Consider the following 576,716-nt stretch of genomic DNA (forward strand, 5'->3'; position numbering starts at 1 on the left):
GTACAACTCATTATACTCCAAAAGAAGTACTTAAATTTTCTAACTTATACAGACAGAAATTCAGGGAACATATATAGATTTAGATATTAAAGTTGTGGGATGATGGTAGAAGGAACATTAAGTTGGGTCATGACAAACTTATTAATATAATCTCAACAACAAATAACAGTTTAAAAACTGAAATTTTATATGTGCTTATAATTCTACTAAAGTTGATAAAGTTAGTGTCTATTATGATTAGCATCACCAATGATATAGTGAAAAATTAACTATACTTTTTTGAAAATATCTCAGCCTACAGTTATATCCAGCTTGGTTTTTGCCAATATACTTCCATTCAAAATTCATATTTGGTGTATACATATAAAAAGTACAAATTTACTAATTAATCCCTATGACCTTATTTGATACCTTGTATCAAACTAAATAAATACATTTATGAAAACATGGATGGGTTGGTAGAAAACTGGATAGATAGATCAATATATAATGCATTATTTTGTTAGGGTATTGACCTAACAGACTAACAGACCTAACAGACTAACATTGACAGACTTTATGAAGCAGTAAACTTGGATTATTCTATAGCTTATCAAAACATATTTTATTAATTTACATTTAATTGTGTAGCATTCATATAGTAAGCTATTAGATATTATATTAAGTAGTCATACAGGAATTCTATTCCTATTAAATGAAAATACAGTGAGATATTATCTTGAAAAGCAGGCTAAATTTTCTTCTCTTTTTTACATGTGTATACTCATGGGTATTTGATGTTTTCTGGCTAGGTTTTAGGTCTGAGTGAACTGGGTTTAGTGTTCCCTGCCATATTTTCTGATTTCACATAGATTACTGTCAACCTTTTTTTTTCCTGTTTAAAGGTTTCACTAACATTAATGTACTCACTTGAAAGAAAAATGTTTCAAAAACAAATATTGAAACTCAACATTCCTATGTAACTACTAAATATAACAGTAGTTTGAAAGGTATTATAGGTCCTTAGATACCTTTCCTAAAAATACAATATAAATGTTAAATTTTAAAACAAGAAATGGAAAATTGGATTTAATGTTTATGTCATTTTCTGATACATTTTATGGCTTAAATCTCTAAAATATAACTTTGCAATTATTTTATTGCTATTTTTACCATGTCTAATTTGTCCATTTTTATTTTTCACAGAATTTAAATTAAAAATCATCATTTGCATATTTGTGAGATCAGCCCAGGATTACCTTTAAGTTATAACCAAAATAACAAGATAGAGAAGTCATATCATTTTCTGACAAATACAAAAAAAAAAACATTCCTCTGCTGCATTTTTGGCTGCTATTTTATAATACTTTTTAGATTTAGTCAGCAGTTCTGAAGCTTGTGCAGATTAGAAATCTCTTAAGAAATGCCCTGACCGCAACAAAATCTATGTTATCTTCTATTCAAAAAACAAAAAAAAAAACAAAAAACGATCATTCTGGAGAAGTACTTTCCTTCTGTGGCACTTGGAAGCTTGTTTATATATGTAGCAGCAGAAGGAACTTTTCAGAGAAATTAGAAAAATACAAAAATACAAAAAACTATGTAATGCCTACCCATAGAAAAATTATTAAATAACAGGATATTCTGTAAATATTCAAATCCAGAATATTACTGGCATACCAAGTTGAATTGTGAGTGCAGAAGTAATTCAGTTCCTGATGAAAAGAGAATGGAATCTGAGAACTATATAATTTAACCTATAACAGTATGCAGAAAACTCAGGAAGAAAAATTGCCCAGCTATTGTTGGAACTTAACACATCTTGTATCAATATTCTGGATGATGATGTCACTGATGGCTGTGGCTTGTACTCATCATGAGGTTGCTGTGGCTAACAAAGGTAACCAGGGAATGAAAAGGAATTTCTGACCTGCCCGAATTTTCTCCCCAGTCACTTCTTTACTAAGCTTACTGAATATTATAAACACAGAAAATATGAAGTTAGATGTTACAGACAGTAAATTAATTCCAATTTGAACAATGTTATTTCCATACCTATACCTGTATACAATAAAACATGTTTATTTCAATTTCTGTTTTTTATTTACTCTCATTCTATTATCACTCAGTTGTTTATGAATTAAAATTATGATACAGTATGCATGTATCACACTTTGAAATTAACAATCTGGCCCTTATATATTATCTCAATCTCTGCCAAATGTAAACATGTCCTGCTGTCACTTGTTATTTCTTGCTTGTGAGTACCTTGCACTTCATGAGGCTTTAAAAAAACTTGGCTTCACCTCATTTGTCCTTCAAATATTATACTCTCTAAGCCCACAGGCAAAATTATTGACTACCCACCAAGTTAGATTCTTGATTGAATTAAAATTAGAATTTCTATATCTCTTAAATTAAGAATAAGGACCTAGAAACCCATGAAAATATACACATATCTGAAAATATACATATATCTTCAAGACTTAACATATGATGTCTTTATCAAACTATATTGTCCATGTGCTTAAGATTCAATGAAATGAAACCAAAAAAAACAAAAAAACAAAAAAACAAAAAAAACATTCTACCTGAGTGTTAATAAGTCTTTCTTTGAAAGAACTAAAAATGCTTTGAATGAAGAAAGTTTAAAAAGTAAATCAAAATAAGCTATCAGTAACATGCTGATATTTATTTATGGCGTGTAGATTCAAACTGAAATTTAAATTTTTGTGGTCCTTGGATTCTTGACATTTGATGCAATTAAAAACAACTAACAGGGTTTTGTCGTTTTGTTTTCTGCTGTGATTATTGTCTGGATGGCTGCTAGTTTGTTAGCTAGTTTACTGGTGGTTTTTTAACTTCAATGGGAAAACACACACACAAAAAAAATGAAATTGAGTGAAGCCTAGAATAGCTAAAGGACTCATACTCTAGTAGTATTACCACTTTCTATTAACATACTGGATTTTTCTCAGGAAATTCAAGGACCATTCAATATTCTTCATAACAGTGATGTGGGACAAACAGACACAGGGAAGATGGAATATCAACCTATATAATAGAAAAACAGAAAAAGAAGTAGGTGCTTTATAAAGATTATTGTCTCTAGCTGAAACAGGAGCAAAACTTAATTCTCCTTTAGCTACTTTGGCCCAGAATGGGTGATATTCATGCTTACATGTTTACTGTCATTTGCTTTGCAATACTCCATAGTTTAAAAATGAGCTCAGCAGAAATGGTAAATATATCAATACAAGTATCTCTTGGGTAAGATGAATATATTGGGTCATTTCCCTGGGGAAGTTAATTTGTACTACTTCTGATGAAAAGCTGTTCATCTTCCATATTACTAGACGGTTATTTTATAATACTTTAATATAAATGTTTGACCTTTAGAAATCTAGTTCTTTTGGAGAAAATCCCAGATGCGCTTACAATTAGAACCATTGTCGAGTATTTTGTGTTGCCAGACCGCTAATTAAATTCCTGCACATAACCTTTTTCTTCCTGAAATGCAACATTTAGTAAATTATTTTATAATTATGCAAACATTGTTTTGCATATCTTTTGCATTTTAATGAATTTGGGGGAAACCACAATTTAGAATGAAATCAGAATATGAAAGAAAAGGTGTTGAACTAAAGCTAAAAAACTGCCACCTAATTGTAATGACAAACACTACTTTCAATGAGATTGAAATTCCTTTGCCATTTTAAGTCTCATCTTTTCTGCTTTTGAAGAAGTTTAAATACAAACTCACAAAGGACAGAATAAGAATCTTTCAGGTTGAAGAACGACACTCCTCTCTCCCACAGCCTTTTCTTTAATATTACCTCTCAAATATGTGTCTATGGCTCCTGTCTGCTATTTGGTTAGATGAGTCTTCCATAAGCTCAAAGCCTAAGAATCAATGAGGGCAGAAATATAATCCACGTAATAATTCCCTTGATTTCAGCAGTATTTCAACCAGACACTAATAGAACAGTATATTAATAACAAGACTAAATGTATATTAATTGCTTAACAAAAGGAATTTTTGTGGCAGAATAATTACATTAAAATATTTGAATTTCTTAATTTGTTAAACATTTTTATCTCATATCCATTTCCTGCTCTTCAGAATATAATAAGTATACATAAGCCTCAAACTTGCATATGCGAGAATTTTGTAGGTAAAGACCTAGAAAGAGTGGCTCAAGTTGTGGCATGACTTGTGTGAAATAGTTGGTGTCTCAGTTGTCTGAACGTTTGCTAAATGCTATGATGTGCTTTAGAAAAGAACTGATAAATAGGAGTAAGAAATATTATACGACAGGCAATATCACATGATAGATATATAGATGGCAGATATATACTGTTGGGAAAATAAGTAAAGTTATGCACCTTAAGATGGCCAAGGGGACTAACCTAAACTGTAGTCCCTAGCTTAGAGACTCCTCTTCCAGTTTCTTCTTCCTGCCCCACTTGCCACAAGCACCAAATTACTACTCATGCGGAATGCAGAAGTAACAGAGGATAAATTGTCCCCCAAGCTTGCGCTCGGAACTCAGATCTCTGGAGAGGGATCTCCTCTGAGCCTGCTGGTGTAAAATAAAACTCCGATCTCCACCAAGATCTCTGAGTGCCATTTGGTTTTTCCGGCAGCTATCCAGGCTGGTTACTTAACATATTTGGTTCCCTGACTGGGAAACCCAACCTCTATGGCCCATTGTTGCCGCCACTCTGGTAAAACGGCAAGGCAGTACAGAAAGAAGAATTGGCAGTCTCCCATTTGGTCTCTCAGCCCCACCACTCCACAGTTCCCACTGGACTCAAGGAGACTTGGCAGGTGAGGACCTGGACCTGACATCAGATAGTGGTAACGCCTGGGGCCCCACAGAGCTGGAAGGGGGACCTGATCACTCCCCGGAGACCTCAGAGGTCTCATAGGTAGGAATTCTATGGGAGGCAATGTAATAACCTCTGGTGTGTACGTGTGTGTGAATGTGTGACTCGGCCTGGCTTGCCTGTCAAGTTCAAATCTGTGGCTCCACAGACGGGAACCCTTAAGGTCCCCAAAAGTCTACAGAGTCTGTGTGGGATCACCTGTGTCGTGGTGAAAGGCATACAGCCCAAGTCCTGGGCGGCTTCAGAACAGACACCAATTTCAAGTCACAAAGCTCAGTCCTCTATGACAAGCCTCAGCTAAAGTTCCCCCAGGAACAAGACCAGTGGAGCATCTGATTGATCCTCTCCTCTGAGAGGATACCCCCCACCTTGTCTGTCTGGGCGACATTGGACATGGGAAAAGGATTAATTGGGTCAAAACAGAGTAAGCCCATGATCCTCAAGGTCATGCTTAAGAACTTCAAAAAGGAATTCTCAAGCATAGTTACCATAGTTAGTATGAAAATGACACCCAGGAAGTTAAGGACCTTTTATGAACTAGAATGGCCCACGTTCAATGTAGGATGGCCCTAGGAACATTAGACGTCCAAGTGGTCCAGCAGGTTTGGCGAGTAGTCACTGGAAACCCACATCAACCTGACCAATTTCCATATATCGACCCCTGGCTTGAAATTGCCCCAAATCCCCCACCATGGGTGTGATTCATCCATAACAAGCAGAGTCAGCCAAAGGTTTTAGACACCTCACCCAGAGACCTGAAGGAGACCCAGAGGAAGACCCTGCCTTTCCTCCACCTTACCCACCGAGGCCCAAACCCCCCACACTCCCTGCACAGGGGCCTGAAACTCCTTCCACTGTCCATCTCTCCTCCACCCCTGGACCTGGAGAATCCTCTCTCACCAGGGTTAGCAGCCAGACTGCGCCCCATACCTGGACCTGGTGCTCTCCAAATGCCAGTAAGGGAGATGACAGAACCTGAAAGAATGAGGATGGAACAGTCCAGCCCCGCCATTCCATAATGTATTATTAGCCCTTCTCTACAACTGACTTCCTTAATTGGAAACACAACACCCTATCACACCCTGAAAAGCCACAAGCAATGGTCGACTTGATGGAGTCCCTCTTCCAGACACACCGACCAAGTTGGGAAGATTGCCAACAGTTACTCCATACCCTGTTTAATACAGAAGAAAGAAGGAGGGTAATGAGGGAACACAACAGTACCTAGAAGACCACACACTGCCAGGGATCAATGATCCTGCTGCCTGGGCTCGAGCTGCCATGCCTAAAGAATGCCTGACATGAGACTTCACCACAGAAGGACAGGCTCACATCCATTGGTACCAAGAGGCTCTCCTTTAGGGAATGCGAACTGGAGCTCCAAAGCCCATGAACATGACTAAAATATCATCAGTCAGTCAGCATCCTGGGGAGTCTCCTGGAGACTACTCTGAAAGACTATGTGAGGGATACTGGGTATACATCCCATTTGGCCCCAAGGCACTAGAAAGTCAACTAATGGTAAATACCTCCTTTGTGGCCCAGGCCACTCCAGACATCAGGAGAAAACTCCAAAAGCTAGAGGGCTTTACCGGGATGAATATCACTCAGTTGATAGAGGTCGCCAATAAAGTTTTCATGAACAGGGAAGTCACAGCCTAGAGGGAAGCTGAAAAAAAAGACTAAAGAAGAGGATCACCCTTCTCGCAGCAGCACTGAAAGAAAAGGACAATGCAAAGACGGGAAGCTTCAACCACCAAAGAGGGGAAAGCCCAGAGCCCCCTTAGCAAAACACCTATGTGCCTACTGCAAAGAAAAGGGACACTGGAAGAATAAGTCCCTGAATCGGAAGGGGCACCCAAAACCCAGGCAATATGGGGAAGAACCTTGAGAAGGGGACCTTATTGGTCTGGCCGAGATAGAACTGGACTGAAGGGGACCGGACTCTTTCTCTCTTGGCCCCCATGAGCCCAAAGTCTAAATTAAAGTGGGGGGGGGGTCAGACAGTAACTTTTATGGTTGACACCGGGGCTGAACATTTGGTTGTCACTTCCCTGGGGGCCCCTTTTAGCCAAAAGAGAGCAACCATACTTGGGCTACTGGGACACAGGCGATACAACAACCCTTCTGCCAAGCTCGACAATGTGAACTTGGGGGTCACAAGGTCCAGCACGAGTTCCTCTACTTGCCTGACTGCCCAATTTCCCTCCTGGGCTGAGATGTACTTTCCAAACTTGGGGCCCAAATGACTTTTGAACCCACTGGACATACCAGTCTCCAATTAAACCCGAGGCAGAAGGAAATGCTAGTCTTGGCAATTACCACACCAAGGGAAGAGGAATGGAGACTATTCTGTGCCGAAACCCAACCCTGTATTACATCAGAATTCAGGCTTGCTTTCCCCTCTGTATGGGCTGAAGATAACCTGCCTGGATTAGCCAGAATTGGGCCCCCATCATTGTTGATCTGATCCCCGGAGCCCAAACCCAAAGACAGAGGCAGTACCCCCTTCCACTCTAGGCTAGAATGGGCATCCAGGAGCACCTGACCAAGCTCAAAGAAGCAGGTGTCCTAACTGAATACCAATCAGCTTGGAATATCCCACTCTTGCCAGTCAAGAAGCCAGGAGGAGAATACCAGCCAGTTCAGGATTTGAGGGCCATTAACAAAGTGATGGTTGCCCCACACCCAGGGGTTCCAAATCCGTACACCCCCATCACTCAAATTCCAGGGTCGGCCAGATGGTTTACATGCCCAGACCTAAAGGATGTCTTCCTCTGCCTCCGCCTAACTCCTCAAAGTCAACCAGTGTTTGCCTTTGAATAGACTGAACCCTTTACAGGGTACCAGATGCAGTTAACCTGGACACGACTTCTCCAAGGATTCAAAAACTTATCCACTCTCTTTGGGGTAGCACTGGTTGCAGACCTCACCAAATTTCTGAGAGAAACTACAGGATATGTCCTCCTTCAATATGTAGATGACCTCCTACTTGCCAGCGACACCCAAGAGAATTGTACAAGAGGCACAAAAACCCTCCTTCAACTCCTGTCTGACTCTGGTTACCAGGTCTCTTGGAAAAAGGCAGAGATTTGCCAACAGCAGGTCTGATACTGGGCTTCCTCCTCACACAAGGAAAAAGAGAATTAGGACTGGAAAGGAAAAAGGTTACCATCACACTGCTGCAGCCCCAAACAAAATGAGGTTTGCGTGAATTCTTTGGGGCTGCAGGGTTCTGTCGCATTTGGATTCCTGGATTCTCAGCCATAGCAAGGCCCATTTATGACCTGGGAGGGGAGGGTGGTCAGACTGGGAGCCCCCCGCCTGGACTGAGGAAGCAAGGGCTGCTTTCACAGAAATAAAGTTCGCTCTGGGGTGACCCCCGGCTCTGGGCTTACCTGACTTAGAGAAACCCTTTAACCTCTTTGTACATGAAAAAGATAAAATAGCCCTCATAGTCCTCACTCAGACCATAAGGCCCTGGCAATAGCCAGTAGGCTACTTGTCAAAAAAGCTTGATTCTGTGGCTGAAGGGTGGCCACCGTGTCTTAGGGAGCTAGCGGCCACAGTCCTGCTCATCAAGGAGGTGGACAAACTTACACTGGGACAAAAACTTAATGTTAAGGTCCCACACTTGGTCATGTTCCTCATGAACACACAGGGATATCGTTTCCTCTCCAACTCTCGGTTGACAAAATATCAAGGTCTTCTCTGTGAAAACCCAAGGATCACTCTCAAAACAGTAAGAACACTAAATCCAGCCACTTTCCTTCCCATGGAAGAAGGGGAACCTGACCATGACTGTTCTGAAGTAACAGGTAAAATCTATGCCAGTCGCCTGGACCTCTAAGACCAGGGTATAAAAAACAAGGAGATCACCCTGTTCAGCGACAGGAGTAGTTATTTACAGGAGGGCACCCAAAAAGCAGAATATGCAATAACCCCAACTACCAAAGTTTTAGAAGCCAAGGCATTATCAGAAGGATGGTCAGCACAATGAGCTGAACTATATGCCCTAACCTGAGGCCTCATCCACAGCAAGAGCAAAGGAGTCAACATCTATATTCTCAGTACACCTTTGCTACCGTGCATGTACACAGGGCCATCTATAAAGAAAGAGGCCTCCTTACTGCTGTAGGAAAGACTATCAAAAATAAGGAAGAAATACTAGAAGTCCTTGAGGCCATATGGCTGCCAGACAAAGTAGCTATCCTGCGCTGTAAGGGACACCAGAAGGGAAATGACCCCATAACTCAAGGAAATCGCCTGGCTGACAAAACAGCCAGAGCTGCCACCTGTGAAGACCCAGGCGAAGCTCCCACCTATACTATGACCCTGGTGCCCCCAAGAGATGCCCTTCTGCCCCTTTACACAAAAAAGGGAAGAAACTGGGCCTCAACAGAAGGAGGCACAATAAACAAAAAGGACAGTGGGTCATGCCAAACAGACACATCTTTGTCCCGTCATCTATGGAAAAACACCTGGTCCAAGAATATCACCAGCTCACACACCTGGGAAAAAACTGACCCTCAAAATGATGCCAGCCCCTGAGATCTTCAGCCCTGCTCCAGCCACACCCTAGAAGCTGGCTAGCCTGCGTATGGCAGAAGCTTGAGGAATCAGCGTGTGGACCAAGTCCGGAGGCTCAGATGCAACGCTGCCAACCCTTGCCCCTTACCAGTGTCATAACCCTGATCTTGTTCCTTACTATTGGATTAATAGAGGCTGCCCCACATCCTGGCTCCCTGCCCTGGCAGGACCCCTTCTTTCCATAATTTTACTTGTGACCATCAGCCCCTGTATCCTAAACACTCTGGTATGCTTCATTGTAAACACCATTGCTCGGCAAACTGCAACATGCATCTTAGCCCTCCAAGGGTACCAAACCCTAGAGCTAAAGGGTGATGCCTACTAAAAAAGATTTTTAAAAAAGGCATCAAAGGAGGGAATGTTGGGAAAATAAGTAAAGTTACGCACCACAAAATGGCCCATGGGAGTAACCTAAGCTCTAGTCCCTAGCTTCGAGACTCCTCTTCCGGGTTCTTCTTCCTGCCTTGCTTGCCATACATGCCAAATTACTGTTAATGCAGAATGTGGAAGTAACGGACAATAAATTGTCCCCCATGCTTATGCTTGTGACTCAGATCTCTGGAGAGGGATCTCCTCTAAACCCACTGGTGTAAAATAAAACTGATCCACAATAGATCTCCAAGTGCCGCTTGGTTTTTTCAGCAATCCAGCCTGATTCCATAACAATACATACACATACATATATATATATATACACATATATACTTCACCAAAGATGTACATCTTTAAAATACATCACTACCAAGGGGGGTTCCGGAAGATGGCGGCGTAGGAGGACGCGGGGCTCACAGCGCGTCCTGCCGATCACTTAGATTCCACCTACACCTGCCTAAAGAACCCAGAAAACCGCCAGAGGATTAGCAGAAGGGAGTCTCCGGAGTCAAGCGCAGACTAGAGGCCCACGGAAGAGGGTAGGAAGGGCGGCGAGGCGGTGCGCGCTCCACGGACTGGCGGGAGGGAGCCGGGGCGGAGGGGCGGCTCGCCGGCCAAGCAGAGCCCCCGAGTCTGGCTGGCAAAAGCGGAGGGGCCGGACAGACTGTGTTCCGACAGCAAGCGCGACTTAGCGTCTGGGAGGTCATAAGTTAACAGCTCTGCTCGGAAAGCGGGAAGGCTGGAGGACAAAGGGAGGGAGAGCTGCTGAGCCCCCGGACGGCAGAGCTCAGCTTGGCGGGGAACAAAGGCGCCAGCGCCATCTCCCCCGCCCATCCCCCAGCCAAAATCCCAAAGGGAACCAGTTCCTGCCAGGGAACTTGCTCGCTCCGCGCAAACACCCAACTCTGTGCTTCTGCGGAGCCAAACCTCCGGCAGCGGATCTGACTCCCTCCCGCTGCCACAGGGCTCCTCCTGAAGTGGATCACCTAAGGAGAAGCGAGCTAAGCCTGCCCCTCCAGCCCCCGTGCACCTTGCCTACCCACCCCAGCTAATACGCCAGATCCCCAGCAACACAAGCCTGGCAGTGTGCAAGTAGCCCAGACGGGACACGCCACCCCACAGTGAATCCCGCCCCTAGGAGAGGGGAAGAGAAGGCACACACCAGTCTGACTGTGGCCCCAGCAGTGGGGTGGGGGCAGACATCGGGTCGGACTGCGGCCCCGCCCACTAACTCCAGTTATACACCACAGCACAGGGGAAGTGCACTGCAGGTCCTCACCACGCCAGGGACTCTCCAAAATGACCAAACGGAAGAATTCCCCTCAGAAGAATCTCCAGGAAATAACAACAGCTAATGAACTGATCAAAAAGGATTTAAATAATATAACAGAAAGTGAATTTAGAATAATAGTCATAAAATTAATCGCTGGGCTTGAAAACAGTATACAGGACAGCAGAGAATCTCTTGCCACAAAGATCGAGGGACTAAGGAACAGTCACGAGGAGTTGAAAAACGCTTTAAACGAATTGCAAAACAAAATGGAATCCACGATGGCTCGGCTGGAAGAGGCAGAGGAGAGAATAGGTGAACTAGAAGATAAAGTTATGGAGAAAGAGGAAGCTGAAAGAAAGAGAGATAAAAAAATCCAGGAGTATGAGGGGAAAATTAGAGAACTAAGTGATACACTAAAAAAAAATAATATACGCATAATTGGTATCCCAGAGGAGGAAGAGAGAGGGAAGGGTGCTGAAGGGGTACTTGAACAAATTATAGCTGAGAACTTCCCTGAACTGGGGAAGGAAAAAGGCATTGAAATCCAAGAGGCACAGAGAACTCCCTTCAGACGTAACTTGAATCGATCTTCTGCACGACATATCATAGTGAAACTGGCAAAATACAAGGATAAAGAGAAAATTCTGAAAGCAGCAAGGGATAAACGTGCCCTCACATATAAAGGGAGACCTATAAGACTCGTGACTGATCTCTCCTTTGAAACTTGGCAGGCCAGAAAGGCTTGGCACGATATCTACAGTGTGCTAAACAGAAAAAATATGCAGCCGAGAATCCTTTATCCAGCAAGTCTGTCATTTAGAATAGAAGGAGAGATAAAGGTCTTCCCAAACAAACAAAAACTGAAGGAATTTGTCACCACGAAACCAGCCCTACAAGAGATCCTAAGGGGGATCCTGTGAGACAAAGTACCAGAGACATCACTACGAGCATAAAACATACAGACATCACAATGACTCTAAACCCATATCTTTCTATAATAACACTGAATGTAAATGGATTAAATGCGCCAACTAAAAGACATAGGGTATCAGAATGGATAAAAAAACAAGACCCATCTATTTGCTGTCTACAAGAGACTCATTTTAGATCTGAGGACACCTTTAGATTGAGAGTGAGGGGATGGAGAACTATTTATCATGCTCCTGGAAGCCAAAAGAAAGCTGGAGTAGCCATACTTATATCAGACAAACTAGACTTTAAATTAAAGGCTGTAACAAGAGATGAAGAAGGGCATTATATAATAATCACAGGGTCTATCCACCAGGAAGAGCTAACTATTATAAATGTCTATGCGCCAAATACCCGAGCCCCCAGATATATAAAACAATTACTCATAAACATAAGCAACCTTATTGATAAGAATGTGGTCATTGCAGGGGACTTTAACACCCCACTTACAGAAATGGATAGATCATCTAGACACACAGTCAATAAAGAAACAAGGGCCCTGAATGATACATTGGATCAGATGGACTTGACAGATATATTTAGAACTCTGCATCCCAAAGCAACAGAATATACTTTCTTCTCGAGTGCACATGGAACATTCTCCAAGATAGATCATATACTGGGTCACAAAACAGCCCTTCATAAGTTTACAAGAATTGAAATTATACCATGCATACTTTCAGACCACAATGCTATGAAGCTTGAAATCAACCACAGGAAAAAGTCTGGAAAACCTCCAAAAGCATGGAGGTTAAAGAACACCCTACTAACGAATGAGTGGGTCAACCAGGCAATTAGAGAAGAAATTAAAACATATATGGAAACAAACGAAAATGAAAATACAACAATCCAAACGCTTTGGGATGCAGCGAAGGCAGTCCTGAGAGGAAAATACATTGCAATCCAGGCCTATCTCAAGAAACAAGAAAAATCCCAAATACAAAATCTAACAGCACACCTAAAGGAAATAGAAGCAGAACAGCAAAGGCAGCCTAAACCCAGCAGAAGAAGAGAAATAATAAAGATCAGAGCAGAAATAAACAATATAGAATCTAAAAAAACTGTAGAGCAGATCAACGAAACCAAGAGTTGGTTTTTTGAAAAAATAAACAAAATTGACAAACCCCTAGCCAGGCTTCTCAAAAAGAAAAGGGAGATGACCCAAATAGATAAAATCATGAATGAAAATGGAATGATTACAACCAATCCCTCAGAGATACAAACAATTATCAGGGAATACTATGAAAAATTATATGCCAGCAAATTGGACAACCTGGAAGAAATGGACAAATTTCTAAACACCCACACGCTTCCAAAACTCAATCAGGAGGAAATAGAAAGCTTGAACAGACCCATAACCAGCGAAGAAATTGAATCGGTTATCAAAAATCTCCCAACAAATAAGAGTCCAGGACCAGATGGCTTCCCAGGGGAGTTCTACCAGACATTTAAAGCAGAGATAATACCTATCCTTCTCAAGCTATTCCAAGAAATAGAAAGGGAAGGAAAACTTCCAGACTCATTCTATGAAGCCAGTATTACTTTGATTCCTAAACCAGACAGAGACCCAGTAAAAAAAGAGAACTACAGGCCAATATCCCTGATGAATATGGATGCAAAAATTCTTAATAAGATACTAGCTAATCGAATTCAACAGCATATAAAAAGAATTATTCACCATGATCAAGTGGGATTCATTCCTGGGATGCAGGGCTGGTTCAACATTCGCAAATCGATCAACGTGATACATCACATTAACAAAAAAAAAGAGAAGAACCATATGATCCTGTCAATCGATGCAGAAAAGGCCTTTGACAAAATCCAGCACCCTTTCTTAATAAAAACCCTTGAGAAAGTCGGGATAGAAGGAACATACTTAAAGATCATAAAGGCCATTTATGAAAAGCCCACAGCTAACATCATCCTCAACGGGGAAAAACTGAGAGCTTTTTCCCTGAGATCAGGAACACAACAGGGATGCCCACTGTCACCGCTGCTGTTTAATATAGTGCTGGAAGTGCTAGCATCAGCAATCAGACAACAAAAGGAAATCAAAGGCATCAAAATTGGCAAAGATGAAGTCAAGCTTTCGCTTTTTGCAGATGACATGATATTATACATGGAAAATCCGATAGACTCCACCAAAAGTCTGCTAGAACTGATACATGAATTCAGCAAAGTTGCAGGATACAAAATCAATGTGCAGAAATCAGTTGCATTCTTATACACTAACAATGAAGCAACAGAAAGACAAATGAAGAAACTGATCCCATTCACAATTGCACCAAGAAGCATAAAATACCTAGGAATAAATCTAACCAAAGATGTAAAAGATCTGTATGCTGAAAACTATAGAAAGCTTATGCAGGTAATTGACGAAGATATAAAGAAATGGAAAGACATTCCCTGCTCATGGATTGGAAGAATAAATATTGTCAAAATGTCAATACTACCCAAAGCTATCTACACATTCAATGCAATCCCAATCAAAATTGCACCAGCATTCTTCTCGAAACTAGAACAAGCAATCCTAAAATTCATATGGAACCACAAAAGGCCCCGAATAGCCAAAGTAATTTTGAAGAAGAAGACCAAAGCAGGAGGCATCACAATCCCAGACTTTAGCCTCTACTACAAAGCTGTCATCACCAAGACAGCATGGTATTGGCATAAAAACAGACACATAGACCAATGGAATAGAATAGAAACCCCAGAACTAGACCCACAAACGTATGGCCAACTCATCTTTGACAAAGCAGGAAAGAACATCCAATGGAAAAAAGACAGTCTCTTTAACAAATGGTGCTGGGAGAACTGGACAGCAACATGCAGAAGGTTGAAACTAGACCACTTTCTCACACCATTCACAAAAATAAACTCAAAATGGATAAAGGACCTGAATGTGAGACAGGAAACCATCAAAACCTTAGAGGAGAAAGCAGGAAAAGACCTCTCTGACCTCAGCCGTAGCAATCTCTTACTCGGCACATCCCCAAAGGCAAGGGAATTAAAAGCAAAAGTGAATTACTGGGACCTTATGAAGATAAAAAGCTTCTGCACAGCAAAGGAAACAACCAACAAAACTAAAAGGCAACCAACGGAATGGGAAAAGATATTTGCAAATGACACATCGGACAAAGGGCTAGTATCCAAAATCTATAAAGAGCTCATCAAACTCCACACCCGAAAAACAAATAACCCAGTGAAGAAATGGGCAGAAAACATGAATAGACACTTCTCTAAAGAAGACATCCGGATGGCCAACAGGCACATGAAAAGATGTTCAACGTCGCTCCTTATCAGGGAAATACAAATCAAAACCACACTCAGATACCACCTCACGCCAGTCAGAGTGGCCAAAATGAAGAAATCAGGAGACTATAGATGCTGGAGAGGATGTGGAGAAACAGGAACCCTCTTGCACTGTTGGTGGGAATGCAAATTGGTGCAGCCGCTCTGGAAAGCAGTGTGGAGGTTCCTCAGAAAATTAAAAATAGACCTACCCTATGACCCAGCAATAGCACTGCTAGGAATTTATCCAAGGGATACAGGAGTACTGATGCATAGGGGCACTTGTACCCCAATGTTTATAGCGGCACTCTCAACAATAGCCAAATTATGGAAAGAGCCTAAATGTCCATCAACTGATGAATGGATAAAGAAATTGTGGTTTATATACACAATGGAATACTACGTGGCAATGAGAAAAAATGAAATATGGCCTTTTGTAGCAACATGGATGGAACTGGAGAGTGTGATGCTAAGTGAAATAAGCCATACAGAGAAAGACAGATACCATATGGTTTCACTCTTATGTGGATCCTGAGAAACATAACAGAAACCCATGGGGGAGGGGAAGGAAAAAAAAAAAGAGGTTAGAGTGGGAGAGAGCCAAAGCATTAGAGACTGTTAAAAACTGAGAACAAACTGAGGGTTGATGGGGGGTGGGAGGGAGGGCAGGGTGGGTGATGGGTATTGAGGGGGGCACCTTTTGGGATGAGCACTGGGTGTTGTATGGAAACCAATTTGACAGTAAATTTCATATATTAAAAAATAAAAAAAAAAAAAAAAAAAAAAAAAATACATCACTACCAAGACATTTGATATGTAGTTACCGTCCCTTCATTCATTTAACTCATTTATTGACCTATTATAAAATATCTTTTCAGTATCAATATGAAATAAAATTATATTCAGACAAACAGAAAATGGAGAATTTATCACAGCAGAGATGCTTAAAAGGATATGCTAAATGGTGACTGTCATGTATATGGTAAGAGAAAGCTATTGAAAGCCTGGAGATATAGGAAGGAAATAAACACAATAAAAGAGAAAAATGTGGGTAAATCTAAATAAATATTGCCTACATAAAATAATGACATCTTAGGTAGTTTTAAGTATATGTAAAACAACAAATTCAAAAATATGCACATATCTGGAGGAATTAAATGTGCTAAAAGTGTGTCAGGACTATGCATTCTCTGGAATGTGGTACAAGTACTAATTTATATTAAAACATGTTAAACTAGGGGCATCTGGGTGGTTCAGTCAGTTAAGAATCTGACTCTTGATTTTTGGCTTGGGTCATGCTCTCACAGTTAGTGAGATTGAACCCTACATTGGGCTCTATGCTGACAGAGTGGAGCCTGCTTGGGATTCTCTCTCTCCTTTTCTCTCTGACCCTTCCCCACTTACACAGGCTCTTTCTCTATCCCTCAAAATAAGTAAACATTAAAAAATAAGTAAAATGTTAAACTAATTAAAAATGTTGTAATCTGTAGGGTAGGCCTCTAAAAAGTAGTAAAAGTATACATAAACATCAAATTAATAGAGGGGGAAATAGAATGAGGAAATACTTAACCCATGCATAAGAATATAGGAAAGGAGCAACAAATGTAACATAGAAAAACTGAAACAAATGGAAAACAAATAACGTAGGGATACCTTTAAACCCAAATACAAAACAATTACATTAAATATAAATGGACTAAAATGTCCAAATGAAAGACAAAGGCAAAGGTAATATTAGAGAAAGGAGCATCCCAGAAATAAGTGTTAAATAAGAAATTGTGTTAATCTATAAAAACATGAATTACAAGATAAACTGAAGATTTTGGAATATATGCTGAATAACATACCTCAAATTAAAAAAGCAAAATTTTAGAACTAGTTGGAAATTATTAAAAAGCAAGTGTCACAGGGATTCTTATATTGCATGTGTGTGTATATATATATACATGTACATATTTATATATGCACATGTGTATGTTTATATCTATGAAAACATATAGGGAAGTGAATCCAGTATTTTGCTACACATTAAAACCATATGGAAGCTGGGCATACAGACTGAAACATTTTTCTTCTTCAACAGAACTTTCAAACATTTGAACATGTTACACCTGAGGTAGCACCTAAATATGTCCTGAGATTATTCTTATCCCCAATTTATATGTAAGCCATAGAAAACAATTTTATATTAAAAAAAATTATTTATTTATTTTAAGTGGAGGAGGGACAGAGTGAAGGAGAGACAGAATCTCAAGCAGGCTCTGCACCATCAGTGCAAAGCCCAATGTGGAGTTCAAATCCCGAACTGTGAGATCAAGACCTGAACCAAGATCAAGAGTCAGATACTTAACTGACTGTGCCACCCAGGTGCCTCAAGAAAAATAAATTTTAAAGAATATACGTAAATTACATTATTCCAAATATCCAAGCACTACTCTAAAAAAATTATATTCTAAGCCAGTATGGGCAGATGAGTCATATGAATCCAACATTCATTACTTTTGCCCTCAAAAGGGTTCTTCTCTCTCCACTTCCTCACCAACACCTGTTGTTTCTTATGTTGTTAATTTCAGCCATTCTGAAAGGTATAAGGTGGTATATCATTGTGGTTTTGATTTGTATTTCCCTGATGATGAGTGATGTTTAGCATCTTTTCATGTACCTGTTCGCCATCTGGATGCCTTCTTTAGAAAAGTATCTATTCATGTGTTCTGCCCATTTCTTAACTGTGTTGTTTGTTTTTTTGGGGTGTTGTTTGATAAATTCTTACAGATTTTGCATACTAACCCCTTTATCAGATATGTCATTTGCACATATCTTCTCCCATTCTGTAGGCTGCCTTTTACTTTGTTGATTGTTTCCTTTGCTGTGAAGAAGCCTTTTGTCTTGCTGAGGTCCCAATAGTTTATGTTTGCTTTCATTTCCTTTGCCTTTCAGCCTCTCTCTGCCCTTCCCCCGCTAGCTCTCTCACTCTCTCTCTCAAAATAAATAAATAAAATTTTTAAAAATGAGATGCAAAACCACCTGGAATAGTAACTTTCATGACCTGATTATATATAAATTAATAACATTCTTTGACTTCCCTCTGTCAGTTCCAGGTTTGATAGAAAAACAACTAGGGACAAAGTGAGCTTTCTGTGGACCCCAATGAACTCTGTCAGTAAGAACAGACTCACCAAAGTCCTAAAGTATGTGTGTATTCATACTACCTCATACTGGGCAGGCCATCTGAGAAATAACCCGATATATTAGAACATTGCTAATCAGTCATCAATACTTGAGAGTGTATAAAGGCACCTGGGTTCCAGCTAAAGCACAAATTTGGTTGAGGCATACCCTTGAATTTCTATAGGACTAGAAGTTAACAATGTGTAAAAAATGCATGGGATTTGAAAATGTTTCTACTGCCAAGGTAATTAAGATTTAAAAAGTAAAGAAAGTTGTCATCTGGAAGGGTAGAGAAACACAGAGCTGTGTAAGTCAAATTTACAATCTATGCCTATAGCAGAGAAAGAGTTTGCTTTTAAGATAGGGGACCTTACTATCTAAATCTGTTGAAAAGAAGGCAGGATATCAAGGGCTTGGCTCAGGCCCATTTTAAATAGGGAAAAGCTGGGCCTAATTGTATAGAACAGAATGGATCCTAATGCTAATCAAAGAGCTTCCTAGCCTCTTCTTGTTATCAAGACAACAATAAGAGGAGGAAAAAGAGAATTTGGTTACTTATGTCAAGAGCAGGAGAAACCCAAAATATTTGAAGTAAAGGCAAAGATAATTTTAGGTAAGAAGAGCTCTTATTTTGACTATAAAACATTTTAGAAACCAGCAGTGTTGAAAGTGTCAAAGTGACAAGGAAAAAAAATTAACTAAAAAAAAGATAAAATTTTGATTCCATCACTAAAATATCATAGATACAACATGAGAATTGCAAAAAGACTATTGCCTGAAAAAAAATCCATTGGAATTACTCTCACATTTCAAAATCTTTGTGGAACTTTGGGGCACGTGGGTGGCTCAGTCAGTTAAGCGTCTGACTTCAGTTCTGGCCATGATCTCACAGTTAGTGGGTTCGAACTCCACATCTGGTTCTATGCTGACAGCTCAGAGCCTGGAGCCTGCTTTGGATTCTGTGTCTCCCTCTCTCTCTGTCCCTCCCCTGCTCATGCTCTCTCTCTCTCCTCGTCTCTCTCTCTCTCAAAAATAAATAAACATTATTTTTTTTTTTAATATATCTTTGGGGCACTTCAGATAATAGCACTGGAATCAAATTTAAATTATGTAAGATCCACCCAAGTATATGGCCTTACCATTTGATGGCATCACCTTAATTCCAGGAGTTAGTGGTCACCAGAAGATTAGAATAGATAGGTTCCTTATGCTATACTGAATGGCAGCCCATACTTAAAGCTCAATTTTACATTTTCATATACACACAAGCACTCTTCATGAATATAATGTAATGGGTTAGAAGAGTGGTTCTCAAAGTGTGGTTCGTGAACCAGCAGCATCAGCATCAGCCACACCTACTGAACCCTAGAATTACTGAATGAGAAACACTTGAGGTAGGGCTGACGCTACATATAGAGATAACATTTAACCTAGAAGTTTGCATATAAGGCTAAAATTTCCCAAAAAGATGACAGGATTAAAAAAGGAGGTAATCACCCTCATATGAAAGGTATGCTAACACCTTACAGATTTCTATAGGAAACACATGAGTTCATAGATGGAGGTGGAAAAACTAGATCAAGGGGAAAAAAGAGAGGGGTAGAAACCAGATGGAAGGGGAGAAAGGGAAAGAAGAAATAAAATATAAAGGGAAAAGGAACTAGGTAGAAGAGAAGAGATTGAATAAAGAATCTAGGTGAAGGGAGAGAGAACTGACAACTGGGAGAAGCCAGACAGAGGGAGAGAAAGGAGTGGAGAGAAAAAGTGGAGCACTGATTTTAAATTGCTCACAAAATATTCTTCTTTCAATGGGATTAATTCTGTACCCTTGGGACAATTTAGAATTATCAGTTTCTTCCCATTTCACTGTGTGAAGAGTTTCAGAGTAGAAGTGAATATTTGGATATGAGGAAACCCACAGAGTTCTTTATAATTCAGTAGAAACAGACCTCATAGAAGATACATGCTTTCCTAATAATACTCACCAATGGTGGGTATTACATGTGGTTGAACTATTTAGATTGTATTATATATATATATATATATATATATATATATATATATATATATACATATACATATATATATATACACACACACACAGTTCATGATCATACATATATAATAACATATATATATAAAATACATAATTAATGATCATATAATTTACAGCCAATATACAATACTGATACACAAAATGATAGGATGCTCACTATGTGTGCACATACATATACATATGTACATATACACACAGAATATGCAAATATCAAAGGACGTTTTCTCTTAGTAATGGTATTAAGAAGAGTTAAATTCCATTCTTTATTCCATTTTATGTTAGTTGATTACTATTATATTTTCACTGAATTTTGGAGGACATTCTATGTTTACAAAACAGGTGTATATATGTGTTTTTCCCCTTAAGGCAGATACCTATGTTTCAACAATGCTAGCACATTTTATGTTATTTTATTTTTACTAAGAACATGTTTGAAATGTGAAATGTCAAGTAAGGAGACAAACTTTTTAGCAAGCTTACCAGAATTTATACAGCAAATATATTTTCATCTTAAAAAAAAAAAACTAATCTGGATGGCCACACATTTATTCCAATAATATCACCAATTCCATTCTTGGAACTTATCTTTTTTTTTTTTTTTAATTTTTTTTTCAACGTTTTTTATTTATTTTTGGGACAGAGAGAGACAGAGCATGAACGGGGGAGGGGCAGAGAGAGAGGGAGACACAGAATCGGAAACAGGCTCCAGGCTCCGAGCCATCAGCCCAGAGCCTGACGCGGGGCTCGAACTCACGGACCGCGAGATCGTGACCTGGCTGAAGTCGGACGCTTAACCGACTGCGCCACCCAGGCGCCCCGGAACTTATCTTTTTAAATTAACTCCAAAACCTTCAGGATATTACTTTAAATATCAAACAGGGAAAATATTTTTCATTTTAAGATGGAAATCCACATAATGTTTAGTTGGGTCTGCTTAATAAAAGGGGATATCAAATTACACAAAACTGTTTTTCATTATTGTGCTTAAAATTAGGTGTGGTTTAAAAGTGACAATATTATTTTCTTCTGTGTGGCCTCCATACTGCTTTTTATAAAGCAATTAAACTAAAGAAGTTTTGAAATTATTAACAATTATTTTAATGTAAGACCAAGCATAAAATCCTCAAGTAATATAAATTTGAATGCTTAATTTCTGATATTTTTATATCAAAAGATGCCTTATTACTACACAGCCAACGTGAATGTCATCCTATATAACTTTACAGAAGATAAAGTATGTTTGTGGTTTTATGGAGTTTTTTAATTTTACTAATGGAGCATTAAACTGACTGAGAAAATACTGAAACTAAGTTTTATTTTTAATGCAAGCACTCAGTATGCTTAGGCAGCCAAAGAGGAGGTTGAAGGGCAATACTGAAGCTGTTTAGGAAAATTATTGGGAGGTTATGGCTGCCTGTTTTTCTCCACAGACCTTTGACATATATATCATATTCTCTATGGTTCAGCCTGGACTTTTTAGCCTCATTTGCATGAGCCAAGGCTGCGTAGTCAGCAATGTAATTACCCAAAGAAACAATCCTATTATTCTAAGTGAAGATATTGTTACTTTGCTAAATGAGAAAGCAGCCTACAGTACTAATCATTAGCTACATTTGAAATACATTAAATAAATGTGCTAACATTATCCAGTAGAGAATTTGAGTTCTCAGAAATACTTGCCTGTAGATCCTGGGACACAATTGCAGAAGAAATAGCCACTTAAATGTATACTGGCTGCTTCATTTTTGCAGGGTACAGATTTACAATCTTTGGTTTCTATTTCACAGACATTTCTTCCATGTCTTTGCAGACCACTGTTGCACTTGTGCAAATGGACCAAGCAGAGGCCATGCACTGATGTACTCTGGTTTCCTAAGTAATCCTCAGCATTGAGGATACATAATGGGTCCATGTAACCAAGAGAACAGCTGCATCTGCAACATGCAAAAACACAAAATCCAATTAGTCATATAATTTAAATATTTATCACATATGTACTTAAATACACAGGATAGCAATACAATAAATATGGTTGTGGGCACACTTTTATATATTCTTATGGAAAATGTCCATACTGGGCACCTGGATGGCTCAGTTGGATGAGCATCCAGCTCTTGGTTTCGGCTCTGGTCATGCATGATCTTGCAGTTTGTATTTCAGGCTCCTCACTGACAACGTGGAGTTCTCTTTCTCCCTCTCTTTCTCTCTTAAAATAAATAAATAAACTTATAAAAAAAAAGAGGAGAAAAGAAAATAAAATATCCATCCTGGGTCACTGAGTCAGTTAAGCATCTGACTTGATTTCAGCTGAGGTCATGATCTTAGTGAGGTGAGATAGACCCCACTTAGGGCTTCACGCTGAGTATGGAGCCTGCTTGGGATTCTTCCCCTACCTCTCTCTGCCCCACCCCCTTCAAAATAAATAAAAAAAGAAATAAAATGTCCATACTTGGCAAACTTAATTTTGCCTTATTGTGCAGAATGAGTGAAAAGAACTTTGGTGAAAGACAGAGGTAGACTCAAATACAGGTTCTGCCACTTTAATTTCTATGTAACCTAGGACAGTGTCATTAACTCTGGTGAGACTAAATGACAAGGTTAGTGTCTCTGTGTTCGTCAGGACTTATGTAAAAAATTGCAGTACTGTTTTGTAGTGTGACAAATTAGCTTCTGCTGACAATTAGCTTCTTTGATTGCAATATAAGTGCTTGCAATAAACTTTTGTCAAGGCATTCATTTCAAAGACATTTATCCTGAATAAACACACTGCCAGCTACACAACTAAGGCCCCACCGGAAGTTCCCCTTTTTAGAAAGAACTGGTTGACCTAGACGACTGATCTTTTGCGTGACTCTGCTTTTCCCTCGCCAGGCTTTAATTTCCGCTGACTGGTGTGTTTTAAATTCACCAGCATAGTGAACTCAAGAATCCCTAGATACCACCCTCACCTCCCCCCAAAAGCCACAATTCTAGATCTGCCCTCTCTTTACCTAAGATGCAACCTCTCCCAGAAGCGAACCCTGTGCTGGCCAGAACCGGTGGTTAAAAAAAAAAAAAAAAAAAAAAAAAAAAAAAAATTCAAAGTTTCCTGATAATTGTTGCTGAGGTGCATGATAATTGTTGCTGAGGTGCATAATAAGAATAATAAAATAATAAAAACCACCCGGAGAGTCTTGTAGCAACACTGGCCTGTGGAAATACTTGCGAGGGTTCTCAGAAGTTAGCATAGGCCCAAGTGCTGTAGGCCGCAGGCATTCCCAGCGGCGAAGTGAGTGTCCCAGACCTAGGCTGCAGGCGGGTGAGTGCCAAACACCCCAGGCATGATTAGCCGATAGCAGCACTATGGATAGGCTGAGAGGCACAAATCAAGTTTGAAGTATTTAATCTCATGCCTATGAGAAATGGGTTTTATTTTTTTTAATTTTTTTTAACATTTATTTATTTTTGAGACAGAGAGAGACAGAGCATGAACGGGGGAGGGTCAGAGAGAGAGGGAGACAGAATCTGAAACAGGCTCCAGGCTCTGAGCTATCAGCACAGAGCCCCACGCGGGGCCTGAACTCACGAGGCTGAGATCATGACCTGAGCCGAAGTCCGACGCCTAACCGACTGAGCCACCCAGGCGCCCCTAGACATGGGTTTTAATTAATAATAGTTTTTATTCATAGTATCCATTCATTTCTATATTAATTCCATAAATATATGTTTGCATTTTCTATATGACTGGCATTGACCTAAATACACTGAACATCCATTCTTGTTTCTCAACATACTTCCCTATATGCTAGGCACCACCTTGGGTAAAGTGGATTATGATATGCCATTTTAATACAATTATACACTGTATAAAATGCGCCCATTTATTCCTTTGAATATTTGAATATTCCTTTGAATATTGTACATGCATAAAAAGCATCAGAAGAAGGATGCATAAGGTGATGAAGAAACATAAATCACAGAGATAATCTTTGGTCTAAAGTAAAGTGTTGTGATTTTAAAGTATCCTTTGCTGGGGCGCCTGGGTGGCTCAGTCGGTTAAGCCGCCAACTTCAGCTCAAGTCACGATCTCGAGGTCCGTGAGTTCGAGCCCCGCATCGGGCTCTGGGCTGATGGCTCAGAGCCTGGAGCCTGCTTCCGATTCTGTGTCTCCCTCTCTCTCTGGCCCTCCCCCCATTCATGCTCTGTCTCTCTCTGTCTCAAAAATAAATAAACGTTAAAAAAAATAATTAAAAAAAAAAAGTCCCTCTAAAAGTATCCTTTGCCAACTATTCAAGGGGCACTTAAGATAATCATATAAACATGTCAATGAGTTGAGAAGAGCAATGTCAAATTACTTTTCTTGTTATTATTAATGAAAATTAACCTACTGAACCTAAGTCATTACACTCATAAATTTATATGATGGTAGGTGTTTGGATCCAGCAAGAATGTTAAAGGCCAATTAGTTCAAATCTTTCTTCTTGTAGTTGTGAAAAATTTATCTGTTTAATGCAATTTGCCAAGGATCACTGAGATTGTTAATGTCAGTCAGTATAGTTGATGCTTTGATATATTCAAAGCACTGGCCTTGGAAAGGGAACCCTGATTCTAATTCTTCTCTAACTTATTTAGAAGTTACTGTGCCCTAGTTTTCTCATCTGTAAAATTATCAGTACTATATCTCATAGAAGAGGATTACATGTGTTCATTACTGGGAAGGTAAGTCTGCTAGCAGTCATATCATATGTGCATATGTTTGCTTGAAATAAAGTTATTGAACATGGACTTGGCAGCTATAAGTGGAGACTGATAATAGTAGTTTATTAGAAATTCAAGTAGAATGATATAATTTTTCAATATGGGTAACAAATTCTAATAAACTTCTGAATAAAACATAATATGTACTTGATTAACGTGAAAGTTTCATTCCTGGAAAATCCAATGATTATTAAAATTTTATAAAAATATTTTGTGTCAGTATGTAAAATAGAGTTAAGACACTGGCTCAGATATTTATAAAAAAAAGTTTTATATCCACATTAATATATGTTGGGACTTTTGAAAATGGTATAAACCATGGAATGCTTTTTATTGTTGTTGTTCATGGAACTATTCTGTGCGCTGAAAAATTTATAACATTCATTATCTACCACTCACCTGCTAAATGACAGCTGTTTCAACCAATTATACTGAATATTAGAATGACCCTAGAAATTTCCAAAATGTCCCTAGAATGCAAAAGCATCTCTTTGAAAATCATTGACCTAAATAAATTTCTCCAGTTTACTAAAGCACTCACCCAGTCTTGTACAAGTATCTGGAACATTTTTCATCCCAATTAATACTACAAATTTAAATGCTGATATACATGTATATATGGATACCCAGTGCAAAGATAAATTGCTACTAAACTGAAAGCTTTTCAGTGACAAGTACATCAGTTTTGTTAAAAAAAAAAAGTCAGGAAAATTATAATGGCCCATATATATTATTTATAATTTTTAAGTGTTCTTATAATTTCATAGTACTTTTACTTTGAGAAAATAAATTGGACTAAAAGATTTCATGAATGTATTACTAACTTTATTATTAAATAAGCCAATTTGAATTATACTTAAGTTTGAAACAAGTAATGATATGATTGAAGAACAAAGCAAAACATGTCTGTTGAAAATACGGTCTCATTTATAAATACTGTGATTTAAATTTTTTCATTATTTAGTGTTTTAACGGGAAATGTATTCTTGGAAGAGAAGAAATTAAATACATCACTCTACTTATTCCCCTAAGTGCTAAGACTAGGATCCATATGCCTTATATACAGTGGATGCTCCATTAATATTGTTTGACTATATAACCATCAAATGTATTTTAAAATTGAATTATGCTCAAGAGAAAGGTCATCTTAAAGGTTCTGAATAAACAGCTTCATGAAATTCCAAGTCTTAGAAGATAATTTCAAAAGTAATGCAAAAAGGTTAGACCTATAAAAAGCTATTTAGATATAATGAAGTAAAATAAAAAATCTGGCCCAGGTAGCACAAAATCATATAACATGCATACATTTTTATTGTTTGACATATGAAATTAAAGCATGAAAAGTCATAGAGCCTGAAGCTATAATATAGTCAAACTTTGACTTTATATCATAACATATGCATTGGTTTGCACCTAAAAGAAAAAAAAAAAAGACACGTCAAAGATAATTGTGTATACATTAGCTAAGTTTCAACTCATGCTATAGTTGAAAATTAATTATACAAAAGTGCTTCCTTTAATGAAGTTTGTTATAATTAATTTTTGGCATGGATACAGAAAACACAATGATATCTACTTTAGAATTGCTTAAATGAATTAATGACCTCTATATCATTTTACTCTAAAATTTAGAGACACAAGGTTATCACACTGTCCAGAGCACAATAAAAAGAAACAAAATAAAACAAACAACAAATATATATATATATACACATATATACATACACATATATGTATATATGTATATATTTACATATATACATATGTTATATGCATTATGTTATGCATTATATTGGTATATGTATTTTATATACACTTATATGTGTCTTATATTAATTATACATATATATGTCATATTCATATACACATACATATGTGTGTGTGTGTGTGTGTGTGTGTGTATAAATTCAGTAGACAAAAGGATTCAACGACTAGAGAAATGTGGTTTAGTGGTTCAAAACTAATCATAAACAAACAATACATACATATATGCACACATACAGTAAGCCATATTTATATGCAGTTCAGTTTCCTTTCTTTCTTTTTTTTCTTTTTCTTTTTTTCTGAGACTAAAATGTAACAAAACTTGCCTGGAAGCCAGAAAAGTATTCATGGCATATCCAAAAATTAAAAATAAACACAAAACAAGACATTCAAGTTCTTTAATTAGAAAAGTCATCAATATCATAGCAAACATTAAAAGTCTTAGAAATTAATAATCATCAGACTTCCTGGTTCAGAAGTAACTTAAGAAAAACCCTGATCAAAATATATTTCTGTGGCATAGTCACCTAAAGCTGTATTTATATAAGCCTCCTAACGCTACAGAAACAGGTTTTGAAACTATACTTGATTTTATCATATACTTTTAGATTTTACACTTTAAAACAAAACTTTTGCTTATAACTGAAAAATAGTGTTTTGCTTATATTTAGCATTACATGGAAAATGTGAAAATTTAAAAAGTAGATCATTAAAGAAACGAGTTTATTTTAAAGGTCCCAGAAAGAAAGCCAGAAAATTCATTGCTATAACACAAATTACTTGTATGTTTAGAAAGTGAAAATAATACTTATTTTAGCAATTTAAAAAGATACTTACTTTCTAAATGATATAGAATAAACATGAGATGTGTTCTGGTAGAACTCCCTAAGGAATATGGTATAAACCTCAAGACAAGGGAAGGCATCCTGGCTATGTGCACCTTTGCAACATTCCTCAACTCTGTAACATAGACCACCTATTCAAACTGTATGTTACCATAAATGGGAGACAAAGGAGCAAACATTGGACAAAAGGCAACCCCCCTCCCTCTGCCCTTCTGTGTTCAGGGCTCAGCCTTTTGGGTCTTAGCCCGCTGAGCCCGTGCTGGCACAAAATAAAGCTGCTTCCTGGAAAGAAAACCTCAATGTCCCAACTTTCTGTGTCTGACTTATGCTACATTTCATGGGGGCTCACCTGGGAGGCAGAAACGGTGTTTCACCTCCCTTGTCACCAGGGTACAAACCTCAGGGCACTGGGAGAGGCAAGCTCACCTGAAGCTAGTGAACTGCTTCATCTGTAGGAGACTAGCCTGGCAGGCTGGGTGAAGGCTGGGATGCACAAAAGAAACTGTGAGGCCCAGGAACCAGCTCAGGGAGTGCCACCTGTCAGACTGGTAAGAACCTGGGTTCTTTTGGCAGACCTGCCCCTAAGAGACAGAAGGGGAGCCTGATCACCTCCCAGAGTTGCCCGAGTAGTTCCATAAGGAATGAAACTGCAACTCTAAGGCACTGGGTGCTGGGCAGCAGGTTGGAGTAGCTGTGTAACTGTGCAAATGAGATGGACAGTGGAAAGGTTCCACCTGGACCTGACTAATGGCCAAAGCAAAGTGTTGAGTCCTGATCCTCGGTGGTTCCATGGCGACCTGATATGGCTTAGAGCATGTCAGACTTCCGTAGGAGTCTGATTCAGATCAGGGCTTGATATTGAACTCATCAATGCTAAGAGGCACCTGAAATATCTCTGAGAGGAGAGTGGTTGGAAATGGAAGAAGTGAGTATGCATCCTCAACAAATTAGTCCCTCCCTTCCCCCTTTTTCATCTCTTGTGCATGAAAGTTATCCATTAGGGGTAAGAAATGGGTGGAAAGCAGAGTACGCTGACTCCCCTAGAGTGTATGTTGAGGAATTTCATAAAGGGATATTCAGGAGATTATGGTGTGAAATTAACTCCTGGAAAACTCTGGACATTCTGTGAAATTGGCCATCTTTCAGGGTCGGCTGCCCCTTCAAGGGCTCACTTGATAAGGAACTAGTTGGCCAAGTGTTGAGGGTCGTTGTGGGGGATCAAGGCCACTCCAACCAATTTTCTTGCATTGCCTATTGGCAAGAAATGGTCTTATCCCAGCCACTTTGGCTAAAAGTCTGTATTGAAGAGAACTGTAACGTTATGATGGCTCATGTCATGGCTTCCTCCAAATGCTGGCCCCAAACTGAAATACCTGTACTGCTGCAGAAGCCTGAGGGAACCCCGCTGTCATATGCCCCACTGTACCCCTCACTGACACTTGTGCCTCTAGCCACTCTGGCTGCTGAAACTCCGCTGGAGCCTGCCCCTAGTCCTAAGGCCTCACCACCTCTAGTACCACCGACCTCTCCAGATGTGACTGACTCACCTGGCCCACCAGTCCTAACCACATAGATGACTCCTGGAAGGTGATTAGAAAGATCAGACCAGCGGAGACACTCCCTCCCTGCAGCAACACCAGGGAATCGTACAGATGCCACTGAGGCAAACGAGGGCTTGCTCTAGATTTGGTTTTCTCCTTTTCCATTATGTTAAGGTGGAAGTTGAGGATATTGATTGAGATCTTCTTTGTTTTTTAACATAAGCATTTGCAGCCATAATTTTTATTCTAAATACTGTCTCACCTGAGCATCTGGATGGCTCAGTCGGTTAGGCATCTGACTCTTGATTTTAGTTCAGGTCATGATCTCACAGTTTGTGAGATAGAGCCCTGCATAGGGCTCCATGCTTACAGCATGGTGCCTGCTTAGGATTCTGTCTCTCCCTCTCTCTCTATCCCTACCCTATTTACTTGCTCACTCTGTCTCTCTCAAAGCAAATAAACTGAAAAAAAAAAATGCTGCATTGTCTATATCCCATGAATTTTGGCATGCCATATCTTTATTTTAATTAATCTCAAATGATTTTCTATGTTCCTTGTATTTTCTTTTTGATTGAATGATATATGTGGACTATATTATTTAATTTTCACATATTTATGAATTTACTGAATAGCTTATTATTTTTGATTCCTAATTTTATTCCATTGTAGTTAGAAAATATATTTTTATTATCATAATCCTTTTAAATATATTGCAGCTAGTATTAACATCTTGGAAAATGTTCAATGTGCTTTAGAGAAGAATGCCATTCTGCTGTTGCTGAATAGAGTGTTCTATAGCTCTCTGCTAGTTCTACTTTATCTGTAGTGTTCCTCAGTTTTATATATTTGTTCATCTACCAAATGTCACATCCACTACTTAAAGTGTAGTATTGGAGTTTCCAACTATTATTGTTGAATTCACCATTTCTTTCTTCAATTCTGTCAGTTTTTGTTTTATGTATTTTGAATTTCTATTGTTAAGTACGTATATGTTTATAATTGCTACATCTTCTCGTATTGATTCTTTTATAATTATAAAAGTTGTTTGTTTTCTCAATAACCATTTTTTTTCTTTTAAAGTCTATTTTGTCTGATATTAACATAGATATCCCAAGTTTCAATGATTGCTGATTGAATGCTATATATTTTTTTATCCTTTTACTTTCAACCCATTTGTACATTTAAATGTAGAATGTATCTCCTATGGATGGTATGTACTATGTTTATCCAGAAATTATCTAACCTGAAAACCTTTGCCTTTGGCTGGATTTTTAATCCATTTTACTTTAATGTTATTATTAATATAGTTGGATTTATTTATGTCTGCCATTCTCCTTTTTGTTATCCATATATCTCATGTCTTTTTCATATATCCATTCAGATACTACTTACTTTTGTATTAAGTAAATATTTTCTGGGGCAAATTTTAGTATCTATAGTGCTGTTTTTACTACATTATTTGAGTTATTTTCTTCACTGTTGCTCTGGAGTTTACCATATATACCTTAACATACCAGATCTACCACATACTTAATATACCACAGATACTAATTTAATTCTTGTGTGATACAGAACATTTATTACTACATGTCTTTCTTACCCTCTTTTGTTCTCTTTTGTCCCTCTTTCATCCTTCCTTTGTTGCTAATGTTGTTATACATAATAGAATATAATGTACATTATGTAAATAATATATAATAAGTACATATGCATATGTTTGAGATATAAATAACAATCATTTTACACAAAAAATATTATTATTAATTACTATAAAATAATTCAGGAAGCTAAAATCAAAAACACAAGAAAATAACAAGTATTGGCAAGGATGTGGAGAAAAAGGAAAACTCATGTAACTGTTGGTAAGAGTGCAAACTGGTGCGGCCACTTTGGAAAACAGTATGGAGATTCCTCAAAAATGTAAAAATAGAATTACTATATGATCCAGTAATTCCACTATTGTGTATTTACCTAAGGAAAACAAAAACACTAATTCATAAAGATATATGAACCCCTGTGTTTAGTACAGCATTATTTACAACAGCCAAGATATGTAAGCAACCCAAGTGTCCATTGATAGATGGATTATGAAGATGTGGCATTAGAGAGAGAGAGAGAGAGAGAGAGAGAGAGAGGGATCTCAGAATATTACTCAGACATAAAAAAGAATGAAATATTTCCATTTACAACAATTTGGATGGACGTAGAAGGTATAATGCTAAGAGAAACAAATCAGTCAGAGAAACACAAATACCATATGATCTCACATAGGGAATTTAAGAAACAAACAAAATAAAAAGCAGCCAACAATGACAGGGGCACCTGGGAGCTCAGTCAGGTAAGTATCCGACTCTTGGTTTCAGCTCAGGTCATGATCTCACAGTCCCTGAGTTCAAGTCCCATGTCAGACTCTGCACTGACAGCCCAGCGCCTATTTGGAATTCTCTCTCTTTCTCTCTCTTTCTGCCTTCTCCCACCCTCTCTTTCTCTCAAAAATAAATAAACAATTTTATTAAAAAGCAACAAACACCACCACCACCACCAACAAAACTCTTAAATATAGGAAAGAAACTTGTGTTTGCCAGAAGGGGGGTGGGAGGGGGTTATGTGAAATTCATAAAGGTAATTAAGAGTATACTTTTCTTGGTGAGCAGTAGAAATGCATGGAATTGTTGAATCATTAAAAAATCAATTATGGCTTATCAGTACAATTATAACTTTTTGATAAGGAGATGATATTCTTTGTTCAAATGATTCATAAATACCTGGATCTATTAATTTCATCTTTATAAATAGCTTCATGTTGACACCCACTTTCTTGATAATCAGTTGTATTTTCCAGAGACGTTTTTCCAGGCCATCTTGGAATACATAGACACCAATATCCCTTATTGCCTTCTTCAGTCAAACAATTGCATTCATTTGCATGCATCTATAAAGTATTTAAAAAAAAAGAGTTTTGTAAATATTCATCACATTACAATACTACAATCATCTCAAAGTTTGAATTTCATGCTTTCCTTTATGCATTAAATTCATGTATTCCTTTAGCAAAGGTAAAATAAACTGTTTTGATTAATATCAAAATCAGTTTTAAAAAGTCATATTGTTTATTTATTGACAAGAATACATAAATTGTATAAAGTAAAATAAATCAACATCTATTATTCAATTGTTTTAAAATATCTTAGTGTAATTTGTATCAAAATTTTATAGAGGCGCCTGGGTGGCTCAGTCGGTTGAGCGTCAGACTTCGGCTCAGATCATGATCTCACGGTCTGTGAGTTCGAGCCCCGCATCAGGATCTGTGCTGACAGCTCGGAGCCTGGAGCCTGTTTCATATTCTGTGTCTCCCTCTCTCTCTGACCCTCCCCCTTCATGCTCTGTTTCTCTCTGTCTCAAAACAATAAATAAACGTTAAAGTTTTTTAAAAAAATTTTTAGATGTAGCTTACATGTTAACTGATGTGATGGAAATAGCATTATACTAATAACCATATCCATGGAAAAACTGTTTTCTGTATCCCTAAATAATTTTTCTTCATGAGTGATTTATTGGATTCATTTATTGAATTCATTCATTGAATTCATCCATTCATTTATTGGATTGATATAACATTTTAATGTATCCCTTATAAGAAATGAATTAAATAAAATCTTTAACACATTTTTATTTCATATATGCATGGAAGTCATAATTTTACCTGTTTAAAAATATATTTCATTTTAACCATTTTGGAGGTCTTCCACAAACATGTCCAGTGTATTTACCTTAAGGAGTACGTAAAGTTTGTTGCCAGGGAAGTGCAACTCTCATGGACAGCTTAAACACAAGCATATCTTTTCCAACTACGCTGTTTATACTTATTTCCCATCAATGGCTACAATGATTAGAAATTTAGTTTCATGGTCTAGTCCTTTGGTGATAGATAAATGATTTATACAGATCTAGTCTGTTGGGTAAGAGTCAACTGATAATCTGTTTCTCCATTTTTCTATTTGGAGCTCATATCACTTAATAATTTTTAGTCTACTGGGAAGGAGACCATCTCTTTGACATGGATAGATTTTTTTTTTTCAAATGCAATTCACCCTTAACTCATGGCTAAAATACAAAATCAATCTCTAAGCTTTCTCTATATTTGTCTGAATGTCTAAGTATTTATACTTTAGAAAAAAAAAATTATCCCTCACTGTTTGAATGCATAATCATTTTCTATATGCAGAGGGTATTTGTTGTAAATTTTCTTAAAGAGGCCCTGTTAGAATTTGCCTACAAAGTTAAAGTTAAATTAGCATTTACATAAGAATAATTATAGCATTTTATGGCACTTTTATTATTCTCTCCATATATATATATGTATAATAATATATGTATATGTACATTCATATGTGAACATACTATTATTGTGATTGCACTTTATCCTCAATTACATTAGCGTGTCATTTTTATAAACAAGGATATTATATTTTCATTACTTTGCAAAATTATCAAATTGGAGATTAACTTTTATATATTTTAACCAATAAATTTTATTAAAATTCACCAATTGTTCTGATATACTATAGAAAAATACAATACACAAATTTTCCTTCTTCAACATGACTAGAAAATACAAAATACCAAAACTTCAAATTACCCAGAAGTGGAATATACATAAACACAAGTGATTAATGATTTTATTTTTACTCCTTGTTGGTCTGTACTGTTTTGTAGAGATCGTATTGGACAGTTTGAATGTGCATGTCTTCCATTATCTTGTTTACTTTTGAATTCCTTTTAGTTGATTCGGTTTAATTATGAAAGCAATACAATTAATCCTATTCTAAAATCCAATCCCTCTTGTGTTCTGTATACACGCACACACACACACACACACACGCACATTTTTTCTTGATTTCTTGTAATAAGCTTTACAATATTTTTTGTATTTTTCTTCTTTTTTTAAAGTTTGTATTTTAATTCTAGTTAGTTAACATACAACATTATATTAGTTTCATGTGTACAATATAGTAACTTAACACTTCCATACCTCACCCTGTGTTCATCACAATAAATGCACTCCTGAATCCTCATCACCTGTTTAGCCCATCCCCCCACCCACCTCCTCTCTGGCAAACATCAGTTTGTTCTCTATAGTTAAGAATCTGCAGGGCGCCTGGGTGGCGCAGTTGGTTAAGCGTCCGACTTCAGCTCAGGTCACGATCTCGCGGTCCGTGAGTTCGAGCCCCGCGTCGGGCTCTGGGCTGATGGCCTGGAGCCTGCTTCTGATTCTGTGTCTCCCTCTCTCTCTGCCCCTCCCCCGTTCATGCTCTGTCTCTCTCTGTCTCAAAAATAAATAAAAACGTTAAAAAAAAAAAAAAAAAGAATCTGTTTTGGGGAGCCTGGGTGGCTCAGTTGTTTAAGTGACTGACTCTTGATTTTGGCTCAAGTTTATATAGGCTTGGGTCATGATATCATGGTTCCTGAGATGGAGCCTGGCATGGGGTTCTGCACTAATAGTGTGGGGCCTGCCTGGGATTCTTTCTCTGCCTCACTCTCTGCTCCTTCCCCACATATACATGTGCTCTCTTTCTCTCTCTCTTAAAATAAATTAAAAAATAAATATTTTAAAAAGAACCTGTTTCTTGGTTTGCCTATCTTTCTCTCTCTTTCCCCCCCTTTACTTATTTGTTTTGTTTCTTAAATTCCACATATGACATTTATCTTTCTCTGACTTATTTTGCTTAGCATAATACTTTCTGGGTCCATTCATGTCATTGAAAATAGAAAGAGTTTATTTCTTTAATGGCTGCGTAACATTCCACTCTATGTATATAAAGCCCATCGTCTTCATCCATTTATTAGTCGATGGATATTTGGGCTATTTCTATAATCTGGCTATTGTAGATAATGCTGCTATAAACATTGAAGTGCATGTATTCCTTTGAGTTTTTGTATTCTTTGGGTAAATACCTAGTAGTGCAATTGCTGAATTGTAGGGTAGTTCTATCTTTAACTTTTTGAGGAAACTCCATACTGTTTTCCACAGAGGCTGCACCAGTTTACATTCCCACCAACACTGTAAGAGGGTCCCCCTTTTTCCACATCCTCACCATCATCTGTTGTTTCTTGTGTTGTTGATTTTAGCCATTCTGACAGGTGTGAGGTGATAGTTCACTGTGGTTAGACTTGTATTTCCCTGATGATCATTGGTGTTGAGTATGTTTGCATGTGTCTGTTGGCCATCTGGATGTCTTCTTTGGAAAAGTGTCTATTCATGTCTTCTGCCCATTTTTTAATTGGATTATTCATTTTGGGGGTGTTATGTTTTATATTGTACTTGTATATTATTATGTTTATCAATGTAATTTAAGCATGCACAGTCCTAGGGTGCCTGTGTGGCTCAGTCAGTTGAGTGTCCCACTCTTGAATTTGGCTCTGGTCATAATCTCTGGGTTGTGGGATTGAGGCCTGTGAACAGCTCTGCACTGAGTGTGGTGCCTTCTTAAGATTCTCTCTCTGCTCACACATTCCCTCTCTAAAAAGATTAAAATAATAAAATAAAATAAAATAAAATAAAATAAAATAATAAAATAAAATAAAATAAAATAAAATAAAATAAAATAAAAAGCATGCACAGTCCTATTAACCTCCTTTCAGGGAGTAAATTACACGGGTTTTCAAAATAGTGGAAGAAGACTAGGCTGCACAGTCAATATAATGCCTCAGGACAGAGACATTTTATATGCTTACCCCCTTCTTGCTATTCAGACTTTGACCCTGTATCTCTGACAGCAGCTTCTGCACTTATTTTCTCCACTTGTAACACCTGCCCCATCTTCCATTTGGTTATGTTGTTTGTTTCAGGGGCCTAGTCAAGAGTTCATAGATTGATCCTTTGGCTCATGCAAATTTTCTAAGAACTAATGCTTCTCAAATATTGGGTTTCTATAGCTTTTTTGTTTGTTTGTTTGCATCTTTTCCGTATAGTTTGGGATGATTCAATACAATATAAGAAGAAAAGTAAACACTACCACCTAAACACACTCAAAGCCTAGAGTCTGTGAAGATCTGTATATGCTTAATTCTCTATTTCTACTGAAAAATACAAAAGAATGCATACTTTACTGTTTTATGATGAAGAGAATAATATCATACACTAAAGAGTTATTTTTAGTTATTAACAATCTAGGTCACTAAATAATACATAATCAAAGCTTAGAAAGAAAACAATGTTTTAACAACAAGGAATAATAGTGCAGAATTCAGACTATGGCAAAGTATTATTTCCTATAAATATACACTTTTATTTTTTGCTTTATTTTCAGAATAATTATTTCTGGGATTTAGAAAAATGTGAAAGAACTAAAAGAAAACTTGGCTAGTAAATATTCCTCAAAATAATATTTCAAAAAAATATTATCCTTTGTGTAAGGGCTATCATATGAACACCTAAATTACATTGAAAGCTTTGTTAAGACTCTTTTATTATATGTTGAAGATGATTAATTTTTCTTTACTGAAATTATTTACTATATCTAACAACTATTGCAAGTAATTCCTGCAATTGAAAAATTCTTAATTTGATATTTCAACAGAGTCTCTCATCTTTTCATATAGTCTAGTCCTCTAATAAAATTTTACTTTTCTATAATTAAATTTAGGCATAAGAAAAAGTCTCTCAGAAAAACTTATAATACAGTAAATTTTATCAGTGGGTACATACAAATCTGAATCCACATTACACATCCAGAGAAAAGATTTCTTAATTTTTGAATATATTGGAAATCAAGAAATCTACTTAAAAGAGTTCCTCAACCCTCTGAAATTTTGTGCAAAACATTGTGATTGTGCATAACTTATTGTGAGGAAACTGTTCCTAGCCTTCATCAAATTTTCAAGGGACTCTGATAAACAAAAGAAAGAATGGTTGAAATCTACTCATGTATGCCCAAGATAAGAGTAACAGAAATTACTTGAAAGTTCAGCACTTATATGTATTTATCTATGATTACTATTACTATTATATTAATAATATATCATGATCAACTTATAATAATAAACATAATTATATTACAATTATTAATAATATTGACAATCAATTAATAACATTTGTAATTACACAAACATCCAATATTAAAAATGTACATAAAAATGGAATAAGATTTTACTCTATTCTTGATAATTAAATAATGTTTGTTTGATGAGGGCTTGTAATACAATCAAAAATCTTGGCAATGGATGATCTTTTCTTCCCAAGGAGAAAAGAAATAAAACTTATGGAAATTCTTTTTTGTTTTTAAAGAGAGAGAGAGAGAGAGAGCACTGTATGCACACAAGAGCAACAAGGGAGAGACACAGAGAAAGGGAGAGAGAGAAACTTAAGCAGGCTCACACCCAGCATGGAGCCATATGTGGGGCTTGATCCCACATCGGTGAGATCATGACCTGACACAAAATCAAGAGTTGGATGCTTAACCGACTGAGTCACCCAGGTGCCCCAAAACCTATGGAAATACTTTTTATGGGAATTCATTATTACTGATGTAGGTATCTAACATAATACTACATTCAAAATTAACTTTGGCTGAAAGCAATTTAAGCTACACGAACAATATTCACAACATACTTCACAAAATGGTTTGTATATATAAGTAAATGACTAAGTAATGCTGTCATTTCATGGAAAATCATATTTTTGTATATATTATTTTTCTACTTCTATATTATATTAGTTGAGTTACTTGGTAAAGAGATTCTAAAGGGGAGAAAGTCTAAGACCTAAGAGACATATTTACCATTTTTTGACCCTTGTTAATGAAACAGATCGGGAAAGAGACTTCACCTATAGGAGCAAGTGACTTCTTTATAAGATATGTAGAAATCTGGATTCTTAGAAAAGTATTCACCAAAGTAAAAATTGCACCTAAGTTCAAAAAGCAAGAAAGACTTTATTCAAAACTATTTCAAAAGAAGAGAGAGATGGAACTCAACTTTGCTGAAACAAGACAGGAAAGATCTTAAGTGCTGGTATTAGCTAGGGAAAAAGTACTGGAGGAAATTAAAGGAGAGATTGATCAATGAAATGTGTAAAGTACATTCATTGAGCTATCCTTGAGTTTGCAAGGGTTTTGGTTTGTTAGGAGGCTTTCTGTGTTTGCTAACTGGTACCCACTGCAGTTAGGCTCCTACTCTCTCACTGGATATTAACATTTACATTTCTCCTTCAACGTTTACATTTGAAAGAAATAGTTCCTAGGTCCTTGAGGAAGACATTTCCTGGGCCCTAAAACTGGCCAGAGGCTGAGAGTAGATTTGCATATATTTCAAAGAAGCAGATAAAGAACTTACTGTTGCGAATTTTATGAAGTAAATGCTCCAAGTAAAAGGAGGTCAGGGATCTATAGTCAAGAAGAAGCCTATCTAAAGTTCAGTTAAGCTGAGGGGAACATTAAGAATGTCTTGGTCATATTCTTAGTTAAATAAAGATATATCTGGATGAATTTATCTGGTCCAAATTTATCTGGGCTTAAACCTAGTAAAAAATATTGAAATAATTAAATTTGGCAAAAGTCTTTCTTATTCCAACTTTTAGTGTCCCTCTGTGTCTTCCACGTTTATTTTTATTATTTTTTTTAAATTTTATTTATTTTTGATAGAGAGAGACAGAGCACAAGTCAGGGAGGGGCAGAGTGAGACAGAGACACAGAATCCGAAGCAGGCGCCAAGCTTTCATCACAGAGCCCGATGCAGGGCTTGAACTCACAAACCGCGAGATTATGACCTGAGCCAAAGTAGGAAGCTTAACCGACTGAGCCACCCAGGTGTCCCTCTTCCACGTTGTTTTAAAAGCATCCTCTGGGGGCGCCTGGATGGCGCAGTCGGTTAAGCGTCCGACTTCAGCCAGGTCACGATCTCGGGGTCTGTGAGTTCGAGCCCTGCGTCAGGCTCTGGGCTGATGGCTCGGAGCCTGGAGCCTGTTTCCGATTCTGTGTCTCCCTCTCTCTCTGCCCCTCCCCCGTTCATGCTCTGTCTCTCTCTGTCCCAAAAATAAATAAAAAACGTTGAAAAAAAAATTAAAAAAAAAAAAAGCATCCTCTGTCACCAGTAACTCATAATTAATCTCATAACCTTTTTGTAGCAAGTGTGTAAAAAAAATAAGCTCACTTCTATATATGTGCTTTCTTTCCAAAAGTGTTTGCATTTAAAAGGACCTGAGAGAGGACATTTTTTAATGTAAAGAAATGAAAAAATTACTTTAGAATTTCAGTCTTTGATGATGGGAATTCAAGTGAACCAAATTTTTTGTCCTATATTTAAAAATACTGAGAAAAAAAACATATATGTGTGTGTGTGTGTGTGTGTGTGTGTGTGTGTGTGTGTGTATAAATTTCCTCTTTGCTCCATGAAGTACTTTTTCTTGAAAGTATGACTGTGAACCAACTAACATAAGTATTTACCAAGCATAACAGTTTGTTCATCAACCTCATTTTAAGACTCTCATCCCATTATGTCCACCAGTACAAGGCTTTATTCATGAACTCTAACTGAACCTTACAAGTACCCATTCCCTACAAGTAAGGCTCTAGAGCATATTAACATCCATCCATAAATTCTCCCTTCTGAGACACTAGTAAGACTGACTCTATTAGGTGTTGTTTTTCATTACTATGTTAAATCTAAGAGAATTAGTTTCTCTTGATCAACAGAACTGTCTAGTGGTCTTTTGGAGGATCAGCAGTGAACAAACACAAAATTCTGCAAAGATCTAATTAAAATACCCTCAATAACAAAGTTCACAACCTTAGACTGCAAGTGGTGCACTATTCTGGGACCACTGGACACTTGTCTCTCCAACTATGACAGTGACATAGGTATAGTATCAGGTCTGAACTCCAATTTATTTTCATCACATTCCCAAATGCTATTTATTTATTTTTTCCTCTTAAGAATAAGAAAACACTTTAGGAATCCTTTGATTATGTGATCCAATTTGATCCAGAGAGAAAGGAAATTTCTTTCAACATGACTTCCTCTGCTAAGTGTAAGAGTATGTCTACTGTAAGAGGACAAGTATTGCTCCCACAATTTCATCATCCACATGACTTAAATAAACAATGAGTTCAGAAATCACAGCTATCTGCATTCCTTGAACAAATTATTCCTTGAGTCACCTTTCCAAAATCTTGTAAAAACTTTTCTGTGGCTATCAGTTTAGACGGACTGCTCTTTGGTAGGTTTAGAGACATGACATTGAACAGGCACCTATGTACCTATGTTAAGTTTTCATGGGGTCTTCTCAGTCTCACAGGCTTCAACACCACACATCCCTCCCTTTATATTGTAAGTCAGGTACACATCTCTGTAATTGCTATAATTTCTCAAAGGAAAATCTGAAATTGCAGTGGCCACTCTGGGGAAATTTTGACATGAACAAGATTGTTCATTTGACAGAAACATTAGAACAAAAAGAGAAAAATTCTCATGAGGAGACTCTCCGTCCTGTGTGTCTAATAGAGAGATTACTCTGTTTAATGCACAAGAACCCCTCTTGAATTTTCATACTTCTGGGATTAATAAGCACTAGATTTTTAATTATATACCCCTATGGAATTATTAAGGATATGAGTTATTGTTTAAACTATCTGGAATAATAACTTGTGTGTGTGTGTGTGTGTGTGTGTGTGTGTGTGTGTGTGAATGAGTTTTTTCTCCATTTAAGTCTCTACTGGTCTTTGAAGATAGAAGATAATTAACCTTTAACATTAAGTCATGATTTTATATTCGCCTGAAGCTAGCACCCTTCATCTCTTCATTTTTGCTCTTTCTTCCTTTCTTTTTTGCTTGGGAAATTTTTAAAATTAATATTAATCATAAATACATTTCCTATCATTATATGTACATTCTAAGACTATTGTTCAGATAAACAGTCAAAAAATGAAAAGGAAAATGATTAACTGTACCTCGTTTATATGTTTTTCCTTTGCCAAAAATTTAACAAAGCAGAAAATGTGTACCTGGTGTGTAATATAATTAGTCTTTTAGATGAAAAGAAAATTACACACTTAGAGTTTGGGCATAAATTCAAAAGTCTTGATTTTTTAAATACATGAACACCGAGGTTTACTTATATTAAAAAGAGCTTATTTGATTTCCCAATAAATAAATTAATCTTTAGGCAAATTAGAATGATTTAATATAACTTTTCAAGAACTGGTCTATCATTATTTTTTTAGATTGTTTATTATTATAAAAATATCAAATAGAAATAATTGAATTTTTAATAGTGGGTATCATTTAAAAGCACTTAGTCTTGTGAATTCTTATTGATTCTACTATGGTTATTTGTTTTTATTTAGTTTTTTTTTTTTTTTTTATTGAGAGAGAGAGAGAGCGAGCGAGCATGCATGAGTGCAGGAGAGTGGCAGAGGGAGAGACTGAATCTCAAGCAGGCTCCATGCTCAGTTCAGAGCCCAATGTGGGGCTCCATCCCACAACCCTGAGATCATGACCTGAGCTGAAATCCAGAGTTGGATGCTCAACCAGCAGAGCCACCCAGGCGCCCCTGGTTCTACTACATTTATGTACTACAATGTCTTTTCTGATGACACTACAAACCAAAAGGACTTAACATGATGGTGCAAATTGCAATTTCCAAATCTTTGGTTAACATCAAGACCTTACACTGATATTAAATTGAAGTAACAAAGAATCATTGGATAGTTGAGCAATTTTAGAATAAGAAAAATATACAAATATTAATCTATAAACATAATTTTATTTTATGTTTTAAAGTTTATTTATTTATTTTGACAGGGAGAGAGAATGAGAGAGAGCATGAGCAGTGTAAGGGCAGAGACAGACAGAAAGAGAGAACTCCAAGCAGGCTCCTCACAGTCAGTGCAGAGTCCAATGAGGGGCTCAACAATCTACAAACCATGAGATCATGACCTGAGATGAAACCAAGAGTTGGACACCTAACCAACCGAGTCACCCAGATGCCCCAAAGAATCTCTAAATATAATTTTAAGTTATCCTTTTTCCTTACAGAATGAAAAACTGAGACATACAAATGTTGTTAAATGATGTATATTTATGTTTATACATGTATATTTATGTTTATTTTGCCTAACAAAAAAGTTGTCAAATTATATAAAATGTGTGATTATGAAAAAATAAGCTAGCTAAAAGTTATTGGATTGGTATATTTGTGTTTTCTCTTGAGTCTAAAAAAACAAAGTAGTTATTTTATTTAAATTTGGTGATTATTTTAGTTTTTCAAGTTTATTCATTTATTTTGAAAGACACAGAGACAGCATGCAAGCAGGGGAAGGGCAGAGAGAGAGTGGACAGAGGATCTGAAGCTGGCTCAGTGGTGAAAGCAGAGACCCTGATGTGGGGCTCGAACTCACAAACCTTGAGATCATGGCCTGAACCAAAGCCAGACATTTAACCAACTGAGCTACCCAGGCACCCCAAGTTTGTAATTATTTCAAAAGAATACAGAGAAATAGAAATGTGTATACAAGATAACTATGATTTGCTTGCTTGTTTCCTAAAAGAAGGTAAATTTAATACATAATGTTCTTTTATGTGCTGATAAAGTTAAATATATCTTAAAGATAAAAAACTTTAATCATTTATGTGCATAGTCATGTATCTGTGAATGGCTAAATACATACATGTAAAACTATATGAAGCTTAATACATATGTTTATGAATGTATATATACATCCATATATATACATACACATATATATATATATACAAAATATATGTTTATGAGAGCAGAAGTGAATTTAAAAGTTCTGAGAAATTGACATCTGTTTGCTTGTATTTGTAATGCCTTTCTAGACGGTTCTTTTTTGAAGTAAACTGACTTGTATTATTTCTTATAATATTAGCTCAGTATTAATGGATTTATTTATAATGAAAAGTTTATGAATCTTTTCTCAAAATTTTATACAAAATATATCAAACATAAAATTATAATATGGTTTTTGTTTCTACAAAATAACCAGATTAGGTTATGTCCAGACAAGAGGGGTTACAAATACTCTGTTAATTCTCTAAACTTTTTGGAAAACTCCCCAATCTTTTTGACAAAAAGGATTTTTATTTCTTTATAATTAGGATTCAGGGTACCTGGGTTGCTCAGTCGGTTAAAGGTCGAACACTTGATTTCAGCTCAGGTCATGATCTCATGGTTTGTGAGTTCAAGCTTCTCATGTGGCTCCATGCCTACAGTGTGGAGCTTGCTTGGGATTCTCTCTTTCAAAATAAATTTTAAAAAATAAAATTAAGATTCCAAATTTTGTGTTTCTTATTGTTATTTGTTTGATAATATTATCTAATTTGTATAAGATGTAGGTGAAATAGGGAAAAAGAGAGCCATTCTTTGAATTCTTGCCTTAGGCCCCTAATTTAAGTGGTAAAGTTACCCAGAGATTGGAAATCTCCCACAGATATAAATGTTTTTATTTATTTTTGAGAGAGAGAGAGAGAGAGAGAGCGAGCATGAGTGGGGGAGGGGAAGAGAGAGAGGGAGACAGAATCCAAAGAAGGCTCCAGGCTCTGAGCTGTCAGCACAGAGCCCAATGCAGGGCTTGAACTCATGAACCACGAGATAATGACCTGAGCGGAAGTTGGACGCTCAACCGAGCCACCCAGGCGCCCCCTGGAAATATCCTGGAGATTTAATTATGGTCTTTAAACAAAAAGGTGATATAATCACAACTGTTTGAGAGACTTAGTCATCAAATTGTAGCATAAATGGAACACAAAAAGACTACATATAAAATGATAAATCTCTTTATTACCTGTCTATATTATAAATACAAAAAGTGCTAGACAGTTAGGCATGAGCAAGGAGGGATAAAGCAGACACTGACCATAGCCTAGCAGCTACCCCCTGAGAGTTAAGAACAATAGCTTAAGAACCTCCTCTAAGGGCTAACAGAACAGGAAAGGCCTAGCCACAGAGCAGGCTCAAAAGCCACAGAGGACTTCCAAGAGCTGAGCATGTGCACAAAAGATGCAACTTGACCTTACAGTCATAGAAACTTCTCATTAGAAACTCACAAATATACAATGCATAAATATATACAATTATAACAAAAGGCACCATGGGCGGCATGTGTGCAGAAGCCAAAATGTCATATAACCACCGTCAGTCAAAAATCTCAATCAATATAAGGTTATATTTAAGCTACACACATCTTGAACACTGAATTTGCAAATTTAACAATTTTAGCTTTTTTTTCAAATCAGAATATTATGAGTCAAAGAGACAAATAAGGAATTATATTACCTCCAATTTTCCTTGACATAGAAACCAAAATACATAACAGAGATCTTCAGATGTGTTCACATAGACAGAATCTTCAGTCCAGTTCGCAGAGAGAAAGAAGTAGACATCAACAGCCACTTCACATTTTTCATCTTCAGATCCTTTCAAAGGGATGAAAAATTAAATAATCTTTCACAAAATTAAATTTACATTAAATTAGTAAAGACAGTTGTCAAGGGTGCCTAGGTGGCTCAGTTGGTTAAGCATCCAACTTCAGCTCAGGTCATGACCTCGTGGTTTGTGAGTTTGAGCCCTGCATCAGGCTCTGTGCTGACATCTCAGAGCCTGAAGCCTGCTTCACATTCTGTGTCTCCCTCTCTCTCTGCCCTTCCCCTGCTTGCACTCTGTCTCTCTCTGTGTCTCAAAAATAAATAAATAAAAATTTAAAAAAGACAGTTGTCAAATTACTTGGTAAGATCAATTTGAGAACATCTACCACAAAATAAGTTTCTATGTGAATAGAATACTAAATTTGAAAAAGACCTAAAGTAGAATAAGGCTGAACTCTAATGTCAAATAAATTTCTAATTAATGGTTATAAAGATGACTTAATACATACAAATACAATACATTTTGCATAAAAAGTACTTTTATTCTTTATATACATTGCTGCATAAGGAATCATTTGAAAATATATTTGGAAAACACCCTTAGAATATTTATAATAGAAACATCATTAGCATGTCATCACAGCCCTCTCATTGAAAAGAAGGGAGTGTGCTTATGTGAGAGTGTCAGTAGAGATATAGATAAACATATGCATACATATACATATATAATTTAGCTACTTTGAACTGTTAGACATACTATCTGCGATACAATAAAAAATGACATTGCAAGAAAGCAAAACAAAATGACCTATATTCAAGCGGAAACAGTAAAAAACAGATGACCCACACTTAGAATTATATCAAGATTACAAAATATTTATGATAAATGTGTTGAAGTATCTATAGAAAAAGATTAATATAATTGGTAAACAGAGAATAAGGGAATGAGAGATTTGGAAACAAAATCTAAACAAACAAATAAGATATCCCAGAATTGTGGAGAGAAAGGAACTAATTATGCTAAGCTGAGAACCTATTATTTTTTATTAATGGTGTAATATTCCCAGGTACTGAAACAGCATAGGAGACTGGATATAGTTTCTTTTAAACATAACTAAACCTCCTAGTAAAGGGACCAATAAAATTTATTAGGTAGATAATATTTGCCCACAGAATCCTAGTAAATAGTCCAATTTTAGAATTGCTTATGGTTAACAAACCTAAAATCCATTGTTTGTGAGGCATGACTTCCCAGAAAATATTATGTAGGCTATGCAACTTACAACTGAATTGTAAAGTAGAGATGGTTCACAAGCTGAAATCTTCCTGCCATGTGCAAACTTATTTAGACATCTTATGTATAACTCTGGAAAAGAAGAAGCTAGGAAGCCTTGCAGAATGTTCCAAACATTTTCAACCTTACCAAAGTAATTTAACTGCTAATAACTTTTGACATTATAAAAATTATTACTAAATTAGTCATAAAGTAATCAATGCGTGAGATTATCAGCAGAACAGCCACACAAGAAGAAAATATTAGTAACTTTCATGATGTCAATAAAAATCATATCTTCAATGTGCTGAGATAAAATAACTCAAACTTGGCTATGCTAGTCTATATAATCAATTGATAAATTTTCCTTTCTATTTTCTGAAGGAGTTTACATAGTATTAGATGTAACTCTTTATTGAATATTTGGGAGAACTTTGATAAACACAACCTATTTTCAGTGTTTTTCTTTTTGGAAAGATATTTTAAAACTATTCAATTACTTTAGAGATTGTACAAATATTCAGATTTTATATGTATTATTGAATCAGTTTGTCAACTAGTGTTTTTCTATGAATTTATCTATTTCATTTAAGTTGTCCAATTTATAGACACAGAATTTTCTATAATGATGTACCTGATTAAACATTTGGATTTGACAGAAATATCATCCCCTCTTCCTCTTAAAGCCTCAAAAAGGAGGTAATGGAAAATAAAATAAAAGTGTTAATTCACAGGGAACGAGAAAGGAGGTAACAGTGAGAAAATATTGTTTTTTGAGCAAGTTTTCAATAAATTTCAAGAAGTTGAAAAGATGGTGGGAATATAGTGAGTAAATTAGCAGAATGGTAATAATCAAAAGTCTAATTATAGGGCATATTTATAAAAAAATCAAACTTGTCTACTTAGCAGAAATCTTAAGATTTTTAGGACTTAAAAGTGTCTGAGAAAATAGTAGTCTGGCAACAGGGTGATTAGTTGACACAGCTTTTCTCTCAAATCACAAATGCAGATAATTATTCTGACCCATCACTCACCTCCCTGCTGGCCCACAAACAAATATTTGTCAAGGTTTATTCTCAGGGGAAAGAGGATCTTAGAGGCTCCTGCCTCAAGAATATCAAGCTCATTAGGATTACCCCACTGAATGGCCAGCTGTCAACTTACAACCCTCTTATAGAGCTGCCACTTATCAAAAACCATGTTCACATGGTAAGCTTCCAATGAGTCTTGTTAGGTCATCACCATTAAGTATGATCATCCAACATTTGGCAGAAATATTCCAAATAAGAAAGAACAAACCATAATTAAAAATACTTACAGAAACTGAGACACTGAATGGAGGAGAAAAATTTAAAACCAATCAAAACTATAATATTCTTAGAGTTATATAAAAAAGTTATATTATCTATACAAAAGGTGGAATGTTATGGTAATTTACAACTTTAGACAATAGTAAAAATGTCTAGAAAAGTACAATGTAATAAGAAATAAACACTAGTTATCATATATTTAATTGAGAGAGTAGATTAGAAAATAGGACAAAACAAAAAGAAATGACAAAGATAAGAAATTATGAGAAAATGAGATCAATTCTGGGGATGCAATATCAACTTTTTGGACTTAGAGTTACAGAAATAGGAAATAGAAAAGAAGAATTATTAATGCAATAATATAGCGACTACCTAAAAACTGAAAGACACATGCTTCCAAATAAAGGGTTTATCAAGTGCTTACACATGAACAAGAATACAATCACGGGAATGTAAATTGGTACAGGAGGTATATGATCCAGTAAATCCACCTTTGAATATTTATCTAAAGTTAACAAAAATACTAACTTAAAAAGATATATGCATCCCCATGTTCATTGAAGAATTATTTCCAATAGCCAAGGCATGGAAGCAATCTAAGTGCCCATCAGTGGATGAATGGATAAACATGTGTGTGCATGCACAAACACAGTCAGACATAAAAAAGAAGAAAATTGTTCCGTTTGCAATAACATAGATGGAACTTAAGGTATTGTGCTAAGTGAAATAAGTCAGACAGAGAAAGATAAATACAGTATAATTTCACTTATATGTGGAATCTAAAAGGGGAAACAAACAAACAAACATACTCAGATGCAGAGAAGAGATTGGTGGTTGTCAGAAGAGGGGAGTAGCGGATGGGTGAAACAGGTGATGGTGATCAAAGGGTACAAACCGCCACTTATAAAATAAATAAGTCCTGGAGATGCAATTAATGTACTGCATGGTGACTATAGCTAACAACAGTGTATTGTATATTTGAAAGTTGCTAAGAGAGTAAATCTTGTAAATTCTCATCACAAGAAAAAAAAATATAACTGTGTATTGCAATGGATATTAACTAGACTTACTGTGGTGACTGTTTTTGCAATATATACAAATATAGAATCATTATGTTCTATATCTTAAACTAATATAGTGTTAAATGGCAATTATATCTCACTTATAAAAATTTATAATTCACAACATAAGTCCCAACATAGTGAAATTTCAGAACACTGGGCAAAGAACATAGAAAAAAGCTTCCAGGGAGATAATTACAAGATGAATATAAAAAATCAGGGGCTCAGTCAGTTAAGCATCTGACTTGGTTTCAATTCAGGTCATGATCTCATGGATCATGAGTTTAAGTCCTGTGTGGGGCTGTCAGTGAAGAGCCTATTTGGAATTCTTTCTCTCTCCCTCTCTGCCCATCCCCCATTCCTTTGTGTGTGCTCTCTTTCTCCCTTTCTCTCAAAATATTTAAAAAGTATTTAAAAAATCAAAAGGTGGCTTAGTGTATACACAATTTCACACTACTGGATGCCTTCCTTTCTTTTCCCTGTATCATACATCTCATAGATTGTCATATAAGTACTAGGAGTATTATATAATCATTTCTATATCTGTGCTCATTCTTTTCCTCAGATAGCCGTTGGTTCCAATTATAATCTTGCACATTTATTACTTAGTATGTGGACGGGAAGCGTGTGTGATGGGAAAACTAAGTCAAAAAGTATAAACATTTGTAATATTGATGGATATTGCAAAATTACCTTGCTCAGCTTTTATAGTGATTTTACATTTCACAAGCAATGCATAAAATCACTCAATTTTTTTGCCAGATTTATTTATAATTGAAAAAGTATCTACTTATTGTGTTTTTAAAATTTGCTTTGTTCTCTTTATGAGTAACGCTGAACACTCTCTCATACATTTAGGAATACTTTCTATGCCTCTGAACAGTTTTTGTTTATTTGACTGCTTCTACGATGTCTTTCACAAACAGGCATTTTTGCTTGTATTGTAATCAAGTGACCAGTTTTTCTTTCTGGCAACTAAATTTTGATTGGTAGCTATAAAAGGTCTTCCCCATCCAAATTTAAAAAGTAATTCTCCGACATTTTTCTGATATTTTTATCATTTAAATCTTTATATTTAAAACTTTATTGGTATGAATTTAACTCAGAGTATGCTTAGTAAGATATAAATCACTTTTTTTTCCAGATGATTATCAAGTTGTTCAACCCCAATTATTCAGTAATTCTTATATAGCCTGATTGAGATGGAAATTTTATTAGATGTTAATTTTTCTTCATGAGTTGAATTTATATTTGAACATTGTATTTTGCATATTTTTGACTATCAGTGCAATTGTACAATGTTCTTCATTAATGAAGCTGTATAATACACTTGACTATTTGGCAGAACTAAATCTCTACCCCACAACCAACATAACATACTCTTGCAGAGTATGCATGGCATTATTTAGTTAGTTTTCCAGGCGGACTTTAATAAATAAAACAAACACAAGAACATTGTTGTTATATTATTGAAATCTTAATAAATATGTGAATAATATGAAGAGCTGAAATCTTTAATACATTAGGTCTCCTTTCCAACAGCATGGTATATTTTTAGAATTTCTTTTAGATTTTGTGTCTTTGTAACTATACTGTGGCAATATACAAAGTTTTCTTAATGTAGAACTTACATAACATTTTTGTTAATTTTAGTCCTGGGTATTTTCATATTTTCACTGCTGTTTACAGGAAATTGTTTTTCCAATTAAATCTTTTAATAGTTCTTATCTATATATGAAAGCCACTAATTTTTACTTAGTAATTAATTAACATAATCCTGTTACTGTACAATTTTTTAATAAGTGATATAAGTGAAAAGCACTAAAATACATTTGGTTTTTAACACTCAGATTTCTTTTTTAAATCTTGAATTAAGGCCTGAAATTATTAAGTGGAAATAGAAATAACAGCAAGTATTCAACAAAAGACTTGAAAGTGGAGCAGTGTGGTAGGAAAAAGTACTTTTGATCAAGATTGCTTTGGAGATTCAGTATTTTCCATTCTCCCAACAATCATTACAAAATATAAAAGTCATTTAAATGAGCAGATTATAATTATTATAATATTTTATACCACAAATAAGAGCCACTACTTGTAAAGAAAAAAGGGGGAATTTGAAGTACATATTGGTTTGCCATACCAATTCACATCACGGCACTCGTTATTGACTTAGAAAAAAAATACTTCACTATCACATATTAAATGTTGTAAATGTGTTTTAAATTTGGTTAACTAAGCTGTAATGATCACAAGCTTTAAAAAAGAAAGGTATTCAGAGAACTTATCTCTTCATTTTTGCTATGATTTCATCTTTTCTTAACCATAATTCATATTATCTTATTTCACTTCACAACTCATTATCCACTCTGTCAGTATCTCCTTTTCTCAAACCTAATAACACACATAATGAACATAGATGATGACATTGAAAAGAAACAGTGCATGTCAGCTCTTTCTCAAGTTGTGCACTGTAGACCAATTGTCCTTGAAGGGGCTTCTTCTAATTAATTATCATCCCTTCTTTGTAGAGCAATCATATTGGCAAGAATTGATTGGGCGTGTAAGACACTTCATTTAGTTGGTAGAAAAATCTCTTAATTAAAATAATTTTACTACTGGTAAAATTAATGCACCCCGTGCAAATTTACCAGCTTGATTTTAATGTTCCTCTTCAATTATATTTTATGAGAAGAGAAGGAAATGAGATCTTAATAGAAATAAGCAGAACAAAATAAGTATTGCATAAAATGTAATTATATTTACATACTTTTTAAAATTTATCCTAACTTCTTTTTTGTTTTGAAAACTTTACTGGGAGAAGTTGCTTGTTGAATCTTTGTACTGACATTAAAAAGGAATTGGGATAGCTCTACTTATTTATTGACTATTGAGTTTCATCACACTGGCTTCTTTAGCTTGGAGAGCCCAAGTAATTTAGATTCTCAGATGTGGAAGACACATACTTCATCTTTTTTTTGTAATAATTAGCTATGTTCATTAAGTTCTAAACATAGTTCCATGAAAGGATAATGACTAAATACACTTATATTACCTTGATGATAATTGCTCAAAGTTGATTTATGCATGAACAATTTTGACTTCATATTACCCCCATGTCTTAAAAGTGTATTTGTTTTATTTTAAAGTAAACTTACTTTACTTTGTCATTCATAAAAGTATGTTTACTCAGAGATGATTTATCCACAAACCATTTGATTTCCTATTGCTCCTCCTATTTTTCCTAAAAAATATATTTGCTATTTTATTTTTGTGAATATGTTCCCTGTAGCCATTTTTAGTTCCAAAGAATTTTAATGTTTAAAATAAATTAAGTGGACACATGCATTATTTCTACTTTGAGACAAAGAAAAATAGAGTATGAAAATGATGCAGGCACTGAAGTCCATGAACTGATTTGGCTTTAACAGCAGATTATGTTTCTCATTCTGTACATTAGAACATTTGGGGAGGCTTTAAAGATCTCCTATGTCTACTTCACCACAATTCCACTTTGATTGTTGTGTAATGGAAGTCCAGCAGTAGTAGATTTTGAAAGTTCCTTAAGTGATTATATTATGTGCTCAAGGTTTAAAACCACTGAGCTAACATACTGCCTAAATAGTCCTGAGACCAGCTCCATCAAGTAACTTCTCTAACCTAAGTGGTTGTTTGTTTTGTGTCATTTTAAAAATAGTAAGTATTCATAACACAACCTCTGAAGTTCCTTTTAGCACTAACATAAAATAATCAACAAGTCATTGCTCTCTTCTACCACTTTTGGTCTTACGTGTGATCTGCTTAATGAACCGATAACTATTTTTGTCATTAGGGGTTGTTAACTCTCCAGAATATCATTTTACGAGCATAATGAAATAAATTATCATGCCTACTGTCTAAAAAGCTAATTGTTAGTTTACTTCAACACTGTTTTAATGTAATAGTAGTGTTGTAAGTGCAGCTGCTGTCAGTTGAATAAAATAAGCCATTAGTTGAGAACAGATATATCAAATCTACTAATTTTCTGATTGTTGACAAACTATCATGCCAAAATATCATTGACAGAGGAGTCTTTAAAAGATTTAACTGAAGTGTCATACAGTTTTAAGAATGTGGATCAATTTGCATGAATTAAGTCAAATAATATACAAAGTATAACCATAGAACAGAAAATTATGTTTATCAAAACAGATTTTGAAACAAGAACTGCCATTGTATAAAATAATTAGAAACATATTTGATAAAATATGTGTTGGAATTATTTCATTTCAAGTGTGAAAGCCAGAAATCTCACATTCCTGTTGATACCTCTGTCACTTGCTCTCTGTATTCAGTCCATAAACAAGAACTTCCATGTATTTCAATCTTCAATCCCCTCACAATATGACTGCTCTACAACTATCAATTTCCTTGTCTTGAATCTATTTCTACACTTGATCATTTTTTTAAAAATGTCAAACTCTACAGTGATTTTTTTTAATTTTTTTAACCTTTAATCATTTTGGAAAGACAGAGAGACAAAAGTGTGAGCAGAGGAGGGGCAAAGAGAGAAGGAAATACAGAATCCAAGCAGGCTCCATGCTCTGAGCTGTCAGCACAAAGCTCGACGCGGGGCTCCAATTCACAGACCGTGAGATCATGACCTGAGTAGAAATCAGACTCTCAACCCACTGAGCCACCCAGGTGCCACTCTACACTGATTTCTTATGCCTTTTAGAATAAAAATACAAATATTTAACCCAACATTTTAGTTCTGGCATTGCGCTCTCCCCAAGTCTTATCTCTACTCTTGTTCTCAGAGTTCCAGCCAGGTCTTCAAAGGATTCATCTCTTCTAACTTAGCAGAGGTTTTTGTTGTTGTTGTTGTATTTTTGTTTGTTTTGTTTTGTTTTGTTTTGTTTTTTGTTATTTAACCCACTTTTTTGGGGGTATGTTTGACATATAAAACGTTGCAGATATTTAATATATACAACTGCATGTCTTTGTAGTTACATATAGATCCGTGAAACTCAAAATCAGTTGTCATAAACTTATCCATCACCTCTAGAACTTTCTTCCCACCCCAATTTTTTGTTGCTTATTGTTTCTTTTTTTCCTTTTGTGATAGGACAATTTAATGTAAGATCTACCCTCCTAGCAAAATTTTAAATACATAACATAGTATTGTTAATCATAGGCCCTATGTTGTACAGTAAATTTCCAAAACTGCTTTATCTTCCATAACTGAAACTTTATATCCTTTGAAACTTAGTGTTTTAATAATATAATTCCCTCAATCTAAAATGCACCCTTCTCCAACTTCTCTACCCTGGGCTCATTCTCTGTATCTCTGTTCAAGAGGCATTTAATCATGGAAACCGTATCTATCTCCCAAGTTACTCTTCCAATTGCCCATATATTTTTCTCTTTTTTTTCCTTTGGTTATAGGCTTTCATGAGAGGCTATTTCTTTCTATAGGAACATTTTATTTCAGTTTATAATAACATACTTATCACTGTATGTACCCAATAATTCCCCTCCAAAAAATAGATCTACAAGAGTAAGGAATAGCTCTAGTTTCCTTCATGACTGTGTATCTGTGCACCAAGCAGAATTCCTGGAATGTAGTTGGTATTAGGCATATGTCTATTATAGGAACAAATCAGAGAGCACAAGTACTAAATGCATTTTTATATTATTTTGTGTTTTGAGATATAAAATATTTTATATAATTTAAAAATGAATACTTACCTAATAAATTTTGCAGTGATTCAAGCAAATTAAAAAAATATTGGATTACCTTTAAATCCCAGTTGCCACACATATTTAGACTGAGGAGGATGAAGGGCTTTGTCTTGGCAAATATCATGGCTGATAGTTCCACAGTAGCAGGGGTATAGATGAATTAAGCAAACATTCTTCACAAACCAACATGAGTATCTTGTGCACTCTGAAGTGCATACGTACTAGAAAAGGAAGTAATGCAAAATGATATACACACTATTGAAATATGTTTTATAAGTATTTTGCTTATAAAATATTCAGCTAATTTCTAAAAGTACCAATTAAAGTTTATAAGACATACCTTTTATACAACGTTTTGCTTATTTCTTCTATTCTTTTAAATTATCTTTCTGTACCATCTTCATCATGTTCATGTGCAAAATACCTATGTTATATTCTTTTGGCTGGATTGACTCATTCCTCAATCTACAACAGTCCCTTACCCTCCGTTTCCTGGAATGTGTGTGTGTGTATATATACGTCACATATATGTCTCCTAGCTGTGTGTTAGCCTGAGATTTCGTACTGTTGAGCACACATCCAGAGGGTGGGGCAGACACCATGACCATCTGGGGATCCCACTGTGGCCAGGAGGAGTCCCTGACCAGAAGGGCACCATGAGGGACTCTGACCAAATGCCAGGGGTCAGATGGATTCAAAACAGTTGTGCCAACTACTCTGCCCTGACCCCAGAGCTTCGTACATGACCCAGTGCATGCCCCACCCTAGAGCTGCCCTTCCAACGACTGTGTCTGACAGAGCCACAGGGTCTGGGGCATCAGGCCAGTCAGTGCCTCTGGAGAATCCCAGGACTGGTCCCCTAACCGAAGGCACGTCACAGTGCCAAGAGATGCCTCACTTAGCACTCGCACCTTGTCCAGAAGGAAACCAACTGGCAGAAAGAGCATAGTGATTATCTATTTTCTGAGATCTACTTGTTCAGCTACCACACAGACCTAAGTTAACTGGGCCTTTTCTCTGAAGAGATGACAATTTCTGTGGCACATGCATATGTATATATGTATGTTACACTTTAAAAGTAACTATGGTATTAAGAGACACACTATTTAAAGCACACATTAACCAACAGGATTAACACAATGAATTGCCAAAGTACTGTTTGAATTTGTCGGGTTTTTAAATTTTTTAATATAATTTGAAAATATTTTAATATAAATAAAGCACATTTTCCAATAATATGATTTGTCTATGGTAATCCCTAGTACCTTCAAAGACAATTCATATCTGGTTACATCCACAATGAAATTAATAAAATTTAAACAATTTCAAGTCACACTCAAGTCATTATTAAGTTTTAATACATGCTACTTTACTGAGGTTTTACAATGAGATATATCAATAAGACAAATGTAAGCCCTGGAGGCAGACTATTATATATTCTGTTTAGAGCATACCCTAGTTTAATTGCTACTTCTCCAGACTTTCAATGAGCAAATCCCCATAAATTGGCAAAGGGAAGAACAGCTGAGTCATGGAGCACAAAGAATCATAAACATCTGTAATTTCCTTTATGCAATTACTACACTATATTCTCTTTGTATTCATGGTTTCAAGTCATGATGACATTTTACCTGGATTTACAATACAATTTCCTAATAGCTAGACAAAGTGTGAATCTTAAAGTATAAGTCTCTATAATGATTAATAAATTGCCATGTCACTAACTGAAATCAACACTAAAAATGAGAAATAACAACATGGAAACATTAATTAAGGAAAAGTAGTCATTCTGAATTCGCATGGACATGGCTACTAATATAATACTCACTGCCTATTAAAATACTATTTTCTCAATTCTCATAAATTTAAATAGATATATAATTTAATGATTCAGAAAATTTGTGTTTCTGTAAACAAATCAGTGTTTTTGTAAAACTCAGTTACTCTAAAATAACCTCTCTTTTACATTGAAGTTAATTTCCACTAGAATGAATGGTTCTTTCTGACGTTATCTAAAATTCCACAATAAGCTCAGATGACATGGTAATATTAATTTTTCTCATCATTTTTATTTAGTCTCATGAGCATTAAAAAACGTTCACATGGAAATGCTTACTTATTTTATTTTTTAATCTCCCCAAATTAACACAAGGAATTAATGCTTTGAAAATAATCCTTGGGTTTTTTTAAATATACATTTTTAATGTTTATGTATGAGAGGGAGAGACAAAGGGTGAGCAGAAGAGGGGCAGGGAGAGAGGGAGACACAGAACCTGAAGCAGACCCCAGGCTCCAAGCTATCAGTGCAGAGCTGGACACGGGGCTTGAACCCACAAACTGTGAGATCATGACCTAAGCTGAAGCCAGGTGCTCAACCAACTGAGCCACCCTGCTGCCCCAATAATTCTTAGTTTTAATACTCCTTCTCATTGAATTCATGTATAAAGTAACAAATATGTGTTAGAAAAACGTGTGGCAGTCTGGAAATAGATTTCAACAATTATGCGTTTCAAACTTCATCTATGAAATAGAAACATGACTATTTCATATAAAATGGCTTAATGTGTTGTGTTAGAGTGGATTTAGGGTGACCAATTCAACTGTTTACCTGGGACTTTACTTTTTTAGCACTGGAATTCCTGTGTCTAGTGAAGGCACTCAGTCCTATGCAAACTGGAATGGTTATTTGCCCTAAATGGATTATATATTCAAAGTATTATTCCTGAGATAAAGGTGAATGAGAAACAGAGCTACGGCTGGCATGTGATGAGTGAAATTATCTTCTGTTGGTTTAGGCCTCTGAAATGTGTGTGTGTGTATGTACCTGTGGGGGGTTAATTACCACAGCATACTCTCCCTAACACACGTATCAAAAGTTTCCTCCATATAGAGGTGAGACTAAACTCCTTTTCTGAGAATTTTTCAAATTTGAAATATCCATCACTTGTATTAAATTGGCCCTTATCCTACAAAATATATAGCTCATATTTCTCTAACAAAATTAATATTACATTTATTGGAGTAAACAGTAGGTGTTTGTAAATTGCTAACAAAATATATATAGAAAATTGCAGTGTCAATTTACCCTGTACTTGACTGCCCAGTTTATATATAAAAATTGAAAACAGCAAAAAAATCAGCATTTGCACTATTTCTTTTGAAAGTGAGTGGGGTACCAGGGGCGGGGATATAAAGACATGCATCTGGAAATAAACTTCTATCTTATTGTTGACAGTGAACTAATTAACTGGCACAATTAGAAAACTAAACTTGAACTGACTTTGAACTTCAATAAGCTTGTGAGAGCATAATTTTGGTAAGCAAACAGTGAAATTAAAGCAATCATGAAATAGTTTCATATGACAGTAAAACGAAGCAAGAGAATCAAGGGAATTGTCCATAAAAAGAAAAGCAATCTCTTTTTTTGCTTCCCATGTCAGTATATGTTATATCAGAAAGGAGCAAATTTTGCAGTACCAAAGTTTTGTGACTTTTATTTGACTGACACAAAATACATATTCATAGCAATTTTATAATCCTAACCAACTGATTTAACATCTCATATATCAAATGTATTTGATGATGCTTTCCTTAAGGCTTTTCTTTTTTTTATAAAGGGAGACTGATCTTGACTGATAGTATGAAGAAGCTTTAAAAACAACTGTCGATGTTGATTTCTTATTTTAAGAGCCACATTTCTTAGGCAAGATAATGATTTCTTTTAGATGCTTTGCTTCTCTTGCTGTATTATCTTAAACTTCTCTCTTTCAAAGAAACTATATCCCTAAATTATGCCTTATACCTACGATTGCAACATCTGTAATCCTTGATGATTCTATGTATATTTAAGCATTTACCAATTTCTATAAACTGTATAAGAATATGTAGACATGTTTTTCTTTTATATAATAAAGATACTAATAATAGGGATGAGGGATACTCCACCTTTCTCTTTTGCTCTGTGTGTGTGTGTGTGTGTGTGTGTGTGTGTGTGTAAGGGGGGGAGAAGTGAGTGTGAGAGTAAGGGGAAAGTGTAGAGTGATAAACATATATTAAAGAAAATCTCAAAGAAAAATCTCAAATGAACTAAGATAAAAGTTAGCAGAAGAAAAGAAATAATAGATTATAGCAAAAAATGACACAGAAAATAGGAAAACAATAAAAAGATGAACAAAACTAAGATTTGATTTCATGAAATGATAACCAAATTGACAAATGTTTAGCCAGACCAAACAAGGGAGGGAAAAGGAGTTCCAAATATATTAAATTATGAATGAAAAATAAGATATTACAACTTATACCATGCAAATAAAAAAGATCATAAGAGACTATTATGGGTAATTATGTGTAAACAAATTGAACAGTATAAAAGAAATGGATAAATACCTAGAAACATATAATTAAACAAGACTAAATCATAAAGAAATGAAAAATTTGAACAGAAAAAAAAACAGAAGTGTAATCAAAAACCTCCCAAAAAAGAATTTACCAGGACCATATGGTTTCACTGGTAAATTTAACATTTAAATAACTAATACCAATCCTTCTCAAACTCTTCTCAAAAATAAAAGAGAAGGAAATGCTCTAAATTCATTTTATGAGGCCAGCATTACCCTCATACCAAAACCAATCTAAGACACTGTAAGAAAAGAAAACTACAGGCCAATATCCTAGTGAATATAAGTGCAAAAATTCTAAACAAAATATTAGCAAATTCAACAGCACATTAAAACATAACACATTGAGTAAAATTCATGATTGGTTATAAGGATGGCTCAATGTATGTAAATCAATAAATGTGATGTACCGCATGAATAAAATGCAAGATAAAAATCATATGGTGATCTCAATAGATTTATGAGAGGCATTTGACAAATTCGACATCCATTTATGACAAAAACTCTCAAAAAAGTGGGTATGGAGGAAATGTACCTCAACATAATAAAGATCATACATGACAAACACACAGCTAACATCATACTCCATGGTAGAAGTTTGCAAGAATTTCCTGTAAGATCGGGAGCAAGGCAAGGGTTCCTAATCTCACCACTGTCATTTAACATACTACTGGCAGTCCTAGCCAGATAAATTAGATGATAACAAGAAATAAGTGTCCATTGCAGCATTATTCACAATAGGCAAGATATGGAAATATATATATTTTATTTATTTATTTTTATTTTTTTAATGTTTGTTTATTTTTGAGAGAGAGAGAGAGACAGAGCACAAGTGGGAGAGGGTCAGAAAATGAAGGAAACAGAATCAAAGCAGGCTCCAGGCTCTGAGCTGTAAGCACAGATTCCCATGCTGGGCTCAAATTCATGAACTGTGAGATCATGACCAGAGCCAAAGTCAGACGCTTAACTTACTGAGCCACCTAGGCACCTCTGGAAATGTATCTATTGATCAGTGAGTGTTTTTATATTATAATGTGTAAGACTTACATTATATAATGTGAGTATATAATTCAGTCACACAAGAAGGAGAAAATTCGTCCATTTCAGAAAACATGAACTTTTATAGCATTATGTTAAGTGAAATAAGTCAGACAGAGAAAGGCAAATACTATAGGATCTCACTTGTGTGGAATTTACAAACAAACCAACCAACCAATAGAAAACTCATAGGAAGAGCAGACTGGTGTTGTTTTGGGAGGTGGGGGGAAATGGGCAAAAGTTGTCAAAGAGAACAAACTTCCAGTTATAAGATGAATAAATTCTTGTGTATTTGAAAGTTGCTAAGAGAGTAAATGTTGTAAGTTTTTACCATACACACCCAAAAATATTGTAACTACATGAGATTGATGGTTGTGTTAACAAACCTCATTGTGGCAACTGTTTTACAACATACATTTGTATCAAATCATTATATTGTACACAAACTTATGTAATGTTATAGGTCAATTATATCCCAATAAAGCTGTGAGAAAAAACTATGCCTAGGTGTATTTTACTATTTGGGAGTAAATAAAATATTAAATTTATATAGAATATATAAATATATAAATAATATATGAACACATATATATTATGCATAATATAAATTTATTTATATTATAAATATATAATTATATAATAAACATATATTATTAAATAAATATACAATACATTATTAAATAAATATATATTATCTATATAAACATATATTTATATAATTATATAATAAACAAAATTATTTTTATAAATATAAATACACTTAATATAAATATTTACGTGTAAGTATATAATAATATATTATCTAGAAAATAAATTATCTTTAAGTATTAATGTGTTTATGTAGCAGGAGACATGCATCCCATCAATTTTTGGCTTTTTACATTTTTTTTAGGTTTTTACAGTTAGCTAACATACACTGTTATATTACTTTCAGATGTACAATAGAGTGATTCAACAACTGCATACATCACCCAGTGCTCATCAAGAAAAGTGCACTCCTTCCTTATTCCCCATCACCTATTTAACTCATTCCCCACCCCCTCCTTTCTGGTAACCATGTTTGTTCCCTACAATTAAGAGTCTGTTTCTTGATTTGTCTCTCTCTCTTTTTCCTCCTTTTCTCATTTGTTTTCTTTCTTAAATCCCACATATATGAGTGAAATCATATGGTATTTGTCTTTCTCCTACTGACACATTTTGCTTAGAATTGTGCTTTCTAGCTCCATTCAGGTCATTGCAAATGGCAAGATTTCATTCTTTATTATGGCTGGATAATATTCCATATGTATCTCCGACATCTTCTTTATATCCATTCATCAGTTGACAGACACTTGATCTGCTTCCATATCTTGACTATTGTAAATAATGCTTCTATAAACATAGGAGTGCATGTATCTATTTCAATTAGTGTCTTTGTATTCTTTGGGTAAATACCCAGTAGTGCAATTACTGGATCATAGTGTACTTCTGTTTTTAACTTTTTGAGGCACCTCCATACTGTTTTCCCCAGGGGCTGCACCAGCTTGCTTTCCACAATGCAAGAGAATTCCACTTTCTCCACATCCTCACCTACATTTGTTTGAATTAGTATTTTTGCATTCTTTGGGTAAATACCTAGTAGTACAATTGCTGGACCATAGGGTAGTTTCATTTTCTACTTTTTAAGAAACCTCCACAGTGCTTTCCAGAGTGGTTCTACCAGTTTGCATTCCTACCAATAGTGCAACGGAGTTCCCTTTTCTCCATATTCTCACCAACATCTGTTGTTTCTTATGTTGTTGATTTTAGCCATTCTGACAGTTGTGAGATTACATCTTATTGTAGTTTAGATTTGAATTTCATTGATAGTAAGTGATGATGAACATCTTTTCATGTATCTGTTCACCATCTGGATGTGTTTTTTTGAATAAATGGCTGTTCATGTGTTCTGCTTATATTTTAATTGAATTATTTCTGGGGGGTGTTCAGTTTTATAAGTTCTTTATGTATTTTTGATACTAACCCTTTATCAAATATATCATTTGCAAATATCTTCTCCCATTCCATAGGCTGCCTTTTAGTTTTGTTGATGGTTTCCTTTGTTATGCAGAAGCTTTTTATCTTGATGAGGTCTCAAAACTTCATGTTTGATTTTGTTTCCCTTGAATCTAGATACATGTCTAGTAAGAAATGCTACAGCCAATGTCAAAAGAGGTTGCTGCCTATGTTCTCTTCTAGGATTTGGACGGTTTCCTGTCTCACATTTAGGTCTTTCACCCATTTTTAGTTTATTTTTGTAGATGGTGTAATTGGTACAGGTTCATTCTTCTGCAGGTTGATGTCCAGTTTCCCCAACACCATTTGTTGAAAACACTCTCCTTTTCCATTGGATATTCTTTTCTGCTTTGTTGAAGATTAGTTGACCATATAGTTGCAGGTCCATTTCTGGGTTTTCTATTTTGTTCCATTGATCTATATGCTAGTACTATACTGTCTTGATGACACAGGTTTGTAATATAGCTTGAAATCTGCAATTATGATACCTCCAGCTTTGCTTTTCTTTTTCATGTTTGCTTTGTCTATTCAAGGTCTTTTGTGGTTCCAAACAAATGGTAGGATTATTTGTTCTAGCTTTGTGGAAAATGCCAGTAGTATTTTGATTACAGATTGTATTAAATGTGTAGATTGCTTTGGGTAGTGTAAACATTTTAACATTTGGTCTTCTGATCCATAAGCATGGGATGTCTCTCCATTTCTTTGTGACATCTTCAATTTCTTTCATCAGTGGTGTATAGTTTCAGAGTACAGGTCTTTCACCTTTTTGGTTAGGTTTCTTCCTAGGTATCTTAAAATTTTGGAGAAGTTTTCAATGGAATTGTTTTCTTAATTTCTTTCTGCTGCTTAATTATTGATGTATAAAAATGCAATGGGTTTGCGTAGATTCCTGCAACTTTACTGAATTCCTGTATCAGTTCTAGCATCTTTCTGGTGTTTGGGTTTTATAAATATAATATCGTCATCTAAAAATAGTGAAAGTTTTACTGTTTCCTTAGTAATTTGAATGTCTTTTATTTCTTTTCGTTGTCTGATTGGTGTAGTTAGGGCTTGAATAAAAGTGGAGAGAGTGACATCCTTGTCTTGTCCTTGACCTTAGAGGAAAAGTTGTCAGTTTTTCCCCAGTAAGGATGATGTTAGCTTGGGTTTTTCATATATGGCCTTTATTATTTTGAGGTATGTTTACTCTGTACCTACTTGTTGAGGGTTTTTACCAAGCAGGGATGTTGTACTTTGTCAAATGCTTTTTCTAAATCTATTGTGAGGATTATATGTTTGTTAACCTTTCTTTTCTTCAAGTAGTGTATCACGTTAATTGATTTGTGAATATTGAACCACCCTTGCAATCCAGGTATAAATCCCACTTGATCATGATGAATGGTTTTTTTTAATGTATTGTTGAATTTGGTTTGCTAATATTTTTGGAAGATTTTTGCATCATGTTCATCAAGGATATTGGCCTGTAGTTCTCTTTTTCAGTGTTGTCTTTATCTGGTTTTGGCATTAGGTAATGTTGGTCTCATAGAATGAATTTGGAAGTTTTGCTTACTTTTCTATTTTTTTGGAAGATTTTACTTGTGTTTGACTTGTAGCTTCAGAGCACTGTGGTCCAGAATAGATATATGGTATGACATCAATCTTCTTTAATTTGTTGAATCTTGTTTTGTGGGCTAATATGTTATCTATTCTGGAGAATGTTCTGTGTGCACTTGAAAAGAATGTGTATTATGCTCTTTTAAAATGGAATGTTTTTAATATATCAGATCCATCTCCTCCCGTGTGTCATTCAAAACCATTCCTTCCTTGTTGATTATTAGTTAGATATATCCATTGATGACAGTGGAGTGTGTAAAAGTCCTTTAATATTACTATATTATTGTCAATAGTTTGTTATTTACTGTTTTATGTATTTGTGTGCTCCTATTTAGATGTATATTTACTATTGTAGCTTCTTTTTGGACTGTCCTCTTTTTTATTACATAATGTCTTCCTTTGTGTTACAGTCTCTGTTTTAAAGTTTTTTTGTCTGATATAAATATTGCTACTCTTTCTTTTGACATTCATTTGCATGATGAATATTTCTCTGTCCCCTCACTTTCAAACTGAAGGTGTCTTAGGTCTAAAATGAGTCTTTTGTAGGCAGAATATAGAGGGGTTGTATTCTTTTTTAATCCATTATGTTAACCTATGTATTTAGATTGGAATGTTAAGTCCATCTATATTCAAAGTAATTACCGATAGACATATATTTATTGCCATTTTATTTGTTTTGTGGTTGTTTCTGGAGGTTTTCTCTGATCCTTGTCTTCTCTTTCATGGTTTGCTCATTTTCCTTAGTAATACAATGGATTTTTTATTCTTGCATAGTTATTAGTGGTTTTTGATTTGTGGCTTGTATATAACCTCTTCTGCATTATAGCAGCCTATGTTAAATTGATGGCCATTTAAGTTTGAACCCATTCTTTCTCCTCTCCTCTCCACATTTTACATATATGTTGTCATAATTTATATCCTTTTTATTTTGTGAGTTACTTGACTGATTTTTTACAGAAATATTCATTTTTACTTCTTTGGTATTTCCTAAATTTATACTGTCACTTTCCACTCAAATTTATACTGTCTCTCCTTTACACTAGAAGAGTCCCCTTTAATATTTCTCACAAGGCAGCCTTAGTGGCCATGAACTACTTTAGTTTTTGTTTGCCTGGGAAACTCATTATCTCTCCTTATATTCTGAAACATAGCCTTGCTGGATGGAATCTTCTCGGTGGAAGATTTTTCTCATTCAACACTTTGAATATATCATGATACTTCCTTCTGACTTGGAAAGTTTCTGCTGAAATATTTCCTGCTAGCCTTATGGGTTTTCCCTGCTTTGTTACTCTCTTGGTTACTGCTTTTAAAATATTTTCTTCATTACTATGTTTTGCTATTTTAGTTACAATATGTCTTGAAGTGGATCTGCTTTCATTCATTTTGGGGGATTTTCTGTGCCTCCTGGATCTGGATATCTGTTTCCTTCCCCAGATTGGGGAAGTTTTCAGCTATTATTTTTTCAAATAAATCTTCTGTTCTCTTTTCTCTTTCTTCCTTTTCTGGGATTCCAGTAATAGAAATGTTACTATGTTTTATGGAGTCACTGAGTTCCTTAAGTCTAGTCTTGTTTTGCATAATTATTTCTTCTCTCTTTTGTTCAGCTTGATTACTTTCCATTATCCTGTCTTTTGGGTCATAAATTCATTCCTCTGTTTCTTCAAGCATTCCATCAAACATGTGTCTCATTTCATCTTTTGAGCCCTTTATGTCTGTTATATTATGTCTGTTATATTATTCCTTATCTCTGTGTTAAGTCTCATAGACGTCCTCCACTCTTTTGCAATTCCAGTGACTATATGATCATTACTTTAAATTCTCTATCAGGTATGTTATTTATATCTGTTTCACTTAGATCTCTGGCCAGGCCTTGTCCTGTTATTTCATTTGAGGTAATTTCCTTTGTCTTCTCATTTTGTCTAAGTCCTGTGCCAGTTTCTCTGTGCTAGAGAAGTCACTCCATTTCCCGTTCTTGAGGGTAATGGCCTTATGAAGAAGAGGTCCTATAGTGAACTGCTGTGTAGTGCCCCTGTTTCTCAGAGCCAGAGCTTCTGGAAGTGTCTCCAATGTGTGCTGCATGTGCTCTGCTATTTTGCTTAGGTGCTTTGTCCTTGAGACCACTCATCTTCAGAACTCTCTTTGCCTGTGGTAGCCAACATTTGGTTCCTGACCTGAATGTGGCATGTTTTAACTAGTTGTGCTCTGATCTGTTTGATCTGTTTGTGAAATCAGCTCTATTGCCACTGCAGCCAGAACTGAGGCTCCACACCACTTCTGTCTCAGGAGATGTGATATGAGCAAGGGTTTGGGACAGTCTTCTAGGTGAGAAGCCTGCTGTGCTGGAACAGAGGCAGACAAGACTGGGAAGAGTGGTTTCCACAGGAAAAGGGAGGTTGGTGTAGGCAAGTTGGGTAGTAAGTGTAGGCACTGTGCTGTTTCCTGCAGTTGGCCCTGTGCTTGTGCTGAGGCATGAGGAAAATAAATGATACCAGCCAATTCCTTTGTTCCTAGAAGGATCTCTCCATGGATACTACCTCTCTGGGATGTACTTGGAGACAAGGGATAACTTCCCCATGGTGTGCCCCAGGCACTCTTCAGATTGTTGTTTCTATACTGTATGCCCTACCTTTTCTCCAAGAGCAGCACAATGCTGTCTGGGCTCTATCCCAGCCAAGTCCCTTGACCTTAAAACTCCAGGCTTTCAGCCCTGGTGATTGCCAGAAGTCACAAAATTCAGCCCCTCGTGAATTCTAAGCTAATGGCAATAAGGACTCCTTTTCCCTGTGAGCTCCCCTGTGAGTTAGTCTGTATCTTGCCCTACTGCATATCTGCAGCTCCCCACCACAACAGCCATGATCCATTTCTCCCCTCCAACCTGTCTCCATATCTCCAAACTTCTTTGATGTAACCTCTAAATTTAGTTGTGGAGTTTGTTCTGTCAGTCTTCAGGTCAATTTTGGGGGTATTTAGGATAATTTGGTAGTTATCTAGTTGTATTCATGGAAGGAGGTGAGCCTAGGGTCCTCTACTCCTCTGCTGCCATCTTCCAATCTCTCCCTATCTTCCCATCATTAAACATATAGATTTTGTAACATTATTGTATGTCAGTATCTATGACAGTAGGGTAAACTATAATATTCTCCGAGGCTATCCTGTCCCCTAATGTATTTATTTCCTCTGAAAGACTTTTGTTTTTAAACCTCTGAAACACAATGCTTATTAAACCCCTATCATCTCTTTAAATTAAATGAAGAAAATTGGAAAATGTGTGGAAAATCTTCAAAGAGTAAAGTCATTCTTTTATGTTCAATCAGTCCCAGCAACTATGAAAATGATTGGATTATCTTTACTTCTATATCAACTTCTGGCTGCCAGGCTAAAAATGTAATTAATGAAGACACTAAACCCCATTGATTGCCTCTCACACATTTTATGGCCTTGAATGCCAAATATCATTCAATTTCAGAAATGTATTTGAAAGTCTGAGAAAAAGAAGAAATGATTACCTTTATCATTTACAATAATGTTAAAATTCCCTTTTTAAAAGTTGTTATCTTCATCTTTCTTTCATAAGCTGGATAACATTCATTTGTCTCATTCTATGATCAACCAAATGACTGTGAAAAAGCAAAATCCCTATTGAAGTTTTCATCTCAGCTAAATTCAGTGAAACTTTTTGTAATAGCAGTATAACTTTAAATAAAAACATAATTTACTTACACAGCTTCAGTTTTATTTTCAAGTTAACTTATATTCACTCTATGCTTTTTTTGCTATAGTTAAATTTCATCTTTTCTAGAGAAAGAACAAAATCTCAACTCCCTTAAAATGTATAATTTTGGGGGTGCCTGGGTGGCTTAGTTGGTTCAGCATCTGACTCTTGAATTCCACCCATGTCATGATCCCATGGTTCATAGGTTTGCACCCTGCATTGGGCTCTGTGCTGGCAATGTAAAGCTTGCACTTGGGATTTTCTTTCTCTCTCCCTCTCTCTGTCCTTCCCCCACTTGTCTTTTTGTCTAAATACATACATACATACATAAATACATAAACTTTAAAAAATATAACATTTTGTTTCCATAGCATTTTCAATTTTCTGATTGATACTGCTTTTCATGGTATAGTTAGACATATATGATATGGTTGCCATCTCAGGAAGAATATATTCTTAACAGACTGAGAGACTCAAATATTATTTTTTAACTGAATAATGAAGAAATAGTTTAATATATACTCATTTATCTATTTTAATTCAAATCAACTCTTGTAGCATTTTGTTATATTAATCAACACAATTGTAGTTAACATTTTCTGATTTAAACAAATATTTGTGTAAATATCTTTTCTCTTTAAAAAATGTATTGAAATAAATCTTTCCTCTTCAAAAAAAACTTAGGTTTTCCAGTGTCATTTTTTATAATCATGTTTGCCTCAATGATTTTATATCTAACTACTTAAATCTTAAATGTTTTCCCAGATAAGTTATTGAATATATTTTCACAAATAGGTAGATGTGAGTTTAAGGCTTTAACTCTTGGTCCTCATAAAAGAGATCAAGTTGGACAATATTAAAAATATTAAAATTCACCATGGCATCCTCTTGTGGGTGATTCTAGGTACTTTTATAAGTCCTTCAGGTGTTTCTTTTTTTTTTCAATTTTGGCATTATTTTTAATAGCGAAAAAGTATAAATGAGTCAGTTTTCTAATTAAAGGTTAATTAAATATATTATATAAACGAATATTATGCCATCATTTAAAAATAGTTAATGCTATCAGGAAAGAGTTACTGATATTTATAATACAAAAATGTGTGGAATACCATATATAACACAGTTTAAAGCAGGATTCTATTTTTGTTTAAAAGAAAATATAGCTAAACATAGAAAAAATACTATGTACATATCTATCTTAATAATTAGTGGTATAAAATATACACCAAAAGGTTAAGAATTGTCTTTTCTAGAGTGTTGATACGTTAGATAATTTTTATTTTTATCTCTGCTTTTCTGTGTTTTTATAGTATTTTTCTTACAAATTGACATGTATTACTTTATGTCGAAAATTGCTGATTTAAAAATGAAAATTCTCTTCTTGTTTTGTATGTTTCTTCTACCTTTCTTTTTCCTTTTTTTAATTTATTTTTTTAAGTTACATCCAAGTTAGTTAGCATATAGTGCAATAATTATTTCAGGAATAAAATCCAGTGATTTATCCCCTACAAATAACAATCAGTGTTCATCCCAACAAGTGTCCTCCTTAAGGCCCCTTGCTCATTTAGACCATCTCTGCACCCACAACCACTCCAGCAAACCACAGTTTGTTCTATATATTTAAGAGACTCTTATGTCCCCCTCCCTGTTTTTGTATTATTTTTGCTTCATTTCCCTTATGTTCATCTATTCTGTATCTTACATTCCACATATGAGTGAGGTCACATGATATGTATCTTTCTCTGACTAATTTCACTTAGAATTTAAGCGAACACTCTTGTTCTATCCATCATTGTAGAAAATGGCAAGATTTCATTCTTTTTCATTGTTGAGTAATACTCAGTTGTATATACATATCACATCTTATTTATCCATTCATCTGTCGATGGACATTGGGGCTCTTTCCATACTTTGGCTATGGTCTATAGTGCTGGTAAAAACATTGGAGTGCATGTGTTCCTTCGAAGCAGCACAACTGCATCCTTTGGATAAATCCCTAGTAGTGCAATTGCTGGGTTGTAGGGCAATTCTGTTTTTAATTTTTTAAGGAACCTCCATACTGTGTTCCAGAATGGCTTCACCAGTTTACATTCCCACCAGCAGTAAAAAAGGATTCCTCTTTCTCCACAACCGTGCCAACATCTGTCGTTGCCTGAGTTCTTAATTTTAGCCATTCTGAGAGGTATGAGGTGATACCTCATTGTGGCTTTGATTGTTATTTGCCTGATGATGAGTGATGTTGAGCATTTTCTTCATGTGTCCAGTAGCCATCTGGATGTCTTCTTTGCGAAAGTGTCTATTCATGTCTTTTGTCCATTTCTTCACTGGATTATTTGTTTTTTGGGTGTTGAGTTTGATAAGTTATTTATAGACTTTGGATACTAGCCCTTTTATGATATGCCATTTGCAAATACCTTCTCCAATTCTGTAGGTTGCCTTTTAGTTTTGCTGTTTACTTTGCTGTGCAGAAGCTTTTTATCTTGATGAAGACCAATTGTTCATTTTTTGTTTTTATTTCCCTTGCCTTCAGAGACATGTTGAGTAAGAAGTTGCTGCGGCTGAGGTCAAAGAGTTTTTTGCTTGCTTTATCCTCTTGGATTTTGATGACTTTCTATCTTACATTTAGGTCTTTCATCCATTTTGAGTTTATTTTTGTGTATGGTGTGAGAAAGTGGTCCACATTCATTCTTCTGCATGTCGCTGTCCAGTTTTCCCAATACCATTTGATGAAGAGACGGTCTTTATTCCACGGGACACTCTTTCCTGCTTTGTCAAAGATTAGTTGGCCATACGTTTGTGGGTCCATTTCTAGGTTCTCTATTTTGTTCCATTGATAAGGGTTTTTGTGCCAGTGCCATACTGTCTTTGATGATTACAGCTTTATAATATATCTTGAAGTCTGGGAATGTGATGCCTCCATCTTTGGTTTTCTTTTTTAGGATTACATTGACTATTCGGGATCTTTTCTGGTTCCATACAAATTTTAGGATTGTTTTTTCTAACTCTGTGAAAAATGCTGGTGATATTTTGATAGGGATTGCACTGAATATGTAGATTGCTTTGGGTAGTATCGACATTTTAAAAATTTTGTTCCTCTAACCCATGAGCATGGAATATTTTTCCATTTTGTGTGTGTGCATCTTCTTCAATTTCTTTCATAAGCTTTTGTAGTTCTCCATGCATAGATTTTTCATGTCTTTGGTTAGGTTTATTCCTAAGTATTTTATGATTTTTGGTGCAATCGTAAATGGGATCGATTCCTTGATTTCTATTTCTGCTGCTTCATTATTGGTGTACAGAAATACAACCGATTTGTGTGCATTGATTTTATATCCTGCAATTTTGCTGAATTCATGAATCCATTCTAGCAGTTTTTTGGTGGAATCTTTGGGGGTTTCCATATAGAGTATCATGTCTTCTGGAAAGAGTGAAGGTTTGATTTCCTCCTTGGCTATTTGGATGTCTTTTATTTCTTTGTATTGGCTGATTTCTGAGGCTGGGACTTCTAATACTATGTGGAGTAACAATGGGGAGAGTCGTCGACATCCCTGTCTTGTTCCTGACCTTAGAGGGAAAGCTCTGTTTTTCCCCGTTGGGGATGATATTAGCAGTGAGTCTTTTGTATATGGCTTTTATGATCTTGAGGTATGATCGTTCTATCCCTACTTTCTTGAGGGTTTTTATCAAGAAAGGATGCCATATTTTCTCAAATGCTTTCTCTGTATCTATTGAGAGGATCATGTGGTTCTTGTCCTTTCTTTTATTAGTATGATGCATCACATTCATTGATTTGTGGATATTGAACCATCCCTCCATCTCAGGTATAAATCCCAATTGATAATGGTGAATAATTCTTTTAATGTATTGTTGGATCCCATTGGCTAGTATCTTGTAGAGAATTTTTGCATCCATGTTCATCAGGGAAATTGGTCTGCAGTTCTCCTTTTTGGTGGGGTCTTTGTCTGGTTTTGGAATCAAGGTAATGCTAGCTTCATAGAATGAGTTTGGAAGTTTTCATTCCATTGCAACTTTTTGGAACAGCTTCAGAAAAATAGGTTTTTAACTCTTTGAATGTTTGGTATAATTCCCCTAGAAAGTCATTCAGTTGAACTCTTGTTTTCTGGGAGATTTTTGATTACTAAGTTGAGTTCTTTACTGGTAATGGCTCTGTTTATACTTTCTATTTCTTCCTGTTTCAGTTTTGGTAGTTCATATGTTTCTAGTAATGTGTCCATTTCTTCCAGATTTCCCAATTTATTGGCATATAATTGCTCAAAATATACTCTTACCATTGCTTGCATGTCTGCAGTGTTGATTGTGGTCTCCACTCTTTCATTTTTTTATTTATTTTTTTGTGGTCCTTTCCTTTTTCTTTTTGATCAAACTGGTTGGAGTTTATCAATTTTGCTAACTCTTTCAAAGAACCAGCTCCTGGCTTCATTCATCTGTTCTACTGTTTTTTGTTTGTTTTTTGTGTTTTTTTTTGGTTTCAATAGCATTGATTTCTGCTCTAATCTTTATTATTTTCTGTCTTCTGCTGGTTTTGGGTTTTATTTGTTGTTCTTTATCCAGCTCTTTAAGATGTAAGGTGAGGTTGTGCATCTGAGACCTTCCTTCTTTCAGAATGTCTGTATTGCTATAAACTTCCCTCTTATGACCTCCTTTGCTGCATCTCAGAGGTTTGGGGCTGTTGTGTTATTATTTTCAGTGGCTTCCATGTACTTTTTAATTTCTTCGTTAAAGTCTTGGTTAACCCATTCATTCATTATGGTGTTCTTTAATCTCCAGGTATTTGTTAGCTTTTCAAAATTTTTCTTGTGGTTGATTTCGAGTTTCATAGCATTGTGGCCTAAAAATATGAATGGCATGTTTTCAGTCTTTTTGTATTTGTTGAGGGCTGATTTGTGTCCCAGTATGTGATCTATTCTGGAAAATGTTCCATGTGCATTTTAGAAGAGTGTTTATATTCTCCTGCTTTAGGATGAAATGTTCTGAATATGTCTTTTAATTCCATCTGATCCTGTGTATCATTCAAATCTACTGTTTCCTTTTTGATTGTCTGCTTAGATGACCTGTCCACTGTTGTAAGTATAATGTTGAAGTCCCCTACTATTATGGTATTATTATCAGTGAGTTTATGTTTGTGATTAATGAATTTATATATTTGGATGCTATCACGTTTGGAGCATAAGTGTTTACAATTGTTAGAAATTCTATAAACCCCTTAATTATGATATAATGCCCTTCTTCATCTCTTGTTACAGTCTTTATTTTAAAATCTATATTGTCTGATCTTAGTATGGTTATTCTGGTTTTCTTTGGGCAATCATTAGCATGCTAGATGGTTCTCCAACCCCTTATTTTCAATCTGAAGGTGTCCTTAGGTCTAAAATTGGTCTTTTGTAAACAACATATACATGGTCTTGTTTTCTCGTCCATTCTGTTACCCCATGTCTTTTGGTTAGAGTGCTTTATCCATTGACATTGAGAGTGAGTACTGAAAGATATTAATTTATTGCCATTGTGTTGCCTACAGAGTTGAAGTTTCTGGTGATGTTCTCCGGTCCTTTCTAGTCTTTGTTACTTTAGGTCTTTTTGTTTTGTTTCATCTTTTCTCTCCTTGGAGAGTCCTCCTTAGAATTTCCTGCAGGGCTGGTTTAGTGGTCATGAACTCCTTTAGTTTTTGTTTGTCTGGGGAGCTCTTTATCTCTCTATTTTGAATGACAGCCTTAGTGGATAAAGAATTCTTGGTTGCATATTTTTCCAGTTCAGCACATTGACTATATCTTGTCCTTCCTTTATGGTCTGCCAAGTTTCTGTGGATAGATCTGTTGCAAAACTGATCTGTGTTCACTTGTAGGTTAGGGGTTTTGGGTTTTTTTTCCTTTGCTGCTTTCATAATTCTTTATTTATCTATGTATTTTGTGAATTTGATTATGATATGCCTTGTTGATGGTTGATTTTTGTTGAATCTAATGGGAGTTCTCTGTGCTTCTTGGATTTTGATGTCTGTGGCTTCCCAGGTTAGGTAAGTTTTCTACTACGATTTGCTCACATAAATCTTACACCCCCCCTTTTCTCTCTCTTTATCTTCTGGGACCTCTATGATTCAGATGTTATTCCTTTTTCATGAGTCACTGAGTTCTCTAATTCTTATAACATGCAGTTTTGCCTTAGTTTCCCCTTTTTTCTGCTTCAGTATTCTCCATATTTTTGTCTTCTCTGTCGCTGATTTCCTGCTCTGCTTCATCCATCCTTGCTGCCGTGATATCCACTTGAGATTGCATCTCATTTATAATGTTTTTAATTTCATCCTGACTAGATTTTGCTTCTTTTATTTCCACAGAAAAGGATTCTATGCTTTTTTCAACCCCAGCTAGTATTCTTATTATCGTGATTCTAAATTCTAGTTCAGACCTCTTACTTATATCTGTGTTAAGTCCCTGGCAGTCATTCTTCCTGTTCTTTCTTCTGTGGTACATTCCTTCATTTTGTCATTTTGGAGGAAGAAAAAGAGTAATAAAATATAAAATTAAAATTAAAAAATTAAAATTAAAATTAAAATTTAAATTTAAAAAATCAAATAAAGTTAGTTAAGTCCTTGTTCTTTGGTCTGGTTTTTAAAGAAGCTTGGTAGAATAGAGAAAAAAGGGAAAGAAAAAAAGAAAAAAAGGAAATGCTTAGAATTAAGAAAAATGTATGCAATAAAATAGAATAAATGAAACGAAGAATGCAAAATAAAATGAAGAAAATTACAAAAAATAAAAATACACAGTAGATAATTAAATTTAAAAAATTGGAAAATAAAAATAAAGTTCTTTTTCTGTATCCAAGAGTAAGAAAATAATAAGAAAAGAAAGAAAGAAAGAAAGAAAGAAAGAAAGAAAGAAAGAAAGAAAATACAAATAGATGAAGCAACAACCAGAAAGATATCCGAATGAAATTCCATCTTCTTTCTCCTTTAAGTCTGTGAAGCCCTTTACTGTTAGTACACTAATCAGGTGGAGAGACTTGTGGTCTTCTAGGGTCTGAGCTTGGTTGGCACAGTTGGATGGGGCTTGGTTTAACAGCTCCATTCTCCATTTGGTGATGCTGCTTAGCTTACTAGGGTAGATCAGTGTGAAGTGCATGCATGTGTATGCACACGCGCGGGAGAAGTGAAAACAGTTTTCCCCAGCTTCCGAGTTTCTGGCAAAGGAATTCTGAGCATTCCTCGACGAGCAATCAAGCACCCCTCCTTTGTCTCTGGCTTCCTTCCACTCCCCGCTTCTACGTGGTTCGCGTCCAAGCTGTCAGCCTGCCAGGTGGCACCTCCCTCCTGAATTATATATCATTTGGGGCTATTTCCAAATTCCTCACTTCTGAGAGTCCTGCAGCTTGGAACTACTCCAACCCTCTGGCAGAGGGTCTTGCCGGGCAATTGCCAGCTGCTGGCTTGCCCCCAGGGAACATTCATGCAGTCACAATGTTGCTGAGGTTCAGAGATTATGGCCAAGTGCCTGCTTCTCCCAGAAAATGTTTGTGTGATCGCATAGGAACAGAGGCTCAGAGTTTATGGCAAAACACAACACACAGCTCGCACCAGGTCTCACCACACCCTGGTGTCTTTGTTCCAATAACAGCAAACATGGGTGTTTCCAGGATCCACTGGACCTGTGGGGAGGCTGTATGGCCTCTACCAAATGGCCTCCTAGCAGGGTAACAGCCTCTCCCTGTGAGGTCCGTGGACCCCTTGGACCTTGCTGCCTGCTCCTGGAGATTTGCCCTTGCCACCCGAGTGTGGCCAGGTATTGAGCTGTAGAATTTCTGACTCTGCTCTCCCCTGTTTATAGAGTCCTAATAGTATTGAGACTCTCTCCTTTCTCCTTCCTCCCTTTCTGTCACCTGTGGTTATTTCTTTCCCTTTTCAGACACTTTTGGTGGGGAAAGTGCTTTTCCTGCACTCTCCCCTCTTTCTCTGTCCTCCCTCTGCAAAAAGAGCTGCCTATCCTCCACCGCTTGTCTCTTCCCCAGTTCATAGCTCTGCACCACATACCTGCTGAGTTCTGTGGCTCAAGTTATGCAGATTGTTGTGTTAGTCCTCAGATTAATTTTCTAGGTGTGCAAAATGGTTTGGTGCTGAATTAGCTATACTTCAGGAATGAGAGAACTTCTATGCTGCTACTCCATCTTGACCCCTCCCCTCCTTAAGTGCCCCTTCAGGTCTTTCTTATATTTACTTTGTATATCAGGGGTCTTTTTTTTAAGTTTATTTATTTTTTACTGAGAGAGACAGAGACAGAGACAGAGACAGAAAGACAGAAAGAGAGAAATCACACGTGGAAGCATGAGCATGGAGAAAGGCAGAGAGAGAGGGAGATAGAGACTTCCAAGCAGATTCCACATGCTGACAGCACAAAGCCTGACATGGGGTCAAATCCATGAACTGTGAGACTATGACCTCAGCCAAAAGTTCGGATAAGTTGTACACTTATCCAAATGAGCGACCCAGGTGCCCCTATATCAGTTTTAATGAGGAGATTAGGGACAATGTACTTCTCTGGGTCAATTCAGTTTATTTTAAAGTTCAGCTCATTCACCTTGGAAAACATCACTGAGTCCTCAACATCATTACTAAAGAGACAGAATGCATGTATTACAACAATGCGGTTGGCCAATTAGAACTTTGCAGAGTAAGAAGAGAGGCACCTAGTTTTTTAAAACTGAAATTTAATTTATGTATCCTGATTTCTATATTCACTGTTCAAATGAGGTGAGTAATTTTAATTTTCTTTGCATAAAAATTTAACTGGGTGACAGTCCATATTAAGCCTTTTTGTTACAATTATGTAATTAAACTTTGCACCTCATTGTAAAGAGTTCCAGTCATCAGCATATTGTCAAAAGAAATTTTGGGTAAATTAAGAAAGATTGCTTGCAAAAACATACTAACTTTGTGTAGGACAGCTGGAAAGATAGAGTTAGGACTTCAGGTGATCACCAGGCTGAAAGTATTTGGTAACTGACAAAGAATTAGTGAAGCAAATGTTCTCAAAAGAGATGTAAGAATAATTAGGGACTGACCCAGATTTGCCAATAGCAAATTCAAAATATAATAGCAACAGCCAACAAAAATACTGTCACTCCTATTCCCTCTGGAACTACAACATTCGTATTGTGACCACTCATCTGCATGCAATTCCCGTTCCCTGAACTTTTCTGTCCAACCACAGAATTCAGGTAAGAAAGGATTATAAAGAGCTGGGGAAATGAAATAGGAAAAATATTTAAATTAAGCCTATATCTAAGTAGTCAGCTGTCAGTTTGAAGAAATAATCCTTTTTTTGTCCAAATTTTTATTAGTTAACATACAATGTAATATTAGTTTAATGTGCAGAATTCAGTGATTCATCACTTACATATAATACCCAATGCTCATTACTGTTGACTTCCTTAATACTCATCACTCATTTAACCCATCCCCCTGCCCACCTCACCTCCAGTAAACTTGTTTGTTCTCCATAGTTAAGAGTATGTTTCTTGGTTTCCCTCTCTTTTCCCCCCCCATGTCCATCTGTTTCATTTTCTAAATTCCACATATGAATGAAATCATATGTGATTTCATAAGTTCTGACTTCTTTTGCTTAGCATAATACTCTTTAGCTCCATTCACATCTTTGCAAATGGCAATATTTCATGCCTTTTTAATCCTTCTTTTTAATACATGAGTACAATCATCAAACCTAAATTTTGATTAATGTAAAGCATGAGATAGGACTATGACCTGTCTTATTCAGCAGTGTATGCCTATGTACAGTTTCTACAAAGTAGTTTTCAATAAACACTATTTCAATGAGAACAGCTAGTGACATGGCACAAATAAGAAGGGTAGAGACCCCTGACTAAAGATTTCACCAAAACTTACTGAAGAAGAATGAAAGTTAGTTAATCCATGGGCGTCTGTGATTACCTATGATTGTATCTATCTTCAAGACATTGGACATATAGTAAATTATATATGTCTCTCACTTTGTAGTGTGGATTACCTCATTTTTCATTAATTCTTCCATTGGTCTCTTAGAGTTCCAGGTGAAAATATTACTTCATAATTTGTTAAAGATAATATCAGAATCATATAGATCACAATTTATAAAAATTGGGAAAAATACCAGTTAAACAGTGTTCCATATATAAACCGGCCCTAGTTCAAAGCCTGTTATACCAGACAAAAAATTGATAGGACCCCATTTAGTTTGCCAATGTGTCCTGGTGTGGGTGATAAATTAGTAAGTCATGTATACATGCAGGATACATTAGCTGGGGCTATTCCTGTCTGAGTGACTAATGGGAGAGCAAAATGTTAAAAGACAAGATCTCACTTTATGAGCATGCCTGCTGTTTCCTAAGTAAGTGACAAATGGACCCATAACCATGCCCACCATTTCAGAGTAAACACAGAATTTTAACCAATGAATGATGAGTCCATTTCTTCTAAGATACAGAACCAACCAATCATCTTGTTCTTTTTTTTTTTCTGACCTTCACTGATTCATCTGTGTCAATTAGTTACAGACAGCCCTAAAACTCAACTAAAACTAGAAATGGCCTCTACAAATAAATCTAGAGTGACTTATTTTTGTGTTTCATGGCTATCTTTTGGAGAGGACCTATGGTCATAGGTCATGTATGTTTTCAGTTAGGAAGTTTCTCTAATCATTTTCAGCTAGAAAATATTTGTGTGTAGAATAAATTTTCTTGGAAATCTCTTTTTCTTTCCAATTGCTGCCATAATAAAGTATATAATCCTAGTAATTTGAAATCTTTATTCTTTTATATTTATGAAGTTTGGAAGTCCATAATCAGTCCTACTCAGATAAAGTGAGGATTCAGGAGGGCTAGCTGCTTCTGTAGGCTCTGAGGGGAGAATCTGTTTCCTTACATTTTTCACCTTCTAGTGGTTTCCTATATTCCTTGGCTCATGGGCAATCCCTTATACCATCAAAAAACATCATTACAATCTCTGCTTCCATCATCACATCACTTTCATGGTCTCAGACTCCTTCTGTAGCCCTCTTATAGGGATCTTTGTGATTACATGAAGCCTATCTGGATAATCCAGGACGATATATCAAATCCTTGTCTTGATCACATCTTCAGAGTCTCTTTTTCCATGTAAGATGATATTGACAGGTTCTAGGGATTAGAACATGGCATTTTGGGGTGCCTTTCTTCACTCAACCATACTCTGGATTTCCCTGAAACTGTTCATGAAAGCTATGCCTTCAATTTAAATTCACATGTACTTTTGATACCTCTTTTTAGGTATTTAGCCTTAGCATATCTACAAATACTATGGCTCTAACTCCTGTTAATGAGCACTCTGAAAGGAAAGTTCCTTCTTAGAGATTCAAAACATAATAAATGAGATTCACATAAATAACCACACTTTTGAAAAATAGCTTCACCAATGATCTTTCCTTAATTACAAGAGGCAAAATTTTAAATTGTAATAACTTCATGATTTTTTCTTCTATTCCTTTTTGATTCATTATGAAAGAAGACCTGTTGACATCTGTAGATTTTCTAAGGTATTTAAAGTGTTTATATTAGTTTCCTTTAAATATGAACATTTCAACCATTCACAGGGATTGCACTAGTTTAGATTAATTGTCACTTCTTATAATTAGGCTGTTTTAATTTACTTTGTCACTTGATATAAAAATTCTGATGAAAGTACGAAAAATAAATTATAAAATATATGCTTGAAACTCCTTTCATTCTTTTTCTTATAAATTGATAATAGTATAAAATAAAATTAAATCAATTTTTTAATGTGGGAGAAATTTTTGAATATATTCATCATTTAAATTTATTCATCACTATTAAATAGCTAGTACTAATTATCATAATCGTACAGAAAATATATGGAATTACAATGTATTACTTGTTATAAATCAGTTAACTTACATATGTACTCTGTATCTAGAAGTGACAGTGACATAAGCACTAATTCCTGAGTATTTCTATTTTTGTCCTAGAATTACTATTAAGACACCCATATGTTTTCTGAACACAAAGTTCTTGACACATAATTGAAGCTGTGTGGTAACTTAAATTTCTATTAGCTCTTCTAAGATGGGAGCACCTTTTGCTTTATTATCACTTGCTGCCTAGGAAGGCAAACTCATGACGACTCAGATAATACGATGTTAGTCTAAACACAAAAAAGTTTCTACCACTTTTTTGACAAACGATGTAGAACAATAAAATCTTTTGAGGATTGGTTAAACATATAGGAACAGGTTTTTTTTGTGTATTCCTTGAAAAAAAATCATTCCAAGTCAAAACATGTTGTTTATGCTTTCTTATTGAAAATATGATTGTGATTCAAATGATTAAAATATATTGAAGAACTAAAATAAAGAAGTAATATATGTACAGGAAAAGACTTACAAGATTAAAGCTAATGTGAGGCCACTATTCTCTTTCAAACACTATTTCAGGCAATAGTCAACTTCCCCACCAAAACTGTCCAACAGGGATGGGATAAATTACCCACTTAATGAAGTAGAGAGAGAAAGTCATTGAGAAACATGTCTATGAAAGAGAGAGAAGAGCAAAGGAATAACAGTCTCTGAGGTATAAGACATGGATCAGAAGATTACTGAAGTGCACCCTGATTATATAGCTTTCCTAAAACTCCGTCAAGCAGTTCAATAACTCAATCCTACTCCTGTCTCCCCTCTCCTTAAAAACAAAGTAGAGAGAACTCATTCTTATCACACATTTCATGCTACTTAACCTATTTTTCCATCCAAATGTTCAATAATATAATAAGCAGAAAAAATCAAACAAATTTAATCTAATTCAGTATTTCAGAGGAAAGGGTTAAAAAGCAGAGTTTGTGGGGCGCCTGGGTGGCTCAGTTGGTTAAGCGACCAACTTCAGCTCAGGTCATGCCCTCATGGTTTGTGGTTCGAGACCTGTGTCAGGCTCTGCACTGACAGCTTACAGCCTGGAGCCTGCTTTAGCTTCTGTGTCTCCCTTTCTCCGGCCCATCCCCTGCTCACACTGTCTCTCCCTCTCAAAAAATTAATAAATGAACTTTAAAAAAATTAAAAAGAAGCAGAGTTTGTAACCAAGCAGCATATATTCCTCTTTCTGAACTGAAAGCAATGAGTCTGTTCCCAAGAAAGGAAGAAAAATAACAGGAAAACAATTTGACTTAACCTACTCTATGTACCTAACTCAGTTGCGGAGCTCACATAAACTAGAAAAAAAGATTTCTCACACGAATTCTATCTTATGCTATGGTTCTGAGGTTCTTTAACTTTCATGAAGTCTGTTTTTCTTTCTGTGCACAGTTTTATTATTTTCTGACTTTCACAGCCTAAATTTCCTCTAAGGCAGATTTTCTGAACCACAGCAATACATATATTTTGAACCTGACATTTCTTTGTTGTGGAGGGCTGTCACGTGCATTGCAGGATATCTGGCAGTAAACCTGGCCGCTATCCACCAGATAGCAGTAGCAGGCTCAATCTCTATGTGACAACCAAAAATGTCTCTAGACACTGCCAAGTATCCCCCGGTGGGCAAAAATTATAGTTGATTGCTCCAGGGAGCTTTTGTATCTGATCTTACCTATTCTTTTCCAGAGATGTCTACATCTCTCACCACAAACTATGGCACTACCCATCCATTCTTTAATCCTGAAGAAATGTCTCTGAGGACTGATAAAGAATGAACATGTTGGTGTATTTTCTGGTTGAGGGTACAATTACAAGGTGCCTTAATAGCTTAGAATAGTTATAGGCCAGTAGGAAGAAGTTTCAGCTTTTCTGTTCAACTTATTAGGCTTCATCAGCAGATCATAATGTCAATTTTAGATTTTTTTCCATTTTGTATATGTGTGCAAACTAATATTTTTAAGTGTTCATAACTTAACTTATCCAATGTTTAACTTTAGCTTATCCAATGTCCCTTTCTTTGATTTGTTGACTTTTTATCATTTTTTACATAAAAAACAACATTGGGGGTATTTTGTGCATTACATTTCTTTCTACCTTCACGACATGTATCTCCCCCCAGATCCCATGTCAAGATAGCTTTGACGACCCCATTACTAAGAGAGACCTCCTGTTGGTCAATTTATGGAAACTTTACTCTTCCTATATAGAAGCATCTCTCCAAATAGGCTCCTATCTACTACACTTGGAATGACTTGCTTTTGCTGGAATTTTGCTGCCTTCTCTGAAAGAAGGGTAGTCCAGTACAAAGAAACAAAGGTATTTACCTATATGGAGCTTAAATTTCATCATAATATAGTCTTATAGACCATGAAAAAGATATGTGAAGAACTATACTGTTATCTGGGAAACTGAATGGCATTTATTAAGAAAAAACATATGAAAAGGAGATAACGTGTATGGACCAGAAGTGAATATTTAGCATTTCAGTTGGATGTCTATGAAAGAACTTACTGAAAAAGTAAACATTTAGAAAATAGCTAAACAGAATGGAAAACCCCACAAATCAGAAATTTGAGTCAAAATCTTCAAGATAAAGGCCCTGAGGCCAGGAGAGAGCATGCTTGGGTTCTTCTAAGGACTTTGAAGGAACTGTTGCTATTTTACTGTGAGCTAGAAGGAATATGATCACATTGAGCCTCTGGTTAAATACTTACCTGATCTAGCCCCTGGAAAGTTTAATGTTGTAAGCTTTCAAATTTGTCTGGGTATGTGTGTGTGAATGCAAAAGAGAGAGAGAGAGAGAGAGAGAGAGAGAGAGAGAGAGAGAGAGAGAGAGACGGAGAGAGATGGAGGGAGGGAGGGAGAGAGGGAGAGAGGGAAAGAGTGAGAGGAATATTCTGTTTAGATTTTCTGTTGTTGCAACTACAATTTTAAAACTCTAACTCCCACCCCAAATGCAAATTGTATTCATATGGAATTCTAATTTGAGCTTTACTTCTTTCAGTGTTCAGTGTGAGTTTGCATAAGTCACGCTTGTTGAAAATTATTGTAAAAAAAAAAAGATTTAACTAGAGGATGGAAATAGAAAAGAGGAATGAAACAGATGGTAAAGTTAAACTAGATGAGTTTTAAATTTTGGTTTTTTTTTGTTGGTTCCCCAATGAAACCTTATAGGAAACTTAAAAAGATGAGATAAAACATGAACTGCATCCTTATATCTGCATCCCTGAACCAGTTATAAAAGAAGAGAACCAAAGGACCAGTGTATAAAGCTCTCATGGCATTTTGTTTGATGGTATAAAAAGCAGCAGCAACAATTCTGGCATAAAATCAGAATGTTATAAAATATTTGAATAGGCACAGACCAGAAATTGTGGCTCTGTGTATATTATGTATCAAAAATTAAATTAAATTTATTAGTAAATCATTTAAACTCTAAGGCAAAGAAATCCTGAATCATTGGTATGATGCAATGAAAATAGTATTTAATTGCATAGTGTCTATATTCTAGCTTTATAGTGTGCATAATATCAATCATATTTCTTACTTTAGTTTTCATTTTTTAATTTTTAAAACAATTTTTTAATGTTTATTTTATTTTTAAGAGACAGAGAGAGCACAATCAGGGGAGGGGCAGAGAAAGAGGGAGACACAGAATCCAAAGCAAACTCCAGGTCCAACCTGTTGGCACAGAGCCCGATGTGGGGCTCAAACTCATGAACTGTGAGATCATGACCTGAGCTGAAGTCCAACACCTAACTGACTGAACCACCCAGTCGTCCGATTATTTTTAATTTGATATTAAGATATTAATTAATTTATTTTGAGAAAGAGAGAGAGAGAGAGAGAGAGAGAGAGAGAGAATGCATGCGTGACTGGGGGAGAAGCAGAGAGAGAGGGAAGAGAAAGAATCCCAAACAGGCTACATGCTCAACCAGAGCCGATGCAGGACTGGATATCAAAACTGTGGGATCACAACCTGAGTCACTATCAAGAGTAGAATGCTCAACTAACTGAGCCACCCAGGTGCCGCTATTCATTTTTATAAACACGAAATGACAATAAGAATAGTATTTTACCCTTTTTTTACTATGAGCTCTTAATTTTTTTCAGTGACTTAGTTTTTGTGGTTATGAGAAATCTGACTCTCATTTGGGAAGTAACAATTGTTTTACCATGGGAGCTATTTATATTATTAATATTGAGATTAATATTGACATTGTGAAACTGCTTGATTAGAAATTCCTCATCATAATTTCAATGAGAAGGTTCAGCATCATTTTGCCACTTTAATTATAGAGAAAATGAATTGAAAAAAGGGAAATTTAACTCATGATGAAGAGCATGGCTTAGAATTAATAAAGTTCTGACCTACATTCTTTTTTTTACTCCTAATATTGTTGAGCCTGTTGCATTTAATATAAACTTTTCAATGTCAAAGTTGTTACGGAATATGTTTTATTCTTCATAATACTCCAATTAAATGTATATTCAAAAAAATAAAACATTTTTTCTGATTATAATTTTAGTCTAATTCCATTAACAGGGGTAAACCACTGCCAGGTTGTTGGTTTATTTTCTTTTAACCCTTATTATACACATCTGTACAATACAAATATCATTCAGGCTCCACTGGCCATAGCAACTCTGGTTAACCTTGGTGTTTAGATCTGGATTTTGACTCAGAGCCTCTCAGCCCCATGATTTTCTCTCCAGTTCCCTGTTTCCCTGTCTCTGTGTATATTAACTTGTCCCTAGACTACATAGGTTGCAGGCCTCAGATAATTCACTCTTTCTATTAAGTCAATACAAATATATAGGAGAAATTTATATTTATTAAGATATTACAAAATGCTGAGTGATTATGGGGACAGAAGACATCAGAAGCTACACCACCTTGTACCATCTAACTGGCTCCCCCTGCTCCCCGCACTTCTTACTGCCTGAAAAAGACTGGGGTCTTGACATATAATCTTTCATGATGTCTGAACACTCAAAGAGGTGAAGTCCAATGGATAATCTCTGTGGGAGTAGTGCTGACATGCCTATTGACCTGTCCCACAATTCAGGAAGTACATATTTTACTTTGTTACAAGAAGCTAAATACCTTATATATACACATCTAACCCCAAATTAAAGTTAGAATAATATAGCCATTTCTCATTAAACATTTTGATCTGAGTAATTTACAAGTATCATAATACAGTTCAAAAACATACTCTAAATTAGATGCATATTTTATTATAGGGATACATTATAATTTTAAGCTATTCTTGTTTGCTTAATTTGTTTACTTTTATTCTAAAATAAATAATAACATAGTGAATATTTTCTATACATGTTTAATATAATTCTGCTTTCTTACTTTAGGTATTTCTAAATAGTGAATTATTACAGATGGAAAAACTTAGGTATATGCTCTAAATTTCCAACTGGCAGTCCTATTTTCCCCAAATACGTGTGAAAAGGCTGTCTCATTAAGTGTGTATACTTTTGGGTTTTAATGCAGAAGTATAAAATGATAGGTCCATATTGCCTCAAATGATATTTCGTTGATTTTTAGAAAGTTTGAACATTTTAAAAGTGCGTTTATTTTCCACTTGCTTTTTTATCTAAAGATCATCTATAAAAATCTAGTGTCTAAATTTATTGTTTTTTCTTTAAAAATGACTAATAAAATATACATATAGTTTTGCATGAAGTAACAAATATGCTCCACTATGACAGAGTATTTTTTAATTTCTTAGCAAGCAATCAAGTGCCAAGGTGATTAAGACATGGAGCTTAATAAAAGTAGTAATATTCAAGCCTCTATTCACTTACCACTACACTGCCATCAACAGCAACAAAGTGGTACCAGACATTTTTTCCCCTGAGGAACAACATGGGGCAAGAGTCCCAGTGAATGCAGCATAGATGAAGGAAACTTCTCATTGCTAAGGAGCCTTGAAAAAAAGGTTCTGGACTCTTTATGGGCTTGGTGGGGAGGGAAAGAAAAAGAGGCCTAAGAGTGTAAAAATATTAAGTCAATGTGGAAAAATGTGCCCCCTTCCATAAAGAGGTCTCTCTGGAGGCACATGGGAAATGTCCCAGCTGAGTCCCTCTGCTCCCCTGTAATGAAATAGGCCTCCAAGTAAGGTCTGTGTGTTGTTGAGAAGAATAATCTGCAACTATTGTGTGTTACATTTTGTTGTCATTTAGCTAAGTGGATTGATAGTACCATCTGCATTTTGTATATCTTTACTGATTTTCTGTCTATTTATTCTACCGATTACTGAATGGGAGGTACTCACATCTCAAGTATAAGTGTAGTTTTACTTATTTCTCTTTTGGATTATGTCAGTTTCTGCTGCATATATTTTGAAGCTCTGTTATTAAATGTACAATTCAATATGATTAGTTGACCTGCTTATGTTTATGAAATAAAGTCATTTTTAATAGTTTGTTACATTGAAATCTACATGTAATGAAGATTTTTTATTAATAAGACTACACCAGTATTTATTTTGCTTAATTTTTACATATCTCTCTCTCATTATTTTACTTTGTTTAGTTTTTATATATCTCTCTCTCATTATTTTGCTTTCAACATGTCTTTTTTTTTTTTTTTTTTTTTTTTTTTTTTTTATTTATTTTTGGGACAGAGAGAGACAGAGCATGAACGGGGGAGGGGCAGAGAGAGAGGGAGACACAGAATCGGAAACAGGCTCCAGGCTCCGAGCCATCAGCCCAGAGCCTGACGCAGGGCTCGAACTCACGGACCGTGAGATCGTGACCTGGCTGAAGTCGGACGCTTAACCGACTGCGCCACCCAGGCGCCCCTCAACATGTCTTTTTATATGAAATAAGTATCTTTTAAATATTTGAGTTTGTTTCATCTGCCATTAGTAATATCTCTGCCTATTAATGGAAGTGTGTAATCAATTTATATTTACTGTGATCCTGGATATAGCTGGATTTAAGTATATCATATTACTATTTACTTGTTTTATACCCTCTCTTTTCCTTCCTTCTGAATGTAAATATATTTTTCTCTAAGGAGAAGGAATAGTTTATATCTCTCCTTAAAATGTTATAGCTTAACATATAAAACTCTGATATTGTTTGACATGCTAAAAAATTAGTAACACAAACATCAAAGTGGAAAAAATGTCATTTAAAAAATTCCAAAAAATATTATACCTTAAAAATTGCATTTTGTATTTACTTCCAAAATTAATTTGAATATAATATGCATTTTGTTTTCTTTAATATATTACAGTGAACTTAAATATCATGAAAAATAGTGTTAATTCCCACCATTCATAACCATTACACAATATGAACAATATATTTGTGAATACACATTAAATTTTAAATTACCTAACTTAAATATAAACTGTTTCAGAACTTCAGTATAGCCATAACTATGATTATTAATCAGTAAGGAAAATTATATATCTGAAGCAATATTCTATTGTTAAGACCATTAGGAATGCATATTATTTTCATCATCATCAAAATTTTAACCCAGTGAGAAGGACGATAGTATTCCTTTCTTGCTAATATTTTATTTAATGGAAGTCATTAATTTAAGGTAGAATTATAGAGAAGGCAGATTTGTCAAGGTGATGATAACTTCAGTCAAGCTCTTTAAAAAATAAATTAAAACTGGATTCAGAGTCAGTAACATAACTTGTTGAGACACTAGAATAGGTGAGATTTCCTACAGAGAAATGATGGTGGAGGAAGAGAAAATTAAAAATAAACATCAGGATAAATGCTCAGAGACTATCTTGAAACAAAACATAAATGAAAACCCAAAACATAAGTAATATAAAAGAAATTCAAACCAAAGTAGGAGAGACATTTCAATTAGACAATCTCCTATTAAGGAAAGGGTAAATATAGTTTAAAGGAAAAAGAAGTGCTAGTACACTGTTTGTACTGAAAGTAGGTATGTACATAGTATCTAAAAGTATGAGTTCTGGAGTTGCATAGAGTAAGTTTAAATCTATCTTAATCCCTCCGTATCAAAATGTATGAACTTAGTTAAATATTAAAAGCTCAACAGACATTTTAAGTTTCTATAAATTGAATGGTATTTAAGCGTAGATCATGGAATACTACTTGGCAATGAGAAAGAATGAAATATGGCCTTTTGTAACAACATGGATGGAACTGGAGAGTGTTATGCTAAGTGAAAAAAGTCATACAGAGAAAGACAGATACCGTATGTTTTCACTCTTTTTTTTTTTTTTAATTTTTAATTTTTTTTTATTTTTGGGACAGAGAGAGACAGAGCATGAACGGGGGAGGGGCAGAGAGAGAGGGAGACACAGAATCGGAAACAGGCTCCAGGCTCCGAGCCATCAGCCCAGAGCCCGACGCGGGGCTCAAACTCACGGACCGCGAGATCGTGACCTGGCTGAAGTCGGACGCTTAACCGACTGCGCCACCCAGGAGCCCCCGTATGTTTTCACTCTTATGTGGATCCTGAGAAACTTAACAGAAGACCATGGGGGAGGGGAAGAAAAAAAAAGAGACGGAGGGAGCCAAACTATAAGAGACTCTTAAAAACTGAGAATAAACTGAGGGTTGATGGGGGGTGGGGGAGAGGGGAAAATGGGTGATGGGCATGGAGGAGGGCACCTGTTGGGATAAGCACTGGGTGTTAAAAAGAAAATTAAAATATGAAATCAATGAGATCAAATGAAGTAATGACTATAAATGATATGCTATAATATCTAAGGTATTACAGATGCAAAATAAATATTATGTTCTAATCCTGTATATTATTGTACAGTAACACTATTATATTTTAGCATGTTTCCAGAAGTAGACAAATGTATACATATAAATTTGTCCATGATTCATTTCATAAGTTGGCTTTTCATCACTTAAAAAAATATTTCATTAAAATATTTTGTATTTAAAGAAAAAAATAAAAGGCCATAATCCTACCCTCATTTGCCAGAACTGTTTTAAGAAATAAAGCATGATAGGGGCACCTGGGTGGTTCAGGTGGTTAAGTGTCCAACTCTTGATTTTGCCTCAGGTCATAACCCTACTGCTTGTGGGATCAAGCCCTGCATTGGGCTCCATGCTGACAGCATGGACCCTGCTTGGGATTCTCCCTCTCTCTCTCTCTCTCTGTCCCTCCCCTGCTCGTGTATGCTCTTTCTGTCTCTCAAAAGAAATAAATAAACTTTTTTTTAAAAATGAAATAAAGCATCATAAACATTTCAAGTTCCCTTTGTACCCTCCCTGATTTCTTTCCCCACCTGTCCCCTTGGAGAACTCTTCTAGTAAAGCCAGTGTGTGTATTTCTGATATATGTATTTATATTTTTGCTATATATTTACATAATCAGAAAATATTTAAATAGTTAAAAAATAACTCATCATTATCAGACTATGTATATATCTACCAGACTTGAATAAGATTTTAAAATTCAACATTATGTTTGATACTTATTAAGTAATAATACATGCCACTATTGTTCACTTATTTTAACCACTCATCATAATTCCACAGTGTGACTATGCCATGATGAATTTACCCACTGTCCTATCCATAGTCTTTAGTTTGTTTCAGGTTTGCCATGAAAATTCTTGTATGTCTCTTTCAGTGCACACCTGATAATTTCTCCAGGAAACATAATAAAAGTGGAAATGCTGGGGCGCCTGGGTGGCGCAGTCGGTTGAGCGTCCGACTTCAGCCAGGTCACGATCTCGCGGTCCGTGAGTTCGAGCCCCGCGTCGGGCTCTGGGCTGATGGCTCGGAGCCTGGAGCCTGTTTCCGATTCTGTGTCTCCCTCTCTCTCTGCCCCTCCCCCGTTCATGCTCTGTCTCTCTCTGTCCCAAAAATAAATAAAAAAAACGTTGAAAAAATAAAATTAAAAAAAAAAAAAAAAAGTGGAAATGCTGAGTTGTAGGATATGCCTTACATTGTGTGCAGCACACCCATTGTGTATTTGTAAAGTCATTTTAAAAACTATCCACCAAAAAAAGAGCATATTTGTATATTGTAACTCCAAGACTAATTTTATTCTCCATCTAATTTAAGAGCTAAGGCATTAGTGACTGTGGTTTTATATATACAGAGATATATCACCAGGATTCAATTAACTATATACTTATTTTACAATAAACACACTTACTAGAACTCTTATTAATGCCCTTCCTACATAATTCTTATAAGTTAAACATGTCTACTACTAAATTTATAGAAGTCATGGTTAAATATACCTATAAGGATATAATTCTCTGGCTTAGATTAATAAAAGCATTTGAAATACAGACTGCCTGAAGCTATTGTATTTTCAAGTGCTAAATTACTCTGCCATGTATGAAATTACTTACTCTGAATCTTCCACTTATATTGAAATGCCATCCTTCATTCAGACAGTTGATGCTGAGCAGTCTACAGTGGTCAATTACTTTCTCACAGTTTTTTCCAGTAAATCCTAGCAAACAACTGTAAATACATCCATGTAAATAAGAAAAGTTACAATGTAAATATTATCACAAAAGTCTATTAGCAATCTGACAAAAATAATAATGCTTTGTTTAAATTACATACAACGCATATTACTACCTGATATTTTCAACCATTAATTTTGTCTATGCATATCTGTTCTTAGTCATTTAGTGAGAATCTGATAATTTCTCCAGGAAAGGCTATTCATTTAATAGCCTTAATATCATCTTTTGAGAATTTAAAAGTAAAATAAACTTAGGCCTAATTGAATACTTAACAATAAAACACAGGTTTTAGAAAACTATTGGAATAAATAAGACCATCATTAAAATGTGAAAAAGAAAGATGACAGGTGAGATTTCTAATGCTTAGTAAAGCCATTCTCCACTGATGATTTGTTACAAGGATCTTATGACACACATGAATTTGAGACATAGTATAGAGAGTTACATTGAACAGTAATGGTATGGCCACAATTGGGCTAATTGCAGAGATTTATTTATGTTCATCCTTACTTTAAAAAAAAAATAAAGCAATCTTGTTGTAGTATAAATGCCTAGGAATAAGCTTTTTTGATTGTAATGAGAATGCCTGACATCAATCTTTTGATTGACAAGGCATCCACTTCAGACATCCATCCCTAGTAAATATATTGCCAGCTGTATGACACAGCTACTAGCTATACAACTAGATCAGAAGCCAGGCCTTCCCTTCCCATGAAGTTCCCTTTTAACAAACTCCTGTGTAACTAAATATCTGACTACCTGAGTGACCCTGCATTTCCTTTCCCACTCCCTAATTGTCACTCTTTCGTTCTAAATTCACCAGTAAAGAATGAATCTGTGAAACTGCAGACACCCCACTCTTGACTCCAATGAAAGCAGAAACCTAGGTCCACATATTTCCTCTCTCTCTCTCTGCCAGCAACTTGGCTGCTGGCCTGTGGGCATGCCTTGCACCCCCCAGAACTTGGGAATGCTAAACCTTGTTTTTCAAAGATCCCTGATGGTTAATGCTAGGTGCATCTTGCAATCATACGAGCCACAGGGGGCAGTCCAGCCATAACATTGGCTCCTGTGGGGGAAACATATGCAGAAGCCGCCACAAGTGGTATTGGCCCGGGTGATTCCCCAGGCATCCTTGGCTGATAGCATCTCTATCAATAGGTTCAGACATGCACAAACAAATCTAGATACCAGTTTACTTCAATTCATGAGCTGCAATCAATAAGATGCTAAGAACACACGGTGTTCTGTCTTTCTTTGCCCTCACTTATTAATTTGTGAGAAATATTCCTGTACTTTAAATCACATTTAGTAAACTTTCTATCAAAAGTGAATGGAGCACCAAATTAAATGATGATGTGTCTCTCTAAAGTGGATACTAGTGATTTGAAGACCGAAATAATACTTCTTAAGACAAAGTTGTTTTAAACTGATTTAATAATGAAGCAAATTGTACAATATATTAATTATTTCAAGTTTATTTTAAGAACACAGGAGAATTTCATAAAAGAAGGAATCAAAGGCCATGTTGACACAGTTTAATGGAAACAGCATCAGTAAAATACTTAGTAATTCTCTTTCCCTGCTGTTCAAGGCACAGCATGGCACTTTCAACTTGTAGAATTAAATCATTCCCTCCGTTGTGTCAGCAATGCCATCCATTTTTTAGCACCTACTATGTTCCAGCCACTAGTTTAATTATTTTCACACTATTTTCTTATTTTCACATTTAATCCTTATAAACACTGTGTGATACATATTATTACCACTATATTAAATTAAGAAACTCAGAGAAGTTAAGAGATTTACTTTGGTCATATGACTAGTTTTAGAGATGTTATTAAAATTAAGTATGGTCTAACTTTATATGCGTTATATTGCTACTCCATTAATAAAAACTGTTAGGACATGTTTACCTTACTTCTCTCATTCTGAGGATCTACCTAGAAACCCAGAAATCACTCCAAGTATCACTTGGTTATGAAAGGAAGCATTCTCACTCATTTCTAATGGGAGTAGAAAAACAGAAGTAGCAGGAATAAGGAAACATCAGAATGACTTAAAATTTTGGTTTGGTGAGTAATACTTATCATATCTCAATTTTCCTTTGGGAGGGAATGAATCCAACTGTTGACGACTAACTAAGGACAAGTGTAGTATTTAGACTTATTCTGGAGTATGGTTTCCAAAGAGAAGGATCAGAGCTATAGTCATTCATGAAATCAGATCAACAGGTTTCAACTCCTAGAAAGATGTTTCTAAAAAAAGCAGAACTTACTAATTATGAAAAATTGGGCCGAAGTATTAGCACCCTCACAACATACCTAGAAGGAAGCCCCAAAACACCATTTATAATACTTGGCCTAGGGAGGTTTAACCCAAAGGCAAAGGAAATCCATGAGAAAATTTTTCTGTTGAGTTAACAGGATATCAACCTTCCATGCCTCCACTCCTACTCATGGTTTGAAATCTAAGAGGAGCTCTTGAACCTCATCCTAATGACATCCTAACAACTCAGTCTGCAGGCAAGGAAAGAAAAGGCTACTATTCTTAACACAAGAATTTAAACCAGGGGTGCCTGGGTGGCTCGGTTAAGTGAGTGACTCCTGATTTTGACTCAGGTCATGATCTCATAGTAGTGGTGAGATTGAGCCTGTGTCAGTCTCTATACTAAGCAGTGGAGTCTGCTTACGATTCTCTCTCCCTCTGCCCTTCTCCCATTCCTCTCTCTTTCTAAAAAAAAAAAGACTTTAAACCAGAGAAAATAAAATCAAACAAAAAGAAATAAAAGCAAACTCTAGAATAATACAGATGCTTTGAGAAATTCTATTACAAAAGTGCAAGTAAAGATGAAAAATTCTAAAGGAAAAATAAATGAAAGAGAAAGAAATTTCAAATAGCATCAATATTTGCCTCAATAACTTAGACAGATATGATTTTCATGAAATACAATACAGAAAATAATATGGTGAAATAGCATATAAACAGGGAGGTGACTTAGTAGCTAACAAAAATAAAATGGAGCAAAGAGTTAAGAACGAAATGCTTTGATGTTAAAGTACGTAGAAATAAAATATGTTCAATATAAACACTAAAGTCAGAATTGTCACCTCACCCCCCCCCAAATCCATCAGAAGTATATAATTCATATTTGGGAATATATAGCAAAAAGTGGAAGAAATAAAATATAAAAAATAAACACTTAAAACACAGTGAATCAGAATATTTTAAAAGCTTGATAAGGACAAAGATACATTTTATGAACTGGTTTGTGTGAATATCAGAACACAATAGCTAATATTTGGCAAGTTTCTGTAAACCTTATTATATTTAGCTTTTCTACCCTTTCTTCATTCATATTTCAACCTTCATAAAGTAAACTATACTGGGTTACTGATACATTCCCTATGACATTACAACAGGCATAAATTTTAAGCAAAATACAGTGCCCAATAATTTTATTTTAAATGAAGTCTTAGTACAAAATTACGCTGACTATATTTTGCATCAAGAGAAAAGTACTACAATTAATGAGGCCAGAGTCATTTCTTTAAAAGATCATGAGATATATATTTTTCCAGAATGTGTAATTAAGAAATCAAGAGAAAGAACACAAATACACAAAAATAAAAATGCAAAAGGGAATATGAGGACAAATGGAAGATAACAACACTACATATTCCTTAGTGCAATTATGCCAAAAAGTTTATGTCAAAATATAGATTGCCAAAATTGAATGAAAATAAAGGTTGAATAGAACAAATATTTGGTGGAACTAACTAAAAGATGCTGGACTTATTTATTTATATGAATGAAGAATTCAAATTCCTATTAAAGAGATGATTCTTGTGATATGTTAGTCTTGATTCTAAGAAGATGTTTGCTAGTTATCTATCAAGTATCAAAAATTTTCAGAATTTGGACGCAAAAGACTCAAAATTTACAATAATAGTTACCACTAAATCCATACTTGAAAATGAAAATAAATATGTTGTATCTATTGACACAAAATTATATTTCTAGGAATTTATCCTGAAGAAATAATCAGATGTAATAAATATATATTTACATCCATATTTCTGCCATGATATTCCAAAGCGCCTACAGAAAGGAGACAACTTCTAATGTAAGAGGTCATTCTAATCCACCATCCTGGCCCACCATCACTCCTCCATACCACCAATAATCCAAGGATATTATAAACAAGAAACCAATTCATGTCCAAATTGTCCATTCTTCTTCAGAAACCTTGGTCATCAAAAGTTTCACGTTAATGATTCCAATTTTCATTGTATATTTTAAATATAATTAATTTAGCATCATCTTAGCTTTTCTTTTCTCTCATAAAATGTATATTTTACTCTTGAACTGAGAAGAAACAGAACATTTTGTTCTCAGGCAACTATAAGCAGTTCTCTACGACTAGAGCTCAAAGTGAATAATGAGAGTAGCAAGAGAAGAGAAAGGAGAAGGTGATCATGAAGGAATTTGTAAGAGTTACCTAAGTATCAAAATGTAAGACTGAAAACCAGGAGATTTGGAAGTAGGGAACTGAAATGAAAGAAAATAAACAATTAGGGGTGCCTGGGTGGCTCAGTAGGTTGAGCGTCTGACTTCAGCTCAGGTCATGATCTCACAGTTGACGAGTTCGAGCCCCGTGTTGGGCTCTGTGCTGACAGCTCAGGGCCTGGAGCCTCCTTCAGATTCTGTGTCTCCCTCTCTCCCTGCCCCTTCACTGCTCATGCTCTGTCTCTATCTCAAAAATAAATAAACATTAAAAAGTAAAAAGAAAATAAGCAACTAAACAAGTATAAATGATGAAATAGGCTTTGTATGAATCAATGGTAATACGTCATTATATTGAAGACTATAATTATCTTAAATCTCTTTAACTGAAGTTAAAAAAAAAAAAAAAAAAAAAAAAAAAGGTGAGATTGAGACACTCCAGAGAGAGAAAGAGGTGTCAGGTCAACTTTTAGATCTGAAATTAAGGGAAAGCCTCATCTGCTTACCTTCACAACTGCTGTTCCCTTCTATTATCTGCCATCCACTAGTATAATGGGATCACGTAAATCCATGGTGCTGCTCATGCCTCTATTTCTCCTTACACTGTGATCATTTTATAAACTCAAATTCTCCAGGGCCTGAACTGTAACACTGATCTCCATGCTGGCTCTACTGCAACAGCTGCCACTCTTCCCAGAACACTGTGTTAACTTTACTGCTCATACCTCCACATCTATACTCTACCCCAACCATGCCAAACTTTCTACTGTGCATGCCATTAACACTGTCAGTCCACGCTGCTTCTCAGCCTTCCACTGGCCATGGCTTTGCCTACTTCACTCATAACCTCTATTACTCAAACTTTTGCTATAAAGTAGCTAGGTAACTGTCTTACCTCCTTGGAGATCCATGCATTTAAATGATTCTCATAGCAGAAGTCTGCATACTTAGATCCCTTTGATTTACACATAGCTCTTTACAATCAGGAGTTCAGGAGTTCAATGGATGAATCCAGGTACTGGTACTCATTCCCACCCTTGAGATGAATTCTCCTTTTTGAAGAGAAATTTTCTTTTAGGGTTTCACAGAATCTTTCCTCTTTTATTTTCTTTTTTCTCCTTCCTTCCTTTCTTCTCCCCTTCTTTCTTTCTTTCTTTCTTTCTTTCTTTCTTTCTTTCTTTCCTTCCTTCCTTCCTTCCTTCATGCATTTCCAAGTTCAACATGTTACCTTACATGCATAAATGCAAGTAGTCATGACCACAGTTAAATGCCTTTATTAGGCATTATTCCATTAAGACCAGTTAATGAATATGCATACTTAACTCCAGTTTTGCCTAACTCCATATCAGACAGCTATATGCCTCCACTGCAGCATCCTCAGTGTTCATGACATATAAACTATCTGGATTTCATCTGGATTTGATCCTGAAGTATGATGACATCAATTTAAAAATTGAAATTTGCTTCAATATGCCTAGATCTTTTATAACTAGTCTGGCAGGAGAATGGAGGTTGAGTTTGTGGAAAACTGCAGTTTGGAGACTAATCATGGACTATTATAGTAATATAGGAGAAATGAAATACACTCTATAGCAGTATAGAGAAGAATAAACAAATAGAAGAGATGTTCAGAAGCCAGAATGAACAAAATTTGAAATCCTGTTCACATTTATTAACAGGAAGAAAACTACACAGTGCCAATTAGTATTTGGTAATTTTCTTCATACTTTTAATATGTTCTCATATTTAATATGTTCTTATATTATTTCTTTTATTCTGATTTCAGTTGCTATTTATTGTACTTCTCCTCTTCATAGTTCAGAAAGGCTCTCAAACATTTATATTCCACTAATGGTAACCTTCTATTTCCTTGATGTAGTCAATCACATAATCTTTACTTTGGTGGGGGGGGGGGCAAAAAAATTGCTAATTGTTTCATCAATCTGGATACATAATCTTCCCTATGGAACCCCATAGTTCTTCGTCATGATGTCTACATTCCTTTCCTTTCCATTTATAAATCTTGGGACCTTGCTCAAATAATTTATTTCTTTTAGTTCTACACCTTAAATAAGATTTCTTCCACTGGATGCCCCATCGGTTTCAGGACTCCTATTTTAGCACCTATTTTATATATGTACCTAGATATTCTATCATTATCTATTTATATTTACCTATGTGAGTATATGTACACATATGTGAGTACATGCACATGTACACGCACAAGCACACATTTTAATCTTCATTTTTTTCAACACCCTCATTTTTACTTCATATTCCCTTTTTGACATTTCTATTCTACTACATTTTATTTTTAGAAAGAATATTTTCCAGTTACCTTCTTCATATAGATCACCTGGATGATAAGTTTTCTGATTGTCTGCATAAATATAAATAGTTCTCTCACCACCCAATATATAGTAGTCATGTGTAAGATTTGGGGGAGGCAATATTTTCTCCTGGTAGTCTACAGATGTTTTCTAAATCTATAAATGCTATACCACTATCCCGAAGCTACTGGTGTTGAAATTAAACAATGCGATGCCATACTGGTTACTTTTCCTTTGTAGGTAAATTGTTTTTTCCTGCCTTAAAGCTTGATAGATATTTCATTATGTGTTTTTTTTATCATCAATCTAGCTTGGATAGAGAGCATTTTTAATACTCAGACTCAGCTCTTGCTCCAGCTCAAAGAAATATTCTACAATTTGATTAATTATTGCTTCTCCTTCATATGTTCTTTTTACTCCTTCTAGAGCGGCTATCAAGTACATGTTACATCTCCTTGATCTATTCTCCAAGATACTCAATTTTTTTTCATGATTCATTAACTAATTCATATTAAGCTCTTCAATAAATAATCCTTGAGCTCCTATTGTAGATAGTTATTTTTAATCCTTGAGCTCCTACTGTAGATAGTTATTTTTCTAGCCATGGTGCATATTCGATGGATAAGTTTTTTGTTTTGTTTTGTTTTCCTTCATGAGGTTCATCTTTTAGTGGTAGATGACAGAAAATAAAGACCTTAGATGTAGAATATTTCAAGAGAAAAGTATATCAGGTTAAAGTATATAGAAAGCTATTTGCTATTTTACTAAGTGTGCATCAGGGACAGTTGCCCATGAGACAATTACTATTTCATAAAACCATGATAAATTTAGGGTTAGGTCATGAATGTACATGAAGATAAAACCAGATCCCCATAAATTTACTCTTTTCTCTACTTTAAAATCTTCCATAAAGCATTCTAGATTTCCATAATTTGGGTCACCAATTTCCTTTCAATTTTCCACCTACGTGAAATTGAATAGTATGTTTTTTAGCTGTAGACTTGATATGTACATATATCTTTGTGTTTTCCTCTTGAATCTTTTCACTTATTTTGACTACAGTTATCTAATTTGATATGACTTCTCTTTCCTCCAGAAATTTTAATATTCTCAAGTTGTATTGGTTTTATTTTAACTCCTGTTCTTCTCCTAAGTCTCTGGCCTCCATTGCATGCAATATTTTTCTTTGCTAACTCAGTGTCTTAGGTGGGGTATCCTTCAGTGAATGGAAGGAAAATTGGGCCAATAAAGTTGAAGCAGCCAGGACATCAGTCCTTTCCTTAGGGACATGGATCTGGCTTCTCTCCTCCTTGGTATCACTGAACATCTGAAAGCCTTCAGTCCTTAAATTCAGAACTTAGTTAACTATGGCAAAGGAGAAGAATACTTAAGTAGGCTGATTTTGACCTACCCTCAAATAGTCAAAGTATTTATATTGATGGAGTAGCCACTCTTTTCTGGTTATTGTTCTGTTGTCTCTCTGCTAATTTACAAACACTTGCTAGCTCACAAAGCAAGAGAATCTGCATGGATTGCTTCTGTTGAGATAGTCAGGGAAGCTAAGACCTAACTCACTGTAGTTGTTCAAGGTGTCTAGCAACCATTTTTGTCAAAGAAGTATGGGGAGAAGGGAAAGAAATGCCTTACAGATCACATGTTCTTAGAATATACAATGTATAATTACATTTTTTGTAAAAAACTATTGTTGTATAATAAATATGAAAGTAGTAAGAAACGGTAAATATTTTTTGTGAAACTAGAGAGTAAGAGGGACATAAATAACTGTGATGAAAATGTTTAAGGTATTAGTTTTCATGGTAAAAAGGGAGATAATATATAGAAGAACAGAGGACCTGAAAAAGATACAAGGAAAAGCAAAGATAATGGAAATAAAATATTTTTAGTGGAAAATTTAGGGGAGAATAAAACACATTTTTATCTTCTCCATTTCTTTTTTCTCCTGAAATGATTTCCTTTAACTGCCTGAAATGTATCTCCATTAATTGGGTTGCATTTTGTCAATTAAGCCAAAATTTATTAGACAATTAGCTTTACTCTGATTCTTGGACAGAGTATCCCAAACTTTGTTCAATGACGTATGGAATACATGCTACTGATTGTAATGAGAAGTGTCAGGCTCTTTTGGGAACACAACATTAAATAAAACAGAGTAATGACAGCAAAACTTCATCACCAGCATTTTGACAAATAATTCATGTAATGCAGAAATACTGGCATGTGTTTCATTTATTTATTTTTAAGGTGTAGAGAATTCACGTAAAAATCAATGAACCTAAATATTTAGCATATTTTAACTACAAGTTTTTAACTACAAGTTTTCAAAATATTGAGGAAAACATAAACTTAATAAAATTAAACATGAAATGTTCCATGCTGTTATAAATAATTGGTAGGAAAATTATTGCAGTAATACACTAAAATAATGAAGTAACTACTGCAGAAAAAAACAAAAAATGAAAATTGAAAATTAAAAATTATTTGATATTTTTAAACAGCTAGCTTCAAATACAGCATATCAACAGTGTCACTCATGGATTGGGAGCATATTCTTGCTTAAAGTTTTCTAGCTGCTGAAATGGCTCTTTCAAACTCTATACCCTTCTAGGAAATGGAAGGCGGCAGTTATAAAGTAACTCCAAATAATTTTCTCTGATTCTGTTATCTTGAAATACTCCTAACACTTGTTTGGACACTTGGAGGAGGTTTTGTTACATTTTTTTTTTTTCTGGGTCTGTACCACTCTGTTATAAATGAGTTGTAATTTTTTGTCACATAGAAAGCATTGTGGTTTACTTTTGTCTCCTTTGGTTTCATAATCTATAGATGGAAATTCTGATGCAGAGTTACTTGTATCAATTTCAACACTGTCATGTACCTATTCCACTTCTTAGAAAAAACCCTTTGAGGTAAATAAAGACCTATTCTTACAATAGAAGCTTTGCAATAACACTATACACTTGTCTTCTGTGACTTGTAAGGGCATAGGCAGATGCCTAACTTATATACTATTCATTTTATCAATTTAACTTTTTGCATTAACTGAGAAACTGAGTAATTTTCTGGATCTCAAGAAAATAAATGATTCCTCTTTTATACTTCTTTAAACCTAAAACAATACTATTAGACAAAAATATCTGTATTTTTTAATGAAAATTAGCATGATATACTTCAAACCTAGAGAAAAAAAGCAGTATTAAAATATTAGAATAGTGATCCCTGTGCATTACTATATGTTAGACTGCAGGGGGTACCTGGGGAGTCTCAGTTGGTTAAGCATCCCACCCTTGATTTTGGCTCAGGTCATGATCTCAGGGTTGTGAGATGGAACCCCACATTGGGCTCCACGCTGAGCTTGGAGCCTGTTTAAGAGTCTCTTTCTCTCCCGCTCCTCCTTCCCTCCCCTCCCCACTCCCATGCTCTCTCTGTTAGAAAAAAAAAATACAAAAATAAATATGTTAGACTAGGGGGCAGGAGAAAAATCATAAATACATAAAATTATGATTACAGATAATGATAAGTGCTGAAAGGAAGCAATCAAGAAAGCAAGCTAACAAGCCAAGTAAATGTGGAGAGAATAATTGAGTAGAACTATTTTCAAATGTTTATCAAGATTGACAGGAAAGAAATTTTGAGGAGATATTTGAGCAAAACACTCAATGAAGTGCATATCAAACCACCACAGTTTCTGGGGGAAATGCCCTTTAAATAGGAGATCAACAAATAACAGAGGCTTGAAAATAGGAGATGCTTAAGGTATTCCAGAAACTTCTCAAAGACTAAAATTTCAGCAGTTGAGTAATCAAAGGGAACATAGATGATGGTAGAGAAATAGGCAGAAGCAGTTTATGGCTAGCCTTCTAAGCATTTTAAATAATTTATATTTTATTTAAATGTTACGGGAACCCATTGAGTGGTAGTGGCAGAGTAGTAACATATGTAAAAACAAATACACTGTCTTGTGTGGAAGAGATGATAAAGAAGCAAACTATCTCATACTTAGTTTAACCATAGTTTTACCACTATAATGGCAAATCTGAGATGATGTCAAACCTGTCCTCTAATATATTTACTCTTTTTCTCTTTAATTCAATCCAGTATAAGGGGATATCCAATTGATTCCGTCTTAAAAATGTGTCCATAATTCAACCACTTCTTACCATTCCTCTCTTTCCTATCCTGTTCCAAATCACTATCTTCTCCTATCTAGATTACTACATTAACTCCTAACAGATCTCTTTGCCTCTATCTGTGTCACTCTACAGTTCAACACAACAAAGTACCATTTTAAAATAATATAGGCAAGACAATGTTCTTCATTTGCCAGCAACACTGTAATACTTCCTATTTTACTTAGAGTAACACTCAAAGACTTAGAGCAGCAGGCATGGTCTGCTACTGTCTCATCTCTGGTTTACTCTCCATTTTCACAACTTTCCCCTTCTTTTTCCAGACCAGTGACACTGGTCTCATTAGTGTGACCTCAGTAGGCCAGTGATTGTGCATGGAGTACTCTCTCTCTCTCATGGACATTTTTTCTCCTGGAAGTTGCATGTTCCATCACCTCACTCAAATGAGTGCTTTCTTAATGAGGTTTTCATTTAATGTCCTCCATATACTTAAATGAAGAGTCAAAACAAGGAGGTCAAGTGGGGGGAGGGGTACCAAACTGTTCCAGATGAGAATTTTTTGTGGCTTGAACAAAGATGTTAACCTCATAATGATAAAAGTGTTCATATTCATTAAAAGTATTTATGAGAGAACTTAAAGGATTTGCTGATAATGGGCAAGAAGGGGGCTAAAATAGACACCGGGAAATCAAATGTTAAGTCTAAAGAATGCTTACAGAATATCACGTTTATCCAGGGATTGAAAATCAACACATTGATATGGAATATATTAAATTTGAGATGCGACATCAGACATGTATGAAAGAAAGTAGACACATGTTTACCAGATGGGATGTAGAATTAAACAGGCTTTGTGTTTTCAGGTCATTATAACATAGAAAAAGAGAGAAAATGAGTTTAAGAGTGGAAGTATGGGTATGATTTTAAAAAGTAAAACAAAGACTAAGTCCAAGGGTGATGGCAGAGGAAAGCGATTGCAGTCAAATAATTAGACGTGCATACTGGTTGTAGAAAAACATTACATAATTTTGGTGTTAAAGTACATGAATGAGTGAACTTGAAATACATGAGTTGGTGATCAGAGAGTAGCAACTTAAATCAAGGTGTCGTAGGCATGCAATTACAGGTCATGATAATTTATAACATATGACCATAGGAAATTTGCCAAGATCAGGAGGAGGAGGAAAAAGTCATTGCAAAAAAATTGTCAAAGGATTTAAATAATCAAGATGGGTGAATTTACAAGGTGAATATCAAAGTCATCAAGGAAGATGGCAGCAGTGCTAGAGAAAAGGACAGCAAGCCAGAGGCTAAAGCCTTTAGTATAAGATGGACAGGAAGGGAGAGGAAAAGATACTTGAAAAGGAGATGTGGGAGGGAGAAACAATAAGTTAGAGAGAGAATAGTATAGCTGATGTCCTAGGCTAAAAGTAGACAGGCTTTTCAGAAGGAGGAAGAAAAATATGACAACAAGGGCAAGGCTATCTATACATTTCTTTACCAGTGGTACACAGGTTGTGGAAGAAGGTATAGTAGCCACTTAAGGGGATTATAGGCCCTCAGGTTTCAGTCAGAAGAAGAAAGTATACAAACGAGATTGGGGTTTTAGAGAATTTGCTGCTGACAAAATGAGATCCAGAAGGCATAGCAAAAGAGTATTGGATACTAAGAAGTGTTAGACATTGTGCAGACCATTATGGGGCTAAGATTCATCTGATCAGGTATGCCATGGAAGACTTAGAGGTCACACAATGTTGAGTCAACCTTCATGCATAGAGGTATGCACTAACTTCAGTCATAACGCTTCATTATTTATTATTTACAAGGAAATTACTCCAGGACTAATGGGAAGAAGGTAATACTGATGTGAACATATCTTCTCAAAATGAGGTATTTAGGGGATCAGATTTGAGAATGACTTCTGCCAATTATAACTTCCCTGAAAGTATAAAATTATATTAACAGTATCAGAAGCTATTCTTGATGAGGAAATGCCAATAATGTCCTAGATATTTTCCATTTTAATATAGTTTATAACCAGCATCTGAAATTATGAAACCATAAACTTAACAAACTTTTTCTATGTTAAATTTCAGGATGATTTATTCAAAAGAGGAAGTTAGTCTTATAAATATGGCTATTGATTTCAGGCAAAGAAAAATGCAGCAACTAGCCTTTGATATAATTAACTCCAAGAAATTGAGGCTTCCTATTAGCTTAGAATTACTGAGTGACCAAATGGAAGTACTCCATTAATTAACAAATTCTGATCCAAATGTGTGATTTCTATTTTAAAAAGCATCTTTTAGAATTAATGTGAAAATATAATTTTATTATATGTTGAAAGTAAGTATGTTGACCTATGCATTTCTGTGTCTACAATGTTCTTTTTCAAAGTCACATTGCATGCTTAATTAGGTTTACTTGTGACACAAACTGAAAACCCTAATTCTACCCATGGCTGTCACGCAGACTAATGAAATGCTGAAACTGACTTGAGGAAAAAAAATATGTTAATACATTGAATTGACACTTAAGCAGGGCAAGCAGGCTGTAATTGCAACCCAGTGAGTAGGAAACAGGGAAACTAAAAAAAAAAAAGGTGAGAGAATAAAATAGAACATTATTATATACACCATTCATATACCAGGAATAATCTTGGAATTTGAGTAGAAAAAATAAAATTTAGAAAGCAAAAATATGCCTATCACAAAATTTGTGATTTTAAAGATATAGTATGTATATATTTTTCCAATATCTACTTATGGTGTCTTTTACAAAGATGACTCTCAATAAATATTTGTTTAACCCAATTGATTTTCAGGTCAGAAAAAATTGTGAGAGAAATATACTGACTGCTTTTATTAACATGTATTTCCTCATTTTAAGGTTTCCTCATTTTATACTGAATGTTTAGAATGTGATTGTCTTTACATATAGAAAATATTACAGTCATTGCATTCAGTAAATATTACAATAAATAAATGTATCTTCCGGTGTGTGTGTTTGTGTGTGTGTGTATGTATGTGTGTGTGATTAGAACTATGGTTCAATATAGTCTTCAAAGCCTTTATGTGGTCTTATGTTACAAATCCTTCCCAAACTAGCATATAGAGGAGGATTCAGAATCCTGTATTCCAGGCCACAATGCCCTTCCCTTCACCACCTGAGCACCTCCATCAGTTAGGTGATCAGGAGTCCTAGAAAGCCACACTGGAGCTGTGGTCTGCAATGCTTTGGATATTTCCACTCATATAAATGAAATGGTGCCCATAGTGACCTGCCACTTTAGCACTGCCTTTGAAGAGCTGTCCACTAGCTCTGTGAGTTCTGACAAGACCTCACACCCCTAACTTGATGCCAAAACTCACTGTCGCCCCACCATGATCTGTTTGTGACCATCATGGTTAACCCTTTGTCACCATTTACCTCAGACACCTCAAGAACTCAGAGCATCCTAGGTCTTTCCTCACCATCTGACTCTTTCCCCCCAATCATCTCTGCACACATTTTTCATTTTCACTGTAATCTTTTCAGTCATGGCTACTCTTTCTCCCTCTCCCTTCATATTTAGTGGCTGGATGTCAGGTAGGTGTCTTTTTTCCTCATTGTGGCTTCAGAAGGATCAGTGTCCAAGCCTTCTCCTCAAAAAATCTCAGTGGAGGATGATGCCATTAAACCATGCTATACATATATCTTCTTGTTCCTTTCATGGTTGACCTTCCTGGACATTCACTATATTCTTTAATGCTTAACACCTGTCTCATCATATATTTTTGTAAAATAATCCCAGTCTTACTTGGTTATTTCAATATCTGCAGAGTTGATACATTTACAATCCTAGCGTTTTTAATGTAGGATGTAATGGGGAAGGTCAGGGCACTGTCTCAACTCAAAGATTGCAATCTTTGCAGGGCACCTGGGGGACACAGCCAGTTAAGCATCCAACTTTAGCTCAGGTCATGATCTCAGAGTTTGTGAGTTTAAGCCTCATATTGGCCTCGCCGCTGTCAGCCTGTCAGCACACAGTCAGCTTCAGATCCTCTGTCCTCTTCTATCTGCCCCTCTCCCACTTGTGCTCTACTCCCCTGCCCCCCCCAAATAAAAAGATTGCAATCTTCATATTAACTGCCCAGACTATTCTCACTATAGTATTCCATACACTACTATCATGTATAATGATCTTCCCTCTATAATATTAAATTACCAATATTAATTTCAAGCATCTCATATTCCACTCACAACCTCATTTCCCTATCTAGCTTACTCCTAGTCCTTTTTTCTCCCCAACAATTTAAAAAAAAAAAATTTTTAATGTTTATTTATTTTTGAGAGAGAGAGAGACAGAATGCGAATGGGTTGGGGCAAAGAGAGAGGGAGGCCCAGAATCTGAAGCAGGCTCCAGGCTCCGAGGGCTGAGCACAGAGCCCGACACAGGGCTCAAACTCAGGAGCTGTGAGATCATGACCTGAGTCCAAGTCAGACACTCAACTGACTGAGCCACCCAGGTGCCCCATCTCCCCAACAATTCTTAATCCCCATGATCTACTGATCCTACCAACGCATCAATATCTATTATCCTCCATCATGTCTTCACTTGTACCTGGATTATATCACATGATCCATTTCCATACTCACTTCTTGCATATACCCTCAAGTCATATGCCTCATTTCCCTCCATTATTGTTGCCTGGTCAAAATTTAACCTCAGTTTAATTCAACATCCAGGCTATTCCATGTGGGCATATGAATAACAACATGTAGTTTGAGGATGTTATACTTTACCATGAATTCATCTTCACTAATTTCAAGAACCTTCTTGCTATGTATCAATAATGTTATTATATTTCCCTCTTATTATATATAACAATTTTACACCTTCTCATCTCCTTTGCTTCCTACTTCACTTGAGGAATTAATCAGAAGACAGTTTCCAAAATATTACACACCACATATTCAAAGAACTATAAGCATAAATATTCTACATTTTCTGCTATCACAATTGATGTAACATACTCTGTCCTATCTAAGCCAATTCCTTTGCTTGTGTACTATATATCCCATCTTATTTCACCTAATACTTAAAAATTACCTGCTTTGAACTTACTTCAGCTGTCACTCTACTACTTTATATTGCTATTATCCTTTAAAGGTAAAGCCTAATTCCTTCATTGTATTCACTTGTAAACTGTGTCTAATCAATATTTTTTCCCATTCCTTTTGTTTTCTTTCTTCCTTCCTTCCTTCTTTTCTTTACCTTTCTTTTTTTTTATTTTTATTTTTTAACGTTTATTTATTTTTGAGACAGAGAGAGACAGAGCATGAACGGGGGAGGGGCAAAGAGAGAGGGAGACACAGAACCGGAAGCAGGCTCCAGGCTCTGAGCCATCAGCCCAGAGCCTGACGCAGGACTCGAACTCACGGAACGTGAGATCGTGACCTGAGCTGAAGTCGGACGCTTAACTTAACCCAGGCGCCCCTCCCTTCCTCCCTCCCTTCCTTCCTTCCTTCCTTCCTTCCTTCCTTCCTTCCTTCCCCATATAGGGAGCAAATTTTTCCTATAATTCTGTCAAATTGTTCTTTTTAGAAAACAATACATTATCTCCAATTGCCAATTGCATAGATCAATTTTCACTTACCTCTAACTAGATCTAACCACATTCTTTGAAAAGTCTGGCACTGTCTTAATATTCTTAAAATATTTTATAGTTTCTGTAATGACCCTCTGCATTTTTTTTTCACCCCAATTCACTGACCGCTACTTTTTAGCTTCATATTCCATTCCTTAAACTCTCTTGGGTCCATGGTCTCAGTCTGCAAACCTCTCACTTCCCTATCAAGATTCACTGCAAACTAATTTAATTTGTTTCTTGTTTTATTTATTAGTTTTTTAAAATTTATTTTGAAAGAGACAGCGTGTGAGCAGGGGAGGGTCAGAGAGAGAGAGAGAGAGAGAGAGAGAGAGAGAGAGAGAGAGAATCCCAAGCAGGCTCCGTGCACTCTGTGCAGAGTCTGACACACAGCTCGAGCTCATGAAACTGTCAGATCATGACCTGAGCCAAAGTTGAATGCCTAACTGACTGAGTTACCCAGGTGCCCAGGTTTCCTGGTTTTAAATGTCATCTCTATATGACTAGCTTTCAAATGTATATATGTCACCCAGACACCTCCTTTAAAATAGCAACAAGCATACCTGAAAGCTTACCTTAAATATCTTCACTCGACTCTATTATGTGTCTCAGCTTATATGTGCCACACTGATATCCTGATTTCTATGCCTCTCAACCATACTTCTCTTCTTCCAGATATCCCCATTTTAGAAAATTCTATTCCTAATCTTTCAATGGAGTGAATAACCTTAGAGTAACCCATGACCTCTTTTTTATCCAGTCCTTCAGAAAAACCTGAATCTTCTTTAGAAATATATTGCAGGGGCGCCTGGGTGGCTCAGTCTGTTAAGCGCCCATTTTGGCTCAGGTCATGATCTCTTGGTTGGTGAGTCTGAGCCCCACGTTGGGATCTGTGCTGACAGCTCTGAGCCTGGAGCCTGCTTTGGATTCTGTGTCTCCCTCTCTCTCTCTGCCCCTTCTCACTCACACTCTGTCTGCCTCTCTCTCTCTCTCTCTCTCTCTCAAAATTAAAATAAACATTAAAAAAAGGAAATATATTCTACATGTGATCATTAATTGCCATCATCACATGTCACCTTAGTAGCAGTCCCAGTCATCACTATCTCTTTTTTTTTTTTTTTTTTTTTTTTAATTTTTTTTTCAACGTTTTTTATTTATTTTTGCGACAGAGAGAGACAGAGCATGAACGGGGGAGGGGCAGAGAGAGAGGGAGACACAGAATCGGAAACAGGCTCCAGGCTCCGAGCCATCAGCCCAGAGCCTGACGCGGGGCTCGAACTCACGGACCGCAAGATCGTGACCTGGCTGAAGTCGGACGCTTAACCGACTGCGCCACCCAGGCGCCCCCCAGTCATCACTATCTCTAGGCTGTATTATCACAACAGCATCCCAGCTGTTCTCCCTGCTTCTTCCCTTGGGATCATACAGCCAAAGTCTATTCTATAAAAGGGAGTCAGAGTGATTCTTTAAAACAGTATCTCCCTCCTAGAATACAAGGTTATTAAGATAAGGGCATTTTGCCTGTTTTTCCTTTCTTTTTTCCTACTGCTGCAAAAAAGTTTCTATTACAATAAGAAAGTTTAAGGAAAAGGAGGTACTAAATAAATAGTTATGAAATTAATGAATGAATGACTCATTTCATTTCACATCTAGAGGTAAGACTTTCCATCTCAGTGAAATACAAAATATTTATTATAAACAAATTAAATAATGAATTAAATAAGCTTTTTAGAAAATATTCTATGTGTTACATAGTAAAAGGTTCCAAAGATACAAAAATGATTAAAACACAGTTATTCCCTTGAGTATGGCACAGGAGAATAGACTTTCATAGCAATTCAAAATTATAGTCTATGAAGTAGTCAACCATATTGTAGGAACATTTTGTCATCTTTCAGAAGATAATTAATAACAAGGTGAAAAATAGGACGATGAATACTACAAAGGATTTAAAATATGTGATTTAAAATCACATATTTAAAATATGTGATTGAATGAAATTTGGTTTACATAGACTACTAATGTACTGCTTTAAAAATGTTGTTATAAATAACAAAATCCCAATTCAAATACATTAAACTGATACCAGATTTATTGGTCCATGTAATCAAATAATTTGCAAGTAGTCCTGACTTTATGCAGAGTGAGACTGATTCTGGCTTTTCGAAAATCCTCTCGGCCTTACACTTATGTATATTTTGGCTGTGTCCTCTTGCTGGATTTCCTGATGGCTGTCAGATGGCATCCAGTAGCTCAGCTACACTGTTCAAGAAAGTTTTTTGATGTCACTATAGAGTTTGACGTTTTACATTCTTATAAAATCTCCAGCAGGAGATTCTGTTTTGTAGACTTTCTGCCAAATGGTTATTTAAGGTATCAAAGTGCAAAAAAGTGTCAAATTTACTTTAAAACAAGTTTGCTTTCTGTGTCTAAACAAACAAAAAAGGGTTAAAAAAAACCCACTTCTTTCACCTTTGTAAACAGAGAGCAATGATGGTAGAGAAAATTCTCTGGCTTCTGGTCTCCCATTTCTGTGTCAAGTCCTAACGTTGGAAATGGGAAAAGATGTCCTTACCAAAACATTCACTATGGATGACCTCATTGTCTAGCCAGTGCTGACTCTAAAGTTTACACCACTCTTCTGGTCAAACCCTTGTGTAGCTTCTGGGTCTTTGTGTATTTGAGAGCCATGAAAACTCAGTGTGCAGCCTTCTTACATCATCATAGTGTAATTACATTAAGAGTCACTGCTTCCTCTTAGAGGATACATCAAGGATCTGTTTCTCAGGAGCCACAGATAGGGAGACATCCAACCTATCATAGTCTCTGAGATCTGATCCTTTTTTCACCCCCTCCAAAGACACCTATCTCTATTTCCCTCAGCATAATCCTCCCTAATGTCTTATAACTTGCAATTCATTATCTTAACCTCTTGTACATTGCTTTGGACAGTACTGGACAGTTTCTTCCAAGATGCTTTCTTTTCATCCTCATCCATCCTCTACTGTATTTCAGAATGCTGACCTGTGACTTCTGCCAGGTCCTACTAATGTGCTATACTTGCAGAAAGTCAGAGGTGAGAGGAGAATAAGGTCAGCTATTCATTTCCTCTACTCCCACACTGACAGACTGTAGGTTGTCAGTAACTGTGTTTACATAAGTTCATAGTTCATGTCAGAATGTTCTATACTACAGCTACAGTTCTCTCCCTGGTTTCTATTAACTGCATTCTTAGCTTTCCTTTCAGCAGTGTGGAAGGGAAACAGCTCCACACTGTTCCTAAATTCGGGATGATCAATCACACGTTGCTGTTTTCCTTTAGCCCTTCTCAAATCCTTTATTCTTTTCATTCAACTCTTCTGGATTATTCTGAGTGAACCACAGCTGGTTTCCTTTGAATATTCAGACAACCTTTTCAAGCATTCTTCTAAACAATTTCTTTCATTTTCAGCAATCACTGTATCTCACAAACTGCACTTTATTTAAAAAATTTTAACCAATGTATTGATTCCCTGGCTAAAATATTCCTCAGTCGTATCAGAAAATCACCAAAGTTCTACCTGTCTGATACTCTAAGGCATCAATTATCCATTTTCCATTTTCACTAGGGTCCACTTGTATGCCACTTGCTCCCAGCAATGCTATTTATGATGCTTCACTACTGCTACTTATTGCTCTTAAAAATGACTTTTTTATACCAAGTTCACAGACATCTAAAGGTTTCAATAGTCTAGGTGTTGAGAGAAATGGTAGTTTATAGACACAAGTAAAAATTGACTCCTTTCTGACACTGTGTTGCTTGTGGTCACTAGATACCAAATAAATTCTTATAACTAACGGTTTACTCTCTTTTTCAAGGGGGTCATTTTGTTTCAGTTCCTCTCTCATCTAATCATAGGAATTCAGATCTAGTCCATATGCTTAAACAGAGAAACTGATACCATCATCAGTATTCTATTCTCCTCACTTCATTTCACTCCTTCCCAACCCCACATTTTTTTTCTCCCAAATTCAGAATATAGAGGAAACGCTTGGGTTGAGGTGTATGGATGTAGGAGGGAAAGAAATAAGGAGGGTTTTCAGCATTAATGCTGTCTGAGCTCAGCTCCTCTTAACCAGTAATTCTTAAAGTATGGTCTCCAGAACAGCAGTTGCAGCATCACTTGAGATTTGTTAAAAATGCACATTTGCATTCCCCATCCCAGATTTATCGAATTAGAAACTCTAGGGGTGGGAAATAGCTGTTTGTGTTTTAAAGAGCCCTTTAGGAGATTCTAATGCAGCTAAAATGTGTTACAGCTAAAGTGTGAAAATCATTAATCTAGGGGAAAAAATACCTTTTAAGATAGCTATGCATGGATAAATTGTTTTTTTTTTTATTTAAAGGTATTTTAGTTGCAGCGCTTTCATTTTTCTTATTATTTTCAATCATTCCCTTAATCTCCTTTGAGACAAGAAAAAAAGGCTCCAAGACTATTTTTTGTCATTGTTTCAACTTCATGCTTTATTAATTTATATTGATTATGTCTTTATCGTTTCTTTGAGTCAGAGGTAGAAATGTGTTTGACTATCAGTGTGAGTTTAGGGTGTGGGAATCTGGGTACTGGAAATTCAGGTCTTGTGTTCCACATCTGTATCACATTCCTACTTATTTCTGAGGCTTAGGTTTTCACTCATCATTCAAATTAGACTTGTTATTTGTGTCTTGTTGAAGCAGTTCTGTTTTTACACTCCTCTTCACTTTCCTTATAGTTTATCTTCCATTAATAAAGAGTCTTATTTAACCAAAGAAGGGGACCATGTTTTTATTTAAGTAGATTGGAGATAAGCACAATTTTTGCCAATTCTTGAAGAATGTGGTAATTTCAACAACGAGAACACATATCGTGGGGCTCACATTAATTTCATGAGTAAGTTTGCTTCAAAGTTGTTACAACTAGCCTACCCACGTGACATGTTTCATCCATCTCAGGGAAACCTAACTGGAATTTCTACAGTGTTCATCCTATCTAGCACGTGTTTAACAAAGCATTCAAGACCAAACTCCATCATTTTAAAATTAAGTCAATTAATTAATAATAGAACAATCAATTAAGAGTTGGCAACAATGCTATCTAGCTTTCCTGTTGATGATGAAATTTAAGACAAAGCCTTCTACACAACCACAATAATGCTAAAAATAAGGGCCAATAATATCATCATACTTAAAAAATGAAATCAATATTATATGTGAGTGTATATTTACCCATATTTATAAAACACTACCCATTCTTTTAAATGATCATTTTTCTAAGTATCTTTACAAATATACTTGCACTATAAGGCTCAGAGCTATAAATTATAAATTAAAAAGTCAACATTTTTAAAAGAATAAAAATTGAATTTATTGATAAATTAATATATGATTGAATGCATATACAAATTTGTGTGGACTGGTTATATCTTCTAAGATATTGATATAATGAAGAAGCTTCTCTTCACTTTCTTTTGAAAATGTCACATTTTAAAAGCTTAGCATGTTTTTTCAACTTTGCATTTAGATTCCTTTTGAAATTGATGAAAATTCTGTCCTTTGTACATCTGTAATGTGTATGCATATTCTGTTTTCTTTCAGTGTGTTTAAGGCTTTCTTGTATCATAGCTTATAATTTTCTGCTTTTATGAATATTCTAAGATTTTGAGGCTGTTTATTGCCCTTCAGTAATGCCCAACAGAACTTACTTTAAGCAGCCAGATAAAAGTCAAGCAAGTGTGAAGAGTACAAATTGTACTTCCTAATGGTGTGAGAAAGTATCCATAAAGCTATTTGAAATGGACTAAAATTCTAAGCCCGGATAACTAGGTCACTTCTGTCATTTACAAATGGGTAATTTTTAGCAAATTCTTATTTAAATAAAACACTATTTCCCCAAATCCTGCCTAAAGACCCTAACTAAAAACTATCAGCCGAGGTCTGCAAATTAAAGGGAGAGATGGTTTACTCTATACTTCTAAAATATAGTAACAACACTGTCTGTGTATATCTACTATATACTTGTAGTTATCTCTTCTTTATACACCTTCAAATACTATTCAGTTATTCTAAATATCTCTGTTATAAAACAAATATATGTTTTGTTTTTGTTTTTTTTTTTAATTTTTTTTTTCAACGTTTTTTATTTATTTTTGGGACAGAGAGAGACAGAGCATGAACGGGGGAGGGGCAGAGAGAGAGGGAGACACAGAATCGGAAACAGGCTCCAGGCTCCGAGCCATCGGCCCAGAGCCTGACGCGGGGCTCGAACTCACGGACCGCGAGATCGTGACCTGGCTGAAGTCGGAGGCTTAACCGACTGCGCCACCCAGGCGCCCCGAAACAAATATATGTTTTATAACTGTTGACCAAATTATGCCTGAGAATATCCTAAGTATGTATTTAAAACAAACAACTCATAAAACCCCAATTAAAATGTTTCTACTTCTACTTGAAAAAGAATATTAGATGCCATTAAATAAAATTTAAGCTTAAAATAGAACATTGTTTTATTTTTGTTCACATGACTTTAAAACCCATATATTTTGTTCAAAAAATAAGAAAGTAATTAATCATACCTGCAATGATAATCTTTCTCAAATTTTGTACATGTGGTATTATCCTTGCAAGGAAATGACTCCTGTGGTGTTTGAAGTTGTCTCTTACAAAGCTTGCCTGTAAATATTGGTGAACAGATGTACATGGTGTCCTAGGAAAGATCAGAAAGTATTTTTTATAAAAGTTTTTGGATATTTCAAAGAAAATGAAATGATTCTTATCTGGAGAGACATAGAAGCTATTTTCATAAGCATATAGAAGTTCTCTGTGGAACGACATGAAAGATTATATTTTCTAAAATGTCACAACAGTGTATCCCATCTCATACACTTTTCCTACCACTTGAATGTAACATTCCTTAAACTGAGAATTAGAAACTATCACTTTCTCCTCCTTGTAGGTAAGCAAGCTGTGATGCTCTTTCATTTTCAAGGCTATGTTGAAAAGGCCAGATAATGTCTGTCTACTTATCTTAGGATGCTTGCTCTTGGCACCCAGAGCTGTGAGGAATGCTCACAGCTGTGAGGAAACCTAGGCCTTACAGAGAAGTTACATTTAGGGTTCTGGATTGATAGCTCCAGTAGAGGGCCCAGTTGACAGACGGCCAGTAGCAACCACCAGACATGTGAGTTAGGATGCCTTGAAGATATTAATATGAAATCATAATATAAATTCAAATATGGATCTTATAAAAATAAAAAGTGAATTGTGGAAATTATTACATTATTTCCTAGTCTTATTTATTAAAATGTTAAAATATAAAAATATCAAATATACAAAATATTAAAAAGGAATAACAAAAAATGAAATGTTTACAAAATTACATTATTAGATTACATTACATTTTTTAAAAATGTTTAGTTACTTAATTTAAGAGAGAGAGAGAGCAAGAGAGCGTGAGTGGGGAGAAGGGCAAAGGGAGAGAGAGACAATCTTAAGCAGGCTCAATGCTCAGCGCTGAGTGTGAATGGGGCTGGATCTTACCACTGTAAGATCATGACCTGAGCCAAAATCAAGAGTCGGATTCTTTAAGCCACTGAGCCACCCAGGTGCCCCTAAAGATTGTTTTTAAATGTTTTATTGTTTGTTTGTTCATTTTTTACTTAAAATAGGAAAAAAAATGTAAATCAACAAATGAAGTATCTTTTCTGATATTCCCGAGCTTGAATTTTATAATATGTTAATGCAACTTTAATTATATTTGTACTTTTGTAAATATATATATATATTTACCATTATATTTATTATATATTTACCATTATATTATATATATATACGATATATCTATATCTATCTATCTGTATACCTATCTATCTATCATCTATATCACTCTCTTGCTAAATTCAGACTTACATTTGCAATATGAACACAGTTAGTACCATTCTGACATGGTATTGAGGGACACTCACGGACATCAGTTTCATGGTTTTGATTGAAAAATCCTTCTGGGTATTCACAAATGTAAGCAGAGCTTTTGTTTTGGCAAATTTCTCCTTTCCAACAAGACTGAGAAATATACCATTTCATTGACTTCTCACAGTATGGACCTTAAAAGATCACACAGACACACAAAGAAAATATTAGCATAAAATGTAGCAAAACTCATTATAAAGAATGTCCTCAGAGTTCATTATAAAAAAAAAGATGTATCATGGCATAATTTATGTGTCATAAAACATACCCATTGCAGATAATTTACACATTGCAAAATAACTTTTGCAAATGTGTAGAGATATTTGACCATCAGCACAATCCAGTTTTAGCGTATTTTGATTACCCAAATAAGAGTTATTTTATTATTACTCTTTGTTCCCAACTCCAGCCACAGACAACCATTAATCTTTCTGCCTCTATAGATTTTCTTTTCAGTGCATTTCATATAAATGAAATGGTACAATATGTTGTCTCTTATGATTGACCTCTTTTGCTTGGGATAAAATTTTTGAGGATTTGTAATGTTATATCATGTACCAATATTTTGTTAGTTTCTATAGATAAAAAGTAATTGACAATATATACCTTTTGTTTATTCATTCATCAGTTGGTAAACATTTGGGTTGTTTCCACTTTTTAACATTTATTGAGATATAATAGACACATAAAATTATATTAGTTTTAAGTTTACAACATAATGATTCAATATATTTACATATTATTGCGAGATGATCACCACTTAAGTCTAATTAACATTCATCATTACCCATAGAGTTACAAACTTTTCTTGTAATTCAGAACTTTTAACATCTACTCCTTTAGCAACTAACTTTTATGAATAATTAATTGAGGCACTAGTATTTGGGTGGATATGTATTTTCACATCTCCTAAACAAATTTCTTCCTGAGGTATATGGTAAATATATGTGTAACTTTTTTGTGTGTGACAGTTTGTAAGGACTACTATTAATCCTTTCTATATTTGCTAGGTCTATATAGGTTTTCTATTTCTTCTTGATACAATTTTAGTAATGTGTCTCTCTAGAATTTGTCTATTTATGTTAAGTAGTCTAATTCGTTGGTATTATGGTATTCATAGTGTTTCTTTATAATTTTTTTTATTTCAAATGTCATTAATAATGTCCTCAATTCAAACACTTGGTTTTATTGATTTGTGCTTTCTCTTATTTTTCTTATTCACTCCAACTGAAGATATATTCATTTTGTTTTTCACAAATATCAGTGTTTAGTTTCACTGATTTTTCTCTCATGTTTTAGTGATTTTTGCTCTAATCTTACTATTCCCTTTCTTTTGTGTGCTTCTGGTCCAGTTTGTCTTCTTTCTCTGTTTTTTTTTTTTTTAAGGTAGAAACTGAGAATATTGATTTGAGACATTTTTCTTTTTTAATGTAGAAATTTAGAACTATAAATTTCCCTATCAGCATTGTTTTAGCTATATTTAATAAATTTTGATACAGTGTGTGTGTGTGTGCATGTGTAATTTCTTCTTTGACTAGGTTACTTTAGAAATTTGTTCAATATCCAAATATTTGCAAATTTCCCAACAGTTTCTGTTGCTGATTTCTAAGTTAATTCTGTTAAGATTGGTAAGCATATATTGCCTGAATTTTATTTTTTCCCCACTTAGTTATTTTAATGAGTACAAATCACAGGGTTTTAAAAAAATTATTTCTAATGTTGTGCAACCATCACTACTATATAATTCCAGAATATTCCCATCACCCCCCAAAAAACCCTATGACTATTAATACCCTTCAGTTGCCCTTTCCTCAATGTCTTTGCACCCACTAATCTAATTTTTATTTCTATGGATTTTAAATTCTGAATTTAAATCTATGAATTTAAAATTCATAAAATTATGCATGTTAATTCTTTCAAATTTATTGAAACTTATTTTATGGGTATGTTCATTTGTTTATATATTGTCTACCAGCACCAGAGGTGAGCAAGTGCATGTTTGGTACTTGATGCAATGACAGAATGAGTGCCTCCTTGAAGTTTGTGCCCTGGGCAAGTCACTTGCCTCCCTCTTGTCCCCACACTGATAAAATCATATGAATAGAATTAATAAAGTGATGCTATTAAGGGCCAAGCCTCGGAGTTCCGCTGTAGTTTTTGTAAGACCTGGATCACTAGGTGTTTTACTGCAGAGTTGAGAAGGTTTTGTGAGATTGTATTCAATAGGTTTTCATTAGGCACATCATTGTGGCAATAAAAAGTAACTACAGTAGTGGCCTGACAATTCTTGCCATATCTGTTAATTCCTAGATTTCAATAACATAACTTACTCTTTCATTCTTGTTCGCTTGAACAGGGCTTTGGGCAATCCACACATGTTAGAGATGAATGGGAAAATATCTGACTTTCTGCTAAAAAAGGCAAATTGACCTCCAGAATTATCTACAGAACGTTTTAAAAAGTATTTGTATTCCAAGTTCATAAACTTTGTTAACCAGTTCTCTGTATATGTCAAAGCTAACAAGTATGTAACATTTTCATTAGAAAAAGTCTTTACATCAAACCCATTCATTGTTTTGTGAACAGGAACATCAAGAAAGCATTTAGTATGAAAAATTAAGTTACTTAGCAACAGTATACAAGACAAAAAAACCCACTTAGATGATATGCTGTTAATTCATTTGAGGTTTGGATTGTGTGTTAAATTTTAAAAACAACAACATAAAGGCAGTATAAAATGTTGAATGACCACACCACTGACATTATTGTATTAAAATAAAGCAACCTCGGGGCTGAGTGGTTCATTCAGTTAAGCGTCCGACTTCAGCTCAGGTCGCGATCTCATGGTCCGTGAGTTCAAGGCCTGCGTCGGGCTCTGGGCTGAGGCTCAGAGCCTGTGCTCAGAGACTGGAGACTGCTTCAGATTCTGTGTCTCCCTCTCTCTCTGACCCTGCCCTGTTTATGCTCTGTCTCTCTCTGTCTCAAAAATAAATAAACATTAAAAATAAATAAATAAAATAAAATAAAGCAACCTCTAATTTCAGGAAATCACTACATGAATAATTATTTTGGTCAAAAAAAGAAATGAATGTGTATTTCTCAATGTTGTTATATATTAACATCATATTATTCTACTCCATAATTAAAAATAGGGAATAATATTTAATTATATTTAAGACATAGATGTTAGCCTCATGGTAGGATATTTTATGAATGATACTACATTATATGATTGTAATTCTTGGTATTTCCATTACACATATATGTGTATTTTTTTTTATAAATTCCTTAAAACAAATTTTGGATTTATAAAGGGCCATAATTATCCAGTGTAGATTTTAATTTTCTTTTAAGTTAAACTAATTTTTCTAGGGGTTAAGCAACTTCGCACACATCACATAATTAGTTAATTAATGACAAATTAATAATAAAATTTTGTGCATTCCACCTAATCCTATTATAATTCTATGCTCTTTGACCACACTAGATTAGTTAAAAAAAAAAAAAGTAGAAGATTCAAATACCAATTGATTTTTACCATTAATCTAATAGTGAAACTCTAGTACAATATTAAGTTGTCCAACATTATATGTGGAATACAAAAAAGACACAAAAATAATTATTTACTTGGCTTCTTCTACAAACAAAATTATATACTCTAAATATGAATCTTTTGTCATTTATGCAGTTTTCCAATCTTTTACATATGTTTTCATCCTTTTAACAGGGAATTTCTAGATAAAAAAATAATTTTGGTGAATTCCAGTTTATTTATTTATGATTTTTTTTATGGATTGTGATTTTAGCACCATGTCTAAGAGCTCTCCTTCAGTCATTATATTCCAAATGTTTTCATCTATAAAATTGTTATCAAAACTCTAGAGTTTAGTTTTGTAATAATGTCATAGCATATGACATAGCATATAGAAAGTAATTTGTTAAGAATATAAGAAATATATTGCATGGGTAATTAAAAAACATTTATAAAGAATAATAAATTATTCTTTGTGTGATTGTAGTTACTTTATCGTTGTTGTTCTATTAATGGATATGTGGTTTCTTCCAAGATACTAAAATTGCAGACCAAACTGTGATTTCCTAAACATTAATTGAATTGTGTTTATGAGGCTTGACATGTAGTATTATTCAAGAAATAATGGCAAGATTAAGAGAAATTTACTCTTTAGTGTGACCTGATATATTGGGCTTAATGGAAGTTTTGTGCAAAGTAGATCATGAGTAAGGGAGATGATTTCTCAAAAAAGAATGGATGTTGGAATTGTCATTCATCACAGAAGATTAGCACTGTAGAGAGAACTGAAGATTCACAAAGATGAAAAGAGGTTCTTCTCTTGGCCTCAGAAACTTAAGCCTAGGACTCTAATAAAGGAGATATATTAGGGCACTCTTGTTGAGGAGGTATATAAGTGGTCCACTAACACTAGGTCCTAACCTCAGGGTCAACTGGGTCTTTGTATGAGCTAGTCTAAATGTTCTCCATGATGTGAATTCAGAGGTCAACTCATCTAATGTCTAAGTAAAAATTTCCTGACTTAACTTCTTTTTATTATCCTCTTAATAATGCCATATTGTGCAGTGATAGTGTGGATTTAGCATTGTTATAGGAAATTAAAAAGAGATTTTTGTACAAACTTGATACAACGTAGCATGGGTTAGTGGCAAAGAATCATAGTGGCCCGAAATGATCCACCAAATAGTAAAGAAGGAGCCAGCAACCAGGTAAGCTGATATCTCACGGTGACAACCATATTGGTTTTTGGAACACTGTGGCAGAGACAGTAAAGCTTCCAGTTATGCAAAAGACTACCTGAACTTCATAGACACCCATATATGTTCTAGCCAATGTTTCCTTTTTAAAAATTCTGGGTGTCTAGACAAGTCAAAGTCTTTGAGTACTAATACATATTCTTCCGTCTCTCACTTTTCTTGCACTCGCCACATGAAAGTCACATGTTCTAATGGTATATCTGGATTTCTGAGTTGCTACTTGGAAAAAGTCTGCCCTGCAGAGGCACCAGACATTCAATGGCCTTCATGTGAATAAGAAAAACATTGATCTAAGGTGTATTAGCTAATTCAACATAACTCAGCCTAATATGACCATTACAAAACATTTTACCAAATTGGGTTCTGCCACAACAAGAACTTAAAATTTATGGTATAAATTTTAATTTATGAGTGGAGAGCAGTGAAGAAATGTGAAAGGCTGAAAATATAACAATCCCCATTATAAGATATCACCTAATATAGCTTAAAAGGAACTTGAATGCATACTTATTCAACAGCTATAACAGAGGAGGTTGGAAAATAACAAAATTAGGGGCACTTGGTGACTCCGTCAGTTAAGCATCTGACTTCGGCTCAGGTCATGATTTCATGGTTTGTGGGCTCGAGCCCTGCGTCAGGCTCTGTGCTGAGAGTTCAGAGCCTGGAGCCTGCATCAGATTCTGTGTCTCCCTCTCTCTCTGCCCACCCCTGTTTGTGCTGTCTCTCCCTCTCTCTCAAAAATAAACAAACATTAATTTTTTTTAAGAAAATAACAAAATTAGTAGAATGTTTCAGTTGCTATTTACTGGTTTTGGCAAAAAATACATAAAATAGAAGTACTAGGGACTATTTGCAAACACAAATGTGAGAATGTATGTATGGGAAATATTACGGACCAATATGAAGAATGAAAATGAAGTATGGTTATTTATGGGTATGGATTTGGTGTGGCCTAGAATATGGGTTCTGTTTCTATTTCTTCATTTTATTAAAGTGTTTGTGTAAGTCACTATGTGAAAATAAACCACATTATATCAAAATACGGGGCATAAAAAAACTTTGTTCAATGTAAAAACAATTATTGAAGGGTAAATGCATAGGTAGGTGACATACCTTTCCATTTTAGACTTATTAAAATGCTAAGGCATATGTTCACTGCAAGCTGAATTTGCATACAATGATACATTTTGTTTTGTTATGTATTATATGAGCAGCTACATAAAGCACAAGTAAATCATGCAAAAACATTAGAGAAGCATAATATAATATATCTAAAAAAACATAGCCTATTTGGTAGGAACAATTCAGGAACCTGAATTTAAAAATAAGCACTTAAATAGCTCAAAAAATGTTATCATAGAGAAAGGAAATAATTTAAAGTTAACATCAATAGTTCAGATTCTTCAAAGTTTTTTTTTTAATTTTTTTAATGTTTATTTATTTTTGAGACAGAAAAAGATGGAGTGTGAGTGGGGGAGGGGCAGAGAGAGAGAGAAAGACACAGAATCTTAAGAGGTTCCAGGCCCTGAGCTGTCAGCACAGAGCCCAATACAGGGCTCAAAATCACAAGCCATGAGATCATGACCTGAGCTGAAGTCAGACACTTAACCGACTGAGCCACCCAGGAGCCCCAGATTCTTCAAAGTTCTTAAAAAATAAAATAGGTTTGTTAGTTTCATTTCAATAAAGTTTAAAATATAAAAATTACATTTCATTTCTAATGAAAAATAAACATACATGAAAATGCAGGCTGCAGACAAAAAGTGGCATTTTTTACCTAATTAACCTGAAATACTTTCTCTTTTCACAGTGTGGGGCAAAAACAACAAATGCTTTCATTATGACTGATATGCATTTGGCATCTAATATATCAAAGTGTTTTTTAGCTCATCATATACATTTCTTTTTAATTTACCATTCTTTAAAATTAAAAAAATGTTCACATATTTTGTATTTATTCTGCATTAAAGAATATTAAATATCTGCTATGAAAGGTTATTTTTCTCTTTTGAACATGCATCTTGCAAAAGAATATTGGAGTAACAGTGAGGGAGAGAGATAAAAATTTCCTGATCATATCAACTGACATATTCCTATCAGTCAATTGATGTATATATCTATGTATTGTACGCATGTATGATGTTATCTTTCTATCCTTCCCATTTAGGTACTCAAAAATACAATCATTTATTGTAAGTGTTAAGAAAATTAGTGTACATGGGTGCCTGGGTGGCTCAGTTGGGTAAGCATACGACTTTGGCTCAGGTCATGATCTCACGGTTTGTGGGTTCGAGCACCACATCTGCTCTGCACTGACAGCCTGCTTCGGATTCCATGTCTCCCTCTCTGTCTGCCCCTCTCCCACTCATGCTCTGTCTCTCTCTCTCTCTCTCTCTCAAAAATAAATAAACATTAAAAAAAAAGAAATAAAGAAAATTAGTGTACAGAAAGTAGTAGTTCCTTTGTTTGGAACTAAAATTAGAATTTTTCTGGCAGAGAATAAATTTATCTGTATATTATTAATTTTCAAATGGCGATGAGCCTGTAATGAGTTGAAAGCGTTTGGTCACAACTATTCAAGAAGCGCTAGAGAAAGAGCATTACCATGTTGGAGTATTTAGGTAACAGAAAAGCAGGGAAATGGAGAGATTGGGTTATATTTGGATCACTAGGTCACTTGTCCCAAATCTTTACAACATTTGAAAATATCTCATGATTATGTGTGGTATTGTTGGATCTCTTAAAACCAACTATGGTGCGATACATACTATCAAAATTAAGTAATTTCCTTTACTTATATTGATTATACAGGTGGACTCCAAAGTCCTCACTTGAGTCTTGAACAACATGCAGTCACAACTAAAAATATATCATTGTAGGGTGCCTGAATGGCTCAGTCAGTTAATTGTCCAACTCTTGGTTTCAGCTCAGGTCATGATCTCAGTTTTGTGTGTTCGAGCCCTACATCATGCTCTGTACTGACATCTTGAAGCCTGCTTGGGATTCTCTCTCCCTCCCTCCCTGCCCCTCCCCCACTCTCACTGTCTCTGTCTCTCTCAAAATAAATAAACTTAAAGAAAAATGTACCATTCTAATTACTGGTGATTTTGTTTACTTTTTCTCTTGAACCTAACATCTTCTCAGACTTTTTGTTTGTTTGTATGTTTGTCTTGCTGATATATATCCTCAATAATCTTTTCATGTTATTTGGGTAGGTCACAATGTTTCTGATTTTTAGCATGCCTAGGATGTTATTTGCTTGGCCTTCATGCTTGAACACAAGTTCATCTGTGTATAAAATTAAATGATGAACATAATTTGGGTTTAGAGCTTAGTAGATAAGAAAGATGTAGCTTATTTTTTTAACTCTGCCATTTTGTGCAGAGTTAAACTTCATAAAGAAGTTTGATGCTAATCCGATTATTTTTGTAAATTCCCTGTTGTTTTGTTATTTTTTAGGGTTGGGTTATTGGTTGAGCCCTTCTTGAATTTCTTAGGAATTTTAACATTTTCACCAACATGTGTTTTAGAGTGTCTTTATTTTTCCTACTTAATACTGTCTTGACCATTTCAATCTACTCCAGTCTTTCTTCAGATTCCTTCTTTTTTTTTTTTATTTTACTCTTTTATTATTTACTATTTTTATATTTTATTAATTTCTCCCCTCTTTGATTTTGCTGCTTCCTTCTGGAATTTCTATTATATAAAGCCTGGCATATCTACATCCATCTTCTATGATGCACATTTCCTCTTGGTTTTTTTTTCCATGTTTTATTGTTTGCTTTCTGCTTTGGAAGAAGCCCTCAACTATATCTTTCAACACAAACACTAATCATTATACATGCTCTTTTTTAGGCCTGTGATTTTTAAATTAGTGATCATGGATTTAGTTTTTAAGAAATCTGAAATTATTAATAATTGTCAAAGTATCCTTTTGGGTGCTCCCAAAAATACTTATTTTTTCCCTTAATTAGTACAGCTTTCTCAATAATTTATCACCTCCATTCAAATATAAGCTCCAGTCAGGTAGGTAATTTTGTCTACTAACTGACTTCACAAGCAAATAAAATAGTCCTTATCTTTGTCAAATTTACAATTTCTCCTCTAAATGTTAGTGAATGTGGACTCTTGTACAGGATTTCAGTGTTCTGATCGTAAGGGAGGTTTACGATGGGCAGCTCGGTGGATATACTGACACCTGATCTTCCCAGGATGAGATTACCTCACGTCTTCTAGCAGCCTTAAGTTCCATAAATCTCTGATTATCATTACCATTATCTGTGCTTACTTTAGGATTTTCCTTTGTTAGAATGCTCACTTCTGAGAGCTATTCCTTTTTTTAACTTTCTTTTTTCTCATCTAAGTCCACTTTACAGAAGATTAGCCCATCTCTGTATTTTCTTTGATTTTCTATCTAGCTTCCTCGTCTGCACTAAGATCTTTTCTAAAGTAGTTATCCCAATTCTTCCTACTGGAGTTTTTAAATTAATGTTCCTGAAGATTGCCTAGTGACCCATTCTTACAAGTTTGACTCTAAGCTTGGAATCTCTCCAAGATTTCAAAATAGGAAGAACTGCTCTTCTGACTGCCAAAGTATTTTATAGTGAAATGTTTCAAGCCATGTTTTTTTCTGTCTTGGTTTTTTAACCTATATAATACAATTGCCTTACAATTTTCCCAGAATTCCTGAAAATAATTTTGATAATGGTCCCCAATGTATTCCCCAGCAATGCCATGGTTGTTCATTTTAATGGAATGTGTAATGGAAAGGCATATAAACATACATACTTAGACTCCCAAATTAATCAAGCTTTCAGACTTTTCTCACTTAAAAAATATTATCTCCCACAGATATGAAGTAAAACACTACTCTGATCCAGTAATTTAGATTAATGCTGTTTACCAATATTTACTTTGTATCAAGTAATATAGTAACACAGAAACAGATTTTGATTGCATGAAGTCATGAGTTTACACAGAAATAGAGTAGATGTAAAAGATAAGTAAATAAATACATAATATGTTTAATGGTGGTAAATGGTGATATTGGTGATAAATGGAGAAAAAAGTTGCAGTGTATTTCAAACAAGGAGTTCTGGAGGGTAAGGCTACTTTGTACAGGGTGGTCAAGGAAAACCTCATTAATGAGGGGAATAACTGAGACCTATAGAGAGAAAGAAATGAGTCTTAGAGCTATCTTGCAAAAGAGTAATTTCAACACCCAACTCCCCTCACCTTGATGTATTTTTCATTTTTTTAAAGTACATAATACCTTCTAAAATAATATATATTGCAAGGATTAGTTATATTTATGATTTATTGTCTCCATTCAAACTAAGGTCCACACAGGTAGCTAATTTTGTCTGTTTTGTTAAATGACCTTTCATAAGCAAATAGAACACAGTTACCCCACAAGACTTCCCATAAATATTTGTTGAATGAATGCATGAATGAATAAATGAACAAAGAACACTTAGGCAGAGACAACAGCAAGTGTGAAGACTCTGAGTTGAGAGTATGCTACGCTGTTCAAAAGCAGAAAGAAAGCTAAAGGACTGATCAACAAGGGGATACAAAAGGAGATAAGTTACGAGAAAGAAGGTCAGAAGGAGGGTGAAATGAGCTATTTCAGAAACTTAGGCTTTTGTCCCTTTTATGTTAAATTTTATGGAAAGACAATGGAGCATTTTGGGCTGAGGTTTGGCATAATCTCACATTTTTAAAAGATTGCTTGAAAGTAGATTGTTGATGGCCAAGAAGAAAAATGGAGAGAAGAGACCAGGTTTTAGACTACTGCAATATTCCAGACATAGAATTATGGGACTTGGATTAAGATGCTAATGAAGAAGAAGGTGAGGAGGATCAGATTCTAAATATATGCTGGAGATGCTGATGGATTTAAAAGAGAAAGAAAAGATAAGGATAACTCAATGTTTTTTTGTTGTTTCTTTTTGTTTTTTTTTTTGTTTTGTTTTTTGTTTGTTTGTTTTTGATGTGAGCAACCAGAAAATGAGGTAGTCAGTTGGTTGGCTGACTGATTTTTTTCTGAGATGAGAAAACAGGACTTAGGAGAAGAAATTGGAATTCAGTTTTAAACATGTTGATTTTGAGATATCTATTACACTTACAAATGAAGATGTATTATAGGCAGTTAATCATAGTGATATGGACTTTGGGAATGAAGTCTAAACTGAAGATTTAAGTTGAGATTCTCTATCATATAAATAATATTCAAATCCGAGGGACTGGATGCGATCACTGAGGGAATAAATGTGGATACAGAAGAGAGCTTTGAAGTTTAATTCTTTGGTGCATGTCAATATACAGTAGAAATTATAGAGATAGAAGAGCATTCTGAAAAGGGATTGAGAAGGAACAACCAAAGAGTAAGGAAGCAGTTGATAAACAAGAGTGTATGTAGTATGTAAGAAGTTGAGTGAAACAAATTTTCAGAAAAAGAAAGTATGTCAAATGCTGCTAAGGCAAAGGTAAGATGAAGGATTAGATTGAATTAGTTAACAATTAGGTTTAGCAAAGGGGATTTAAACTGCCATTGATAGAGATGTTTTTGTGGAGTGGTTGGGATAAACATTTACTTACATGGGTTCAAGAGAGAATAAGGATGTATATAACTCCTGGGTGTTGAAAATGGAGTAGTCTTACATTAAAATAAATAACTAATAAATAAATAAATAATGAATGAATGAATGAATGCATAAATAAATATATAAATAAATAAATAAAAATAAGGGGCATCTGTTTGGCTCAGTCGGTTAATCTTCTAACGTCGGCTCAGGTCATGATTTCATGGTTCGTGTGTTTGGGCCCCACATCAGGTTCTGCGCTGATAGCTCAGAGCCTGGAGCGTGCTTTGGATTCTGTGTCTCCCTTTCTCTGCCCTTTCCCCACTTGCTCTCTCTCTCTCTCTCTCAAGTAAAATAAACATTAAAAAAAAATCAAAGTGGAGTAGTCTCTGACCCAGTAGTATCCAGAATTTCACCTGAAATCTCATTAGAAATGCAGAATATCAGACTCCATTCCAGAGCTATCGAAAGAGTATCTGATTTTAACAAAATCACCAAATGATTAATATCTAAACCAAAATTTATGAAATACTTGTCTAAATATCTCTTAAGTTTTATTTCATGAAGAACAGTAACATGAAGTAGAAACTAAGGAGCTCTTTGGCGTTTGTGGAGCATGTTTGTGAAAAGATGGGTTGAACTGTTTAGGGAGGGATGTTTGAGAATCAAGACAAGAAAGAGGGTGGTTTCTGGACTAATGTATTTGAGTAGGGTAGACAGAAATATGGGATTCTGTCAACAGGAAGAGGGATTAGCTGTGGTGGAAGGGACCAATATATAAGAAGAGAGACTGAGTTAGATAGGTAAAGAATTAAGTTGATAGGAGGTGTGCATGCAGAGCCTCAAGGTCTTTTTCTGATTGATTTTAATATTTGTTGAAATGTAAAAGGATGATATCAATGGAGTATAATGAAAGCGGTGGAGGTTTGAGGAGAAAAGATCAGTATGAAATGGTTGTCATGAATATTGACAAAATGCAATATTAAAATCCAAGTATCAATGACTATTGTTTTTATATCCAAAAATAAATAAAAGTAACACAACCATTTACACATGGGCCAAATACTTTAAACTAAAATTCTTAAGCAGAAAATCTCTTAAATTAGCTAAGTAACTTTTATTTTAATGGAAATCATAATGGGTTTCTATACAACAAACTAACTCTGCTATCCTAAGAGGGTGCATGTGTCCATAAAAAACAAAACAAAACAAAACAAAACAAAAAAAAACAAAAAAAAAGCAAAAAAAGAAAACAACACAAAAACAATGAATGGAAGATCATCAATGTTTTATTATGACTTCAGTAAGTTCTTTGGATCAATCCTTTAATGAAGTGTCAAAAATTTCCAAAGCAATTCTGTGTAAAATAATGTAGTAAGCTAGTTGGATATTTTATTCATGTGAATTCTTTTCAGTGTACTTTCATGTAACAATGAAGCTATTGTACTTGAAGGATAGGCCACACAAAGGCATCACCCAATGGAAGAGTAATTTGCTTTTCATTCTTATGGGAAGAGAAAGAAATGGTTGCTAGAAACACTTTTCAAGGACTAGAAAAGTGAAATAAGCAGCACATGCAAGCAAGTGAGAGAACAAATAGCTATCTTGTTGACCCATGTTTGATTATAGTTTTAAGACTTTGTTAAGATGAATATTTGATTCAAAATAAGAAAGAATATTTAATGCAAATACTTAACATTCATCTATGCTAAAACTAATTGTATGAAAGTTTTATATTTGGGTATTTCTGATAGATAAAAAATACTTATAGGTTATTCATTTTATGCACACCTCAACAAACATCATTTGAGTACTCTTACTCTCATGTTATTAATTCAGTTTCAATTATGCATGGTAAGATATTTTAACAGTTAAAAATACCAACTTTGTTAACTTCCTAATGTGTGGCTCTCACTGCTCTGCTCTTCCAGTCATATCAGCAGGGTTGAGCCTACAAACTATTACAAAGATCTGAATACCTAAAATTTTCCTTTACAGCAAAGATCTGCAGTGTTTTTTTTTTTTTTTTTCTATAAAGAGCTAGATAGTAATTATTTTACAACTTGTGGGCCATAGGGTCTCTTGAACTCTAGTATTGTATCATAAAAGCAGCTGTAGACTATATGTAGATGCAGGAGAGTGACTATTTTTTGCTTTTACGTTTGCATAAAAATAGTTTTTAAAGCACTTTATTAGTATTAACCTAGCAATTTTGTGAAATAGACATTGTCATTAACCCATTTTTATAGAATGGATGTTTGTGTCTCCCCCAAATTTATATGTTTAAACCCTACACCTCATGTGATTGTATTAGGAGGTAGGGCCTTTCGGACGTAATTTAAATATAGGATTAAATAACATTAGAAGGGTAGAACCCTTATGAATGGAATTAATATCCTTATAAAAGTCACATGGAAGCTTTTTTCACTCTCTGCTCTCAACTATGTGGGGATAAGACGTTAGCAGTCTGTATCCTGGAAGAGGACCTTAACTGGAATTTAACTACAGTGATACCCTGATCTTGGACTTCCAGTCTGCAGAACTGTTATAAATGAATTTTTATTGTGTGTAAGCCACCCAATCAGTGATTTTTGTGATAGCACCCTGACTTGACTAAAATGGTCATTGTGGGTAAGATATTTAGGCACATGAAAGCTATAGCTCAATGCATACATCATTCTTACATCATTAATAAGAAACTTTGAGGAATGTCTGCAAGAAACACAAAATGCAAAACTGCATTTAGAGTAGTACCCAAAGTCTTGTGAATCATGCTTAGGATGAAAAAAATAAAAGGCACATAGAAACAAACAGATCTGCCCATAAAATAAATCCATTCACATCCTCAAACTTGAAGCAGCAGGAGGCTGAAATCAAGAAGACTTTTAGAACACTGAGCTGGAGTATGAGCAAGTGTGGTGAAATCCAAATTTAATTTTAGTCATGCATTGACAAAAAGATCATAAGTCACATATCCCAATGTGCTATTTTAGCTCAGGATGCATGAGACTATGTACTATTCATCTTCCAAAGTTTTCATCTAATAAATAAAAATTTTTCTAGTAGAGAAAACTGCATTTCCAATTAGAGAACTACTTTTGGGCAACAGCAACAATTGATATTTACAAAAAAAATGGAAAGATCTGCTATTAATACTAAAATTATCTGTCTCAAGGTTACAATTACTGTATCTCTAATTAAGTAGGTGAGTAAAGCCTCTATAAATCTAATTTCATTTTCATGTTTAATCAAAGCCTTAAAGATTAGAACAGGGATCTACCCAATCTCTGGCCGAAAGTACTTCAATATCCAATACCAGATAAACAGACGTTTCTCAGTGAAAGTGAAAAAAAAATTCATATGACACATATGAAAAGAGTTGGTACCTCAAAAGAGGAGTTAAAAAACACAGAACCCACCCTTCTCTGGAGCAGAGATGCTGCTAGAAGGAACATAGCATAGAGATGTACAATTCATGGACTGATAAAACATAAGATGTGTTTTGTAAAGAGAAAAAAAGTCAATCTTTTGATAATTCTAACCAAGGGAATTAAAATATAATAAAATAGTTAATTATTCTATGCTAATAAATACTGAAAACTAAAAAACATATACTAAAGTCAACAGAAATAAATACAAAATGATTAATATATCAATATTTCCATTTAGAAAGTGAAAACCAAGTAAGAGAATGGGACAAAATATGTTTAACACCCATAACCAGCAAATAGGGCCTATTATGAATTCCTAACAAATCAAGAAAAATTATATCAATACATATAATGTAAATGTATATGCCTATGTTATAAGTGTGTATATTTTACACAAACACCTGCCATATGTATATTGCAAGAGACTTAAACAGACCTTTCACAAAGGAAGATAATAAATGTCCATTAAAATTCAAAGTTTTCAATATTATTAGTGTATATATATATACACATATGTGTGTGTGTATATATAATATGTATATTATATATATATGTATATATATAAATTAAACCAAAATGAAATGCTGTTACATACTTGCCAGAGTGAATGTGAAAAAAAGTAGGTGAACACAGAGTGATGTGTGATGATGATATATATATTATATATATAATACATATATATTTATATCCTTACAAAGAACAAACAAGAGACAAGTGTAGGAAAGCTTATAGTAGCATCATTCATATTTGCCTCAAATTGAAAACTGACTAAATGATGTCCATCATTAGAAGAGAAATATAATTTTGATATATTCAGACAATCAGACAGTACACAGCTATGTGTTTAGCTAAGGTTAAACTCTCCCAGATATCTGTACATTGATTTTATATCCTCCACTTTGCTGAATTCATGTATAAGTCCTAGCAATTTTTTGGTGGTGTCTTTTAGGACTTTTTTCTATATCATACACAAAAATAAATTCATAATGGATGAAAGACTTAAATGTGAGACAGGAAACCATCAAAATCCTAGAGGAGAACACAGGCAGTAACCTTTATGACACTGCAGCAGCAACTTCTTACTAGACATGTCTCCAGAGCAAGGGAAACAAAAGAAAAAGTGAACTATTTGGAGTTCATCAAGATAAAAAGCTTCTGGACAGAAAAAAAAAAAATCAACCAAACTAAAAGACAGACTATGGAATGGAAGAATATATTTTCAAATCACATATCTAATGAAAGGTTAGTATCCAAACTCTATAAAGAACTTATCAGACTCAAGACCCAAAAAACAAATAATCCATTTAAGAAATGGACAGAAGACATAAACACACATTTTTCCAAAGAAGGCATCCAGATGGTCAACAGACACATGGAAAGATGCTCAACATCGATCATCATCAGGGAAATACAAATCAAAACCACAATGAAATACCACCTCACACGTGTCAGAATGGCTAAAATTAACAACACAGGAAGCAATGGATATTGGGGAAGATTAAGAGAAAGGGGAAAACTCTTACACTGTTGGTGGGAAGGCAAACTGGTGCAGTCACTGTGGAGAACAGTATTGAGCTTTCTCACAAAGTTAAAAATAGAACTACCCTATGACAGAGCAATTACACTACTAGACATTTACCCAAATGATACAAAAATACATATTTGAAGGGGCACATGCACCCTGATGTTTATAGCAACATTATCAACAATAGTCAAAGTATGGAAAGAGCACAAATGTCCATTGACTGATAAATGGATAAAGACGAAGTAGTGTATATATACACAACGGAATATCACTCAGCCATCAAAGAGAATAACATCTTGGCATTTGCAATGATGTGAATGGGACCAGTGTATTATGCTAAATGAAGTAAGTCAGTTAGAGAAAGGAAATACAATATGATTTCACTCATATGTGAAATTTAAGAAACAAAGGAGATGAACATAGGGGAAGAGAAAGAAAAAGAGAGGGAAGCCAACCATGAGACTCTTCACTATAGAGAACAACTGAAGGTCTGAAGGTTGCTGGAAGGGAGGTGGGTGAGGGAATGTGCTAAGCGGGTGATAGGTATTAAGGAGAGCACTTCTTGCGATGAGCACTGGATGTTATATGTAAGTGATGAACCATTAAATTCTACTCCTGAAACCAATATTATATTATATGTTAATAACTAGAATTTGAAAAAAATTTTAAAAATTCTCACAAATATAACATGAATAAAAAAGTCTAAACATAATAGAGAACATACTATAAAATTTCATTCATATGAAAATCAAATGAAGGAAAACAAAACTAAAATGTAAAAATTCAGGACAATCTTTACTTAGGGAGTTGGGGGTAGGAGATAGTTATTTGGAAGGTATAAAAGGAGAGCTCCTAGGATGCTAACAATATTTTATTTCTTTATATCGTAGGTATATGGAATTTTACTTTGCGAGAAACTTGTATTCAAAAAATTAAATACAGTTTTAAAATACAGTTAAGGAAGTTAAAATGTAATAGTTGCATTTAAAAACAGTTAAAGCCATGAACAAAATCAAAGGGAAAATAACTGGTTAAAAAATAACTTGTACTATGTAGACAGGAAGATGTTCTTCCTTGTTTCTAGGAGTTTTTTTTTTTTGTCATCGGTAATCAAATGTCAGCCAAGCTCAGAATCACGTGAGGGATGGTTAAAACAGATAGTTGGACCTTGTTTCCAAAGCTTGAGATTCAGTAGGTCTGCTTTTGGTACCAAAAATTGTGGATTTTCATTTCCAACAAGTTCCCAGGTGATGCTGATGCTATTGATGCAGGACCACATGTTATAAACCACTGACTTTTGCTATTCTCTTCACAATATACTTTCCTCCACTGACTCACTGTTACATTCATCCCAGCCCCAGCCAAGCCACATAATAGGAAGCATCCTTATCCTCCAACCACAATCACTACATTTAGAATGACACTATTAATACTTTCCTTAGAAACTTTACCTATATATTTCCTCTTTTGTCTAGGTTTCTAGTATCTTCACTTTGTGGCATTGCTTAGGGTTTATTTTATCCCCTAGAATTTTTGTCTTATGTCTGTTGAATAAACAAATCCCATAGATTTCTAAATTTTCTACATAGTTTTAAGTTTGTTTATTTTTCCTTTAGGTTCATATGCTTCTTGTCTTTAGTTCCTATTTCAAAGCTAAATTTAAACCCAGATTTCTGAGGACCCCCTTCTATGTTCCTAATGTGTAACGACTTTAAAATGAAACTTGCATCCTGGTAGCTGTCAATGACTGCAAATGCTTTTCTGTATATGAAACTTTTACTTTTCTCTTTCCTGGTGGAGTGTATCATTCCTTTCACTAACTTGCGAGAAAATTAACAATCCATTGCCCTCCTTTCATTATGCCCTCTCAGCAATTTTATTTCTATTCTTCTTCTCTTCTTTCCTGGTCTAACCCTGCTATTAAGACTTTTCTGATGGTCTGTGAGTTATCTTGTTATTTTCTCCATCCTAGTTTTACTTTTCACAAAAAATACATTCATTGAAAATAAATATTTCTCCTATGTTCTTCACCCTCTGCTTTTAGAACCAATACTTCCCTTGCCATGTTCCTCTTCTTTCTGGGCCACCAAAACGTGTTTTTAATATACAAGATTAAGTAAATTCCTGTTGGGGTGCCTGGGTGGCTCAGTTGGTTAAGTGCCAATTCTTGGTTTTGGCTCAGGTTATCATCTTATGGTTTGTGGGATGGAGCCCCACACTGGGCTCTGCACTGCATCGGACTGCTTGGTATTCTCTTTTTCCCCTCTCTGCCCCTCCCCTGCCTGCAGTCTCTCTCTCATTCTCTCTCTCTCTCTCTCTCTCTCTCTCTCTCAAAATTAAGTAAACTTAAAAAATAAAGAAATAAGTGCTGTCAACTTCTTGTGCTTGAAAAATATTGTTTTCTGTGTTTAATAAAAAGTCTCTGTTTTACATTTCATCAAATCCATCTCTTTTTCAAGACACAATTACATTTTTTAGAAGAGAAATTTTGGGGACATATACCCTAAGTGTATGAATGCTTTGGAATTGTGTTTCATAAAAATATTCAAATACTATAGTATTCAGATAATGGGTTAAATATTAATTTGTATGTACATAGGTAACAGATCTCTTACCTCTGTCTGAAGATGATAGAAATATTATATTTTAAAATACTGTCACACCTTGAAACTATTATTAATAAGGGACAGGAAAACTTTCTTTGCCTTTCCAACTTTAAAGGCACATAAACTCTCTTACTGTACATTTTCTGCTCAAATGAAATTCATCGCAAGAAGGGAAAGCATAAATAAAGTTAGAGGTTGTTGTTCTTCTTTGATGTCTCTATGTCTGAGAATATTATTTCAGATATTTATAACCAATAAAAATTGAATAACTAATGTGATTAAGGTGTAACTCAGTTGCAAGACTCTCCTTGACCAACTGCCATGGTCAGTTGCACAGCCTTTAGTTATATAAATATATTTTAATTACAAACGTAATGTTGAAGACTGTGTTACTTATTCTTTCAAAAGAGTAGGAAAACACTTATTTTGTATATGAAAAATGACTGGAAAAGTTACATTTTAAGAACCTTCGTTTACAAAGTTTATATATGTTCTCTGAAATCAGTCAGGACAACATACATAGTAACTTTTAAATAAACTTCATAAATGAACCTAAGTAAAACAGATAAATTTTCAAAATATGGTTTCTGGTTCCAAATTGTATCCTCTATAGATCTTTGTTTTATCTTTGGGGAGCACATTAAAATGATATCAGTAATTCACTCATGATTAAGGGATGCCAAAAATCAATAGAAGCATGAAAGCAAAGACACTAAGTAGGTAATTTAATTGTTTTTGTTTTTCTTTAATTTGGGGGGAGAATTTTTCTCCTTATAACAGATTAGCTTCACTATTAATCCAAATTCTTTAGAGGTACAAAAGATTTCTAAGGGTTTAAACCAAATTTTATTTGTTTTGATTCCTCCTCATGTGACTTTCCTTTTCCTGCAAGAATTTTGAACAATGAACAGAGGCTAAGAGACCTTTTACTTACCATACAATTCTGGATTTGATGTGCAGATGTTTATATTTGATGGGTAGTTACCACGTTTTTAGTGCTTTTTCAGTCTTCACTAATGTCTGTTCATGGATATGTTTGGTCATCTTAACAGGTACTGGAGCACTTGGTGGTTTTACAACTATACATTTTCCTTCTAGAATATTGATGGCAGAGGTTTAAGATATTTTGTGGTTTTATATACCCGTAAAACTCAAATGCATGTAAACAAACTGGAGATTATAATACAGAAATATATTAATAAATCAAATAGAAGTTTATTTTACTTTTATTATTATTGTTATTTTAACTATTTTCTCTTTGCATTAAAATAAATAGCTATTTCTGTGGCTGGTTACTAGATTAAATACAATAGTGACCTTGCATTTAGTGGCCATGCCGTATGAAAGTAAATAAATAGTTAAATGAATTATATTCTTTAAATATTAAAATAACATAGAAGAAATGAGATGGCCCTACTCTGGATCACAAACAATGTGATAAAATGCCTGTTCGAAAGGAGGTTAATTCTCTTCACTCACATTCATTTGAGCACATTAACCTCCGCTTTTTATCTTTTTTTCTTTTCTTTTTTCTTTTCTTCTTAAAGTAATAGGTATCTTAATAGTCTTGAGTTGTTACCTCATTGTGGTTTGGTTTGCACTTCCCTAATAATTAATGATGTTGAACACTTTTTTGTGTACATATTATTCATTGTATATCTTTTTTTGGAAAAAAATGCTTATTCAGTCCTCTGTTCATTTTTTGTTGGAATGATTTGATTTTTGTGTTCTTGAGTTATAGGAGTTCCTTTTATATTTTTAAACTATTAACCCCTTATCACATATAGTGTTTGAAAATATTTTCTCCCTTTCCACCAGTTGTCTTTTCATTCTGCTAAATGTTTCCCTTGCCTTGCAAAAATTTTTCAGTTTAAGGCAATCCACTTGTTTATTTTTGCTCTGTTGGGTTTACTTTTTAAATCATCCTGTTTCTGTCTCTCTTTCAAATCTTATTTGAATAAAGATATAAATTGGATTGTCAGACTTTTTCTTTCACTGTATATTCTTATATAGAATTGTTTTATAATCATATGCAAGAAATTTAGAATGTATAGTATAGTGCAATAATTTTGTTTTAGGGGTTTAAATATAAGTTAATAACTTTGTATTATTTATATGTGTTGAAAATGTGACCGATTTTGTGATTTTAAATTTTATGGTGTTTTAATTATTAAATGTTATTATTAATTTAGTAAAATATTGTTATTTTCTTCTAGGTTTAACAACTTGAATGTGTATATTATTTGTGTGTACGTGTTTGTGTGTGTATTTAAAAAAAAATATCCAGAGTGAAGCACAATCTTCTACTATATTTTCTAATAAGTGTTTTAAATTTTGACTTTTTTTTTTTAAATTGGTGTAGGAATAACTCTTCTCCTAGTTGTGCCTTCAAAGTTAGTCTTGATATCTGTGAGGGCATGTCAATCCAACGTTTTGTTTAGTATCATCACAGTCAGGATTTGGTTCACCAATCAAATTTTGCAGTCATCTTACCAAATTTCTTAGTAAAATCTTTTGGGATATTGATTGAAACTACACTGAAATTATGGGTCAAATTGAAAATTAATTGACATAGATAGTATTCTTGTCCATGAACACGCTATTTCTCTTTTATGTTTGTTCATGTTTATTTAAAAAAATTAATGTTTATTCATTGTTTTGAGAGAGAGAGAGACAGAGTATGAGTGGGGAGGGGCAGATAGAGAGGGGAACACAGAATCCTAAGAAGGTTCCAGGCTCTGGGCTGTCAGCACTAAGCTCATAGTGGGGCTCGAACCTACGAACCACATGAACCCAGCAACTGTGCAAACCCACGAACTTAAAGATCATGATCTGAGCTGAAGTCAGAGGCTTAACCACCTAAGCCAACTAGGTGCCCTAGGCATATTTAAATATAAAATGTAGATATGCCTTACATAATCTCATGTTGGATTTGTTCAATAGTTAATATATATTTTTATACATATTATAAAACACTTTTTAAAAACTTTTAATAAGCCAACACTACTATATATAGACTATTATATATATTAATTTCCCTTTCTAAACTATCTTATAGATTAAATTATTTTATCACATTTGTTCTTAGATTCACTTGCATTTTTATGTAAAAATATTCCTTTTTGAATCTCATATATTTCTTCTGGGATCTTTTCTTCTTGAGTATACATTTTGTAAGTTCTTACTTACAAAGGAGGTATGACTGTTTTGGGGGTGTGTGTGTGTGTGTGTGTGTGTGTGTGTGTGTGTGTTTTCCTTCTCTGGTAATCTCTCTCTTTGCTATTAACCTTTTTTGTGTGTGAAAAATAGGTTTCTGTGTGAATATATTTCTATGTAAATTAGCAATTTTCTCTCAGCATACTGTTGACCTTATTCCACAGTGTTCTAGCTTTCATTGCCACAGTTGAACTATCAGCTGTTCTTCTAATTTCTTTATAAATTTGCTGTTATTTCCAGCACCTATTTCTCTTATTTTTGAATTACTTCTTCTGAACTTGAAAAAGATAGTGGGATCTGGATCAGACTTGCATATATCCTAGCTGTGTCATTCATTTTTGTTCTTGGATAATTTTTTTTTTTTAATTTTTTTTTTTCAACGTTTTTAATTTATTTTTGGGACAGAGAGAGACAGAGCATGAACGGGGGAGGAGCAGAGAGAGAGGGAGACACAGAATCGGAAACAGGCTCCAGGCTCCGAGCCATCAGCCCAGAGCCCGACGCGGGGCTCGAACTCACGGACTGCGAGATCGTGACCTGGCTGAAGTCGGACGCTTAACCGACTGCGCCACCCAGGCGCCCCTCTTGGATAATTTTTTAATGGGAATAAAAAATAAAAATAATATTAAACTTCCTCTATTAGGAGGAATATCACAGATATTTTCATTTATCTGTCATTTATATACATAAGAATTCATATACATACCATGAGGGAGTTAAATAACTTTAGTAAGTAAAAATTCTTCTCTGATCTAGTTATTCTATTTATTTACTTTATTTACCTGTAAGGGAGGAATACTAATGAAAAGCAACCATACTTTGTCTACATCCTTTCCTCTTTATACATCAGCATTATACTTTTCTTTTAGAAACACTGCTAGATGTATAATTAGGTCTCCTCACCTATCTCTCCAAATTCTAGGTATTTGTTTTTAAGCTATATAGAATTTAAGAACTGAAATTCCATTAAACTAAGAATGGAAAATGTATCAATGTTAAATTTAGTGAGAATTGCTACAAAGCAAGAAAAAAGTAATTTAACTAGGCTTGTTGAGGTGATCATTTCATATTATATACATACATTAAGTCATTATGTTGTATACTTGAAACTAATACAATGTTGCATGTCAATTATATTTAAAAAAAAGGTATTAAAGAAACAAACAAAAGTAGTTTAATTTTAGACGTTTTCTATGGACCTCTTAGTAGAGAAATAAATAAGTAAGATTTTCCTTCTACAAATTTACATACTGATCGAGTGGCAAGATAAAGAATTGCTGACGGACTTGCCTAAATTCAGATATTTCCATAAATGCAATGCAATTAAAGAGTCCTATTTTTCCTCACTAGCATTTCCAATTTCCAGAAGATAGAAAGACTTGTAATCTGAAATTATTTCTGAAAAGAATGGACAAAATGTTAGACAATGTTGTATCCCCAGGATAAAGAAACTTGTATTTCTCACAATATTAGGCTAACACCAAAATGATAAAATATAACCAAAAAAAAGAAGGAAAATTCATAGCCTTTAGGTTAAATATTCTATACAAAGAATGGATGAAACAAATATGGGTTGATAATAGTTTTTGTGATAAATCGAAGGAGAATTTAGTAGAAGAGAATTGCGATATGATTACAATTTTGATACAAGCACCAAAACTACGGCAGAAGCTACTGCAAGTTTACAGATTACTGTTTCCACAGCTTAAAATGTTATTATTTACACAGTTTCTCCCAGATTCTTCTTAGAAACAAAATTTTCCTTGGGAAAAATATATTGCTTAAAAATCTGCTTATTGTAGAAAGTTCTCCCTGAGTGAATGGATGTCAGCCTGAGCCAAGGCAATAATGAGGGGAATAAAAATGGTCAATTGAGATACTTTTCCCTAATAAAACTGACAAGAAAAAGGTGAAAGAAAAGAGATGGAATCAATTTGAAGGTGGCAGAAACCAGTGAAGGATTCTCAGAGAGGCCAATATAAAGTGCAGCTATTAGCACTAATGTTCTGTAAACTTTTTCACACATTTCCAAATCTGTATCAATTTTTCACTCAGAAATATATGTTTCATACTGAGAAACTTGTCGAATTTGATTTTTTAAATCCATATGTTAAATCCATATGTTAAATCCATATGGGGACTGTGACTCTATTGTTTTGTTTTGTTTTTGTTTTATTGGTTTTTTTTAAATTAATTTTTGTTTTGTTTTGTTTTTAAATAGGTGGCATGCCCAGTGTGAAGCCCAACATTGGGCTTGAACTTATGACCCTGAGATCAAGACCTGAGCTGAGATCAAGATTCAGATGCTTAATTTAAAAAAATTAAAAAAAAAAAAAAAAAAGATTCAGATGCTTAGCGACTGAGCCACCCAGGTGCCCCAAATCTCTTCCTGACAGAAAAGAGCTTGACCCAAACGATTATCATGTAAACATAATTTCAGTGATAATCTAACATCTTGTTGGAACTGTCCAAACTCATAAAACAGAAAAGGCATGTTTAAGCTAATCATACCCACATCCCATAAAGCCCTACGACAACCAGGTTATGCGATGAAGCAAATATTGTGGTATTTTCCAAATAAATTCTTATTTGATCCTTATGAAAATTCTACAAGGAAAAAAAATATTTATCTCCATTCTACAATTGGAAAGCCTGATGGTATATTCCTGAAGGTAACAAGGTGAGTAATGCAAAACTCTGGTATAAAACCAATGTCTTTCTACTCCAAGGACCTTATACCTAACCACGATGAAAATATATTTTGAGTGCAATTTTTAGTTCAACATATTATCAAGATTAAAGCTCCTAATATTTTGCTTGAAATATTATGCATTAAAATACAGTATACTCAGAATTCTAAAATTTTAGAAAATCACAGAATATGAAGAAAACTTAAAGGACAACAAATTTTTAACATTGAAAGTAAAAGATTTAAGGAGCACATTAGAAATGTTTTTAAAGAATAAAAATAGATACATACACGAGAACTATAGTTATTCTATTTAATTACAGAGGTAGACTAGAATTACTTGTTTGGATAGTTATTTGAGTCAACATAAAATACACTTAACAATTAGGAACATAAAATAATAAAGACTACATTAAGGTGTGGTAGTATCCTGTTCAATGTTGGATGTAAACCACACATGATTAACTCACCATCTATTTGAGAACTTGCAGAAGGAATTCATTCAGATATGGAGTAATTTTAATACCATGGAACTACAGTATGTGGTTTATTATATTCATGGTATTACTTATAAAATAATAGTGAATGAAAACAGAAGATTCAAAATTATATATTTCCATCTAGGTATGTTTTCATTTAGGTAGACTGAATCAAGAACAAGATACATAATAACACAAAATATGCATACAGCATTTTATTATCAGAAAATAAATTGATTTTTCATTTTATTAGTAATAAAATGCAAATTAAAAGAATAAGATATTATGTGTATCAAATGAGAATTTAACTCATTAAGTTAGCAAATCTATTTTAATTTTTGTAATGATATTAGCCACTGTTGATAAGAATGGTGTATAATGACCTCTTTTATATATCAACAGTAGAATTATAAAGTTGCTTGCCATGCCTTGAAGGAAATTTCTCAGGATGCATATTTCAAACTCTTAAAAATACATATACTTTTGATGCAGTAATTTCATGTCTAATAACTTATTCTAAATTTTATTCCAAAAATAGTAATATATCAAAAGATTTATATTTAAAGTGTTATTTATAATAGCAAAAATATAAAACTAAACTTGCAAATAGGAGAATGGTTAAATAAGTGCATTGACATGATAGAACACTAAGTAGCTATTAAATTTAATAACTACATCAAAAACTTGTATAGTGTTTATTATGTGCCAGCCACTGCCACATATTTTTATATATATTAATTCATTTAAACCTTGTATCTTTTCTATAAAGTAGTCTTTGTCATTAAACTCACTTTTTCAGAAATACTGAGATTAAGTAACCAACAAAGGTCATAGGTAGAGCTGGAATTTATGCCAAATCTATGGTCCTTCCTCACTATTCTCTCTAAAACTAATAAGAGAAAAGATAGTGAACTACCTCATAAACCCACCTATGCCTCCAGGTCTTCAATAAAATGAAGAAAATTATATACAGTGTAGAAAATCCTGCATCCATATTGAGAACCCAGAATCACTAAATAATCTTTTAAATATGATACAAGTTGGATCAACTTGTAAAGATATCAAAATCTGTCAAGTGAATAAAAGAGACACCTTGCTTCATTGCTAATAAAGCCTTCTCTTGAGCCTGCAAAATGGAATTGTGGGCTATAAATAAATGATGTTCTGGCACAGGACTTCTGGCAACAATTAATTGGAAGAAAAATTACTTGGGGCAGGAACAGGGTATGTGATCAAAACATACTACTTGGAATTCCCTTTTAATAGCCAGTGGAGCTCCACAGCATTGAAAATTAGCTTATCCTGTCAGCCTCCACAATTCTTCCACTAGATATACAAGTTAAAAACAAACAAAGAAACCCAGTGAGGCAGTGTTACTTGATGTATTTTTCAGCCATCATGGAAATGAAGCTGTGGATACCCAAAGAAAGCTAACTACTGAAATCTGACCCCTCCCAAAGTGGTTCCACTGTTCATAAAGAGAAGTAGCAAGTAATAAAATATCCTTCCAGGATGTTCACTTCTGTGGTCTAGACTCACTCCTCAATCTGTTAATTTACTTTGGTATCACCAATACTCCAATTGACAATCTAAGAAGATGGCACAAGAATTGGAATAGATAATAAGGTAAACTAGAGAGAAAATTCTGCATTGTCTATGGACTAATACCAGGGAAAAATTTTTCTTTCTGACTTAGAATGAATTCCCAGAAAGTAAAAATAGTTTGAAGCTAGCAAAAACATCCTGGAAAATAAATGAAGAAAATAATATTTGGTAGGCAGAGAAAGGACGTTTTTGACTACTGTAATTACAATATTCATTCATATTTTATAGTAACACTTTGTGTTTACTATGCTAGGTAGTCATACTAGCTTTACAACTTTATATTATTTCCATTATAGATGAGGAAAAGGAAGCATAAAGGTGTTGAGTAATTTGTTTAAATTGAGAAGCTATAAATGGTAAAATCTTGTGTCAGAGCTAAGGATCCATCTCTATGCCCTGCATTTAATGAAAGGTCATACTACTTTTGTATCGAACCTCCCTCAAGTTACTGACTTAACTTGTACTCTTCAGTGGAATTTCTTGAAATAATTTTCTACAACCACTGCCACAAATCTGGCTCCCCCCACCCCAACATTCCAGGTTATGAATGAGATCACTAACAATCATCATACTGCAGAATCCAATGAATGCTTTCGGTGTTTTTAGTTGACCTGCCAGCAGAGCAGTGATTAAGGTCTGGATTATTCTGTACTTAAAATTGTGAACCCTTAATATGAAATGTACCTTAAAACACTTAACTTTAAGTGTACTGTCTTACAATTTTAATTGTACACTTCAGTATTATTAACTATAGGTACTATGTTTTACAGTAGGTCACCAGAACTTACTCTTGCATAAATTAAATTGTATAGCCTTTGGGGAAAAAATAACCCTGTGCATTTCCCTCTCCCTCCTACCTTTGGAAACCACCATTCTACATTCTGTTTCTATGTGTTTGACTATTTTATATGCCTCATATAAGTGGATTCAATTCATGCAGTACTTGTCATTCTGTGACTGGTTTCTTTTACTTAGTACAATGTCCTCCAGGTTCAGCCATCTTGTAAATGGCAGGATTACCTTTTTTTTTTTTTTTTAAGGATTACCTTCTTTTTAAAGGCTGAATAATATCCCATTGTATGTATTTATCACATTTTCTTTATCCCTCACCCATCAATCCATGTATGTTCTTTCCATATCTTGGCTATTGTGAATAATTATGCAATAAATATTGGAGTGAAAATATTCTCTTTTGGATCCTGATATTATTTTGGATATATAAAATGGGAAGTGGGATTACTGGACCATTCATTAGTTGTATTTTTAATTTTCTGAGCCCATAACAGCTGCACCATTTTACATTGTCATCAACAGTGTCCAAGGGTTCCAATGTCTCCAAATCATCTCAAATGTTTATCATTTTCTGTTCTTTTGAAAATAGCCATCCTAACAATGTGACATGATATCTCATTGTTTTGATCTGTAATTGCTGATGATTAGTGATGTTGAGCACATTCTCATATACCTATTAGTCATTTGTATGTCTTCTTTGGAAAAATACCTGCTTATTTTTAAATTGGGATTTTTATTATAATTAATTATTAGCAGCAGCTTTTGAGTTATAGGAGTTCCTTACGTATTTTGAATATGAACACCTTAGCAGATATAGGGTTTGCAAATATATTCTCCATTATGTAGGTTTATTTTTTATTTTATTGATTTTTTTGTGTGCAGAAATTTTTAGTTTGATATATTTATACCTGTTGATTTTGGTTTTGTTGCCTGTATTTTTTTGTTGCTATATCCAAGAAATATTTGCCAAGACAAATGTCAGGAAGTTTCTCCTCCCCCCCCATTTTTGTATTTTCTGATTTATGTTTAAATTTTACATTTAAATTTTGAATAGATTGTTGTGTATGGTATAACCTAAGGGTCTAATTTCATTGTTTTGAATGTGGAAATTCAGTTTTTCTAACATCCTTTGTTGAAGAATGTATGCTATCTCCATTGTGTACTCTTGCTCCCCTGTTGAAGATCAATTGACTATAGGTTTTGGGTTTATTTCTGGTCTCTCTATTCTTTTCAATTGCTATCTGTCTTTAAGCCAGTATTATAGATTTGATTACTGTAATTTTGTCATATATTTTGAAATCAGGAAGGGTGATGCCTCCAGCTTTGTTCTTTATTAACATTTTATTTGGCAATTCAAGGTTTTTTGTGGTTTTTTTTGTAGTTCCTTAGCCATTTAGGCTATTTTCTGTATCTCTAAAAATTATTGTGACTTTATAGGGATAGCATTGAATTTGTAGATTGCTTCGGGTAGTAGGGACATTTTAACTATATTAAATCTTTCAATACATTAATAGAGAATGTTTTTTCATTTATTTTCTTCTTTAAGGTCTTTCATCAATGTGTTATAGTTCTCAGATATCTTTCACCTCCTGATTAAGTTTATTCCTAAGTATTTTTTTTTTATATTAGCATGAACAGGATTGTTTCTCTAATTTCCTTTTCCAATAACTCATTGTTAGTGTATAGCAACTGACTTTTGCATATTGATTTTGTATTTTGCAGCTTTACTCAATTTATTAGTTCTAATACATTTTTTAAATCAGGTCTCAGAATTTTCTACATGAAAGATCATGTTGTCTGCAAACGAATATATTTACTTCTTTTCCAATTTGGATGCCTATTTCTTTTTCTTTGCTAACTGCTCTGGGTAGGACTTCCAATACTGTGTTGCATGTATGTGGTGAAAATGGGCATTCTTGTCTTGCTCTTGGTCTATGAAGGAAAGTTTTTTACTTTTCTTCATTGAGTATGATGTTAATTTGGGGCTTCTTATCTATGTCCTTTATTATATTAAGGCAGTCCATTTATACCTTATTTATTGAAAATTTTTATCATGAAAGGCTATTGAATTTTGTCAAAGCTTTTTTTCTGCATCCCATGAGATAATCATGTGAATTTTATCCTTCATTCTACTTATACAATATATCACATTAATTGATTTGTGTTTCTTGAACCATGCTTGCTTCCAGTGGATAAATCCCATTTTATCATGGTGTATGATCCTGTGGAATTGGGATGGCTAGTATTTTTCTGGGAAGTTTTGCATTTATATTTGTCAGATATACTGTACTTTTCTTGCATTGTCTATCTGGCATTGGTGTGAGGGTAATTCTGGCCTAATAAAATGAGTTTGGAAGTGTTCCTTCTTCTTCAAATTTTTGAAAAAGTTTGAGAAAGATAGTATTAATTCTTCTTAAAATTTTTGGTAGAATTTACCAGGGAAATCATGTAGTCCTAAGATTTTCTTTGGAGGTTTTTAATTACTGATGAAATCCACCTACTAGTTATTAGTCTGTTTAAAATTTCTATTTGTTCCTGATTCTCTCCTTCTAGTATTTATTTCACTAGTACTATATATACTATATAGTATATATTTATATGTATATATTTCATAAATATGTATTTATTTCATAAATAGGTTTGTTTCCTGAAGGTAATTACTGGTATGATAAACACAAAGTTATTATGGGTCAGGTACTTTTTAGGCACGGGAGATGGAATAACGCATAAATGACATAAAAATTTACCCCTTCCTTGAACTCTCATTCTGATGGAAAAACACAGAAAACAAATAATTATAATACATGTTATTTTAATTATAAAACAATACACAGTAAGTTCTTGACAAGTGTTATGAGGAAGACACAGCAAAAGGGAGAATGGGGAGCGTTTGGGTGGAGAAGTAGAGGTCATTTTATTCTATTTTTTTTTTTAATTTTTTTTTAACGTTTATTTATTTTTGAGACAGAGAGAGACAGAGCATGAACAGGGGAGGAGCAGAGAGAGAGGGAGACACAAAATCTGAAACAGGCTCCAGGCTCTGAGCCGTCAGCACAGAGCCCGGTGCGGGGCTCGAACTCATGGACCGTGAGATCATGACCTGAGCCGAAGTCGGACGCTCAACCGACCAAGCCACCCAGGCGCCCCGTAGAGTTCATTTTAAATAATGTGGTTAGGAAATACTTAACTGTACAGAACAATAAAGTAGTAGTGTGACTGTAAAAGAGTAAGAGAAGGAGTAGAGAGATGGGCAATGAGGTCAGAGATAGAAGGAGACCAGACCTTTAGGTCCTTGTCAGACATTTTTAGAGCTCCTTTTCTTAGTGATACAGGCAGCTTCTAAGGAGATGGGTTTGACAGAGTGTTACAATCTGGTTCACACTTAAACAGTATCATTCTTGCTGATGTTGGAGGAAGAAACAGAGGTAGAGTGATTAAGTAGGACAAGATGTTAGTAAACCAGGTTAAAGATAATGGCACTTAGATGGTAACAATAGAAGTAATAAAAAGTGGTTAGAATTCAATTACCTTGTGTTGGTAGGAGCAACAGAATTTTCTGAAGGCTTTAGTTTAGATGTAAGAGAACGGAGAAATGGAGGATAAATCAAGTTTTTTGCCTTGACCAACTGGGAGAACAGACTGATAACATTTAAGGTAGGGGTAGGGGAATAAATCAAAAGTGTTTGGGGACATGTTGAATTTAAGATGGTCATAGGCATTCAAGAAAATATATCAGGTTGACAATTTGGTATAAAAGTTTAGAGTGTATGGAAAAAACTGTCTGGAAGTTAATATTGGAACATTTTCAGGTTATAGATTTTTAAAAAGATATTAGTCTGGACAAGAAGATCAAAGAATAGGAATAGAAAACGGAAAAATTACAAAAGTTGTGTTTTGCCTTCCTCCTCCCTAGTGTCAAGAATTTAATGAGATAGAAAGAACTAACGAAAGGACACAATGTTGGAGGAACTAGTGGGTAGTGTCCGGGAGTTCGAGTTAAGATGATGCTTCAAAGAGTGGAGAAGAATTGATATTTTAACAGTCACCAATCTTTCTAGAGTATATTCTTTCATCTGCAACACCAGGGATTGGAACATAATTCCAAAGGACTCAAGTAATTCTAAGCCCTAACATTTTATGGGAATCATAAAGATATAAGATCCAAAAGAAACCGAATGATTTAAGAAGATTGTATCTTCATAGGAAATTCTTTTTAGTGGTATAAAACTGTGACATAGAGAATGTTTGAGGTTGGAAAAACACTGGAAATAATTAAATCTTTCACAAACTCATCATATTAGAGATGAAAGTAAAAACATCCACTCAGGTTCAGTGACTATGAAACATCTAAAAATTTGGGTCAGCCTAGAGGCTCCTAGAGAGAGATTTATTACATTTTCTAAAGGCATAAAAATAAAAAAGAAATTTTTCAGGAGTTGTTAATGAGATGATGACTTTATAAGGATATTTCCTAATGGAAACTAGTACCAGAGGGAACTTCATAATGACTTTAAAAATTCTAATATATACTTACTGTCTACTTAAATAGATGTGGAGTTTTTTCTTCAATTTATTTCACTTAATTTTTATTCTTGTTTTGGCCCATAGGAAAAAGTAATGAGTTGAAACTGCATGTTTTGTTTTGACAATGAGACCTGAAATATGAATTATACTTCTTCTACAAATTATTTCAGTAGTTTACTCAATGATAACACAGATGTCTATTTCCTACTGCTTTAGTCACATTTCCTCTTAAAATTTGGACTTTTAACATAAATCTAGCAGATCCCATTATCTTCCCCTATAAACCTGGTCTTTTGGAATGCATAGCATTCAGTGAAAATGAAAAAGGACCAAGTGGCTAGGGGACAATGAAGAATGTTGAGTGGTGAGGGCCCTTGGGAGCCAGGCTTTGTTAAGACATTATGGGCCTAATTGAGGACATAAACTTTTATCCAGAGATAGTAGGAAGCACCAAGACTGTCACATTATAAATTGAAGATGGAAAGGGAATTTTTTTTTTAATTTTTTAAAAGTTAATTCATTTTTGAGAAGGGGCGCAGAAAGAGAGGGAGACAGAATCTGAAGCAGGCTCCAGTCTCTGTGCTGTCAGCACAGAGCCCAATACAGGGCTCAAACTCACAGACCAAGAGATCATGACCTTAGCCACAGTCAGATGCTTAACCTATTGAGCCACTCAGGTGCCCCAACGAAACAAACCCTCTTAAAAATATATAACTTTTGAGAAGCTACACAGAGTCCTGAATCTCTCCCCTTCCTCTTCCCTTTGCTGGATGATACATACTTCTAAAAACATTGACACATGCTACTTTTTACCTCTAAAATATCGCCTTAATATGAAAACTATACCAACATTCTAAGGCTTAATTTATATCCTTAATTCTCTGTAAACCTGTTTATCTTATTCTAGTCAAAATCTTTCTTTTTTGTACTTTTATAACTTAGTTATCTCTACCATTCATGGAATGCTTAACATTTATTATACATATGATCTTGGGAGTGGAAGGGCTAATATTCTGCAAGATTTGTATTTTGCATTATTGCCATGTCAGTCACTTGAATAATGAATGAATGAATAAATTAACATAACATCTGAAACTGAAGTCATTAAACTTTATGTTTAACAAATTTTCTCACCAATTTAAGGGAAGAATTGAAAGACAGATTCTTACATGAGTGTGTTTCACACTCATGGTTAGGTTATAGAGCTATAAAACAAAAAATCAGCAACATTTTTGAAATGCTACCTATATGATAAAATGTTGCCCTTGAGCCACAGTAAATGAAAATCTCAGTGTAATCTTAATTATTTAGGAAAGTAAAGGCTTCTCGACTTACAGATATCTATGTTTAAGTCAAATGTTGAAATGCTTCACATTTTACTATTTGTTATATCTGAGTTCTGTTTTCACTGCTTTCTTTTTTTTAATGTTTATTTATTTATTTTTGATACAGAGAGAGAGGGAGAGAGAATCATTTTTTATCCATTTTTTATAGCCACTGATAGAATGGCTAAGAAATAGAAAGGGATCGACAGGTTGAATTATTGATTCAAATGGGAAGCTGCATAAAGGATACATGGGATCTGTATATAGTATTTCTTACAAATGCGTGTGAATCGACAATTATCTCTAAATAAAAAATATTATTAAATATTTTCACGCTGAATATAATAGCATTTTATTTAAAAAATGCATTATGAACAAGAACACAAGAGTCCAGCAGCAATGAAAGCTGTTAATGCAATTGGCCATATTAGGAGATTAATGAAACAAAAACATAGGATCATCCTATTCAATGCAAGAAAAAAATATTGAATAAAATTCCACATACTTTGAATAAAAAATGCAAGAACATTAAGAATGAAAGGGAAATTCCTAAACCTGATAATGGTTATTTACTAACATTGAAAAACACACATCATTTTTAATGGTGAGTTATTACATTTTCTTTAAAAATCAGGAACAAGAGAAGGAAGACTACAATCATGGCATCCATTCAATGCTGTACTAAGGGACTCAACCAGAACAATATAATGAGAATAAAAAAGAGAAGAACAAATGCTGTCTGATTGTCTATTCAGTACTTTCCAGCATTTTTCATCTCCGGGGATACACAGAAATTGCAAAAAGAATCATATCAACATCTTGCAACAATTGTAAACCATTTATGACACAGCAGTGTTCCACTGAAAATGGTTGGGATACCCTGTACTTTATAGTAAACAAGTGTGGTGAAAGGAAATCTTTTGAAAAAAAATGTTCATCAACTTTGTTGCATAAAATACCTATATGAAAAGAGATAAATTTCTTATATACTTTTAATAAACCAACAAAAAGATTGGTTCAAGACAGGTATGGAGACATTTAGAATTTTTTTTGCAAATCAAAAAATATTATTTACATAAATGTAGAAATAGAGATGGATATAATATTTAGTATTTTATAAAAACCATTTTCACAAAAATTAATCTACAAATTCAATGAATTTCTAATCAAGAGCGTACAATTTGATACTCAAAGGCAGAGTTGAAAAGAGTTTAGACAATGTTATATTAAGAAAGGAGATGGGCGCCTGGGTGGCTCAGTCGGTTAAGCCGCCGACTTCGGCTCAGGTCATGATCTCGCGTTCCGTGAGTTCAAGCCCCGCGTCGGGCTCTGTGCTGACAGCTCAGAGCCTGGAGCCTGTTTCAGATTCTGTGTCTCCCTCTCTCTGACCCTCCCCCGTTCATGCTCTGTCTCTCTCTGTCTCAAAAATGAATAAACATTAAAAATTTAAAAAAGAAAGGAGAAAGATGGGGGTGTCTTGTGCCTCAGTTGGTTAAGTGTCTGACTTGGTCTCAGGTCATGATTTCTTGGTCTGTGAGTTCGAATCCAGAGAGGGGCTCTGTGCTGACAACTCAGAACCTGGAGCCTACTTCAAATTCTGTGCCCCCTCTCTCTCTCTGCCCTTCCCCCCGCTCATGCTCGGATTCTCTGTCTCAAATATAAGTAAACATTAAAATTCTTTTTAAAGAAATGAGAGTTATAATTTAGAGTTATAATTAAACTCTAAATTTAGTTATAATTTAGAGTTATAAACCTTATGAATCTACATTAATTAAGAAAGTATTTTTGTGTAGTGGGTTAAAATATCAATAGTGGAATAGAAATTTAATTTATAAAGTGAAAACATAATTTAATACTTGTGTTTCCCCTTTTTCTTTTATGTATACTGCATTAAAATTTTTGAGATGATTTAACCCAATTTATAAAATCCTATTTTAATAAAACAGTTTTTAACAGAAAACTCATTTCAAATTCATTAGTTAATGTCCTGACAATTGCAGTTATGAATGTTTTGAGTGTCAGAAATTAATTATAGGGTTAAACAGCACACACTTAGTGTATCAGAATGGTGATACAGGCTTTCAGTTGTTTTTGTGTTAGGACATTTCCAAATGCATGCATGAGCATTAATGCATAGATGATAGTTAAAGCATGTAAGAGGAACTTCTGTAATTTCTTCACTATATAGTTTTTACATGGAAATCAATTTCTTTGATTTTTATCACCAGAAATACAATGGAAATTTGAGAAAAAAAGAAAACATCTTATTTCAAAAAAATTTTTTTTATGTGTATTTATTTTTGAGACACAGAGAGACAGACACAGCATGAGCAGGGGAGGGGGAGGGGCAGAGAGAGAGGGAGACACAGAATCCATAGCAGGCTCCAGGGTCTGAGCTGTCAGCACAGAGCCCAACACGGGGCTCCAACTCGCCAACTGTGAGATCATGACCTGAGCTTAAGTCAGATGCTCAACCGACTGAGCCACCCAGGCACCACAAAAAGAAAACATCTAAAATAAGTTATCATATACTTAAAAATTTTACCTTATCTCAGAATATATAACATTTACTGTAATTTAAGGATTAAAGAACACTTCATGTATGGTTTCATAAGAACTGTATAAGATGATATAGCTTGCTATACATGTCTGAGATAAAAACGTATTCCTTTTTGTGGCAGGAATACTTAGTATAAGATTTACCCTGTTAACAAAATTTAAGCGTACAATGCAATATTATTAACCGTAGGTACTATGTTTTACAGCAGTTCTCTAGAACTTATTCATCTTAAATAATTGAAACTTTATACTGCTTGAAAAATACCCCATTTCTCCCTTTCCCTGCCCCCAGCAACCACCATTCTTCTCTCTGCTTCTGTGAGTTTTACTATTCTAGATACCTCCTGCAAGGGAATCATGCAGTATATGTCCCTCTGTGAGTAGCTTATTTCACTTAGCATAATGCCCTCCAGGTTTACCCACGTTATTGTATATGGTAGGATTTATTTCTTTTCTTTTTTTAAATTTCATTATTTATTTTTTTAAATTTTTTTTAATGTTTATTTATTTTGAGAGAAAGAGACAGAGTGCAAGCAGAAGAAGGAGAGACGGAGACACAGAATCCAAACCAGGCTCCAGGCTCGGAGCTGTCAGCACAGAGCCCGACACGGGCTTGAACCCACAAACCATGAAATCATGACCTGAGCTGAAGTCGGATGCTCAATGGACTGAGCCACCCAGGTGCCCCAATTTATTTTTTTTCCAAAAGCTGAATAATATTTCACTGCATGTGTTTATCACATTTTCCTTATCCACTTATGCATCAACGAATTTATGTTGTTTCCATATCTTGGCTATTGTGAATAATTATGGAACAAACATGGGTGTAAAAATATCCTCTTTGGTATACTGATCTCAACACTTTCGGATATATACTGAGGAGTGAGATTACTGAATCATGTGGTAGTTATATTTTTAAGTTTTTGAAGAAACTCTATGCTGCTTTCCATAGTGGCTACAGTTTTATATTCCCACCAACAGTATATAAGTGGGAAGGACTTCACCTTGTTCTTAATTCTATAACTTAATGTCTTCAATGTCTCCTTTATGTGAACATTAGATAAAACAGTCTCTGACATTATGCTTTCTGTTAATTTCAAGTTTGCCTTCTAATTTAAATATTGTTTTCTTGAGGTACTTCTCACTTTTTCTGACTCTTGTATATATACTCACAATTTCGACCCCAATCTTGTCCAGTTCTCATTTCCACATTTCAATTAAGTTAAATTCAACAAACATTCATAAACACAGAACTATAATACACGATTAGAATTCCTATTATGGGTCTACCTCTAAAGTTGAAGGAAACACAAATAAGTGAATAGTTTGTAGACTCCAGAGAAATCCAAAGAGAAAATATGATATTGAGAGGGATAGGATCTCATCTAGTGGACAAGGACTAGGGGTATTTCAGGCAGAAGGAACATATTGTGAAAGTTAAATAGCTGTAGAATTTTTACAAAAATGGGGAGTAGTTCAATGTGAATAAAGCACAGAATTCCTTGTGAAATCAATTCAAAGGATAAATGAGTACGCATAAAGCTTAAGAAAGGGTGAGACTAGAGGGAGGTGCCAAGATGGCTGAACAGCATGGAAGTTTTTGTGTGTTTCGTGACCATGAAATACAACCAGATGAACACAAAGCCATCCTACACACATGGAAAACTGATTGGAGGATTAACACAACAATCTGCACAACCTGAACCACAGAATTCAGCAGGTATGTGGCATGCAGAGGTGAACTCGGGGAGAGAGAAGCCGGCTGCAGGCAGGGAGCTGCTTTTGCAGGAGGAGAGAGGATAGAGACTTGGGGGGCAGGGAGAATACGGGAAAAGCACCCCTCCCCAAAAGTGGCTGGAGACAACATGGAAAATTGGAAACAGCACAGGGACTAAATTAAAAAGGGAGAAAGTAGAAAAGAGGGTTTAAATTCCATTAAGACTGTAAACAAGGGGAGCGCAAAGTCTGCAACTCCGCAGCTCCATACCTGGTGGAGTTCTGGTGGGAAGGGCGAATCCCCAGGAACAGAGTGTGGTCTGGGAGGTTCTCTGGCCACACAGGGAAAAAAAGGTTCCACTGCTGGAAGGACATTTGGTAGAGACTGTTGAAGCCGCCTGGTCCCAGCAGACCCCAGAAAACGGCCACATTCGCTGGTGCAGAACAAGGTCCTTAAGGGTGAAGCCTGGTCCCAGACGTGTGTTGTGATTTTCCATACTCCCTGAAATGCTGCTGCTACACTATCTCACGAACTTTTTCTGGGGCGGGCTGGCATCTGGCCGCAGTCTCAAGGCACCAGCAGCAGCAGCAGCTGGGTCCTGCAAGCATTCCTGGGTGTAGCTGGCATTTGGCCATTGCTCAGTGAGACCCTCCTGCAGAGGGGCAGAACACGTCAAAGCCGCAGTCCTTCAGAAATAAGGGGCGGGGGAAAACAGCCGCATCTGAGACAAAACTCGGGAGACAGGTACTGCCTGGGGCTTGGTCACGGACAGTGAAGAAGCGAGGAGTGGACGAAAGCTGAAGACAGAGGACAAGTGCGCGATTGCTGATCAGAGAGAACAGAATTCCCATACTAAAGACTGGGTGCCTGGGTGACGCCATTTTCACTGCTCCTGCGCATGCACCAATGCACCTGCAAGCACTGAAACAATCCACCCCAGTAGGCTAGCAGCGCCATCTAGTGGAGAACGGAGCCATTACACTGAGCCCCGCCCAACTGGGCCAACCTCGCTCTCCAGGAACACAAGTCTCACCGCCTAGTTTATGGACTATAAAGCGCTACATAGTCTAACTTCTAGGGGAAAAGGAAGTAATTTCAGTCCTATTTCAATCTGTTAGCAGGTCCATCTATTCAATTTTCTTTCCTTTTTTTTCTTTTAGGCTATTCTTTTTGTTGAATACACAAAGAAAAAATTCATTTTTATTAAAAATATTTTCCTTGCTATATTTTTTACTTTTGTGTAATTTTTTTTCAAATTCTATCTTACTTCCATCATTCTATTTTAGTCTACCTCAGTGTATTCACCTTTTCAAATTTTCAAATGATTTCCTTTTCTTTTTTCTTTTTCATTTTTCTTTTTCTTGAATGCAAAGTGAAAAACTTCATTTATACTTTCAATTTCTATTAAAAATATTTTTCTTTAGTTCATTTACTATATTTTTTCCTTTTATGTAAATTTTTTCAAATTCTATTTTACTTCCATCATTTTATTTTAGTTTACTACAGTGTATTCACTCTTTCAAATTTTCAAACGATTTCTTTCTTTTCTCTTTTTCGTTTCTTTTCTTTTTCTTGAATACAGAAAGAGAAAAAAATCATTTTTATTTTTTATTTTTATTAAAAATGCTTTCCTTTCAATTTTTCCTACTATATTTACTTTTGTGTACATTTTTTCCAATTCTATTTCATTACCATCATCTCATTTTAGTCTACTTCAGTGTATTCATTTTTTTAAATTCTCAAACGATTTCCTTCCCCCCCCCCCCCCGTTTTTCTCTAATCTGTCAAACCACTTTCAACACCAAGACCAAAACACACCTAGGATATAGCATCATTGATTGGATTTTGTGTTTAATTTTTTAATTTTGGTATTTTTTTAATTTTAATATATTTTTTAATTTTAATATTTTTTAATTTTCATTTTTCTACCTCATTAATTCCTTTTCTCCCTTCAAACTGACAAAATGAAGGAATTCACTCCAAAAGAAAGAGCATGAAGAAACAACAGCCAGCGATTTAACCAATACAGATACAAGATGTCTGAACCAGAATTTAGAATGATGATAGTAAGAATACTAGCTGGAATTGAAAATAGAGTAGAATCCCTGTCTGCAGAGATAAAAGAAGTAAAAACTAGTCAGAATGAAATTAAAAATGCTATAACTGAGCTGCAATCACGGATGGATGCAGCAGCGGCAAGGATGGATGAGGCCGAAGACAAAATTAGTGATATAGAGGACAAACTTATACAGAATATTGAAGCAGAAAAAAAGAGGGAGATGAAGGCAAAAGAGCATGATTTAAGAATTAGAGAAATCAGTGACGCATTAAAAAGGAACAACATCACTATCATAGGGGTCCCAGAAGAGGAAGATAGAGAAATAGGGGTAGAAGAGTTATGTGAGCAAATCATAGTGGAAAACTTTCTCAACCTGGGGAAAGACACAGACATCAAAATCCAGAAAGCACAGAGGACCCCCATTAGATTCATCAAAAACCGACCATCAACAAAGCATATCATAGTCAAATTCACAAAATACTCAGGCAAGGAGAGAATCATGAAAGCAGCAAGGAACTTGGCAGACCAGAAAGGATACATTCAGTGTGCTGAATCAGAAAAATATGCACCCAAGAATTCTTTATCCAGCAAGGCTGTCATTCAAAATAGAAGGAGAGAGAAAAGTTTCCCAGACAAACAAAAATTAAAGGAATTTATTACCACTAAACCAGCCCTGCAAGAAATTTTAAGGGGGACTCTCCGAGGGGAGAAAAGATGAAAATATATGAAAATATATATATATATATATATATATATATATATATAGAGAGAGAGAGAGAGAGAGAGAGAGAGAGAGAAATAAATAAATACCAAAAGCAACAAAGACCGAGAACACCACCAGAAACTCCAAGTCTACAAGTATCACAATGGCAGTAAATTCATATCTTTCAGTACTCACTCTAAACATCAATGGACTCAATGCTCCAGTCAAAAGACATAGGATAGAGAACCCAGAAATGGGCCCACAAACGTATGGCCAACTAATCTTTGACAAAGCAGGAAAGAATATCCAATGGAATAAAGACAGTTTCTTCAGCAAGTGATGCTGGGAAAACTGGACAACGACATGCAGAAGAATGAACCTGGTCCACTTTTTTACACCATTCACAAAAATAAACTCAAAATGGATGAAAGACCTAAATGTAAGACAGGAAGCCATCAAAATCCTCAAGGAGAAAGTGGGCAAAAACCTCTTTGATCTTTGTTGCAGCAACTTCTTACTTAACATGTCTCCGGAGGCAAGGGAAACAAAAGCAACAATGAACTACTGGGACCTCATCAAAATAAAGAGCTTCTGCACAGCCAAGGAAACAATCAACAAAACTAAAAGGCTACCGACAGATTGGGAGAAGATATTTTCAAATGACATATCTGATAAAGGGTTAGTATCCAAAATCTATAAAGAACTTATCAAACTCAACACCCAAAAAACAAATAATCCATCGAAAAAATGAACAAAAGACATGAATAGACACTTCTCCAAAGACATCCAGATGGCCAACCGACACTTGAAAAAATGCTCAACATCACTCATCATTAGGGAAATACAAATCAAAACCACAACGAGATACCACCTCACACCTGTCAGAATGGATAACATTAACAACTCACCAACAACAGATGTTGGTGAGGATGCAGAGAAAGAGGATCTCTTTTGCATTGTTGGTGGGAATGCAAGCTGGTGAGCCACTCTGGAAAACAGTATGGAGGATCCTCAAAAAACTAAAAATAGAACTACCCTATGATCCAGCAATTGCACTACCAGGCATTTATCCACTGGATACAGGTGTGCTGGTTCAAAGGGACACATGAACCCCTATGTTTATAGCAGCATTATCAACAATAGCCAAAGTATGGAAATAACCCAAATTCCTTCGATGGATGAATGGATAAAGAAGATATGGTATATATATATACAATGGAGTATTACTGGGCAATCAAAACGAATGAAATCTTCCATCTGCAACTACACGGATGGAACTGGAGGGTTTTAGGCTAAGTGAAATTAGTCAGTCAGAGAAAGACAAGAATCTTATGACTTCACTCACATGAGGACTTTAAGAGACAAAACAGATGAACATAAGGGAAGGGAAACAAAAATAATATAAAAACGGGGGGGGGGGACAAAACAGAAAAGACTCATAAATATGGAGAACAAACAGGGTTACTGGAGGGGTTGTGGGAGAGGAGATGGTTTAAATGGGTAAGAAGCACTAAGAAATGTACTCCTGAAATCATTGTTGCACTATATGGTAACTAATTTGGATGAAAATTAAAAAAAAAAAAATAAAAAATAAAACAAGTTAATTTAAAAAGTAAATAAATAAATACAATTTTAAAAAATGGTGAGACAACAATTACAGTGGTCTTTTAAACAATTGTTCAAATCTGCATTTTCATCTATTCTCGTGGCTCCTAAGTAATCCTCAGTGAAACAAGGTACTTTTTAGATATAGGTTTCCAAGATGAGAGAGCATTGAGACATATTTTAGACAATCGATACCATATCTTCTCTTGACCCACCTTAGAGATTCACAGTACATGCTCGTATGTTAACATCTGGAAGTCCTTCAGTAAAAGAAGACTTTTGACTTTTATTTAATACATTTTCTAAACTTTTCAGGAAATGATAATTTCCCGTATGTGGATTATTATCATTATATCAAGAATAAATTCCAGGGCATTTTTGGAAATATGATTTGTAGAATGTGCTCTCTTATGATGTCTTTAAATTTACGTCTTAATGTAGTTCCCTCTGATGAACTTTTCCCACATTTCCAATAACATCTTAGCCCAGCTTATACACAAAACTAGAAACTGCTTGTATTCACATTATATACTTTTATAGGAATATTCATAAGATAGCTTTCAAAAATTTTTTATAGGTGTGACATCATTTTATATTTCTTTGCATCATCAAGAGGACACACAACAGTCTAAGGAACATTTCTTGTTCATGTAAGTAGCCCCAAGTATACAACAAAGTGTTTAAAATATCATAGGAACAAGGGGCGCCTGGGTGGCTCATTCAGTTAAGTGTCTGACTTTGGCTCAGGTCATAATCTCATGGTTTGTGAATCTGAGCCCAGTGTCAGGCTCTGTGCTGACAGCTGGGAGCCTGGAGCCTGCTTTGCATTCTGTGTCTTCCTCTCTCTCTACCCTCCCCTGTTGCACTCCGTCTCTCTCTCAAAAAAAACCCAAAAAAACAAAAAACAAAAAACAAAAACATTAAAAAGTTTTAAAAATATATCACAGGAACGTAATACATGCTTTTGAAGTAATGATAATTATCTCACAACTTCTTATGTTTTCTGGTTCAAGAAGCAGTAAAATACATCCTTTGTTGATCACATTTTTTGCCACATACTATTTTTTATTTATATTTATTAGTGTTAATGTTTTATACTCACATAATATTGACTTTTATTACACTTATTCATTGGCCAGTATTCCTCTTTAGCATTTTTATGTTTATATTTTATATCACATTAAATGTTTACATTTTTGCATGAAACTTTTAACTTTTTACATTTCCATACTATATTTTGACACTAAATGTATTTATTATAGACTTGTTCTATTTAAGAAAGTCCATGGACAGATTTTTCCAGGTCTCTAAATTCTTATTTGAAAATATATAATGAAAGAACCTTACTTTAGAAGTCATGTATAGAAAGAGATGGAAATACAAAACCTTTCCAAAGGTTTACAAAAATGAACTAGAGTAATTTAGTCCTTAAACTGTTCTATGTACTGACAGACAAATGCAGATCAAAACTATGTAAATTCTGGTATGCTTTACATATTTTGGAAGATTACATTGTTATAATTATAATGCATAATATCCTGAGGAATACTGTTTCTTTCTCTTAATGCCATTTAAATAGTGGTGTATATGAACTAAGTAAACAAAATCGACATAAAAATAGAACCTTAAAACTAGAAGAAACTAAATATACATATAACACAAATTATCTTTTTTTATAGATAGAAGTGCACTGAAAACCACAGAATTGAATTGATCTTTATAAGAATGTTTAGAACTACTATTTCCTGAATCCTGCTCAGGTATAGACAGGAGGAGCATAGCGAGGCCAAGGCAAAAGTCATATATGAAGCTGTTAAATTTGCTTGCTTGGAGAACTAACCATAATTTCCTCAGAAAGGCCCTCACTGAGGTCATTTTCTGTTATGTGACTTGATTCACTCTCAAATACTACTCCTTTGTAACTGAATACCTGGTTTCTTTACAATCTCAGTAAGACTTTGTTAAAACTTTTTTTAATGTTTTTATTTATTTTTGAAAAAGAGAGACAGGGCACGAGCTGGGGAGGGGCAGAGAGAGAGGGAGATACAGAATCCGAAGCAGGCTCCAGGCTCTGAGCTGTCAGCCCAGAGCTTAAGGTGGGGGGATTGGACTCACAAACCATGAGATCATGACCTGAGCCCAAGTCAGATGCTTAACTGACTGAGTCATGCAGGTGTCCCTCAGTAAGAATTTTTATTTACTTTAGTTCATTTTTGCTTGCTTTCAGGTAGGGAGATTGTTATCTCATGAGACTGAGAGCTCTGTCAATACAAGGACCTTAACTCCCTTTGTTCTCCACTATACCACTGTTACTAATGTCTGGAACAAACATGATAGGAATTCAATAAATATTAATTAAATGAATGAATGGATGAATGAGTGTGTCTATACACTCAGTGCTAATTTGATATTTCTTAGTGTTTATAATTAAAATATAATTAAAACAGACATGACCTTGTTATTTCTTAAAACCATTGATACCACTGTGTTTTCTCCTTAATCCTACAAGACTATAATTTTTTCAATCATTAGAGTCCCTTGTTTATAAGGATCTCTTAGCTCAGCATTTCTCAGACTTGACTCATGAAATACCTGATGCTCTACTCTATATCTAGCTATATTTTACTATAGATAGATTACTCACACCTATCTCAGACCTATTAATTTAGATTAGCAAGTTTCAATTATATTGGCTAATTTCTAAATTTTGAAAAAAAATTCTTATGAAATTAAAAGTTTAAAAACCTGAGTTTTTAATTTATTTTTTATGGTAGAAGAATTTTTTACTTCATGCTGATATAAATTACTATTTTGCATTAATTCTAAAAATGAATATAAGAATGCTTATGTTCCCTTACTTTTAAGAATATTAACCAAATACACTGAATTAAACAAATACAGTGTATTTGTTTAATAAATACATATGTTAAATGATGAAATGTGAAGTTAGCTTCAAGTTATTTTCTGGAACTTTTTCCTTGTATTCATAGGATAAGAAGATATTTATCATGATTAATCTAAGCAAAGAGAATAAATAACAACAGTAATAACAGACTTTTATAATATTCATCAAGATGGTTCAATGGTTAAAAGTAAAAGGGTTCCTATGTGTGGGTCTGAAATTTAATAAATGTAGCTTTATTAGAAAGCCACTAATTCTATGCAAATTGCTAAAAAATTGTTGGCAAGCCCTTTTCTTTAGACATACATACTCTCATTGTACATTAGAGTCACTATTCTTCAGATTGTTCCCCATATATTAGTTTTTATTAATTTCAGATCCTACTTTTTTAAAAGGGTTTGTTCTTTTTAAGAGAGACCACTAGCAAGAGAGGGGCAGAAAGAGAATCCCTGACACAGGGCTCGATCTAATGACTGTGAGCTCATGACCTGAGCTGAAATCAAAAGTGGGATGCTTAGCTGACTGGAGCCACCCAGGTGCCCTATATGTTACTTTTAAAGTTTATCTTGGATAACTATTTCTACAATAAATTTTGGCTTTGTAGATTTAAAATGTAGTGTCTACTTTTTTTAAATGTTTATTTTGAGAGAGAGAGAGCATGCGTGCAAGACCAGGGAGGGGTAGAGAGAGGAGAGAGAGAATCCCAAGCAGGCTCCAGGCCCAGTGCAGAGCCCAACTTGGGGCTCAATCCCAGACCATGAGATCACAACCGTGAGATCACAACCTGAGCCAATGTGGAGTTGGACACTTAACCCACTGAGCCAACCAGGCGCCCCTAAAATGTAGTATCTACTTTTCATTTTAAAGAGGTAGGGTATGCCATGATCAAGTGGGATTCATTCCTGGGATGCAGGGCTGGTTCAACATTCGCAAATCAATCAACGTGATACATCACATTAATAAAAGAAAAGATAAGAACCATATGATCCTGTCAATCGATGCAGAAAAGGCCTTTGACAAAAGCCAGCACGCTTTCTTAATAAAAACCCTTGAGAAAGTCGGGATAGAAGGAACATACTTAAACATCATAAAAGCCATTTATGAAAAGCCCACAGCTAACATCATTCTCAACGGGGAAAAACTGAGAGCTTTTTCCCTGAGATCAGGAACACGACAGGGATGCCCACTCTCACCGCTGTTGTTTAACATAGTGTTGGAAGTTCTAGCACCAGCAATCAGACAACAAAAGGAAATCAAAGGCATCAGAATTGGCAAGATGAAGCTTTCGCTTTTTGCAGATGACATGATATTATACATGGAAAATCCGATAGACTCCACCAAAAGTCTGCTAGAACTGATACATGAATTTAGCAAAGTTGCAGGATACAAAATCAATGTACAGAAATCAGTTGCATTCTTATACACTAACAATGAAGCAACAGAAAGACAAATAAAGAAACGGATCCCATTCACAATTGCACCAAGAAGCATAAAATACCTAGGAATAAATCTAACCAAAGATGTAAAAGATCTGTATGCTGAAAACTATAGAAAGCTTATGAAAGTAATTGAAGAAGATATAAAGAAATGGAAAGACATTCCCTGCTCATGGATTGGAAGAATATTGTCAAAATGTCAATACTACCCAAAGCTATCTACACATTCAATGCAATCCCTATTAAAATTGCACCAGCATTCTTCTCAAAGCTAGAACAAGCAATCCTAAAATTCATATGGAACCACAAAAGGCCCCGAATAGCCAAAGTAATTTTGAAGAAGACCAAAGCAGGAGGCATCACAATCCCAGACTTCAGCCTCTACTAAAAAGCTGTAATCATCAAGACAGCATGGTATTGGCACAAAAACAGACACATAGACCAATGGAATAGAAACCCCAGAACTAGACCCACAAACGTATGGCCAACTCAATTTTGACAAAGCAGGAAAGAACATCCAACGGAAAAAAGACAGTCTCTTTAACAAATGGTGCTGGGAGAACTGGACAGCAACATGCAGAAGGTTGAAACTAGACCACTTTCTCACACCATTCACAAAAATAAACTCAAAATGGATAAAGGGCCTGAATGTGGGACAGGAAACCATCAAAACCCTAGAGGAGAAAGCAGGAAGAGACCTCTCTGACCTCAGCCGTAGCAATTTCTTACTTGACACATCCCCAAAGGCAAGGGAATTAAAAGCAAAAATGAATTACTGGGACCTTATGAAGATAAAAAGCTTCTGCACAGCAAAGGAAACAACCAACAAAACTAAAAGGCAACCAACGGAATGGGAAAAGATATTTGCAAATGACGTATCGGACAAAGGGCTAGTATCCAAAATCTATAAAGAGCTCACCAAACTCCACACCCGAAAAACAAATAACCCAGTGAAGAAATGGGCAGAAAACATGAATAGACACTTCTCTAAAGAAGACATCCGGATGGCCAACAGGCACATGAAAAGATGCTCAACGTCGCTCCTCATCAGGGAAATACAAATCAAAACCACACTCAGATATCACCTCACGCCAGTCAGAGTGGCCAAAACGAACAAATCAGGAGACTATAGATGCTGGAGAGGATGTGGAGAAACGGGAACCCTCTTGCACTGTTGGTGGGAATGCAAATTAGTGCAGCCGCTCTGGAAAACAGTGTGGAGGTTCCTCAAAAAATTAAAAATAGACCTACCCTATGACCCAGCAATAGCACTGCTAGGAATTTACCCAAGGGATACAGGAATACTGATGCATAGGGGCACTTGTACCCCAATGTTTATAGCAGCACTCTCAACAATAGCCAAATTGTGGAAAAAGCCTAAATGTCCATCAACTGATGAATGGGTAAAGAAATTGTGGTTTATATACACAATGGAGTACTACATGGCAATGAGAAAGAATGAAATATGGCCCTTTGTAGCAACGTGGATGGAACTGGAGAGTGCGATGCTAAGTGAAATAAGCCATACAGAGAAAGACAGATACCATATGGTTTCACTCTTATGTGGATCCTGAGAAACTTAACAGAAACCCCTGGGGGAGGGGAAGGAAAAAAAAAAAAGAGGTTAGAGTGGGAGAGAGCCAAAGGATAAGAGACTGTTAAAAACTGAGAACAAACTGAGGGTTGATGGGGGGTGGGAGGGAGGGGAGGGTGGGTGATGGGTATTGAGGAGGGCACCTTTTGGGATGAGCACTGGGTGTTGTATGGAAACCAATTTGACAATAAATTTCATATATTGAAAAAATAAATAAATAAAATTAATTAAAAAAAAAAGGTAGGGAATGGATTTCAGAACCAAGTATTCCAGTTTAAAGATTATTTAATTGATTTATTCTATTCTTCCTCCTTCACAAGAAAGGATACTATAAAAAAGAACAAACACGACTGATATTTATTTTGCCACAAGACCTACTGACATGAAGAGAGCAGAATGCTGTGCTGTTTAGTGGAAAGCCAGTTTGGGGACCCTCTGTGGCACCAACAAGCTACCTGACTTTGAGAAAGTCACTATTTCTAACTCTTTAAAGAACTATTTATAAAAGAGGAGGAAAAAAAATCTTTTAGTAACATCATAGCAATGTTTGAAGAAGGAAACTTAAGAAATGTATAAAATATCTGACCTCTTTGGTATTAACATCAACATTTTTTATTTATAAAGAAAGTCTCAGGCACCTTGGTGGCTCCTTGATTAAGCATCCAACTTAACTGAACTCTTGAGTTCAGCTCAGGTTATGATCACTTGGTTTATGAGAATCCTTAGGATTCTATCTCTCTCTCTTTCTCTCTCTCTCTTTCTCTCTCTCTCTCTCCCTTCCTCCCGTCCCCTCTTGTGAGTGTTCTCTGTCTCAAAATAAAGTTAAAAAAAAAAGAAAATCTTACAAAATAGCCTCTATTATTCCCTACATATTAAGGAAATAATTCTGATATTCAGTCTACTTTAGATCTTCTATGTTAGGAATTTCTACTAGCCAAGATTGATATTTTAGTGTAATTACTATTGCATTCATAAAATGTTCAGCTATTAAGCCTACTAAACCATATTTCCCAATCTCTTTCCTTCATAGCAAAGTAACAACATATATAAAATATCAAAGTACATACTATTTGAATATATTTATACTGAGCTGCCAAAACCAGCACACACACACACATACACACACACACACACACACACACACACACACAGCCTTCCTTTTTCTTAACAATGTTATCAATTATCCCCCTTTTTCTGTAATGTCTGACTTGTTCCTTGCTTACATCTAAGGTTTTATCTTGTTTTTACTGCTGACATTCAAATATATTACACATATCACATGTCTTTTTATTAATATGAGAGGGCCTAAAAATGAATTCTGTTTGGCAATTGAAAATAAATTTAATCATTCTCAAATCAGTAACTGAAAATCGTTTTTCAAAATCTTGGGCTAGATTTTTTGTTAATATTTTAATAACTATCCGGATTATGCGTATTTAGCTTTTTCTAATTTAAGAATTCAAGGGTTTATTTTTAATAACTGTGTTTGAATATTTCTCATAACATTTTGGGCTAAGTGGAAAATGATCATTTTTATTAATCATATGTGCTAATCACATGAAAACAAATCTAAGGTTTGCTTTTCACTAGCTCATAGATTTTTTTTTTAATTTTTTAAATGTTTATTTTTGACACAGAGAGAGAGAGAGAGAGAGACAGAGCGTGAGCGGGGAAGGGGCAGAGAGAAAGGGAGACACAGAATCCGAAGCAGGCTCCAGGCTCCCAGCTGTCAGCACAGAGCCCAACGGGGGGCTCGAACTCACAGACCACGAGATCATGACCTGAGGCAAAGTTGAACGGTCAACCGACTGACCCAACCAGGCACCCCAGCCCATAGTTTTAGTAAATTTATTATAGACTTAAAATATTCATTTGTCACATTTAAACTCTAAATTTCCTCATAATTATATAAAGAAAAGAAAAAGTATTTTAAAATTTAATTTCACAACTCAATTTTTTTATAGTAGCATAAAATTCTATTTGTCTGCTAATTTCATTTCTTAACTTGCTAAGGTTTTAATCCTTGTTTGCATCTAATGGGTTTCTCCCTGGTATGAGATTAGATGTACTTGAAGTTGTTTTTGATTAGGAAAAAGCTTATCTGATAGCAAAAACACAAATTAAGCAGATTGCAAAAGTGAAAAATTTGGGGTTAATAATAAGAGATATATACTTAGACATGGTCTTAAGAACAGCAATAAACTAAAAAGAAAAAAATATTCTTATATTATTTTTGCCTTCATAGAAAAATATCATGTTACTGTTTCATACTTGCCCATCTCTGGTATCCTTAAATTTAGCTCTAGTCTATCCATATTTTGTGAAATTTATTTTTAAAAGATATATTTTAGCAACAAGTTAACTTATCTTTGTTTAAAGGCCTAAGCTGTAGGTTAATATAATTTTATGATATAATAGAACAAAATTTTCCACATAAAAATCTCCCAATTAGTTTATAATACCAATAAGATTTATGATTACTGCTCATAATTTAGGGGAAATAAAAATGTGGGCTGAAAGCTATAAAGTTTGAAAATTTTTAAATAGCATAAAGAACATAGTTTTAACCCTCAAGGGTTTTAAATTCATTATAAGTCTATTTTTCTTATTGCTCCAAAGTCATTTTGCTTAATTTCAGTTAACTGACCTGATTTATTACCTGATTTGTCAAATTTATAGTTCTTTCATTAAAAATGTGTTAAGATACAAGAAAAAGCATATAAATACTGACAGGTAAACATCTGACAGCAGCATTTTAGAAAAATAATAAAAATCAAATACTTTCAGTAAAGATACGAATTTTTCTTTATCAAAATAATCTTTAAGAAATGCCTAATTAAAACATTTTTATCAAGTAAAATTTCACTAGGTAGTATATTTGAAGTAAATTAACTTCAAAGAGAACATTTCAGAGCCAAAGGGATTTTCTAAACCTGAAAGTGTGAATGATATAATTTTTTTAAATGCTTTGGTTTGAAGAGGTACCATACTCTGTTTTCATGACTTTGATTCATTGTTGTGTAGACAGAGTTAAACTCAAGATAATACTGAGAGGTGTGCTAGCTGTTAACTTCACAGTGATTAATGACAAGACAAGATATCAGGCATCTAAGAGTTGAGAAACTATTAACTTGGGAGAAAGCTGAAAAAGCCAGAGGGAAATAATAAGTCACACTAACAAAAGGCAATGAAAAAGCAAGACATTGCTCCTGATGGTATTTTGATATATTCCTGAATATGTGCTAAACTGTCAAAGGATATTTTAAAATAGTGTTTATGTGGTTTAAATTCAAACTTGCCTATCAAATAGAACAAGGAACCGATACATCAATATAGGAAAAATTAAATAGTTGAAACATAGTAGACAAGTTTTCTATATTTTTGAATACAGAAAATTATAAGAACTTTTAATTTTTACAAAATTTAGAGATTTTTAAAATTAAAGTTTTAGGAGACAAGGCCAGATAGAACAAAGACATGCTAATAATGATGTGTATAGGTAACTCTCCTATACAACCTAAGGTCATTACACAACTTCTTTATCCTCACAGCATACTCACTAGGTAAGTGGTATCTCCATTTTGTAAACATTTTGTAAATTTCATGCATTCTGTAAACTGACATTGAGAAACATTGCTTTTTTAAAGTTATACAAAAGTATTTAACAGTTCAAATCAGTAATTAAACTTTGTCTTACTTGCTTAATCATATGTCTTCCCTAATTATGTAATATTTGTGAAGGTAGATCCCATGACTATATTTTTTTACTATTATATATCTGTAACGTGCAAAAACCAACTCCTATAAAAATTAAATAAGCATTTAATGAACTAACTTGAAATCTATGTTTCTCTCATTCAACATTAGTTACTTCTTTTAAATAATAAATTATTTTGATATTATTTTTCTAAAACTACGAAGTGAGCATTTCAGTTCAAAGGACTGAATAACAACCTAAGTTAAACTGAACCATTTTGGAAAAAACTAAACATATTGTCACCTTACAATATTTATAACCTAATTTAAGTTTCTATGTTTTTTCAAAAAAATATATTTTATAACTCTACCCTTAAAATTTTCACACTTTTCATTCAAAGCACAAAGAATTACCTATACATTTAAACTATGGCACACAGTATACCATATTGCAAACATTTTATATTCTTCTATGTGGTTCTCAGGTATAAATGTAGTGTTTCTTCCAAAGCAGGAGCACTTTCCTAAATAACATTGTAACATGCCTTTCAGAAAATTCCAATTGCTTATTTTTTGCACATATTTATTCACTCATTCATTTGCTCTATCTTCTATTGTTTTTCATTCAACATTCATTGAGTACATAATGAACACATATATTTCAATATACTGGAATCTCCATATGCAAATATGAATATGAAATGATACCTTGTCTAAATGCAGCAGCATGTAAACACTTAAAATCAGACAAACAGGTGCACATATACCATTTGTGGGATGTTCTGGGCTTTCTGGAAACAGAGAGAGAAATAAGTAATGAAACATGAGGGAGTTAGGGAACACTTTGCTAAGGAAGCAACATGTGGGCTGAAATTGGAAAAATGAATTTGCTGTCTAGCTTCATAATGAAAGGGAGTGGAAAAAGAGAAAATTTTAGGAATGGGAAATGGCATACCAAGAGCATTTCAGCACAGTATATGAAATGGAATGGCTGAATCTAATAGGAGACAAGTTTAAGCAGGATTTTGATTAAATGTGCTTTAACAGAGGCACTACGGGTATATTGGATAATTCTTTGTTCTTCATACCAGTTCTTTCACGGATGTTTAACATCACTGGACCCTGTCTACTAGATTCCAACACTCACTCCCTAATCCTTTGTGACAAGGTCAAACCAACCCCCTTTCTGATGTTGCCCACTACTTTGCCAGATGACTCCTATGTGAACTGTAGTCCCACACATATAACTGCCCATGGTATTGAGGGGAACTGGTATTGAGGGGAACTGTGGAGTATTGAGAAATTTGGGCCATTCAATGGAAATAAAGATAAAGATGTTAGATGACTAACATGATCACATACGACATCATATTCTGACATCATAGTACATGATTGTATTGTATTTTATAATATTGAAGGCATAAATCACTTGTGTAATAAGATATTCAAATTTTAAGAGAAAAACAGAAATCACCCTTAAAGTGTGAAAAGTTTTAAGATTCACTGAAAACCCAGTTTTGAAATGTGCTAGTTTTTAAGGGCATGACATGCATTAGAACATTATGTTTTTATCATTTTGTTTACACTTTATGGTCTTAAAGATAAACAGTACAAAGTATCTTATTCATTTACATACACGTTTACATACATGTACACTCACATACAGCCACACACATACTGCTTTATAAAGCTCTCACAAATAGTTTTGAAGAATACAATTTTGATTTCTTTGAAATAATTTTTTGTGAAGTTTTCTTCCAACTTGGCAATTGTAAATGTGATGTTTTTAGTGACTACAGTATGAAAACAAATAACAACTTAAGCCCTAATGAAAATATTGGTCAAAATAAACTCAATGTTTCAGCCAAATTATTTCATTCAATAAAGCTGTGTCCACAACCATAACATGATTCTCTTTAATATTGTTATATAATTAACTCAATGTTCATCATGTTAATATATTCCACATTGTGACATGTGAAGTTGTTTATGATTCTTTGAAGTTTATTTATTTTGAGAGAGAGAGAAAGCACTAGTTGGGGAGGGGCAGAAAGAGAGGGAGAGAGAGAACAAGCAGACTCCACACTGTTAGCATGGAGGCTGATGCGGGACTTGAACTCACAAACCGTAAGATTATGACCTGAGCTGGAGCCAGAAGCTTAACTCATTAAGACTGAGCCACCCAGATGCCCTAAGTTGTGTATGATTTTTAAGTTGTGTTATTAGTGATGGAGCTCTGAATGCATTATGCAATCAAGTTAGAAGACATGCACTCTGGTTTTCTTCAACACTGTGGTGTGAAGGTTGTTTCCCCCTTACCCCCAACTATCTGGAGTAAAGTAGGTTCAACTCAGTGCTGTTCTCTGCATTGTCATCTCTATTCATCATTAGCATTTGACTGGAATAAGTACGGTGTATTATCTGGAAGCAATAGAGCATGACATGCTAGTTAGAAACAACAGCTTTGATTAAATGTTAGGTTTGTGAATTTGATTCTCACCTTAGGGAACTAACGCCCACATCCGTATGCACAAGTTAATTTGTTCCCAGTGTATTTGCTTTCCATCATAAGCTCTGGCCTAAGAACAAAAATAACCTAGTCCAAAAGATTCTTGGAACCATCTGCTCCACTTTGCCTTATGAGACTTCTGTTGTTATCCTTTACTAAAGCATGACTTTGGTGATGTTCATAATGACGTATTGTTTTCCTGCTGTTTATTTTGGCTTCCTTCCTATAAGGAATTTGAGACTGTCTCCAGCTGCCTACAGCTTAGATAGCCAATTATGCAACTTTAGCCTTATTGGGTGCATATAGGATACGTAAAGGATTTTTTTTAATTAAAATATTTGAGTTTGTCAACTCATAAAATAAATTCTTATGGGATTTTTCTGAAATTTTTATAATTATAACAACACATTGAGTTAACAACTTTCTCAAACTATACGTTTGTATAGGAATGTGTACAATTTAAAACAAAGAACAAAATTGAGAATGAAGTTGGTATATGTTGCTGTCTATAATTATTAACTACTGAAGTTAGAAAACTACTAGTATATGATTTGAATTTCACTGTTCAGATTCAACTGTGAGGTAAAATAAAAAAAAAAAAGAAAATTCAATCAGATAAACAGAAAAACATTTTCAGAATCTTGTTTGAAAGCAAAGGCAAGAAAAATAAGCCTTTCAAAGAATGAATTTTGTGCATTTCCTTCCTTTACTTTCCTCAGAATATTTTGTTTCTTACTTTGGTCCTTTCTTCCACCTTCTGTTCCTCCATTCTTCCGTTTCCTGCTTTGAACTAATTTTCTTTCTTAGGCCTCTCACCTTTTTATCTTCCTTCTTCCTACAACCTCTCTGGGACCTCTTCCTCATTTTAGAAGCTAATTAGCACTTGCTAATTGAAATTTTAAAAGCTGAGTATTATAAGCACTTTAGCACATCACAAAATTCTGTGATCATAGGCAGATTTCAAAATAGTTTCATGTGTAAAATAGAAGATGCTAAGGCCTCTGCTGTCTTTTAAAGACAGTGTGAAAAACAGAATATGTGTCTAAACTTTACACTTATTTTCACAGTGCATGTCTAATTCTGCCATTCTCACAGTTTGAAAACAAACCAGGCTTGTATTGGTTTCTGGCTTGTGTGATTACTGCCATCAGAATCCTGGCCTATTAGCTCCTTCAAAGGCACCACAGACATCACAGATTTTATAATAGTCATTCCAGATTCTTCTATGTCTATCCTTCATAGTTTCTCACAGAAAACCAAATATGAATAAATAGAGCAACAATCCTAGGTATAGGAGAAAAAGAGATCATTCTTAGGAAGTTCAATTTCATATGCCATTTTTTTCCAGTTAAACTGTACTTATGTTATAGGTTAGATTCTCTAGAATCAGATGTTGAGACAAAGTTTAGTGTATAGAAGGGAAGAGGGAGGGAGGTATCCTGTAGAGAGTTAAAGTGTAGAGCCTATGATGTCCAGAGCCTCTGGTGACCCAGGGCTAGTGTGGAACTAAAAATCAGAGTGGAAATGGCTGGGCTTTTATACTTCTCCATCCAACAGCGCTGGATGTGCACTGCTCTGAGAAGTATGATATTGTGAGAGGCAAGTCTTCTGCTGAGGAAATCGTTGAGGTGGCTGCCTGCTGAAGCCTGCCTGCCATCTGCACTCCCAGCAGCTGGGCAATAAGTCTCCTTGATGGATGTGGGTGACATGTCTCTACATCCAGCACCTAAGACATAGTTTACATCTTTGGACTTTTGCTGATTAATTTTGTTGTAAAACATGACATTTTCCTAGCTCATCTTTGTTATGGGAATTTTTGATATACTCAAAGCTCACACTTCTTTGGTATTATTCATTTTATTCAAGATACACATTTGCTTCATTTTAAGTTGTAAATGTGGGTAATATTTATCAGCTTTTGTTGATAAATATCTTTATTTTTTCTCCTTTTGGGAGTACTTATAAATATAATTACTAGTGAAACTGTTGCTATTATTCATTCTTTACTTTTCTTGGACAGTTTCTACATTTATTTGAAAAAAGGAAACTTCCAGATAAATAGTGTAGTCAACTCTAAGCATGGGAAATAATAGTATTTTTAAGTCTGGCACAGAGTAGAGGAAGATAATAAAGACTCACATTTATGGTGTTTACTAGCAGCACTATTTAGACATTAGAGGATAATTTAATTTGTTTATATAACCCCCCCCCCCACACACACACAAATACATTTTGACCATGTTTCAATTACATTGTAATTTAAGGAATTTATTCCACCAAAATGGGTTATTGTTACTCATGTAATAACTCAAGTGCCTCTTAAGTAGTCCTACTAATTCCTCTTCCACTGTAAATGCTCAATAAATAAATACTTGGATGATAATTTATCAGTCTTTAGACTTACTGGGATATACAGTTTTGTCATATCTTTAACCTCAGAAATCCTAGTTTTGTCATTAGCTTAAAAGTTTGTTCATATGCAATAAAGAGGAATGTTAGCAAACATACAGTCATTTTTTTTAATGTTTATTTTATTTTTTTTTTTGAGAGAGAGAGAAAGAGAGACACAGTGTGAGTGAGGTAGGGGTAGAAAGTGAGGGAGAGACAGAATCTGAAGCAGGCTCCAGGCTCCAAGCTGTCAGCCCATGTCAAACCCTGACACAGGGCTCGAACTCACAAACCATGAGATCATAACCTGAGCTGAAGTCGGAAGCTTACCGACTGAGCCACCCAGGTGCCCCAAACATGCCGTCATTTGAGTGCTAAACCTGCTGTGAATTTTCCAATTACTGCCTCCACAGTGAGAATGTTTTCATACATAGTACTGGTTCTTACATATATCCACTGATCTCTACGTTCTTTCTTTTATTTCAAATGCGTATTTTAATGTTTTATCTTTCTAAAGATTAATGATTCTAAATAATTTCAGATTATTTTAAAACTTAACCTAAAAGCATGTTATCAATGAACAACTTATTTATAACAATACATTTAAAATAAATAATTTTACATATGCTTCCCTGTTAAATGTTTAAAGAAAAATAAGCATTTTTTTCCCTAATTTTAAAATCATTCACAGGAAATTAGGGAAGCTTCATTAGTCTCAATTCTTAATATATCTATATGTAATCCTTAATAAAATTTAGGAATAATAATTTCATTAAATGAAATAATATATGTCCCATTTATAACAATGCCTAGCATCTAGTAAGTGTAAAATTAATATTAATTCTAACAGCAACTAAGTAAAAAAATAGCTAACCAGAATATGATAAATCTTTCCAATAATAAAACTGTCAACTTCTAAAATTAAGGAATATGTCTCATTCTGACAGAAAACACTATTTTCATTGTAATAAACAAAACATTTTAAAGAACAGAAATAAGAATGTAAAAAGATGAATTTTTACTAAATTAAGTTTTCCTAAATTAAATGAGATGTTCTAATATTGAGCCAAATTTATCTGCTTAAAATAATTAAGTTTCTTAGCTTATATCAGACATATTTTTAGAAGCCACTAAGGTAAGATTAATTATATTACAACTTGTAATGTATTACCTCACTCAAGATAATGTTATGTAATTAGTTAAATTCACTGGGTATTTTCAATTTGTATCCCTAATTTAAAAAAATTGCATAACTGCAACTGACATACGTCTATAGTCAAAATGTCATTTGGAAGATTTGCAGACTATTTACTAGTGGCGTCAATGGTCGTTGCCTCTAAGTAAGCTCTGAGACAAAGCGTTGCAGAGAGAAAGCTTATGTGCATTATTCCAACCTAAGGGAATTATGTGTTGGCAAATATCATTCAGGCCGCAGATACTGGTCTTCTGATACATAGCATAAATCATTATACTTGCATATATCATATACTTGACCCCATATCAGTAATTAGAGACAATCTAAATATGTTATGTCCAATATGAGTAACCATCCACTAAAACCCAACAAACTCTAATAAGCAATCTGTCTAATGATGGGCAATACTAAGGGGCATCTTCTTTTAAAGATAAATTTGTAGGGCATAAAATGAAAAACAAGATCCACAAGGTCTTTAAAAACAAATTAACCTGCAAAACCCAGAGAAATATTTACAGATACACAAACTGGGTTTGAATTGTTCATTCATATTTTTTTCTCATTTTATGGATGAAGAAACTGAGAGAACTGGTTTTGAGACTGAATATTTCTGACTTCAAAACTACTGAAGAACTTTGTGCTGTTAACCAATATTTCTGGTGTTCCTTCTGAACACATGAGGAGAGACATAGAACCTCCTAACCTCCTTGAAATTAGGTATGGCTTGTGATTGAATTTAGCCAGAGAAATTTGTGCAGATGAAGTATATGTTACTTAAGGTTGAAAGCAATTAATTGCTGGTAAAATCCTCGCCAGGGCTCCCTTTCAATGCAACAGCAATTCTGGTTGAATTGAAGTACACGGCTGAATATCCATTGCTTGATAATTGTCTTAGAATGTCAGCTAACCTTGCAGCTGTGCCTGTATTGTAAGAAATAAATCTTTCTTGTTCAAAGTCATTGCTATCATTTGCTTGGTTGGTTGGTTAGTTGGTTGGCTGCCCCGGCATAGCATCATACTCAGATAAATAAAAACAAATTCAAGGGGCGCCTGGGTGGCTCAGTCGGTTAAGCGTCCGACTTCGGCTCAGGTCATGATCTCGTGGTCCGTGAGTTCGAGCCCCGTGTCGGGCTCTGTGCTGACCGCTCAGAGCCTGGAGCCTGTTTCAGATTCTGTGTCTCCCTCTCTCTCTGATCCTCCCCCGTTCATGCTCTGTCTCTCTCTGTCTCAAAAATAAATAAAATAAACATTAAAAAAAAAAAAAAAAAAAAAAAAAAAAAAAAACCAAATTCAAGCTTACTCCAGTATAATGCCAGTGAACCAAATTTAAAGTTTTTTCTAGAAAATTTAACATTTTAACTTACAAATAAAACTTAAACATACTTACATGTTTCTAACCCAATGAGGCTTGTACAAGATTGAGAAAAATCTTCAAATATAAGTCACTTTCTTTGCATGGATGGTCCATAGTATCTCAAGCTCATCAAGTACAGGTTAGCTTTTCATTTCATTCTACCCTCAAAACCCATGTTATCCACAGAACACCGAGTCATCTCAGTGGGGAACCTGGGAGCAATCTTATTTCTTAACTCTCCTGTACCCCTCACCATACATAACCAATTACACAGCAAATCATGTTGACTCTTAACATATACTTGTATCATTGGTGACACTTAGTTCAGCCTGCATCTTTGGATTATAATAACGAGATTTATTGTAAACTCCCAAGCTCCAAATTGTCTTCTATCCTTGTTAATTAAAATATCACGCTAAAATTCAAATCGGATCATGCATAAAGTACTTTAATGGATATTTGTTATAGCATCCATGAACTTCCTACAACTGCATTTCACATCTCCCATTGTAATTTCTTTGTACACATCATTTGTCTTCTTTTTTCACCAACCTGTGACTTGCTCAAGGGGAGAACATGGATTCATCTTTTCAGACACAATTCTCAATATACATCCATCCCCAAATCCCACTTTGTATCCTACTTGGCCCTGGCCTAACTTCAAGGAATGTTCCATGGCAATCCTGGCTGGCAGATGAAGGCAAAAGGTAAGAACCCCAAAAAATAGTATTAGTAATGGAAATCTGAATAAGGCACCCTCAAAAATATTTTCAGAATTTTTGATTAATTTTCCAATTGCCATTTATCACTTCAAAGCTGAAGAGAAGTCACATATTTTTGTTAATAGAACTGCTCAGAAATGACACTTCTTTTGTTAACCTCAGGATTTATATAATCTAATCCAGCATGGGCAAAACATGAAATGTTTGGAATTTAGGGTATACACAGTACAAGCAACATTTTATATTTGTCCACAAAGCGCACATGCACTTATCTTATTTAATTCTTGAGATAAGACAAGGAATATTATTTTTTTTATTGCCCACTAAAAATATTGTAGTTTATCAGGCACTGAGGAGAAATTGCAAAGTTTCAAGTTAAAAACCATTACCAGGGCTATTATAATATAACAGCATATAAAAAGGTATACTTATTCATATTTGTTTAAACATGTATACAAATTCAAATTATAATAATATAGAGAATTTGCAAAGCCATATCTCTGTAATGAGAAAAATGTACTTGTAAAAAAAATTATAAATAAAGGAAATGTAGAGTTTTAATAGGGTTGATGTTTGAGAGGATCTGTTCTTAAAAACTGCCTTCATATATTTTTGATTTGAGAAAATCAGAGAGAAAAATTTCTGCTGTGATAGAATTACGTGCACAGTTGTCAAGAGCTGATAAGATGACTCCTGCTATGTGAACTTTGCCAAAATTAATTGAACAAGACATACCTACTGGTTTGAAAAGCCATTTGTAACAGTATATCACAGAGAGAAGATGTGCTGAATGTATATGTCTCAGAGACTGAAGATATTCAGCTAATATTTTCATTTATTAGAAAAGATCAAGCAGCTGATAATCATAGTGATGTTTAAACTGCCAGTGATATTAATTTGAAATAATTGTTCTTATTCTGTACATTATTTTGCATAGGTAAGCAGATTGAATTTAGATACCTTAATAATTGAAATGTGAAATAAAATGACTGAAGAATGAACTATAGTAGCTTTTAGCATCAATATTAAGGTATGTAAATAATTAAGATAATAAGGATTTATATAATATTGTAGACAATGAGATATTTTAAATCTTCCAATTACATGAAAAGGAAGAATAAAATGAATATTCTTGTACAGTTTTCCCAAAGGTAATAAGGCAAGAAATGTCTTATACATGGTAGGTGCTTAATAAACATCTGTTAAATAAATGAGTGAACAAAAGATGTTCATGTAAAACTCTTGCAAATATCTTAAACATCTGTACATGTAGAGCTTTATAAAAACCAAACAAACAAAAAGACTAAGCAAAATTCAAAGAAACAAAAATAGTTGAAAATATCCTTGTAGTTAGTTATGGAGTAACAACAGTATAATAATTTCTCTTTCCTGGGGAGTGGTCAGTGTATTATAGTTAATTCTTCCTTAGTGATAGTCCAAATTTCAAGGGTTATTCCTATATTGTCTTCCTTCTTTTTCTATACTTTTTCTTATGGATATATGTGTGTGTGTATTCACTATGTGTGTGTGCACGTGCACACACACACACACACACACACACACACACACACACATATGTTTCCCCATAGTATATAGAGTATATAGTCCCTAGGAGAAAAAAAGGAATGAGAAAAGAAAGAATAAAACATCCAGAGACTGGGAAAAGGAACAGAAAATAGACACTGGTTATGGTGCCTTACTAAACTTCATTATCATCAAATGTTATCTCCCTAGAGATAAAAACATCCTTCTATATTTACATCTAACTCAATAAACCCTAAAAGCAAAGAGATCAAAAGAAAAAGTCCCACTTCTATACAAAATATAAATTTCTGCTTGCCATAATACAAATATTTACATTTTTAAATGTAGAATAAAATGTGACTTATGTCATCATACCTACAAAGATATTAAAGTCTTCTAGGTCTTCCATCTTGATTGTTATTTTTTTTTTCTGTTTGTGGTCAACATGGTACAGAAAGAAAAAAACAAAGCTTCCCACAATGTTGATACTGTGTAATCTGTCCCATTAGATATGAAAATTTGTACATTATCACTAGGCCAGTTGGAAATAATTAGTGTTAATAATAGGGAAAAGGAGGTTAAATAAATATTTGTTCTGTCTATTCAGATTCCCATGGACTCAGAACCAAAAGCTCATTCCAGTGTACCCAGATATCCCATTGGCCACTGCCTCAATTAAGTACACAAAAATTTGCTCTGGTGTTATTTAGTGGTATTTTGGCTTGACTAGATCAATGGATTACTAAAAATGACACAATGGTTACCTAATTAATTTGTAGTATGTACCAATTAACTATACATACAACAGACTTTCACAACTTAAGCTATACTATTAATGTGACAAACTATTCTGTTCCATAATGCATTCCTTTTAAAAGTTGGAATATATGGATTTCTTAGCAATTTCTCATATCCACTTCTAAATAAAAATGTTTACTAAAGGGTAAATAATACCATTTTCGCATATGAAGGTCAAACATTAGGAGAGAAGTGACCAAAAATGTATTTTCTTTTTTTTTGTATTTTCCAAGTTTAGTCTCTCCAAATATTAGTAAAATATTATGATTTTCTACAGAAAGTGTATTATGTGATTCATATGATTGATTGAATGATCTCTAGAACTTTGTAGATCTACTTCCTTCTGTCTTATAAGTTAGACAAAGATAAGTCCTAAGTTATTTACTCCTTCACCACAAGCTGGGTCCATTAAACTTAAAAGCCCATCAGTGACAAATTCAAATTTTTACACATCCAATTGTTTTATATATAGCCCTGATAAGCATTATTTTAAGCAAATTAGAGCCTGCCTGCATTACACATATAGCAAAATTGTACCTGATATTTACTAGCTATAGATACAACATACCCTGGGATAATGAAAGACCCCAAGCAGCTGTCCCTCAAAATCTGTGACCTGGCAACTATCAGCTGTTCTACTAGGTGACATCACCTACATGTGAGCCCTTTCTTCAATTCTGCTGTTCCCTTGGAGTTCTTTTGCCTTCAGATGACTCTGAATAAAGAAATAAAGAAAATGATACTACCACAAGAGGCAGTAGCACACAACAAACTTCACTGAATGGAGCGTGGACAGGGTTTTCTGAAAGCATGATCATGACACCATCCAGAGACTTAGAGTTACATTCAGAAGAGAAGGAAGGCAAGGGTCTCAGGACAGATCAGAAAACTTAAACCCATGAACTTTCCTGTTGTATTTTACCCATATAATGGGAGCCAGGAAGTGTATGGTTCTAGAACCTTAAACAGGATTCTTGGCAAGAGACCTCCTCTGAGTGTTTCCTCTCTTATTTAGTGAAACATACCCTTCTCTCACAGAGCCAAACCTAGGAAGAGGGAAATGGACACACATCAGACTGATTTCTTTCCTTTCGTCTCTCTTTTCCAGACCCCCTTTTCATACTTTCTTGGGCAAGAAAAGGAGATTTTCTATTACTTATTCTATCTATTTCCCTATGGTTACCATCATGTTGGGCTAGCTGACATATTTAGTTAAAGATAATTCTGTACACTACGGAAGAAGTCTGTGTCCCATTCAATACATGGAAATCCATTATTTATCTGAAATTTAAATTCAACTGAACGTTTTGTATTCTTATTTGCTAAATCTGGCAACTCTAATCCCTAATATTATACTTCAAATACGATGAGTCCATGAACTATATTAAGCATTATATTGCAACCAAAGGGTGCCACCAATATCTTGATCCCCCAAGTAAACTGCATAAAAATGGTATTAATATTGGAGGAGGTTTTGACATGCAAAGACTAATAAATCATTTTTGTTCCAGTGAAATCCTTTCATTTACACATTTTAATTCTTCATAAACTATTAAAATATTTCCAATACAGTAAATGTAAATAGATATAGATTTATTTTCCATTAAGTTGTTCAAGGACATGATATCTCTGTGTACCTTATTATTAAATATTTTAGGTAAGTCTAAAAATAAGGTAAAAAAATCAAAGGATGAAAAATGTGTACTTTTTCAAATTTATCCGAGTTGTATAAACTTCCTGGGGAATTAGATTTGTTATTTTCCTTTTAAAATCATTCTTTTCTTTTTCTTTTATTTCTTTAAAATATTGGCTTTTTATTTCTCAAGATAAGGGAGGCACTTTTCCGTTAAAACTTGTGAATACCAGTCAGCATAAGAAGGAAAAAAAAAGTTGAAGTAAGTCTGAGGAATTTAAACCTCAACAATCTCTCACTATCCTCAAAGAACTTTCTTCCTCAGCTATACATAGCCATCTCTACTGCCAAGCATCTGTTGAGGAAATGATGTAAGTAAATTTCCAAAGATTTTAAATCCCTAGCTCTAGCCTAAGTTTAGAAATTGCCAGATTGCACTGTGACTTAAAATCATATCAAAGAAAAATGCACAAGCTTCTTCCATGTGGCATTTAAAAATTTACTTATGGATTTTTAGAATTGCATATATTAGAGATTGGATGTAAAATAACACTTTCTCAGGAAATGGGTGTTTCTAGAAGACTTGGTGGTAAATGATCATCTTTTGAAAAGGTACATGCTATAAAGGACTAGTAACAAGCAACAGAAGGGTCTATGCCAATGACTTAAGTGCTATCTTCAATTAGCATTAATAAAGATAAAAACCTGCTAATATCATTAATCTATAAAAACCTTCCTTATACCACTAACTAGCTGTGATTCTGAAAACTTTTAAGCTCATAAAAGCTCTCTGGGCTTCCTTTTGTCTAATAAATGTAAGGAGAAGTATAATGGCAGTTATTATATAGTTTTGTCTTGACAATTACATGTAAATAATGCATAAGATATGGTTGCCACAATGCCCAATATATAGTAAATAATGATAGCTGACATTTTATTATTATTATTTAATCTACATGAGTTTAATATATTAGATTGGTTTTAAAATTGATGAAGCTTGATGTCCTTGATATAACCTGTTCATTCTTAATATGCATTCCAATATTCTTCAAATTAAAAGCAATATTCATTTAAATGTTAGTTGCCATGGTTAACATGCGTTAGCCAGTTCAGAGACACAAAGATAATTTGGAATTGGTAAGCAACTGAGCTGATATAAAGACTGAGGTTATATGTTAGCATAATCAAAGAGAGTGAATCATAAAACTCTAGTTTTGAAGTGTCATCCACATGAATGTAAAAGTTATTAAGTGTGCTGTCAGGAATGGAAATTGTTACCTAGATGCTAACTTCATGTAGAAAGATGGATGTGGCTATAGTGTGCAGTTCTGAAAGTAAAGGTGGATATATAAAAATTATGGCACAGAAAGGTTGCAGGAGCTAAAAATAAAATGAAGATGAATGTAGATGAATGCTAGAAACAGGGTTGTAAATTGAATTGGGAGAAGGGGGAAAATTAGTGGTTTTCAGATCTTAGTTTAGCATATCACAACCAGGACTCCACTGACTGCTGCTTTGATATCATTGTAATTTATGTTGAAATCTACTATGATTCAGAAAGAACATTTACTACAAAATTTTAAAATTCAGGATATGGTCCAATTATCATTGAGGCCAGAGCAATTAGAAGAATATTCCTATAAAGTAAAATGCTTTGGAAAATAGAAGTTGACAGATTTTTTTCCTCTACTCTGAATTACAGGTTTTTACTATTCTATTTCTAGTAAAATATTTTAGGATATTTTTAATGTAAAATAGAGTGGTAGAGTCATATCCCTTAAGCATTTTAGAATAACTGCTTTAAACAGTATCTCCTAAAAATTTCCTCATCATTTTAGTTCTAAGTAAAACATAATCAGAAACAAATTATATGACTTAAATTATAGGAGATTTCGTTGGCTTATTCTATGTTTTATTGTTAATCTCTTTTACATGTAGTTTAAATGTAGATGATTACATATAGTCACCATACATCTTGTCTTCATTAACATTTTATTACCAAATAAAGAGTATTTTCTTTGTATACAACCTAATGTATTATTGTCAGTTTTCATGCACTTTGAAAGGTCATCATGAGACACACTAGAATATATATTTGCTTAATTATTCCTCAAAAACAAAATTCCAGAGTTGGAAGATCCTTAAAAAGAAGTGGTATACCATATGGAGATGAAATAATTTTTTTTTCTAAGTCTGAATGTAATCAAGGTCTAGTCAGCATAACTGCCTTGGAAAAGTATAGATATGTTTAGAAGATCCAATTTCTCTTGTGCTATGGTTATCACAAAAGGGGAGAGATAGTATAGATATTTTACAAATTATGTTTTCCATATATTAGAAGAACAAGTGCTATCATTAAAATTTCAAAAACATTCTTACAAGGAAAGCCTATGGAAAATATCAAACCTGAAAGTGTTTTAGTAAAAGCTCTTATAGATTTTAGTAAGTTTTTGAGCAATATGCCTTATTTTTTGAAGAACTCTTCATTGATCATGACTCATTCACAAATTATTTAAAATTCATTAGAGCACTTAATCTAAATCATGTGGCACATAAATAGAAAAATAAATGATCTTATCTGTGTAAAAATGTGATTTCAGTTATAGGTAAGATCGACAGAAAGGATGCAGTTCAAATAAGAATAAGTCAAACACTAAAGGACTTTATTTTACTGCCCCTGATAAAAATCATTCCATCTCATTAACTGATTGACTTATTCACTTTTCACTAAAAAATTATATTTTTTCTACTCAACCCCAAGATTGATGTTTGTGAACACCATCTTTCATAACAGTGTCTCTCACTTCAGTTTTACACTCCATCACTAATGTGCTTTTACCTGGTGTTTCTTCTCCTTTGTGCCTAAAAATCAAAATAATTTCCTCTGGATCCAAACTCCTAAGGGCCTTAGGCTATGTTCTGATAAGCAAGGATATCAAATAAAACAATTCCTCCTCCTGAGCTGTCTACTCCATCAAGTAAGATAACTGAATTAAGTGCAATTCACTTAGAAATTAAAATATATACCAAATAATAAACCCAATTGGGCTAAATGCATATATTACATTAGATTATGGGCAAGCGGGGATTCAGGTCAGAGTGCTATTATCATAAATAGGCACATAAAAGGAAATGAAACTAAGGAAAGGAGGCAAGGGATTATATAGTTAAATTAAATTGATAAATATTAGATAAAAGTTCATGGATATCATACTTAATATGTCCTTTCTATATAGCAGATATAAAGTATCTGCAGCATGGAGATGGTAAAGGAAACTTTAGGGAAGAGAGGTTGAACAACAACAAAAGTTTGAGATTTTGGAAAAGTAGCAGTAAATAATCAGAGAAGTTTCTATTTAGGCACCCAGAACAGATGGCTGGTCAGACTTGAGGGTATTGCTGGGTCTGAAGACTACAGATCTATTTGTAAAGCCACACAAAAAGTTGAGATTCCCACCACCAGTGGTCAGTAACCACAAAAAGAAGCAGAGAAAACACATGTTCTGAATAAATCAACATTACTATATACATCATAGGGTATGACAGAAGTGTGACAACTGGATTTGGATTAGTTATGGAAGGACAGAAACATTTTGCAAGAAGAAACTAATAATTTGGTGCAACTCAAACAGTATAAAATAGTGTTTGTGTTTTATATACAAGATCTAAATCACACTTCAAAATAATGCTCTTTTTTTTCTTTCAACTACTGCACATGAAAAAAAACTTAGCTTCAGAAAAGTTAATTAAGTGTCTTCATAAAGATCAATAAACAGCAGATATGGGATCATATCCAGGTCCTTTAACTAAAAGAACTATTTTCCTATCAAAACAAATGGTCTCCTCCAAAATTTAAAAAAAAAAAAAAAAGATTTGGCCACAAAAATGAAATGTAGATTGATTCAGAAAGTGACAGAATTATAAGGAAAACTCAGTATTTCAAGATGATTATGATTTTTTGGAATCTTTGTGGGTGTGAGTTGCTATAGTAAAATAACTGTTGTTATATTCCTAGGAGTTGATAAAGTCAAAGAATATGAAGTGAGATTTTAAAATAGCGATGATAAGACTTGCAATGGAAAAAAGGATTCGAAGCTAGGTATTAGATCCATTGGTTAATGATGAGGAACCAAGAAGATAGTAAATGGTAATGTTAAAAGCAGTAGTAAATCTGACATAAGGCATGAAGCTCAAAGGAGATTTTGAAAGATATGTCGAAAGCAGTAACTTACTAAGTGCAACTATTAATTAAGAAGAAGCAATAATGGCCTCATGGTACATGCATGTTCCATGAGAGAATGAGTAACTTTTGCTGTAACAAGCTATAGAAGAAGAGGAAGGCTGAGGATCATTTAGGTTCAGAATAAGACAAAGAATAAAAGGAAGTATCCTCTGGTAGAGTATCAGACGGCTGCAGCAATATTTGTAACTAAACATGATCTTCCAGAACCTTGTCTCTAACCTTTATCCTGAGAAGACTTGTGTAATATCCTAAATAAAAAGAATGTAGAAGGAATTATTTTATGTCACTTCTGAGGCTAGGTAGTAGAAGGTGATACAGCTCATTCCTCTCTGCAGAGGCTGGTTGTGGAATCCTGGTACCATACTGTGAAAGCTAATGTCATGCACAGAGGGTACCTGAAAGTATTCCATCCAAGAGCACCAGCCAGCATTTCAGTCAAGACCCAGCATCATCTTCTAGAACTGTGAAGTTCTAGGTGAATATTATAACCAATCTTCAGATGATTCTAGCACCCAGCTTTTGAGCTACTCTGAACAGCAATTATCAAAGCAAAGATAACCAAGTTGCTGATTCATGAGCAAAAAATAAATGTTGTATTTGATTTAAGCCATTAAGTTTAGGGTTATTTTATTACACAGCAATAAATAACTAGTAAAAGCTCTGTGAAGTAGTTGAAGATGTAAGAGCATAAGAATTAAAAGTCCTAAAAGGGTTTGAAGTGAAGAGTAGAAAAAAAAAATAAAGAAAGGGCTCCGGAGAATATAAAAAACAGGGAGAAAGAGGCTTGTTTTTTTGGCTGAGAACATAGTTCAAAGACATAGGGAAGGAAATATGCTTATGATTACAGACCAGAAAACCAGGAAGTTAAAGCTGTTGAAAATACTCAGATTTTTTTTTTCCAGATTGAAGTGTTGAAAAAACATCCCAAACAAATGTTGCTGAGAAATAATGATGTCTATCTTGGGGGAAGTAACCACCTACCCAGTCAAGGACCATCTGATATATATCAAGCATTTAATTATTATTGTATTTTTTTTCCTCATAGGGTAGTTGCCACCATTAAATGTCATCTGCATAGGGAAATATTGTACAAACTTCAAAACACTAGGCCAAGAGTTAGGGATTCTTGGGTTTTGTTCACAAAAACAAACTGCCAGTTAGTCAATACAGTCATATTCAATCTTCCCACCATTGGTCTTCATATATACTCACTGGTGCAATGAGTTTACTCATTAAAGATGTTTCAAAGTTCTAAAATAAACCCTTAAAAACTCAAGGTTATAGGGTTAGATTTATACATATTGTATTAAAATGCTGTAGAGGTAAAAAATGTTCATTTGAAAATAATTTTACATTTAATTAATGATATGTAGCCAGTGAATTTTCTATGAGAAAATGCTGAAAAGAATAAGGCACTATTAATATATCAATTTAATCAGAATTTTATTGGTGTGTGAAAATAGTTACATAGTTAAATGCTAACATGTTGTTATACCTTACCTAAAGTTTAGTTGGACTCAATTTATAAGTTCCAGTCCTCCCTGTCACACACATACCTCCCAGTTATCATGTTTTCATAAAGTAATTTAATTTATTCAAATATTGTGTCCCAGACTCAGAAGAGAGCAATGAAAGAAAAATATAATGTGAATATATGAATTCAGTAAGCTAAAAGTGTTGTTTGTTTTCTAGTTCTCACCATATCAAATGAGATACTTCATTATACAAATATAATGCCTTTTATATGAGCAATGATGATTAACGACCAATTTTCAGGGGAAAAGATATTTTAATTGCTATCTTGTAGGAGCAGTTGGTTCCCCAAATCAGTCATGATGGCACTTAAAAAACTTCAGTTCATTGTAACCCTGCAGCTGAGGTGAAACCTCAATTCTTAAATACCAATTAGTGGGCTCACCTGCCATGATGCATACTATTTAGATTCTGTTAGAAAATAGAATAAACTCTATGAAAAGTGCTTCTAAAAAGATCTAAGTTCAGGTATATCTAGTGTAGGGGCCAAGGACAGGCCTCCTCAAAATGTGCCACTTTGGCATATTGAGAATTTTGAATTAAAAAGTTACTTAAGAAACTAATGTAAGAACACTCTGATCTCCCTTTGTCTCCATAAAGCAGGAAATAAATCTCCCGTGTAAAATGTTCCTTCTCCGCACCAAGATGTAAAGAGATAACCTCATCACCAGAGATAGGGAATTAAGAACCAAGAAGGCCATATAAACTATCCTTGTTACTTTTTGCTAGTTTACCACGTCAGTCCAAATTCTATTTAGAATTCCTTATTCAGTGAAGCTCCCAAAGATAAGTTTCTTTGTCCTGCCAATTTCTCACAGATTTATTGTCTCTTTGCCTCAAAAGTACAAAAAATGCCTGCCTTGCTCTTTTATTCAAGTCTCAATTTGATTATTGGGCCTCCTCCACATACTTATTTTTTTTTTCTCTTGTTGATCTTTCTCATGTGAAATTAATTTTTAAATCAGCTAGAAGAATATTGAAGGGTTGAGAAAAATGCTTTTCCCCCAACACTGTCATTTCAGGTATATCCATCGAAATGAATTTGTCATGGATAGGTAGACACAGATACCAATGGGATCAAATCTAATGCATTAAGTGACAGAAAAAAAAATTACTTTCTTTCCAAACTTACTCACTTGATATATCATCAAAATGTACATCATAATTTAATTTATTGTCTCATATTATTTTTAAAGTTACTCTTTAACTTGATAAAGAATTCCACTGAGTTGCAACACACTTTGGAACCACAACATATTAATCATTTACAAATAATTGTCTTGAATCAGGAAATGCTCATTTAGGGGACTATTTCTAAAAGTGTTCCTGAACATGTATGAAGTTAATAAAGTTGTTAAGGTAAGCCTGTCCATAATGAAGATTTTAAAAAAAAAGGAGTTTCTGATTAGTGTAATCAAAGCACCAATTAAAGAAATCAAGCAAGATCATATCCATTGAAAGGGATGCTTATAATCATACTTTGATAGTTCTTGCCTTGGAATTTCATAGCTAGCATCTAAAAAAGTAATCATTGAGTATCAGCAGATAAAATAGAATAGCAAAAACTTATAGGACAAAATATTCTGTAAGTTCTGGATTTTTATTTTCAAGTTTTTTTCAATAAATAAAAGTTGAAGCCATATGTTAAAAAATGTTCCTGTATCTGAAAAATAAGTTTATGGCTTTCCCCATAAAACACATTTCAAAGTCCCAAGATGGAGTAATTAGAGAGTTTCTGCATGGAATTCTATAAATTGTCACACCTGTTTACTTGAACAAAGAATTAAAACATGCAGACTTCAACAGAATTCAAGAACTCATTAAAAGACTTACACTGCACCAGCAGAAAATACTTAATATAGAAAAAAGTATTAGTCATTTTCAGGCAGTCATTAAGTGACTTTTAAATCTCTGAAACTGACAAATCAGAAGTGAAAAATTATCACAATTATATAGGCAGTATTACTGCAATGTATAGAACATCTGTTACTAACGATAGCCAATTCAACATAATTATAAGGGAGTCACTGGTACTTTCAATATTATAAGACTAAAAGCGGCTTTTATACTTTTTTCACTTTAAAAAAACAATGCAATCCCACCATTTGCATAGTTGGTATGAAAACTGAACACATTATGAGTTAAAGATAAGCAGGTATTCACATTATTCACATGGCCATGTGTACCAAAACCATATCTTTGATTTTTAAGAGATGACATATTTCTTTCAATATTCCTTCCAGTGTCCTAATAAAACACACAGCAAAAACTGTGATCCTTTTCCTTCTATATAGGACAATAAGAGTGTATAATAGTAGATTATAATCCTGTGACTCCAGATTAAAAAAAAAAAGTTTGCTTCATATTTATTCTCAAGTATAGCTGTCAAAAGAGAATCACAATACTTTGAATTCCTTTAAGAATAGACCCCTGTCTCTTACTTTCTTTATTATGAAACATTTATTCAATACCTTTTATGTGCTGGAAGATGGGGCTGTAAATATGACTAGATTGTAGGCCTTGCTGCCTATTGTAAATCAATAGAAGGGGAAAAAGGAAGTGAATTTTGGAGGAGTAAAGGAAAGGAAGAAGATCTTCATTCTAGAGAAGATTAAAAGTATGAACAAAAGCAGGGAAAATGAATATTTATGATTTATTCATAGGACAATCATTAGAACTATCTGATTATAGCAGATGATTGGTTTAGAGAAATATTAAAAATGTAAGTTAATAAAAGTAGATACAAGACAAGTATATTAATACTCAAATGCTAGGGGAAAAAAGGAAACCAGGTTTGTCTGAATTAGCAAAATAGAAGAAATAAACATTGAAGGGCACTGGGGTAATTCAGTTTTTTGAGATTCCAACTCTTGATTTTGGCTCAGGTCATATCCTAGTGTCATGGGATTGAGCCCCAAGTCAGGACTCAAGCATGGAGCCTGCTTGCAATTCCCTCTCTCTTTCCTTCTGCCTCTCTTCTCCACTCATATTGCTCTCTTAAATAAAAAATAAAATAAAATAAAATAAAATAAAATAAAATAAAATAAAATAAAATAAAATGAAATAAAATGAAATAAAATAAGGGCTCAGTCAGTTAAGTGTCCGACTCTTGGTTTCAGGTTAGGTCATGATCTCACAGTTTGTGAGTTTGAGCCCAGTGTGGGGCTCTTTGCTGACAGTGCAGAGTCTGCGTGAGATTCTGTCTCTCTCTCTCTCTGCCACTCCCCAACTTGTGCTCTTGCTCCCTCTTTCTCTCTCTCTCTCTCAAAAATAAATAAACATCAAAAAAATAAAATATAATATTTTAAAAAAACGAATGAAGAATTATGTCAAACAATAGCAAAAGTAGAAACAGCTAAATTTAATTGAATACTTACTGTTTGTCTCATTTTACCAAGTACTTTACATGGATTGTGTAATTTAGTCCTCGGGGTGGGGGGACAATGAGATGAATATTTAAATTCTTGTAATTTACAGTTCAGAAAACTAAAATTTAGAGAGCTTAAATAATACTTTATTTTCTTCATATTATAGATGAAGTAATCAAAAATTATATAACTAAATTGTGTATATCGTTGTTATGGAAACTAATAACCAAACAACTCAATTTCATCTTTCTACCATGTAATACAAGTAAAGGAAAGGAAGTAGAGTCTTTGGAGAAAGAAAGTAGCATTTAAAAATATATATTTAGAAAATTTAGTTGGTTGTATGAGGTAAAATTATTTAAGCAAGCCATAATGTATTTATCATAGCTACTCAATTCTCTTTCTCTAGAATTTCAGCACTTGACAGTGCTTCATTTACCAAAGCTGCTCCATCTATAGTTGTGAATTTCATTTAAAAATATTTATCATCATATGTTAAGTGCAGTCAGGATCACTTTGCCAGAAATTCTTTATGACTAGTTATATACACTTGTTTTAAAATAACATCTATGGGGCGCCTGGGTGGCTCAGTCGGTTGGGCGGCCAACTTCGGCTCAGGTCATGATCTCGCGGTCCGTGAGTTCGAGCCCCACGTCAGGCTCTGTGCTGACAGCTTGGAGCCTGAAGCCTGTTTCGGATTCTGTGTCTCCCTCTCTCTGACCCTCCCCCGTTCATGCTCTGTCTCTCTCTGTCTCAAAAATAAATAAACGTTAAAAAAAAAATTTAAAAAAATAAAAAAATAAAATAACATCTATCTACCTGAATCCCTGTTTAGGTGCCCTTCAAAGTTACCTGTTTCAATATAAACAGAGAAAAGTTCTGGAGATTTAAAAAACAAAAACAAACAAACAAAAACAAACAAACAAAAAAAAAAACCAAGAGAGCGCAAGAAAGAAATATTCACACTGGTGTTACTTTGTGTTACTGCGAATAGCTATTGAACTATATATATATATATATATATATATAATATAGTATATATATTTTACTATATTATATATTATACTATATATATTATACTATATTATATATTATACTATACTATAATATTGAACTATATATAATAAAGGCCAGATGAACTTTCTCACAGAAAATAAAACTGTATAAAAACATACAAACTATCTTCACAAGAAAGAGAAAGTCTATGGAGGTTAACTAGATTTATCATGGTTAATCACTTAACAACATATACAAATATCAAATCATTATGTTATATAACTGATACTACACTAATATAATGTTATATGTCAATTATATCTCGGTTTAAAAATATTAAACCCACACACACATACACACACACTACACAAAGTCCTTGAAGAGTGAACAAGACTAGGCAGAATTAGAAAGCATCAGTAAACAAAACAAACAAAACAATAGAAATTAACTCAAAGGAAAGATACAGGGAGGAAAATGACTGCCCTAAAATGAATTGTGCCAGAATGACAAGTAGGAAAATAATAAGGTGTCTACCAAATGTGTAATTGTAGAAGAAAAGGAGAAAGAGATTTTAGCAGTAAAAAATAATTTAAAGTGGTCTGAAACTTTCCCAACATGGTGAAAAACATTACCTCACAAATCCAAGAAGTTTGATAATCTCAGGTAGGACAAATACAAAGAAAACCATGGCTATGCACGGTAGAGTCAATAACTAAAATATAAAATTACTAAATCAGTTAGAGAAAAAAAAAGACATATCCATAGGGAACAATAATGCAAATGATAACTGACTTTGTATGAGAAATAATAAAGGCCAGAAGACAATATTATCAAGTCAACGAATTATCTCTAAATTAAAAGAAAAAAATGGATAAATTAAATTCAAATCAATGAAGCAAGACAACTTAAAAATGGCAAAGCAAGTAAGCCTTACTGGTTCTCAAGATCTATAGGATACTATGGGTCTATACAAATATACACTGACATTGCCTCACTGTTAAGTATTTAATTAACTTTTCACTGAACAAACCAGAGAAGTAACATTACATACTGGCATAAGATCAATATCATTAGAGCGAAAAAATCCAAGTTATGAATCTATTTCCACCATTTTCTCAAAAGGTTAAATAGAGATGAAATTAACTATTTAATGTACTTATTTTCTGGTAAAAAGAAAGTCACATGATAAATAGTAGTTAACTATTATATTTATCCAATAGTAACAAAAAGGCAAAGTGTCACAACATATATGTTTTATGATTTTAGCTACATTATATACTTTATTGAGCATTCAAAGCCCTTTTATCTGTAATCAATTTCTGCTCTCATTTATCAACATAAGAAATACAAATTTTCATGATCATCCTGAGATGATCATAAATTACTATTTATAAAGTGAAAAATATATACTAGATACTTAGTGGACACATAGATTGTCTCCAGACAATTTATAGTGGGATGAGGAACACTTGGATTCATTGTTTTGTCAATGAAAGGAGGATCACAAGAGAAGAAGACTAATCAGAAGATGCAAAATGAGTTTCAGTTCTTTATCAGGATGGAGTATGGTAGGTATCAAAGGAAATCATGCATGTTAATAATTAGATACAGAATCTTTGTTTTTTAGTGTTATGCTACTGTGGATTATGCTGTAGCATAGGTCACCACCAATGCTGATAATGATCACAGTGACCAAAGAATCAAGAAGAAAAATACCACACAATGAAATCTGACAATGTAAAAATAATAACTGTCCAGAGGAAAGTACATGAACTCTTTCCTAAAAATTATGTACATTAGTAAATATGTTAGATTTACTTGCATCAATATTTGCCATAATTTTAACTCCAAATCTTATGAATACTAAGCCTCAGAGTTGAGTGTACAGGTAGAGTGCCTATCAGTTCATGTAATATGATTATTCATAATATTTAACAACTTAACACTTATGAGAACAAGGACTAGTTCAATTCTCTACGTGGCAGGGGGTTAGAACCACGATTGAACTGACTGAGATTAATTTCCCAACTTTTATCAGAATTGAGTTTCAAGTAGGATTAAAGTTCAATTATTAAAAATGAAAAAAGTTATATCTGATTTAGCTCCTGCTAGCTTTCCTTTCCATGAACAAAATACTATTTTCCATAAATTCTACCTACTGGTAGGGGTTTTAAAAATGGAGAAATCTACTTTATATTGGAAAATATTCTGCCCACCTTCTGATTTAAACTGATTTAAACTAACAAAATATCTTAGAGTATCCTCCACTAGACAATTTAGACCTCTTGTTACCTGAGGTTACAATATCCTGAAAAATTGATTATTCCTTCAATGCCATGCTATGGTTTCTTTAAATCATTCATCTTGGGTACAGAGATCCCAACTTGTCTTGCAAATAAAGCTTCTTGAATCTTGAAACTAAAATTAATTTTGTAGCTATAAATTAGTCCTAAACTAAGACTGAAGAGTTTATTTTCTGACAATCATTTGTTCTTCTATCAAAATCATATTTTAAAAGTTTGAAAGTAAGTCAAGGACTAACCATCTATAGAATGCGAATTTTAATGGTTCCTTGAATTGCTCAAAAAGATACAGTAAGTTTCTTGCAATAAACCTTACGAAGTTATAAAATTAGAGCAAATCACTTTATAACAGATACATAAATCTTACATAACATTTTCAAATTTGGAATTACAATTAAAGAATATAATTTCATACAGCTTTTTATTAGAACTTTATTAATTCTACTTTTATATGTCTGATATTGCAGCTGACCTCATGGCTAATTGTTCTTATTCATACTCTTCCATAATATTTGAGGTGTCTTAGAAATGAGGAATATGTTTCTTTTTTCTAAAGGATCACTAGTTTTATTTATTTTTAAAATTTTTTTTAACGTTTTATTTATTTTTGAGACAGAGAGAGACAGAGCATGAGCAGGGGAGGGTCAGAGAGAGAGGGAGACACAGAATCCGAAGCAGGCTCCAGGCTCTGAGCTGCCAGCACAGAGCCCAACGTGGGGTGTGAACTCATGAACTGTGAGATCATGACCTGAGCTGAGGTCGGACGCCCAACCGACTGAGCCACCCAGGCACCCCAAGGATCACTAGTTTTAAAATAGGAGTGGTGACTCTACACCTTGTTTATTTGCTGTCTTGATTTATATTAATTGATGACTGATAGATACATACATACATACATACATATATACATACAAAGTTAAAAAAATATGCTGTTTCCTGTACATTTTTGTCTATGGCTTTAAGTCACAGAATAATGCAATAAATAGGTACTATATCCCAATCTATAATAGTTCCTAGATCTTCTAATAAGGAGTCATCATCCTAGTTTGCACATGGCAGTAGCAGCAGTTTCCGCCTTGGAGTGTAAGACAGAATGTTGCCAAGATAACAGTTCCCCCCAACTTACCAAATTACCATTTGTCCTGGACTTTCTAAGAAAGTAACATTATTCACACTTTCATTAGATGTGTTTGATATACATTAGATGTGTTTGATATATCTCCACTTTGTACTTTAAATTCTGCAATGGTCTTTTCTAGGAGTATTAGAGATACATAGACAGCATATTGTTTAACATGAGGATAAACTAGCAAGTTAACAAATGATAACCTACTTATCTTTTCCCAATCTTTTCCAGATGCAAAGTATATTATATTTCTCATTTAAGGATACCTTATTGGATTTTGGAGACCCAAGAAGCTACAAATAGCTCACTACTTATTGTTTCAGTGGAGAGGAGGAGAAGGATCTGATAATGCTGCCCTACCAGCACAAAGCTTCCTTTGCAAATGGGCCAGTGGTAACCACAGGGAATTATGAGTATAGCCATGTACTATATGAGAGACAAATAGAGGACAAGAAGTCCTGTTAACAGAGTTTATAGGGAGTTATCTATATGTTCTTGCTATAGAAGTTTGGCCATACCATTGATCACAGGTATGGTATAAATTGAGGGTTGATAAACAATAACTCTAAGCCAAATGTGACCTTACACCTATTTTTGCAAATAAAGTTTTACTGGAATATAGCCAGATTAATATGTTTGAATATTGTCTATGGCTCCTTTCACACTCTAATAGCAGAGTTGAGTTACCTCAATGGAGACCATACGGCTCAGAAAGTATAAAACATTTACTATTTGATCCTTTACAGAAGTTTGCAAAAAAAAAAGAAGAAGAAGAAGAAGAAGAAGAGGAAGAAGAAGAAGAAGAAAGAAACAAAGAAAAAAAATAAAAGTTTGCAAGCCTCTGGCATAAATATACTATTATTTACATATTTTGTTTTGTACTGATGTTTCTTATTTTAATATAAATACTTAAAATGCAATTATATAAAAAACTATATATATACACACATATATTTTTTAAACGTAATTTATTTTGAGAGAGAGAGAGAGAGAGACAGAGAGAGAGCATTAAAGCAGGGAAGAGGGGCAGAGGGAGACAGAGAATCACAAGCAGGCTCAGTGCTGTCAGCACAGAGCCTGACCCTGGGCTCAATCTCACAAACCGTAACATTATGCCCTGAGTTGAAATCAACACTCAGATGCTTAGCTGACTGAGCCACCCAGATGCCCTCCAAAAACAACTTATATTGTTAAGAAAAAAAGTTTCAGATTTACATTTCCCCAGAAAGTTGATAATTAATATGCAGTTTGCTCCTATACTATGTCACTATTAATGATCCACCACAGAATATTAGTGACATCACTATTTGAAAATCAGAAGTTACACATTAGTTGAAAAATGATCAGCATCTATTTTAAATGTTAATTATCTTAGAAGACTGTCTGCCAATGCTGAATTAGGTGCAGATGCAGAAGGGATTCTTACAGATCACTCTGTGAAGCATGTCTTTTCATTTAGATCAAATGACTGTCCCAAAATAATTTTCCTCATTTTCTATTGCAAGTTTCTCCGTACATATAACAAGTGAAGTGATAGTTATATAAATGTGTCAGCTCAATTAACACAACAAATCCATACACAGTTAAAAGATGCCAGCTGCTTGTTATTAGTAAAATTAGAGGCTTCAAATAAATCATTAGTAAATTTCAATAATGGTTTGAATTTTCCATCCAATTCATTGAATTAAAATAAAGCTTTACAAGTTTATTCTGTTGAAGGAAAGGTATCTGAAGAGATTAGGAACGTATTTGAAAATTCAGTGAAGTTGTTCAAAGATAAAATTATTTGTTCTGCTAAAATTATAAATAATTTTTGTGTATATTATATACATATGTTATATACATGAGATATACAATATTTTGATCAAGTTGAGAAAAGGATGGGATTAATTTGAGAAAAGGATGGGAAAGAAATATACTTGAAATTTACTGTGATGCAGACATCATTCATATTTTAATACAAACTAGTGATATTCACACAATTGAAAGTATAGTTGCAAATTTTATAAATAATTTTAAATATACACAGGACCAGAAATATTTTCTTGACAAAGCTAGAATGAGGGGTAAAAAAGTGTGACTTAGCAAAATGTACTTTCATTTGCTGCTGTCCATTAGCATTTGGATTTTAGAAACACTTAAGCTCCTGAAGAGTGACTGAAAATAAGCCCAAATGCCTCTGAGAAGTTTTGACATTTTAGTGAAAGAACCCTCTAAATTTTCGTTGTATCTTGTTCACATTCAGTAACAAGCATTTAATAAAACAAGTTAATAAATTAAGCACACAAAATATCAGGTTTTGAAAGTTTTAGTGAGTGGTCCTTATTTTTAAAAAGAAATTAAAATTTATTGTTGCATAACACAACAGAGACATGCAACATACTCAGTAAGTTCAAAAGTGCAAATATTATAAGTACTATAACTGTGCTTTGGAATAACTAGACTTTTGGAAAGCAACATAAGGGGGATCCTATGTTTCATAGATAAATTTATGTACTAGAACATAATGGAAATAACTTGAGAAATCCTATAATGTTGCAGTACTTAATATTAGCCAAATATTCAAAGGAATCATATGTGGAGATCATTTATTTCATGAGGTAAATGTTTGAAAATATTTGTCAAAGAAAATAATGTCAAACAGGATAAAAATATGGCTCCTATGAAAAACCTAACTTATGTGTTTTATACAGAAACAAACAAAAAACAAACAAAAAAAAAACAACTGAATTGAGAATACTTTCCATTTAGCAAATTTCCTTTGAGATTAACACGAGCCTCAACATTTCAGTGAAAATAGCCTCAATTAAGAATGGCATAGTTAAATGTCAATTGAAGGCATGAACAATTTCAAGTTTATTAATTGTAAATGAACCTTGGGTATAATTTTATTAAAAAAGATAAAATAAGACCACATTGAAAAATTCATTCCTCATAAAAATATTAGCAACATACTATTAAAGATATATCTGGCTAAACACAGTTTCTGCTTATATTATTTGGTAATGTTCAGATAATCAACATAAAGTATGTTTTTAAAATTTCCTTTTATTTATAGATATCAAAGATCAAGGTATAATGATTTTATTTCAAAACAATTTTATGAAAAGTAGAACTATTCTTAAGAATCAGCCAACTTTATGTGTCTGCCTATTTAATGAAACCAATTTGAAATAAATATTTCGAATATTATATAATTGTAACTGCTTTTAGCTACCTCTTTTGCTCAAAAATGCCATGTTTTGGAAGATAAATTATATGGTTTCCATAATGCAGGATATGGTAAAATATTGTACAAATATTTTAACTCCATAACTTCTCTTAAGGAAAGAGAAGACTTGAGGAATGCAAGACCTGAAAAGATTTTTTTGAAGACAATTATTGGGAGTCCTTATTGCTTGCATTGCTACCAACCCTTCTTACTATGGAACAGTGGCCAATGTATTCTACTAAAATTTCAAATCTCCCTCAACTGAGTTAGGAGGAAGGACCTCCAAGAGAAACACGAACAAATATTACCATTCTCTGTAATTTGGAAGACGTGCATTTTTTGTTGCACTCCCACAAAAGGAGTCTTTAGGTGTCTAATTGTGGCTGGAGACACCATTGCTTAAAGACATTTTTCAGTAATAAATGAAACATTTCAAGTTTAATTTGAAATAAATAAAACAATTAAAATGATTTGTATGCATGTGTATATACATATTATATGCACATTTTTTACCTGAAAATGGTTCATCACATTCACAGATGAAACTACTTGCAGTAATATTGCCACAATTCCCATGGAAACAGATACGTGGTCGACATTGGCCAATAATTTCTGAACAATGTATGCCTATATAAATGAAAATAAATTAATTTTGCAACTAGATTAAAAATATTTACATTGTATATAGTTAACTATGGTCATCAACTTTCCCAAATTCTTTAATCATGAGCAGAAATTGGGCATTTAAGAGGACATCTTTTGGGATGAGCACTGGGTGTTGTATGGAAACCAATCTGACAATAAATTTCATATATTAAAAAAAAAATCATGATCAAAATTTTGACAAAATGTAATTCTAATTAATAAATAATACTCCATGATGATGTATATATATATACACACATATATGCATATATATACATATATGCATATATACACATATATGCACATATATACACACATATGCACACATATACACATATATACACACATATGCATATATATACACATATATACACACAAATATATACATATATACACACAAATATATACATATATACACACATATATACATATATACACACATATATACATATATACACACATATATACATATATACACACACACATACATATATACACACACACACATATATATATATATATATATATTTTTTTTTTTTTTTTTTTTAAGTAGGCTCCAAGCCCATGTGGAACCCAACATGGGGCTTGACTCAAGACCCTGACGTCAACACCTGAGGTGAGATCAAAGAGTCATATGCTCAACAGACTGAGCTAATAGGGGCCCTGCCATAGTGATGTATTTAAATTGAAACAAAAGTTGCTCAGTTGATTAAGTGTCTGACTCCTGATGTTGGCTCAGGTCTTGATCTCAGAGTCTTGACTTTGCGTTGGTAGGTTAGGGCCCTCAGTGGGCTCTGCACTGGGCATCATATCTACTTAAAAAAATTGCAACAAAAAATAATTTCAATAAATTTGACATAAGGTTTTCCATCTTCTGACCCCCACTATATATTCAAATATTTTTCTGATTCTTGATATTTGAGATTTAGTTATTTTCATGATAATTTGAATTTGTTAATGTTTCGACAGTATATATTAATAATATATGTTCTTCAACATACAGTGGTAGCACTGCAGTGGTAATTTACAAAGTGATACATTCAAAAGTATACTGTCTTAGCCCTATAACTTAGCCAAGGTGATAATTCCAAAGAGGAAAATGTAAAAGATTGACACTATCTGAAGAGGAACCAAGGCATAAACTTTCAGTCAAGCACGTTGAATAAGCTCTAGAGATCTGCTGTACAACATTGTACCTACTGTCAACATTAATATATCATACACTTAAAAATTTGTTAAGGGGGTAGATGTCATATTAAGTGTTCTTTTCATAATAAAATAAAAAATAAAATAAAATAAAATGAAATAAAATAAAATAAAATCTAAAATTATGGGGAAATAAAGAAAAGGCTGTTGGATTCTTAGAAGTTAGGCACGAACTTCTAAACTCTACATTTTCCTGCCCTTGCTGGTCTGTCAAGTTTCTAAATCTCACTTATACCCACTTTTGTGATCCTACAATATTGTATACCATAACCTTGTTTACAATACTTTTCCATGCAGTTAATTGGCTCATAATATCCTTTGTAGAAGAATATGCCCAGGACATTCAATGGCAAATGGACACATGTTACTATAACTGTTGTACATAATTTTCAATAGATTAGTCACCCCTCCATTCTAAGTGAATTTTTAATTTAATTTGTAAGCAGTTTTTGGCATTATCATTGATTCCTTTCAAATTCTTTATAGACTGACAGCTCTGACTCACTAATACAGAACTCTTCTTCCTTCATTTACCTCCAAACAACCCCCAACACAATGAAAATTTAAGTAAATATAATTATGTGCCAAATATTTCCATGTACAAAAACTAAATTAACAATAGAATGTTCAGTAGGTCATAATCTATTTCAATCAGTGTAAGGGGCCAAATAGTGAGCCATCAAAATTCATATGTTGATATCCTGACCTCCAGGACCTCATAGTGTGACTGTATTTGGAGACAAGATCTTTAGAAAGGTAATAAAACATTAAATGAGGTCATTAAGGTGGGTCCTAATCAAATGTGGCTCATGTCCTTATAAGAAGAAAAATTTCGGATCATACAGACAGATACAGAGGAAAGACACAGGGAGAACATGGCTGTCTACAAACCAATCAGAGAGGCCTCAGAAGAAACCAATCTTGCTGACATGATCTCTAACATTTAGCCTCTAGAATGGAAGAAAGTAAATTTCTGTTGTTGAAGCCACTCAAACTATGGTACTTTATTATGGCATCACTAGCAAATTAATACAGTTAATATTCTCAACTTATTTGGTAATTCTACATATTTCTATAACATCTGAGATTTAAAATTGAAGCAATTATAATTAAAGTGTCATTATGGTATATACTCAATATTATGGTGTTTAACATTTAATGGCTTAAATTATCTATGGCTGTGTTTCTATTAAACAAACAAACATTGGGTAGAAACAAACCACTCTATGCAACTAAGATAAAACCACTGAAATAGAATTCCATGGTATATGATTAAACATGTGCCAATTAATATTCTGATAGATGGTAGAAATTTTCTGGCCAAATATACTTTAAAATTCTTTGGACAAACTAAAATGGATGCTTTAGGAGCTCTCAAATTGCTTTTTCATTCACCTCAAATCAGCAACTTGGGTGCTTTCTCTTTTTTGCTGACCTTTCTTAATTTTAATTACCTGATAAACTCTGGAGAGAGTCAAAGTTACTTACATCTTTGTTCACCGAAGCCAATAAGAGTCAAATGGGAATTTGATCCCAGTTATAGAGAGAGGATGTTCAGTGGATATTGCTGGGATTTACTTTTAAAATGGTCTTGGTACTTCCCTACTATAGAGTTTAAAATTACTCTGAAAGATTGGCTTAGGTGAACTTTAGAGCCTACAAAGATTTATTGAGATATTCCATTACATTTTATTATACAGCCTTCTCAAACTTGGCTCCAATGGAGTCTTGACAGCAACATGCAAGAAAAACCTTGTTGAAGCCCCCTAAACCCTGTCCCCCCAAATTACAGTTATATCCTTGAGCCTCATCTGATCTAGTCAATATCTATCCAGCCCTCTTTCCTTTCTCTTGAACAAAATATACTACCAACATGTTATTTGTTTTCCCATATTATCATTGGGAAACTATATCAAGCAATTCCCTTTGTTAGATCATCCTCATCTTACCCACTAACCTTGTAACTCTCTATGCCAGGTCTCGGAAACTCCCACTAAAACAAATTCATTAATCCCTGTAGTTTAAAATTCCCCTACATTTCTCAGTATTTCTTTTTATTTTCCTCTGATGACCCAGATTCCCTAGTAAACTTTCAAGTGGTGACAGTGATTTTCCCTTTAATCCTAACTTCAGTCTCAGGTAGTATAATTTACATTTTTTTTAGATTGCCCTTCTGGTTTTATCTATTCACCAAACGCCTTCTTTTTTTATAACCTTTCCTCACCATTGCCTCTCATTTACCTTACTGTAACCAATTTTATTAATTATATCAATTTCTTTCCTTCCTTTCCAATATTATCTACCAATCACTTTATAAGAGCCATATCGGGGCGCCTGGGTGGCTCAGTCGGTTAAGCGTCCGACTTCAGCTCAGGTCATGATCTCGCGGTCTGTGAGTTAGAGCCCCGCGTCGGGCTCTGGGCTGATGGCTCAGAGCCTGGAGCCTGCTTCCGATTCTGTGTCTCCCTCTCTCTCTACCCCTCCCCCGTTCATGCTCTGTCTCTCTCTGACTCAAAAATAAATAAACGTTAAAAAAAAATTTGTAAGTGCCATATCAACATCCATTAAACACATTGCTCTGGGCTTACAATTATCTTTTCTTTTTCAGTTCTGCCAAGCTACTTCATGCCTTCTACCCAAGCACATACCTCCTTACCTCTTTCCACTCAGATCCACACTTAATTACTACATTATTACCTAGAACTGTTTAACTTAAATACCATAAACTTGGGAATTTCATTCTACAGCTAATATTATTCCAATGTTTTGTTTTTCTTTTTTTAATTACATGAGACATTAAGAGGGAATTTGGGGAAAGATGTGAAAGTAGGTATTTCAGGATAAAAGATAGGTGCTTTTAAAAAAAATCTTAGGGGCACCTGGGTGCCTCAGTCGGTTAAACATCTGACTCTTGATTTTGGCTCAGGTCATGATTGCAGGGTCATGGGATTGAGCCCCACCTTGGGCTATGGGCTGAGCATGGAGCCTGCTTGGGATTCTCTCTTTCCCCCTGCTCCTCTCCCCTGCTTGCATGCTCTCTCTCTAAAATAAAATTTAAAAAAACAAAACAAACAAAAACCTCTTATTTAAATAAGAAAAAAAAAATTACAGAATGCCTAATGGGAATTGTGTCCAGAATCCAAATTTAGCCCATTCTAAAAAATCTACAAAATTTTTAGAAGTGTAGTTTGTTTTTTGGAAAGTAGCAATATATGAATTCAGTTTATTTTCCTTTTTTAACAGAATTATGTTACTGAAAAAAAAATCTTACCTGTAAATGGTGGGTAACAGGTACATTCATATCCTTGCTTATTCAATTTTCCTCTTTTATTAATGCAACTGCCATTATTTTCACATGGTTTATAAGAACATGGATCAAGTTCTTGGCAATATTTTCCAGAAAATGGAGGCTGACAATGGCAGCTGTATGTCTTGCTCCAAACCTCAGTAAGACATTTGCCATGCCCAGAACAAAATTCTGAACTCAGAGATTCCTGGCAAAACTGTTCTTTCACTGTCACATTTAGCCGTAGCCCCAGGTGACAAAACGATGGACCACTTGCTGTTACTGTGATAAAATAATGTGTTCCAGCACTCAGCCACTGAGAATTAACAGTGTGCATTCCTTTTAGTTTGCAACCAAAAAGTAACTGATCTTCAGTTGTGGTGTTTTGCAGACAGTCAATGAATGATGCTTCAGAAACATTCATCAAATTTATTTCTGGAGATTCAAGAGATGGTTCAGAAGAAATTATAAGGATGTCTCCCAATTGAATTTGCAAAGGGCAAATCTGGGGAACAACTTGATTGCCTGAAGTGTTCATTTTAGTATTTACATCCCCAAACCAGCAATCTCCATAGAAGTCCATGCAGATGTTTTCTGTTAGTGTCCAATTCACCATATATGATAATGGTTGTGTATGCCATTCTTCCACAAATTGCCATTTACATGTTTTTCCATTTATAAATGTGCTATGAAGAACCACCAGGCTCAGAAGCATAATTGATTTGTTAATCATTTTGGGAAATTGTATTTTACAGTCTCTCATGAAAAGTGTCATAAAGAATTGCTGCAAAATGGGCTTTTAGTGTTGCTGAAAATTTGCAAGCAGAGATTTTGTTCAAGGATTCCCAGGAACTGGCTTTTTTTCTATTCCCAAATGCAAGTGGATTCTGATCAAGAAACAGTAGAGTTCAACTGATTTAAATATCCCTTTAAACATAAAAACATACATTGTTAGTGAAGTTACTTAATTATATAGACAATTCTAAGCTGGTTCCTGCAAAGACTATGCTGCCACCACCTATGCACCTTCTTTGTGAAACAAGGCCAGAAAAAATGTGGTGAAAATATACTGCACCTGATCCTGTCCTATAGAATTACCTGCTTCTGAAAAGTTTTGTATTGTTATATAATTATACCAGCAATTTACTGCAATCTTTTGTATGCTCTTTTCACCAAGCTTCAACAAAACTAAAATACAACAATAAGCAAGTTCCTTTATAGATGGTTTTAATTTTCTTCAGATATAAGTATTGCTCTCGGATTAGGTTTAGAAAATGCTTTAAAAAACACCATCCATAAAGCAAGAAAAAATGATTTAAATATAATGTTCATATAGTATTTTCATATAAATATAAGCCATAATGCACAAACCATGATCTTCTAATCCAGGAGGTGAGAACTCCCAGATATACAAGAGATTCTAGAAAATTCCATCATGTAAATAAATAAACTCAGAATGACACTTCACCCAACTTCTGCAGAATTCTGGGAATATAGTAGGCCAAGAGGGAAAAGGAAGTATAAAATGGAATAATAAAAGGATGGTAAGTACAGGTATTATGTAATGACTTCTCTTTCATCACTCACCACTGGTATGAAAGGGAGACCATGGGATTAACCCTGTGGGTAAGGCATCATTACTCCCAGAGGCAAAAAAAAAAAAAAAAAATATTGCCACCACCCACAAAACAAAAAAATAGCAATCTTTGAGATTTAATATATTGACCCAATTAAAAAAATAGTAACTACAACTCATTGAGGGTTTTCTTTGTGTAAATCACTCTAGTATTTAATTAATTAAAAAAAACTGTAAAGATCACAACAAAAGTTAAATTCTGAAAAGGTGTAATGGAAAAACATGCTCTTTTGATGTCAGTGATGTTATTTTTCCAGTCTACATTTTAAGGCCACATGGGTTTTAATTCCTTTCACTCTTATATAGACAAGAATGTATTAAATATATTCATTTAATGAAATTAACATAGTTGTATTAAATTAACATAGTAGTACTGAAGATTGAGTTAGATTATATAAGAATTTACAAGCCATTCAAAATCCCGTCATGTTTTACTATATCTTGACTGTCAGTTTGTTGTTAAATGACTTATGCCATTATGTGACACAATTAATTTGTTAATTCATATCAAATATTTATATTAAGTCCAATTTCTTAATGGCCATTCTAGATCATATAGAAATTAAATTTGAGTTGTAAATTTCCTCTTTGAAAATTCAATTGTATTATAAATCTATAAAATATAAATTCATAAGTAATATATTACCATAAAATATGCATATGGAAAATGTAAAATTGTAACTTTCCTGGAATTAAAAGTTATGTATGATCATGTTCATTTCAAATGTTAGTCATAACTTCTGAATATAAATTAGTAATCTTGCTAAGATTTAAAGACTACTTTGAACAAATAGATATGATCCGAATCTACATGCAAGGCAATATGCTAGGTACTGGGAATTCTTCAGTGACCAAGTGAAATGAACTATCAATGTAAAAAACTGAGAACTTAATAAAGGAAACAGAATTATTGGGCAATCATGATCAATTATGAAACAAATAGTCTAGAGCATTATGAGAATATGTAGTAGGGATATTAATAGGACACAAGAATAAGCTTGAACAATAAAATGGAATCATCTGGGGAAACTGTCAAGGGATGAGTATCCTTGGAAAAAATCTCTCTCTAAAGATTTGAGAAGAGTGTGACATTGGATACTTCTGAATAGGAGAAGTTGAACTTCTAAAGTGTAGAGAAAAAATAAATCATGATAAAATATTAGCCCCTGATTTAGAGAGAGATTACATCAAGATGGGGCATGCATCCTCAGTAAAAGGCTCAAATTTTATCTGAGGGTAATGGAGAGCCTCTTGAAGATTTTATGTGGGAGATTAATAAGAGGAAACTTTATTTTAATGATGTCAGGGTGAGGAATGGCTTGGTGGACACAATTGGGAGAGTTAAGACATTTGTGGAGGGGTCAGCAGCACTAATCTAGTGAAATGACTATGATGGTTTGATTGATACAGAGGCAGTAGAAATATAACGACACTGGTAGAGTCTAGAAATATTTAAATGGTAGAATTATAAAATCTTGAAGGCTGTTGACCTAACTAAGGAGAAAGAATCCAGGAGGACCAGGTATAGAAACAAGATGGCAAGGTGAAGGGATATGTCACAATCACTTAAGCATATACCAAATTTGAAGTGGAGTGGAATGATTTTCTTATAAAAGTATCCAGATTTTTGGTATACACAGACAAAAGCACAAGAGAAAGCTAGGCTGATGTTCAAAATCTGATTACATTAATCATATATGTTTATATTTATATTTATATTTCAATATGTATGTGAAGTTGTTGGAATGTTGTTTTAAAATGAAAAAGACTTGATCTTGTTTAAATCATGAGAGAAGTATACAAAGGGAGATAATAAGGCCATATAGAAGAAAATATGAGGCAATAAATACAGTGCAGAGTAGAAGAAAAGGAAGAAGTTTATTATAGATTATTAAGACTGTGACTTTGGTGGCAGAAAGTTGAGGAATTTATTTTGTGGGATCTTCTATTTTCTTTATCAACTAGGAGACAATCAAGGAAATGGTGAGTTTCAAAGAAAGAGGGAAATGGACATGACCTGAAGTAAACAGGAAAATGTGAGAGAATGTTTATTAGGAAAAACACAGAAGGATCACTAGGCAACACTGAAATACTTTTGTAGCTGTTAAGTCACAAATTTATAGTAGTACACACCTGTACAGGTGCATTATTTTCCCAGTAGCATAGTCAAAAAAAGATACAATAAAAATTAAGTAGTAAATGGGTTTAAACAAACACAGTCACCAATTTATTTCCATGTTGAAATGCTAAGAAACAAATTTCATTTGCGTTGAAGCAGAATTAGGTCTATGTGACATTTTTAGACTAGCTGCAGATGTGAGCTCGCATTACTGCATGGCTAATCCTGTGCTTCTCAGAATTCTCTGGGTCCCTAATTATTGTGCATTTATATTTTGTAAGAGAAAATGACTTGATAGTTGCATTTCTGTCTCCAGAAATTTTAAATAAATAAAAATAGAAGCAAAAAAAAGAAAGAAAAATCTCTACGAGGTCAATTTGCTTCTATATACTCTAAATACAAAATGCTTTGGATTTTATTTAGGAAAGTGATTATTAATATAAATATCAAATGTGGATACGTTTGAATCAGAAGCTATAATTTGGACTCAAAAGGTAATGGTCTATGCCTTAGTTTTTCACTTATAAAGACACTGTTAAAATTCTGTCCAAAGTAGCAGGTCAAAGGACATTCTGCGCATGCACACACGCGCACGCGCACGCGCGCGCACACACACACACACACACACACACACACACACACACACACAAAATTTCATGTGTTTAAGAGTTGAAATGAGGAATCATGATCATCTCACATGACATCTTTTACATTCTTCATCCAAGAACTCTAGAAATCCAGGAATTATGATGATGCCATTCATAGCATTGCACACAATTACAACCATAATATCATTAGGCAGTGATGTTACCAGGATAATATTTCACAGGAAAAACTAGTGAGTAATTTCAAATAATGTAAGCTGTATTATTTTTATATTACCTTTGTAGTTCAGTTACTCTGAAAATAAAGCCCAACTTATATTCAATATTTAATAAAAGATAGGAAATATTTCTTCGATTCGCATTTAGAAATCATCTTAAATGACCTCCTTTAAAAAATACGGAAATAGATTCAAACAAATCCATTTTATATAAACAAAGGATAATTTGAATAAAATGTGTCTATTTCAGTGTTTGGATTATAACAGACATCCAATAAAAGATAGCCATTAAGGATTAGAAAAAATACATATAAATCATTTGGATTGTGCTCAATACATAATATCATGAACTGTGTTAGCTTTTAATGAGCTTGTAGTTGATTCCACAGAAGAGTGAGCTTTTTCATTTTTACCCCATCATGAAGTATGGCCTCCACAATAAAGTTTTTATTTTTATAAATTAATAAAAAATGTATGAGATAAAATGAACAGACCTAAAAATTCTAATGTATTGGACCCGACTTCTAGATAGCCACACAGCACATTTTGGACACCAAAGATTAGACTGAAATTGTTGAGGAGGGCAAAATATGTATTTTAGAAATGTAAATATAGGGGAGCACGCGTGGCTCAATTGCTCAAAGATCTGATTCTTGACTTTAGCTCAGGTCCTGATCTCAAGGTCTGTTAAGTTCAAACCCTGTATTGGGCTCTGCACTGACAATGCAGAGCCTGCTTGGGATTCTCTCTCCTTCTCTCTCTGTCCCTCCCCTGTTTGCACACGCTCTCTCTCTCTCTCTCTCTCTCAAAATAAATAAACTTGAAGAAACAAAAAGAAATGTCAATATAGCTATCAGCATGATGGAAGATGAAAATTCTAGCAGGGAATCCAGAAAAGGGGAAAATGGTAAATTTGAAAATTAAAACTGAGGGAGAAGCAATGGAGAAGAGATAGCCAATTTAGGAAGAAGAATATTCAGAATGAAGTTACCAACCGGACATGAGATTAAGCAAAGGGACTTAGGTGAAAAATGACAGATCCTGAAGAACAGTAATGTTCAAGGTGACCAAAAGTATTTAAGTAACTGCATTTTGTTAAGGAAAACAAAGGAGGGAAAGGATTCCAGAATTTTTGGAGTTAGTACTTCCATAAATTAGGAAGTGAGCTAACTAAATTTGATGATTACAATGCAGTTTAATTGATGTGACTCGAGATTCAAGTGAGATTGGTTTGCAGGAGTTAAGACACAGAAAAATCCGATGGAGAGAACTCCTTGGGGAAAAAAAAAAGTCTGTGAAAAAGGAGAGTGAATAAAGAAGTCAACAGAGGGGAGTTAATACCTCATCTTATTTATTTTTACTTTTTATTTATTTTTTATTTATTTTTGAAAAAGAGAGAGAGAGTACGTGAGTGGAGAAGGGGCTGGGGTTGGGGAGAGAGTGAATGACAGAGAGGATCTCAAGCAGGCTCCACACCCAGCGCAGAGCCAACATGGGGCTCAATCCTACGACCCTGGGATCACGACCTGAGCTGAAATCAAGAGGTGGTCACCCACCCGACTGAGCCATCCAGGAGCCCCTAAAAATTTATTTAAGACATCATTTCCTAAGAAAAGCTTTGTTTGACCTCAAAAACTCTATGCTGGATACTGCTCCACATGTGCCCTCACATTGTGGTATGTCTTCAAGTGCCTTTTTAACAGGAAATAGTGTCAGGACTGTATTTTCAGTTGTTTTCCTGAAAAATCACTTCTATTCTTCGTGTTTATATTATTCTAAACTAAGGAAAGTCAAGAATGGAGCAAACATCAGGAGTGTATTTGGGTCAGTGATGTTAGAAGGTTGAATTGGCCGCAAGACAGTGTTATCTCAAGGATGAGTTTAGGAATGAAGAACATCAAAGGATTAAGCTTGGGGATGGAATAAGGTCAAGACTTTTTCCCTGCTTTTTCTCATTTAGTTATAAATGTATAATTTTATGATACTATATTATCATGCTGTAATGGCCAGTAATTAAATTTAGTCTGTCATTACTTTAAAACTATTTTCCTTTTCATTCCACATGCTCAATGAATAGGCCTCAGCATTTAAAAAAAAAAAAATTTAACCTTTATTTTTTTGACACAGAGAATGAACGGGAGAGGGTCAGAAAAAGCGTCAGACACAGAATCCGAAACAGGCTCCGAGCTGTGGGCATGGAGCCCAACGTGGGGCTCGAACTCATGGACCGTGAGATCTCGACCTGAGCCGGAGTCAGACACTCAACCGACTGAGCCACCCAGGCACCCCAGGCCTCAGCATTTTTAAGTGGTTTTTATTAAAGATAACTTATGAGAAATAGAGTTTGTCTTCTGTGAATTAAAATGGTTTTCCATAAGCAACCTAGACTAAAAAATATTTTGCAATAACATCACTGTATCTGTGTGTGTCCATGTGTGTGGCCTTCAATACAACCTACGTAATTAAAACCTAATCGTATCACTATTTTTATCCCATTTGTAGACGGTTAAAACAAAATTTTAAATGACTACATCAAGGTTCATTATTTACCTCATTCAAATTCATATCTCCTACCTCTTGGTTGAGATCATATATTTTTTCCCTAGAATACTTTATAATTCAAAGCAGAAAAAATACATTTAAAGGAGTCATCTAAATTATACTTGCCATAATCTATTTAGTGTATAATATCAGGATCTAAAGTGGTAATGGGTATAGAAAAAAAAAATTAATGTGTTGAAATTCAAGTGAAGAATTAATGATGTTTGCTAACTATACAATATAAAGGAGTTATTTTAAAGACAATCATTTTAATTACGATTATACATTTTGTATTAATTTTGCTATATCTTGCAGTTAAATTTTATCAAACCTTTTATTTCATGAGATTCTTGAAAGGTATAGATAATTGTTGACACTTAAGAAAACACTCTAATGAATCAGAAGTTATTTAGTAATACTCTAAAATATTCTCAGCACATTACCATTATCTAGAAGTTGAAAATTAATGCTAAGCAGAAAATGATGATATAATGGCATCATACCTTCCCCAATGTAATCATTTGCTTTTAGGAAACAGAAATAGTTTTATAAAATCAAAATTTGGATAATTTATGCCTTATTTTAGACTTCCTCTCTCACCTTCTTTAATTCAGAATATGATTTTCTAGATTCTCAATCTCTTTTTTTTCAAATTAAGTGAAACCTTCTTTCCATTGTCTATACATTTTAGCTTCCATAAGAATTTTTTAAAGAAATTTTTTTGTTCTTGTTAAAATAGTTATCTTTTATTGAAATTTACATAACTAACATATACAAAAACCCAGAGGCTGTATGTGGCTCCATTGCCAAAAATGTTTTGAGAGCTTAAACTACTTTTCCCCTTTCAGGAACCAACCCTTGCTTTCTAAAATTATTCCTTGAAAATGTTAAATGTCATAGAAGTGGTAAGACTTTCCTATACATCTTTTAGTATCTGCTAGAGTTATAATCACCCTTTACTGAGTCTTGGATAAATGATTATTGTATCTTCTGATATCTGCTGGAGGCCCACAATCTTTGAGGATCTAAATGTCAAGTCAAGCAAGGAAATAGTGGCTATAGTGGAGATATCAATGACCTGGACAGGGCCCTTCCTTTAGTCATTTCAGATCTAGACTAACAAACGTAAAATCAAGAAAATCTTGCTTGTAATATCCCCACCTTGTATATTAAAATAAGACCTGTAAGTTATAGTTTTGAAAGACAAAGCAGAACTACAGAATTTAGGATGTTTATTCTCACACTAAGAAAAAAGTGATTCTATTTACAACATAATTTGCTTGACATAAAAATCATAGAGACAAATTCAAGATAGCTCATGGTTCTAAGTGGCTCAAAGAAATTAAAGGAAAGGTAAATTCCAATCAAGAAAGGGGAAATAAAAGGGGCGCTTGGGTGGCTCAGACGGTTAATTGTCCGACTTCAGCTCAGGTCATGATCTCACACTCGGTTAGTTCGAGCCCCGCATCAGGCTCTGTGCTGACAGCTCAGAGCCTGGAGCCTGCTTCAGATTCTGTCTCTCCCCCTCTCTCTGCCCCTCCCCTGCTCATACTCTGTCTCTGTCTCAAAGATAAATAAAAAACATTAAAAAATTAAAAAAAAAAAAAGAAAGGGGAAATAATGAACCACAACAAAGCTTCTGGGAGAAAAAAGGAACCCTAAAGTAAAAGATATTGTGAAAAAAAAAGGAATTAAAACACACACAGCAAAGATAAAATGATACAGACAGCAAACTATTACGTGACCCTAACATATATAAGACAAAGTACTCTCTATTACAAGTGACAGAAAATGCAGAATAAATTATTCCTTGGGCATTTTCAAATGTTTTAATCCTTATTAACATTTTACTTTATTATTACTAAAGTTAAAAAAAAAAAGAATAATTTCCTGGAGGCTGGGTGGCTCAGTCAGTTAAGCGTCTGACTTCAGCTCAAGTCATGATCTCACAGTTCACGAGTTCGAGAAAGCCCCGAGTCAGGCTCTGTGCTGACAGCTCAGAGCCTGGAGCCTGCTTCAGATTCTGTGTCCCCCTCTCTGTGCCCCTCCCCCAGTCATACTATGTTTCTCTTTCTCTCTGTCTCAAAAATAAATAAACATTAAAAATTCTAATAAAAAAGAAAAAGGAAAAGAATGATTTAGGGGCACCTGGATGGCTCGGTAGGTTAAGCATCTGACTATAGCTATTTTAAATTCTCTGCATAATTATGTCTGTGTCATCAGAGGTTGGTTCTGATGCTTGCTTTGTCTCTTCAGACTGTGTTCTTGCCATTTGGCAGGCCTTGCAATTTTGTTGAAACCCAAACAGACTGTTATTGGAAAGTAAGAATTGAGGTAAATGGGCCTTCTGTGTGATGGATCTATGTAAATCTGTCTAGGATTTGGTCTTTAGTGTTTTCTGGAACTATAGGTGCCAACAGCTTCAAATTCATTTAGTATCTGTTTTTGTCTCCCCTCTGGACTTTGGACTTTCCTAAGTACTCCTCACAGAGAACATCTGATTCTTGCAGCTCTTTCATATGTAATCTATAATTATTATATTGAAGTCCTGTTGGCTTGATGTTAGTGTTTAAGGAGAGCAAGCCTTCTATAATCTTCCAGTTATAAATCTCAGTATTTTAGTGGATCTGTTACTCTCATCTGTAGCCTTGACAAATGATTTGCCTTATACAATTTGACCCTCTTAGGTGAGAAAGGAAGACTAGAGGGGTCTGGAAAGTGAGGTATGTCTTTTCCCATAGTTCTGAAACAAGATTTTGGTAAAATTTTCCCCCTAAAAACTAGGCTTTGGTCATAAAGAATGCCCGGGTTTGTTTCAAAAGGATTACTCTTCTCCTCCCTTTACCTGGGTCCCAAGAGGATCATTCTCAGATATTTACTGGAAAAAAATTGGTAAATATGTTGAAGGTAAAACCCATGAAACTATGGGGGCCCAGCTAGATTATAGCTTCTAGGAGCTTCTTCTTCTTATACTAGTCCACACTCAGCCTTTAGCAATTCATGAAAATTGCCATTTAACGTTCCTATCAGTGTATGCCTCCAGTGGCTTGGGCTCTAAGTAAGAGGGTTCTGCTGTGACTCTCTGTCATCACACATCTCTCTTGATTTTCCACTGCAACCTCAGTTTTCTGATGGGCCCAAGAAAATTCTTTGATTTTCATTTTGCTCAGCTTAATCTTGATATAAGAACAGGGGTGATAATTTCCAAGTTTTTTATATATCAGAGCTATAACCCAAAGTCTGCATGGAATTTTGCTGACTTTTTTTACTGGATTTTCAGATATGCTAGTGATTGTCTACCATCCAAGAAAAGGGCTTTGTCTACCTCCACCACAGGTAGCTCTACTTCATAGTAGTCCATCATATGGATATAGTGCAATTTGTTTATCCATTCACTGTTGATGAACATTGTTGTTTCCAGGTACTATAACAAATAAAGCTGCTAAAAACATTCAAGAACGAGTCTTTGTCTGGTACCCATTTTTATTGATCATACATGAATATCTAGGAAAGAAATGGATGAGTCATATGGTTACTGCATGCTTATTTTTTTTAATAACCTGCCAAATGTTTTCCAAACTTGTTTTACCATCACACATTTCCGTTGGCAATTTTTGAGGTTCCAGTTACTCCAAATCATCGCCAAAATTTGGTATGGGAAGTCTTTTAGGAGTTCTAGCAGATATCTCATGGTGGTTTAATGTAATTACTAATGATATTGAGCATCTTTTCAATGCCCATTTGCCACCTGCATATGTTCTTTAAAGTATCTGTTCAAAGTTTTTACATAGTCTTAATTGGGCTGTTTGTTTTCTTATAATTGAATTTTGAGAATGGTTTACACTTTTGAGAGACAAATCCTCTGCCAGATTTGTGATGTGCAAATATTTTCTCTCAGTCTGTGGCCTAAATTTTCATTCTCTTGAGGCCATCTTTTACAAAGCAGATCTTATTTTGATGTTTACCAATTTATTAATTTTTCTCAAAGGTCTTGAACTAAATATAAAACCCCTATTAATATGGTGAAATACAAGGAGCAGTCTTTTTGTTTTTATTTGTTTGTTTGTTGCTTGTTTGTTTTCCCCCTGTAGACTTCCATCTTCAATCTGCAATCTGGACTCATTACTTTCCAGATGGAAGTCCAACTGTCTTCCTGGAACCTCCTACCCATATCATCCTGCCTATTCCTTTTGCCTCACATCTCTGTTGGATCCTTCTTTCCTGGACCACACATACTAGTTCTCTACATGAGCCCTCATTTTGGTGAAGAACATTTTTCAATAGACCTCTCACAAGGGTGAATGGAAGACACATTTTTAAAACCTCATATATTATTGGAGTCACATTTAAAAATATCTAAGTGGCATATGATCTATTAGATTCACATTGTTTTCTTTCTTTCTTTCTTTCTTTCTTTCTTTCTTTCTTTCTTTCCTTTCCTTTCTTTCTTTCTCTCTCTCTCTTTCTTTTTCTTTCTTTTTCTTTTTGACTGAATATAGAATGCTAGATTGAGGATCATTTTCCTTAAGGAAAGGCATTACTTCATTTCCTTCTTTGTTTAATTAAAAGTACAATTATTATTTCTGATCCTTTGTATATGACATTTACCTTGGTTTTTCTCTCACAAACCTTTAAAACCTTTCCCTCTAACGTCCTAAAGTTTTCATGATTAAGACTTGAAGTGTGTCATGTGTCACTCATTTAGATGAACCAACATAAGGTGATAAGGTGTGTGTGTGTGTGTGTGTGTGTGTGTGTGTGTGTGTGTTATTGTGGTTGTTAATTTAGAAACTTATGTCCTTTTTATTGTAAAATAGCTTTCCTCAAGGCATTTATTTTACTTAGTGGTTTCTTTATTCCACTGAGAAGTATGGTGCAAACAATATTGGTGATACCCCGGATTTTCTCCATTTGCTACTTGTTCTTTCTAAGGCTGAACCCCAAAACATTCTTTATATTTAAAATACTTTAGGGGCGCCTGGGTGGCTCAGTCGGTTTAGTGGCTGACTTTGGCTCAGGTCATGATCTCGCAGTCCGTGAGTTCAAGCCCTGCATCGGGCTCTGTTCTGACAGCTCAGAGACTGGAGCCTGTTTCAGATTCTGTGTCTCCCTCTCTCTGACCCTCTCCCGTTCATGCTCTGTCTCTCTCTGTCTCAAAAATAAATAAACGTTAAAAAAAATTATAATAAAAAATAAAATAAAATACTTTAAAAATAATATTTTTACTTGTTCCTCAATTCCTCAAGGATATGTTTTTAACATCTTACCTACAAAAATTACAATTGCATTCTAGCAGTCATGCATGGAAATTGACAATAACAAGACTATGCTTCTTTTGTTTTTATTTTTTAGTTTTTGCAATAAATACATTACACATGACTTGACTTAAAAGGACTGTATGAAAATAACACACCTGCTTATTTTCCTACTAATGGTATATGACATATTTATCTTCTAGAGAGATGTTTTCCTCTAACTACTATGTAAATAAATCTATTTTAAACTGGAGAAACTATTAATTATAATTATTAACTTCTTTGTGTGTGTGTGTGTGTGTGTGTGTGTGTGTGTGAGAGAGAGAGAGAGAGAGAGAGAGAGAGAGAGAGAGAGAAAGATAGCTGCAGCTGTGCTATACAATCAGAATACATTAAAAGACAAAAGCTAACTAGTGTTCCTTACAAGTGTTCCTGGAGAGACGGAGAAATCAGAAAATCTTTAAGTACAGAAAATCAGACTTAAATTTTCACCAGTCTATGACCTAGAATTAACATCCTAGTCTTTTCCATGTACTTTATCACACAATCTCCTAGGCAAACTTCTTATAGTTTGCTATGTACTGTGGAAACTATATGCCCTAAACTAGATTAGCCAAATTGTTTTTAATTGTTATTTCAGTCTTCCCAGTAAAGTATTATTTTTTCCAATCTAAAAGTGAGTGAATTTGATGTCAGAAAGATCAAATAACTCATCCAAGATCATATAGTTTGTACATGATAAACTGAGGATTCAAAACCACTCTCATACACTGGTTACCAGTATTTCTGTGAAATGTCTCCCTAACATCCCCTGGCACCTTCAGAGATTAATTACTACTTACAGTTATCCATTATGTCTTACAGATACTTTCACAGATACAAATATGAGGAGATAATTGTATTACAAAATAATATTAATTACAGACATCTTCATTCAATATTCTAAAAGTCTCTTGGAAGATATATACATATAACACATTCCCTAACATATATTAAGGCTGAAACATATTTACAGGATGATGACTGCAGGAAGAGAAGGAAGAAAAAAAAAATAAAAAAGAAAAGAAGAAAGGAAGGAAAGAAAGGGAGGGGAAAAAAAGAAAGGTGAATTAAAGAAAGAGAGTTCAAGGCATAAGGATGCTGGGGCCATTAAGTGAGGCAGTATATATTAAACCCCATGGACAATTTTGGCACATACTATTTTTTTGGTTAAATTTTTAAGGTGACAGATTGACTCCATACCCTGGTACAAATATGAGGAAATCTTCTATTAATAGGCCTACATATTCTACACGTGGGGTCAGGGTTAGGACTGATTTAAAAACCATATATTGAAAACATGAATGGTAATTTGTTTCCAGAGAAAATAAAAAAAAAATTGGAAAATAGAAATTACATGATAGAGTAAAACAATTTCTTCAAGATGTCAGAATAAGTTAACATTTTATTGAGGGCTTAATATCTATCAGGCTCCATGCTAAATGTTTTATATGTCTTATTCTTTTTTTTAATGTTTATTTATTTTGAGAGAGAGAGAGACAGAGAGAGAAAGTGGGGAAGGGGCAGAGGGAGGGGGAGAGAGACAAAGAATCCAAAGCAGGCTCCAGGATCCGAGCTGTCAGCACAGAGCCTGACTTGGGGCTCAATCCCACAAACCCTGAGATCATGGCCTGAGCCAAAATCAATACTTGGTTGCTTAACCAAGCCACCCAGGTGCCCCTATGTTTTATTCTTTTAATCTTCTACCTTTGAGTTAGCACAAGTATTTATCTCCATTCTATATATGAGGGCATGAAAATGTACAAAGAGCCATCTGTTACAAACTCCACTTTCAGTATACATTCTATGAAAATTCTCCCCATTAAAAATATTTTTCTTGAAGGCAGCATAGTGTAAAAAAACAAGAGTTTATGAGTTAACAATGGAACAAAATTCTGGTCCAGACACTGCCACTTAGTAGTCAGAGCATCCACTTACTATACTAGAGAATTCATTAATTCATTTTCTTACTGGGGGGGGGGGGGGAGTTTAGATGTAACAATCTTTCACACACCTTTCAACTTTAACACTATGCTGTTACGCTTTCTTTAAAATAATAATACATACTGTTTATAATGGTAAATTTTATTTGTCCGCTTCACTGGGCCATGGGATACCCAGATTTCTGGTTAAACATTATTTCTGGGTTTGATGTGAGGGTGTTTCTGGAAGAGATTAGCATTTGAAATGGTACACTGAGGAAAGCAGATAACACTTCTCAGTGAAGGTGGGAGTTACCCAATCTCCTGGAGGCCTGAATAGAACAAAAAGCAGACTAAGTTTGAATTCTCTCTCTACATAACTGCATAAGCTGGAACCTTGGTGTTCTGCTCTTGGACTGATAAATACACCATATACTTGCCTGGTTGTTGGGCCTTCAGGCTGAAACTAAATGATACCACTAGCTTTTCTGGGTCTCCAGTTTGTAGACAGCAAATCATAAGACTCCTGAGCCCATATAATTAGGTGATCCAATTCCTCATGGTAAATTTCTTCATATATTTTTATAAATAGGTAGATAAATAAAGCAATAAATAAGTGGATAAATAGATGGTAAAAAGATAACTAGATAATAGATATGTATCTCCATCACCTATTGGTTTTATTTCTCTGTAGAACCTTAATAAACTATTATTCATGATAATATCTGGCTTCTGTGGAAAACAGCTCCATATTTAGTGTTCTCTATATCTATTACATGAATTGATTTCTTCATTAACTTGGGAATTATTCTAAACCTCAGTTTGCTTAACGATAACATGGCACGAATGCAATTCTTGCTCTTGGAACATGCAAATTGGTTTACGAGCCAAAGGAAAATTATGTGTGGAAGTGCTATATATGTAACATATTCTATTATTTTCTTTTCCGTTTTAAAATACAAATTATTTTGTAACTTGCATTTTTAATGGCTTGTTTCCATTCCATGGGACATGGTTAATAATAACAATACTAACAGTCAATAACAAAAATATTTCTAAATCTGTTTTTTTCCCACAAAAAAACCCTTAATCCTGTTTTTGTTTTTGTTTTTGTTTTAGGCACTAAAAGGCACCCAGGGGCACCTGCGTGGCTCAGTCCGTTAAGCGTCTGACTTCAGCTCAGGTCATGATCTCATGGCTCATGAGTTCAAGCCCTGCATTGAGCTCTGTGCTGACAGCTCTGAGCCAGGAGCCTGGAGCCTTCTTTGGAGGAGTCTGTCTCCCTCTCTCTCTGCCCCTCGCCTGCTCCTTCTCTTTCTCTCTCTCTCTCCCCCACCCTCTCTCTCTCTTCCTCTCAAAAATAAATAAAACATTAAAAAAATTTAAAGCACTAAGATCAGTATTTCTTACTCTACACTCAAAGATCTTTACCAATGAGTTAATTTGGATTTACATCTATACTACTAAAGTTACATTTGAAACAATATGTAGGTTACACATATAAACAGGTAAAGAAACTATAAATGATATTGCTACTTTCTCATCACTATAGCCATGCAGGACATTTTAGGATTTCTATGAGTTTATTCAGGTTAACAAGTTAAAGTGAAAGGGTTTATATTTGGAAGTTAACAATTAAAATATAGTAGAATGAAGTTTAAGTTTAGTTCTCTCAACCAAATGAAGATAATTACATCATAAAGCCCAATGGCCTTTTACCATCATTGCTGTAAATTATAGAAATTGATGATGAAATGGGAATAAAATATATATATATAATTTAATTATTTATATATATAATTATTTATATATATGTATCTAAGAATATATAGATACATATATATGTATCTAAGAATATATATGTGTGTGTGTGTGTATATATATATATATATATATATACACACACACACACACACACACACACATACATGCTGAAATATATAAATTTGAGGCAAGGTGGTTAAAATTCAACTAAAAACATGGGGCGCCTGGGTGGCTCATTCGGTTGAACATCCGACTTCAGCTTAGGTCATGATCTCACGGTTTGTGGGTTCAAGCCCCACGTCGGGCTCTGTGCTGACAGCTCAGAGCCTAAAGCCTGCTTTGGATTCTGTGACTCCCTCTCTGCCTCCCACCCCCACTCACACTGTCTCTCTCCTCTTCAAGAAAAAATAAACATTAAAAATTTTTTTAAAAATTCAACTAAAAATATATTGTATGTTAAAAGTTTCCAGATGATGTTTATTGTACTCAAACATCTTCCTACTTAGATAGGTAGCAGAGAAAAAAAACGAAGAGTTAATAATAAAAGTTAACAACTATTAGCTATTAATAGACAATCTTTCTTTAAAGTGCCTAATATATATAAATTATCTAAGCCTCACATCATCTCCAAAATAAATAAATATTTTTCCCATTTGATAGATGAAGAAACTGAGTCCCAGAAAAATGATATCCCCTGTGCATCACAGCTAGTATTATTATAGGGAAATATAGGATAAAATAGGCAGAGAGTGAAAGGTTAGGACCTGAGGTCCCTGAGTAGGGAAAAACACATACTTTGGAATAATGGTGGGAACATGTCACCAGGAGCAAACTTCCTGGGGCGTTAATATTCCTCTTAAGAATTTAACAGACACCACCTACTCCCCCTCAGGTTCCCCTCAGAAATTTGACAATCAAAAGGCCTAACTAAAGTAAGTAAGCCATAATACTTATATTATACAAGGGACAGTAAGACCATAGTCTGACTCCTCACACAATGGAATCAAGCCAATCAGGAATGGACAACCCAGCACCTAGAGTTATTCAGCCAATAATGTTAGGACCTGAGAAGGAACAGTGGGGAAGGGTAGGGAAGGCACTGACCAAAACCTTATAAAACGAAGTCCCTTGCCTATAGTCTGCAGGCATTTACTTTAGAATGCCTCCTCTCTTCAAAGAGAGCTTCCATATTATTCTTACTTTCCAATCTTATACTCTAATAAACTTTTGTCTGCTGCTCCTTTTATTGTGTCCACCTCTTCATTCCTTAAAGTGGTGAGCCAACAAACCCTGGGTATTGAGGTAAAGAATCTTGCAACAGTATTTGTCAGTTTGAATCTAATTCCAAGCATTCTTCTTGGAGTGCCTGTGTCTTAAGTCACTTAATCACTTAAGTCACTGGACTAACTTGAAAAAAATATATATTTCAAAAAAATTAAGAAACATGGAAAACATGCAGAATTAAACATACATTATGAAAACTATGTTTTTTTGCCTCCAATTTTCCGTCTTTAACTCTTCCCTAAAAGGACAGAACATTTCTGTGTGTGTTTCATTACTATATAGCAAGTTGGCAAACAACTGGTAAACATTCTACAATATCTTTGTTGAAACATCAGTGTTCCATGCATTTTAAGTAAGGAAATAGATGGTTCAACATCTATTTGCTCCCAGGCACCTGGGTTGTTCTATCAGTTAAGTGCCGAACTCTTGATTTTAGCTCAAGTCCCGATCTCCCAGTTCCTGGGTTAGAGCCCCATATCACGCTCTGGGCTGACTTCACAGAGCTTGCTTGGGATTCTGTCTCCCTCTCTCTCTGTCCCTCCCTGCTCGCACTTTCTTTCTCTCTCAAAATAAAATGAACATTAAACAAAAAAGTATTTGCTCCGAGGCATCTGGGTGGCTCAGATGATTACGCATCCAACTGTTCAGGTCATGATCTCACTGTTCATGAGTCTGAGCCCCACATTGGGATCTGTGCTGACAGCTCAGGGTCTGGGGCCTGCTTCAGACTTTGTGTCTCTCTCTCTCTGCCCCTCCCCTGTTCATGCTGTCACTCTCTCTCTCTCTCTCTCTCAAAAATAAACAAACATTAAAAAAAATTAAAAGAAAATCTATTTGCTCCAAATTTAGTGAATATACTATCTAATGGTGAATGTAGGGTTTATTTTGATACTTTTCTTTTTGTTTAGGTCATGAAAAAAGTTGTGAAAACATCTTAATCTTCGAATCTAAACCCCATGACGTCAAGGTTTTCTTGTGTGTGTGTGTGTGTGTGTGTGTGTGTGTGTGTGTGTGTGTGCGCGCGTGTGTGTGTGCGCGCGTGTTTGGGTTTTTTCTTAATGTTTCGTTTTAGTGGAGAGAGTGCACATGTGAGTGGGGGAGGGACAAAAAGGGAGACAGAGGATCTGAAGCAGGCTCTGTGGGACATGAGGTTCGAACACAAAATCCCTGATCAGACCTGATCTGAAGTCAGATGCTTAACAGACTAAGCCACCCAGGCGCCCCTTGTTTTTGCTTTTAGATCAAGGGTTTTTGTCTGGTTGTTGTTGTTGTTGTTGTTCAATGCTATATATACAAAGCCCACTTCAGGGAAAAAAAAATGTGGAAGACTTTGGAATGAGGGAAAATGATTATTTTATGTCCTGTCTGAACTTTGGAGATATCTCCCTCTTATATTGTTTTTGAGCTATTTTACAACTCTGTAAACTATAGAATACTGATAGGGATGCAAATAATTCTTCTCTGTTGAAATGTACTTTGTGATCCATGGAAACACAACTGATTATCACATTGTAGAATAGTTATCAGTATTGCATCTATTCATAAGTTAATTCCATATCCTTAATGTCATGTGTATGTATTTGTGCCTTAAATTCTCCTTTGAGTTAGTTCTAAAATCTTATTGGTTTTCACATTAATTGGTGAGTTAAATAATATCTTTAATGGGTATTCATTTTATATTTGAGTTATAATTTTACCTTTAAAAATATTCTTTAATACCTAAAGCAGTGCATGGAAAATAGTAGATATTTGTCAGTGGATAGCATAATAAATGCATGAATGAGGGAATGAATAAAATCTGTTTTCTTAAATAACAGTTACTCTTCAGTCCTTACTAGCCTGAATTCCTAGTTATACTTGGCCAGGTGACTCAAAACACTTGCAAAAACTGTAATAACTCTATAATAAATCAACACTTTTGGATAATCAACAACATTTGGCTTTGTACTCTTTTAGGGTTAATTTAAGAATATTACTGTGCAGGGACAGGTGGGTGGCTCAGTCAGTTAAGCATCCAACTTCAGCTCAGGTCATGCTCTTGCAATTGATGTATTTGAGCCCTGCACTGGGCTCTGTGCCGACAGCTCAGAGCTTGAAGCCTGCTTTGGATTCTGTGTCTCCCTCGCTCTCTCTCTGTCCCTCTCCCTCTCAAGTTCTCTCAGCCTCTCTCAAAAATAAATAAACATTAACACAACTTAAAAAAACAATATTATTGTGCATATTGGATTAACTTTTCAAATTTATACAATATCTTAAATGTATTTGCTTTTTCTCTAATTTTGTAATAATGGGGTAAGAACACTTAACCTAAGTTTACAGTACATTATATTTACTACAGGTAAAATGTTGTACAGCAGAGCTCTAGAGCTTATTCCCCTTGTTTAATAGAAACTTTATGTCTTTTGATTAGCAATTCCACATTTCCTCCTCCCCCCACCTCAACTACTGACAACCACTACTCCAGTCTTTGAATCTACAAATCTGACTTTTTAGATACCTCAGATAAGTAAAATCATGCAGTATTTGTCTGTCTGTGACTGGCTTACTTCACTTGGCATAATGTCCAAAGATTCACCCTTATTGTTGTTTACTGAAGAATTTCCTTTTTTTAAAAGAGTAATATTTTTTATTCATTCATCTGTTGATATAGATCCAAGTTGTCTCCACATCTTGGCTATTGTGAATAGTGCTGTAATGAGCATGATCCTGATTCTTCTCAAGATCCTGATTTCAATTCTGATGACTAAGGATCCAGAAATGGATTGCTAGACCATATTATAGTTCTATTTTTAATTTTTTAAGGAGCCTCCATACTCTTCATAGCAGCTCCAATATTTTGCATTCCTACCAATTATGTGTCAGGGTTCCAATTTCTCCACATCCTCACCAACACATGTCTTTTTCTTTTTTTATATAATATCCATCCTAATATGTGTGAAGGTATATCTCATTGTGGTTTTGACTTGCATTTCTGTAACAATTAGGGACATTGAGCATTTTTCAATATACCTGTTGGTCACATATATGCCTACTTTGGAGAAATGTCTATTTATAGCCATTTTTAAAAATCATATTATTGTGGGGTTTTTTAGTGTTGTTTTTTTTCCTATTGATTATGTGAGATCCTTATACAGTTTACAGATAAAGCCCTTATCAGATATATGGTTTGCAAATAGTTTCTCTCATTCTATACTGAAAACATTTTATGGGGGCTGTTCTAAGTTTTAAAATGTATATAAGTATATATGTCTCAAAACACATACAAGCATATATATTTTAAGATTTCTATCCATTTTTGCATCCAAGTATATGCTAATTTTTATTATCCAATTTGCATATTCCATATAAATAATCCAATCTTCTCTGTAAGACTACTGAATATGTATTTCATTTAATTTTATCTTTCCTTGTATTCTCACCTATTTTTAACAACTTTTGTGCAGGTGTGCTATAAAACCTAATGAATTCTGAAATTTTTGATAATTGAACTTTTTATGATTCTATCACTGTTTTTTAACCTTCCATTTGATCTTCTCTAGCTATTAAAAATTTAGTATAACATTAAAGTATAATGTTTCTGAAAACAACAAAACATGAAAATCAAAGTTAAATCTAGGATATCACATTTTAACATTCAAAATCATTTCAATATTTAGTTTGACTGCTGATTATGTCTTAGGAATTATGTGTACAACTAAATGTAAATGGAACCCTCAAATAAAACAGCAGGAAAAAAATAACACTTGTTGGTGCCATAAGATACATCAAATTCCAAGAATAGGCCTGTCACAGAAGATTTTTTTTAAAAATACAGTTTATATATTGCTAGGTGACAGGTGGGTTGCAATTATATAAATAAGTCGGGGATAGTCTGTTTTAAGAGTAAGTTCTCAATTATGGGAAGTTTGCTAAAAAAGGGTAAGTGATTATTTCTCAAGGAAGTTATAAAAGAAATTACTACACTGAGTGTTAACTTCAACTTGGTGACTTCTAAGGGTTTTCTGAATCTAGCATGATACAGACATTATGACCTTTTATCTTTGTCTATAATTCACCCAGTTCTCTGGTGATGTGAGCTTTTGGTTTTCTGAACCCTAGTAGGAAACTTTGTGTACCTATGATGAGGGAATTGTCATCTCCTTGTCTAGTGGATGGAAATGATCTCTGAAATTAACAACTTCATTTATTTTGTATTTCCTTTTACATATGCCAATAACAGCCATATCAAATGTATAACGTTGTTAAAAAGGTAAAGAAATTAAAAAATGTGAACATCTTTAGAAACTAAAGCATTTCATAAATATGTAATGCAGCTAGAAGACTACAACCTCTTTATGGGAAGGATCTGCCTTTTTGTAATCTATTCTTAACCCACAAACTACTTATTGTATCTTACCTATTAATGTTTGTTGGTGAGTGAATAACTAAGTCGATGCATGATGCACCAATTTTCTTGCAAAAGCTTTACTTGATCATGAATCTTACCTTGGAAAACTGTATGCATTTGTCAAGGCAAATTCAGTGCTGACTGAAATTTAGCTGTTTATTTATAAGTTAGGCACTAACAACTTGGCCCTTAAAATTATTACAATTTCATTTTAATTGTAGGAACAGCTACAAGATTGAGGAGTTTAAAAATCAAAATGATTATACTGGTGCACCTTATTTACCAACCAAAATTCTCTTGGCTATACCTGTCTCTTCAAAATTCAGCCACTTGTTTCAAATGAACCAATGTGGTGACATCCATTTTGTGCAGTTCTGCCACATGAGGATAATGTCCAGAATATCTGGCTCTTCCTCACTTCTCGTCTCAGGTGAAGTTCCATGTTACAAGGTACAGAATCAGGCTTTTCAAGTGACTGCAAAATAGGTAAGGGAGTGCAACTGAGCATTCGATGGCATTAAAGGTATCACGGGAAAACTTTGACCAAAGGAGTCAGAATACCTTGTGTGGCTGAGAGACAAATTTCCTCTCAATTTGCCTTCAGTGGACTATTTAAGGCAAGGTTTTGCTGTGAGGTTTGTCTTGTGATGTCCTAGAGAAGAAAGTAATCTTGTTTCTATATTCCTTCTGAGATTTCACTTTCCAGTAAACCACTAATATGTGTGCCTTACATCAAGATCCTTCTCAAGAACCTGAATTAAAAGTTAGTACATAAATTGTCCTAGTAAGCAGACCTCAGTCTGAGATTTAGAATTAAGTTTTCCTCCTTGTCTGCAATCAATAGAGATCATATTGTTGATGAAAAGTCTGGTGGAAGTAACCCCTAGGCTATGTAGTGATATCTAATTACTTAAATTTTTGCCTGAGATAAGTGGAATGCAATGAGGTAAAATTAAAAGGAACACTTTGGGTTAATCATGTAGCTGCAGTACTTGATCAGTGTGGGGACAATGATTATTTTCAGGATTTTATAGTAGGATGGTTTCTTTGGGTGGCACAAAAGGCCCTGGAAAAAGGGGAAATAATATATATATAGTGCAGCAACTTGTCATCTTAAAGCACGATCTGAAAGAATGGCTCTATGGTACTTTAAAAGAGATTCACTGCTAAAAATTGGCTCAGAATATAAGAGTGGCAAAACTGCAAAGCAGACTAAAAGTATAATCTTAGCAGAAGTCATCCAATAAAGAAATGGCCTTGACAGGAAAAATAGTGAATTACTGGTTGCTGAGATTGAAGAATCTGGGATTGACAATCCTGGGGATGCCATCTGCAAATATCTCCAATGTCTCCTAAACAGCAGAAATAATCCCTCACACTTGACCAGAAAAAAAAAAAAAAAAAGTCTCCTTTTGCTTATAGATCATACATTAATCTCATCCTTTAGAATGATGTTTGTTCTCCTCAACACATGTGCCACCTCCATGCCTGATCATTTGAGACTGATAACCTGTCGGGTAACAGTTTTGCACCAGTTGCAAAGTTCAAGCCCTACTTTAAAAAGAAATAGCCTATAAACCAAGTACATTTTACCCACTACTATCTATCTACATGAATCAAAAAAAAAAATATGATGGTGGATCTTAAAAATAGAAGATTGTGAAAAGGTAGAATATAAAGATAGATTTTTGAGATCCATCAACCTAAGAGCATTTCCTTTAATTTAGCAAGGTCAACTGTGGCCAGTTCTAATAAGATAACACCTTGAAATCTAGAATCAATAATGATCCAAAGGAAATTAAGTGCTGATTTCTGAACTTCCTAGGATATTATTGAAGTTTCATGAAAGAGGGAATATTAGAATGTTTCTAATATGCACCTGAGACATGAGAACTGACTTGAGAACCAACCACTCTATTCTGCTCCCCAGGAGGTCCAGAAAATATACTCTACTGAGGCAATAAAGAATGCCCCACTGAGAGAGATACTTGTAACTTTGATCAGGTCAGTAGTGGCTATTTTCTTAGGCTGCATCTGTACTGAAGGTTGGAAATGTTGCCATGGAATTTTGCTTTCTCATATAAAGGGAGATTGTGAGATTTCAGAATATCAGAAACTGGGGGAGTCCAGTACATTTGTAGACCCAAATTATAGTTATTTCTATCATTATCAAATATAAACTTGGGATAGATATACTAAGTACTTGGCAAAATATTTTATGCAAGCCTGTGAATTAGGGATATGGACATACAGAAGGAAGGTCCAAGTAAAAACTGCTTTATCTGCCCTCCATACTATAAATCAAGATGGGAAATGAGAATAATTGAGAAATACTATTGGTTGTTCATATAAAATCCACAAACCAGTCACTGCCTGGGCCTTGCACAACCAGCTAAATCATGGAGAGTAATGATGGTCTCCCTTAATAAACTAGGTGGTAACTCAAATCATAGCTTCCGTGCCACATGCAGTATTCTGGCAGCTGTGAGAATGTTCTTCACACACCTCCAATATAGAAAGCTTAAATGAACAAGGGTCCTAACCTATGAACTCTGAAATATATCACTGCATTTTCACTGAGGACAGGCTTCCTACACAGTGCTCTCAGCCACTCATTGAACATGACAGAAATGCTAAGGCAAGCTCATTCCTGAGATACAGCATTATTCTGATGGCCAAATTTGACTTGAAGACTCCCAGATGAACTTGCTGCACCTTGCTTTGATTGCAAAGTGGTCTAGGATTCTTCCATGTAATCTTCAGTCTTTATCAAAATCTGTACCAGTTAACATTCTCCAGAGAAACTGAACCAGTAGAAAATATATCTATGCCTCTATATTTCTGTCTCTCTATCCTTATCACTATCTATAGAGATACCTACAGAAAGCTATAGATATACAGACATATGTATAGGTAGATATATTTATACCTACAGATTTATAAATAGAGATAAGGGCATAGATTAGATATAGATATAGATAGTGGAACTAGATTAGTATTTAATTCATTATCTGGGTACTATAGCCTAATTTGACACATAAAACCAACGATCACAATCCACCCCTTGTTGACTTGGTACCAATATACAGCTTTTAAACCACACTCAAGGGGTGCCTTCCGACTCAGTCATTAGAGCATACAGCTCTTGATCTTGGGGTCATAAGTTCAAGCCCCTTATTGGTCATAGAGATTACTTTAACATCAACAACAACAACAACAAAATAACCACTCAATCCCCAAATAAATACATTAAAGCCATACTTCAGCTTAACATGATACAACTCTCCTGTGTACAACCAAAAACACACTAATCCTTTCCTCATAGGAAGATGAAAGTCCTTGGGTGATGTTTTCTCTTCTTGATATTCTGCAATGTCCATATTGCACTGTAAACTAAACTACTATTAATATATCCTATGCTAGATGATAAGGGGATTAGAAAGGGAGCTAAAGACATTTTATTATATATCTGTATTTTATATCTGTGATCCACATTTATAGTCAATGGACTTTAAGTGAAGATTACCTTCAGTAATATAAGTGGCCTCCATTCATCAGTTCAAGGCTTTAATGGAAAAAAAAAAATGAAGTCTCCAGGAGAAGAAAGACAAGACTATAGTATAGAACACCTGCCTGAGTTTCCAGTCTATAGGCCTGCCCTCCAAATAGATTTCAGACTTGTCAGCCCCTATATATATTTGGTTCTATTTCTTGTGCAAATCCTTACTAATATAATATACACGAATATTCACAGCAAATTACTGAAGGAATATTCACAACAATTACATACTTCATTTCTGCAACTGCTTAGTAACCATCATCTCATCTGTGCATCTGGGAGTAATCATAACTATCTTCAACTTCCCATTCCACCCATCTCATCACCCATCTCCCTTTTCTCTCTGCAAGTAATGTCTGGGCCATTAGTGGTCCTACCTGAATTGGGCTGTTGTAGTTCTCCAATAACTTTAATAACACAAAGCATGGTAATACTAAGAGATACCCTAAGGGATCTCTGGTATTCCAGAGATACTTTTGTTTATTTCCACTGTGAAGTAGTAGTGTTCCAATTTCCCCTTAGTAATCAGGATCAATCATTCCAGCTAGTACAGCAATTCTCTTTTTTCCTGTCTATTCAGAGGCATAAGGGTCAAAGTGTGTGTGGCCATTTTAACTTCTGGTTTAACTAAATAGTTGGGTATACTGGTGAAAGCATTCTTCATTTCTAACTAAGAACTTGCGGCTAGCAGAGCATAAGGTTATGGAGACAGGAAGCAAACATTTGCTGGTGGGTCACTCGAGGTAATAATAAGTAGTGTCACTCCCATTTTTACTGCTTGATTTTTGAACCCATGAATCTTAGCAATGGGAGAAACAGCACCTTTTATCAAACATTAATTCAGAGCATATCCAGCCTCTTACTCACCTTGCCCCAGTCTTTCAAGGAATTACCACTTAGCTGGCACTACAACTGAGTCTTTGAAAAGATCATTCCATCATTTTATCAAGTCAGCTGCTTCAGAATGGTGGAAAATATGGTAAGACCAGTAATTCCCTGATGCTGGGTTCATTGCTGTACTTCATTTTCTGTGAATTAAGTTCCTTGATCAAAAAGCAATATTGCGTGGAATACCATGACACTGAATAAGACAGTGTGTATGTCCATGGATAGTGGCTTTGCCAGAAGCACTGCACGCAGCTAAAGCAAATCCATATTGAAGGAAGTGTCTATTCCAGTAAGAACTAAACAATGTCATTTCCATGATGGAAATGGTTTAATGTAATCAATCTTCCATCAGAATTGTTGTGGATGATCACCTCAGTGAGTGGTGCCATATAGAGAACTCAGTGTTGATCTCTGCTGTTGGCAGACTGGATATTCAGAAGTGTCTGTAACTAGGTCAGCCTTAGTGAGTGTAAGTCCATGTTGCTGAGCCCATTCATAATTTACACCACTGCCACTATGGTCAGTGTTTTGATAAACTCATAGGATAGTGACTGGAGTGGCTAGGAAAGAAGGTAACTGAATGTGTTATTCTATTCACTTGATTAGTATCTTCTTTTGCCGAGGTCACCCTTTGGTGAACATCCACAGGGGACACAAATATCACTTTTTTTTTTTTTTTTGCCTATTCAGAAAGGTCTAGTCACATACCTCTTCTTCAAATTTCTATATCACCAATTTTCCAATCATGGTGACTTTCCAACTCCCTGACCATCCATCCAAACCTTGAAGGATCCACTTACACCATGATCTGACAGCATTCCCAGCCTTTCTACCTCTCCTCCATTTATTCCTATAGGAATTTCTCTAGTAAAATCTTTCCATGTTTAATCCTATCTTCTTGTTTGCTTCTGAAATAACTCAGACTCACAAAGGTATCTTTACTGGAAGAGAGAAACATAGATTCTGGTGTTTGATATGAAACAACCAAGTAGTGAATCTTTTCTCCATATTTATAAGCTGAGAGAACCAAAAACAGTTAATCTTTTCATGACATGGACATGTATAGTTACAGCCTTTCATCAGAGATGTCAACTATCCTGCTTTAGCTCAGTAAGTAGTCTGCAGAAATCTTGATTATTTTGATGTTCCCTAAAACAGCACTCTGGTCCATATATAGATTATATTCCCTAAACTAGACTGCTGATAAAGAAATGGCAAATGTTATAAATGTTCTAATAAATACATGCATGACAGAGAGTAGGGGAAAAAGTATAAAGAATCACAGGCCAATTATTAGTGATATTTTTGAAAGTCCATTGGGCTGAGGCATCCTGGAATATCTCTTTTCCAGTAAAAGATGCCATTATTCCCCTCATCTCTCACCACAGTTAATAATGCATCGCATTTGATGGGTCTCTGGATTTATAGGTAGCAAAGATTTTAAAACACTGATTCAACCTATTTTTCAGTTGACTTAAGAGGCTGCTCATTTTGGGACTGAATAAAATCCCAATGAAGACACGGCACTGCATAAAATCCAGGTGGGTATTCAAGTTTTTCTGACACTCAAGCCAGATGATTTATCATATCCTAGGAAGCTACAGGAATCTGTTGAAATTGGAGCATGGGGAGTATTTGGTAAACCCAAATAGATATGTTCCTAAGTTTCTGCAGAAAGGTCATGCCATTTTCTGTCTCTCAACCTTTAAAAAAGTTCCAGGTCTGCTACTAGACTATATTTAAAACTAACCACCAGGCCATGGGATTGAGTGATTTTTAATAAGGTAAGTGTCTTCAGGTATATAACTTCCTATGGTTAGGCAGTCTCAAAAGCAACCTATTCTAGTATATTCTGGTCAGACTCACAGAGGTCTAGAAGGCATTATAATTACAGAACTTCTATATCACATCCCCTTTGCTTCACTGAAGCTCTTCCTTAACTCAGATTTTCCACATGATATATTTATTTTAAGGAAAATACTTAAGTCTGACTCACATATGGTTTGGCTTATAATAGCACTATCCAGGAATGGACTTTGTTGCACATAGGATAACCCCACAGGATAAAGGTGAACAGAAATCTTCTCAATGGACAGAATCTTGAACATTATGAACTCCCAAGAGAATAGATGACACACCTTTCAGACGTTATCCAGCTTCTCTTGAAATCACCCCAGTGTTAGCACAAGAAGGTCATAAATTTTATGGTCGCAGAAATGGAGGCAATGCATGGGCCTAACAATATAGACTCCTTCTTAACAGGACTGATATAGTTAATTCCACTGTTCTGTGCCTAATCATCATATTCTGAGTCCTGATATCACCAGTTCCTCAGAAAGACCAGTCAGATACCTATGACAATCTAAATACATTGGGTCTACCTTAGATGAAAGTCATTAATCCATACCAAAATTGATAAATAGTCAGAATATGGGTTTGATTTTCTGTGCATAATATCTTCACCAGCAGCTATAATTGAGGTTTCCTACAGTGCCTTACTTATGTCATCATAATACATGGAACATTGTCTTAGACTAACAGACTCATTATTATGGAAAAAGAGTGCAATGTGTTTATTGACCATGGGACTTACTGGTTGTACTATATGCAATAACCTTGACTCTGGCTAAGACAACTGTTAAATAGACCATTGAATATATACGCAGCATAGTTGAAGTACATATGTTGAAATAATGACCAACATATGAGACTGGAACACATGTGTCCAGGAAATAAAGATGAAAGTAGATATATCACACCACATGATCCACTTATGGAATTCTGTCCTTACAACCTTGGGCTCTGTTTCTGTTTCATAAAGACAACATACTTTCAGGGGTACACAAAAAAACATCTCATAAAATTGAACCTATAACTACAACCTGACCACTTTGACCTCTCCATGACACTGAATCAACAAAATGTGCTTACTGTATAGGCAGAGGTAGGATGTTTCATACTATCCAAATAATTGGGAAGATTTACATCCAGGATGTGGAAGATTCACTCAGCATCATTTCTTCCACACCTCCTGAAAAGCCTATAGGGATTAGACTTTTGGATTATACACCCACTCCAGAGTTTTCTTATAAGCCTGAAATACATTTTCTCTAAAAAGGAGCAGCCAGCTTGGTAACATATCTTCTCATGTTTGCTTCTTACCTTTACCTGTCTCATTTATCTGGGTTTTATTGTTGTTGGTATTTATTTATTTATTTATTTATTTATTATTATAGAGAGAGCACATGAGTAGGAGAGAGGGGGAGATAGAAAGAGAGAGAGAGAGAGAGAGAGAGAGAGAGAGAGAGAGAGAAGAAGAAGAAGAAGAAGAAGAAGAAGAAGAAGAAGAAGAAGAAGAAGAAGAAGGAAGAGGAGGAGGAGGATGAGGAGGAAGAGGAGGAGGAGGAGGAGGAATGAATCTCAAGCAGGCTCCACACTCAGCATGGAGCCCAACTGGAGGCTTAATCCCACAACCCTGGGATTATGACATGAGCTGAAATCAAGAGTCTGACACTCAACCAACTGAGCCACCCAGTTGCCCCACTGATGCTTCTGTTTTTACAAAGGAGGTAAAATAAATATAGCCATGTTATCAGCCATTGTCTTGCCACTTGCTAGTTAATATCTTAAAATGAGAAGATGCCGCAAATTATTTGGTTTGGTGGGCCAAGTGATGCAATCTTTTGAGAGAGGAATTTGATGCCTTTCAAATTTTAAATTCACATAACATTTGATCCAGCTCCAAAGCAGAGGTGAGCAAACTATGGCTGTGGGCCAAATCCAACCCACCAGTTATTTTTGTAAGTGTTTCAGGACACAAGCATGCTCATGAGTTTACTTGTGTTCTATGGCTATTTCTGAGCTGCAACAAATGAGTTGAATAGTTGTGACAGAAACCACAGGAGCTTAACATATTTACCATCTAAACTTAACAGAAAGCAGCCCCTCGGTTTAAATACTAAGGAAAAGTGGATTATTTTTAAAGAAGCACATAAAAACAAAAATTTTGTATCACTCCAAGAATTGAATTAGATTCATGTTCTTTCTTTTCCATGCCTCATTTTTTTTTTCTGGTAATAAAATATATCTATCATCTTGACAGAATATTAGTTAACCTCAGCTACATTACTTAACTGCTTTATGTCTCTGTGTCTTCATATATGAAAAGGAAAGCCTGCAAACTATGCATTTCCACTGAATTAAATATCATGCATATAGAGGGCTTAAACAAGGTCACACAATTTAAGGCCACTTGTTTACATCTTTTTTGGTACCTTGTGCTTGCACATTATAGGGACTTAAAAAATATGTCTGCCTCATATTTTTCTCTTCAAATATTCTAATAAATATGTTTTCCTAGAGAAATAAACGAATTACATTGCCTCCAATTTCCAAAATGCTAATTAAGATATTCAGTCTCTCCTTATCATGAATAGCAATGAATGACAAAATTTGGATTTTTTGGATTCCCTCTGCAATAGAAATATATACGAACAATCTGTGTTTCTTCTTACACAATGGGAAGTGTAGATAATGTTACTCTGATTTTATTATTCAGTACTTTTAAAAATTCTTAGGCCCATGATACTTTATTGGTCCTTGTTCAGGAAATAGGCAAGCAATCCAAGAGAGCCCAGGATAAGAAATCTGACATAAATCAAAGTTCTCCAGACAAGGGAGAATGAGCAGGAGTTTATCTACTGCAGGAAATGGCTTCAAGAGATATGTGACAGTGACTATGTCACCACTATTGCATTTGCCACACTTAATATCGTGAGTTATACAGAGGGTGTTTCATAAATATTTTTCAGTAACAATGAGTGAAAAACAAAGGACAGTGTTGAGTTTAGCATTCAGGCTTCCGTGATTAACCAGAACACTATGCAAGAAGAAAGATAAAATGCAGCATGTAGGAGTTCACGGTGATCTGACAGAACCAAACGGTATAGCTAACTGAAGGCCTGAATCTCAAAATTCAGATTACATTGCAGGAAAGATTCAAGTTTTAATATGCAGATAGGAGCATTATATCAGAGCTTCAAATGGAAAGGAAAATCAACATAAATACTAAAAATTAGCATAAACACTAAAGCCAGGACAGGATCTATTTACATGCTGCTCCCTGTTGGCAAATAAGGTTAGTATGCATTTGTGGGCCAGGTGCCAGAGTCAGGGGCAGGAATCAACAGGTGCTTCCAGCTGCTGATTAAAATACAAGAAGAGAGCTCAAATAGATTAGAGCTATCTAATTAAGAGCCACTCTCAGAACCAAATGATATATTAATCTTTTGATTCATCAATAAGACTTAGAACATCTTGATTTTTTATACCTTTAATTAACCTAATTAATAAGATCTGCTCTGGTGATGTGATTTCTCAGAACCTAGAATGGAATTTGTTAATTTTGTGTAAGTTCTTGTGTGATGTATTAAATGATTTAATACATGTAAAATGGCTAGAACTCTACTAGGCGCTTATTAAGCACTCTCTATATAAATTGTTATTATTTTATTTCTATTACTATTTTATGCAAAACACTAGAAATGAAAGTTTTATAGGCCTTTTAAAAAGTTTGTGGATTTTTTAAATTTTGCGGAAAAAATAAAAACCAATTTAAGTGACACATCTACCTACTAAGTTACATAAAATGAAGTGCTTAAGAAGAAATGAACAAATTCAGAAAATAATTGAAAATAAAAATCCTGAGATTATAGTCAGTATGAAAACTCAAGACATGAGTCCATATTTATTATGGTGTGTATTTTAAGGACTTCATATTCCTGTTAAATCAAAATGATCTAATGGCATAACATTTTTCTTTGATCCTAAATTATTTGATATCCCTATTATGGTACATGTTGTTAGAGTACTTGCTTTGTTCTGCCATGGTCTGGTGAATTAATTATATCCAATTCTTCTTGTTCTGATTTAGCCTTTCTTCAAGATTAGATCAAAACATGAAGCATTACAGCTACAGTCCCTGATGCATTAGTTCAAGAAACGATGTAATATCCCATTTGTCATTTGTTTTATCAAGGTATGTATCAAAAGCACTTGGCAGTATATGTGGAAAAGTGATAATTCTAGCAAAGCTGCCCAGATTTATTTCACAATGGGACAATCAGGATCATTTCCTCAATTCCGCCGCCTTGCCGTACAGGTCTAACAAAGAGGAAAGATTAGGAATGATTCTAACACATCCTCTTTCCATAGTCCCTAGATGGATATGTACTAAAAAGCTTTAAAATAAACATTAACAACAGGAAAAGTGTATGAAAAGTTTGTTTTTAGATAAGCTAAAGGACATATTCTCTGCTTCTATTTCCTACAGTTTCCATATAACTTCCTTTTTGGTAGAATTCATGTCTGGATTTTTAAAAAAAATATCAAAATTTATTAATTGATTTACTCCCTTAATATTTATAGGTGCCAATTTTATGTTTTGTTTATACTGAAAACAAAACGGGAGAAATGGCATAAATCTTAATTAAAAATATATACTTAATATTATTAGCTACTTTAAAAAATGGCAGAGCTCTATTTGTGGGTAATTAATTGCCAGTACTAAACAGAAAATAAGTGTTTGTGATAATAAGGAATTATTTATTTAAAAATGAAATTTGAGAGTTCCAATTAACAGTTTAGCTTTCCCATGCTAACTGCCTCTAATCAGAGCAAACCTCAAGGCTTCCCCCCACCCCCCACTCTAGAAAGCTTCCCCACTCTTCTGCCTACCTTTGAGTCTCTGGCAAACACAAGTCATGGTTCCTAACTCCCTTGGTATAACATGTTCTGAATAAATAATTTTTGCTTGTTCTTTGAGCGGGGTAGGCTGAATTATGACCCCCTAAATTCATGTTAAAGTCCTATTCCCTTAGTATATAAGAATGTTACTACATTTGGAGACAGAACCTTTAAAAAGGTCATTAATATTGAATGAGGCCATTAAAGTGGGTCCTAATCCAATATAACTTGTATTCTTACAAGAGGAGATTAGGTTATAGACACAAACAGAGGAAAGACCATGAGAAGACAAAGAGCAAAGGTGGCCATCTATAAGCCAAGGATAGAGGCCCTCAAAAAAACCCAACCCTGTCAAAGCCTTGATCTTGGTTGGATCTTCTAGTCTCTGGAATCATGAGAAAATAAATTTTTGTTGTTTAAGCCATCCAGTCTGTGGTACTTTGTTACACTGATTAGAACCTAGGTAATTCTAAATTGAATTCAACAAACTTCATACAGTAATTGACCAAACACTTACCACGTGGAACAGAGTAACAGAAATCCAAATATGTAACCCAGGAAATTCCAGCTTAGACACGAGCTCCAAAACAAGGCCTCTCTTGATTATTCAGGCAAAGTACTTACTCTGGCAGTAGTTATTAATAACACCTACCACCTCTTCCCTAGATCAAATACAGATCAGTCTCACACTTACTGGCATGAGTGGTGATGAATAGTAACATCAGTCTAGGTTTCTTGTTGGCTGGTTTTAGTGACATCTGTGTCATTGTAACACATTTTATTGTACTTAAATCAATGATCAGGCAAGGTAGACCAAACTGAACACCAACTTAAGTAAAAAGCTATTTGGTTTTATAAGCGTGGTCCTCATGGCCCATGGAATTAGTTCTCTTGGCCTGGGTTGGGCAATTGGGGTTCCTGTTTCCAAAGCACATCACAAGGATTATGAAGTATTTGTTTTTGTCATAGTGATCATGATGCTGTTCTGCTGTGTTCTATCCATTAAGTATTAAGAGACTTAAGTAATTAGGAAGAGTTGTTCTTTAATCAAATAATCACCATGATGATACAAAAGCAAAAAAGGTAAAGAAAATCTTGGAATATCCTTTCTTCGAAGATAACTTAACAATCCCTAAATGGCAAAGATCTAGATCCTTAGCTTTCTTTTAATTGGTCAACCTCTCACAAGTGAATGACCAAAAGAGGTGAATATAAAAACAGACAATGGGTAGATGAAGTATAAAAATATAACCCACTAGTCCAGGAAGTCAAACAACCCATATTGCAATCAGCCAAAAGATGGCCAAGATTTTATTAATAACTGATAGTTTCCCTAATTTTTGCCCCCACTTCCAATTTAGCTCCAAATAGAGAAGCCAAATATGCACCCATTACCAATTACACAAGATGCTCTACTTCTACCTACCCTACTTAAAGCTTCCCTATGCCAACAGCCTCCAACCTGAAACCTTCCTTTTTTCCACTACAAAGCTTCCCCACTCTGCCTTCTTTAAGTCTCGGCCAAAAGCAAATGATGGTTCCTGACTCCCTTGCTATAACAAACTCTGAATAGCTTTTTGGTGGTCTTAATTTCAACAGTTCTCATTTTGGTGGTCTTAATTTCAACTGTTATACCTGATTTAGCTGCTACTAGGTAATATGATATTTCTGTTTCTACCTTTCAAATTTCTTTTCAAATGGTTCTCATTGATAAAAAATAATGATATGAGAAATCAGAAATGTAGTTGTATCAGTGAGAATTCTCCAGAGAAATAAAACATGTATGTGTGTGTATATATATGTATATAAATATATGTGTATGTATATATAATCGTAAATAAATTCATGACTTATTAAAATGAATTGGTTCATGTAATTATAGAGGCTGAAAAGTCCTAGGATGTGCAGGGTGAATCAAGTTGACAAGATGGACACCCAGTTCTAATTCTAGTCCAAGTCCTCAGGTCTTAGAGCCGATAGAGCTGATGGTATAGTTCTACTTTAAAGGCCAGCACGTTTAAGACTTGGGAAACACATGTTTCACTTTGAGTCCAAAGGTAAGAAAAAAAGGCCAGTGTACCTGCTGGAAGGCTGTAAGACAAGAGGAATTCTCCCTTACTTAGGATAGAGTCTGTTTGTTTTGTTTTGTTTTGTTTTTCTATTTGGTCCTTTAATATGGTCCACCCATATTAGGAAGGACTAGCAGTTTTAGTCATTTTATACTCTTAAATGTTAACCTCTAAATAAATAAATAAATAAATAAATAAATAAATAAATAAATAAGTAAGTAAATAAATAAATAAATGTATGTATGTTAATCTCACCAAAAACACCCTCACGTAGATACCCAGAATAATGTTAAACCAAATATCTGGGCACCTCGTTGTCCAGTCAAGTTGACACATACAATTAACCATCATAATGGTGTACAGGTTTCTAGCCCCTGCTATATGAGGAAGAATGGAAACCATTCTGAGTATCATTAGACAATATGCAGCACAAAGTAGCATTGTCTAAGATAAGACAAAACTGGCAGGAACTGAAATGTGATGACATGATGATGAATTCAATTTGAGACACATTAAGTTTGAGATATAGTCATATATTCAAATGAACATGGGGAAGAAGCAGTTCACAGGCTAATTGTGAATCAAAGAAGAGATAATGGTACTAAAGATAAAAATTTGAGAGTTACAGGATTATAGATAACAAGTAAAGCATGGAGATAGGGGGAATTTCTTGTTAAGCACTAAAGTTAAGGAAAACAACACATAGGACTAAGTTCTGGGAAATTCTAATGCTTAGAGGGCAGATAGGTAGATGATATGGAAAAAAAAAAAGTGTCTGAGAAGGAACAGTAGAGATTTCTCTCCTTGAGGAAAGTGAGAATAAAGTACTATGGAAGAGATATGAAGGAAATATTTACCAAACCTGGATGGTCATCTGTATCAAACAGAACTGGAGGACTAATTAGTTGATGAATAAGTATAATCGACTATGCTTTGCAATATGGTGGCCATCACTGGCTTTATCAAAATCAGTTTCTCTGAGTGCTTCAAGCGAACACTGACTTGATGTAATTTAAAATGCCTGCAAACTTACAGTTTTCTTCCTATGGTGGACTAGATATTTGGATAATGTCTAAGAATTTTAGAAAATATATGATAATATTTTAAATGATTCAATGAAATGGTGTATAACAAGAAAGTCATAGAGACCAGAAATCAAATAAGAATCTGTAAAACCTTAACAGAAAGAAGTATAAACCTTTACAAAAGATAGAACATAGACAGAACTCCTTAGGGAAATGTAACATGCTTGGGAGGCAGAAAGACTCAAAATTGTCAGATTGTTACATGTCCCTAAATTAGTCTATAAATTTCAATCCATTCAAAATAAAAAAACAACTACTTTTTTATGGTACCTGACAATCTTATTCTTAGATTCATGTGGCAAAGCAAATGAATAAGAATTGCTAAAGAATTTTTAAAACTAGACAGATGAGTATGGATGTACATTATAACATATCAAAACACATCCTATATAAAATAGCATTCAAATAAATAGATATGTGTGTTAGATGGACCTACACCTGCAAAACCCCAAATATTTCTATATGTATATATGTGTGTGTGTATACATACATATATACACACACATATATGTACCTATACACATACATATACATTATACACATATAAATGAATAAAAATTGCAAAGAAAAACCTGGGAGGATAAACAGCAAACTGTTAATAGTGGTCCCTCTCAGAACTTAGTGGGTTAGGGGCGGTATAGAAAAGAACTCATGTTATCCATAATACCTTGTAACATAAATGTATTCACTATTAGTTGGGAAATTGAAAGTTCATTAAAACAAACAAACAAACAAACATCGGAATCGAAGAAGCAGACACTATAAGCTATCAGATATGTTAAGATGATTGTTCCTGAAAGAAAGAAAAAAATATGTCTGCTTAAGTGGAAAGATTTGCAGATATGCAAAATACTGGGACATGCTTAAATATTGATGTGGATGAGTCATTGGAGAGGGAGAGCTGAAGAAACAGAAGATGAATAATGGATCCAGGAAATGTGAAGAGAGATTGGACTTTGCTGGGAGCAGGAACCCTGTAGAAAGTGCTGATGCTGATAGATTTCAAATTTGTACTGACAGGAAATGATTAACAGAGCAGGGCTTTTGGGTCAGACTGCCTGAGTCTGAATTTCTTCCTTTGCCTCTTACTAGCTGTGTGACCCTGGGAAAGTTACTTGCACCTCTCTGTGTGTCAATTTCCTCATTTGTTAAGTAGCAATAAAAATAGAATCTAATTCAGAGGGTTGTTAAGACTAATGAAATGTACTTCGAACAGTTCCCCTAACACAATAAGTGTTTAATATGGCTTAGAAATTATTACAATGCTTATTTCTCCCTAAGAAATATGTGATATGGTTATCAGACGATTGAAAAAGTAAATATTTTAGGAGAATTAAAAAAGCAATTGGTTGAAGAATAAAAAAGGATAAGAACAATAGAGAAAATAATTTTGGACAATTCCAAGAGTATTAAAAGCTGGCAATTTTGAATCTCTAGTAAACTGTTTACGTATCATATCTCTATACCTATGCATATGAAAATATGATTAATAAACATCTAATGCACACTTAGATTTAACATTCCCTTTGTTCCAGGCACTGCTGTTAAGTGTTTTACCAGTATTACCTCATTAATTCTCAAAACAAATTGCTATATTAAAAAACAAGTAAGCCCAGCTTTACTTCTCTACCCAATATGACATTTGTAGTAATCCCCTAAAACTATGTTCTTAAGCAATGGACTCATCATCATCCATTCCAACATTAAATCTAGCTGTGGTTTATTCATGACACACCCATTGTGGCAATCCTTTCAAAGTTTAAAGACATTATATTACTTTTTTGTTGTTCCAAAGCCTTATATGACCTCTTCTAGTGTTCAAAAATCTCATACTTTAATAAAGCTTACAAGGCCCTACATGACCTAGCATCCTGATAGGTCTGTGACCTCCTATCCCCTCTCACTGCACTCCAGACACACAAGAATCTTGCCCCACCATGAATATTGCAAGGATATGTTCTCACTTCAGGGATAGAAAATAGCTTCTTTTATAATTCTAGCAAAATTAGTATAACGCAGTTTAAAGGATAAGTGAACTAAATGGAAATTAATTAAAAGAAATGGGGAACTTGTAAAATAATGGTATCTTTAAGTTAAATTTCTCCATTGTATTTAAGTGTATTCTATTGCGCTGCAAACTATATACTCTGCAGATTAGAGAGTGTTTAAATTGAAACTGTTACTTCTGCTTTCCTACTCTTGCTGAACCGAAAAAAAATGGTGGTAGGTGCATCACTGAGGTTCAACAGTTTCCAAAATTATTTGACCTTGGGATACAGTTCACGGTGATAATGTTCTGCAGAAAACATCCTGGGAAATTCTGTAAGAGAAATAGTACTTCTCCCACTCTGTTTCTTACTCTGCTTTATTTTTTTTAAGTTTATTTATTTATTTTTGAGAGAGCAAGCAGCGGAGGGGCAGAGAGAGAGGGAGAATCCTAAGCAGGCTCCATACTATACCGTGGGGCTCGAACGACATGAGATCATGACCTGAGCCAAAATCAAGAGTGGGACTCCTAACTGAGCCACCCAGATGCCCCTAAATGTATTGCTTTAGAACTATGGCCCTACAGAAAATAAGAACATAGTCCCATTATTCTGTAAAATTTCCTAAACATAAAAAGCTATAGACGAGTGGTTAATCTGATAACAGTTTCTGAAAAACCTCAAATAAAAATGTAGTGATTTATGATTAGGACTGCTACCAGCATGAGAGAAACTGACCACTCAATGACATTTAGTTGGATAATCATTTGAAAGTTTTAATCTACTCAGACTAGACGGCTGCTACAGAAAAAAAAAAAAAAACAAAAAAAACAAAACAAACAAAAAAAAAAAACTGGCACACTAAAAGTTTAAGTGTCAAACAATACTTATTAAAGGATGAATCATTTAGGTACTATAGTAATCAAATCCTAATAGGTCAGTGCCAATGCCCATAAAACAACAAAGAACATTCTGGCATTAAATCAAACTATGCTATAAAATTTTGGTTTAATCTTTATTAATATGAGTTTTCATGAAATGATATACTACAATCTAGGTCAGGGAAGATGAAAACAAGTTTTGATTGTCTGTTCACGGTCATTTATCCATCCTTGACATAGAAAGAATCAGAGATAGAGACACCTAGAGTTGGAAGATGCATTATCACTCACGTAGTCCAAACATCTCATGTTAGGGATGAGGAAACCGAGGCTTGGAGAACTGAAGTGCATGGCCAAACATAAGGTTTCAATTTCTTGTGCTCCATTCAGGAAAAACACCATGTGCCTCAAGCCTTTGCCAAATCTTTCTCTCAACTGTCTCTCTCTCTCTCTCAAAGTTAGAGGTTTCCTTTTTTTTAATGTTTATTTACTTTTGAGAGAGAGAGCATGAGCAGGGGAGGGGCAGAGAGAGAGAGTGGGGGACAGAGGTACAAAGTGGACTCTGTGCTGACAGAAGTCAGATGCCGAAGTCGTCAAGCAGAAGTTGGATGCTCATCCAACTAAGCCATCCAGGCGTCCTACTCTAAACTGTCTCTCTAAATTGTGTGTTTTTAATCTATATATTTTGTCCAGACACACAAAAACAAATACACTTCCCATTTTAGAGTAATACCTTTCAAAATCAAACTGAGAACCCATATGAAAACATAGTTAAACACTACACAAATGTAGGGTATTTACATTTTAAGAATTTTGATAGAAATGGCAATTTTGTGTGCTGGAATCCTGGTCAGCCAATTGCTAACTATGTGTCCTTGACCAGGTTTTTTGACCACTCTAAACTGATTATTCATCAGTATAATAATAACATATCTTATCCCTAGTGTTTTTTGCAAAGGGACTAAATATGATGATGCATGTAAAACGACTTTGAAAAATATAATATGCGACACAACTATAATGAACTGAATTATGGAGAATGATGATTGAAATATAACAAAATAGTAACACATGAAATAGTTTATTATCAATCATATTTGCAAGTCAGTATATTATAAAAAATATTTCAAATTACTATGTTGAGTCATATAGGCAGGTATACATCATTACAATGGTACTTACATGTTCCAAATATATGTTATCACACGTAAGGGTCTCTAGTTATTAAGAATAACAAAACACTAATGTTTGAAAATATAATCATTGTCTGATGATGCTTCACTGTCAACAAAAAATACAGCAATTTTCTGTACAAAATAAAGATGAAAACTATGTTTTTTTAAAATTTTTTTGTAACGTTTATTCATTTTAGAGACAGAGAGAGACAGAGCATGAATGGGGGAAGGTCAGAGAGAGAGGGAGACACAGAATCAGGTTCCAGGCTCCGAGCTGTCAGCCCAGAGCCTGACGCGGGGCTTGAACTCACGGACCGCGAGATCATGACCTGAGCTGAAGTCAGTCGCCCAGCCGACTGAGCCACCCAGGCATCCCGAAAACTATGTTTTTTGAGATAAAATTGACTTGAGTTAAAATTTAATTCTTGTAAGTATTAGCAATGTTCATGAACTATCTATTGATTCAATTCTCCTTGATGTGTAGTTCTTCAAAGATTGTCTGTCACACATTCAATCCAACCAGATGTGTAAGCTCAAATGCACGAAAATCAAAGGGAGAACCCTTATAGAAGCCTTGCTGCCACTATAGAATGTAGCCATCTGTGAAGCATCATTTTAACATTATTGCTTCAGTTGGTATTTATCTTTGCATGCAAAAGGAAGTTCAGATTGATATGTTTCCGGTGTCTTTGCACATACTAATCATTTGCATTTGTAGTGAAGGGGAGTCCTATTTGGTTTTTAAACAGTTTTATTCAGGAGGGCCTGGGTGGTTCAGTCAGTTAAGAGTCTGACTCTTGGTTTCAGTTCAGGTCATGATCTCACGGTTCGTGAGTTCAGGCCCCGTACTGGGCTCCGTGCTGACAGCACAGAGCCTTCCTGGGATTCTCTCTCTCTCCCTCTCTCTCTCTGCTGTTCCTCTGCTCTCCCTGTCTCTCAAAATAAATAAACTTAAAAAAAATTTAAAAGAAGTTTTATTCACACCTTAGACCCAGAAGGGACAAGGGAACGAACTGGGTTTAGAATGAAAAGTTTTCTTGCCCCAACTCATTGTTTTCTCCATTGTTCAAATAATCATACCAAGTTGACTGTGTTTTAAAGTAATAGAATGAACTCTCAGCTACCCCAATGTCTGGTTCCAGGGGTGTAAATTGTCTGTGGGTGATAAGGAGAATGAGCTAAGGAGGGTGAGAGGAAGGGGAGGTTTCAAACTACAGAGCTGATGTTTTAATTATCTCCTTAAACTATGCTATATTTTAAAAATCAAAGTCAACTAAAACACGTCAAATATTCAAGCCAATTTGTGCTTCTAGAATTGAGACTAATAAAGTCCACTGACCTAAATAAGATATTAGAAGAAAATTAATTTTTAAACTAGTGCCAAATATAGGTAAAATTCTTCTAAGCATGCATGTTATCTTTAGTGAGACAAAATAAATAAGCGCATATTTTTATATAGCAAACAGCAATATTCTTTTAAAAATGAACAAAATAATTTAAAATGCCTAGTACTATAAAATTGAAATGTTTCATTAGTAATATTTTTAGTTAGTATATTTATTCTTTCATTTTAGTAAATATAATTACTTACACAGCTTGCATGAATTTATTCACAGCCTCAATCTCCCTGTCACTTTTCCCCCCTTGCAGCTTCATATTTCTTTCCTGAAAATTTACAGGAATGTATCCTTTAAAGTTCAGTGATACTACTTGATCACACACACACTGAATGGTACAAAATTATGTCTCACTCATTTAATACATATATGCATGTGTGTGTGTGTGTGTTGTCAGAAATTCTAAATTAATTTAAAATTTCCACTAACAGGTATGTAACTTGCTAGACAGGTTAGACCCTTTTTTGAATAAACAAGTTGATTCTCAAAGATTATTGAGCACTTAATGACAGTTGTTGGTGAATAAGTATTAGGACATGATACAATTTGTATTCTGCAGAAGATCATCAAGCTGAATTTTGGGGTGAGATAATTGATTCCGAATCTTTTGCATTTTAAAATCACAACTAAATCATGTCTTGTTTTCTTATATTCAATACTATATTTTATGCATCTTTAACTTAATTGCACATTTAATTTGAAGTTTAAATACTGACTTTCTTATGAAAAAACCTTGTCAGTATTTCCAAGATTTAATTACCAGATGCATACATAACATTTAAAAATTTCCCCAAGAGTTGATCTAAGCTGTCTTACAAATGATCCTGGCCTTGCCCACAAGGACAGTAGCACATTTATTAGAGACTGTAGTCAGAGTTTGGTTACAGCCCAACAATACTGCTTCAATGACACACATAAATTGTCTTCTTTCTCAAAAAGAAAGTGTATCCCCTAAAGATCCTTTTGAAGAATACTTATAGAACATTCCAAAAAACCTCACAAGATTTCATATAGGCCAAGTGCCCACAAGTGGAGAATGGAATACAATCTCCCTGGAATCTAGAAATATAGGAGCTTGATTTTCTATTAAGCTAGAAGGCCGGTAGACCATAAAGCTGAAGAGACCAACATAGCTGGAAAGCTTGAACACGGTTAATACAATCAAATTAACAATACTTCCAATTGATATGAATTTCCTTGATATAAATACATTTATGTGCTAGAAACTGTATCACATACTTTACATGTATTTATCTTTATTCTAAATATAGACAGATTCAACTATCTTTAGCTGTTTTGGTTAAGTAGTTCATGAATTCTAAAATCGCTTCCAAGTATCTGATTACATCCAGATACTACTTTTTTCCCAATTGCTTTTAAATGAATTACAACAATGGTATATCATAAAACCAACTACATGTAGAAAAGACATCTGTCTGCCAATAATAACTACCATTTAACTCAGACTTAATAGATTATAAATTATTTTAAAATATATCATTCCATTTGTACTTGAGTAAAGTTCTCACAATTGTTGGACTCTATCTAATTTTAGTTTATTTTTTTAAATGTTTTATTTTTGAGAGAGAGAGAAAGAGCCAGAGCATGAGCGGGGAAGGGGTGGAGAGAGAGGGAAACACAGAATCAGAAGCAGGCTCCAGGCTCTGAGCTGTCAGCACAGAGACTGATGTGGGGCTCGAACTCACGAAACACGAGATCGTGACCTGAGCTGAAGTCAGATGCTTAACCGACTGAGCCACCCAGGTGCCCCATTACTCTAATTTTAAAATAGTTACTATTATTTTCCAAATAGTAATTCATACTAAGAATTCTCACAAACTGTAGTTAGGGGTAGCAAAAGAATGTGTGTGTGTTTGTGTGTGTGCATTTTTGTGTAATGATGTTTTGAAACACTGAGGAGATCTTTCAACACTGATCACATGTGTGTTATATGAAAAAATGAAGAATAATTGGTTTTGACAATACCTCTGTGACATTCTATGGTCTATTTTTCATTATCTTTTAAGAAGACTGCAAGCCAATTAACTAAGTTTTAAATTACCTTAGGGAAGGTAGAAAATTTTATACAGTTGTATCCCCAACTCAATTGCAGTGACCTAAATACTGTTACTTGATAAACTCTCATATTGACAACATTAAAAATGATGGTGGTAAATGAATATGAGTAAGTCTACCAGTGGCATTCATTTTTGTAAAGGGATACATATTTTAGCACTCAAATATATTTGTACACAAGAGATTGATCTCTTCTGGGGTTATTTTGGAAATATGAACACAAGCACAGAAACGCACACTGACCTCTCTCTTGTCTGAATTAATTACACTGATTACACATAAAGTTAGATTGGGCAGTCATTTATATAATTAGAACCTGATCACAGTTCACCAATATCTTATGTTGTTTTGCATTGACATTTTCCTATTTAGTTATGCTTTGCACCTTAGTGTAGTTGGTTAGATATAAATTACACACATCTGTTGTGTTTCATATGTGTGTATGCATGTGTGTATGTGTATGTGCAATTATACTATCTTTCTAATAACAGGTCTTTTTTACCTCAGTGGGAACTGACAAAATATTTGTTTCTAGCAAAGGGAATCCTCCATCCAGATCTGTTAAAAGATGTTGTTTTCTTTTAATCAATTTATTCTGTTATTCATTAGTCTCCCTTTCATGCAAGAGCATAGTCAGCACTGACCCTACTGGAATCTGCTTAAAGTTCAGATTTATGTAAAGAGTCATAATTCTATATACTTCTTTCTCTTGTTTTAACATTGTGACCCATAATTTGCAATTTTCTAGATCAAAATACCAGATGACTTTGAGAAGAATAACCTTGGCTCTGTAAAAGCTGTCTTCAGAATCAAGTAGAAAATAGTCTGCTTTTCTCTGCCACAATTGGAGTGAGGAGTATGAGCCCATACTAGAGAAGGCCTTAGCTTCAGGTAGGGAGTGAAAATGAAACTTCTCCATTTGTTACTGGCAGAGTGGAGAGGTGGGGAATGACTCACTGATTGATCCTACCTGAAGGAGAAGCTGAGAGGTTTTTTGTTAGTTTGTTTTGTCTTCCATTTAACTCTTTCATGGCTACATGTGTGGTCTTTGGAAATTGAATGTTGTTTGATGTTGCACATTGTATTTCATGGCAGAAGCTTATTCACAAGTGATTTACTCATAAGGGCATGTGAATTCTTACTAGGAAATATTTGTCTCCAAATTCATTTAACCGTACATTTGCAAAATGTCTATCAGTTTACAATGCAAATCTTCCAATTTAAGAGTTGTACCTGGTAGATAACTTTGACTCAAATTATTTTTAGAGTAAAAGACCTTGTATATTCTGAGTAAACATTTCATGTAGAGCAAAATATGAAAACAATCAAAACTTTTAAATGTGAGATGATCCAATTAGTTTAAGAAAGTGCAAGTGCAAATGATCCAATTAGTTTAAGAAATTTCTGTCTTGGTGCCTCATTGAGGCAAAAAAAAAAAAAAAAAAAAAAAAGCTAATATGTGTTATCTTAGCAAAATGTAATTTTTATATAACATGGTTGACCTTATAACAACACAATTGTTAAGGATGCTGACCTGTGTGGTTGAAAATCCACATTTCACTTTTGACTCCCCAAAATCTTAATTACTAATAGCCTACTGTTGACTGGAAGCCTTACCAATAACAGAAGCAGTCAATTAAGACATATTTTGTATGTTATGTGCATTATACACTGTATTCTTATAATAATGGAAGCTAATGAAAGTATTAAGAAAATCATAAAAAAGGGAAAATACATTTACAGTACTGTACTGCATTTATAGAAAAAATCTGCATATGAGTAGACCCATGCAGTTCAAACTTGTGTTGCTCAAATGTCAACTATGCATTATTCTAAATGCAGTATATGTTTTTTTAAAAAAAAATCTTCGTGGGGCGAATGGATGGTTACAATTCCGACTCTTGATTTAGGCTGAGGTCATGATCTCATGGTTCATGAGTTCAAGTCCCACATTGTGCTTCGCACTGACAGTGTGGAGCCTGCTTGGGATTCTCTTTCTCTCCTCTCTCTGTCCCTCCCCGCTTGCAGGCACGCACATATGCACACCGTCTCTCCTTATCTCTCAAAAATAAATAAATAAACATTAAAAAATAAAAATAAAAAAACTTTTATAGAATAATTTAAAACAGCTGATAATTATGCAAATTATCTATTAATAATTTTGCAAGTTGTATAACAAAAACAACTGTTTTCTTCAAAAAGTATTAAGGAGGTTGTTTAGAAATTGGATCTAATTTTGCCTGAGACAATATAAGAAAAAATTACATTTTAGTGGAAAACAATTGGAATAGGGACTTCTCCATATTCTTACATGCCTTAGTTTAAAGGAAGTTGAAGATCTGGGGAAGAAAAAGTTTTCTCTAAGTGTTAAAGTATTTTTAGTTGGAATATAGGACTGGTTGTTAATAGGAATTGGACATGGTAGTATATGTTTCAAATTAGTATTTAGAAATTAACTAAAGTTTTTTTTAATGTTTATTTTTAAAAATAATTTTATGGAGTTTGATTCGACTGATGAAATCACATTGCAATTATCTCAAAATTGAATAATTTTTAAGAATATTAAAAGCTAATTCAGATAATTTTAACCCATACATAAAAAAAATCTAAATAAATACCTTAAATAGAATAAAGAGGAAGGGAGAATTTTCATAAATTGTGGTATAAAACTTAATATTTTTATTTAAAAGTTATGCTAAGTTTATAAATGAATATAGGGATGATATCAGATAACCACATATATGAATAAACATTATCAGAGTTGGTTCAGTCAAAAGCATTTCCTTATCAATTATCAACTATCCTATCTTTCCACCCACTCATCCCATCTACCCCCACACAGTCATTCTAGCCTTGTTTATTCACCCAAAAAAGTAGAGCCTTTTTCTGCCTGCCCTTGAGAGGTTTATTGATCCTTTAATTAGAGAATTCTTATTTAAGAGTCCCTCTCCTTATTGTAATACTATTTCTGAATAAAATACCTCCTTGCCAAAGAGGATTTGTTGTTGTTGTTTTATTTGACAATATTTATTACAAGTAATTTTTGAATAGCCTTTTTGGTATTTTGTTTCTGGCATTGCTCTTGTGTATTTTTCTGTGTGCTGGATAGGCTATTATATTATGTGAATATAATGGAACCCTCTTTTCCAATAGTTAAACATTATCTTATTTTTGTTTTCTCCCTTACTTCAGTAAAACTATTATTGTTTAAAAAATAGCCCAATCAGATGTGGACAGAAATGTGGAAACCAAGGTAACAAAGTGTAGGTAAGAGCTCTATCAGTGTTTTCAGGAATTTAGGGTTTTGAAGAGAAAGGAAAGGAGGAAGCAGGAAATTAGAATTTGAAGCAGAGGCTTCAAAACTACATTTGAAAGCAAGGGTGGTAAGAACTTTCCAGTGGTGAAGTGAACAAAGGACCTATGCACAGAAATGTGTAATCGAATGTTACGTTTCTTTCTTAAAAGGAAACTGTGTTTATGAAATACCTCAGTGACATCTGATTCAGCCAAATAATTCTGTTTGTGTGGCAGTGAATTAGGGAGAGAGCCATGGAAGGGAAGTGTAATCTCTTAATCATTTTATTGGGACCTAAGTAGAAGTCACAGACTTACATCTTGAAAGGTGGTAAGAAATATACAGGTCTTCATGGCAATGACTGACTGGGGGGATGGGTAGTTGATAGTGAATAGAGATCTATCTAAGGAAATTAAAAACTAATCTAATCTAATCTAATCGGGAAAATAAAAACATAACTCAGGGAAAGTTACTACTAAGCAAATTTAACTGTAGAGGAGGAAAAACACTCTGTCCTCTACTTTTTTTTTAGGTTCTTAGCTGAAACCCTTTGGTAATAAAAGGTTAACAACATAAAAACAAACAAGTTTATCAGCATGTATACCTCCTAAATGCATGGAAAATATGAAAGAAAACTGAGTAACTCCCCCAAATGGCCCAAGCCACCTCCTCATATATACCACCTTCAGCTACAGCCAAAAGATGTTAGGGAGGGGAGGTCAGTTATGGGAGGTTACCAAGGAAGGCATTGATTTCTAGAGATTTAGTTATCTTCCTTGTCCTGGTACAGTGAGTGAGAGACACCTTTACAAATGGAGATTTCCTTGTAAATATATATGTCTCTTATGAAAGGGTAACCTCTCATTAGTTTACAAAACTTCTCCCCTGTCTGCTGAATTTTAAAAAATAACTAGCTCAAAATAATCCTCATTCCAAAGAGGCATATTTTGGGGTGCTATATTTTGTTGCTGTGAAAAAGAAAACCACAGTCCCAAAATAAAGTCAATGAGGCTACTAGGCCAAATCACCAAACTGGGGCTTAACAACCTAACCTATTGCCATTTCAACCTCCCCCAGAAATGAGCCTGAAGAGGTCAGTCAGGAATTTCCTAGTCAGAACCAGTGAGGGAATCTGTCAAGAAGCCCTCTCTATTCCCTGAAGCAAGATGAGGCAATTCACCTAATAAGATCTCCTGCTCTTACCCCCAAGGGAAGATAACCTTGCCTGAAATAATCCTTTGCTTTGTTTGCTAATTATTCTGCCCTGTTTCTGCTTATAAAATTGTACCATTTTGCACAATTCCTTAGGGTCCCTCTCTACTTGCTAGATGACATGCTGCCTGATTCATAAATCCATTAATAAAGCCAATTAGAGCTTTAAATTTTACAGGGCTAAATTTGTGTTATTTAACACTCCTGTTCACGACAGAGTGTAGACAAACAATGCCTAAGTACTGAGTGGCTAATGACTAATTCTTTACCAAGAATTTACCAAACAATAAACAGTTTAACTTTTTTGAAGTTGTTCTGAATTATTTTGTTTACAATATTTATATGATTTTATTATAATTTTTAAAATAAAATTTATTTTATAAAGTAAAAATTTGAATACAAATATTTTATTAAACATTTTATTACAACATATATGTATATTATGTCCTCAGATAAATGCATAAGGATATTTAGAAAGTGCAAAAGTCACTAATATTAACTTTTGTCTACTCCATTCTAAATAGAATGAGAAAATACTTAGTCTATATTTTTAAAGGGTGAAAGTAAATGTATTTAATGATTAGTTTAGATAACTAAATAGTATCATACTTAGTATCCAATCATTGATTCCATCTTAAAGGATCTCACATTCTCTTTTTTATAATATAGATTTTAAGTTATAAAAATACTGGTTTTTTTTTCAAGTTACTTAACATACAGTGTAATATTAGCTTCAGGTATAGAATTTAGTAATTCATCACTTACATATAACACCCAGTGCTCATCACAAGTGCCTTCCTTAACACCCATAACATCCCCCCACCCGCCTCCCCTCCAGTAACCCTCATAAAATTACTGTTTTTCTCTACTATAAACTCCAAAGAGTGAAGATATTCTAAAAAATATTCTACAAGTAACTAATGTAATATTATCACACTTTATCCAGAATTAACTGATGAAAGATACTTACAGAAAGAATTTAAATACCCTCTCATCATTTGTTGTTCTCAACCATAGGTTCTATTTAGTTTGAAGCTAAATTCTATAAATTTGTTTTACTGAATTATCAATTATAATTCATCCTGCAATTATTAATATTGTAGCAACATGAAAACTTAAAACTAGCCAAAACTTTTAATGGAATTATGTCATTTTGTAATAGTAACTATAAATTCAACACAGTACCTCTTGAAAAGATACGTAAATTTTGATAATTTAAGCTCTTATGATGACAGGGAACTACTCAGTGTTAAGTCCCCAAACTATACAATCTGTTCCTTTGTCCACAACCCATTCCCCAAAAATGCAGTACCTGTCTGATGCTAGGCTCTTGGTGCTACCTCTTGTCCATGATTTTACTCCTAACAATTTGGACATGATGATTCAAATCCATGCTTTTCCCCATGAATTGCAATTTAATTTTCTGAAGCTGCTGTATAGCATAGGATTTATTGAGTATTAAACCATTCCTATGCAACTCTGCCTCAGAATCTTCCTCTGGACACAAATACACAGCTTATCCTCTTAAACCCTGCTGCTCAAAGACAAATCCAGTTTTATGTCTGAGGAAGGAAGTGCTCTTGATATTCTTTAGCAGATATTCCTGGACTAATAGAGCCTAAAATAATACTGGGCCCAATGATTTTATAGGAAGGAAGATATTAACTAAATCTAGTTCAGAGAATTAAAGCTGCTGGAGAAATGAATAAAGCACTGCACCAAAGATGGCCAAGGGGACTAAAACAAGCTCCGGTCTCTGGCTTAGAGACCCCTCTTCCGGTTCTTCTCGCCCTGTTTGCCACATGCACAAAACCTTCCCCCACCCCTGCCCCCCCCCCCCCCCGAATATGGAGGCTGACAACGATAAATTACCCTTCCCACTTCCTTTCGGGGCTCAGATCTTTGGCGAAACAGTTTCCTCTGAGCCCCCCCGGTGTTAAATAAATCTCCGATCCACCAAGATCTCAGAGTGCCCTTGGTTTTTCCGCCAGCGTTCCAGCCTGGTTCAGTAACAAATCCACATTACAAAATGCCATGGCGAGGGTTGGACATCCTGAGTGTTTCCATTATAAAATATTTTAAAGTAATTCTACCTCACTTTGTTATGCTCTATACCATAATTTTGTTATGCTTTATATATTCCAAACTGCAGCCTGAGACCAGATCTGGCCCCCTGTATGTTTTGTTTGGTAAATAAAAGTTTTATCAGAGCACACACTTGTTCATTCATTTACTGTTGTCTATGTTTGCTTTGGTAACAAAGGCATAGTTGAGTGGTTCCTATGGACACATTATCTACCTTGCTCCCAGGGCTGTGTTCATGAGCATGTGACCAGTACAGGATCTAGGACAGAAGGGCTTCCATTTGAGGTTTGATTCTCTATAATCATCACAGTCTTGAAATTCTTAAAAATTTTATCTTTGAATTACCGTTTTGTGGAGTCTGTTGGAATCTCAAAGAACAAGGTGTTGACCTTCCCACCCAGGCTGGTGACACCAGAGTGAATTTAGCAAGGACTAGGCAGGGGTTTCTAACCCATCCTCATCCAGGCATGGAGAACTCACAGCCTTGGATTCCACATCTCTGGGAGTCACACTTTCAGTAACAGTTGGGGCAAAGGGCCTCTGGGTAGGGAAGCTCATTTCCTCACCTCTAGCAGAGGCCCAATATTTTCATTTTGCACTAAGCCCTATAAATTATGTAGATACACCTATTTTTCTCCTAAGATTGTCAAAAATATAGATCTGAATCTCAATGAAATCCTCCTGATCAGGAACAACTTCAGGCAAAAGTGGATCCAGATTCCAAGCTTAATAATCTCTATCTTCTTATTTTCCATAGCATCTCAAATTTACCCTACTTTTCTACTTTCTGTTGTCTTTTAAAAAGATTGTTTTTACCTGAAACCAATATTATGCTATATGTTAACTCACTAGGATTTAAAATAAAAATTTGAAAAAAAAAAGATTGTTTTTACATTTTGGGGGAACTTTTTAGGTGGCCCTAAGTAAAAGGGCCCTATCATTGTGAAAATTAAAACTCCACCAAATATAAATTTAAGAATTTGCATTGTTCTCTTAAGTCATTAAAACATTTTAACAGCTGATTTCTTTTTTAAATCATCTAGTAGTTATACATCACATAAAAAAAGTGGCTTGATGATTTATATTATCTTAAATAATTTTAATTACAATTTTCTTTTTAAATTCTATGTGAAGTATGAATGTAGTTCTTAACATTTAAAGGTCTACAGACTTTCTCATATATCCAGAATAAAACCATACACACAGATGATGCTGAAGAAATAGTCTGATATTTTCAATTCATTAATCACATTCAGACACATTCTATCTAGCAAGTTAATTTATTCAACACTCTAGAACAGATGGATAGAATCAAGGAGATTGCTAAGTGTCATACAAATTGGAACTTAGCATCTATCCCATAAGGGGGTCAAAACACTTTTTTTTTTTAAATTAATTTACTCTCAAGCTGCAATGCTACTAATATAATTATCTTTTGTATCTTTCTAAGTTTATTTATGTTCCAGAGAGAGACATAGCAGGGGAGGGGCAGAGAGAGAGGGAGAGGCTAGGCTCTCTGCACTGTCAGCATGGAGCCCATTGTGGGACTGGAGCCCAAGAACAGTGAGATCATGAACTGAGCTGAAACCAAGAGTTGGGAGTTTTTTTTTTTTTTGTTTTGTTTTTTTTGTTTTTTTTTTTTTTTCAACGTTTTTTATTTATTTTTGGGACAGAGAGAGACAGAGCATGAACGGGGGAGGGGCAGAGAGAGAGGGAGACACAGAATCGGAAACAGGCTCCAGGCTCCGAGCCATCAGCCCAGAGCCTGATGCGGGGCTCGAACTCACAGACCTCGAGATCGTGACCTGGCTGAAGTCGGACGCTTAACCGACTGCGCCACCCAGGCGCCCCCAAGAGTTGGGAGTTTTAACTGACTGAGCCACCTAGGGGTCCCATCTTTTTTATCTTACCTGATACTGAAAATAAAAGCAGTAACCAAAATCACTAAACATTTATATTCATGCAATATACACTAGCTAGGAATTCTGAGCCACAGATTATTTAACAGAGACAAAGACCACTCAAATTAAGGTGCTTATTTTAAGAAATGAAGGCAAATACTGAGGAAGTGGCACTAATAAAAATTATTTCTGATGAGGTTTTTTTAGGTGATGTTATACTCACAGGGTCCGGAACCAATGACCAAGAAAGAATTCTTGAAGATGTCTTTGGTGCAAAAAGATGATCTTATTAAAGCACAGGGAGAAGAGCCCGGGCAGGAAGAGCTACCCCAGAACAATGAGGAGAGACTGGTTTTATACTATGGAGTTGGGGGAGGTAAAGTCCAGGGGAAGTTTCCAGTGAGATTTTCATATGCTAAAGAAGGCTCACAAGATATTGGAGGCCTGGCTATTGTCAAGCTAAGGCTGGTTTTCCCTCTAGCAAATCATTAGCATTAAGACAGTAGGGAGTTCCTGGAGAAACCTTTTACTCTGCCTGCCTCAAGTATTTGCCAATAGGCTGTAGTTTATAAGGAAATTTAATTTTGTCTGCCATTTCCTTCTGCCTTTGTTCCCCACATCATTTCCACTAGTTTTTGTTTGTTTTAAACAATGAATTAAACAATTAAACAATAGACTGCTAGTCCTATCTTCCCCAAATGATTACCTGATACGTATTTTTTTTTTCTAACTGAATTCATCAGAAATAATATAGAAGTAGTATGAAAGGGATTCAATAATCACAGTTTAGAAATGTCATTGTTAGGCATTAAAAACATTGTTAGGCATAAAAAAACAAGGGAAATTCATTACTCTGAGGTTCTTTTCATGAGGTATTGGATAGATAATTTTGCTCTATGAAGAGAAACTTTAAAATAGTGCAGTGATGAATGGGAGGCCATTTAAAACAACAATTTGGACTAAGCTCAAGTCAATATTTTTGTCTAAAATGAGCTCAGAGAATTCAATGCTTTATATCTTGGAATTATATTAAACTAATAAGCAAAATCATAATAATGGAAAAATAGTACACCTATAAGTTTTTGTTGCTGTTGATTTGATAAAAAATTACCTATTTCCTTCATGAATTAGATCTATGTTTAGAAATCTTGCTTTTAAAAGCAAATTAAAACAAAAAAAAATCTAAGTACTGTAATCAGCATTTATAAGTAAGTTATGATGAATTATGTGTAGTTGATTTCTGTCAATGGATTAGCACGGGTGACACTCCCTGCTTTTAAGAAACTGAAAATGTCCAGATCTTACACTGATTTTTATATTTAGGTTATGCAAAGTATATTGTTATTAAAAACCCACGTAAATCAATCAAAATACATAAAATTTTAGAAAAGTATATGTTGATGGAGAATACCTACCCTGTTCTCCCATATGTGACTCAGTATCGAAAGGGTAATCAATAATATTTCTGTCTCCTACCGGGAATTATTTTCTTATATCCTTATCATTGCATTTTTGAACGTGAAATTCAACAATCCCTTTACCAAACTTAAACCTCTTAACTCCCTTCTTTATTTCTCAGACCACCTAAAATCAGCCAAGATGCCCCTACTTCCTTTGGGAATCCTTCTGTAACTCATTTGTTTGGGTGAGTGATTTTCCTGCATGTTCCCTGTATTATAGTTCCCATAGCTTTGCCACATGATGTCATATTTGTCCGTTGATCCATCTGTCTTCCTTAGTAATTACTATGTTCTTTTTGTCTTCTCTGTTCTATTCACCCATTTTTCTCTCTAGCACGTAGCACCATAACTAGCCAGCCTATTGGTGTTACTCAATTACTTGTTGAACAAATATATGAAGTCCCTCGTTAAAACAGCAATCTTCTATCTGAAAGATTTTCAAGTGGTTAAGAGTTGACTGTTTTCTATTCATAAAATGGTATAAAGGCTAAATACAGAAAGCAATAGGTAGCTGGAAAGAAACAGAGGACATTAAAGACAACTCAGAAAGCACTACAGCCAAACTTGGAAACATTTCAGTTTTGTCCAGCATTAGTCCTAATCTTGGCAAATATGTCACATTAAATCTCTCTAATTTGCACACTTATGCATTAATATGTTGTTTACCATTTCTGCTTCATCCTAAAAAAAATTTGATTCGTAACTTTGCAAACAATAAAAAGATTGAATTCAAATTGCATCTAGTGTAATTATATTCCAAAGACTGGTACAAAGCAAATTTCAGAGCACCAGCCCAAGATAGTCATCAGACAATAGAATTTGATGGTTATAGTCACTATCTATCAAAAGTAATAAAAGTAATTTCTGACTGAATAGTAAAATTTATGTTTTCATTATCTTTATGGTACACCTAAAATGACCATGAAATAAACTAATTCATTCTACTTTATGGAATAAACTGAATTTATTTCACACACCATCACTAGCAATTCCACTTTAATAGATTTATAAATTGCCAAATAACATTCCTGAAAATGTATTCAGAAATAAATTTACCACCTAAGGTTTTATTTCTCTTATCTTGCCATGCCTATTATTGCTTAAATGTTTTATTTGTCTGTTTATTTTGTAAAAGGCTTTAATAATATATTAATCTATATCAATTAGTAATATATTTTATATTCTCATAAGTCATTCAAAAAGAAATGTTTATATATTTAATTTTCACTTTAGTTAAAACTACTATTTTTATTAAAAGGACCTACATTATAATTTAAAGTAATTAAACTTTGAACTTGTGATTATCTACAGAAGCTGTTCAAATAGTTTCCATTTGATCTTAAAATATTAATATTATATTGTTGCCTGGCCAACTTTTATCAAATTGATAACTTTCATATTTTTATCATAATTTTGTGTGAATCAAGGTCATTTTGGAGCTCTGAGCTTAGCAATACAATAATGAAGAGTCACATGTAGCTATGAGCATAGTTCAAATTGAAATGCGCAATAAGTGTAAAAAACAAAAAGAATTTTGAAGACAATAAAAAAGAAAGAATAATGTGAAATATCTCACTAATAATGGAATGTAAACATTTCTGATATTAAATTAAATCAAATGTTAAAGTTAATTTTTCCTACATCTTTTTACTTAATGTGGATACTAGAAAGTTTGATACATGGCTTGTATTTGTGATTAATGTAAAAAATATTGTATTTCAATTGGACAATATTGTTTATGCTTTGCTCAGTGGCCCTTCTGAACACTAAATCATGAACTATTTTCTTTTTTCACCTGAAAAAGACTATTTTTTTACATGCCATTTCACTTCATTTGTACAAACCTAAAATACTGGGACTCTTAAAGTCAGCCTTACACCCCACTACTTGACGTGAGGAGGTGAACTGCTGACTGCATGTGTCTGCATGTGCACATGTATGTGACAGAATTTTGAAGGTTTAATGTGTCAATCATCATTTAGTTTTATTACATGAGCCGTCTCAACATAATCTAACAAAGCCCATTATCGTTCCTATTTTACAGACAGAGAAAGAATTTGAGGAAGATTAGGTAACTTGTCCAAGGTATATTTTTCTTAGAAAACTTTTTGCTTTTAATTGAGAAAATCTTTATATTGCAATATTATAATAAAATAGCCATTTTCTGAAAAAAAAGTCTTAGTAATATAAATCCTTATGGCATTATGCATTTTAATATTGTCAAAATTTCCTTTTAATCTCTCTAATTTAATCAAATATTTCTTAACTTATTTTGGCACATATCACTTGGGGCTACTGCTATTTGGATCGTTTCTATTCTTATTCTATGTTTATACGGATTCTGTATAGCTTATTAAATGCAAATCATTAGAGTGTTTTAAATGTGTGTCTAATAAGATATGGAAAAGATGATTTGGATAATGTAAGCAAAATACAAACAGTACATTTTACTATTGTAATAATATGTGGTAACAATAAATGTCATGTATCTGTCTTCTATACTCCAAGACCTGTTTTGAAATTAATCCAAAGAGAGTTTAGTTGCTAAAAACATATGAATAGAACAGTTCTCATTATGATAAATGATGAGGTCTCAAAATACGTTATAACAAAAATAAACCTAACTTCAAATTTAGCACAAAGAAGAAAGGGGTTGAAAGAGAACTGAAAGAGATTATATTTCTATTTGACCAAAAGATGCACTGCCTAGTCATTCTTCTTGAAAATGCACCAGGCTCCCCTGTGTTTGAAGAATACATGAAAGAGAATTCTAGCGATGTCAGATCTAGGTGAGTCTACTACTGTGTTTTTTTCCATACTCTAGAAAAGCCAAATTTCCTCATTTATAGTAGAGTTGGGTGAAATGGAAGATTTTTAAGAATCTTCCAATTTTACAAATGTCATAGTTCTTCAAAGTCTGTTAAGGAACATCAAAAACTAATATTAAACAAAGTCCAGGATACTTGAAATAGAATAAAGGAGAATGGAGTAAAAAATTAAAAACCTAGACATAAAAACAGTATTTTCCCTTTCCAGCCACTCCCCAAAGATTTTCCATTGAACTACTGGATCATATTTTCTATGGATATAAAAATGATGGCCACATTTTCACTCCAAGACTAGGCTATAAGGCATTTTTTTTTTGCATGTACATTAATATCTCATCCCCAATTACAGGAAGAACTCAATCACATATGACTAGTGATTAAGCAAATTAGAGTGCTATGGTTTTAATATGTTTTATACAATCAAATAAAGTATACATCTGAGAAATTTAAACACCATGTGTAATTGCTTTGTGAAATTTATCTCCACATACTTTGATAGACAATAAAATAGTGTTACAGTTTTTTCAATAATTGTTTCCAATTTTTGAATTTATGGTACCCCAAATTACTTTGTGTCTATTTTTTAAATGTAATTTTAGCTTGTACTTTTGAGTTACATTGATTGTAACTCTTTGTATCCTTTAAATTTTAAAAACCCATTTTATCTTCACTAAAACATTTCAAACACTGCGATGGCATTTTATCAAATAACATCAAAGAATGCATTTCAATTTTATGTTTTACCAAATTATTTATAATGAAAATATCCTACCTTATATATAAAGTTAGGAAAAACTCTGACAGGTAAACTGTAATCTGTATTCAGTGTAATTCATCCTAAGATATTATTAATCACAACCATAACACTTTTGATAATCACAAGGAATTCGTAACATATATATGTTTGTAGGAACTAGACAAGATGTTGGACTCTTCTTTGTGTCCATGGTTTTATAATTTCCACTTAGGCATATGTATGTATTTAAACAAAGCATTTTACCCACTGGATAGAGGATACTGCTCAACATTCACTGAAGGTTATAATTCTTTATCTCTTTCACATTTCTGAGCTCAAGAGTCTGTAAACCTACAACATTATGGCAAAGGGTATAAAAGGAATATATTCATAGGGTCTCCTATCTATTTCTTTCTGATCTGGGGGATGTACACTTGTTACTGTATTTTCCAAAGCTTTCAGGTGATTCTAAGTGCAAGATTCTAGAAGCAGAGGTCCAACATGGTATCCAAGCCTGAAGATTCTTCTTAGACTTTGTGTTTACTATTATTATTATTGTTGTTGTGTCTTATTTTGACTGTTACTAACAGACAATTCAAAACAGCCTAAGTGTCTTTACTGTGGGATTCACCGTTAGTCTTGCAGATAATATCAATCAAAAAGATTTGAGCAAGGCCTACAGCATCAATATTACTTTCTGTTCTGGTCATTGGATCACCTTCTGCCACCTTCAGATGAATTTTCCTACAGGCAAGTTGGGGCCAACAGGCAGCTTAGAATCCTACCCACAGGCAAAGGTCATTTACAACTATCTATTGGACATTTTCATGGAAAATGTATTATTAACAATGAACGGTCTATAACCCAAAGTTTGCATAGGAAAACTATTACCATTCACCAATAAACCTTTAATGTTCCCAATTAACTGAAGACATTTCTTGATTTACCATTTTATTCCTTCATAGTTCCTTCCTTTATCAGTTTATCAGTTTATTCCTAAAGTATCTCTAGTATGTTCCCTTTTCCCTATTTTATTTGCACTGAATTCATATCTTCATTGTCTCTTACATACTTGCTTAGCCAGATATTACTTCCCAGCTGTACCATGTGTCTTGTTTTGTATTTCTAAAAAAAATGATGGTATGTATTAAATGATTATGGTTTTGATATGCTCAAAAATTAATGTAATTTTTAAGTTTCAATATTCACAATATCTTGGAAATCACTTACCTTTCAAATATTTAATCTAATAAGAAACTTTAATTGGAATCTTGGAACTGTGTGGGGTTATGAATAGCTTTCAAAATACTTTTGGAGGTTAGAAATGCAAAAACAATTGAAGATCTGTACCCTAATTCTCTTTTAAGTCTATGAAAATGCATGTTTTTATAATCTTGAAAGTGCTAATTCATACCATAAATATTACTTACTTACTTTTTTGTATTATTTTAACAATTGTATTGAGATATAATTCACATACCATGAAATTCACCCTTTTGAAGTATACAATTCAGTGGTTTTAAAACCATTAAACCATGGATTGCAAGTAACTTGTTCAGCAAGTGTTCTGCAAGACAAGCAAATATTTCTAATAAATTTTAACTTGATAAACAAGTGATGTCTTGCAATATGAGTAGTATGTGATGCTGAATTCACATGATCACAACTGAGCCAATGGTTCTTGAAATCTGCTTTGATACACAAGTGCTTTGGATTACAAGCATGTTTCTAGAATGAATTATGCTCCAAAACCAAGGTTTTACTATATATCACAGTGTTGTGCAAACATCACCACTATTTAATTCCAAATCAGTTTCATCACCCTAAAATCATTCTATTATTTCTGACTGATACTATCAAAATAAAACAGAAAGTTCTCAACTTTCTGGTCAATGTACCTTGCTTCACTAAGCGTTAGTATTCAGGATTTTATATAATGTGTTTGATACCATTTTCATCAGTAAATAATTTCTCAAATTACTTATTAAAATAGCCATGCAAAATAGAATATTTTTACATAAAACTTTATGTTAACCTGGTTTTCTCACCAAATTCTCTTGTAATTTTTTTCTACTCTTTTCTGAGCCACATTAATTCCTTTAAGAAAATATACAAAAATAATTATACACATCTGTATGCATGCTTAGTTGAGACAAGAGAATTATTAGTCTATTAACTGACCACTGATTTCCCTTGGAAGAAGCTATCTTTGTTCAATAGATCATTTCTTTAACATTTTGTATTTATAACAAGTTCTCAGTGCATATCAGACATGAACAGGCGATGTGAAACTGAGATAGCAATAGAAGAGAAAGTATTGAATCAGAATAAGGCAGCTTGACAGGAAATCCTACAGTAGAGTAAAAAATGTCCCATTGGGAGTCATAGTCAAAGAGTTCAAAGAGGAAGAGCTAATATATTTTGTTACCTGTAACATATTGCAGTACATCCCATACTATTGTCTAAAATTCTTACTGAATGTAAAGGCAAAATGAAAAGAATGAAAGAACTGAAAGAACTGATATATTAGAATATCCAAAATTATGTAAATAATAGGATTCCTAAACTAAGTACATTATACTTCCTCACATCCCTATAGAAAGACTATTGCAATCAAATATTTGATTGAGGTGTTCAATTTCTCTGTGTATATGGTTGACGTTTGAGGCTATTTTATTTTAAATTTCAAGGGACAGAGTACCCTCAGCAGATACGACTTAAAGCATAATTTGACTGAAATGAGATGGAATAAATACTATGTTAATTAATCTTATTTCTATAGTCAGTTGTAAAAGTTTCCTTTGGTAACTGTTAAAAATAAATGTGTTGTGATTTTAACAATCCTCTGCATGAAGTAGAGTTTAAATACTTATCTTTGTAAAAATGTGGTATTAATTGGCTAAGATTGCCAAGGCAATTATAATATCTGTGGGTGGTTTAAAGCTTATGCTGATCATTGATGCTTCATCAAGCTTAATAAAATGATACTGGTTTTTGTTTGTTTTTTTTGTTTGTTTGCTGTTGTTTCTCCCCTGAATGGATTCTAAGCAAATGAACCATGCAGTATCACTATTTCGGCACACTTATGAAACACTTATGAACGTGTTACAATGTTAGTTTTGGAAGGACTTAAATGTCCTTTAAGCCACTTCATTTTATTGATAAAGAAATTGTGGTCTGGAGAATTTGAATAACTTGTTCAAGCATTACTATAACAAGCCCCAGCTGGTGAGAGGGAATTGAATTTATGTCCCTAGCTTCCTGGTTTAATCCATACTCCTTTCATCACAAAATACTGCCTAAGATTCAGTGAAAAAAATACTAGTAGTTCATTACTAACTTTAACATTGGACAGAATTGAATCAAAATAATATTGTAATAATCTTATTTGGAAAAGCTTTGTATCTCACAAACTCAATGGAATATCCAGTAAGTATCTATTAGTTCATTCACTAAATATATATAGTTAAATTAAAGAATATTTGTAGAAGAAAATTTATTTGATAATTATGAATATTTCAATTTTTCAATAAATAATGATGAAAATGTCATCTACATTTTCATGTATGATTCAAAATTTATTTCTTTTTTTTTCATTTTTTTAATGTTTATTTTATTTTGCGAGTGGGAGCATGCGCATGAGCAGGGGAGGAGCAGAGTGAAGGAGGGAGGTAGAGAATCCCAAGCAGGCTCCACACTGTCAGCACAGAGCCTGATGCAGGGCTCAGTCTAATGAATCACGAGATCATGAACTGAGCCAAAAACTAAGAGTCGGTCACTTAACCAACTGAGCCACCCAGGTGCTCCCAACATTTATTTCTTATAGGAAATCACTCAATTTTAGTAACACATCATAAAGCACAGTATCTTTTTTTTAAATATGCAACAAAATGAATACTATCTCAAAAAGTTTATTTCCTCTAAAGAAAATCTTATTTTCAAATTGATGTACATGATTACAGTGTCCATGAGGAATATGGAAATTAAGTTAATTAATATGTACCATCTAAAATTGTGAATCAGATTCAAGGTTGACAAATTAGAAAGAAAAGAGAGAAAGGGAGACAAATTAGAAAGAACAGAGAGAAAGGGAGACCAGAATCTGAAGCAGGCTCCAGGCTCTGAGCTGTCAGCACAGAGCCCAATGTGGGCCATAAGTCACAAGCCTTAAGATTATGATCTGAGCCAAACTTGGATGCTTAACTAACTGAGCCACTCAGGCACCCTAAAAGACCAGACTATTTTAAAAATGACCCCCAGGAGGCGCCTGGGTGGCTCAGTCGGTTAAGCCTGGGACTTCAGCTCAGGTCACGATCTCGCGGTCCGTGAGTTCAAGCCCCGCATCGGGCTCTGGGCTGATGGCTCGGAGCCTGGAGCCTGCTTCCGATTCTGTGTCTCCCTCTCTCTCTGCCCCTCCCCCATTCATGCTCTGTCTCTCTCTGTCTCAAAAATAAATAAACGTTAAAAAAAAATTAAAAGAAAACAAAAATGACCTCCAGGTTTTAGGTTATTATAGACTTGCTCTATAAGCTTAAACTACTTAAGCTATTGGGGTTTAAATTTGATCATCCCTCAAAAGAGAATTACACATGATTCCAGAGTTTCCTTATTTACTAAGTTTATATGATTTAATATGTTAAGAGATCATATCCACAGATTTAGTTTAGAAATGAACAAAAAGTACAAAATGACAGAATGGGTGCATTTTTACAAATCTTGTACAAAGTTAGTTTAACATTGATTAAATAATGATTTAGCATACATTTTTTATAATGGCAAACCATACAAAATAAAGTTCATCATTTTTATGCCTCTTATTTGCCTGTTTTTGTTTTTACTCCCTTCACCCATTTCTCCCACCACTCAACATTGCCCCTGGCAACCACTGATTTGTTCTTCATATCCATGAGCTGGGTTTCTTTGCTTTGTTTTATTTTTTATTTTTTATTTTTTTGTTTTTGTCTGGTGGGATTTTTTAAGATTTCACATATATGAGAGACCATATGGTATTTGTCTTTTCTGATTTACTTCATTTACACTCAAGATCCATCCATGTTGTTGCAAATGGCAAAATGTCATTACTTTTTATGGTATATTTTCCATTGTATATATCTACCACAATTTATCTATTCATCCACTGATGAATACCTAGGCTGTTTCTATCTCTCAGGCATTGTAAACATGCTGCAATGAAAATGAGGATGTGTACATTATTTCAAGTTAGTAATTTCATTTTCTTCAGATAAATACCCAGAAATGGAATTGCTAGATCATATGACAGTTCTCTTTTTAATTTAACTGAGGAAGCTACACATTGATTTCCGTAGTGTCTGCACCAACTCTCCTTCCCACCAACAGCACACAAATGTTCCCTTTTCTCCACATCCTCACAATCTGTTCTTCCTTCCCTAGTTCTTTTAGGTATAAAGTTAGATTGTTTATCTGATAACTTGTTTCTTGAGGTAGGCATTTATCACTATGAAACCCCCACCCTCTTAAAACCGTTATTGCTGCATCCAAAAATTTTTGGTATGTTACATTTCCAATTTTTTTTGACTCAACGCTATTTTCTTTTGATTTCTTCTTTAACCCATTGCTTATCCAGTAACATGTTGTTTAAGCTCCATATATTTGTGCATTTTCTAGTTTCCTTTATGTAATTAATTTCTAGTTTCATACCACTGTGGTTGGCAAAATGCTTGATATGATTTCAGTTCTCTTAAATTTTATTAGGATTTACTCTGTGATCTAACATATGATCCATCCACGAAAATATTTGTTGTGTACTTTAGAAGAATGTACATTCTTCTGGTTTTTGATGGAATGTTCTGTATATGAACATGTAACACCCAATTTATTTTTTTTACTTTTCAAAAAAAATATTCATTTATTTTTGAATAGAGAGACAGAAAGATAGGGAGACAGAGAATCCCAAGCAGGCTTCGTACTGTCAGCACAGAGCCTGATGTGGGGCTTGAACCCATGAAGTGTGAGATTATAACCTGAGCTGAAATCAAAAAGTCACATGCTTAAGTGACTGAGCAACCCAGGTGCCCCCTCATCCAACTTTGTCTCTTATTACACTCTTTCTTTTTTTTTAATGTTTTATTTATTTTTGAGACAGAGAGAGAGACAGAGCATGAGCAGGGGAGGGGCAGAGAGAGAGGGAGACACAGAATCGGAAGCAGGCTCCAGGCTCTGAGATTCAGCACAGAGCCCGACGCGGGGCTCGAACTCACAGACCGTGAGATCATGACCTGAGCCGAAGTCGGACGTTCAACCGACTGAGCCACGCAGGCGCCCCTACTCTTTCTTATAGTATTTGTTTTAGAGTCATTTTGCCTGCTGTAAGTAGAGCTACTCCAGCCTTATCTATTTTTTTCTTTTTCTTTTTTTTTTTTATTTCCATTTGCATGGAACATCTTTTCCTATCCATTCACTTTCAGTCTCTGTATGTCCTGTATCTAAAAATGAGTTCCTTGTTGTCAGCTCATAGATGCGTCCTGTTTTTCATCCATTCAGCCACTCTATGCCTTTTGATTGGAGAATTTAGTAAATAAATAGTAAATAAGGTGAAGGGATAGACATTATAAAATTTAAATAGATGTTTCTTAAATATATGTATATGGATTAGCCAATATCCATTTAAACTTTATAGTTAGTATGGACAAAGATAATTAATAACTGTTAATAAAATTATGCACCATTTTGGGGCACCTGGGTGACTGAGTCAGTTGAGCATCCAACTCGATTTCAGTTCAGGTCATGATCCCAGGGTTGTGGGATTGAGCCTTGCATCGGGCTCCATGTACCATTTTAAATAAGGCCAAAGGATAACTGCATGTCTTCCTATATTCTACTGAAACACTGTTTGTTAAAAGGACCATTTAAGTTTCTGACAGACATATTTTTGTTTGACTTTGATATTTTCTAAACATCAGACTCAGTTAAGTTTTTAGCTTCTAGATTTGGAACCAATAAAATGAATTTTATTCAGTAAAAAAGACACCACAGTGGTGGTTGAATGTTTAAGGTGGTGGCTTTAACCAGCCTCTTATCTAATGTAGTCATCTTATTCTAATACTTTTTTTGAATATTGTCCATCAGTTTCTGGTTCTTCAAATGATATCTGAACTACCTAACTGGTTCCGTCATGAATTAAGGAATGGAATAAACTCTTTGACAAATTAATGTTTTAAAGTTTTGAATATTTATGCTTTGGAAAAATACAGAAGACAACAACAATGACAACAACAAAGTTGAGCATGATCTTTCAATGGCAAAATTGTGGGGGCTAATTTCTATGTGGTCATATCTTCTAAGTTGCTTTTATTTTACAAGTGGCTCATCCACTTTTTATTTTCTAAGGAAAGAGGTTGAGAAATGGTTTTGTGTTTGTCAGACTGTCTTTTTTCATTGTTGATCATATTTCTTAAGTTTGCTAAGGTTACTTGTAATTCATCTCAAGAATACTGAACTGAAGAATTAGAGACAAATGTATGAATATAAAATATTGGCATTGGATGTTGGAGGACAAAGACGTTCAAGAGAGGCAAAAAGAGTCAGGAATGGAACATAGATTCAAATATTCTAAGGTTCAAAAATCATCCCAACTTCAATGCATGGTATGTTTTAGTCTCAAAAAAAAAAAAAAACAAAAAAACAAACACCAAAAACGAAAAGTTGTTTTCTGTTAGGAAAAAACTAAACGGGATTTAAGAGGATGGATCTTCTTTTCCAACTCTGCATACGTACTCAAAATTATTGAACAATTTCCCTACAAGCTAAAAGAAGTAGGCAACAAATGAGCAGAATCTAGACCTCTTTTAAAAGTGGCAATGAATTGGCATGAGGCTTTATAAATGACCTATGCAGAAAGCATGCTAAATTATGCTTGGCAAATAGTTTTTCCATACCCCTCAATGATTTACTAGGGCCTTTTTTGGGAACTCATCAGCAAGTCATTTTAAAGTTATCATGCTGTGATTAACTGCTGTGCCACTTCTCCCCTCAAAATTCATGAAAAATGCAGACTTACTACCTATTACACCCATTGTATGAGCTTTACAACTGATTTTATCATGATCTCTCATGCTGGGTTTATAGATTGCTTGAGCTGGGGGTGAGAGCTCCTGCTGATACTGTCACAGAGCAATCTAGTCAGGTTCTTCTAAGTGGATCTGTTAAGACAGTCAACAAGTAATAGCTGTTAACTCTGAAGATAAACAGAGATGGACTCTTTCATTTAATATATCTAGAAACGGAAGCTGAAAAATAAGGTCTTGAGCATGATAGAGAAGAGTTCTGTTTGTTTTGTTTTCTTTCCCTTCCTATTATTGTTTAGATTGCCACTGGAAACTTAAGCCTCAGAAGTCTATAGAAGTCACTTTCTTTTAATATAAATGTCTTTAATAGATTACTAGAAGATAATTGAAGATGGTTTGGATGTATTTTTATTGGTTTCTTTGTTTATATTCTGAAAGAAATTTACTTTGGAGACAATATATTTTAAAGACCTAATTACACATATACAGTTCATTCTCAGTCATTGTAGTCGTGTTCTATAAAATTGCCACAAACACTGAATTAATAAATACTGAAACTCATTCTTGGTGGGGATTTTATGTAAATATTATAAAGATTGAACATCCTAGATTATAAACAGAATATAGATTATAAATCTTAAAAATATCTCATCCTGTTAGATTCTAATTTCTTTATTTTACAAAAGAGAAAATGATTTCAGAAAAGTTAAACTGCCTGAGGCTGCCCCACTAAGAGGTACCACATTTGGGATTCAGACCCTATCCAGTAGCCCCAATCAGAGCTCCTTGCACTACACAGAGCTGCTACCTACTATATGTCTCTCCTCTAGTTATCTCTGCATGAGAGCTGAAACAAGAAGGCAGAGTGTGAACCTTGCTGTTTCAGCTGAGAACATGCATGTAGGTCTGTTCAATTATTTCATTGGTCTCCCTGTACATCTCTGCAAATGACTATGAAAGCACCACAAGTATTGATTTTGGGTTACAAATAAACTTTAGCAAGTAGGTGAATTTGCAAATGAGGCATCTGCAAATAATGAGAACCAACTATTGTTTGTCTAGATGGAGCAGAAAAAAAAATATACACACACTAATAGCAGCAACACTGAAATTGCTGAATTTCACTGAAATTGTTTCCTTTCCTAGAATGTGAGTTACCTAAGCTCAGGGAAGATGCCATATAGAATCTTTGTACACAGTACCTATCACAGGGATGGCTGGATTCTGTTATTCAATTTAAAATTCTGAAGCAAAGACAGTGGTGTGTGTGTGTGTGTGTGTGTGTGTGTGTGTGTGTGTGTGAGAGAGAGAGAGAGAGAGAGAGAGAGAGAAGGTGAGAGAGAGAGAGAAAAAGACAGTTTTACTCTACATTATATGGAAATGTGGAAATGCTGTAATTGAGAATACAAAATCCAAGGCCTGGAACTGACTCTCTCCTTCCATGACCATATGCCCTAGAAAACAGCTCACAGATTCACAAGCAAATATAAGTTCCTGATATGGCTCTCTCAAAGACCCTTGTGAAAAGCAGTCTCCCTCACCTCCTAATGCCTTTGCTTTGTATGCCCCTTAGATAACTCAAAGGTTACCAAAACCTTGCTTTTTTTGGTTTGAATTGATAAATCTGGCCTTTGGGAATCCTGAAGCACTTCACTGTGGACCCTAATCAATATGTATGCTTCAGGTCCTGCCATGTTCTTTCTGGTTGCACCCTGCCTTGACCTCCTTGTGTGGCCCCTCAAGGCCTGCTTTGTGCATACTCTAGGACCTGTGAGTAAAAAGCCTCTATTTCAGTTATCCTTGTGGCCCTTTGCTGCATGAGGTCTCATCATATCATTGTCTTAATGTCCTATATCCAAGGATTCTACTTAACAAATGTTAATTTAACGAAGTCAAAATATTCCATTTGATAGTTTTGGCACGTTTGTCAAAAATTAATTGACCATAAAAATAATGTTGAAATCAGATAATGTAAGACTTAACACTTCACTATTATTTTTTAAAGTTTTTATATATATTCCAAGTTTTTTTTTTAATCATACAAATTTGTAATGTTTATCAATGTCTTAAAAAATGCCTTGAAATTCAGACAGGGGTTCCATATAGATCAGTCTGGGGAGAATTGGTATATAAAGAATTTGAGTATTCCAATCTATATACATGGTATATGTCCACATTAATTGAAGTTTTTTTTTTAATTTCTCTATGCAATGTTATATAGTTTTCAGTGAAGAGACCTTTGCCTTTTTGATTAGTTTACTCTTTTGTTTGTTAATACTGATGTAAATATATTTTTGCATGCTACTCAAATCTTATTTGACCCTATCTATAAAACAAAAACAAATAAAATTAATGTTTGGATAAATAAATTAATAAGCCTATCATAAAAATATTTGTTATAGAAACTAGGAAAAAAGGCAGCTGGTGGTAAAACACTATCACACTGATACATGTAGAAATATTTTAATGACTTTAAGGTGTCATATTTATATTTAATGTTATTGTAAATAGATATTCACATTTCATTTTCTAATGGTTACCTACTGGTATATAGAGAGAAAATAAATTCTTATATATTGATTTTTTATCTCATGACTTTGTTGATTTTACTTACTATATCTGTTTTCTAGACTACCCTTGATATTTTAAATAAACAATCATTTCAGGTTCAAATAAAGGTAGTTTTACTTATTTCCTAAAGTTACACCTTTCATTTACTTTAATATTTTTCTCCTTTTTGTAATATATACAACATATAGTATGGCACTGAATAATAGTGCCAACAGATATTCTTGTCTTACTCTCAATCTTGGAAAACATTTACTAATTCATCATTGAATGTGAATAGATCAACATTTGATTCTACTAGACCAGCCACTAATTTAGTTCCAAATAAATAATCGTAAAGCAATATCTAAAAAAATTAAAATTGTTTCTACCACTTTAACTGTGCCATAGAACAAATCTCAGTAGTATGTATAGGAATAATAATACAATAAAAATTATTACTCACCAAAGTGAATTCTCACTGCCTGTCATTCAAACCAAGTTACCAATCATGCAAAGAAATAGCAAAATAAAACCCACAGTAAGGACAAAAATCATCTACTGATGACAACCAAGAACAGATACACACAGATACAAACAAAATTAAAAGTTAAGGACAGTAAGAGTTTATAGCTACATTCCATAGGTTCAAAAGTCTAAAGGAAAGACTGAACAATAAGAAGACTACATGAAGCAAGTAACATGCTCAGAGTGAAAATTTAAGGAGGCACTCATTTTCACACTCAGGCAAGAGCACTTGAGTGTGAACTCACCCTTTAAACTTTGCACCCTTGTTGGGGAGCCTGGGTGGCTCAGTCGGTTGAGCATCCAACTTGGACTCAGGTCATGATCTCACAGCTCGTGAGTTCGAGCTCTGATTCTGGCTCTGTGTTGACAGCTCAGAGCCTGGAGCCTGCTTGGGATTCTGCGTCTCCCTCTTTATCTGCCCTTAACCCACTCGCATTCTGTCTCTGTCTCTCTCAAAAATAAATAAACATTTTAAAAAATTAAAAAAAAATAAAATAAACTTTGCACCCTTGGTACCTTATTCTTTAGGCATTCACTAACTCTGGGGTTCATACAAGAGCAGTCCCCACAAATGCAATTGTCTGAGAGTGCATGTCTCCTTACTTCTGTATCTTTGCTACTGACGAGTCTACTCCCATATGAGAATTTTGTATGGCTTGGTTTTTAACTAAAGTAGAAATAAAAGTTATGACAACAATTGTACAAAGGATGAGGTAATGCCTTCTGTGGTCATGTGGTCAGTTTTCTAAAATCAATACCATACCCCACATTATAAACATCCTTTCCTTCTTTACTGAAAAGTTTTTTAGTATCTTTTAAAAAAGAATGATAGAAAACATTCTAGATGAACATGTCAATCACTAGGTTTTCTGACTTCTTGTACTGTCAGAAAGGCCACTGGGTAGAGGTCATATGATCATCCAGAAAGAACAAAGACCCTCCTATTGAGTTCCATATTCTTTTTTTTTTTAATGTTTGTTTATTTTTGAGAGAAAGAGAGAGACAGAGTGTGAGTGGGGGAAGGGAAGGGAGAGAGAGAGGGAGACACAGAATCTGAAACAAGCTCTAGGTTCTGAGGTGTCAGCACAGAGCCCGACACAGAGCTCAAACTCCAGAACAGTGAGATCATGACCTGACTAGAGGTAGGAGGCTGAACCGACTAGGCCACCCAGGGGCCCCGAGTTCTGTATTCTTAAGAGGTATAGAAGTTAGAGCTCATCTCTTTTTCTAGGCCTCAGACTTGTAGCTGTAGATGGGAGGCAAGAGTGGTAGATGCAAGTTTGCCAGCGACTACCACACAGTAGGTCAAAGAAAGTATATGACACAGCACTCAATACCTAGCACCCTACGCATAGGGGCACTTGTACCCCAATGTTTATAGCAGTACTGTCAACAATAGCCAAATTATGGAAAGAGCCTAAATGTCCATCAACTGATGAATGGACAAAGAAATTGTCGTTTATATACACAATGGAATACTACGTGGCAATGAGAAAGAATGAAATATGGCCCTTTGTAGCAATGTGGATGGAACTGGAGAGTATTATGCTAAGTGAAATAAGTCATACAGAGAAAGACAGATACCATATGTTTTCACTCTTATGTGCATCCTGAGAAGCTTAACAGAAGACCATGGGGGAGGGGAAGGAAAAAAAAGTTAGACAGAGAGAGAGCCAAACCATAAGAGACTCTTAAACACTGAGAATAAACCGAGAGTTGATGGGGGGTGGGAGGGAGGAGAGGGTAGGTGATGGGCACTGAGGAGAGCACCTGTTGGGAGGAGCACTGGGTGTTGTATGGAAACCAATTTGACAATAAATTTCCTATTAAAAAAAAATTCCTAGCATCCTAGATGCTTGGGTGGGTCAGACCTGTGAGGCCTGTTGCAGGCAGAACTCAGACATAGATGATTAGTTGCATAAGTTATGAAGTGTGTAACAATAATGGCATGGGCAGAGATAGAATATCTTTGGGAAGAGCAGCAATGAAGTACATGCTTAGAACGCAATCCAAACAACCAGTCACTGCTACTCTCTTAAAGGGGCAGTTGAAGGGTACATAAGTAGAGTCTTTAATAAAATATGATATTCATGTTTTAAAATTAACAAGACTGTATCTTAAAAACAGAAAAGACTTTTAATATCCAGGTGCCTAAAAAGCTATGGAACTGAATGACATTTTTAAAAAGAGAGATAGCCAAATGAATTTCAGCAGAGCATAGTCATATCATTTATTAAAAAAATTCTTCAATCATATATAGGCTCTACTAATGAAAGCAGGAAATAAACTATTTTCAAGTAGCTGTTTATTGAGATTTTAAAACTATTTCTATATTTTAGAGTGGATAATAAAATTTAATTTGAGACATTGCCTTCTTTGCTGTGAGGGACTACTTCTGTCTCAGTTATTCAAACAGATGTCTTTAGGACATCAAAAAGACCAAAATATTATAGTTTCTGCTTCACTGTTTTATGTAGATTAGCTCAATGGCATCTATTCAGAATTAATACTATGATAAAGTATCATAATCAAATGTTATATGTGAAATCTCTATTATTACTTCATTTCAAGGCAGAAGCTAATACACAGTATGTATAAGTTATATGTACATAGAATTTAAATCAAGCTTTTAAATTTAAGCCTTTTTTTAAAATTTCAGCATGAAATCACAGGTAGCAATTATTTTCTTCCAAGTCAGTTACAATGTGTCAAACTTACAATAATTGTTCTATTTTTTTTTGTTTTTCAAGTGAGCTAAATTTCCTCAGAATGGAGTAATCATTGTTCCTAATGTGAAAATTTTTAACAAATGTAGAACTAATCTAAGGATAATAATATTCTTAATAAAAATCTCTAATGGGTCATTAGTATTTTAAATCATATCTTGTTATGTAAGAAGGCTTAAGTTATCAGGGATGCAGCTAACCAGAGAACTGACAGGTGAATAGTATTATTCTCAAAATATAGTGCGGAAATTTATAGTAACAGCTTTTATTTAAAATATTGTTATTTTGAATATCATTTTAAAAAACCACTTTATTTAATAATGATATGTATGTCTCATAGCTATGTGTGGTCTTTGAATATAATATCTTAAATAATACTATGAATTCTTTAAACATAAAAAGGATAACAGGTGCATACATTATGCTTAATGCTATGATGTCCAAAGATTACACAATAAAATCTTCTCACAATAAAGTATGAATCCTCATCCACAAAGTTTGTGTGTGTGTGTGTGTGTGTGTGTGTGTGTGTGTGTGTGTAAGACCTTATAGAGAAAATGAGTTTGGAATAATAGATTATATCTAAAATTATTTTAAACATTTAAAATTATCTATATTGACTAAAAATCATTATATACTAAAGTAAGTACAAATATTTTACATACATTATTTATTCATGATTTGCACTGTGGCTTATTTTTACTAAGATTAAGATACTGAAAATAATTTATGTTTCCATGATCTATAATCTCTAATGCTGACAGTGAGACCTGTTAAACACAGAAAGAAAATGTTTTTAGTATAAAGAATAATGTGAGCCCTCATTTTTTGTATAGTAAGAGATCACCACATTCAGATTAATCAAATTTGATTCTAGAAATAAGGACTTTGATAGACTAGTTATTGCTTAAAGAACATGACAGACAATCACATGAAATGGAGTTCTTTTCTTCATAATGACTGATCACCTCCTAAGATTTCATTGTACCCATTTATAGTCCTGATAAGTCATTCAATTCTTATCTGAAAGTTTGCTCTTACTGTGTATAATTATGAACCGCATTTAACTACTTTTATCTTGATTGTTTGAGAACAATGTAGAAGACTTGGCTTAATTACTACATCCTGAAGATTGATTTGTATAGAAGAATGTGTTCCCTTAAAATAAGTTTTGAAAAATGTGAACAGCTGATCTTGCCAGTTAATGAGTTTGCTATATGATGCATTAATTTTCAGTGTCCTTTGTTGGCATTTTTCTGCAGTTTCTATCCTGTCTGTGGCAGTGGAATGACATCTTACATGTCCTTTGGCAAGAAAAGGCAATTCTCACTTGGATATAGAGGCTAAAATTCTGAATTTGGTACCTGTGCTGACGAAGCAAGCACTGAAGCCTCAAATTATAAATATTCAATTCTTGGTACCATGAGCTTCCATTTTGTTCATGCCTTTTCCATACTCTTAAAAAATGTATTTTCATATTTTCCCCAAATCCCCAGTAGATAGTCTCCTTTTGCACCTCACAGAGAAAATAGAAACTATCAGGTGATAATACCATCAATTTCCTGCCACCTAAGACCAATATTCACTCACCTTCTCATGCACCTTTATTACAGTTAAAGAAGTACCTTCTAAATTCCAAGTTCTCATCCTGTCTCAGTAACTTTCCTCTCCCAATAATTCTTGCTTTCTTCTCCCACCTTCAGCATTTAAACATGCTCATACCTTTCTCAGAACTCTGCAGATCCTGTTTTGACCTCTTATCTCACTATGGCTATCTTCTTTACTTCATGATTAAATATCTAGGAAGAGTCTTCTGATTTACCATCTGCTTGTCTTCACAGTGCTGTAATCTAGCCTCTTCTTGCACCGACAATTTGGTACTTTTCATGCCAATGACATTTTTTGCCTTTCTGCTCTCAATTCAATACTTACTTCTTTATCCTTAACTGATTCTCTTATCTACTAAGACACATTCTCCTGAAATTCCTCCTACTAATTTGCCTGCTACTTCTCACTTAGCTTTTCCGGGCTTCACTTTGCCAAGCTCTTTTAATTTTTTAAAAATATTTTTATTTATTTTTGAGGGACAGAGAGAGACAGAGCACGAGTGGGGGAGGGGCAGAGAGAGAGGGAGACACAGAATCCGAAGCAGGCTTCAGGCTCTGAGCTATCAGCAAAGAGCCTGACGTCGGGATCGAACCCATCAACTGTGAGATCGTGTCCTGAGCCAAAATCAGACGCTTAACCGACTGAGTCACCCAGGCACCACTGTCAAGCTCTTTTTAAATATCGAGGTTTCCTAGATTTAGGTCCTATTCCCACTGCTGTTCTCATGTGACAAATTTACATTGCATATCCTGGTTACTTTCATGACTTCAGTTATTATTCATATACTTTTGTGACTATCAAATCTAATTCTCCAACACAAATTTTATTTCTAAATTCCTGATCACTATAACTAATTGCCTCCTGGAAAGCTCTACTTGTTTGAATTGCAGTTATTTAAAATTCACCATCTCCAAATATCAGAATCCAGCCTTAAATATATAAAGAAAAATAAATGACCCTCCAGAAAACTGAAAACTCAAATGGTAATGGGGAATTTTAATAGCAGAGAAAAATTAAAATGATTTGCCAAGTTTGACTAAAACAGCATTAAAATATTGGATGCCTGGGTGGCTCAGTCTGCTAAATGTCCAACTCTTAATTTTGTCTCAAGGCATGATCTTGGGGTTGTGAGATCAAGCCCTGTGTTGGGCTCCACCTTGGGTGTGGAGCCTGCTTAAGATTCTCTCATTCCCTCTCTCCATCTGCCCTTCTGCCACTCATTGTCTCTCTCTTTCTCTCTCTCAAAAATAAAAGCATAACAATATTAAAAATTTAAAGAGGAACTAATTACACATTCAGAGAAGGAAAGAGAAAATTCCACATAAAGATTAAACTCTATGTAAAAATAAAAACTAAAGAATTTACTCAATAAGAATTTAAAAGCAACAACAAAACACCAAATAATCATATAACTTTCAAAATAAATTGAACCAGTAGTTTCATGTTTTATGTCTCATAAAATAATATCATAGCCATAAATAACATTTTACATAATTTTTCCAATTATCAGGGACATGCTCTAACTCATTTTAGTAAACTTGCATGAATTTGATTCTAAAAGTAATTAGGACATTATAAGAAAATTTAAAAACTAAACAACTTATACATACTGATGCAAAATTCTAAACAAAATATAAACCCAACAGAATAAATCAAAATAGATGACCATGAAATAGGGTTAAGTCAACAATACTATGTTTACACTGGAAAAAAAAATTTTTTTTTTTGCTTTCATGATATCTTTTGTTTGCAAACTTCCAGCAAATTAAAGATTCATGTTTAAAAACATCAGTCCTATATATACAGCTTTAGGAAGTTGCTCCTACTAATAGGACCTTTTGAGTAGACCTGTTTTCTTCCCTGCCATTTTTGTTTCCAGTGTTATTGAAGCATAATTGAAAACAATTATTTTGATGCAAAATTATATCAGTATTACTATAAAGGCAAACCACATATTTTAGAGTTTAGTATCTATTAAACAATATATAATTCTATATGTTATATGTATAAACCTCTCGGTAATCTGGGAATAGAAAGGAAATCCCTTAACTGGATAAAGGTTATCTGTAAGAATTCCATAGTGATATCACTTTTAATGGTGAATATTTCAAAATGGTAACACTATATCAGAAATAATATAACAGAAACTGCTACCATCACTTCAATTCAGTATATTATTTTATTTTTAAATTTTTTTAACATTTATTCATGACAGAGAAAGACAGAGTGCATTGAGGGAGGGGCAGAGAGAGAAAGAGGGAGACACAGAATCTGAAGCAGGCTCCAGGCTCTGAGCTGTCAGCATAGAGCCCAAATCGGGGCTAGAACCCACGAACTGTGAGATCATGACCTGAGCAAAAGTTGGACACTTAATCTTAAAATTTTATTATATGACCAATCTAGTTATAAAGAGAATGACAGAAGAAAGTTTTGAGGACTATCAATAGAGTAAGCATATGATATGATTCTCTCTATAAAATACCAGGAAGGCAAACATATACAAATATAATATATAATATTATATTATACATAGATAGTGTTATAGCTAAAAGAGTTTAGCTAGCATTCTTGGTACCACTCAATATGCTGAGACCAATGGCCTTTCTAAACATCAACATTAGCTGGATAGAGAAATTTTCACATTCTTGAGAGGAATATAAATATAAATGTGTACAAGACTTTTACAGAAAAATAAAAACTGTGGGAAACAGTAAAAAAAAAGATCTAAATCAATGAAAATATATGCATATTAAAAGATTATAAGACTCATTATAATAAAGATATAAATAATCTCTAAGATGATATATAGATTATAAAAAATTCCAATGAAATTTTCAATAATATTTTGTAGAATTTAAAAAGCACATTATATATACACACACATATATATATATGGAAAAGCAATTGCTGAAGGTTAGAAAAAAATGAATGATTTTTTTTTTAAAAAATAACATTACCTGAGATTAACAAGGAAAATTGACCTTAGCAAATATCAAAACATAAAAAAAAGCTATGTATGTTTGTAAGATATTGTGATATTACATCATGAGTTTTGTTGTTGTTGTTGTTATTGTTAAGAACTAAAGGAACAGAACATAGAGTGCTATTACTGAACAAATATGGTAGTATAGGTTAGTAGGAAAATTACAGACTATTCAATAAATCATGCTGGGGCAATTATGTAACCACATAGAGACATAAAATGATATAGAAGTCTTTCTCTTTCAAAAATCAATTCTTAGTAAATTAAATGCATACATGTGAAATGTAATACTTTAATAATCTTTTAAAGTGTTGATCTGGGTTCTAGATAGGACCATATTTCTTTAAAAAATACAATAACCAAAAAGAATAAAAAAACAATATTGTTACATTGTAGTCCATAAAAAACCAAGGCACAGATAAAGAAAATTAAATGGCAAGTCTTAAAGTAGTAGAAGATACTTTTTAGTCAACATATGACCAATAGGAGAGGGGGAAGATAAATTATATTTTTTTTATTTATTTAGACATATGTGTGGGAAATAAGGAAATTACAAACTATATTTTTTGTTTATTCCCTATTAGTTTTAAGCTTTATACCCAAAACTTTCTGGAAAAATTGGCAAACTGCATGTATAGGCATTTCAAAAATGATATCCATGTATAGTCCATAAAAAAAACAAAATTTGCAATTTTCCCCAGAGAACTCATACCTGCTGTTCTGGGGTGCGAACAAGGCAATGGACAATTTCCTCAATAAACTGAAGAGAGAAGTTTGTGTGAGCCCTTGAAGATCTGATATTTGTGTTCCTGGAACATGTACAATTTAGCTCTTACAGTTGTTTTAACACAGGCATTAAGGATCAAGAAATTAGTCTCCAATCCTACACACTTAATTTGACTTTTCTAACAACATAACATCATTATAACTTAAAGAGAATAAATATTTAATTTTCTATGGGATTTTCTTGCATGTTGCCCATGCTTGTCATTAAAAAAGCAAACATATTGCAACATATCCCATTTTCCTTTGGTCATACAGCATTCAGCTGGTTAATTAAAACTTATTTCTATGTCTCTAGTCCAAATAATTTTGCAAATCCATGTAAAAATAAGTCCAGTAAAATAAACTTATTTCTTCAGTTTCTCTTGTACTAGACTAAATGGATTACATTTTCATCAAATATGGCCGTGATCTAATTATGATGACCTTAACCTTGACTGATCAGAATTTGGGGGCCATTATTCTTTAGATTATATTGCTGTTTTTTGTTTTGCCTTCCTTCATCTACTTAAACCCAAGAAGTATTATATATTAAATGTTTCTATTCCTACAAAATGCATGTTGAAGGCCAATCCCTGATGCAACTATAATTAGAGACTGGGCCTATGAGAAGATGATAAAGGTCATATAAAGTCATTAGATTAAGGCCCTAATCCAACAGGGTTTGCTTGCTTGCTTGCTTGCTTTTTTTCTTTCTTATTTTCTTTCTTTCTTTCTTTAAAGAGTTTTTTTAATGTTTATTTATTTTTGAGAGAGAAAGAGAGACAGAGAGGCTGTGAGCAGGGGAGGGGCAGAGAGAGAGGGAGGCACAGAATCTGAAGCAGGCTCCAGGCTCTGAGCTCTAAGCTGTTAGCACAGAACCTGACACAGGGCTTGAACTCCTGAACCGTGAGATCATGACCTGGGCCAAAGTCAGATGTTTAACCAACTGAGCCACTCAGGTGCCCCAGGGCTGTTCCTTTCTGATAAGAGAGGGAAACACCAGAGCTCTCTCTGTCACTCAAGACACAGTGAGAAAAGGGAGCCATCTAGAAGCCAGGAAGAGTCCTCACTAGGCACAGAATTAGCTGACACCTTGATCTTGAACTTCTCAGCTTCTAGAATCATGAAAAATAACTTCCTATTGTTTAAGATACCCAGCCTATGGTATTTTGTTATGGACAAAATACAGTGAGTACTTAATTCAAAAAAAAAAAAAGGGAATAGGTCATTTACAAGTATGAAAGTATCTACAGAGAGATATAACTTATAATCATTCTAGTTACTTGAAATAAAAATAAGGCAACTTTATATGCACTGAAAAGCTTTCTAAAGTACAATTTTAGTAGGAAAAATAAGAAATGGAAAAGTGTGTTGATATTTGCACACAAAATTAATATATGTATTCATAATATGTCCCTGAAAGGATATCTGGAAACACTTTTTTTTTCCAAGAAATGAATCTGCATAGTCAAGAGACAAAGAAGGGAGAAGTTCTCACTCTCTACTCTTCTGTAACTTTTATTTTTTTCCATGTGAAGGCAAATTTACTCAAAAAAGCAAAGCTATATAAAATTAAAAAAGACTTTTTATATATATACAACCATGTGAATATTATATATAGCCTTCACTATGACATTTTACTAATATGCCAGAATATAATTAATTCAATAACTTAATCTCACAGACATGAGAATATGTATCTAACTTTGAAAGGTCCTGGAGAATCAATCACACTAGAAAAACAATCCAATAGAAGATTATTCTAAATCCAACAAGTTAATCCCAATATTAATTTAGCAAATGTGGAAAGTATGTAGCACAGCTTCAAAGGCTCTATTTGGGGAAAAATATTGGCATGAAATAAAAATTAATTAGGCCTAAAAGAAAACTATAAATATTAAATACACAATGCAGTTGTTTAAAATATGGCTGAGGATGCACTTATTACAGATTTAGTATCCAAACAAAACTTACTGTGTCTATTAACTGAACTAGTCTGAGGTCAATGGAATTTATGAAAAAAAAATATAAAAGTCATTAAGAGACTCATAAGATTTAAGAAAATGAATGTAAGAAATCCTCTTTTCTTTAAAAGCCTGATTCTATAAATTTTTAAAAGTGAAACCATATAGTGGTGGGAAACATTTTAAACAAATAGTGTTTTTAAAGAATCTTCGCACTGTATTCTTTAAAGCAGTAAAATAAAATCTTATCCTCTTCTTTTGTTTGAATATTATAGTTTTGTATAAAACTAAAGCTAAATGTGACAGTTCATCCAAAAAGGTATAACAGATGATCAAATACAAATTTAACCTTGTTGCATTACATTATATAAAGCTATTTCAAATTAATATAGCTAATGTACTAACCAGAAATTTATAATATTAAATACTTCAGCCTAAGATTTTAAGTCTCATGTGTTTCCCTGATAAAGATATTAGAGACCATTTTTATCCTGAGGTAAGCCTGAACTACAGATAATATATTAATATCCCAATATTTCAACGTGTAAGCATTAAAATGTCATCTGATGAATTTTGTGGTTAAATATAATTTGATATATTTTAATCTATTCAGTTGCAATAAGTGATTTTGGTACTTTGTTCCACATTTTTAAAAAGTGAATTTTTCATAATAGATTACTTAAGGAATTATCTATTAACATAATTAGAAATATGTTATTAACAGCTTAAGCAAAAAGATATGGGAGTTCTTTGCAACTTCATTGTGGATCTATCAACAATATTTCATTTACCCACTGCCTTCTCCCACTTCATGCAAACTAGGACTGATTCAGGAAGAATTTTGAGGACATGTGAGTGAAAAAGTGATCTAGAAGGAAAGGCCTAAAAGGAGAATCTATAGCAATTATTTTACTACAAGCTACTTGCAACTTAACCAATTAACGAAAATCAAGGCCATATTAAGTTCTGTTTCTACACCATCAAAAAGTAGTAATAAATACAGATCTTTAAACTGTATTGACCAGAGTTATTCTTAGTAGATGTCAGAAATGTCAGAGCAAAATTTCTGCCAAGGAAGATAATAATTACCACCCCGTAATGTTAGGTGTGCCAGTCAATGAAGGAAACATAGATTTTGTTTTACAAATTTCTTGGAATATGTAATGCTATTGTTAATTATTCTGTATCAATTCTATGAAGTTAGTTCTTTAAGGATGCTCCTATTCATCAATACTTCTATTTTTTTTTATTTATACAAATAAATAACAATTTTTCACTTAGACAAAAGACTATATATATATCATGCTCTTATTAGTAAAGTTAGAAAACCTTAAAATATTTATCAAAAATAAGATAAAATGTATTAAAATACTTTTATTAGCAAAACCTAGTGTATCTCTATTATTATGTATATTGCAAATCAGTCTTTTAATGAACTATTTATGATTCCTGTTGACTTTTTTATAAGGCTTTCAAAACCTAAAAAGTTGAGAATACTTGCTCTTTTACTAATATTTTGATGGAAAGTGGCTATGAAATTGTACAAATACTGTCTGTTATCTAACAGACTTTTGGAATTACCTATTAAGACATCACTATAGTCGTTAATAATGCCTTCCAGGGAATTTAATAAACAGCAACTCAATTTTAAGATTCTCCAATAATTTTTTAAATTCTCCTCCAGCTGTTTACAGAGGCTTAGGCAGCTTAGATTTCAAAGAATAGAAACCAAATCTCATGTTAACTGTATTCATTTTCACATACCAATTTGTACCATGGAAATGTGTGAAACTAATCTCACTTTTAACTGAGAGAACTGAATGGTACTTTCCTATCATTGATAAGAATACTAAAAATGATCTTTCTCTGCCCTCAACAATTCAAAGACACTCTTCCAGCACCACCAACACACCAGCATGATTATATCGAAAGAAAGAAATCCATTTAGGTGATTCCAACAAAGTGATTTCTTATACTTGCAATATTACAGTCATGTAGTTTGGAAGATTCCTGTGCATATGAAGCATATTACATCTGGAGTAAATGGAAGAGAAAGACATCCAGGAAATTTTACATTTATTTTGTGGACATTTTTTTTTTCTTTTTGTTTTTGATGATGCAATTATACAGAACTCTTTGCTTCTGCTATTTCACTTGGAAACTCCAACTCTAACTTAATAACAGCAAATATGGCAATAGTACACTACTTCATTTAAACATAATAATTGATCCCTGTGTTGGAGTTACAAAAATTAAAGAATACTGAGTTCAAATAGCTTTTAAGTGACAAAAAAACCAAAATAAGCTCTCTAACTCAAAAGTGATTCTTACAATCCTTTTCATTCTTTTTTGCTTACCTTTCTAGAAGAAAATCTAGGTTAAAATACTCCAGATTTTAGTAAAGCAGAGGCTCAAGTCTCTTTATTTTAACATGTTTTCTTTTACACTAATTTGCCACAAGAATAATTCTATAAAGAAGTATTAAATATGAAAGTTTAAGGGATAGTTTCCATTTGTGATATATTTATGCTATATTTGCAGTAAGGCAACTACTATGCTTCTCCTTCAGTATAGATTATTTTCTATTACCTGGTCAGTGCTTAGCTGTTGTGTCATAGTCACCTAAAGGATGCAAAAACCAAAAGAAAAATGCATTTCTGATCCAGTGTTTACCTATAAAGTCTCTTTAGTTCTATGACTGTCCTTTCACTTTGGAGTCCTATTTACATAAACCTTTCCACAATTTAAAATGAATAATCACACACAAAAAAAAGTAGAGAGCTTCAACTGCTAACAAATCAACCACCAATATATTAACATGAACCCACTATTGTAATGGTCTTAAGTGGTCACTCTGTTCAATAAAATAATTAGTGCAATTGGAGTTTACTATTCTTGTCTTTTTTAATTTAATTTTTTAATTTATTTTTAAAAATTTAATAAATTAATCTATTTATTTATTTATTTACTTACTTACTTATTTACTTTTGAGAGAGAGAGAGAATGAACAGGGGCAGAGAGGGAAACCAAGAATCCAAAGTAGACTTTGCACTGACACAGAATCTAACGTGGGGCTCAAACTCACACACATGATATCATGGCCTGAGTGAAAGTTGGATGCTTAATTGACTGAGCAACTTGGGCACCTTTTCACTATTCTTGTCTTTAACTGGTTGAGTTATTTACTGTTAAGATACAAGTAGATTTCTATTCATAGTTAACCACGTAAGTTAACCTATTATATTTGGTTTTATGTTTTACACAAAATAATTGTGACGGATTATTGGTATCTTATGAATATATTACTTAGACTAAAAGTATAATTTCCGACTGCAGAAAGTGGAAATGAGACAGAAAACTTGATCTAACTTGCTTGCATACTAAAAGTAAAAGGCGTATTTCAGCCAGCTGTGGCAAATTGAGAAAAGAGTAACAGATGAGGAACACTAGCCACTTCAATTGACTATTCTGCCTCTAATTAGTTATGTGAATTTAAATAACTCCCATAGTATTTCTGCATTACAATCCCACCACCTGGAAAACAGGGAGGTGGTTTTATATCTTTAGATCTTTAATAGAACACTTTGCCCCCATGGGACATTTGGCAATGTCTAAAGACATTTTTTGGTATCACAAAAGGGTTGGGGAGGGGTAGGAGCCACTCCCATCTAGTAGGTAAGGGCTAAAGATGCTGCAAAGGGTTCTACACAGAGCAGGAGAGCCTCACACAAAACATAATTATCCAGTCAACAATTCTGAGATTGAGCGACTCTGGATCAGATGGTATTTATGATCTCTATATCAATGACTTTAGACTGGATTCCTTAGAGTTAATTCTGCAGAAGATACAACAAAGGGCTGGCATGACTCTTTTCCAATTAGTTGGGTTCTTGTTTGTTTGTTTGTTTTAATTTTTGTTGTGTTTTTTTTTTTTGAGCAAAGGAAAGTTAAATAGTAACTTTAAGATCAAAACTTTTCTGCCAGAATCTTTATAAAATAGCCTCAAGTTAATCACTCTTTGAAGGTATTATTTTAAGGCTAGTTTTCCACTTTCCAGTGTGGAGGGTGTTATTTAAATGTTTATGAAATTTATTTATCCAGTCTTACAAAAAATGTATCTCATTGCCATAGAATTATAAAGTGAATATTATGCAAAATATATATTATACACATTTTTATAATCTGCTTCAAATTATTTAAGTGTTAATAATATGTATATCTTTTATGTACACATATACACAAATACCACTTACTTATAAATATGTATTAAGAATTCAGCAGTGTAGGAAGATATAATATGTATATGTGAATATATAAAAATATATAAAATATGAGAATATATTTTTAAGATTAACCTAGCAATATCCCTTCATAGGGATTTTATACACATACACATACAAATACACAGGCATATACACATACACACACATATACATATCTATCTATATATACATTTATATATAGATAGATATGTATATTTATACACATATCTATATATATAATATTTTATTTTACTCCCTTATATCTGTCCCCCAAAATATATGGATTTATAATCTTCAATAAAAATAAAATTTTATTCAAATTATATTTGTATCTCATGTTTCTACTCACAGCTCCTACAGAGTATTTTATAAAATGTAAATGTTGCCTGTTGCTATTTCCTTTACTGAAATCCTAAATTTGAAATAGTCTTAAGACCACCAAGCAAAGGAAAAAGAATTCCTCTAATTTCTTAGCAAATGTTTAGAATAAAACATCACTTTCATAATTCAAGAGTGCCAAAATGTAAGTACATGAAATGGCTCACAGTGGGTAATAAATGTATAAACACTTACATAAACCATTGCATTTGATCATTTTCAGTATTTACTGGGGTTATAGCTCTTTTGAATGATTATTACTAATTTATTCATCTCTGACAAAGTACAGCCATTAATTTAAATGAATGAACAAAGGAAATAACACAGACTGACTTATTTTCATGGATGACTGACTGAAAGAATTTAATACTTGCTTCAAAAGTCCTCCATTCATGAATGTAGATTGTATAAAAACAGATCTATAATGTCAATAATAAAGAGTGTACATTAAAATATTTGCAAAGTAAGTAGAATTATTCCTCATGTAAAGACAATGAAGTTAAAAAATGTTAATTATAGAAGTACATAATATAATAAAATTGAGTATTATTTCAATTACAGTTTTTAATGTACTCTTTGAAGCAGAAATATTACCATATCCTTTCTTATAATGAGAGGACACTTTTAAGCATCTTTTCAGACATTAAGGTTATCTTGCATATGAGACTACGTTCACATGACTATATATTATTTCAGTGATGAATGTGTGTTACCTAGGAAAAAATACTTTATTATAAAGGGAGATTTTAATAACACTAAACTATATGAGAATCTTAGTACAACTATTGTTCCAAGAGCTAAAATAAAAGCTTATTTTTATTTTGTACTTCATTTACAGGGAAAATCCTAAAAGATTAATAACTACTAGGTATGAATTAGCCTCTTACCAAAATTTTCTTTTAGAAGGAGAATCAATATGCAATTAACAATTCAGTGTTATGCTGCCAATTTATTATTTGGTTTGTTTTTGTTTTTGTTTGTTTTTGTTTTTGTTTTTCAGGCTCTATTTACAGAAAATGTAGAGCTCCTTGGTGACCCTTAAGGATGGTCTGCATTAGAAAAGATTAGGGGAGTTTGGCTGGATGCAAGGTACCCATCCTGCTTTAATCCAAACAACTCTTCTCATAACTGTATACGTGCTGAAACTGTGAAGAAGATGTTGACTAAAGAAATTTATAGAACAACAAAAAATTGTAGAGAATTTCATACAATGGTATGCTCTGCTGTTACACTGATCTCTTAGTAAAGTAACATAAAACAAGTATTAAAAAATAAAATTTATTAAATTTGATAAATACTTTCATAACCATAAGAGCCAGATTTTGAAATACTAGAAATAAGGGTGTTCTCTCTTAAGCAATACAGACAACGCACAATAAAAGAAGTACTCTTCAATGGAAAATATAACTACATTTCTTTAACTTGTTAAATTTTTATAAGAGATAAAAGTGACTTAAAAAACTGTGATACATTTGAACAGAAACATACACTATATAGTGATAGGTTAAAACACATGAAAAAAAATGTGTAGAGAAGTATGTTTATCCCCTCCACTAGGTAAGAACTGCATTTAGAAAGTTAAGGAAATATAATTTTGATAAGAAAATATGTCTTACTAAGGGAAATAAAGGAACTTTTAAAGTAAAAGATAGATCAACTGACATATTTGGTACCCCTGTGTACATCTCCTGTCAAGTTTTATTATAGGAAAATCTAAATCGAGACATAATTTCTAATATAAGCAGGTTTTTCTTTAGCAAAGATACATTTTATTTTCTACTAAAATGCCTCGGCAATTTAGCACATTTTTTTCCTTATACAATAAGCATCTTTTAAAATTCAAGTTCTGGGGCGCCTGGGTGGCTCAGATGGTTAAGTGTCTGACTTTGGCTCAGGTCATGGTCTCGTTGTTTTTGAGTTCCAGCCCTACGTCGGGTTCTGTGCTGACAGCTCAGAGCCTGGAGCCTGCTTCAGATTCTGTGTCTCCCTGTCTCTCTGCCCCTCCTCCGTTTGCGCTCTGTCCCTCCCTCTCTCAAAAATAAATAAAAATTTTAACAATAATAATAAATAAAATAAATAAAATAAAATTCAAGTTCTGACTTACTTGACTCTCAATACATGCTTTTATTTTCAAAGCTTATAGGAAATGATTATTAGAATCAGAAGGTTTAAACACAGAATAGCTTGAAGTTTACAGATAAAATTCTACATTATAGATTACTATCGAGAGGATGATTCTGAGAGCAACATTCGGTAAGACTGAGCATTGCTGCTTATTTACATTGCTGGATAATCTGTGCTACTATGTGCTATACTATTATTATTATCTGTCTTGGAAATAATCCTTGGGCTGTTTTCATTATTTATTGGAGTGTCCCTAAAGGTTCTAACACAAATTTTAAAGTGATGGTTTTAAAGGGCCAAATTAAGTCTATCTATTGGGACAACACTCTCTAGAACTAAGAATTAAAAAAGAAGACATAAGAAGGCTAACTGTAAACCATTCAAAGGTGAAAATGAGCAAAATATTTTAAATTGCACAAACAATTGTATTTTTAAAGTGCACTATAAGTTTGTGTCAGATACAACTAGCCCATTATATTTGTAGTTTTATAAAATAAGAAATGTGGGTAAAATTCCAACAATTTGAAATTACTCAGCTTTCATCATCAAAATTAAAGATGGCAATGATGACTTAATCATCTCAAGCTGGATGTATAAATCATTCAGGGAGTGGTGTTCAGCTCGTTATTTACTTTTCTCTCTAGAAAATATTGAGAAAATGGTGTAAAAGGATGGTGTAAAAGGATGTTTAGAGGAATAATTTTGTGACAGTGATTAAATACTGAAAGATCTGTTCCAGAAGGGAATTAAAGTTATGAAATTAAATAATTAAATTTCCCATAATCATGGTATCATTACATGGCATCTAACAAATAGTCTCACTTCATTTTCTCTAAGCTATGCATAATTTGTATTGTCACATTTGTTTTTGTTTTCATTTATGCCATAAATCTCTACCCCATATATCTAACATTTTCACTTTTTTCTCTCACAAATCATTATTCTTACTGTGCCACATACTATAAAATCAAAGAGGCTACACATGAGGAAAATGATACTTTAAAGTATCATTTGTCTTTAAAGATAGCTCCAGATTTGGGCCCAACCTGTGGCTGAGAGGGTATCTGCTGAGCCTCTCACAGTTGTGGAGATGGTAAAAGCAGTTTTATGCCTTCAAGGTCCTAACAAATTGGCATCAATCACACCCACTTGTTTTTTCCTTCACTGATTTCTTTTAAGCTATTTTGAAACCTTCCTCCTATCTGTACTGTGCCTTGTCATTCAAAATGTAATATTACCAGGCACTCAGGGTTGTCCAAAAAAGAAGAGAAAGAAAGAAAGAAAGAAAGAAAGAAAGAAAGAAAGAAAGAAAGAAAGAAAGAAAGAAAGAAAAAGAAAGAAAGAAAGAAAGAAAAAGAAAAGAAAAAAAAGAGGGAAAGAGAAGCTACCTGCTAACAGGAAAATAATAAGACTACTTTTCTCACAGCAAGATCTTTCCTGCATTTCTGGCAAAGTGAAGGGCTCTTCCAAGAAGCCTTTCTGAAAACTCCATTGACACATTTGTATAAAAATAAATGAAACTGAATTAATTATAATTATAAGTCTTTCTCAGGATTCTGTAACCCTTAAATCTCACAATCCGCAGAAGTCATGTTAAGATACTGCAGAGGGATCTTACATAACTTTGATGTTACTGATATATTGATAGGGTATATTCATTAAACTTTATTTTTATTTTTATTTATTTTTAAAGTAATTTTTTTAGTGTTTATTTATTTTAGAGAGAGAGAGAGAGCACGAGCACAAGAAGGGCAGGGAAAGAGAGAGACACAGAATCCGAAGCACGCTCCAGACTCTGAGCTGTCAACAAAGAGCCTGACGCGAGGCTCGAACCCAAGAGCTGTGAGATCATGACCTGAGCCGAAGTGGATGCTCAACCGGCTGAGCCACCCAGGCGCCCCTAAACTTTCTTTTTTAAAGTAAACTTATAATCTTCTTGGTAAATAAATTACTTTGTAATTTAAAAAATTACTAATTTAACTTTTTGTTTTCAACCATGTGAGCTTCTCAGATGACACTCATCCTCCTATAACAGTTTCTACTTCCATTTCCTCACCTCTTGGTAAACTTTACTTTCTCCTCTATCAGATCACTCCAGTTTCCAGTAACCTCCTAATTGCTACGTGGAATGGCCTCCTGTTCCTCAGCCCTTTGACTTCTGGCACGTTTTACAACCTTCAATGCACCAGACCTTCTCCCACAATGTGTTTGAGCAGAGAATACTGTTTTGAATTCACTCGTGTGACTCTTTGTCCTTCTCAGTGCCCGCTCTCAGAATGTTTCTTCAGTCTGCAATTTTTCCTTCATTACCTCCAGTTGAAATCCCATTTCTATTTCAGTATCTACTTTAAATACTCTCCTCTTTGCCCTCTCACACACTGAAGGACACACACCTGTACACCTACCAACACATATGTATGTATACATCTTCAGGCAGAAATAGTTGATCCTGATCTTGAATTCTGCTTGTATTCTCACATAGAAATTCATGTTCTTAAAAAGTGTGCATGTATTTCTTTATGTATTATATGTATGTGCATGTACGCATATTATATGCTATATATTGTGCATGTAATAGATTTGCTATATATATTATACATACACATATTACATGTGTGTATTATACTGAGTAATGAAGGATCTTCTTCTGCCAACAAGTTATTAATTTCCTTAGGGACTGAGGATGTGTTTTAGGTGTCTTTATAAGAAGTATATATCAACTGCTCAATATCCGTTATTTTTTGAAGAGTATCATGGGGCCCCTGGGTGGCTCAGTTGGTTGAGTGACTGACTCTTGGTTTCATCTCACATTCCTGAGTTTGAGCCCTGCGTCGGGCTCTGCATTGGCAGTGCAGAGCCTGCTTGGGATTCTCTGTCTCCCTCTCTCTCTCTGCTCCTCCCTTGTTAATGCTCTCTCTTTCTCAAAATAAATAAATAAATAAACATTAAAAAATTCCTTTCTTAAATACGCAAAAAGGCATCATACTTAGAATCACTTCATAGAAATGAGCCATTTAAGTTAGTGAGTGGGTATATGGCTTGTTAATTTTACCAACAAGAGTCACTACACTTTCCGTCCAGATGAGGAATGGTGGGTGAAACCTTTAGCAAGGGATTTCTAATTGGATTTAGTTGGTCATTATATCTGGATAGCACTCCTTCCCTCTCTGCCTCTTTCTTTTCATCACCCCCCTTACCCCGGACTTGGACCCTGTCTTTATTTTCCTCTCTCTCTCTTGGTTTTCTCCTTCTTAGACTGTTTGAGTTCTGTTCTATTGATCATTTCCTGATCAATCAGAATATCCCAACAATGTCTACCTTGGGATACTAATTTTCTTGGTCATAAGCCTTATTAATCGTAAAGCTATAAAATTTTCCTGAAATTTCTCAAAGGTCAGATTAAATAGAGAATAGTTTAGAACTGTATTGTTTATGGGGCTTTGTTTCCCTCCAAATTGCCATGAAAATTTCCACCATTGGGGTTTGCTTATTACTAGGAAATAGTGTTTCTATTTATGTGGCCCAAACAATTCTATCTCTGTATTTTCTAGGCAACTGCCTGAGTGTTTGTCTCAATCATTGATGTGCTTTTTAAAAATGTTATTTGAGCAGCACATGGGGGGAAAAGTTCTAGTTCCTGACTGGGGAATGAAAATGCATTCACCCAATATGCAAAAGCATACAGCATGACACATTCTGAATAACATTATGAATTATCCCAAGTCTGCAGGCACTGAGGGATTTTCTTCCGTGATAATTTCCTGCTCTGTCTTGGTTACTCAGGCAGCACTTATGTATCATGTAGAATTTGAATATGAGTTCCAGTCCCATGACTACCTCTTGTTATTGCTGCCTCTGACTTTTCCTCCTCTCTAACTGTCGTCTAGTGCTTGAACAAGCTACTGGAGCTAACAAACTTTCTTGCATTTAACTTTGATAAATGCCTAAGATATGAAAAAATTCCTTCAACTTTGTTAGCAATGAAACAAATCTATAATTTTACTGTGCTGCCATGTTCCCATTTCTTTAAATATCATTAGGAGTAATTTTAATCATCACTTGCAATAAATTTTAAATTAATATTTGTAATACTTCTGAGAAAAATATTCAGTATATGCAAGTTTCAGTGCCCTTCAGTATAATTATTAATGATATTAAAAATGAAGTATTAACCCAACAAGAGTTATTTCATTGTTAAAGCTTTTTCTTTTTTCTTTCTAGCTTAAGCATCTATTTCTGTTCTATTATTGATAGGTCTAAAATTAGATTTACAAATTAAGGATTTGCTTCATTTCTGAAAAAAAAAAAAGGTAAAGATCTTTTTTCCAAAGCCCAATTATAAATTACATGTGAATTTATTCTTGTACTGAAGGCCCATATTATTATTTTTAGGAATTTACTACTATTCTAGAATTCTTAAGAAACTAAACTAGGCTGTATACTATTTATAATTGTTAAATGAAATCTTTGAAAGTACATAATGTTAATATGTCTAATGTATCAAAGAAGCATGTTATATTTTTCTTAGATGATAATGGCCCATCTTTAAACTTTGGCTTGTGGTTTATTAATTTATGTCACTTCTTGGAGTCAGTTGTCTTAAATATACCTCATTAGAAAATTTAAAAAGCATATGGCTGAGAACAAAGCATATGGCAATGTGAACTAAAATTGTGCTGGGAATTTTAAGTATGTAACAAAGAAAAAATTATGTCCCTATAGTAGAGACTAAGCTCTAACTTTTCTCTTACAATTTCATTTTGCTGCTAAGTTGGTTCCTGAAAATGGTTCTGACTAAAGGACTGTAGGCAAACAAGGTAAGTGTCAACTCTGGGCAAAAGCAAGAGAAAAGAAGACTGAGACATCCTAAGTGTCTCTTTCATTGCCACAGCAACCAAGGAAGTAATGTGCCACATATGGCAAAAATCTCCATCAACCTGAGGCAGAATCCCCAGCCTGCCCAAAAAAGACATAAACATGTTGGCAAAGAATCCTTTGTTGGGTTTTTACCCAAGTAAACTTTGACTAACTTAATTTACACAATTACATATCATCATTTTTTTCCATCCCCTAGTCTTGTCAAGAGAACCTTCTAAATCTATCTTGAATCTATTATCTTCTCTTAACCAATTTCTTCCCTCGTAGTGCCAGCCCTCTGAGCCCCTAAGTTGTACTGACCTTCACATAATGTGACCAAGAATGAGCATCCAAGGTTTTTTTGGCAATAATAACCTGTATTTATCATCTTTCTTTTCAAATAGTAACACTAGAAACAGAATGGTTTGGCATCTATGTGACTGATTCCTTTCATTTATGTGAACAGAACAAGCATGAAAATCAGTACCAAGATAACCCTTTCATGAGACAGGGGGCATGCAACATAATTCTTCCTTTCTGGACATCATTCTTTGCCATGTCATAACCTCCCCACTCATTAGTCCCCAGTTTTTCCCACAAGGTGGAACTATTGGACCTATGTGACCCTGTTCCTAATTACTATTTACTTCATCGGTATGTGTGTGTCCATAAGGCGGGGGATCATATTGGGACAGTCCCTAAAATTAGAGTGAGAATAATACATCTTTGGCCAAGGTCTTTACCTACACATCAAATTTATTGTGTTCTCTTGGCTACTCTTATTGAAAGAATGTAAACAATTCCATATTTCTAGTTTCCCTTTGCCCTCTCTATCTTCATCTCTCTCATTCTTGTTTTATTTATTTACTTATTTTGGTTCTTTATTCTAAAGCTTTGGCCGGCTTTTCTGAAGCTCTGAATAAGTGCAAAATTTCTCTTGAATTTACTAGTTTAACCTCTTTGATTATATATTCCCATAAATTAGATGAACATACAGCTCCTTCTATCTGAAACAGTTTTTCCCCTTTTTACCTGGCCATGTACAACTCATTCTTCAGGTTTAACCTGAAATATATTTTTATGGTGGAAAAATTCCTTGTATCCCATCTCTGTTTGATTTTAGAAATTATATACTCATATTTTACATTCTTAACAGAATACAATTGATAATATTTTTTGTATATTTTATAAGGAATTCCTATATCCACCATTAAACTATAAGTTGTGTAAAAATAAATATCATGTTTTATGGTCACTAACCTAGCTCCACTCACTAGCTAGAAGAGTGCTATGTTGAGGACATATTAGGTACATATAAGCATGTGATAAATTACTGTAGTACTTCAAACTCAAAATTTTCACAATTATATATTAATTATAATAATACTCAGCATGACTGTGCCAATTTGTATAGTCACGCTATTTACTATTTTGCTCATTGGCTTTTCAAAAATACAAGTTCTGTTCTGTGGGTGTCCATTTTTGGATTAATTTTAAAAATCTGTCTAAAAGAAAAATATTTTCATAATTCAAAGAAATAAAATTGTATATGTTTGGATATAACACGATCATAATGTAGAAAAAAAATGAAGATTCATCAACAACAACCTGTTAAAACTAGTAAACAAATTCAGTAAGGTTGCAGGATACAATGTCAACATAGAGAAATCAGTGGTGTTTCTACACACAAACTAGGAAAAAAAAATAAGAAGACAATCCCATTTACAATAGCAATGAAAGGAATACCTAGGAATAAGCTTAACCAAAGATGTTAAAGCCTTAAACACTGAAAAGTATAAGACATTGCTGAAGGAAATGTAAAGAAAATCAAAAGAAATGAAAAGACAACTCATGTTCATGGATTAGAGGAATCAATATTGTCAAAATGCCCATTCTACCCAAAATGATCTATGGATTCAATAAGTATCTAGCAAAATCCCAATGGCATTCTTTACAGAAGTAGAAGAAAAAATCCTAAAATTAAAATTTAACAACAAGAGACTCCTAATAGCCAAAGCAATAATGAGAAAGAAAAAAGATGGAGGTATCACTCCTCCTGTTAAAAATAAAATTACAGAGACACAGTAATGAAAACAGTATGTCATTGGTATAAAAACAGATATATAGACCAATGAACAAAATAGACAGCCATAAACAAGTTCACATCTACAGTCAACTGACTACATCTTTGACAAGAATGCCAAAATCACATGGTGGGAAAAGGATAGTTCCTTCAGAAAATTATGCTTGAAAAATTGAATATCCACTTTCAGAAGAATGAAACTGGACCCTTATTTCATACTCTGTACAAAAGGTAACTCAAAATGAATGCAGAAGTTAACTGTAATAACTGAAACTGTAAAACTATGAGAGTAAAATATAGGGAAAAGCTTCTTGCATCGGTCAACAATTTTTTTTATATGACGCCACAGGCAACAAAAGCAAAAATAGCCAAAGGGGGTTGAATCAAACTAAAGAGCTTCTGAGCAGCATAGAAAATCAATGAAGTGAAAGGCAACATATGGAATGTGAGAAAATATTTGCAAACCATATATATGATAAAGGATTAATATCCAAAATATGTAAGGATTTCACCTAACTAGATACATAATACAAATGCCCTTGATTAAAAAATGGACAAAGGAATGGAATAGACATTTCCTCAAAGAAAAAATACAAATGGCCAACAGATATAAGACATGACACTAATCACTAAACATAAAGAAAATGCAAATCAAAACCACAATGAAATATCACCTCACATTTGTTAAAATAACTATTATCAAAAAGACATAGGTGGGGCGCCTGGGTGGCTCAGTCAGTTAAACGTCTGACTTTGGCTCAGGTCATTATCTCACAGTTGGTGTGTTCAAGCCACGCATCGGGTTCTGCAGTTAGTGCTTGGGATTCTCTCTTTCCTCTCTCTCTCTCTCTCTCTCTCTCTCTCTCTGTGTGTGTGTGTGTGTGTGTGTGTGTCTCTCTTCCCCTCCCCCTCCCTCACTTGTGTGCATTCTCTCTCTGAAATATAGATAAGTAAAACTTAAAAAAAAAAGACATAGGTAACAAGTGTTGGCAAGAATGCATAAAAAAATGGGAACCCTGTACACTGTTGGTGGGAATGTAAACTGGCACAACCATTATGTAAAACACTATGGAGATTCCTCAAAAAATTAAAAACAGCACTACTTTATGATTCAGTAATCCCACTTCTGGATATATATCTAAAGTAAATAAAATCAGTATTTTGAACAGATATCTACATTCCTGTGCTAATTGCAGCATTATTCACAATAGCCAAGATATGTAAACAACTTATATGCCCAATGAATGAGTGGATAAACAAAATGTGGTATATATGTACAAAGCAATATTATTCATTATAAGATATTTTGCCACAGGAAACAACATGGAAGGACCTGGAGAGCATTATCCTAAGTGAAATAAGCCAGATACAAAAAACAAATACAGCAGGATCTCATGTGTATGTGAAATAAAGAAGTCAAAGTCATTGAAGCAGAGAATAGCATGGCAGTTACCACAGACTGGGAGGAGGGGGTAATAGGGAGATTTTTGTCAAAGGATACAAAATTTCAGTTATGCAAGATGAATAATTTCTGGAGATCTAATGTAAAGCAATGTAACTATATTTAATAATATTATAATGTATACTTGAAATTCACTAAGACAGTAGATCTTAAGTGTTTTTTTGTCATGTAGACAGACACACAAACGAAAGAGTAAATATGATAGCTTGGTTGTGCCAATTATTTCACGATGCACAAATATATGTCTTATTTTAAAATATCAAGTTGTCCATATTAAATAAATATATTTGTCAATTATATTTCAATAAAGATGGGGCAAAGGCATTATCAACTATTCTAATAGTACTCAAGTACTTGGGTCAAAAACAATGCAATGTAATTGATTAATTCTGGATTTACTTAAGTTGATAACTGTCAAGTATATAGTTGAATTTTATTTATTTATAGTTATTTATAAATAGTTATCCATTGAACATGTATTTGAAATGTGTAAACTTTCTAAAATCCAAGAGTACAAGTTAATATTTTAGAGGAGGTAATGTTTAGGAAAGTAGACATTTTAGTACCATGTTCTTTATTTTCTTGGTTTAATACATATTATTTACATGAAATACAGGTACCTTCAGGTGAAGATAATAATAGCTAACCTTGCACACTGGCAGGCATGGGGCAGGTAATTGACACTCCTGATCTCACTAACTCAGTAAATACTACTATTGTCTTTTAGACATGAGGAAAATATAGTTTCCTGAGTACTCAATAAAGGGCCTAACTCAAATGCCTGAGGTCTTTCCATGATGTACCACTTCTCCACTGAATTAAACTCAAATAAAATACATAGATTTTTGAAATTTATCTATGGAGGAAAGGGGAATAAAACTGAGAGTGATTGTTTATTTTTATTAAAACTCGTTTCTCAGTGTTATTGACTATGACTTGTTCATAGGAGAAATCAGTGAAGCCTAGCACGGGCGTTAGCAACCTTCTCTACTGCCTAGCACATTACAACCCAGCAGCATAAAAACTGAGTCTTAATTCTGCCCAGTTTCCAGTGATTCTAGAGATAGGGGTCAATATTGGAGATACTATAAAAGTGAATCACAAATTAACACACATAAGTTAATTCCTAAGTATAATAGAAAAAAACAGGAGTTAAGTTACTACACAGTCTAGCAAACCCTGTTTCTATCTATGATCTCTGATGCACAACCATTAAACTTGTACTTTATTAAGAAGTCCATATGTAAAATTTCTGGAGATAAATATCATCTGTATATGAAGTATTTTCACATATTTGAGCAGGATAAGCTATTTGTTAGACAGCAACGGAGAAAAGTGAGTCCATATTCTTCTGTGGGTTTGCAACTTGGGAGTTCCCTGAGTGAAATTCATAACTGGCTCCCATGCATGAAGGGCAAGGAGAGATGGAATAAAGAGGCAGACACCCTCTCTAGGTCAGTAGGTGGCAAGTTAAAAAGCAAGGAACTTACATACGAGACTTGTCTTGGGCATCTGTAGGACAAGTACACCTCTGTACCCACGTGTCAGAATCATAAAAGATTATACACAGGCCTTAGCAGACTGCAGTCACCTACCCAGTCCAGATCGCCTCAATAACACATTATTCTTTCAAGGCTACAGGCTTCAAATGGTTCCAGAAGTGGAAATGGTGAGTGAGCACACGTTCTAAAACCAGTGAGGGGGCGAGGAGCCTCTAATTGCCTGGATCCAGCTCAAATTTCAGGCAGTAGTCATTTCTTCTCCATGACCTCCTTCAACATCTTCATCTTAAGAGGCCATCTTAAAAAACTAAATTGAGACTCACTGCTTCTCTATAATCTTTTAGAACTTCTCTGGCTAATAGTTTTCTTCTTCCTGCCACACCAAGTGAATCATACAAGCTAAGAGTTGAGAAGTAACATCGCAGGCCCCTGGTTTTCAATGCTACTCTATGTTAGCATCACCTAGGAACTAGCAACTACAGAAAGGCTGAGGCCCCATTTCAGGACATTTAAGTCATAATTGGATGGGGCCAGGGTGTGTTTAGTTTGGAAAATTTTCCATGTGTTTCGAATATGCATATTCTGATTAAAAATACTCTGAAGAAGTGAGTAGTCATCAACTTCTTGAGTTTCCCTAAAATGTATATATTCTAGGTCAGTCATTTCAAATGTTAGCATTTGAATAGCATACTATAATTACTGGGAAGAAGTGTTAAAACAGAAATTGCTGGACTCCACCCAGATTTCTGCTTCAGTAGGTTGGTAAAGGGGCCTGAGAATTTGTATATCAGTAAATTCACAAGTGATGTGGATGCTGTTGGTCCCTAGACCACACTTTGAAAACCTCTGTTCTATGAGATGTAATATTCTGTTTACATAGACTAAATACAAATCAGGGAGAGATGTATGAGTCAGTACTACCTTTTCAATATGGTCTGAAAGCGAACTTTTCCTTAGATGGAAATTTAAGTGTTGTTTTAAAAGAAAGAGAAAATGGATGGCAGACAAGCAAGACTAATATCCACTAAAATTCCATCTGGCAAATCTTATTCTGTTTCCTCTCACCAAGCACAACATCACAATGTTATGCTTCAGAGTTTTATGCTTCTGTTATGAGCATGCCAGGGTTTCCTATCTTGAAGATTTTAATTTCACCATCCTCTCTAAAATGCACTTCCTATCGCTGCATATTAAAATCCCATTTATCTACATATTCCTGTAGGAAATTCCCATGTGTTCCCCAAGACACTACTTCCTGATTCTCCCTGCCGATATTAGAAAGAGCTCAGCTCTTTATATATAACCCTTGTTATATTTTTTCTTCTAATATAACCCTTGTTATATTTTTTCCTTCTCTTTGGGAAATGTTTCTGCCAGATGTTAAGTTATTTTACTTTTATAATTATGGTGACATAATAAGATTTTACATTAAATGTTGATGAACATTTAGAATCTACCAGGTGTATCTTAAGAAGTTTTACAAATACTGGCTCTTTACAGCGCTATTAGTATCGTCATTTTACAAATGAAGAATTTGGGGCATAACGAAGGTCAAGTAACTTGGCCCGAATAACTTAGCTGTTATGTAGCAGAGCATAGATACAACCTCAGAACACTGAGCTGCTTGACTAATAATAAGAAAATAAAATGAAGTGTTTATAACATTAGAACAACTTCCAGCATACTCAAAGTGTTAGATTATCATTAGCTTTTATCATCATGATTATCATTATCACTGTTGTTATTTATTATGTAATTACTACTGTGCTAAGCACTGTACTAATAATTTCAATAGCTGTATGGTTGTATATGATTTACTTCATTTTATCATCACAAAAATTGTATTCCCACAGCAGCCCTATGAAATGGGAACACATTATCCTAAACAACTTGTTTTAGTTACCTACCCAGTAAGCACATGAGCCTGAAGTCAAACCTATATTTAGGATCAAGGACTGTTTCTTACTCATTTTGATCCTGTGCAAGCTTTAATATACTATTTCTCAAACAATTTTTACTGAATTGAATTTGTATATCTGTTTCAAATTTAATTATGTCACTTTATAGAACTTAAAGCCACATTTATTTTCCATGTCTTTCCTTTTGAATTTGTTTTGAATTTGATTTAACATCTCAGCTTGAAGTTATCAAAACAAATCTCAGGTAGTAATCACTCATGAAAAATGTAAGAGAAAACTTGTTCTCTCTTGTTAACAATTTACCATCGAAACAACTGTCTTTTCGCCAAACACAGAAGGAATATGTATGTGGTAGGCAGTTTCTAAGATGGTGTCCAATGATCTCTGCCTCCTGATATTCTCCTGATATTACACTGTTGTGTAAATCCCTTCCCTTGAATCTGCCCTAGATTTAGAGGCTTGATTTTTTTTTTTAATTTCAGTATAATTAACATACAATGTTATGTCACTTTCAGGTGTATAATATGGTGATTCAACAATTTCAGAGATTTGCTTTTAATGAATGGAACATGGCAGAAGTGATAGGATTTTACTTCTGAAAATAGGTTATAAAAAGATGGTGGTTTCAGTCTTGGCTGCTCGGTTTGGTTAACTCTCTCTGGAACCCTCTCTGTGGAAGCAGACAGCCATGCTGAGAGCAGCCATGTGAGGAGGTCCCTGTGAGGAGCACCTGATGACTCTCACCAACAGCCAGTGAAAACCTGATGCTTGTCTAAGCCAAATGAGTGAGTTTGAAAGAGAATCTTCTGTGGCCTACTGTAAGTGCTGTTAGTGAGATTGGGTGTGGGTTATCTCCCAGGTAAACTGTGAGATGACTGTTGCTAACATACTCATTCCAACCTCATGAGGGACCTTGGGCTAGAGGATCCCAACTGAACTACACCTACAAACTGTGAGATAATAAAAGGTTTTTGTTTGCTTGTTTGTTTTTGTTAAGGCACTGCTAGTATAGGGATGTGGCGATAGATAACTAGTCATTTATATTTTGGCTACATAATATATGTAAAATTCAATTTTGGAAGCTTAGCATTTAACTAAACATTTAATAACCTAAAATGTTCAGGTCTTTTTAAGTTTATTTATTTATTTTAAGAGAGAGAAAGAGCATGAGCTGGGGGAGGGACAGAGAGAGAATCCCAGGCAGGCTCCATGCTGTCAGTGCAGAGCTTGATACAGGGCTGGAACTCATGAACCATGAGATCATGACCCTGAGCTGAAATCAAGAGAGTAGGAAGCTTAACCAATGGAGCCACCCAGGTGCCCCCAAAATACAGGTTTTGATGTGCAGTGACATTACTCTCACAAGAGCAATTATTCAAAGCACACACCGAGACCAGGTAGAATAGCAAGATGAATATTTTTATAAAGATGCCTGATAATTATCCTGAAAATACCACGTGCGTCAGCTGGTTTTCAATCAAGAATTCAGAGGAGCACCTTGCGTTCTTCCTTTTTCTTCAGAAAATTGGAAATAGTCACTTAAATCATTTCATATCTTAAAACTGACATGGATGAAAGAATGTTGTTAAGATCTTATTCTAACTATTTAGTGAGATGATAAGATTTTTGTTTCAGTAGTTCTAACAAGACACAGTCATTAATTAAGGAAATAATAGTCCTTTAAGAATACCATTAGAATGATGAGTTTCTGCTTTCAGCAAAAAAAAGAAGCCAGAAAATTGAAGCAATTTAAATCTGATACAGATTCACAAAGGACCTGGAGTTCAAAATGAAATAACACACATGAACATTACACTAGAAATCACTGTATCCCAAACTAGTATTATACCTAATAAGATATAAACAGGCATAATATTTTTAAAAATTGGCTCATGATCAAAAATTCTGGTTAGACAGATTTGTTAATAGTAGGGCCCCCAGTGCTTTTAATTACTAATACATTCAGTTACTCTCCAGGAGGGAGTCAAAAAACAGCACCCCTTCCCTTCATTTCAGCATTGAGGATTTATATGAAGGGTAAACAATTAGCCTCACCCAGAACAATATTCTGCAGAACAATAAATTAGGAATGCTCTTATATATTTTAAGAAATTCATATTCATACTAAGCTATAAGAGGGTAGGAATAACTTTTATTCACTCCCATTTTATACCCTTCACTAACATCATACCTAACAGAGGAGGCTTTACTAGCAAATTACTGAGTGAATAGACGGATAGATAAATGTCCCAACAATGTAAATTGGAAACATAATAATATTGTTGAGAAGAGTTCAGAATAATATTGTTCCATCCTCTTCCCCTCATAGTTTCTCACCACTCAAATTACTGGTCTCTTGAATACCAGACTCAGTCATCCAATGGCTGTTGGTATCTATTTCAAAGTCAGCATGTCTAAACTGGAAATCAACTCTTCATTGTCTTGCAATTAACAAGCCACAAACCTGGATGTCTGATGCCTTCTTAACTCTCCCTAGCTAATTTAGTTGCCTCATCCTGTTCAGTTTTTCCTTCATCACTGTCTCTAAAATCTGTTCCTTTTTTCCACTCCCTCCACTGCTAATTTTGTGTATAACTTCTTGCTCTGGGTACTTCAACAGTCTTTAAACTGGTCACCCTACTTCCACTGCCTCTCTTAAACAATTTTCACAGATACCAGAGGGATCTTTCCAAAATGCAAACAAGGACACTTCCTGTTTAAATCCTGAAGTGGTCTTTCCAACTAGAAATTAAAATTTAAATAAAATCTTGAGATGGTTCAAAAAAATCAGTTACATGCATGCACATATTATTTTCAATTGTAGTCTTGCTTCAAAGAAAACTTATTTTCACCAAAAGGAACTTTAATGTTGAAGATAGTGAATAATGAGAAGTGAATTTGTATAAATCTGTTAAAGATTATCTATATGCATTATGAGTATTTTTGTCACTTCAAAAATAACCCATATGAAGAAGGAATTAATAGCTCCAAATGTCAAGAAAATAAAATATCCCTTAAACTTCTTTATGTTCAGACCAAATACACAGACTTACTGACATCCAGAAAAAAAACTGATCAACTCTATTTAAACACCAAAATGTAATAAAAATTTTAAGGAGCAAAGTGGTAAAAAATCATGTATGTTTTATTTGTTTTGAAGAGTATTAAGTTTGGTCTTCATTATATGTAATTATTTTAATGTCAAAGATTATGTGAAAGGATTTCCAGCTTATGATTAGGATGTAGAAAAATGGAAAGATCAGCACTCCCACTTAAAAAATTTTAAGTAAAGCTGAGTAATCTACAAAATCAAAGCTTTATTTGAACCTATTGGAAAGCTAAGTTCATCGGACTACTAATACGGCCAAAATTAAATAAAAGATGCCTCCAGAGACAGATGAGGTATAGGCTCTGATTTCATCTTGTGGGTTGATCACAAGAGAAAAACAGAGCCAACATAGAAGCCATGGCTAGAAGATTCAGCTAAAATTTGTAATGAATTGCTGAAGGCTCAATGTGGGCTGGAATAATAATATAAAATTCCTGGGAACTACAGACACAAGGAGAGTTTGCCTCACTTGCAGGATCGTATCTATGGACGCTCACAACATGTTGTGACGCAAGAAGCACATTGTTAATTGATTTGGAGTTTATTTCCATAAGTGCCAAAATTCAAGGGTTTCTAATGGCTCTGGATCCTGATTTAATCCTATTCGCTCCCATTCTATCACTTCTTAGAGAAGTTCCATCTTAAGGACAACTGTGGTTCTCAATACACCATCTAATCTGAAGAAACCATATTACAGGTCATTTCATAAGTTCAGAGGATGAAGGGCAGGATTTAAGAACAATCTGTCATGATTGCTGCTAATATCAACATTATTCAAGATCTCTCTCTGGTTTCTTGAAAGCTGGTCTCCCTGCAACTTTCACTCCATGCACGAGGTACTGAAATCATTATAAAGACTGGTAAATGCAATCTCTAAAGCCCAGCAGTCAACTGTGTAACATTTTAACTACCTCCACTAGTTTTGCCACAGGGTGGTGGTCACAGATTCCTGATGTTCAGCAGACCACAAAAATCTCAGTTCTCTCCTTTTATTTAGGAATTTCTTCTTATCTCTACTAGGAAAACTGGTATAATACTTTCAATAAGTTTACGATTATTCAAAGGACAAGGAGATAAAATAACATTAGGCACTTCTGGAGAATACAATTCAATGATTTCTAACCAATCTTTATACTATCTAATATCCCCTGGGTATGGGCCAATAAGATAATATGAACCACATAGTCACATAACATCTACATTGATGTGTTACCTACATGCAATAGACCCATTTACATAACTCACTAAAACATAATTAATACATTTTTTGTTGACTCTTTTAGCCAGTAGACCTCATTCCAAAGAAATTTTGAATTATATGTTAGCTATTTCACAGAGTTCACTTTTACAAACTGTATCCTAATTTCTACTCAGTATGTAAGTTTATAAGCTTTCCAGAGCATTCTCAACTGGACCAATATCTGGAGCAAAAGAAATAGTAGTATGGTAGTTGGGACATAGCATCTGGAACAGAACTACTTAGCTTCAGATTCCAGAGAGCCAAAGCATAAGGGACTCTTAAAAACTGAGAACAAACTGAGGGTTGATGGGGGGTGGGAGGGAGGGGAGGGTGGGTGATGGGTATTGAAGAGGGCATCTTTTGGGATGAGCACTGGGAGTTGTATGGAAACTAATTTGACAATAAATTTCATATATTAAAAAAATAACTAATTTGAAGTCTTCCCAGAGCTTAGTGCAGTCTTGATTCTAGGAGGAGATTTATTGAATGTTAAATAAACAAATGGATAAATGAAAAAAAAAAAAAAAAAAAAGAAAGAAAGATTCCAACTCTGCCACTTACTAACTGCTTCTTTGAATGAATTATTTAACTTTTGTGGGTAGGTGTTCAGTGTCTTCTGAGTAAAATGTTTAGTCTCTCAAATACCCTTCTCTTCTTTCTAAAATAGAAACTTATTCATAAGATATGATATCTCATAGTGGTAGAGAAATAGTTTTTAAAAAGAGAGGGAGGTCCTGGAGTCCAGCTTCCTACAGTTTCCAAATTGATATGCCAAGACCATTTACGTCTTGCTGACAGCTGCTAGCAATGACTGCTCATTCTATATTAGCTATAGATCTCTCAGCTCAGAAAGAGTGTAAAAGTTATCATGGACTCATTTGGCTTCACCTCAGCTTCTCTTACTGCCACTGTCATTTATGACATCTGGCTATGATCTCCTTTTCCTCTAGCTAGAAAGGGTGCGTGATTATTTCACAACATTTTGTGTAAGAAACTCTCCTACAAGGCCCCCATAAGCCACTTTATGAATTCTGTGTCCTAACGCACTCTGGAACCAAGGGTAGTTCAGAAAAACATTCACTTAAAGCTCTTTGTGCCTAACCCTGTTGCCCTGCCAAGTAAATATGGCCGATCCCCCACCCCTCCCAGTACCCCCAACACCAATGGTTCAGGTAAACCTGCAAAAGTATCCTCATCCAGGACTCTTGTGACTCTGGGCAAGTTTTCTGCTCAGTATTAATCCTTCAATATATCTAACATTCCTCATGGATATAATTGGTTCTTATCTTCTCATACTCCCAAATTAAATGTCAACCATTAAGCATTATCTCCAGCATCATCTATGTATTCCCTTTGTAACTTGGTTTGCCGTGCCAACTCTATTCCCAAACAGATGTGCTGTAATAGCACAAGGCATGTGCTCAGAAATCTAAATGATAAAAACACATTACCCCCTCATATATATGAAGAACAAGTTCATAGGAATTTAAAAAGATCTAGCATCATAAACAAATCTCTATTCAGGAAAAAACATGGGTACCTGGACTCTGGCATTTAAAAAAATGTATGTGAATTTGTCCTCTAACTTCAAAATTAAAGAATTAAATTTATTTGTATTTATATAACTATATTAGTTGCATTAAGTATGTTCCTGAAATAAGACTTAGATAAAATATATAAAGGAAGCATATTAAACAAAACAATAGTGGAAATTTTATCCATATCACTATCCACTCTACCCTCTTGGACTATTCTATGGAATTTCTCTCTCCTTTTTGATAAGCCATCAGAATTTTATTTTGTCAGGTTGCTGGCTGGCTCAGTAAGTTAAGTGTCTGCCTTCTGATTTTGGCTCAGGTCATGACCACATGGTTTGTGAGATCGAGCCCCATGTCCTGCTCTGTGCTGACAGCATGGAACCTGTTTGGGATTCTCTCTCTCCCTGTCTCTCTCTGTCCCTCTTCTGCTTACACTCTCTCTCTCAAAATAAATTAAAAAAAAAAAGGAATTTGTTTTGCAAAGAAAACATTGATACTGGGATTTCAATGTAATTCATATCACTTAGTTTCCATTTCTGTGTATATGAATTTGTAGTTCCTTTCAAAACTTTATCATTTAGATATAATAGAATAAAAATATGTCTAAACACAAGTTGCTTAGCATGAATAATAAAGTTAGGTAATTCAGAAGTTATAAATCCACACTCCAATTTAAAATTGGAAAGCTAATACAATTTATAAAGTCATGGAAACAAATGTACTACTGCTTACTTTTAAAGAATAGTTTAAATACACTAAGATTCAATACTTTAAGATCAATTCATGATTAGTTTTAATTCCATGGTTACATAATTGGACCATACATTTTTGGCTTGGCAAATCATAACAATAAAAACAACAAAAAACTTAATAATCTCTATAAAGAAATTATGTGATATCAGTAATATAAAGCAATGCAGTAAACTGTTATTAACCTGTACAATTGTTCAAATCCCCATGGCTACAGTCAATTATGCTTCTTTTTTTCCCTACAGACACACTAGTAGTACCAGTAAGCAGATAGTTTGTTCTTCCTCTTGCTATGATTTTTGCTAATAACTCAAAATAATAGGAAATGGGCCCTATCAAAACATTTGATAGATGGTAATTCCATCCAAGAAACATTATTAACCTTTTTTCACTGTGAGTCTATCAAATTTGTGAGATCTAAGATGGAATCATAGCTTGAAATGAATTTCTCCATGAAATAAACATAGAACTGGCTGTTAATCTTCCTTGAAATACAGATTTGTAAAACTGCAGCTGGGTTTGAAAAGTGAACATGTGGCTAAATGTCAAGTGTGAGACTTTCTTTTTTGACCAATTAGGAGTAATAACATGTCAACAGTGAGAACAATAGTGTGGGAAACAGTGGCAGTTTTCAAACCTTCTAATTTAGAAATATCAAAACATATCATTATTTTTTAAGCACTGGTTAATTAAACACAGATACCTATTTATTTGCTGTATTCTGCTTTCATTGTGGGCTGTATAATGCTGGTATGGAGAAAATACCAACAGCTCTGTTCTTACAGCCTATGCAACAAAATATGGCAAAAGTGTCTAAATGTCAAATCTTTCATTGGTCTATCGTTAGCTATGTGGGTGCATAATTTTAGGTATCAGATAAAATGTATATTTTCAAAGGATATAATTACATCTTTCATGTAGAAGTTCAACAATTTTTTTTAAATTCTGTCACTGCTTTATTTTTCCATTCCTCCTAAAATTTAAAATTTAGTGGAGAGTCACTGATTCAAGAAGACTTAGACAAAAGCATTTTCACTAGTATTACTAGAGTTTAGAAAACTTCCATCATTAAATTAAGTTATAATAGAAATTCACATTTTGCTCATGAAATGCATTTTAATTATTTTACTAAATTTGACTAGTCTGTTAGTAAAAATAATCATTATTTAAATAATTCATGATGCAACAAATATTTTCTGCATATCTACTATATGCTGTATGCTATGCATACATCATTCATCAGTATTCATTCATCCTTTTAACAAATATTTGATAAGTTTCTACAATATGCCAGACACAATTCTAGGAAGGAAGAATGTGTGAAAAAAAAACAATCTAAAGTTTTGGACCCTGTGGTATTTATGTTCATGTGGTTGGATACACTGAACAAGAAAGGCAAGATCTCTTTTGTTGTAAAATTTACAGTCTATGGGGAGATAGACAATAAATAGGCCACGCATAGTAACAGGGTAGGTGCAGGTTGAGATAATCTGAATGAAAAGAGAGGTGTGATACAAACTAACAGGTATGGTCCCATTGTAGGGAAGAGACAGAAAATACTCTTTGAAGTGAAAACTCTGTGATGTGACACACTTTTCAGTTTTCCTAGGAAAGGTGCATTTGATACTTGTTATATTGACATTCTGTCTGAGTAGCCTTTGTTCCACTCAACAAATAATAAGGAGAATTGTTAAGGGATAAGTAGGAGACCACTTTGGAAGTATTAAAGTAGGTTGGTCAAGGGATCATTTTTATTGGGTCTAGGGTGATAGCAGCCATGGTCAAGAAATGTAGATAGATGTAACAAAAATATACTAAAGAACTTTTGGTCTAAATGTTTAAGCCACTTACCTATTTAAAATTGTTAATTAATATTCAAAGTTCAAACAATAGAATGATCTGCCAATTTCTGCTTCAGGAGTAAGAGCCCATTAGAAAGGGGCAGATATATAAACACATGTACATAAATTAGGGTTACAGGAATTCCAGTATAACTGCCATTAGGAAAATGGACCACAAAACAAGGTGAGAGAAATGACATTGGAGCTTGGATTTAGAAGTAAGTGATGGTCATTTGGGAACAGGGATAATATCTCCATAGGCTTAGGAGTACCTAACATTGATGAATAAAAACCATAATTCCCCTCATAAATCATCTATAGCATATTTTCCTGTAGACAAATATTTTTATAATATCACCTATTAATATTTATTTGAACCTCATTTCAGTTGAGAATATATTTTGAAATGAAAATAATGTGGGCTTTGTGCATTAACCTGAAACATTTTAATACATATCACACTGAAGAGTATCTATTACTACATAAACAATGTTCTGTTAATTTCAAAATAACCTGAGTTTTATTATGATTCTGGTAAATCCTGGATATTTCTTCATGACTGTTATTAAAAATCTTCCAAAAAGGACATAAATATTTTAGGCTGTATTTTTCTTTGTTGACTTAGTGTTTTCAAAAAAGTTTGTGAAGACAACTTGTTGAATATAATTACGTTAGCAAACTGGATTTTATATTTGAAGTACATTTTTGTCTTTTCATTTTTTTAAATAAAATCTGTGTTTATTTTATTAAAGACAGCACGTCGAAAAGCTGTCATACATAATGTTACACAGAAACATTATATTTGTTCAGTTTTTAGATATGTCCTTGCCAAAATTGATACTTAAGACAAGGACAAATCTAAAAGCTTAATGAATATAAAGTTCATGGTAATTATAGTAATTATAAGTTAAGGTAATTATGTGTAAAATCTTTTTACACTATGCTCTTTAAACAACAAACAGGGAAAAATTAGACTTTTGATGTACTAAGTTTCCTCTTCAATAAATACCAACATTTGATTGGAACTGATTCTGCTTTTAGTTAATAGTTATTAAAAAAAGTGTCCCTTTAGGAGTTTCTCACCTAACATCAGTGAGGGTGTTACTGATGGCAATTATTGTTATTTCCTTCAGCTTAGCAATAAAACAAGAAGAATCTTATTCAACATCTGATCATACTATAATGATAGTTACCAGAAAACAAATAAGTAATTTTATAGTCCTGGTGTACAGGCCACTTTAGGGCAGAATTAAAAGGCAGAAAACATGAAAGGGGAAATACATTCAATTAATTACAGTTTAAAAATTCATACAGCAACGTATTAAGTAAAAAGAGAAGAGAAAAGATAAAGACATATGAAATATAAAGAGTTAAAGTCATTACTATAATCTTGCTAAGTTTCTGGCTATAGATTAGCATGTATTTGTCAAAACTCAGAATGTACACTTAGGTTTGTATATTGCATTGTAAATTTTAAAATTGGATATGGATATGGTCAACAAATGGATACAGTAAAGATTACATGGACTTATTTGTGCTACACATTTAGAAAAATATTAATGGCAAAATCTAGGTGGTAGATCAACATTGTTCATTATAAATGACCCTTAACTTTATTGCATTTGCAACTTTCATAATAAATGTTGAAAAATATTAAATAATTATCTATAATAAATATAATACAACTGATTCCCAATTAAAAACATGGTGAAGAGTACCACCACTAAGAAAAAAAATATCCACAAAAACACAATGGACAATGCATTTACAAAAATTTACAACTTCATTATTGGACAATGGACAATGCATTTACAAAATTTACAACTTCATTATTAATCAGAAAAATACAAATTAAATAAAGTGATATTCATTTATTCTGTTATCCTAGTAAACAATTTAATATAGTACCCAGTGTTTGGTGGGAATTATACATAATGTTGTTATACATGTAAATTGATCTAACCTTTTAGAAATACTCCTTTTTGATATGTCAAATAAATTTAATGAGATTATCTATGATTCAGCAATTCAACTTTTATTTTCATTTATTTCTTCAGTTTATTCATTTATTTTGAGAGAGAGAAAGTGCACATGCACAAACAGGTAAGGGGAAGACAGAAATCTGAGAGAGGATCCCAAGCAGGTTCCTCCATCAGTGCAAAACCCGATGTGGGGCTCAGTCCCACAAAGTGTGAGGTCATGACCTGAGCCAAAATCAAGAGTCGAATATTCAGCAGACTGAGGCACCCAGGTACCACTCACCAAATCAAATTTTTAGAAACTCACTCTAATAAAACAATTGGACACAAAGATATGCATCCATGCATTTGCAATTATCAAATTGAAAGCATAAATCTTAAATATTCAACAAAAAGTTTGAATAAATTTGGTACATAAATACAATTTGTTTATAATTCTATTAAAAGTATTGATTTTTTTATTTATTGACATAAAAATATATCCACGCTTCTTTTGTTGTTTTTTTCCCACACTTATTTCCAATTGAAAAAAGCAAATTAAAAAAACTTACGTTGAATATATAAACAAAAATGTATGTACATGAATGTGTGTGTACATACATATGTAAAGAAATGTCTGATAATTTAGAGTGAAATGAAATTTGCTATTTCTGGAATGCTGTAGGATTGACAATGTTTACTTACTTTACACTTTTTTTTATTTCAGTATTTGAAAAATTAAAATAAACATTATATATCAAAAACTGAGGAAATGTTTCACATAATACATGATAATAATATTCTAAATATATACTGAGCTCTTACAATTCAAGGAGAAAACAGTTAACATTAGTTTACTTTTTAAGCGTATTTATTTAGATGGCAAAATGTTCGGTTCCAGGAGAAACAAAGAACAAGAAATATGTAGCTCTTGTCTTGAAGGCACTTCAAACCTAGATTCAAAAACATCTAAAAAAATTTTTTTTGAACCACTTGAGAAGATACATTAATTTTCTATTGTCATAAGCATGAAAGTGATCATAGTTAAATAAAATGATTTACTAATGTATATATCTATTATTATTCTAAAGTATATTAGAAATTGCTTAAGACAATTTATAATTGTCTAAAGGAATGTTCAAGTTTATATGAATAGAATACCATTTTCTGAAAGTCAAATTCTGAGGTGAATTTGTTGAATAATATTGTGAAAGAGCTAATAAATAGCATTTAAATGATACCATCTATTATTGGTTTGAAGAGAAAAACTAAATCTTTGAATTCATTGCCATTCTAAACCAATTAGATCAATTTTGGACACTGGGCAGTAGAATTAATTATGCTTTACATTCAGGATGGTATACCACTCAAAATACGGAAAAAAAATGAATTTGTAAACTAAACACCTTCCCTGGAGGTACAATTTCTGAAGAATTTAATGCATTTAAGTTGCTTTGAATGAACAGCATTTTAAGATAAAGCATTGACTCATAATTTTAATCAGCTTAGGAAGACTTTCCTCATATATATAAACATTGTGAGCTAATGTGATAAAGTGATATTAAAGCTAGAAATGTAACCACAGAAATGCATAAATAAAATAGACAAGTTTACCTGCTTATTAGTTTCTAATATCTGAGTGGAATCCTGAGCCTCTAAAGTACTTTTTTTTTTTTTTAGCAATTTTGAATCTACTGATTATTTTAAATGATTGAAAAATAATAATGGGATATAATGTTAAAGCAGAAATAACAGGAATTTACAACATTCTGAGAATGGGAGTGAAGTATGAGAGGTTCAGTTATGACTGAGTAACTGATAAAAATGATCTCAACAAATGCAATTATTTTAGATTTTCATGTCTTTAGTATAGTGTAGTTTAATTCCTTGTAGAATTTCTGAAATTAATGTTTTGAGGAAATTTAAATCTTTTCTCAACCACTTGCAATTTAATTAATTATCAGGCATCAAAGCTGTTCAATCTGGCCCCCAGAATCTCATTTATGAGATTTCATCTTGTATCAGATTTTTCGTTTCTCATGAAAACTGGCAGTCTTTGCACAAAACTGTTAAGAAGAAACAGTTGCTTTCCATTACTTCTCTTTTCTATTCATTTTTTAAAATACTGTCACAATTGACAGAAACCATAGTAACTTCTTTCTAAACTTATTCTTTCTCAACTTTTTCACCCTTTGTGCTCTTGACAACTCTTCTGCAAATTTCATTGTAACAGATACAACTATTAAGATTGCTCTGTAACTTTCCTCACTCCTCTCTATTTTTTTCCATCTGTTTATTTATGCAGCGCTTTATACAATAATAGAATCACCATGACATTATTGTGTTTCTTTTCATCACCTGTTGAAACTTAACATGTTGATATTATAGAGGTCAAGTTGAATAAAAATTCATCCTAGATTTTGCATACCCTACAATATGCATTTTTCTCTGAGATAATCTATTTGTAATATAATACAATATATACATATTATAATACAATATACAATATATAATACAATATATATATATATACACACAGTATATGATACAACTAAAAAATGTTTATAGTCTCAGATCAAAGAAAAAATAAAAATCAATGATATTTAAAAACATATATATACATAACATAAACTTTTTTTTTAACCTCATAGACATTACATGCACCGGAACAGATGTCATTTTTACAGTTTAGTTGGAAAATATAGTTGGAAAATTATATGTCATTTTATGGGTCAATCTCTCAAAGGAAAATTACATATAAAAGCAAACTAGTATTCAGCAAAAGAAAAAGTATACTTTCATATTCATATTTTATATTCTATATTTACCTTCACAAAGAATAAGAATATATCACACTATTCATAAAAAAATCTTGCTTTTGTGGGAGAAATATATTTTGTAATATTTAGGGTGACAGATATATTCAAGTTAACTAAAAAATCTAACATCAGGGGCGCCTGGGTGGCGCAGTCGGTTAAGCGTCCGACTTCAGCCAGGTCACGATCTCGCGGTCCGTGAGTTCGAGCCCCGCGTCAGGCTCTGGGCTGATGGCTCAGAGCCTGGAGCCTGATTCCGATTCTGTGTCTCCCTCTCTCTCTGCCCCTCCCCCGTTCATGCTCTGTCTCTCTCTGTCCCAAAAATAAATAAAAACCGTTGAAAAAAAAATTAAAAAAAAAAAAATCTAACATCAAATTATAAGAATTGCATAAAATTGAATTTAAAATATAAGAACCCATTAAATAGAGAATATTGGCTCACTCTTCTGAATGTCCTGGTAAGTTTCCTTTTTTCACGTGAAAAAAATTCCAATTTCATATCATTCTTGCAAGAGGTTCTCATTTAGCATAATATCATTTCATTTATACTGAATATCACCTTTCATTTAATTTCTTCCATTATCTCACACACTTGGAAAGGTCTGAATTGCCACCTGGCAGAGTGTTATAATTTCATATTTTTAAAATCACCCTTTATCAGATATCTAATAGGGCGATTCAAGTTCATATTTCTTTGCAGCCAAAACGTTAGTGTCAAAAACTTCTTTCAGAAATCAGTTTCTCTGAGGATATTCTAAGTACATCTCACTTTTCTGAATCAAATGCATAAACTAAGTATTTTAAATTGTTCATAAGTTATATAAAATTAAACTGTTATGCCGGTAAAAATATAAGCCTCATATCATGTATATTTATTTATCATTTTTGGTGAATTGCATTTCAAATTTTGAGATGTAAGTTCATAGAGTCATACACAAAAATTGATTTATATATTAAAAAATACAAAATTGTTAACACCTCTTAATATTTGTGTTTTATTAAACATATACATTCACCACAAAATTAGTAATAATGTTAATTTCTATAGTTGTTTGGCTTTAATGAATTTCAAAATGTTATCACTAACATTACCACAGCAAATTCTTATGAAAATTCTCTAGGGTAAATTTTCTTATAATTGAATCACATTTCCCCCAAAATATTAATAAATGTTTGATAGTAGGGGGTTCTTGGGTAGTTCAGTCACCTGAATATCTGATCCTCAGTTTCAGCTCAGGTTACTCCCGGTGTCATGGGACCAAGACCCATCTTGGGCTCCACATTGAATAGCCTGCTTAAGATTCTATCTTTCTTTCTCTGCCCTTCCCCCCACTCTAGCTCTCTTCTCTCTCAATGTCTCTTAAAAAAAAAAAAGTTTGATGGTGTGGATATAAAGATAGTGATTTTAACTATATGTTTATGTTTTAAAAAGGACAGAGTTTAAAGATTGAAACTTTTAACTTGCAAATTTGTAAACTGGATTTTAAAGATTGGTATTTTTACAGAAAATGTTGTCTAGGCTATGAAGAATTGTGCAATCATGGTACCTGGTGGGTAGCTGTTGTCTTGTTTGAGGGAAGAGTTGAGATACAATAAAGGTTATTTTGACATAGAAAGGAAGAAGCTCATCCAATATAAGGATCTAAAGTGCAGTAATGAGTGACAAAGTAGCCAAAAGATTAAAGCATACAGGTCAATGGTTAGGCTTCACTTCCAATCACTCTCAGTTTTATGCTCCAGTCATGCTAGTCCCGCTTTTCCTCATGCACACTAAAGACATTATCTCAAGGCCTTTATACTTTCCTAGAAAACACCCTGGTTTTGGTAGGTAGTTTGCTTACTTAATCTTATTTACTATAGTGCCATAAAAATAGTAAGTGCTTCATAACTAGCTTCTGAAAGAATAAATGACATTTTCTCTAAATCATATCTGGAATGGGATCAGGGCCCTAACCAGGTCTGTCCATCTACGAAGCCATTTGTTATTCATGGGAAGACTGCCAAATTTCCCTGTTGATTTGAATTTTGTCACTCCCCACTCCACAAAGCATAAGCTGTGATAAGACTAGGCAACAATAGTTTATTGAGGGTAATCATAGAGAGTAGGGTGAGTGAGATAGGGAAGAAGAAAAGCCAAAGTAAGTCTAACCTCACACCAATATATCCACCAACACTGAAACATTCTCAGAAGGCCAGGGAATGTGGTTTGGGTATCAGAGGGTATCTGCTACATCTTCCTCATTATATACATATACTTTATGTCTTACAGTTGACCTCCAGTAATCCATAGAAATCTCTATTTTCCATATATTAAAACATTCTACAGCCATAAACTTGAGCTTCCATTTTTTTAAATCCTGTTTTGTACAGCTATGACATGCTTTTTTCTCCTTTATTCATCCTTATGAATAAAATTATTTTTAGTTTGAGTTCAGTAAATTTTATCTAGGCTATGAATAAGTGGATGAACAATCCTATATAAAATCAATACTTAGTTATTTGTCACTTCTAAACTCAAATTCAGTTCTTAATATTTACATTCTTGATTTAACTTTATATTTATTTACTAAGTGTCTACTCTGGTTCAGAGACACTGCCAAACCCTAAGGTTCAACACAAGTTAAACAGGCACCATTCCACTTTACAAGAAACCCAGAGCCCACTTTTCTTCATATATCAGAATCTGTCCATTCAGATTTGCAGGAATGACTTCATTTTCCAAACCCATGTAACAGGGGCACAGAGAAGGATATTAGCTGTATTCAATCACTTAGATACATTTTCATGTTTCCCTTTTCCTATTATGATAAGTTAAAAAGTTTTTAGAGCTAGGGGCACCTGGGTGGCTCAGCTGGTTAAGCATCTGACTTTGGCTTGGGTCATGATCTCATGTTTTGCAAGTTTAAGCCCACATCAGGCTTTCTGCTGTTAGCACGGAGCCCACTTTGGATTCTCTGTTCCCCCCCTCTCTCTGCTCCTCCCCTGCTTGTGCTGTCGCTCAAAAATAAAGTAAACATTAAAAAAAATGTTTCTAGAGCTATAAATCCCAAGACCTTCAACTTTCTTCTATCAAGAGGTCCTTTTGCACTGTAAGTTTCCTAACATATGTGCTATTAAATATAGAAGAATATTGTATATATAAAAGAAATCCTTCTATTTCCCCTTTACTGATATAAATCTTGAAATCTTCCTAACTATATTTTATTTAAAACTTCTCTAACTTTTCTAATTTGTTATGGGATTAGTTTTCACAAAAATTGTGATGGCTGCAATATTTAGCTTACTTATGATCAAAGTCAATTCCAACACTGCTATTTACTCACAAGCATACTAATTACTTTTTTAAATATAATGTTCATAATAATCAAAATATCCCTCCGTGTAATTTATTCTTTTTTCTTGCAAAAAGCTCATTAGCAGTCATGGGACTCAATAATGTTAATATTCCCTCGATGAATGATACAAAAGATTCATTATCTTTAACCTACACTGGAATCACTGAACTGAATCATTTTATATCATTATAATTATCTTTCAAGCAATGTACTCATATAAATTTAACTAAATGCTTAAGTAGCCTATTGACCCAAAGGGCACTGTTAGTCTCTAGCTTGATAATTTAAAACATTAATGCTCAGGAAATAATGCATACATTTTTTATTGCAAAGTTTTCCCTGTTTTCTTTGAAAACAAATAGTTGTATAATTAGAATTCTGAAAATAAAATTTAAAAAGTTTATTTTTTTTGCTAGTCTTTCTTTATATATGTACAAATATATTCTTCAATTATTATGATCAAGAATTGAGAAGATTCACCCTACATAAATCTAGTTTCTGTAAAATTGCAATTTAACAGTTTAAGCAACATGTTTTCAACCAGTTTAGATGACATTCTTTCTAATATAAAATATTAAATGGGTTATTTGAAAAGTCATATCAATTTAAGGTATACCTCCAAATGTCGAATATAATATGTGTACATTAACAAACCTATTTGCTAATTTTCTCATGAAATATTTTCTTATTTTTATGTTTATTTTTCTTCATATCAGGAAATTCCTTAAAGTTCTAACTCAGGGTAAGCAGAGAAATACTGTTTTAAAAGATTCAGAGTCCAAAAAACATTTTTTTGGTGAGAAATGATATTGATCAGAAACAGTTAAATACTGTATTCTTAATATAATAAAAAACAATAAAAAAATTTAAAGTCTTTATTACAACAGATATAATGATAATAGCATGGAATTTGCAATTTATCACAAGATCCCTATCACTTCTGAACAGTGTTTCCCCACACTGGTTGCACACAGAAATTACCATAGATCTTTAGAAAATATTAATGCATGGACCCTCATACTCAATAATTCTGATGCATTTGAGGTGTTACCTATTCATCAGGATTATTAAGGACTCTCCAAATGGTTCTACCATGGAGCCAAGAACCACAAGTAGGAAACTTCTCAGGTGGTATATGAAGAGAAGACTATAGCCTAAACAAACAAAAACTAGATATTTCCTTTAAACTTGTCACATTTATTATAATTCATAATTTGTCATAATTTATCATTATTCATTGTAGTGATGCAAAAATATTATAATCATATATGAAATACTCGATAAAGGCTCTGGCAAAACTAATTACCTTAATAATTTCACTAATGAAGTCAAAAGGAACACTCAATTCTATAAAGTATATTGAATTATTTAGGTGTATGTTTCCACTATTATAAACAGCTAACAAAATGATAAAATAATTGAATGTAACTGTGTCTGGACTGGCCTGCTTCTTTGAATGTTGGTTAAACCATGTGCATATCTATATGCATACGTTATATGTGTATATGTATATGCATATATTTTTTACATTTTTGCTTACTTATTTTTTAATTTTTTGAGTATAGTTGACATATGTATGAAATATAGTTATATACAGTCATACATATAATTATATATAAATCTTAGGTCACCACATATTAAATCAAAAGTCTAGAGCTCATGAAATCTGCTGAATTCAATTAAATGATAGAGTTGATGAGCTAACTAAGAAATAACTACACACTCCACAATATGTAAATGTGATTTAATTAAAATGTATTGTGGATGATGATATTACCTAATCAATCATCTTTATAGTATTAATCATAAATGTTTTGCTTTCATACATATTATAGTAGGTAATTAATCTTTATTCTTGTGTATTATTCCTTAGAACTTAAGGTATGTAAATGATCTTACATAAATTAAAATAGCTTGTTATTTTCTTAGGACAAAAGTTGTTCGGGGTGCCTGGGCGGCTCTTTCGGTTAGGTGTCTGACTCTTGATTTCAGCTCAGGTGATGATCTCAGATTCATAGGATTGAGTCCTGCATGGGGTTCTGCACTGACAGCACAGAGCCTGCTTGGGATTCTCTCTCTCCCTCTCTCTCTGGCTCTCCCTGACTCATTCATGCACATGCTCTCTCTCTCTCTCTCTCAAAAATAAATAAACTTAAAAAAAAATGTTCATTGTATTTCCTCTACTTTTAAATTATTTTTTTTAATTTTTTTAAATCTTTATTTATTTTTGAGAGAGAGAGTGTGAGCAGGGGAGGAGCAGAGAGCGAAGGACACACAGAATCTGAAGCAGGCTCCAGGCCCCAAGCTGTCAGCACAGAGCCCAACGTGGGGCTTGAACTCACAAACCCTGAGATCATGACCTGAGCCAAAGTCGGACACTCAACCGACTGAGCCACCCAGGCGCCCCTTAAATTCTTTTCTTTACACACTCAACATTACCTTGTTAGAAGAAAAGTTCATCAATTTTTACATTAAACATCAGAAATGTTTAGATGAGGATTCTTCTTAAGTTTTATGATGTGAACAAGATCAACATGTAAAGAAAACAGCAATCTTAAAACTTGAAGTTATTTCTAAATATCCCAAAAGTCCCTTTAAATAATATATATTTGGACAGTTCACTTTATGAACATTCTGGCTTGGAGTACATTAAGTTGTCAGCCATTTACTTCTCCTCATCAGTTTTAATTTCTTACCTCTATTATGAATATAATAATACAACTGAGATACTACTTAAAGTTTTGTGAGGAATAAATATAATAAATTAGTAGCATGTGGTATACAAAGGATATTCAAATATTAGTATCTTTGTTGAATGGATTAATTTCATTATTTAATATAGTGGTGAATTCTCAATGGATGGGGTGGGGAGAACTAGTTGGATATTTTTCAAGCAATCTGGTCAGTAATTGACTTCAATATAGCGTTTATAAATATTTAAAACAGAGAGATTATCCATGATGTTGGAAATTTGTATTTGAATTTTGTATGTGAATATTAGCAGGAATTCAAACTACTGATCTGATTGCTAGACAATAGACTTGATTTAAATTTGTCTAAGGTAAATAGGTTCACAGGTTTAGGATTTTATAGGCACCACAAAATATCGGATAACCTTTCTTTCACTGTACACTGTATATGTATAATGGAATGTAAGGATCTTGGCAATTCTGTTTCTTAATTGAGTATTGATATTTTTTCTCCAGATGATGATAAAGTGATTGAAAAAAACAGTATCTTGGCCCCCACCTAACATATTAATATATTTTCACCTATCATTTGACTTCCTACTTTTATATTTTCAAGTTTATTTTTTGATGTTTGTTGTTCAGATAGATTATGGTTATGAAGCAAAATTATTTCCTTAGATATGAAATAAAATAATGTAAGTTAGTAAAGTCAGTAACTTTTGTGAATTTTTCTGACCTAATAATTTTTAAAAAGCAATTAATTACTAAAGATAACTTGGTGTCCATAATTAGTGAAAATCCAATTGTTAGCAAAATGCCAGCCCCATAGGATATACAATTCATTCAGACACTTTTTTAAAAAATACACTTGTTTCAATTTCTATTGTCTTTAGGTTTATGTCATAGCATTATCTAGTTTTCACCATTATCTGAAATCCTGCCAAAATGTGCATTATAATTGTTTTGGGAGATATGGACCTAAAAAACAGATAATGAAAAATTGGACTACAATATAAAACAATATAAAAAATTGTTCTAACTATACCCTACTTCATTAAAACATACAAGCCTATCTAGAAATTTTAGTGTAATTAATGAATCTTATTATCTGGAGCAACAACCTGCATTCACTTAATTGCTGTATAGTTAGCGACAATGACAATGTTTAAGAGTATTTCCAGAAAAGATTGCTACTTGGCAATATCTATACCTGTGAAATCATCCTGAATAACTTGTAGTTACAAATTATTTAGGAATTCGTTGAAGTCTAATGATAGTCATGACTCACAAGAAGCTAGAGTAAACCATGTTCCCCATAGATGATCATTAATTGTCTAAACACAAATGCATATCTGTGATAAAATGCATAAAAATGAACTGGGCATACTTAAAATTTATCCAAATGCAGCTTACTCTACCTAGCAAGAAAAATATTTATATGATGAGATAGAGAGAGTGACTGCATCAATTGTAGTATATATAACAGTATTTGTGTATGTGTGTGTGTATGTGTGTGTGTGTGTTTGGTTTCGTTTATTGATTTTGGTTTGTTTTTTTTTTTTAATCTGTCATTAACTCACATCTTATAGTGGCAAAATGATTAGTGAAATACTTATGGCACACACTAATATACTAGACTTTTAAATACAATCAATCACTGGGGCACCTAGGTGGTTCAGTTGGTTAACAGTCCAATTCTTGATTTCGGCTCATGGTTCCTGATATCAAGCCCTGTGTCAGGCTCTGAGCTGACACCTCAGAGCTTGCTTGGGATTTTTTTGTTTCCCTCTCTCTGTCCCTTCCCCACTCATGCTTTTTCTTTTCTCTCTCTCTCTCTCTTTCTCTCTCTCTCTCAAAATAAATAAATAAATTTTAAAAATCAATCAATCAGTAGCCAAGTATTCTGTAGTAATCTTTATAGATAATCCAGAAAGGTTTAACACAAATATATATGCTCATACACACACTCATATATGTCCTTGGAAGAGAGAAGACAATTAGGCATGTTGTTTCTCATTGTTCATTATTTATTCAGGGTCTATATCAGCTCTGTACTGTGTGAAATCATAAATGAAATTCTCTAGAATATACCAAAGGTGAAATTCAATCGTCTTACTAGTAATTTCAAAAATCTGAAAACTGTTGCTTAGCAACTAGATTGCAAATACATACTTTGCTAAATTCAACTAATTATTTTAAAATAAGTGTTGGAAAATACTGTCTCTTCATTTTAATTTGACCTTTACATTATTGATCAATAACTTGCTTGAGATAAAATGTAGGTTACTATCTAGTTTTCATTTCTTGAGCAGGACTACAGAGTAGCACGTGTTTAATGAATCCTAGCTAATTTAAATAAATAATCTTACTGAACAAAATAATGTATTTCAGTTAATATTCAAAACTGAGTTTGTGACAAAACTCTAGGAAATACTTATTCTCAATATATATATTCTGGATGTAGACACAAAGTTAAATAGTTCTTTCTCTGCCATATTTTTTACTGTCTTTGGATAATAATGTTTTTTTAATGCTTTCTATAGATCAGATATATTCATGTACTTTTTAAAATTTAATTTTCCTCTAAGACATCCCTACAAATACTTCTCAGATACAGTTACTTAGAGAAAAATATGCCCAAACAGTATGAACAGAATTTAACTTCACATTAATTCCTTGACATAACATTGCTTTGAGTTAAAAAAAAAAGACAATGTTAATATAGCAGCATCAAGTATTAAAGATTAACAATTAAAATCATTGCACTTTTTGATAGCTAATTTTATGAAATTGTATCATAGTATAATGGAAGGTTAATATCTAATTTAAAAAGTCAGATTTTACTCTGTATGTTTTCCTTGCTGTTCTAATGCAATGGCATTTTTCTAGTGGTAATGATCACATAAAACGTTTGCAGTCTGAGTTTATTTGCCAATTCATTCATATGTTTTAGTCATCTTTGATTTTGTTTTACTTCACTCAGTTATTTATTTACTCTCTAGAAATTTATTACTCTTGCAAATAATTGACCCAGTATTTAAGGCAATTGACATGTTAATCAACCTTGTTTGCTTCAAATAATGAAGGTATAAGTTAGAACAATTTTAAGACAATTTTTTTTAAATTTTTTTAACATTTATTCATTTTTGAGAGTGAGAGAGACAGAGCATGAGCAGGGGAGGGGCAGAGAGAGAGGGAGACATAGCATCTGAAGCAGGCTCCAGGCTCTGAGCTGTCAGCACAGAGCCCGATGCGGGGCTAGAACTCACAGACGGCGAGATCATGACCTGCGCCGAAGTCGGCCGCCTAACTGACTGAGCCATCCAGGCGCCCCTTAAGACTAATTTTACTGAGAGTCAAAAGTTGTAATGTAACATTATTTGCCTCTATTGTTCACTGAATAGACCTTCATTTTTTAAATAAAACTAAGGGAAAAGGGGGCGCCTGGGTGGCTCAGTTGGTTAAGCAATCACCTTCGGCCCAGGTCATGATCTCACAGCTCATGCGTTTGAGCACCAATCAGGCTCTGTGCTGAAAGCCCAGAGCCTGGAGCCTGCTTCATATTCTGCCTCACCCTCTCTCTCTGCTCCTCCCATAAATATGCTCTGTCTCTCTCTCTCACTCTTTCTCTTTCAATCTCTCTCCCAAAAATAAAAAAAAAAAATAATTAAAACAATTTTAAAAAATAAAAATAAACTAAGGGAAAAGAAACATATATTTATCTTAGTTCATATTTTAAATTTAAATGGCGCTTCACCACTATGACTCATTATTATATACAGGCTTCTAAAAATTATTTCATTGATCTACTTATAATAATTCAATATTTATCATGTACACAAACATTAAAATAAACAAAAAACTAATTTACAGGAATAAACAAAAAACTAATTTACTAATTTAAGGAATGACTTCTAATATTCGACTATGGTATTTTAATGAAAAGAGAATTATTTTTGTTCTGGCCTTCAGTTTAGGTGATTTTGAATAACTTTAACAAGTTTGGTTCTACAGATGTTCATTGAACATAAATAGTATTAGAAAATGCTCTGTGACTCAGAAATGTTGACTTGGAGAAGAGGAACTTGTTTTATCACTGATTTAGATTTGATATTAATCCAGCAGGCTGATAGTATAATTTAAGGATTTAAAAATAAACACATTAATTTCTTTATAAGGGGCTTCAAAAATTTACTTAACTAATGACATTCAGAATGCAGAATTAAATGGAACAAAAAGATGATTTGTTATTTCAAGAAATATCTCTAGCACATACCTATAGGAAAAATGTTCAATGATAGCTGAATTAAAATTATATGAAATTAGTAATGCATATCCTATATTAAGACCAGAGGCTGTTATTTAGGATTTTCATTTTTAAATGTTTCCTCATTGTGTCTTTTTTATTGTGTTCAAATACTATGAATCATCAAAATATAGGTGGTTATAGCATAACATGAAAAGAAGCTCACTGAGTTAGTCACCAGATATTTATTATAAAGCTGTGGTATTAGACTGTCACTTACCTCCACCTGAGGCAACTACTGTTGCAAGGAAGTAATATAAAAAAACAAATAGTTCCTAAGCCTTTAAGCACATGAGAGGAAGAGGCCTATAAATTTAACTGAATGACTTGTAATGTTTATATCAGCAATAAAGATGTTTAAATTGAGACAAGAATGAGATAGAATGGTTTGTCCTTCCTACTTGAATCTCTGGGCTTCTCTCGTTCCTTCCCCCAATTGGTTAGTCTATTGTTTTCTTCTTAATGGTTGGAAACAGAAAGAGAACCCTTGGAGATGAGAAATTCAGAGTTTATTTTGATGTTTTTTTTCTTCTTCAGTCCCATAGAGAAGACTGAATACAGTTGCCTTACATTCAGTTACTTGTAAGTTAAGTTTCCAACTTAAAATCTTGAAATACACCAGCTTTTTATTACTTTCCTGATTTAGAGATTTCAAAATTACTTTTGCTTTTATATTCAATTGTCCTTAAGAATATCTTCTATTATATTATGAAAATAGCAGTGATAACCTGCATTCCTTTCAAATTCGCCTAAAATATCTTACATACATTATTCCATTGTAATTTTTTTTTTAATTTAGGTTATGTTCAACAGTTTTATGAAATGGAATTACTTTTCTCTGGAATAGTAAGAATACATATTTAGGATGCCTGGCTTGAATCTCTGTATTGGAGGGAAATAAATTACCCATGTTCATTGAAAGACTGTTTTAGATTCATTGATACCTTGAAAAATATAGTCAAATGTAGACTACATTTTTAATGAGTGTCCCTTACTACTTAGGAATCACTTTTCTGTTCTAATACCTCAACTGTGAGATGATAGCCTGGCAAGCAGTGGGCTTCCTTGGATTACAGAACTAAGAGGAAAGAAAAAGCTTGAGTTCTGGACACATGAACTGGTGCAGCTGATCTACATTTCCCTTCCGGATAACATCCTAAAATTTAGCTATATTATTCTCTGTCTTCTCTTTTCATGGGAACTTAATAGAAAGCAAGAACAGCCGAGTCATTGTGAGGAGGAAATAATAGGAGAGATATTTTGTAGTGTTGTTATTATTTTTAAATCAATCATGTCAATGCTTAAATCCTCCATATGTCAATTATTGTTCAACCCTTGAAACTAATCACCTTAAAATTTAATGCAGATCTTTCAGATGCCTCTCTAGCTCAACATAATTTGGGTAATTTTTTGAGAATTATTTAAAACAAATTCATTTGTCTATGTAGTCTCATAGGCATAACTTCTATGAATTGATATTTGCAGATTCTTAGTACAGTATTGCTGTGCCTAGGAGAGATTCTGACATATAATTGGTATTCAGTAAGTACTTTTTGAAAGAATAGTTGGAGAGAAAATGGGCTTTGATAACAAATTGATATCTATTTTAATCCTGCCTTTGTCACTTAAGCCATTTAAGACCTTGAGTCCACACATTCAATTCATTGTTGAACAAATGTATAATTATTTTTTTAAATGTAAAAGTAATGTATGTAAATCTCTTGGAATATGTCTAGCACACAGTAGGCATACTCACAGAATGAATATGCATTCTGTCTACTTTTGAGTAGAATAGGATAGAGGAGATATATCCCTCTTTGTCCACTTCTTGTATAAACTACACAATTCACCTTTCTTGAACATGCATTAATGTTGACTGGGAAGCAAGGGAGTGATAACTTGGAAGCATGTTCTGCATTCAAGAATTAATGCTTACTATCTTTATGATATTAACCACAGATAAATCAGGGATACTATAGATACATAGACAGATATTCTAAGATAGATAGCAATTAAAGTAAAAAAAAAAAAAAAATATATATATATATATATATATATATACATATGATTAAATGCCTCATAGTACAATTTAAGATTTGAGAAAATTTTCTTTTATAAAGTGATATTAAGCATTGAAGAGAGGCATGTGGCAATATAGACATCTCAAACTCAAACCAAAACAATATAAGTTCCTCCAGGAGCTGTTATCAATAATTGTAACATGGTTAATTTAAACCCAAACTGTACTTGAGAGTGCCTGGTGTGGCATTTGATACGGTCAGGAGACAAGGAATGTTGGCAGTCTTTAGAGGCTGAGAATGACCTCAGGTCTACAAACAGCAAGAAAATAGAGACCTCTATTATAACACAATAGACTGAAGTCTGTTCACAATCTGAAAGAAAAGGAAAACCGAAGGAAACTGATTCTCTTTCAGATCCCCCAAAAGGAACGAAGAATACCTTGATTTCCCTGGTAAATCTCAGAGCACAGAAACAAGCCAAACCCACCTAACTTCTGACCTATTGAAACAGTAAGATAATGTTTATGCCACTAAATGTGTTGTGATTTCTTGTGACAGTCACAGAAAACTAACACAGTCCTAATGGAGAATTCAGACAATTACACATTTCTACGCTTCGTATTCACTTTCTTCCAGATTCTTCTAATACGAAAACAGAAATATGTTAATAACTTTGTGATTTTTCTCAGTTAAGAAAAAGAAAACTCTGGTGTGAATATGTTCATATAATACCACATATTTTAAGCAAAAAGAAGTTGTAAAATATTCTCATTTAATTATAACATACATATTTCACATTTTATGCTCATCTCATAAATACACTTCTGAAAATTAAACACAACTGCTTACATGCAAATTAATAATTTGCATCATTAGTTGAATGTCACTTATTTTGTTTTAAATTTGAAATTATGCTGACAATGAGTTCCATTTAACTCTCAAGTATTAAACAACTTTCAAAGTTCTTAATGTAGTTCTTACAAGTTAAATGTGACAATTGTCAATTTAAAACTAAACTTAGAATTCTACATTGCAGTAATCATTTGCAAATGTAATAATATTTGTCAGTTACCAAAACTGTTTTACATTTATTAAACTTTCTTGGGTATGTTCTAAGATTCCTTCCGCACCCTTTATTGCAGATTACTCAAATGCAGCTTCCAGGTAGCAGCTGGGTGTCTTGTTAGCAATCATGATCAAAAATCACCAAGTCTGTATAATATCTGCTAGTCCAAGAGTTTCATTTGTATCATCTCATGGATACATTTTCTACCTCCCAAAGCTGTCATCCAAAGTACTTACAGTCAAGTTGTTCAATTACAGGAGACATTTCAGGTCTCAGATCTTTCACAGTGATTTTTCTGGTCCTACCTTGTTGTTCAGCAAGTCACACAATTAATCAAATCCTTTTGGAACATCTATTTCTGGCTCAGACAGACCTTGTTATACTTTAGGAATTAAAACAGTGTCATCACCTAGAGTATGACTAAATTCTAAGGCCAAGATCATACTCTTTGCTTTTTTTTTTTTTTTGGTTTTGTGTTTTTATCTCCTATATGCATTTAGTAATCGCATATCACTTGAAAAGTCTTGAATGTAAAAATGCCTAGACGACATACTGTAAAAAATTCTCATGGATCCCTTCAACAAGAGTGACATTGTAGGAAGAGATAGAAAAAACAAACATAACCACAATCTACTACCTATATACTTGAATCAGCGTTAAAAAGAACTCCTGTTTCCACAATTCTATACATCTCAGTGCTCAAGATAAGTGTACTCTTAATCCCCTTTATCTATTTCATACACCCCAACCCACCTCCCCTCTGGCATCCCCACCTACTTCCCCTCTGGCAACCACCAGTCTGTTCTCTATATTGAAGAGTGTATCTTTGTATCTTTTTTCTTTGTTCATTTGTCTTTTAAATTCCACATATGAGTGAATCCTATAGTATTTTCCTTTCTCTGACTGAGCATTAAATTCTCTACCCATTTGTTGTTACAAATGGCAAGATTTCATTTTTTTTATGGCTGAGTAATATTTTATTATATATATATGTGTGTGTGTGTATATAATGCACACACACATATATATATATACACAAGACTACAACTTTCTTATGCTATTGTACACCTGAAACTAATATAACACTGTATGTCAATTATACTTTAGTAAAAAGGAAATAATATGTATGTTTAAAAAATAAGGTTAATAAAATTATGTACTCATAAAAATAAATAAACCAAAAACGCTTGATTTTTTCTAGCCGCTTCTGTGTACAGAAATCAAGCATTTGGCTAAAGCTACCATAGGCTAGAGGAATACATAGACCTAAATAAGGAGAAGGTTAAAGTTACAGAGTGAGTATGGAGTGACTAGGAACAAGTTTAGTAAAAGTAAGGAAGGACTAATTTAGAAAATAATATATATAGACAAACAATAACAAACATCCCAGCCCAAACATGAAGTGAACAATAATGGTGGTAATGATAATACTACTAACAATAGGTATATTTACCATGTATGTGCTCGCTACTGTTCTATGTGCATTCTTGATCCGTAAAAACAGGGCCCTTAACTAACAGGCAATGAACATATAATGTAAAGGAAAAAGGAAGTCTTTGTTAAAAATCACAGAGATTTCCAGGTTGTTTTCCTTTTTCTTTATTTTTTCCCCTAACCTCAGTTTATCCTAAACGAATATTATAAGAAATTAGTGCTATTTTAACAACAACAACAATAAAACGAATAGCACGGACTTGAGGGCTGAACAATGAGCAAGCAATAAATGAACTCTTATTGGAGGCTGTAAGAATGACAGTTTGTATTATTAAGCAGGGAAACACTTGCTAAAGCTGTCACTTGTGATATCTGGGAAAGCAGAAAATGGCCCAATGAGCTTGTAGCGTTGGGTCATAAAGTTGGAGAAATGTATACCAAGTTAGCAAGGACAGTTTGTAATGGTTGAATTTACAAGAAAAAGAATGGTGTTACAAGAAAAAAATGGGAAAGAAAGGATTTGACTGATTTTTAAACAGGAATATAATGAAATAGTCTAGAATTTCAGGGTTGGACAAAGAAACTTTTAACTGCAAACAAAATGAAATTGAGAAATTATTTGACTGAATAAAGGCATTTAAAATTCAGATTCACAATAAAGACAAAATAAAGGGGGTGCTTATCACACTCACTGTTAAAACTACTGAGTAGGTTAGTTGAACAAATGGCTTAGTGAAAAGGGAATGATTGATGAGGCCGTTCTCTAGAAGCCTCCAGGCTCAAGGTCCCACAAACAGAATCAAAAGTTAAGTCATACTATTAAAAGAAGAGCAGGTGTGATAACTAGAACTTATTGGAATCACAAAAAAAGACTTATATCTTTAAGGAGGTTGCTCCACTAAGTGACTCATCTCTCTAGACTAAAAGATATTGTTACTGTTTGGGACTGACAGGTATCCCAATTTTCTGAATATGTGAAAAAGGCTTTAAAAAAATATAAAATCCAAACTGTACAACCTTCAGAGAAAGCAAATGCCCAAATTTCTTCTTTTGATGGCATTAAGAAGAAGAATGGGAAACTAAAGAACTCCAAGAGGTCACACGAAAGGAGCATAGAGAACAAGGTATTAGTCTGCTAATTCCAGGAAGTAGAATCAAGGTCTAGTTAAGGAACCCACATCAGCTCCATTTAAAGGATTCCTCATAACTTCTACACAGCTGGATTTCCAAACTGCTATCGACCAATGACCTTGTGTCTCCTTTTTTTGTCATATCTGAATGTTCATTGTGGTTATCCTGATTCTGCTTTACCACTCAATAACTGGCTGGGAAAATGTGTAACTAACCCCCAGAATCACATTCAGATTTCATGTAGAGATGAAAGTCACTAACAAGAGTTCCTGGACTTTAGTTAGATAGTAAAACTGCTGGAACTTTGCATTCTCTTCCTGGGACAGCAGGGGAATTATACAGTTATACCTCATGGAACATCTTCTCCATTAGCATTTTCTTGATAGAATGTCCCTCTGCTTTTTATATCCAAAATATATAAAACCTATATACTTCTCAATGTAGTTTTGACTAACATGTATCCAGAAAAAAATTTCAAAAATGCAATACAGGATAATTTTAACAAAAATAATATCTGGGAAAAATCTCAAGTTGCACAACAAATTCAGTTGATGGAACTTCTAAGTTATAGGCATATATCCTGAAAACATGTGCATTAACAACAAAGGAGATGTCATTCTAAGATGAAATGCATCATAGTATCATACCTAGTAGAAATATTCTCTGTGATTTTGTGCTTGTGTTGCCTATCTCTTCACATGATTTATTATATTAAATATAGTATTTATCTAGTTGAGTAAAACAAGCCCCCCCCCCCACCAAAAAATGAAGAAAATTCTACAGAAGGTTGCAAAGCTATTGAGAAACACTAGATGATGAAAGAGAAAATGTTACTGAATACAAAACAATTGTTTTTCAACAACCATATAAATCGTTTGGTAGTTAGGAAACAAATTTTGAGCAGTGTACATACTAACATATGGTTCATAATGACTATACTACATTTTTGAAGTAGTATATTTGTTGTAAATATTTGACTGATATATAATTCAAGATAAATTTGCCCACTTAAGTGATTAAGAAATAGACTGTTAATTAGTGCCTTCATGCATGACCTCTAACATAGAGCAACAAACCACTGTGATGAAAGGCCGATACCTACAAAAAGGAGGGTAAAACAAATATTTGATCATAATAAAGACAGATGTGGATACTATTAGTGTTATTGGCAAATATCCTGTTTTCCTATCCCTGTTCTGGGCACAAGCTTTGTCTGCTTTTCCTGATTCCCTCTGAAGGGAGGGGCTACGTGGTGATTTCCAATTAGGGAGGAGTGAGTTGAGGAATATACATCATTTTTGGACAAAACACTTAACTCCTCTGTCATACACTCTAGTGTCCTCTTTCCCTCTGACACTGTGACTATAATGTTGTAGATAAGGGCTGCTCTGTTAGTTTTGGTCCTGAGTGGGTATGACAAATATCCTGGAATAGTGGCCCCAGCTGAACTGTAATAGGGAAATGACCCTTACGTTTTTTACACTACTGAGATTTTTGGATTGCTTATTTCTGAAAAATAACCTAGTCTGAACAGGCTAATATTACGCTCATACCTGTTCTTCCAGTTTTTGGGTGATAGGGAGATAGGCTTTGGGATCAAAATTTATTCTGAACTCTACCATTCTTTCCTAGTTCATTATGAATGAATGAAGGCAAACATTATCATCTCTGGTATGATTTCCTATAATGGACTTCTAGATGATTTCTATTTTATTCTTGCTCTTGACCCCACAAAGCTACTCTACATATGAAATTTTATTAAAGTTAGAAGCTCTAGTATGTAATTATGCCTATGGGTATTGAAGTAGGAAGTAAAATTTACTAGTAAAGTGTTCAAGAAACAGTGAGGTCAAGGTATGTAAAGTCCATCATGTGGATGTTGGGAGTTCCCAGGCGTAAAATAAAATAATGGATGAAAACAAAAGTAATGATTTTTAAAGTGGCTAAAATGAGTAACTATTTACAATGTGGCAGACACTGCTCAATTCTCACAACATAGGGACTATCTGTACTTTACATATGGAAAAATAATCATAACAAAAGAAAGATAATGGCAAGCCACATATCCTAGGTCACATAACCATTGTGGGGCAGGTAGAGATGGGACTCAAATTCTTTTTTAAAGCCTTAATACCTAACTCATACCTCCACTAAACAATAAATATTAAGTAAATAAATAAATTCCATGGCAGCAAAAATAAAAAAGGGGCACAATGAGCTGTAAGTCAATGATAAAGAGGCTGTGAAAGTGTCTCCCACAACGCTGAATATAAAACACATATGTACTTTGTACTTACTTATCTAGTTTTATAGATACTAGTTTTTCTCTACTCATTCACCAAGTCACATGAATATTCTTGATTTCCACCTGGCAAATTAATGGATTCTGGAAGTGTAAATAGTAGAGTAAAATTAAATAGTTATGTCTCTTGAATTTTCTCAGCTGTATGAAGGGCTTCCTCAGTACAGGCCAGTATGTTATTGTTTATATTAAATCATATCCCAGATTTTAGGTTATGCTGCAAGTTGGCTTATCAAAAGCCATTCTCAGTTTCCACTTAAAAGTCAGTGTTGTTTGTGTCATTTTTAAGGAAGGGATATGTATTCTGAGCAAAGTGTTAGAAATGTATTATTTATTAATTGTTTCATTGTCCAGTGCTATAAGAATATATGTCACCTGGTAAATAACATTTTTTTCTAAAGTAGAAACATAAAATTAAAGAAGTAAAGTAAAATACAGGGGCACCTTGGTGGCTCAGTCGGTTGAGTGCCCAACTTTGGCTCATGTCATGATCTAACTGTTCATGAGTTTGAGCCCCCGTTGGGCTCTGTGCTAACAGTTCAGAACCTGGAGCCTTCTTTGGATTCTGTGTCTGGAATAGTGGCCCCACTATTCCCTGTTCGTGCTCTGTCTCTCTGTCTCTCTCAAAAATAATAAACATTAAAAAAGTTTTTTTAAATGTTAAAAATATAAATTAAAATATATCTTGACATCAAGCTCAACTTCCACATTCTGTAGGTGAAGAAATTGAGTTCAAAATACGTTAAATAACTTGCCTAGAGTTTTAGAGCAGACTAAGAACTAGGGAAAAGTTTAGAACCAAAACTAAGTGTCCCTAAGTCCATGTTCCATATGACAGTATAATAAAATGAAAACATCAGTGTTACACAGAAAAGCCTAAGTCCAGAAGTGCATTAAATACATAATAGCAAATGAGAGGTCAAGAGATCTAGTTTAAAGATACCATAAAATGTATTTTTCTTCCCAACTGTAGTATAGCAATTATATTGGAATAGTTATGTCTTGAGGGTGGCAAGACAGACTTTATTATCTTTGTTTCCTTAATGAGAAGATTTGGCATTGCAAGGTTAAGTGACTTGCCCAAGGTCACACTAGTACTGAGTGGTAGAGGTGAATGTAAACATACTTTTTCTAGTATCTAGTATTTCCCCCCCAAAGCTTACTGAGACCATCATAACTTAATATATAGTAGCTAGCTAAAACATACACTGTACATTAGATAATCAACCACCCCCCCCCCCAAGAAGCAACACAGACCCCCTTTCTATTCCTTAAAATTCCTATACAATAACCCACAAGACAAATTTGGAGGACTGCCTATTTTTTTAAATAAATTTTATTAAAACGCTGCCATATCTATTCATGTATGTGTGTGCACACACACACGTGTATACATACACATATATGCACACAAATAATGTGTATATATTCTTTCTTTCTTTCTTTCTTTCTTTCTTTCTTTCTTTCTTTCTTTCATGGCTGTTTTCATGCTACAATGGCAGAATTGAGTACCTGGGACAGAGGACCACATGGCCTGTCCATATTTACTATCTGGCCCTTTGCATTAAAAATTTGCTGATACCTGCTATACAACATGGAAAGCTAAAATACATTTCCAGACTGCCTTGCAATTAATTCTTTACAAATCTGCACAAATCTCTGGATAGGGCTTCCAATAAATGATTTTAAAATGAACAGACTTGACTGGCATGATTCTTGTTTGTTTGTTTATTTCTTTTCTAAGGTTTATTTAGAGAGAGTGAGAGAGAGCAAGTGTGAGCATGGGAGGGACAGAGGGAATCTGAAGCAGGCTCCACGCTGTCAGCACAGAGCTCGACATAGGGCTCAATCCCATGAACTATGAGATCATGACCTGAAACGAAACCAAGAGTCAGATGCTCAGTCCTCTGAGCCACCCAGGCACCCCTCATTAGGATGACTCTTATTTCCCTCCCTTCCCTTTCCTTCCCTTCCCTTCCTCTCCCTTGTCTTCCCTTGTCTTCTCTTGTCTTCCCTTCCCTTCTCCTCCCTTTCCTTCCCTATTGCCTTTCCCCTACCTATATTGCACCTGGAGTTGTAGTGACTACTGTATATACATGAAGTGACACGCATAAGGACAGATAATGGCTGGGTAGAAGGAAGAGCTGGGTGACAAATATCATGATGCAGCAATCTCAGAAGCACCCTACATTTCCTGGATTTATAAGGAATTCCCTTTTTCTTTAAGACATTGTTAGTAGAGTTGTTTCTAGCAAGAAAAACATTTCTTTCTTTTAATGTTTATTTATTATTGAGAGAGAGTGAGCAGTGGAGGGGAAGAGAGAAGAGAGACACAGAATCCAACTAGGCTCTAGGCTCTGAGCTGTCAGCACAGAGCCCGATGTGGGACTCAAACTCATGAATTGTGAGATCATGACCTGAGCCTAAGACAGACGCTTAACTGACTGAGTCACCCAGGTGCCCAGCAAGAAAAACATTTCCAATAGAGGCACTAAGATGTACTGAAGCCATAATAATGTGTTAGCTGCTATCTTAAGACCATTTAATACTGAATCACTCTAGAGTTGAGCATCTTTATCCCTCTATGTACCCCCAGTCCCCTGGTGATCTGTTATGATTAATGTTATGTTATGATTAATTTTAAATCTTTCATAACCCAGTCATATATCCAACTTGCTACTCAGCAACATTATCCAGATGTTCAACAATATATCAAACTTGACAGGTCCAAAACCTGGTCCTCTTGAGGATTCTCCCATTTCAAATAACAGTAATTTTATATTTCCAGTTGCTTAAGGCAATGACTTTGGATTCATCTCATTTTTACCCTACGTTCAACATAGTAGGTAATCTATTACCTGGGTGGCTCAGTTGGTTAAGCATCTGACTCTTGATTTCAGGGTCAGGTCATGATCTCAGGGTCTGTGAGTTTGAGCCTTGCTAACAGTGAGGAGCCTGCTTGGGATTCTCTGTCCCTCTCTTGCTGCCCCTCCCGGGCTCACACTCCTGTACACACACTCCATCTCTCTTTCTCAAAGTAAAGAAACTTAAAAAAAAAGAGTCTATTTGACACCTAAAATATATCCAGAATTTTGGCTCTCCTCAAAACTTCCACCCTTGTGCAAGCCACCATTTCTTGCCTGGATTACTGCAATACCCTTCTAATTCTTCTAACCCTGTCTCATTCAGTCTGTCCTCCATACTGCAGCCAGTAAAAATGAAAGCAACAACAACAACAAAAATAGATGATATCACTTCTTCTCAAAACATTCCAAAGATTTTCTATCCTTCTTAAGTAATAGCAACAGTCTTGACCATGATCTACAAAGCACTTTGCAATCAACTCCATCTCCTGTCCTCAACTTTACCCTGTTATCCCTTTGACCTCCTATTATACTTCCCTTACTCACTGTTATCTAGCTACACAGGCTTGCTTGCTGCTCTTGCAGAATATGCTTTGCTTTCCTGCCTCAGAGTCTTTCTTCTGGCTCTTCTGTTTGTTCACACTGCTCTTCATTCAAATAGTCACATGGATATTTCCCTGTTCTCTTTGAATTTCTTTTTAAATGTAATCTTTTCAGTAAATCTTTCTTAATTATTCTGTATAAAATTGCAAACTATTAACCACCTGCTCCACCATCAGAACCACCTACATTCTCTACTTGCTTCCATGCTTTCTTTTTTTATCACATATTTTAAAGTTTAAATTATGTATAATTTATATACTATAACATATACTACATTTAAGTATTTGATTCATTTTTATTTTTCTTCTCAGTACTTATACCTTCTATAATGCCATATAATTATTATCATTATTATTGTTACTATTATTATTTTTATATATCTATGACATATAAAACTCCATGAAGACAGAGATTTTTGTCTATTTTATCCATAGAGAATCTCCTTATATTTGAACAAGTTCCTGGCAAAGAATTTAATGTACAATTTCTTACTTAATTCTCAAATACTGGTGAGTCAAATAGCTATTTTCCTCACTGAAAAAATAATAATAAACTAAATCTTACTATATTTAAATTATTTGCTATAGATCACACAGGTAGTAAATAGTTCTGCCAAGATTTCAACTTAGGAATTGTGAATTAACAGAAGAGCCTCTTATTTCTGATGTTCTACTGTCCTCCTAGCTGTGGATATAATTCAGACAACAAAGTATACATTTTAAGCAATGAACAACCTATCGAAATTGAAATGGAGGTTGGTAGGATAGTGAGGCAAGTAGACAGCAAACTATTTTAGAGCAATGTTCTCTTAGTTGTCAAATCCAAGAGGAAAGTAAATAATCTCATGATAGAATACAGAGGACAGAAAGATAAAAACTTAGAGTCAATAAAATAATGTGATTCAAGAAAACACTACATTTAAAATTCACTGTCAGTAAGGAGGAGGAGGAAAAGAAGAACCATATTTAGGGACGTTGCAGGTAGAATTTCCTAATTTGGAAAAATAGGGAAGTAGAGCACCTGAGTGGCTCAGGTGGTTAAGCGTCTTACTCTTGATTTCAGGTCATGATCTCAGGGTTGTGAAATCGGGCCCCACATCAGGCTCTATGCCGAGCATGAAGCCTGCTTAAGATTCTTTCTTTCCCTTCCTCTCTGCCTCTCTTTTTCTTAAATAAATAAATAAATGAATGAATGAATGCATGAATGAATGGGAAGTTATTCAGGGAAGTGTGAAAGGGCTATTTATTCCTTCCCCCCTTCTCTCCCTTTCTTTCTTTCTTTCTTTCTTTCTTTCTTTCTTTCTTTCTCCTTCCCTTCTTTCTTTCCTTCCTTCCTTCTTTCTCTTTCTTTTTCATTTTTTAAAGTTTTTATTTTAATTCCAGTTAACATATAGCATTATATTAGTTTTAGGTGTACAATATAGTGATTCAACAATTCTATACATTACTCAGTGCTCATCACAGCAAGTGCACTCTTATTCCCCATCACCTATTTAACCCATCCTCGTACTCCCCTCCCTTCTGGTAACTATCATTTTATTCTCTATATTTAAAAGTCTGTATCTTGGTTTGTCTTATACAAGGGTCATGTCTAAAGGACAGAACAATCTGTGTATGTTTGTTTATTCACTCAAAGAACATTCATTCAAGTTTTCCATATAGAGAGGATGAATTAACTAAATGTATCTCTCTTTTATTCCAAGGCCCCAATAAAAATCTGGCGAAGTAGTAACAGTAATGTGAAAACTCACAGAAGTGTGACAGCAGCAAATGAGACATTTCAACACATTTTTAGAAGATCCAAGGGAGTGTAGGAGGTAGTAACCATTTAGCAGACCCCAAGGTGATGACACCTGGGATTGTTTAGAGTGCAATACTAATGGATCATGAAAGGCTCTGAGCCAGGAAGGAAAAGTTGCCATGGAAAGCAGGGGAAGAAGCAGGATTCTAAAAACACAGAATCTGTTAGTTTCTCAGGACCTTTATCCTTATCACCAGTATACAGAATTCACTTGGTTTCTGGAGATCAACGTTTTATTGGCGAAACAGATATGAAGCAGAGTTTTCAGACTTTAGTACCCAAGTATAGCTGAAAGTGAAACAAGGAGGTTTAATGAAAATTGTTTTGTCTTGCTCAGTTTCTTCTCATCACTCATCATCTGTCCATACTAATACATCTTGTGGGAGAATCTGATCTCTTCCCTCCAAACTAGCAAGTATCATTCCCTTACCTATTGCTCTCTACTTTTTTTGTGCAATAAATAAGATAAAGAAAAAATGGAGCAGTTATGAAACTTCAAGATTTCTAGCATAACATTAAGGAACTCCTTCATAGCCTTCCACTGAAAACAAGAGAAGAAAACAAAATGAAACAAAAATCCTAATAGTGATCAACATATAAAAATTCTACAAATAAAAAGATCAAATGGTAAAACAGTTCCATTATATTTTAAATATATGAACCCAAATGTCATATTGCAAGGAAATATTAATGAAGTCCCAGCAGCTGAAGCAGTAATGAAAGGGCTTCAACACTCAGGAGTCCCCTAAAATTATATGCAGTTGTATTTGTATTTTCATAGTGAGAGTTTTCATAAGAATATCCTTAAATAAATTTCAAAAGAATTCATGCACAAGAATTAGTGTTTTTTAAGAAAGAATTTAATAACACAGGATATTAACAAACTACGTATATGGCTCCAATTGCCATTAAACGTAAGATCAGTTACTCCTTTATTTGTCTGAAAAGTATTTCACTGCATCCTCATTCCCAAGAGATATTTTTAAGACATATACAATTCAATACTGAGAGTTTCGTTGTTGTTTTTCTATTGTTTTTCCCCCATTCAGCATGTTCAGAATATGATTTCACCATTTTCTGGTGTTTATTGATGGCATTGAAAAGTCACCTTTCAATTCCATATTTTCCTTTGTGCTATTAAAAAAATAAGGTTTTTCATCATGCATTTGATGAGCTACAATTTCTTTATGATGTTCCAAGTTGTGGATGTATTTATTTTTTTTCCTTAAAATTACTTATAACTCCTGGTATGATGGATTTGTGTCATTGAACATTTTTGTAAGGTATCAGAATCTTTTCAAATATTACTTCTGACCCAATCTTTCTCTTCTCTCCTTATGAGTCTTCAATTTAAATGATATTTTCTCAATCTATCCTCTACATTTTTTATCCTTTTTTTGTATTTTCCATCTTTCTCTCTGTCATGCTTATTATGGTATTTTTTCACTGTGTAAACTTGGCTTAACTAGAAATATGCTTCTCATGGATTCCTCTCTGTGTGCTTCCTAGTTGTAGCTGACCAAAAGAAGGATTTGTACAAGATTTGGGAGGCAGAAAGGAAGCAATAGCCATCATCTCGGTTGGTTGTTGTGGCTATAAGTTGTGAGAAACAGAAGCAGCAACTCTCAGATAAACAGTTTCGACATTGACCACACTTTACCCCACTGTACATTGACAGTTGTTTTCTGTTGACTTCCTGGCCCTGTTGACCAACAGTGACCTCAGGCCCACCCAGATGCAGAAACAGCACTGTGCCACTGACTTCACAATGCACCTTCACTGATTCATTCTGGCAATTAGCCAGAGCTGGGTTTCTGAGATTCTCTGGCAAGTTCTGATGTATCCAATTAGCCAGTGCTTCAGAGAGGAGGTTTTTTGTGGTTGTTTTTCTTAATCCTCTACCTTATCCACTCTTATCCTTACTTGCCCAGTGTGTCCCATACTTGTTTAGTTTTACTGTGAAAACAAATATCCTATTTTCTATTACTCATAGTGGTTCTGCTTCGCTAACTGAACCCTCACTATAGTGGGCACTATTTTTCTTCACTCCCTTTAAGCTCACTAACTTTGCCTTCTGTTGCCATACAGTCCCTTTATTATTTTTTTCATTTAATTTAATAAATTTTTAAGTCCTATATGTTCTTTACATCCTTTTGCACATTAGCAATGCCACTGTTTTCTATCTTCCTGTGGTAGATATACTCAACTTTTATTTTTGATTTAAATCTTCAGCCCAGGGGCAACTGGGTGGTTCAGTTGGTTGAGCATGACCAAATTCAGCTCAGGTCATGATCTCATGCATGGTTCATGAGTTTGAGCCTCACATTGGGCTGGCTGCTGTCAGTGCAGAGCCTGCTTCAGGCCTCTGTTTCCCTCTCTCTCTGCTTCTAGAACCTTCACTCATGCTCTCTCTCTCAGAAATAAATGAACATTAAAAAAAAATCTTCAGTTGAAGACACTTAATTGTTGCTGCCTTGACCTCTTTGGTTCTAATGGTCATTCTGGCCTAGGTCGGGTCCTATATAAGCTTCTAGACCCAGCTCTCCTCAGTGCTGTCCATCTCAGATCTTGCAACATTTTCTAAACAATAAGTAAATTCTTGTCTGTCTCATCCCACTAAAATGTAAACTCCTTAAGGAAGATAGGGTTGTTACTTTATCTACCATTGAATTTGTAGTGCCTAGAAGAGCTCTGAACATCTAATAGGTGCTCAATAAGCATTTGTGGAATAAATAAATTACATTTGTGGAATAAATAAATAAATAAATGACAAAATGATATTTTGTCCTCTGTATCTGATAATTCCAATAGGAGGTATTTCTGGGTGTGTTTCTTTTGTTGCTAGAATTTCTGTTGGTTCATGTGTTTGGTGTGGTTTTACTTTGTGAACCTGGTTATCTTTGATGTTCTAAGCCTTTCACTTTAAAAATTATTTGTAGGGATAACTTGAGGACTCTGATGAAAGAGAACATTCCTCCAAAAAGAATTTGTGCTTGCTTCAGTCCATCATTAGGGCCAATCTTTGTCCTCAGTTACATTAAACACTGTTGAATACTTCAGGTTACCTGAAGGATCGAGGATTTTAAAACTAGACCTTACCTCAGCAAGGAGGTCAATACTTTTCTTGTTTACTTTTGCCCCGAGGGTATAATCTTTAGTGTAGTTTATTGTGGGACATTCTCCTATTAGATGCCTTCTTTCATGGAGAGTCTGGGCTTTGTTTTATATTCTTTACCATAGATCTATCAACATAAAAGTTCATATTTTCTGCAATCCACAATACCTCTCTCGGTTCCAGTTTTTCCTTCTATTTTAACCTAGTAATTGTTTGTTTCCTCATTAGATCTTCAGGAATTTCAAGATTTTTTTTCAACATACACTTTGTCCATAATTTTAGAAATTTTCAGTAGAGAGGCATCTCGGGTGGCTCAGTTAGCTGAGCCTTCGACTCTTGATTTCAGCTGAGGTCATGGTCTCAGGGTAGTAAGGTAGAATGTCGCATTAGGCTGTGCCCTGGGTTTGGAGCCTTCTTAGGATTCTCTCCTTCCTTCCAATCTCTCTACCCCTCCCCTGCACATGTTCTCTCTCTCTCTCTCTCTCTCTCTCTCTCTCTCTCTCTCTCTTTCTCTCTTTCTCTCTCCGGAAAAAGAAAAAGAGAAAAAGAAAAAGAAACTTTGAGTATGAAGGTTGGTCCAAATAACTTGACCTGCCATTGTGAGAAACAGTCTATGGAAGATATCTTCAAGAAAAAATTAGATTTTAAAAACTGACATCACTTGCAAGACTGAACATCTTCTATGATTTCCTGTTATTCTAGAAATAGGTTTATTTTTAGGATTACACATAAATTATGTCCTGAAAATATGTCCAATCTTAAAACACACACACATATATAAAAACACACATGTACATGTATACACACAAATACACACAAACTCATTTACAATAATCAAAGTTAAAAGAAGCTGATTACTAGGAATATAACAAATTGTCTTGTTTATTTTTTACCAAACACATAATTATCATCATAATTATTTATTTAGGTGATAAATAAAAAAGAAATAATTTCATAAGTTAAAACTGATGCCAGGAGATATAAGGATCATTTGCTATCATTTGGCAAAAACTTATTTGATCCATGAAATATTGACACATGCACACTGAACTCTATTTGTGATTCCCATTCTTTTTGCTTATACTATTGATTAGTTCAGTTCTTTCTCCTAATTGGAACTATTTAGTTTATCCTTGTGAGATTCCAAGAATTCAGAATGAAGGAATAGGTGTTCCTTCCACCAGTTGTAAATAGCCTCATTATAATGTTGATTTGAGCCCCATATAATTTTTATCATTAGTGATAAGACAAAAATGGGTTCAATGAGACTTAATGGGTTCATTAAGTCACCTGTAGATTACAATACGTGGCAGATAACATGTATTTGTTTACAGAGAAATATGGAGAAAGTCCGAAAGGGTTGAAAATATAAAAAAAAAAAAAAAAAAATCTCAGGGCACCTGGGTGGCTCAGTTGGTTAAGCGTCTGACTTTGGCTCAGGTCATGATTTCGCGTTTTGTGAGTTCTCGCCCCGCATCAGGCTCTGTGGTGACAGCTCAGAGCCTGGAGCCTGTTTCAGAGTCTGTGTCTCCCTCTCTCTCTGTCCCTCCCCTGCTCATGCTCTGTCTCTGTCTCTCAATAATAAATAAACGTTAATTTTTTAAAAAATCTCATTAAAAAAACAATTCTAAAATGAAGAATAATTGCATAAAGTATCATTTAAAATACAAAACTAGGGGCGCCTGGGTGGCGCAGTCGGTTAAGCGTCCGACTTCAGCCAGGTCACGATCTCGCGGTCTGTGAGTTCGAGCCCCGCGTCGGGCTATGGGCTGATGGCTCGGAGCCTGGAGCCTGTTTCTGATTCTGTGTCTCCCTCTCTCTGCCCCTCCCCCGTTCATGCTTTCTCTCTGTCCCAAAAATAAATAAAAGAAAAAAAAAAAAAAAGGAATAAAATACAAAACTAACTCAACAACTATTTACAACTAGCATTAACTATACAGAAGTGGATCCATTTGCCAGGAATAGCATGTTTGTGTTTTCAGTGTTTTATCTTAATGTTTTTATGACCTACATATGTTTCTCTGAAGTGAAGGCGATATTTTATTTATTTGATTATTTTCAGTGTTATCTGAGTATTCTCATTGCCAGCATGACTCTCTCTGAATGATCAAAGTCAAAATACAGAGGACTCACTGACTGTGTGCATGTATACATATGTATATTTATGCACACACAGATACACAATATCATAATAATATGGACAGAAAACACAGCCCTTTGTTATAAATTGATAAGATGAATAAGGGTAGAACTACAGCTTCTTCCACCCAGCACATAAATGATGCCTCTGCTGCTTGAAGGATGTAGGGTTATATTCATAACAATTGCTCACCCTCACAACTAAACTAAAATCTAGGCTTAAAGGGATCAACACTACTTAGCATGCCAGGCTAGTTTACAACAGAGCAGTCACATATTTATTTCACTTTGATCCTAGACCTGAAATGTATTGTCAGATCCTAAGTGAGTTGGAAATGTTGTAGGGATTATTGCAGAGTACTTTGGGTGGGTTTATTATCATTATGTTACATGGGAACAGGATACTCTGTTTCACCACTGACACTGACAGGCAAATAAGAATGAAAAATGACTGTTCCTCTGTTCTTGCATTTTGAGACAATTCTTGTCGAAGTCCAAATTTATAGGAGTGTGAGGAGGAGAGTACTTCTGGGGAAAAAATATGCAGTCTGAGGCTAGGTAGAGAACTAACACAGCTCTGCATGCTGAGAGCTCTGCACGTGCTCTCATATTTGCCCGCCATTCTTACTTATTGTTTCATTTATTTTTTTAAAGATCTTCTTTCTGTAAAAGAGTGCTTTAAAAATGCAAATACGATGCCTAAATGGGGGTGTCACTGACTTCATTATCATTCATTAACACCTTAGCAGGGATCATTTTATCACATTAGTTTGCTTCAGAGAGTTGAATCAGAAGGAAATGGGACTTAATTCAGATTTGCTTTGAAAATGAGAATGCTGGGCAGCACTGTAACAGAGTTCCCAACCAATTTAAATAAAGTCTTTTTTTTTAAATTTAATATGTCTGCATGACTACCAAAATATATAATGGTAAAAATTATTGAGAGTTCAGCAATATTTTAAAGCTAGTAATTACAAATTGTATTGGAGAGAACCACTCCTCATAGGATGGAAATTGGAGAAGCCAATCATTTTCTAAGGAAAGGCTTTCCATGCTTTTACCTAAAGGAACTGCTTTAAATTATTACATCAGTTAAAAAAAACAGGCTAAAATATATTTGCATTTTTTAATGCTGCTGCCAGAAAATACAGTCTTGTAAGAAAGATTAGATTATTTCTATAGAATAAGAAAACTTAATTTTCTTTGGAGACAGTGTTTATAAACTAGTGTTTCTGTGCATACATATGACACTAACTTCCATTATCTCCCCATATCACATTTCCTGAGTCCCAGATCTATATTTAATCTTATTCTATCTCCATTTGTATGTCCTACAGATATTTCAAACTTAAACTTTCAAAAATAGACTTCATCATTTCCACTCTCCAGTCCCAAACCTACTCATTTGTTTCAGATGTAAATGGAAGGTACAGCAGCCACTAGAGGATATAAGCCAGAAACTTAGAAGTCTTACTTTATTTCTTCCCTTTTCTCATCAGGTCTTTGTTTTCTAACTTGCTCTTGAATCTATCCACCTTTCTCCTTTCCTGTAAAAATTCCAAAGTTCAGGCTCTGCTGATATCCAGTTGGGAATTTAACTGCAGCCCTATAAGCATTCTCTCTAAATATACTCTTACTTCTCCAAGGTCTACTGTCCATGTTATATAATTATATAAAGAGTAGTTTTGAGACAATATCTTTTTATGTTAATAAGAGTTATATATAAGAAAAAAAATAATTCATTATATCATCTAAACATTCCCTGTACTCACAAAACTTTTTTAAAAATATTGACATGTAAGATAATGCAAACTACAAAAACGTATCAAATGAAAACTGAAAGCCTCCCTTGAGCCATTCCTTTGTTTTTTTCCATAAATAGGTATTGAATTTTGACATACTATTATCACATAACTTTATAATTCCCTGTTTATTTCTAAATGCCTGTGGTAGGAGCCTTCTAAAATAGCTCCTGATGATCCCAGCTTCCTAGTATTCACTTCTTACTCTCTCTTTGAGTGTGTGCCTTACCTATTGATTTGTTTCTAATGCATAAAGTACGGTAAAAATGATGGTGTGTCACTTTAGAGATTAAGATAGAAACAGCCATGACTTCTGTCTTGCTAGCACTCTCTCCCTGGCTCTTTTCATGTGCTCACTCTACAAAAGCTAGCTACCATGTTGTGAACTGTCCTCTGTAGAAACCAACGTGTGAAGGAATTAAATGACAGCAGTCTCTGGCTATCAACCAGTGGAGAGCTAAGGCCTCAATCTCAAAGTCCATAGGAACTGAATCCTGTGAACCAGAGCATGAATAAACTTGAAGCAGAACCTTGTCCAATTGAGCCTTGACATGACTACAATCTTGTAAAAGAACTTTAAACAGGATATCCAGCTAAGCCAGACCTGGATTCCTGATCTACCAAAGCTATAAAATAATAAATCTTATTGTTAAAATCACTATGGTTTGGGATAATTTGTTATGCAGCAATAAATAACTAATAACATTGAAAACTCCTATAGAGAAAAAATATATATCTTGCTTTACACTAAATCCCTAGCACCCATTTCATTTGGATGAAATTAGGCGAAATAGACAACTTTTTCTCTTGAGATACATAGAATTTAAAGAAGCAAAAACAAAAACCATAATTAAAACAACTATTAAACATTTATGACTTGAACTAGAGAGAAGTGGAGTGGTTTGAGGAAAAAGAAAGAGAAATCACTGTAAAAATTTGGTTCATGTGAAATGGAACATTTTTACAATGTTTTCTGCTTACTACGGTATATACATCCAATGAAATAAAATATATGTTTTCTGCTTACTGAAGTGTATAGATCCTATGAAATATATGTATATATATATTGCTCATTGAACACCAAGATTGAGTTGTAGATGCAAAAGTAGTTTTGTAGTTGACTTTGAAAGTTATATTGCTTTAAAAATAGAAAAGAGTTAGACATTTACTGAAGCAATTTGGAGGCAAAGCATACTGAAACTAGAGGGTATAAAGAATGGGAGATATCAGTAAAAGGAGAAAGAGATATTTTCCAAGAGAAGCATAATAAGAGGGAGATTGGATGGCTTATTCATATCATTTTCCTAATATTTTGAACTGGCTATTTTAGTGTGTATACAGTTCACAGAAAGGGCTGATTCTGCTTCTGAGTAGTTAGTACAAGTCCTGACAGTGCCTGTTCAATGGACAGACAATTGATAAGCTCACATAATTCAGCAGGAGGTGAAGCTCTGTGCTAGAGGTCACTGCACAAAGAGAACCTCAGAAACTTAAAGACATTCTAGAAAGAATATTGGACTTTCCCCTAACAGTGCAGTAAAACTTTGAGCCAATGTCATCTAGAGCTTCATAACTTTTTTTAAAGTTTATTTACTTATTTTGAGACACAGAGAGAGAGCATGAGCAGGAGCGGGGCAGAGACAGAGGTAGAGAGAATCCAAAGCAGCCTGTGTGCTGTTAGCACAGAGCCTGATGCAGGATTGGAACTCACCAGCATGAGATCATGACCTGAGCCCCAAATCAAGAATCAGATGCTTAACTGACTGAGCCATTCAGGCACTGCCCATCTAGATCTTTAGAGCATGAAAGACTCAGATGAGATATTAATTACATATATTAACATGAGCCTCGTTAAGTAAATCATAAGACTGTAGCTACATTTTAAATCACTCAAGACTACCAAAAAAAGGTAGAAACCACTTCAAGTATTTTTGACAAGAAGACTTTTAATTACTTTACATAGATGATAGAGAAGCTGAAAATTAAACAACAGAAAGCCACTACCAATCCCAATTAGGAGGGATAAGATGAAGACGAGGTTTAACTCCAGCCATAGTTCAATGTTAACAAACACATATCTACAATCATGTGAACAAATCCTGAAAGTGTTGAAGATGCTGGACACTGCTCAATGCAAAGAGGAAGGTACGAGGTGTGTGTCAAACCAACAAAAACAATGATTAGGTTGCCTGGGAAATACAGAGATAACACTCCTGTTACATAGAGCAGAGTGAAGGAAGAACAAAGAATAGATCAAGCACATCCAGATACGGCACAGCTTACGTGTACAGAAAACAGTGTCATTAAATAACTTCAAAAAAAGTGAATCTACAAGTATAAGTTAACAATGAAGATAAAATTGCCACCAAAAGTTTTTCCAAACACTAACTGTGATATCCTCACTTAGGATGCCAGTGCTGGTAAGGAAATTACATTTGGAGAGCCATTTAATTCTACATAAATACTCACTTCAGCCAGATCCCACTGCATTGCTATATCCCTAATCTTTAAACTGATTCTGGAGCAGTCCAATTTTTAAATCTAACTTAATTGCATGAATCTTCTAGATATAAAGCAACCCAGTGTTGAACTGCACTGTTAAATTGTCCTTCCCATTCCAAGATCTATTTATGCTCAGCACTGTATATGAGAGACAGGTGAGCAGAGTCAGTTTTTTGAGGTAGCTAAAGAGTGGTGAATTTAACATTCCCTCACCCCTTATTCTAAACATCTTGCTAGGGAGTAACCAACTACTGGCATCTTTAATGCTTTAGTAAAGTCAAAGAACCCCCACTCCCACCTTCTTAATCTCTTCTGTAAGGATTAGAAAGATAACGTACAGCAGCAAAGACAGGACAGTATCTTCCTACTTCCCTTTGAGGTCAACAGAGCTCTCATCTTCATTTTCAGCCATAGACATCTGACAGTTCCTCACACTCAAGAAAAATATATTTCATTGGTCTTAAAGTCACAAGATGATTATAAATATTTCTATTTATTTTTGTTTTTGGTATTCCACTAAAATAATTATAGGTTAATCATAAATTTACAGAACAGCCATTTTACTTTATCTTCTTCATTCTTATTAGTTCTCAAAATAATTTCTTTATAATGTGGAATTTCCTATTAAAAAGCAGTATGAAAATTCTTCCAGCTAGAAACAGTTTATGAGTTGTGTGTCACTCTGTGTTATTTTTTTCTTTTCCTTCTGTCACAGTTACACATAGATATGAATTTCAGTGATTGGCTTATTTTATAACTTAGAATAAATATGATTTTATATATGACATCCTTTGTGAGAGGAAACTGCAATTCTTAGATTTGAATATTATTTTTTGAAAACCCAAAGTTTTTCCTAATGATTGATAGATCATGATTTTATTTACTCTTGGAGAAAGCTTATTTTCCTGACTTCGAGGTAGTGACTTCTTAGCTTTAGATTTGTCACTGTAGGCTTGAATTCAGTTTTTCTTACAACTGATAGATACCAGAAATTCTATAAAAAGTGTCAAAGGTTCTGAACTCAGTAGTACTGGGTTGTCAAAATGGACGTTATAGCAACATCTCTGTACCAGGTGAGAGTCCATGAGAAAGGCCGCTCAATTCTGTTTTTGTAAGTGCTGTTCATTGAAATGAGTCAAGAAATGCTCAATAAAAGGAGGAAAAAAAAATAAAGCTATTCTTCACAAAAGTAGAACACCAAAGGGAATGATTTAAGACCACACACTGAGAAATGCAAAATAGCACCAGGGACCAACTCACTAAGTGTATGGTATACTACAGGATAGCACTATTTGTCTTGAAAAGAAATTATAAAAAGAATAAGTCAAGGAAACTTCCACACATGCATTTGTCCAAATTAAAATATGCTTGTCCAAGACTGATAGACCAGGGACTAAATATTTCAAACCACCAGAGATATTTTCCTCTTTTTTCCAGCCCATCTGGCTGCAATTCCTTTCACTCTTGGTCCATCAATGTCCTAATGTTTTTGTAGATAATTTCAATCTGTCTTGACTTCCCTAATTTATAGCCTCACAGTCATCAATCTGCTGAGAAATTTGAAAATATGCTTTCAGATTTGTCTTTTAAAGAAGAAAGCAAATCTTATAAATAACTATTTTTTTCCTCTGTCACATCCAACATATAGTCAGTAGGTTTTCAATGTTCTTTTGAGGATTAAAAAATAAAGCAAACTTGGTTTTTAACACATAGCATCTATTGTGCAAAAGTGCTATTTGGTATCCATAAGCTTTCTGAAATCAAACTGGGTAACATTCAGACACTCAAAATGCTCTGAAGGAAAAAATAATAATAAAGTGTCAAAATTTAAGACCAGGTATCCCACTTTAGTCTCTGCCTGTGGTGATCTCAGTGATCAAGGTTGTGAACTTGGATTTCCATTAAAATTAAAAAACAAAATGACACAAAACTTACTAGGTTGTTGAAGAAGTTACTACTGGTGTGACTATACTGTTCTCAGAATTTTTTAGAACTACCTGAGCTGCTAGAGATAAAAGGTTATGATGAGAACTAGAAATGCTCACTTCCCTGAATTCATATACCATGGAAAATATTTCACCATCTTCTCAGCTACTTTTTTTTTTTAAATTACTAATGCAACGATCACAGGATTTTTCTTATAAACATTTTTTGCTAATTCATTATTCTGTGCTCTCTGTTCCATTACTGGAAAACAAAACAAAAAAAATATTTCCTTTTTTTTCTAATTAGATAATGCATACAAGTTAATTATTATCATTAATTACTGTAGACAAAAAGTTCAAATTTCATAGCATATAAGGGCTTTGGGGACCCCCTCCTTGAACATGAAGGCTGTTCAGAGATTTTGAGGAATTTTTTGTGAATTGGCCAACCACACAAATAAGTGTCTCTATAATGGGGGACAAGACTGTCTACAAAATTTGCAGGAAATTTGCAAAAAGAAAATATAAACTGCAAAAAGAAAATGTAAAGTCTCTGGTTAAAAATTTCAGAATTTTAAGATGTTTCCAGCAAAGCATGAACCCCAGGGTGGAAACATTTTAAGCTAGGAGTCCTACAAAACTGCAGGTCACAGTTAGGCCTATGTGTGGACAGTGATAATTATGAAATATTATTCCTGAAATATTATTCTTTTGGTTAACTATCTGATCTTCTGTTTTAAATAGTCATCCATAATCTTAAAACTATTTTCCATTTTTTTGCTTATCATCTCATCTGTTACCGTTTCTTTTGAACTTTTCTGTTTTTTCTCTTTTTTTTTTTTTCTCCAAAGCCTTAAATGAAGGAAATATGAAGAGACGGTAGTTCAGAGAGATAGCACATAGTCATAACTAAGGAATGGGAAAGTCGTCCATGGCTTTTTTTCCCTCTACTTTAATTTTTAACTTACCTAACTCTCTGTACCTTTATGGAATTTTTCCATAGAGAGATTTCAAACAATTGAACATCTACAGGCAGATTTTATATATATATGTAAAGATATATGTATGTATATGTGTGTATGTATATGTGTATTTACATCCTGAATTTCAAATTTGGAAAAAGAAGGGTGTTTTCTTTTAAGGTTGAGGGATGTACTCAGACTCACATTCATACATGTATGTATGTGTGTATGTATGTATTTATGTGTATTTCAATTACCTATTATGGTGGAATACAGAATGAAGTAACAAAAATAAACAATGTTTATAGAAAATTGACATCTTGATTTTGTGATATTGCAGTTACCTTGATTTTTGATATTAATTGTTTTTACGTGTGAAGCTTTGTAAACTTTTAATTGTGTTTCAGAACTCAAGAGTCAACAAGAAAGAACATCAGGACTCACAGTGCCCCTATTTATTGCTTTGTATGTAACACACTGCTTTGGTCTAATTGCTTTAATTCTCTACTATTAAGCACTAGAGTGATGATAATTACAATGATAATGATGAGGGTGGAGGAGATATTTAATAACATGAATTGCATCTTGAAACAAGCTGACAGTAAATACAGTCCATAGAGCATAAATGCTAAATGCTCAAAAGGACACACATTCTGTAAGTGGGTAGTCGTTTATTTGATGTTTTGTTGAAGCTCCTAAATACCCTTCAAATGTATTCTGAATGGGCTTAAAATGGAAAAATTGTCTGTCTTACCAAGGAAATGATTAGATCCTGTTCCAGATCTAGGAAATGTATCTCTACTCCCAAGAGTTACACTTATTTAGGTATATATAACCACAATATATCGATAGTAAAATATTAAATGATTAGTACAACTGACATCTTTTGAGAGCTTTTCCCAAGGCTCTATCAAAAGCACTTACAGGTTTTTTTAGGTGTTTAGTGTTTTTGTTTTTGTTTTGTTTTCTACTACACCCCTTAGAGATAATGGTCCTTGTTATATTCACAATGAGGGAATTGAGGCTTAATGAAGTTATACAACCTTTTAAAAAGTAAATATTTTAATTACAAGGTTATGTTAAGATGTTTAAATATTTTTGTAGCACTTTATCATTTACAATGTGTCTTCCTATTTAGCTTGCTATAATAAATACTTATTTGGACTCTTAAAACTAATAATAACACAGTTTTCAAAAAGGCATTCCCTTTGCCATCATGAAGTTTACACTTCAGTGGAAGAGAAAGGAATTGCAGTGTGTACTATATTTCTATAACTGACCTGCAAATAAATTGCTATCAGAGAATAAAAAAGGGTAAGGCAAATTCTATTTGGAAACAAGAATGATTTCATAAGAGAAATGTCATTTGTACCACGTCTTCCATGTAATATTAGCATTATATAAGAAAATGAAGGAAAATGGTAAAGTTTGTGTATGAACAAGAAATAATTGAGTGTAGTTTGGTGACAGACTTGAATACAAAACAAATAAAAGTGGGAATTAAACCCATAAAATGTGAATTATGTCTACCAGGCAAACTTATAAAGACCTTTAATTCCTAGTTAAATTATAGGATCTCCCTGTAAGTAATGGTGAATAGAGGCACAGTGAAAGGTAGGATAGGCAAAAAGGACATTACTTAAAAAGCAAAAGTTAACAAGCACCAGAAATAAGGCAGTAGTGAAGAAACTTGGCTACAGCTCACCAAACCTATTTTACTTCTCTCCTGGTCACAAAGTTGGACCAAACTGATGAAACTCCTTTAAAATTAAGATTCAGAAAATGAAAGAGATAAGAAAATTCTTGGGACACATATATAACTGTGCAATTATATGAGACAAAATTCTGAACAGTTTATTAAATTCATCAGTGAATTTCTGGAAAAGGTTTACCTTCCCTTCAGATTTGATGAAGAGGGAAATCCACTGTGGCTTTATAAAATGGTTCATCTCTAGGGCAATGTTTGATCTTGCATCGGCTAAAGTCTGACTCCCACATCATATTAAGGCTATTTTAATATTTTTTTTCTTACTGAAAAACAAATCAGCCTTGCAGTGCAATATTCCCCCCCCCCCCCCCCCCCGCAAAAAGGGAACATAGATGTTGGATTAAAAACAAAGAATTCTGGAAATTTATTTTTCATTGTTAGATAGTTATAAAGTTGGAATTAAATGCTTACTTTATTTTAGTCATTTGTAGAATGGTTTGTACATAAAATTTCTTCTTAAGAAATAGATTTTTCATCTTTGACTTGTTCCATCTTCCTGCTCTATATCCATATCCAGGGTGATACTGGAAGCCTAACATCAAAGATGGCAGCATGGCTGAGAATGAGTGTATTAATAACTACATGTTCTGCTTCCTGTCACCAATTAGCAGAACCCATTTTAGAGTTTCAGTTAGGGAATGATATTTTTTTTATTGTTTCAAGTACTAAGAATTTGGGGTTTATCTTTAACATCTGTTAGCACTATTTTGAATATTCAACAGTATTACAGAAAGGAAATAAAAGGAAAGATGAAACAAACATAGGATGTTTGTCATTTTTAAAAAATGAGAAAGATAAACAAAACCAAGATTTTTCTTCTAGATAGGTAGGGTCATGAAAGTACAAAACCCAAAATAGGGTGTACAGGAAAACAAATTCCTGTACAAATGATTAGGGTTTAGTGAGAGAGGGCCACCAAAATATAAGAAGAAAACTTTAAAAATTGGAAGAATTTTTGATAGCTTATTGAAGCAGCAAAATAGTCACCATATGGGGACAATCACAATTTTTCTTATTCCCTTACATGTATGGTATAGTTTAGTATTATTTATAAATTACATGCTGGAAAGTATATTATTTATAGTTCTTAGAGTCTTTAAAAGTTTCATGTTGGTCTTTTTGAGAACATGTCTATGTCCAGGTGTCTAAAGAACAGCTAGAAATTTAGATATAGTCCTCAGTAGAAAAAAATAATTCTAAATCTATAAGACACAGGAGTCATACTCTTAGATGTGATTGGTAAAGCCATGAATTTGCAAAATATCTCATGAGACACCATAGAAAAATAATAGAATGTCATCAGGCTTTATCTCTATTTAGTAAACAGGAAGAGTATTCACAAAACTAAGAGTAGTCAAGGAGTAGGAGCAGAAGATAAACAAAGGAAGAAGTAGCCAATAACAAATCTCACTGGAAATATCTTATGTCAGACTCACACCTACAGGGGGCACATCAGGAAAACCATTCTAGCTGATTGGTCAAAGTGCACAAAAAGTTTTTAAATGTATCTGCCATGATGTGAATCCTGATCTAAAAGCAAGCTGAGCCCACATAGATGCATGATGAGTAGATTAAATCATGTTTTTTTATGTATTTCAATTAAAAAGTATATATAAAACTGATAACAACAGAAGGACCAGAGAATAGTCACCTTTACCAAAAGTTCAGTCTCAAATGTTATGGCTGAAAGCATAGCTTGTCTACCAGAAGAAAGGGCAGACTGAGATATAACTGGTTTCTAAGGATTCATGAAGTGCTGCGGAAATGAAGGCAGTAGAAAGAAAGAAGAAAATCAAATCTTGGGTTTAAAAGCCATGGACAATTTCACACAGTGCATTTTTCAAGCTGTGAATATTTTAGCATGCCACCTGAGTGAAGCAAACATAATTATGGAAAGTATAAGAATTTCTGAAGAACATTGAGAGGAGTTTGGAAGGAAAAAAAAATTACTTTGACAAAAGAAGAAGAAGGAGGAGGAGGAGGAGGAGGAGGAGGAGGAGGAGGAGGAGGAGGAGAAAGCAGCATGAATAAACACCTAATATGTACCACAAACATGCTAGAGAGGATAATGGGCAGAGACAGATTTTCTTGGTTCAGTATGAAGCATCACTCTTCAAAAGTTATTTGACCATAGACAAGTTATTTACCCTCCGTTTACTCATGAGTGAATAGGTAGAAGGATAATTTGTTGTTCAAGTAATATGTTTCAGAAAGATTAAACATGGAATCTATAATATAACAGCAGGTCCATAACTTACACAAACGAGGGTATTTGGTCACCCTATATAGTAGGCAAAATATTGAAGTTAAGAAGATCTGTGTTTGTTTTCTCCCTTCAGTTTTCAGTGTTCTTATCCCAATAGGTAGCTCAAGGTATGTGATAAGGTGTATCATGACTGCTCTGTGTTCTTCCCACCAAAAAATGAGCTCCTCATACTCTAGGCTAACCCTTACTGTAATCAAACCTATCCTATTCCCTCCTTCAGGACTGTGACTTTAGCCATCAGTTTTATTTATTATTTTCTATAAAAAGGGGTAAACAATAAAAAATAACTTCATCTGATAGCTCTATGGTTATACTTTAATTATAATTAGACACACAAGTCACAATGGCTTAAAGCCAAGTATCTAAAATCTATAGGCAGAAATTAAGGTATGAGAAGCAGAAGATAAGGAAGAAATTTTATTTGTGCTGGTGGATGCCCTTACATCCCGCAGGTTTTTAAAGCCCTTAGCACAGACAAGTATACTCCCCTTCTTCATTTACCTTTAAACTGGCTTGGAAGTCCCTGAGGATAATAGCTGAGTTTCAGATTCAGGATTTGTTTCATAATAGCTGTGGCTCCTCAAGAAACAGCCAATAATCCATGGTAAACTACACTTACTTCAACAATACAATGAGGTTATTTCCTTTAAAATGGCACTATGTTTTCATGAGGATTAAAGGAAGTAGAAATGTTGAGTGCTTACCATAATGCCTGACATACTAAATATTCAATATATGCTACTTAACTATCATTTATATTATATCAAGGAATTGTTGGTATTTATGCTATTTTCTAACAAATAGTTTTTAAAATGTATAGTATCTTCTAGTGAGCAATTCCTAGTTGTGTGTGTGTGTGTGTGTGTGTGTGTTTCATTTTACACTCCATTATTTGTATAAAGATTCTCTGAATCTTTTGTTTTATACAAAACTCTGGAGTCTCTGCTCTTTAAATTAACCACTGTAATCCTAGTTATACACTTGATAACTATGGTAAACAGTCTCCAAACAAGTAAGTATGGATAAATTCTACACACTTTCTATTCCCAAGATACAAATAATACTCGTAATATAATGTAGGCCATTTCTTCATCAATCATATACACTCCCAGTTGTTTGTGATGGTATTCTTTCCTGTACCTGATGTTTCCCAATTTAAAATATGGTAATATTTTTGTTTCAGTTTCCAAAGGGAGTTCTAATTTGTCATTCCGTAGAATTTTACTTCCCGGGGCATATTTTTGGATGTATTTTAACTTAATAATCCAAACCGTCTTTTCACATGGGACTGTGGTGCAGATTCATGTTTTGTTAAAACTAACTCTTTTATGTCATTTTTATATAATTAGTATTCTATTATGCCAAAGCCAAAGAAAGAAAAGAAAGAAAGAAAGAAAGAAAGAAAGAAGAAGAGAAAGAAAGAAAGAAAGAAAGAAAGAAAGAAAGAAAAAGAAAAAGACAAATTATGTGTATGCATTCAGAAAAAAACAAGAAATAACCTCTGGAAACAATATAATAGACTGTCAAACACCATTCTCAAAACTCTATAAACACATTTGCTATTTCCTACCCTCAATTCTTTGCTGTGTTCTTAGCAAGATTCATAATTTATTTCTGTCTTAGTTTTCTCAATTTTAAGATGGTGTTAATTATGTATACTTTACATAGTTATATATGCTTTACATAGTTATATATATTTTTCATAGCTAGGGTAGTAATTAAATGAGTTAGTTTAGTTAAAGTTCTATCAAAATTCCTGCCACATAGCAAATGCTCTATAAATTGAGGTTGTTAATAATGATAGTTTTAATAATATGTTCTTCATTGCCTTCTATGGATGCTTAATAAATTGAATATTTAGAAAATTTAAAATTTTGATTCTCACTGATGTATTAAAATGTTCTAAAAGAGTTGGTGGTTCATACTTAATGTAGAAACCATGAAAATAAAGCAATCTCAGCATTCCATAGCCATTTTCTTCTGGAATCCTAGATAAAAGAAGTTCTTGTTTTTTTAGCTCATTTCATTAAGCTAAGAAAGATATGGGAGAAATATTCTTAAAATACATAGAAATAATAGGGAAAAAAGTTACACCTTCTGGTAATGTAAAGAATCATAAAAAGGCTAACTCATACAATCAATCTCTTGTTTGGGCTATTGCCATACCTCCTAATCCATTGTTTCACCTTTTTTGCCCTTTTACATTACACTCTCCCCATAGCAGCCAGAGTGCTTTTCGTAAAACATGAAATGTATTATCTGACTATTCCATTAAAAATCCTCAAATGCTTCCATTACATTTAAATACAATCTAGATTCTTCATTCTGGTTTACAAAACTTATATGATCTATTCCTTTACCAATGCTCTCACCTGAATGCATCCCATTCTCTTACTAGCTCATTACGCTTCACCTGTAACTTTCTTTCTATTCTTGGAACACATTTATGTTCATTCCCAGAAAAGACACTTTTTACTTGCCATTTCCCCTGCCTGGAAAGCTCTGGGTCTAGATTTCAGCAACACTGTGATATTTTTTATAATTCAGATCTTAACTCAATGATGTCTCTTTTCAGAGAGGCATTCTGGAACCACCAAATCAAATGTAGTTTAAGCCTTTTTCTTATCACCACTTTCTTGAATCACTGTCAACAATATCACTCTTGAATTGCCTTACCATTTATTTCTCTCTGAAATTCCTATTCATCCACTTTCCTATTTGTTGATTGCAAGTTCCTTGAGACCAAGGATTTATTGCCTTTTCCACTGCTGTATTTCTAGCATCCAGAACATTATCTCCTAAATGACAGTAACACAATACATGCTAGTTTAATGACTTGGTAAATAGATATGAATTAAACATTTGTTTGCAGAATCTCATCACTAAATTTGAAGAAAAAAATTGAAGGAAACATATTCAATGGCAATAAGCAGGGGGGAGGGTGCCTCACCCTTGTCAAACTGAAATGTATTATACAACAGCAATTTTAAAACAATTTAGTATGTACCGAAGTATTAACAAATACACCATCAAAACACTGTAACTGGCATAACCAAACCATTTCATCACTAAATTGTGTATAATCTAATTCTTTCATTTGGCCCTTCTTCTGGATCCCCTTTGACATGCTTTATCTTAGGCTCTTATCATCCCACCCTGTCTTTTAATTAGATAATATCTTTAAAATAATGAATTTTACTCTTGATTGAATCAAGGATAAGTGGAAATCACTCTGTTATAATCAACTTGCTTATTCACATATATGTATTAAATAGTACTGTAAAAAATTCTTTAAAGTGAAAGCCTCACTTTGCTTTTTACAATGTCTTTTAAACACTGCATCATCACCTTAATATGCAACAACTTAACAATATTTGATTTGATAATAGGGCTGGGCAAACTATGACTTATGGACCCAATCCACTGGCCATATGTTTTAGCAAAACAAACAAACAAATTAAAAAAAAAAAAAACAGTTTATTGAATCACGCTACACCCATTTGTCCAAGTATCATCTATGGCTGCTTTGATGCTGCAATGATAAAATACCTACTACAGAAGACTATATATGGCCTACAGGGCCAAAAATATGCATCATGTGTCCCTTTTCAGAAAAAGTTTCATCGTTCCTGCTTCATACCATTGCTTTGTAGAGATTAGAAGCCACATACCCCTCAAATAATTTTCCTACAGCAGCTTTATAGATGCATACCTCTCTTTCTTTTCCCATGATATGTAAAGATTACCTCTCAAGATTTCTCATTAGCCTTTAAACATTGATGACATTGGCAAACAGATATTACTTCATTTTGACTAGCTTCTCATTAAAACTGTTTATTGACAAGTTACCTTGTTTAGCAGGAAGCCAATAAAACACAATATAAATCAGTAGATTATGCTATTTTAAGCTTTCAAAGAAGTGATTAGTTTCTCTAACGGGGTGGGAGATTACTTATTTTGCTAAGTAACTTTGTACCTAGAAACAAAGATCTTCAATTTGTTGCACACAGCTTTAATACACAGTCAGTTGGCATGGTGTATACACAATTAAAAACTGAAAATTATAAGAAAGTTTAAGATTATGATGTTTACATCAAAATATAAGGTTTTGATGCATTTCTAAAAAATTGCATTGTTAACTTCTTGGCATATCACTCATGGTAATAAGGAAGAGCTCTCATTTTGCTAAAATGTAAGTTTTGACAACACAAACCAGGTAAAGGGATGCTTTTGAGGTCTCTGTTTATAAACCTTATCTATAAACTTGGTGAATACATTGGTGAATCCCCATATATAAATGAAGCGGCTGATATAGTCAGAATGAATTTTATTTGGAACTGAGGCCCTTTTTCAGAAGCACAGAACTTATCCATATATATATATATTTTTTTTAATTTAAAGGCTTCAAGCTCTCTTTATGGTGGGATTATAAAAGATGGAATTTTTTTTTCCTCCTGTAATAGAGTTTCTGGCCTCTTTAGCTCTTCAAAAATAGTAGCTATGGCTTAGGATCAAAGATAAATAATACCAATTGTCAGAGATTGCTGTGTCCTCCTGATGTCAATAGCCATCCCTCACTGGTCATTCTTACCTTCTCTTTAAACTTCCTGACATTTTCTCTGCCTACATACAGGCAGTTATGATTCATATGACACAAATTTCAGAGCTAGGTATGTCAGTACATTAAATTCATGGTCATCACTATCATATAGTCCTTAATATGGCAAGACAACCTTGCTTCATTTTCTAGTCAAATTGTTCTTTCCCTCAGTGCTATAGTTACTTGAAAACTATGCAGCAAAACAGAGCTGTTGACAATGTGCCCTGTTAGACACATATGAGCCAACTATGGCTTTGCCACATAGGTAATGTGGGAAAAAATGTTTAAACTCTCTACCTCTCAGTTTTTTTTTTGCAAAATGATGATATTGATAACCTTATAATATATATTTGTGATAGTATTAATGGCACCTGGCATATAGTTAGCCATAATGAAAAACATTATTGTCAGTATGATGCCCCTCTCCGTCTTCCTCCTCCTCCTCATTTCCAAACATCTAACTCATTTGCTACTCTTCCACCTGAGAAAATAGAACCAGTTTAGTGAGACTGGCCCGATAACCTTCTCTCTCCCCTTTTATCATGTTCTTCCTATCTAAGACCACCCCCCCCCCCCCCCCCACCGCCACCTCTCCCTCAATCCCCTAGTTTCTGTGCCTTCCTATGGTATGCTATTCATTGTTCAACCACTTGCTCTTTTCTGGATCAGTCATGAAAGATGTAAACACTGTCTCATCAAAAGATAAATTATGGAACCACAGAACTTCTGTTGTATGGCTCCTGTTGCATGAACTCAGCTTTTAGTTCCTCTTGCCTTTTTGGAATATTAAGGGCTTTTCACTATTGTTAATCACTAGGTGCTTCCCCATCTGTATAGATTCCCTTACCCTGATCAGACTTCTGTGAACAGTTCCTTCACTGAAATGTCATATGTAAACTCTGTATGTTCCTCTGCTTCGTGCCAAGGTCATGATTGACACCAATACCTGGGAGTTAGTTTCATGGAGTCAGCAGGAGTACTAGGTTTCAAGATGTTTTAATCACTCAAACTATTGATGGGTTAGTACATGCAAGGTACTGAGAAATTTGAATAATCAACTTGAATGGTGACTGAAGACTAATAGGAAGCATATGATCTGTATTTCATGTATTCATGTATTTCACAAGTAGGGCAGGAAGCTTGCTTATCTCCGAGCTAATTTCTCTTCTTTTCTAAAATAAACACCATTCCCAATCCTCACTTTACCCTCAATGCTAGAATATTTACTCTTCATCATTACATATTTAGAAACAATATTCATTTAACATAAAAAAAAGAAGCAAGTGAATCACTATCCTTGTTTCCTTGACCACAGTTGCAGCTGTCCCACAGTGGAAAAAAACACATTACGTGTAAGAGGCACCTGTATTTCTTTTCACTAAGACACATTTAACAACTTATCTTTTGAAGCACAAAGAGCATAAAATCTTATGAAACACACATTTCAAATGTTAAAAATCAATTTCTCTGATAATTAAATTGTGGGATTGTCCTTATTACAGTAATTATATACTTAAGATTCTATGCCATGTTATATTTGAATTCTATGTATCTAGTTTCAGTTTTTCTTGTTCTTGCCTCCCACATCCTATAGCATTTGTGGAGATTACAAAATTGCAAATGCCAGATGGCAATATGATCATTAAATTTAAGCCAATTTCATTTCTTTTTCAATCATGAAACAGAATGAACAAATTTGTAAATGTTTCTATTATGGCTATTATTTCTTTCTACATAAGAATAAAAAGTTGGACTATTTAAAATCAGATTACATCTGTAAACTAAAGTATTTTCTTTTTCAACTAAAGTCACCTTCTATTGTTCTTAAGTTTGATTGGCTAAACCTCTTCTTTTGCAGGTTAAAGTACCAAAAAAGATGCATGAATATTAACCTACACTCTGAACAGAGAAAGTAATATGAAATAATATATTCTACACAGCTTATTAAAAACAATCTTGATAGCATTTCTTGATATAAAAGTAAGAATAAAAAATCCAGAAAAATATCATTCCTAATCAGAATGTGACATTGTTAAGCAGTGGAATAGAAGCCCCATGCTCTTCTTCACCCAACAAGATGCCCATTCAATAATACATGGACCAATTCCCAAAATAGGAAATTCAGAAATCAGCTAAGAGGCTTCTGTACCCCAAGTGAGCACAAAACCAGGTGCATCAAAGCTGGTAGGACAATTTGTGGTGCTTACATCTCAGAGCCCCTCGGCCAGGTATAATCAGAAAGAAACTGCCAACTACCAATTCTCCAGGGAGGCAAAGAGAAGACTGGAACATACATTTATTTCATTCATTCTGAGAGAGAGGAAGTGTGTGCATGTGCAACAGGCATGCATGAGCAGGGGAGGGGCAGAGAGAGAGAATCGCAAGCAGTCCCTGTGCTATCAGGGAGGAGCCCGTCACAGAGGTTGACTTGGGGTTCAAACCCATTAACCCTGAGATCATGACCTGAGCCAAAACCAACAGTCAGGCCCTCAACTGACTGAGCCACCCAGGCGTGCCCAGTGATTATTTTAAATATAATGTATTAAGTTACCCAGTTAAAAGACAGTGGCTGAATGGATGATAAACTCAAGATCCAACCATATGTTATCTACAAAGGACTCACTTTAGATTTGAAAACCCACAAAAGCTGAAATAGAAAGAATGTAAAAAGATATTTCATGAAAATTTTAACCAAAGGAGAACAGGTTTCACTGTACTTATATAGAACAAAAGGGAATTTTAGTTAAAAACTCTCACAAGACACAAAAATGGACACTGTATCATTATAATAAGGTCAATCCACCAGGAAGATGAAACAACTATAAGTATATATGCCCCTATTATCAAAAACATTGACATAATTGAATGGAGATACAACAAAAAATTAATAGGATATTTCAGTATGCTACTTTCAATTGTTTACAGAACAACCAGACAGAAGATCAGCAAGAAAACAAAACTTGAGCAACACTATAGACTGAGTGGACCCAATTCCACTTACCAGCAGCAGAGCACACATTCTTCTCTATTGTACACATTTTCCATGATATATCATATATGTAGTCACAAAACAAGTCTCTAATTATGAATGTTAAAATCATGTCAAATATATTTTCAGACGACACGGAATGAAAATAGGAATCAACACCAAAAGAAAAACTGGAAAATTCACATGAGGAAATTAAACAATACATTTCTGAACAATCAATGGGTCAAAAAAGAAATCCAAAGGGAAAAAAGAAGGTTTTTTTTTTCTAATTTCTTAGAAAAATACCTTGACATAAATGAAAATGTAAATACAACACTAAAACTAATGAACTAAAAGCAGTAGTAAATGAGAAGTTTATAATGATAAATGCCTGAATTTAAAAAGAAGGGAGCTCTCAAAAAAACAAAAACAAAAACAAACCTAACTTTACACCTTCAAGGAAATAAAAGAAAGAACAGACTAAGCTGAAAGTTAGGAGAAGGAAGGAAACAAAAGATTAGAGCAGAAGCAAATAAAATAGAAAATAGAAAAATAATGAGAGGAAAAGTAAGAGTTGGTTATTTGAAAAGATGAAAACAAAGACACACCCTTAGTTAACTAACTAGGAGGAAAAAAAGAGACTCAAACTCAAAAGTGAAAGGATGCCCTGCAACTGATGCCACATAAATAAAAACGAATCATAAGATAGCAATATGAAAAATTATACACCAACAAAATAACCTAAAGAAATTGATTCCTAGAAACACATATCCTACCAAAAATAAATCATGGAAATAATAGAAAATCTGAATAAATCAATAACTAGGAAGGAGTTTGCATCAGTGATGAAAAACCTCCAAAGAAAAGCCTAGATGGCTGTAATGGAGAATTCTATCAATAACTTAAAAGAAACTTAATGGCAATCCTCAACTTCTTCCAAATAATTGAAGAAAACACTTCCAAACTCATTTTATGAGGTTAGCATTATTGTGATAGTAAAGCCTGATGAAGACACTGCAAGAAAAACAAAAACAAAAAACACTAAAGCCCAATATCCCTCATAAAAACAGATGAAAAAAACCTCAACAAAATACTAGCAAAACAAATCAAATAGCACATTAAAGATATCATAAATTATGACCAAGTATGATTTATTCATGAGCTACAATAACCATTTAACCTACAAAAAAATCCATCATTATGACATATTGTATTAATAGAAGGAAAAAAGTCACAAGATCATCTCAATAGGTGTAGAAAAAGCATCTGACAAAATTCAACACCCTTTTATATTAAAAACAGTCAACTTACTAATAGAAGGAAATTACCTTGACACTATAAGGAGGATAAGTAAAAAGCCCAGTGTTAACATCAAAGCCAATAGGGAAAACCCAAACTTTCTTCTAAGAGAAGGAACAAGACAAGAATGCCAGCTCTCACCAATTGTATTTCAAATAGCATTGGATGTCCTAGTTAGAACAATTAAATAAGAAAAGGAAATAAGAGGTATCCAGTCAGGGAAGAAAAAAAAGAAGGTAAAATTTTCTTTGTTCAAAGATAATAATTTTACATATAGAAAACCCTACAGATTACACATGCACAAAATGTTAGAACTAATAAGTAAATTCAGCCAAGTTGCAGAATACAAAATCAACATATAAAAATCATTTGGGTTTCTATATACCAACAAAGATCAATCTGAAAAGGAAGTTAAGGAAGCAGTCTCTTTTACAATAGAACAAAAATAATAAATTACTTAGGAGTAAACATAAGCAAAGATTTATACATTGAAAACCACAAAGTATTGCTAAAACAAGTTAAAGAAGACAAAAATATATGGAAAGGCATTTCACAGTCATGGATAGTAAGAATTAATATTGTCAAAATATTAATTCAACCCGAAGTGAATTACCAAAGTGAATTATCAAAATCTAAATGACATTAGACAGAGATAGAAAAAAATTATCCTAAAATTTATATGGCACCTCAAAAGAGCCTGAACAGCCACAAAAATCCTTGAGCAAAAAGAACAAATCTGGAGTCCTCACATTTCTAACTTCAAAACATATTATGGAGCTATAATAATGAAAATAATATGGTACTATCATAAAGACAAACATATGGAGCAATGAAACAGAATAGAGGGTCCGTAAATAAACTCACAAATAAATGGTCAAATGCTCTTTGACAAGGGTGGGAAACCACATTGTTGGAAAGATATTACCTTAAACAAATAGGGTTGATTGAATTGGATAAGCCATACAAAAGAAAGAAATTGGATCCCTATTTTATATACACAAAAATAAACTAAAAATGTTTTAAAAACTTAAAGGTAAGACCTCAAATTATAAAACTCCTAAGGGAAATACAAAAAAGAGCTTCATAATATTAGTCTTAGGAATGATTTCCTGTATATAATACCAAAACAAGAGACAACAAAAGGATAAATAGAGTGTGGGACTATAGCAAATCTAAAAAATTCTACATAGTAAACAATCAACAGAATGAAAAGGTAATCTACAGAATGGGAGAAAATATTTGCAAACCATGTATCTGATAAGAGGTTAATATCCAAAATATATAAGGAACTCATATAGCTCAGTTACCGAAAAATATCAAATAATCCAATTAAAAAATGGGCAAAGGACTTGAATAGACATTTCTCCAAAGACATGCAAATGGACATCAGTATATGAAAAAATGCTCAACATTACTAATTAACAGGAAAAGCAAATCAAAATTACAATGACATATCACCTCACACCTCTTAGCATAGCCACCACCAACTCCTCCCAAAACAAAAACAAACAACAAAAACAACAAAAAGGAAACCCAGAAAATAACAAGTGAGGATTTGGAAAAATCAGAACCTTTCTACACTGTTAATGGGAATGTAAAATGGTACAACAACTATGTAAAATGGTATGGAGTCTCATCAAAAAATTATAAATGCAGGCGCCTGGGTGGCTCAGTCGGTTAAGCGTCCGACTTCGGCTCAGGTCATGATTTCACGGTCCGTGAGTTTGAGCCCTGCATCGGGCTCTGTGCTGACAGCTCAGAGCCTGGAGCCTGCTTCAGATTCTGTGTCTCCCTCTCTCTCTGCCCCTCCCCTGTTCATGCTCTGTCTCTCTCTGTCTCAAAAATAAATAAATGTTAAAAAAATTAAAAAAAAATTATAAATGAAATATAAATGAATATGATCTAGCAATGCCACATCTGTTTTTTTTTTTTTTTATCCAGTAAAATTGAAAGAAGGACCTCAAAGAGATATCTGCACTCCCATTGTTATTGCATTAATAACCACAATAGCCAGGAGGTAATAACAAATGTCCATCCATGGATGAGTGGATAACAGTGTGTGTGTGTGTGTGTGTGTGTGTGTGTGTGTGTGTACACACAATGGAATTTGAGGACATCATTCTAAGTACAATCAGCCATTAACAGAAGTACAAATATTGCATGATTTCAGTCATATGTCTTATTCAAAGTAGTCAAACACAAGAAGCAGAAATTAAAATTATGGTTGCCAACGTTTAAGGGAGGAGGAAATGGGAACTTGTGCAATGAGTTTGGAGTTTCAGTTACGCAAGATGAAAATGCTCTAGAGATCTACTCTACAACAATACTGTACTGTACACTTAAAATTTTTACCACAATAAAAGCAAATATTGTTGTTTGTGGTTTCTAAATTAGAAGCAAGGGAATTTTCAATCTGTGATTATTATAATTTTGAGATTACTGTGTTTGCTAATAAAATGTTAAGCAGTCAGTCACTATTAACTTGAAATATGTCATTTTACATAAATTTGAATTAAAGTAAGTTCTAACATAAATCAAAGCCTAAAATAAAGGAAAAACATAAGACTGAGAGCTAGGAGACCTAAATTCTAATTCCAGTTTTAGGCTTCAGTGCTTTGATCAGTCAGATGAAGTAAATTATACTATTTCATAGCAATTTTCTAATAATGAAATATCATTATTATAAATTACATATATTAAAATTCAAAAAAGGGTGCCTGGGTGGCTCAGTAGTTTAAGTGTCCAACTCTTGATTTCAGCTCAAGCTATGATCCCACAGTCATGAAATCAACCCCTGATTTGGGATCTGCAGCAGTCATGGAACCTCCTTAAGATTCTTTCCCCCACTCCCTCTGCCCACCCCCACCTGTGCTAGTATACATGTGCGTTTTCTACTTCGTAAATAAACAAACACATAAATAAATAAATATTACACAAATGAATAATAGTATTTGAGAAATGGTTTTCTTTTTTGTTTTTAATATTTATTTTTTTGAGAGAGAGAGTGACAGAGTGCAAGTGGGGAAGGGGCAGAGAGAGAGGGAGTCACAAAATCTGAAGCAGGCTGCAGGCTCTGAGCTGTCAGCAAAGAGCCCAATGAATGGCTCAAACTCATGAACCTGGAGATCGTGACATGAGCCAAAGTTGGATGCTTAATCAGCTGAGCCACCTAGGCGCCCCAGAGCAATAGTTTTCAAGTAGTCAGTACAATTTAAAGAGTAAAGAATACATAAGTATTCTTTTCTTAGCTATGCCACTGGCTGCCTTGAGCAAGTCATTTACTTCTTTGTTTTATACCAGTGCATCACTAGAGGGCCAACTTTTACCTTAGTTTGAAAACTGACACCTTCCACTACCTACTTGACTCTGTATCAGTCACAACCACATTTCAAATTTCACTGTTGACAGGAGATAGGTAGAGAGGATAATGCAAGATTAATTTCATTTTAACTACCTGGGGTTAGCTGATGCAGTAAAAAAACACAAAAAGTATCTCATAATAATTTTGTGCTCACTCTACATTATGTTTTATTATAATGTAATTGTTTTGATGTCATAAATCTAAATGTTTTCTAAAACTGACCTAGTGGCTGCACCAGATTTTTATGCAGTAGAGGGTAAGGGTCAGAAGTCATTATAAAAAGCCAAAGGGTATTTTGTTTTGTTTTTTGTTGTTTTTTTTTTTTGTTTTTTTGTTTTCAAAATATACATAAGTTTCCTAGTCCAAATCCACTCCCAGTTTTTTAAATTTTATTTCATTTTTATTTTTTTAATTAAAAAAAGTTTTAACCTTTATTATTGAAAGACAGGGAGAGACAGAGCATGAGCAGGAGAGGGGCAGGGAGAGAGGGAGACACAAAATCTGAAGCAGGCTCCAGGGTCTGAGCTGTCAGCACAGAGCCCGACGTGGGGCTCGAACTCATGGACCGCGAGATCATGACCTGAGCTGAAGTCGGATGCTTAACGGACTGAGCCACCCAGGTGCCCCAATCCACTCCTACTTAGTAAGACAATCTCTTGACTGATTTGGAGGGAAGGGGAGAAGGGTAGGGATGAAAACAGTCTTGGTTTGAAAAATCTCTAGTAGATATTGATACAGGTCCCTTTCCAATTTGAAAAGAACTGAGTGCAGTAAGGGAAGCTGGATCCAAACATTTGTGTATGTTTAAATCTTGTATTTCATCCCAAGTATTACTGTAGTGGTTTGCCTCTTCTACACTTCTCTCAGAGTGTGCTTTATAGTACCCTTCTATCATAACAATAATTTCTAGGAACACTCCAAATCTGCTGAATCAGAGTCCCAGTAAATAGATCCTAGGAATCTGTATTTTAACTACCTTCCCCAGAAGTATCTGGGTGGCTGAGACTTTTAAGCGCCCAACTCTTGATTTCAGATCAAGTCATCATCTCATGGTTTGTGAGATCAAGCCCTGCATTGGGCTCTGTGCTGACAGTGCAGAGCCTGCTTGGGATTCTCTCTTTCTTTCTTTCTTTCTCTCTGCCCCTCCCCTGCTCACTTTCTCCCTGTTTCTCTCCCTTAAAATAAATAAATAAACTTTAATAAATACAGATATACATACATACTCTCCCTAGTTAAAATTGACACAAACAAAACCTTGAAAGTCATTGCTTTATATGAAATTTGTATTTATATTTATTGTTTGAACTACCCAATTTCCACACACAAAAAGGCAAATATTAATTAAAACTAAACATATTGAAGTTAGTGACATATTTTAGGCCTAGATTTTGATTTCAAAAAGTGGTCATACTGTCTAGCAGAATAGTTTCATCCACACTATAAACATGAAAATTTCTTTTTTTGTAAATGTTTTTGCACAAATGGAATAGGGCATTTTCATAAGAAGGAGTTATATTTAGACATATTTTCTTTAATAAAAGAATGAAAAATAAAAAAATAAATAAAAAGTAAAAAGTGGTCATATATCTTCACTGAATTCTTCTAGTCTTGCTGATCATACTCGATAATCAATACTACCTTCAGCACTAGGCAATGAAGTACAGTTACTTACAGAGCAGGCACATAAAGTAGATTTGATAGTTCCAACCAAGTCCACCATTAAGTATGATCCTGATGATTATACTCTTGTTTCCTTTACATCTCAGAAAAAAATCAAGCAAAAAAATGTTGGTTTTGAACAGTAATAAAAGCATCATCATTTTATTCATCTGTGGTATAGAAAATAATCTAAAAACTTAAAAGTATAATAAACTGTCTCACTCTGCTTTTTTAATATATAAGAAAAATGGATTGTGTCTATATCTAAACAAATATTGTGAAGTCCCTTTATTACAGACTTAAAAGGAGTAAATATGGTGTAGAGACCATATCCTAAGAAAAATATAATATTTTTTAGGACAGTTCTATGATAGACTCAAGTTAATAAGATAAGCTCAATTTCAGTCTTCTATTATACGACATAATAATTAATACTTGTCAAATTAAAAATGCAAATTCATATTTTACTCTTTATAGCACAGTTGTTATTCAAAAGTTTAACATTACTGATGATTATAAGAATTTCATTATTAGTTTAATCTAACAATATACTATTTGAATGCCAATGCATTAATTTACTCTCTCTACATAAGAGAATAGTTTTTGAAAGAAAAAATTACTCAAATTAAATCAACACTAAAATTTCCAGAAAAACATGAATGAGAAAGGGAATTTAATAAGTGGACCATATTTTTTAAATTTACGTTATGATCTTCATCCTGTATCATAGCTGAATTTCAATGGCAGACTTCAAACCTTTGTCTAAATTAGACATATACAATGTACTGGTAGATGATATGAGATTTCTGGGTCAGAGACAAACACTTTATATTTCATAGCATAACAGGCCACAAGAGCAACAATTCTCCCTGTCCTCTGATCAAAATGGCCTTGACATTACCCTCAGCTTGACTAAACTTTAGATAGATTTCTTCCTGACTAGAGACCCCTGACCTCTCTTTTCTTAGAGCATTTACTTAAGAAAACTTGCAATTATAAATTATTTCTCTGCTGCACCCTTTTTTAAAAAAAATTTTTTTTTTTAACGTTTATTTATTTTTGAGACAGAGAGAGACAAAGCATGAATGGGGGAGGGTCAGAGAGAGGGAGACACAGAATCGTAAACAGGCTCCAGGCTCTGAGCTGTCAGCACAGAGCCCGACGTGGGGCTCGAACTCACGGACCGCGAGATCATGACCTGGGCCGAAGTTGGCCGCTTAACCGACTGAGCCACCCAGGCGCCCCTTCTGCACCCTTTTTAAGTAGGCTCTATGCCCAACATGGGACTTGAGCTCATAACTCTGAGATGAAGAGTCACATGCTCCACTGACTAGGCCAGCCAGGCACCCCTTGCCCCTTTCAGATGTAACTCTTCTCTAAGCCTCTAGCCAATTTTACATCCCAGGAATGTCTTCTCAGTGATTTGGGAGCCTTCCCTTTGGAATGCAGTCACCATGAAAGATAGTGCTCTTTTCTCCCAGTCTCTGTGAATACAGTAGAAGCCAAACATTCATGGGCACCAATTAGCAAACAAAGATGACCTAATCCCCTTGACCAAACTTCTCCACTAACTTTCTCCAGTACTTTTCCACTAGTTCACACCAGTGCTTAAAATCTCTCCGCCTTGACAGGGAGACAGAGTTAAGATGACAGAGTAGTATGGGGACCCTGAGCTTGTCTTGTCCCTGAAAGACAGCAAGATCAGCATCAAACCATTTTGAATACTTAGAAAATTCATCTGAAGATTAATGCAACAATCTGCATAATTTGAGCCAGATAACTTGGCAGAAAGAGCAAATATATTATTATTTACTTTATTATTTATTCTATTTTACCATTTTTTTAACTCCAATTTTTTAAAACTTTTTTTTCCTTTCTCTCTTTTTTTTTCTATCAAGATTCTCTCAACAAGCGAACTGAAACAAACCTCAAATCTAGCTTCCTTTATTTAATTTGTTTTGTTTTGTTTTCAATTTATTAATTTTTATTTATTTATTTTTGTCTTAATATTTTTCCTCAAAAATGACAAGACAGAGGAAATCCACCCCAAGAGAAAGAACTAGAAGAAATGACAGCCAGGGATTTAATCAACACAGATATAAGTAAGATGTCTGAACTAGAATTTAAAACCACAATGATAAGAATACTAACTGGGGTTAAACAAAATATAGAAGACACCAGGGAATCCCTTTCTGCAGAGATAAAAGAACTAAAATCTGGTCAGGCTGAAATTAAAAATGCTATAAATTAGATGAAATCTTGGGTGGATGCTGTGATAACAAGGATGGATGAAACAGAGCAGTGTATCAGTGACATAGAAGATAATATTATGGAAAATAATTAAGCAGAAAAAAGAGAGAAACAAAGGCAAATAATCATGATATAAGACTTAGAGAATGCAGTGACTTATTAAAGAGGAATAAAATTCATATCATAAGAGTCCCAGAAGACAAAGAGAGGGAAAAGGGGCAGGAGGTTTATGTGAATAAATTATAGTTGAAAACCTTTCTAATCTGGGGAAGGACACAGACATCAAAATCCAAGAAGCAAAGAGAACTCCCATTATATTCAACAAAAACCGACCATCACCAAGGCATTTCATAGTCAAATTGACAAAATACACAAAGAAAGAATCATGAAAGCAGCAAGGGAAAAGCAGTCCTTACCTTATGAGAGAAGACAGGTCAGGTTTTTAGCAGATTTGTCCACAGAAACTTAGCAGGCCAGAAAGGCATGACAGGATATATTTAATGTGCTGAGTGGGAAAAATATGCAGTCAAGAATTTTTTATCAAGCAAGGCTGACATTCAAAATAGAAAGAGGGAGAGAGTTTCTCATAAAAACAAAAACGAAAGGAGTTTGTGACCACTAAACCAACCCTACAAGAAATTTGAAGGGGGACTCTTTGAGTGGAGAAAACAAAACAAAACCAACAAAAACTAAAAAGGAACAGAGAACATCACCAGAAACACCAACTCTACAGGCAACACAATGGCACTAAATTCATATCTTTAAATAATCACTCTAAATGTAAACAGACTAAATGCTCCAATCGAAAGACATACGGTATCAGAATGTATAAAAAAATCAAGACTCATCTATATGCTGCTTATAAGAGACTCATTTTAGACCTAAAGACACCTGCAGATTGAAAGTAAGGGGATGAAGAACCATCTGTCATGCTAATGGTCACCAAAAAAAGACAGAGTAGCTATACTTACATCAGAAAAACTAGATTTTAAAACAAATACTGTCACAAGAGATGGAGAAAGGCATTATATCACAATTAAGGGGTCTAAACACGAAGAAGATCTAACAGTTGTAAATATGCCCCCATCTTGAAATACCCAAATGTATAAATCAATTAATTACTAGCATAAGCTCATTGATAATAATACCATAATAGCAGGGGACTTCAGTACCCCAATCACAGCAATTGACAGATCATCTAAGGAGAAAATAAATAAGGAAACAATGGCTTTGAATGACAAACTGGACAGGATGGACTTGACAGATATTCAGAACATTGCATCCTAAAGCAGCAGAATACACCTTCTTCTCGAGTGCACATTGAACATTCTCCAGAACATATCACATCCTGGCTCACAAATCAGCCCTCAACAATTACAAAAAGGTGAATAAAATACCATGCATATTTTCAACTGCAGCACTATGAAACTTGAAATCAACCAGAAGAAAAAAAAATTGGAAAGACCACAAATACTTGGAGGTTAAAGAACATCCTACTACAAAATGAATGGGTTAACCAAGAATTAAAGAGGAAATAAAAAAGTATTTGGAAGCAATTTAAAATGAAAACACAACAGTCCAAAACCTTTGAGATGTAGCAAATGCTATCATAAGAGAGAAGTATGTAGCAATCCGGGCCTTCCTAAAGAAGGAAGAAATGCCTCAAAATATACAACCTAACCTTACACATAAGGAATGTGGAAAGAAAAAAGCAAATCAAGCCCAAAACCAACAAAAGAGGGGAAATAATAAATATTAGAGCAGAAATCAACTATATATATATATATACAAAACCCAGTAGAACAGATCAATGAAACTAGGACCTGGTTCTTTGAAAGAATTAACAAAACTGATAAACCCCTAGCCAGATTGACCAAAAAGAAAAAGGACCCAACTAAATAAAATCATGACTGAAAGAGGAGAGATCACAATCACCACTGCAGAAATAAAAATGATAATAAGAGAATATTATGAGCAATTATATGCCAACAAATTGGGTAATCTGGAAGAAATGGATAAATTCCTAGAAATATATAAACTACCAAAACTGAAAAAGGAATAAATAGAAAATTTAAACAGACCCATAACCAGTAAAGAAATTTAATCAGTAATCAAAAATCTCCCAACAAATAAGAGTCCAGGGCTAAATACCTTCCCAGGGCAGTTCTTCCAAACATTTAAAGAAGAGTTAACCTATTCTTTTAAAGCTGTTCCAAAAAAACAGAAATGGAAGGAAAACTTCGAAACTAATTCTATGAGGCCAGCATTACCTTGACTCCAAACCAGAAAATGACCACACTAAAAAGAATTACAAACCAGTTTCACTGATGAACATGGATGCAAAATTTCTCAACAAGATACTAGCAAATAGAATACAACAATACATTAAAAGAATTATTCACCATGATCAAGTGGAATTTATAACTGGGCTGTCAGGCTGGTTCACTATCCACAAATCAATCAGTGTGATACATCACATTAATTAGTGATCCCTTCAATAGATACAGAAAAAGCATTTGAAAAAATACAGCATTCTTTTTTGATAAAAAGCCTCAAGAAAGTAGGGATAGAAGGAACATATACCGCAACATCATAAAGGCCAAATATGAAAGAACCACTGCTAATATCATTCTCAATGAGGGAAAATTGAGAGCTTTAATCTTAAGATCAGGAACACAACAGAGATGTCCATTTTCATGACTGTTGTTCAATCCTCAGTAATTATACAACAAAAAGAAATAAAAGGCATTCAAATCAGCAAGGAAGAAGTCAAACTTTCACTCTTCACAGATGACATGATACTGTATGTGGAAAACTCAAAAGACTTCACCCAAAAGGTGCTAGAACTGATACACGAATTCAGAAAAGTTACAGGGTATAAAATCTATGTACAGAAATCTCTTTCATTTCTATATGCCAAAAATAAAGCAGTGGAGAGAGAGAAATCAAGGAATCGACCTCATTTACAACTGCACCAAAACCGATAAAATACCTAGGAATAAACCTAACCAAAGAGACAAAAGATATGTATTCTGAAAACTATAGAAAGCTTATGATAGAAATTGAAGAAGACACAAAGAAATGGAAAAAACATTCCATGTTCACAGAATGAAAGAACAAATATTGTTAAAAATGTCAATACTACCCAAAGCAGTCTACACATTCAGTGCAATCCCTAACAAAATAACACCAGCATTCTTCACAGAGCTAGAACAAATAATTCTAAAATATAGCCAACATAATGTTGGAAAAGAAAATCAAAGCTGGAGGCATCATAATTCCCCACTTTAAGCTGTATTACAAAACTCTAATCATCAAGACAGTACAGTCTTGGCACAAAAATGGATACATAGATCAATGGAACAGAATCAAAAACTCAGAAATGGACCTACAATTTTAAGGCCAAATTGGGAAAGCAGGAAAGAATATCCAATGTTAAAAAGACAGTCTCTTTAGCAAATGGTATTGGGAAACTGGACAGCGACATGCAGAAGAATGAACCTGGACAACTTTCTTAATCCATACACAAAAGTAAACTCAAAATGGATGAAAGACCTAAAGATAAGACAGAACCATCAAAATCCTACAGGAAAAAACAGGCAACAACCTCTTTGACCTCAGCTGCAGCAACTTCCTACTACACATGTCTCTAGAGGCAAGGGAAACAAAAGTAAAAATGAACTACTGGGACCTCATCAAGACAAAATTTTCTGCACAATGAAGCAAACAATCTACAAAACTAAAAGACAACTGACAGAATGGGAGAAGATATTTGCAAATGACATGTCAGATAAAAGCTTAGTATCCAAAGTCTATAAAGCATTTATCAAACTCTACACCCAAGAAACAAATAATCCAGTGAAGAAATGGGCAAAAGACATGAACAGACACTTTTCCAAAGAAGACATCCAGATGACTAACAGACACATGAAAAGATGTTAAACATTACTCACCATCAGGGATCCAAATCAAAACCACAATGAGATACCACCTCACACCTGTCAGAATGGCTAAAATTAACAACTTAGGAAACAACAAATGTTGGTGAGTATACAGAGAAAGTGGAATTTTTTTGCACTGTTGTTGGGAATGCAAACTGGTGCGGCCATCTGGAGAACGGTATGGAAGTTCCTCAAAAAATTAAAAATAGAGATACCCTATGACCTAGCAATTGCACTAGTATGTATTTATCCACAGGACACAAAAATGCTGATTTGAAGGGGCACATGCACTCCAATGTTTATAGCAGCACTATCAACAATAGCCAAATTATGGAAAGAGCTAAAATGTCTTTCAACTGATGAATGGATAAAAAAGAGGTGGTATACATACACAATGGAATACTACTCAGTGATGAAAAAGAATGAAATCTTGCCATTTGCAATAACGTGGATGGAACTAGTGGGTATTATGCTAAGTGAAATAAGTCAGAGAAAGAAAACTATCATACAATTTCACTTACATGTGGAATTTAAGAAACAAAACAGATTAATATAGGGGAAGGGAAGGAAAGTAAGTGAAAACAGAGGGAGGTAAACCATAAGAGACTTAGAGAGAACAAAATGAGGGTGCTGGTGGGGATTGGGCTAAATAGGTGATGGGCATTAAGAAGGGCACTTGTTGGGATGAGCCCTGGGTGTCATATGTAAGTGATGAATCACTAAATTCTTTTCCTGAAAGTATTATTACACTATATGTTAACTAACTTAGATTAAATTAAAAAATGATATGCAAAGAACCCAACAAAACAATACAAAATCCTCCTGTCTTTTGTTTCGGTAGAGTTGAAATCAATCTCTTCCCTTGATATAATAGTCCTCACTCCAGCACAGTCATCTTGAATAAAGTCTCCCTTGCCTTTTTAGTTCTATCCAGTGCAATTTTTTTAACACCCCCTAGGTCCTTGGAAAGCAATGAAGACAGGTCCAGGTGGATGCTTCACTAATAGTAGGATTATGCCATTTCTGAAGAAATACAAATTTAGGAAACCCTAATTTCATAAAGAGACTACTAGCAAATCTATCTAACTTCCTCCCCCAAGTGAAAGGGAAACATGATCTTTATTATCCTGGTGAATGGACAAATCTGTTCTCTAACCTACAAGGAGATGATATCTCTAAGGCTTTTGCCATCCCAACATATATCTGATGTATGACTTTATGTCTGGAGCAGTAATAATCACTATATATATACATATATGATTATATATATATATATATAATCACCGTTAATTCATTTGGTGTATAATAATTTAAAAGTATTACACTGTACCACTTTTTAAAAGTTTATTTATTTATTTTGAGAGAGAAGGAGAGAGAGAGAGGCAGAGAGACAGAATCCAAAGCAGCCTCCATGCTGACAGCACAGAATCCAATACAGGGCTCGAACCCATGAATGGTGAGATCATGAGTTGAGCTGAAATCAAGAGTTGGAGGCTTAACCAACTGAGCCACCCAACAGCCCCTAAACCATATCATTTTTTAAATAAAAAGTCAATTTTTTTCATTTATTATTCATTTGTTTATTCAATTATGAATTCACCTAATTTTTGACTGCCAAAAATCTGCTATATACACTGAATAAGAGTTACAGTAAAGTACAGTAAGTTTGTGTTCTCCAGAAGCTCCAATATAGTAACTAGTTAACTTGCTAATCATGTACCACATTAAAGAAGTTACAGACAGAATGACAAAGATAGACCCAGAATTTCAAAGAATGAGGTTAAGTTTGTCAGGCAAAGAGGGAGGAACAGCATATTGATAGGGAAGAATAAGGGGAAAAATGGTAGAATGGCTTTAGTGTGGAGTAGATTAACATAGGGGAAGGGCAAGTACTGTGTGGCCGTTGATAGAGTTACGTGGAAAAGTAAATGAGGTCATATCAAGAAAGAAAATGTAGGCCACCGTAAGGAATTTGGAGCTTGTTTTGTAGATGATGGGTTACATTTAAGCATTTTAAACAGGGGAGTACCATAATAAGATTTGGATTTCAAAAGGTTAATTCACTGCAGAATTAATTGGATTACAGAGAGGCAATATTCTAAATACAGATTATAAATTAAAACCATTTTAATCTTGAAATAACTATGGGATGTAAACTTTCAAACTTCCTTAAACTCATAGTACATTCATTCCAAAAATATATTTGGTATATTTTTATGACTCTTGATATATGGTGCCAAATTGTTTCCCAAAAAGATTGTATAGCAGCATATCTTAATTAGAGTTTAGTTTCAAAGTCAACACATTTAATGAAAAATAACCTAACATCAAAATCACCCTTATCACAGTTTGTGAAAAAGTATCATTTTGAAAATCTACATTCTGTCCTTCAAAATGTACACACCACGTTTTCTTAATCTTGAAATAGATTACTAATTCCTCAAGAAAATACTAGATGAAGTAGTGGTTTATATTATAGTCTATATTTTATTAAAACAAGTACTGTGCTTTTAAAAGCTAGCAGCACATTCAGTGCTGAGGAAAGGTCACACTATGTGGGATGTAAGCTGAAACTGAGAAGTGTTGAAGGAACGACATATTCATATTTTCTTCCATGACCCAATGGGTCTGGGAAATTTATTTAGCAGAATGGTAAGTAATAAACCCCAATATTATTTAAATTGGTCCACTCTCTCTCAATCATGTATATTTGAAACCAGTTAAGTTAAATGAAGTAGTGAAAATTAACTATAAAAAAGTTTTCAATTCATTTTCTTTCCAATAATGCCAATTTTAGTCTGTAATTTTTAGCAAAGGGTATCATTATCATTAAAAGGGAGAAAAGGGTTGTTAAGCTTTTGAGTTGTATTTATTCTTTACTGGTGAATTGTTTATTAATATTCATTGCTGTTGGATTTATTAAAGTCATGACATTGGCAAATCGAATTTTATACAAGCAATTTGTTTGGTGGAGATGTAATGGGACACTGAAGGAAACAAGCATCCTAACTCTAAGATACAGTAAAAGACATATTCATGCACAATTTATTCAAAAATAGTAAAGATGCCTGGGTGGCTCAGTAAGTTTAGCATCTCACTCATGAAATTTGCCCAGGTCATGATCCCAGGGTCATGTCCATGCTCAACCTGGAGCCTGCTTGATCCCAGGATCAAGTCTCATGTCCATGCTCAGCATGGAGCCTGCTTAAGATTCTTGCTCTCTGTCCCTCTGCCCCCCTCTGCTCCTCTTTCCCATACCCACACACTCTCTTTCTCTCTAAAAAAATGTGTTTCTCTTCAGTGACTCTCATCTCCCCAAAGATAATATTGGAATACTGGATATTTGAAGGGAGTTTATAGAGTTAGAGAAAGCTGTGGCATTTTTCCTGGGAGATGGGAGGGGCCTTCTCCTCCTCTTCAAAGAAGAAACACTTGTAGAGAATGAAGATACCTGCAAGCAGGGCACTTTCTTCCTCATTCAAATGCTTGCATAACTGCAGAATCTTACAGGCTCTAGATTTCATCAGAATGGAGTACGATATGAAGGTTCCTGAGAGAGTTTGGTACATGCTCTAGGGAGTTTGGGAATGTATATGAACCTCTAGACTGTTCTCTGCTAGAGAAGTCAAAAGTCATGAGTCTGAAGAAGCTTTCCATGACAAGGTGAGGAAAGAGGTTCAACAATTAAACAAGAGCTTCTATCTTATTTGGTAAGAAAAGTATGCATAAGATTCAGAAGGACCATGGGGAAGTGCAGATGACAGCTTGGCTAGTGTTCTTTCACGCAGTCCCCTCATGAAAGGGCCAGAGTGAGGATAATGAGACATGGAGGTGGGGCTTTTGCACAAGTCACTGGATGAGGGCATAGCCTGTATCAGGCAACAGTGTAAAGTCAAAGTTCCTCTAACACCTCCAAAGAAGAGCAAGTATCATCCGTGATGATACCAAGTCTCCATTTGGTGGTGGCCACATAGAGGCTTCAATGGTCACATTTCAACAGCATTCATTACATAAACTCTCAAAGCTGCCTTCTCTAATCCCTTTGTTCCTCTTCTCTGCAAGTCCATAAGCCTAGAAACAAGGGTAAAGCCTGTGCTAGGGGAGAGAGAAGCTGATGAATATGATATTAGATTGAAGTTTTGTTTAGTTGAACTAAACATTTTAATAACTAAATGTCACAGTTGCTTTAATAAGATTTTTCTTACAACTGAAATTGATTGGAAAGCTATTGGATATACTTAGACTTAAGCAAAAGGAATTTAATAAAGTATGATTGAAGGTAGATTCTGGAAAAAAAGTAAAGGCGGTTTCCTATTCATATCCCATAGAGTTCAACCCCCTTCACCATTTCAATAATCTAGTTGCAAGAGTATTAATCATCTTACATATTTGCTTCAATATTTTCTTCTTGCCCCTTTTATAACCTTTTTATTTTGGTTATATCAGCAGACTATGCCTGTCCATATGTATGTGAGAGGTGGCAAATAACATGTTCAAATATTTATATTTTCTTTGTAATCTCTTCTATACCTTTTATATACTGAGGCATTCACATTGTAGAAGGTAAAACAAAGTTTGCAGAACATTTTCTTTAATATTTCAATGTTTAATATTTTAATCTTCAATTCACAGTGAATACTTTTTGTTGCTGCTGTGAGATAAGTAGAGTGGACCCTGTGATGTGTTTCCTCAATCCCCCTTCAGGACTAAAGAACGTAAATCCCCAGTACCTGGAAGTGCTTCAATAGCCTTCAAGGATCATTCAACTCCAGGAATTATTTCTGGTGAAGAGTGCTGCCTTGACAGAGTGTTGACTTTCTTGGCAACAGCCTGTATCTAATGACAAATGGATGCAGACTGAGAAAAAACCTGGTCCCTTCTTCTCTACTTGAAATAATCTAAGGATTGGTGCATATTTAGAGGTCAATATTTAGAGTATATCAGAGCCCATCTTCTCTGGCTACCCAATTCTTCTCCTTTCCCTGACATCCATAGGTGTTGATCTCAAGAGACCTCGATCAATACTAATATCCATCTCTGCCTCTTGTACCCAACCTACTTAAATTGAATCCTCCTCCACGATAAAAAACCATTTATTACAAAACTATTTATTGGATAATTTTTTCTTCTCTGTGGTTTTCTCATGGCTCCTTGATCATTCAGTAAGGAAGTCTATTTAGTAAATTCATTGTGATTGTGATTCTACACATACACATACACAAATGGGGAGAACAGTAGAATTCATAGGTTTGTTAAAGGAACTTAAGAAGAAATTTAAGAAAATAAAGGATGGATACACATTATAAACTTTTTAAGTGTCATTCTAAGGAATTTTGACTTATTCCTTAGGTGATGTGGTACTTTTAAAGCAGGAAGATATAACATATGATTTTGTTTTTTTATTAAGAAAGCAGTGTGGCGGGGCGCCTGGGTGGCGCAGTCGGTTAAGCGTCCGACTTCAGCCAGGTCACGATCTCACGGTCCGTGAGTTCAAGCCCCGCGTCAGGCTCTGGGCTGATGGCTCGGAGCCTGGAGCCTGTTTCCGATTCTGTGTCTCCCTCTCTCTCTGCCCCTCCCCCGTTCATGCTATGTCTCTCTCTGTCCCAAAAATAAATAAAAAACGTTGAAAAAAAAAAAAAAAAAAAAAAGAAAGCAGTGTGGCAATGCGGTATATGCATCAATAGGACAAATTTAGAGGTTATTACAGCAACTGAGGTAAAAGATGACAAATATCTGAAGTGGATGTTAACACTGGCAAATGATACATGGGACTCACTGCAACGATTTTGAAACTAGAATTGATAGGACTTGGTGACAAAATTAAAAAATTGGAAGAGAACTGCCATTAATGTCACAAATTTAAATATATTTTAATAGAGCCCAAGGATACATTATTTTTAATTTGAAATATTAGAAATACAATTATTCTACATAAAAAAGGGCTAATTTATTCTTTAGTCACGCATTTATATCTAGGCTGATACCAGAGATGAATGATAAATGATGCATTAACTATATTATTGTTGTTCTTGTGCTGTTGAAACTAAGGAATATTCAGATTTAAATTTACACATCTTTAAAGCATAAAAATTACAACTGAATAATTTATAAGCAGTAGCACTGAGATTACTTAAAAAGAATACAGTACAATTTGAAAAAAATAACTTACTAAAAAATTGCAAGGTTATGTATACAAGGTAAAAAGTAAACTGAAGATGATATTTTAGGATGTATAAACATAATAGTCCAGTTGGAAATGTCCAATTTTAAGTATTATATATGCTGATGTGAATCACAATGGAAAAATGTGAAATATTTAGGTAAATATCAAGGTCAAGACCCTACAACTTTTTAACTTTTTATAATAAATCACTTATTTACCCAGCACAAAATAAATCTGTTTCTGGGAAAAATAAATATAAAATTTGATTTAAAAAATGAAGTTGAATTTAAAAATAGGAAAACTTACTCTATTTTACTTTGGCTTGCTATGATATATATGTATATAAATCTTTGGTAATCACATCAGTATTTTTATTATTTCATCCTGTTTCAAATTTCATGTGAGCTCTTAGTGATCTTCCTTTATAAAATTGATATATAAAAAATCAAATATGTAAAAATTGAAAAAAATCATAAAATATTAAATATAAATTAGAGATACTTTGTTAAATAAGATCCTATAAAACTTGTGTCCTATCAACTGAAAGTGGATATATATTCTTTATGATATTATATTTGTGAGATGACAATGTAATGATAAATATGCAAACAAAAGTATGAATTTCCAATGAATTATGTATAAGTTCTTTTTCCCCTAAAGAACTACAAAGGAACTGAATATGATTATTCAGTGCTCACAAAACCTATAATATTTATAATCATGTAGAAGTATCTGGTACTGGGGATACATAAAGCCATGCTTTAAAATGTGTCTACAAACTGCTACAGACTTAAAAAAAATAAGCAGAAGGGCTATTTTCAATGGTTTGCATAATGATGGGAGTTGAAAAGAATATAATCTAGGTTAAACTTCAACTATAGGAAAGCTTTATGTTTTACTTTTTAGATTTTATTTTATTTTTAAAAAAAATTTGTTTTAATTTTTTATTTATTTTTGACAGAGAGAGAGACAGAGAGACAGAGAGAGAGAGAGAGAGACAGAGACAGAGACAGAGCATGAGCAGGGGAGGGGCAGAGAGAGAGGGAGACACAGAATCCTAAGGAGGCTCCAGGCTCTGAGCTGTCAGCACAGAGCCCGACTTGGGGCTTGAACTCACAGATGGTGAGATCATGACCTGAGCCGAAGTCGGACGCTTAAACCAACTGAGCCACCCAGGCACCCCTAGATTTTAGACACAGTAATCATGTTGATACAGTGTAAGTTTTTCTTCCCTCCTTTCATAGATTCTTAGACATCTATTAAAGACGTGTAACAGACACCAAGTGAGATGGCAAATATAAGCAGACTACATAGCAAGCCAAATGATCCTCATAGAAGATAGAATATAAACTGACCCCACTTTCCAATAACAAGAAGTCAAATAGATAATAACAAAAGTCAAATAATAACAAGAAGTCAAGTTTCTATTCTCTCCCAACCCTCACTTCCTCTGTCCCTTTCTTTTGTTAAAAAAGAGTCATTTGTGCTAAGTTCCAAGTCAGCAAACCAAGACTTAAGACTTGGACTAAGTGCAGTTTCAGCCTCTCCTATGATTATAATCTCAACCAACCTGCTTAGAATTGCCTGGGCAGCACACAGGAGGTAATCTACCTGATAGACACCCAAAAGAAAGTGACCTTGCCTGAAATAATCCTTTCTTTTGTTTATGACTTCCTTGTTTCTCCCCACTTTCTGCTGATAAAAGTCTTCCATTTTCTATAGATCCCCGGAGCTCTTCCTATTTGCTAGAAGGGATGCTACCTGTTTCAGGAATAGCTCAATAAAAGTATTAAAATCTTTAAATTTCACTTGGTTAAATATTGTTTTTAGCACTTCCTTCTGTTAGAGACAGTGTGTTAGGTCCTAGCAAGATTCCTGGAAGCCTGCAAAGAGGAAGTCAAGGCCAACTATTCAGAAAATCAGAGGTCTGTCCTGGCAATATTCCAACACACAGCCAGAAGAAGCTAGATCAAACCAGACAGGCCGAAATGGCAGGTGCCATGGCAGTAAATCCCTGACCAAATAAGAAAGAAAAGGCATGAAACATTGCTTCCGACAAATTCCCATCCCAAGTAACAAATATTCTACCCCCTTGTTAACAGCTGTCAATAAAAGAAACCCAAACCCCATGGCTCACAATTCTTTCTTGAGCTCCCGTTCTTCCATTCAAGTATCTATTTTTGCTTTAATAAATTTTCCCACTTGTGTCACTCATCTGCTGTGTTGTTTCTGTCCTTGAATTCTTTCTTGTGAGGAGACCAAGAGACTCTGGTGACATCCTGGGGACAGGCTCAGTTGAGGCCTAAGGGCCCAGGGTCTCCCCAGCTCACCAGGTAACACTTTCTTCTTCCCTTCTCTTCCCTTACCTTCCATCTCCTTCCTTTCTCTTTTCTTTTCTCCCTCCTGTCTTCTTTCTTACACCTCCTGTCTTCCTTTCTATATTTCTCCCTCTCTACTTCCTTTAATTCTTCTTTCCTTTTTTATTCTTTATACATTCTACAATGAATATATGTTGTTTGCATAATTTTGACTTTCTACATAACCGTGTAACCTTATGAAAATAAGAAACATATGTTGGAATTGAGAACTCTGGTTGAGACACAGGCTACAAAAGTATGCACCCTACTGTTTCTTTTTTTTTCTTTATTTCATTTCCCTTTTCCTTTCCTTCCCTTCCCTTTCATTTTCCTTCCTTTTCCTTTTCTTTCCTTCCCTTTCCTTTCCTCCTTTCTTTCTACTTCTTCTTCCTCTTTCTCCTTATCCTTTTTTTCTTTTCCCCTAACTCTTGAGCTTTAGAGTTTTATTTTTAGAAGAGTATTAGGATTTGGAAAATTGTGGAATTTTAAGTTCAAAGATGATGATAGATAAAATTAGAAAGGACTAATAGGGGCCATAAAGATTTGCTTTTATACCTCTGAGGTTTGGAAGCCTATTTATGCTTAAAGAAAAGGGGACTAAAAAATGCAGAGATATAGGAGACTGTGTTTCTTATATAATAATGTCTCACAGGACACTAAGAAAATGGCCAATACATAAGGTGATCACTCCTCCCAGTTTGCCCAGTGTAATCCTGGATTATGCTGTGTGTCCTATAGCATAGGATGTGTGTGTCTTTGTTTTAACTGCTTTAATATTTATTACTTTCAAGAACATCCCTATTTGGATGCTATGGTTACCCGATCAACATGAAACTGTACAGAAGGTTGAAGAAGGAAGACACAATCTAAGATTACAAAGACCGAAGCTTTAGTTCTATAGTTAAAAAGGATTGTTTTCAAAGCATGTACAATAAAACGTATGCACTTTTCATACAATGGTATTTAAAAATTGTTAAATGTAGTAAATCTTTATGGAGTTTAACTACATTGCTATTTGATTCTTCACAATTTAATTTGTTTTTTGAAGTTAGGATGTAAATTAAATCTCTTTCGTTATTATTAAAAGGCCTCTTCAGGCATTTTTAAAAAGAGAAATATTAAAAAAAAAAAAAAAAGCAGGGACCAAAATGGTTGCCAGGGGCTAGCGGTAGTGGTGGTGAGAATTAAAGTTACAAAGTCTCAGTCACGCAAAATAAATAAGTCCTAGATATCTACTATACACCATAGTAGCTATAGTTAATGATACTGTATTGCTAGGAGGGAAGAAGGAAACTTTTGGAGGTGATTTTATGTTTATGTTTATGACAGTGATGGAGGTGACAATTTCACCTGTGTATACTTATCTACAGAATCCTCAAATTGTATACAGTAGATATATACAGCTTTTTGTATGTTAATCATATCCCAATAAAGTAGTTTTAAAGAGAGAGAGAGAAAAATGTCACACTTAGACAAACTAATGTATTCCTTCTTGGTCTTAGTTTCTAGGCAGAGATAGCCCTTGGGTAATCACAAGTACTGAGGGTGTATAGTTCAGGTGGCCAGAACTTTAAATATGATTAAGAATTCATACTCTGGAGTCAGCCTGACTTGGAATCCCAGTTCTAATACTGACTGGCTATTTGGTCTTCTGTAAATTGATGAACTTGTACAGAAATCTGTTAACTACCAACTAGGTAAATCATTGGGTTGTGAAATTTTGCTAAAAATACACTTTGCATAGCCATTAGACATTCAATATTTATCAATATTTTTACCATTATGTCAGGTTGAGAATACAAAGGAGAAAATGTACATTCCTTACTCTAAATGTGTTTAAAATCTCAGGAAGTAGCAGAGTTGCATGGGAAAAAAATGACAATAAAGTATAAAATTTGCCATAATGATTAAAATTTTGCAAAATGATGAAATCTCCCGGGTAAAGTTAGAAAAGATTTCAAATTTAGAGAGAATTAGAGGTGAGATCTAAAAGCTTAGAATGAATTGAGAGAGAGTAGAGGCAATAACTTTCACAAAATCTAGGTTTTACATGGAAGCTATGTATTTTTCAGTAATGCTGGAATAAAATATGCAAGGGCAAAGAGGCTGACCAGGTGATTAGAAATAAGTGTGTATTTTGGTCCTTAGAGGATTGGGTACCATGAAATAGAAATTTCAACAAGGGAATTAAGTGGAAATTTTTAAAAATACCTTCATGGTAACATTAAGTATAGATTGCAAAATTAGAAGAAAAGAGACAACTCATGGTATTTATCATTTTATGTGGCAAGAATATGTCAAATAATCTTAAAGTTATATTAATTACTGAAAATCTCAAAAGGTATACCATTTGTAAGGAATGGGTTTAGAACACAATTCTGTTTTCCAAATGCATGTTTAAAAGATCTCATGGTCTTTAATTTGTCATTCCATATAGTTAGCCTCAATAAGAAACTCAACTTCATTTGTTCGATTCTGATTTACCATATGCCTCACATCCAATGTAATATATTTTTTTTCTTTTTCCATTTGATCATATAATGGAAGTAAGGGAGAAAGGGAGAGGAAGTTGGGTGATATACGTTATCAAATTCATAACTATTAAAGAAATGGAAGGTTTAAGAATTTTTGTTCTTCATGTCTTGCCTTCCTATCTTAGCAATGTTATCTTTAAAGGTGACTATTTCTACAATGTCATTTTATAATGACACATTTGCACAGGTGACAAGGCTCTAACAAAAAAATTGATTTTCTATTGATTTTTATGGAAAACTATTTCTACTTTGTAATTAAGAATGGAGCTATATAAACATAACTATATAATTATGAAGTGGTATTATGGCTAGTCTATTTTCTGTGTATATTCAAACACACACACACACATACAACACACACACACACACACACACACACGCACACACACACACACACACACCAGTTCTGTATTAATATAAAATATTTAGAAATATCAAGTTAACTACAATTTTGGCATTTCACTCTTAAATTTGGTCTAAAATAGTTATTCTAAGATACATAAAATCCTAGATTTCCACTGGGATTAGTCACATAAAGGGTCTATTTTACAATGCATGGTGATTATACTGGAAGGGAATTATCTATCCTATTTAGGTAGGAACACTTTTAAAAGATGACCCAGTAGGTCTCTTTCCAACTCAGATCCTATAAAACAAAGGATATTTCTGGCTGTACTAGTGAATATTGAGATGAAAGTTAAAGATTCCTCTGTATTATTCAAAACTTCTGACCTTGGTTGCCTGGCCAACATCCCTGATCTCATTAAACTCTCAGACAAATTCTCAGGGATGTATTAAAATATGCCATGCTACTGTTAAAAGGGAAGAAAAACTGTGTTATGAAAAACTTTAGTTATTACCATATTGGCTTAGAATGCAAACTGATATTAAAGTATAATTCATTGTTTACTGAATATTACATGAATGCTATATAATTATTAGAAAAATTTCAATTAAAGTTGGTAATTTAGGGGCACCTAGATGGCTCAGTCAGTTAAGCATCGAACTCTTGATTTTGGCTCAGGTCATGATCTCACAGTTTGTGAGTTTGAGCCCTGCATCAGGCTCCATACTAATAGTACAGAGCCTACTTGGGATTCTCTCTCTCCTTCTCTCAGTTCTGGTGGAGTTGGTGTCAAGTCTCGTTTTAAAAGCAGACCAGAACATACCTAGTTTAAACTCACCACATTCAGGCCAGGGGCCAAACTCTGCCTACACCAGGCAAGGAGAGCCTCTGTGGACAGCCGGCCTAAAGGGTAGAGCAGCCAAAACATAACAAAAGCACAAGCAGCACATACCGGAGACACTACCTGAAGTGCCAGGCCCTGGGCACTACATGACCTCTTCTACACAAGGCCATTACTTTCAGGGACAGGAGACATAACTAACCTTTCTAACACAGAGAAGAAGACAGAAACCTAGACAAAATGCAAGACAGAGGAAATTATCCCGAATGAAAGAATGAGATAAAGCTATGGCCAGAGATCTAAGCAAATATACCTAATGGAGAATTTAAAGCAACAATGATAAGGATACTCACTAGGTTTGAGAAAAGAATAGAAGACATCAGTGAGATCCTCACCACAGAGATAAAAGGGGTAAAAAAGAATCAATCAGAGATGATTAATGCAATAAAAGAGATTGGAAACAGGCCTGATGCAATGAACAGCAGGGTGGAAGAAGCAGAGGAATGCATTAGTGATCTAGAAGACAAAATAATGGAAAATAATAAAGCAGAACAAAAGAGAGAGAGAGAGAAGAATTATGCAGTATGAGAATGGATTTAGGGAACTCACTGACTCCATCAAATGTAATAACATTCATATTATAGGAGTCCCAGAAGAAGAAGACAGAGCAAAGAGGGCAGAAAATTTATTTCAAGAAAAAACAGTGAAGGGGCGCCTGGGTGGCTCAGTCGGTTAAACATCTGACTTCAGCTCAGGTCAGGATCTCACCACTTGTGAGTTTGAGCCCCGTGTCAGGCTCTGTGCTGACAGCTTAGAGCCTGGAGCCTGCTTTGGATTCTGCATCCCTTTCTTGCTCTGCCCCTCCCCTGCTCATGCTCTCGCTCTCTCTCTCTCTCTCTCTCTCTCTCTCGAATAAATAAATATTTAAAAAAATTTTTTTAAAGAAATAAGAGTGGAAAACTTCCCAATCTGGGGAAGGAAACAGACATCCAGAGTCAGGAGGCACAGACTCCCATCAAAAACAACAAAAGTAGACCAACACTAAGGCATTATAATGGAATTTGTAAAATATAGTGATAAAATAAAAATCTTAAAAGCAACAAGATAAAAGAAGTCCTTAACTTACAAGAGAAAACACAAGGATAGCTGGAGATTTCTCAACAGAAATTTGGCAAGGCAGAAGGAAGGGACATCATGTATCCAAAGTGCTGAACAGGAAAATTGTGCAGCCAAGAATACTCTATCCAGCAATGCTATCAGTCAGAATAAAAGGAGAGATAGAGTTTTCCAGACCAACAAAAGCTAAAGGATTTTGTGACCACAAAATCAGCCCTGCAAGAAATATTAAAGGGGACTCTGAGTGCAAAAGAGAAACCGTGACAAATGACAAAGACAAGAAAAGATCAGGGAAAATCTCCAGAAATTATAAAACAAGCAATAAAATGGAAATAAATACATATTTATCACAGTACTTTGAATGTAAATGGACTAAATGCTCCACTCAAAAGACACCAGGTGTCAGAATGGATAAAAAAATGAGACGGATCTTATGCCACATTTTGCATAATGTATTTTAACAGTAGTCTTGGTTTTCTTATCTGTTGTCACTATTGCAAGTCAACTTCCTCTGGTTTATGATAAATTGAATAATTAAATAATAAATATTAATAAAAAAGCATGTGGACAACTAAGGATAAGTCTTTTAAATAACTTTTTTTGAATTTTAAATAATTTTTAATTATTTAGAAAACATATAGAAATATGGTATAATTTACCTCACTGATAAATATAAAGTAGTATATGAATCTTCCACACCATAAAAGTAGAAGAGTAATTTTCAAAATAAAAATAATTCTGGGATCATTTTAAAGAATCTGTAAATAAAATTTACAATTTATTTTAATGTATATTGCTTATAATAAAAAATTATTTGAGAAATTAAAATAAAACACAAAAAAGAAAAAAAAAAGAAAATGAATTTCTCAGAATGCTTAAAATACAGAATTTCTATTGATTCTATATTCTTTCCCCTTATAAAATTAACATCTAATAAAGGGTGCAGGTCTTTACTTTTAAAATAGACCAAATTGAATTTGTTAATCTTGGCATGGCTTGAATTAGGATCACAAAAGCATGAAATTACTAGATGGCTAAAAAATGTTAACAGTAGCTAGAAATGTATACACATCTACATCAGTGAATTCAGCTTGGATAAAAATATATATTTTATCTCTTCATTTTAAAATGATTAAAATTAACAGTTGCTAACAATTAAAATGATACATAAAAATTCAACATTTTAAGTATATTTGTCATTATAAATAGCTGCTTCATCATGTACTTTAGACATTTTTTTAAAGCTATCTTTCACAAGCTAATGTGAAATTCATGTTAAGTTCATTTTCATACCAAGGTGACTTTTACAGTAAGTTTTTACCACAGGCATGCTTTACAATGTACATATGATCGTCAGGGCTTGAGTGAGCCACTGGGGTCTGATCTGGTATTCTGTTTGCACAGGCAGTTTCTCAATAGACCTGACATTGATCATCTGTCAATTTGATTTGTTAATCTTATGAGACTCATTGTAAACAAAGTAAGTAAATGTTTGTAAGCCCACAGAGAAAACACTACAGCTAAGCATTTTATTTCTGTTTGACATAATCATTCTGTTCCAAGTTTGAAAACAGAAATAAAGAACAACAATATTTTTTTTCCCTCTTTTTGAGTTGTCACCAGATGATTAGGCCTTAGGCATTTGAATTTAGAAACAACTAATCTAAATGGTGGAAAAGCCTGGCTTGCGAAGTAATATAATTAGGCGTTGGAGCCAATAACAAGCATGTATCAATGTAGACCTGAAATCGTCATGTCATTTCATCTATCTTAGTCACAACCTGTCAGTATGCCTGATGACTAATAAATCGTATCCCTAGCCACATTTTGTAAGCCAAAATAACACATTTTCAGAACCTACAAATCAAACCAGTAGGTGATGTTTCAAAGATACTGCACTAACACAACTAATGCACAAGACAAGGAACACATATGACTTACATTTTACAAAGGGCTGCTTAAAGACTTATCACATGAGCTTCTTATACCAACACAGTAGTGTGTATTTGTGTGTGTCAGAGAAGGAAGATGATGTAAAAGTCATCTATAGGAATGACTCCAGCGTTTCAAATGCTATATCTGGATAATACCTATTTGTATGAGCAGGATACAAGACATCCTTATTTATACATTAAAAAATGGTTACCTTCCTAAGCAGTAGGAAAAGAAATATTCATCTTTTATATATAGTTAGGTGACTTGCATTCGAATTTCTAAGTTCTTTTATTGCTTCAACAAGAAGGTGCAATCTCTGAATATAAACAGTGAGCATGTAGGTTTAAGGAAGTATTTGTCATAGTAGAGGAAATAGCTCCAACATCTAATGAAAGGATTTGCAGTTAAGTCATAAATACCTATGGGTTTGTATAATTAATACTTGCTTTAAAAATAAATAAAATCAAATATAAATTAAAATTCTGTTTTAAAAGAACAGATAATTTTTCTCTGATTATAAACCAAAAGGAAATACAAACTCATGGAAACTATCCATAATTATATTTAATATTCCAAAAGTAATTGAGAAAGCACCTACTATCATTTGTATTCTCTCTAAACAATATTAGGTCACACGACGTTGGTCTAATATCATCCTCTGAGGGTGTTCCCACAACCACTGTGGTGTACCTATTGCATTGCACCTACAGGTTCCTATTATTTGGAGTGTTAAAGAATTTACCAAGCTGCAGGTATTTATATGTTATTCTTTGATTCACTCATACACATTTCCTTAGTGAAATTCTATAACTTTTGCATCAGCACTGTTTTTACTAGTTGATTCTAGAATTTGTGTGTGTGTGTGTTTAAATCTTCCACAGACAGCATTAAATATGGATTGTTTTATCATAAAGCATACTAAGTAATAAGTCTTCTTGATAGTGTTCAAAGCAATTACTTCTTATAAGTAATTTCTTAAACTGAGACACCAACATAACATATAACTTTTCAAACTAGTCAAGTATGTAAAACAAAATCATCTGGAGCTCTCATCTTTGATCAGTCCTGGGTCTTATATTTTATTCATGGATTAAATTTACTTAAATATTTCTTCCAATTTTTCTTAGCTTTTCTTTAATATTAACAGTGACACTTGATTTGTGTCAGGTAAACATAATTTGATTACCTTTCACTTGCATACTTATTCATTTGACATCATGTTTATATTTTTGTTGTTACTGTATAAAAGTGGTTTGGTATGGTTTTTTGGATGTTTATTTGTACTTATTATGAAGTTGAACTTTCAAAATTTGATCCTTCTAGTAATTTATGTGTTTTCAAATTTTTCCAAAGTTTGTAGTGGTATTTTACAAGTCATTTTGTTTTATATTTTGAAAAAAAATTGTATTTTTAATTGAAAATAATTATGAATTTCCTTTACTGAATATTTACCAAATTCTTTTTTAAAAATATTTACTTATTTTTGAGAGAGAGAGAGAGAGGGAGAGAGAGAGTGTGAGGGGAGAGGGGCAGAGAGAGAGACACACAAAGATTCCGAAGCATGCTCCAGGCTCTGAGCTGTGAGCACAGAGTATGATGTGGGGCTTGAACTCACGAACCATGAGATCATGACCTGAGCTGAAGTCGGACGCCCAACCAACTGAGCCACCCAGGTGCCCCAATATTTACTGAATTCTACTTTATATTTTACATTACACTGGTTATTGCAAAAAAAAAAAAAAATAGATGCAGACCTTGCCTTGAAGGAGTTCTCAGTGAGTTAGAGAAACAAATGAGCATACAGATGTGAGCAGTAGTAGGATATCCAATTTCAGACATAGAATGTCTGGCATGAATGAGTAGTGTGAATGTGCTAAACAACCTGATCTGGGATATCCATTCATCCTAAGGCATTGAGATTTGTAAACTAATTACATGACAGTCAGTGAAGGGTTAGAGCAATATTGTCATTCTTTAATAAAATGACAAAAAAAATATTAAGACAGCTGGAATGGCTGGAGAAAGGAAGCCTGGGGGAGATAAATGGTTAGATACCAGAAAGGATGGTAAACAAAGACCAGATAATGAAGGTCATGTACTAACCAACCTGAGTTTGGATTTTACACTTGAGGAAATGTATAAACATCAAAAGAATTTAAGAAAGGGAGTTATCATCACATTTGCATTTTTGGAAAGATCACAGAGCATTATAGCTGCTGACAAGACCAGAGCCTATGAGCCCAATTAGGAAAATCATGGCAATGATCCAAAGAAGAGACAATAAGGATTTGTAGTAAGGTTGTGCCAGTGATATGGATAAAGGAGGGAAGACATTTTAGTGATCTATATTAAGAGACAGAGTCTGCAAACGCTTACAACTGGAAAATGAGGTCCAGGTTAAAACAGACATATCCTGAGGTTAAATGGGGAGACCATGGCTACATATATGCTACATATTCCATGTCAGATATTAATTATCTTAACTTTTAAAACATGTATTCAATTTTGTATGGTAATATTAATTGAAGTGCTCTTTCTTACCCTGTTTCTTTCACATTTTTAAAATTAAACATCCTGTGTATAATGTTGAGCTATAATATTTACCATATTTCATCAAATCTAGGGCACACTTTTCCACATTTGTCATGCCTGACATTGAGTGCATCTTATATTTCTCTTTACTGTTAACACATCACCATTGCTAGTGAATACAAGGTTCTTTTCAAGTTTTACTTTGTCCCTTCTTTCTAAATCCCCATCCCATCATTTTCCTCTCATAAGAAACCATTTATGATGTGCTTGATATATGTTCTTAAGCATAGATGTATCCTTGTAAAATATATTGTGTTTTTGTGTGCTTCAGTTCCATTAAGGGTTTTGTAAATCCCACCTCTGTCATAGTTTTCTCCTCCTGCCCTGTTTAGGACAAATCCATGTCACATATATGGTTTATTGCTTCTTATTAGTGTATGACATTTCATACTGTGATTTACTACATTCTATTTATCCATTATTCTAGAGATAGATACACAGGTTGCTTCCAACTCCCTGTTTCCATATACACCATCCTTGTTTGGATCTTTGTAAGATTTACCCTGGGGTATGTACCCAAGAAAGGAATCTCTGCCTATATTTTTAATTTATTTTTCCCTCAGGGTACTGAATAATTTCTTCAATATGGATATACAAATATTTAAAACCATCCTTCTATTAATCAACAAATGGCACTGAGGCAACAGGATACCTATGTGCAAAAAAATAAGATGGGTTTTTACTTTACTCCTTATACCAAAATAAATTCCACATGGATAGAAATTCAAACATTAAGGAGAAATGAAGTCATGGTAACAGCAGGAGAAAACACAGAAGTTCAAGGTCTGCCCACTTTTCTAGCTCCTCTAACATCCTCTTTCATATTTGTCCATCTCTCTGCAATCCATTTTACTTACAAATGCCAGAATTATTTTTAAGAGACTGTTGAATAATACACACCCTCAGTTAAACATACACACACACACTCTCTCTCTCTCTCTCTAAAAGTTTCCTTTGCCATATAATACATTGTACATCTTCTATGCATTTTAGCATAGGCTCTGACTCCTGCCTTTTCTTTAAATGCATCCAGTACTGCTTGTTCTTTTGCAGACTGTGCTACAGCTACACAGCATTCCCCTTTGATTATGCCAAACTCTTTCCTGCTTCAGGGTATTTGCACTGTTCATCCCATTTGCCTGGGGTGCTCTTCTTTCTATTTGGGTGGGTTATAGGTCCCCTGCTATTAAGATGTCAGTTTAAATGTCAACTTTTGAGGCCCTTCCTGACTGTCCAATCTAAAGTACCTACCCAGGAAATGGCTCTTCACTCAATCTGAATTCTCTGCTTGGCATTTATTATTGATTATTTTCTTTCTTATTTGTATATTGATTTTTCTGCTCCTGCTTGGAAATAAAAGCTTAACAAGATCAGGAACCTTTGCTGTCAAATTTATTGTTGTTGTCTCAAAACCTAGAGCAGTGCAAGAAACAGGACAGATGCTTACAACTATTTGCTGGCTAAGTAAATAAATGACTCAAAGGAAACATACATATCTAGATTATTTTTAAACAGAAAACTTTGCAATTTCGTCACAGTTTAGAAAAATTTTATAATGTATTGGTTGTATTCTTTTGATAAGTAAACATTTCTCTGGCTCCAGTGTTAATCCACAAAGGCAATATTGAACATCTAAACATCAAGCTGAGACCAAATTCAGATTTAACAAGCTAATCTCAACATGCTGTGTTCTATAGGCTAATGACTGACATGTGTTTAAGAGATCATCATCTCCACAGGTTAGTGAGAAGATTAGAAACAATTTTCTCCCCTACTATGTCCTCATTGGCTTTGAGTTGTTCACTCTGTGTTTTGGAGGGAGCATTTCTCTATCCTGTCACTTTCATTATTTTTTTTTTCTCCAAAAGGCAAAGGTTCTTATTTTCCCTCATTACATTTATTTGTATTTATTGGAGCTAATTAATTTTATGTTACATTTCAAGCAGTTTCAAAATATGGTATAATTTATAAACAAACTATCATTAATTTGAGCTTACTGAGAGAACATTTATGCTGATTTGACGTGATTGACTTGTATTGTCATCTATAAGAACCAAGGAAACAGATATGAGCTAAAAGAGCTACACTAAACAACAGATTTTCAATGTAGACAAAAGAACCTTCCACTGGAAGAAGATGCCATCTAGGCCTTTCATAGCTTAAAAAGAGAAGTTATTGCCTGGCTTCATAGCTTCAAAGGACAGGCTGACTCTCTCATTAGGGGCTAATGAAACCAGCACTCATTTACCATTCTGAAAATCCTAGCGCCCTTAAGAATATGCCAACTATACTTTGCCTGCACTCTATTAATGAAACAACAAAGACCAGATTACAGCATATCTGTTTACAATATGGTTTAGTGAGTGTTTTAAGCCCACTGTGGAGAACCACTACTCAGAGAAAAAGACTCCTTTCAAAATATTACTGCCCATTGACAATGAACTTGACCAATGAAGAGTTCTGATGGATATGTATAAGATGAATGTTGTTTTCATGCCTGCTACACAAGATCCATTCTGAATCCCATTGATCAAGGAATAATTTTGACTTTCAAGTCTTACTATTTAAGAATTACATTTTGTAAGTCTATAGCTGTCATAGTGATTCCTGTGATAGATCCAGGCAAAGTAAACTCAAAATCTTCTGGAAAGGATGCATCATTCTAGATACCATTAAAAACATTCACAATTCATGGAAAAAGGTCAAAATATCAACATTAACAGGAGTTTGGAAGAGTTGATTCCATTCCTCATGGATGATCTTTAGGGGTTCAAGAGTTAAATGGAGGAAATAACTACAATTAAAATAGCAAGAGAACTAGAATTAGAAATACAGAGTGAAGATGTGACTGAATTGCTACAATCTCATGACACAACTTAAATAAATGAGGAGTTATTACTTATAAGTGAGCAATTTAAGTGATTTCTTAGGATGAAATCTACTTCTGGTGAAGATGCTTTGAAGATTGTTGAAATGACAACAAAGCATTTAGAATATTACATAAACTTAGTTGATAAATAAGCAGAACGGTTTGAGAAGACTGACTCCAATTTTAAAAGAAGTTCTATGGGTAAAATGTTATCAAATAGCATAGCATAGCATGTTACAAAAAAAATCACTCATGAAAGGAAGAATCAATTGATGCACCAAACTTCATTATTATTTTAAGAAATTGCCACAGCCACCCCAACTTTCAGCAGCTACCACCCCTATGAGTCAACTACCATCAGCATGGAAGTGAGACCCTTCACCAGCAAAAATATTACGACTTGCTGAAAGCTCAGATGATAACTAACATTTTTAAGCAATAGCAATAAAGTTTTTTTATTTTTTTATTTTTAATACAGTTTTCTTTTTCTTTTATTTTTTTAAACATTTATTTATTTTGAGTGACAGAGTAAGCATGAGTGGGACAGAGGCAGAGAGAGACTGAGAGAGAAAGAGAGGGATAATCCTAAACAGACTCTATGCTGTCAAGGCAAAGCCTGACTTGGGACTCAATCCCATGAACCATGAGATCATGACCTGCATTGACAGTGTGGAGACTGCTTGGGATTCTCTCTCTCCCCCTTTTCTCTGCCCCTACCCTGCTTGTGCTCTCTCTTTCTCAAAATAAATACACTTAAATCAGTAGACTTTGACTATAGCAATTTACCATCCATAATGTGGGTGGGCTTCATCCAATCATTTAAAGGCCTTAAAAGACTGAGATTCTCCAAGGAAGAAGAAATAATTCTGTCCTCTTTAAGACACAAAGCTGCCACATTAACTATTCCATGCATCTCCAGACTACCAGACTGCCTTACAGATTTATACAGAGATGTACTTATATACATATGTACATACACACACACACACACACACACACACACACAAATATAATAAGAAATAACTTAGCTTGTTTGAGGGATTTTTTAAATAAATCCAATTATGTTAGTTGATGACTTTCAAATTTATATCCTAAAATTTTAATGATACATTTAAGAAACCATTTAAATAATTGTATATTAACAACAAATAGATGAAATATTAAAATTTTATTGAGAATATAGTCTATTCAGGGACGCCTGGGTGGCTCAGTCAGTTGAGTGTCTGACTTCAGCTCAGGTCATGATCTTGCAGTCCATGGGTTTGAGCCCTGCATCAGGTTCTGTGCTTCCAGCTCAGAGCCTGGAGCCTGCTTCAGATTCTGTGTCTTCTTCTCTCTGACCCTCCCCTGCTCATGCTCTCTCTCTCTCTCTCTCTCAAAAATAAATCAAATAGTAAAGAATGAAGAATATATTCTATCCAAAAATTTGAATAAGCAAAATGTATTGGTTGTATGTGCATTTACTTTCTCCAAATAAAAATTGATTTTATATTCATATTTAAAAATATGTTAAAAATGGGCCATTCACTATCTCTGTTTACATTTTTCTTATAATTCTATGGATGTCAAACTATTACTTTTAAAGTCCTGGAAGAAAGCTCTCTGAGTTCCAATAAATATGTTTATCTAAAATTGTGAGATGCTGACATCATCATGAATAAAGTGTGCTATTGATATTTGGAAAGCCTAATAAGGTTCTCCCCAAGGTTTGAGAAGAAAGAAATAAATTGCCTTCTGAGCATTAAGTGTAAATCTATCATGTAATAGATTGCCATGGAGCTACAAAGTCACTTTAAAGACGTCTTCTAAGGCTGTCAGATCTGGCTGTAATCTCATAACAGCACTATTAGTATGTCTGGAGAATGACTGAGTGAATTAGAAGTGAGGGTCCTTGAGAAGGAAGATGAAAAGAAGCCATAGAGGCAATCAAATTCTAAGGTGAAACAAATTCTCACATAAAAACTCCACTAGTAAAATCCATGTTAAATATACTACCAGTGTGCATATGGAAGCTTTGGGCATTTGTGTGTGTGTGTGTGTGTGTGTGTGTGTGTGTGTGTGTGTGTGTGTTATAAAGCATGCAAATCACCTAATAATGCATAATCCCTAACATGAGTTGAGTTCTTAAGTCAGAGGTACTGCACTGAGCATATTACATGCAATATTATATTTAATACCTAACTAAACCAGATGAGATATGTACTTTCACAACAATTTCATGAATGAGCAAATTAATGTGTTCAAATTTACAAAGCTAATGAGTGACAAAGAGTTTTCAGCCACATGTGTCTGACTTCAGAGCCCATACTCAACTACCATGCTAATCTAATATTTCCCTATTCAGATTCTAAATTCAACAAGTACAGTTATGATTATAATTCAGGTTTACATATTCTTTTTCAAGGAAAAAACATGTGTTTGATGGAGAACATATCTCTCCAGACTCTGATGCTGTTCTATTTCTTGTAAAATGACAAATTGGCATAAATTAACAATTTAACCTTAAATTATATTTGATTTCTGAGTAGCTTTCCAAAATAGAGTATAAAACCAAAGGATGGACAGCTTATATTTCTTCAAGAATGTTAGCACCATAAATTTAATAACTACTGTTTTGATTATCTACATAATAAAATTCACTTGGTTAAAATGAGTATGACCTGGAAAGCAGAATCCATCATGCAATACTCTCAAATCAGTTTCTGAGGACCTCAGGAGTTGGCTAAAACTTCTAAGACAATGATACACCATAAGTTCTCTTTGAGCAAAATGCAATAGGCGGCCTGAGGCATAATTTAATAATTTGCATTTCTTCTAGTTTATTCAAAGATGAAGATTGTTTCTTCAGCATTATTTTCTGCAAAGACCTTCAGAAATGTTAGCTTTATTATCTTTCAAAATAGAATATCCTCTGGAACACACAGTTGTTGTGAAGTGGTATACTGTAATTTTTCACTTTTTGGATCCCATTACACAGAGACAGAAGTGAAATAAAGCATTTACTTGTATCAGTTGAGATATAAAATAGCAAAAAAATTTAAATTTATTTCGACTGCCCCTTCCAAAGATGTGTGGATACCACTGAAGTTTCTGTAAGCCTCAATAAGCATACAACATTTGTATTCAAATTATTAAGTGATTACCCTCCTGACAACTTGAGGCGCTCATGGGGAACACTGAATATTTTGGATGTTGCCTTTTAGGGCAAGAACCTGGCAGAAGTCAATGAACCTGGGTCATATAAGATGATAATTTATGCTGGATTTGCTAAGGGCTTGTTGGCAATTCTCCACCAGAAATATTTTACTTCCTTTCTTTCTTTCCTTTTTTTTTTTTCCTTTTTCCCTAAGCAACTTACTAATGCTTTATGGAAACTGTAGAAGTAGAAAGTGAGACAAGTTACGTTGCAGGTATGTTGTTGTTGTTTGTTTTGTTTTGTTTGGAACACTAACAGTATTTATTAAATGCCTCTAAATGACAGTTTGGGTGTTAACTTTGAGGCTTTAGTTGGACAAAGAGAAATTGTGACTGTTCCTTACCCTCACGAAACTTATTCTCCTGTTTATAATGCCGAAATCTTTAAAATTTGCTCTTTTATCTGTGTGTGTGTGTGTGTGTGTGTGTGCATGTGTGTGTTTGTGTGTTTTCTTGGCTGCTACAATATGGAAGTTTCTTCACATTTAGGTGTTTGAGTTGCTCAATACTGACTAAAATTTATTATTAATAATTATAAAACTATTTTACTCAAGATAAAATCAAGATCACAGCTTTTTCATATCTGGATAAAGTGGCCAAAATTTCTTTTCAGGTTTTTAAAGCAATTTTAAGCCAGTTAAAATTGTACTTATAACTTAACATTCCAGAAAGGTAAAGACTAAAAGAATTTCTTAATAATTATTTAAAAATCTGAATTATGAACAACTGCAATTTTGGTTGAGAATATAAACACACTTAATCTACTAGTATTACTGTGTTTCCTGAATCCTCTCAATAATATAAATTGACATCCTTATTAACTGAATACTAATTTTTAAATAAAAAATCCATTAGAGATGGTAATATCAAAATAGCATAACAATGTATTAAAAAAGTTATAGGCATTCAGATGATAATATATATTTTATGAAATTCAACATTTAGTCTTTTGTAGGCAGAATGACAGAAAGACATATAGTCGTATTAGTCCTAACAATATTTAATAATACTATCTGATTAATTTTTAAAATAAAGTTAACCCTTAGTTTTAGAAATAGTCTGTCATTTGTTACCATATACCAAATAAATACAAGTGGTTCAAAACACATAATCTGAAATATTTTAATAATTAAGCAAATATTTTTAAGATAATAAAAATCTTATATTTAAATAGTACTGATGAATCCTATTGAGGCATAAATCATCTAAATAATAAAATAAGATAGGATATTAATAAGGTAAGGCTGTTTGAAATTTAAAGCATCTTTTTCTTTTTAAAAAGAAATCATCATATCCAGTAAGATATAGATAAAGTCACATTAACAACAATATCAAAAGGAAATATTGCCTTTATAGTGTCATTGAGGAGGAACATTTTAGTGAGTATTAACATGAAAATAAAGGGCACTTCTAAAAATTTGGTTAAGTATTTCCAGATTTCTAGTTAATCATTTGTAAACAAAGTGTGAAAATTACGCAATTTCTTTTGCAATTGACATTTCATAGCACCATGATGCTAGTGGCAATGGGGGAAAACTTTAAAAATCTCAAGCAATCATGGGTACGTTATGATTAAATAAAGACTCTGGTATTCCCCTAGATCCTATTCTGCAGAGGAGACAAACATTATATTCTTTGTTTGCAGATTCAAAGAATACAAAACATTTTTTTTATTGATTCAAATAGAATGAATATCCTCGAGCATATGACAGAGAAGATTTTGCAAAAAGATTTTGTAGAGAACAGGCAAAAAATATGGTTAAAGAAACACTTATGACTAATCGAGATCTTTGTGGTGGTATTCAATTCAGTCAGGCAGTTTTGCAATCTTGTAATAGAAAAGTAATTTCTAGGAGGAATCAAGTACAACTTACCCCTCATTTTCAACCATTAGCCAAGGTAGCTTGCAACCCTGGGAGGCTTGTGATTACTGTTAATGTCTGTACATGCCTAGCATGTATCACTGTTTCTCAGAACCCTAATCAAATAAGGCTTCTTTTATATGTGGCTCCTGAAACAAGGCGCTAAAAGCCCTAACCTGTTGTAGTATAAAGGTAAACTCATTAAAGCAGGCTGACATAAGGCTTGGCCTTTATTTAGCTAATCTGGAGATGAATACAGAAAGCCATCTGGAGCTTTGTATAAATCCATAGGCAAAATACTTCTCTATAATTTAATTATTTCCAATTTCATTTGTAACTCACCATTTTCCTTGCTAACTTCATATGTCTCAGACTGAATGTTTTCTTGTGTTTTCAGGGATTATTACAAATTGATTTTTTTTTTTTTTTCATTCAGATACAGACAGTGGGAGAAAGAAAAAAGCCTTGTGTTGCTAGGGAAACCTGATGCTGAAGGTTTAGTGACAATCTCAGATGCTATTGTACAGCAAAGGCTGTCTGGATAAGAGAACAGAGAGAGAGCCTGCTGATGTGAAAAATCAATTTAGAATGTTACTTATTGATTCTATGATGATCTTTATAAAAGAAGTAATGCAGACTCTGTCTTTTTCTAAAGAAGAATTTTGGAACTATAATAAAGAAGACCTCAAGGAATTTATATCACTGAAGGTAGAATAAGTGAAATCTCACCTCCATCTGTGAGTTTTTAGAGAGAACAGGAATTACTGGACACTCTAGAATTTTGTCAAAATAAGATTCTATTAGTATATCCTGATTCTGCTGTTCCATTAGAATATTTGACTTAGTTTTATCTTCATATTTTAAAATTACTGAATTAAGCATAAATCATAGCATTATACTTGATCCTGTAGTTAGTATGTGGAAAATATATTCCATTAATCTTTTTTTTTTTAATTTTTTTTTAACGTTTATTTATTTTTGAGACAGAGAGAGACAGAGCATGAACGGGGGAGGGTCAGAGAGTGGGAGACTTAGACTCTGAAACAGGCTCCAGGCTCTGAGCTGTTAGCACAGAGCCCGACGCGGGGCTCGAACTCACGGACCACGAGATCATGACCTAAGCCGAAGTCGGACGCTTAACCGACTAAGCCACCCAGGCGCCCCTCCATTAATCTTTTAATGAAAGAAAGTAATACTAATTTAAAATAGTAAAACTACACTATAAACAAAAAAGTTCATTTTCATTTGTAGCAATAAACAAAAGTATAGATATATGTATATTGTATATAATTTGTATTTATTATATATAGCATTGTATTTACATATTTTAATGCATGAAAATACTATTAAAATTTGCAATACAAAGGAAATTTTGGGTGTTGACTTAAGGAAATAAGTCACTCATGACTATACAGAGGTCTCCCTAGACACTGAGACATTTACAAATAAGACATCACGTTATCAGACACATAATGTATAAATACCAGGGAAAAAATGTATTTATTATATGTTGCTTTTTTAAAGATAAAAGAAGATCTTTTAAAAAATAATTTTTAATGTTTATTTATCTTTTGAGAGAGATAGAGAAAAAGCAGGGAGTGGCAGAGACAGAGCAAGACACAGAATCTGAAGTAGGCTGCGGGCACCTAGCTGTCAGCACAGAGCCCAATGAGGGGCTTGAATTCATGAACTGTGAAATCATGACCTGAGCCGAAGTCAGACGCTTAACCGACTGAGCCACCCAGGCACCCTACATTTTGCTTTTTTTTTTTTTTCTAATTTATTTATTTTGAGGGAGAGAGAGAGAGCAAGAAGGCCAGAGAAAGAGGGAGAGAGAGACAGAATTTCAATCAGGCTTTGCACTGTCAGCGCAGAGCCCAACACAGGGCTCAAACTCATGAACCACGAGATCATGACGTGAGCTGAAATTAAGTCAGATGCTTAACTGACTGAGCCACCCAGGCGCCTCACATCTTGCTTTTCATAAGACTAGTAGAAAATTATTTCAAATTCTTTTGGTAAAGAAGTATGCTTTTTTTTTTTTTTAAAGTTTTTTTTTTTTTTTTTTTTAACGTTTATTTATTTTTGAGACAGAGAGAGACAGAGCATGAACAGGGGAGGGGCAGAGAGAGAGGGAGACACAGAATCTGAAACAGGCTCCAGGCTCTGAGCTGTCAGCACAGAGCCCGACGCGGGGCTCGAACTCATGGACCGCGAGATCGTGACCTGAGCCGAAGTCGGCCGCTTAACCGACTGAGCCACCCAGGCGCCCCAAGAAGTATGCTTTTGACTCAACTATTTTCCTTCTTCCTTCCTTCCTTCCTTCCTTCCTTCCTTCCTTCCTTCCTTCCTTCCTTCCAAATGATTGGGGAATTCTCTGATATGGTAAAATTTGATCTTAAAAAGAAAGGGAAATAGGAGAGTAATTAAAATTTTCAGACATGTGTGGAGGAGATATCTAGTTAGAAAAAATAGTAAGTACAAATACCTTAGAGTAGGCTACAGAAGAGTAGAGTAGAAAACTGGGAGAGAGGCAGGAGAGGCTAATGAAGTTAATGATGAATCAGACCATATATGTCTTCTGCTGGACATTTCATGGACCTTAGCTTTTACTCTAAATATGACTCAAGGCTCCTGGAAATTTTGGGGAGGAAAAAAACATGACTTATGTTAAGGAATCACTCTAATTGTTGTATTGTGACTGGAGTGGGGGTGCAGGTGGGAGCGGGAAGAAGTGAAGACAGATAGGAGGCACAAACTTAGATCAAGATAATAGATTTAAAAAAGTCAAATTCTGAATATAATCTTAATTTGGAATTGACAGACGTGTGATGGATTTATTGTGAGCCATGAAAGAAATATATTCCAAATCTAATCACTTCACATAACTTCTACTGCTATCACCCTTGTCAGAACCATCACCACTGAGCACAAGGGTTAATGTGAAAGCCCTCTAAGAGACCTTCTTGTATCTGCCTTGCCTACCATCTCTGTCTCATCTATATTTTCAGCAGAGTAGCCAGAGTGGTCCTTTTAAAACTTAAGACATACAATGTCAAATATTCAATGAAATCCCACATTCCTTCCCATCTCCTCTAGAGTAAAAGTCCATGGTTATTACAATGGCCCTTAAAGGACTTTCAGAACCTGTTTTTCTGTTACTTCCTTGGTTTTCTTTTCTCACTGATCCTTTTCCAAACACATTGGTTTCTTTGGTATTTTTCAAAGATGCCAAGCATATTATCTCCTTAGGTCCCTTCTCATGTTGACCTTTTCTCAGAATACTTTTCTCCCAGTTATATTAATTTCCTCAGGTGAATTATCTTACTGCCAGATATTTGAGTTACCTCTCACATTCTCAGTTAGGCCTATCTTAACATTAATATTACATCTCACTCTCCCCCTCTTCCCAATCTGCTTCACCCTGCTTCATTTTCCTTTTTTCCCCAGTACTTGTCACCTTTTATGATACTATATTACCTGCTTGTTAGTATGTATATGGCTTATTGTTTATTGTCTATGTCCTCCTTCTGGATTGTAATCATTAAGAGAATAGAAATGTCTGTGTTCTCCAGTGTTGTACAATTTCATAGCATAATGAATTGCAGACAGTAGATGCTCACTCAATTATTGTAGATAAGTAAATGAAACATTGATAACTACAAGTTTTATGACCTGAAATACTGGAGACATTGGGTTTTATTTATTGATGGTGAAAGAATCTAGAAAAAAAAACATGTTTGGGAAGGGGATCAACATTAGTTCCTATAATACTAAGTTTGAGAGGACTATTAAACACATAGTGAAGAAGCTACAGAAACAGTTAAATATCTGTGTTTGGAGGTCAGAGAATGGAATCAACCTATAGATATTAATTTAGGAATCATTACCATACAGGTGATCTATAAAACTATGGGACTAGAAAATATTTCCATTTATGGGTCGCTAAAACATTTTGAGATGTTGGAAATCGAAGAAGAATCAGCAAATGAAAATGCAAAAGGACTGTAACTGAGCCAGGAGTAAAAACAAGAGAGTGAAATCCCAGAAGGCAGGTGAAAGAAGTATTTTAAGAAAGAGGAAGCAAGAATTTGTGCCATATATTACAGACAGATATTGAGGACACTGGAATACTGCCCCCACCCCATTATCCTAACTTTCATACACAACGGACGAAATGGGAGATAATTACATCCTGCCACAACAGTCCAAGGATGCACAATCCAGTAGGATGCCTCAGGGCTGCTCTCTTTCTGGCATACAATGGAGCTATCTACTTCAGGCCCCTGAGCCAATGTGGTAAAGAAGACAACTTTCAAAATTCTTTTAAGTTTTTTTTTTTTTTTATGTTTATTTATTTTTGAGACAGAGAGAGACAGAGCATGAATGGGGGAAGGTCAGAGAGAGAGGGAGACACAGAATCTGAAACAGGCTCCAGGCTCTGAGCTGTCAGCACAGAGCCCAACGCGGGGCTGGAACTCACAGACCGTGAGATCATGACCTGAGCCGAAGTCGGACACCTAACCGACGGAGCCACCCAGGCGCCCCTCAAAATTCTTGATGAGACTAAGGCCACACATCTTTTCTATTCTCTATTTCCTAAATTTAAAGCAAAGTGGAAGGGGAAAATATTCTTTTTCAATTATTCCTCTCTAAATACTGCCCTATTTACAGATTGAGACTTTGAACTTAAAAGCCAAAAAAAAAAAATAATAATAAAATAATAATAATAATAATAATAATAATAAAAAGAAAGAAAAAAACAAAGAAAGAAAGAAAGAAAGAAAGAAAGAAAGAAAGAAAGAAAGAAAAAAGTGCCATTTAGTATTTAGCTTCTCCTGTGATTGCTCTCCTAGATAACTTGTAAGAAAGATTAGGAATAGGGAAAGCCACAGTATTAAATTTTGTTAATATAATATCTGGGGAAATTAGACTATACTGCCATAAACATGTGGTCCACAGATCTATCATTTGGAAGGCAGACCTAAAATCTAATTTTTCACCCCAATATTACTCTCCTTCCTAATCATTCAGAATAGCCACTCACATATGAAAAACCCTTACTCTAAGGAATTATGTTATTCCATGGCTGCCCTAGGACAATAATAATCAGATCATGAGTTTTTTATCTCACGCATATGTTTTATAAAGGCCTATAGAGAAAAAAAAAGGTTAGAGAGGGAGGGAGCCAAAACATAAGACACTTTTAAAAACTGAGAACAAACTGAGGGTTGATGGGGGGTGGGAGGGAGGGAATGGTGGGTGATGGGTATTGAGGAGGGCACCTGTTGGGATGAGCACTGGGTGTTGTATAGAAACCAATTTGACAATAAATTTCGTATTAAATAAGTAAATAAATAAAGGCCTATAGAGGAGAATAGTTAAGAACTTGGGCTCTGCGGTTGTAAGATCTACAGTCAAGCCTGGCCCATCCAATTATCAGTTTTGGGACTTTAGGCAAATTAAAGATTTTCATTTCTATAAAACTGATACCATAGTAATACCTAGATTAGGAGAGTGTTAAGAGAAATAAATGATTCAATCTATGTGACATACAAACACAAAAATAGCAAAAAAAAAAAATCCACAGCATTTGATACATAACTAGTATTCAATATATTTTAATTATTACTATTCAAAATTCATGTCTAGAACTTACATACAACCAAGTCAGTTGCTTTTATGGTTCCTTGACAGCATAAGATGAAGATAAGTCTCTTTGTTTTTTTCTGTTTTGTTTGTCTTCATCTACTCTTTGCTCCTGTATTTCTGCAGTTATTTCTTAAACAAAAACAAAGGCATGGGCCTGGACATGCACAAACATACACACACACACACACACACACACACACACACACACACACACAAAATACGGACAAACATTTGCAAACAGATACACAGGGGAAATTCAGGAATGTGAATACACCTACAACAAAATTAGTCTTTTGAAACATTAGGGATCCCACTTAGGGATCTCAAACTTAGGTGTCCCAAACTTCATCATTCTAAAATGGACCACTGCCTAAACATTCAAGCAAATTTTTTCTTTATTTTTTTAATGTTTGTTTATTATTTTTGAGAGAGAGAGAGAGAGAGAGAGAGAGAGAGAGACAGGCAGAGCACAAGCAGGGGAGGGGCAGAGAGAGAGGAAGACACAGAATTTGAAGCAAGCTCCAGGCTCTGAGCTGTCAGTACAGAGCCCAACACAAGGCTCGAACTCACAGACCGTGAGATCACAACCTGAGCCAAAGTCAGATGCTTAACCAACTGAGCCACCCAGGCACCCCACAAGATTCTTTAAAATAAAGGGTACTTTTAGTCTCACCAAAGAATTCACATTCTCAAAAGAAATAAACATAAATACAATAATTCTAGGAACTAAAACAATACCCCCCTCCCTCATTTAAAGCTCTCCAAAACATTTAAATAATGTATGGTTCAATTCTCAGCTATGGAGGTGCACTGCAGAGTTTTAATTTTGATTGTTCTTGAAACTTCATTCTCTGCAATTTTCCTCCTAGCAATTTTAATTCCTTCCATCTCTGGAGATATCCCTCTGTGACTCAAGTTAATACCTTGAGTTACTTACCTTTGTCTTCTCTTTCTTAAAACTTGAAAGATTAGTGCCCCATTTCTTACTGTCTGCTCACTTTTTAATCTCTTTCAATCTCCCTACCCTTCCACAATGCTAGTGATACAACTTTCTTGATGAAGACTACTAACTATCTTATGATCATTTAAAAAGGTCTCCTAATTCTCTCTTTCTTTAGAATTTAGGATTAAATTTCAGTTTTAGAGTCAACCAATTAAAATGCTATGAATTTCAGATTTTTAATTCTCAGATCTGTTATCAAGATAAAACTCTAAGACTCTTAAAAACTGAGAATAAACTGAGAGCTGATGGGGGGTGGGAGGGAGGGGAAAGCGGGTGATGGGCATTGAGGAGGGCACCTGTTGGGATGAACACCGGGTGTTGTATGGAAACCAATTTGACAATAAATTTCATTAAAAAAAGAGAGAGAACACTCTAAAACATATCTGAAAACACCTAATGCAATAAAATGCCAATAAATACGATTTTACTATCTGTCCTTGCCCATTCTGCTCTCCTTCCTCCTTTTAAATCTTTAGACCCTGGCCCCCCATCTTGAGAATCTCCATTCCCTTGGCTTCTATGACACTATACACTTCTATACCCTTCTTCCACTGATGTAGCCCTGTTTTTCTGGCTCTGAAGTGAAGTGGATTCATATTTAATGACACTGTATGACTTAGCCCTCAAATCTTCCTCCTCTCTCTCCCACTGACCTATTTCATGATAATGAAAATTGAAATTTTTACCTTTAATTCTTCCTTTTGCTACTTTCACACAAGGCTTCATCATGTATATGTCTTTCAGCCCCTTTCTTGCCATGATTCCAGGCAAAACCATGACTAATTACATCATTACTTAATGATAAATACTGTGGTTTTTAAAAACTGATTATTTTTCTAATAGTTTAATATTGAATCAATTTCACTTTAATAGAATAAATCACTTTAATAAGATCACTTCACACATTGAAATCTCTCATTGGCTTGTTTAACCTAATACTAGTTGTGGTATTACTTAATCACCTGCTTCATGCATTTTTTATATTAAATAATATACAGAGGACATCATATTTATAGATCAAGAGAACCTAACGAAGTGGATATTTTCCCTCTATTTCTCTAATGAATGTCAGGAAGATGAAGCAAACTGTAAAACCACAAGTTTTTTGATTCACATTAAGAAAATTTTGAAAATCTGCTCTTCCTACACTACCATATCACTTTTAAAACAAGAGAGGGATCTACTTCCAGAGCCCCTAAGGTGGTGCTACCTAGTCCTCTGTCCTTCAGTCTTGTTTCGGCTTTATTGTCTACTTGTCCTCAAATACTAAATTATTCTTGAGTAAAACTGGCCTATGTATATGACATTCTGGAAAAGGAAAAGTTTAAAGAACAGACGACAGAAGGGTTGACAACATATGAGTATGGGAAAACTTTTTCAGTCTTGGAAATGTTCCATATGTAGATTGGGGTGCTAGTTATGCAACAGTACACTAAAGAGGATTAATTTTACTGGATGTAAACTATACTTTGCTAAATAAGAATTAAACTGCCTAAAACACCATTTTACTAGTCAAGGTCCTCCAAAGAAACAGAAATTTATTTATTTATGTATTTATTTATTTATAAAATTATATATATATATATATATATATATATATAATTACATATATAAAACATATACCTGAGATATATGCCTGTATGTATGTATGTATGTATATATATATATATATATATATATATATATATATATATATGTATATATATATGCCTATATATGCCTAAATAATCAGGAGAGCTGATGGTATAGAGATGGTATAGGTCTCTGGCAGGCTAGAAACCCAGGAAGAGCCAAAATTACAGTCTGAGATTCAGCAGGAAGAAGCCAATGTCCCAGTTCCAAGGAAGTTAGGCAGAAGGAATTTTCTCTCCTGCTTAGGGAAGGGTAAACCTTTTTGTTCTATTTAGCTCAGGAACTTATTGGATTAGTCCCACCCACATTAAGGAGGGCAATATGCTTTACTCAGTCTACCAATTTAAATGTTAATCTCATCCCAAAACACTCAGAATAATGTTTGACTAAATATCTGAGATTTGTGGCACAATCAAGTTGACACAAAATAACCATCACAACCATTCATATTCATAGCCCTTAATATTAAACATCTTAAACCCTATTATTGGTGTCACTGTGCCTGTCAGACTGTGCTTCTTATCATACTCAAACTATATTTATTTCAGTCCATCTAATGTCTTTATTTTTCCTGTAGGTACACCGCTTACTGGGTCATGTTTCCACTTTTTCATTCAAAATTTTCATTACTTGGAAAGCCACCTTCCTTGGTACTGAGTCAAATTCTAAATTTTTAAGACTCAGTTTCAGAATTGCTGACTTTACGAAAATAAAATACACTACTTATCTATATAATAATTGTGACATTTAGGAGGATATCTCAATAAAAATAATAATTTCTTGATTTCTTCATTGAAGAAAGAGCTTGAAAAATTTGATGAATTTTCAATTTTTAAAAAAATAATCAAATGATCAGGAAAAATAAAAAGAAGAAACACAAAATAAGTTTGACTGCATGGTTTAGTCATGTTTGATGTCAGCACTTTCACAAGATATACCAATTTATCCTCACAAAATGTTACATGGTAAGAATTACTAACAAAATTTACACAAATAATCAGGCACAAAGACCCTAAATAATTTGCTAGAGTTAAAAATATAAATACTGATTGGATAATCATAACATAGCTTTTTTTTTTTAAAAACGTTTATTTTTGAGAGAGAGAGAGAGAGAGAGAGAGAGAGAGACAGAGCATGAATGGGGGAGGGGCAGAGAGAGAGGGAGACACAGAATCTGAAGCAGGCTCCAGGCTCTGAGCCATCAGCCCAGAGCCCGAGGTGGGGCTTGAACTCACAGACCGTGAGATGTGACCTGAGCTGAAGTCGGATGCTTAACAGACTGAGCCACCCAGGCGCCCCTAACCTAGCTTTATAATATGGGTTATGTCATATTCTCTGTTGGCGATGGCAGTGTTACTTGAGAAAGGTTTAAAGTTACATTTAAGATTCACTCAGATATTGTTTCCCATATTTTAACATATATTTACTAATAGTCACTGATTATTATGATCTGTATTTGTCAGATTCATTTATACACTATTCAAGTTGTTTTTAGGGGCTATTAGTAGCATCAATAACACTGAAGCCTCTGCATTGTGGTTTGGAGGTAAATATAATTTAGCCAGAAATTGTCTATGAAATAAGTGGGTAATCTTTAGAGAACAGTTTTTAAAAAGTACTTTTATATGGGAAATTGGGGTCTGTAATAGTAATTATGTGTTTTTTGCATTTTCAGTAGAAAGATTATGATAACCTTGATAACCTGAGTTTCCCTCCGTGGAAAGTGAAAGCCAGGGCAAAATACATGAAAAACATATAACTTATGGCTTCACTGCTGCCAAGTAAAGCACCTGTTTTATTTCAAAGAGATTTACAAAATACTAATAAGAAAATGCCATTCATGATTTAAGGGAGATTTTAAAGACCAATTCATTGGAAAGAAATAGTAAAATAATATATATATATTATATATACAAATAAATGCATACAATATATATTACATAATATATATATATATATATATATATATATACACACAACATATTAGATATATATAATTATTTAAATTGGAATTGAGCCAGAGTTGAAGGATTAGCAAACCTACTCTAACAGAATTAGTTGATCAAGATGTAATTATAAATTGCCACACTAATTTTATATTATTACTGTATCCCATTGCAGAATTCCACACCCAATTCCCAACATCATATCTCTAAAGAAGCTGATAGTTGATTATATTTATGTCCTACAAAAGGTTAAGAATATACATATATTTAAAAAAAAATTTTTATGTTTATTTCTGAGACAGAGAGACAGAGCATGAGTGGGGGAGGGGCAGAGAGAGGGAGACAGAATCAGAAGCAGGTTCCAGGCTCTGAGCTGTCAGCACAAATTGATCTGACAGCTGATCTCACAAACCATGAGATCATGACCTGAGCCAAAGTCGGTCACTCAACCGACTGAGCCACCCAGGCGTCCCAAGAATATATTTTTTATTATGGCTAGGGAAAGTTTAGGGAAAGTATACATTGTATCTATATTTTTGAAAACAAAAGATGATGGTCTATGCTTAAGATGACTCTGACATAGAAAATGGGTATAATAATACCCATTTAAGTATTGTTGCATTTATTGCTTTATACATAATAAACAAGCATTATGCACTTGGAATATCAAAAACTAATTTTTAATAATCTGAATTATTTTTAATAATCTGTATTATTTTAACCATCGGTACATATGAATAATAAGAATTATAAATAAATATTTTTTATAAAATTAAATTCATCTGTTCTTAATGCCAAAATTAAGATTATTTGCATTTTTTATTTGAAAGTTTGAATCAATTTCTTACTTATGGAAATAGTAAAAAGAGGTTTAGAAAATTTCCTCACAGCATTTAATATAGATACTCATAAGGTTACTAGGTAGACAAACAACTGAGTATTTCAAAATGAAATCATTTGATGAAGTTTTTTTTTTTTTTTTAATAAACAATTGATAATTGGGAGATTCTTTTGAAATTTCACTGGGCAAATACATGAAATAATTTCCAAGTTTAATTCTTTCAATACTTTTTAATTAAGATAACTTTAGAATTTTTTAAATTTGGAAAATAGTTTCTGTAAGAATATTTGTTTTTCTATCACTCTCTACCTATTCATTGGAAGCACTACAGCTAGTAGCCATAAGTTAATAATTAAACTTCAATTAACATAAAATTTTATTATTCTCAGAACCAAATATTGAACATTCACTCATTATGCCTAGTGTAATAGGAATTTATTTATTTATTTATTTATGTATTTATTTACTTATTTATTGGAATGAAGATGTCAACTGCTTGTAGGTACTAAATTTCTTCAACTTATTTCTTTACACATCTTTAATAGCACATTACAACTGCTTGAACCTTCATATCCTAGTAAAACAAGCACATTCCATAATTTTGTCTGGGATTGTTGGGAATGGGAATGGCTGTGGTTCCTTATGGTTTTTCCTTGTTACTCCCAGCTCCAGTTTTTTACTTCTACTAAATTTCCTATCTCTCTTCTGATTCCTTTTGGTGTTAGGCTTTCAGACTACAATGATTACCAGTAGTTGTTACTTCAATGCCTAACTTTTCAAAATATCATTAAGACAAAGCTGTGGACCAACATTTTACTGATGATTTGAGAAAATGATGAAAATTAATGGCATAGTATTATATAAGTAGCAACTAAAGCTGAATCTAAGCCATTCTTAAATTGCAGTTTACTGACTATTTGTTACATTGGAATATTTCTTGCTGACTCCTTCTTTTACAGCCTAGAACTGATGTAACTGTCCATGTTTCCTGCTCTGTACTTTTACCACCTTTCTCCAGTTCCCCAGATTTGCCAAAATTTTCCTGTAATACTATAAAAAATAATTACCTTTTACTTCATTTCTCACCTAGCATAAGTCCCTTAGTATTTTCTAAATTCATAGACAAGCAGGTTTTTTGTTAATTAATTAAAAAAAATCATTTACTCCATAGCCTAATTATCCCACTTTCCTAGATAATATAAGTGAGTAGTGTTTCTTCATATATTTATATGATGAAATTTTTATGAGCTTTAGGAAATATATTTTACTATAGGTGAAGTTATTTCTCTAGTATACATTTTGAAGTTAGCATTCAAGGTAATGATACTAAATATTTAATCTTAATTAATGTAGATTCTCAAAAGTTCACAGATTACTTAACTGAATAGGTTATACACTTTCTCATTCAGGTAATGGAGAATAAGAGAAAACTAAAGTTAATAAAATGAACTTGATTGATGTAATGATTTAAATACACCAAATGGCATTCTACAGAGTGTACTAAGATAACATGTATAAAATAAATTGAATACTCTGTAATCAAATAAGAAACAGTAAATTCCTACAAAAATGGTAAGAAAAAGTAAATTGAATATTGTATTCTTCCATGAAAAAAAAATATGCTTTTAAAAATAATTGAACAGCATGAAGATTTATTGGGTCACACTATACTGTAAGGAATGGAATCATAGCATGATATTCACAATCATCAACAATTAAAGGTTCATATATGGCTTCATAAATGAGTTCTACCAAACATTTAAGTAAAATGTAACGATCTTCCAAAAAAAGAAAGAAGTGGGAATACTCCCAAAGTTATCTTATGAAGCCAGGATTACCCTGACACCAAAGGCAAAGACATCAAGATAAGAAAACTATAGACCCAATAAACATACATGCAACAGTTCTCAACAGAATACTAGCAAACTGTTGAGGAGCACATTAAGAGGATACATGCCATGATCTATTTATCCTTGTGAGGCAAGAATGCTTCAACATATGCATTAAATAAACATGCTATATCATATTCACATAATGATCAATAAAGATCACATGATCAGGTCAACAGATGCAGAAAAATAAAATAAATTGTCCAATGACTTTTTATGATTAAAAAAATGTCAGCAAATGAGGTATAGAAAAAATGTACTCTACATAAAAAAGGCTATATATGACAAGCCCACAGCTGACATTATACTCAATGGTGAAAAGCAGGCATCTTTCTCACTAAGCTCAGGAGCAAGATAAGGATGCCCACTCTCATCATTTCTATTCAACATAGTACTGGCAATTGCAGCCAGAGGAATTAGTTAAGAAAAATAAATAAATGACACCAAAATCAGAAAGGAAGAAATTAAATTGTGTATAGACAATATGATCTTACATATAGAAAATCCTAGACTCTACCCAAAAGTTGTTAGAACTAATAAAGCAATTCAGTAAAAGTTGCAGGACATAAATCAATACATAAAAATCAGCTGTATTTCTATACACTAGCAAAAAACTTAAGAAAATAATTCCAGGGGCGCCTGGGTGGCGCAGTCGGTTAAGCGTCCGACTTCAGCCAGGTCGCGATCTCGCGGTCCGTGAGTTCGAGCCCCGCGTCGGGCTCTGGGCTGATGGCTCAGAGCCTGGAGCCTGCTTCTGATTCTGTGTCTCCCTCTCTCTCTGACCCTCCCCCGTTCATGCTCTGTCTCTCTCTGTCCCAAAAATAAATAAAAAACGTTGAAAAAAAATTTAAAAAAAAAAAAAAAAAAAAAAAAAAAAAAGAAAATAATTCCACTTATAATAGCACAAAAAGAATGAAATACTTAGGAATACATTGAACTAAGGAGGTGAAACATCTTTATGGTCAAAACTATAAGACAGTGGTGAAAGAAACTGAAGAAGATGCAAATAAGTGGAAAGATAATCTGTGTTCATGGACTGGAGAATTACTACCCTTAAAATATCCATACTACACAAAATGATCTACAGTTTCAAAGCAATCTCTTTCAAAATTCCAACGGCATTTTTTCACAGAAATTGAAAAAAAAATCCACAAATTTGTATGAATCCACAAAAGATCTCAAATAGACTATGAAGTCTTGGGAAAGAAGAACAAAGCTGGAGTTGTTACACTTCCTTATTTCAAACTACATTACAAAACTTTATTAATCAAAACAGTATAGTATTGACAGAAAGATATGCAGACCACTGGAACAGAACAGAGATCCCAGAAACAAACTATCACATATACAGTCAACTAATCTTTGAAAAATGTGCCAAGAATACACAATGAGGAAAGGATAGTCTTTTCAATAAATGGTATTGGATAAATTAAATATTCACATGCAAAAGAGTGAAACTGGACCATTATCTTATATGCAAAAATCAACTCAAAATTGATTAAAGATATAAATGTTAAGACCTGCAACCATAAAACTTCTCGAGGAAAACAGAGAAAAAGTTTCTTGTTATCGGTCTTAGCAATGAGTTTTTTGGATATAACATGAAAAGCGTAGGCAGCAAAATCAAAACACAGTGAGACCACATTAAAATAAAAAGCTTCTGTACATAAAAGGAAGCATGAACAAAATAAAAAGGCAATCTATGGAATGGGAGAAAATAATGGCAACCCATGTATCTGATAAGGGATTAATATAAAATGTACATAAAGAACTCCTATAACTTAATAGCAAACAAGAAAAAAGAACCCAATTAAAAAATGGGCAAGGGCTTAAAAAAAAAAAGACATCCAGGGGCACCTGGGTGGCTCATTTGGTTAAGCTTCCAACTTTGGCTCAGGTCATGATCTTGTGGTCTGTGGGTTTGAGCCCCATGTCAAGCTTTGTGCTGACAGCTCAGAGCCTGGAGCCTGCTTCAGATTCTGTGTCTTCTCTCTCTCTGCCCCTCTCCCCTCACACTCTGTCTGTCTCTCTCTAAAAATAAAATAAATTAATTAATTAAAAAATTAAAAGACATACAAATGATCAACAGGGACATGAAAAGGTGCTCAACATCACCAATAATCATAGAAATGCAAATCAAAACCACAATGAGATATCACTTCACATCTGGTAACATGGTTATTTTCAAAAAGACAAGAGATAACAAATACTTCTGAAGATATTCACTGGGAATATAAATTGGTACAGTCACTATTGAAAACATTATGAAGATGCCTCAAGAACAATTAAAAATAGAACTACCACAGGATTCAGCAATCCCATTCTAGGTATATATTGGAAAGAAATGAAATCACTGTCTGGAAGCGGTATCTAAACTCCAAATTCACTGCAGTGCTATTCATAATAGCTGAGAATATGGAAACAATCTAGGTGTCCATGAATGGATAGTGGATAAAGAAGATGTCATACATATAAAGGAATATTATTCATTCACAAAAGAAGAAAATCCTCCCAGTTGCAACATGGATGAATATGGACACTATACTAACTGAAATAAACTAGACAGAGAAGGACAGATCCTGCATTATCTCACTTATATGTGGAATCGGAAAGAAAAAAAAAAGTTGAATTCACAGTAACCGAGAGTAGAACAGTAGCTTCCAAGGAATGGGGAGGTTGGGATAATGCGGCCACAGTGAATGAGAAGATATTGGTCAAAGGGTACACACTTTCAGTTTTGAGTAAGTTCACAGGATTTAACATACTAGCATGGCAAATATAGCTAATGTATTCTATACTTGAAATTTGCTAAGAGAGATCTTAACTTCCCTTGCTATACATTAAAAAAAGAATAACTATGTGAGGTGATGGATATGTTAATTAACTTGATTGTGGTAATCATTTCACAATGCATATACATATATTAAATCATCATGTTGCACACCTTAAAAATATAAACAAACAAATGGTCTATGAAAGAGCGTTCATGTATCCAATTGTATTTTTGCTTATTAATGCAATGGAGGAAAATAATTAGAATTAATTGTCTAATTATTTTCATTAGACAGGTTATATATTTTTAATGAAACAGTTTATAATATGTTATTTTATTCCCATTTGAAATCTATCCTGAATGCATACATCTGGGATTTCTCAGTCATGCAAATAACAATCACAGTATTTACAAGCTCCTAGAGAGATCCTTTTTCTCTTTACACTTCCTTCTATCAAAAACAGAAGCAACTTCTATTCCTTGTATTAATGATTATGGAACTTACATTTTCCCATTATGTCAAGAAGGCATAATTTACACACACCATTGTTGTTAATCTACTTGACAAATTACATATTCTTTCCCAAGAAAAAAACACAAACAAAAACGGAAAAGTTAAAAATGATTAACTAGGGAGCAGACTCTCCAAGGGGACAAGATAGCAAAGCAGCATGGAAGTTCTCAGTTTCTTTCCTCCCTGAAATGCAGCTACATCAGCACTGAACCATTTTGCACACCTAGAAAATTGATCTGAGAATTAACCCAACAATCTGCATAACTTGAGCCACAGAACTTGGCAGGTACGTGGCACGGAGAGGTGACTGGGGAAGAGAGAAGCTGCAGAGGATACGGAGTTGTTTTTGTGGAGAAAGGACAGAGAAAGGAGGGAGAGTACAGGAAAAGCACTCTCCCCGAAAGTAGCTGGAGAGAAAGAGAAAGAGTGGAAATGCCCACAAGGAACTGAACAAGAAAGGGAGAAAGGAGAGGGTCTCATTAGGACTCTAAAAACAGGGGAGAGGAGATTCGGAAATTCTGCAGCATGATACCTGGTGGTACTCTGGTGGGAAGGGCGAAGAAATTCCCAGGAGTAGGCAGTGAGTTCCAAGGGGGTCTTGGGCCATGCAGAGAAAAGTGGTTCCCCTGCTAGGAAGGCATTTGGTAGAGGCCATATGTCCTTCCCACAGGCAAAGGTCCCAAGGAACCCTGTAGAACAGCCATGTTTCCTGGTATTAGAACAAAGATGCCAAGGGTACAGTGAAATCTGGCCCCAGCTGTGTGTTGTGTTTTGCCATAATTTTTGAACTTCTGCTGCCTTGCTATCACACGAACTTTTTCTGGGGCAAGCAGGCATCCAGACACAATCTCTGACCCCCTGCAATAGCATGATCACGTGAATGTTCCTGAGGCTGGCACCTGGCCATTGCCAAGCGGGACCCTGCTCCAGAGTGTCAGAGCAGATCCAAGTCACAGGTTTCTCAGAAGTGAGGGGTTTGGAAACACAGCCCCCTGTGAGATATAATTTGGGAGGGAGGTGCCGCCTGGTAGGCTGATGGCTTGGACACGGAAAGTGTAGAAGCAGGGAGTGGACAGAAGACAGAGACAAAGGAAGGTTGCTTGATTGCCATTTGGTGAGAGTGCAGAGGTCACCTGCCAGAGACTGGGAAGCTGGGCGACACCATTTTCACCTCTCCCACACATGCACATAAATACGCACACACACAACACTGATCCACCCCAGTAAGCTAAGAAACGAACTAGCAGAGAATGCAGTCATTACACCAACTGCATCAACCAAACTCAGGCCCTAGAGGACCACCACAAGTCTTTCTCCACTTGCTTAGTGTATGGACTATAAAGTGCTTCATAGTTTGACTTCTAAAGGAAACTGGATGTAATTTCATTCAGATTTCATTCTGTTCACTGGTCTATTATTAAGGTTTTTTTTTTTCCTTATTTTTTCCTTTTGCTTTTCTTATCTTGAATACAGAAAAACTTATTTTTATTTTCCATTTTCAAAATTTTTTTATAATCCTTTTTACTATATTTTTTATTTTTGTAAACTTTTTTTATTCTATTTTACTGTCTTCATTTCACTTTTTTCTGCTTTATTGCATACATTTTGAAAATTTTTAAACGTTTTCTTACCTTTTTAAATTTTATTTCCCCTTTTCTAACAAGCTTCTTTCAACAAGCAGACCAAAACACACCTAAGATCTAGCTTCCTTTATTTGATTTTTTGTACTGTTTTTAATTTTTTAATTTTAGTTATATTATTTTATTATTTCTTTTTTCTTCTTGAAAAATGACAAAACAAAGGAATTCACACCAAAAAAAAGAACAGGAAGAAATGACAGCCAGGGACTTAATCAACATAGATATAAGCAAGATGTCTGAACTAGAATTTAAATTAACAATGATAAAAATACTAGCTGTGGTTTAAAGAAGCATAGAATCCCTTTCTGTGGAGATAAAAGAAGTAAAATCTAGTCAGGATGAAATTAAAAATACTACAACTGAGATGCAATCTTGAACGAATTCCCTGGCAGCAAGGATGGATGAAGCAGAGCAGCAAATCAGCAAAAGAGAGGGCAAAATTATGGAGAATCATGGAGGAGAAAAAAAGAGGAAAACCAAGGCAAAGGATCATGATACAAGAATTTGAGAACTCAGTGACTTATAAAAAAGGAATAACATCCAAATCATAGGAATCCCAGAAGATGAAGAGAGAGAAATAGGGGTAGAGGGGTTTTTTTTTTGTTTTTTTGTTTTTTTAATTTTTTTTTCAACGTTTTTTATTTATTTTTGGGACAGAGAGAGACAGAGCATGAACGGGGGAGGGGCAGAGAGAGAGGGAGACACAGAATCGGAAACAGGCTCCAGGCTCCGAGCCATCAGCCCAGAGCCCGACGCAGGGCTCGAACTCACGGACCGCGAGATCGTGACCTGGCTGAAGTCGGACGCTTAACCGACTGCGCCACCCAGGCGCCCCTAGGGGTAGAGGTTTATATGAGAAAATCATAGCAGAAAACTTTCCTAACCTATGGAAAGACACAGGCATCAAAATCCAAAAAGCACAATGAACTCCCAGTAAATTCAACAAAAACTGACCATCAACCAGGCATATCAAAAGGAGTGGCAGGATATATTCAACATGCTGAATGAAAAAAATATGCAGCCAAGAATTCTTTATCCAGCAAGGCTGTCTTCACAATAGAAGGAGAGAGAGGCACCTGTGTGGCTCAGTAGGTAAAGCATCCAACTTTGCCTTAGGTCATGATCTCACAGTTTGTGATTTCGAGATCCATGTTGGACTCTGTGCTGACAGCTCAGAACCTGGAGCCTGCTTCGGATTCTGTGTCTGCCCCTCTCTCTGCCCCTCCTTCCACTCACACTCTTTCTCTCAAAAATAAATAAACATTATTATTTTTTAAATAGAAAGAGAGATAAAGAGTTTCCCATACAAACAAAAACTAAAGAAGTTCGTGACCATTAAACCAGCCCTGCAAGTAATTTTAAGGGTGACTTTCTGAGGGGAGAAAAGATGAAACTAAACAAAAATGACCAAAAGCAACTAAGACTAGAAAGGACTAGACAACACACCCAGAAACTACAGGCAACACCATGGCAATAAATTCTTATCTTTCAGTACTCTAAATGTCAATGGACTAAACGCTCCAATCAAAAGTCATAGGGTATCAGAATGGATTAAAAAAACAAGATCCATCTATATGCTGTTTACAAGAGACCCATTTTAGACCTAAAGACATCTGCAGATTGAAAGTAAAGGGAGGGAGAACCATCTATCATGCTAATGGTCTCTAAAAGAAAGCCAGAGTAGCCATACTTATATCAGACAATCTAGATTTTAAAATAAAGACTGCAACAAGAGACGAGAAAGGGCATTATATCATAATTAAGGGGTCAATCCACCAAGGAGATCTAACAATTATAAACATTTATGACCCCAATGTGGAACATGCAAATATATAAATTAATCACAAACATAAACTCATTAATAATAATACCATAATAGAAGGAGACTTCAACACCCCACTCACAGCAATTGACAGATCATCTAAGCAGAAAATCAACAAGGAAACAATGCCTTTGAATGACGCACTGGACCAGATGGACTTAACAGATATATTCAGAACATTTCCTCCTAAAGTAGCAGTGTACACTTTCTTTTCAATTGCACATGGAACATTCTCCAGAATAGATCACATACTGGTACACAAATCACCCCTCAACAAATACAAAAGGTTTGAGATCATACTGCGCATATTTTCAGACCACAATGCTATAAAACACTAAATCAACTGCAAGAAAAAAATTTGAAAAGACATCACTCGGAGATTAAAGAACATCCTACTAAAGAATGAATGGGCTAACCAAGAAGTTAAAGAGGAAAATAAAAAGCACATGGAAGCCAATGAAAATGAAAACACGACAGGCCAAAACATTTGGGATGCAGCAAAGGAGGTCATAGGAGGGAAGTATACAGCAATCCAGGCCTTCCTAAAGAAGGAAGAAAGATCTCTGATACACAACCTAACCTTAACATTAAAGGGCTGGAAAAAGAAAGCAAGTAAAGTCCCAATCCAGGAGAAGAAAGGAATAATAGAGATCAGACCAAAATCAATGCTATCAAAATAAAAACAAACAAAAAATAAAACCAACCAAACAAAAAAAAAACAGATCCATGAAACCAGGAGCACTGGTTCTTTGAAAGAATTAACAAAGTTGATAACCCCTAGCCAATCTGATCAAGAAAAAAAAAGGAAAGGACCAGAATAAATAAAATCAAGAATGAAAGAGGAGAGGGGCACCTGGGTGGTTCAGTCAGTTGAGCGTCTGACTTGAGCTCAGGTCATGATCTTGCAGTTTATGAGTTCGAGCCCATGTTCAGCTCTGTGATGACAGCTCAGAGCCTGAGCCTGCTTCGCATTCTGTGTCTCTCTCTTTCTCTGCCCCTCTCCCACTCACACTCAGTCTCTCTCTCAAAAATAAATAAGCATTAAAAAAATTAAGAGAATGAAAGAGGAGAGATCACAACCAACACTGTAGAAATATAAACAAAAAAAAAGAGAATATTAGGAGCAATTATATGCCAATAAATTGTGCAATCTGGAAGAAATAGACAAATTCCTAGAAACATATAAACTACAAAACTGAAACAGGAAGAAATAGAAAATTTGAACAGACCCATAACCAGTGACAAATTGAATTAGTAATCAAAAAACTCCCAGAAAAAGAAGATTCCAGGGCCAGATGGCTTTCCAGGGGAATTTACCAAACATTAAAGAAGAGTTAACACCTATTCTTTTGAAGCTGTTCCAACAAAATAGAAATGGAAGGAAAATTTCCAAACTCATTTTATGAGGCCAATATTACCTTGAATCCAAAACCAGATGAAGATCCCACTAAAAAGGAGAACTATAGACCAATTTCCCTGATGAACATGATGCAAAAATGCTCAACAAGATACTAGCAAATAAAATCCAACAATACGTTAAAAGAAGTATTCACTACAATTAAGGAGGATTTATACCTGGGATGCAGGGCTAGCTCAATATCCATAAATCAATCTATGTGATACATTACATTAATAAAAGAATAAGAACCACATGATCCTCTCAATAGATGCAGAGGAAGCATTTGATAAAATACGGCATCCTTTCTTGATAAACACCCTCAAGAACATAGGGATAGAAGGATCATACCTCAAGATCATAAAAGATATATGAAAGGCCCACTGCTAGTATCATCCTCAATTGGGAAAAATTTAGAGCTTCCCTCCTAATGTCAGGAACATCACAGGGATGTCCACTTTCACCACTGTTATTCAATATAGTATTGCCAGCCTCAGCAATCATACAACAAAAAGAAATAAAAGGCATCTAAATTGGCAAGGAGAAGTCAAACTTTTACTCTTCACAGACGACATGATACTCTATATGGAAAACCCAAAAGATTCCACCAAAAAACTAGAACTGATCCATGAATTCAGCAAAGCCTCAGGATATAAAATTAATGCACAGAAATCAGCTGTATTTATATACACCAATAATAAAGCAGCAAAAAGAGAAATCAAGGAATCGATCCCATTTACAATTGCACCAAAAAACCCATAAAATACCTAGGAATAAACCTAACCAAAGAGGTGAAAAATCTATACACTAAAAACTACAGAAAGTTGTTGAAATAAATTGAAGAAGGCACACACACACACAAAAGGGAAAAAAAAACATTCCATGCTCATGGATTGGAAGAAAGAATATTGTTAAAATGCCAATATTCCCCAAATCAATCTACATATTCAATGCAATCCCTATCAAAATGACACCTGCATTTTTCATAGAGCTAGAACAAACAATCCTAAATTTTGTATGGAACCAGAAAAGACCCTGAATAGCCAAAGCAATCCTGAAAAAGAAAGCCAAAGCTAGAGGCATCACAATTCCAGACTTCAAGATGTATTACAAAGCTGTAATCATCAAGACAGTATGGTATTGGCACAAAAACAGACATATAGATTAATGGAACAGAATAGAGAACCCATAAATGAACTCATAAACATATGGCCAACTAATACTTGACAATAGGAGAGAATATCCAATGGCATAAAGGGAGTCTCTTCAGCAAATGGTGTTGGGAAAATTGGACAGTGACATGCAGAAGAATGAACCTGGACCACTTTCTTACACCATACACAAAAATAAACTCAAAATGGATGAAAGAACTAAATGTGAGACAAAAAAAACAACAAAATCCTAGAGGAGAAAGCAGGCAAAAACTTCTTTGACCTCAGCCACAGCAACTTACTCAACATGTCACCAGAGGCATGGGAAACAAAAGCAAAAATGTACTATTGGGACCTCGTCAAGATAAAAAGCTGCACATCAAGGGAAATAATCAGAAAAACTAAAAGGCAAATGACAGAATGGGAGAAAATATTTGCAAATGGCATATCAGATAAAAGGTTAGTATTCAAAATCTATAAAAAACTTATCAAACACCCAAAAAACGAATAATCCAGTGACCAAATAGGCAAAAGACTTGCATAGATACTTTTCCAAAGAAGACATCCAGATGACGAATAGACACATGAAAAAAGGCTTAACATCACTCATCATAGGGAAATACAAATCAAAGCCACAATGAGATACCACCTCACACCTGTTAGAATGGCTAAAATGAATAACTCAGGCAACGACAGATGTTGGCAAAGATGTGGAGAAAGAGGATCTCTTTTGCACTGCTGGTGGGAATTCAAGCTGGTGCAGCCACTCTGGAAATCAGTATGGAGGTTCCTCAAAAAATTAAAAATAGAACTACCCTACAACCCAGTAATTGTACTAGTAAGTATTTATCCAAAAAATACAGGTGTGTTGTTTAGAAGTGGCATATGCACCTTAATGTTTATAGCAGTGCTATTGACGATAGCCAAAGTATGGAGAGAGCCCAAATGTCCATTGACAGATGAACAGATAAAGAAGATGTTGTATGTATGTGTATATCTATATCTATCTATATCTATATCTATATCTATGTCTATATCTATATCTATATCTATGTCTATGTCTATGTCTATGTCTATGTCTATATCTATATCTATATCTACATACATATACATGTATGTAGATATAGATATATGTATGGGTACTTGTATATGTGTGTGTAAGTATACATATATACCTACATACACACACACACACACACACACACACACACACACACAATGGAGTATTACTTGGCAATCAAAAAAAATGAAATCTTGTCATCTGCAACAACATGGATTGAAGTAGAGTGTATTATGCTAAGCAAAATTAGTCAGAGAAAGACAAATATCCTATGACTTCACTCATATGTGGAATTTAAGATACAAAACAGATGAACATAAGGGAAGGGAAGCAAAAATAATATAAAAACATGGACGGGGACAAAACATAAGAGACTCTTAAATATAGAGAACAAACAGGAATGCTGGAGGGATTGTGGGTGGGGATGGGCTAAATGGGTAAGAGGCATTAAGGAGGACACTTATTGGGAATAGCACTGGGTGTTACATGAAGGGGATGAATCACTGGATTCTACTCCTGAAATCATTATTGTACCATATGCTAAGTAACTTGGATGTAAATTTTTAAAAAACTGAAAAAAAATAAAAAATCATTAACTAGATAATAATCAGGAAAATGGGCGCCTGGGTGGCGCAGTCGGTTAAGCATCCGACTTCAGCCAGGTCACGATCTCGCGGTCCGTGAGTTCGAGCCCCGCGTCGGGCTCCGGGCTGATGGCTCGGAGCCTGGAGCCTGTTTCCGATTCTGTGTCTCCCTCTCTCTCTGCCCCTCCCCCGTTCATGCTCTGTCTCTCTCTGTCCCAAAAATAAATAAAAAACGTTGAAGAAAAAAAATAATAATCAGGAAAATGATTAAGCTTTTTTAGTTACTCAAGTTTCTTTGTGAACCCCACCTTCATTTCCCTTCGTGAGTCATTTCACTCTTCTGAAACCACTGCCCCCTTGCTATCCTAGTGCCACCTACCTTTAGGTTACTCCTTGATGTCCAGTCCCCTCCTGAGGCACATGTATCCACAGCAATTCTCCATACTCTAAATCTACCCTTCCCTCTCTGGATGAAAACTTTCATTATTAGCTTCAGATTATCAGTGCTTAGTTTGTATACAACTAATTCAACCTAGGAAATCAGTTCTTTTAACATAATGTAATATGTGGTTATAGCTTAATATTTCAAGAAGTTTTGAAAGTTTAAAAAAGTACTATAGACAATGTACAAGGGGGATCTTTATGATTGGGCTTCTTAGTAGCACATTTTATTTTAAACTAAATATGCTATAAATTGACAAAATCTAGCAAGATAACCAACCTTTAGAGATTGAACAGTCGCAAGAGCACTAAGTTCTTCTACTTTTCCCATCCATAAATATCTTTTGTGTTTAGTTTTACCTGATCAAGAGAAGATCTGTTAAAACTTATTTTTTTAATGTACTTCCATGATTTCTTTATTATTTCATGGATACTTTCTTTCCTTTAATAGGTACCCAATCTGATTTTAGTGCATGTTTAAATTTTATTTAAACACCATGGCACAAACTATTTAAGGTGCAAACATTTGAACAAAAATTTTCCATTACAACTTAAAGAAGTTCTCAGAAAAGAGCCAGTTAAATGAACATACCATATTTGGAGGCACAATAGCCTACATAAATGGCTAATTTTAGTTTTCACCAGTTCTTTCTACTCTCATCATAGATGCAGAAATTGAATTATGGTTATCACTGTCATGCAGATAAAGTGTATATTTATTTTTCACTCTTCAGTGATATGTGAGATAAATCATTGGAACTGCAGAAATATCTGTTAGATATTAAATCACTGATGTCAGCTGCCAAATCATCTCAGTTAACTCAGAAGGAGGAAACCTTGGCTCCTGACTCTGATTTTTGTTTTTTTAGCTAATGTCAACTGAATCTCAACTGCCTGGGTGTGCAAGATGATGGGTACTATTCCAAGGTTTGTATTCTTTTTTGTGAAACATTGAAATTTACTTCCTCATTATCACTCAGGCTATGAGTTATGGATGTGCATTTTTTTTTCTTTCGTGGGCTTAAAAAGTTAGATCCAGAAAGTCTCTTTCAAAGCACAAATTAATGTACTTTTTGTCTACTGTGTGAATAGGGTCTAATATATATGGTAATTTGGCTCAAACTAGTTGATAGAATTCATTTTAAGTGAAGATAATAAGCATGAATTTCACAATTAAATTTCCCTATTGGCCACTTGTTGGACAAATGCATTGATTCAAAATTACTCCCGTCACTTAGAGATACTTGATTCACAGACTAGCATAATTTATATAGCACACTTCCAGTATTCTTTGGTGTACTTTGACATCTAGAGAGAGGTTTTTTTTTTTAATTTTTTCTTCATAAGCAGCATATATACAGTCAACTGTCAAGATCCTTCTCTTTTTAGAACAATTTTTCTTCGTTTTTATTTTTTGTCAGATATTCTCTAGTTTTGAATCATTCTTGGAAATTGTCTCATCTTATTTCAGACAACACAGATTCCTGAATTCTTACTTTTTCTCCATAAATTTCAGATATTGCTCCTATTTATATTGTTTTTAACATGTTTTGCACACTCACAGACCTATACACACTCATACATTTACTTTGCCCCCTTCTTTAGGTAAGTATATTAAAGTCTTCAATAAAATTGCATTTCCTTAATCATTTGTAAATTGTGCTACAGTTTTATGTAGTTATATCAAAGCAAAAATTGCATCACACCAATTTCAACTGGTTAGGAAAACTTCACTAAGACTGTAGCAATATAAAAGAGAGACCAGAACACTATCTAAACTCAACTCTGCTGAAACAAACAAACAAACAAACAAACAAACAACAAAACAGGAAGGTTTTAAGTGCCGAGAGCTAGTGGTAGAGTACTGGAGGATGTTAGTGGGGAGGTTGGTCAGTGGGTATATGGCACACACTGAGTTACTAATAAGTTTGCAAATATTTTCTCTGTGATGAGGCCATATGTGTTTGCTAATTGTTACCCATCACAAATTAGGCTACTACCCTCCTATTCTGAATGGGAGATGGGGACTTAATCTTCCTTGATGATTACATTTCAAAGGGATGGTTCCTAGATCTGTGGCTCCTGGGTCAAATAACTGGCCAAAGAATCTTATAAATATTTACATCTAAAACGGGCAGGTAAAGAATTTAAGATGGCAAATTTTCTAAAGAAAATGTTGTAAGAAAAGAGAGGTCAGGGCCTAGAGTCAGGAAGAAGCCCATCTAAAGTTTAGTCAAGCCAAGGGAAATGTTAATACACTAAATAAAATATCTAATATTTAAAATATTTATTTTACATTTTGAGCAACTATCTCTCTGATATAGAATTTTCAACTGTGTCAGGTGACTATTTTGCCTTACCAAAAGTAATGTAAATTTCATAAGGCAGACTTTTGTTCTATATTCTAAACATCTAGAAGAATGTCTGACATATAACTAGTGTTCAATAAATGTTGCTAAATAAATGAAATAATTAGGAACAATTTTATTCTCAATTTTTCAGTTTAGTGACATAAATACTAGTCTTTACAGTTATTCTTCTAGAGATAAAGCTATTCAAAGTACTTTTTGTGATTATATTATTACTATGACATACAACCTTCACACTAAATATTCAAGCAAGTTAAAAATATTCAAAGGGAGAAGACTAAGAAAAAAAGGGAGAGTACAAAGTAGAATATATTGCAGAGTCAGTGAATAATATCTAATGTCAAAACCTCTTATTGAGACCATACAATCACATTTTTTTTTTATTGTCTCCATTTCAATTCTTCATTTTCTTACCTACCCTCCATGCAACAGGCAGGGTTATATCTTTTAAACACAATTCTGATTATACCACCCCTCTGATTAAAAGTCTCTTTCTCTTCTCTCTCTCTCTCTCTCTCTCTCTCTCTCTCATAGTATACACACACACACACACACACACACACGCACACAGCTAGACACTAGTCTAAGTACTTTGCATTTTTTAACTCTAATATTCCTCACAACAACTCTACGAAGTAGGTTCTGTTACCATCCCCACATTTATAGGTAAAAAATCTGAAGTACAGAAAAGTAACTTCACCAAAGCCACACAGCTACTAACTGCTAAGAGCTAGATCCTATTCACAAATTCTGGTTTCAGTCTGTGCGCTTAACTACTACCCCAAGTGAATCTAACAACTTCATCTTGACCTACAAGGCTCCACATGATCTAGACCCTGCCTACATTTCCCTCTTCATCTCTTTTGGCTCCCCTTTCTGTCTAGTATGCTTTAGTCCTACCAGAAGCCTTACTGTACTCAAATAAACTAAGTCCTTTCCTGCCTTAGGTCCTTTACTTAATCTAGTTCTTCTGCCTAGAAGCCCTGAAACCACCATTCTTCCCTTACATTGCTTGAGGGCCCTTCTCCTTCAGATCTTAGCCTAAATATCACTTCCCTACTCCTTCTTCAAGTACCTCCTTACCTTCTTCCATCACCACTACTCCCCCTTCTTGTATTTATTTCCTACATTCATCTTCTCATAATTTGTAATTCTACATTTGTTTGTCTGTTTATTTACTTTCTGATTCTTCTCTAGACTTTAAGCTCAATAAAGAAAGGGAACATATCACCAATATGTACCTGTTTCTTAGCATAGTAGGACTTGAGTAAATAAATGAAGTACAGTTATGATTCCAACAAAATTTATGAAATATACATAACTTAATACAAAAATAAATTCAAAATACATACAAATGTAATCAACAGCAGTAATAGGCTTTTTTCTTTTTTCTATCAGGTTACAATAGGCTGAAGGAAAAGTTAAGGTAGCAGATGGCAACACTTTTCTACTCTACTATAGTATCAGCTAGACCTAGTCTAGTTCAAACTCTACTTCCAATAAAGGGGGTAAAGGAAGTAAATTCAGAATCCTTCACAGCCCCCTGGTCTCTTAGTTTCTAGGGAGTTTAAGTGCAATGCAGCAGCTCCAAAGTAGCAGAAGGCTTCCTACCTCTGGCATTGCCATTACCAAGGATGAATGCCACATTTCAGAGACAGCACTGCCACCAAGCAAATGCTTCTCCAGGGCTGTTGTTTTTACTAGGACTACTGATTCACTATTGCTGTCTGCACTGTGCACCTGCACAGCTGTCCTGAAGGAGCACGACTTATATCCAATTTCTCTGCTGCTTTAACATTCCATTGCCTCCCCATCCTTTGACAGTGAAAGAGCCACTGCTTTCATCCCTTTTGTACCCTTGACCTTACAGAAATCCTTTTTGACCAAAACCTTCCTGAAAATTAAGTAATTCAAGGCACATAGTTTCCTAATATAGCACAACAGCTGTTTGGTAGATTCTTCTGTTTTCCTTCTACTTTTAGTCCTGAGAAATGGACAGAAAGCCAATATATTATCTTGCCTTTGTTTCCCAGTGATATAAAGCTGGGTGAGCTCTGAGAAGAGAGGATCCGGTCAGGGTTAGTACACCCCCTGATAGAAGCCCATCTTCTTACCACTATCTCCTGATTGGCTCCTTAGCTCTGAGTTTGAATGGCAAATTTATAGGGTTTTCCCCCCTTTCTTTAACTCTCTTGCTATACAATCATACTTGAAAAATTTAAAGCTTCTTGGAAGAGATAAGATTCAAGAAAGGGAAAAACAAAAAGAAGAAGGAAGTCAATGATTCTAAGCATAGAAAGTGACAGAATTTGTATTTCAAAAAAGTGAGTGAATGTCATTAGCACATGGGTAGGAGAAAAGTGAGATAAACATAATGGGATCAAGTGAAACAGATACATTTACAGGATATGTAAGGAGTTTGAATTTACAGAGGTGGTTTCACAGGAGTTAAAGGTTTAGCTTTGAAGTCAAAAAGCTTGAATTTGGATTTTAACTCTGTGGCTAATGAGCTTTATGACTTTGTCAGCATACTTAACCTCTGCAAGGCTCAGTGTGCTTGAATTAGTACTACTATTATATATAACTACGATTGACAGAAGTACATACAATTACATGCCAAAGAACTTACTGTGTTATTTGGTGCTTCTGTATGCTCTTCACCATTGCTGTCATTATCAGTGTTGTCATTTGATCCAAAAGGTGCCTGGGAACAACTACATTTGGCTACATAGGAGGAGCACGCATGATAAAGCCCCCAGTATTACAATTTATGATATAGGTGATATTCAATAAGTATTTAATGAGTAAATAAATAAAAGTTGAAGCATATACACTATGTAGGGAAAGTTTTAAGAACACATCTGTCATGTGATATATAATATTTAAAAAAACATGCAAAGGATGTTGTGCTAAGCAACAAAGCAGTGGAGTTAAACAGACATTCATAATTACTTTCTATCTTATCCCTTGCTGTGGAGAAGTGAAGGACTAGGACTTGATATGGCGGAAGAGGGCCACTGCAGGCTTCTGCTACTGCAGGCTTCTACTGTTCCCACACTCACTAGTTAAAAAGTGTAACTATAAGCACTGCCTTAAGAAGCCAAATATCTCACACACACACACACACACACACACACACACACAATTATCTCACTCTATCCAGTATTTTATTAAACTTTGAATTAAGGAACAAATTGAGAATACACATTTTTTACATGAAAAAAAAAATGAGTATTCAGAACTCATGGGCTTCATATTTCCCTGAGTCAGCCTGAATGAACTAAAGGAGACTTCCCTCAAACTCCAAGTTCCAAAAATCTCTGGGAAGGATTTCTCTGGTTCTTTGATCTTCATTATACTATGTAGGGTAGATGAAAGAAACAGCCTTAGAAGTTGAATGGAATGGGCTGTGACACTTCATGTTATGATGCCAATATCACTTCCCCAAGTCTACTACATTGGGGATTTTTAGCTTGAAAGCTGTCACATGAAGTGATAATGGCTTTTCAACTCTCTCCAAAGCATGCTTAGTCTCCCTGATTTTAGAGCTCTATGGCTCTATCAGCAGGTAATTTTGCAGGCTTATGCTTAGGGACAGGACTCATGGACAGTATTAGATTCTGTAACTACAATAAAATGCTCTTTGAATGAACATAAGGTTTCCTTGACACATATTAGAGTCTGACCTTTTAAAAAAAATTTTAAACTCTAAACTGAATACGAATTATTTGACCTCTATATCTTGCTTTTGGCCCCCAGGAATTTGAAGTATGTATATCAGGTAGTAGGAGATGTCTGTTCAAAGAAGGGAAAGTCATTTTTTTTTTCCCTTAAAGGAAATTGAGTTCGAATGGGCCAATTTTCCTGGAAGCTCACAAGGAATCCCCATATAAAATTGATTTAAAACCATAATAACTTTCATAATGAAAAGATTATACTGGATTTGGGGGTATTGCAATGAGCATTCCCACATGTGCCAACGTATAATGTAGGCCTGGCCTTCTATGGAAGGGTCCTTTCAGGCCCCCTTTTAAATTCCCTTGGACCAGCTAATCCTTCCTCTTTTTTTGTCACTGAACCTTTCACCCTCAGATTCTATTGTACTGATTTCTCCTCATGCAGATCTTAAAACAGCTTATGCAAGATAACACATTGCATTTAACAATAAAATGTAAGAACATTATTGGATTGCTGACTCTGCTGGCATATGGCCCCTGAATAACCATTTGCAGCCACAGTGCTCCTTCCTGGACACTCGTTATTTGGTATGACATATTTCAAATTCAGATGGTTAAAGATTACTATTCTTCTATCTGTATGTGGAGCTAGAGGTCTATTTGTTTTCAATATCATTATAGGCATATATATATATATATATATATATATATATATATATATATATAGCACTATATCTAGACCTATCACTCACCAGACTTTGACCTCTGAGTAAGTAAGTAAAAATAATATATATTCATTTAATCTCTTTCCAAAAAATTGAAGGTGAAAATCTGACATATGAGAATAGGATACAAATTCAAAACACCTATTATATTGTGATTCTTAGGTTTTAAAATCAATCTCTGTGAATAAGTAACTTTGTGATCATAATTAAGTATTTTAACTTCTCTGTGCCCTAATTCTTTCAGCTGAGAGAATAGGGATAATAAGGATAATAATAATAATAATAATAATAATAATAATAATAATAAACACTTTTAAAGGATGACTCAAGTGAAAAACTTAGAACTAAGTGTCTGGCATATAATAGATATTCAGGAAATATTAACTATTACCACAACCAGAAATAATATAATTGCTTGCTGATAGTGTACAGGTCTATTTATAGAAATATTCGAGAAGAATAGTCATAGCTGACAGCGTGATTTTTAGTTCATACATATCAGGTTCTGTGCTATCCACTGATAATGACAATAGAAATGACAGTTTTGCTAGAAAGGTATGATCACTACTAGAAGGGGTGGGATTACATAAACAGAAATTTCTACGTGAGGTAGAGCCTTTATCATTATCTGGGCATTCAGGAAAGGCTTTCTAAGGGAGTGTTACTTGAGTTGAGTAATGAAGAATGAAAGTTAGCCAAGTAAAAGAATTTTGGGTGACCCTTCTGAAAGGAACTGGGAGGCACGACTAAAGATATGCAGTGATGAAAAATGGTGTGTGAATGAACTGCATATAGTTCAGTATCATTGGAGCAGAAATTGTAAGAAATGTGCAGTGAGAGAGAAATAGGGGCCAGGTTATAGAAGCACTGACTTCCCTGTTAAAGAACTTAGCTTTACTGTCTTTATGGCAACTTTGTTGAACTTTTTATAGTGTAGTAAAATAGTAATTTAAATGTTCTGGAAGGGATTTTATAAGATATGAACAAGAACTGTGAAAATAGGAATAGAGTGAAAAAATTAAACATCAAAATAAATATTCAGAAAACACTTCTGCCAGAATATATTAGGCATTAGATACTTGGGAAAAGGATACAAAATCTCATGGGTATCCTTAACATTTCTGGTTTATGTTACTATATAGCTATACTACCAACAGAGTTACATAATATATAATGACAAGTTAAGAAAATTATGGATTCTGGGCTTTTTTTCATGTTTATTTATTTTTTGAGAGAGTGAGGGAGGGGCAGAGAGAGAGAGGGAGACACAGAATCCGAAGCAGGCTCCAGCCTCCAAGCTGCCAGCACTGAGCCCGATGCGGGGCTCAAACTCACAAGCTGTGAGATCATGACCTGAGCCGAAGTCAGACGCCCACCCGACTGAGCCACCCAGGCACTCTGGATTCTGGGCTTTTCAAACTGGTCTGTGCAGAAACATTTGTGTATATATGTCTCACTATCAAGGAGGAACACTGGAGATATATCTTTGGGAGTTAAAATAAGTTCAGTGCAAAGGACTACCAAGATGAGTTTGAAGAGAAAGAAGCAGTGGATAAGGATCAAACATGGAGGATTATAAAGCTAAAAAAAAAAAAAAAAAAAAAAGACTGGATATCCAGAAAGGATGATGATAATGGATGACCAGAAAGGTCAAAGAAGAACTTTTAAACCCTTGACCTTACCACTTTTTTTTTTACCACCCACTGTTCATCTTGTATCATTTCCCTCTGTACTCATCTTACAGTCCAATGCACATCATTATCATTGTTCTCTTGCACTCTTGCAGCCATTTTAATCCCTTTGTCTTCTCTTTCCACTTTTATTACATTAAATATACCAACCATGGCAAGCCTCCATTTTCTGCCCACTCTATACCTGAACTCTGAATCTGAATTTGTCTAACAAAAAGTCAACATTGCAAAATAGCTTAACTACATTTATGATGATAAAGTACTTCAAGTGAGTTTTCAGCTATGCTTCATTATTGGACTATATATCCACAGACATACTTTTCACTCTCTTTTTGTATAATTTTGGAATGAAACTATAAAACAAGATCTTCTACATACCCCACTATTTTTTCTACCAAACCACATGAATCGAGATATCTATACTTTGTCTCCCCTCCAGTGACAATGAAAACCATATATATGTGTTCCTATGGCCAGTGCTTCCATTTGGTCACAGAACTCACTTGCTTCCTCATGGACTTTGCCTTTGAGTCATCCACTTTCCTTCCTGCATCATCAATTATCTTTACTAGACTATTCCAAGCAGCATACATATGTTTTCTAATGTATCCCATATTAAAAAAGCAAACAAACTTAATCTGTTTAAGAGTTAGAAATCTCTGGTAGCTACTTCTCCATTTCTTTGCTCTGACTAAAGAAAAACTCTTCATGGAAGTGTTCTATATTCTCCTCTATTTCTTTTCCTCCTATTTTCCCTATAGCCCACTTCAATCATTTTTTGCTTCCAACTTGATACTGAAACCTGTCCTAAAAGGGATCTCCATGTAACAAAGTAAGATGAACTCTCAAAGCAACATTTGACACCAGTTTTCTGTCTTTCCATATTGAAACATTTTCTGGTCTACTGTGCCAGGACACTACTCTTCTACTTTTCCTCTAATTTCATTCTTTGCTGTTTCTACATGTTCTTACCTTCTCTGATTAAATTTTAGAAATCCCAAATTTAGCTACAATTTCTTCTTGTAATAAAATCTCTTACTTAGCACTTGTATTTTGTTTTAATTCAAATCAGAACACTGTAAGATGGGTGATATTCATTTACTTTTATAGATACAGAAAATGAATCATAAGAAAATTATACAGGTAATAAGTGCCCACACTGGGATTTGAACCTCAGGACCATCGGATTAAGCAAAGATACTCTTAGCCAGTTTGCTATCCAGCATTTATCAGGTAATCATGTCTCAACACTGCAACTGTAAATATCACCTATGTACTTACACTTTCCATATTAATAACTCCAATCTTTATCTCACTAATAAACTCCAGCTTTTTGTTTATTTTTACCAACTACCTTTCAACATGTCTACCCTGACAACTAATAGTACAAAATCAGTGTTTCCCAGTGTTGTAGACAGAATAATGGTCTCATTCTCTGTCCATTCAGGCTGTTATAACAAAATACCACAGACGAGGTACCTATAAACAACAAAAATTTCTTTCTCACAGTTCTGGAAGCTGAAAATCCAAGATCAGTGTGCCAACATGGTTGGGTTTTCTTCCAGGCTGCAGACTGCCTACTTCCCTCACTGTAGCTTGATATGGTAGAAAAGGCAAATAGGCTCTCTAGGGCCTCTTTCATAAAGATGTCCTATTCATGAGGGTCCCATCCTAGTGACCTAAGCACCTATCCAAGGCAACCTCCTAATACCATCATCATGGGCATTAGGATTTCAGCATATAGGTTTTGGAGAAATACATACATCCAGACTATAGCAGCTTCCAAAGATATCTACATTGTAACCCACAGAACCTAAAAATATCAACTTATGTGGCAAAAGGGAGTCTGCAGATGTGGTTAAAATAAGGATCTTGATAGGGAGAGATTATCCTGGGTTATCCAGGTGGACCCAATGTAATCACAAGGCTCTTTATAAAAGGGAACCAGATGGATCAGTCAGAAATGGAGACACGATGAAGCAGAGGTCAAAGCGAAAGGGCACCGCTGAAACACGGAAGACACGTGAGCTCTAAACGTTAGAAAAAGGAAAGAACAGATTGTCCTCTAAACTGCAGAAGGAATTCAGCCCTTCTGAAACATTCGTCTCAGAACTTATGGCCTCCAGAACTGCAATATAACACATTTTTATTGTTTTAAGCCACTAAATTTGTAATTTGTTATAGCAGCAATGAGAAACTCATGAATCCAGAAAAGACTCAAAATAATCCAACTTTTCCTTCTATAATTTTTTACCATTTTAATAAATTAAACTACACATAATAGAAGTGTAGTTGGGGAGTTACAATTTGATAAGGAGTAACCCTGAGAAGGAGAACTAGAGAATCCTATTCCTAAGGGCTTATTCTCCCTGCGAGTTTAATGCTATAATAATCCACTGAAAAGCATCGTTTGTTCCAAAGAGCCAAAAGAGCAGGTCTTCAAAGAAAAAATAATTATACTGAACACATACACATGGGAAATGTAGTTGTATGGACTTGGCTTTATGAATATGCTCCAACAAAAGCTCTGTTCTGTAGAGGCAAATAAGATGACCGAAGAAAAGCAAATAGGCTTTGTGAAAGGGGAATAGTATGAGAGCAAAACAGTGCCTCAGTTTGCACTAGGAAATACCTATAAAATTTGATCTAAAATAACTTGAGGATAAGTTCTTGAAGAGTGAGAGAAGTACCTGAAACCCAAAAGCAGATAAATATCTGTTCACAATGGGCTAGGCCCAAGTTTAAAACAGGTATCCACTGTCTTAGCCTGTTTAGACTGCTGTAACAAAGTATCATAGACTGGGTGGCTTATAAACAACAGAAATTTATTTCTCACAGTTCTGGATGATGGAAATCTAAGAATAGGGTGCCAGCATGATTGAGTTCTGTTAAGAGTCTTCTTCCAAGCTGCAGAGTTCCAATTGTATCCTCACATGGTAGAGAATAGATTGAGGAAGCAATCTCTCTTATGTCTTTTATAAGAGTACTAATCCCATTCATAAGGATTCCATCCTTATGACCTGATCTAATGCTAATCACCTCCTAAGATTCCCAACTCCTAATAGTATCACGTCAAAGGATAAGATTGCAACATATGAATTCTGGGGGAACACAAATATTCAGTCTATAACATACATCCAAATGAAACAAGAAAAGGTTAGGTTATTTCTTAATTTTTTTGCAATGTTTATTTTTGAGAGAGAGAGAGAGAGAGACAGAGTATGAGTGGGGGAGGGGCAGAGAAAGAGGGGGACACAGAACCTGAAGCAGGCTCCAGGCTCTGAACTGCCAGCATGGAGCCCAATGTGAGGCTTGGATTCAACAACCACGAGATCATGACCTGAGCCGAAGTTGGACGCTTAACCAAATGAGCCACCTGGGCTCCTCTAGGTTATTTCTAACATTATATAAAAGAGGAAAATGAAGGAGAAATGATGTTGCTTCAAACCTTCAAGGATAAAGACTCCCTCAAAAGTTTCTGGGCTTTAATATAGGAGATGATTAAATATGATAGAAATTGTTCAGAGAAAGATTACGTATTGTAGTGAGTTTGATTTCACAGAGATATAAACTCCTACCCCAAAGCAAGTATGTATAGAAATTCTGAAGCCTTCACGGGAATGGTAAAATTAAAACAACCTTTGGTTCTTATTTGGTTATCGGTATGGCTAGCATGTTTTCTGATATATAAAATATGTTTGTTTTGTTTATAAACAAAACAAAACAAAAAAGAGAAACACACACACAAACTTTCCTGGATGCCTGGGTGGCTCAGTTGGTTGAGTGTCTGACTCTTGATTTCAGCTCAGGTCATGATCCCAGGGTCATGGGATCCCATCCCACATCTGGCTCCACACAGAGCATGGAGCCTACTTAAGGTTCTCTCTTTCTCTCCTTCTGCCCCTCTCCCTACCCACCCCAAACAAAACAAAACAAAGCAAAACAAAACAAAACAAAGAAACCTTCCTTATTTGGCAAAAAACACTTGCATGCATCAGTTAGTAGCATACATATAAACTGAAGACTGGAAGTATCACTTGCTTCACTTGTTTTTATGTTTGTTTGTGTTTTTTGGGGGGGACTGTTATTTAGTGTCAAAGAAGTTAAGCAGTATTTTTTTGTTGTTGTTGTCTGGTACCATTTTAAAAATTATATTTAGAGACAACATTTTCTCGAAGAAACCTTGTGTGTGTATGTGTGTGTAGGGGTACCATATTTATTTCATTGGTAATACTGCTGTTCTTTATTGTTCAGGGGGGTTTTGTTTGAGTTTTATCCTAGAAATTATAATGATATTATTAACTGCTAATGAAATATAAATAAAATAGAGTTGAAGAAAATGGATACTGCAAATGTAATCCATTATAGTATACTTTGTCCTAATAATTGAGAATATCTGGCTTTCTTGGGAAAGTGAAATTTCTATTGATATTGACAAGTAAAATTAGAATGGAAATGTCTGTCCTTAAGAACAGGGAAGTGAATATTTTCCAGGCAAGTTACAAATGTTATCACCTTAAGGGGAAGAGTCTCAGTGCACCACAAACAGTACTTAACCAACTACATGGCTCAGGGTCACCAGAAAGATATGACCCACACAGGCACTAGATGAAATTCTTTACTCATGTAGAAAAGAGGTAGAACAAGATCAGCTTCAATAGTGGGCACTGGTCCCCCATTACCCACAGGTTCTCTCTAGCCCCATGCAACGTGATGCTCTGCACAAATGCCTCTCGTGCGATAGGTAACGAGCCCCATTTTCTCCCCTGTGAGGGTTGGTCAGGTGTCATATTATGCACATGCATAAGCAGGATAAAGAGAGCATGTTGACTAGGAAAAGGTAAAAACATTGCCACACAAAACGATAAGCCCAGTATAGGTTGTGTGGGTTTCCTACCTCTTGGTAAGCAACTGCTCTAAGCCCAAGGACCATTCTTATATGGCCGAGAGGGTATTTAAAGACCACATGCACATGTCCACCTTTCCCAACAGTCCTCAAGTAAACAGTCTCACTTGACACGGTCAGTGTTGGTGTCTATATGTATACACGTGTATGTGTGTACACATATTCATATATACATATATATGTATGTATATAGGCCAGACAGACACTGGCAAAACTGCCTGTTCATATGTATGTACATACACACACACATATACATACCCAGAGTCACAAGTACAAGGGCATTAAAAAAGATGTTTTAACTAATTATATCTCTGTATTAAAAAGGTAAGTAATGATTTGGTCCTTAGTATATAGTTTTTATCACAGAAACTTGATAATGTTTGTATACCCTTGGTTTTATGTTGATTTGTCAAGAGGGACTGAGTAAGATCTAAGTAAATTAAATGAGGACACCAAAACTCTCACAGTGTTATAATGACTTGATCACACAAGGAAATATCGTCTATGTAAGGCAGGTCATTCAAGTGGTGTTGGGTCTAACTAGAAAAGAAGAGTGGGTGGACTGAGGGAGGTATTGGATGGGGGAAAACAGAAGGTAGATTGAGAGATGTCTAAGAGTCCAAGACTAGAAGTGGTACATATATTTTTTTCTCAGTCATTTTTGGCCAAACCTTAGTCAAATGGTCCCATCTACATGAAAAATTTGGAAATGTAGTCCTTATTTGGCAAACTTACCAGTACAACTCTATATCATGGAAAAGGCTACTCTTTCTTACAACAATTCATATACATCCTGGGGTCTCACAGGATAAAAAGGAACTTCTGAGATGTAAACATTTAATAAGTTGTTAACTCTTTCAGATTGATCTCAAACACATTTTGGGATATTGATGGACATACCACTTAGGGAAAAATGTTACAGTGGGAGCAGAACACCCTTACCTAACCAGGAGTGCATTGTGAACATTCAAATGCAGAAATATTTTGATATATGATATCCCCTGCTCCAGTTCCCTCTTCCTATACTGGTATCATTTTTCTAAAACTTATCTTAGGTGATCTGATATTTGAAAACACTTAACAGAAAATTGCTAAATTTTTTTCACATCATTATTTTGTTGACTAAATTTGTGGAAAAAAATACAAGGAATATTTGAAATATAAAACACAAATCATGATCCTTGTCCTGAGCCTGGTATTACATATATTATTATTATTAGGATCTTAATACTAATAATAAGCAGGTATTCTATATTGACTCCAATAGTCAGGAAAGTAAAATGATATGTAAACAGATAAATAATTACCTACTTGGAGGTCATAGCACAACTATCTTCATGATTTTCTCTTCATTTTTAACCTGTGATGCAAAAATTATTGATCATATTAAGGATGTATCTAGATTTTCACTTTCAATTAAAGCTAATAGGTTTGCATTTTCTGTTACACAGAGCAATGAAAAGGTCATATTCCAACTTCAAATAAAAAAGTGCAGAAGCAGCAATTTTTCAATAGAATAAACTATTATTAAAAGCAGATTAAAGAACATCCATTTCTAACTCTGCATTTTAAAAGTATTATGGGAATCGCAGAAATATCCTGTAACGTTACTTCATATAGTAAAACAGTGTTGCATGGCATGGAACACTAGTGGAGATGTGGTTACTTCCATAAATTATAAATCAGTCAGCAGAACATGTACAGAAAATATATGAAACAGAAAATGATAACAATTCATAGAGGAGAGAAAGCACAAATAACACACTACAAGTTTGGCTTCAAAAATCTGTCAGCTATTTCCTCATAGTGTGTTAAGTGAAGGAGAAAAATAGAGCTCCAGGATATGTGACCATGTAGCATTTCAACTGGAGTCTCCTAATTGCAAAACTTGAAAAGCCGTTCTTTCTTTTCAGCTCAAAAAAGTGAAGCTTTGTGTCTAGAGGGCAACTTGTTCAGATTTCAGATTGCAGTCTTCTTTACCTTGTATGATTATATTACTTTGGTTTGTAGTTGCCTATAACTTTTATTTACCCAGAAGAATCAAATGCCACTTTTTCTCAACACCAAATGTTTCAAAATTTGAACTTTTGTACCAACACTTTTTCTGATGGTTTTTTTTTTGTCTAACTTGTTTTAGATTATGTACAATATATATATACTTGAAAATTTTATATATGTATATTTATGTGTATATATATATGTGTATATACATACACATAAATATACATATATGTATGTGTATATATATACACATATGTGTACATATATATATACACACACATAAATATACATATATATACACGTATATATATATGTATATATAACACATACATACGCACAAACTCTACTGGAGATATGATATGTATGGTATTTATATGAATTAGGTAAATTAAGATTATAAAATAAATTTTACCTTTTTATTGAATTAAAATAATTAAAGGAAGGTCTAGGGAAAATAATTTACTGTTTCAAAATGATTTGTGTATAATAATTGCCATAATAAATGGATTTGAGTATTTTAAAATTCAAATAGGACATGCATGTTGCAAGAATCCCTTCCTAAAAGAGTGAAGTGATAAATGAGATAAACTAACCAAGTAAACATTTCCAAAAGAAAAATTTGTCCTAAATTTTTTGAACATTTCAGCACATATACATTTGATTTTTTGTAGTCTGACTTTTTTTAAGTTTATTTATTAAGAGAGAGAGAGCGAGCAAAAGAGAGAGAGAGAGAGTGCACCTATGTGTGCTTACAAGTAGGCGAGGGGCGGAGAGAAGGAGAGACAGAATCTTGTGCTGACTCTGTGCCATTAACAGAGAGCCTGATGATGGGCTCAAACTCACTCTGTGAGATCGTGACCTGAGTCAAGATCAAGAGTCGGATGCTTAACCAACTGAGCCACCCAGGCACCCCTGTAGTTTGACATTTTGGGCCACAGATTGCATTCATGTCTTCCAGAAACAAGTGTAAGTTTCTACAAATTTTACCCATATTTTCAATTTCAAAAGTGGATAGCATACAATTTAAATCACAGAAAATACTTTGGGTGACTTTGCTCTAGAGATGTTTTAGAACATTATCCAATTCCTCTTCTACAGAACCCAAGAAGGTGTGTATGCTCATGCTCTGAGTCAGTTGCAGTTCTAGATCTGAATTTGGTTAATGCAATGCAAAATATTTTGGAAGTCCATTGCTTCTATAAATGTAAGAATATACTGTTTTAAGTCTTGCTACAGGTTTATCAATTTTATCAATTTCTAAAGAACCAGTTGTTTGTTTTACTCACTTTCCCTGATGTTTTCCTATTTTCAATTTCAATGATTTCTGCTCTTTTATTCTCTTCCTTCTTGCTTTGGGTTTATTTTGCTTTCCTTTTTTTTCTTTAGTTTTCTGGGCAAACTTTATTTGAAACCTTTCCTCATCTCTCATGTAAGCATTTAGTATTATACATTTCCCTCTCAGCAATAATTTTGTTGTATCCCATATATTTTGAATATGCTAAATTTTCATTTTCATTGTAGTTTATATGATTAAAAAAAGACTTTGAAACTTACTCTTTGAAACCTGAATTATCTAAATGTTTATAATTTGATTTCCACATATTTGGAAAATGCCTATTGTCTTTCTGTTATTGATTTCTAGTTATCACCCAGTATATGTAGAGAACATACTCTGTGTAATTTAAGTGATTTTAATTTATTGAGGTTTGTTTTATGGTTCCAGATTTGGTTTACTTTGGTGACTATTCCATGGGTTCTTGGGGAAAAAATGTCTATCCTACTTTTGTTAGGAAGAATGTTCAATGTATGTCAATTAGACCTTGTTAGTTGGAAATTTTGTCTCTGCTGTGTGTGAGATCTCTTTGTCTATCTCTGTCTCTCTCTCTCTGTATCCCATTGGATTTGTTTCTTTAGGGAACCATGAATAACACTTAGACTTCCAGAGTTCTCTTGTGCTTGTCTCTTTTGATATTTCCAGAGTTTATTGATGTACTTGATGGGAAGAAAACCAAAGAAACAGGTTTACAATATCCTGTCTAGACCAGAAGTCCTAAAAGTATATTGTGGTAAAACTCGTGATCATAAGAAAAAATATTTTATACAATTCCTGTAAAACTATATACTATCTCTAGGACATCTATATTTCTTCCTTTTTCTTCTTAGGAAATTGTAATTTGCTGGAGGTAACTTGTCACAGTACCAACATGTCCAATATAAATTTATCCTCTCTTAGGTCCCACTGCTGTTTGACAGTCATTTTTAGTCATCTGATATAGACTCTGTTGCATTTACCACAGCTGTTATTTAAGAATTACTTTCTTCTCTCAAACATCTAAGTATGCTACTTCAGTTGTCATCCTTATCTGTAGAATGCATCTCCTACTTTATTTGTAAAAATTCAAGTCATCTGGGGCACCTGGGTTGCACAGGTCATGATGTCACAGTTTGTGAGTTTGGACCCTGTGTCAGACTCCACACTGACAATGCAGAGTCTGCTTGGGATTCTCTCTCTCTCCCTCTCTCTCTGCCTCTCCCCCACTCACATGCTCTCTCTTTCTTTCAAAATAAATAAATAAACACTAAGAAAAACCCCAAGTCATTTGACCCAAAATTCCTGCATAGTCTTGTTCTTTACTCAAACATCCATTTCTCCTTTCTGTTCCATTTCAGAAAAAAGTATGTCCCTCTTTTCGTGTCACTGTTCATTCTATCTTTGGGCCTCAATCTATGCCTTATTTATTCTATAATTTCAATTTTCTCTTAAAATGTTTATTTATTTTTAGAGAGAGAAAGTGGGGGAGGGGCAGGGAGAAAATCCCAAGTACGCTCTGTGTTCTCATCTCAGAGTGTGACATGGGGCTCAACCCCATAAATTTGAGCTCCACAAACAGTGAGATCATGACCTGAGCCGAAATCAAGAGTCAGACACTTAACCAACTGAGCTACCCAGATGGCCCTATCATTTGAATTTTTAATCTCTCACTCACTCTTGTCCCTTAATTCAATGAAATTAGTGTTCCCTAGAGTTCTGCAATGTGGTGGCCCTGCAAAATAGAACCAGAATCTATATAAGATCATTTTCACAGTTCAATGGTGAGTTTTCTAGAAATCTTTTCTCTATTGAAATCCACTTTCAGTAATTGCAATATTTTAAAGGATGATTTACTAATTCACATTCACTGAAAGATGCTAACATTTTTTATAGCTGACTGTGTCTTAACAAGTGATGATGTTAAAATTAAAGAAATGGAATCTCAAGAAGGATATAGACAATTTGAAATTTATTACTCAGAGAACCTGGAACCATCTTATAAAATATTACAAAAACTAAAGGAAAATAGATTTAAAATGAGAAATTGGAGAGGAGAGGTAGACAATCATTTCTCTCTTCAAAAATCTTTAATTTCATTTCAAGAGGAAGAGAGATAAGGTGTTTTCTACATTTTCCAAAGAATAATGCCAAGATGTAAGGGGAAAAAAAAACTGGAAGAGAAACAGATCTTGGCACAATATCAGTAAAAATTAATTAAGAAAATTAAATTTAGGAATGTTAAAGTAGTTTCCTTCAGTAAAATTTGAGTTACTCATAAATGGAATAACTCTTATGGTTGGAATACATAAGTAACTGGGCAATCTTTTTGCAAAAGTATTGAAAGAGGACTTAAACATCTGAAGGAACTTTAGATCAAATGTCCTCTAATGACCTTTCCAACCCTGAGATATAAAACCTAAGCTTTGACATTTCTCCAAGAGAGAAAGTAGGGTTTATACATTGGGCTGAAGAGATCTTTCAAGTACTCATAAATAGCAACAGAAAAAGAAATATTTTAAAATCATTTACAGAACTATGGACACAGATAATAAATGTAAAAAAAAAAAAAAAGTAAACAGTGGTTTATTCCAGGACCAGGACTACCAGTATAATGATGTCTTTGTTCTCCATGTAATTTTTTTTTTTTTTAAGAGAGACAGAAAAACAGAGCACACATTGAGGAGAGGGTCAGAGGGTATATAATGCAGGGCTTAATCCCATGACCCCAGGATCATGACCTGAACAAAAATCAAGAGTCAGATGCTCAACCAACTGAGCCAGCCAGGCACCCCTGTAATTTACCATTTTTATGTGAAGACTTTAAACATTTTTAAAATAGATAGATCTAATTTAACCACATTGTATTTTCCAAAAGAATAAGAATTAAATTTGAGATTCATTTCCACCTCTATAAGTCAAATACTCCCTTCACTAAAGTATGCTTATACTTAAAGTATGCTAAGTATGACCTCCACTACTTAGAATCAATCATAGCATTTGCTTTAAATTTATTTAAATTTAGATTCAAATTAATTAAGACGATGTAGATCCAGTTCTACTGAAATGTTTTCTGATTTCAAATTTTCATATGGGGAAAAACATTTATAGCTTTGCTAGCAAAATGAGTTATTTTGTTACTCTTTTTTAGATACTGGCCCTAAAAAAATAAAAACATTGAAGATTTGCTTTTTTGTGATTTTTAATTTACAAACGTTTGTAAGAAAATGTCGGCTTGGGTCATGTGGGTGGCTCAGTCGGTTAAGCATTCGATTTCCGCTCAGGTCATGATGTCACCTCTCCTGAGTTCAGGTCTTGGATCGGGCTCTGTGCTGATAGCTCAGAGCCTGGAGCCTGCTTCTGTTTCTGTCTCCTTCTCTCTCTGCCCCTCCCTCACTTGTCTTCTGTCTCTCTCTCTCTCAAACATAAAAATAAACATTAAAAATTAAAAAAAAAGAAAATGTTCGCTTAATAATAGTCATTTTATAATGTCTGCAGAAAGATTATTAACTTCAATAGTTTGGGAACCTACTATTATATAGTTGGTCAAAAGTTCCCTATGATATACTTATCACTATAAGTGAATCATTCTGATTTCTATATACTTTAAAGTGTATTACTTAAACTACCTATATCAGAAATGATGGTAGAACCAATCCTAGGCTTTCACAATCAGATTTCTGAGAATAGAGTCAGAGAATTTCCATGTAAAATAAAGACACATTCAAGTATCATAACAGGGATGATAAAAGTAAAATAAAATAGTAAAATAAAAAAAAATTAAACTCCTTATGAAGTCAGAAAACCATTTTAAATTGTTTTGAAGGTCTGTGAACTTGTTTATAAAACCAAAAACTTCTCCTTATTTCCAAAAAAGAAATATATATAAATTTATATATAAAAATATACAAATATAAAAATATACAAATATATATATATATGTATAATATATACTTACTTTCAGATTCTCATCTGTACTATTTAGTACTACATTCTCATCTGTACTATTTAGTCAACAGAAACTACTTTAAAAATTATATCATTTGTATAAAGAAAAGCAGTCTGGAACATATGGAAGACTTAATATTTGGGAATAAAATTTTCACAAATTGAAAAGTGGTAGAGATTTAGATAAAAAGTTCCTCAGTGTCTATTCCTAATGAGAGGAAAAAAATGCTTTATTCTTAATGTTAAAAAATTTTTTTTAAATATTTATTTTTGAGAGAGAGAGAGAGAGAGTGTGTGAGCAGAGGAGGGTCAGAGAGAGTGGGAACCACAGAATCTGAAGCAGGCTCCAGGCTCTGAGCTGTCAGCACAGAACCCGACGTGGGGCTCAAACTCATGAGCTGGGCTCACCAGCCGTGAGATCATGACCTGAGCTGAATTCGGATGCTCAACCAACTGAGCCACCAGGTGCCCTGCCCCTGTTCTTAATGTTTTAATCTGAGGAATTACTGAACAAAGAACATAGTGGGGTAGGGGCAAGAGGGCTTGGGGTAGGATGGCTGAAGGAGAGTTGACCTAATCTGGCCATTGGGTGATTTATTGCCGAATCAGCACCACTCATCAGAAGGCACTGTGCTTGGCACTGCTATGTGGGCAAATAGAGCTTTCCCCCTTCTTTTGTTGTGCTACCTTTTCATGTGTATTCCTGTGTCCTTAGGTTGTCTCAGAATCTGTATTTGTGTGTGTATTTTGTGTGTGTGTGAGAGAGAGAGAGAGAAAGAGAGAGAAACCCAGATCCAAAGCTTAGCCTTGTCATTGTTTTTCATGTCAGTGAGCCTTTGCACATAGAAAGATTTCATGAGTTTTGTACTTCATTAAATATTGAAGAGGTCTTAATAAGGATAACAAAATAGACAACTTTCAGGAAAATCTATTATTCTTTCCTTCATCTCCCTTCAATTCACAGTATTTGGATATATCTGTAATAGATCCTCTACTCTAAAAGAATTGTCAAGAAATTTATATTTCAAATGCAAATAATTGTATCTATGAAAAATCACCTAAAGATGCTTTTTTCCCCACATTAGAATGTAGGTTCCCATCAGGCATGGATTTTTGCTTGTTTGTTTTTGTTGCTCTTTGTCAAATCCTAAAGGCCTAGAAAAAAATTACTGGATCACAGATCCTCAACAATTAATTGCTGATTGAATGAAAAAGTGAGATATTTTGTCTACTGAGTTTTTTTCTTCTATGGGGTCAGAATCACATGTCTTACTAACCTTGCCTTAACTTTTCCTCTGTAGGAGAGGGAAGAATTCACACTGGTATAGGCTACCTTTTGATAGTCATCTTTACTGTAACCAGATGAGCTAGGAGAGATTCCTGGTCTTCTCACCTGCCCAAATAATTATGAGTCCATATGTACTTACACATACAGAGTAGAGCTCTGGTATAAGTTTAAGGGGCATTCTGATAATAGGAGAAAACATTATTCCCAGGAGGGCAGGGGATATGACAGATTGAGTCACATTTATATCAACTTCAGCTCCTTAAATGAGGCTAGTGCTGCTGGTTCCAACCTGGCTGTCTGGTCTTGCTTCATGAGGCTACCTCATGGTTTCTCACTCTCATTCCTTCTCTTTAGAAGGAGATCAGTTGGTTGAATCAATTAGCCACACATTCACTTTTCTGTGAACTATTCCCACAGGAAGTCAGGTAGACCTGGATAAATTTCCCAGCCAGTACCTCACCTTATCTTGATGTTTCATGCAATATATGGTATTTCTCTTTCATGTTTTCTAACAACAAATACTTATTTAATATTGTCATATTTAGTCTAGTACAAGTTTCTATTTTCTGGGAATGTGCAGAACTTCTACTTCCCCAACTGAGGCTCTTCTCCCTATTCTAGAATCACTCTGTGCTTTCTAGAATTAGGGACTTTTTTTTTTCAAACTATGGTTCCAAGTTACAAAGATGTATGGAGAATTACTCTTTTGACCACTGCAGTAGGGTGGACAAAATGACGCAATTCGAAGATGTGCAATAAACTAGTTGGTGCTCTAAATATGTCAGCTTCTAAGAAAGAGTTGCTGCATCTCTACTTCCAAGCATGATAAACTGCCAAAATAAAAAAAAATGAGAAGGGCAAAATGAGATAAGTGAGAAAAGAGGATGTTGGCAGCAGCCATTGATGAATCATTTGTAAAGGTGATATTAAGAAGTAGAGAACTAATTTTTAAAACTACAGTAAGACTTGTTTGCAAGTGTCTTCTATTATCATAAAATACCATCCTGCTGCATAGCAGAGAGAATTTGATTTTTACTCTCTGAAAATAATCACTTGACATGCAGTATAAGTCTCTGCACTTGAAAAATTGTTTTACCACTTGTCTCCAGGATGGTTATTTTACAATCCAATATAAATGCAATAATCGGAATAAGAATGTGTGGGCCTCTCACAGTTTTAGAAACAAGGACTCATAAGGATATTATTTCACTAATATTAATGCAGTAACTCTTTTAGTATTGAAGGTAACAAGTCTTTAGTAGTAGAAAAATATTAGGCCTTTCATTTTTGTTTACCAAGCAGCATTTCATGAGATTTCCTGCCTGTGTCATTATCCATGGAGGAAACATTACTTTCATAATGGAAATGCTATACAGCAAACCTGCAATCATCAGATTGTCTACATAAGTAACACCAATGTGGATTTCCATCCAATAATTCACACTCCTTCGGTTCCATTGGACCACAGTGGGAATAGGTGTTGTATTTATGCCTTACCCAAATAAACTCCTAAGTTACAAATAGTCATCTCCAACCATGATTCATATCACGCCCTCTTCCTCAATCTTCATGTCACAGATGTTGCTGCTGCCTTTGTCATGATAAATGTGAAAACATAGCAATGACTCACATATGAACTCCGGTATTTTGAAAATATGTGAGTTCTGAAATAGCCAGAAAGTGTTAAAAAAAACTGAAAAATTAGTATGGAATATTAAACCAGGTACAGATTCAAAGGTAGAGCTGACTTTCCTATTTAAATCCAAATAAGTACTCCTATCCAACTCTGGGTGCCCAATGGGCAACCATCTTTCTTTGGCAATGCCTTAAAATGTGCACTTTTGATATACTGCCAAATCTAAAGAACAAGATATTAAGGTGGATGCACACATCTTTAAAACGCTCCTTACTCAGGCAAACTTCACTCAAATAGTTGTGCCCAGTACAAATATTAGAACAATGTAAGAGGCTGAAATTTAGAGAATTTGATTGCCTAGAGATGAGAAAGAAATGCATGTAGTGGGAGGGTAACCCAATAAACTTTATTTATGAAACTAGTATCCAGGCCATTGGCCTTAAATTGTCAATCTAATGTATTTTTTAATAAAAATATTGAATTGAATTACATATTTATTTCCTGAGTTTTTTTTAAATATCTTCTTACATTTTATGCCCAAGTTCTGAATGCCAAAGATGAGTTGTCAGCTACTAGTTATGGACAGTTAAATCAAGATACATGTCTTGCATTTTGCAATTAATTTTAATCACAATGGGAAAAGCATTTTAAACTCCAATTAACTATTTTTAAGAATTTTATTTTAATGGGGCGCCTGGGTAGCTCAGTCGGTTGAGCGTCCGACTTTGGCTCAGGTCATGATCTCACGGTCTGTGAGTTCGAGCCCTGCGTCGGGCTCTGTGCCGACAGCTCGGAGCCTGGAGCCTGCTTTGGATTCTGTGTCTCCCTCTCTCTCTGACCCTCCCCCATTCATGCTCTGTCTCTCTCTGTCTCAAAGAAATAAATAAATGTTAAAAAAAATTAAAATAAAATAAAATAAAATAAAATAAAATAAAATAAAATAAAAGAATTTTATTTTCAGAGTGCTTGGGTGCCTAAGTTGGTTTAGTGACCAGCTCTTATTTTAAGCTAAGATCATGATCTTATGGTTTGTGAGTTTGAGCCCCACATTGCGCTCTGCGCTGACAGCATGGAGCCTGCTTGGGATTCTCTATCTCCCTCTCTCTCTCTGTCCCTCCTGATTCTCTCTCTCTCTCTCTCTCTCTCTCAAAAAAATAAGAATTAAAAAAAAAAGAATTCTATTTTCAAGGATGTGAGGAGGAGAGATTTATGTTTACACACACACACACACACACACACACACACACACTCTTCTAGGGTTTTCCCTGAGAAACCAAGGGTAGCTTCATTTCATTTCATTTCAGAGAGATCTCCACAATCATCTGAGGAACACATGACCTATTGGTGATGTTTCCTTAAACACATGGAAGTCTCTTATGACACCCCAGGGTGCATTATGTTTTGGAGAAGAAAGCAAGTTAATACCTGGTTCTACATAGAAAATACATTAACAAAAGTGCACACAATTCCACTGGGAAGAAAATATTGATAATTGTTGGATACATCCAAGCAAGGTCTATATCCATCAGGGGCAGCTGATAGTGTCTCCAATGTGTCTCTTCAATCAGATGGTAAACCATTTCAGACAAGATGACTGAGTTTACTCTTTGTTTATAGAATGACTTCCTGAGAGCCTTCATTTCAACCTGTCCTGTTTGTCCCCATTATCAGAAATATGGCCCTCTTCCTCTCTATAGAATGTCAGTGGGATGACAACAGGAATAAGGGTGAGAAATACAAGTAGAGGTTTTGACAAGTATTTCACATGGAATGTACAGGATCTGTGGTCATCTCTTATTGTTTCCAATGACAAAAGGAAATAATTATCAATTCTTATCAGAGTTAATATGTTTGGACATGGCAGACCCAATAGTCGGCTACATTTAAGGATCCATCATTGGTTTGGGAGAACTGCAATAGGATGCTTTCCTTCGTGGGTAAGATTCCAGTGATAATTGTCAAAGACAAAGATCATTAATTGCCCCTCACTCTTCTACATCTCCAGGAGATGTTCCCTTTCCAGGTCACAGAACTGTTGCTCTTCTACTGTCCCCTAATCTATACGTCCCATTCCAATAGCCATAGTTTTCCCTATTTCCAATCAGCACTTACTGGAAACCAGTTCTTCCATCCGAAAACAAGAGTGTACAAGGAAAAGTGGAATTGTTACAAAAGGTACAGATGTGTAGTTGTCTCTTTCTTTGTTTTTTTTTTTTTTAACGTTTATTTATTTTTGAGACAGAGAGAAACAGAGCGTGAACAGGGGAGGGTCAGAGAGAGAGGGAGACACAGAATCTGAAACAGGCTCCAGGCTCTGAACTGACAGCACAGAGCCCAATGCGGGGCTCGAACTCACGGACCGTGAGATCATGACCTGAGCCAAAGTCGGACGCTTAACCGACCGAGCCACCCAGGCGCCCCAGTTGTCTCTTTCTTTGTAGGCCAGTGTAGGGGGTTCTTGGCAATCACTGTTCTTGTGTAAGTATTCATTTTCCTTATGATTATTACATCAAGCCATCAAGAGAATACATATAGCTGAAACAGAATTGTTTGCCATCCTTTAGCTGCCTTACCAAGGTGTGTGGACTAAGAGGAGGGGAAGGGGGAGAGTGTTATAAATTATTTGAATGGATTTTGAGGAGGATATTTCAATACTAAGTTATACCAAAAGCCCGTGGATATTAGGGTGTGGGGAAAGTCTACTGAAAACATTATCAGCCATTGTTGTCTTTTTTGAAAAAAAGGTGCATCATTACCATATGGAAAATTGTCCAGAAAGCTGAAAACGTAACACAGTTTAGTTCCAAGGGCCATAATTACATGGCCAAAATCAGCTGATCACATTGGGACAGCAGCACCATAACTTGAAAAAGTGCCAATTTTGTTGTGTTCCTACCAAATAGTTTTGACAGTGGTCGAAGTTCTGGTGTAGTCAGTATGTCAAGAGTGAGCAGGAGCCATAATCTGCCCCACATTGTCATGAGACAAATGGACCAACTTTTGGCAGGAGTCAAATCTGGCACACGGTGCTGGCCTCTGCATCAAAACACTGATTTGTTTACTTTGTGCTCAGTCAAGAATAGTGGTTCAGTTGCCACATCTGGTACAATTATGAATATAGGCAATAGTGTTTATAATCTGGATGTTGAAATATTTTATTCAGACCTTGACTTCATTGGGTCTGTTCAGATAAAAGGCCCTTAGTGTGTACATCTTTTGTGAATAATCTAGAGTCTGATTAGTAGCCATGATTTGTTTCTACCACGTACATTTCCCAAGAGTGGTGTCTTTAATTTTGTAGTTTTGCAACTGGGAGACTAAACAAGAACCCCATCTCTTGAGCAATAGCTCAAGAGTCTGTGAAAATATAACAAATTTAATCAAGGGGAGTATTGGCCAGGTACATGACAACAGCCTTGGGTTCAACCCACTAAACAGAGAGAGCATGTCATTGGCAGTTCTGCATAGCTGATGCTGAGATAGAACAGCTGCCACAGCCCAGTGGGTACCATCAGGTTTCACCTCAGCCAAAGCATCAGTGAACCACGCCAGGTATGTGGGGGAAGCTCTGTGAATTGTGGACCCCACTGAGCCATCAGCTTTGCTTCAGTCAATGGAGTAGAAAATGGAGTTTTCCCTAATGAGATAGTTGCCACTTTTTCATATAAAATAAAGAGCTACTGGGGCCAAATCAGCTGTGTTCTTGAATATAACTTTTCCAGTTCACTAGCTAGGTTTCTAGGCCCTATCTTCTTTGTTAATCATTGAATCTGAGTTGATCCACACCCAAAATAGGAATATTTGGTTTGGAAGTCACAAGACCCTCATAGTTCATGTGTTCAGTTTATACAAGAGTTTAATAATAAGCAAATAGCTGCTTTTGAAAATAAATGTGCCTGGTAGTCAGTCCCAGGAGAAAATGAGTACAAATCCCTAAGGAGAAGACCAGTTCCCACTGACAGAGGTTCCAGTGTTAAAAATCATCAGTCACAAAGACTCAAACTTCAAAGGATTATTAGAATAGTGGGACCCAGTGTTCTTAGCACTTCTGCTTTTTTTGTTGTTTGTTTGTCTGTTTTGTTTTTTTCCATCAGGGGAATCCCTTCTGGTACTTATGGGAAGAGAAAGTGGAAGCATTTAACACGTCGATTCCAACTACATATTCAGGGCTGAAAACAATGACAACCTGGGGCACCTGGATGGCTCAGGGGGTTAAGCATCTGACCCTTGGTTTCGGCTCAGGTCAGGATCTCACAGTTTGTGCCCTGCATTGGGCTCTGCGCCAACAGTGTAGAACCTGCTTGGGATTTTGTCTCTCTCCCTCTCTCTCTGCCCATAACATACCTTCTCTCTCTCTCTCAAAATATGTAAATAAACTTAAAAAAATAAATGAAAGCAATGATAACAGTTGCACAGCACTGACTATAGAGGTAACAGTTATATTTTCCATGAGCAAGGGTATATAGTTTCTTCTTTTGAGCAGATAGAGTGAAGGGCCAATCATCTCAATAAAATAGGGGATTGATCTGGGTTGGGAATGGTTCATAGGGCACTTCTGCTTCACCCCAGTTCCACAGGTAGGTTCTGGTAGGGGCTGAATGTTTGTGACTCCCTCACATTCATATGTTAAAAACCTAATACCCATGGTAATGGCATTAAGAGGTGGGGGTCTTTGGGAGGTGAATAGGTCACAAGAGTGGGCCCTCCATGAACATTTTCACCAGAACCTGACCATGCTGGTACTCGTATCTGGGAATGCCAGATTCCAGAACCGTGAAAATAAATTTTTGTTGTTTATAAGCCACCCACTCTTTGGTATTTTGTCATAGTAGCTCAAACGTACTAAAATAGGCTCCTTCCAAACTGGTAATTGAGCCTAAGGTCCCTTTCCTCAACCCCTAACAGTTCTATCCTCCAGAAGTTTTGAGCTGGATTTTTAACCTCACTCCAAGCATATTAACAATTTGCTGAATGAGTTGAGGGGAGATGAACCTTGGCTTTGTTGCAGGCCCCTTCATTCTAGCTAGACCTTGTATCCAAAGCACTGTGAGACTATGAGGGAATTCACTCCACTTTTCTGGCCTATTCTCTGACCCTTCTCCATTGACCCAGAATGCAGAAAATGCCTCATATTGGAAAGTCATCTTGTGACTTGTGACCGGGTTGGGTGCATATTGTAGTGTGGTAGGTTGTACTTGCCAAAGATGGTCACAATAATAACTCTCATGCTACGTGTACACATGCAATGTGACTTTGATACACTTTCCATTGAGGGGTGGGATCTGTGTTCCTTCTTAAATTGGGCAGCATTTTATTTCAACCAATAGGGCATGATGGAAGCAACACACCATGAGCTCATAAAATGTGATTCAGCTTCTGCCTTTTTTGACAGATTCTTTCACTCTTACAGCCTTCAGCTGTTAACAATTCAACTTCCCTGAGGCCACCAAACTGTGAAGAAGCCCAAACTATTCCATAGAGATTACATGGATAAGCCCTGGGACCACATGGACAGAGAGACAGAGAACAGATAGCCCTCAGTATTCCATCCCTCCACTATTCCAGCTCCAGTCACATCTGAATGCAACCACTGCAGAGACTCTAGGCCAGAATCACCCAGCTGATATTTCCTGGCATTCTTGTGCCAAAGAAACTATAAGGGAAAATAAATGTTGTTTTAAGTCAAAGTTTAAGCCTAAATTTTGAAGTGATCTGTTCCAGGGAAATGCATAACTGGAATATCTAGTTTCCAGTTTGTGATGCCAACACAGTAAGATGGTCAAAATATCTGCTGTTTCTTTATTCCCCTATAAAATTTGCCTACCAGGGCCAATAGAAACACAATTTGTGCCAAGATCTGGCAAATTCCCAGAGGGAATAAAGTAGCTGGCAATCATTAAATCATTTAAAAAGGCTTTCTTCTCTGGAATTCTAGAGCATCTGGTCTTTGTCATTTGGTCTCTGATATATTTAAAAACACATTTATTTATTCATTTGTTTGTTTGTTTGCAGTTTATTCTTTTATTTTCTAGTTACCACAGAGGGATTCTTGGCCTGCTAAGACACAATCCGTTCTGTTCCCATTCTGTTTAAAGGCAAATACCCCCTTCACTCACTATACCTATTTCCAACAAAGTTTTATCATTGCATCTGTCACTAGAACACACACACACAAATGCTTCCCTCAGTTTGTTATAATACTTATCTACTAATCACTATAGAATCCAGGACTTTCTGACTCCAAAATAAAGTTGTAAATTTGGTATTTCTTAGTTTGAATAATGGATAATTTTTTTTTTCTAAATTTCACCATTTCCGAGTATTATAGAACTAGGTGGTAAAAGCAGTCACACCCAAAGCAAAACAGATGCCTTCTGAAAAAGCTGCCCTACTTCTCAATGGTCCAGATTGGAACACAGAACCACATACGGACCAACCACCACAGTACATCTAGGATGTAGTAATTAATATAAGCCAGGTAAGGTCCACTCCTGTGTTGGTGGGTAAGATGATCACTAAGAATTTTGAGGTTCTGTTAGGAATGGGGAGGGGATATACTAGTTAGTATTCTTAATACCAAACAATATAAAATCATTTCTGTAATTCCTGCTAAAAAATATTGAAGAGCTATTAGAGGGCCCAGTGTATATACTACCTAGCTAACCATCTGTAGAAATGGAATGGGGTATAAATTTAAAAAATACCATAAATCCAATCTCTTTAGGATGACTCTACCCACTAGAAATTTCCTGCCATGCCACATGATCTAGACATTCCAGAACACTCACCATTGCATTGCTTACCTATGGCTTCCTAGGTTCCTCTTCATTCCAAAATGCTGATTCTGAGAAGAGGCATATTGTTCTCATTTAGAATTCCATATTTGAAAGCCAGGCCCCATATCCAACTTTTCCTGGATTTACCTGAAATATTCAGGTGGTGCATGGCAAAAGAACAACAGAAACAGAAGAAAAAAGAAAAAAAAACATACATGTTATTTCTTCCATTTTTCTGTGCAATGCTATTCATACGTTTTCACTTACCAACATAGATAAAGTACAGTTCAGGGTTTCTCAAGTATATCATTGCATTAGAAGTCAAATTCAATTGTGTTCCAGACCTTCATGATCATGGCTAAATTGTATCCACTACTTCTGTAATAAATTACCATAAATTTAGAGGTTTAAAAAAACCGAAATGTATAATCTTCCAGTTCTGTATGTCACATGTATGCCACGGGTCTCACCGAGCATAAGTCAAGGTGTTGGCACTGATGCATTCCTTGCTGGAGGCTCTAGTCACAGCCAGTAGCTATGACTTTTTTTCTGTGGTGTCACATTTCTGTCTGGCTGACTACACCAGGAGTTTCTCCCATTTTGATTATACTGAGCCCATTTTAACAATCCAAGACAATCTCCCCAAATCAAGGACCTTAACCCTTAATTACACCTCCAAAATCCCTCTTGCCATGTAAGGTAACATATTCACAAGATCTGTGCACAGTGGTGGTATTATTTTTTATTTTTTATTTTTTTACTGGAGTACCTGGTTTATTCTGACTCAGGTGAATCCCAGCACAGCGGTAGATTGTAGATTGTGAAACGAAGGTGTGGATTTCTGGATGTCTGGGTCTGGGCTAGCATTTCACCATGTAAGGCGGGAAGTCCTCGATCTGTGTGGAAGCTGCTGTGCTGCTTCCAGCACCTTGAAGCCCAACACCTGGTGCCGGGCTTGCGCCGCCTGCTCCTACCACTTGTGTGTCTCCTCACCTCTCATTACTTGTGCGTCGCCACGCAATACAAGGTGAGTATCAGGGTCATCTGGAGGTCATAGTCCCACTGCTACTTGCGTGTTCAGTAGCCCGCTCCGCAGGGCCCCTCTCGCCCTCTTCCTTGCGCCGGGCTTGGCCGCTGGTGACTTAGTACGGAGTACCAGGGGAAAAAGTCAATCTCCAGGTAGGCGCTGCCCCCAATGTACAGATAGGCCAGGTGGAGGTAGACCGAGGGCAGGGTTAGAGGGAGGGAGCCGGCTGCTGGCCTACTCAGATGGGCTTCGAGTTGCCGTCTGGGGATTGAAGACTCTGTACAGGGGCACCCTTGTCACTGGCCTCGCTCCGGGCGCTGAGTTGCGGACTGACCTGGTCCTCAATAGCTAGCTTCCTTGGTATTGGGAGCGGTCCCCAGAGTGGCTTTGCGGGCAGCAGTACCGGCGTTGGGGCGAACCCCGGACTTCCGCAAACTGCCAGGGCCCTTCGACAGCCCGGCCTGCTGGGGGCTGGGCGCTGGGGGCAGCAAATCGGGGTCCACCATGCACGCGCTGGGCGGAGTGGACAACAGTGGGAGAAACCTGAGGGGGTCTGGCAGCGAGTATCGGCAAGGAACCCCGAAGTTCTTGGTCTAAGTTCGTGGTGCTAGGGGACCTCCGGAGCACTCCCCTGCTCCCGTCGGAGCTGCCAGGGTTTAGGGGAGTCAGTACAGCCGTGCGGTGATCAAACTTTCCTGACCACTCCGGGTAAGCCCTCGTGTTTCGAGGAGGCGGAGCACCCTGCCCCCGGCGCGCTGCGCGAGCCTCAGCCCTGCCCCTTAGCGGTGGTGGTGCGGTCGGCAGTGCTCTGCCGCGCAGCGCAGGCTCGAAAGAGGCAGAAAGGGACTACCCCTTTGCGGGGCGCGGAGAGCCGACCCCTGCAGGCAGCCATGGGAGTGATGTCGGGCCTGGCCTCCTGGCCCCACTGTGGGCTCAGCGACAGCCGCCTACAGTCTTTGGCCTGTGGGCTGGTCGGGGGAGGGCGTGAGAGGGCTCCAGAGCGGGAGCCGCTGGTGGCCTACAGCACCTCCAGCGTTTTCTCTTCCGGACTATTGCTGTCTGCCCCGCAGGCCTCATTCCCAGCTCCAGTGTTCTCTCCCGGCAGGGCGGGCCACTATCTAGAGGGCTGGGGAGCCGCCGAGCTGTTCTCTCCACACCAGAAGCAGGAACCTGGTGGGAGCTACTGGGTGCTTCCTTGTGGTTGAGACGCCTGGGTGGGGTATGCTGGGCACTCTGCTGGGCTTGAGGGCTGTCTGGGGACTCGCCTTCTTGACATCGACCACAGCGGAGGCTGTGCTGTGTACCTTCTGGGGATGAGTCTGAGAGGGTCTCAGGTTTACCTCTGAGAGGAATGGCTGCTTTTTTCGGCCCTGTGAGGGGCCTTGGCTGCATTGGGTCATTCAGGGCACCATGGAATGCTCCTGGGCAGGCCTGGAGGGTGCTGTCGTTGGGCCCTTTCTTCTTTGAGCTGCCCAGGGAGACCATGCTTTCCTTACTCTCAGCTTCCTGAGGTCCTTGCTATGTCCTAGGGGTCACCACATGTTCTGCAAGAATCCTGAGTTCCGCAGGGGGCCAGACCTTCCACGAGAAGGGTGGGTGTAGTGCAACCAGGGGACAGCACCTTTGTTGATGGGGCCATGGGGTGTCACACCAGCCAGGCATGCAAGAAGCCAGCATGTGGTCATGCAGGCCAAGGTGGGGGCAGCTGGCCCATCCATGACTATCTTCTGGAAGAATTTGGTAGGCTTGGATGGTGGCAGCCAGTGGCTCATGGTCAGGGGCATGATGATCAGCCAGTCCAGGAGGCCTGCGGGCAGCTTTGCCTAGTACTCATAGCACACCAGCTGTGAGGCATGCAGGCATTGAGACCCAGGACACCCATGTTGGGTGAGATGAGTATGTAAAGCCTCACCTTTGGCCACTTTATCCTGCTAGCCCAGCTTTCTTAATAGATTCTTGAGGCCAGGGAGGCTGTCATTGTCAGGTGGGTCACCAGCACAGCTCCTACCCAGTCTGGGTGCCTCATCAGCTTCCAGAAGCTCAATGGGGTTAGCGCTGCCTTTGACCAACTATGAAGCCATTGACAGTGAAGAAGGTGGTATCACCAAGGACTCGGGGGAAGATGTAGCAGCAGCAGGGCCTGTTGAGCCTGGGAAAGCCCATTGAGGCTGCTGGCACCAGCAGCTGGACCACTTACTCTAAGAGATCTCCCAGGCCCTTGGAGGCCAGCAGCTGCACACTTCCTGCCCACAGTGTAGGGTATGGGTTGTTTGTGGATTTGGGTGGTTAGTTACGGCTTTTGCACCAGGGGTAGCAAGGAGTGTGTGTGTGGGGGGGGGGGGGGGGGACTCTCTTATTCTCATAGAAGAGGTTTTAGCACAAGTCTTCTTCTCACTTCCACCGCACCTCATTATCTCCAGATCTCCTTCTCTCCTCACATATTGTCATGATAGAGTCTGCACATTACTTGATCATGCTTTTTTGAGATCACTGTTGGGGCCACTTGTGGGGTCAAGCTGGGCTCCGCTGAGAAGGAGCTGATAGTGCTATTATGGAAAATTGTGGATCTGGCCAAGAACGAGTACACAAAACAACTATCACAAAATACTAGTTAGACTGGATTCGTTGGAACTGATGGAAAAGAAACTAAGATCCATGTGAAAAGCCTATCCTCTCAGGAGTAGGTGGACCCAGCTCTGAGACAGTTTAACCAGTCAGTGAACAATGAACTCAACACTGGGGTGGGGACCTCCTTCTGTCTCTGTACTGATAGGCAACCTCATATCAGGCAAATCTGAAGGCTTCCAAGAAGAATGTATTATTGCCTGAATCATTTTTTTTCTATTTTTTTATTTTATTTAAATCCAAGTTAGTTAATATAAAGTATAATAATGATTTCAGGAGTAGCATTTAGTGATTCATTACTTACATATAACACCCAGTGCTCATCCCAACAAATGCCCTCCTTAATGCCCATTGCCTATTTAGCTCATCCCCCCGCTCAACACCGCTCCAGCAACCCTTAGTTTGTTCTCTGTATTTAAGAGTCTCTTACGGTTTGCCTCCCTCTCTGTTTTTAACTTACTTTTTCTTCCCATCCCCTATATTCATGTTTTGTTTCTTAAATTCCACATACGAGAGAATGTATTATTGCCTGAGTATTTTTTTTTTTAATCTTTGAGGAGAATTCAAGAAATGTTACCCTGATTCATCTGATATTGATAAACTGGATATTGCAGCAATGATACTGTGTTTAAATTTTGAGAATAGGTCAGTCTCCCAGTATGGAACCTCTCAAGTTAGATGTGGGGAATATAATTTTAGCAATGATTTCAGAACCCTATCATCACAGATTTTCAAATCCAGAGATAGTAAGTTCCAAATTTGGAAGTGGCACTTGCAGCAAGATGGAACTTATTGATGATAATACTGTAGTCAGGACTCAAGGTTTACTATGGCAGTGTTTAGATCAAGACATTGCAGGATTCTTTAAATGACTCAATATTGCTGTGGGAGATACAGCAACTTTGTCTGAATGTCCAGGGTGGAAAGAATAGAGAAGCACCGGTTAGGTTTGTACATGAGGAGTATAGAGGCCTAGTACTACAGAAGCACAAACATCACATGGAGACCCAGTACACTGAGGTTTACAAAGCAACAGGTGATGATTTTCTCAAATTTTCTGGTGGTACATCCAAAGAAGTAGCCCAGTTTCTCTCCAAGGAGAAAGAAGTCATCGACTGTATGTGAGTGCTCACATCTGATGAAGTGGTGACCTTTTCTGGACAGCATTGCCTCACCAATGGGGGGAAGGAAGGCATCTTCTTTGTTAACTCCTGGATCAGTAGGCCCGCAGGAAATGCTTTTGTCCTCTTTGCTCATGAGGAATATATACAGAACACAACGAAGGAGCATAAGGACTTGTTAGGAAAGGATACATTGAACCCTTTAAGAGAATAGGAGCTGAAATTCAGCAGATGATGAATCATTTCTCAGCCCCTCTCATTCCTCTTCCCACCATTATTCCAGTACTACCTAGGCAGTTTGTACACCTACAAATGTTGAAGAGCATATACACCTTTGAGATCTTTCTTGATCTTTCTTGAGGACCTCCTGTAATTTCTTGGGGAGTTTTGTCCAAATATTCAAACTCACAGGGTTCACATGGTATTGAATCATCAGGGCTACCCATGGGTAAAAGTGTCTTTATCCAGATGAAGTCTATAGACAAAGCATTTATGGCTGCACAGAAGTATCCTAAAAAACTGTGAAGGACAGACATGCTAAAGTCTTTTAGTATTCAACTGAGGAGATGAACTTTGTATTCATGGGACAGGGCACATTTTGTTTTTTTTACATTTACTAGTTTATTATATAATAAAGTATATTATATAGGATACAGACAAATAGCCAGATGAAGCAGTACATAGAGTGAGGTCCCAAAGTGTCCTAAGCACAGGAGCTTCTGTCCCCATGGAGTTGGGGTGTGCCACCCTCCTGGCATGTGAATATGTTCACCAACCCAGAAGCTCTCTGAACCTCATACTAATTGAGATTTTTTAATGGACGCTCCATTATAATTAATTATCATTATTGATAATTAATTCCATTTGTAGTCCCTTTCCTCTCTTGGTGGAATGAAAGTTAGGGCTAAAAGACCTAAGATTCTAGTCATGGCTTGGTCTTTCTGATGGCTAGCCCCCATCCAATAACGTACCAAGAGTCATTTTGTTAGAACAAAAGACACTCCAGGATATTCTAGGGGATTTAGGAGTTTAGTGTCAGATGCTCCTATTATGTAGGAAATTGCAGTTCTTAGGAGCTCTGTGTCACCAACTGGAATCAAAAATGAAATGTTAAGGAAAAAAAATTCTCCTAGCACCTCTATTATAAAGGGTTTGGGGAGCTCTGCATCAGGAACCAGGAAAAGACACACACACACACACAGAAACATACATCATTTCACACCAGGTAATCTGAGTCTGTTCCCCACCTCCCACCCCCACCTCATCTCTACTCCCTCTCCAACTATATCATTGATCTGGTTGAGCCAAAATCCCAGACTGTTGAGAGTTTCTTAGACAAAGCCACAGCTCTGGTACCAAGAGCCAGTGATACGATGTTTGTATTAGTTTTTAACTGTTGCCTAATGAATTGAAGCCAACCTAGTGACTTAAAGAAAACCCATTTATTCACTGTTCTGTAGGTCAGAAATCAGTCAGGCATGACTGTGTAGCATCTCACAGGGTCAAAATGAGTGAGCCAGGCTAGGCTCTTATCTAAAGGTCATCATCTTTTAGTGCCAGCCAAGTAGCCAGAGGTGGGACCAGTGAGCCCTGGACTGAGACTGCCTTACAGTGATGGTTCCCTACCCTCTTTGGGAGAGATAAATGCTGACTCTACTCTGAAGCTCCCAACTGCAAAGTTTACTTCTTTAGCTGTTGTGGTTAAAAGGTGCTTGAGGATCCCTCCTGCACTGGTGCTTTTGCTTTCTGCATTCCACCTCCCACTCTAGTGCTCTGCTAGGTGAGGGCCTGTGGCTGCAGAGCTTTTTAACCTAACAGCACAGAAGCTAGATGCTTGGTCCCAAAGAGAACAAGTAAACCAAGAATATGTAGAAGGTGCCATTTCTGTTCTTAATTTTAGAAAACACATCACTCCGGATCCTAGTAGGAGTCAGCATGGTCTGGCCAGAAAATCACATTATGATTTCAGGTATGGAAGATGGCATGGTGACCCCAAGTGCCTGTGAAAAGCCTTAGGAGTCTGTGGGCTTAATAGCTCTGGTGCCAACAAGTACAGAGAGTATGACATTCACATAGAAGATCTGCCAACTCCAGAAAGCATCCATGCCCAAGGAGAAAGTCAGAGTACCACAACCCCATACGTGGCAGCTAGTCACTCCATGGACAAAGTGGATGGAGAGATATGGACAACAGTGAGAAAGATGGCTTGGTGACAGTGACCTTGGTTGGAATCATAGCTGAGTGTCTTATTAGCCAGTGCATTCATTAGTGGGATCATAATCAAAGTTGGGTGAAAAATGTCAGAAGAATACCCTGAAGAGCTAAAGAATTGTGATATTCTGCCAACATGTTTTAAAAAAGAGATTTTCCAGGGTTGCCTGGGTAGCTCAGTTAGTTGTTTCTGACTTTGACTCAGGTCACAGTCTCACAGTTCATGAGTTCAAACCCTGCATTGGGCTCTGTGCTGGCAGTTCAAAACCTGGAGGCTACTAATAAATAAAGGAACAAACAAACATTAAAAGAGAGTGAGAGAGAGAATGAGTTTCCAGTTTTTCCCATCCCTGAGTATGTGGGAAAAGATGACCCATGGACATGCTTGGCCACTTCACTCAAAGTCCATGATAATCCCTCCACTTGCCAATAGTAACCAAAGGAAAACTAATTCATAAAACTTGCTTCTCTAAACATTTGTCTTCTGACTCTTTTTAAATACGTATTTTGTCAAATATGATTTAGAAGACAAAATGCATAGAAATATGGAGAAAAACCAAGCTGATTTGTAACAAATGTAGACAATATAATTCAATCAATATTAGAAACTATGATGATGTCCTTGTTCTAACCATTCTGTTCTTTTTAAAATGCAAAGAATATATTTATACCAATGGAGTCCTTGGGGCTAGTGCTATGCCAGTAAGTAGAACAAACATTTGGCAATGTCTGATCTCTCTCTCTCTCTCTCTTTTTTTTTTTTTTTTAGAGAGAGAGAGAGAGTGAGCTCAAGTCAGGAAGAGGGGCAGAAGGAGAGAGAGAGACTCTTAAGCAGACTTCATGCTCAGCATACAGCCTGACATGGGGCTGGACCCCCATGACCCTGGGATCATGACCTTAGCTGAAATAAAGAGTCTGTATTCAACCATGCAGGCGCCCCTCTTCTACTTTTAAAACTTGATTTGGGGTGAATGTTCAAGTAAAGAAAAAAACTAGAATTATATGTAATGAGCAACTGTCTACCACTCATTCAGATAAATCATAAAGGTATCTATTTTAGATCATAAATGGGAAGCTTATACTTTGGAGAAGACATATGTTTCTCACAACGAGGACATCAGGCAGCCTGCAGGTTTGCTTTACTGCCTTTACCAGTAATGACTGATGACTGAAAGTTTGCCCCTACCTGCCACCTGCACTTCTTTTCGATGAAGGGAAGGCAGAGCTAATGAGGCAGACTTCTTTCTTTTCTGTGGAATAAGTCCTTCAGATTGGCTACTTTGTTCTGGAATATGGAGATCTCTGTTCTGTATTCTGATGAAGCTGGACACCCAATGTTGATAGGGGCTTAGAAAGTGTTCTAGAAAGTAAGAACCATGATGGTTCCCAAACAGAAAGAAACTCTGTGAGTGCCTCTAGCATGAGAAATAGAACCTTTCAGTTTCCTAACATTTACTTCTGCTCCAGAGGACACACGTGGGAAGCAAAAAATAATCTTGCAAAACTCTAATTTTAAAGATGCAGCTGGATTTAAAGGCTTGACTTAAAAATAAAAAATATTCCCAGTCTTCATGATATTCCACATATTTCTGTGGGGTCATAATTGAAAGATCAAAATAAAGGCTCCAAAGCTGCCGTTCTGTATTGGCACTATCCAGCTTAGTTTATTTCTTCCTATTGATCTGTTGAATTCTCTTCTGTAAAAAAAAAAAAAAAAAAAAAAAAAAAGTTTTGTCCTGAGATGTTTTGTTGTGATTATGGTGGTACAATTCTGACATCCTCTAAACTTGTACAAGTTTATGAAATAGGAAAAAGTAAACTCTCAGTCAGAAAGCACTGCCTGTACCTCCCATTTTTGGCAGTAATACGTGGATGTTATTTTAAACAGTGTGCCTTTGTGTTCTCAAATCCAGTTGATCTTACACTGGACCCATTACCTGCTAGGACAGGATCATGAATTTCTTGGTCATATCTGTTTTGGTACTTAATGCAGTGTAGACATGTTCTAAAACTATCTTTCTATCTATCTATTTATACACACACATGCACACACACACACACACACACACAAACACACACACATTCATGTATATATGTATATACATACATGTTTTGCTTGAACCAAGAAAATTGCTAACCACAATTAATTATTAATGATTTAAAAGTCAAACTGAATATCATAAATAGATTAGTCTAGAATAGTCTTTAACTGGTAAAACTATATAGGTTCTTATTATCTTTTTTAAAATTTCTTTAATCTAGGAATAATAAATGTTTTGTAACCATACTAAAAATTATTGTACCCAAAACAGTGTTAATGTTATCATAGGGGAAGCAGGGAAAAATAAGATAAAAGAGAGGGAGGCAAACCATAAGAGACTCTTAAATACAGGGAACAAACTGAGGGTTGCTGGAGGAGTGTTGGGTGGGGGGATGGGCTAAATAGGTGATGAGTATTAAGGAGGGCACTTGTTGGGATGAGCACTGGGAGTTATATGTAAGTGATGAATCACTAAGTTCTATTCCTGAAATCATCATTACACTATATGTTAACTAGCTTGGATTTAAATAAAATTAAGAAATTAACAAAACAAAACAACAACAAAAAAAACATAACCCAGGTTACTCACTGTCAGAGAATGAAATTGAAAATAAGCAAAGGAGGAACAATGAAAAGAACCCTGTGGTGTTGAATCAAGGTAGGAGGGATAAATGTGTACTTGTAGATTAAAACAAACAAAACAAAACAAAAAAACAAAACAAAACAACAACAACAAAAGGGGCACCTGACACCTGGGTGGCTCAGTCGGTTGAGCCTCTGAGTCTTGATTTCGGCTTAGGTCATGATCCCAGGGTCATGGGATCAAGCCCTGCATCAGGTTCCATGATGCTAAGCCTGGAGACTGCTTAAGATTCCACCCCCCACCCCCCGCCCCTCTCCCCATTCATGCTCTGTCTCTAAAGTAAATTTAAAAAAAAACAAAAACAAAAAACAGGGCTGCCTTGGCTCAGTCAGTTAAATGTCCCATTCTTGATTTTGGCTCAGTTCATGATCTCATGGTTCATGAAATCATGTGCAGAGTCTGGCTCTGTGCTAACAGCAGGGAACCTACTTAGGATTCCCTTTCTTTCTCTCTCTCTGCCCCTTCCCTGCTTGCACTCTCTCTTTCTCTCTCAAAATAAATAAACATTAGAAACAAACAAAAAATAATGCATATAGATAGGGAAGGAGGGAGGGAATTATACATGCAAATAAAATATAGATGAATGTGTGTACATGGGTTAGTATACATGTATATATTTGTATGTATATACCTCTGTCTACTAAGTAGGAGGACTAGAAGAAGTGGCATTCAGGTAGAAAGGAGCATACTTGATTCCCAATCTTGGTTTCTAACTACCATGCTTCAATAAAAGTTCCTAGCACTCCTTGGAGAACTCTTTGATTCAAGCCCTGGTATTGGAAAAAATTCAAGATAAATGTGACAAAATAAATCTTTCCTGAATTTCTTGGTGTTATCATAGAAATCTTCGCTTCCTGAGAAGGCTTCCTGAGAAGGCCTTGGGAAATATACCATAGAGACTGAATGTTTGCTTTCATGTCCCTTAAAATAGATCATATTTCACATGCAACAAGGAATAGATAAGCAACCATTTGTTTTGGGGGGTTTGTTTGTTTTGTTTTAATGATGGAATTAATTGATTCCACTTAATAACCTCTCTTATCTCCCAAAGACCCAGAAACTTGATTCTGTGACAGACATTTGGGTTAGAGTATTATCTTCCTAGGTATTTACATTTTAAAAAGGGATGGCATCCTCTACAGTGGTGGCATCTTTAGACTGTGAAAAGGCTTATCTTCCCTTGGAGAGATAAATTTATATGCCAAAGTATTAACCTAAGGATCCTTTCCTACCTGTTCTTTTTTTTTTTAAGGGAATCCTGATTTCTTTCCTTTCTTTTTTTTCTTTTTTTTTAATGTTTATTTTTGAGAGAGAGAGGGAGAGAGAGATAGGAAGAGACAGAATCCCAAGCAGGCTACATGCTGTCAGCACAGAGCCTGAAGTGGGGCTTGAGTCCACAAATTGTGAGATCATGTCCTGAGGGGAAATCAAGAGGCAGATGCTTAACTGACTGAGCCACCCAGGTGCCCCTTTCCAACCTGTTTCTAAGGCAACCTAGAAAAGAAGTAGAAGTGAAAAAGAGCAATGAATGGTCTCTTTCACCTTTTTAAGTGGAAGAACTTCCTCTTTATCCCTTGCTTACAAAGTGAGACTGCTACTTGCATAGGATGGTTTTCTACCTGGCTCTTTTTGGGTTGCTTTTGAAGAGACTGATGCTGTAATATTATTCTGGCTATTGATTGTGCTGTAAGGGGAATCATGTTCTTTTTCTTTTTTTTTTTTTTCTTTTCTTTTCTTGGTCTGTTATTGGTACCTCTTGATATTAAGAAAAGCATATACATCTCAACAATTACATATGTTTGTATATATATATCAGACCCTTTAACATAGGAATCTGGAACATCTGTGGTACCAGAAAGTGAGAAGTTTCTTGAAAAAAAAAAAAAAGATGGGCAGGTTAAAGAACACAGGAACTAAATTCGAAGAGCTTCCAAAGGTCAAAGCTGTACTCATTGGAAGAGGAAGAGAAGGGATGATGATGATGATGGTGTTATTATTGCGTTATAACTTTATCCAAGAGATCAAGATTAAGATCTCCAGCAATAAGAGTCATGATCCAATATAGCGGCATAGGAAAATCCTGAACACACCTCTTCCCACAACACACCAAATCTGCAGCTACATGTGGAATAGTTCCTTCTGCAAAAGACATGAAAACTAAGTGAAACCTTCCTTATAACAAATGATAAAAAGACCACATCAAGATGGGTAGGACAGACAAGCATGTGATTTTACCAAAAACCCCATCCCTGGCAGGGTAACCCACAGTCAGGAAAGATCTCACAAATCAGAAGCTTCTCCCTGGGGAATGAGAGTTTTGTGCCCCACATCAAGCACCCCAACCCTTGAGACTTAACACCAGAGACAAACCCCAAAACATCTGGCTTCGAAAACCGGTGGGTTTTCTAGGAGAAAAACTGGGAGACCCAAAAAGATGTAGAGAACTGAGATACTGCTCTTTAAAGGCTTGCACACAGACTCACCCCAGGGGGCTCAACCCAAAAGCAGCAGTTTGAAAAGCTCCTAGACTATATGTGAAGAGGATAGTTTTGCTAATATATAGCATCTGCCAGAAGGGCAGTTGTTTGTTTGAGACTCTCTTCAGGAACAAAGGTACTGGTGGGCACCATTTTTCATTTTCCTTCTATATTATTATTGTCCGTAGGTCCATGCAGTCCCTGCACTGTCTCACTGCCCCACTAAAACTTGGTGTCTTACTCCCAGTGTCTTCCTCAAGCTGGAGGATATACTCTGGCTCTCTGCTTTCCTTCTTCCTGTCTAAATCCAACAGACATGCACAGAGAGGGACCTCCTTGATTACCAGGCTTTGAGACCCAGGGACACTTATGTTCCTAGATCCCATGAGACTGTAAGAATTAGAGAGACAGTTCTTGCCAGAATGACAGTTGCCAGGAGAGGGCTTAGGGGTAGGTGAAGGGGGTCAAGAGGTATAATTTTCCAGTTATAAAATAAATAAGCCATGGCGATGTAATATACAGCATAGTGACTGTAGTCAATATTGTAGTTCATTTTTGAAAGTTGCCAAAAGAGTAAATTTTCAGTGTTCTCATCACTAGGAGAAGGGAAAGGAGAAATACTCTGATATCTTGCACCTCCATTAGATCACTACATCTCTGTGGTATTCATGCCCCCAATTTAAAACTTCAATCTAATTTTGTGGAAACATCAGACAGGCACAAATTAAGGAACATTTTACAGAATCAATATATGACTGAAGTTTTGCAAAAATATTAAGCATTTGAAAGACAAAGACTGACTGTCAAAAATTGGAGGAGTCCAAGAGACAAAGCAATCAAATGCGATGTTGTAAACTTAATAAATCCAGAAATAGAAAACAGGATATTTGTGGAAAAACTGGTGAAATTAGAATAAAGTTATAGTTTAATTGACATTATTGTATGAATGTTAATTGTACGGTGGTTGTGTAAGATGTTAACATTAGAAGAATCTGGATAAGGATATGGGAATACAATTTTTGCAAATCTTCTATAATTCTAAAATTATTTAAAAATGAAATTAAAGAATTATGGCCTAGAAAACACATTATGAGAAAGTAAAATATGTTGTTCAAATCCTGTAGTATAACCAATATTTTAGACTATATTTTATATTTATTTAAATTTCTACATCTCAAAAATTTGAGGTGCACATATATTATAGTATTTATGGCCACAAAACTATTTAAAATATAAGCAAGGAAAAACTGGAATGAATACATCAAAGTTTGAGCAGTAGTCATTTGTTCAACTATATATTCAAAAATGATTTAGTGAGAATTTCCTATGCTATAGGTACTGTGATAGACTCTAGAGAAGCATGCGTGAACAAGACAGAAACAATCTTTGCCTTTAGGAAACTTACATTCTATTTTTAGAATAGATTAAAATAATCATATAACAAAATAAGTATTCAGTAACTAAAATAAATACTATAAAGGCAACAAACAAGTGGGCAAGATGGAGAGTAATGGTTATGGATAGACCTACTGTAGAAAGAATGATCAGGAATGGTTCGGGGAGCACATCATGTAAGGTGAGTCCTGGAAAATGAGGAAAAGCAGGCCCTGAGGAGAAAGGAGATAAAAAAAATTCCAGTAAGAAAAAAAAGATGCAGCAAATATGTATCGCAGTCTTCAAACAGCTAAAGCTGTGGTGTCCTGGAAAATTGGAAAAACAAAAAAAACCCCAGCTAAGTGATTTGAACTTACTATTTGTAAAGTGTAGAGAGACAGGGAATAGTCAGACATGCAGGACCAAAAGACAGTGAAAATATGTCTGGATTGTTATTTATTTATTTGTTTATTTATTTATTTATTTATTTATGTATTTAAACAAAATGGGAAGTAATTGAATTGTACGCAGGGAAGTAAAAGTTGAATTGGAGGGGAAAAGAAGGTGTGGACTTTCATGAAGTATTTATTTTCAAAATCCAGGTAATATATCATGGTTCCCTGCGCTGAGGTCTTACACTAGAACTGTAGAAAAAGAGACAGATTGAAAAAGCTTTGCAGGTAGAATGTTATGGTGACCTGGATATGCAGAGTGAGGAAAAGGGAAAAATTGAGACTGACTTAGAGTTTTGTATTGAGTAATACTGTGATAAGAAGTAGAAGGATAAAAAAAGAAAAGAGGGTGTGTTTGCTATTTCAGCAAGGGCGTGCTAACCCTCCAAGAATTATTCTGTTATTAGCCATGAAGGAAAGGTTAGAGTCAAGAGTGAGCAGGAGATGGGAGAAGGTAGACACTACCATAAATTTAATTTTAAGAAGACTATTTGAGAGTTATGCTAGTGGCATAACAGTATTTTTCCAGTAGAATATTAGAGATGTACTGTTTTTTTTTTGAAACTTTAACCTTCTTCTAATTGCTAGAATACAGTACTATTCCATTATGGCAATGCTGATATCTCCTTAAGTATTGTGTATATGTGGTAATATTTATAGAATGGATAAGAGGTAGGGAAGAAGTAAAGATTATTTTTGGGTAGTTGGGATGTGTATTTTTTCCATCCTGTACTTTAAAATATTTCACAGAGTGTATATATATTACTTTAAAACTTAAAGCAATGGTAGTTATAATGTATTAAATAAAGAAAGTGTTCCAAAATATGCCGACTAGGTGGAAAAATAAACTATAACCAAATAATTTTTATAGTTGTATATCAACTGATTTCAGAATTAAACACTGTTATTTTTTTCTTTGCAAGGTTATTAACATATTAAATATGAAAGCAAATGTGTATTAGTACTTATAATACTTGTAGGCTGAAGTTTTATTTTTATTAAAGCACATGTGAGTCTTAGAAGTTTCCTAAATTTTACATATTAAATATTTTTATATCAAAATTCAGTTAGTATAAAGAGAAATTGACCAGTATGATTTTTCTTTCTACTCTAAGTGTTATTCACATAATTCACATGAGTGGTTGACCTTGACTTGCCTTAAAAAAGTTAAGTGAAGCTTTCATGCTTAAAAATCTGTTAAGAAGAATTATATTTTTCTGTCCCAAGCTCTTAAAGTGCTTTGAAGTTCTATAACTGATATCTAGATTTTAAAATCACATGATTTACCTTTCAGTCACATCTTCCCCAAGTGTGAAAAATAATATATCCTACCGAATATATATATTTTACATTTCAGTGGCAAAGAAATTACATACTTCTATTGAATTATAAGTACCTTTTACTTTTGTATGGGTTTAGTTCGATAAATATGAATTATTTTTTCTTTTTCATACCATGTTTTGATAGCAAGGAAAAGAAAACCTACTCAAATTAGCTGATAGAAAAATGATTTTAACATTTAATAAAACACCCGTATGCAAGAAATGGCATGCACAAACAAGAAATGAACTATAATATGAAACATAATCAACTCATAGAATGACTGGAACTGGTGGCTTGTCACTCACATTTACATCTTTCTTGGTATTTCTACTTCCCTATAGAGACTTGATTCTGCTTACATTACACTTGTATCTGGTGTCTGTAACTGGTTTGTACATGATCCTGGATTTTAAATGTCCTTATCCTGTCCTTAATTTTCTGTAAATCTGGATCTTCAATGTCCAACACTGTCTATTCTTCACAGACTCAGAGGCTTATTTTCTATTAAGAGTAAAGAGAATTTAATTGATAACTGATTAAGGCTGTTTCAATTATCTGAAGCTCAACATTTAGGCTAGGGGTAAATGTTCCTTCATTACCAAGAAAGAAAACACAAATTAGAACTTTATCCATTTTCTTCAGTTTGGAGGCTATTAAGGAGTTTCAGACTTGCATCTTTGACCAAGGGTATGCAAGTACTGTAGTAATTCTATTAAACCAAATTCTGTCAATATTTATTGAAAATTAGCATCAAGTTGAAGTGTCATGTCAATTGATAAATCTTGCTGAGTATAGTGTTGAGAAGAATCCCAAGGCTTAATCTGGGTTCAGTAGTCAAGGGTGCCATGTTAATTAGTGATATAGTCAATTGGCATGGGACAATGAGAAAGAGACTAGAATGCCACACATTTGCCATCTTATAAAAACACTGAACAAAAAATAGAAGAATGTTAGTCCCTAATAGCAGCATTTTTCAATTGTTAGTGTACTAAGAATCATCTTGTGAGCCCATAAAAAAAGTAGATTGCAGGTGTCCACTCTGGGGATTATTATTTGGTAGGTTTGAGAGAGGGTTCCTTAATCAGCATTTCTTTCAAGCACCCATATGAATCTGATAACAGTGGAATGATATTCATACTTTGAAAGCAATGTTCTGTTTAACAAACTTTTGTCCCCAAAAATGCCAATCAACTAGATTGTTCATTAAAATGATAAAATGCCTGAACTAGTGAAAATGTTAGGGACTAGTCCAAATATCCAAACTTTTACATGAATTCTTGCTATAAACAGACAAATAAAATAGATTTCATTCAGATTATTTATACAAACGTAAGTATGGGGTATCTTTAATGTCCTAGAGTATTAACAATGCTTTTATGGGTCAAGTCAATTTATCTGTAGATTCCAGCAGCTAGACCCCATTCTGACTTTTGGAATGAGCTCAAGTGATTCTAATCACTTTTTCCACAAGCAGTCCTCTTATAATCTCTTTTCCAAGAAACCTCCTTTCTTTAATATTTCTCTGTATTTGTGGCTTAAGTCTCTTTTCCATATGAGTTGCCTAGAAGTTTGCTAGTGACAGTCATAGTGACTTTTGCCCAAGTTTAAACATAGTTTTCCATGTGCTTTGATGCATGAATAGTGTAGTTTGATCCCGTTCATCATCCAGGCACTTTATATCCATTAAAGTAGCAGTTCAGCAAAATCCTAGAGAGATTACAATATAATATAGTGGCTAAATACTTGAAAGTTGCCCTGAGACAGAAATGGGTTTTGAATTCTGGCTCTGTTTACTTAGATGTCTGAAATCATATCAGATTGTTACATATGGATGGATGGTAAAGAACTTTGGAGGAGATGTATTTAATTAATTTTCTTTTCATAATGCTGAAAAAAATAATAGGAAATTTGTTGATTTGACTCTTCGATGAAAAACTCAGTTTTAAAGTAATTTTCACTGGAGGGAAAAATTTGATGAAAAAAATTAGAAATATAATTGTGACTATTTGGTAAGATAGTAGCTGCACAGAGAATTTGATTATATGACCAAATTCTTATTCCAAATTGAACTACACCCAATTAGCACTGCAGACATGATCTTTACTAGAGCCAATATTCCCTTTGCCAAGATGTCTTGTTTGCTTGGATCATAACAACAAACTGGCAGACCTGCCCAGTCATGGCGATTGCCTGCCTGCATGCCTCCTGGCATTCAGAGACCTGAGCTCCATGCCAGGTGACCCAATCTATCTTACCTCATCCCATAGCTCCTTTTATTTATTTATTTGTCTTTTTCTTAATCATACACTCAGAATTATCTAATCAGTGTCCTTAATCCTTGAGACAGAAACTACTGTTTTCTTATTCTTTATCGATTCTCATCTTTCTTCTCAACAGAAAGCTGATTTTGCTGGGAGTGGAATGTGCTTGGCAAAGAAAACTGCGTTTTCTTGTCCCCTGTACAACTAAGGCTAGCTCATAACTGAGACCTGGTCAATGAGCCTTAACAGTAGTTTTTGTTCACGAAAATTGGGAACTCAAAAGAGGAGAGAGTTTAAGTCAACTGGCATATGTCATTTTGTCTTTCTTCTTTCCTACTGCCTGAAAAGCAAATGGGGTAGTGAGAATCCTAGTGATCATCTTGTAAGCATGAGGTTACTTTGAGGGTGAAGCCTAAGGATGGCAGAGCACATATATGGAAGCAAGTAGGAAATCGATAATATCTTTGAGTTGTCCTGAAAACCCCAACTCTACATTTAATTATTTGGGAGAAATATGAGTTCCTCTCTTAAGCATTATTTTCTAGTTTCTGTTACTCAGAGCCTAACACATTGATACATCACTCTGAGAGAGGTAACTCAGATAGAAACGATTCTGGTAATGGTTACATAGAATCCTGAAGTTTTCCAAAGGGACACTTCTGGTTTGCAAACATATTTATTTATTTCGAGTGCAGGGGAATTATTAGGATGGAAGGGGTTGCCAGTTGTTTTCGTTGTCAAAAATTTAGAAGAAGTTAAATTCTAAGCCAAACATTTCTAACTTGCTTGTGAAAAGTATTATTGAATAATGAAGAACTATAGAGATTTGAAAAACACAATAAATAAGCATATGTGGTAAAATACTTTCTATAAAATTCCTAATCCACAAAATATTCACATTCCTTAAAATATGTCAGGAAAAAAAAAACAACTTGTTAGTTTGGAGGAATTATTGGAACTTTGGGTGTGACAATAAGTTGTAGTTAAGAGTTGCCCTATATATTGCAGAAAGCTTAACATTTCTGGATTCCACTCACTAAAATATTCTACCCCCATTCAATATAAGGGTCAAAAACCGAGTTCTGAGGAGTCATTAATTCTTTGTCCCTTGCCTCTTCTTCCCTCCACCCTCCCCATCTTGTTGAAAATCACTGTTTCAGGTGGAATCTGAAGCAGTTTTGCCTTGAGAACCTATTTCATTTATTCCTTTACTTCACTTGCTCCACAATCAACTATCTTTATTGATTTAAAATATTGAATTCAGGTAACCTTTATTTTTCTCTAATGAAACTGTCGATCCATCCCTCCCTTCTCTCTTGATTCCCATGCAAAATGCTGATGATGGTAATTAACATAAATTTAAAGAAGTGCATATTAATGAAATAGTTAGGGGTCTATAATGGAAACAATAAGTTTTAGTCTAGACCCACTCTTAATTTGCTACAAATCTTGTAGAGTTTTTATTCATCAGTGAAGTATGATTAACAATATCTTCAATTTCAACTACCTGTTACTATTATAAAAATCATATGGAATAATGTGTGTATAATCATTTTACATGAAACACTGGGATAGTGATATTTAGTCAGATACCATTACTGCTTTATTTTAAACATGACAAAAGTAGGGCACAGAGAGTCTAAGGAACTTTTAAAAGGTCATATAGCTGTTACTCTAGGTATCCACACTATAATTTAGGTAGTCTGAGTAAGGAGTTCTTATTCTTAACCATTGACAATACAAAGAATTTATGCATTTTGTATAAAACAATTTTGATAAAATAGTCATTCCATTCTGAATTCTTAAAAGGCATTTTAAGCTTTAAGAATTAAGTATTCAGTTTTGCCACCCAGTAGACGCTTATTCAAAATCATATTCTTTATTTCAAAAATAAATATCAGAATTAAAAAAGTCTAATGGAGGGGCACCTGGGTGCCTTAGTCGGTTAAGTGTCCAACTCTTGATTTTGGCTCAGGTCATGATCTCACAGTTCCTGAGATTGAGCCCTTCGTCAGGCTCCAAGCTGACAGCACAGAGCCTGCTTGGGATTCTCTCTCCTCTCTCTCCCTCTGCCCTTCCCCTGCTCATCCTCTCACTCTCTCTCTCTCAAAATAAATAAATACACATATTTTAAAAATTCCTAATGGAGGCTACAATTTGTGAATGCTTTACAGTTAACCCTTGAACAATGCAAGGGGTGGGGCACTGACCCTCACTTAGTCAAAAATCCCCATGTCACTTTTGGCTCCCCCAAAACTTTACTTAATAGCTTACTGTTAACCCGAAGCCTTACTGATAACATAAATGGTTAACCCATATTTTGTATATTATATGTCATATATATACATATATATATATACACACACTACAATATTCTAATACAATAATCTAGAGAAAATAAAATGTTATTAAGAAAATCATAACAGGGCACCTGGTTGATTCAGTCGTTTGAGCTTCTGACTTTGGCTCAGGTCATGATCTGCTGTTCATGAGTTCCAGCCCAGCCTTGGGCTATGTGCTGACAGCTCAGAGCCTGGAGCCAGCTTCAGATTCTGTGTGTGTGTCTCTCTCTACCCTCCCCTGCTCTCTCTCTCTCTCTCTCAAAGTTAACATTTAAAAAATGTTTAAAAAAGGAAAAAAAAAAGAAAATCATAAGGAAGAGAAATACATTTATAGTAATGTACTGTATTTATTGAAAAAAATCTGCATATTAGTGGACCCACATTGTTCAAATTCATGTTGTTCAAGGGTGACCTATATTTGTTTTCCTCTTGCTCTTTTTTTCAGTAATGGAAATGGGGTTTTTCTTTATATATACTAAGAAGCATTGTGGCAGGAGAGGGTATAGCAGAAATAAAAGATGGAAAATATTAACTATGAGTCACCAATATGCTTTTAAGTAGAAACTGTATAAAAGGCTGTAGATATTCTTAATCTTTTTCTAATGACTCATGACACAAAAATGGGGAAGTAAAAGATAATATTAAATTGTAAAAATATTCTGCTAACATTTTACATAATGCATTATTCCATATTCTTATATATCACATATTTGAATGAAATTTTATATAAAAACCAGTCTCATAAAGAAGAATCATTAATAAATTTGATAGCTTTAATATTTAAATAAAGACTATGTGATGCTACCAGCAGCTATTTTTTTTTTTTTCATTTTCTTAGAATTTAGTTTCAGAGTATAAGTCAAAGCATGGAATCCATTTTCTTTGTTTAAAGCCAGCTAAAATATTGACAGTGTTAAAATTAGCATTTTATGTTATATGGAATCATTTTCTCACTATCATTATGCCAGCATAAATATCTTATAATTTCTAGAATTAAATTTTGAAGTAGTTTATCATTTTAGTGAGTCTTCTTTTGATAATTTTAAAAATTGGGGCACCTGGGTAGCGCAATCAGTTGAGCATCTGACTTTGGCTCAGGTCATGATTTCATGGTTTGGTCTCTGGGTTCGAGCCCTGTATCAGGCTCTGTGCTGACAGCTCGGAGCCTGGAGCCTGCTTCAGATTCTGTGTCTCTCTCTCTCTCTCTCTGCTCCTCCCTCACTTGCTCTCTCTCTCTCTTTTTGCAAAAATATATAAATAAACATTTTTTTATTACAATCAATGTATAAAATGGAAACCCATCCAGTTATGGATGCTATTTCTGCTAACATGAAGTTTATAAAAGTGTCTAATAAACCATTTTCTTTTCTAAACAATTGAATCATTTTCTTTGTTGTTGATGTGGTACCTGAAATACATCTGATAACAAGAATGATGAGAGAAATATTTGGATAATTTTACATAAATGTTTAAAGCCAAAAATAATTATTTGAACATTAAAATTAAGTCTCAAAAAATGACTTAAAATATCTCCCTCATGCACAGAATGGAAATAAAAATATACTTACATGTGTTATATAATATTATTTCAAATTATTTCCTAGTAAAAAGAACTGGCAAAAATCCTAAAATATATTTAACTTACTTATTTTTCATGATGTAAGATATGTTCATGATTATGAATTATTAATGAATATGATGAAATATGATGTCAGAAAAGGAAATTAACTAGCTTTTCTGTTGCATATTAAATACAAGGAAATTGTTCTTATAATCATCTTAGTTTACTTTCTGAGAAAATTCTGTTATCAATAGGGATATAGTTTCTTTTCAAACTGCCATATTTGGTAAATATTTTTTTTAAAAAGCCAATAAATAGTTACAATTTTATGTTTGTGAATTAGGTGATATGTAAATGGAAATAAGTACGTTACTGAATTTATAATTTCCAGAATAATAAACTCATATCCTGTAGTTCTATGCTTTTCATGTGGTACTTTGTTTTGGTAATGTCTGAATATTTAATAACTTGTATGGTATAGGCACAGAACAAACAATACTAGCTTTAAAAAAAAGGACAACCATATTGCACAAACAAAATGTCAGCTCTGGTATCTCACATTGCAGTTCATTAATGAACAGATTTATTTGTACATATTCTTTGCCCTCTGGGCCATTCTTTTGGATATCCACGTGACTTACTCTCTTACCTTTTAAAAATTTGCTCAAATATTACCTTCAAAGTGAAGATGATTTTACTACCTTATCTAAAACTGCACACACACCCTATCACCCTTATCCTGCTTAGTTTTTTTCCATGTTACTTTTTTATAAATATATATTTTTTGGTACCCAACCATGTCTAATTATTGATGTATTGTCTGTGGTTGTTTTGCCACTACAGTGACAGATTTGTGTAGTTATGAGAGAGACAATATGGAAAACAAAAGCTAAAGTATTTACTATTTGGCTCTTTGGGGAGCAGGGGGGAACAAAAATATAAACAAAACCTGCCTGTTTATGCCCTAAACAATTTGCTTATATGTTGCTTGTCATTTTACTTCACTAGATTATAAATTCCATGGAAGCAGAGATTTTCTCTGTTCCTTTTTTTTCTTTCTCTTTATCAGTTCACTATTCCCAGAGCCTATAATAATACCTGGCATGTGGTAGGTAATTAATAAATATTGATGTATAAAGGGTAAATAAAAAATAAAGGAATGAAATGTTGATCACTTTTTCCATGATTTTCTCTTTTCACTTAGTAATCCTTTAATATTTTTTACATCAGTTTTTTATTTCTTAAAAAATTGCAGTCATATATAAACTTAAAAGATAGAAATAAAGCAGTATATAAGATTATTTACAACAAGCATTATAAGTTGTGTCAAATTGACCACGATAAAAATAAAATAGTAAACTATCAAATGATTTATAACCTGGCTTTTTTTATATTATAAATATGTCATATAGTCTAATTTTTATATCAAATGGACATAAACCACAGACAGAGAGAAAAATCAAAGTTCTTTCATCTCTTTGAAAGTAGAATTGACAATAGATATTGCTACTTTGCTTTTAATGTGGCCAGAAATGAAAAATGAATTTATGATGTGGAAAGAATCTAAAAAGAAGAGGCTGCTTCATTTTAGTTTTCATAATAGACAAGGAAAGTAATGTGAAGAATTGTCAGACTTGAACAAAAGATATTAGGAAAGTAGATTTCAAAAAAGGTCATGGAAAATATAACATACAATTCCAACAGCCTTTAGGTGTGACCATAGCTTAAAATGAATAGAAAATATGTTAAGAGAATTCTGATAAAATAGTATGAGGCACTATCAGTAAGGAAGAAAATAATAAAACACTAAGAAATCTGAGTAATTGCTCAAAGTACTGGTTATCCTAAAAGCTTATATACATAAAGATGTCAAACGTTTTCAGTCAGGCAAACCTGAGAGGAGCTGAGACTTAAAAAGTGATGAAGACCCAGAAATCCATGTTCCCCTTTCTAAGAGCCAAAAGATGAAATTGAAAATAATTGTGCCTACTGATGGGGGGAAATGGTGTACAGCTCAACATTGAAAATGAGAAAAAAATAATCACCCACCTTACTATGACAGGTTAGGTTCCCAGGTGCTAGGAAAGAGATTCTGAGACAGAGAGTAGCCTGCGGGATGTTTATTGGAGGGTCCTCCTGAGGTTAGCACGTGTGGAAGGGAACAAAATGAAAAAAACTTGGCAAAGGGAGAAAAGGCGTTATAATCCCAACAAAAAGGGCACCCTTGGGGTGCTCTGGAGATGTGATGGCCCATCAGAATTGCTCCAACCTGTGAAGAGATAAGCAGGCCTTTGTATCCTTATGTTGATCAGTCATTGAGTGAGGCTGCCACTAAAAGAAATACTAGTATTGGTCAAGGTTGTTTTCTTCAGCATAGCAATCTGCAAATAGGGTTTAAAATTGAAAAAATGTCTTCTGGCACCACTCACAGTTCTGTCAGTGAAGGCCAAGGTGCAGTGGGTGGCGGTTGGGGCAGGGGGAGGTTCATTCTTAAAAGGAGATCTGGGCAGCGCATTATAATGTAAACTACAGTCCACTTATTCGGATAGGTTCTGGGAGTAGTTCTTCATGGATCCCAGAAGAACCTCTTTAAGGTATTTAGAAGATGTTAGTTGAATAAGTATGAGCCATTGCATCTGTAGCTAATATTAGGACCATAACAAGACAGCCATTGTCTCCAACCTCTGGTATACATTGTTAACTCCCCTGACATTCTGATGCTTTATTTTGTATCATGAGATCTAATCCCTGAGGGTTCTGAAACTTTGGTTACCACGCCCTTCTCAGCCTGAGGTTGCTTCACTCTAACATTTATTTTTATTTATCATGTCTTCTATACCTTTCTTGATTTTTGGTCCAGTAAATGTATCCATCATTGAAAGTAGGGTATTAAAGTTTCCAACTATTACTGTTCATTTGCCTACTTCTTCCTTCAGTTCTCTGTGTTTGCTTCTTGTATTCCTATAATGAGCTTTGCTTTTACATGTGTATATATTTACACATACTGTATCTTCATAATAAAGAATACTTTTATCATTATGAAATATTTCCTTGTCTCTAGTAGCATATTTTATTTTAAAAATCATTTTGACAGACTTCTAAGCTCTTTCATGTTTTGTTCTTGTGCACTGTATTATATTTTATCGTTCATTATCAGTCTACTTGTATCTCTACTGGGGTAGAATTTTCAGTTGCAGTTGACAGCCCTTTCTCCCTCATCATTTTATTGATATCATTCTATTGTCTTCTAACTTTTATAACTTTAGACTATAAATTTTCTGGATTTCTTATTTTTCCCCTTTAAGTATGTCTCTTTTTTTTTTTTGTGATTTCCTTCAAAAGTTTTTCTTTACCTTTGTTTGAAGGTTTTGAATGTCACCTATCTAGGTGATTTTGCTGGGGAAGTGTTTATCCTGCTTAGTTTTCTCTGAGATTCTTGGATCTGTGGCTTGCTCTTTGCTATTAATTTTGGAAATTTATCATCCATTAAGTCTTGACATATTTCTTTCTTCTCTTTTTGGGATTCAGTTGTATGTATATTATATTTGATGTTGATCCACAGCTCTTGGTGATCTTTTTCTAGTTTTACCTCTGCCTTATTTTTCCCCATTTTGTTTCAGTATGGATAATTTTTAATGACTCCTCAGTAAGTTCATTGATTCTTTCCTTGGATATGTTGAATCTACTGAAGTGCCTGTCAAAGAGTTTCATTTTTTCATAGCTTAAAAAAAAGTTATGTCATTTCCATTTCAATTTTCCTTTTAGTTTTCATCTCCTTTTTGAAATTTCCCATCTGATTTTACACCTATTTCATTAGCACCATTAACATATTAATTATAGATATTTAAATTCTATTAGTTAAATGTCTGTCATGCCTGTGTGTGGTTCTGATGATTGCTCTGTTATCTTTTGAGTGACCTGTTTCTTGCCTTTTATTATGTCTGTTTGTTGTTGTTATCAAAAGCCAGACATCTTGTGTAGGGTAGTACAGACAGATAGTTTTATGCCTAGAAATGGGCACTCCTTTCCTTCTACTGATCCTTTAATGCAGGGTATTTAGTTAGTTTAATTAGAGTAAGGATAGATTTAATTTTTTTTTGTTTTTTGTTTGTTTGCTATGATTATTCTCAGCCACTCGTTTCAAATTCCTGTAGATATATCTTGTGTTAAGTTGCAGGTTGATTTTTCACAGTAATCCTATTGAAGTGTGAAGTTTAAGTTTTTCTTTGTGCTGTGCCTCATGGAAAGTTGTTTTCATTCTCTTATTCGTTTCCTGTGCTTCATCCAGGAGTAATCTACTACTGCTTATTATTCAAAATTAGTTGGCTTAACAGTTAGAAGGGGAGTTGGAGGAGTTAATTCTCTGTTGTTCTAATTAAACTTCACCCTGAGGGATGTACTATGTTCCTGCGTCTCAAAAATGTGCCCTTATTTTTCCTCACCCTTTAATGACTGTACTTGTGGGCAAATGTATATTCTTGACCTTCCCTTAGGAAAAGTTTTCTTTTCACCTTTCTCCCTCCCTGAGATGCAATGAGTTTTCACTGATGCCTTAAAGGCAGCAATACTTTGTGTCCTTAAACCCATACACTACAGCTTTGTTTCACAGTGGTGGTAGGAAAGAAAGATCCTAGTGAAACTTCTTACACTTCCCGCACAGCAACTATTTCCCTACCCCAAGTTTGTACCTCAGTGAATAACTTCTTAGAGCTCTTTCTGAACTTTTTTTGTGAGTGTTCAACTGAGTTTGTGGAAAAATGACCTTCAGGAGGACGTGGATTTCCTCAATTTTTATAGTCCCAGGTTTCAGATTTATACAGTCTATAAATATTTAAAGGTTACTTTCAACCTTTACCAATTTATCGACTATGCTATTGGAATTCTTCTTAATGAGGCCCACTTGTGTATACCCCAGTTGAGCAAGAACTCACATCTACTCTCTCACAACAGAAATAATCTATCCTTATGGTTGGCCAGTTCATTGTCCTGCAACCTCAGCTATGCAATTAGTTTGAAAAAAAAATGTTATTTTCAGTTATTTATATCCAGAGGTATAAGTATACTTTATTTTTAAGTAATTATATTTAAATTACACTTGAATTTTAAGTAATTATTCTCAGCTTTTAATTTTTTTCCAGATTGTGTTAACAATAAAACATCGCAATAGCCACCCAGTTCGATGTCTTAATAGCCACTATTTCTCCTTTATTATACTTCTCATCTGAACATTGCATCATGTGTGTGAGTGAATGTGTTCATTTCATAATATGTTATATTGATTTACCACCAATGAAAGTTTTGTAAATTACATACCTACCTTTTAGTTAATATCAGGTAATGTGTATGCTTCATCCATGTCCAGTAGGATTCTTGTTTTCAAGGCAGCAAGTGTTACAACTCCAAATTTTCATCTTAAATTTATTTTTTGACTATTCCTGTCCCCTAGTCATTCAAGTTCAGTTCTACAGGAAGCAGAATACAAGTCATAGCTAATTGTGAAGAACATTTATGGGGAGTGCTCTTGGAATCAATATCTTTGGAAGATAAGTAAAGGAAGGAAGACTGGACATATGGAGAATTTTAGCCAATGTAGTTCCAATAAAGGCTTCAGTTGATTCCCACAGGGATTTAGGATGGCATGTAAGAGTGCCCTGAGTTGAGATAAGGGGTTTTATCCTTCTGTGTGATAGTTCACTAGAGGGAACTTTTCACAGAAGAAACATGACATTGAGAAAAGTAGTTTCCTTAGATTGAGGCTCATAGGCAAGACTTGCCAATTGGCAACACTGTCAGTAGGTGGGGGGGGATAACATCTTTATTCAAAAATAGAGTTTGGTTGGCATACCTTAGTGTATACCATGTTTATTCTTACTTTTTTTTCTATCAAATAAAAATATCTTAAAATTAATAGCCATCATTATTATAGATCTAGGAATTAAAATATTCACATTTCTGGTTCCACAAAATCTACTGACTAGTGGGGAGAAAGAAGTATGCAGGCAGTAATTGCTTATTACTGGATGAGCATCTATAATACCATTTGGTTGGCACATTTCTATTCTGAAAAATGTTACTGCCTTCCCTTAGAAATAGGAGTGCCTGTGTCAATATAACTTAAATATTTGTTCCAAGGAATACTCACCCAGGAAGTTAAGATTGCAAACCGATAAATAACACCAACTATTTGCTTTAGGAGAACTGTTGCAACAAAAGTATCTGAGAAAACAGTTTGCTCATCTGTGCAAAGAGCTGTCAGACAATATTTTTCATATGTGGAGAAACAGCTCATTTATCATGACAATAGTTCCATCAAAACTTACCTCAAAATCCTTATCCTACTTTGTCTATTGATACTATACTACTGTGTAAACTAATGAACAAACAAAAAGCCTTTAATTCTAAAAAAGTTTTCCACCTCAGAAGACCCAGTTTAAAACCACTTGAAGTGAGACTTATAATTTTATAAATATCCTTCACTAACTTCCTCTGAAACATTATTAAGACTGTGTCAAGGTACTGTTCTCTGTTGTTACAGCAAATTTAATAAGTTTAGCTTGATTTAGTCAATAGTCTTGTTTTAATTTTATTTACAACACCCAGTGCTCATCACAAGTGCCTCCTTAATACCTATCACCTATTTAGCATATTCCCCACCTACTTCTCTCCATCAACCCTCAATATGTTCTGTATCATTAAGAGTCTCTTGTGGTATGTTTCCCTCATTCCTCATCTCCTCTTCCCATATTTTCATCTGTTTTGTTTCTTAAATTCCACACATTAGTGAAATCATATGCTATTTGTCTTTTTCTGATTGATTTATTTTGCTTAGCATTATACATACTAGCTCCATCCACATCATCCCAAATGACAAGATTTCATTCTTTTTGATGGCTGACTAATACACACACACACACACACACACACACACACCACACACACACACCACATCTTCTTCATCCATTCATCAGTTGATGCACATTTGGGCTTTCTCCATAGTTTGGCTATTGGTGATAATGGTGCTATAAACATTGGGATGCATCTACCCCTTTGAATCTGTATTTTTGTATCCTTTGGGTAAATACCCAGTAGTGAAATTGCTGGTTTGTAGGGTAGTTCTATTTTCAGTTTTTCCCCCAATGATTATTTATTTATTCTGAGAAAGAGTGTGTGAGTGGGAAGATGAGGAGAGAGAGAGAATTCCAAGCAGGATCTGAGCTGTCAGCTCAGAGCCCGACTCTGGGCTCATGAATCATGAGATCATGACCTGAACCAAAATCAAGAGTTGAACACTTAACCGACTGAGCCACCCAGGTGCTCTATTTTCAGTTTTTTTGAGGAACCTCCATACTGTTCTCCTGAGTGGCTGCACCAGTTTCCATTGCCACCAATGGTGCAAGAGGGTTCCCCTTTCCAAGCATCCTTGCCAACACCTGTTGTTTCTTGTGTTGTTAATTTTAGCCATTCTGACTGGTGTGAGGTGACATCTCATTGTGGTTTTGATTTGTATTTCCCTGATGATGAGTGATGTGGAGCATCTTTTCATGTGTCTGTTAGCCCTCGGGATGTCTTCTTTGGAAAACTGTTTATTCATGTCTTCTGTCCATTTCTTAACTGGATTATTTCTTTTTTGGGTGATGAGTTTCATAAGTTCTTTATATATTTTAGATACTAACCCTTTATCAGATATGTTGTTTGCAAATATCTTCTCTCATTCCATACACTGCCTTTTGGTTTTGTTGATTGTTTCCTTCACTGTGCAGAAGGTTTTTTTTTTATCTTGATGAAGCCTCAGTAATTCATTTTTGCTTTTGTTTCCCTTGCCTTCAGTGATGTGTCTAGTAAGAAGTTGCTCTGGCTGAGGTCAAAGAAGTTGTTGCCTGTGAATTCCTCTAGGAATGTGATTGTCTCCTGTCTCACATTTAGGTCCTTCATCCATTTTGAATTTATTTTTGTGTATGGTATAAGAAAGTGATCCAGTTTCATTCTTCTGCATGTAGCTGTCCAATTTTCCCAACACCATTTATTGAAGAGACTTTCTTCCATTGCATATTCTTTCCTGCTGTGTCGAAGATTAGTTGACCATATAGTTTTGGTTCCATTTCTGGGTTTTCCATTCTGTTCCACTGATCTATGTGTCTGTTTTTGTGCCAGTACCCAATTGTTGTGATGACTACAGCTTAGTCAACACGTTTTTGGTGGTCTGTTGGGGAGAGTATAATTGTCAATTCTGAAGATCACACCAAGGGCCTCCTAATATTTTCTTTCTGGCATGGTTTATTACCCTTTACTTATAAATAGTGCCTTCCTCTAAGGCTTTATATCCCATCCAAGGATCGCTGTGACCACAGTAGTAAATTAAACCCGCATTTGTTGAGTTCTAATTTCTGTTTGTATAGGTCAAGGATTTTCAAGGTATGGCCTGCAAGCCATACTTGTTCATTTATGTCTATGGCTTCTTCCCTGGATGAAGATGGTTGGGACAACATCTTCTGCAACAGCAGAACTGGATGGTTGGGATTGAGGCAATTATGGTACCTATAGCTGAAAATATTTGCTATCTACTTTTTTAGAGAAGAAATTTATCAGTTTATTGTCTGCATCCTAAATGCTGAATTAATTTTATCTTCTGAGAATGGGGATCCCTCTTTTACAAATCATTTAATTACATGCTCATAAATTGATAATATATATAATACATTGATAATAATATATAGATAGATAGGTATATGCTATAATATAAACATTTTTTTCTTTCTGTTCTTATCTTTTTTTGTTTGTTTGTTTTGAGCCTGTAAGAGGAGTTCATAAGACACAGTGGGCATAAGACCAAGAAGTCTGTTTTTCAAGATAGTTCCAAGGGCTGCTAAGATCAGAAAGTTTTATCATATCTATATTGTTATAGGATAAACTTTGCCATGATCAACTTTTGAAAACATTACAAGAAGTTTCCTGTGTCTCATCTTTGTTTGCCTGTTTTTCAGTTTGTGTAGATCCATTATCGCCAAATGGCTATATGGATCTGAGAATGGGGGCTGGGTTAGAGTGTACCAGATATCTGGACTTCAAAGTTCCTGGTAAGAGTTGGAGGGAATCATAATGCTGCAAGATCTGAGGTATTGCACAGCTCCCCAAAATGTCTTTTTCATGGTGAGCAAAAATTTATTTGTCAGGCCAAGAGTGGCTTCTCTCTCTCTTTCTCTCTCTCTTTTTCCCCCCTTTGCTGCAGGTTCTTTCCTCCTTGGATAGATGACATTATTCACATGATCCCTTGAGGTTCTGCTACCATCAAGGCAGGCTACAGATCAGGGTAAAACTACTCAGTTTATCTTGTATGTCGTGGCTGCTGTAGTGAACCACTCAGACCCCTTGTCATGCCTGAGGGTACCCATTCCACATCTGCTGAGATCATTGGCAGCTGATGGCTCAAAGCCAAGCCTGTTTTTGGAAGTGCTCATAGACAAAGAGAGATGCTATACCCAAACTCTTAAGCTCTCCCTGAGGTCAGGCCATATCCAGTAAAGTCTAAAAGCTTTGTTCCCTTGTATCAAAAACCGACACCACTGAAGGACCATTCAAACCTTAGCATTCCACTGAGATTAGCTGAGCCATTTGTCGCCACCATATCAAAGCTCACCCTATGCTTCTTCCAGATTTTACTTTTCTTCGTAAGTATTGATTCCAAGAGCCATTTCTAATACATGTCCTACAAAGCAATATCCATCTCAGTGTCTGTTTCCCATGAAATGTGATTCAAGACACTATCCTCACCAAAAATATATCCAAATCCTATTATTTTAAATTATTGATTTGCATGGAGAGGAGAAAAAAGGAAAAAGCAAGGGATTTACAAAGATTCTGGTATCTTACTCACAGTATATATTCATAATGATAATTTTTAAGTAGCTCACTTTTATTACTCTTATAGCATATGCTACATATGCACGTATAAAGTAAGTTAATCCTATCAACCCTTGAAGTCCTGGGTTCATAAACTGTGTGTCAAGACAACTCACAGTGCTTCATTATATTATGAGGAGGCCATTTTGACTGATATTTTGGCATAGTTAGAAGATGAATTTGTGATACTCTACTTTTTCTACTTCAGTTACTGGCTATATTATCATATACAGATCAGTTCATCTTGCTTGGCTCTAGAATAAAAGTTTTACAGTAGTTTTTAATGCAGAAAATTGGTGTATTTTACTTCATTGTCTCAAAGAACACTGCATTATTTTAAGAGTGTTGGTAGATAACTTTAATAGGCTTTCATAAATATTTTGAAATTATTTACTGAGATGAAATAAAATGACACTTCAGCCTGGTTATGCAAAATCATTTGAATTTTATCATACTTTACTTCCACACAAAGTTTATGTTAACTAAATTATATGTGGAGATGCCACACGTTTTTGTTCATAATATCTATTGAGATGTGCCTTTTTGAAAACAATTTACAGATATTTAAAATTGGCCTTTTGTGTTGGAGTAGAAATAAAACATGGAAAGATAAGGCTTCAGTAACGCAATGATTGAGTTAAATCTTTATCTTCAAAATCAAATTTGAGGCTGCTAAAGATCATGCATGGCTATGACTAAGTTATACTTAGTTAGGAGATGTAGTATCTTCCCTCAGAAATGAAGTACATTGGCCTTCGAGCAACTCAGGTTTGAACTGTGTAGGTCCACTTATATATGAATTTTTTTCAATAAATACCATAATGTAATGTATTTTCCCTTCCTTATGGTTTTATTCATAATATTTTATTTCTTCTAGTTTACTTCATTATAAGAACCCTATATGTACATATAACATGAAAAATATGTTATAGTTGACTATGTTATCAGTAAGGCTTCTGGTCAACAGGAGGCAATTAATAGTTAAGTTTTAGGGGAGTCAAAAATTATACAGAGATTTTCAATTGCATTGGGGTTTGGCACAACTAACCCACCACTTTATTCAAATGTCAGCTATTTAGTGACAGAGTCAAAAATATATGAAATATAATAACAAAAAAATAAAAGACTATCTGAGTCATTATGCAGTTAGTTAACAAATGAAGATTTCAAGTAATAATTCCCTGAGTTCAATGGATATAGATTACAGATGGCTCAAGTCACTAAACAGTTCTGGGATGACTTCATGGAAAGTGGCAGGGTGTTAATTAAGCCTTGAAAAGGTGGACAGCATTTGAAGGATGAAATTGATTGGTGGCAACATGACATGCAAAGGTGATTAAAAGAGCAGAAGTGCAAAGTCAAAAATGTGCAAGATATTTGGGGGGTTCAAAAAAGGGCATTGCTTAAATCACACATTTTATGTGACAGTAGTAGATGATATGGCTTAAAATATAAGTTGGGGCAAATTACAGTGTTTTGAATAACTAACTCATTTATACATCCCATTAGAAGCAAAAAGCATTAATTAAAAATATTTTAGTAGGTGAATGGCATGATAAAGAAACATGAATTTTAAATGAGATTTTTAGTCCATTGACTAGGTAGGGAACAGAGTAATATTGGTTAGAAGACTGGGGAGGCAACTCAAAAGAGATAGGCAAGATAAGTGAGAGTGTTCATTAGATCAGTGGTATGATTGGGGTGGAGAGCACAGGACTGAAATACATTGTGGGGACAAAGAGGGCAGGATTTTGTATTCAGTATATGTGGCAAGAAAGGAAGCAGGATGAGTTAAAGGTGAACTGAAGTATTCCAGCTTGAGTGACAGATTGAATGTCTTGCCACCAAATGAGAGGTTAGTCATTAAAAGATACTTAGTTTTAGGAGAAATGATGATGAATACTTTCTGAATATGCCATGTTGGGAGAGATTTATAGTGAGGATAAAGTTATAGGAGCCTTCAGCTCCTATGGGAGCCAGAAGTGGTTGAGGAAAAAGCCTTGAGGAAGACTGAGGGGAAAAGTTTAGAAAGTTTTGAGGGGACACAAAAGAGCAAAGATCTCATGCAAGCCAAAGGAGGAGTATTTCAAAATGCAGTGAGTGATCAATGATGTCAAAAGTGGCAGAGATGTCCCATAACATAAAGTTTGCCAAGATAATGAAGCATTCTAGTAAAGTATTAACCTAACGAGGCCCTTAGGTACAGTTTATAAAGAATTGGTGAATGTTTTTCTGGAAAAAAAAATCCTTGATTTATATTCATTACAATGCACTGCAAGGATAAGATGCTCTATTTATTGTAATAAATTGTCTCTAGAGCACATTGAACTTCCCAGTTAATTAAATAATGCTATAATTTATTTCTATTTATGTTTTATTATTTTTCCCTGGTGGAATCTAAAGCATCCTTAATATCCTGGGCCAGAATGTATAGTGCATTTTTGGAGCTACATTAACTCTTTCGCCTTCATTCAATGCATTGAAGACAATAATATATTGGCCTACTCATACAAATGTAGGCAAATTGGCTTCATTCATCTGTGTGATCAGGGATATTTTCACATTAATCCTAGAAATGATCTCTTAATGTACTCAATCCTCTTAATGTATAAATTACTTTCTGTGAGAAGTGAATCATTTTTGAGTCAACACTAATGTTTGCAGATCATGATTAGTTACTGACGTAGGCCAAGTTTAGATAACAGCTACAAAAGCAATGTTGAGAAGGAAATTGTGGACCTTTAATTTATGCGGACACATAAACATGTATAAATGCACACATACACACAGAGAGATTTAATCAGAATATAAGATAACAGCCTTCTAATTTACCCTGTTCCTTTCTCTGAACAAATTCCTTGCTCATTAGCTGGTTGAAAAGTAGATAAATTGATTTAACAAATATTCACTGATTGTGTACTATGAGCCAATATTAATATCAATGGACATAGCAGGGAACATAGCATATATTTTCTTTCTTTTTTTTTTTTTTTTTTTTTTTAATTTTTTTTTTCAACGTTTTTTATTTATTTTTGGGACAGAGAGAGACAGAGCATGAACGGGGGAGGGGCAGAGAGAGAGGGAGACACAGAATCCGAAACAGGCTCCAGGCTCCGAGCCATCAGCCCAGAGCCCGACGCGGGGCTCGAACTCACGGACCGCGAGATCGTGACCTGGCTGAAGTCGGACGCTTAACCGACTACGCCACCCAGGCGCCCCTATTTTCTTTCTTATCATGAGGCTTACGATTAGTGAGAACTATAAATGATAAATAAAATAAGGAAGTGAATAAAAGTATTTTAAGTGGTATGAAGAACCTAAAATGAAGGAATTTGATAGAAAGGAATAGGTTAGGAATGTCTAACATAAATTGAATGATACTTTTTTTTGGTTGCCCAGGCAACATCCATTCTTCTCTTACTCTGTCTCACCATAAGTATAGTCATTATCTCCTAACACCATACCAAAACTGATTGCAGGGGAAGATGGTCCATTTAGAGCTCTAGCATGAATTTAAGTTAATCATAGTCAATAAGAGCATCCATATCTTTGCTAACTGTTGAAGTCCCATGGTGGCCACATGATGAGAATTTGTCCAATCAGGTGGACAGGAAGGACTTTATTTCATGGATGACTAAAAGGTTGAAAGGCTTCTTGTCTTACAGGTAGTGATGTGAACAGTAAAACATTGCCTTGAAGCCATTCTATAGCCACAAAGGAAACAAATCAGGACAAAGTTGGTTGGTTAATGGTGAAGTGAAGAAAAAGACTGAATATAGATTTCTGCTGATATCATTAAGCCACTCAATCAACCAATTCTGAAACCTATCTGTATCTGAAGATTTGCTTTTATGTAAATACATTTATTATTTAGACCAGTCTGATTTTAAGTGACTGTTACTTGCATCTAACACATATTGATACTAAGTAATACACCTAGCATACTAACTAATAGAGGGATATCCTCTCTGAGGAAGATATATTTAATTTGAATAGTAAATTCAGAAAGGGGACAACCACGTAAACATCAGGAGAAGGAACATTCCAAGTAATAGGAGTAGTGCAAAAATATATGAAAGAAATAAATCCAAAATGTTAGAGTACAACAGAAAGAATCCTAATGTGGATGTGGTTTATTGATTGAGGGAAACAGAGTTTTGAAGATATTATAAAAGTAAGTGGGGCAGATCATATAGAGCCTTGTAATGATAGTTCATCATATATAAAAGTCATGGATATATACACAGTATGTGTTAAGTATTCTATATCTTATACAAAACTCAAGGAAGAAGGATAATGCATCAAACATTCTGTGAGAGCTTGCTGTATTTCCTTTTTTAAGGCAAGCACTACATAAAGAATTGGGGCCATTTTTGCCATTAAAAAAAAATTTAAAGCATTAAAGAAATATCAAGTTACTTGCATATCTAAAATGATATGAGATCCTGGAAAAAGAGAAAGAGTCCAGAGTATGTCAGTTTGACTATTCACTGCAGATACAGATTCATATATATGTGGTAGGAAATTATAACTAAGAGCTTTTCAATTTATTACATATCTCTCCGAGAATAAGCTCTATAAGACCTTATTTCTACAGGAAGTGAATGAACATTCTTTCTTTTATCCTCTCTTTCTTTATTCACACTCTCAATGTCAAAATCTGTATTATTGGTAATAATGATGCTATTAATTTTGACTATCATTTAATTCTTATAATTCATTAGGTACCTTCTAAGATCAATCTTAATTGTTTTGCTCTCAGAAGATTCCTATGGATAGATAATTTCATTATCTATACATTATACAAATGAGAAACTAAATCACAGAAAACTTAAGTAACTTACCTGATTCAACACATGTAGTAAGTAGGAGAATAATAAAACCATGCTGCCTGGCTCAGAGTCTATACTGTTAACTAATATTTTGTTTCTAACTGGGTTAAAAATATATAAATAACAATAAATGGAGGAGTTCCTTTACTTTAGATATCAAACAATATAACAAAATAATTTTATATTTAAAATTAATTAGCAGTGTGAGCTTAGTTATGATATTATATATATAACTACTATATATAATATATATGTATATATATTTAGATTTTTAATGTTTATTTTTGAGAGAGACAGAGACAGAGACAGAGTGTGAGTGGGGGAGGAACAGAGAGAGAGAGGGAGACACAGAATGTGAAGCAGGCTCCAGGCTCTGAGCTGTCAGCACAGAGCCTGATGTGGGGCTTGAACTTGCAAACTACAAGATCATGATCTGAACCAAAGTCAGATCCTCAACTGACTGAGCCACCCAGGTGCCCCGATATATATATATATATATATATATATATATATATATATATATATATATATATATATATAATTACAAATTATATGTGTATATAATTTATATACATATATAAATTATATGTGTATATATACTGTAGCCCAAATAATGCTGTGGGATCTGTCAGATCAACTCTGTTCCATATATCTGTCATCCTCTTAGCCTAAGTGGGATCTTTTTATGGTGATAGCAGAGTATACAGTACAAATACATACAGTTAAATTATGTATATAAATTACACACACACAGACACTACAGGATATAAACATATCCTATATATCAGGTCTCAATGATAAATTAAGGTGTAAACAGCACATCTGAACTAGGCAAACCTGAGTTCTTCCCAGGCATTTGATATACAAAAACATGGAAGAAAAATCCTTTATCATGTAGGATCTCCACAGTGTATGGATAAAATCCAGAACTGCACATTTTTTTGCTTGTTTGTTTGCTGGCAAAAAGAGAAAGGGACCTAGTGTAGGAGAAAATGATGTTAACACAAAGGGATAAGCAGATATTAGAGATAGGAAAAAAGAGAGCACTAACAGTGCTTTAGTCCCTGGAGTCGGTTATTGTTAACATCATCATCTCCACTCTTTCATTTCTGTGGTGTAAAAGCTTGAGTAATGTTGCTAGAGACAGACTTTAAAATGTGAGGTTTGGTTGAGGCACTGAGAGGGGCCAGATTCTGAGGTAGGAAGATGGACTCCTCGCTATGCACTAGCAAGCGTTCTGTTTTGTTGGTGGTGGTGATGGTGGTGGTGGTTTTTCCTAAGTGCCTCAAAGCAGGGACTGCATAGTCTTAACCTTTGCCCCCTTCCTTTATACTATTTTAATGATATATTATTTCTAGCTCTTTAGATCAAGAAGAATTATACTTATGTTTTATTTATATGTATATAAGATAGAATTTTACTTTTAATGGTAGATAGACAATTATCCTAACATCATGTGTTAGTCTGTTCTCTTTGAAATGTCAACTTTGTTATAAAGTGTCATATATGCTTGGGTCTGTTTTGTTTTTCAATCTTCGGATTTATGTATCTCTTTGCTTTCCCTTCAATTGATACCAACTGTTTTAATAACTATATATTTTAAATTGATATGTATGTTTATACATTTAATATAAATATTTATACCCAGTATGACTATTCCTCCACCATTTTTTCATGATTTTTGAAATCTTTCTAATGTTTATTTATTTTTGAGAGGGTGCAAGTGGGAGAGGGGCAAAGAGACAGGGAGACACAGAAACCAAAGCAGGCTCCAAGCTCTGAGTTGTCAGCACAGAGCCTGATGCAGGGCTCAAACCCACAAACTGTGAGATCATGACCTGAGCTGAAGTCCGGGGCTTAACCCACTGAGCCACCCAGGTGTCCCTCTTTTTCATGATTTTTAAATGTCCTTAACATTTTATTTTCCAACTGAACTTTAGATTCAGCTTGACTATTTATTTAAAATGCATTTTGGGTTGAATTTATAAATTAATATGTGGAAAATAGATGCCTTATAACATTGAATCTTCTCATATGGGAATATGGTTTTTCTCTTTATTTCTTCAGTTCCTCTTTTATTTACTTTAGTAGAGCTTTACAAATTTATTTATTTCATTAGTACACATCATTTTTTAAACAATGTATGTTCAGAAGATTTAGTAGAAAAGTGTCTGATTATTGAATCTTGTTTGCTACTCTTTTTGAACTGAAGTAATATACTACAGGAGCACAACAGACTTCAACTTAAGGAGGCCATCTGAAAGAAAAAATAAGAGAGTTATATAGTTTTTCTAATAAAGAGTCTTTATGTCTCTGCTTAATGCTTCTAGACAGCTGACAAGTGGGCAGACCAGAAAGTGATATTTGAGAAAGCCAGAGGGATGGAGGGAAACTATTCTTATAGACTTATTTTTAAACCTTCCTGTTGTGAATTTATCTCCCAGTAAAGAAAATCCACTTAGACATGTTTTGGGGGTCAGAAAGCCAATTAGCACTGCTTCTCAAAGGAGTGTATTTTTCACTTTGGTAGAAGGTAGAGAGACCAAGGCAGAGGCCTTTGATCTGAGGGCTGGATGGTTGGTTGGTAAGAAGGAAATCACAAGTTCAATTTGCAGACTCAAATATCACTGCCTTAAGAAGTCTAATACTGGCCATAAAGTAGTATGGGTGGAGTATTAGAGGAAGTAGAGAGGACATGACCGCTGGTTGACCCCGTGAGCAGGACCCAGGCACAGGCTCCGTATCCCCTTCCTTTCCTTGGAATGTGCATTCCTCTTCCTTTCCCTGCTCTCAGAAGCTGCCTCAGGGATACAGCTTTGAGATAGCAAGGTGGTATTGAGTCTATTTGGAGAGTATAGGTGACTGAACCCGTTGAAGGCCTCTGTATAAACTTTTACGATCTGATGGTCAAGTATGAAGATCTACTCATCTTGTGGCTGACCAAGACAAACCTAATAAGTAAATTCCCTTGCTTATTAAACCTGCTACCTACCAATCTGGAGTGGTCTGCCTCTTTCTTTGGTGTCTCCCAGCCTTCAGTATATGGGAAAGGTGTGTGGATGGGGAAGACTGGTTTCAGGTTACACCCAGAAGCTCTTAAGGAGGTTGTAAACCAATAGGAGTCCTTCAAATTGAAAATAGATAGATGGCCACCAACGGTGTTTAGGGACTGTATTGAGAAAACCTAATTCTGGCAAAAAGAGTACAATATTTCTCAAGATTTAAAGCATCCCCTATGTGCTTGTAAGTAGTCTAATAGGAAATAGGCATCTAAATGATACTACTTTCAAAATAAGAATCTGGTGTTCTATTTACTGTCATTTGGACAGTGCATAAAAGAATACTGTAGCTAGTAAAAGCAGAGAAAACTGGTATCATCAGCATAGGTGTTTTCTCCATCTCCAGGAACATGACTGAAAAAATGGATACACTGGTCACATCACTGACTATGTATGGAATATAGTTCTTGTTGGTGACCACGGTGCATTGCTTCCTATTTCTCCATTTCATATGCAGGATTTTTGTTGTGATTATGATTGCATTTGGTTGTGAGGGTAGTTTTGTTATTTATTGGATAATTTGTCATGTAAAGAAAACAAAAATTGTGGGTCCAAAAGTAGAATGCTGAGAAAAAGTTTTACTGTTAAGCAGAAAGTCCAGGTTAGGGTATGTAAGCTAAGAGTGAAGAATGGAAAAGGAGTTTTGTTTTGTTGTTTGTTTTTTGTTGTTGTTTTGGGGTTTTTTAAAGTAGAAAATAACAATCTCTGTTCCATATTTAGAACAGTGTCTGAGTGATGCTGATTGGTTCATAATATCTAGACCAAATGCTGAGCATTGGATAAGCTCTTACTTGATTGTGATTTTTCCAGAAAATGGGCTTTGCTGCTTATATGAAATAACCAATCCAGGTTTATGGAACTATGCTTGCCATTTTAGTAGAAATCAGGTTTGTACTGTTATCTATAGATTCATTGGATATATAACAAGGCAACCCACATCTAAATTTTATTGAATAAGAGGCTCTTCATCTAGAGGTTCTGTACTCAGAGTTATACATATTAGTTAGGCATGGGTATATCTTTTGGGGAGAATAGGACATTATTTGAAGTTTTATGTGGGGCTGTTATTTTATGTGAGATGTTGGGATTTTTTGGGGGGCGGAATGCATAAGAATTATATTTACAAAATTCAATTCCAAAGAGACAACTAGAGAGTTACTATTTTTTGTGTATGTTTTTTTTTTGGGGGGGGGCGGGGGGATGTTGTTTCTTTGTTGTTTGCTTACATCCTTGTTTTTATGAGTTTTATTCATTGACCTCACTTTCACCTTTTCTTTCAGTAACAGCACTTCCCTTCACCCTGATCATAAAGAAAGATAAATAACCTAGCCTGGGATAATTATATTTTTCTAACTCTTTGGGCATGAGGATTGGACTAAGAATAATGATGATACTGTGGGATTTTATCTACAGAATATATTCATTTATTCAATAAATATTTTTGAGTATCAACTATATGATAGTGTTTTGCTACAGTAAGAATAAAATGTATGTGTTATGGAAAAAATCAGAAAATAAGAATAGAGATTTTGAAGAGGAATAGAAAGTTACAAATTAAAAAAGAGTGTGTCATATTGAGAAGGTGAAATATGAACAAAACCTTGAAGAGAAGGAAAGGAAAGAAACTTTTTGGATATTTGAATCTGGGTGAAGTGAATCACTCTCCCTTAGTATTCAATGTCAAGAACTGTGATAGGTCTGAGATTTTATCCTATTTGTAAGCTAATGCAGTAGCCTCCCATGATTTTATGAACACTGGTAGAAGATACTGGACCCTTGAGTCAGAGATGAAGGACAGTTTATTACTCATAGCACTAGCAGTAGACAGAGAATCATCATTTTTGCACTCTTGCTCAAATTCCCAGTTCCCATATGGTGACAGAAGAGGACCAGATTACATGTGAATACAAGTAGGTTGCGTTACATGAGAGGAACCCAGAGTTTAGGGAAATCAATCATTTTATGATGGTGATAAGCATGCCTGACCTTTGTTCTGGAGGGAAATATTATTTCTGTCTTCCAAGGCTGTTCACTATACAAATGTCCTTGAAAAAAATTGTCCAAACAAAGAGTAGTTAGTCCTTCACTTTGCAAAACATACAGAAACAAAAGGCCAGGTTCATACCTGACTTCACATGATTTTAAGGTATGAAACAATAAAGTTTCCTCCTTTAATTAAGCTAGCTGAAGCATTTTGCCTTAAAATTCCAAATGAATTAGCTCTAATACATACATGTGTTTATATATCTTATATCTCTATATATGCATGTACATATATATAAATTTGCATATGCATATATATATATATATATTTACACATGTTTTTTGAGCATGTGTATTTAGGTTCTTTTTTAATGTAGCCTTGTGATGTTCCATTATTTCCTATGAAGTATCATTGGACATCTTTCTTTCATTCTAAAACTGTCCAATTGGATTATTATATGAATTGTTAGTAGTGTTTATTAAAACTTCCCTGATCCATATTTTGTATTACACATCCTAACATTAGGCTTTTTAGGAAAATCTTGAGAACTGTACAATGTCAGCTTTACTTATTGCTTTTATCACATTTTAAGTGACTCAGATCCTACAGAGCTGGTAACTTCAGATTATAATCAACTTTTTAGATACATGAAGTTGAAATTGATAATGTAATTTTAATGAATCATATTTCTCATGTATTTTACAAATATCAGCATTGAAAAATATATTTTATTTGTTTTATACACTTTAAGACATTAATGAATACTTAAAATGTCAAATTGGTGGAGAGGTTTTTCAGGTCATTTAAATACTGGTCTTCATATAGAAGGTTCATGGACATTGTTATTGGGGGATATGCTAAATACATATATTGCACCACCTTAGCCAAACTGCCTGGTTTAAAATCTCAGTTGTGCAACTTACTAGCCTTATGGCCTGAGACAGTTTATTTATCTCCTCTTTTTCTCCATTCCTGTGTATATATAAAAGGGATAGTTATATTATCTGCTTCCAATGGCTAATGTAAGGAATATGTGACTTTTTTCTTTTTTTTTTCTTTCTGTATATCAGTTTGAATAGTGCTTGGCACATAGCAGTAATGCAGTGTTTTAGTTATAATTCTCATATTTTATCTCATTTCCTTGTAACCATATGCATGTATCTGTAAGATGGTTGGCTGCAGTTATAATACAACTTACGGGTGTTGAAGGCTTTCTCTGGGCACAGCTAAGTAGTCCATATGGAAATCAAACATGTCATTCACTTTATTTGAACCAAGCTAAAACCAGATGAGCAAATCGGCCTGGATACTGAGTTGGCTGCAGTGGGTAAGTCATCAAATAAGGCAATTGATTTAAAACTGCAATCTCATCCCGAACTCAGAGTAAACACATGCATATTACTCTGGGTCACTTTTTTACATCAGATATATCTATGTGGAATTATTAGTATTCTAGGGAGGCCTTTTCTGTGTAAGAACAGATTTATTTATGTTGCAAAGATAATAGGCCTATAATGGGAAAGGTGATGTAGATCTGTACTAAGGGCATAATGCAGCGATTCTTGTGGCTTGTTAAGATCAGTAGGTGCACACAGAGACAATAGTACTAAGAAAATGATGAGACGATCATTATGTGTTTTAAGCCACAGTTAATTACACAAATTACATATTAAGTGAAAGAGAATTAATTGCTCACTTTATACGTGCCTATTTGTAACAATAGGTGGCCTGATGAATATAAGCAAACAAGAAATTAAAGCAATACCCATTCTCTAAAAAAAAAAAAAAACCAAAAAAAATCACAAGAACTAGAATAATATTTTTTGGTTCATGCTACTGTTAGGTATGTACTCACTCTCTAAGTTCACTGTAAAAAATAAGAACAGTGGGTGTCTATAAAAAATAGCAAAATATAAGTTAGTTAATATAATTGTTACACACACACATACATTCCCTCTCCTTCAAGTCTTCAAAGTCCCAAAATTTAATACTGACTGAATCATTCTCACACATTTATAAATGCCATAAACACCCCTAGAATTAACTTCTGGACTTTGCAATCTATGTAATAACATGGATTAAAGAGAACTATTGTAAGAATTATCAAAAGTTTCAAAGTTTGAGTAAGAATTCAATATGAAGAATATGAAGAATATGAAGAAGGGAGAAGAATATGAAGAATTTCTGCTTCTTAGCCAGGGGAAGAGAAAGAAGGCTTAAATAGATTTCACCTATGGAAACTATTATTTTCCACACATATTTTCTATACTTAATGGACTGTGAGAATTTTAAGATATTAAGTTAACTACTGTTTTGGGTAATTACCCCCCCCCCCCAACCTATAACCAGTATGTAGAAATCTTCTGATACCACCTATGTGCAAGATAGGCAATGTTATCACCAGTATTGTGGCACCATCCTCAAAATTTCAAGTTTTCTGTATCTTGGGAATCAGCCAACCTTGTCTCATGGATTCCATGAGCGTAAGATGCTGGATTCAAAACAGCTAGAAATTGTAGACAAATGACTGCCACGGAAGAATAATCACAAGATTTTAAAGAGGGTGAACCTGCATTAACTAATTTACCCATATTTTAAGTCTAATTGTGTCTGTATCTTGGGCATGATAGCATTTGCTGTTTTCCCTGAGAGGCCTGAAGCTTTGTTCCCTTTGGGTTGGGCAAAGCCTTCTCCATAGCTGTGTCACTCCCCTGCTCCAAGTCTGTACCATTAAAGAAAGAGTTATCCTTTCAAAGCATGAATTAGGTCTCATTGGGAATCTACTCAAAAATCATTCAAAGTTTTCTCATTTCAGTCAATGAAAAGGTCAAATTTTTAAATTGTCTCTAAAGACCTATATCTTTAGTCTGGTCCCGTTACATTTCTGAACTCATTTAGTAGTCACCCCAGCCCCTGCTCTCTAGCCAGAGGTCTTCTCATTGATACTAAAGCAAGCGAGATATGTTCCCAGGCCAACTTTGCACATGCTTTCTCAATACCTAGAATGTTTTTCCTTCTCAAATCCATATAGCTCATTTCCTTTCTTCTTTAAGCTCCTAATCAATGTTCCCCATCAGTAAGACCTTTGCAGATCAGCCTATATAAAACAGGAAGACATCACCTCTACTTGTTCTATATTTTGACCTGCTATACATTTCTCTATAGAGCTTATAATTATTTGAGTTATGTATTTACTTATTTTCTGTTTCTTTCTTTTACAAGTTGCATGAAAGCACACATTTTGTATGTTTGTTTTTAAATTCTATCTATCTATCTATCTATCTATCTATCTATCTATCTATCTATCTTTGTATCCCTAACACTTAAAACAATGCTGGACACAGTGTATGACCTCAATATTTATCTGTTAAATGAATGAAAAATTGGAAGCATGAATGAATAGTATTTTCACTGTGTATGTACTTGCCCCATTTCCGTATTAAAATTTAACTCTGGACAGGGCAGTTCTTTCTGTAGTTAGTTAACAGGTAATAACTGAATAAGCAGTGACTGACTGATATATGTTAAATTGCTAATAGAAAATGGTGTAATTAAAAAAAAAGAAACAGCATGAAAGAAGAAATGGTTCAATTGTATTTTAAAATGTTCAGATGAGAATAGTTCTGGTCCTAATAAATAGATTGAAGAGCACATTAAGATTGTTGTCGGTCAGTGTTTGCATCATAGTATAATCATTCAACAATTAACAGATGCTTACTGAGTGCCTGTGTTATGCTATACATTGTGTCAGGCAGGATTTGAGGATATAATGGGAAGAAAGACACTATCTCTTTTCTCCAAGGACTTACAGTCAACCGGGGATACTAGGTGGTGAATAGAGTCTGATAAGGTATTGTGTAGGATGACACCTAACTCAGTCATGGGGATAAGAGGAATATTATTACTGAAACACATTATACAACTTGCCACACAATTTAAGAATGAGTAGTATGGCTTTAGTTAAGCATGGCCTTAGTTAAGCACAGATTTATATATATATATATATGTGTGTGTATATATATATATATACACACACATATATATTTTTTCTTGTAGACTATATATGTGTGTGTATATATATATATATACGTATATATATGTATATATATATACGTATGTATATATATATATATACGTATATATATATATATATACGTATATATATTAGAATACAGTGAAAAAAACTGTTGGAAACCTGTAAAGCTAGGAAAGGAGTAATAGACTAAACAGGCCAGATAAAGCTAAAAATTAATCCAGAAGTTAGGAGAATTCTCAATCAGGCTAACTTGAACAATAGAAACCCTGAAATACATAAATTATTTGTGAAAGTAGTATCACAGTTAAAGTGGAAAATAGGACCCAGTTAAAGGTCTATACATAAAGCCAATTAGACTTCCTTACTAACTCCTCAGCCTCAAAATTTAGGAAAGTTCCCCTTCTCCAAACCAAAAGAACAAGGTAAAATTGAGACTCAGGAAAACTAGGCTTAGCTGAAGAAAGTATGGGTACTACACTAAAGAAAAGATGGATTGGGGCACCTGGATGGCTCAGTTAGTCAATCATCAGACTTCGGCTCAGGTCATGATCTCATTGTTCTTGAGTTTGAGCCCCATGTTGGGCTCTGTGCTGACAGCTCTGAGCCTGGATCCTGCCTCAGATTCTATGCCTCCCTCTCTCTCTGTCTTTCCCCCACTCACGCTCTGTCTGTCTTTCTGAAAAATAAATAAATATTTAAAAAAAATTTAAAAGTTGGATTAAGATGGAGCAAGAAGATAGAACTTCAGAAGAGACATTGTGAAGAAGACATTATTTTACAGGCTTGGGTATATTTCAAGTAGATACATGCTTCTAGGGGTGAATTAATTCATAGGGACAATGAAAAATATGCAAAGTAACAAAACATTTGCTCACTAATGCAAAAAAATTAGTTTTTATAGAAAAGGGAAATATAACCATAACATGTGATATGCCATGAGTATTATTTACATAACCATAATACTTGTAGGTACTGAATAATTTTTCAACCCAAAAATTATTAGGGGAGGAGAGGAAAAGTACCTCATCTTTTATAAGAAGTTAATGAATAATGTCTAAAACTTAAAAATTTACAATGATACTATAATTAAATTGTTTAGAAATGTAATAAAAAATATTTTTTAAATAGCCAAATGACCTGAAAATTATTGTGGTGGATAGAAATTTGAATGGAAAGAAGTGAGGCAGGAGACCACTATTTTCCATAATAAGCCAGGTTTGTGCTTATTTATAAGCATGGTGCATTTATAACTTTAATGAACATAAAACAAGCCCCGCCCCCCCCCAAAAAAAAAGATAAATACGTGAAGTGATGAGGTGATGGATATGTTGATTAACTACACTGGAGAAATCCTTTTATCACAGTGTGTACACGTATCAAATCATCACGATGTACACTTTAAATGTCTTAAAATTTTATTTGTCAATTATATTTTAAAAAGCTGAAAAACTAAGGTTGTCTTCTAAGGAAACTAATAAAATGATAATAAACAGAAACAGTTTATGTAAAAGAGAATGGTCAATAAGTTTGTAAGGTATGTTAATTTTTGTTTGTTTGCTTTGTTTTCTTGTAGACACTATTGGCAGCCTTTCCTCTACACACGAAAGAGTACATACTGTAAGAACTTGTGACTCAGCCTCAGACATTAATTTTTCCTTTTTGGTTTTGGAGTAAAGTCATCACATTCTCCACGCAAATCATAGTTCCTAAAGTCAATGTCCTCAGAAACAACCGTCAAATAGTGATGGATGGAGAATAAATAACTCAGTGTTCTGGTCTGTTACCCTGGTTTTCCCACCCACCCAATGAACCAGATCTCTCAGTATATTCAGTCTTATGAGGTTCAATCATCAAATCTAGGCTAGCTTTGTAGCTCTCTCTTTTTAAAAAAAATTTTTTTTTTAACGTTTATTTATTTTTGAGACAGAGAGAGACAGAGCATGAACTGGGGAGGAGCAGAGAGAGAGGGAGACACAGAATCGGAAGCAGGCTCCAGGCTCTGAGCTGTCAGTACAGAACCTGACACGGGGCTCAAACCCATGAACCATAAAATCATGACCTGAGCTGAAGTTGGACGCTTAACCGACTGAGCCACCCAGGCGCCCCAGCTTTGTAGCTCTTTTTAACCAGTAGGATGCAGTTTCATGAACTGAATTTTTTTCTGAATTGAATATATTCAATTGAACTACCTGTGTGATGCCCAGTAGGCAGTTGTACCTATGTGATATTTAGGATTGGGGTTACAGAGTATGATATGAATGTGCTGGAGATAATTAAAAATTACGAGAATTTAAATGGTAATTGGGTCCTGATTTAGTATATCTCAGTATAATAATAATGATTAATGTTGTTTAGTAGCATAACTTACATAGTACTCATATCAAATTTGGTTGTAAATCGCTGAATATAATGTATAAAATTTCATTAGAACTCCTTTTAGATTGTGTAGTAGGATGTCAACAGATAACACTATTAGGCTATGGGGACTCAAACCTGTATTAGTGCAATGAAAAATATACAAATTAAAAACTCATAGAAGCATATAATAAAATGGTAATTTCAACTATACTTGAAACACACCCTGATTATGAATTCAAGACTGAAGATTTAATGCTATAGCAGTTTGATGATTTGTCTTAGGAGTGCTATTTCAGCTTGGAAGTAAGCTACAACTACCTAAGGAAATTCACCTTCTTTTGGAAAACTGATTAAGGTCCATGTTATGCTACTTCCAACTACAAATTTTTCTGAAAGGAGCCTCTCCTGAGACTGAAAGTCACCAATGGAAACAAAGATCCCTGAACTGCTATCCCCCATTCCTATCTTTCAAATCAGCAAATCGAGACACTTCTCTAGAGCAGGTCTAGCTAGCTCAAATCAGTTCGGACACAGACTGATTCTGTAGATCATGACCCTAATTTTGTATAGTCACTTTGAAAGGAATGGACTCTCCCTGAATTTGACTGAGCAACTTCTTTTCATTGAACTACTTTGAAAGCTACTTCTGTGTATAGCACATTTTCCACAATAGAAATTCAAGGATTTTTCTATCTCAATACTGTCAGCCCAAATGACTTCAAGCAGTTTCAGTTCTGCCATCTGTAAGAGATGAATTTGTTCAATCAAGTTAAATCACTGTACCAGCTAAGTCACTGCACCAGAACACATTCTAGTTTTGTCTAACTGTTCTTATTCCAAGGTTAAATTCATGTCTAAAGTTTCACATTTTGCCCCAAACCAGTCACTTATGTATTAGTAAAAATATATTTATAAAAAATCATTTAGCTAATTTAAGAAGTCACATGGAATGAAATATACCTTTGGACTTGTACTAAAAATATACTTTAACATTCATTTTTAATTAAAAGAAATATTCCTCTATTAGCTGGATCTTAACCTACATACTTTATATCTTTTTTTTAAAAAAATTAATGTTTATTTATTTTTGGGAGAGAGACACACACACACAGAGACAGACAGAGAGAGAGAGAGAGAGAGAGGGAGGGGCAGAGCATGAGCGGGGGTGGGGCAGAGAGCAGGAGACACAGAATCCCAAGCAGGCTCCAGGCTCTGAGCTGTCAGCACAGAGCTCAACCCACAAACCATGAGATCATGACCAGAGCTGAAATCCAGAGTTTAACCAACTGAGCCTCACAGGCACACCCATACTTTATATCTTTATATATAGGGTAGTCTGCCTTCTTAATACACACACACACACACACACACACACACACACACTCACTCACTCACTCACACACACAGGCTCATCTGTAGAAGCCTCAAGTTCAGCTTACCTTTAAAATTTCCTGATCTTTTTTGCCCTATTCAGCTTACATCAAATCTTTTGCACATCCAACTTTTCTTCATCATCTTCTTCTTCTTTTTGTACCTACAGTTACCTTCACCGGTCTTGAACCCTAACCTAAAAGTAGAAGCTGATTTCTTTTTCTTTGTTTTATCATTTTCCTGGGGGGGGGTGTGCTAAAACCATTTATCAAAACACTGATAATACAACAGGAAGACATAATTTAAAATTGCAGAACAAAGTACTTAATGTAGCTATAGGGAATAATCTTAGGCACCTCAGAGTATGCAGTAGAAAAGCAAACATCTTCCTTTCCCAAGGCCCAGCTTATGGTCCTAATTTTAGCACTCTCATTTGTTCTTCCTACAGCTGTAATAAATCTTCTTTATTCTCCCCCATTCTCTTGATTTATTCCTAAATAGTTTTAAACTGGTTAAGTGTCAATAATGTGTGATTTCATAGCATATTTCTTACAGAACTAAGAATAAGCAAGAGCCTTAGGTCTTTTTTCTCCCCCCCCCCCCCCATTATTCTGCTGGTTTATTTTGCCATTTATTCTTATCATTTTCTTTCATTATTTTTGAAATATTGCATTTTTTAATATTTTTTTTCTTGTAAGTGTGCTATACATCCCCTGTGCAAACTTTGGAAAACTATTGAAAATAAAATAATTCAGTTGTAAAAAAATTTTTTAGGTTCAAAAGTGACTTGTGCTCAGCATGCATAGGGGTATATATAAGGTGACATAATTAAATATATTAATCATTTTGAAATTACAAAGTGCATTCCTGTGTATTACCTGATTTAGATCTCAGAACACTACAATGAGGTGACTGATATAGGTAGTGTAATCTAAATTTATACACAAGGGTTTAGCGATTTTCAGCAGCCATTACATTGATTTATAGGAATTTTTACTAATCTCTATAAGTTTCCCTTGCATTCCCACACAAAGCTGTTCACTCAAGGGTAACATGAGTTTGGCCAGTCTGTAGATAAGGGTTTATTACAATTTTACATATGATGACATTATAATGTAGAGAAATTCAGTTGTAACAGCTAATTAAAGAGTCAATAATACAACTCTAGTTTTCACATTCAGATTCCTGAATTATTTACATTAATTGACAAGTAACATAATAAATAGATAACATTTAGTACCCTGACTGGAAAATGGCAAGTATTCATTTACTATCAGCAATTATCATTACTTTCCATATTTTAAAATATAAAAAATACTGTACTCTTTTTGAAACTTCTCTTTAATTTTGGCATTCTATAAAAATAAAAAGTTACCAAGAATGCCCCAATTTTTGTACATACAAAATTTTGTGAATACAAAAATATTTATAAACATAAGTAAAATATTATGATGCCTGGATTTGCTTTAAATACTCCAGCAAAATAACACAAGTGAAGGGGGGTCAGGTAAAACAACAACAAAAGGGCAAAAGGTGGTGTGTGAATACATGTTGAACTGGGAAATGATTACTTGGGAGTCCATTATAATTTCTCCCTACTATGTATATGTTTGAACTTTAGTAAAATAAAAAGTTAAAATTAAATATACATGTATATTCTAGAACCACCTATATAAATTATCAAGTTACAGAATAAAGATATATGTGCTAACATTAATAAAAAGGAAGAATGGTGTATTACAAAAGTATTCGCATGTAAATTCATCAGATATCTGTGATACAACTACCAGAAACCAGTAAGATAAGTTCTCTCCTGAGAGGAGAACTGAGTGACTGGGGACCTGGCATGAGTGAGGGACTATTTACTGTGCCAAATAAAATATTAGGAACCATGTAAATGTGTTGCCTATTCAAAAAATATTGAAGATGAATACTTTCTGATAAAACAGTGTAGGAAATTCTGTGAAGTGCTCAGAAAAGTCTGTTCCTTAAGGTTATAGAGATATTGAACTTAAATAGAAAACTTAGGTATAAAGTCATTTTTTGTGCAGACAGCCTTCTTTATCTTAAGCAGTTGTATAATGCAAATACAAAAACAAAATGCTTGCTAATTTATTCAATAGTTTTTTTTGTTTGTTTCTAGAATATATTACTGATATAAGGTATTAATTGTTGTCTCTGACCACATATGCCTCATAAACTAGTAGGGATAATATATTTAATAAACATAAAACCAAATTCATAATTATCAATTATTAATACTACATTAAAATGGGATTCTAAGAGAAAATTATAGTAAAGGAAGAGGGCTAGTGAAGATCTGACAACTTACATTTGGTTTCATAAAAATTAGGCAAAGAAAAAGGAAAAGAGTGTTCAATAACTAATCAAAGGGGCAAACTTAGCATGGCAGATTAAAAGCAAATGATGCTGGACCTTGTAAATCAGGCTGTAGATTATCTATGTTTTCTTAAATACAGAAGAAATTCCTAAAGAGTTTTGGACGCCAACTGATATTGACAGATACACATTAAAACTATGCTCCCAAGTGGTAAGATGGAAGTCCAGCCCTGTTTAAAATGTATTAAGGCAATAATCTAAGTGATATATTAGAGTGCAGGGGGTGAAGAGAACTATATTTGAAATATATTTGTAGGTAAAACCAGTAGGATCTAGCGATGATTGACACAGTGTTATAAAAAAAAATGGAGTTGGCTATGGCAGTCACTGTTTTGTGGCGTGGGCAATTACCCAATCGCCTAAAGGAAGCCTACCCAAAAGAATTAGGCTGTTATTAGAAACAGGGAAGAGTAGAAGAGAAACAGATTGGGGCAAGAGGAGACCCCAAATTATTATAACTAACTTTGGAGACTGTTGTCATCAATTTGGGTGTTTTGGTATCAAAAAAGCAGCCTATGCTTAACACTAGGAATAAATCCAAAAGCAAAGAATGTTCCTACTCTCTTTTGCTCTCCTGCAGGAGCAGTAGATCTTCGTTTCATTACTGTCTGGCACGGACCTCTCATTTCATTTAGAATTATCTGATATGAAAATGAGCTCATTGCACAGAAGGAGAGATTCAGACTAGGAAAATTGCCTCCCATATGGCAGGGTAGTGAATACTGTTAAGGAAAAAATGAGGAATATTATCACCTTTATCAGAAAATGACACACAAAATGTCTCAAATTCCCAACGTCAATTAACCTGTTTGTTCAATGTCATTAGCAATTATAATTTACTAAGCAATTCTCATTGTTCATTTGGAACATTTCTTTATTTAGCCTTTTAGAAGTCAATTTCGAATTGGCATGTCACTTTGCCCCAGTAGATACCATGGAAACTGGGATAGGCAGGCTAAAAGAAGATTATTTTAAAATTACCTCTAAACATAATTCTCTTTTATAAAAGTGTGTGTGTGTGTATATATATATATATATATATATATATATATATATATATATATATTTCTCCTTTAAACTGATACAAAACTACTGACTGTTTTCTAAATTATTTTGTAAAAATGGCATTTTCATTTCAAATGACTTTAACACTTAAATAAGGTCACATCAAAAATTTGTGGTAATGATTTAACATTAATATTTAAATTGGTTCTAGCTTCAGATCAAGTTTTGACTTATGTTTAACTTTTTAAATGATAAAAACTTTAACTTATTATCATACTTCTTTATCCTCAGATACTCTGTGCTAAAAACCACTCAAATAAGGAAAAGATCGAGAAGCTCCAGTGTCACTGAGTCCTGAGCTAAACTTCAGAACTTTATTGTTAGAGTTTTAATTTCTCAAACCTCCAGAAATGGGCTGTCTCAGGACTGAGTTGGAAGTTTCATGTTCAGAGGCAATCCCGTTTACCCATGGCAGCTATGGTTAGAACCCCACCACTATCTATACAGAGATATGATCTCCTTTTATTTAGTTATTTTAAACTTTATCTATCTATCTATCTATCTATCTATCTATCTATCATCTATTTTGAGAGAATGAGAGAGAGAGATAGAGAGGGAGGGAGAGAGAGAATTCCAAGCAGGCTTCACACTGTCAGTGCAGAGCCTGACACAGAGCTCCATCTCAGGAACCCTGAGATCATGACCTGAGCTGAAATCACTGAGCCACCCAGGCGCCCCTGGTCTCCTTTTATAAATGCTGGATTTAGCTTTACAGTTGAGCTTGTTATTAATAAATATTGACATAAATTCTGAAAGGAAATTGTTCTTCAAACTTGGAAAAAGTGTATCTTAGGAATAATGGCAAATGAGCTGTTGTAGATCAAAATTATGCCAGCCAACTTGAAAATATTCAAATTGTTCTGTGATTTTCATATGTTTCTAGGAGAGAGAGAGAGAGAGAGAGAGAGAGAGAGAGTTTGTGTGTGTGTGTGTGTGTGTGTGTGTGTGTGTGTGACAAATGAAAACTACTTTTAATTTGGGATTTGTATTGTATGATATGTATGTCTGTTTCTATTAGAGGATGGAAATAGTAGATATTAAGGCCAAGTATTTCTGGCCAACTGCATGAGATACTAGAACAATTAAATGTATTATTTATATAGGCTAATCTTCTACTCTCTGCTACTCTTGGCTAATACCTGGTAATCTTGTGTCTTACCTTAGATGTCTCTTATTTTAAGAAGATATCTCTAGGGGCGCCTGGGTGGCGCAGTCGGTTAAGCGTCCGACTTCAGCCAGGTCACGATCTCGCGGTCCGTGAGTTTGAGCCCCGCGTCAGGCTCTGGGCTGATGGCTCGGAGCCTGGAGCCTGTTTCCGATTCTGTGTCTCCCTCTCTCTCTCTGACCCTCCCCCGTTCATGCTCTGTCTCTCTCTGTCCCAAAAATAAATAAAAAACGTTGAAAAAAAAATTAAAAAAAAAGAAGATATCTCTAAACACACACATGCGCGCGCGCACACACACACACACACACACACACACACACTAAAAGTTACACACTTTTAGCGAGTACAGGTATTACAGAACTTACTATTGTATATTATAATGACCTGTCTTATTTCTTACTCTTTCTTCCTCATTAAGACTATTATAATATTGAAGGAAAGAAACATCTTCTTTCTCTTCTAAATATGGCACAATGCTATGGGTACACCAAAGTTTATTCTATATTTTCCTTCCTGGACACACAAAAGATTATAGCTCTCATGTTTTAAAATGCAGCCATGTGATTATTTCTGGGCAAAGATAGCTAAGTGACATTTTTCACTTATGGGCCAGACCAGCAAATACCACCACCCCCCCCACCTTCTCTGAAACAACCACCATGGGAGACATGTGTTGAGATAACAGAGCGTTCAGTAATCTAGGTTCCTAAGTAAACATGTAGAATAAGGTATATATTACTTTTGTTTGTTAGTCACTGATATTTTGGTGTTAATTTGTTTACCACAGCTCATTTGTACGTATCCTGAGTAATATAGTTTCTCTGAGAGCCTAGAAAGATATGTGGCTTACAATATGTTAAAAAATAGATTGCCTGAATAAATGAACATATATATCCCCCTAAGCTGAAATTCCAAATGTCACTAAGTTTAAAAATATATATTCATGTTTCAGTGGTCCCACGGATCAAAGTAACCATCTTTTTCATTCATATTCTTCATGATTTATTACATAAGGTGCTTACTAGAGGTCAAGAACCTTGAAAGATCTGAGATGTTACCCTGCTGAAAAACTATTAACTTAGGCTGCTATGGTTTCATGAATGCTGGCAGAAGATATGAGATTTCTGGGTCAGAGACGAATGACTTGTTAATCACAACAGCAATCAGCATGTGTTTCATGTTTGCTTTGGTTCTACTTACCTCTAATTCCCACAGAGTGATACAGAGTGACTCAGTGGATGCTGTGCAAACAGTGAATTTGCATTACTTAGAGCTAAGAATAACCTAACCCTTTAAAATGGCTGCAAGAAAATCTGCTTGGATTTTGGTTGCTCTGGTCAACAAACAAATCTCTTTTGCTTTAGAAGAAGACACTGTATTTGTCTTCTAAACACGCATGATATGCAAGCATCTTTGAAAATATAGCTTGGAATAAGAGTTATCAAAATGTCTCTGCTTGGAAGACATACAGAAACACAAGAGAGCCATAGAAATTTGTCTGCCAGCAATTGATTCTGACTTATGGAGTCAGAATAACTTAAGGGATTGGTAGACTGTGTATTGCCATCAAAACAATATTTCACATTCTCATTTACTTATTCAACAATTATTTATTGAGACATTTTCATTTTAATAAATACAGGGTTTGGTGCTTAATACAAGTATAACTACTCAAAGTATATATTGCTTTCATAGATGATATCCACAGAAGAAATTTTGAGAATTCCAAATATGTCAGATTGAGGATGGGCAAAGATAGGCAGGATTTAGAAAATAATAAAAAGAATAACAAGAATAACTATACATAATGCTTTTGATACTTTTTTGTATTCCAAATGGACTTTAGTAGATTATGCCTTTCATAAACAATAGTTCAGTGATGAATACTCTGTTATTATCTATATATTATTTGTGATGAGTTTAGTAGTGTCACTTATGGCTGGAATTAGGATGATATGAGTAAGGCGGGGTCAGCAAGTATAGGCTGGATCGTGTCTTTTACTAAAATTTTGATATTTTGTTCATACTGGATTCTTGTTGGCACTATTATATCAAATGTCAAAGAACACTAACATATTTTAGTTGAGACTTACAATTATTTATTTGGATTCTGATAGGGGAGTTGTTTGAAGAACAATATTTATCCATTTTATCCTAAGCTTGGGTATATATAGTAATCTTCATAATTAGGTATTATGGAAGACCCATGAAGTAAAACATGTATTTGAGAATACTTAACGTGTTTAAATTTTTACTAATAGTAAATTTTCAATGAACCTTATGTTGGCATACACATTAAATTTGTTTTTCTACACAAGAATAGCTAAGGATATTCTCTTGCTGAATGAAAAGTTTCTGCAGAAAGCAGCCAGGTGGCTTAGAAAAGCTATCTAGCAGGCAATATGATCATGCTGGTACTCAGTATTTATTGGATGTTTCATTCTATGTCTTTATTAAGGCAATACCTTAGAAAGTTTTCTTAAGTATTCAAGAGGTATAATATTCCCACTGCTTCCAAAGTGTAACAAGTGGATCTCACTCCCCAAGATGTAGGATAACATTTCTTTCTAATAGCAATTGATGCCTACATTTGGAGAATTAATGTCATATTTATGCAGCCTCTGATTCTATGAGGAAAGGAAATGAAAGAGTCTTTGAGAAAGGTTCATGCCAAATGTTTTCTGCTTTGAAAGGCTACTCACGTTTTAAATGAGTTTTTTCTAATCTAATCCAGTTCTTGGTCAATCCATTAAAGCTTGGAGGCAGGAGCAGAAGGATGGAGCAGGAGAAACGGTGGGGATGGGGAGATACTGGAGAATAGCAGGGATAAGTACAAAGGCAAGTATAAGCAGAGCATAAGAGAGCAGAAACAATTGTAATGTCTCTTATTTCATTTATAATTTTATTTGAGTACTCTCTTTTTTTCTTAGGAAGTCTTTGTTTCATTGATCTCTTTCATTGTTTTTTCTGTTGTCTATTTTATTTATTTGTGCCTTTGCCTTTATTTTCTCCTTTCTGCTAACATTAGTCTTAGTTGTTTATCTTTTTCTAGTTTCTTAAGATGTAAAATTAGAGTTATTATTTGAGCCTTTTTTTTTAAATCTAGGCATTTAGTGCTATAATCTTTCCCTTTAGAACCGCTTTGCTGCATCCCATAAGTTTTCATAGGTTACATTTCCATTTTCACTTGTTTCAAGATATATTTTTCTAATTTTTTTATTTTAGAGAGAGAGAGCTCATGTGAACAGGGGAGAGGGGCAGAGGGGGAGAGAGAGAATCTTAAGCGGGGATCAGTGCCACAACCCTGGCATTGTGACCTGAGCTGAAATCAAGAGCCACCCTGGTGCCCCCCAAATTAATTTTGATGTCCACTTTTATTTCTTCCTTGACTCACTGGTGGCTCATGGATGTGTTGTTCAATTTGTACACATTTGTGAATTTTCCAGATTTCCTCCCATTACTGATTTCTAGTTTCATATCATAGTGGTCAGAAAAGATATTTGATATGATTTCAGTCTTTTTAAATATTCTTTTAAAAAAACATTTGCTTTTTGAGAGACAGAGAGTGACAGAGCGTGAGCAGGGGAGGGGCAGAGAGAGAGAGAGGCACAGATTTCAAAGCAGGGTCCAGGCTCTGAGCTGTCAGCACAGAGCCCGATATGGGGCTCAAACTCATGAACCCGTGAGATCATGACCTGAGCCGAAGTCAGACACTTAACTGACTGAGCCACCCAGGCACCCCACGGTTTTCAAATATTCTAAGATATGTTTTGTGACCTTAAAAAGTGTTCAATTCTGGAAAATATTTCTTGTGTGTTTGAGAAGAATGTATATTCTGCTGCTATTGGATGGAATATTCTATATATGTCTGTTAAATTTATTAGGCCCATTTGATTTAAACTATAGTTCAAGTTCAATGTTTTACAACTGATACTACAAAAATGTAAAGGATTATAAGAGACAACTGTGAATAAATGGACACAAACAAATTGGACAATCTAGAAGTGGATATATTCCTAGAAACATACGGTTTACTAAGGCTGAATCATGAAGAATTAGAAAATATGAATAGTTTAAAAACAAATAAGAAGATTGAAGCAGTAATCAAAGACCTCCCAACAAAAAAGCAATCCCAGGACCAGGTGGCTTCACAAATGAATTCTAGCAAACATTTAAAGAAAAATTAATGCCAATATTTCTCAATTCTTCCAAAAATTTCAAGAGAGAGAACACTCCCAAATTAATTTCATGAGTGTAGCATTACCCTAACACCAAAAGCATATAAGGAAATTACAAGAAAATAAAATTATAGGCCAATATCGCTGATGAATACAGTTAAACAATTCTTAACAAAATACTAGCAAACTAAATTCAGCAGCACATTACACCATGATCAAGTGTATCTTTTTTTTTTAATTTTTTAATGGTTTTATTTTATTTTTGAGACAGAGAGACAAAACACGAGTGGAGGAGGGGCAGAGAGAGAGGGAGACACAATCTGAAGCAGGCTCCAGGCTCTGAGCTGTCACACAGAGCACAACGTGGGGCTCAAACTCACAAACTGTGAGATCATGACCTGAGCTGAAGTTGGACGCTTAACCAACTTAGCCACCCAGGTGCCCCCCAAAGTATGTCTTTTAAATCAATAAGTGTGACATATCATAGTAATAGAATAAAATATAATCATATAAATAGATGCAGAAAAGACCTTGTATAAAATTCAACATCCTTTGGTGATAAAAATGCTCAACAAAGTCAATATAGAAGGAATAGACCTCAACATAATAAAGGGCATATATGCTAAGCCCATAACTAATATAATACTCAATGGTGAAAGATTGAAAGTTTTCCTTCTAAGATCAGGAAAAAGACAAATGTGCTCACTATCACCCCTATTATTCAATATAGTACTATAAGTCCTAACCAGAGCAACTAGGCAAGACAAAGAAAAAAATGTGTCCACCTTGGAAATAAAGAAATAAAATTGTCTCTGTTTTCTGATGACATGATTTTGTACATAGAAAATCCTAAAGACAACCAAAAACTGTTAGAACTAATCAACAAATTCAGTGAAGTTGCATTACACAAAATCAATATACAAAAATCAGTTGTGTTTCCACACACTAACAAGAAGACAATCTCCTTTATGCACATCAAAACACATCAAAACAAGAACATCAAAAACAATAAAATACTTAGGAATAAATTTAATGAAGTAAGTGAAAGCTTTATGCACCAAAAACTATAAGACAGTGTTGATTTTAAAAAATGGAATAAGATGCAAATAAATATCTAATGTTCATAGATCATAAGAGTTACTTTGATAAAATGTCCATACTACCCAAAGTTACTTATAGATTAAATGCAATCCCTATCAATATCTCAATGACATTTTGCATGGAAATAGAAAAAAAAACCAATTCTACTACTTACATGAAACCACAAAAGACTCTAAATAGCTAAAGCAATGAGAAAGAACAAAGTACAGGAAGCATTACCCCTCCTGATTTCAAACTATACTACAAAGCTATAGTAATCAGATCAGTATGGTACTCTCATAAAAACAAACACATAGATCAATGGGACAGAATAGAGAGCCCAGAAATAAACCCACATATGTCACCTAATATTTGACAAAGGAGCCAAGAATACTTAATAGGAAAAAGATAGTCTCTTTAATAATCATGTATATATGGTTAAAAATGGGCAAAATACCTGATTGATTTTTTTCCAATAAAGATGAACAAATGACCAACAAGTACATGAAAATGTTCTCAACATCACTAATCATCAGGAAAATGCAAATCAAAACCATGATATATCACCTTACATCTGTTAGAATGGAATTATCAAAAGGTGAGAAATAACAAATGCTGGTGAGGATGTGATGAAAAGGGAACACTTGTACATTGTTGGTAGGAGTGTAAGTTGGTACTACCACTAAGGAAAACAGTGTAGAAGCTCCTCAAAAATTCAAAATGGAACTACCATATGATCTAGTAATTCTACTTCTGGATATTTAGCCAAAGGAAATTAAATCAGGATCTGGAAGTGATATCTGCATTTCCACAGCCACTACAGCATTTTTTACATTAAGACATGGAAACAATCAAGTGTCCATTGACAAATGTGTATATATATATATATATATATATATATATATACACACACACACACACACACACATATATATATATATATATATATATCTCACATACATACATACTTACCTAGAAATTATATATATATATGTATATATGTATGTATCTATATCTATATGTATATATAGATACAGATATTATTCAGCTAATAAAAGGAAGAAATTCCTGCCATTTTTGATAACATGTTTGGACCTTGTGGCATCATACTAAGTGAAGTAAGTCAGATATAGAAGACAAATACTGTAGGATCTCACTTATATGTTGAAGCTAAAAAGCTGAACTCATAGAAGCACAGAATGGAACAGTGGCCACCAGCAGTGTGGAAATGAAGAAAAAAGTAAGAACATGTTGCCCAAAGGGTACAAACATCCTGTTATTTGAGGAATAAGTTCCAGGGATCTCACCTGCAGCATAGTAACTCTAATTAATAAAACCGATATTGTTGTGTACCTTAAAGTTGCTTAAGAGTAGATTTTAAGTGTTCTCATCATAATAACAACAAAATGGTAACCATGTTACATGAAGAGTATGTTAACTATTCTATTATAATAATCTATATTAGTGTATCTAACCATCACATTGTACCCTTAAACTTACACAATGCTGTACATCAATTATATCTCAGTAAAATGAAAGAAAAAATATGCAAAATAAATAGAGAGGAAGAGAGAGCAGTCCACTACTCACATTTCAACTTGAAGTGTTCCAATATGGAAAACACACAAAACTGAGAATTAAACCAGCTGGGCTAACAGTCCTCGCAGAACAGCTACAGCTATGGTAAATCTGACTTTGGAGAAAAAATACAGTGATTTGGTGAAAGTTCATTTGGAGAATCATTTAAGAAATTTTCATTTGACAAATTTTTTTTGAATAAAATGGTCATTTGGTGATTTTTGCTAATTGGCCAGTACTAGAACAAAATCAGGGTGTTGTTTCGTCAGGGTTTAGCTTTGGTGGCCTCTCAACAGTGATAGGTTTGTTCTGTTTGTAGAGAAAGAATATACAAAGTAATGGTTACTACCTGTATGAGGAGGGAATAAAACAGAAATAAATATTAAAACAGTTTTCCAAAATGCTATTACTTTTTAAATGTCAGTTTAAGTTTCAGCAGAGTAGCTAGGAATAGGCCTGGAGAGACCAGTAAATAGTGTGTCTAAACAGAAAAAAAATATTTTTAAATCTGTAGGAAGATTAAAATAAGAAATGCATAGCTAGAATTGTTTAAATTATAGAGCTAAAGGTTTTGTTTGTATATTTCTCTGAATGAGACAACAGTAAATTATTTTCATATTTATCTTTACACATCACTATAATTCTGAGAATCAAACTAAAATACATACTGGAAGCATCTGAAGTTGAACTCTTATGCATGAGAATTTTCTTAACATACTATTTTTTTAATGTTTTAATGCTAGTGATATTTTGTGTTTCTTTACCTTTTCCTTATTTCTGTGGATACATTGTAATTTTATTTTTAGCCATACTTAATTTTGTTTCTATATTAATATGTTCCTTTATATACGTTTGTTTTGAGAGAAAGAACATGAGAAGGGGAGAGGGGTAGAGGGAGAGAGAGAGAGAGAGAGAGAGAGAATATGAATGGAGTCTAATGTGGGGCTCAATGTCATGACCCTGGGATCATGACTTGAGCTGAAATCAAGAGTGGATGCTCAACCAATTGAGCCACCCAGGTGCCCCACTGAACAGTATGATTTAGTACAGGATTGGTAAAATTCAAATTTTGCTTGTGATGAATGAGAAAGTCTTATTATGGTGTCATTTGTGTATTTTGTTATATTTGTTTTTAATGTGAAAATATCAAACATACTGTACATAGATCACACACCTTTACTGACACAAAACACTGAGATCATCAAAAGATATATATAGGGTAAATAACACTGACAATCGATTCGAGAATAATTAAGATTTTGCTGTGCTAGTGTTTGTGACTGTAGTGTTCACTATTTTCTTTTAGTTTCGGTGAGAATTTTTCAGTAAACTGAATCTTTCCTTTTTTTTTTTCAAGTTTTTTTTTTCAACGTTTTTTATTTATTTTTGGGACAGAGAGAGACAGAGCATGAACGGGGGAGGGGCAGAGAGAGAGGGAGACACAGAATCGGAAACAGGCTCCAAGCCATCAGCCCAGAGCCCGACGCGGGGCTCGAACTCACGGACCGCGAGATTGTGACCTGGCTGAAGTCGGACGCTTAACCGACTGCGCCACCCAGGCGCCCCTTTTTTTTCAAGTTTTAATGTGCAGTGTAATAGTTTCAGGTGTAGAATTCAGTCAATCATCACTTACATACAATACCCAGTCCTTATCACAAGTACCTTCCTTAAAGCCATCACCATTTTACCCCCATCCACCTCCCATCCAGCAACCCTTAGTTTGTTCTCTATAGTTAAATGTCTGTTTTATGGTTTGCCTCTCTCTCTTCCCTGCCCCCATGTTCATCTGTTTTATTTCTTAAATTCCACGTATGGTATTTGTCTTTCTCTGACTTATTTCACTTAGCATAATACCCTCTAGTTCCATCCAAATCATTGCAAAATGGCAAGATTTTCTTCTTTTGTTTATGGATGAATGATATTACATATCCATTCACTAGTCAATGGATATTTGGGATTTTTCTATAATTTGGCTATTGTTGATAATGCTGCTATAAACACTGGGTGCATGTGCCACTTTGAATCAGTACTTTTGTATTCTTTGGGTAAATACCTGTTAGTGCATGCTGGATCATAGGGTAGTTGTGTTTTTAACTTTTTGAGGAAACTCCATACTGTTTTCCAGAGTGGCTACACCAGTTTTCATTTCCATCAACAGTGTGATAGGGTTCACCTTTCTCTGTATCATTTCATTTTATATAAGTTGTTTCCATATGATTTTAAGACTGTAGTTTGTTTTCACATCATTGTCTCAATGAAGTATCCAGGGAATGTGAGACTCTTCCTAAAATAGTGTGCTGTTGATTTCCTTCCACATTGTTTTTTTTTTTTTTTTATTTCCAAAGAATAATATTTAGTATAAACTTTGTTAAAAGGAGGATTGATTTTATTGGTTCAAAACCTTAGCTCATATAATCAGGTATGGTGGATATGGTATTACATACACCAGTGTCAAAACATTATTTTTTTCTACTTCCATATCTTCTTCACTTTGTTTTGTTTTGTTTTTCCCTTTACAATAAAATGCCATAATGTAAAAGACAAAATCCGTGGATCCATGTGTGGACTTAAAAGGGTGAACTAGGGGCGCCTGGGTGGCGCAGTCGGTTAAGCGTCCGAATTCAGCCACGTTACGATCTCGCGGTCCGTGAGTTCGAGCCCCGCGTCAGGCTCTGGGCTGATGGCTCGGAGCCTGGAGCCTGTTTCCGATTCTGTGTCTCCCTCTCTCTCTGCCCCTCCCCCGTTCATGCTCTGTCTCTCTCTGTCCCAAAAATAAATAAATAAAAAAAAAAAATAAATAAAAAAAGTTGAAAAAAAATAAATAAATAAAAGGGTGAACTAGTCTGTAATATGGTACACATATTTTTGTGCATGCATACATGGGTAAGAACATTTTCTTTTCCTTGGAGAGGGATCCCATAGATTTCACTAGTTCTCTAGGAGTATATGATTGGAACACAGTTTAAAAAGCTATAGATTTAAGTTATTTCAGAAGGATTTAAATTATTTACCATTTGGCATACAAGCTATGCCATCTAAAATCGTGGAAAAGTGGGCTTTTCATGTTTTCCCATTTTTTGAGGGACTTGCTCACTCTTTCTTTCTTTCTTTCTTTCTTTCTTTTGTCTTTTTTGTCATAGTAATACAAATATTCTTAAGACAATACGTTTCTACTTCTTAAGGCATATACATTTTTATTGATAAAATATGATCCATAGCTAAATTTCCAATTAAATTTCAAATAAATCTTAAAATGGTTGATCTTTCAAGTAAAGTATTTGTTTCATATTTTTATTTATTTTTTTGAATTTTGTATTTGACAGATGTGTTACTAGATTATTCATGTAAAGTTGTAGTAAAAATATTACAAAAAATATAATGGTCAGTATTTTGGCCAAATTATAGACAAAGGAGAGAAATTTATTTATGTATGTTTATGTGAGAACAGATCACTTTCAAATCAAGTACATCTTACCAAAGGCATTTATGTTTCCTCCTTAACTTAATTGACATTTAAACTGATAAACTTTAAGCACCCACTTGGCTTGCTCTCTCCAGCTATAGAGATCAGAGGGCTTTTCTGTGCACACTGGATTCAGAGTAGATGTTTATGTTTCATATAGAATGACAACAGACCAAAAAATCTAAGACAAAAAAAGTATAATATTCAGGTCACACATATTCCAAACTTTAGAAAGGCTTTTCAACAGATAACTTGTCAGAAACAGGAACAAAATGCATGTTCATTGTTTGTAATTTTTGACAGCAATTCAAATACACTATTATAGGCTAGAACAATTATATATAAACAATGCACAATTCAGTTCAAATTCTCATTGTGGTTGATAGTATGAACTCTATAAAATGATATCTTCTGTGAGCTCTCTGTCAGAAGTTAGTTTAGTCCATAAATATAAAGAAATTATCTTGCTTATTAGGGAAATACATCTTTGATAGGTTATTTTGAAATGCAAACATCTTCTACTTTTTATAATATGTTCCAAATCTTATATTTTTAATTGTTAGATATGACATTTTGTAGAATTATAGAAAAGGGGAATAATCATTGGTTCCCTTTGGGCTTGTCTGTCTCCACTATGATTCTGGGTATTGAAGCTAAAAAGTTCTAGGAGGAACTGGAGGAGAGAAAGCTCTGAAAGTGGATGTCATTCTGCATTTCAATTCACATTCTCCTTATTATTGGATGATTATGTAGCTTTTGCCAACTTGCATTCATTTAACAATCCATGTTGTCTCAGGATTGTGTTAATTTAATATGCTAGACAAAATAGCAAGTTAAAAATAGAAATATAATGTAAATAAGAAAATATCAAAATTTATTTTAGGTAGAAGAATTTCCCACTTAATTGGATCAATAAGTGATCAAGACTGTTATATTATTTTGTTTAAATTTCTGTTATTGAAATTTTGAAAAAAAAGAAAATTATTTGAAAAAATATTTTTAATATTTTATTTATTTATTTATTTAATATTTTTTCAATATATGAAATTTATTGTCAAATTGGTTTCCATACAACACCCAGTGCTCATCCCAAAAGGTGCCCTCCTCAATACCCATCACCCACCCTCCTCTCCCTCCCACCCCCCATCAACCCTCAGTTTGTTCTCAGTTTTTAACAGTCTCTTATGCTTTGGCTCTCTCCCACTCTAACCTCTTTTTTTTTCCTTCCCCTCCCCCATGGGTTTCTGTTAAGTTTCTCAGGATCCACATAAGAGTGAAACCATATGGTATCTGTCTTTCTCTGTATGGCTTATTTCACTTAGCATCACACTCTCCAGTTCCATCCACGTTGCTACAAAGGGCCATATTTCATTCTTTCTCATTGCCATGTAGTACTCCATTGTGTATATAAACCACAATTTCTTTATCCATTCATCAGTTGATGGACATTTAGGCTCTTTCCATAATTTGGCTATTGTTGAGAGTGCTGCTATAAACATTGGGGTACAAGTGCCCCTATGCATCAGTACTCCTGTATCCCTTGGGTAAATTCCCAGCAGTGCTATTGCTGGGTCATAGGGTAGGTCTATTTTTAATTTTCTGAGGAACCTCCACACTGCTTTCCAGAGCGGCTGCACCAATTTGCATTCCCACCAACAGTGCAAGAGGGTTCCCGTTTCTCCACATCCTCTCCAGCATCTATAGTCTCCTGATTTCTTCATTTTGGCCACTCTGACTGGTGTGAGGTGATATCTGAGTGTGGTTTTGATTTCTATTTCCCTGATAAGGAGCGATGTTGAGCATCTTTTCATGTGCCTGTTGGCCATCCGGATGTCTTCTTTAGAGAAGTGTCTATTCATGTTTTCTGCCCATTTCTTCACTGGGTTATTTGTTTTTCAGGTGTGGAGTTTGGTGAGCTCTTTATAGTTTTGGATACTAGCCCTCTGTCTGGTATGTCATTTGCAAATATCTTTTCCCATTCCGTTGGTTGCCTTTTAGTTTTGTTGGTTGTTTCCTTTGCTGTGCAGAAGCTTTTTATCTTCATAAGGTCCCAGTAATTCATTTTTGCTTTTAATTCCCTTGCCTTTGGGGATGTGTCGAGTAAGAGATTGCTACGGCTGAGGTCAGAGAGGTCTTTTCCTGCTTTCTCCTCTAGGGTTTTGATGGTTTCCTGTCTCACATTCAGGTCCTTTATCCATTTTGAGTTTATTTTTGTGAATGGTGTGAGAAAGTGGTCTAGTTTCAATCTTCTGCATGTTGCTGTCCAGTTCTCCCAGTACTATTTGTTAAAGAGACTGTCTTTTTCCCATTGGATGTTCTTTCCTGCTTTGTCCAAGATTAGTTGGCCATATGTTTGTGGGTCTAGTTCTGGGGTTTCTATTCTATTCCATTGGAATTTATTTAATTTTTTAACATTTATTCATTTTTTGAGAGACAGAGACAGAGCAAGAGTGGGGGAGGGGCAGAGAGAGAGGGAGACACAGAATCAGAAGCAAACTGCAGTCTCTGAACTGACAGCACAGAGCCTGATGCGGGGCTCGAACTCATAAACCGTGAGATCATGACCTGAGCCAAAGTCAGATGCTTAACCGACTGAACCTCCCAGGTGACCCACTATTTGAAAATTTTTAAAGAAATAACATGACTGATACTTGATTATTGGGTTAATGCTGTTTTTTAAATATTTTTATTATACATATAAACTATAATGCAATGAGCACTGGAAATTATATATATACGGTAGATTTTAAAAGAAAATAATTACAATTTTGTTTTAATATCTGTTACTAACTGGATAATAGCAGAAATAAGCTAATATAAGGCATATATAAAAAGTATCTTCAAAAATACTAATGGATTATAACCAATTCTTATTGCCAAATGAATAATAGAAATGATATGATAGAAACATATTTAAGAAGATTTTCAAAGAATACTAGTCATTGTAACCCCCCAAATAAAATAAATATCCATGATCCTATACTGATACTGATTAAGAATGATTAAATGTATAGGTAAATTGTGAGTAAAGGATTAGTTTTCCTTACAGAACCTTTCCAATAAAGGAATGTCCAACTAAGGAGAGAAATCGAAAGATAAACATTGTAAAACTAATGTAATAGTTACTATAGGGAAGATCCACTGATGATTGTTAAAATTAGTGGGTGAAAGCTTAAAGATTATATGTGCATAACCTAAAGTATCCCCTCCCAAATATTTATGAATTACTATGGTGGTCTTATAACAGACTCCGAAATATTCTTTGATGTTCCTTACCATGAGATTGAGCTCAAATCTCCTCTTTTTGAGTGTGGTTTTGATGTAGTGGGTTGCCTCTGATGAAAAGGGTATAGAAAGGGGTAAATGGTAAATTTCCACTTCAGTAGCTTGGTAGACTGTCTTAATTAGGTGATCAAGATGAACATCACTTGTAATAAGACATATTAGTATCATGTATGCCTAGATATGTGTCGTGAGAAAGGTATATCACATCACTGGTATTTTCCCAAAAATCCATAATTTCAGTATAATCACAAAAAAGTATCAAAGAAACTCAATTTGAGAGCCATTCTAAAATATACCTGATCAGTATTCTTCAAAAGTGTTCTGGTGTTGGGGCACCTTGGTGGCTCAGTCGGTTAAGCGGCTAACTCATGATTTCAGGGCAGGTTATGTTTTCAGGGTCATGAGTCAAGCTCAGCATCAGGCTTTGTGCTCACAGCGTGGAGCCTGCTTTGGATCCTCTGTCTCCCTCTGTATGCCCCTACCTTGCTCTCTCTCTCTCTATTTAATAAATAAACATTTAAAAAAAAAAAGTGTCCTGGTCATGAAATGCAAGAAAAGACTGAGTAACTTTCACAGATTTAAGAAAATTAAGGAGTCATGATGACTAAATGCAATATGGGATCCTAGATTGAATACTCAAGAAGAAATTAGTTATGTAAAATAAATAAGTTCTGAAAATCTGATAGTACAGTGTTTATAGCCAATAATACAGTATTATATACTGAAAATTTGCTAAGAGGCTAGATCTTATGTTGTGTTCTACCACACATCAAAAAATACATACATGCAAATAAAAACAATAAAAGTAATAAAGGGTTGTTTGGCAGGTAACTTTGGGAGATGGTAGATATGTCTGTGGCCTTGATGGTGGTGATGGTTTCATGGGTGTATATTATCCCAAACTCATTAAATTGTATATATTATAATTATGTACAACCTTTTACATATCAGTAATACCTCAATAAAGTGGTCTGTTGAAAAATGGGACAATCTTAATAAAGTAAGTAGTTTAGTTGATAGGATTGTGCCAATATTAATTTCTTCATTTTGCTTGTTATACCATGGTCATGTACGATTTTAGCACTAGGGGAAGCTGAGTGAAGGATATTTGAATCTGTGCTACCTTTGCTGGTCTTCTAGAAGTTTGACATTATTTCAAAATAAATATTGTCAGAATTAGTACTAAATTAAATCTGAAATTAAATCAGTGGCTTCACTGATACCCTTATCTCACCTCATACCTCAGAAACATACCCTTGCAAAATGTTCCTGTATCTTGTATGCTTTTCCTCATCATAGTGCTTGCAATAATTACCTGTTACATGTCTTCTTCAATGTGCTATACAATATATTGGGCAATTTCTGAATCCTGGAGAAGCTCAGTATATAATGGATTTATATATCTGCATTTCTGAAATCTATCATTAACTATTTAAAAAGAGATCATATTAGGTTTATCACACTTTATGGAATACTCTATAAAATCTTTTATTTTTGCTCGAGTGTATGAAAGAACTATATCAAAATCAAAATGACTTTATTAGATTATCAACTGACTCAAATTCATTTTTCATACATTTATTTCATATACAAAACAATTTGGGAAAGTTTTTCTTTGTAATTTAGTAAAATAAGATCTTTGATTTTCACAGTATCCAATAATTTTATTGAAGATGTATAATATGTTCTATATTAAAAATTTCTCATCTTAAACTTGTTTTTGTTTCAACTGCATATTAAATTTTTATACATGTACCTTTTTTTCTCAATTTCAGGAAAACTAATCAAAGTCTTTCAATATAAATCCCTAATCCTCTAGGCACTCCTAACAACTCATTATATTGTAACATGGAAATAATACAGCCATTTTAATTATTTCTAAACCTACTGAGTACTATTACAATTATTTTTAAATAAGCCACATGACAGTGTACCAATTGTCCTGAGAAATGCAGTTTCATTAATTTGAGTGAATGAAGTTGTTTAACAATGGACTCATTCCTGCCTCACAGGGAATCTCAGGAAGTCGATATAGAAATTACTAATAGAATCTAGTAGTATTCATAAAAAAATATATTATCATACAAAATATTGAAGTTTGGTTTTACAAATATTAAATTATAAACTTCATATTTATCTATACTCTCTGGACTCTTGATTTATGTTTTTAAGTGCAAGTATTTTCAAATAATTGTTTCCTCATTTCTTTCAGATTTTTCTATGTTTGGGAACTATACTTTCATCATGTATTAAGCTGTGTTACTTAAATGCATTATTTATGTTATATATCTTGTTTATTTATAATAGAAGTGTACTTCTACATAAAGAATCAAGTTTATGAAAGGAAATATTTTATTTTAATTTGTAGGAAATATAGAGAAAATGATTTATTAGAAGGAAGGTGATACTAATTTTCCAGTACTTCTGAAACATAAGATTGGTGATGACACTGATAGTGACGCTGTTGTTCTTTAAGAACATAATAGTAACATGTGCACTTAGTTCAATACCCCATTTTGGATAATAATTTTTACCCTAGATAATCCTGATACTCTCTGTCTACACAGTATGTATTCAGTGTTTACTATGGAACCATGGGTTGGTCAGAGAAAAATCTGATTGGCTTTTTGAATTATTGTTTGCCTTAATGACATTTTTGATTATGCTAATTGTGTATATTATAAATAAGCAATGTAAGGTAATACTCTTAAAAAGTGGTTTGGGATGAGGGGTAGAAATCTGAATGCTGGAATTTGTTGTTGAGGCTGGGTTAAGAACTGACTTCTATCATCCTATGACAGGGATATTCATTCAATGATATCTTCAGGCTGAAGAGAATTATCTGTATGACAAAGACCCTAAAGATTATAACAGGAGAGTGTCATGAACTTAAGCTTTTTCATTGACAGAGCTAGTTCCTATCTTACTATGTTTAGGACTCTACCTTCTTATTAATGAAAGAAAATGTTAAATGCCTATTTTGTATGAGGAACTACATAAGAAATTTTGCATATTTTGTCAATAGGTTGGGAAAGATATTTTATCTTATTGAAATACTCATGGCCTAGTAAAGCTATATGTTAAACATTATGCCCCATCCTGGGTTATATTTTCTAAAAATATCAAGACTTTTTTGTAACTTTAGAAACAGGTTCTTAATCATATATCCTTACAAAGTATATCCAAGAAACTTTCCAGATACTATGATCATGGAATTTAACACTTAATTCCCTTAGCAAACTTCCCTAGTGCATTTGCTGCTTACGCTTTCACAGAATGTAGCCACTTAAAAAAGAATATGTGTGTGTGTGTGGGTATTTAACTTTAAAGCATAAGAATACTAATAAAAGAAACTTTAATAAATGTGAAGAATCTCTGTATAAAGAGAGCCAAAGTAAATATTATGACAGGCTGTTTGCTAGAAATCAAAGAATTAAAAAAAAAAGAGTAGGTAGTAAAAATCTTGTAAGAGCAAGATCATAAATTCTGATCCATCATTTCCTTATCATATATTATGATCAATTTCTCTGCCACAACAGTCTTCTATAATTCTGTTTTCATCTCTCCTTCTCAGGAGAAAAGCCTAGGAGAAATGCAGAGGAGAGGAGAGTAAGTTTAATAACCCTTTATCTGATTAGTGTGGCAGCATGATTCAATGGGAAGAGCACAAGCATTGGAATTAGATATACCTGTCTCTGGATCCTAACTCAAGTCACTTCCTTAGACAAAATTCTTAATTATAAGCTTCAGAATGGTATTGCAAATCAGTCTCATCATGCAAACATGCATACATACATTGAGAGCAAATTTATGGAAAGATCACTGGAGTATACATCAAAGAAATAGAAAATATTGATCAGTAAAGATTCAAGAAGTGAAGTAGATGGAATTTGTGAATCTTTGTTTATCCACCTGACATTGATCTGACTTAGGTCTTACTTCTTCTTTAGATGTCTCTCAAATTGTTGAACGAGAGAACATAATTGATTCTACTTATATTTATACTTTTCTATTATTTATGTGTAGTTAGATGTGTGTCATGCAGAAGTGGTTTCTATTGTCATAACAAGGGGGACTTCTTTTTTTGTTTGCTTTCTTTTTTGTAAAGCATATTAGTGTTTTGTTGAAGCAAGTGAATACAGAAAATGCTCTGGAGAGTCATAAAACAGACAAACCTGAAAGACAAGGAAAAGGAGAGAGAAGGGAAAAGTTAGCATCTTCAAGTTCTAGATATACTGCACTGTTTCTGGAAGGTGATGGAGATAGTGGACTGCACTGGCCTGCAAAAGGGGTTCTTTTACAAAGTACCTAGTCCATGCAAATTCTCTAAAAGAAACCCACTACATTTGACTTACTAGCTGCTCAGCAAGGTCTCTTATCATGTGTATAAAGTTCAAATAAGACCCAATTTAACATGTTCTGACTATTTCAACTCTGTTAGATTATTTCAGTAGTGACTACCGATTTGTCCCCACCTCTTTGTATCCATATCCTGATTACAACATGACTTCGACTCTCTTTTCATTAAAAGATGGGGTCTGATTCTCCACTACTTGAATAGAAATTGGCTTTTGATTTGATTTTCCAATGGAAAATAGCAAATATTATACACACCAGGATTTGAACATTCTTTTTCACTGGTATGTGCCTTCCCTTAATGATGGAATCTTTTCTAAAGTCTGAACAAGGAAGGAAAGAAAGAGGTCTTAGTCTTCTGAGATATCCCAGGCCCCAACTCCCACAGACATGATTGAGGTGCCCTAGCCATTCAGCTTCAGCTGACTTGGATCAGGGTTAAAGAACCACCACAATCTAGAGTTCATGACAAAATAATAAATGTTTGTATTTTAACTTTCTTGGTGTTAGGGTATTTTTTTATGTAGCATATGTTGAATGATACAGAAATTGGAAGTGGGGTGCTGCATAATAAAACACTTCTAAAAAATTTTGGAAAAGGTAATTTGTGGATGCTTGAAAGCAATAAGGAAACAATAAAAAGCTGGAAAATGGTAAAATAATATCTGTCAGTAGATGGTGGAAAATTAGTGAGGAAACTCCTATAGCAGGCTAAAAATACCGTGTCTCATATTGAGTAATGGTAAAACAATTAGATAATCATCCCTCTTTATAACATGGAAGATGGAAAATTATATCTAATGGATTTATGAATCTGACTATGGCTATTTCTAGGAGTAAAACTGAAATTTTTAATTGTCTTATGTTTGATACTCGTGATAAGGTAGAAGAGGAGAGAGATCAACTAAAGAATACAGTTTCCAAGCTACCTTTAGAGAAAATGTAGAAGATCCAGAATTTGCCTACTTGGAGAGTAAAACCCTTTTACGTCTTCCTTCTTTTGAAAGCAAAATATTCTTAAAGTAAGGACTCATAAGATAAAGATCAAATCAAGAGAGTGGCTTTAGACCGTTTTTAAAGTATCTCTGAAAGATTTAAAGGGGTAAGTTGTAGACCTTCTAAGCTACACAAAAGAGCTTTTCAAGAATGTTAATTAAGGGTCATCTCATAGCAACATGTTATATGGGTGGATACATATACTAATATGTATGTGTGTGTATATATACAGGTATACATATCATTTGGAGGAAACAAGGAAAAAAGAATGATGATAGAGAAGAGCTATGATAGAAAGCTAGACAATAGAACTATAAAAATTCTTACTTTAAAAGGGAGAAAAGTAAAATGTAAAAAAAAGATGATCACTAAATCCTAGGATAATTCTAGAGCAAGTTAAATACAGGCTATAATCCAGTTATCTTTTAAAACATAAAAAAAATTACCCTAAAGCTTAAAAGTTTAAGGTAATCATTTCAGTTGGTTCACCATTGTGTGGGATATGGATTTAGGGAAGGTTTAACTGGAAGTTCTCACTTAGAGCCTCTCATGCAATTAAAGCCAGATGTTGGCTATGATAAAAGCTCAGCAGGTTTGGACATTAAAGATGCTCTCACATGTGCTATTTCCCATGGCTTTCAGCTATAAATTCAGCTGGAACCGTCTATTGAAGCACCTACATATGGCTTGTTCAGCCTGGCAATCTTAGGGTCATCAGGCATGTTACACAGAGAATTAGTATTTCAAATGAGTGTTCCAAAGGAAGTAGGGAGAAGACAAATGACATTTTATGGCCTATTCTCAGTATAAATTACTTCAGCCATCACAATGTGAGTTTTTGTGGTATGGCTTGCTGCCAATCATGATCAGGTTTAAAAAAATCTGGATTAGGGATACTGTTTTTGTGTATCCCATGGATGCAATTGACCATATATGTTGGAGGTCTATTCTGGGACTCTAATTTGCCCTGGTGAGCATTAATGTAATCTTTACACAAATATCACACTACCTCATTTAATATAGTCTCATTAAAACTAATTTTTCTTAAAATCAGAAAATGTAAGGCATCTAACTTTGCTATTGTTTTTAATTTTGTTTAATGTTTTATTTAGTTTTGAGAGAGACAAAGATGGAGTGAGAGCAGGGGAGAGGCAAAGAGAGAGGGAGACACAGAATATGAAGCAGGCTCCAGGCTCTGAGATGTCTGCACAAAACCCCACGCGGGGCTGGAACTTGCAAACTGTGAGATCATGACCTGAGCAGAAGCTGGATGCTTAACTGACTGGACCACCCAAGTGCCCCTGTTATTTATTTTTTTTAACCGTTGTTTTGGTATATTAAATCTTTTGCCTTTCTGTATGGATATTTGAATCAGCTTGTCATTTTCTGAAAAGAAAGTCTGCTTCCATTAAAAAAAATTAATGTTTTATTTATTTTTGAGAGAGAGAGAGAGAGAGAGAGAGAGAGAGAGAGAGAGAGAGAATGAGTGGGGAAGGGGCAGAGAGGAAGACACAGAATCTGGGAAGCAGGCTCCAGGCTCTGAGCTGTCAGCACAGAGCCCGTCGTGGGGGCTCAAACTTGTGAACCATGAGATCATGACCTGAGCCAAAGTCAGAAGCTTAACAGGCTGAGCTACCCAGGCACCACAATCCTGCTTCCATTTTGATTGAAACTGTGTTGATCAACTTTCAGAGAACTGAATTTTTAACAATATTGAATCTCCTAAAACAATGAATACAGTATCTCTCCTTAAAATTTGTCTCAGCATTAGTCCATATGGTTCAATGCATAGATACTGTATTATTTTGTCAGATATATCAGGTAGTATTGCATATTTTTAATGCTTTCTAAATGTTGTAATTTATGATTATCTAATGCTAGCACATAGAAATACAACTGAATTATTATATTGACCTCATTGACTACAACTTTGCTAGATTGCTAAATGTGAATTTATTAGTTTTAATGACTTTTTTGTAGATTCTGTAGGAGATTTTAGTATGTGTTATCTCCACAGAGACAGTTTTACTGCTTCCTTCTAATTTAGATGTTTTTATTTTTGGCCTTGACCAGTTGCATTAGCTATAACCTCTAGTACAAAGTTGAATAGAAGCAGTGAAAGGGGATGTTCTTTACTTGAAAGTATTGGAAACATCATAAGTCTTTCACCATTATATATCTTGTTAGTTATTCATTTTACATAAATGTATACTTATGAAAATAAGGAAATTATAGTCTATTTCCAAATTGCTTTGATTGTTAATACAAACAGCTATTGGTGGGGCCCCTGCGTGGCTGAGTCTGTTAAGCTTCTGACTTTGGTTCAGGTCATGATCTCGTGCTTCTTGAGTTGGAGCCCAGCACTGGGCTCTGTGCTGACAGCTCGGAGCCTGGAGCCTGCTTCAGATTCTGTGTCTCCCTCTCTCTCTGCCCCTCCCCCACTCATGCTCTGTCTCTCTCTCTCTCTCTCTGTCAAAAATAAATAAACATTAAAAAAATATATAAAAAAAGAAACAGTTATTGGATTTTTGTCAAGTATTTTCACACATTTTGATAGTATTTTTTTCGTTTTGTTTTTGCTTTCAGTCTGTTTATACTGTGAAATATACTCATTTCATTTTAGGAATGAGCTCCACTTGACTGCAACTTATTATGCCTTTATATATGGTTAGATACAACTTGTTAGAATTTGTTGAAAAATTGACATCTATGTTTATAATGGATATTACCCTGCAGTTTGCTTTTTTTGTAATGCCATTATCTTACTTTGGTATTAACACGGGTCGTTTTGGTCTTATAGAATGAGTGGGGAAGTATTTTTTCTTTAAATATCTTGAAGGGTTTGCACAGAATTAGCATTATTTTATCTTTATACATTGATTACATTTACCTGTGAAGCTATCTAGCCCTGGAAGTCTGTTACTTAGCTTTGGTAGTTTTTATCTTTTAAGGGATTGGTTTATTTCATCTAAGTTGCTGAATTTACTGGTATAAAACTATATTTATTGTTATATTGGCATAAAACTATATATGATATCCGTATATATGATATACGATTCTTTTAGTATCATATATTAGAATATTTAATGCCACCACTTCTCTTATTCCTACACTTGGTGGTAATCTGTGTGTTCTCCATCTTTTCTTGATGTAGCTAGAGGTTTGTCAGTTTTATTGTTCTTTTCTAAAAACTGTGTTTTTGTTTCATTGATAACAGCCATTCTAACAGGTGTGAGATGATATCTTATGGTTTTGATTCACATTTCTGATGATTAATGATATAGAATATCTTTTCATGTACCTTTTGGTCATCTGTGTGTCTTCTTTGGAAAAGTGTCTATTCAGATCTGCTCATTTTTAATTGAATTTTTTTTTATTTTTCTTTTCTTTTTGTTTGACTTCCACTTTATTTTTTCTTCTGCTTAGTTTAATATTTAAAAATATTTCATTATGTTCTGACTCAAATTGTTTCTAATGAGATATCTGCTGTCATTTTTGTGTTTGTTTTGCCGTATCTAATATATTTTATTCATTCTGGCTGCTTTGAAAAATTTTTATCACCAGTTTTAAGCAATTTGACAGTTTCATTCCATGATGTATTTTTATTATGTTTGTTGTGTTTGGAATTCAGTGAGCTCTTGGATTTGTGGAATATTACTTTTCATCAGAGTTTGAAAACTGCAGATATTTCTTCAAATATTTTCCTACCCTCCTCATTTCTCTTCTGCTTTGCTGACTCCACTTGCGTATATACAACACTTCTTGAAGTTTCCTTATATCACTGACACTTTCTTTCATTTTCCCCCAGTCTTTTTTTTCTATATTTTATTTTGTATATTTTCGATCACTACTATTTCCTGTTGTCTTGTCTAATCTGCTAATCACATCCGGTACAATTTTTAAATCTTATATGTTATAGTTTTATGTCTAGAATTTAAATTTTAGTCTGGTTCTATATTTAAAATATTTTATACACAGGTTCAATCTTCTAGCTTTTCAAACTATATGGAATAGTTGTAATATTTTTAAAATATTTTTAAATATTTTCATTTCAGGGTTGTATTTTTTTTCTTCTCATGGGTTTTATTAACTTACTCAGTGCTCAGAAACCCTTAAATGATTTTTATTAAAATTTTATTTTCCAAAAATCAAACATAGCATTCTATCAAAGTATATTTTTCTATAGCAGTGACTTCTGCGGATTTTCTCCTCTGTAGCAAAATTGTATATTCAATTTCCTTTGATAAGAACAGCTTTAATCTAATTAAAATATATTGATTATTATTTGCACTATATATTGTTATTAACTGTACTTATTTGTAGTGCTTTATTATGTTGATAAATTATTGGTAGAAAATTATATTTAATTCTAAAAATAATTACAGTGCTCCAAGTAGAATGTTCTGTCTTTATAATAAAATTTGGGGTCATATAATAAGAAATTATAAAGAAAAAGCCAATTTCCTGACTGAAAATTTGATTTATATCTCCAAAATCAATAAGAAATTGTAAAGACTTATGTTAATGTGCTTTTTTGTTAGCCATATACTCATAGTTGTCACTTCAATCATTAATGATTAGATTGACTAGATCGGTCTTCAGTAGATTCTATTTTCATAGATAGCATTCAAGAATCTCAGCATCACAATGTATGCTTGTATGTATATATTTTTGAGAGAGAGAGAGCAGGAACGCCAGTGGGGGAGAAGCATAGGGAGAGGAAGAGAGAGAATCTTTAGCAAGCTCCACACCCAGTGTGGATCTCACAACCATGAGATTATGACCTGAGCTGAAATCAAGAGTCAGCTGCTTAACCGACTGAGTCACCCAGGAGTCCCCACGTGTATTTAAATTTTGTATAGACCTATTATTAACCCACATATTGGTTCTATGCTGAAATGCTTTATGTAGATTAGTTTAACTTCTTTAGAAGAAATAATCAATTATCTGTGGTGTCATATTCTTTCGTATTCTTTTTGTTTGTTTGCTTGTTTTACTTTCCATCACCTAACAGATGAACTACCTAATTCCCTTGACTATGGCTATATTTTTCTTTCCTTGGAAACCTTTACATTTACTAAGAATATATTTTAAAGATAATTTTTGTCATCATCATTTTAATAAAGTTGCCTGTACTAAAAATTTTGTGACTTCATGCTGTAATATCACTATATTTCCTAACATCCTGAGATGAATAGAAGAATAGGATACTGTTCCTACAGTTAAATTCCTATATACGATTTAAATTGTGACGATTTTTCTTTTTCATATGCTCTGGCTGTCGCTCAGAAGATCACAGATTACGTGGTCAGTGTTAGGACCTTTTAATCATAAACAGTCCCCAATTTAAGATGGTTTGACTTAGGCTTTATTTATTTATTTATTTATTTATTTATTTATTTATACTTACCATGGTGCATAAGTGATACTCATTCAGTAGAAACTGTACTTCATTCACATTTTGAATTTTGATCTTTTCCTGGGAAAACAATATGTGGGAAGATACTCTTGTGATGCTGGGCATTGTCAGTGTGCCATAGCTCTCAGTCAACTATGTGATAATAAGAGTAAACAACTGATATACTTACAACTGTTCTATACCCATACAGCCATTCTGTGTTTCACTTTCAATACACTACTCAATAAATTACATGAGATATTCAACCTTTTATTATAAAATAGGCTTTGTGTTGGAGGATTTTTGCCCATTTCTAGGCTAATGTGAGTGTTTTGAGCACATTTAAGGTAGGCTGTGCTAAACTATGATGTTTGGTAGGTTAGGTGTATTAAATGTATTTTTGACTCATGATATATTTCCAGGTTACAATTGGTTTATCAGAATGCAACCCCAATGTAAGTTGAGGAAGGTTTGTACTCCTTTAATAGAATGTCTCATGACTCCTTCTCTATTTTCCAGGGGAAATATAATACTCAAGCTATTCTGCTTTCCTTTTATGTAGATAATTTCCACATATCACCACCCCCCTCTTTTTTTTTTTTTTTTTTTTTTTTTTTTTTTGGTTTCTTTTGGTTCAAACTGTTTCTCTCTAGCAACCATTTAAAATGTGTTCCAAAGGTTCCAGTAGTCCTCAAAACTTTTTGTGTAGGTCTCCCGGATCAAACTATTTTCGTGTTCACAGTTGGCTCTTTAACAACTCAAGAGTTAAGTGCACTGATCTTCTTGCAACTGAAAATCCATGTATAACTCTTGACTTTTCAAAAACTTAACTACTAATAGCCTACTGTTGACCAGAAGCCTTACTGATAACATAAACAGCCGATTAACATATATTGTGTATGTTATTATATATTGTATTCTTACAATAAAGCAGACAAAAATATTTAAAAAATTATAAAGGAGAAAAATACGTTTACAGTAATGTATTGTCTTTATTGAAGAAAAATCTGGTGGGTCAGGGAAGTTCAGACCTGTGTTGTTTAAGGATCAACTGTATTTATCTTTTTTGCCACAGTCTTTTGCTACTGTATAATGTGTGATGTTGCAGCAGATTGTATGCTTTATCAGACCTGAGAATCCAGTTTTCTTCTATTAAGTCACACACTAAAGAATTTTGAGAAAATGTAAAACAGTGAGAAAATGTAAAAACAATCCTACTATCCCTGTTATATTTTATTATTATGTATATTTATGTATAATGGATTGATAATGATTGATTATTCTTTTAAAATGAATTTATACATATTTTTAAAAATTCTGTTTTAATTTCTACTATGGTAAATATATATCTATCTCTAGACCTAAATCTAAATTTAGATCTAGATATATAACCAGTGGTATGTTGGAACTAGCTTGGACAGCCTGGTAAGAGTTGATTGTGCACATTGTGAATTGATTGTGAATTGAACATGATAGAAGTATTAACACCACAGAAATCAGTAAATGCTGCAAATCAGGGTTTGCTTATACTATCTGCTCCCCTTCCCTGAAAGACTGTTATTAATTACTTATCATATCACTGTAAAAAGCCCACATGAGCAAAAGATTTTTGGGTTCTTAAGACCAAAAAGTTTGAGAACCAGGGCTTCATTGAATCCTTCAATGCATTGCTACCTAAAATCAGTTTGGAAAATAAAAGATGTTTTAGTAAAAAATCTTCTGATTTCCAATTTCCCAACCTCTTTAGCAATGTTGTAGAAACATACAGAGTATAATAAGCAATTATTTTTCCTAATTTTGCCTCAAATCTCTTTATACTGGATTGATCAGATACTGGGAACATTCAACCACTAAAACTATGGCTTTTTGAATAAAAGTTTTAGATGTTTAATTCTTGATAGAACAACAACAACAACAAAAACAATTACATATCACTTTGTTAAAAAAAGGAAACCTACTTTGTTCAACCTTTTCAGAGAATGTAGAGATTATGTTTTGTTTGTTCTAATACAATGGTATGCACTCAGTGCATGTATTATATTAATATGGCAGAGTGCTTTAAGGAAAATAACTGTCCGCTAGAAATTAGAGAACTATGAGGCTTAGTTGTGGTCCCACTACCTACTAGAAATTTGAACTGATTGACTTTTACTAGTTAAATGACCATGTCTAAGTTATCATCACTAGTTGAAATTTGGGATAATTGTATCATTACTATCTAAATCACAGAGCTATTTTAAATATCAAGTGAGAAAACTAATATTAAAATGCTCTCTATCTAGAACAGTTTTCAGTCAATATACCATAAAATAAAACTATATGTATAATGTTATTATAGAAACATAATGGAAAAATAGACATTATATAAATATACCTTTAAGGATCTATGAAAGCAATATTATTCATAGCTGTTTATTAATACATGAAAATCAACTTTTATTACTATAAAATTAACAGTATATTAGCATGAAGCACCTCTTTTTCCTTTGCAAATAAAATATAAAATTCTGAATACTTTCTAAAATACTAAAATGCAAGTGATTATATAGCCCTCTATGTCTACAGGTATTAATACAAAAAAATTTATGGACATACATTTACATATTTTATATGCAATTTACATATTTATAAACTTATTATAAAATATCTATTCATTACAAAAGTAGCCTAAAAGACTTAAGATAAAATTGCAATCAAATTGTCTTATTGTACATTTTAATAAACATTTAAAAATATTTTATGTTTAAATGGACATACAGATATAAAGTTTGCAATATTCTTTGAAACTAATTCAATTTTATTATCAGAAACTAGCACAGTGGGAAATTGGTAAACTGGGAAATTATAGATTCAGTTAATGTTTGTTGAACTCAGGAATGGATCTGTTTATACTAATGTATTATCAATTTTAAAATGAATATTTTGAAGTATGGAAACTTCATGTTTTTAGGATGCCAAATAAACATGCATTTTGAAATAGTAAGCTAAGGTTTACAACATTTTCCATAATAAACCTCATTTTTCATGGGATGACAGGGGAGGAAATTGAAATCTGCTGCTCATTTTATAGCTGAGCAAACTTCTAAGAGGTAAACTTATTCATGTATTTAATGTGATTCTCTTTATAAATAACTTCATTAAGACTTACGGGATTTAGCAATTTGTATCAATGAATATGTATCCTTTATGAAGAGATTTTATTTAATTGTGACCCACTTAAATATTGCTTAACTTTAAACTCTATTTTTCATCTATGTTTGTGTTGTAGCTCATTCAGTTGATTTTTTAGTTGGTGATAAATACTTGGACAAATTATTAAAATGTCACCAAAATTATAGTTCCAAATATTTCTTATTGAGCATCAGATATACAAATTATATTTAATTATTTAATAAACATATCACATTTTGACAAAATATATATTGATAACTTTTGTACTCTAGTCTTCATGTTTGCCTCTATTTTTCTATGAGAACTAATTTAATATAAAATGTTTTGGAATTTGAATAATATGGAATTTCCACTTATGTAAGTCAAAATAATTCTTTAGAGGGGTGCCCTGGTGGCCCAGTCAGTTGAGTGTCCTTCTCTTGATTTCGGCTCAGGTCATGATCTCAGGGTTGTGGGATCTATTCCCACTTCAGACTTCATGCTAGAAGTGGAGTCTGCCTAAGATCTCTCTCTCTCAAATAAAAAAATAAAATAAAATAATTCTTTGGAAACAATTTCAATCTAACATAGTTATATATACAAAATATATATTCATACACATATATGAATATGTATTAAATACAAATTTATATTAAAATTATTTAAATACAAATGTATATTAAAATTATTTTAAAATGACTTATTTGTTTACTTGCTTTTACTACAAATTTTTAAAAACAACTAGATTCCTAAATCTAGGCTTTAGGGTAACTTTATAACATTATTAACTTTTATTAGTGGTATTTAAATTGATTTTTTTACGTTAGAAAATCACTGATGAGAATAATACAAGTGAACCACAACAATTTATTTGTCATAAATGGTTTACATTTTATGTGAGTCAAATTTTCATCTTCATTCTATTAATTGATTTGCACTTTCGGAAGTAAATCTTGTAATAGCCAAAACATTTACTTGAATCATATTGCAGCAACACTTCTCTCCCAACATACTTGTTATTTTTATTACTGTTTTACAGTCATCATTATTTATACTACATTGATTGCAGCCTCTGTCCTGCCACATTACTGCTGTCAGTTACTCCTACACTTCAGTTTACTAATTAGTCTACTCAACCCATTCATCTCTTTCTCACCCTCCTGTCCAGTTGCTATTTTGTGGAGTGCACATTAATGATCTGTATCCATTATAGATTACACATCACAGTATTACTTTTTGTACTTGCTAATCTTGCTGCTGACTAAAAGGACATAAACAAATTTGTGAAAAAGTATTGATCATCGATTTATCTAATTTTTCCTAACACAAATTAATCTGATTGCACAAAATGCCCATAATTCTACATTTGAGTTTATGTTTCAGTATTTTTCAAGTGTTTAATAAAAAAGTACACTCCTTAATGGATTTTTTTTTATATAGTGTAGGTTCATATCTAGACTCCTTCAATTTCTAAGAGTAGGATCTTGGACAACTTAACCTCTATAAACTACAGGGTCCGTTTCTAACAATTGGACTCAATAGCAACACTTCTTTCACTATATTTAAGTGATTTAGTATATTAAAGCTTTTACTATCCAGGTTGGCAAATTTCAAGTTCAAAATAATCTGTTAAGTATTTTCATTATAAATATAATGAAAACAACCCCAATTTTTTTGTCCATTAATAAAGTATAATGCCTTTAGCGCTTATTAAGTGATTTAAAAAGTTATTTCATAAAGCATCTGAAGAAAATTTATACCCTTTTTTTCTAAATTAGATAAAAATACAAATCAAATTAATATGTCTAATCTTTTTTTAAGTTTATTTTATTTATTTACTTTGAGAGAGAGTGAATGGAGGACAGGCAGAGAGAGGGGGAGAGAGAGAGAGAATTCCAAGTAGGCTCTGCGCAGTCAGCATAGAGCCTGATGCAGGGCTCTATCTCAAGAACCTTGAGATCATGACCTAAGCCAAAATCAAGAGTCACAAGCTTAACCACCTGAGCCACTCAGGCACTTCTGGCTTTTCTTTATTACCAGAAGGCCTGAATAACTCCAACCCTTCTAGTCTGGACTTTTTCAGAGATGAGGTGCCCCATTTCTCACTCTCTGCTTTAGATCATCATATTTGTCCCCAGTGCATCATCTCTTGCATTTGAAAGCAAGTGTTTATTAAGTTTACATTTTAGTTTGAAGAAATCCATGATAAAAATTAACTAGCATTTGGTGTAACATAGGTTGGCCTCTAATAATGTCCCCAAATATCAATAATTTTCAATAGTAGAGTTTCCTGATTGAAATTCTGTTTCCTAGTAACAGTGTTCCCAAATGGTAACTGAAAACCAAGTTGTATTACTATGTTTTTATCTTGTTGATCTAAAACAAGAAGTTAATTGAACAGGGATGCACATTGTACTTCATTTTCCATGGTAACTTCAGTGAATTCACAGAGGCCATGAGAAGCCTGGGTTGGAGACAGATGAAGTAGAGTTCAGAGTGAATAGCAACAGCCTTACTCTGAGCAATCAGTGATGTTGGCCACAGTGCTGGCTGAAACTTATAAAGAGATGTGCATTTTTTGTGAATTCTGACACACATCTTTCAACTACTTATTACCAAAATTAAAAAGAAAAAGCAGAGATTAATTAACCCCCATGTACTTATTGCCCAGTCTCACCCACTTATCAACTCAGAACCAGTCTTTTGAATCTTATGGCATCTCCTTCTTTTCTCTGTATTATCTTGGAGCAAATCTTAGATATATTTTTATTCCATTTCAGCATATATCTGAAAAGGACTCATTTATTGCAACATAAGTGTAATACCATTATCACTTGTAAAAATACTAATTTCTTAATAGTATTAAATATCTAGTAAACATTCTAAATATTGGTCAGGGTTACATTGATGAGGTGTTTTTTTTTTTTTTTTTCATCATGGTCTAAACAAGGACTGTATATTTTAATTGGTTAAGTATTTTTTTTAATTTATCTAATTTGCATGTCTCCTTTATCTCTTTTTGTCTCTTTGAATTGAATTTATTGATGAAGCTTAGTTATTTTTTTTATAGAATTTGCCAAGGTATGGATTTGGAAATTGTATCCACATTGTGCAGTTCTCTTGTTCTTTTCTCATCTGTATTTCTTTTAAATTAGTAGTTATAGGCAGAGAACTAATTAAAATTAAATTCTTTCTTAGAGAAAAAAAGGGTATTTAACTATTCTAAATAATGCTGCAATAAACATAGAGGTGCATATATCTCCTTGAATTAGTGTTTTTGTATTTTGGTGATAGGTATCCAGTAGTGTGATGACTGGATCATAGAGTAATTCAGTTGTTAACTTTTTGAGGAACTTCCATATGGTTTTCCACCATGGCTAAACCATTTTGCATTCCCACCAATAGTGTAAGAGGGTTCCTTTTTCTACACATCCTCACCAATACCTGTTGTTGGTTCTTGTGTTGTTGATTTTAGCCATTCTGGTAGGTGTGAGGTTATAATCTTATTGTGGTTTGATTTGTGTTTCTCTGATGATCAGTGATATTGAGCATCTTTTCATGTGTCTATTGGCCATTTGTATGTCTTCTTTGAAAAATGTCTATTCATATCTTTGCCCATTTTTAATTGGATTATTTGTTTTGGGATGTTGAGTTGTATCAATTCTTTATATATTTTGGATACTAAGCCTTTATCAGATATGCCATTTGCAAATATCTTCTCCCATTTTGTAAGTTGCCTTTAGTTTTGTTAATTGTTTTCTGTGCTGTGCAAAACCTTTTTATTTTGATGTATTCCCAATAGTATATCTTTGCTTGTATTTCCCTTGCCTCAGGAGCTATACATAGAAAAATGTTACTATGGCAGATGCCAGAGACATTACTGCCTAGTGTACTCTTTTCTAGGATTTTCAGGTGTCACATTTAGGTCCTTTAATCTATTTGGAGTTTATTTTTGTGGATGATGTAAGAGAAAATTTGAACAGACCAATGACCAGCAAGGAGATTGAATCAGAAATCAAAAGACTCAACAAACAAAAGTCTGGGACCAAAGAGTTTCACAGACTAATTTACAAAATACTTCAAGGAGTTAATACCTATTCTTCTTGAACTTTTACAAAATATAGAAGAGGAAGGAAAACTTCCAAATTCATTCTATGAGGCAAGTATCACCTGACACCAAAACCAGATAAAGACACCACAAAAAAGAACTACAGGCTAATATCTCAGATGAACATAGATTGAAAAATCCTCAACAAAATACTGGCAAGATGAATTTAACAGTACATTTAAAAAATCATTCACTGTAATCAAGTGGGATTTATTTCTGGGATGCAAGCGTGGTTCAGTATTTGCAAATCAATCTACATGATAAATCATATCAATGAGAAGGGGTAAAAACCATGTGATCATTTCAATAGACACAGAAAAAGCATTTAACAAAGTACAACATCCATTTATGATAAAAGCCCTCAACAAGGAAGATGTTTGGTTGTTATTTTTTCCTTAATTTTTGCTAGTGGTAGTTCAATTTTTAAAATTTAGTCTTAGGAAATGTTTGTGTGATACCTCAAATTCTCAGAGGCTTGTATATATTTAGCCAATGACTTAGTTTTGCATCATCACAATTACATAAAATCTATAAAAATATTTCCAAATTAATACATGGAATTAGGTAATGAATATGTAAATGTTAAAGTTTGACACCCCCCCCCCCAACATGTATATAGTATATAGAGAAAACTGCCATCCCCTGTATTCATTCTACTCTTTCTCCCATCAGCTGTATCATTCATCTGCTAAGCCCCATTGACTTATCTTAACAAATGGGAAAGGCAGTCCCTAATGGACAGGAAAAGGAATGAAAGTGGATTGGTGGTGAAGTGAGAAAAAGAAAAAAAGGGAACAAAATTATGTGATAGTGTGCTATGTGTCAAGGAGGATTTTTTAACTCAACTTTAAGGAACTGAGGATTAGAAAGAGAAATGAAACAGGAAAATAAATACATTTTTGATACCACAGAGGGGACTTTTGGGACTTCAGTCATGAGGAGGAAACAGTACCTTTCAAAAGATATTTATGATTTAGAACAGAAACTAGTATTTGACATACTATTTGAACACTAGCAGATTTAAATGGGTTATATAGAGTATGGGCACAAATATTTTGAAAATGATAAAACAAACAAGTATAAATGTTATTATAAAGGGAAATGTATGGTGTCTGTCCTAGCTTTATTTTTTTCTTTGGGCAAGTATCTGTTTATATTTCTCTCTTATCAGACTATCAGTATATAATATAGTGGTAAAATGCTTTTCCACTTCTTTTTTTTCTTCAGATACTTGAAATTATCCTGTTACTAAAATAATCTGACTTGGTTGAAATAATTTTTTTAGAATGTTTGTTATTTCTTTATTTGAAACAAACAAAAAGTCAATACTGATTTCTTTTTTTTTCTAATACTCTTCACTGTCCCTCTTTTTTTTTTTTAATCCCTTAGGAACTTGGTGAAACAATAGCAACTGCAAAAACATTCCTTCCTTTAATTTTTTTTTAACATTTATTCACTTTTGAAAGGCAGAGGGAGGCAGAGTGCAAATGGGGGAGGGGCAGAGAGAGAGGGAGACACAGAAACAGAAGCAGGCCCCAGGCTCTGAGCTATCAGCACAGAGCCCGATGCAGGGCTCAAACTCACTGACCATGAGATCATGACCTGAGCCGAAGTCGTCCACTTAACCGACTGAACCACCCAGGTGCCCTGAAAAAACATTTCTTCCTTTTAAAGGACATGGCTTGAGCCCTGAGAGGAAAACTCAATGTTACCCAGTCTCAACTTGCCACATGACATTCTTCTCACTACATTTGAATATGGAAACCTGTAACACAGCTTCTTTTTTTGCCAACCACATATATTAATTTTTATACCATTTGATTGAAAGCACTTAATGGAAAGGCAATCTTCCATGAATTGACTAATATTTTAAATTATCTAACACCTCATACATAACAGCATTGGCATGTACCTAAAAATAAAGCAAAAGAAACTCACCATAGATACATAAAATGAAAATGAATCAATGTTTAATATACATATATTCATCAACCTTTCACTACACAATACCACATAAGATCTGGCAAAGGAATATTTTAGATCTTCCTATTTGTAAGTGGGAATGTAGGGAAATACATGCATATTTATTGTATTGGGCCATTTTTGTTACCTACTGTATTTGCTGGGGGTTTTTTTGTAATTGTTTTTAATTATTAATTTTCTAGCTTTACTAAATGATGTTGTTTAACATCAGATTTAGAGAATATCCAACTTTCTTTGTAACCCTCTGTGGCATTTAATATATGGATGTATGTGTCCTAAATCTAGGTGTTCTGAACTAAGAATGTATAGGAAACTCTGGTTGTTATAGCCAATGGCACAAGGAGTGACATTTGCTAACACAAAAGAGAGTATAAACTAAATTCAATGACTTCTGAATAGATGGGTACTTCTCTCTCTAACAAAATGGCAGAGAGTCATGTAAAACCCCTTCTCCACAACAGAATAGCACACACAGGTCACAGGCAGAAAGATGGAATCTGAGTCACCTGGGCAAAGCACCAAAGAATAGAAGCCATTATGGATAGAGTGAACTTATGTCAGAAATATCTGCAAAAACAATAAGGGGATGAAAATGCTTGTGCTTCAGATTTAGATAGATCTCTGTATTCATAAATTAAGTGTTGCATAGACTAAAAATTTTCGCTAGATATGAATTCACAGATTCAAAAAGTAATCCAATGAATCCATTCTATTGCAGGCTGCATGAGACTTGGAAAAATATGGAGAATATCAATGAAACATAATGAGGTAAGAATAAGTTTAGAATCACTAAATTTCCTCTTAAAAATTCCTTAGGCAAGGTTATCTGCAATTGTCTTGTAAAATCTGGAAGAAAATAGCTGAATGATTCTTATATTATTTATGGTTTCGTATACATACACATGTATATGCTCCATATACAAAGGGACAATTTTATGTATTTTCAATGAAAACTTTAATAACAACATTTTATATTTACATTCCACTTAGAAAAATAAATGTACCTAATTTAATTCAAATATGATTCTCAGCCAACCTAAAAGGGCATTTCATAAGATGTTTACAAGAATTATTACTATCTGAGTATACTAATGTATACTTCAATAAAAGACATAGCAGAAAACACTGGATCAAGTAGACTGAAAAAATGTGTGTAATGAGTCAAAGATTGAATGAATGAAATAAAAAGACAAAACATAATTTGGAATAATAGAAAAATCACTGCATTGATTTAATTGATTATTTCACAAACAGTTGTTGGGTTGCTAATTATATACTTTAAAAAAAATTAGTATTTCTCTTCAAGGTGAAGTGTACATTTTTAATAATGAATATAAAAGTCATAATTGTTCAGAAGAAACTCAGGCTTTAAAAAAAAAAAGCTGTTAAAATGAGTTACACGGGCCACTTCTGTATTGTTCATGATTTTGTAGAAAAACATATTTTTCCATATATAAAAAATACCATCGAGGGGCATCTGGGTGGCTCAGTCTTTTAAGCACCTGACTTTGGCTCAGGTGGTGATATCACGGGTTCGTGAGTTCCCACTTCGGGTGAGCTCAAGCCCCACTTTGGGTGAGACCTGCTTCTTTCTCTCTCTTTCTCTCTCTCTCTCTCTCTGCCCCTTGTGAAATTCTCCTTCTCTCTGCCTTTTGCTCACTTGCGCCCCCTCTCTCTCAAAAAAAAAAATACAATTGGAGACAGAAGTTTCTACCTCTTTTAAATATACGGATTGATGATTTTTTTGTATATATTTGAACCATTTGTTAAAAATACAAGCATGCTATATTTTCTGATTATTTTGAAACAATAACTGATTGGTTTTTAAATGGATGGAAATTTACCAACTAAATTAATACATAACTTTTCCATTATTAGCAGATATTATTAATAGAATTATAAATGTCTGTTACGATATTTATAGCTAACAAGGTATTTCTTTCATATGGCCTATATATCCTCCTCAACCATGGCATGTATTGAAATCATGTATTTAAACCAACTGAATAAATATTATTGCTCTTACTACAACTATCATTTAAACATAAGCAAAACATAAGCAAAAACAGGAATCTTGAATTATAAAATAAGAACATTTTGAAAATACACTCATTATTTATAATATCCTCTTCATTTAGTTTTTAGGCATGTTGTACAATGTGTATTATGGTTGTGTACATGAATATATATATATATATATATATATAATAGGATTATATAAACATATATTTGGTTTCATGCTAGAAAATTAATTTATTGTTATGGGTAAGTAAAATATTTGGTGATTAAAGGACTAATAGGTATCCCAAGTTTTTTTAGGAGTCAAATCCAGGTAAGTTGTGTATTAACGCCTATACAGTGAAAAAATTGGGATATTTTCGACAACTAAATATCCTAAGTACCTATGATAAACTAATTAAGGCAGTGGAATAGGAGGTCAAATAAAATGCTTCAAGGACACTGTGTCAGGCTGCCTGAAGCAATGGGATATCAGGGCAGACAGCTGGGAAACAATGGTAGCTGACAGTACCAGCTGGCATTTAACAACCGGGAAAAGAATGGTTTATACGTTCTAAGAAGGAAACAAACTGAAAGTATTAACATGGAGAGCAAATGAAAGGCATGTAGGCAAGGTCTGGCCTTTAATGGAGTCTCACTGAGTAGGGAAATATTAAAAATTACATAGCTTCAGTTTTTGCCTTTTAAACTCAATTTAAATAAGAAATCTGTAATGTGTGTTATAGTTTTAATTTAACCTGAAGTAAGGAAAAGTTGCCAATAGCTTCTTAGAAATATTTTCGAATTTGTAGTAAAAATATAATTTAAATAAAACTGTCCCTTGTTTATATAAAAATACAGATGAACTTCCTTTGGTGGTCAAATTCATTACCATTTTATAGAAATCTATTTTTATAAAAAATCAGTAACTATCAAACAAGGTCAAGATCAAACAAAACATGTCATGTTTTCTTTCTAATGCTATATAGTTTGTGGAGAAAATATTTCAGGTGTTTTCTACATCCCAGATAGGGTATTTCTAAAAATAAACAAACAAACACAATTTTATTACAATATGAAATAATAAAAACAATGCTAGATGCTAAGCTTTGTAATCTCAATAGATTAAAAAAATACAGTTTATGTGTTGTACATGCAAGAGTCCAATGTGGGTATTTCTGGTGGGATAGTTTTCCTTCAAGTGGTGATATGGGAACCCAGATTGCTGCCATTTGAAGTTCTACAATTGTCAACACGAATTGCCAAATATTATTCTGGGAAGGGTATCCACTAAATCAGAAAGAAGCACAAAATATGGAGAAATGTGTTTGGGAATGTCTCTAGGTCAATCTTCTCTGGCTAGAAATAAAATTTCTCTAGCTAGAAATAAATCATCTTACCATATGTAACTTCAGGTGAGTGGAAAATATCTACGTTTATGCATAAGCAAAAAGTGGATTTGTCTGCCAGTTAGCTGTCTTTTCTTCATATTTTTAGAATTTCCTATTTAAAACAGATTTATTTTTCTGTAACTTATTATAAAATTTGATTCTTACTAGTTAAATCTATAAGAAGAACTCTGAAAATTCTAGGTTTTCTTATCCAATAAGTCTTAATTTAATTTATAATATCGGAATTGATGTGCTCTGCCATTTTAACTACAAACTTACATAATTTTTTTCACTCCATGAACTTCTCAGTTTTCACAAACTTGTAAAATATATTTTTAATCATCTTAAAATGTATATTTTTTACATAACATTTTCTACTGAAACAATGTATATGGCCTTGAATTTTCACAAAACTTAAAAACTTCTTGTATTAGTCTACTTGAACTGGTGTATCAAAATGCCACTGACCAGTGTTTATACAACAGAGATTTATTTTGTCACAGTTCTGGAGGATAGACGTCTATGACCAAGTTTCTGTCCAATTCAGTTTCTGTTGAGAGGTCCCTCGCTGGCTTTTAATGGCTGCTTTCTTGCTATATCCTTATGTGTTCTTTCCTATGTACAGAGAGGGGTAAGAGAGAAGGAGACGGAGAGAGCAGAGGGAACTCTGGTGTTTCTTCTTATAAAGACACTAGTCCTATTGTATTGGCGCCCCACCCTTATGCCTAATTTAACCTTAATTACCTCCATATACCAAATGCAGCCACACTGGGAAATAGAGCTTCAACACATGAATTTGGGGGAGAAATAAACATTTAGTCTATAACAATCCTGAATTCATATAAAATGACTTTCGTAAATACTTAGGATATTATTTTCCTTAAAAGGAATTTTAATGGGGAGTGCCGGGGCGGCTCTGTGGGTTTAGCTTCCAACTTTGGCTCAGATCATGATCTTGCAGTCCTGAGCCCTGTATCAGGTTCTATGCTGAGCGCTCAGAGTCTGGAACCTGCTTTCCGTTCTGTGTTTCCCTCCCTCTCTCTCTGCCCCTCCCCAACTCAGGCTCGCTCTTGTGTGCGCACACTCTTTTTCTCTGTCTCAAAAATAAATAAACATTAAAAAAATTTTTAAAAAGGAATTTAATGGCTACCATTTTATATATCATGCATAGTATGAGTTCCTGGTTGTTTTAAAATAAACAAAGCACATTATCTTTTTTAATACCTTTATTACACCTTAACTTTTGTAATATTTTCATTACATCCTAATAATTTCCTATATTTAAAATTGTATAAATCACTTGTACATTTCTCTAGAATCACCAACACACTATTTCCAGTGAAAAAGGAAAGATCGTGGCTTTATTTTCACATTTCCCTTAAAATACACATACATTTATTTATTTATTTATTTATTTATTTATTTTCCTTTTGGAAAAATAAAGGCCTTGAAAAGAAAGGCAAATATTATACTATTGCTTCTTATACCATGGTCACCACACATTACTTAATCTTCTAAAACCTGTATTTTCCTATTTTAAAATTAAAGTTTTGAATACATGATCTCTGATGCTCTACCAGCTCTTAAAATACTGGTTAAGGGCATCATTCTTTGTACCACAGTACCATATCCAACCAATATTAAAATTAAAAGAACTAATTTATCAGAGAAGTACTTAAATAAAAAGGTGTATATAAAGATGAGAAGTATCTTTCTTGAAATACTTCAGCTTAATATTCAGTCTCTAATTAAGCTTCTGGAAGTTTGGAGTATGGTGTCAGTGGATTGGCCAGTATCTTTATCTGCAAGCATAGGATATGTGTCTCTCCAAAGAGGTTAGAGGCAGAGCTAATAAAAGGGGCAGAACATATTTACATGTTATTGTCCATGGAGTAATTTCTCAGAACAGTCTGATACACCATGACCACTACAGATATTCACCTTTTGTTTCTCAACATTGAAAAGTTGGAGTAAGGGTTTTTCCTTTTTTCTCACCTGTAGTCCCCCTTCCCCTCAAAGTGACACTTTGTAGTTCTTTATAGAAGTAAAACTAATACCTTCAACTTGTATAAAATTAACTTTCTTATGTAATTCGTAAACTCCACAGTAAAAGAAGCCTCTTATAGATAAAATAAAAAATAGTGTAAAATATTAATTAGTTAAACTAATTCACAATAAACATTCACTATATTCACTATAAACAATTAACAGAAATATATTATACAGGTGAATTTATTTAGCTTTCCAGAATTAAAATCCAAGTGAAGAAAATTTAAATTAATTTCTTTGTGAATTAATGCCTATTTTATTTAGAATCATTTAGTCACTAAAACCAAAGCTTTGATCAATAACAAATCTTTTCCCATGAATTATCTGAACAGTGACTTCAACTCTTTATTTCATTTGATGGTAGGGGCAAAAAAGAAAAAAAAAATGATCGAAGTTTTATATTTTCATGGATATTTCCTGATGCCAAATTAGTTGCCTGGGGAAATAGATGGGAGCGTGTTGCTTTTAACTAGAATGGATTTCTGTCTACTTTTAGGTGATTTTAGATTAAAAATGAGAGCTTGTTCTTTATTACAGTAACCATATGAGCTTTTGAGATAAGATGATGGCTGTGTGTGAGCATTTGAGTAAGTTTTATTACATGATCATTGAGAAGTTTAGCAACTTTTGTTGGTAGCTGTCCTGATTGTTATGGATAGTGATATAGAGTCTTATGGATTTTTAGAGAGCTATTAGTAAATCAGGATCCACATAACAGTATCTGTGCCTGTTAATTATGTCTTCAGAGGTATTGAGGTGTCAGCATTTGTTAACTATGTGGTTGAAAACATAAACTCCATTTTTAGATGCCTGCTTTGGCAGTTTTATCTAGGATGTATGTTACTATCTTCTGGTCTTTAACAAAGAGAGAGAAAAATACATACAGTAAGTGTAAAAATGGTTATTCCTATTCTATAGAATATCCTACAACCTATAAATATCTATTATATTTAATATTAAGGCTCAGTCTATGGTATGTCAACAAGCATACGACAAAAATTGGATACTTTAATAAATATGAATAAAACATGATAATTTTTTGTTAATGATATGAATTCTGGTTCTTAAATCTAACTTTTGTTACATGATTTCACTATCTAATTGAAAAGGAAATTATCATGGCTCTGTCTCTACCACATCCAAGGATGTAATTGTTTCCTTACAAAGCCTAATAAGCTATCCCACACATTGACCTACTTATATTACCCTTTAGACATAATGCCATTGGATTTTTAAAATGTCTATTAGCATCAAGTTGTAAATGACAGTTGATTTAAGCCAGCTGAAGACTTCATTTTCAAATATAATCAGTAAGACTGAACCAGAAACAAAGGGTCATTTTAGTAATATAATAAAATGTAATAATATATAAAATTTGAAATGAGGTTCAAGTTTAATTTTATATAGCAACTAATTACCTAAACACCTGAACTTAGATAAATCTTCTATCCTGTTTCAAATTGTTATCTATTTTGTACTGATTACTATTATTACTGTTTTTATTGACATCATTTTAATCATTACCATCTTCATCACCATAGTCACCATCAAATATTTTATTGTGCTTTTTTTGTGAAATTAGCACAGAGACAGGTACTTTATGTATAGTAAGTAATTAAATGTCCCAACCACCTTCAAGTGTGTATTATTTACAAGTAGGGAAAAGGAAAATAATAATCATAAAAATGTTTGCTAATTCAAGGAAGACCTTGGATTTAAACTGTTTTTCTTAATCCAGTATCAAATTACTTTTTACTACATCATGCTGTAGGTAAAGGATATTGGTAATTAATACTACTCAGAGTTCTAAAGATATGTAATGTCAAAATTAAATATAGTGTTTTTGTTTCATTATGAGATTTTTGTCTCTGTCAATGCCATAACCATCCTCCTTATTTCCTTTGACTTCCCCTATTGCATGCCACAGTATACTTTGTAAAATTTTGACCACACATCTTGTCTGACTAAATTGCCCACAAAAAAAGCTTTAAGGTCTAGTTTTTAGACTTTCTTTACTTCTCTAAGCTGTTGAGTAATCTTGTGCAAATTATTTTAATATTGTTTTTTTTAATGTTTATTTTTGAGAGAGAGACAAAGCACAAACAGGGGTGAGGGGGTGCAGAGAGAGAGGGAGACACAGAATCTGAAGCAGGTTCCAGGCCCTGAGCTGTCAGCACAGAGCCCGATGTGGGGCTCGAACCCACGAACCGTGAGATCATGACCTGAGCTGAAGTTGGACACTCAACCTACTGAGCCACCCAGGCACTCCAATTATTTTAATATTGTTAAGCATAGGTTTCCTAATCACTAAAATGCTATCTGCTCTGTACCACTCATAGTGACCACAATTCCTTGCTCTTGCTTCCCATTGGAGAGACTGGATTGATAGGATGAATTTGAAGGAACTGTGAGGGTAACTCTGCCTTCAGTTTCACCCTCATACCTTTTCAAAAATTTTAGCTTTCCCCTTATCCATTCAACCCTCTATTTCAACCCTTTGTGGTTTTAATCAGGAAAAAAAATTAATATTCTAAAGCAATATAAATTCATTATTGACTAGGTGCCTTATGGGAAATGCAACTGTGATTGCTTCTTTGTTGTACTAATGACTGCGTAGTGAATGAAATCAAAAATTCAGATATTTAGAGAACTCTGGAAAATTCAAGTTAAAGTGTGGTATAGGTTTCAATTTTATCAGTAAGGAGCTCAGGCACAAAATGTAGTTAATGGCATTATTTGTATTCCATGTCTATCTTTTTTTTTTTTCCAGTTTATTTATTTTGAGACAGAGAGAGAGAAGGAGAGAGAGAGAGAGTGCAGGGGAGGGACAGAGAGAGGGGAGAGAGAGGGAATCCCAAATAGGCTCCACACTGTCAACACTGAGCCCTACGCAGGGCCTGAACCCAAACCTTAAAATCATGCCCTGAGCCGAAATCAAGAGTGGATGCTTAATTGACTGAGCCACTCAGGGGCCCCAAATATATACTGCTTTTCATAGTGCTAGCACTATTTTTACATTGCCACCAACGGTGTACAAGTCGTCTAATTTCTCCACTTCCTTTCCAACACGTTATTTTTTTAGAAAAATCTTTTTATAATAGCTATCCTAATATGTGTGAGGTGATGTTTCATTGTGGTTTTGGTTTGCATTACCCTGATGATTAGTGATGTTGAACATCTTTGCCATTTGTATGTCTTAATTGGAGAAATACCCATTCAAGTTCTTTTTGCATTGTTAAATTTGGTCATGTGTTTCTCTGCTATTAGGTTGTAGTTGTGCTTTGTATATTTTGGGTATTAATTTGGTCTTAGTTTGGGCTACTGTAACAGGATAGCATAGATTGAGTGGCTCATAAACAACAGAAATTTATTTCTCACAGTTGTGGAAGCTAAACGTTCAGTAGCAGAGTGATAGGATGGTCTGGTTCTGGTGGGCTATGGTGTACCTACTGCCCACTTCTCACTGTATTTTCACTTGGCAGTTTGCAGAGAGAAGCAAGCTCTCTCTGGACACTTAAAAGCATTAATTCCATTCATAAGGGATTCCCCTCATAAACTCATCTAATTCTAATGACCTCTCAAAGGCACCACTTCCTAATACCATCATATCGGGGGAAGGTTTCAACATATGAATTCCGTGGGCATACATTCAGTTTATAACAAATCCCTTACCAGATATATGGTTTTCAAATACATTCTCCTATTCTGTAGGTCACTTTTTCACTCTGTTGATTATTTCCTTTGCTGTGCAGAAATTTTTTAGTTTAATGCAGTCTAACTTGTCTAATTTTTCTTTTGTTGCCTGTGTTTTTGGTGTCCTACTCAAGAAATAATTGCCAAGTCCAATGTTATGAATCTTTTCACCTATATTTTCCTCTAAGAGTTTTACAGTTCCAGGTATTGCATGTAAATATTTAATTCATTTTTAAGTTGACTTTTTTGTATGGGGGATGAAAAGGTTCTCAATTCATTCTTTTGCATGTGGATATCTAGTTTTCCCAACACCATTTATTAAAGAGACTGTCCTTTTCCTGTTGTGTCTTCTTGGTTCCTTTTTCAAAATCAATTGACTATATGTGTATGGGCTTATTTTTAGGTTCTCTATTCTGTCCTGTTGGTCTATATATCTGTTTTTGTGCCAGTACTATACTGTTTTAATTATAATGGCATTGTATTATGTTTTGAAATCAGGAAATGTGTTGCCTCCAGCCTTGTTATTCTTTCTCAAGATTGCCTTGGCTATTGGAGTCTTTTGTGATTCCATCTGAATTTTGGGATTCTTTTTGTTCTATTTTTGTAAAAAAAAATGTCATTAGTGTTTTGATAGAGATTGCGTTGACTCTGTAGATGGTTTTGGGGAGTATAGACATTTTAACAAAATTAAGTCTTTGAGTCCATGAATATGGAATGTCGTTTCATGTATTTTTGTTTTTAATTTCTTTAATCAGTGTATTTATTGTTATCAGTGGGCAAGTCTTTCATCTCCTTGGTTAAATTTATTGCTAAGTATTTTATACTTTGTGATGCTCTTGTTAATGGAGTTTTTTCTTAATTTCCTTCTCAGAGAGTTCAACATTAGTGTAAAAAAACATAACTGATTTTTGTATGTTGATATTGTATCCTAAAACTTCACTGTATTTGTTTATTAGGTTTAATAGTTTTTTTTCCATGTGTCTAGGTTAATGTTACATTGAAGAAATATCCAAGATGGAATGGGTTTTATATTTTGTCCAATTATATTTTTCCAGAATTGATTTTCTTAAAAAAGGACAAGCCACTTCTGTGTTTTCTAAATTGCATCATTTTCTGTAGCCAGTTGTGTTTGACTGATTAATACAACAAGGCTTCCACCTCAGTAATCTAATTGAATTTCAGATTTGAATCATAGCTGAGTTAGTTCTAAATCAGAGCTCTTTTTATTACAATGCTAATACACAGACTAAATCTTTACAATCCCCACTTCACTGACTTCAGTCCTGTTCTACATGGATAAGCATTGTACGAACAATACATGGTGATCTGTCTGAAGTGAAGACCTGCCATTGTCTGGAAATTGCTTTTTGAATATCCTATCCATTGAACATGAAGGTTGTATTTGAACATTGACATTGAATCTGCTGGTTACCCCTCCTCCAATGCACATACCTAAATTTCAGTATTTTTAAAACCTGAGTCCACTCACCATGGTTTTCTTTCCTTATCCAAATGTTGCTGCACCCCAATTTTCTTTGTATTTGAGTCTGAACAGCCACATTCAATATGAACAAAATAATTCTTTCTTATACTTAACTTTCATATTATATTCATTTTCATAGTATAGAAATGTTTAAAATAGCATATCGAAGGAATCAACAAAATTTTAATGTGACTGATATTATTTTGATATTTATTGAACATATTTAGAGATAATGTAGTGTACAGTCTTTAATAGTCAATACTTGAAAAAATCAGGCAAAAAGAGCAGCATTTTCTGTGAGAACTATAGTATTTTAAGAAAGTCATGCTACATTCTGTGGTGCAAAGGATTTTATTCTTGTTGTGAGAAGCCAACTATTAAGATAGTACTTATAGTTTAGGAATGGAAATTTCACATGAGTAGCTGTCCTTATACATTTTGGCCATAACCATCAACTCATATTTAATAGATGTTACCATTCAACAGATGGCATTGTACAGTGGCTTAAATTGAATTACTGTTTGATATGTCCTTCTTTCGATAGTCATTTTTTCCCACAAATACCCTCTGTAAAATACCAGGCTAAGTGCTATTGGAAACAAGGACAAAGTAGGAGTAAACACACAAGGCCAGCTGCTCTCTAAGTTTACTCATGATACCATGCAAAAATATAAGCTCAAAACTGAAACATAAAATACATTGGGGAATCAGAGGAGAGAGAACTCCATTCCATCCCTAGGATTAGGAAAGGCTCTGTGAAGGACAGAACATTGCAGATGCCTTGAGAAGTAGATAGGTTTTGGATATGCAGAGATCCTAGGAAGACATGGGAATTTTCCTCAATAAGAAGAGATGAGCAAAGACAAACAGTATAGTTTAGGGTAAGTACATAGAAAACAATTCATTTGACAGAAGCGTGAGATGAAAAGTAATTATATATATAACATTGGTAAAATAATGTGACATCATTCCATTGAAAACAATGTGTGGTTCCATAGATAATTTTTTGTAGCAATAATAATAGACTTTAAAGATTTTTTTCTATTTTTTTATCATAAGTGCGCAAATGGTAGATTATTCGAATTCTTAGATATGCTTTTTCCTTTGCAGTTTTTTTTTTAACTTCTCCCTTCAGTGCTAACCCTTCCTAGTTCTACTTTTTAGTTTGTTTACTCCAGGGTCCCTGTGGCTGAGCCAGAAGCTATCAAATTCCCTGGGTGTAAGGAAACATATCTCTCTCAGTTGTGCTATGGCAAGAAGAAATTTGAAGTGAGGAAAATAAGTATAGTAAAAGCAACAATTTGTTTGGTGTGAGTTCTCAGGGTAAGGAAGGTGAAAAGGGGAATGATTTTTCCAGTAGCATTTTGCCAGGAAACCAGGGGTATGTGTGTGCATTTGTGAAGTTTCAGATGCATACTTTCCTAATCCCTCCCCATGCAAAGAGGTTTGGTTATGCAGATATCATAGATTAACAGTTATGACCCTGAAGTTAGGAACCCATGTTATTATAGCCTGGGTACAGATGCCAAGAAATTCAGAGCCTTCTAGCAGAAATTAACATAGTCTATATAGTTTTAGGACTCAAGCAGGACCCAAAGAAGGGAAAGACAGTAAAATAAAAAAAATAAGGGTGATATAGTAGTGTGAGTTCAATGTGATCAGGAATAGAAGCAATGGAGTGAAAAGTACATAACATAATACTGCTGAAGAGAAATGCATGGGTATAAGACAATGTATAAAATCAAGAGTGACCTTATAAGGATTTATAATCAGGATAAGGATAATTCTAGTAATGTAACATAATAACTAAATATTGAATGCATGCAACAATTTAAAATAATGATGTGGATGAGGACATGTAATCAAAGAAGCAATTATCAATGTCCTTGTTTTTCTGCTTTGTTTTTTCTTCCCCTGGGTAGAGAAATGTTACATGTAGATCAATTCTAAAATAAAAAATCCACACAGTTAAAGCATATCAGTAATTAGTCATTTACGTTAAACTTAGAAAATATAGCTTAAAATAATGATTATATCAAAGGATGAGATTAGGAATGATGCTACCTTAGATTTTCATAGTGTACACCAAATTTATAGTGTTTACAAATTTCTAAGTTTTATTAAAATTATTTATGCTATATATTTGTTCTCACAAGCATATAAAGTAAACCAAAGAATTACTCTCATTGCTATTATTCAGATGAAATTCAGGGAGCAGCACATTAGCATTGACACTCGAGATTCCTATGTTGGTAGTATACTCATAATCTACAGTTAGATTATTTTTTAAAAGCCATTCTCACATATCCCATGCAACTATTTTTACATTTCCTAAATTTAGGAACCTCAGTAGTGGGGTGCCTGGGTGGCTTAGTTGGTAGGTGGCCTGCTTTTTGGCTCAGGTCATGATCTCACGGCTCGTGAATTCAAACCCCACATCGGGCTCTGTGCTGATGGCTGGATGGAGCCTGCTTCAGGTTCTGTGTCTCCCTCTCTCTCTGCCCCTCCTGGGCTTGCACTCTGTCTCTCTCTCTGTCTCTCAAAAAATAAATAAATATTAAAAAAAATAAAAAAGAATCTCAGTGTAATTTTGATTATGTTAATGTTTCAAATAAATTTTGTTAGCCATTTGACCAGGAGCTGAGTCAGAAGTAGACAATTCATGGGCATCTACCCAGTTCTCCTTTGGAAGAGTTTACAGACAGAGAAAAGGTTTGAAATAGATTGGTAAAGCATGAGGTGCGTTATTTTAGTCACTGAATTCAACCTGGATCTTCTGCCAGTCTAATGAAATAAATTAGACAAGAAAGAAGATGGAGATACTGGTCAACAAAAGGATCTGCAGTTATGATCAGAATTTTAATTTTAGAAGGTGTGTCTTTTAATGTCAGCAATAGGTGCACAAACAAGTCACCAAAAGAAAAGAAAATCTATATAAAAATATTTTCAATGTATCTAGTTTTTATATGCAGGAATTCATTTTTGGTTTTAAGGTTGGTATTAAAATAATCTGGAATATATTTTCTGTGTGGTCATGACAAGTTCCATTTGTTATTAAAATAAGCAAATATAAATTTCATATGTCCTTGACTGACTGTAAAATGTCATCTCCTGTAAAAAGTACCATAAATTTAATTATAGCTCTTCAAGAAAATAAAGGCTGACTTAAATGCACACATCCGTTTTAATATATAATACAATTTTAGAAATATCAAAATGTGAGCAAATGAGAATCTGATACTTGAAGAAATAAAATAATTTTCTTCAACAATTCTGATATCATTTTTTAAAATTCAAATTACCAATGAGGCATAGTTTTGTTTTTTTGACTGGAAGAATTTGAACTCTGGGGATATGCTTTTTTTGTCCTTGATATTTATTTCTACCACCTTTTCCTCTACACACCTTAGAAGTTACTTAACTCCAGGGAGGGGGAGCAGAAAAAAAAAAAAAGAAGTTAACTCCTCTCTTTGTTTCCTTTTGTGTAAGGTGGAAGTCTTAATAATGTCTATCTCACTAGGATAGTTTAGGGGAAAACTGAGTTAATATATACTGAATTATGAGGAAATACTTAGCATATAGTAAGTATCCAATTAGTGTTAATTAGCTTCCATTATTATTATCTTTATTATTGTTTTGTGTAAATTATTGTTCAGTTACTTGGGATATAGAAATCAATATATTAACTAAAATTAATGGTAGGCAGAGTTTCTTAAGTTAATTCAATATTCTAAATTTAATGAAAATTATATTCTCTTTAAGAAAATATCTTATGTGTTGATATTCTCAAATAGAGATTTTTGTCAGACTTGACATCTTTGAACTGAATTTTAATACTTAAGAAACTTGTTTTTCTGGGGCACCTGAGTGGCTCAGTCTGTTAAGCATCTGACTCTGGATTTTTGACTCAGGTCATGATCTCCTGGTTGGTGGGATCAAGCCCCATATCAGGCTCTGTGCTGACAGCATGGAGCCTGCTTGAGATTCTCTCCCTCTCTCTCTCTGCACCTCCCCCACTCATTCTCTCTCTGTCATTCTCTCTCTCAAAATATTTTTTTTAATAGAAACACATTTTTCTCCTTATATTCATATACTCATTTTTTTAAACTTTTGTTTTGTGCTTGGAAAAATGAGATCTTGCTTTTGGACAACATTTTTCCCTTCCTTTAAAAAAACAAAGGTTATTAGTTTACCATTTCTTCACTTCTATCTCAATTCTCAACCTCCCCACCCCTGCCAAAAAAAAAAAAAAAGCTTATCTGTTTTTATTACAGAATTGATTCATCTCTACTCTAAATATTAGGGAATGTTTTGGATGAAATGTTGGTGTTTAGGATAATTTTTAAAAGCAGCATATTTTACTTATAAGTGACATTTAATCCATGACTACATATTAAAAATTCTAACTTTGAAATGTATCAGAAATCCACCTTCTCTCTCCATCTCCATGATACTACTCTTACGTGTGTATGCACATCATCTTCATCTCTCATTTTGATTCTTTGGATAATACTCACTGGTCTGCTGTATGGTACTCTTTCTTCATTTATTTTTCACACAGCAGCTAACTATTACATTTAACATACAAATCAATCATGACATTACATTTATTAAGTTTGGAAGGGAATCCCTATTATAATACAATAAACATGATTTTTTTAAATTATGAAATAAAACTCACTATATAAATGTATAAAATATAAATGTATATAATATAAATATACGTTGAAATTAATAATCATACAATATTACCAGCTCTTAATTTGGGAGTTAACCAAGAGTTAGGGAAAGCTTAAAATGGCACTTAGATTCAAGTAGTATGTTTGGAAGGAGATCGTAGGGAGCAGGGCAGGGGGGCAGTAAGAGTGAGTTTAGAAAAAAAGCCAAAGGTTTTTTTACAGGTTGCCCCTGTAAAAAACACTACATTAGCACCTCAAGGAAACATAAAGAATGGTTCTTGTGGTTGTCTTTTGAAAGGATAGAAGTGGGGCATTTATCTACCAGGCTTTATCCACATTATTTGAATATTACCCCAGATGGAATCAACTAATCAACTTCTTCACAGTTGCAGATTGCTCTTGCCTCCAAGCTTAGTGGAGCTGCACTGCTGCAGATAAAGTCCTGTGGCATAAATCTGAAGTGTGAAGAACAATTGAGCTAAGACACTAACTTGGTTCACGCTCCCATGAAACTGTCTAATGTATTAAAGGCCTAAATTATTGGTGGTCAAAAGGATGCAATATCGGGTAGCCAAAAACATCAACCACCATCCATCTCATTTATCACTCAATTTTCTTTAAAAAATTTTTTTAATGTTTATTTATTTTTGAAGGAGAGAGAGAGACAGAGTGTGATTGGGGAAGGAGCAGAGAGAGAGGGAGACACAGAATTTGAAGCAGGCTCCAGTCTCAGAGCGGTCAGAACAGAGCCCAACGCAGGGCTCGAACTCACGAACCATGAGATCATGACTTGAGTCCAAGTCAGATGCTCAACCAACTGAGCCACTCAGGCACCCCTCACTCAATTTTCTTGAGGCCCAAATTAAATCTACTCTGTAGGAAATTTTGAAACAGTAGTCAGGCATAGTTTGTATAAAAAACTCAGGAGGGTTATTGGAAGAAATTACAGTCTCCTCTGATGAAGTTACCTTATTTCACTCCTTTATTACCTTCATAGCTTCCCTTCACCCTCAGCCAATACTTCATCTGATCTAGGATGCTGGCCAGATGGGGTGACCCAGACTTTCATCCCTGAGAGATCTGAGTCTTTTGTTGCATTGTCTCTGTTGCTTGTCGTTGTTGCTACAGATATCTATCTAGAATTGGCATTGGCATTGAAGCAAGAGATGCCACAATGAATCCTCTGAGTTTAAGACATACACTATTCTTTTCCTCTATTCTGTTGCAGAATGCCTATTTCTCCATGGTATCCAGGATCAAATCCAAATCCACTAGTGCACTAGACTGCTGGTCTTCTTACAGGAAAAGTAACCAGGTGGCAGGGTTGTTAGTTGAAGAGGTTTATCTTCAATGGTTTGGAACCAAGGTTTATCTTCAATGCTTTAGAGGTACATACTTCAGAGAATATTGAATATACTAATTTAATTTCTATTCTCCAGTACTGGATAACATTATATACATAATGTAAGACCAATGTGAAAGTCTAAGGAATACTAAGTAACATGATCAAAGACCCCTGGGATTATATTATATACGAGAACAAAGGAGTCACCAAGGTTCTGAAGCAAAACTGGTAAAAATGTATTGCAGTTTTCCCACACAGGGGTGAATAATTTTTAATCATTTTTAATGATGGAGATTGAAAAAAAAATGTTTTCTGATTCAGTAGCTACTTACTAAGTGCCAGAAGACTTGTTGATCTGTTTCACTAAAGACAGTATGTGGACACAAGTTCAAGGAATGTACCTCATTCACCATGATTCATATATTTGTGCAGGGACTACACATGTGAATTAATTGTGGAAATGTTGGAATTATCTCTCCTGTGTCCTTTGTCTTTGAAAAAGTGCTGATCTATGAACTCCAGTAGGAATATAGTACTGTTTCTAATTTAAAATCTGGTCTAGGGAAAAGGAGACAGTTACAGGGACTTCTACTTGGCCTCCACTACATAAGTTATCCTTCAATCAAAAAGCCATTTTGTGGGCTCTGTCCAAGCTGCTAAGTGTCTCCTTCCAATTGAAGTTCAGGGAAATAACGAGAGGCATGACCATAGACCTAGTGGATGTACTTTGCAGTAGACTGTGGGGTCAGAATTTGGCCTTTCTAAGCTTATACTCTAACAAAGGCAGACACGTGAGAATATTGGGCAAACAAAGATACTGTATGTAATAGCCCTCAAATTGTCTTGGTTAGCCCTTTTCTCCAGTTTACAGTTGCTTTAGTAAGTGACAGCAAGTGTTTTGAATATAACTAGGTGAATATCTAGGTGAATATTTGAAATGGTTTTGCAGTATCCTACAAATAGATCCAACCTCCATGTCAAGTGGGTGGAATCTGGGTCTCAGAATCCTCAGATATGGAAACTTTGGGGAAATGTCTTTTCAGATTGCAAAACAGGCATCAATCAGACTTTTATTCCTATTAGGCTGTTCCATTGATCATAGACTTCTATAAAATATATATGCACATGTACACAGGCATGCAATATTATTAAGGTATACTTCTCATAGCTGGGGCGCCTGGGTGGCTCAGTCATTTGGCTCAGGTCATGATCTCATGGTTTGTTGAGCTTGAGCCCAGCATCGGGCTCTGTGCTGACAGCTCAGAGCCTGGAACCTGCTTCAATTTCTATGTCTCCCTCTCTCTCTGCCCCTCCCCCACTTGCACTCTGTTTCTAGCTCAAAAATAAACGCTGAAATATATATATATATATATATATATATATATATATATATATATTTATAATACATATATAATTATATATAAAACATATATATTATATGTTATATATATATATATATGTGATGTATAAAATTCACTTGTTTTTATTATAGTCACAAAGGTGATGATCATTACCACTATCCAATTTCATAACATTTTTATCACCCCCAAAAGGTATCCTCTATATCCATTAGCACTTTCTTTTCCTCCCTTCCCTCCCTCATTCCATGGCAATCACTAATCTACTTTGTTTCTGTATACTTGCCTATTCTGGACATTCTATGTAAATAGAATCATATGGTATGTTGACTATTGTGACTGACTGGCTTCTTTCACTTAACATAATGTTAGAACAAACACACTCCTAAGCATAATTTAGAAAAGAAAACAAAAGATAGTTTTTATGCCAGAAAACTAAGGATGAAATGACTTTTTATTTTGAAAAAAATGGTGATTGGTCAAGATGAAAATTGTAAAGTAAAAGATTCTTGAGATAAGGAAAAAAGATGCAAAGCCACTAAAATTAGAAGCAAAAATTCGAATTGAAGTAAGTTAAGCTGGTTAAGTTGAAACAAAAGTATTCCCATTTCTAAAAATGCAATTATAAAGACAATAAATGAAGATGAGTCTGAAAAAGTGATACTAAATGAAGAGTGAAAACCTATTTTCATAAAGAGGTTTCAGTTGGGGCCCTTGCATGTTGCAGTCAGTTGAGCATCAGACTTGGGCTCAAGTCAGGATCTCACTGTGAGTTTGAGCTCTACATCAGGCTTACTGCTGTCAGCTCAGAGGCCACTTCAGATCCTCTGTCTACCCCCTGCCTTTCTCCCACACTCTCTCTCTCAAAAATAAATAAAACAGTTAAAATAAAAGAGGTTTCAGTTGGAAAAATGTGTTATATTCAACAAATTTTAGTTGGGAAAACTTTACTAATTTATTAAATTCATATTTGCATGTATGTGTTCCAGGCAAAATTAATACAAAGAGAATCATTCTTAGAAAAGTCCTTTTAAATATTTCAAAATATTCAAAATATATCCTCATAGTATTTCAAACATTTGAATATTTCCTTATATGAAAATAGGAGGGAAAAATAACCTCTCACAAATGTGTAAATAATGGCGAAAAAATGAAGTTGGCTTCAGTCCAGAAAACAATGGAAGAGGAACTTAAAAATTCTGGTGTATCAGTTTTGAGGCACCAAATGCATTATGTTCAGGCCTTGATGGATATTACCATTTTAGAGTTTCAAGATTTTTTTGTCTGATTAATCTAGCATATACTTAGAAATATATGTCGTATTCTATGATTTTGGCTTTATGATTTCTTCTTGTATATCTGTAAATTTTAATTTCTGTATCTTTTTGCTTACATTATATAGTGAAATTTTTATCTTTAATCATTGTTTTGCCTTAATATGCCTGGTATTTCCATATCAGGTTCTTATGTTTATTATTTATATACCACAACCTATTATTTTTATTCTCCCCTTTGTTTCCTTGTGTTTGAAATATTTTTCTTATAAATTACATGTAACTGTTTAATAATAGAAAAATTTATTGCATACATTTCCTTTGATTACAGCATTCCAAATATTTTGTAATTGCAGTTTTTATGTCCTCTTTGATAGAATTGAAAGAAAAAATATATATAGCCAAATCATACTGAGTTAGAACATATAGAGATACTAGACTTGATAAGGTTAGCACCCTCATTCTTTAGAAAAGAAATTAATTTCTTGCTATCATTCCCAACAGGATTACAAAATCAAAATCCTAAATCCTAAATTTGAACTACAAAAAAATCTATTAAATTTGCATATCAGAAAATAAACATTTTAAGAGAATATTATACAATTCAGTATTCCAAAAGGACTTAAAATTTTGATGTAATGCATCATTTTCTTTGCATTTTTTCTGTCACCCAATAGTTTTTTAAATTAAAGGTTTTTCTATATCTAGGTGGGAAAGCTTTCTCATGTTTTATTTGTTCATTTCCTTGCTTTTGTTAACAATTTCTACTATTACTGCTTTATTACAGGACAACTTTCTACTATTTTTTATGAAACGTGTCTGTGTGACCTCTATGTGGTAAATTTTCTTAGATGTTCTATGAACATTAAAGTAGGTATATTGCTCATGATTACAGTTTTAAAAACTTGATATGTATGACAATAGGTGTAGGTTACTGATTTTGATATCCATTACCCTTAATTTTTCTTTTTTCAGTTAATCTTTCTAAGCCAGAGTGGTGTGTTTAATGTCATTATTTCCTTCTATTTCACCTTACATCTATATGAAAATTTGGCTGTGTAATTAACTGTGAAAGTACCATAACTGTTATAGTTCCCACATGAATTCTGATCTTCAGAAACATATTTTTAAATGAAGACCTTTTGTTAAATCAGTTTTAGGTTTACAACAAAATTGAGAGAAAAGTGCAGAAATTTTCCATATACACCCACAGCTTCCTCCATTATCAACATCAGTCATCACAATGAAACTTCTTACCAAGAATGGACCTGCATTGACACATCATAATCACCCGAAGTCCATAGTTTATGTTAGCATTCATTCTTGATATTGTACATTGTATGTGGTTGGACAGATGTATAATGACATATATCCATTATTATAATGTCATACAGATTATTTTTCACTGCCCTAAAATTCCTTTGTGCTTTGCCAATTTATCCCTTTTCCCACCTCCCACCATCTTGAATACATCTCAGGTAACCACTGATATTTTTATTGTGTCCATAGTTTTTGCTTTTCTCAAAGTGATATATACAGTACATAGCCTTTTCAAATTGGCTTCTTTCATTTAGTAATATGCATTTAAGGATCCTTTATGTCTTTTTATAACTTGATAGCTCATTTCTTTGTAATGCTGAGTAATATTCCTTTGTCTGGATGTACCACCATTTATTTAGCCAGTCACCTACTGAAGAACATGTGTTGCTTCCAACTTCTGGTAATCATGAATAAAGGTGCTATAACATCCATGTGTCAGTAATCATACGGACATGTTTTCAGCTTCTTTGGGCAAATACTAAGGAGCAAAATTGCTGGATTATATAGTAAGAGTATTTTTGGTTTCAGAAGAAACCACCAAACTGTCTTCTAAAGTGATGGTACCGTTTGCATTCCCACCAGCAATTTATGAGTTTCCCTGTTGCCCCACATCCTTGCCAGTGTTTGATATTGTTGCTGATCCAGACATTAGCCATACTAATAGGTGTGTAGTGATAACTCATAATTTGCTCATCCCTGATGACATAGGATGTGGAGTATGTTTTCAGATGCTTACTTGTGACCTATCTATCTTCTTTGGTGAGGTGTCAAAGAAGCCTCTGCTTGTCCTCTCTGTTCCCAATTGCAACCCCATAGGGCTCTGAATGTCAGGCTTTGTTCTTCTCCTATAGCCTGGGAGTAAATGTGATAAATAAACTGCTGTTGGTCTCATTTGTTCAGTATTGGGTTTTGTGTTTGGCTATCCCCATATCCCTAGATCAGGAATTTCTCCTTCATCAAAGGGGTGATTAAAACAATGTGTTTGTATACTACACAGCTTTGAATATGTCTGTTTCTGAAACAAAAGGCAGTTTACTATCCAGTATAATTAATATGTCTCTTTACAAGGAAAGGACAGACAGGATTGCTTGCAGCTCATTATAAAAGTCTCAGTTTCCTAAATTCAGGGTTCCTTGGCTAAGACACACAGCCATTGTATATGTAGCACTCACCTAATTTGCTTTATCAAACATCTGTGGGGCTTGAAAGGCCAGGAGAATCAGTGTAAAGTTAAGTTTGTGCTACCTGCTGACTCTTAAATAAGGTCCTTTGGTCTGTGACCCAGGAGTCTCTTGTCTTCTTCCAGCCTGCATGAGACTGGCAAAATAATTGGTAAACTTTCAAGTAGAGTAAAATCAAATTCTTCATATTTTTTGACAACTTTGTTTTGTTGTTTTTTTTTTCAATTTGTATTTGCAGGTATACTTTTGACCATCCCTTTGTTTTTAGCCTTTCTAAATAACTTTGTTTTGATTTGTTTGTATATCTTATATATAGTCTTGAGCTGAATTTTGCTTTGTGTTTTAAAATTATTTTCATAGGTGATTATATCTATTTACATTGACTGATGTAATTGCTGTGTTTGGGCTCAACTCTGCGATATTATTTGAAAACCTTTTTAACATTTTTTATTTTTTGAGAGACACACTGATATTGTGAATATCAGTCTGACAAGTGTTTGTTGACTTTTTAAATTACTTTTATATTGCTTTTTTCATTACTTATCACTCCACTTTTCCAGTAATTTTCTTAATAATTATACTTTTCATGGTTTTTATAGCAATTTATTTCTTTACTTAGGTTTCTATTCATTAGCTTTAAATGCTAACAATTTATTCCTTGTCCCACTTATTTTCTTACATTTTTATCAGGTTTCTTTTGTTTTGTCCATTTTCCCTTCTCCAGTTTATTCAATTGTGTTATTTCTACTTTGGTAGAACATAAAATGTTGACATACCATTCTTGCACCTGTTTTTACTTTTGCTTTAGTTTTAGCTATATAATTAAAGATATCTAATGCCCACTATGAGACCGTCTGTAAAAGTCTCTCCAATCATATTTTATTTAGGTGAAGTTCTTCTGCTTCCTTGATCAACAATAGTGGGTATTGGCATATATAGTGATGAGTATTTCACTAATAAATTAATGATTTTTGGAGAGGAAGGGATTAATATTTTCTGACTTTATGATTCTCTTTGATTACTTTGAGATCTTTAATTTTCACTTGTTTCTTCCTTTTAATCCTTTACCAGCAAACCTCCAGAGGATGCCATCTCTTCCCCAGTCATCTCCCTCCTGTGCATAAGTAGTGCCTTTCTTAAATTACTATTTGGTGTTTTAAGCACCATATCTCAGAACTGTTTTTAACATTTTTCTACTTAGGAAAATTTGGGGGTTATTTTTATGTGTGTTCAGCATTGTTGGTCCCACTGCCCTCTCCTCTTTTTTATGAAATCTATGCCAGGCTCTCTGTACCAGTAATACTCTTTGGATGGCTCTACCTTGTTTCCAATGTTATATTATATATAACATTGGTTATATGTAATAGTGATTTCTATCTTCTCTTTAATTTGTAGATATGGGCAATGGTGGCTTATTTACTCTCCTTTATAATATGTGTGATATTTTTTAGGATGTGTGCAGTAACTGAGATTTAGACAAAAATAATTCAATATATCATTCTGTACTATTTTCTAAAAAAATATATTAATAGAATTGATTTAATGAATTTAAAGAAAACAACCTAACAGGACAAGAATTATGAGAGAAGTGAAAGAAAATGTTCTAAAAAGCTAAAATTGTTGTGTCCAAGCGACATGCAGGAGAATGAACCTGGACCACTTTCTTACACCATACACAAAAATAAACTCAAAATGGATGAAAGACCTAAATGTGAGACAGGAAGCCATCAAAACCCTAGAGGAGAAAGCAGGCAACAACCTTTTTGACCTCAGCTGCAGCAATTTCTTACTCGACACATCTCCAAAGGCAAGGGAATTAAAAGCAAAAATGAACTATAGAGACCTCATCCAGATAAAAAGCTTCTATACTGCAAAGGAAACAATCAACAAAACTAAAAGGCAACTGACAGAATGGGAAAAGAGATTTGCAAATGACATATCAGATAAAGGGCTAGTACCCGAGATCTATAAAGAACTCACCAAACTCCACACCCAGAAAACAAATAATCCAGTGAAGAAATGGACAGAAGACATGAATAGACACTTTTCCAAGGAAAACATCCAGATGGCCCACAGACACATGAAATGATGCTCAATGTCACTCATCATCAGGGAAATACAAATCAAAGCCACACTGAGATACCACCTCACACCAGTCAGAGTGGCTAAAATGAAAAAATCAGGAAACTATAGATGCTGGTGAGGATGTGGAGAAATAGGAACCCTCTTGTACATTTTGGTGGAAATGCAAACTGGTGCAGCCACTCTGGGAAACAGTGTGGAGGTTCCTCAAAAAATTAAAAGTAGAACTACCCTATGACCCAACAATAGCACTGCTAGGAATTTACCCAAGTCATACAGGAGTGCCCATGCATAGGGGCACACGTACCCCAATGTTTATAGCAGTATTTTGAACAATATCCAAATTATAGAAAGAGCCTAAATGTCTATCAACTGATGAATGGATAAAGAAGATGTGGTTTATATATACAATGGAATACTACTTGGCAACGAGAAAGAATAAAACAATGCCATTTGCAGCGATGTGGATGGAACTGGAGGGTATTATGCTAAGTGGAATAAGTCAGTCAGAGAAAGACAGATACCATGTTTTCACTCATATGTGGATCTTGAGAAACTTAATAGAAGACCACTGGTGAAGGGAAGAGGAAAAAAATAGTTATAAACAGAGAGGGAGGGAGGCAAACCATAAGAGATGCTTAAATACAGAGAACAAACTGAGGGTTGATGAGGGTGAGGGAGAGGGCAAAGTGGGTGATGGGCATTGAGGAGGGCACTTCTTGGGATGAGTACTGGCTGTTGTATGTAAGCCAATTTGACAATAAATTATATTAAAAATAAAACAAATTGTGTCCATATTTAGATGAATTTTTGATATTCTGAAATTCTAAACCGTTATTGAAAATTATTCCCCATCACAGATAGTAATGGAAAATTTCTCTATGCATTTTATAATGTTGGCCTAACTCTGAAACTCAAAGATTAAAAAATTTAATATAATAATTTCATGAACCATCGGGAGTATGGGAAACTTGGTTTAGCGTCCAACTCTTGATTTTGGCTCTGGTGTGGGATTGAGCCCCACGTTGGGCTCCGCACTGAGCGTGAACCTGCCTAGGATTCTGTCTCTCTCTCTCTCTCTCTCTCTCTCTCTCTCTCTCTCCCCCCCCACCCCCGGCCTCTCTCTCTCTCTCCCTCTAATAAAAAAATAGAGGTGCCAGTGTGCCAGTTGCCTCAGCCAGTTAAGTGCCTGGCTCTTGATTTTGGCTCAGGTTATGATCTCACAGTTTGTGAGTTTGAGCCCCACATCAGGCTCTGTTCTGACAGCACAGTGCCTGCTTGAGATTCTCTCTCTCTGCTCCTGTCTCTCTCTCTCTCTCTCTCAAAATACATAAACCTTAAAAAATAAAATAAAATAAAATAAAATAAAATAAAATAAAATAAAATAAAAATATAAAATAAAATTGATAAATAAAAGTTTATAAAATATGAACCAATGACATTAGTCATTTGAATATCAAATTTTCTTAAGAGTAACACTAGGAAATATACTTAGAAATATTGTGTTGTAATAGATCATAGAAAAGTTAAGATATAATTCCAGAATACAGGAGTATGACAAGACTAAGAAATGAAATGTGTGTCAAGCAGAAATAAATATAAAAAATTCAGTATGTGTTTAAAAGTTGGCACTTACATGTGGAATTTAAGAAACAAAACAGATGAACATAAGAGAAGGAAAAAAGAGAGGTAAACCATAAAACAGACTGTCACTATATGGTTGCTAGAGAGTTGCTGGAGGGGAGGTGGGTGGGAGATGGCCTAAATGGGTGATGGGTATTCTTTAATACCCTTTAAGAGCCCTCTTTAGGGCTCTTGTTGTGATGAATACTACAAGTTGTATGTAAATGATGAATCACTAAATTCTACACCTGCAACTAAAAAAAATGAAAATAAAAATAATAAGTGGTAGATAAAACACATCTGCATCTGTCTTTAAGAACATTAATATTTATAAAGTTCTGTCTCAGTCCATTAGGACTGTGATAACAAAATAACATATACTGAGTTGTTCATAAACAACAGAAATTTATTTCTCCACAATTCTAGAAACTGGGAAGTCCAAGATCATGGTGCCACCATATTCAGTGTTTGATATGGCCCACTTCCTAGGTAGCACCTATTCACTGAGTACTCACATAGTGGAAGGAACTAGGAAACTCTGTAGGGTCTCTTTTATAAGGGTACCAATCCCATTCATGAGGGCTCTACCATCATAACCTAAAGCACATTTTAAAATCCCCACTTCCTAATACCATTGTGGTAGAGTCCCCTCCCTAAGGAATGTGGTGAGGAGGGAAAAAAAAAAACGTGAAGATAAGGGAAGACAACTGGCTATGTGCACATATGTGACATTCCTCACGACTCTGCATGTCTGTACATGGCATCCCTCATGACTCTGTAACATGATACCACCCAATCAGACCGTATGTCTGTATGTTACCATGAATGGGAGACAAAGAAGTAGAAAATTTATAAAAAGGCTACACCTCACTGCACTGGGGCTTAGTTTTTCAGGTACAAGCCCACTGGCATGAATAAAGCTGCTTCCTGGATAGAAAGGCCTTAGTGCCCTGTCCCTCTATGCAAGAATCCTGATGTATTTCTCATGGGGACTCGCCTGGGAGACGGAGACAGTGTTTTTACCTCCCTTGTCACCAAGATACAAACCTAAGGGCACTGAGAGAGGCTACCTCACCTGGTGCCAGCAGACCATTTGATCTGTAGGAGACTGGTCCCTCCCAGCACGCCAGGGCGAGGGCCCTGGATGGGCAAAGGAACACATGAGGCCCAGGGAACAGCTTAGGGAGTGCTGCCCATCAGACTGGTAAGAACCCAAGTTCATTTTGGTAGACCTGCCCCTAAGAAGCAGATGGGGAGCCTGTTCACCTCCCAGAATTTCCCTAGTAGTTCCATAAGAAATAAGGAAAGAAACTGAAACTCTAAGGCACTAGGCAGTAGGTTGGAATTGCTGTGTGACTATGTGTGGGGACTTCTCTCATTCATTTCCTGGGTCAATGATGATAATTAGAGCTGTCTCTGGTTAGTCTACCTCAGAATGGGGACTGAAAGGAATATTCCCATGCAGCTGCTGAAACTCCCTTTGTTTCCGGGAAATTCCCTGTCTTCTCTAGACTGACATGGACTGCCTAATTCCACTAGTGGAAAACAAAACAAAACAGAAAACCTAGAGTCTGCTCCTCTGAGCTGAGAAGATTTAAAACTGGTACTACTCTTATTCTGCCTTCTGCTAGCACCTTGCCTCTTCTGTCTTTCCTTCCCCCTCCTCCTGTTTCTGCACCACCTGTATTTCTGCACATAAATGGGTCCTCAATGCCTTAGTCACAATCAGCTCCTCCTCCCACCCTAGATGTCAAAGAGCAAAGACCACTGACTTCAGATTTCCCCACCAGTGTTCTAGGTAAAAATTAGCCATGGGGAACAAATTGTCTTAAGTGAACCCAACTAGAAAGTATTCAGTATTTAAGCTAATTTAAGTTTGTTAGCTTAAGACCTGTTTATTAAATTAAAAAAAAAGAAATAAAAACATTTATTCTACCTAGATTTGCTGAAGGTCAAATAAGCTCATGTTATCTCTGTTCCAATTTGTTAGCAAAAGGATGACTTAAAGTAATGATTAAGTTTGTCCCATAGTTTTCATGGGTAATTGTTAAAATAGCTTTCAAAGTCTTTGGTAACCTAAAATGTTAAAGTTTTGCTTGCATAATAAATTGGGATTTAATTTATCGGATATCTAATGAGATAAAAGACTAACCCACTAATTATTAGATGTAGGTTTGTGCTTTTGACTTATTGCAAAAAGGACTATTTGGGTCTTACAAACATGCTTTGTGCTTTATTAAGATTTACAATGGAAAACCTACTTTGTTCTTAATTGATAAATTTACCATCTAAAAAAAATTCTGATGTGACAGTTCATGATTGGTTACTACTTAGTTTTCACTGGAGACTAAGGTTTCTAAGAGTTAAAAATTCTGCTAAATGTAATTAAGACTGATAAAAATAAGGAAAGTAATTCTGTATATAAAAAAGTAGGAAATGTGTAAGAAATAAGAAATGAAAATACATTTTTTGTTGAAGGTAAAAGAAAGTAATTTTGTCCTAAATGAGACTGGTTGTTTGGAGAAAAAGAGCTTAGGTCAAAATCTAAAAGCAAAAGAAAGTTGTAGAAGGTTTGTGAAGTGAAATCTTTAGAACACAATTTTATATGAGGTCAGAACGACCTAAGGTTAAAATAAATGGATTTAAAAGTACACTGGTGTAAGATTAAAATTCTACTTTACTCTCTGTTAAAAGGGCATAGTTTTCTTGGATTGCTGGTATACTTTTGATTTAAAAAAAAAAAAGGTAAACAAAGTTTTGTTTTTTTGTTTTCTTTTGGTTTTTTTTACCCTTTTGTCTGCCCAAAAAGATGGAGAAAAAAATATGATTTTAACCAAAGGGGAAGGACAGCACACCCTTTTGAGTCGTTTTACTCAAGACTTGGTTGAAATTGCCCTTCCTTTAATCCAAAGGCTGGGGAGATGGTGACAATGTCCTCGCTACCAGCCTTCAAATGCTCCACATTTCTGTTGTTTCTGTTTAGCAAAGGAATGGATGCCTATCCCACATAGGAGATAGATGACTCCAATATATAAAGGGGTTTTATTGGAATACATAGGAGCCATTTTGCTACACTTATCCCAGTGTATGCCAATTTGTAACAATCTAGATACTCTAAAATAGATGTCCACATGGCTGGAACATATTTATGTGGGCACTGCTGAAAAAGGCAAGGGGATAGACCTTGACTTTGGCCCTTTTGCCCCCTTGACAGCCAATTTTATCCTTACAAAAAATGGTTTTCACCAGCCTTTTAAAATATATTTGTAAAGAGGATTACTGTTGGGCCAAAATAAAATTAGTGCATCCTTCTACTACCAGGGAAGTCTTGCTTGGTCACAGTCAATACCCCCAAAGTCCTGCAGGTGGAAAACAAAGGCATAGGAGAAATCAAGGCAGACAAGGTCAGCTCTCAGGGTCAAGCCTGGATAAGAGCGACTGCTCCTCGCACCTCGAGAGAGTGACAAAGCTTTTGGCTGCCAGTTGAATAGCCAGCCAAAATGCGGGGCCAGGAGATGAGGCTTCTCCTGGACAACTATCAGGGTCAGGAGATGAGGATTCTCCTGGCCAGCTATAGAAAATTGAGATACGGCACTTTTTCCTAAAGGTGGGCGATTCCCAAACCAAAGCCAATACTCCTTTGGGGATGCATTCTGAAAAATGGGGATGATTTTGACCTATAAACTCTGAAGAAAAAACAACTCATTAATTATCATGGGGCTGGAGGTCCTATAGAGAACCTCCAGTTTCCTACTGGGGCCCAGGTAGTTTCAACCCAAGATCCTAATTGGGACTATGACCATCCATTGAGAATTGGTATTGCCACCACTTGCAAGCTGGTGCTTTAGAGAAATTAAGGAGGCCTAAGGTTAAGCCTTTAAATTATGCTAAATTAGTCACTATTTTACAAACACAGAATGAGAGCCCGATGGCCTTCCTGGAGAGGTTGAGGGAGGCTCTCATTAAATATGTGGCTATCTTCTCTGACACCTCTAAGGCTGAGATGATTTTAAAGGACAAATTTGTTCACTCAATCAGCCCTAGGTATTCAGAGGAAATGCAAAACTTGGCTGTTGGCCTGGAACTTACCCTGGAGGAGCTCTTAGGAGCTACCAATCGGTTATATTACAACAGAGATTAAAAACAAAAACAAAAACAAAAAACAAAACAAAACAAAAAAAATGGAAAGGAGGCTTAAGAAAAATCTGAGGCCTTAGTCATGACCTTATATACTATATCATACCAGAATTTGAGGCCTTAGTCATGACCTTATGTACTGTATCATACCAGAATTCCCAGGGTCCTGGCACCAAATGCCACTTATGTGGCCAGTCAGGGCACTGGAAATGAGGCTGCCCTCAGAAGGGACAACAGAAGTCAAAGCCCCACAAGCCATGCTCCTTGTGTGGAGACAATCATTGGAAGTCTGAATGCCCTCAGGACCTCTATCTGCAAGGGCTCAGATAACCCGTGTCCCTAAAAGGAATGAATGGGGCCTGGGGCTCTTCGGGCTGGCTCCTGAACCCAATGTCTATTGGAAGCCCTGAACCTTAGGTAACTCTGGAAAACTCAGGTAACTAAAAGGCTGATTCATTTCCTTCTTGATACCAGAGCCACCTTTTCTGTCCTCCTTTCCACTCAAGGCCAACTATCCGAACACAGCATAACGAGTAAAAGCGTCTCCGGAAAACTTATAACTAAATTTTTCTCTTAGACCCTGGATGCATAAGGGGAAAACTAATTTTTTTGTTCTCATTCTTTCTTGATAATACCAAGAGAGCCTTACTCCCTTGCTATGAAGGGACATTATAACTGAATTAGAGACTACAGTGCTACTAACTCCAGGACAGATAAAAAAAATTGTGTGAATTTTTGGGAATTACTGGGTATGGTAGGCTGTAGATATTAGGGTTCAGGAAAATAGCTTACCTGCTATATCAATTATAAGAGGAGACTCAATTCCACCTACTCTCCAAGGAAATAAGCTGGGGTCTGACTCAGGGACACTGACTTTAGTCCTCGGGATGGTTACAAACAGAGCAGGGGCAATTACTTTTACTGAGCTCAGAGAGCTAAAAGATCATTAATACACTGCTTCAGGCCTTTCATTTAGGGAAGGCTAAAAGTTATCAAATAGCCCAAAGGATGTTTACTGGGAAAAATTTGTCAAGGATAGTTCAGCAGGTAGTATCAGCCTATGATATCTGTCTTAGAAATAATCTTCTCAAACACAAACTTGCCCTCCCAGGCAATCAAGGAACTGGAGGCTATCCAGGAAGACCAATAATTAGGTTTCACTCATATGCCAAGGTCAAAGAAATTCCAACATCTGTTGGTATGGGTTGATATTTTTACTAATTGGGTAGAGACCTTCCTCCCCTGCAAAAAAAAAAAAAAAAAAGAAAGAAAGAAAAAGAAAAAGAAAAGGCAGAAGAAGTAATAAAATCTCTGCTTTATAAAATAATACCCAGGGTCAGCTTACCTAAAACTTTGCAAATTAATAATGGTAAATGGGTGCTTTGACTCTTATTCTGGTAGGACTCCCAGCTCTTGAAAAAGTTTTCTACCTCAAAATAAAGCAAACTGTCTGCTTATACTCAGCAAAACTCTAACACCTCACAAGCATTAGATACTTTAAATAAAAAATTAAATAAAGTTAGGGCCAGACTCTTGGAGAATAGACTCACCATTGATTTGCTTACTCCGTCACCTTGGTCATGAGAGATTCCCTGGCATGTTATTTCAATATGACCAATAATTTTCATAGAGTCTTAGAACTGATAGATGACATTTGGGCATAATTGGGCAAAGTCAGGGTCTCTCCTGGATTGTCTGACTGGTTTGGGAACTGGGGACATTATCTTAAGATGCCATCTTGTTTGGTCAGTAATTTCTTTACTTGGTGTTTTTCTCTTTGTGTCTGCCAATGTTTATGCCACCTCATGCCTGCCAGCCTTCCTATAGAACCATACCGTGGGCCACTCGACCAACCCTTGGGTAGACTCTAACTGCTGCACCCCCATGCTGTCTCTTATCGGCTTGAAGAAGCCAGAACAGTCATTGTCCCTTTCCTTAATGACAGTTAGGGGCCCTACTCCAGGGGAGGTATGAATAGGGAAAGGGTTAACATTAGGCAGGGACAGATAAGGGACCTTCATAAAGGCAGTCTGCAACTGCATGTGGGAGGCTAAAGAAGCAGACGAGGTTCTCCCCTTATGAAATCCTTTATGGGCACCCTCCCCCATTATCAAGGACATAAGGGGGGATCTAAATGAGATAAGCAATCTAACCCTAAGGCAACAGATGTAGGCCCTCGACTCTACCCTAACCACCTTACATCATTGGGTTAGGGAGGAATTACCAATGAATCTGACCACAAGCACTCACCCCTTTAAATCAGGAGATGCTGTATGGGTAAAGGAGTAGAATGTCCAACCCCTAAAACCCCTCCGGAGGTGCCCGTTCACTGTCATATTGTCCACCCCTACTGCAGTAAAAGTAGCCAAGATGAATCCCTGGATTCACCACAGCAGAATGAAGCCGGCACCTGGAAACTGGGAGTACATTTCTGATCCATTAAGGCTGTGCAGGCTGACCATATGGAAAAAGCAATGTACAACTCCAGAGGTCCTGGGAGACAGCAGGCCTGCCTTAGACACTCTGGAAGCTGACTAATCTACGTACGGCAGAAGCTTAAGGAATTGACGGCCGGTGGAACAAAAAGACTGTCCTTATTTTCTGTATGTTTCCTTACTGTAATGCCCGGCCACCCCTTGTCACCTGCTGTTTTTGTGATTCCTGCTCTACTTTTCACCGTAGGATTGACAGAGCCCACCCAGGCGAGCTGAGAGTATGATGAGAGGTTTCTGCTAACATTCACCTTCCTTTCGTGGATAGGATGCTTCATTGGTTGCAACATGGGGATCAATGGCCATAAGAGGCTAGAAAATTAGATGCCTGGGAAACTTATAGTGGAACAGATTACCCCACTCCTACTACCAGGGTTTGGCTTCTCAAAACCTCAATTATTGGGAAAATCTGTCTTGCCCGGTAGGGGAGAAAGTTCACCATCTCTGTTGGAAGCTTAACATGCCTAGGCCAAAAATTTTATAACTCAACTGCCCAGGAAACCAAATGGTGGGGGTCCCCGGAACAACTTGAGCCAGATCCTCACCTTTTGTCTAACCTCTCTCAACTCCGAGAGGCCTGGGACACTGTAGATGCAGCCTTCGAATGCAGGCCCCAGGTAGACTACACTGGATATGTGGAAGGACAGCCTACACAGTACTTCCCTCTGGCTGGTCTCAGTCATGTATGCTGGGAACTATTCGTCCATCTTTCTTCCTGCTCCCACTTGCCACAGGGGAACATTTGGGATCCAAGTATATGGGGACAGAGAGACTCAAAAGAAATGACATGCCCTATAAATTGCCAATTGGAAAGATAATGAATGGGCTCTGGAGCCAATAATCCAATATTATGGCCCCGCTACCTGGGCAGAGGATGGGTCCTAGGGCTACCTGCGCTCCCATTTACATGCTAAACCGCATAATCAGGCTGCAAGCAGTGGTAGAGATTATAAACAATTAAACTGCTAGGGTCTTATGAAAATCGCTTGGCGTTAGATTGCTTGCTTGCTTCTGAGGGAGGAGTTTGTGGAAAGTTTAACCTGAGCAACTGCTGCCTACAGACAGATGATGAAGGAAAAGTCATACAGATCACAGATCAAATGAGAAAGGTTGCTCATGTCCCATTCCAGACAGGGAAAGCTTGGAACCATGGGAAGTTATTTGGAGGATGGTTTTCAACTCTTGGGGTATTGAAAACCCTCATAGGTATTATACTCTTATTTTGGGAGCTTGCTTAATCCTACCTTGCCTAGCTCCGCTGATTATACAGTGTGTCTCCAGCCTCACTGAGGTAATGGTTGAAAGAAAAACGGCTACACATGTGATGATGTTATGGAAATATAAACCTCTAAACCAAGTTGATGCTCTTTGACCCAAAATAGAGGGGTCTAAGCATCAAAGAGGGGAATGTGATAGAGTCCCCTCCCTAAGAAATGTGAGGGGATAAAAACAACAAACAAACAAAAAACCTCAAGGGGCGCCTGGGTGGCTCAGTCAGTTGAGCCTCCGACTTCGGCTCAGGTCATGATCTCACAGTTGGTGAGTTTGAGCCCCGCGTCAGGCTCTGTGCTGACAGCTCAGAGCCTGGAGCCTCCTTCGGATTCTGTGTCTCCCTCTCTCTCTGACCCTCCCCCGTTCGTGCTCTGTCTCTGTCTCAAAAACAAATAAACATTAAAAAAAATAAAAAAAATAAAAACCTCAAGATAAGGGAAGGCAACCTGGCTATGTGCACATATGTGACATTCCTCACTACTCTGTATGTGTACATCATGTCCCTCATGACCCTGTAACATGAGACCACAAAATCAGACCATATGTCTGTATGTTACCATGTATCAGACACAAAGAAGTAGAAAGTTTATAAAAGGCTACACCTCACTATGCTGGGGGATCAGTTTTTTGGGTACAAACCCACTGAAACCTTGCAGGGACAAACTTAGCTCCTTCCTGGATAGAAAGGCCTCGGTGTCCCATCCCTCTATGAGAGAATCCTGTTACACTATCATTTTGGGTATCAGGATTTCAACATATGACTTTTGCAGTGATATAAACATGCAGACCATAGCCACGTCTTAACAACTTGAATATGGGATATTTTCTCAACATCAAAATCAATATCTATCAGGGAAAATAAACCTTCAACTTCATATTAAAGAATGGATTCTTAGTTTCAATAAAGGTTATAGCACTGTTAGAAAATCTGCTCTCTTCAGATTTTTGAAGCATCATTCTAACCTCTTCTTATTATCAAAATTCACAGGAGTATAAGAATGCTAGAGTATTAATTTCTAATTTTATAATAAATATTGAAGAAAAATAAGTGCATGTTCCCTTGTAAAGATATACCATTAGTAGTATCAAGGTAACTCTGAAAATGCAAAATAATTCACAAGGTTTGAGCAAAGGTATTGGGATAGAATTAGACAATATTTTCTTTAAACTTCAGGTCTTCTTTAAACTCCAGCATCTTTTTTATGGAAAATTAAGAAACCCTGATATTACTCAAGAGATTGTCTCAAGGGACAGATCATGTCTTGTTTCCAAAGTAGTCCAAAGTGTAAACAATAAACTTAGACAGTAGAGACAACAGAAATCTTTCCTGATTCCCAGTCTACTCCTCAGTCTGTGAACAATTAAAGCTCCCTTCTTGCCCTTCTTGGTTCCGTCAAAAAAAAATTGCACTGGACAAGTTAAGCAGGCAAGGAAGACTATTGCAATTTCCATCAGGAAGAGAGACTGAACTCGACTGAAACAAAAGATGAATTTTTTTAGTACTGAGGAGAGCAGTGTAAAAGCACTGGGGAAGTTAAGAGGAAGTCATTAGGTCATTCTGTGTTATGCTAATTGATGCTTATGGAATTTGGGCTCCTATTCTTCCACAGAGACCTGAAGATAGGGGCACTTTTTTTTTTTTTATGATTACATTTCAAAGGGGTGTCCTTGAGAAAGACATTCCTGTGTTGTAAAACTGGCAAGAGATTGAGAGAAGATTGATACCTGAAAGGATCAGAGAAAGAATTTACAACTGCTGCTTTTCTAAAGTAAATGTTCTGAGGAAAGGGAGGTCAGGAGCCTACAGTCAGAAAGAAACCTGTCTAAATTTTAGTCAATCTTAGGAGAACGATAAGGACAACTTGGTCAGTTTCAATAATTTTACTATGACATAACTTTTGAAAAGTTATGTTCATGTCTCTTTCCCTTCCAATAAACGGTGAGCTTCTTGAGAACAGGTGTTTTATTGAATTCTGTAGTATGGTATTTTATAGTATTTTATTCCCTTCTTGCTATTCATGCTGTTTAGTTACACCATCTCACACTGATATTGCGCAGACTTTGTGACCTAGTCCGTTCGATGGAACATTAGCAATAATGACATAAGGTGAGCCTTGGAAAGTCTTTATGCATTGGGACTTTTTCTCCTGCTGGTTTTTGGAACTTTAATGCTACCAAGTAGAGAGCATGGATTAGCTTATTGGTAGAACAGTAACCTATATGGGACAAAACCAAAGTGTCCTAATTTAGGATCTCCTAGATAAAATAGTCTGCTAAATGTCAGATATATAAGTGAGACCATCCTAGATCATTCAGTCTTAACTGAGCCACCAGGAGAAGACAGACTTTTGATAGTTTTGCCCACAAAAAAAGAATGATTCTACCCCAGTTTTGAAAGAAATAATAAATATTTATTACTATACATCATTCAGTGTTGGAGTGTTAAGCACCAAAAGCTAATTGGTAACTATCTCTGACCACTATCATAATACTTATAGTAAGTATCTAATTACTTTGCAGAATAAACAAATTAGTAATATAAATTTGGTAGAACAAATAGTAGCTGAAAACTGAATGATAAGAATTAAGCTATGTAGGGGCGCCTGGGTGGCGCAGTCGGTTAAGCGTCCGACTTCAGCCAGGTCACGATCTCGCGGTCCGTGAGTTCGAGCCCCGCGTCAGGCTCTGGGCTGATGGCTCGGAGCCTGGAGCCTGTTTCCGATTCTGTGTCTCCCTCTCTCTCTGCCCCTCCCCCATTCATGCTCTGTCTCTCTCTGTCCCAAAAATAAATAAAAAAACGTTGAAAAAAAATTAAAAAAAAAAAAAAAAAGAATTAAGCTATGTAGGAAAAAAAATGTAATTCATATAAAGCACTTAACATAGAGTCAAGGTCACGTTAAGCACCCATACAAATATATGTTATCCTCATCTACATTTCTGGTAGGGTTAAATTTGACAAAATTAGGCATCATTTAAAAAATACATTATGTGTTTACCCAAACAGAATTATGGAGGTATGTGTGTGCTACATTGTCAGCTTGACCTTAAAGAAGATAAATAAGGTAAAGCATCAGGATTTTCCTTTATTAGGCTATACAGAAAGCTGTTCAGTCTCCCTTCAATGTACCCGTATGGATTAATCTACTTTTATCTAATCTGAGAGAACACAATTAAAGAACCAACAAAACCAGGTATACCTAAGTTAAGACTGTATACCATGTATGTGTGCACACACATACACTAATGGCTTTTAATTAATGATGTATGATTCACTCACTTTTATTATGAACATACTCAACCTTGAATGCATTTTCCCTTTTTGTCTGTCAAGTTCTCAGTTCAAATTACATCTTTTTTGCCTTAGCCCATTATTTTCTGAAATCTCAATCAGAACAGTTAATGTATTCAATTTTCTCCTGTACTTTAATTTTGCAAATATTTTAGTCCTATTATACTTCATCTGTCTGGTATTACTGTATGTTCATAGGGGAGCCTGGGTGGCTCAATCGGTTAAGCGTCTGACTTTGGCTCAGGTCATGATCTCACAGTTTGTGGGTTTGAGGCCCACATTGGGCTCTGTGCTGACAGCTCAGAGCCTGGACCCTGCTTCGGATTCTGTGTCTCCCTCTCTCTGTGTTCCTCCCCCGCTTATGCTCTGTCTCCCTCTCTCTAAAATAAATAAGCATTAATTTTTTTTTAATTAAAAAAACCTAACTTTATGTTCATAACTGTTGGCATAGGATTTTGTATCTAATAGATACCTACTAATTTTAATTTGGTTAAATAGAAAATAAGCATTGATAATTTTTTGAGCTATAATATTTTATGTGATTAATATTTTTTTTTAATTTTTTTTAACGTTTATTTATTTTTGAGACAGAGAAAGACAGAGCATGAACGGGGGAGGGGCAGAGAGAGAGGGAGACACAGAACTGGAAGCAGGCTCCAGGCTCTGACCCATCAGCCCAGAGCCCGACGCGGGGCTCAAACTCACGGTCCGTGAGATCGTGACCTGAGCTGAAGTCGGACGCTCAACCGACTGAGCCACCCAGGCGCCCCTATATGATTAATATTTTTTAAAAATTAAACATTTTTATGTAGGATAGATATTAAATAAAAATAAAAACCTATTACATATTGAATCATTATATTGTGTACCTGAAACTAATATAACACTGTGTATTAATTATAATTGGATAAAAATAAATTTAAAAAACCTATTATAGTCAGCAATATAGATATGCATTAAAAAGAAAAGCTGACGTGTTCAAAAAGTTAACAGTGGCTATCTATTCACAGTATTACGTCCAGAATTTTCTGACTTTCCTTATCTATGTTTTCTAGTTTTATGAAAAAAAAAAAAAAAAAAAAACCAATCATTCTGTTATTTTAATAAAATGCATATGTTCTTAAAGTTTTTTGGGTAATGAAACTTTTCATGCAATTCAATTTTTAAACCAAGTATTACTAAATTAAAATTAGCATGGGTGGCTATTGCCTAGTCTTATATTTTAAAATAATTGGATGATTTTTTGGAAAGTAACATTTATAGCAGATGCAATCAGTGTTGCAACAGTAGCATCTAAATACTTCTATGTATGTCAGACTGTCCTCCAAGAGCCAACATCTACACCTTTTCCATTGGTCTGTCCCCAGGATGATGAGTGTGTTTGGAGATGGTGTTCCCAGTGTTGGGAAGTCTTACTCAGCGACCAACCAGTAAATAGACATAAATACACCAGTGTCCTTAACTCTTGCTGAGTAATACTGAGGCTTGTATTTATGGGGGTATTCTTCATATTCCACTATGTAGCCAACCATTATCACTGCCTTTCCTTCCCTGCATTTTGGTTCCTTAACCTACTCTGGCACCTCTTCTAAATTGCTTGAACTGAATCCTTGATTTTGAGTTTGGTTCTGAAGGTGCCCAAACTAACAAAATGCATTTAAAATGTTTATCCATATGAATAACTTCTGTTTGCCCTCAGATTACCTACCAGATGGAATATAGAACAAAACAATTTTTTGTGTGCGAATTTGGTTCACTACCATATAAAATTGCAGGTTTGTCTCTTCTAAATAAAATTTTAGATTGAAGAATAACTAAAATAATTTAATTATATATTAAGGCACTTTTTTTTTTTTTAAGTTTCAGAACTGAAGAAAAATTCTGTGCATTGGTTGTATTACAGTACAAGTTACAGACTAGAATTCCAGCAGATGCTTCTTGAGTAAATGAATGTTAATACAGGAAGGGAAGGAAAACTGGCAGTTAATGAGCAGACATTGTCAGAGACACTGTTATCTTATTTAATACTTACAGCAGCTCTATAATAAGATATAGGTGGACACTGAAGCTTAGCAATGGATACAGAGTCAGATCTCAGGCTATCTGTCTTGATACTTTATCCTTATTCTGTGATATTCTGTTCTACAGAAACTGAAATTAAAATGAAAACATGCTTAGAATATTCTACTATATATTTATAAAGTTCAGATTCTAGTTATCTAAAG

General features: G+C 34.6%; 1 protein-coding gene, 1 long non-coding RNA gene and 1 pseudogene across 2 annotated transcripts; 1 reads left to right on the plus strand and 2 right to left on the minus strand.

Annotated features, from left to right (window-relative positions):
* Window positions 1-32,230: 32,230 nt before the first annotated feature.
* On the minus strand, window positions 32,231-396,020 carry LOC132667245 (protein eyes shut homolog). The gene is made up of 9 exons (XM_060615853.3): window positions 395,968-396,020; window positions 199,871-200,812; window positions 195,262-195,375; window positions 113,951-114,144; window positions 112,618-112,748; window positions 89,290-89,404; window positions 54,277-54,442; window positions 44,768-44,907; window positions 32,231-32,407 (listed from the first exon to the last, which is right to left on the minus strand). The coding sequence occupies exons 2-9, from the start codon at window positions 200,658-200,660 to the stop codon at window positions 32,231-32,233; spliced, it is 1,827 nt and encodes a 608-aa protein (XP_060471836.3). The 5' UTR covers window positions 200,661-200,812; window positions 395,968-396,020.
* Window positions 396,021-434,971: 38,951 nt separating this feature from the next.
* LOC132666442 (uncharacterized) lies at window positions 434,972-451,599 on the minus strand. Its single transcript, XR_009604671.3, has 3 exons — window positions 451,395-451,599; window positions 450,653-450,772; window positions 434,972-435,027 (listed from the first exon to the last, which is right to left on the minus strand). It is a non-coding gene; the product is annotated as an uncharacterized LOC132666442 (long non-coding RNA).
* Window positions 451,600-453,695: 2,096 nt separating this feature from the next.
* LOC132667951 (epithelial splicing regulatory protein 1-like) lies at window positions 453,696-457,611 on the plus strand (annotated as a pseudogene).
* The last annotated feature ends 119,105 nt before the right edge of the window (window positions 457,612-576,716 follow it).

The sequence above is a fragment of the Panthera onca genome, chromosome B2, assembly GCF_046562875.1.
Source record: "Panthera onca isolate mPanOnc1 chromosome B2, mPanOnc1 haplotype 2, whole genome shotgun sequence".
Taxonomy (NCBI): domain Eukaryota; kingdom Metazoa; phylum Chordata; class Mammalia; order Carnivora; family Felidae; genus Panthera; species Panthera onca.

Coding starts and splice junctions, on each gene's coding strand:
- LOC132667245 (XM_060615853.3), bottom strand. CDS start 200,660: ATGACACTTTTCATGAGAGACTGTAAAATACAATTTCCCAAAATGATT. Junction 195,376..199,870: donor CTGTTACCCACCATTTACAG/GTAAGATTTTTT, acceptor TCATTTATATAG/GCATACATTGTTCAGAAATT. Junction 112,749..113,950: donor ACTGTGTTCATATTGCAAAT/GTAAGTCTGAAT, acceptor GATCTTTCCTAG/GACACCATGTACATCTGTTC.